This window comes from Onychostruthus taczanowskii, unplaced genomic scaffold (assembly GCF_017590055.1).
Source record: "Onychostruthus taczanowskii isolate IOZ18803 unplaced genomic scaffold, ASM1759005v1 scaffold4, whole genome shotgun sequence".
Lineage (NCBI taxonomy): Eukaryota > Metazoa > Chordata > Aves > Passeriformes > Passeridae > Onychostruthus > Onychostruthus taczanowskii.
Genome location: NW_024501459.1, coordinates 23,702,880 through 24,279,595, shown reverse-complemented (window position 1 = coordinate 24,279,595; position 576,716 = coordinate 23,702,880). Strand labels below are relative to the sequence as shown.

The 576,716-nt window shown below is 38.4% G+C and overlaps 4 protein-coding genes and 1 non-coding gene across 17 annotated transcripts in view; 2 read left to right on the top strand and 3 right to left on the bottom strand.

Annotated features, from left to right (window-relative positions):
* Nucleotides 1–128,349: 128,349 nt before the first annotated feature.
* On the bottom strand, nt 128,350–149,255 carry LOC121340134. 6 transcript variants are annotated; one of them, XR_005953263.1, is made up of 3 exons: nt 142,786–143,411; nt 142,242–142,446; nt 128,350–128,511 (listed from the first exon to the last, which is right to left on the bottom strand). XR_005953263.1 is itself a non-coding variant. In XM_041412607.1 (3 exons), the coding sequence occupies exon 3, from the start codon at nt 140,917–140,919 to the stop codon at nt 139,972–139,974; it is 948 nt and encodes a 315-aa protein (XP_041268541.1). In that variant the 5' UTR covers nt 140,920–141,528; nt 142,242–142,446; nt 148,943–149,255; the 3' UTR covers nt 139,556–139,971. The 6 variants fall into 6 exon arrangements, 4 of the variants coding, with proteins under 4 accessions (XP_041268541.1, XP_041268543.1, XP_041268542.1 ...); XR_005953264.1 differs by lacking the exons at nt 142,242–142,446; nt 142,786–143,411 and adding exons at nt 139,141–139,496; nt 141,362–141,525; XM_041412607.1 differs by lacking the exons at nt 128,350–128,511; nt 142,786–143,411 and adding exons at nt 139,556–141,528; nt 148,943–149,255.
* Nucleotides 149,256–149,397: 142 nt separating this feature from the next.
* Nucleotides 149,398–154,586, top strand: ABRA (actin binding Rho activating protein). Its single transcript, XM_041412605.1, has 2 exons — nt 149,398–150,215; nt 153,687–154,586. The coding sequence occupies exons 1-2, from the start codon at nt 149,464–149,466 to the stop codon at nt 154,162–154,164; spliced, it is 1,230 nt and encodes a 409-aa protein (XP_041268539.1). The 5' UTR covers nt 149,398–149,463; the 3' UTR covers nt 154,165–154,586.
* A 3,881-nt stretch (nt 154,587–158,467) lies between these two features.
* On the bottom strand, nt 158,468–417,593 carry OXR1 (oxidation resistance 1). 8 transcript variants are annotated; one of them, XM_041412597.1, is made up of 17 exons: nt 417,491–417,593; nt 384,811–384,889; nt 288,861–289,057; nt 219,875–219,957; nt 214,069–214,176; nt 212,829–212,948; nt 208,767–208,919; nt 200,380–200,564; nt 196,347–197,131; nt 192,883–193,051; nt 189,643–189,805; nt 171,785–171,865; nt 168,318–168,443; nt 166,048–166,200; nt 161,891–161,986; nt 161,229–161,302; nt 158,468–160,481 (listed from the first exon to the last, which is right to left on the bottom strand). In XM_041412597.1, exons 2-17 carry the CDS (start codon nt 384,825–384,827, stop codon nt 160,346–160,348), a joined length of 2,646 nt encoding a protein of 881 aa, XP_041268531.1. In that variant the 5' UTR covers nt 384,828–384,889; nt 417,491–417,593; the 3' UTR covers nt 158,468–160,345. The 8 variants fall into 8 exon arrangements, with proteins under 8 accessions (XP_041268531.1, XP_041268530.1, XP_041268532.1 ...); XM_041412596.1 differs by lacking the exons at nt 384,811–384,889; nt 417,491–417,593 and adding an exon at nt 296,374–296,529; XM_041412598.1 differs by lacking the exons at nt 171,785–171,865; nt 384,811–384,889; nt 417,491–417,593 and adding an exon at nt 296,374–296,528.
* On the top strand, nt 367,344–367,426 carry TRNAL-CAG. Its single transcript has one exon. It is a non-coding gene; the product is annotated as a tRNA-Leu (tRNA).
* Nucleotides 417,594–568,454: 150,861 nt separating the features above from the next.
* ZFPM2 (zinc finger protein, FOG family member 2) overlaps nt 568,455–576,716 on the bottom strand; it is a 308,536-nt gene continuing 300,274 nt past the window's right edge. Inside the window, exons 7-8 of the mRNA XM_041413063.1 lie at nt 576,299–576,523; nt 568,455–571,935 (exon numbers count right to left, since the gene is read on the bottom strand). Of these exons, the coding sequence (XP_041268997.1) occupies nt 569,444–571,935; nt 576,299–576,523 (2,717 nt within the window). The 3' untranslated portion in view covers nt 568,455–569,443. The remainder of the gene's footprint in view (nt 571,936–576,298; nt 576,524–576,716) is intronic.

The following is a 576,716-nucleotide window of genomic DNA, read 5'->3' as shown; positions in this document are numbered from 1 at the left end:
GGAGCAGAACTCCTGCACGTTTTTACTCCTCGTCCTTTAAAGGAAATATTTTTCTCTCCTTTTTTCCTTTTTCTTTTTTTTTTTTCATTTAAACACTTCTAGTTTGGAGTTCATATTTCATCCACCAGAGATGCTTATTTAACCTCTTTGATAGTTTCACTTAGTGCCATTTCTTCTGTAAAACCCCCAGGCAAAGTTCTCCTGAATTGACGCGATGGTTCTTGTCGCCATATTCTGCTCTGCCTTCACGCAGCCAGGAAACAACCCTGTCCTTTTTAAGGCGTTTCATTCAGACCTTCCAGGAAATCTGGAACTCCTGGGAGCAACATCAGTGCAGATCCTGGGGCCCACAAATTCTGGTGCTGGGGCCCACAAATCCCCATGACCAGCAGCTGCCCGCTGGCCAGCCACACCAGAGCTACCTCTACCTTCATCCAGGTAATGGAGGTGTCCTCAAGCTCCCCCCCCCACCCCACACCCCTGTTTCCCTCCCAGCTGTTTCTCTTGGAATACCTTTCTGTCCCAGAGCAGAGCCATGGCCCAGCAGCCATCACGACAGCTGTTGCCATGGGATGATGTCTCTTCTCACCTCCTGCAGGCTGTGCGCACTTTAAAGGAGCGCTTCTGGAGCGACTTTAGAATGCCTGGTTGCAGGACAAAGATGATGCAAATACATCTCAATATCTTTTTAGAAGTCCAATAGTCTAGTATGTATTATATTTATTAGATTAAGGAACCTGCACTAGTTTTGCTATAGGAGCAGACACACAGTTTTCTAAACACGTAGGTGAAGATGTGTCCAATATCCCTCGGTTTTAGCATGTTACAAAAGCTTTGGCATTAGTTTGGAGTGCTCAAAGCTTTGGGAAAATATAGTAATAAATATACCAGACTTTGTCTGGCAAAAATAAATTTATAAGCAAGAGCAGTTTTACCCAAAACAATGTGAAATTCTTAGATAGAAAATTTACATTGGTGACTGTGAATATGGGTATATGAATGGAGATTCAGGCAGGAACCAACAGCTGACTCACTGATTCTTTTTGGTTGAGTCACTTGTGCAAATTTGCTTGATACCCACCTCTCCTGAATCTCTTTTCCAGACTGTGTGAGCTACCCCACAGCCCAGAGAAAATATCAGAAAAACTGCCTCAGTTTGATATAATCTAAAATGGATTAAGGGCAAATATATATAAAACATTGGAAATCTAATTATAGGGTGATTAACCTGTTCAGGTTAAGATTTATTCATGTGAGTACTCAGAGAGTAAAAAATCAAAAGTGCTTATATTTTCAGTGCATTTAGGTATAGTATAAATATATAAAATATATAGTTTAAGTAGCCACTGGATGTGTGGAGAAAATTATAAAGGACACTCATTGTGGAACAAGGAAAGCTATCCTGTCAGCTCAGCTCACTCCGAGATGCAGAGAAGCCCTTTTCCCTGAAGCTTCTGCTGTCTGCTGCCACCTGTGGTTAGAAAAGTAGCTTTTCCAAAGATGAATTCACCAAAATCAACTAAACATGAAATGAGAGAGGTGAGAAAAGGAAACAGAAGGGACGAATAAAAATGGTCAGGATGTCCAGAAGTTTCTATTTAGGTACATGTTTTCAGTTCTAAAAGTACTGAACTCCCACTGATTTCAGTTTATTCCAAGTGAATTAAAAATACACTAGTTTTTTAGCAGTGTAGACCCTCCCTAAAGAAAATAACTATATGCACAGAGTAAAAAGTTGCTCAAAAATCCTGAGTGATGGAGAAAGGAGAATAAAATGAAACCATTCTAAAAATGCATGGTGCAGTTACTACATTTCACTAGACCAGAGTTATGTATACAGAGCACACCTATCAAGAGGCCTAAGGAGGAAGCAAAAAAAAGAAAGCCATGGGAACTGAACTATAGTTGAAAAAACCCACATTAAAATAGTCTTCAAGACAAATTCTCAGTAGTTGTAAAGGTGAAAATCCGATTTCTTCTTTGAATCTAAATTTAACCAATTTATGCACAGTGAGTTATCCTGAATGTTTTAGTTGCTCTCTCATAGGTTTTGTATCATGCTTCAAGAACCACATTTCAACAGAGTTTTTGATTAATGAAGACTAATTAATTGGAAAATGAAACTATATACTTATAATTTTATATTTTTAATTCTCCAACTAATCCACTCCTTTCAGTGCCTTTATTTACTCTGGAGTCATATTCAGCAATGGAAAAAATACTTTGTCTTTTCAAGAGATCAAAAATTCTTTTTTTCCCCTTAAGTGCACCTGAGTGATATTTGCCATGGGATGGTCCAAATTAATATCTTCAGAGCAGCCCAAACTGCTAATCCTGTTGCCATGCATAAACTATCTTATTTCGCTGACCTTTCACTTTCTAGTGTTCCAGCCAGAGTCGCACTGAGGTTAGGATTCACAGGTCACAAGGCCACAGATAACCTTAGATATTAGCAGGATTTCATGTTGTTTCTTACAGAAACCAGGAGTAAACCAATATTTAGAAAGCTGGAGAAACTCAATTTTTTTTTTTTTTGCGCTCTTTGCCTTTTTGAGTTTCAAAGGCAACCAACTTAGCATCTCTGAACAAATAAAAATTAATGCAGATGAAAGAAAACCAGAAGCAATTTGGTTACCCGCTGGACTCAAGCACAACAGACAAACAACCATTCCATGGCTGCCCCAGAGGTGCTCCAGCTCCAGGCCGGTTTGATGGTGCCTGAGGAGCTGGCACTGTGTTACACTAGCAGAGAAATTTCAACCTCAGAACCTTGGCTGCTAAGACATGTAGGATTACAGAATAGGTGCTATTAGAAAAGCAGCATTTTGAATAGTGGTTTAATGATGGAAAGCAGCTGGGCCCTGGGCCTGTGATTCAGTTCTCATCTGCCCTGCAGATGACTTGACAGGTTGGAGGCTCGTGGAAAATGAGACCAATATCCTTCCTGCCATCTTGTTTGGGTCAGATGAAGCTACGGCCACGAAGGAGCTCAGATACCACATCCCATGCTAAAAAAACCAACCCTTCCCAGGTTTATCACTATAGCACATGCTGAAGGGGCCCAAATCAGCATCATTATTTCACATTCTTCTAGACAGACATTTCCACTTACGAGTTAGACATGAAATGTTTTGCAGATGTGGTTCTAAGAGATCAGATTGTTGACACATAACAAATCTCACTGCTGCTCACTTGTGAAGAGCCCATTTTTTACTTAATGCCACAGATTTCTTAAATGGGATATTTTCCAGTTGACTATCCTATGAGGAGCACATTTAGGAACCAGCTCTTTCAGAGCATGTCACACCTAGTGAATAAGAAAAAATTAATGTTCTCATGACAAACAGTGCTACTCCTACTAAATGAAAGGCAAACTAGAAAATAAAGTCACTGTACTTTTCAAAGTACTAACACTTGTGCAGTGCATGCACAGCCAAACTACTTTAATGGGTTCAGAGCTGCCTCCTGGCCATACCTTTTTTTCAGATTTTTGTACCATGTCTCTTGATGTCTTTAGCTCCTAGAACTTTGGGACGGATTCAGGACCTATCAAAATGAATCCTGAATTTGTGGCCCTTAATCTGGAACATAATGTAAATAAAATCAAACCAAAACAGAATCAAACATTCTTCTTTCTTTGTAAAAATGAAGTCAGGGAATGCTAGTTGGCATTATTTCCTTCTGTATTCACTTTTTTAGAAACAACACTCAACTAAGATTTACACAAAATAGCAAAGCAGGGAAAACAGAGATTTTTCAGTCCATGAGATTTCTGCATTGTCAATGGGAATGTGGAGAAACTCTATTTATCCATGCACCTGTCTGAGCCTCCTGCTGGAATCACAAATCACCATATTAAACTGCTATCCAGGAAAGAACATGAGTAGCAACATACCAAGCATGTCAAAACACAGAATGGATTATCAAACAGATCTAATTTGTAAGAGAAATCTTTATTGCTCAGTGAGTGAATTATGAGATTAGTGTCATGGAAGCGATAAGCTTGGTATTCCACCAGGAAATACCAGGTTACTCTGTGCATCCCAAAGTATTTTTCTCCAGACAGTGCTCTGCACATTGTTATCAGAAACTATTGGAAAATAAGTGGTTCCAATAAGCAGCAGCAGGACCCTGCCAAAATGAAATGCTCTCTTTGGTACCGTAAAATGAGCTTCATTGACAAGGGTAAGATTTCACCTTCGAAGGAAGGCCATTAAGGCCATATCTCCAAAGCAGACTTTTCTACTCTTGTCATCTTTCCTTTTTTGCACTGCTCAGCTTTAAACTGAAGATTCCATAGGTTGTCTTTCTTTTTTCTTTTTCCTTCTTTCTATAAGGTGTAGATTAAATGCTTTTAAATATTAACATAGGCATGTGTCTAAAATGGCTCCATTCTACAGAACCTACCAACAGCCCTGTTGCAATTAATAATTTTGAAGTCTTTTTACTGTTCCTTCATATGGCACCTATGAAGAGGAACCAGCAATTTAGGTAGATACATCTAAACTGCAGTTGCACTACTGGGACAGTTAAGTAGGTACCACTTGAAGGCTTGTCAAGGACTGAGCTGTCCTTTTCAGGCTTCATGCCTATACATGGAGCTAGAAGAAAAAACACAAAGCCTCTTTTCTTTTTTCAGTTTGCTGTGGGTGGCTGGGCTCTAGGAACCTCCTATGTGCACAGGCAAGAGGGTACAGGCTGATAAGGCAGATTGAAAGGCTTCTTCTAGGGAAAAAGAAAAAATTAAGCCTTCTCTCTCTAAAAGTCGTGCAACTGGTTTTCAATGACTTGGAAAGATTGGTGGACACTTCAGCATCCAGGGGCATCTGGGTGGCTTGAAGATGGCTGAGGAGGGCACTTGTCACCGTGCAGTCTGGTCAGGATTCTTGCTTACCTTCAAGAGAAGTCTTCTGGCCTCAGCCAGTTTTTGCTTTGCTCATGTTGGACTATTGCCATAATTCCAAGATCCGGCCCTTTTTGGTAGATGTCCTGTCACCAACAGATTGCTGGTGATTAAGGGTGTAAGAGCTGTCTTTGCAGAACAGTCACTAAGTGCCTGGGCTATTCTCAGCCAGGACCTTGCTTATTCCATATTGGCTGCAGTACATGACCTATCAAAAAACTGATGGGCAATTTCTCAAAAACAGTATAAATCCAAAGACTTTCTCATATTTCACAGCCTATGAATTTTGGAACACCATACACTATTTTCCAGTCCAAATTTTCTGCTGAGTTGTGCTTCATCCTGGTTTTATTTTAGATTTCTTTATTTTACTTTTATATCCAGGTGAGACACAAAAGAGGAAAAATGAGAACCTGCCTGTGTTTAATGTTGAAAAAAGGAAAAAAAACCAAAAACAGCAGGCTAAGGAAATATTGGGAGATTCCCACTGAGATATTCTTAGTAACCTGGATAAACAGAATTGAGGAAGAGGAGAAAACATAGCAATTAGCTTCCATCACACAACTTACTAGAAATAGTGGGAAAAGATGCAGCAAGATCATCCCAGAGACAAAGTTAAAAATAGTGGTATGGCATTGGTGATGCTCAGTCAAAGATTAAAAGAATAACTGACGTGTTGTTTGTCTTAGTCTTAGGGTGACTGTCTCACTAAGGTGTGAAAAAGTGAAGGAGGAATGGGGCATGACCAGACTCTGAAGTCCTGGTCAGTTTTGTGGTCCATTGATTACTACAAGTTGGACTACCTCATTTGCTGGTTATGGAGCTGCCCAGTTTCTATTCACTGCCCCCCCTGCTCCCTTTAAAGCTCCTTCACAAACACAGAGACTTGAAAGGAGAAGCAGTAATTCAGGAAGTCTCTTAACACAGCAGGGTTACATTTGCAATATGGAAGGGTTAGGATTGAAAACCAAAGTTTTTTAATTCTATTTTCAAAAATCAGTACCTAACGCAGGATTATCTTTAATGACAGACATGGAGGTGTCAAAGGACTGTGTCAGGTTTCAGACCTTTCCATAGTTTAAATTCCTGTGTTTAATCAAAAGTTAACTGAATCACTGTTGGTAGAAGAGTTACTTCAATGCAGTGGTGTTGTGGGTGGCCTACAATAAGGAATCCCACATTCAGGCTGCAGTCTCCTACATGCAAAAATATTTCCCGTGCATATCTCTGTGTACAGAAAATACATGTGACAGAATATCCAGACTCTCTCTCAGGCAGTGCAAAATATTTCTAACTTACATTATTTCTTAACTGCTTCATCCCTTAGCCGAAACACTTTATTTTTTGGTTGTGACTCCTTTAAAATTATTTCCTATCAAACTGCATAAAATGAAGTAATAGCACTTAACTTTCTTTAGTTCTTGAGTGTCAGAACTCATATCAGTAGAATTTCAATAATTGTGTAAAGTTGCATTTTCTTAATTTTTTCCTGCACAGCATATTACTTATAGAAAAATACAGGAGTTAAACCTCTATGAACAACAGTTTATTGGTTTGGCAATGCTCAGCATATATACATAAACTAGGACATAAAATAAAAATTGATTCATATCCTGCAGTTGAAACTTCTATGTTATTTTTTTCCACGTCTAGTAACTAATAGTGCAAATAATTTCTGTGAGAAAAATAGTATGGCTGCAGAATCCATGGCTATTCTTTGTGTTCATATGGAGCTTCGTAGTTTTGAAAAATACCTCCTTTGTTCCTTAAAATGGTAGTTTTATTGTTGTTCAGTTTGGTTGTTTTTAACATCTGGAATGTTAATGATAAGATTTGTCCAAAATACTACTCTTGATGAAATTTATATTTTCTAAATTCATAGAGCTTTGTTAATTATATATAAAATTTCTATGATACAATGAAGTATAGTAACCTATAAAGGCTTGGTGTGTCTGACAATTACTCTAGATTTTTTGGTAAGATTTCCAAGTCTAAAAAGGTGAACGATGTCATTAACTGAGATGTTTTGAGAAAATTTAAACCCAAAAACCTTTCCACTACAACCAAATATCAAAAATATGCTGATCTACTTCTACAAAATGTGTTTTTTCACAGAAGATTTGCTATTTAAAAGAAATATTCAGGGAAGGGGAATGTCTTCTTAGAAATAATTGTGTCTCCACTGAAAACCTCAGAATGAAGGGTGTGGGTTTCCAATGAAAGATCCACATATTTTGGTATTATGGTGGAAAAATTCTACTTTTTTTATAGGCTCCTCCTTTTCCACCCCCAAAGTTCCCTAAGGAAATCAACAGCTAAATGCAAATAAGAAACAATAATTATTGGTTTTCTGAAAAGGAAATTGTGGGAAAATTTGAAATTTCTGCCCCTTCCCTCTCTATTTTAGGTAGTATAAAAGCATGATTAAATGTCTGAAAGCATTTTCATGATTACTTCCTCTGTAATACAAGCATAACTATTTCAGCTCTTCTAGAAACACAATTCTATAAGGAAATAAGTCATAAGTTGAAAATAGGAAATATCCCTTATTTCAAGTGTGACCAAGTGTCTTGTACAGAATTTAATGGAAAAATTGAGTATTTTTTGATTATGAATGTCTTTCAGTAACATCAAAGGAAAAACTGTTTGTCTCAAGCACCTCCACAGGTAACACAGGACTTGAAAGCCATCCAAATTTATGTAAGCCATAAACTAGCAGTCAACTTCTTACTCATCATCCTGAAACTCTCAAAATGACACGGCAAAATATAAGAAGTAGCAGGAATCCTTTTCCACTCCCAGATGGTACAAGAAATACTCCTTTCCATATGTCTCCTCTTTTTTTTTGGTTTTTATTTTTACCTCTGGCTTGATTCCAAACTCACCTTCAATCAAGCAGCCCACGTGAAAATGAAAATTTTCAACATTAGGAAAGCATAAGTTTCACAATAGTCTCACAAAAATCTGCCCCTTCATTCAATGAGAAAAGGAGACCCATTCAACAAAACAGAGTTGTGGCATTCTGTGTGGTCTAAAGAGTTCGCTGAAGTTCTTACCAGTTTTGGTCAAACATAAGGTCAGCCCTGGGATGGGTGAATGGAGAGCAGTGAAATCTGCTGGGCATTGGGAGTTATGTAAATGGAGTGCACAGCTAAGGCAGCCTCTCCCCGTGCTGGATACACAAGGACAATAAGGGAAGGGGAAACCTGCATCTGCTCTGTGTTTATAGACAGGCATAAAATGATTATTGCAAGACTTGTAGATAATATGATCCAATGTGGATACAAACCTCTGGAGTATCCAAGGAATTCATTTCAGTTTTGAGAAGGCTTTGATCTGTCAACATTGACATTTTCTGCCCTAAATAATAATTAAGCCACTAGAGCAGTGTGACTGAGGCCAAGTTTTCTGTAGATTCCCACCCCACAGCAATAGATGTCAGACTGTAATGCAGGATAATTCATATAACAAAGAAATAATCCAAATTTTGGTCATCAAACAAACCCCTAATATAAAATCTAATCCAAAAATGACATCTGCAGTTTTAAGCAAAGTGCTGTTACTTGAATGATTAGATATCATGTTTGACCATAAAGAATTCATGGCCTGCCTTTATTCCAAAAACTATCTAAACTGTGAATTTTTATTAGTGATTTGTCCAGTATTTTAGACTGCAGTAGAAGTAATAAAATGTGTCAATAATTTGTTTCTTTAGACTCCTTGCCTCAGAAATCTGGTTTCAATTCCATCTGGACTAACATCTACTTCTAACAAGCTTAGATATTTCAAGATATTCAAAGCCAAAAAAACCAAGTTTAGTGCTAAATCAAAAATCTGGGGAACATTTCAATGGCTCAATTGGAAATAAGAATGATTAGCAGTCACAATGCCAATGCTAAAACTTAAAAAACAGCTATTGAACATAGGAATGTACTGCTTGATTTTGTGCCTTCATCAGTGAGAGCGAGCTTCAGTGAGATTTCACAATGACCGAGACTAAGGCTGGTGCTGAGTAGGACAACTTCCACAGCAGATGCAGAGCTCACCTGGAACCCCCAGGGAAGCCTTGGGGATAGGTTTGCTCCCATCCAGCCCTGCTGGCACACACTAAACCCAGTCTGCACCATCAGGGAGCAAAAATACTTGTGCTTCTCACTTGTTCCTCCTGATAAGATGTGTAGTCATTTGACAGACACATGTGGGAGAGACTTTACTCAAAGAAGCCCATAAGTCTGTGAGACAGAATGCTACAACACAAATTTAATTTTTTATATAAAGGCAAAGGAGATTTTGTGAGATGTTACCCCATTTTCTTTAGGTGAGAGCAGCAGGCTTAATTTTCTCTTATGAGTAGAGGTTTCATTGCAGAAATTTAAAAAGTGTTGAAGATACAACCAGTATTTGTAGATGTCCTTTTGTATTTTTTTTTATTTCAAATCTGAAATTGTTTAAGGGTACAAGTTATAGTTGTCCCATCACATATATTTGTCACTCCTACAGTAACAATCTCTGGCATTTTCAATATATACAGGACTCTTGAACTTTATGGAATGACTTGGGATATATTTATTTTGAGAATTTAGCTATTACTTTGACTTATTGTAATCCTATGTCACTCAAACTAATTTACCCTTGATCTGATTTGATTGTTAAAGCTCTTTCCTTAAGATTTGTTGGAAAGCTTTCATTTGACATCTGTTCATTTTAACTGACTCTTCTGTCTAATCCATGCAATCTGGGAATTTTATGGTGATCATGAAATCTCAACAGTCATCCAAGTTGCAAAGTTTACAGATTCTGAAATAATTCTTCTTGGAACAGTAACTTCAGTATTCTCTGAAGATGGTTTCTCTCTGTGGGCTCATCTAATAATTTTTCCTGAATATATATTTCTTCACGGGCAGTCAAAAAAAATCTGTCCATCCTGGTAGATCTGCTGAAATTTGGTACACTAAACCAAAACCATTAGTTTTGAAGTGATTCTAACTTTAAACATACTCACACATCTTACACACGGGCTTTGCAAAGAATTGCTAAGCCTGTACTAAGCATTGTCCATGCCCACAAACTAACCAAACCAAATTAAAGTTCCGTTTCTGTAGTGGACTAGAGACACACAGTGCTCTGCTGAGCCTCCCATGTGGCAGAATATAGTTTAGAGAAACTCCAAAATGTTTCCAAATTCGTTTTGCTTCCTGATTCTTTTGCATTTCTCTTAGTCTTAATACTGCAGAAATGGGAGTGTTCAGGAGCATTTTTTCATTGTGTCCAATCCTACAATATCTGAGAAATTCTAAATGCAAAGTTTAAGTCTGACAGTGGTTTAAAAACATTAATCCAAAGGAGTTTAAGAAACAACTTGAATTTCATTAATCAGTTTCACTTGTCCTTGAATCAGAGAACATTATTCTCACCAGTTTTAAGTTCTAGGATGTTTACGTGATCAAAATACCTGAACAACCACAGTGCAAATCCTGTGGTTTTTGTTTGCTACTTTAGCAAACCAACTAGCACCTCTGTAGTAATAATATCCTCCAGGAATTCCAGCCAGCTGAAGCATGATCTCCACTTCCTGAGAACATGTGGCTGTTCTCAGGCTGTCGACTTTTCCAAGGGTATCTTTATTTGATCTCATGAAACACTTCTGTCCCTTATGAGAGGCTAAATGCATTGATGTATGTTTTCTAAGTAAATCCCTAGAACACTTTTTTAAAAATATGATTATAATAACCATAGGGTTGTGATGGCCCAGTCTTTGTAGATCTTGTTTGTACTAAGTAAAATTTTATAAATATCTGCTTAAGCTTCTCCAATTTCTAACCCTCTTCTCTTATCAGCTATGGACAAATATTTTTTGGCTTGATGCCTTGTCAACAGTATCATCCCTTGACTCCTTAATAATCTTTCTAGTGTGGTTAATACAGTCTTTAACTTTTAGTCCTGCATTGCTATTTTAGCCTTCTCAGACTTCGCAGTTGAACCAGCATTTACATCACAATCATTCTACACCTTTTCTATTCCCTGTGGTTTGCTTTTAAACTTCAGGCTGTCCACACCACCAGAGATAGACATGTAACTGTAGTTTGCAAAAGAAACTTGATAAATGGAGAATTCTCAAAGAAAATTCATTCCAGCAGTGTGTTCACATAAACTACAGCAGTTCAAAGTGACATATGTTGGAATGAAACGAATTTTGGTTTGATGAGAAAGATATATTTTTTTGGCTTTTCTTATAGAGAATGAGTTTGTGATTGGAAATACTTGCACAAACTTAACAATTTATTTTCCCATTGAGTCATTTACTGAAGATATCACTGTCACTAAATGCATTTTATGTTTAAGCAGGCTCCTTTACTTTCTCCCACTTTTAGAGCTGTTTGGGACCTGCTGATTTTCTGAGTCCAACACTGTCTGACATTGCTCCAGTCTGACATGCTTGTTTCCTTTTCACTGTGACTCTCCACTACTGAGGTGACGCTCAGTGAGGACAGAAATTAGTGTGCTTAGGGAAGATCAAAAAGCTATCCATAGATTACTACTGTATAGCTTTCACACAATGGAAGAACCTAAATACCAATTAGAGCAGGAAACCCTACCCACACAGCTCATTTCTGTGCATGAAAGATATACACAAAGCAGCATGTGTCCTAATAATTTACAACCTGCCAGAAGAGAACAGATGGATGAAACAAACATATTGAGTTGTAAATATGTCATCTGTTCCCAAGAAATCTCAAAGCTCTAATTGGAGTCAAAAGGTTAAATTTATACTGAGTTTATAACCAATGAAGGGATGAGAAAAATTCACTAACCACTGGTTTTTAATCAAAATTGAGAGAACATTTTTCCTAGTAGATATCACAGTGACACAAGAACTGTTACACTGGAATATGAAAGGACTGATTTAACTTGGAAACTTAAGGAATAATCTAAAAACAAATTTTAGTTGTTGATTATCTCAAAAATCATGGTTTAATTTTTTTCATAGTACTTTGAATCTCTATAGTTGGAAGAACTGAATAACTGTTTTTGCAAATGTATCTCAAACTAATGCTTTTCAAAGTTATTTGCTGAAGTGTGTGAGCAGCCAGTTATTAGAGGGGGTCAGACCTGACAGACTGGCAGCCATTCTGGTTCATTAGTGCATTGTTCACACACACTGCCCCAGAGGATGCACAGCACTGCTTCTCACAGTCCTGCTGGGGCTGAAGCAATCTCCAGGCCTCTGAAAACCATCCCAGCAAGGGATACATGCTTAAAGCCTCAGCTGGGAAAACCCATGGCTGTTTAAATCCCAGATGAATTTCCACTCAAGTGCTGGCAGCTGTCCTGCTCAGGGCACCGAGGGCTCAATCAAAGGCCTACAGTCCATGATGTTTGCTAAAAAGCATTTATAAGCAGCTGTGGATGGTACCTTGCTTGTGGTTTATGTGCTCTCAGCACAGAAGGCATCCAGCCACACTGACCAAAACATTGAGCAGACAGTCTTTAAAACAAGTAATCTTTCCTGAAATCAGCAAACATTGCAGACTTGGGACATAGCATTATTGCTTCATGAATTATGAGTAAAACATGCAATAATCCCACATGTACTGTTTAGTCCTGTTGCAGAGCCTGAAAAATGAGGAGTAACATGATAACGTTTTATCCTTTAAAATACTACTTTTTAAATAAAGATTTGTATGTCTGTCTTATCAAGCCTTCTGTGCTATTTTATTCTTGTCTTTCTTTTGTGCTTTAAACTTTTCATTTCAAACTAAACTGACACTGCAGTGGTGGTCTAGCTTTGTCATTTCTCTGCAGCCTTTCTGTCTCTTCTGGACAACTGATATTTGCAGGTCACAACTTCAACAGATGGCAATTTCCAAATTAGAACATAGGAAATCTTGTATCAGGGAAAATCAAAATTTTTCCTGTATTCTGCTTTTCTGTAGAAGAATCCATATGCAACAGTTAGGTATGAGAAAAGGGACAGAAGCAAGTTCAGAATGTAGGGATGATTTTTCATAAATATTGATCAGGAACTTTGTTCAGAGGCAATGTTATTGAACAACTATGGATTTTTCCCAATAATTTTTTCAGATTACATACTCTAAACTATTTTAATTTGTAATATTTCCAGAGCTCCAGGCTAAAGATAACATCTGTTTATGCAGGAAGGACAAAGACAGGAACAATCATTCCCTGCTCTACACACCCACTATTTTAATGAACTATATAGTCCTTCCTTTATGTCTTGCTTAATAGAAGTTCCTTCTTCATTTCTTTCACAGAAACTGTTCCAAAGCTTTATTCATTCTTCTTGTGCTCCTATTTTTGACCTCCTCCTCCTCTTTCCACTGCTATTGTATTCTCTTTTTAATAGGGGCACATAAAGGCAGTTATAATTTGAGCTATAAGTGTTCCATAGCACTGTACAGTTTTATAAATCCTATTTTGTTTTTTTTCTGTTCCTTTCCAACATATGAGCTACTTTTCTGACTACTGCTGAATAATGAGCTGATTAGATAACAAGGTAAATGCTAAGCTTCTGTAATACAGCTCTCTCCCACTCTTGCATATGCACTAAAATATAGCAGATCCAGTGACAGAGCAGATGTTTTCAAATGCTGCTTGTCAGAAAATTAAGTACACATTTGCAAAGCCAGAAAAAAAAAATCTGTAACAATGTTTTTTATTCTATTAGGAACAAAATGTATAATCTCTTCTTGTAGTTTTTTCAGATGGATTATGGAATATTTTTTAACAAAAAATTTACTGAAAGCTATTTTCTTTTGAAAATCAAAGTTTCAATTCCATGTCTAAAGAAAAGAGAAAATTTCCACTCTTTTTACCCATGTGAATAACTTTTTTTAAGGCATAATGTGCACTCGCTAGCACTGACTGAAATCCAGCATAACATTATTGACTTAATGGGAGTGGATATAACTTTGGCAAAGTCCTTTCAGGAAAACTTTTTTTATGTGACAAAAGAAAAAATAATAATACTTTTGGAAAAAAGCTTATAAGAACAGTGAATGTATTCTTCACTACACAGTCATTGCTAAGTACATGTCATTTGCTCCTGAAATTACTTTATAGTGCGAAGCAAAGCCCAGAAAAATCAGTGGGAAATCTTCAATCCAACCCTGTATTTGGAAATTCATTCCTCTCTTCAGATATATATGAGCAAATCTATTTGGCATTAATGTTCTAAAGCCTACTGTCTTTTCTCTTAATTAGTTTTGACTAATTCAGTTGATGAAATATGAGTTTTTCCACACATATCTAAGATCAGAATTTGGCAGAGTGTAGAAAGTATATCCTAAGATATAAGATATTGCAAAACTTTTGTCGTATGGTGTATTGCTGAATAAATATTTTCTCTGAGACCAAAACCAAGTTGCTTCAACATCCCTTCCAAATAGTAGTGGAGGATTATTTGACTGCAGTATCCAGCTTTTCCTTAGCACATTCTGTGTGAAGGACATATACTTGTGTCAAGAGCAGCATGTCAGAACAATCACCTTATAAACTGCCATGCAAAGTTAATTTTAAGTTACCATACTAGGTACCTTCAAGTTGGTAGAGAAGTTGTACTTACTGACACTGGTCTTGGTGGCTACTGCAAAGCATCACCCTTGAGAGCAATTCCTCATTCTTGAGAAGGAATTGTTCAGAATTATTCTGTGGGAAAATTGTCATTTGAACCATCAATAGTGTCAGCCTTCCCAAATAAAGGTCGTCAGAACTAGACTATGGCATGAAAAATTATTAGCAATTTATTCACAAAATATACAACTTAGCATTGGCACAGGATGCTTGGACCAAATTCAGTCTTGCTTGGAATGGTCTAAAGTAGGTTATGTGACAATCTGATAAAACTTTAATCCTGTTGCCAACATATGCCCCAAGCCTAGAGATGACTGGCAAAAAAGGCAAGGCTTGCAAGACAACACATGCTTATCTCAGTGCAGCAGTGCTTCCTGAAATATGAAGGTAAATCCCCATACAGGCTGTTAAAAGCAAATAACAGTGGCATTTCACGTGTGGCCACCTGTTTGCATAATGTGAGTTGATACGTTCGCAGTCCCGTGAAATACCAATACCAATGGCTGGTTACCTTTTATTCTTGAGATTTGAAGTCATTCATCTGTGCACATCTTGAACCTGGGGCACCAGCTGTAGCAGCTGCAGTGTTGTACACACTCTTCTGCTCACACATATTATTCCCTTAAATAACTCACCAGTGGGCAGAAAATTAGAACATTCAAACATCCAGTATAAGGCAGTAGGCTGACAAAACAGACATCTGGATTTTATATTAACATTGACAGAGTGTGGCTCCCAAATGTTCGGCTTTATTTATATGAAATGGAAAAGCAAATACAGAATCAGAGAATCACAGAATGAGCCGAGTTGGAAGGGACCCACAAGGATAATCAAGTCAAACATTATAAATCATTAGAATATATTTACACTACACTGTAGCCATGGAGGTATGGTCTAATTCAAGGTCTATGCTGTGATCTATGTGAACAAGGTGTTAGTTTTAGCTCTTCTGGGAGTTCCATCTAAGAGACCTGTGGAAAAATGAGTTTGAGATGGCACAGGAATCTATCTTGGACCAGTGAGGCAACAGGAACTGCTGGTGCCGAAAGAAGGTGGGTCCCATGAAATAAGAAAATTGGGAATGTTTATCTTGGCAAAGGATTATGTTTATTCAGCATTTGTCACCAACAAGGCTACTGTGTTATTGCTGTAGAACACATGGTAGACAGCAATGATGAGGACATGGAAGCCAGGGATGGCTTTTGATGGCAGACTTCAGTTTGAAATTGCCATTTTAGGCTTCTCAGTGATTCAGGCTTGAACATGCAAAAAGTCTGTTGGCCAAAAAGCCCATAGATGAAATAGACTCCTCTCAAACTTTCATACCCTCTGTCTTGATGAAAGGGCCATAAGATTCAGAAGCAAAAATAGATGAAGGAATAAAAGTGCAGCTCTCTCTAACTACTCCAGCTGCTTTTACCCTCAGAGGCTTCATGTTCCTTTGCTTTCCAAAGAAGATGTGTTGGTCTTGAAGCTGTAGTGTTCTAACCACTCATTTTAAGCACTCAGGTTTCTTACTCCTTCACACTGTTTCATTTTCTAGCTGCTGCCAGATCCAGTCCCCACCAAGATGATATTAAATTCTGGATTTTACAGCTTTGTCTACACTATTAAAAATGGAGTAAGATACATCCTGTGTATCCCCAAACTGTAAGGAGAAGAAATCAATACCCTGCCCAAAAAATGGAAGAAACCTTGAAAATTAGAGTCTTAGGTGATGAGAAATTGAGGGAAAGTGTTCATATCCCTTTGATCCAGCATCAATTCCTCTGTTCCATGACCTGTGAAGGTATTTATGCATATTTTCAATGTGGTTTCTATATATTTTCATAAATAAAGCAACCAAAGCATCTTTTGAGTGACATGAACAAATAAGACCCCAGAATGCTTAAATAGTATTTGTTTTGTTATTTTGAAACACCTTTGCTAACATTTATGGGAAAGGAAGTTTTCTTTCCCCAGCATGTTCTGTGGCATTCTGGTAGTTTCAGCTGCATATTTTCCAGATGTTTTCCAAGAAAAATTCAGGCTGGGTCAAATAATTAATATTTTTATTTCATGCTGTGTATTTCAGAAAAAGAAATAGAATTAATCAGCAAGACATGCAGAATTATAAAACTTTATTAATTAAGTTGAGAATTAAACACCCTCAAAAATCCTGCCAGATATTGCAGTATATATATTTTATTTCCATTCACAAGAGAGGGCTGTGACCAAAGACTGTTTTGGAGATATATGAGAGTGATCAGAAAAGTGTCTAAGAATGTAAATAAGAGGTGAAAATCCAGCCTCATTAGATACAGAGGATGTACTTATGAACTTCTGAAATTTCACTGCTGAAGTTCAGTTGATGGAAATTATTAAATTAAAGATCTATGGACCATGGATTTGATGAATATGTTTTTTTAAAAAAAAAAATACTTGATAATTGATTTTTATCTGCAACTATTCAATTTCTGCTAAAATCATCAAAACCCCCAAATCATATTTAAATTTTAAAAAATAAATTTCCCAGTATGTGACTTCAGACAAACCTGATCTACTGAAATATGTTTTGATTCAGAATTTTAACTAATTTTAGAAGTTTTAATTTATGGTCAATACTTCTACTAAGTCATGTTTCATTCCATGTGTATCCCATGTGTATCTTAGGATAAAGAACAGAAAACCTCTCCTTCATTCATTGCTCTGATTCTTACAAGAACTCTGATCATTTTACTCACTTGACTATCCCCACCATCACTCACCCTGGACTCACTAGGACAATTTACCATAACTAAAAGACAAATTATTGTGACAACTTAGGGGGTGAATCCACAAAGGGTAAAACTGAGGTCTGCAACATTTGACTTATAGGAATTTTTCTGACATCTTCACATGGAGAAATAATTGACCAGCATTTTGAAATACTCTGTTTTGGACAGTGGATGTGTCTATGGTTCTGCAGTAGTACCTCAGACACTTGGAGGTGAGCAGGACTAAATAATTAATGCAGCTGTTTTCAATATCCAGCTGATTTGCTCAGGGTCAGCTCTGCAGCTATGTCCTGTTGGAGACACAGGGATATGGCTCTTTCTCAAGCTGTCAGCTCACTAGAGAGCCAAAAATTAATAAGATTTTTATAATTAAATTATTGATATAAATATGAATGTTAATCTCATATTTATAGTTTGCCTGCATTTATTCTTTGAGAGTAAAAAAAAAAAAGCTCTGCTCTTCATTCAGTGGATTATCATTAGCAATGATAATGCCAACATTTAACATTTTCTTCAGCACAAAGTTGCTTCTTATAAAGATGACATTTAAAAGATGGAAATTATCCCTTAATTTGAAGTTAATTCTGGGAGAATTAGTTCAGTCAGAGAAGGGGAAAATTGGAAAACTTCACATTGATATTTTGAAAGGCATTTCATTCTTTAATTTTTTAAGAATTTGCATTTTGAAAATTGCAATTATTTAAAAATTGTATCCTAAAGATAAAGCAAATGTGTTTAAGTTTGGCTCAAACATTTTATTTTTCCTATTCTATATATCTCAGGGTCTGAGGGTGTTTTTGTTTTGCATGGAAGAAACAAATTTTTAAAAATTGCTCTAAATTTTAAAGTTATTAAAGCTATTTCCTCTAAATATTTTTCTTATATAGACAGAAAAGAAAAAAATTCTAATGTTTGGCTTCCATAAAAATATATAGCAATTTTAAATACTCATGTTTATATGTATGTCCTTGCAGTGTCTCAAACAAATTCTTGTTAAGCTGCCAGTGGTACTGTTTTTGACAGAGAAATTTGCTCCCTAGCATTGACCTAATTCTGCAAGACAGGGAGCAACCTTCATTTTGTGATGACAGCACTGATTCACTTCAAAAGTCTTTGCATAGACACCAGACAGTGTCCCTGAGTGTGGTAAATTGATGAATAAGAAGCAAAAAAGTGGGGGTGTAAACCTCAGATTCCGTCTTCTGTTTCCCACCGAATATTTAGCAGGGAAAGAGTGCATCCAATTGCTCCTATTGCGAGGCTGTGGAAGAGAATTTTCAGTCAATGTCTTCAGGTTTACAGAAATAACCCTCTCTAAGAATAATCTCTGAGGGCTCTATTAAACAACAAACAGCTCCTAAGCTCTCTGACCAGAAGCCAAGGAGAGGCCACAAGTGACACAGGGACTGGCTCTGTACACAGACAGCTGATTTGGCAAGGCAATAACAAACATACTGAAGAAGGCCTCTTCGTTTTCCTTCCCTTTAAATCCTGCTCAGTACTGAAACTGAGTTGTAAACAGGCTGGTGTAAGTAAAAGCATTTTAAATTATCTCTTTCTTGTCTTGGAGCCACTGGCTAAACTGGGGTAATTGCTTGAACCAGTTAAGGTAATCATTACTTGGGTAAAAAAAGCATTTTTATCCAATGTCACAACAGCGCTTTGTTACATTTGTTGCTATGAAAGAGGTCTCAAAAGAGACTGTACAATTATTTTTTTACTTAAGCATTTTTTTCCCCCATAGGGAAAAAAAAACTTCCTCTAACTGAAAGGCATATGACCCATGGTGTTCTTTGTATTTATTTTTTTCCCCCCTTTTTCTTTTTTCTTGGTATACCCCCAAAGAGCTTTCTGGCTGATCTATGTGCTTATTGGCTGACATCAGCTGGGAGAGATGAAGAGTCCTGAGAATATCCTCATCGTTAGGACCAAGATGTTCAACTGATACAAGAGCCAAATAATTTTTGGACTCTCAAGTGCAGATTGATTAAATTATATGAATAGATTTACAAGAACTTATTTGTATCTTTACAAAAAAATGTGGACAGAATATAACAAGAATAATTTAAATAATCACATAGATTTTTCATTAAATTATATAATCATCATTACTTTTTTTATATTATAGCATCTCCAGATTTTTCATGCACTGATCTCCTTCTAAAAAAGGGCTGTAATGGAGTAAATACAGAATCAGTAAGACACCTGCCATGTCAAATTCAACACAAGCAAAGAACTGACTCTGGCTAGGCATTCAGTCTAAGCTTTCTTGAAATCTTTACAGTTTTGAAGGGATTTTTAAGATTTATAAAATTACATTAATTTTAAAAGCCTTAAAATTAAAAAAATATGTTTAAATACAATGTAATATAGTAGCTGGAAATTATCTGGAATGCTGAGACAGTCACCAAGAACTACATTTGGGGGAAGTAGGTACATGATGCAGGAGTTGAGGCAGCTCCATTGGCATCACTGGAATTACACTAATCTAAAAGGACAGCTTACATCTGGGGTCTACTTTAAAGACTTTACACTCTTTTAAATAATGTGAAAACAACTGGAGTCAGTCCCAATTCCAACATGCTTCAATTCCTGTGTTATATAAAACCTCACGCAGATTACTTGAGACAAAGTGAATCTCATGCTCTGCCATTTTCAAACAAGTCATATGTTGGTCAACTGAAGACAAGTTCTAAAAAATCTCACTGAAAGACTGTCCTAGTCCCTAGTGCTTCGCAAACCAGATCATTGTCATGACAAGAAAAGATAATCAGGTCTTCAGGTGCACCTTGCCCCCTCCTTGCTGTTGTCTCTGATAGACAATATGATTTGACCAAAGATTAGAACACCAGGTAGGAATTTCAGGAGGAAGTGTCTGGATTTCTCCCATATGAATGCATTACACAGTTAGGGGAGTTGTGATTATTGGATTGGCTTTTATATAAATAGGCTTGAAAAGGGGTATAAAATTCTGCTGGAGATTGGGGCAGCTGGGCAAACTGGTTTCCTAAGGCTGCAGAAAGCTTCTGGGTTGATCATCAGCTGTCAGGGATGTCTGCAGGGTACATCCAGCCCAAAGACAGGGAACACTCACCTTTGGAGGGGTGAGTGAAAATGCTAAGATCTGGGCACACACAGAGATAAAATCCTGACGTAGCTACATAGGAGCTTTACTGCTTTCCAGCTGTTCACTCTGTAAGGCCAAAGACTTAAACCTGTATGCTTCTAGCTGGACCTGCTTATCATAACACTTTAGACCTGCTTATATTTTATACTGCACTGATAATATTTAGATACTGAATTAGAAATAAATATAATAATAGTTATCCACATAATCAGTGGCAGTTCTCATGCCTGACTGTGAGACTTCTCTTTACAACTTCAATACAGTTGTTACTAAAAACAAGCAATTTTCTTTTTGCTGTTAAGTATTGTAGGAAATGAATTCTCATCAAGGCTGTGATTCTCAAAGATTGCATGGCCTTACCAAAGGATACATCACCACAGAAAAATGAAATCTCATCTAAAAAGGTTAATTTTCAAGAATTATTTTAAGAACAATCAGAAAAGATTCCTAGAAAAAATGTCTGACATTCTGATACACTATGAGTGTATCAGGAAGCCTCAATGCAGTTGCCCAAACAAAGGCTCCTGGTGCTATTTGAAATGTCTAAATTTTACCTCCTACTTATAAGAAGTAAGATGCCTTACTACTTATAAATATGTTAGCATACATCCTCCTTTCAGGCAGCTGAAAGGAGGATGAATGTTAACACATTTATAAGTAGTAAGGCATCAGAGTATAGAAAAGGTCTAGAAATTAACATATATTTTGATATCTCTGAAAGGAAGATCCTAACTCATCATAGCATTAGTACTTTATATTCAGTTGAATTTAAAAATTACTTTAGGGTACTAGAGCAATTTTGCCATGAAAAAGATGGAAGTTAAAAGTTCTGGGAAATTCTTTTATTAAAAAAATGAATATAAATATCTCAGTTTCAGTAAACTCTTGGGAACAAGTTTTAGAAACAAGTCAGTAAGACACTAGCTAAATAACTGATGAATCTGAATTTTTGTTGGATTTGCTTGACCTACTTTGTAGACATTTAGCTGACAAAATGCTGAGAAATATTGTTGATGATTTATGACTGATAATGTTCTTTTGTTTGCAAGAAGTGCTTGCTACTATCTTCCACTGGCTTTAGGATAGCATCTGGTCTTCTCTGATTCAACGCCAACAGTGATAACTCATTTCTTCACCATGTTCCATTTTGGTTACAGCAATGCAATTTACAGAAACTGGAAAGCATCAGCCCTGGGAAAGTTGCAGCTGGTGCAGATGCAGGAGAAATTGTCTTCCTCACTCTCATCAGTCACAAACTCTTTGATTTGTGCTTGCAGCCCACACACCATCTGAGTTGGTCTCCAGAGATGAGCTTCATCTTCTCAGAAGTCCAATAAAATCCTGTGGGTCTGTGTGATGCCTACTGGGGGACACTGGGTCAAGGCCATGCAGCTGGTGAGATGAACTCAGGCCTAAGTGTGATTGTGGTGTCTGTGCCATTTTACTTCATGGGATGCATGTCTCAGTCCCTTTCCTGGACTTTATTCCTTGGCTAGAAAATTACTGCATTAGAATTCATTTTACTGTTTGGGAAGCCAAAATAAAAGAAGTGGACTTTTATCAAAATTAAATATAGTAAGATTTGTTTTACTGCTAATGGGATGGAGGGAGTTCCTGGGTGTGGTGGCAAGTACAGATACAGAATTTGCTGGCTTATATAAATGATCAGATGTCCATCTTTAATGCATAAAACAATTATTGTAAAATACCTTATTGCTAATTCTCCAGGGTTTATTTTAGATATTACTAAGATTTTGAGTTACATTATAAATTAGAATTTTATCCAAATGCAGGACTTGATAGAACTTGAGTTGAAAGCCTTCAGGAATATACTGATGGACTGTCACATATAATACTAAGACTAGAGGCTAGACATAGCCTGTCACTTTTTCCTGTATTTATGTACAAACATAAATATAAAATAATATCTCATAGACTAATAAAATTGTTTGGCTTAGAAGGAACCTTGAAGATCAGATAATTCCATCCCTCCTTCCATGGGCAGGGACACCTTCCACTAAGAAGTTGCTCAGAGACTTTTTTCCCTAAGTACACATAACCATTGCTATCCTGGCTAACAGGAAGATATCCAGCACCTGAAGGAAAACTGACTTTGTTAGTTTTATCTTCAGGATTCTTTTGTGGAATATTTTTGTGTATATCTTGAAATAATTAGAAGTGAATTATATGCAGAAAGCTTTAAGGGTTTTTTTCCTTTTGTCTATCACCTCATGTCTCCTTTAAAATGCTGTAATCCAAAGGAAACTTGAAAAATAACCTTTTTTCTAGAGAGAGTGAACTGTGCATTTTAAAGTTGACAACAGCAAAGTGCATCCAATTTACCTCAGAACATATACATTAAAAAAAAAAAAAGGACAAGGACTTAAAAAAGCACAAAGAAAAAAATCTGATATTAAAAGCATGTGCATAAAAAAGTCATCTAGAACAACAAGAAGTAAAAAAAGAGGGACAGAGAATGTCACCACAAGCCATACAAGCTAAAATCTTGATAACAAAATATGCAAAATATTTCTAAAGTATACTGCAGCCTACCCACTAACCACAGAGTAATGAAGACCTCACATAAGCAAAGACTTAACCTCCAATCTTCATAGAGAGATCAGTTCCACATTGTCCCAAAGTTCAGAGAGGAGTAGTCAATTACATTAATTGTGAATATTTTGCCAAGTATAGACAAGGTTCAATTGTACTGAATGGTTCCTAATGTCATTGAATATAATTTTGCTAAGGCTTCCAGCTGGCAACTTCATTCTCTCACTGACTCCTTTAGTCTCTTGTGTTTATTTTACAATTGTACTCATGACAGCAGAATTACTGAACCAGCCTGTGCAGCCACAAGATGGTTGTTCTTGACGGAAAGTGTGTGAAAAATGATCTGCAAGCAAATGATTCAGATTACACTGCTCAGTCCTGATCTCACATTTATAATTCATATCCAACCTCTATTTTGATTTTTTTCAAGGCCTTTTTAGCTTCTGAAAGTCATTGTCTAGAAAAAGGAGGTGAACTGTTTTACCAGATTTTATTAGTAAGTAATAAAATTAGAGAGCCCATTTGTAAATTGTGGTTTTGTATTCTGGGAAACCACGCTGGAATTAGTGTAAGCATTTATTGCCGTAGACCATAAAACTAGATGTGTGCTGAGAACCAGCTCTTTGCTCTCACAGGCAGTCTCATTAGCTAATCCACTGTCTACAGCATGACAGCAGCAGGGCCCTTTAACAGTATGGACAATAGAAGAGTTTTACTATTGAGCAGTCAGATTCTTTTCCTCCAAAGCTGGCAACATGATGCTGGCTTTGTCTTGGCAAGTGTAAAGTTGAAAGCAGCCCACTGCTGAGAATCTCACCACCTACATGACTGTACACAAATCTTGGAAGTTTGCGTGAAAGACAACAATTAAGGAGTCCAGCAGGGTCTGAAAAGAAGGGTGGTTCCTGTTCAAAACCGAGGGATGTAATGTTCAGGTGTTTACATACAGGCAATTCCACAGAGAGGTGATTGCAAGGAGGATCAACAAGCAGAGTCCTGAGCAAGCCCAGGCACTGTGAGTCAGAAAGCCCTGGCTGATCAGCTGAGCGTCTCTCACTGCTGATCTATTGACTTGACATCCAGAAACCATAAATCTGAGTGCACAACAGACACAAATATGGATACCCAGGGTTATTAATCTAGATCTGCTTCCCTCTGTGAAGCTTAGTTGCCTAAACAGAGAGACAGAATGGGATCTGATGTGTCTGTATCTGAGGGACCTCTGCTCTCTCCTTCAGGCAGGTGATGTTTTCTAGCCCCCGTGTCTTACATCTGTGTGTGGCATGAACAGCCTGAATAACCTGAGTAACAGAACCACAGCCTTTGAGAGCAGGAGAACGCCCACACACACACACACACACTCTTTGTGGCGGGGGGGGGAACATTATTTTAGTATTTTATTTCTATAAAGGTTTCTACATTGCCCTGGCAGAGGACGTCTGTAGAAGAGGGTTGATCTGTGTTTTGCAGGACGGTGGAGAAATTCACACTGTAACATTGCTCTTATCACTTTATTATTCTTTTTTAAGTTCTTTGCCTCTAAAGTAACTTCAGCATTTGCTTCTACTATATTTTTTTTTATTTTGCTTTCAATTCCTAAATAACTGTTGTGGGTTTTTGTACAGCAAAAATGCCAGGTTTGCAGTATCCCATGTTGCTACAGCACAGAACATTGGATTTCATTCATACATTTATCTTCCCATTTGCCCAGGGCCAGCCACTTCATGTTTAATGAAAACATATATTGTTCAGAAATGGATGGCTAAAATTTCCTGGTTTTTTTACAAATTTGGTGTTAAAAATGGTTGGATAAAATCCAAACATTCCAAAGAGGAGATAAGGACCTTGTAGCTGTGTGCCCCAGCCTGCAGAGATCATGTCCTAGTGGGCCTGGGTCCAGGGCTAGACACTAAACATTCAACAGACAAAGATTTTATTGCATTTTTCTTTTAATTATTTCTTCTTTCCCTTAGCATTTACTAAATTCATACAGATTTAGTTAGGCAAAGGAATTCTTATTTTTCTGTTGAATTTATACCCACCTGTTACTACTCTAGCAACTTCTGCTTACAATCCATGACATCCTAACTTTATGAGATTTGCAAAAATATACAACATTATAGAGGAAAACAAGGGTTCCAAACCTATATTTAATGATATTTTCCCTTTTTTTTTTTTTTTTTTTTTTTTTTTTAATGTGGTCTGCAAACCAGCATTTCTGTGTCTGGAAATTAGGACTCTCAGACAGAGATGTCACGCTCATAGTACTGTAATTTTTTGACTTTTTTCTTTCCCTAATTGTCAATTCTTTACCCTCCTGGAAGTAACATTTTCCAGAAGTGGAAATCTAGTCATGCTAGTACTTAACAAACAGAAAAAAACTCCACAGATGCTACTGTCATGCAAAGGAATAAGTTAATTAAGCACTAAGTATTTTTTTAAAAACAGTATCAAGACTGAGCCAATACTTCACAATAAACTGCTTTTTCAAACTGTCAACTCCAACATGAAAATGCAACCACTGAACTGCTAGGGGTGATAGGTTTTAGGATTATTTTCTTACTGTTGCTAAACTGATAGCAGATAATTTTCATTTAAAATACACAAGGAATCAATTTATGCCAGGTGTTTTTTTGATATATAGAAAAACAAGAGAGGAAGACAAAGATGTGGACATAAGAGAATTAATTTTAAAAGTTGTATATATTTTAAAAATATCAAAATCTGGGAGGATTCTGGCTATGAAGAAGAGGACTGGAGTGTACTTGACCTGCTCTAAATTCTTGCATTTACAATCGAGGACATCCCTGTGAGAAAATATATTGGAAAAGGAATATATGAATTCCACTGAACTGTGAAGGAAGAATTGAAAATCTTCTGCTTTTTCCACAACTTTGAAGGCTGAAGTTCTTAAGATACCCTAAGCTGCTTTAATTTGTTGGACTCCTGCACCTTGAGAGTTTATGAATCTCCAGTGAGATAGTTTTGACAAATTCAGTTCCAATTTTTCTGGAATTAAACATTTTAAGATGTTCTTCCAAAGAAAATATTACAGGTCTTTCTATATTGTGAATGGATAGATAAACCTACCTCTTCCCTGCTAAAGCACTTGGGTCTGGCAGTGAAAACCCAACACATGGGAAATTTAAGTTCTTAAACAGGTCTTGCATCTTCCCTAATGCACACACATTTTGATGCTGGGGAAATTTCCCATTTAATGGTGAATTATGTATCCTTTCTTTCAGAATCAAAACTCTGAAAACATGACAAGCACCTATCTACAGTCAGTGTTTCAGGTGATCTGACATTTAGGAAAAAAAATATTTCCCTTATTAGTAATTTCCTCCCCCTCCTCCTCAAGAAGAAGTAGTAGTAGTAGTAGTAGTCGCAGTAGTAGTAGTAGTAGTAGTAGTAGTAGTAACAATAATAATAGTAATTTTTAAAAAGAAAAAGAGATGGGGAGCTTTGGGAAAGTGGAGTGCAGAAAGGTTGAAAGGAAACTTTAGCAGTTAATAGTTTGCTATAGCTTCCTCTTCTTCCACCTAATCATAATGCGAGCATCTCTCTGAAAAGATGGCAATTTTTTCACTTTGCTGATAAAAGACCTTTTCATGTAATTATTATTTTTCCTCTCTAATCTTGCATCAATAGAAATTAAACAGGAATTTGGCTTATAAGTGATAAGAAGCTAAAATTACTTTTTTATGGTTAAATAGTTCAATCCAAACTAAAAGAAAATATTATTGTAAGAAAATATTGTTGATTTATTCTTCTGAAATTCAGAAGTGGAATTTTAGTCAATGTCACCTTGTATTCTGACTGTAGGTACAGGAGGTGTAAAGTTAGAGGCAAGAACCTCTTGCTAGATGATGGGAGAGGAAGGGAAGCAGGGAGAGCTGCTATAGAGAATGAGGTGCTGAGAAGGAAATGGCTCTCCAGCATCAGCTCCTACATCCCTCACCAAATGCCACATGGGCAGTAATCTTAACCCACCTAGGTGTGGTAAATATTCACCCACATGCAGGCAGCCAGTGAAAAACCAATGCACCATTTCATGCTCAATTTATAACTTCACTCACATCATGCCTTTCCTTTGGAGAGGAGCACAGTCCTGAGATAAAAGCAGTAGTTATACTGCATGAGCTCATGTCAAATACTTTCATCAAGCAGTCCTTAATACTCTGTTCTGCTTTTCCTGTTATTGAGTAAACCCAAAGGTATAGTATTTAGTTTAACAAGACTGAACCCCACCTGCCCACCCAAGAAAAACATATGCTAAAGAAAAAACTACCTTTTGTTCAAATTTTTAGATTTAAAATGTAAATTGTAGCATTAGGTCATTGGCCTGTTTTATGGGTGAATAAGTGATGTTTATAAATATTTTATTACCCGGTAATGTCTTCATTCAAAGCAAGAACAATTACTAGACAACTATTTCCAAATTTAAGCATAGATGGGGAATTCTAGTCACTGGCAGAGAGAAAATTCCAGATGAAAATCATTGATCCTCTGGGCTGGCTTGTCTACAGCTAAAGTTGGTGATTAGGAGACACTTTGTTAAGCATCCAGCATTTCTACCATAAAGATGTTAGTTCTTTTCACTTTCATCTTTCTTGCCTTACTGCTTGTATTCTATGAATTATGTCTGAAATTTTCAAGGATGTCCAGTGTTTAGAATCAGCAGGATTTGACTTGTAGGCTTCCTGAATGCTTTTACAGAGTTCAACTCATTTCCACAAGATCGAAAATGTCTACCAGTGTGCTTTACTATATGCTTCATTCCAGAAATTTTATGTACATAGAACCAAGGAGACTAATGTATAGACTGCTGTGCAGAATTCCATTGTTCTTATGTGAAAATCACTGTTTGTGAGAGTTTTGTGTAATGAGAATGCATGTTTTTGCATAGCTGTGGTTTTTTTTAACTGAAGAATAAAATTGAATTGTGACCCTTTTTTGAGGAAAAAAAAAAAAGTTTTCCTGGGGTATCTGAAAAATACAAGCTAAGAGATTTTAGTTCCTTTTTTTCTTCTTGGCTGCAACAATTTTTCTGCTAGCCTGTGGCCCCTTACCGTGAGGGTCTTTGAACCACACCTGGCCTGAGTAATAAACTAACTTTTAAACCTTAGGAAGAATAGTATGCCAAAGCAAACCTAACAAAATATTCACATTGATGTAAGCATTGTGGAGGACAGCAGTATATAAAGGCGTTAATCTACACCAGTCTTTACAATGTACCTAAGTAAAATGAGAAATAGATTTTTAAAAAAAGGAAAAGAAAAACAAGCTTCCCCACCCAGGCCCCATCCTTGACTTTCAGAGTTAACAGACAGCAGAGAAAATAGATGGAAATATCTTCACTGATTACATTTATAGGTTGAGAAATGAGCCACAGAAAGATTGAACCACGTGATGTCACAGAGGTTTTTTGTGGCATCTTGGGACAGAGCCCTGATCGTCTGCATCCCGGATGGAAATGAAAACATCTAGTTTCCAGAAACTATGTAGATTAAAATGCAAAGCCTTGTCAGTTGATGTGTTATTTACAATTAAATTACACTTAAAAGGGTTCAGTTATAAAGGAGCTGTTTGATTTAACTAGGAGCAACCTGCTTCCTTGACCACCAAATACATTCTTCTTGAGCATCTTCAGCTTTCAAGGACAAGCACCCATGACACAGATCCTCCACTTAGCAAATACAATTGCATATAAAAAATTTAAATATTGCCTAAGGTTTAGTTCTTCTGAAGTGAGTAGGAGTGGTATCGCTGTTTTATGGAATATCTGAAGTTCATCATAATGTGATCATCTGAAGTCCATGCAATCCGGAATAGATATTTATTGCTGTGCAGAACTATTTGCAGGTCTAAACTCTAAGAAATGACAGAATACCGAGTTTTACTCAAATTTGAGGGGGGGGGGGGGGGGGGGGGGTGTTGATGTTGTTTTTCCAAATGCCAGATGTTCTGCCTCTGCCTCCAAAATGAAGAAAGGGCAGTGGGAGCTCATCTGAAAAAGCAAAGCCACTCAAATATTAACATGATACATCAGTACAGTGAGAACTTCAGCTCACCAGAAGTGGCACCAGTAACCTCCATTAACAACTTTGTAGAGACAAAGCAGTTGTTGTTAATCTGTACTGGCTTCTGGAGGTCCCAGACAGTGTTGTTCACACCTCAGGTTCTTTGTTACCAGCATGAAAAAACAAAATCCAAGAATGAGTTTTCCTGACAACGATGTCACAATATAATGGGAAGTGTCTCCAAGGCTCTTCTTTCTCCCAGAGATTTTATTTTCCTTAGTGACATAAATAAAAGGGCAGGAGATCTTTCTCCTTTTCAATGCCTTTATTAAAGAGATTCAGCTCAGGTGGGGAGAAATCGACGGGTCGCGCCCACGCCGCCGGGTGGGATGGGGCGAGAATCATATCCACAATGCTGGCTATAAAAATTGATTTAGTAAAGCAATCCCAGAAAAATAAATACCACAAGATTTAGTGATAGAAGCAGTATTACTAATGCATTTTTTCTAACATGAAGTCCTGAAATTAGTTTGGATAAAAACCTAAAAACAAATAGATGTGGAATCTCATACAGCAGAAGAAAATGTTTTTAAGCCCACTTCTGATTTTAAAATACTCAAAATAATTAGCAGCTTGTTCCAGATTCATCTCAGATGATACATAAAAATTATTTCCAAAATAGCAAGCATTATCCACACCACACATAATGAAGCTAGGAAAACAGTATGTAAAATGTCTATTACTGTCAGCTTTTTCTCATGTATAAAGGTGACATTTTAGAGCCACTATATGTCTAATAAAAATACATGTATTTGTAAGCCAACTTATTTTTTTTAATATTTATTATTTTAAAATTGTGTTCTTCTCTATTACTGTCCATAGTAAGCAACTTCAGCCACTAAAGTTATTAATTTCCTCTCAAGGATATTGTGATATTAAATTAATATAACAATATTAAATTATTTGTAAATTAAAGGAAAAAAAAACCTAAGAACATGGTTTTTCTTACATTTTGCAAGAGATCTACCTTTACAAAAAATTGCATCTGCTGTATTAATTCTCATCATCTTTCAAAAAAACTGGAAGCTGACGTGCCTTAAAAATTCACTTTCTGTTGAACAGCATCTTTCTCAGTAATCTCTGTTACTAAGGATGAAACAGTTGTGCTCTAATGGATAACTCTTGTAGGAGCTACTAAATGATTGTGTGTTTGAAACACATGAAAGGCCAAACAGCTTGGAATTAACTTCAGCTATTGATAAGATGAGATAGGAACTTGGTTTGCACATTGAATTAATTATCCTAAGATGATAACTGGCAACAGTTAAATAAGTCTTAATTCTTTACCTAACCTAGTAAGGTTTATATAAGACTTTGGGGAATAGCTGCAGACAATGTTAAAAGTTTCATTTGAAATATTTGTCAGGATTTCCTCTGAGAAGCTTGGAGGACAAAACCGTCTGTCTTTCCCACAAGGTCTTCAACCACAATAGCTTCCAAATACCTTTTTCTATTACATTAATTTTGTACCTCAACATTGGTGCCTCAACATTTATTGTATTTGGCTCTTTTGCAAACCACCTCTTTCCTATTTAAAAAGTCTCACAGTTATCGTTTACACCTACATCCCTTCTACAGCATGTCAGAGAGCAACTCTTACTCCCCTGTGCATACTTTTACACACCAAGACTTTTTAAGTAGCAGAATTACTGGGGTCCTAGATATATTGGTTGGTCAAGTGTGGAAGTAACAAAGTATATATACCCAAATAAAAGTTACTATTTATCGGGATGTAAAAGAATCTCATGTCAATCAGAATTAGAAAATAATATTTCTGACATGGGAAAGGTTCAGACCACTGAAGAACTTGGGAGCAGCTTTGAATCCACACTGGGACATTATTGCATTAAGTGTGCAGAATCTTGAAGCTAAGTACAAACAGAGCTAGGATATCTCAGAGCATTTTGAAATACGAGGTTATATATTGCTTAAGTATAAAAGTCAAAAGGACAAGGTTAATACAGCATAAGAGAAAGAATGAAGGTGGAGAAGAGGCTATATCCGCAAAAATTGGTAGAGAAAGAATCAAAATAAATGAGTTTGTATGATGCATCCCTGCCATTTCTACTGAGGATAAAATAAGAATGCACAACAGGAAATCTGGAAAGTAGAAAAAGACATCTTGTTTTATTTTTATCTTTTTATGGCAATAAAATTACTGATATGTATTCTGGTGTCTTCGTTTGGATTAAGAATCCTTTTATTTTTGTTGAATTTAGACAAGTACCAGACAATGACATTAAATCAAAAAATAGAAAATGCTACATAGTACACAAGCAGAGCTGAACATGGTTTTATTTTCTAGCTGTTAAAGTTAGACAATTATTTCAGAAATTTTGTTATTACAAGGTAAAATTGACCGCAACCTGACGTGTTCCAGAGAAACTTTATTAGGTAATCTACTCTGGGTTCTGAATACACTCTTGTGTTAAAGTAAAATTTCTAAATAATTTAGCTTCCAATGGTCAAAATCCGAGGGGTTTCTCTTCCTAAGTGTGTTATCAATAAAGTAACTATTTAAAACTTTCTAATTCCTTTATAATGCAGCTGGGCATACTAAAAAGTCTGTTGTTTCGTTACATTAAAAATATTTAAGGATATATTTAGGTCATTGCCTAAAATTGGTCTCTTGTTGTCCCAATATGAGTGTTAGAAATTATGAAATATAGAAATAGAAGAGAAATAACTAGTACATAAAACTAATTTTACTTGCAGGTGTACATATGTGAGCTTATTACAAAGTTATGGCTAAAGAAAATTCTCAAGGAGCAATGAAGTAATGATCTTTCATGATGTATTTTCATTGCACAGCCAGAAAATGCCACGGACTTCTTTCCTCATTTTACTGCCACAGGAATAGAAGCAAAACCCGAATATTTGCTGGGGTGTAGGAGAGAATAAAAATTCCCTTTCCCTCCATCATATCCAGTAGCAACATGAAGCTAGAACAGCTGAGAAAGTGTGGTCCTGTGCAGTTAAGAAATAATGACTAAATTAAATTCAAGTCCGTCCTTCAAGGAAATAAGGGAAGGAAACAGAAGGCAGTACCAACAGCAAGTAACACAGTACTCACTGAGATGCCTCATACATCCAGAAGCAGGAAACCTTAGTGCTAAACACAGTGAAATATCAGCAATGTCTTCTACTGTTGAACACAAACACTCTGACACATTGCCCATGTTAGCAAAACTCTTCTGATTTGAAACATGAAACTCTAGTCTGTGATAAGGGGACAGGCAAATATGGCTAGGATTAAAAAGTTTAGTGTAAATGTTCTGTGTTCTGTAAAACAACTGCTAATCCCCTCACATGGTACTTTGTCAGATTTTTTAAACCAAATCTCCTTCTGGGTAACATGTAATACAGAAGATGAGGTAAATGTTTTCATTGCTGTAAGTCTCCCAAAGCAATTCCAATCTACTTTTGGTGAACCAGATCATTACTTAATCAGTCTGTACAGCAGCTTCTTACTCCCTATCTTGAAACTTAACTCCAACACTGGTTCCCCTTTCTGCAGAATTACGGGTCTTTAGATTCTCCTGATGAGCCACACTTAACGTTTCTAAACACTGAGGCATTGTAACAGTCAAAAAATGGTGACCCTTGTGCTTGATGTGATGTCAGCTGCAGCTCTGCTGATGAAAGTAAGAGAGGGCTGACAATACATCACTGATGAGCAGAAAATAACATTTAGAAAAGTTTCACCTTTGGTATGAATCCTAGCCAGTGCTGTAAACTTAATACTTTGTTCTGGCAATTCCTTCATGCCACATCATAAGCATTGTTTCAATTTTCCCTTTAATTTCCATTAAATATTTATTTATTTATTTGTTTGCTTGTTTGTTTTTTTGTTTATTAGTCACTCCTTATTTGGGTGCCAGATTAAGAAAAATGAAAATCAAGACAAGTAATCAGACATCATATTTTATTTTTCATGGAACAGAAACAGCAGTAATGTCACAGACCATGAAGGACACCACTATTTGCTCTTCCTTGGGTTCTCTGTTTTCTCAAGAGCCATTGCAGATGTGGGGTGAGATGCAGATTAAGTCCTATGCTACAGATGAGTATCTGTATTGCATGCCTCATGCAACACCAATGACCTTTCTTCTGAAAAAGATACTGCTCCCTATTTTTATAGATGTTTCTGAAGAAAACATGTTCACATCCTGGTTCACATTCATGGATTATTTACAATGATGCTATTCAAAATATGTTACCTGAGACATGCATGTAAGAATATGTGCTCTTTATTTGTTGAATTGCAGGCAATTGCACCATCATGACATAGCATAGATCATAGGTTAGATATCAGAGAGCAGGGAGAAGCATTTGCAAAATATTAATATCCTGAAATAGCAGTAAAAAGTACATCTCAGGAAAAAGCCTGGTTTTCATTAGAAATAGTGTCTAATATATCTTGGTACTTGGCGAGGAATAACCCTTGCCCATACTTAGTTCTGTTTCCCTTCAAAACATTGTTGGCCATATTGAAAATGCCCACTGAGAATAGTTCATGGTCTGTGCTGAGTCCTTATTTATGCCTGGAATATGTTGGTCATGGCTGTGACTGTTCTGGAGACCAGTCCAGCAATTTATTGGTATGGATGGTGGAGTTTCAGCGTCAGGGGAAGAACATTCTTTTCACTGAGAGAGATGTAGACCCAAGAACAGCTCCTGGGCTGCAACATTGTCTAAAACACCTTCAAAATGAAGGAAAGAGATACCCTCTTAATGGTTTGTATACCAAGTACGTATTTCTGTGAAAATTATTTGCAGAAAGAGAAATGAGAAAACTATTTTTGTGTCAGTTAATTCGGAATAATAAGAAGAATGTGGTGAGATGGTACAAAGAATGTTGTTTTTATTTTAGGAAAACCCAAACTAGAAATCCATTTGCTAATCTGCTGATTTAGGTTTTTACAGAGGGTTTGTTTTTTTTTTTTTTTTGTAGCCTGAACAATTTTAACTCTTATTATGGGAGAAAAGTAAGACAATATATCCCAGAATAGTGAACAGAGAACCCAGCAGTCAATAAATGTAATAACATAAGTATGAACTATTCAACACCATGTTTATATAAATTTGTAGCAAAATTCAGAATTTAATGTCTTCTAAATGTCAATTATACAAATCTGGAGTTAAATGGCTGGTTTTCAGAGGTAGTGGTCATCTGCTTTACTCATAGACTTCTGAAGATAAAATATCCAAAATATTTTAAAATCAAAAGTTTTGGACTTGCAGTAGGACTTCGGCAATTTGTATGCATGCACTTGCAAAGGCACTGTGGTGTCCTGGATGGAACACTGAACACCCAAGAAATGCACATTTGCAAGTGCTCTATAGAAAGGTTATGTTTGCTTATCCGGCCACTCAATGGAAAATGGCTCAAGGCAGACCAGGAGCATAACAGTGATTAACAACTCCCTTTTTGTTGTTTAACTATAATGTATCAAGCAAAGAAACAGCTAGATGCTCTTAGACTTTACAAGACTTCTGGATTCTGGGAAAATAAAAGATTCACAGCTTCAGTAAGCTTCCTTGGGCAGTGCACTTTGCTCACTCGCACTTTGGGAAAACCCAGGCTGAGTCTGGCCCTTCAAGTGACCCCGCACACTTATGGACTGACGCCAAATTAAGCAATGGACAGAGGCTTCAGGTAAAATATCTGAGCTACTGGAGGCAGAGTGAAAAGAAAAAATGCTGACACACGTGTGAATCAAAGCTATAATTACATCATGTATCCGATTCCAAGAAATTTCTCAGCAGCTCTTCAAAGAAGTTCTGTCAGATGCCATACATCATTGAGATAGCAAACCTGCTTAAAGACAGTATGGATTACATTTCTCGGATGTGAAAGCCCAAGGCAGTCTCCTCCCAGAGATCTACCAATGGGATTTTAAATTACATGGAACTTCTAAGCCAAAACAAATACAGGAACGGCATTGGTGTAGTGCCTATAAAACATTTGAGAAGCAAAAAAATAACAGATAACAAATGTGAAAAATCAAACACATTAAAAGCTATACACAACAGAGACTCAAATTCGCTGTGAAACCACGTTGCTGAAGGATGAAGAAGATCAAGAAGAATAAATTTAAAAAGCTATAAACTATATCCCACTAAAAATAAAATTAAAATGTCAAGAACATATTTATGTTTTATTGATAAATGGAGACTTAAATGTAATCAAGGAAATACTTCTTTATTTTAAAGATGAAAGGCAATAAATAACAGCTGTGTATGTAAGAAAAACAAAAAAAAAAGTAATGAAATTATAAATAAATTCATTAATTTGATTTGGTTTTGGAAAAAATGCAAATAAAAGAACTTGCTGGTAATTTAGTTTGCCATTTTTTAATACCATGGTGGCATATGTAGTCCATTGGAACTCTTGAAGATCATCTCACTGAAAGGGACAATACTGCTTATCAAATATCATTCTGAACCTCGGCTGATCCATATAAAGAACCATCTCCAGCCTCTGTGATTCCAGCAACATCCACCTGCACCCTCTCATGCACGGAGATATGCTCTGAAATCAGGTCCAGCAGCATTACTTCACATAAAGACATGTAATAAATGGAATTTCAAATTGAAGTTTGTGCCTGTAGGAAATGCCCTGCTTCTTTTACCAGTCATGATGCCAAAATTTGATCGTGGTGGTCTCTGTCAGGTTCTGTCCTACTCTACTACACCTCAGTGCCAGCATGACCTTTTCTGATTCTTTACAGTTTTAAGATACCACCTCTCCATTTTAATTTGAGATGACAGCCACCAGAAGCCTCATATTAGGATGTTTTTATTCTTCACCCTGGACAAATTCCTAAGAGTATATGAGACCTATAGATCCCTCTGAAGCAAGCATGACACTCTCCTCCCTACTTCCATTTCTTTGAATACCTCTCCTTGGCCTAATAGATAGGAGGACATTCCATACATTCTACAAATATGTGCTTAATCTTCATTCAACAGTCACAATGTTGAGAAAATATAAATGAGATTTTACATTATCTGAAATGCTAAAAAAACACCATAACTAACCTTAAAATCTTTGTTCTAAGAGCAAAGTAGGTAAGACAAAACATATAAATAAAGTGGGGCATATAAAATAGACTCCCAGTATTTAAAAGAAAACACACAATACAATCTTACCATTTCAAAATTTTGAAATTTAGATGTTTTACATTAAACGCCTAGGATGTTACATTTACTTAGGATATCATATTTACTTTTAGAAAGAAAGTGCTCCATGTCAGGAATTCAGTCTTCAGGAAGAGGCATTAAGATTGTGTAAATAGTAAGATACACAGATGGTTCTGTGCCTGTACAGAATGTAAAACATGTTGCAGATTTAATCCTGACTGAGTCTTTAGACATTAGGATGATTCTAGATAATTGGAAAAATAGGGAGAGAAATGGCAAAAAATATCCTGATAAAGTCCTTAAGGCTGTGACAAGTTACACTAGTTAGGGTGTGAGCAATCTCAAGAGCCATTGAATCACTTTGTTGTATTTTGGATTATACAGCCAGTCTCGCTGCTTAGCATCTCTGAACAGCTAAAGCATGACAAGGAGAATTCAGCACTCTCTGGTAAGAATGAAGGAGAGCTGAATTTACTGCAGGAGTATTTCTGAAGTATACAGTCATGATGCTTTCCTTTTTGGGACCTGACTTGTCTTGCTGGGCATGTAGATATAAGCAAACATCACTACTTGAAGGAGTGAAGAAATAACCAGCACAAGTCCATGTGATATCTAGGACTAAACACGAGAAGCTGTTGACACCTTTACTCCTCATAATGTATTTTCAGGATCAACACTTGCATAACCCTGAAAATAACTGTAACTGGCAGCGAGTGACAGTTCCTATGACAGACCCATGCAAGGCGTTTTTTATGTCATACTGAGGCCCTCTCCTTTAAAATAGGTTGACTAAACCTTGTTTGCCAGAGGAAATTTATAGCACTCTCTTTCTTTCACAAGTGAAAACTGTGCTTCAATACTTAGTGTAAGGCATTGTATTAGGAGAAATGTGTCCAGCTGTAGTGATCAGTTTCATAACTACAAAAATCACTGCAGATTTCAACATCTGCTAGGCAGTGACTTGCAGTGCTAGAAAGAGGGGCACAATGTCATTTATGAGATGGAAGTTTTGTCATAAAATGCCAACTCAAAATGTGACTCTGGAACATAACATCATGTTTTAATGTAGAGAAATTACATCTTCTGTCAGTTTTAGTGGTTTTAAAACACCTGCAAAGGATCTCCATTGTGTAATTGGTACTTAAGAGGAGCGTGGAAAGGACAGGAGTGGTGTGGCAGCGAGATGGGGGCAAAGAGCTTTGCAGTTGTATAACCACCAAAAGCGCCCCCATCACACCACTGGCACATCCTTACCATGTACTGTAGAGTGCTCAGGCTTTGCCCATGTGGAAGTTTTTGTGGTGGCAGAGGGCTGCAGCAGAGCAGGAGAGAGCAGGGCGTGCCACAGGCTGGGAGAGCTCTCCCAGTGGCATGGAGATGCACCCTTCAAGGTAAGAATGCAAAGCTCAGAGAAAGCACAGATGTCAGAAATCACAGCACTTCATCAGCAGAAGCAGTCATATTACCAACTGTATCAGCCTCTGCAGCAGCTCAGAGCAAGAAAGTAACTCTTAGCTCCTTTTCCTTAGCTGGCTAATTTTTGTTTATCATGTTGTGTAGGTTGTAACCAGTTGGTAATAGACATTGGTAGTAGATGGCACAACCATATTTTTTGCTAATGAAAACATGGGTATGAAAAGGCACTTTTTAGATTTTCCTGGTTTTTACAACAAGGTAACAATACTTATATTTACGTTCTTACACTTGTGGAAAGTACTTTTTTTAAAAGCAAATCTTTCCTTAAGTGGTTATGCATGGAAAATATCAAATAGTAATAATAAAAAGCCAGATAAAGTGAAGATTAGGGAGCAGGATTAAAATTAAATAGCTACAAAAGCAACGATGGCAATATATAAATTCTGTATGCTTGATCAGCTATATTCATCTGTGTTTTATCTGTACAAAATCATACTAAAAGAAGATGATAACCTGAACTGAAGATGTTCAGAGGACGTTATAAATTGCAGTCACATGTTTTAAAACATTTGAATAAAAATCCCAAACTGATAATGTTGCACTTAAATTTAGAAAGGAAGCAAAAATGTAATCGTCAGCTAAATCTACACTAATGCATTATTCAATTGTAGAACATATGTGCTAAGAAAAGGCCAGATTGAGAGTCATGAGTTTGCAGGTGCCAAAACAAATGGAAATCATTGCAGAAACCAGCCAGAACAGCACATCTGTAGCAGAAAAGAAATTAGTTGTCAATCTGGCAGTAGCCACTACAAAAAGAAAAGCAATATGTTACTTGATGGTAGAAATTTAGCAGATCTGAAGCCAGTTTTATGCTGAAGATTTACATACTGGAAAGAAGTGTCTTTATCTGGGGAAAAGGACTGTGGATGCCAGGAAAGATGACTGTCTGCTTTTCATGGTTTATGAGGTTTTATGGAGGTCCCTTTTTGAGGCAAGAAAAATGCCCAATTTTGCAGTCTTTAGCACTTTTTTATATTTACATAAATTAATTCCAAAAATTCCACATACTCTTATTTGCACACAATAAGCTAGGTGCCCTGTGGGTAATAATCAGACATTAAATAAATATAATAGTGAGGAAATAAAATAAGAAATTCCTACATGCAACACAATATCCACTATCCTTTCCATAGCTCAAATCCTTTCTTATGTCCACTGTACTCTATGAGGAGTTAATTCTCTGAATCTCACCACTGCTCCGTTTGAACACCTGCTGAACTCACCCTTTGCCCATTGCTTAAAAAAACCCAAAAGAGCCTTTTTTTGTCTCTTTATGGAAGGCACTCTCACACAAATACAGGAACTCTTGCAATGAGTTGACAAATAGTCTGTTCATTTCTGTTGATTTCCTAAACACTGACACACATAAGCAAATATTTTTAAATGTGTATGTTCAATGTTGGTGACAGTCCTAGACATTTGGAGGATACTTTTCAAGCTTTTAGTCTGAAAATCTTTCAAGACCTTAAGCATGCAAACAATCATAATCACCAACACAACATGAAGTGCTGGGATATAAAACATCCCTTTATCTCTACATCACAAATGCATACTTGTTATGAGGTGTTGCAATGTTTGTTGATTCTTCCAGACCTCTAATTCAAGGGCATAAAATACACTCAGTGTTTTCCTATATGTCTATAATTTAATATACCTAGATACAGGAATGTCACACAAAGCAACCTACAACTGCTAGGCATATTTTACCATTATCAAATCTGTCATAAGTGTAGGTACAGAGAAGTGGTGGTGGTAGATCTAGCAAAATGTCTTGGACTCCATCCCTCACAAGCATTTCTGCATAGGCCTACAAGCTTTCTTTCTTATTTTCATTTCAAGAACAAGCAGGAGTATTTTTAACCTAAAAACGTAATTCCTTACTTCTTAAGATTAGTTAGCCCTTCCAGACAGGGAATAGTTTTATGTGACTTTGCATTTACTGGGAAAAACAAAGAATGTATCTGCATTTATCTGCAAGAAAAATTACCGTGCAAAGCTTCTTTTACCTTGTACTTAATTTTAGACAGAAAATCACATGCTGAGTCCTGAGACTACTAAAACATATTACCTGGAGGACTTTTGTTGTCTTTTGATGTGACTTCTTCTAAGTCACGTGCTGAATTACAAATATTTTCATTATTGTTTATTGTTGTAACAGAAAATTTAAAGAAAAAATGGATATTTTGCTACTTTGAACACCATATATATTTTGTGATTACAACATCTAAATTAAGATCCACATTACAATGAGGGTTTGTTCCTGAGTCCAGCATAATTATTTTGGCCTATAAAATGTTTAAAATCAATATTATGTCTAAAGGTTTGCAATACATTTCAATGGAAGTGCTTTTTCTATCACTAAGATGTTTTGAAATGAAAATGTCTGTATGTGTGTCTGCATTAAGCTGTATGGCAAAGAGTGAAACCATGTAACAAAAAGCAAGCAATATCTCTTTTCTTGCAACTTCCCCTAGAAATGTCACAAGACTTCTGATAGTTATGGAGGCTGGCCAGATCTCTGGGCTATGTCCAGCCCTGGTCTATGCTACTCCATGAGATAAGCTAACTTCTTAAAAACTAGACTCCAAAATTCAGTATAAATGTCACAAATTAAGTCATCCTTTAAAATTCCCCTTTTCCAAATAATTTTTTCAGAGCTATTTTATGCCTTTGAACAACTAAAGGGGTTTTTTATAGCTATATTTTAAAATACCTGAGATTACATGTTCTGCTGTGAGAGCTCCATCAACTGTAGTTTGCAGTGAAGTAAATACCCCAATTAATGTGGGTATTAATATGCCTGAGAGCTACAGTCTGAAGTATGGAGGAAGCAAAACTGAACCACCAGAGTGTCTGATGAACCAAAGCTGCTAATTTATTCAGTGTTAGACAAGAGAAAGGATTGCAAATTTAATAACATCCTCACAGAAATCCCTCAGGGAAGCAATGTAATGTGTCAGTTTGGTGCACGTGACCCTAGAAACCATTACTGAATCAGGATATCTAAAATTGAAATGCTTCCTTATTTAGAACAATGAGAAGGTTCCAAGTGAATTCTGACCAAACACAAATCACAGTTAAGGACAGGCTGTCTGCTGATTTCAAAGGGCCTAAACATATTGTTGATAACAATCATAGAATGCCTTGGATTGGAAAGACCTTAAATATCATCTAGTTCCAACCTCTCGGCCATGGGCAGGGACACCAGCCACTGTAACTATGGAAATAGCAATTTATGCATGCACACTAATATACATACATATATTTATAAGGCATTTACCTACATATGCGAGGACAGCAGATTGTAGCTAGAAAAGGGGAGGGAAACAGGGAGGCTCTGGACAACATAAATAAATTTTCAGGTTTTTACTAACAGAAGATTGGGCTAGATTTTAACCTCAGTCAATTCTACACAACTTAGACTCATTATTAAGGTTGGAAAAGGCACCTCAGATTATCTAATCCACCCATTAACTCAGCACCGTGTCCACCACTGAACCATATACCCAACCTCCAAATGCCTTTTGAAAACTTCCAGGGACTGTGATTCTATCACTTGCACGGGCAGCCTACTCCACTGATAAAAGTTTGTAATGCAAAGGTTGGGGGTCCAAAACAGCTCATAATAGGAGCAGTATGTTGTGGTGCTGACTGGAGCACTGTGTAGCTGCACTTGCCTCCTTTTCTGACAGAATAAGAAGCCCTGGCAACAAACAATGACCCTGGGCTGGATGTCGGTACTAAAACATGAGCCCTTCCGACAGAGTCTGAGGTGAAGCAGAACTAGATCCATGCATAGGTTTGGGAAGTTATTAAGGCATACCCAACAACTCCAGGACAGGCTACAAATTTCAAATGAAAGTGGTAGTTGTAAATTGACATCTTTCATATGTTCTGACCCATAAACCACTCATCACTCCCTCTCTCATTTCTACTGTACAGGAAAATGAAGAAATCACAAGAGACAGCTTTTGGTTTAAATTTTCTTGAAGGGTCAGGCTGATGACAGGAACATCTGGCAATTGGAAGTGGCATACTTCTAATAGCTACCTAGGAGATGAGGTGCAAGAAGCACTATTACTCAACTGAGTCCTGAAAAATTGAACAGGCATGACAGAAGAGAAAATCATAGCTTTTAATTGCATCCAGTTGTTACTTTGGAAATAAAACAACCAGCCCTACTGATGGCTTGATTATCATATTGGCATCCTGTCATCTCGTAATACATTTAGGAATAAAATTGCTGATAGCCTGGTATTTAGTGTTTATCTACTGTGTATTTTAAGGTTATTGAGTTACACTTGAAGGCCAAAGTCATCTGTAGTGTAAGTGACAAAGCACAAACTGCATTCTACTTAATCTCTGGACAGGTGTTGGAAAGAAGGCCAAACAGTGACATATGTATCAACACCTCCACTTAGAATTTTTTACCAGTGACATATTTGCCACATCAGCCAAAGACTTTTACTCCTAACACTCCTTCTGCTAGAGTATAATCATCTTCAGTACCACTAAAATAGAAAGTTATGGGGTTTTTTAATCAACAAGGGAGCAGAATCATTGCAATGAAAAAGCAGGCAAAAATTTATGCCCTGTCAAACTAATGAATTACCAGACAAAATAAGTGCTTCTCATATTGTGCGTGTTTTCTGACCTCTTAGTGCCCTATAATTACATTGAAAATGAAGGGGAAAAATTTGATATATTAAATAGAACCACATAATTTTCTCACCTAATGAAATTTCTTCACCCTCTGACCAACAAACTCAAATTTCTTGGCAAAGTGATGTTGGCTGTCTTGAATCACAGCCCTGTCCTCCATGTGCCTTAGCAAAGCTCCTAGGAGGATCTGTTCCATGGTGTTCCCAGGCACAGAGGTGAGGTTGACAGGTCAGTACTTCCCACGGTCATTCTTTCTAATGTTTTTTTTTTAAAGATGGGTACAATGTTTCTCATTTTTCAGTCACCTGGAACTTTACCTGATTGCCATGACTTTTCCAATATCATGGAGAGTGGTTTACCCACTCCACCCCCAGGAAAGACTTGCAAATTAATGGAATGTTTTCAGAAAAGACATTAAACAGAAAAAAAAAAAAAAAGAACTCCTGTGAAGAAATCAGTGGTTAAAATTTTTAACACTTCCAAAAACCTTCTTTTCACAGATATTGGGAGACCACACACCACTAGTGAAACACACAGTTCTTATACCTCTGTCTGATGATGGTCAGAAGCCAGACCCCCACCACAGCCTCTGAATTTTAACAGAAGTGTCTACAGCAAAATGTAGTATTTTACTTTAAATTTAATTCTATGCTTTTGCAGCATTTTTTACCATTTTCTGGAACCGATATCCTAATTTTTCCTCCATCAATATTGCTCACTAAAGCAGTGGAAATTTGATTTTGTGACACCTATTTATGAGTAATTTATAATCTTCACTCAGGAAAGCTGTGGATTTAAAGAGGTTATTTGGATTCAGAGAGTTTTGCTCTGAAAGCTGTGGTTGCTCTCCATATATTGCTGTTTCCTATGCCTGTACTATAGCCAGATAGGAGAAAAAAATCCACTTTTAATTGAATGTCACAATGATTTAATGTAATTTCCTCTACCTTTTAGCAGTGAGGTTCATAGCAAGTGCCTTTCTCTTAATTCCACAATCTGTTGTCTTGATCAATAATGATACAGAAGTATGTATAAATATGTATACATGTGTAAGACGTAACAAACAAGTATGTATAATACAGAATACTGAAAATCATGTTCAGCCAGCAGAGAAATGTTCTATCTGGACATATACTTCACACAAAAATTGACATGAACAGAATAAACCCCACTTGCCAAAATATAAGTATTTAGGTTTTGATTTTTACTTCTAGAGTGCTTGATTTAAGGACCAAACAAGGCATTTCTATTGGGTGAGGGCTCAGTCATCATTGCTTTGGAGAAACGATATGAGAGACAGAGAAAGTCATACAGAACTGATGTCTTAAGCAACATATGGACCCCTTTCTCTTCCATCTTAATATTCAGTGTAAGATTTCTCAATGCTGTGGTTAAACACACAAACATCAGACAATTAATGTGAAGTACAAGACCTCCAAAAGATAATGAAGACTGAGTGTTCTGAGATGGATAGCTGAAAGCATTCAAGATTCAATCCCTGTCTCATAGTGATATTCTGGAAGAAACGTTTCAAATATATATTTCTAAATATTCTCTGAAGTTACACAAGTACCTTCTCATGTCAATTACAGGGATGCCTGTATAAATAGGAAGTCATGATTTTTTGACCTCTTGTTGAAGTCACTCTTTCTGCCATTAGGACTGCTCATATACTAAAAATCCATGTTGACCGTAAGCCCCATGCAATTTTTCCTGGCTTGGTGAATGCAGCTGGATTTAATTTTTTAATTTAAAAGCATTATATGGTTTTAAGATGTTTATTTAAATTAAATTTTTCTATTTGAGGCTACTGACAGTATGGCAGATGCTTCTGTCAGGCCTTGAGCTGTACAGGCAAAAGCAGAGAAAAAGCATAAGAAGGGTTGAGTTGCAAGAATTGGCTCAAACTATTTCTGTGTGCACAAGGTCACTGCAAATGGAGTTTGCCACTTAGGTGCTCCCTCCCTCAGTTCAACCCTACCAGCATACTCATGTGCAACTAAATGGCAGGCTCAAAGCTTGCTCTTCAAGGCACAAAGTGTCCCCCGAGTCTGCACTGCCCCAGGTCTGCATCCCCCTTTCCAAAGCCTCGTCCAAACCCTTGAGATACTGCCTGTACTGCCCACAACACTTCCTGCCCAGGCTGATTTTCCACATCTGTGGTCTGTGATATCAGCCTCTCCCAAGCAAGGTGTTTGCCCTTCCACATGTATCTCAGCTCCACAATCAGACTAAACCTGGAAATGCTTGTGCTGAGTTGATGTGAGAGTAAGGGCTTCCTTGTCCTCCAGAGCCTGAAGGGGACTGCTAGGGTAGGGAAGCCTGAAGAAACACCCTTCCTCTGCAGGACCCCAGGAGGAGGCTGGAATGGAGAGCTTGTTGCAGTTTTTGCAGCCATACACAAACCTGCCTGCACCGAAGGAGAGGGCAGGAGAACCTGCTCCCATCCACCATCCAGGCTGGATCTGCTCTCACCACAGTTTGCAAACTTGAATTATACTTTGTATGTAATGGCAGATGAGAGAAGGTGACTAATATACAGGAAAATTATTAGGTTTTTTTGTTACTTATTTCTTTCACCCTTAGAGCTTTAATTATTTTCTTAAGAACAGAGCAATATTTTTCTGGACAACAACAGAAATAAGAAAATATAAGATCATTCCAGATATCTGCATTTTTGGTGTCCCTTTTCCTTTTGCCTGCATAGATTCAAAAGTTCTGTCATAAGACCAAGAAATTTTGGACTAATTAGACAAAAAGAGCTGGAATGGAGGAGATCACAATGGCTACACACATTTGCTTGTATCTTAAGACAAGCAAGGTATAATTTTTGCTAGTTAATCTTTATTTCTAGGGTAGAGTTTCAAACAAATTTTATACTCCTTGCAGGAGAACCAAAGATAATTTGTTCTAACTCTTTATTCTATTTTAAAAGATGACTTTCACATATTTATTTTGGAGTGCTCTTATTTTACCCTTGGGATAAGAGATTAACCAAATTCAAAGGCTCTAATTCAGGGTTTATTGACTTCTGTGGCCTCTTTTCCTCTCTCTTTACTGGAAATCTCTGGCACACTGAAAAAATTACCCTAAAACATTTACTGTACAGAAGTGATTCTGTCAGAGACATCAAGTAATTTCCATAGGGTGATTAAAACCTGCTTGATTTACTCATGTGAACAAGTCAAAATTGGTATAATAGTAGTAACTGAAACAGCAGTGGTTATCAAAGTGGATTAATGGGCTTTAGGGAGTTTCTGTCAACTGTGATATGGGTGGCTCATGCTGACAACTTCCTATGTGTAACAGTATATCCCAAGTCTGTGAATACAAACCAGAAAGTACCAAAATAACAGCAAAAAATATATTTCAATGTCTAAAAATATTCCATGTAAAAAGGGTAAATATATAGTTTTAAAAGGTTGTTTTCATTTAAAAGCAAATAGCAATTTAATTTTTTTTGTTTCATTAGCAATAGCTTTACAATAGCTGTACTTTTTAAACTGACAGTATCACCTCATCCAGCTCTGACAAGCAACTCTTTTTTTTTAGAATTACTCTTATTCCAGCTAAATATTTAAAATAAATTCCTTAAATAAGCTCCTTGGTAAAAGTTCCTCCTTCCATTTATTTTTCTTTTTGTTTCATTAGGTTCCCTATCAACAATAAAAATAAAATTGTTCCTCTCAAATGATCACACAGATCAGCATCTTTTATTAAGCCTGTTCTAGACATGTAGGACTTCTGAATTAAATATAATCAGAATTAAGTGGCAGTAAAAAGGCTCATGTTACCTACTTCCCAACCCATTTCAGGGTAGTTGATTTATGATGACTCTTAGAAGATTTTGTGCATAACCTCATATCTGTGTAATTTACCAGTAGGACTAGATCAGTCAAGAAGGATATTAGACAACTTTTTTATTACCAGCTAAGATGAATGCTATAAACTCAGGGATTAAACAACATGTACAGATACATGTCTGGACATTTCAGTTTTCAAGTCACATTGGCAGAACTCATTTATAACATTCTCTTCTTTGGCCAGAACTGTAGATTTAGACATTGTCATTTTCACGGAGAAATGGCCAAGGTGAAATATTTTCACAAGTTTTGCTGTATAATAAAGGCAGTTTTCAAGAGTATCCCAAATATCATCCAAAATTATCCACAAAGTAGTCCGAAGGATTTTGTCTCATCTGTATCAAAGCAATAACTCATCAGCACTTTCAAACAGAGTAGGAAACATGTTTCCTATTCCTAATGGCATATTTTGAATGCAAACTCATCAAAAAATTGAAATTAAAATACTTTATCTTCACAAGAAATTGTTCCAAAGCCATGTCTTTATATTACACCTTAGTTATATGAGTTAAGGTTTTTGGCTAAGATCATCCATGGTCCAAGGAAAAATAAAAAACCACTGGTTTGTTTCCTTTCTTACTCTTTGCATTTTTTAGTTTTATTCATAAGGCTAAATATTTTTTGATTTGTCCCACCTATGTGGGAAGCAAAGGGCATGCCCTGCTCAGGTGGGTGCCACTCACTTTGACCATGGTCAGCATTACCCAGCTCTCTGCTACAAACCCAAAGGTTGCATAAATGGATTGTTAAATCCAATTCAAATTTTCTAGATGAAAAATTGGAAGCAGAACAATCAGACACTGCTGGATGGCTTCCTGGCCAGGGCTGGCCTGGGTCAGGTTAGCAGAGAGCAGGGTGGGCACAAGCTCAGCCGTGCTCATCCTCATTCAGCAGGAAGTAAAGGAGAGTAGACTGTCAGATCCTTTGGCCCACATCCTTCTGTCTTTGAATTCCCAGGTTTTTAGGTCTATTGCCACATTTTAGGATATTTTAGAAGAAAGTTAAAAACCAAAAAATTTTCTGCTGTTTGACATCAAAGGCACCTTATTGACACCCATTCTTTGTTTGTGTAGGTTGCTTTTGTTACTGGACAGTTAGTTTGATTTCACTTGGATAAAAAGGACCCCAGGATCTCCCACCTTCTCTGGGTCCTCATTCCACTGCTGGGAAAATACTGGGCTTTCAGCCCATACCAAACATGATTTTTTTTTTTTTCCACTGAGAACCAGGAATATTTTTGAGCATCCTTAAACAAGTTCTATGCATATGTCTTCCATTTTATCAGTCAGAGAGATTCTAAGGAGATAATTTTCTTTTCCAGTATCATCAGAATGTCATAAAGCTCTTAGCATTTTTATACTAAAAACAATGGGATATTTGCCACTGCTTTTAATGAGGATAGGATTAGGGCCAAAATCTTAACTGAAGGGTTGTTTTTTTTAAGAAGAAGAATTATTTCATACTATTCCCTTGCTTGTGCTTTATCTGACTAAACTGCATACTCTATGTTAAGTATTTATTTTCAACTAGATAAGGAAAAAATCATTTTTGTTGGCATTTACTCTTAAGTGAACAAGTCCTTAGAAAGCCTTCAGAAAATAATTGCACTCAAAACTTATTTTTAAAGCATGGTTTAATATTTAAATATTTTACAATTAATCTTTCGTGTTTTTGAAATTGACTGTGCATAGAAATTACATCTTCAAATAAAATATCTTGAACCAAGGAACTATATTTTTAGTCCACTATCTTAAAATCCTGTGGCAAATACTTTCACTTGTATAAAATACTTTGTGTGTACTATCTTAGACATTTCTTCATCACAAGCTTTTAAACTTGTATCCTGAAAGCTATTTTATTTTTGTTTTTGTCTTTCAGTTCAACAGTGTGTATTGATCAGTCCTACAATTTATAAGGACAGCAACCGTAAAAATGTCAAAATATGCTTGAAGAACATACAGAAAATATAATCCAAACAGAATTTCCCAACCATTTTGTCATTTAAAACAGGACTGTAAAAGCATTGAATAAGAAACAAAAATTTATTTAAGTATTTACTCACTTGAATACTGTCCAATGTTCTCTGAAACATAAGGTTAAAATAAGGGAGATAAGAAGGAACATGCTATCTTCCTGTGTAGCTCCAGTTTTACTTTGATGTTTAACAGCTCATTATGCGTTATTTTTAGTAGTGGTAGGTCAGTTTTCTGTTTTGATTCTATGGGTGTTTCATAGAGTGATCAGTGGGAAATAGCATTGAAACCATACAAAAAATGGTAGTCCTTCAAATTGTTGGGTTTTTTTTTTTGCTATGGGGCACATTTTTATGTAAACCACTTACGTATTATTTTGTCTCACAGTGTTTCCCTCCTTTTAATTCATACTTTGAATATGTTTTTCAAATGACTGTGAAAAGCCACTGGTATAGCTACAGCAAAATTTACATTTTGCTCACTGAGCTTGACTGCCTCTTTCCCATCTGCATGTCACTAGCATTGCCAGACTATGGAAGACATATATTTCTGCTAAGAAAAAAAGATTGAGTTCAAGATCTTAAGTATTTTTTGTAAGTTACTTGCAGTACATATTCTGCCTTACTTTAAAATATTTTAGAATATTTTATATAAAATACCCATTTGACTAGTATATTACAAAATGGTATTGCCCTGGTTTTGGCACCCAGTGGGAGAGGGTGTAGCCAAGACCCAAATGATATTTTATACCACCCCATGTCATTGTTGGGGAAGAGCAAAGAGAGTCTCTCATCCATGGAGGAGGGCATTCCTTCTGGACAGAGAAAGAGTGTCAGGCAAAACAGTCTGGTATTTTTTCATTCTGTATGCAAATAATTTCTTTGTCTTAAGCCTTTTGTTATTAATATTGTTCTTACTCTTTTGTTATGTGTACTAGCTTGAAAACAAACCAGTGGGAGATCTTAAGTCAGAAATACAATTTAATAGGAAAATTAAAATAAATGCAATAATACAGAAACACTGACAGAGTCAGAGTACAGCATGAGACCCAGTTGGTACAGTTCAGTTAAACAGTGGCCGCAGTCCTCCTGGAGTGACAGATATGGTTCTGTTGAAGCAGTGATCCTGTAGAAAGGTCTGGTCTTCCTCTGAAGATCCAGTGATGGTTATGGAGCTCTTGTCCTCTGGGAATTCAGTGGATAAGGCTCCCTCTGGTGTTCCAACCTCAGATTATATCCAGGTAGGAAAGCTTGGTGCCTCCCCCTGGGCAGATCATCTCACAATGGGATGAAGTAATTTTATCAGTCATGGAGTGAAACTCCATGGCCCATTAACAGAGGATATCCCTCTGGAGGGAGGATGGGGCCATGGAAGAGATAAAGAACACTGGTCCACCTGGTTTTAACAGTTTATGAAGATGGTAATAAAATACATACTTTGGTACATCTTACACTGTAACCTAAGACATTAAGTCATTCCTTTTTTCCAGAAAGTGGTTCTTATCTTAACTGTGATCTTTGTCTTTCATGCCTTCTTTTCAGGGCGGGAGAGGAGTAGCTCATGGTCTTGTTATTGGAACTACTAAATTGAGGAAAACTATTTCTAAACCACAACAATTGTGGAAAATGCTACTGTATGCCTTCTTTTCAGGGCAGGAGAGGAGTAGCTCATGGTCTTGTTAGTGGAACTACTAAATGAGGAAAACTATTTCTAAACCACAACAATTGTGGAAAATGCTACTGAGCTAAGAATGATAACGGCAGTCAAGCTGAATTTTCTCGAGCAGAATCAACAGGTATTGCTTTCATTGTTCCTTATTACACAGAAAATTATGGGCACTTAAGAACCCATGGCATTCAACTATTTGTGAATCTTCAGTATTTACAGACCTAACTCAAACTGAAGGAAAACATAACAAGATTTTCAGTTTTCTGCGCAGAATTGTTTCCGATGAGCAGTACAGCTTACTTGAACATATGATAAAAAGCAGAACTTTCATACTGGTTTTGATGGGACATTACACAACAGATAAGAAGACGTAGCCTTCTTCTTTGTTTTTTTTTTGTTTGTTTGTTTGGTTGGTTGGTTTTTTTGGGGGGTTTTTTTTGGTTTTTTTTTTTTTGTTTGACTGGCTTTGAGATCTCCTGTGAAATTATGAGGACGTTATACATTTACATAGTTTAGACAATTTCTGGTAGTAACTATCTGAATCTGTAAATGAAATTTCTCCCAGAAAAAATATCTGAATGTGAATTTAACTGCATGCACATACTTAAAATTCATTCAACAGCATTTTATTCTAATTATGAATTTCAAAAAGGCTTGTCAACAAAAAAAAAAAGCTGATTTTGCAGTTATCAGCAAATAAAAATAACCTCATAGATCTGCTTCTAATGGAATTAGGTGATACTGTAAAAATGAGGGGAAAAGATATTGCTTTCAATCTTTCAACCATGAACTATTATACTGTACTATTATAACAATACTATGCCATTTTATAAACTGTCATTAGTAATAAAAGTAAAATTTTCTACATTTGCTTCAAGTTTACAACATATCTCCCTGGGTTAGTTCTGGAAATCATTTGAGGTGACCTATTGCTTGATTTTGCTCATTATTTGAGGCAGGGTTGAAAGCCAGACATGGATTTATTACTGTCACCTCATCTGAGGGAATGGCCCCCAGCTTTCAAAGGCTCAGAATACTTTTGCTTCTGCTACACTGAAGTGTTTCAAGATCATACTGAAAATCCTGCAGCAACTGAGCTCTGAGTTAAAGTGTTAGCCTGTATTTGTTTTTGTTCTAGTGTATGAAAAGCCTGTTAAAAAATGGAGAAAAATATCTTACTTGCTTAATTTTAATGAGATAGCAAGTATTTGAAATTATAATAGCAATTTCTCTTTTTCTTAATTTTGTTTTCTAATCTCCAGGCTTCTGATACTCATCAGAAAGATCTAAGAAAGTCTTCCAAAAGTTTCCTAGTGTCAGTGATATGTACTTGAGGTAAAACACTGGTTCAATTGAAAATAAAAACAACACTTGATTCTGTATTACTAGTAAAACATAGTCAGGAAACCAAACTAAAAGAAGCACCCAATAAAAATGAGAATCTCATTTTGACATCAAGCCAATACACATTTCTCTCAGAAGTAACAAAGTATCTGGTGCATTTTTACTGGCTTAAACTTTACTATCAGAAAGATAGCTAAAATCTTCTTGCCTCTATTTAAAACAAAACCAAAAAGTTGATTTCCATTTTGACAGCATGAACTTAGACAACTATGTTGGGATATCTGAAATGGAATCTTTGACCTGGGGCAGATACAAGTGGTCAAAGAGTTCAGTTGAGTGATCAGGTATTGCTGCTGATGAAGTATCTCATCCATCAAAGAGCTTGAGGGAAGAACTGAAAGAACAAAAGAAAGCCAAAAAAGAAAGTGTCTTTCTTTTGTTGTATTTGACTTAAAATTCAGTATAAACCTTGTTTTCTTAAGGTTTTTGTAATCTATCTGTAGTGTTTCCAGAAAGTTGTCTATCTTTAGGGGGAAAAAAAGGTTTTCCCTGCAATAATGACAACTGCTTGCCTAAGTTTCCATTATGATTCTGATTTAGCTTTAGAGGAAATCTAAACCACTCTTTGGGACCAAGGAATTTAGCAGAGCTCCAGGAATCTTAAGGCTCAGTACTGAGGTAGAAATGACTTGGGCCTCAGCTGGAGTAAGAGCTAGATGACTGGGATTACCCACAGGCATTAGGTCTAAGGAAAAACCCCTTGGACAACCCATGGCAGCAGGAAACATGCAGACCTAACCCAGAGAGTCAGATCTGGTGAGATGAAAAATAATTAGTTGGCATTTTTGGGTGGGGAGGGGTAAGACCACTCTATGGCCTCTCCATTTAGCTGGCAAAGGAGTAGGATGGCACTAGATTTAAGGGTGATCAATTTTCGTAAGGAAACAGTGTAATGGGCTGGCCAGCAAGGGAATGGAAAATTATATTCCCAAGCCCACATAAACAGTGCTGGTTCTGTTTGACTGCAGAAGGAAATTTTGGTTCCTTTCCCTATTAGCATATCTTTGTTTTAGAGAGCTATTTGTGGTTTTTGATGTTTTCTAATATACATATATAGTAACACAGTATGATGCACAAAAATTTAGGAAAAACCAGTTGAAAGCAGTAAGGAAAAATATCAGCAAATTAAAATTCTGTGGAAAACCAAACTATTGTTCTTTTGCTAAATCACAATTGAGAATGTCTGTAGCTTACTTAAAAAGGTACTCATTATTTCTGAGTTGCAATCACAGAAAACTAAAATTAGATTTATACTTCATATCATTGCCCTTATTTGCAGACAAGTGACTCAATTTTTTTGGAATTAACTTTCTCCTGTTTGAGACCTCTCTCCTTCTGTCTAGTTTTAATTCTGAGTACAAGGAGCAGCTCTTGCAGCCATTTCATTATTTAGCTTCTTTATAAACTCATGGGATGGAGATATTCAAAAATCCTATAGACATATGTAGTCAGAAAAGATATTAAATATGTATTAGTAGCAGTCAAAAAAGTGCATTAACCCTCTTGGTTTTCCTGAGCATCTGGGAGGTGTATCTAAATATTTTCTTTTGCAAAAGGTTTATGTCTGCAACATCTGAAATGCTCACTTGCCCCAGTACTTTTGAGTAACTCCTTGACAAGGAAAATAAATTTCCTGCACTCTCTTTATAGTCATCAGTGGGGCTACCTGTCTGCATTCCAGAGTATGTTAACAAATCATATTGCATAGCTTAAAGTTGCCTCATTGCTTTCAACCCAAATTCACAACTGCAGCTATGTAAACAGGTTCTGGACTTCTAGAGTTGTAATTTTAATGGTTCATGATCTCATACTGTCACTGTTTGTTGTAATATGATAAACACATTGAAGTAATAATGATACATTTAGTTTAGCTGATTTACTAGAGTACTCGCTGTATAAGGTTTTACCCAAATTAATGTATAAGTCTGACTACTGTAAATAGAAATTGTTTTACAGACTCTCATTTTGGTACAATCTTTCTGGAAACAGATATTTATTTGTGAAGGCCTTGTTTACAATTCAGAATAATTTACTCAGGAAATCTGAATATTCCTAGGAGCCACTTAGGAGCAAGTGGATCAACCTATTTCAGTGGGGGTCTATTATATTCAGTATTTATTTACATACCACAGAGTTGGAAGGGACCCACAAAGGTCACCAAGTCCCCCTCTTAAGTGAACGGCTTATAGGGAGATTGGACCACAACCTTGGTACTATTAGCACCATGCTCCAACTTCCAGTCTCAGGGTCATTCAGCAATGGACAAGAGACATTCTCGGGGGAGGGTTCAGCTTGAGCTGCTTTGAACAGTAAGCATTTTATATCTAGCTGGAAACAGAAACATTTATCTTGTCTTTGTACCAAAAAGCAGTAAATAATGTCATAATATGCAATTGTATCATCATTGTCTTTAGCTACTGACAGCATTTCAAATTCTCCTTTTAATTTATTGGCATTCATTTTGAGCTAGTAGGTCAATGCAAGTCACAGCTGGGGCAGCTCAGAGGTCAAGTTTGCACAACACCTGCACCAGCCTTAAATACCAGCCAGAGCTGGTTTTGATTCTGCTTTTCTGAGCACTAAATTCACTCAAGTTCTGAAATGCAAGGAGTGAGGATTATTACATACAAGCAATTTCTGAGCATTTGAAGAGAACAGGATATGCAACTAAATCCTCATCTGATTTAATGTTTGGACATACCAACAGCAATAAGAAGATGGACTGATATCACTAAAGTTAGATACTGGCTAGATTTTTCAATGGAGAACTAGATGAGAATATATTTTTATTTCTAATGAAAATGTTTTCCTACTAAGACTTTCAGTCCTGGACTTGGCCTATGTTTTTTTCACACGCTCAGACTTTTTTCACTCTAGGCCAGCTCTCCTGATAATGTAAATTATCACAGTGAGCTCATTCTCATGTAGTTCTTTGTATTTCTCAGAATCTGGAGATTGAAGGAGCAATTAATTTGGCTAGGATAAAATTAAATAGACACATCCAGAAATATTGGACACTTACTTGTTGATGCTGGCTACAATGACCATCTATTTTTATTGCACTGTTTTTCTTTGCAATACACCACTGTAAGTTGGAAAATACACTAAAAACTGAAAACAGGCTTGGAATGTTAAGTCTAAGTATCAACATTACTCTCTACTAGAATTATTGACAGCATCAATTAATAGTTTTAAGTAGTGCAGAAAGTGTAAAAATTAAATGCAGTTAACTTCAAACTAAGCCCGACCTTGTATTCTAATTATACTTCAAAAAATTACAGTAAATTACATTTGTGAACATACAATTTGGCAACTAAAACTTCAGGTTGCAAGACAAATGACCCAGGGAAGTGCTCTAGCTTCTGTATGGCAGGAGTCAAGGAAATCAAATTTTCAGTGGGAAGAAACAGATCCTGAAGTAGGAGGGAAGCAAAATTCTTGACTTGTCCACCACATGCCTCTCTAAACAATTTCTCTCAAACTTATGCCAGTGCTAAAAGGAGATGAGTAGCATTGCTTTAATACTCTGTGTGCTAATGGCAGTATTTAATCTCTATGTTAGCAGCAATGCTTTCATTGTTGCCATAGATTCATAAATCCTAGCTCATATATCTTTACCCGTTTTTCCTGTGAAGTTTTGATAAAGCTAACCAGAAAACAACACTCAGGAGGGATTTTTAACTAATTTTTGGTTTGAAGGAGATTTTGTTTGAAAAGAGAAAATTCTGCCTCTTCTCTCATTTTCAAAAGAAATAAGAGCTGCTCATGAAAATTCAAGTTCATCCAAAAACTAGAAAAGTCTGGAGGGAACTTCTACCATAGAGAATCTGGTATTTTTCTTTTGATTACAAAGCCCTTTAACAGACAAAGAAGGATTTACAACTGCACCGACAATTTCAAAGTATGGTTTTAGGATACCAATGAAGCTACTTAATGATGTGGAAAGGTTTCCACGATGTCTTGTTTGCTATAATTATATGATAGTGTGTCTAAACCTGTAAAATTGGAGGCAGAGACAAAAGGCAGTTTTGTGCTATTGGTACAAAGTTGAGTCTGTTTAATTTAGTAAAATTACTATTGTGCATGAAAGTAATGAATCATAAAATCTCTTCCAGTGGTTTTAATTTACCCCTGGATATACAAATCCTTACCTTTAATTTAAATGGAAGATCTTAAGGGAACTGTCTCAATTGTAAAGGAGAGAGAATTCCAGTGGGGAACAACAAACAAAACAAAAACCACCAAGAATAATATGCCACCTTCATCCTTACTGCTTTCCAGGGAGGAGTTTATCTCACCAGCAAGGAATGAAAGTCTTGTGTCAGCAAGAGATATTCTCTTACATCTGTGCAGAAGTAGTGACTCTTAGACATAAGTTGATAAAGCAATGCCATAAGATGGATGAAAATATTAAAAGAAATATTCTGATTAAGAATTGGACATAGGTTCTGTACCATTAGTATTTATCTGCTGATATACAAGATAAAATAACAATTTTATGACAAGTCTTCATTTTATGCAATATTTTTATCAACTTAGAAAATTAATAGAAGGAGAAGGGGAAAAAAAGCTATTTAATGAGCTGATTTTTAATTTTATTATCCAAAGCTCTCAGGAACTAAATAGCACTATCAAAGCCAGATAAGCATATGGGCAGAAACTAGTTAAGCCAAGTTCCCTGTGTCAGATAATTGTGTTAAACCTGTGCTGATTTCCAGGTGCAGGCAAATATCTCCACAGGAACAATGTCACTCCACCTAGAATTTAATAAATTGGAACTAACTTCTATACCAGTCAGTGTGTATCTCACCTGCCATATGAGATTCAGTCATTAGTGGGATGTGTGTGATAACTTTTGGTGAGTAGCTTTTAGTTTGACTACTTGATATACAAAATGTCTGGTTTTGTGATGTTTTAGCCTGTTAATTGCTATATTCATTTGACTCTGCATTATAAATGATAAAATGATGACTTCCAGTCTCCTCACACTTTTACAGGCTTCTGCTGGATACCCTCAGACATTCTTTTTCAGCTTGCCAAGTCACAGTCTACATAAGATGTTCTTTGTACGGCAAGTCTTTCACCTTTCACATGTCCTCTGTTCCTGTTCCAATCTTGTGTCTTTCCTGAGGTGGGAGGAAAGGCCTGTGCAGAGCAGGCAGGACACGTACACTTCCTAGAGTATACAGTGATATACTGATGCTCTGTTTATTGTCTGTTCAACAAATACTCCAAATACAGGTAGTTCTACCTGTCTCACTTTATACCTTTGTGCTTTGGAAACAGACCATTTCATAGGTAAAGTATTTCTTCTGGAAACTTTTTTTCCAAATATTGTGTTTTTCTTGGCAGTCTGTATGTGATAATAGGTGGCCATATATAGGTATGAAACAGAAAAATGTTATTTAAATTACACATGAAATTACTACTTTTTAATAGCAAATCAGGAAAAATCACCCCTCTATCAAAGTAAAATAAAATGACAGGAAAAATAATGAAATACATTGTAATATGAACATGTTATCCTTCTAAAAGAAAGCATTATTGATTATCTCTTCTGAAGTGAGCTAGATCTGGGAAAGAAGGAAAGCTTGGTCTGGTTCTTATAGAGATTTCAATACCATGTAGAGATAGAGGAAAACTCATTTAAAAATGAATAACATTTGAAAGAGTCTTCATCATTAATAGAATTTCAATAGTACCATATGTATACATCTACAGATATGAGCAATATTCATACAACTTGAGCTTCCAGACCCTAATATATTGAAAATGAGAAACATAACCCTTTTTTCATTCTCTTTTGCCCATTATGGATAAAATTACAAGCCCTTATTGGACAGCATAAGTTCCAAACTTATGATTCAGCTGAAGGAAGTAAAACATCTACAGATATCTACAATAAAAAAAAAAAAAAAAGAAGACAAAAGGTTACGCAATTATACTGACTTTTTAAAGAAGTCATATATTACCAATACTCTAAGAGTACATATTAAAATCAGACATAAAGTTAAGAACACTCTTTTGTAAGTGTGGAAAATTAACTTAGCCAACAGCATGGAAGAGACAGAACTGCTTCTAAGAGCTGAATTTACCAAGAATTTGTATTGGCGTGGCAACTGATGAACACGAAAATTCACCAAGAATTTGTGTACCCTTGAGCAACCTTCATTTAGATTCAAAACCAATCTCCCTATGGTGAAAAGCCACCGGAAAAATATAATAAAATAATGATTTTCTTTCTATATTAAGCTTCTTTAGTGCATTTTACATAAACCAGTTCCAGCTGAGGTTAACTCTAAACTCCGCAGCATAACCTAACACCTAGTGCTAAGGTACTGCTCTTTATTTTGGCAGTGTTGTTACTTTCACAGTCATAGGTCAAGAGATAAGTCTTTGGCACTAGAACTAGTTTTCACTTGGTTTAACCCACTTTTGTGTGAAGTCCTCCAAATCTGAATGTTTCCAGTGATTTTCTGATATCATAACCCTTTTGTAGTTAAAAGTAGACCTAGTAGTATTGCTGCTCTTTTTGATAATTTGCAGTCAAAAAAAGGAACTTTGACTTAACGAAGAATTTAAAAGTTACCTTAATTGCAAAACAAAACCTAAAACCTAGGGCTGTTAAATTTTTCTTCTTGAATGCATTAGCTCACTGGCACTAAGGACTTAGTCCAAGATACTGAAATCAGTTAGGGGTAGGAGGTAATATGGTTGAAGTTAACTTATCCTGAGTTCTAATTATTTGCTTTATGTAATCTGCAGAAGGAGGCAGAAAGGGAATCAGTACAGAAATGTAGAGAGACATTCCTCTGCATGCCTGCAGATTCCTCACTGCAGAAATGGGCAGGGGAGAAGATAGAAAGGGATCAGGATGGGATCAGAAAGGGTTGTGTTCTGGTTCTTTAGAAGCATAAATCTCTTCTCTGAGGCAGGAAACTCTTCTTAAACAGACTTTGAAAACTGCTGAAAACACCAAAAACATATTTAGTGGTCTGTGTTAACAACTAAAATTGTGGATAAGCATGATCTTTACTGAGACACTAAACAGATTCAAGTGTGACTCAGACACACGGAGGCATATAAGCTGGTAAAAGTATCATTCTGCATTGACAATTAACAAATGAATGACACTTTCTTGTAATTCACTAATTTAGCTGAAGTATAGGAAAGCATTAAAAAGATAACAAGTAGGGAGTGCGGAGACAACTGCTACACTTAAACATTTTAATGGTATCTTCAGGTTCATTAGTTAGTTTTAGATACTAGCCAGAATGTTTTATAAATCACTCCTGCTATCCATAACTGACTCATCAATCCAGATCTAAGTTTCTTCAACCTCTAATTGTAAACCTTGTTCAGAGGGTCTCTGTGTCTATTTCCTCAGAAACTAAGAAAAAGCACAAAAATAGATCAATGGATTAGGGAGATTTGGAAAGCATTTCTAAAAGCAGAGCAGAAAGAAAGCTTACATCCTTCCCCTATGAAACATCCAACAAACACCTGTGGGCTTACTCTATCAGATAAATGGTAATGGAATTACACCAACAGAAAATTCACCTGCCATTCCCTTTCCTCCTCCTTTCACCATTTCTTTGTCCCTTGAGAGAGTCCATGTGGCTTTGTGGCAGCTAGAGAGACATTTTCCTTTTGTCACAACAACCACAACTAAACAATGACATGCAGCAGCATTAGGGGCTGAGGAGGTGCAGAAAAAATTCAGCACTAAAGATACAGCAAGGAATTTCAAAAAGATTATATTTCACTGTAAATAAACTTTATTTCATAGGTCAAATGCTGCCATAATGTCTCTCCCTTCAATACTTCTACATTCATATAGGCAGTGTAAATGAAAATTAAAACAAAGTTTACAAGGTAGTTCAGAAGTGCTCTTTCTTGGTCACAATTATTGTATTATTCATAAAGAATTGTGACTATTTTCTGTTGTTAGCAAACATCTCGTGTTTGCTGCTTACGTACAAAACCAACACAGTTTAGTTTAATTTAACCCCTGCAAATCAAAGCTGAAATATCAACTAAACCAGTAAGCAGTAAAAAATGCACTAATGTTGCAATTTCACGGGTTGGTACTGTGCAAAATGAATTTGTAGTTATAGGCCAGGCTGTGCCTTTGAACAGTGAAATTTTCTAACACCTCTTTCATTAGTCTGTTCAAGTTGAATCTGTTTCTTGACACATTAATTGCTAGTGAGTCTTCACATACCTCCTAACTCTCATGCAAGTGAAAAAGATGCCTCTGTTATTGGAGTTCTGCTTGAGCTGATCAAACAATCCTTCTTGCAAGAAATGCCATCCCTCTTCTGGCAGCCAGAGGTCCAGTTTCTCCTACAGGGCAGGAAGCTTCCTGGCCAGAGTTCTCCTCCTCCTTTCTTACCATACTCCAAGTGTTCCTTCCAAGTCTGTCTCTAAAGGAAAAAAATCTGGCATCAGGGTCACTTGTAAAATGCCTGTGTCACCTCTGACAACCTAAGAAGAATGAACTTTTCCTGGCTGGGTCCTCTCAGGAATTGTGGTAAGGATGGCCCATCTGACCTGAGTTCAGATCCCAAGCGAAAGCAGCAGTGCTGAGACACCACATTTATTTTTTTAATCTTAGCTCTAAACAGTTTTCACATCTCCTTCCAGTCTTCCTGGAAAAGGCTCAGATTCAGTTGGTTTAAGCACTGGGCAGAGGTTCAGTGAGACTGTATCCGAAACAGCAGTTTTCCTGAGAAGAGAGATTCATGTTCAGAAGAAAAATAAAGAAGAATAAACAGTTGAAGAAACCTAAAGCCTCTTCCTACTTCCATCTCTATGAAATATCAGCAAATGATTAGATTGTATTTCTCCTACTCATTTTCTTTAATATAAGAAAGGGACACACATAGTTTAACTCCCAGCAGTAACTCAGACTAGTGTGGAAAATACAGTTCTCTCCTGGACTCTGTTTATGTTTAACCTATTAGATAAATGCTCAGCCAAAGCCTCCTCTCATTTACACAAAGAAACTTACCAGTTATAGCATGGCTTCATTGTTTCATGAAGAATAATTTGTTCTAGTCTCTTCTACATGGCTTGCACTTTTGGTTAGCTCCTCACAAAGATCTATCTAACCACTTTTGTGCCCAAATACTCTCAGGCTTAAGTAACTTTCAATCCCTCTTTTCTCCAGCCTTGAGACTCTTATCATGGCACTTTGGCTTTGGTATAGGTGCTGAAAACTAGGTTAGATGAGAGAGAGAAAAATTGCTTTATAGTGTGCTGGGGATTGGCATGAGGGCTGTGTTGGCACACGTGTGAGTTAATCAGATCACTCAAGAGTACCAAAGATTTGATCAAATTATTCAGGTCACCCCAAAATATCACTTTAACAGCTTGTTCTTGTAGCAGCTCCAAAATATACCATAAATGCTCATTTAGAACACTGAAAGTATTTTTGTCAATATGGATTAAGCAATACTAAGTATATTGTACTATTATTTAAGGAGATAGTACTGGTCTTCCTAAAATGCTTGTTTCTTGGTTGTTTTAGTTTGAAATATACAACATGGAAAGATGATTCACAAAATGTCTTTCAGTGAAGTATCTTCAAAGGTATTGTAGCACAAGAAAAAGTAGTTTAGATATCTGTAGAGGGTTTCTGCCTCTCTCTTGCTCCCCCCACATATGTATTTATTAAAATATGTATTCTTAAATGGCCTTCTAAGGCAGTCCCTAAAGAAAACAGTAATCCAGTAAGTGGAAGGCATTATGAAAACTGAAAGAGATATTGAACCAGCAAGACAACCCTCTGCAGGGAAGAACTTCAAATTGGAGGGGCACAGCACTGAAGGCAGACTGACTGAAGGAATTCCTTCTGAAACCTGGTGTTGACAGGGTAACAGCAGTGCTGGCTCCTACAAGAGCATGCCAGTGCATAACCCAATATGCAAGCTGCGACATACATTAGCTAAAATTAAAGAAAACATTAGTCAAATCAAGAGAATGGATTCTCTGCTGACAACAGGGTCAGTAGTAAGACTGTAAATTCAAGTGTGTGACTTCATCTCCCATCAATGTGATCAGTCATGATATATGTGGCTTCTGCTATTAAATTTGGTGACCAACACCAATACAATTTTCATGAGAGAAAATGGAGAAACAATCAAAGGCATATGTGACTGCACATCTGCATGTGGATCTCTTAAGGATCTTTTCCTTACTAATATTTCTTTATAGATGATCACCAGAACCAAGGGAAATTTTATATTTCCTGAACAATTTAATATGGCCAAAAAAATGGGAATAAGGGAATACTCCCCAGTACTGCATAGCTCTAACAGAAGATTTTCTACAACAGTTCAAAACAATTTATAGTATTCAAATAACATCTTCTGAAGGCTCTATCTTGTTAAATTATAATGTAGGGAAGGAAATGACTTGCACACAGAACATGCTTTGCAGCTGTCCAAAGTTAGTGACCAGGGATAATACAAATGTTGGGCAGACACTGAGCTTTTCTGGGTCTGAGTGAGGCGAGAGAGACCTGCAAGGCTCTTTGGAGTGGTATAAACAGGGAAAGGAGAGGAGAGGAGAGGAGAGGAGAGGAGAGGAGACAAACCAAATATTGCAAGTCAAAGTATTTTTCATAATTTACATTTTCATCAAAAGGCAAACATGTCATCAAAATATTTTCTATTTTAAGCATAAAGTTATCATCTCCTTTTAGAGTATATTTGGCTTGATCTGCTCTTTCTATATGCTGGTATGAACTAAGAGCAGTTTTATTTTCATTATCTGGCAAATCTATTATCTTGAAATATCTTTCTGTAACACTCTTCTAACACATCTAAAATTAATATATTGCAAGGGAACTGTAGCCAAAAGCTACATAACCTCTCTTATGCATTAATTTTTAATCTGGGTATGGAAACAAGCCCTCAAAATATGAAAGTCTATTCTGACCTTTTAAATATAAGATAGTAATTTGATTCATACTTGATAAATGAGTTTTTAAGATGAGAAGTTTTAGGAGGAACTACTAAGTATACTGCAACCCCCATTATATTCATTTACCAATCTTACATATTTTTATAAACTATACGTTTTTCCATGAAGTAAAAATTTGTAACAGTTTTACCAACTTTAAGTGCATCTTTTGAAATAATTCTTAAGGTTTTAATTCCTCAGTCCAGTTATGTTCTATCCCTACACTGTTCTTAGGAAAAGAAGCATGCTACTGTTCTTCATTCACATCAGCAAAAAGCTTTTTAAATTTACACCAAACAAGATTGTTACTTAAAGAGATTTTTAAGTATGGATAGTAAACACTCACTGTTACCATTTGGAATATAAAGCAGGAACTATGAGACATATGTCAAGCACTTATAAGAAATATACTAAGTGGGGGCATCATACAACCTTTATATCAGCAATAGGCATTCTTAATCCAAAATTTAAGGTGAAAAATTTTTGTTATGCAGCTTTAATCTAAGCTAAACTTTAGCAAGTTGTTATGATGAGCCTTCTCCAGTATCAACAAAGGGAGCTGCAGTGTGACTGAGGCCGGAGCACCTTTATTCACCTCAGAGAACCTCTGGAGCTTGTCCAGTCCAGTCCAACCCCACTTTAGCAGGGTCAGCCAGATGTGGCTGCTCATGTCCAGTCATGTTTTGAATATCTGCAAGGATGGAGGCTCCACAACCTCTCTCAGCAACCTGTTCCAATGTTTGACCATCCTCATAGCACAAAAGCTTCCTCTAACATTTAAATGGAATTTCCTGTATTACAATTTTTGCCCCTTGCCTCTTGTTCAGTGCACCACTGAGAAGAGTCTGCTTCTCTCTTCTTCTCCTCCCTGAGCCTTCCCAAGGCTGGGCTATACAGCCTTTCCTCTCTGTTTCTCTTGATTGGACAGATATTTCAATGACTGAAGGAAGGAATTGTGTGTATAATATGTCCTTGTTGTACTGGGCTCGGAGTTGGATGTTTTAGTGTTTTTTTGTTTGTTCAATGTGTCTTTTGTGTATAGTTGTTTGCTTCATTAATAACCTTGTTGAAGTAGTGTGGTGAGAGAAACACATTTTAACTTTCCATCTAGCTTGTATATAGAATTTTGCATAAATTATTCTGAAATTTGAATCATCCAGTGTGTATATCAAGATATACAGTACAGAAATCTAAACTTATTTTTTATTTTCTATAAAATGTGCCATGGTTACCACAAATGACAGTTCATAATTTCATACAAACTGCTGGTCAGAAAGCAGTGAACATTTTTATCTTTCACGTTTCCTTTTAAACTTGATTCCCAGAACTCCTGTGTTCCATTCCATTGTTACAGTAATGTGAGGGCTAATGAGTTTATTGACTTTATAGATAGTTTTCAATTTAGAGGAAAGAAAAACTCTTAGAAACAAATTGTGCCTAAGATCTTCTGTCATCAGCGAGAACATCTCTCAATTAGAGGGTAATAACTGTCTCCAACAGAAATATATTCAGAAACTGGCTCAAGAATTATTGTCTACTCATATCAGATACCATTTCGAGTGCAGATGAATAGACACTTCCACTGCAGGAAATAAAATGAAAAGCTAAGGCAAATAAAAAGCTCTGAGCAAGACCAGCAAGGCATGGAAGAGTAAGGCAGTACAAAGCCCAGTACCAGTGCACATGGACCTTTTATGGCACTGACTTAAGAACTGGTAAGCATCTTCTCATAGGAGCTGGCAGTCACCTAAAAGCCAACAGCCACTTGCAGTTTTGAACAGAGATAACCAAAGTCACCGAACATGTGAAGACTCTTAGTGTGCACATATTTGTACCTGAAATAGAGAAGGGGATATCATTTCCAGGCCCATCAATTGCATCCAAATCAAAATATTGCATTTCTAAAGCTAACTGCTTTGTCAGTTATAGGAATGTTACAACTGGCTGATTTGAAGGTGTCTATTTTTTTAAAGGAATATCTTCCATAAATTATGTTTCTTTTCCATATTTTCTCTTAGTTTTGCCTTTTGTTTTGCTAAGGCATGATATTGAAAACCTGGTAAAGTAAGGGCAATGGATTTTGAGAAGTTAATGAGGAAGATTCTAAGCCAAAAGGAATAGCAAAATTTTACTATAAAACTATGTTTACTCAAATTATATTATTAAACTTCCACTCATGGCATTCAAAATATTTTATATAATGAAAAAATGCATCATTTAGGAAATTCTAAAGTGTATAACACTAGAGAGATATCATTATATTGCTTTTTGTCATCATTATACTGTTTCAATTTAAAATTTTTATATCTGTTCTCCAACACCTGTCTTCAAAAGAATGTTTTATATTTTTTCCTTATTGAAAGTCTATTTTTCCAAAATTTATTTTAAAGTCTTGACCTCTGTTCATAAAAGAACAGCAAATCTTATCTTCAACAGTTTAAATGCACCTCCATGTTAAAGATATGACCAAAATAGAATTAAATACCTTAGTATGTACCATCAATCTGTCTCTAATACCAGATATAACTGGAAAAAAAATAGGTATGAATATCCAAAGTAATTTTGCTCTTATATTTTATCAATGTATATTATTCTGCCATTAGTCTCATTAATTAGACTTAATATATTACTCATTCTTGAAAAAGAACTGTACATATTTCAGTAGACAAGGTATTGCTAAAAATATCCCCATTTTGTTTCACTACCCATTTTGTTTCCAAAAAGACTAAATAATACAACAATAACTTTTTCCTTCAAAATATCTGGATTGTTTGTCTCAAAAATCAATGATCTAGATGAAGATTAAAATATTGAATTAACTAATTTTCTTTGTAGTTATTCACACATCTGTATCTGCACATTCTGCATTCACATGCCATAAATATATCAGTCAATACTAAAGAAATCTGAGAACAAGAAGAAAACACGGCAAATTATTTTTTTGTTCTTTTGCCATAAATAGCATTTCAGAGAGAAAACAGTTGTGCCAAATGCTAAAGCTGCTCTGTCTCAATGGTTTATGGAAGTTTATAATATAAAACACATTCTTCAGGATTTCAGCTCAATTTTTTCCCTCATGTAATATTAATACTTTCATAAATATTACTGATAAGATTCTGAACATTATTATTTCCAACTTAACGTCTTTCTCCCACAGTAAAACAATGATGTCATTTAGCCCACTAGAGTGAATCATGCTATTGATATAGTAGACTGTTATATGTAAATCTAAAGAATCCTTTGAACTATTTCTTTAAAGGTTTTCCACCCTGTAGTGGTTCCATGACAATACATTTGAAGGGCAATGCAGAGGAAGGTCATCAGTCTGAAAAAACGAAACTAAGTTCAGATCCCAAATATACCTTCCTCTCTATATCACAGACATATCCTCCTCTCTTTTCCCCTCAGCTGTTATAACCATTAACAAACTTCCACTTACCAAGGGACCATTGCCATTTCCAGGGAGCAATTTTGTGAAGAAAGCAAAATTTTTTGTTTTCCTATTCCACTTGGGAAAGCATATAGTGGAAAGCAAAATGAGAGTTGACTTCCAACATCAGAGGTTTGTGTCATTTGTGGGGGACAGGTTGGGAGAAGCTGATGTGAAGAATACAACATTACAGTGATGTTTTATTTTTGTGCATCGATTTTAGCAGAAGTCTTCAATCCTATTCTTTAAATATTATGCAATGAAATCACAAAACCTAGAAAAGTAAACTGATGAAGAACAATAAATATTTAACTCTCTGTTGGGAGATTTCGGCTGGTTGTGGGTTTTCTGTAGTAGGAAAAGAAGAAAACACATCAAGGAGGACAGTGAAGAAGGAAACAATCAAAACATTAGGTTTTGCTAATATGTGCTAATATATGTTGCCCTAAGGAATTTGATACAATAGAGATTATTTGTTTTGTGAAATAGGAGCCCACAAGAACAAGAGCATCGTTGTGCTGGGTGTTACAGGGTGTGCAACATGATGCGTTTACAGAGCAAATATAAATTCTGTCCTTAATCTAATTTGCAAGTGAAATCTTCCCAGTGTCAATATTGCTAAAGTACAAGAAATACAAGTTCAAAACTCTTCCCATGATTCCGTGTGATTAAATTTTTATAGTGGCTAATCTGGAAATATGGAAAGTCTCAGTGACTTCTCCAGCTGTTCATAATTTCCTTGATCAACTTACAAGAAACAGAAGTACTACCCAGAGTACTGCCACTTAGAGATGTAAGGTGAAAACCTACATGGCCAGTGTAAAATTAAATTTTTAGCAAAAGTGACAAAATCTGTGTTGCCATAAAATATTTCCCTTCTGACATAATGTCAAGTAAACATTTCTTATAATTAGGGACAGAAATACTTTCTCATTTTCATTTTTAAGACAAGCTTAATTAAAATAAATATTGAAAGAAATCAGACATGTATGGAAGAAAAAGTTTTCCAGAGAGTGAAAGATAATCCCTAAGGGATCAAGTTACGGATTCAAGGAACACATTAATGAAACCTTCATATTTTAAGACCATAACAGTATTGGCACTATAAAACATCCATATGGCACTGACAATAATAATAGCAGTACTATCACATCAGCACCATACTGTTCTGATATTTTGTGTAGTTTTGTGCAGAAACCTTGACACTGGACTAATCTCATTAGCGTACTGTGCTTTCTAGTGGTTTGGCTCTATTTTGACAGGGTCTAGTGGTAACAGAGACACTTTCCTTCCACTCTTCTGTGCATAGTTTTGATTGCAAAATCTATGTGATTTTAAGGACGACTCTAAGCATAATAACATATTGAATTTGTTTATGAATTGAAGAAATAAAAACACAAGTTTTGGAAGTAGTTTAAGATGGTGACCCTGAGAAGACTGGCATGGCTGCTTTTAACCCCTATTCACATTTGAGTCGCAGTCATACAGATAAGGAATACCAAGTCAAGAGAAGTGATGATATTGATGAAACTGCCCTTTTATTTGTGGTCTGGTGCACCAACAGACAGCATCAGCAAATATGTTAAGAAAATGAACTTCATGTACAGGTTTTTGAGAAAGCATGCCCAGAAACAACCCCTTCACCGTTTTTACCCATGTAGTATGTTCCTGAAGTATTTCTTGGAACACTGGTGGAAAGATTTCTAAGTAAGGTAGATGGTTTTGTCCTGTGTCAGTGTCACATCTGGCTCTAAACACATGTGGAATGTTACTGGATACTGCTGATTGTGCCCAAATGTGTCAGACATGACATTTAAGCCAGAGTTCTCCATGGGAAGTAACTTCTCAGGCCACTTGTCTATGCCATATTTCCAGAAGTCAGGCAGCCAAGGATTGGAGTTATCACAACATTGAAGAACCACAGTTACAGAGGGTGACAGCCTGCTCAGTCATAGGAAGGACCAAAAAGCTTACACACCAAGAATGTTAAGGTAAAGTAATTTTAGGTCTCTCAGAGAGAGTCTATCAGAATTCTCTTTTTCTTCCAGTTTATTCTTTTCTTTGTTTGAATAAAATCAAGCATGCAAGTAAGCAATAAAATGCCCCTGGAAAAACTCAATTATACAGACAGTTTCACTTATGCTTCCAGTTGCTTCCACTGAGTGTATTACGCACAATGAGTTACATCCGTTCGTGGCATGCTATTTTTACAGGATTTCTCCTTGAATCTGAGTATATTCTGAGGGAGTTTTTTAATGAGGGGTGTGGATGCTTTTTAGAATTGGAAATCTCCCTTGGGGAAGTTTTCATGTCAGCTAAACAATCTATAGAAGTGCACAAGTGTTCTGTATTAGACTTTCTACACAGGCTTATGCATGCATTACCATGAGTATTACATTTACTTCTCTCACGTGTCCTTTGTCTTTTGGATTTCAATCTCAAAAATATTTTTGTTAGCAGAATTTTGTGAATACTTCCAAGTTTGAATCTTTGAGGTTATTGTTCTTCTCAAAAGAGATACTACCAGTGCCAACACAGTTCATGTATGACTGTATAGTATTAAAGTTGGAATTATTTTTTTTTCTGATGATACTGATATCTCAATATTAAGAACTGGAAAATAATATTTTAATTTCATGTTTTTATCTACCTGCCTGACAAGTTCAATTTTTTTGATTGCTACCTAAATTGATCTTTTTCTACCTAAATCTTTGCTGAAGAGAAAGGAGTATTTATTCTATGTTCTATGTGCTGCCCGGTTATTATCTTGGCAATTGTTATTGCAAGCTTAAAATATTCTCTGAATTATGAAAAGGGATTACATAGAGAAAGTATTTACATGCCACATTATGCGCTACAGTAATGAACATCTCAGTTTTTGCTTCTCTCATTTCCATCTTCCAGTATGTCAGGTCTTTTATTTGAACCTGAATGTTACAATTGTTGGCTTAACTATCCTTAACGGAGATCCACATTTTGCAAAAAGCTTCATTCAAACCCAATACTAATGTGACTTCTGTTACTTCACTGCAAACAGCTCTGACAGCTCCTGGGTTCATTCCCAGCCATATTGCTGTGGGAGATTCCTTCTTACAAGTCATGGCCGTGTTCTGCACTCTAACACCAGCTGATGCCAGGCTCCCACACTCTTGGATCCACGGTCCCTGATGCCATGCTCTGGACCTGGCACAGCTGAGCAAGGGCTGATGTAGTGCCCACCATTCAATTTTCCTTGCTGTGACAACATTGTTCCATAAAGAAGTTTCTTTTGGTATTAAGTCTTCTCAATATAACAACAGCAGAGAAACAAGACAGCTCCCTTATTAGAATCAAAATGGAGCTGAGAAAATAACATTTGGCTAAGTCACAGTGTTGCTACTAACCTTAGTACTGAATATATCTCTTCAGACCTCCTGTCTTCAGTTCATTAGTCAAAACTCCTCTGACACAAGCATGGTTTTGGTATGTTTCTATCTCACAGCCCTTGTTTCTGTCAGTTTTGATATTGTTGCTATGCATAAAATCAAACTGAGTCTTGTTTTACAATCCCAGTGTTGCCTGTGGAATCTGAGCAGTGCAAGGGCTCCATTAACAATGTTATTCTTCTCTATGGTCACTGTCACACTCAATTTAGCTTCAGTTTTATTTTTTGCTGTAAAACAGCATTCCTGGTCACAGTAATTCTGTTACCACAATGATCTAAGAGCCACTAAAGCACATTAATGAATTAACAAAGCACATGGCTTAGTGCACAGACCCCAGGCTTCGCTGAGGTGGGAGGGCTGAAGGCTGGATCAGTAAGTGTCCATCCCTGTGGATGACCACAACTCAGTGAGCTCCCTGAGAGTGGTCTGCTGTGGTTGGGCATCAACTCACAGACAGACTCCTGGGGGCTTGGAGTTCTGAAGTGAAGGCAGGACAGAAAAAGCTGTTTGTTCAGAGAGCTCTCTGAAGAAATTGCAGACTGGACTCTGCTGGTAAGGAGACCTCCATCAAGAAAAAGAGCTTTAGAATAAAGCAGCTCCCCAAACTCCAGTAAAATGCACTTTCCAAATGTCATAAAACTCATGGACTGAAAACACATTCTCATGGCCCTCTGTTTGTCACCAAGGGCTATTCATCCCCTCCCCTTAGCTGTCTGTGGGTGTCTGTCAGCTCTTCACTTGAATGCTCTGTCACTTTGAATCCCCCGTTGCTTGCACCAGAAAGGGAAGAGTGAGAATGGCTCAGCATTTGACCAAGGCTCTGCCTGAAATTGATGATTTCTTAATGATGGTACAAAGATATGAAAGGAAAGCATTGTAAAAACATCAGGTGGTAAATTATTTCTATAAACCGTTACCATATTGCTGGGCCTAGGAATGAGATCTACATATAGTATATAGGCAGTTGGTTTTCCTGTGGGATCACTAATGACTCAGGCACATATTAAAGACAAATTAAACTGAAGCTCCTATTTTTCTATTTTCATATATATCTAAAATGCTAGTAATTTAAAAGCAACCCTAAAATAATGAAATAATGTATCAGAGAGTAAAGTATAAATGAGTCAAACTCATAGCCAAGACCATATTGTGCTGTTCACTGTACAAGTAGAGGACAAGAAATATGTTCCTGCTTTAAAGTGCAAGGTAGGCAATCATTTCAGATCACCTCCAGCCTACTTCTTCTTAAAGATACTATAGGACAAAATTGTGGTAGAAGGGGTGAAAATACTTGATTTTTCTAGTAAGTTAAAAGTAAAGTTTTACATGTTCATCATACTTTCCATGTTAGGCCCATGAGGTTTATAAAGGTGAACAATAAGAGTTGGAAATCTTCTATTTCACTCTTTTAGCTTTTATTCCAACATTTTGTCCTACCTTTTAAAATATTATAAACATGACAATTTAGAGGTCACGTTCTCCAGCATTCTAGCCTCTTTAATAGTATTAGGATGAGGAAAACTTGGAATAAAAGCATGTATGAAGAGCCTGACACATGGAATGTGGTGGCAGAGGGCTGGCTTCTCCAGATGTGAGGAGATAGAGTTGAGAGTTGTCTGTTGAAATGACAAAGAGAAGCCCTACAAAAAAGCTGAAGAGGCTGCAGTGATGAAAACAAAAATGCAAATTTCCAAATGAACAGTCCACTCCAGCCCTTGCTCTGGATATCTTTTGAAGTTCTGGTTCTGGTTAACTCAGTCCCTCTGTTCCTCAGGTGTCTACCTGGAAAGTCATCCACTCATATAGTTATTTTAGTCTTTAGGTTCTTCAGGGGGGAAGGATATTTTGAGTGGCTGTCATTCAAGACAGAGATGTTTTAGGCAACAGGGTGATCATATCTACTCCCTTTCATTCCTTGAGCACAAATAAAATAAAACCAAACCCAAAACCAAACCACCAGCAAAATCAAAACCCAAAATGTACATTTTTCAGAAACAAGAATTCATAGAGTTAGTATTCCTGTACATATATACATTATGATACTAAATCTATTCGTATAACCTTCACTGTTGCTAAATACAACAGAAGTTAGTGTCTGAAAATGAAGTTTTAGTAAGAACATATATGGGGCCTCAGCAGTTAGAAAATTGGGAAAATATACCAAGAGTTGGAAAAACCAAGTACTTCATTTTATGAGAAGAACACACCAAAGAACAAAGAAAGGGTTCAAAGGCCATGAACATTAGGGTGAATTGCCCAGCAGATATGTTCGTGCCTCAGGATCAAGTGCAAAAGAAACCTAGAGGACTAGGTTTTTATTAGACACTTAACTTTGAGATGGCACAGTTAAACCTTAACCTAAATGACAAATTGACCTTAGATAATAGAAGTGAAAGTTTATTTTCCAGAAACTTTTATAGAAAAGACTATTCTTAAATCCTACACCTCCTAGACCAAGAATTCTCTTTAATTTAAACTGTGGAGCTCTCAGGACCTTGTAGGGATTATATTCATGAATGAATAAGAACAAAACAATGGTTGTTTTTCTTGTGAGTGATCATTAGCATAAAATAATAATGTTTCATGGTAAGTAAACCATTCTTTCTGCTGCAGTCAACCAGTGTAGAAACTTGAACAACAAGAACTACTGGGAATGAATGTTTCAGAGCTCCATTCAAAACCATGCTATAGCTAAGAAAGTTTTGGAGGTTTTTTTTAGCTTTTTTTTTCCTGATGTTCTTCAGAATATGAATAAAATTACTCAGTGGAAGAATTCTTAACAGATGGTTGCCATTTCGGCCTCAGATGGCAGAAAGCCCTAGAACCAAGCAATTACAGAATTCTTTGATGCAGAACCAGCTGAACAGATTTTAATAATTTCTTCCAAATTGGAGACACCTGGCCTCCCAGAAAGTGCCGCAAGCTGGATGATAGCAGAGGGCAATAGAAATATATTCCTGATGTCACCAGCATGGTTTTGGTGACAAAATCATGAAGACCAATAGGAAATAATATGAAAAATGCCTTTTTCTTTCTACTATTAATGCAATGAAATGTTGCAAATGGCCCTGTAAAATAATTTGAAAAATACTCTGAGGCAAGATTGTTTTGTTTTGATTTTCCATTACCAGAACATTTTATCTCCCATTGAAGAATGCGGTACAGGATATGGATACTCAACAAGACCAGCTTTTATTGCTCACCTTTTTAAAGCTCATGGGCCTAACTCAGAAAGAATTCAAGAAACACATGTAAAATGTTACTTCATCCAACTTACTCTATTTTCTTTGTGTAACTCCTGCCTTTGCGAAATTCAGACATATTCCCCTAGATGCACTATGTGCCCTAGAGAAGCCACTAGGCCAAGCCCATGGCTATGACACTTCTGTGACAATTCTCCTGCATGGAGAGAGAAGAAAAGGGTTATTATTTCTAAGGTTGAGCTTCACCTGAGTCACTGCCAAATTCTTCCATTCTCTTCTCATTCATTCAGCTCTGTCTCTGCTATTGTGAGGTTATGCCTATCTCATGCTTGGTAAAGCCTTGTCACAATGCTGTCCATGTCTCCAGCACGAGGAGCTGCAGCCAGCCAATTGCATGGCTCTGGCCACAGGATATTAGTGCTATGTGTGGTACAAATGCTTTGCAGGGGATCTGGTAAATCTGTTTGCTCTGGTAGCTGACAGCTCAGCTTGTCCAATGAGCCAAATGTACTTGATAACGCTGAGAAAATAGAAAGGAATTTTACAATGCTGTCCCTGGACTTCATAACTTTAGACATCTCCCATCCTGTGGGTCAATTTTCCTTAAAACCTCTCCTTGTTGGTAAAATTGATTTCTTGGTATAAAACATTAAAGTAATTTTGACTGTGTTTGTAGAATATCACATATACTTGGGAATTTGAATTGTGAGTGTAGGAGCATAGAAGGGATTGTTAAAATGCTAAATATTACAAACAAATCTGGTTAATTGATTTATCTGTGTTCATAAATGTAAGTGTAACCACTGAATCTATCTTTGGTAGATTTACTAATTTTCTATGTACTAAAGAACATTATTTGTTATTAAAGATTATTGGTTTCAAAAATAATGTACCAGAATAACATTTTTGAATAATTAATTTTTTTAAAGGAACAAGAGACACAAATAAAATTTTCTGATTTTCTCAGCTGACAGTATTTTTGAACTGTAGTGAAATGGGGTGAGTAAAAGTGAAGGGGAGGAAATGCCATGATTTTATTTATGAAGCCATATGTCCTGGTCCAAAATGAGCATTTAAAAGGCTGAAGTTTACATCCCAAAGCTGTATGTACAGTACAGCCAAGATAACACATTTTTAGCTTGGCTACTTTTATATGTTTAGAATCAGATTTCATTTCCATGAAAATCAAAATCAGAAAACTCTTTGTGCATAAGATACACAAACTCAGTACAGACATCACACATCCTTCTGGTTTTCCATGTCCAAATTATATTTGACTGATTTATGTTATGCTATCATATACAATAGCTTTTTACAATGTATATCTGGCAAAGTTATCCATAAAATTGAGTACAATAAACATTATAGTGCAATCATTCAGTTTTGGTTTGAGATTTGGGAATTAGTTACATTTAAGTGGACTGCTTTTCACAATATGGTCCATTCAATTGCATGCTTTCTCTCTTCATTGGAACAATCTCAGTAACAGAGCAGATTTGTACTGAGTGTCTTGCAACTTAGTTTGATCTCTTTGTTTCCTAAAAAGGAATCAGTAGAATCAAACATTAGTGACCATTTTTACAGTCAGAACAAAGCGAGGTCAAATGGAAAGCAAGCACCTAATTTCATTCCCATGTCTCATAGGATACTTTCACATAACACATAAAACATAAAAATACTTAAACAGGGTTACACTGCAATCCATTTTCAGACCCTTTTTTCACCTTCACTGTAAACAGAGAGACAAAACATCAAATTTGCCTGTAGTCCTCCCAAATATTTAAAACTCTCCCTCAGTGTTTGCTACATTATTTTTAAATGCCTTTTACACCCCTGAAATTTCTGTAAAGTACGTCAGAGTGTTCTGTTCCTGTTCCAAACCTGGACATTTTAAAGTTGCAGGATGGCAAAACCCAAATGATGTCAGCCATGCCATGACAATTAGGTGCCATGATGCTGCAGAAGTGAGGAATTAAAAGTGAATTCTTGGACTTCCTGATGCAGAAAGTGTGGTTGAAAGAAAAGCATTTGTAAATGCTCATTGGGAGGGAAAAATTATGAAGAAACTGCTGATTTGTTCTGTGAATGAGCTGCAATTAATGGTGCATATATGTGGAAAGAATATGCAGCCTTGAACTTTCTTGAAGGATAGCTTCACTCAAAAAAGGGGTGAAGAAAGGAAGGGTTGAAAAAAGAAACTTCCTCGTACCTTTGCAGCACCTCAGATTGGTAAAGATCATTGGGAAATGGTGGCCCTAAGCAGGTGTCAGGTATGGAAGGTTGCAGGAAGATTTATTCCTTAATTTGGAAATGCAGTTGCAGTTGCCATTGACTGGTTGCTGTGAAAAGAGCAGCTACTGATTGTGAAATCTGACAGTGTTATGCCTTCAACCTAGAGTAAAGAGATAGGTATAAAACATCTAAGGTTACAAATACTTGGGTTTTTTTTTTTTTTTGGGGGGGGGTTGGGTTTTTGTTTTTTTTTGTTTGTTTGTTTTTTGTTATAGTACTATGTAAAGCACACTGAGGCTGGAAAATATAATGAATTCTGATTCAATTTGAAAGAGCTAAACTAATTGCTAAAAAAACTCTGTTAATCACATTATAATATGGACAAATCAATGGTATGTTAAATTCTAGGATAGCATTTATGTAAGATAGAGCATGAGCTCTTAGACTGCAGTTATAGGCTTGTTTAATTTCATTCATTATAATATTGATTCTTTTTCATCAGTGATGAAATCATTTTCATGAGACTTTGCATACTTCTCTAAAACAATTTGACATAGTTTCTTGCCTTGTAATTGCTGAACTTCGACTGAAGTAACTCAGTAGATAATTACCTAGGTCTCTATTGAAGACAGGAAATATACCTTCCACATTTTGCGGATCACACTCGAGATGGGTGTAGCCATGGTGTGCTTCCTGATTCTGCACAGCTGCGTTGTGATTGATGTGTGGTTGACAATGCAAAGATCACACTGTGACTCCAGCAGTTCATCCACATTCTACAACTCACAGGCTGGGTCCTTGGTAATGGTCTGTAACACCAATATAGTGGGATATAATCTTTGACTGTGCTTGATACAGATGAAATTAAAACTATGGTAATGGGTGTCCTTTAGGAACTTAGTAGGGAGTACATATTCACCCATGTAGCAAGCCTGAAATGAAACATTGCTGGTCAAGAAATGTGTTTTGTTTCTTTGCGTAGTGTTTTCATCATTATAGCTGTGACAGTTCAAAAATTATTTCCTTGGTCTCTATTTATCTTCTTCTTCTCATGAAAACTCATCCTGAAATGGCTGGTTAGTCTTTTGCTTCCCTAGTCAACTTTTCCAGCTCACAGTGCTGTTAGTGTTGTCATTAATTATCAGAAGGAAAGTCAATCTTCTGTAGCAGAAACATTAAAGTCTCTCAGAAGATCATACAGACTCTCTCTCATCCTGGCTCCAAGAATGACTGATTATAGACTGATGTGAAGGTCAAATTCCATCCTACTTTTAGGCGTTCTTCATTCTTTCTGGTATTAACATTTGTATGTGTAGATCTGCTGTCTTCTGTGTGGTTATGGTGTGTGACTAAGAAATACTTTCCTACTGTGTTGTAGGTTCTGTGGTTTTGGTTCTGTTTGTTTTCTGTGTCCTTTGTTGGAACTTGTCATCTTTTTTCATTATTTTTCACAATTATTACTTGCCAAGCACTGCTTGATCTCTGCTGTCACTATGTTTTTTCTCAGTCAAAGAAAGGAGAGGTTTATGTGCCAAGATCAGAGAGCCCATTGACTTCACCTCCACAAACTCTTTCTCCTTTACTAAGGCCAAAACCGGATGTCTGGTGAGAAATTTCAGAACAGAGAAAACGTATAGGATATATTCAGTCAATGATTTAGTAATTCAAAAATATTCTTCCAGCCTCCAATATTTTATGACTCAGGAACTTCCTAAGCCTGCAGCTCTATGTCTGAGCAGAATGATCATAATCATCAGAAGAGGCAAAATTCAATATTATTAATTTTTGCCTTTTAGTAACATCTCAACAAAACTGCACTACTGAAAGTGAAATGTTTGTATTTCACACATGATTAACAAGGGCTGAAGTAGATTAATTCAGCCATTACTGTAAATGTGGCAGGATAATATTGTGTGCCTTCATCTTCTGCTGCAGATTACTGACACCATAGCAAGGGCAGCAGAACAGAAGACATTCCACACAAATCTGATACTGTATTAGCACCTTTTCTGGAAGTTGCCTTTTGTGTTTTGATGTAACTGTGAGCTGTGATGACTGAGGAGAGAGCAAACTGAGCTTTGAGACATACCTGTCTCCAAGATGATCTTCAGCACAGGACCAGTTAGGCCAGCTGAGGGTGACACTGCTGCCTGACCTAAGGAAGCCTAACTTCCAAAGCAGGAGACTCAAACCCTCTCTTGATGCGAGCTTCTGCACAAAACTGAAGCTGAATGAAAGAACGAACATCTGGACTCTTGTTCCTGTGAGATGGGGGTTCTTGTAGACCTCTAGTCACCTTATGAAATTTTTAGCAGCCCAAACAGAAGTGATAAACTTCAGTAAAAGCATATCTGTTACTTATTGACATTTAAAACAGTTAGGGAGCATTATTTGGCAGGAAATCTACTGTGTTTCAATAGTAAACATGCTTTGGTAAATAACTCATGCTTGTAAAACATCTGTGTATGACATTAATTTAAAAGCTACAGGACTTGCTAAAAATAATCATAAACTTAATAAAAAACATTTTATGTCCAAATCCCTAATTAAACTGCTGTAGCTAATTTAGTATAATTTGAAACTCTTCCTGCCCTGCCTTCTTTTACCACTGTATCACATTCCCCCATAAAAGGAAAATCTCTGTTGATAATGTTTTATATTCTTTAGTCTACTGGAGCCAAGCATAACCAAATAATATTTTCATTTTATTTCACATTCTGCTTACTAATATTTGTACTATGTGACTAAGTTTCACTAGAAAAATAGTCAGTGTACCCATCAACAGAAGTAGACTGGAAAAGGGTACATTAAAAAAGCTTGTTTCAATAGTATAATTTATGGACTTCAACAATGTAAATCTTAGACTGACACACTCTTTCTGGTTTCTCAGAAGAGCACCTATGGATGCCTGCTGCAGCATAAAATTATAATATTTGTGCAGGTTTCTTCTACTCTGGCTTTAGTTATAAAGATTTCAATAAATACTACTTTTAAACAGATTAATAGCTTTTGTGTCCTGTTTTCATGACCTTCCCAATTCAGTCACATTTTTGTCTCATCTTTACAAAAATGTCTTGGGTCATTTGCTTATTTTAATCAGCATGGAATAACTCTATCTCAGTATACTCAGAGAGAGCTGAAATGTTTAAGAAAAGTGAAATAAATCCCATGTGTAACCAACCAGGAGGTATCAGAGTAGCAACAATATTTCTGCTTACTTCGGTTACCACAAGGTACTTTGAAACCCCAGTTCTTTTTAGGCCTTTATTCCTTGGAGAATTTAAAGAAAAGCAAGACTATTTAGGCTTGTAATATGGGTATTTCAGTTGGACAGGCTAAATATAAGATGTCCTTGGCAGTGAGTCAGTTGGATTATAACCCGGACAAGTATTTGTTGGGACAGGAAAATGATGTTTTGATTCTTGTTTTGATACCACCACTGAGTTTCTATCTTGCTCTGAAAAGCTCATGTCATCTCTTAATTTTTTCCTTTTCTAATTATTTTCTGTCTTGTAATTTTTTTTTATTTTTTTTTTTTAAACCTCATCAGTACTGGGACTGTCACATCCTAGCAGATTGTGAAGTACCTCACATAAACCTGTCTTGGTCCCCATATGTGATGAGCACTATTCCTGAAGTACTGTATGCAAACATCTGGGAATTGTCAAAATTGAATTTCAGGGATCCAAAAGAATTAAAAATTGTTTTTCGTATCTGTCACTCTGAACTAGTATTTTCTTAGAAATTTTCAAAATATATTTGTTATATTACAGCACAGTATCCATGCACCATCAACTGTTAAAATAAAAAGTTCCTTTTTCTTGACAGAGTACTCAACAGAAGAGTCTCTGAAGCTTTTCCTGGATGAGAGGAAGAACCAAGAAAGGACACACACATAAACATGGTGCTAAATTCCATTCATGTGACAATTCATCATGCTAAGGTTATACTTGCTTGCAGATTTGCCTGGGAAGATTTAGGAAGAGTCAGCATCTCAACTGGAAAACAACTGTGGAATTCTGATACCCAAGCTGATGATTCAAGTGTTAATTGAAGTAAAAATATGTATTCCCAGCCCTTTGTCAAACAGATTGTGCTGTTCCAAGCTTCATACTGAGTATGCAGCAGATGTACAGAAGACAGGAAAAATCTTGAGATTTTCCTGCATTTAATGGCATTTTCAGAGAACTACAAAAAAAAAAAACCAAACAAAAAACCAAAAACAAAACAAACAAACAAACAAACAAACAAAAAAAAAACAACCCACACTTCTGGTATAAAAGTGAGCTACCAGCTTAGCATGAGTTTTAAGCTGTATAAAGTAACAGAGTGTCTGTATCAGTAGATTTAGTGAAAAAATACCATGTTAAAATTGGAATGAAAAAATCACCTAGCTTTATAAAGAATTTGTGCACCTCAGAAGTAATGATTAGTCTAAATTCAGATTTATTCTCCTCTCTGGTCTCCCTTCAATTTCCCAGAAGACAAGGGAGATAGCTCTGACACCAGATCTGTCACTTTCATCATCATAGACAGAGGAAGGAGAAATCACTTTACTGATCCTACCAGCAATTTCATTAACCAGTCAGTTCTCTGAGAGCAAGATATTCAGTTAAATTGAGTGGAATAGAAAGGTTTATGCCCAAGAGAAGGAAAAAACTTATAGAGCCATTTCCATTCCTTTACCTAACTTGAAGTCATTGTGTTATCTTAAGAGAGCAATTTCGTGTAGTAGGACTCTGAGATGTCCATTGGCAATCATGATGGACAACGTAGCCTCACATTTTGCAAGATGGTTTCAAAATCCTAGAAGGCATCACATTCAAAACTGGGTAGCCTGCTGAGTGTACTGTCTCAGCTTACTGGGACTCCTGGTGGAGTCCAACAGGGCCCTTGGTGTGTATTTGGATGTTCAGGTGTTGGAAGCAAATTTGGCACATGGGAAATGTAACTGCTTCTCAGCACATCAGCAGCAGAGGCACATGGTTTTGCATGATTTAAATCTTGGGTTTAAATGTCTCACCTTAGCCCCAGCACTCATGCTCTCCACTGCAGGAAACACTTTAGCTGCAGAGACTGTGACCAGTTTGACATGTGTCCAGAATTCCCTGTGCTAATAATGTTTTATTACACTTTAGAGAACTCCCAGCAAGATTCCTGCTACATAACTCCTCAGGACAGGTGGACACCAGACTGCAATAATGCACTACTTTAATTTTATATATATATTGGATCCTATATGATGGCTATTACATTTTAATTACTAAGATTATTTTACAGGTATTTCAAACATAAATTTTGTCCTCGCAACTGTATTACTTATTACTTAATTGAAATAAAAATGCCTTACATATTTTTCCATCTTGGAAAAAAATCCTCCCCCATGCCCCCTAAAATTTGCACATTTATGCAGAATTTACTACTCACAGTGGAATTGTAGCTTAAAGGATTGGGCAGCTCACTATGCCTGAACTCTTTTCTCTGTAAAAGAAAAAACAGTGACTTAAATGAAAGCACATTGATTTTATGGACTAGATTAGAAAGTTCTCTTTTACCTTTCACTTACCACTGTACAAGGAAAAAATGTATATTATAAAGCATTATGACTTTCAATTACTGGTAAAATCTAATATTTTTTTTTACCAATATGCCATTTTTATTATTAATAGAATTCATTACCTGTTGCAGGGAACAATTATATGTAAAAAACTTTCCCTAGATAGCTCTGATTAGATGCCTATGTGGTCTACTAATATTTATTTGAGTCATAACCTCTTTTGGCGACCACTGTTCACTAGATGAGAAAGAGAAAAATTAGGTACAATGGTTTCAGCATCTTAGGAGGATATGACTAGGAGGCAAAAGTTATGGCATTTCATATTGAAGCACACCATGTGGATACTTTTTATGCATGTTTGGAAAAGATCATGGTCTAGGTTTGTATCACAGCAGGTCAGGACTGTTCATTTGTGTGAGGCCCTTGGGGCAGAGGATCTGCATTGTAAAGAAATGCTTGACTCTGAATGCTGTTCTTTAGGATTTTTATTTGTATTCCAAATCCAAATCCACCCCTTATTCATATAATTTGTGAGTTTTCTTGGTAGTGCTAGTGGTAGAACTGTATTCTTAGAGGGTAGAATGGCAAAATAAAAATATTAAAAAGAAAAAAATTAAAACAAGAAAGGTTAAAACATATATCCATTCTACTAACAAATATGACTTTAAATATTTACCTCCAGTTACACTACTTCTAAAATTCAGCATTGTTATAATATTCTTGAAATTTTCAACCTATTGTCATATACAATTCTACAGCAAGGCTGTAGAAATAAAACCTCCCCCAGCTCTTTCCCTTCAAAAGGATTTTAGAAAACTCAGGTATACTATTAAACATTCATTATTCTTCTTGTATTGTTCTTTGTGTTAATTTATTTATTTCCATGTCCTTGGAGTAAGATTTGTTTAGTTTGGTAAGCCAATATTTAAACATATAATTAAGTTTGGACTCTGAGGGTTTTTATTAGAAACAGTAGAAACATTTTATTATATTGCTCTTGGTGTGGGCTTATGTTGCTGTTCCTGAATCACTGCTGTACATACTTGAAGATTCAGACAGATAACCTCAGTTTTCAGCACAAAACCTACCCAACATTTTTAGGTGTGTGGCCAGAATTCGCACAAGCAGCAACAAAGACAGCTTTTCCATGTACTTAAAGGCGAACAGCATTCTGAAAGGTTTGTTGCATGAGGATCATAATGCTACCTCCAGTCCTACGTCAAAAATATTTCTGAATTTTACAGCTCTTGTCACTTTTATGAGTTGAACTTAATTCTTAGAAAGGCTTTCTAAACGGAGATCTGGCTAGTGTTATGGGCTGCTACTTACAAAAATCTGCATTTTTGATAGCTACGAATGACTGCTGAGTGATCAAGCCTGAGATTTGTTTCCTTTATTTTTTTAGTCTGAATAGGTTAATGAAATTTTCTACTCATAGATCACAAGGCTGTTCTTCACATGGGTATCTTACAAGAAAAATAGAGTGGCAAGTTTTAAAATGTTGATGAAGTGTTCTCTATGTTAAACATAGCACAAGCAAATTTCTCTTCATATGTGCACTTATTATGGTTTAACAGAAGGTTAATTTTTAACCCTAAAGAGAAAGAAAAATCTCATTTGTGCTATTTATAATATGACAATAGTTATGAAAACTTGTGAAGGATTGAAGCTACACTTTATTCCTCTATTAGACACACTGCCTCAAGGGTGAAGCAACAATCAGAGTTCTGTGTAGTCCAAGCTTTCCCCTTGTTTGCAGTGCACGCACCAATCTGGATTTATATGATGGAAGAGTTTGGCATGGAGATAAAAACACCCTGGTTTTCCTCCAGAAGACCAGGATATCACAAGCAGCTGTTGACAGAACTTTGACGTATCTTCTCACTGTCAGCCCCAGCTCCACCCTGAAATATAATCTGGGACTTGGTGGAATTTAATTGACCATACTTGCACTTACAAATGCACATGAATTTACTGACATAAATAGAATGTTGCTGCTTGTGTGCACAGCTAATTGTTCATTGTTCTCACAAGCATATCTCTCCTCAAGAAAAATGGTTACATCTTTTTAATGCAATGGATTTCTTTGCACTCATATCCAGATAAATACACATGAAAAAAACAACAAGAATGACAACGTAACTTGTAATGAGTTTTCAAGAAGAGGAAGCAGCTAAATGAAACTTAATACTATATTATGTTTGAAACATAAAATGAATATATGTCAGGAGATTTTGAAAGTTGAATACCAAATCTTGCTTTTGCAATTAATGAGTTTTAATTTATGCATGGGTTTGATTGTGCCTTAAGTTATCTGAACATGGTTTTGTTTTTCTTTGTTATATTATTTCTGCTACTAATTTGGGCACAGGTTGTACCTGTGACACATTACATAGGAATGAAGGCACGGTACTGTGCCAGGCAGAGCTTTTCATAATCAAAAACTGCTACATTAATTTTCTGCAACTGTGGAAAAAGAAGAAAAGTGAGAGACAAAAAAAGTGGTGCTTTTAATTAAAACTGATGGTAGAAAAAGATAAAATTACTATGGAGACATCTCTTCAAGGCAAATACTGAACTACCAGACTGTTGACCCTCAGGTTCAACAATTGAGCAATATTAGGTTCAATAACATGTAGAGTGATATAATGTTATAGGGACCTGACCCTATTGAAACAAATAGGAAGAATTTCAAAGAATTTTGAGAGCTTTGGATGTGATCCAAAAAGTAAACTGATACTCCTGGGGGAGACATTTTGCGTACCACTTTTGGATTGTCATTTGCATTGATATTGAATATGTCATTCACCTTAATATTAGTGTATAGAATAGTAGGGATCTTTTAGTAACCAGAAATGATATTTCATTCTAGCAATTACTACAGAAATACCGTCCTTTTCATAAGAATATGGGTGTTTCTTTTCTATAAATATTTAATAACATCTTATCTTGCAACACATAGTAGATTAAATGGCTTTTGTCAAGTAAATCTAGAAAGTAACTATGGTTTTGGGGTTTTTTTTCCTCAGATTTATTTGCTTTTAAAATGGCTTTTTAATTGTTTGTTATTTTAGGCTTAAAGTCTACAAATAGAACAGAGTATAATCTGAGATTCTGGTCTTTCATCTGTAATGACAGAGATCACTCTGAAGACTGCTTTGTTACTGAACTTGTATTCTTGTTTCATAAAAACTGTAATGTTACACTTGGGTCAGTAAAGGAAGAGCTTTGCTGACCAAAGGTCTCAGATTTGTTTGCTTCAAAAGAAGAATGTTTTTGAAACATTTTTATGTTCTCATCATACTCACTATAAATCACCAGACTGAAATTTTTTAAGTTTAAAAGCTGACAAGTTGGGACTTTGAAGCTGTCACCAAACTATTTCTCCACTGGACTCTTATTCATGATGGTGCACAGTGTTACTCTCTGCACAGGAGCACAGTGTTACTCTCTGCACAGGAGTAGTCAAGCTTTCTGTGCCGATGAAAAAAACACTACTTCATGAAAACTGAAGAACTGCCCTGCTCTGCTTCCCTGGAAGGAAACCAGACTGAATCTCTCCAGAGCTTCTGGAGACATGTCCTGAATCCTTCCCACAAGATCACTCAAGTGTGTCCCACAAGGTGGAAGAAGTGAAATTCCTTTCTATACAGCAGAGAGGGAGCAGAGAAATCAAGACACAACAGCAAATAATAATTTCTCTGACGTCTCTGGATACTAATAAGCATGGGAACTTGTTCTGGAGGACTTACAGAAAAATTGAATAATTGGGGTGTTGGTGTCCATATTCCTTCTGTGTCATACCAGGCATATTCAGTAACTTTAGTTTCAGAGTTGTGTTATAATACATGAGTGATTTGTATTCAGAGTGTATGTTTCCTTCATTAAACACTCCCCCTCAAGGACAGCAAAGGTGGCAATCCTGTCTTGTGACTGGCACTCTGTCAATGGTTCCATTAGCTGGACAGAAAATCTCAGAAAATCTAGATTTTCTAGATTTAGGCTCTCTGACATCAGTTTTGCTTCTATGTTTAAGTGAGCTTTGAAAACAGATATTAAAAAAGGAAATCCTTCACTTTCTGAAGCACTAGGAGAGATCAATATCCCTGGTTAAGGTTAGATGGAGTCATTTGGAATAGAAAGACATAAATAAACAATAATTGTTTCCATGGAAAAATATAAAACATCCTTGCACTTTCATTTCACTTACAATTGAGATTAGCATCTATTATTTATCCATAGCTTTAATTTGTGTCCTGTATATATCAAGTCTGTTTCACGCATTACAAACCCAAAATAGTTGCAGAATATTGAATCTTTAATTTTCTTGTTTTGTTTTCTAATTTAGCTTTTTTAATGATAAGACATGGCTTTTCAAGCATAAATAAAACGTTTTCATATTAGGCTTGTGTTTTGTATGCCTTGGAATATAGCAGTGGATAATAAAATGATTACTGAAATACGAAAAAATTTGTGAGGGTTTTTAAACATACTTTTGTATACAAAGACTAAAATGCCAGGGAGATTTTCTAGCAGCCTTACACTACTTAAAGGGACCCTACAAGAAGGCTAGGTCTGATCTTTGGTTTTAGCCATAAAAGACAAAATGTAAAAAAAAAAGTTGAAAAATCTAAATCTGTTAAATGTATGACTGGACTATTTTCATAGGTCTACAAATAACTGCATATTCAACAGCCTGGTCTCCTTGCCTGTTAATAGCTAAAATGTATCAGCAGAAATGCTAAAAATTTCACTGGTGGTTTATCAAGGTTATCCCAAATTTTCTTCTTCTTGCTATCTGTATATATATATATAGACATATATATATATATATATATGTCTATATATATACACACTTGATATATATACACTTGTCACAGCATGTGGATAGTTAAAGAAGATATTAACTTGTGGTATTACCTGAACTTATGTTTTGATGCTTGTTTTCTTGTTGAAATACGTCAAACACCAGAAAAATGGTTACAGACAAATAAGTGAGAGATTTGAAAACAGGTGTTCCTACTGCTCAATCAATAAACATTGGCATGATCTGAAAAGAAAAACTTGACTGAAATCAGTCTCAGCTGATGGATAAAAAAGAAGGCTTTTGGGAAGCCATGGAAATATTTAACATGGAGGATAGCCCCAGAAATTATTTCAAAATTAAGTGCATGAAATGCCATTCTGAGCAGGGAAATATTTTTTCCTGGCTGGTGCTGCACTGGTGTCAGTCATGAGACTGACAAAGCCACCACTCTCCTCATGATTAACCAGCAGTGAACACACTCTTGACACTTGTGAGATTTGTATCTGCTCAGGGGAGGATGGGGTAATGTGAGCCTGATGTTCTCACTCCGACTGTGGCTGGCTATTGGCAAGCACTGATCCTTCAGGATCTCAGGCTGACATGCTCCAATACTGTTAATCTGATTCATCTGTGTTTGCCTTTCATATACACTCAAATGTATCTTGAGGAGGAAGGGCATGTTTTTCAGAAAAGCAGAATATACTAGCCTGAGGGATGATCTATTTTGATAGAGATTCCTTTATTTGCCATACCAAAAAAAGAAAATTATTTACTCTAACAGGCCAAAAATACTTCGCATTTCCAGCCTTTCCCAGTAAAATATTATGTTTAATGCTCTCACTACTTTTGAAGGCATAGTCAATAAAGCTGCTTCTTGACAAGTTCTTGACTCTTAAAACTGTTGTTTTTTGGCCAGGACCTGCAAAATAAGATAACAGAACTGTTAATAACAAAGTTCTGATGTACAATTCTTGAAATAAATGTATATATTTCAAATGGTGTGAAGTGAATCAATCAGCAGTAATTTTGTAGAGTGATTTGGGCACTTCAACACCAAATTCCATTGGTTTAGCATTGAAATTGAGGTACAGGGACCAGTCTCTTCTGGTTTGTAAGTCACTCAACTCCTGCTAGGCATAAAGTAATGCAGAATCTGAGGTATCTGAAGGAGTTGATCACAAAAAGGTGGGGTAAGGGAGATGAAGTCCTTAAGCAAGTGACCTTCAAAAACAGTTAGGAGAAAACTGTTGGGATAGTCAGAGGGACAGAAGCTGCCCGAAGTTCCAAGCTTGTGATTTGGGTCTGCTTAGCTTTCCCCATCCCCCAGTCTCCTCCTGATCTCTGCCAGCTGGAGCTGATCCCACAGGGGATGCCCTTTGCTCTTTCACAGATGTGCCTTCCCTCCAGCCAGATCCCCTCCCTTAGACCACAGACCACCTGATAAGAGAAACTTATAGAAAATGTTCATTTACTGGGTAAATGATGTTACAATTAATTCTAACATACTTTACAGAGATATAAATCATTGGAATGTCAGACCTAGCAATTAATTTCATCCAGAATATTGAAGAAGACAATATAAAAGGATCTGATCTAACAGTCAAGCCAAGATCTTATATCAGTCAGTGTAAGACTATCATCTGCTTTGAAAAGAAATATCAAAGACTGTTCTTTCTTTCCAACCTGAATTCCATACCATCATTGCTTTGGAACACGCTGCTCAGGGAAGTGGTTGAGTCACTGTCCCCAGAGGTATTTTACAGACATGCAGATGTGGCACTTGAGGGTGGTATTTAGTGGACTTGGCAGTGTTAGGTTAATGGTTGGACTTGGGAACTTCAGGGTCTTTTCCATTCTAAATGATTCTGTGATTTCTTGATTTATTTTCCATGACTACTGATTAATTTTTTATATTTCACTCACTATAGGAATAACATTCTGTAGTGCAGGACGTGAAGATAATGAGACATGAAGGAGAGGTACAACTTCCAGCACTAGCAGTGAGAATACAGTGTCACCATAAAAGCCCAAAGGATCACAGAAGCTGTGACCATGACAAAAAGCAATATCATTAAGTACATTGAGTTCTCTAGATTACTTAGCAACACTGGCACAAAAATAGGTTTCTCATGACCAAATGTGGTGGATTTTGATTCGTTATAAGGAAAGAGTACTCATTGCAGGGGCCAGTTGAATGAGTCTGTGTATTAACAACATTAATTACAAAATATCTTCTCTGATCCCTGATTTCTTATAGTGCAGCTGAACATGTCTTTCAGCTACTTGACATCTTTTTGTCTCATTATTTACTCCTGCTGGCAGAATAACAACAGAACTAAAATCAGTGCTGAAACAATCCAAGAACTAAAGCCATGTGATCTCAGCTCAGCCTAGAGCATGAGGAATGAAGCCTTGTTCAAAGCCAGTGTCCTGGTGAGTGACAGTATAAAGCTGTGGCATGAAGTCAGTTCACTGGACTGCATCATAATTTACTTTGTCCTTTCACCAGGATCACTGCTGGCCACCTTAGAGCACAGTGAATGCTGCATTCATCAAAAGGAAACTTGTTCATCCTCCCTTTCCAGAAATCATGGCCCACCTAAAGCAATCATGATTTATTTGTCCTCACAAACCCTTCTGCTGACTTAGCTTCTGCATGAAGTTCAGAAGCCGTAATCTATTTTACTGCCTAGGTCTGATGCAGTTTAAGATAACCCTGCTGACCACACTGCAGCTCCTGTTAAGTTAAAAATTCACTCTGTGTATCTGAAGAGCCTGTGCCAAGATGCCTGCATGCAGACCAGAGCCAAAGGGAATCCACAGGCTGCTGGCTGCTGTTTCATTCCTCCAGTACCATCCCTCCCCATCTTGCAGAATACTTCTGAGCTGCATGAAGCAATGTACCAGGGCCAATTTTTCCTCACTAGATGCTAGAATTATAGACAGAAGAAAACACAGTTGTCGCCAACATGGACTGAGTCACAAGAGACCCATGCAGTGTGTCAGTCATGTAAATGGAAAGACGATCAGCTGTTATTGCTGTGAACTGGAAAGGCTGTGAGAGGAAATATTAAGCAATTTTGTTTCCTTAGCAATGCTACTCTTCAGAACAGTAACAGAGATAAGTCCATTTCTATGGATAAAGCTATCAACCCTGATCTCAGTCACTTGATGACTGCGTGGTCTCAATCACTTGGTGAAGCACTAAATATGTGGAAATGCAGTCATAGAAAAGTAAAGAGAAGTAAAACATCAATATATTAAATCTATAGTAAAAATTAGGTGTAGTTGTCTCAACTATGATAACTTTAGCTTTTCTAAAATGAACTATTACTGTAGATTTGAGAAAGAACTGTAATAGAAAAATCAACTTAGTTTTCATTTTGAAACCTTAATTCCATATAACCAAGGGAATTATATATTCCACTCACCATAAATACCTTCAGAAAATATTTTTGTCTTAAACTTTAAGTAATTTCACACAATTATTCTTTTCTCAGTATGACTGTAATATCAGGATTTTTCACACACAGATTATTAAGATTTGGGTGTTCGTGGGCCATTTTTAAGGAACTCACTAAATATAGTGAAAACATGCATACATCTTTTAGGAATACAACATCTAGAATCTGGATATTTTAAGTATCTGTGTGTTGGTAAAGCTGCTATAACCTATGTATCCCTGCTACAAGTATAAGCAAAGACTTGCATGGGATGCAGGATGCCAGAATTCAAATGGTATGAATGAACTGCAAATAGGACAGAATAATTCCAGTTTTATCTGCAGCTATTGTAGTACAAGTGGGTTTGGGATCCTAAAATTAAGTCCATTTCCTTGTGTTTAAATTCAGCTTCCTTTTCCCAGACTCATCCCAGACAGCTCTAGACACTTGACTAAGAAATACAATTTTTCTCCACCAATTTGGCAAAATGTCTCTATCCAATCAGTCTGTGACTTGCTTGAGATTCCTAAATGGCCAAAAGCGGTATGGCAACAATCCTATCACTTCCTTATTAATTGCAGATAGTTGAAAGAAGAGGAAATATGTTTTTCTTTTCTGTGTCAGCCACTGTAGCTCATGAGAGATGGGGTCTGTTTCCTGCTTGCTCCTGAAGTTATTGCATTGAATCACACTGTCATTCTGACTTCTCAAGCTTTAAAAGATTAACTTATTTTATGAGTACTACTTAATGTAGCAAACATGGTGAGTGTTTATCAGTGAACTCTTTTTTCAGAAGTCCTGTCTGCATCATTCCAGATACGTTTTATAAGAATCTTTCCACTAGAGTTCAACTACAATTAAGGTCATTCTTGATTGATGCCTTTTCCTTTGCAGAAGAAAAGGCTTTTACATTTTGCAAAAAGAAAGCAATATCCTTTTTTTACAGTCAAACATTTTCATGTGACTAAAATTATATGCATTTATATATACTCTTTTACATTTATTTTAAATGTTTGTCTTGTTAGTGACATACTTTCCTTGAGTTTATTTTCAGGTATTTTGACTTCATTTTAATAATTTGTTTTACAGCATACTGAGTTCTGATACTCATATCGCCTCAGACAGTTTTTTGGATATGTTTCACTGGTGGCTTCAATAACAAAAAAAATATGACTGTCATTTTTCTATCATTTTTGAAAGTATTGTTGAAATTATTTTCTGTATACTTGTTATAGTAGGCTGAGGTATATTGTGTTATGAAAAACTAAAACTATAGTCCAGTCTTGTAATCCTCATGATTTGTAAACCTGAACAGTGATATAGTAGAAGTATGAATGAACCAAACAAGAGGAATCACCTGGAAATTATCTCGATGATGATGAACCTACTACCCCAGATCACAGAGTCACAGAAGGTATGGTTGGAAGGGTCTGCAGTGAGTCTTATGGTCCAACCTTGCTGCTCAATTAGGGTCATCTCAGAGCACATTACACATTATTATGTCCAGAAGGTTCTTGAATGTCTCCAGTGAGGGAGACTCCACAAACTCTGGTCAATCTCTTCCAGTGCACAGTCACTGTCCTGTAAAGAATTTCTTCCTTGTGTTCAGGTGGAAGTTCCTGTGCATCAATTCCTGCCCATTGCCCCTTGTCCTATCACCTGGCACCACAAGAAGAGCCTGGATCCACCCTCTTGACACCTTCCCTTCAGGTACTGGTAGACACTGACAAGGACCATGGTCCATATTGAGGTCAGATCCAAGTTCAAAGTTGATCAATTGAAGCTCATATTGAAAGGCATTGCTGTCCTCAATCCTCAATCCAACATTCCCCCACTTTTCTGCATTCTATATGAAGACATGGTTGTTACTGTGATGTTGGAAACTCCAAACTGAGCAACTGACACAATATGACAAGAATGACCCTGGCAGCATTCTAGCTTTTCCATCTATATGCTTGATTTGTGATCCTTCCATCTTAAGTATCTTCAAGGTTTGATTCAATCTACCTGAAAAAAGTTGAGTCTAATTTATGTGGTATTATTTTCTCTATATTTTAAAACAATCATATTGGCAAAGGAAGAAATTACAGCTCAGAGACAGACAGATTGACACCAAATTTTATCTGTGTCTGTTGACTGTGGGCTTTATGCTCACAGGTAGATAAAAGCAAGCTGGACTCTGGGAACTGGGTTTACAGCAGGAAAGAGATGCAGTTTCTTCTGCCTGTGAATGGCTGTGTTTAAATTAAAAAGACCTCACTGAGATAAAACATGAGTTTTTCACCAGAGCAAACAGAAGAAAAATCAGCCTCTTGGTAGTTGCTTTTCATGCTGGAATATGTTATTTATTTCATATTCATCCTCTTTTCTGTAAAAAAGTGGCTTTAGTGATCACCAAAAGGCTTAGGACAGATTAGATACAGACTTGTGACACAAAACATTTATTTTCAACTGGAGATTCAAAATGTTCTATTCAGCAGACATTAACTCAAAATGTTGTCTCTGTCTTTGATGTATGAAGCCTGAAGAAATGTGGCTGCCAGCTTTATCTGATTACTGAATCTTTATGGTCTGATACATTTTAGGATGCAGAGTTCAAGAGATGTTTGCATTAGAGTGTATAGGTAACCTAGGAATTGTCAGACTTAAGCAGACCAGTTACCAATTATTCTCTCTCCAAGTATTAGCTCCTTAAGGGAAAGACTCCAGAGGTCATCAGTAGGGGAAGACTTGAATACTGTATGTAACTCATGCTGCAGTCTTGTTGTATATAACAAAGTCAGTTATCCATTTAAGAGTTATACTCTATATGAAAAAGTTTATTTTAAATTTTGCTAAGTTAATTAATTGTAAAAATTCCTGTAATAATTTTTTCTTAGTATCTATAAGACTAATCAGAGAGGAAAAGAATTTTCTTTTTCTAAATGTAGAAGACTGCTGATTCATTTATCATAGATTTCATTCTTATCCTTCTTAAACTAATGAGGAGCAGCTGCAGTTTAGGGATGTTGAGCCTAATGGAAAACTTTGATGACATAGATGCAGCTCTTCATGAATTTAATAGGCTTTAAATTAATTTGGTTGCTTCTTTACTTTCTTATTCAAGTCCAGCTAATCAAAGTGGCTAAAAGGAATGAAGTTTGGACTTGAAGATTAAAAATCATCTCTCTTTCTTCTTTTTTCCTACTCTATTTCCCTCCCTTTCTCTTCTACATATATATCTTTTTATACAGTATTTCCCAGGTTTCAGAGTGAAAGATTAGAGATTTGATGCGATAAAATGTGCTATAGAGATGCTCAGACGCAAATTAATTGGCTCTGTCTTTTCATTCATTCATTCTTCTTCACTCATTTTTCCAAAACATTAAAATCACATAAAACATTTTCAAAAGTGCTTGACATGTCACAGACAAAAACCAACTTAACTGAGCTATTCCTTTAAAAATTTCCCCGCCTTATCAGGCCTGCTCCCCTTCCCCAAGTTTTTGAATATTTATCTTTTTTCGTTATTTTCATTTCTCAATCTTGCCTTTTACCTGAGATCACTTCTGCTTGATTCTTAATATTGTATTAAATAACCAAGTCCTTGTATTTTATATTAAAATATATATTAGTATTTGATTGTGGACGGAATAAGTTACAAATTGACCTTTATTTTGTGATTCTGGATGACCAGAAAACCTCTTAATTTATTAAAACCTAATAAATTTTTTATTACAACTGTTGTGTGAAACTCTGCCTTGCCTGATCTCAGCAGCTTCTTTCCCCACAGCTTCCATTCTCAGTTTTAGGAGGGAGAGCCTTGAAAAAAAATTTTTGCTATCCTCTTATAAAAGAAGTGGTTTTACACTTCTTGGCTACACCAGGAATCTAAAAATCTGAGAAAACAGTTCACCTTTTCTCATTCTAGGTGCATTCTGTATCCTAAAAATTTTAATTTCCAATATGTAAATTACACATTCTGTTTTGGTTCAGTGCTAGACAGCTGAGGCTAGGCAGATGAGGTATGTCTAAAGAGAAGATACGACATAATTTTGTTACAAACTGTTAGAAATCAGGCTTGTTTAGCAGCAAATATATTGCTTTTGTTCTTCCCAACCCAAACAAAATCATTAGAGGAAAATGTTGTGTAATTATAAAGAATAAGCTCAAAAACATTGTGCACTTTGATTTGCACAGAAGTTTTGAAAAACCCGCATCTTATTTGATAATATTACAAGGTTTACTTCCTCGGTCTCCTTCAGAGAAGTGCCTTTAACTGCTTTGCCAAGGTTTAGAAATTGGTTTTCTGCTGAATCGCCAAGCTCCTAGACAATATTACAGCATAAAGAAGCAATGACAAAAGAGTTTCTTTCTGGCATGCTTTGCCATAATATAAACCTTTTGAAGAGAAGGTAATTATTTTCTTTCACCATCAAAAGCTATTTCAACCATGGTAGTCCAATTGTGAGAATTTGCTGAGTTTTTGTTACTAATTGCCTTTCATCCTTCTGAACACTATTTTTAAAAAGACCCATAAGTATTAAATTAAATTAAATCATTACTGCAAATCAGACCCAAAAAAAGAATGCACCCTGAAGCCCCATAGAAAGAATCTGGTTTTACCCCTGAATGTCAATACCTTTTCCCAATTGTGAAAATTGTGATACAGGCTGTTGAATCAGTGAGAGGTTTAACAAGTCTAGAAATGAGACACTGGTATCATTATAAAACCAGAACTACCTTTGGATTAAGGGAATGCTTTTGTTTAATTCTTACCTTAGAAATTCATTCAATAATAGCTTTTAAAACTGTTGCATTCATGAACAGAAGAAATCTACTTTGGATAAGTTAGCTTTTTTTTTTTTTTTCCTTTTGGTTCTTTCTTCAGCTCAAAATATCCTTAATGTACAAGATCTGTTTTTAAGCAGGGAAGTAGAATTTACACCACATACACATTATGTGTCCTTCACTTATGCAAATAGCAACTTTATTCCAGGAATAAACAAAACTCAGTCAAATGTCTACTAAAATGCCTGGAATTTGGAACATTTCCACTACAGTTCTGTGCTCATTAGCACCAGCAAACATGTGAACTGATGCTTCTTGGGCAGCGCCAAGCACGCATACCGTAACGAGGAGCTTAAAAATGCTCCCCAAGCAATAATAACTGAGTCTATGAAACTCAAGCTAAAACTTCCTAGCAATGGCCAAAGGACTTGCAGGGTACCTTGTATTTCCTGTCTCCCCCACCTAACCTCAAGGTCCTATTTCACTGTGTTTGGTTTGAGAGAACTTTTAACAGCTGCTTTCTAGAATATTTTTTTTGTGGGTGAACTATTATGTCACTCCTCCCCAGTGTTACTTCTCAGGAAGAGTTGAACTGAATTGGTCCAGAGCTCCTTGAAAGATTTTAGTTTTAATATGGCCATCCTGGTGCCTCGAAATGTAAGCAACTGAATGAAGGAACTTATGACAAGAAGTCTTACTGAACTCTAATGACAGATAACACTGAAAATCAGCCTAAAGTGGTATGTAAACTAAGCTGTCTAACTCAAATATATTTTAAATGAGGTTCATTTGCAATTTTTGCTTCCCTCCTTTCTTTCATTCTTTTTGGGCTTGTTTTGGTCTTGTTTTTTAATAAATTACTTAAATCTAAATCACATCTATTTAAAGAATTTCTGCTTTTAAGGTATGGGGAGATGAATATGATTTTGGCCAAAACCTAGGAACAGTTTATATGTAACCTTAGTTGTTGAGCATCTGGGATTGATCGCATTGAACCTGTGTTAAAAGAACACATTTGATGAATCCCAGATGTTTTAATACAGCTCTCCCTCCCAAACTAACTGGATCAGGATGGGAAGGAAATAAAAGATAAAAGTTTTAAAATTAAAGACCTAAGCGGTCTCAAATGTAGGCAACTTGAAGGTGATGGGGATGGTGGCATTGTATCAAAGTAAGTAGACACAAGTCCATGCAAGTCTCTATATTTTCTTTATTTGGTTGTTTTAGTGGGCTGAAATCTCATATGGACATAGAACTAGAGGAAAATGCTTAATCTTGACAGTGAAGATGGTATTTGGATTCACTTCCTCTTGCTGGTACCCGTGCTTCAGCCTTGTTTCATTCTACAGATCTGCATGTTAATGATTTTCTAGCAAACTTTAAATACAAACATGGTAGCTTCGAGGATAAGAAAAACAAAGCAGAAGTGATAGTCAGATAAAAGCCTGGTAAGTTTTTACTAATTTCTCTGTAGCTTAATAAGAGATAAACCGGCTAATTAAGTGTATTAACATTTTCTACATCTGTCACACAAACATAGCACCATCTTTGTCTCATTTTTCTCCTTTGGACTACTTTCCCATCCTTGGTTTTGGCAAAATCAGGCATAAAGTATATTGTTCTTCATAAAATAATCTGGCATTTAATGTTTTCTTCTTTCCTCCTTCCAACCCATTTAAATTGTGAGAAAAATGTTTATACAATAAGAAGTTTGCTGTTACTGTAGCTTGGAGAGTTGTCCATGGTTTTTGCTTGTACAAGGAACATAGAGATGTCAGGGGTCTTTTGCTTCATTGTGGTAGCAGATGTGCAAAAGCATAATTCTCACCTTCCCAGAGTGCTGTGCAGACATAAACAGCCAATACTTACCCTTTGAGACCTGTGATTAGGCCAAAAAGAATAAAAAAAGAAAAAAGGTAAAAGTATTTTCTAAATATTATCATTTAAGCCAAATGGGAAAGGACATGAGATCTACTGAAATAAAAGGACATTTCCTATTTCTGCATATGAAAGAATAATTTTAGCTGGAATGTTAGGTAAAATTTATCCTCCAGTGTGCTCTTCTAAGCAGAGACAGGACAGTTTTTCTGTTCCTTTTCACTAGTGGTAGCGTGGCTTGAGATGCAATGTGGGAGTCTGTCAACTCCTTTATCAGAGTGACTTTGGGATGGGTTGACCTTGGCTGGATGTCAGGGGCCCACTGATGTGCTCTCTCATGCCCCTTCTAAGCATGACAAGGTGGGGAGAAAGTAAGACGGGAAAATCTTCTGGGTCAAGGTTATGCCATTTTAATAAAGCAAAAGTACAGGTCACACACACAGAAGCAGAGGGAAACAAAAGATTTTATTCTCTGTTTCCCACCAGCAACACATTCCTGGGAAGCTTCAGTGTACACAGAGGTTGCTCAGGAAGACAAACAGTAAATAGGGAATATTCCACTTCCTTCTCCTTTTTCCTAGCTTCTGATTCTGGGAATACTCCATAGATTTAGCCCACCCCCAGCCTGCTGGTGAGGTGGGAATGTTGGAAAGGGAGCCTTGGTGCAGTGTCAGCTCTGCTCAGTACCACCAAAACACCTTCTTCATTACCAATGCAAAGCACAGGACTGTGAGAACTGCTGTGGAGAAAATGAGCTGCATCTCAGCCCCAGCACAAACATATAGCTGATTTTGTTTGCCCCACTCTCATGTGGAAATTGCTCTCTATTGTTCCAGGAAATCCCGGGCATTAACATCTTGATCACCCATATCACTTTTATTTTATTTATTTTCTTTTGTGCTTAGTTGAACCTTTTTTGTTAGTTTTATTTATAGCCAGAAGTAATGTACATACTGTCCTCTAAGTGTGTGCATGTGTGCACACATTTGCTATCCCATGGAGTACGGAAGAGAGATTGTTACCAACATGAGTAAGTTTCACTGGAAAAGTATGTGCTGCATTATGGAGAAATAAAGTGTTTCATTTTCATGAATGGGAATATACTGCAAGCCTGTACCTACAGAAATGAAAGCAAGTGCCTTTACAGGGCACTTAGTTTTATTTTGAGACAAAGTAATTAATTTTGGAACTTGTGACTTAAAAAAATTACATTTAAATGTCTAAAGTATTGAGTTCTACATTTTCCACCAAAAATACCAAAGTATATCTAGTCAAGACAACTCCTAAAGTAAATGTTATGAACTCATGATGAATAAAATGATTAAATCATTAAATTATTTAAATTGGATTGAAAAACATTGAAAGAACGTGTTTCAAGCTACATTAAAGACTTGATCAACATTCCAGAAAATTTAAAACTAATATATTAAAAGCACATAAATCAACAGTGACAACGCAAATCCAACATGAAGACAGACTTTATGTGATATAATATTGCAAATACTTTTACTTTAGAAGAACCATTAATGATTTAATCAGAATTGATAAAAAGGAAAATAAGTCAGAGATAAGGCTCTTACTTTGAACTACTCTTGACCTTTTTTTTTAGGAGTCTTGTCAGAATAAATGATCTTTTACTGGTTAGCATAGGATGTCTCAGGTGCAATGAAGTACAGTCTGGTAACTTGTTTTTTGGAAAAAGCCCTGTTTCTTAGGAAAAAAATAGCTGCACGTGAGCTCCTGTAAGCATGTCTGTGATGGGTTGGACTAAAAACGCTTTTAGTCCAAGATCCTGTCTCTGGCACTGCCAGTAGCAGTTATTTCAAAAAAAAGGAATAAAACTTGAATGAGTATAACATGATAGTCCCCATGGCAAATCCTTCCAGATGCTAACAGTCTGTGATTTAGGGAAACCCTGAGCCAGAGGTTGCAATCTTTCATTCGCATTTCACAACACTCCATGAACGTACTTATGATTTTATTTAATAGCTTTTTGCACCATTTATTTATACTTCTGGCATTCTGCACACCTTGTGGCAATGAGCTCCAGAGATTAAGCAGAAAGCTGTGAACAGCTTATCCTCAGTTTGTTTCAGTCTTAAACTTGATTATATTTCTTTGCTCTTCTAATATGAGGCCTAGTAATTTCTTTATTCTTCTGATATGAGGCCTACTCACCACCTTCTCATTCCTTCTGCTTTTACTTTATCTCTAGTTATAAATCTTCTCAGTTGTCTTTTCTTTGCTGAGTTTTTGAGGTTTCAACTGAACTCTCCTTCAAAAAAGGTCATTCTGAATCTGTCTCTTGAAAATGTCTTAACCCACGTACCTTTCAGAACTGAATTGTTGAAGTGAGGGTCTTGTTTACTTATGATTCCTGAAGTGACTGGTGCAACACATACCAAGACAAAGCCTAACTTTTTATCTGCCAAGATTAAAAGAGAGCTGCAAAGACAGGCATGGCATTTAACTTTAAAAGGGTCTGTTGGTGTTAGAAGCCAACTACAGTCTCCAAACCACTGAAGACAAGTTGATCTAAGGGCAAGTTTTGGCCCTAAAATTGCACTACATGAAGTAAGTGCTATTGGGAGCAATTAAGAATTCGCCATATGCCAATAAATACATAGATGTTTTCTGTTGGAAGAATAGGGAGTGAGTGATATATTAGGTACCATTTTGTAATGACAACCACTGTACCAAAGTGAAAGTTTTAAAACACTCAAGAGGTCTTTCAGAAACTAAATCTTATGCCCTTTGTGTCATCAGACCAAATATATGACACACAGAGGAAAAACTGGGACACATCAGAAAATGTGTGTCTTGCAAATACACTCAGAACATAGTCACAGAACAAGGTTGCATAAAATGAAGACAACAAGGTTGCAATATACATAACTTGAGTTTTAAGGGCTTACATTTATGGAGAGCTCATAATTAAAATGATAATGCAGTTAAGAATTGGAATTTTTCACCTTAGAGAAGTTGCAGTTGAAGTTCAACTCATAAAGAATAAGAATGTATTTCAACAGGAATCCTAGCAGCATTTTAGAGTTGTGTGTTACCACTGAAGAGCCCCATGGCTTTATTAATGAACATCAGTAGCATTCAGCCAGACACTCTAGCTCTGTCATGAGAGGACAGAAGATAAGTGCTTTTCTGACTGGTGAGCTTGACCAAGGCCTTGCCTTCACCAAGTCCTAGATAAAACATAGGCTGCCATGCCTGTGAAGAATGGCCTCCTACACTGCCTCAGCCACCTGACTTCATGAAGGCATATTATTACAGAAACTTGTGATGGAAAAGAAAGATTTTAAAATGTTTTTTTATAAACTTTAAGAATTTCCCATTATTCCTCGACTTTTGTCATATTATTTTCATACTACTGCTATATTACTTGTGTGTCTCACATTACATTAGCATATTATTCTTATACATACCTATAAATACTCAGTATTTCATATTACTTATTAGTAAGTATTGATGTTTAATTTTAAAGTGACTTTTTCTACTAAAGAGTTCCATCCTTTTAATTTTAATTTTTTCTCTTACACTACAGCCATCCACCTGTGAAATGGAGCTCTTCTTGGAGAATACATAGAAACAGTGTTCAATCAGCCTGTAATCTTCTCCTTGAAAAACAGACCATTTATCAATCCTTCATTATAAAGTATAATTTTCAAACAAGTTACCCTCTGAACATTTTCGGAACCTCATTTCATATTTCAACATTTTTCTTAAATTACATACACTAAATCTGGATCTCTTTGAGAACTACAAAGGCAAAAAATACTAATTTGTACATCATGTACCTACTCTTTCTTAATATTTAACTTTATGTAAAAGCCAAAGATTTTATTAACATCTTCAGTCATCTTCAAAAATTTACAGTGAACTGACTGTGCTTATCAAGGTCACTACGGCCTTTGCTATTTAAACAAATCATCAATATTATTGTAACTATGACCTACTTTTTTACTTCCAGTGAGTACAAATTTCTCATTTTGCCATGAATTGTTCGCATCCCATAGGTTGTCTCTCATCTGTGTAGATGATCCACATTATTTCAGTCAAGTGCTTTATCTCTCACCTAAACATGGAATTATATGTAATTAAAATCCGTGGTGATTTTATGGTTTTTTTTTTTTTTTTCATTTATGATAATTTTTTTTAACCCAGGACCAAGAAACCTTAAAAAAAGCTAATTTTAACACAATTTCCTCCTCCATGCCAGTAATAAACCTCCATTTACATTCACATACACTCAGGATTGAATCCATTCAAAATATATAATTTCTAACACTCAGATTTCCAAAATGAAACCACAATGGTATAATTATGCAAGTGTTTAATAGCACATTCAATATACTATGTCATTAATATTCTGTCTATGGACCAAAGGGATTCTACAATGTTAACATGACTAGTGCTACAAGACCATGCTGACTATTGTTAATTTTACTGACTCCCCCTTGATTTTTTATTAATTGATTACCATACCATCATTTATCAAAGTTATGATGACAGGTCTATGAATTATTCAGATTTTTTCATATCTCAGTTTTGGCTTGTCATTAGCTTAGTTTGGATTTTTTTCAGTATTCCCTGGTTTACTAAAAATAAATGAGACAGCTCCCAAGCCACAGATTTTAAATCTCTTGGACACAGTTTTTTGGGGCCAGTAATTTAAAAATACCTAAAATTTAGTAATTACCTTATGATATCTGCCTAAGATTTCACTGGGAAGCACATGTGTGACATTATGTAATGTAATCCTATTTTTTTATCCTAAAGATAGATAATAAGTGAAATAACACTTTCAAATTTTCCACATTATTATTCAATTCAATATTAGTATTGTAATTTTCCTTGTTTTTAGCACCGAATGAAAATGCATTAGACTTCTACCTTACTTTGCATGCCTAATAATTTTCCTTTTGTTTTTTTTTTTATTTAATTTCAAAAGTATGCTTAATTTTTTTAATTCAGATATCACAAAGATATTCAAGTTTTACTAAGAATCATTGTCTCCAATTCCTATCCTGCCATTTATATCCTTTGCTATAAAATTAAATTTAGATTATTCCATTCCTTCTCTAGACCAGATTATTAGGCTTATGATTTGGATCTTTTTATCGGCATGGAATTTTTTCCCAGACTTTGGTTTCTGAGGAATTCAGTAAAGTTTTCTTCAGTATTTTCAGATATGAATCATAATTTTCTGTTTAAATTTTCTCTCAGATTACTTGATTTATATTAATTTCACCTTTGAGAAATTAGTCTCTTATGACATTATATATTTACTTATATGAAGCAATTTGTTTTAATTCATTCACAATATTTTAAATCTATGTATATAATAATTTTTAACCTTGTGATTAATGGTTTCATATGTGATGAGATGGGAAGTAGTAGAATTTCACATACTTGCTGTAATTCATTTACTGAATAAAATTCATCTATCATTTCCAAAAATTGTGACATTTAAATATAGTCAACAAGACATACAAGCAGCTGCTCATATTGAATTCCACCATGATAATGTTATTTTACCTTCCTTCTGTAGTTCTGTTTTCAGGTGTCATTTGCTGACTGATTAACACTAGCTGTTACCTAAGTGACTATATTCTGTGTATGTATTCAAAAATACCAGAGTAAGCAATGTGTTTTTCCTTCTCCCTAACAGATTAGTGGTCTTAATTTTAAATATTAGAGTCATGCAAACTTGGGGTAGAGATCTGATTAATACTACAATGCTAATTTCACCCTTCCCTATTGCTTTTACGTGAAACTTTTTTGATGTCTTACACATCAGTTTGTTTTTTCTAAAAAAGGAGGTTCTGTTTCTGCTGGGCTGTAAATGTATTCAGATCACATAATTTCCATCTGAGCTCAAAACTTTCATGCATACAAGTCTCAGGATTCATATCCCCTGTTCTCATGTACCTAAAATTATTCAATAGCATCTTTTGGGACTACAACATAGAGTTCCTTAAACTGGACTATGAAGTGCTTTGCACTGGGAACCATGTTTAAGTCCTGCTGGAAGATACTTAATTTAAATCTAAATTGCCACAGGAAAACAGTCCAACAGGTACACTTAACCTGTCAGCTCTCTTGGCTAGAACTGAGTCTAATGCAAAGTTCACCCTCTTTCATTCCAAAACGTGCACAGAGAAACACAAAGAGAAATGATAGCTTGAAAGCAATGGCCTACTCATGAAAATGTATTCTCAGGAAATTGGAAACAGGTTTTTAGGTTCATTTCCACTTTAGGTGGGTTGAATTCACTTTGCTGAGCAGCAAGGTGCAACTACCAGGCTAGAATTTTCCAATTTTAATTTTGCAGCTGTCGTAGTGCCACCAGAAATGTGGTAATTGGGAAGCCAAATAAAGACTTAAACTAGAGCTTGACCCTGTGTTGAGCAAGAATAAATTCTAATTTTATTCCCTTGAACACTGGAGTAAGTAGGATCATCCTTGGTGTCTAAAAAGGATCAGGGAAATCATGTGAAGCAAGTGGCGTAACGCTGTTATAGCTGAGTAACATCATACCCCTCTGTGGCTGGCCACTAGTTCCACAAATACACAATGAATTGTGTATTTTTAAATTAAACCTTCTTTTTCCTCCTGTAGCTATTCCCATTGCGACTTTACCCAAAGTTTAAGTTTGAGGCCTCTGTCTCATGGCCTGTCCCAAAGTGAAATTGTGCAGAAGCCCCGTGCACGGGGGCCTGCTGGGGCACAGCTGCTGCAACATGCTGCTGCCCACTTGGCCACGGCTCACAGCCCTGGGCTAGAGAGATTTTAGACAGTGGGGTCTAAGACAAAGAGGTCAAATTGTTGTCCCTTGAATGAGTTCATTTAAAAATCCTAGGAGCAGGCAAAGGTATGTGGATGGGCCGAAAAAGAACACCCCAAACTTCCCACCATGGAAGGCAGTGAGACTGCCAAAGCATGACCACACACAGAAACACAGCCCTGTAAGACAAGCACAAACCACAGAGGCATTCCTGCAGCCAGGGATTCCCACAACATCTCCCAATCTGTCTGTATTTGTCACAGACATGCTCTTTCACCACAAACAGGATGGCGATACACATCTTACCCTGCTCCCTGTAAGACACAGAAGAATGACATAACGGGGTGTTAAAACCCCGATGCAGCTGGGAAAGCATTCTTTCAGAGCAGGCAAGACAACATCACACATACTCCAAGAATCCAATCCAAAGCCTTGGAATAATTCAAGCATGTGTTATGTTTCCCTGGAGCCTGAGTGCCTCCTAAACTCAAGCACTTTAAGAGATGACAGCACAAACACCTCTGGGGCAAACAAACACTCATGTAAAGACATACTTACAATTTCCCTTTCCCCAAATACACTTTTGGATGGAATCTGAGATAAGAATTTCTGAAGGAGAAGAATGTCAAAGAAAAGTCTCTATTCAAATGAGCATCGAAAAATTTTTTTGTTTGGTATCCCAAAGCTGAGTTTGTGCCACCTAAAAGAAGCTGACCTTGGAAAGTAAACCATTGGTGAAAACCTGTGTTTCTAAAGGAATGAACTGCATGCAAAGATAGAAGAAAGAAATATAAATAAATAAGATGAATATTGAAAATATTAGCCTGGCCAGAGTACAGTGAGGCTTTGTATGTGTTAATAAAGAGAGAACATTATTTATTAATAAAATAATAAGACTAAAATTTATCAGATAAAAAGTCTTGAAGAATGAGAGAAACCCACATCACAGAGAGTATGCAAGATTCATTGCTGTGTTTCGTAAACTTTGCAAGTGAAAGATAAGGAGTGAGACTGATTAGAGCTGTATGGCACTTTTATTTATAACTTTTAACACAATGTGTACTGTGTTAAAATATTTGTACCCATTAAATGTGGGCTCACAATTTACCATCTAAGCTGTCCTCACTGAATTCAGCTTAAAGAGAAATGCAAACACTGTCATATACATGGTAATTAGGTACAGATGTGATTATTTGACAAATAATCATAACGAATAATTGTCACTTCCTTGTTTATAAACCACTAATTTAAAACATGTGTGTGCTGACCTAACCTCACCAGTGCACCCTTTTCTGATGTGGGGAGAGAAGAGGGAGAGAGGTTCAAGTTGTTATCTTTTCTTCAAGAAAACTAACCTTTTGTTCTCTGGTTCTAACTTTCTGCTTCACGGAGTTACTTTGCTCAGAAGCACGTTTCCCACTGGCTTCTGTTTTGCAACACTTGTCATGAAAAACCACTTTAGGAGAGAGGAGCAGGAGGACAGAGGCACAAGACATGGTATGTGGTTGATACCATTTCTTCCAGACATAGCAGTGAAAGTGGTTTACATCATTAGAGGGCTGCACACTCCCAGACATGAAGGATACACAAATATCTTCTCAGTCAGAAGAACCATAACTTAGATTAAGGCAACAACGTAATTGAGAGATATTTCTTGTGTGAGAGAATGAACCATTTCATAGACAGAGAGACCCAAACTACCTTCTCACTTTGCACATAAGCAAAGTTTTCAGTTTGTTCATGGACCGGATATGAAGCTAGTAATGGCATTTAATAACACCTCCTAAATTCACAACAGATACATTAAATTTAGTTGTTTGCATATTAGAAAATAAGAATTTAAATTTTCCCATTTCCATCAGAAAAATCAAAGGTAATTTCACTTAAATTACTGATGTTATACCAAGCATGAACAAGCAATGTTGTCAATAATGGTTAAAATGGCATATTTCTAAGGTTGCACATGTTACAAAACAGTATTTACTTTGAAGTATGTTGTTTATCTGTACTGAAAAATGTTAAACCCACTCTTCAAACAATTTAATTTAAGTTTGCAATCAAGTGCTGGTGTGGAGTCTTTAGGAAAAAAGAGCAAGACTCTTAGTGAATGTTTATGTAAAAAAGTACTGTTTACATTTCAGCTTCCCCTCAGGATCTTTAGCGTAATGTTTATAGAAAGCAGACAGCAAAGTTGTATAATTTTATTATAATGAACAATATCATTTAAATGAATTATTATAATTTTATCCTAGATCACCATTGTAAAAAAATGGAGATAATGTGGGGTCTTGTACAATCACAGGTTTTTGACTTTTTGTCTTTTTTTTTTGTAGATGTTTCCTATAGCACAATAGAAACCCAACTTTTGACATCCCTGAAGATGCTGCCAAGATCTGCTCTTCAAAGTGATATCAGCACTGCTCTCCATGCAGTGACTCTGGCTATGGTGAGGATGCAGAATGGTGCACCCACACCCCTGGTCCTCGGAATACTCTGTCTGGGAAGATATCAGAGCATACCACAGATTCCACCCTGTCCACAACCCCAGGTTGTTTTTGAAAGGAAACCAATGTACATAGGAAGATGACAAGCACACAGATCTTCTCTTGGAGCTGAGTGAGAATGAAAGAGATCCTGGTAACAAAACAATCAGGACTGGGAAGTGAAATGTGAACCACATCTTCCTGCTCAGCAAGGATTCAACATGTTCTTTAGGTGTAATTGAGTTTTTGTGCATCTGAATCTGCTGGAGCAGTAGAGCATGCAGGTAACAAACTTTCCAACATTAATTAATACTTCTAAATTAATGAATATTATTCTTAATTATGATTTTGAAAAATATTTATTCAACTCATACCTTAAGGCAGACTTTAAGAGTAAAACCCATTCAAGATAAGAGAACTATACTTTTCTGAATAAAATCCTTGGTCCTGCTTTTGAATGTATGAGTTGATCAAAATTTTTCACACTACACTCTGAATGTTAATGTTCTGAGTCCGGCAGAGAGTGTGCACAGCTAGTCTATCCCAGAGATGGCAGACAACAATATCCTCGAGCAACGCTTGACCACATGTAGGACCACAGCACCTCAGAATGATCCACCTCGGGGGAGACTGGGGCTTATACACCAGGCTCTCCTCTCCAACACCATGCCACTGCATTGGCACTGTCTTCCTTCCAACCCGCTTTACAGCAACCTATGCCACCTACTACCGCCCCTCCCATCCCAGCCGTCTTCTCTCCCTCATTTTCTTTGGTTCCATGACTCTGCACTCACTCTATAGAGCAGCCCCAGAAGTTCATTCCAGGAAAGGCAGTGGAAGCCCATCTGGACATGCAGCTTTAGCCAAGACAAACTTGCCAATCTAACAGCTGGGGTTGACCCCGTGGCTCTGACCACAAATAAACAGCTGCTTTTGGATCCCAGGACTGGGAGAAAACTCCAACAACCTCACCTGATACTACCAACCTCTCATCCCTCCTCTTCTCCCTACTTATTACCAGAGAGAGCAAAACACTAAAATCAACCCTCTGCTTCTGAGTGCTTTGTAGAAACCTTCAGCAGAAACAGTTTCCCTTTCTCTAATAATAATTAAGACTAATGCAGACTAAGAGTCCCTGACCAATATCTCTGACAAAAAAAAAAAAAGGCTCAGGAAACTCCCAAATAAATTAACTTTTCACAATAAGGCTGTTTCCTAAACTTGTTTTGCTTTGGTTTGTTGTGTTTTTTCCTCCATTACAGTCTAAACTAAACATTGTTGTAAACATTGTATTTGTGTGTGTGAGTGTGAGTGTGTGTGTTTACTACGAATATTCCAGTTTGTTTATCATGATTCCATAATGATTGTACATTTTTTTTAAATATGTCATTTAAATGTAGGTAATCTAAAGTAGATAATCTACTAATCATCTAAAGTAGATAATTTGGCCTCACTTTAGTCTACAGAGATAAGCTCATTTTCTGAATAAAGTACATGATGTTTCCTCAGAGAAATTTCTTATGGAAAAATATGTATGCATTTAAAGCTAAATCTGAGTTTTTCTGGATTCGTCCCTAAATAAATGCAGATAATTAGACTTGATATCAGGAGATTTATTTCAATATAATTTGATTCAATTAGGAAGAAAAAAGGCCAGAAATCAACAGTTTACTCCAAAACAATTCAGAAGAAGGAAAACGCTGTTGATACAACATCTGTTCTCCTCAGCTCCCCTTAGTGTCTGATCCCGGCATCCTGAGACGTCTGTTATTTTTGTGTATGACTAGGGTCAGAGAAAGAAATTGGCTTCTTTCATGTCCTGACACAACTGTGGAAAGAAAATTTCTAATACCGAGGTCAACTTCTCCTCACCCTGCAAAAGACAGAAACAAGTGAAAGGAGTAACTGACAGATATAGTGAGAAATATATATATATATATATATATATATATATATATATATATACACAATTTAATACTTAAACAGGGATAAATTTACTTTTTTTTTCCACTGTTTTAGGAGAATGAAATATGTAAACTCTAGCGTGTCAAGAAAAGAAGTGGATTCCTTTAGTTTATTAATGTATCTTTGACTTTGACACTGGGAATAATTTTTCTATTGGTTTGTGGCAAATGAGCTCCAGGAAAACACAAAAGATGCAGTGAAAACCTGAAATTCAGGGAATTATCCCAGCTTTTCTAACTTCACAGAGTAGGCTGGCTTGCTGAGGTACATCAACCTGATGTGAAGATTTTCTGTGTCCTTGATTAATGTGTATAATCAATCTTCACCAAACACAATTCTCATACACTTGCTCTGGCTTTGAGAAAATTATTTGATGGGGTAGGTCTACAGAAAAAGTACTGCTTAGCACTTGACTCATAAATTTTCACTGACTAGTGGCACTGCTCAGCCAGGCCTCGTGCTTACTTGCTCTCCTCAGTCTCTCTAGGTGACCACTGGAGGTTTGATGAAATATGAGATGTTCCTTGCACCCGCAGTCTCACGGAAGCAGTCAGCAGTTCAAGTGGTCTCTTTCCCACCCCCTACAATTTGTCTGCAGGTTTGTGTCAGAAAACAAAGCAAAATACATCACCACTGTAAAGAAAAAAAAAAAAAAAAAAAAGTGAAAGTTAAAACCACAAAAAAACCCAAAAACACCAAAACCAAAAGCACAATCAATCATACCAAAGGCTCAGTGTACGTGGTTACCTTGTTATAAGTCTTAGCACCTTACATTTCAACAGCTCTTCACAGCAACTCCCCTGTGCACAACTTGTTACTTCAAAGCTCAATTGCAATTTTTTTACATTCCTTTAGACTGGGGCTCACTCCACAAGTGAAAGAGCTAAATTACACATCCACTTACTGGCCAGAAGCAGTATACTTGAAGAAATGTATTCACCTTAGATCATCCATGGAATGAAAAATGGCTTACTGCAGAACTGTGTTACAGATATATGGTCTCATAAACACTTCTTTCAGTCAAATCTCTCTCTCTCTCTTTTTTTTTTTTTTTTTTTTTTTTTTTTTTTAAATTTCTTTTAAAAATAAAAATTTTTTTTTATCTCCCCCTCCCTTTTTTTTTTTTTTTTTTTTTTTTTTTTTTTGTAAATTCCTCTGAAAACTACTAAATTTTTAGATATGTCTTTTATTCATTAAGTAGTATAGAAGAAGAAAACTTACTGGTTATCCGTGAAAATTTGACTTTTACAAATACTTTACTGTATCACATTTTGAATGTTTCTTGAGTGAATATTTCAGTTATTCCAGGACTTCATTACTCTTCCCTCTTGGTCAGAATGCAGTCTCCATTTCTGTGTTGCATTAGTTACAGCAAAATTCTTGCTGTGTGACTTTGGGAAAGTCATTCTGATTAGTAGCAGAAGAATAACAGTCAACTAAGATCCCTCCCTAACATTGTTCAAAATCCTACTGAAATAAAGAGTGTTAGAGATATAGAAATATTAGGGTTAGAAAAGACCACCATTGAGTTAAATCTTGATACTCATGTTTACTTATCTTCTTTACCTCTAAGGATTTTTTTCCACCATTACACAGAAAAATGTCATTGATTCAACAATTGTGTAAAAACAAAGTACTTAATAGTGGATGGAAAAATATTGAAAATTGTATTTAGCATATCAGTGATTGTTATTTGTCATCAAAATATTTCAATTTAGGCAGAAATAATGGGGAAAACAAACCAAGATACTATCTAACAGCTCTGCCAAAACAATTGTGTGTGTTTTGGTGAATTGCAACCTAATCATAAAATAATATCACATTGTCCCTTCCTGAAAAATGTATAATACCTGGAAAGACTCTGGAGAGAAGTGGTAAATGACATCTTGAAAAGGTCTTCACAGAGGAAGGGATGAAAGAAATAGGATTGTGCAGCTTAAGGAAGGGGAGGATGGAAGAGACTGGAATATAGTAGTGCTCCAGTATGCAGATTATTGATATATTAGAAATAATTATTATTTAACTGGAGATGTTGTTATTAGCTATGCCCACAAAAAACTGGAAAAGAAGATGAAGGAAAGAAGATTGAGGAAGTTACTCAAAAAACGAAATAATCAAATATCAGGGTAGCTTGCCTGGAGGAAGGCTTGGGAGAGTCACTGCTGGAGGCTCTAGGACCTGGTTATAGACCTGTCACTGGGGACCCAGGCAGACCTGAAAGCCCATCTGCAAGCTGGATGCTGCTGACTTTTCACTACCTGCTGTGCTGTGATCTGTGTCAGAACAGGAGGAAGGTAGAATCTGAGTGCTATGAAATTTCCCAGCTAAAAGTCACTCAGTGTCTGATTTGACTCTTGATTATTTGTGCTGAGGGAAAAGCTGCTCCATATTCTTTCATGTTCTCTCTGGATAGTTTTGAAAACAGAAGACTAGTGGCCGAAATGACAAGAGAGCAAAAAATAAATTGTGAGAAATGGATACTCTGACAAATGTGCTTGGTTCAATGTGAATATGAGTATTGATACTAATAGAAACCATTTATCAAAGTCTTCTGTGAGAAGAAATCAACTGTTTATTGAAGACAACAGGTTGTAAATTGGTGAAACAAACAAGTCTTTAGGGTTCCACCCATTGTTATAAATCATATGTAGGGTTTATCCAGCTCCACTGTAGGTTATAGAGGCAGGGCCAGGTCCACCACTGATGCAAGCACTATTCAGCAGTTAATTATATTAGCCAAACATAGGTAAAGGTCACCAAAATTCCTCATTTCATCTGGATGTGTTGGACTGAGCTATATTTCCTCCCCCTAACCTGGTGGTTTTGTCAAAGACAAACCTGTCATTTCATGGACATTTCATCAAGTATTTAACTGATAAGGTCATTTCTGGCTCACTAAGCCACAGAAAAATTTATCATTCCCATATCTAGAGTCACAGTGAAGTTTGTCAGTATTGGCTCCATTTTTCTGATGTCTTCAGTCTTCTATAAGACTCATTTCTATTTCTTTTTATCAGCTCTTGTTTAGCTTGTGTTTCTCTTGGTCTGAGATGTTCTTCAGTCTGCCATTACCTTGACTGTCCTCCCACAGAATAGTCATTCCTGAGCAGCTTTTTGTGTCTCTATCTCTCTTTAACTTGGGTTGTTGGTAATTTATAAATGTGATAGCTGCTTTCAACAGAACTGAGCACTGCATGTAGCACAATGTGTGTTGGGGGACATCTAGAGGCTGATTCCTGACACAGAAATTTAACAAAGTTTTCCAGGCAAGTCAAGGACATCTCAGTCCCACTTAAGTTATCTTCCTCTTTTGTTTTAATTAGGCAGTCTTGCAAAGTTATCCTCTCAGTCCAAAAATAAAAACAATAAATTCATGATTCCACATGACATATGCAATTACAAGAAACTCGTTATTGCTATCACGATAGCAGGAAACCAATTATTTTATCTCAGAGCACTAAACTATGTGATGTTACACTATAACTCATGTCTGAAGATTTTGGCAAAGCAAAAACAAAACAAAACAAAAACAAAAGCAAAAAGCACAAACAAACAAAAAAAAAAGAAAATAAAAAAGAAAAAGAAAATTAAATACTCTTACCTCCAAAGCAATTTGTGTTACACACTACTCAGATATCATAGCTGTGAGGTAAGCAATAGGTAAGTTTTTCACAATTTTTTTCCTTCCTTGTAGCTTCCAAAAATCAAACTAGTGAGAAAAATGAAGATCTGCCTGATATGCAAAGAATATGGGTAAATCTAGCTGAAAATTCAATTTCTCACTCATTAATATCTTTCTTCTGAGTCTATGATGTCATTAAGGCAGCAAAAATCAGGTCTTCAAGGAAATGCAGGCATCCATTTCCTAGTGAACCCAGGGATGCTGAGAACTAGAGTAAACCTAATTAGACTATAAGAAGATGCATATTGAAATGTACAGAGTATATCATACTCAACATTTGCATTAAAATATTTTGTGAGAGACAGAGTTACAGATGAGCTTGGAGGATTTCCACCTGAAAAAGTCCAGTGGTTTTCATATATCCTCCATGGCAGAAATCACCTCTGCCAGTATAACCTGGCTCACCTGTAGCATAACTTTGCTGGAAGAAGTGTATAGCTGTCATTATGAAGTGTTTAGTTTACATATTCTCCAATTCCCAAACTGTCTGGTCACATTTTACTTCAGTCACCACTGCTAAGAATTCTCTCAGCTGGAATAGAAGGCAAAGAAATTTCATAATTCAATATTCTCAGCCATAACTTTCTTGAGTATATAATGAGCCTCAGTCCCAAAAAAAACCAGGAACAAATGAAGAAATATACACTGAAATCATATTTTTGATCTGTGGCTCAGGGTTTGTTTGTTCAACTCTAGTTTACACTTAACACTCAAGACTGTGTTTATAGAGGTGAAAGTTGCCTCATAGTGAAATTTTCACTAAAAGCCTAGTTTGTTGGGATTTTAGTGGACAGAAGGAATCCAAACCTGATAGAAACCCAAAGACTTTTAATCAGGAGGCAAAGGTTGCATTCATAGCACCAAGCAGATCAGTCCTATTCTCTCCTCTGGCATCTCACACCCAGATTTCTGCAGGAGCTCAGCTGCATGAGTGCCCAGCAACCAGCACAAAAAAGGTTTGTATGCTTTCAGCAGGTATTCAGGACTCTGCTCCCAGTGCTTACACAGCTGAGCTATTGGCAGCATCTTATTACACATTTTCCAGCAGAGAAAAATCTTTTCCAGACCACTGATTTCTCTTTCTTTGCATGTGCCAATGTATTCAATTTCTACCACGCTTGGTAGAAACAAGGTGAAAGAAGCTGAAGGACTGAAGGATCTGGGGTTTAGGCTGGGAACCCTTTTTGGAATGCAGGCATCTACTTCCTGTGATGGTATTTCTTTAAATCACTGTCTAAAGCCAAAGCCATTTCCCTTTTTCCCATCTCTACTGTGACTGAACTATGATGAAGAGTGACCAAAGGGAAACTAGTGGAACAAGTGAGGGAAAGCATTGATGACGAGCCCTTGGTAGACTCTTGCGGTCTCTTCAGACCTCTGCAACAGAAGGCTTTTGAAACACAATACGGTATTCTCATTTGAGTCTATCCTAGAACTGCAAGAAAAATGCAAATTCATTTTCAATTGGCAGTTAAAGACTCTAATCAATGGGGTTAAGGTGGTGTATTTTGCAATTTTCCCTAAAATTCTGCAGAACATGTTTTTAAAAAGGCAAAGTGGTAGTGTTACTTGATATGAAGCTCATCATAGAGGTTTCCAGCCATAATTTGCTTGTTTATTAACTTTCTTTTTGCAATCATTCACATTCCTTTCTGTAATAAGTAATTTTCAATTTGCTTTCCTAACATTTCTTTTTCAAATACAACCGATCTATGTGAAAGTCAAAAACATTAAAAATATTTTCCTTGTGTCTGGAGCAAAAGGTAGGTTCAGTGGTGTGTTGGTGATATTCTTAGTTACTCCAAAAATATAATTCACAGTCCCAGACCAAACTTCAGAAAGTTGTTTCAGTAATGAAATTTTACCCATACATTTAAATGCATTCTTCCCTAACAGCAACCTGTGCTAGACAGATTACAATACCACCATTAAAGTGTGGGTTAGATTTTAATATAACAGCACTTTCTATGTTAAAAATATTTATCTGTACCATATGCTTACATTCCAGACACATATATAATAAAGCTATTCCTCCCTCTCAAGCTTTTCAGTCAGCACACAGCTCTTCTGAAGGTACTGAATAATTGCTGACTTGCAGAGGTAAATATCTCACTTGTTAAATGAAGCCATATTCATTATTTATTTGCCGGAGAATCTAGAAAGTGACATCTCTCTGCAGGTCATGTAGTGATACAAGAGAAGCAAAGCAGGAAGTGAGCCAATATGAGAACTGTGATGCCATTTCTGAGCACCTGAGTTCCCTGGCAATTGGTGACAGCGTCAGAAGGACCATGCACAAGCTTGTAGATTTTCTACCTTTACACTCAAAAATTATAATATTTTAAATGTGGATTTCTTCCTCTAAATTAGCTGATATAGGATTTAGGAAAGAACATCTCTTTATATGCCCACCAAATACTTTACTACCTTGAGGACATCATAAAACCTGATTCAATCTGCTGTGGTTCAGAGATTCAGAAGATATTATGTATTACATTTCAATGTTAACATTTCAGCATCCATTAATGACAGTGCTTCCTAATAGCAGATGTATTGCAATTCTTGGAGGATAACTTGTCTTCTGAAAACCACCATGTTAAACTAAATGGGAGACCAGGTTGCCAAAATGCTCTGGCAAATCATGATATGCAGCTATGGAAAGGGCCAGTGAAAAAAAACACCTTGTAACAAAAGGACACAATTTCAGGGTCATTCAAGTGCTAGTCAAAATCAGCTCTGCTTCTGTTAGTTCTGTGTCTCACAGGAGAAGTATCTAACAGGAATCATCCCTTGGCATACCTCTCTCTACTCCTGCAACAGGTGTGGAAACCCAGCATGGCACTATGGAAGGGAGGACATGACAGTGAGAATATTCATGGGCACAGCTACCTTGTATTTCTTCACAAAATAGTCACTATCAAAAGCTAAGATCATAAATCTACGTCTTCAATTTAAAGTCATACTAAGGCATGGTATACTGTGCCTTTATAAATTGATTCCCTGAGGATGATCTCTTCACAGGGATGAAAGCATCCAGCTTTCAGGTTTTTTCCACGGGAAATATTTGCCTCTGTCAGGCCAAGGCAAGGTCTTAGAAGTGTCTCTTGTCTCTCATCTGCCTCTTTCAGCAGATAAAAAAAAGCTTCAATGTCCACAAAATACCTTATTTTCCTGAGAAGAGGTAAGGTTTTCAGGCACAGCACAACTACTTCTCAAAAGGTCTTTTTTGGTCAGCCTCTTTATTTTAGTAAGGGATCTGTCATAATGCCATCCTGTACATGGATGGCACATGATAACACATAATGCATATACTGATAACACAGCCTGCATTTTTGCACAAAAGCCAAGGTTTCACTCTGGCATCAGCACTGGCCACCAGCACCCTGAAGGTCTAGCAGCTCTGTGTTATCTCCAGTGCTGCACAGTTTACTTTCCTGGCCATCCTTCCAAGTGAGTGATATGAATTTCTGTCTAGCCACAAGACTTGCTATTACCCTTCACCTCCTACATCTTTACATCAGGTGGAGACCTCACTCCACATCCCCATCCCACAAAATCTGTCCTTCTCAATTCCTGCTCTGTCCTCTTCACTTGACTAACAAAGGCAACCCCTGTGTCCCAAAAACATTTTTTACTTCACCTGTGTGGTCCTTGCCCTAGCACCCTTGAGGGAAATGCAGATTATAGGACTAGGGGTGTTTCCAAAGCAGGCACTATGAACAGATGAAAGACCACAGCAGGAAGTGATCAGCATTCAAGTGACCAGCACTCAGTAACACCATCTGCAGAACGGCTCGCATGAATCTCTTTGTAGCACAGGCCTTCTGAGCCATATGGCAAACTGGACACCAAGGCACAGACCAGATTGTGTAAAACTCCTGGAGAGAGTTGTTCTACACCTCAAGTAAAAACGCACAAGCAGGGAGGGCCAGGAGGAAAAGACGGCTTCAGGTAGAGACATCACACATAAAGGAATTCTCTAAGGGGCAGGGAGGGGCTGCATCTGTAGAGTGAGGACTAAATCTATTTAATTAAATTCAGTTGCAACAAGGAATGCACCAGGCCCAGAGACTCAGCTACTTTTAAGTTATTGTTATATTAAGTTATTAAAATAGTCTTTGAACATGTTTTGGCTTCCCAAACTATCTTCTTTTCTCTCTCTTTTTCAGGTTTTTGGAGTCTGAATGGGCCACTGTTGCCATCAATAGGCAGCTGTCCACTTAGATGTGAGGGGTGGCAGAATACAATAATGACAATGATCCTAATCCACTTTAGGATTCAGTGTCAGAGAATGGATATGAACAAATTTAGCCAGAGTGGTTGAGAAACCCATGGACTGTAGCTACAGCTCTTGCTAAGAGAGGAAAACCAGGAAAGCTGTCACAGGCAGAAAGCCAGGCTGAACAACAGCAGATTTATCCTGATGCATCCAGCACTAAGCTGCTCTCGCTCTCCTTCGAGGCTGAACAGCCTCAGTCAGGCCTTCCTCCTTTGGCTGAAGGCTCAGCAAGCCCATTCCAAATGATCTCCTGAAAATAGTATTTCCTGTGCAGTGAAGATTTGCCCCAGAATGTTGTAACTCTATGCAGCACATTCACTTTCAAGGGATTCATGTATCAGCAGTGCACCACAGCGTGGGAACTCCACTTCATGTATCATTAATCCTGCCTGAGGGTAGGAAAACTAAGTAGGTGACCTTTTGAAATTTCTCCTATCCCTTTCTTCTACAATAAATATGGGTTCAGGATGCAAACTTTTTTTTTTTTTTTTTTTTTTAAGTCATTCCCCAATTTCTATACTTCACCAAAAAGAGAGAAAATATTTAAGGAGATAATCCAAGCCATGCTCATTTAATGCCTGAGAAAATAGACAGGTCTGCCAAGTTCTGTCAGGCTCCGAGACCAATCAAGGAAGCCAATTTTTAATTCTATGGGTGTCCCATGAGAATACTTGGCTAATATTTATATTTCTGCTCCAATTTGGGTGATTGCCCAACCTCCTCAGCTGAACTCATCCACTAACCCAATGTCAAGAGAAAAGAGACAGTTGTTTCTCCCTTGTGAAAGCTGCACCACAGGGCATCCAGCCCAATTCCAAGTCTCAAGCAGTAGCCACCAAGAATAGAAGATGTGTGAGTCTAACTGCTCTTTTGGGTCAAGAGATTTGGGGTTTTGTTTTGCTGATGCTTGCTGAGACTTCCAGTGATGCTCAGAGTATTTATTTATGCTTTCATATCTAAGTTCTGAGACATGATCACTGAATATATAGAAACATGGATACTTTCTCTTAAAGGTTATGGGATTCCTCTTGGGTAGCATGATCAGGGTGCACTTTCTCAGACAAGATATGCAGCATCCAGTTTCTCCTAATGCTGTGTCACTACCAGTATATGGGAGAAAAAAGTCAATACAAGATTCTGACAGAAAATTTCTTTCTAGGTCACTCATTCATTCAACCATCTTCTAGCTGTCTGCATTGTAAAGATATATTATGGATTTAAAAAAGAGCATTAAAAAAATCTAACAAAACTCAAAATATTTCCAATTATTGGTAACACAAAAGAGCTTATCAATACAGAGTTTAGCAAAAGGTGTATGTAAAATCAAAACATCATAATGACCATGGCCAGGAAGCAACTCTTCCAAACACCACAAAGTCAAAAACCTGCAACTCTTCTCTACATCATTATTACCAAAGCCAACTCAAAGAAGAGAAGGAAGATGTTCTTTATTTGAGAGTATTATTTTAGGCCTCTCATAACTATGTCTTTAGGAAAGCCCTTTTAGAAAGCAGAACTGAGTGTGTTTGCTTTTGCTCACCTTTAAGCAATAGACTTCTGATGTTCCAAACTACCCCAGGTTTTCCAGATAAAGTTATTTTTAACATACCAAATAGTTTAAAGGCAAGTGCTCCTTTTAAAGTCACATGATAACACAATGAAAAGAATTGTCAAAGATCCATCATGAAGTATGAAATAATATGCTTCGTAAATCAAAGGCTCTGCAGGTAAATGAAAGCGAATCCCATCTCTTTCTTCACCCTCCAAAAAAACTACAGTTGCAGAAACATGGTTTTCACACCCTATCTACTGATTTTTAAACATCAGATTGACCACAAACTTTCCTGTTCTAAAGTATTATACTAAAAATGCAGTAAATTCCAGAAGAAAGATTGCTTACACATCCAAGTTGGTGAATAACCTCCATGTAATTTGATTGAATTTTTCCCAACATGGACACAACAACCTTAAACCACAGCATAAATGAAACTATAAACATGCATTGCAAATGCATTCCACATCCACCATGGATTTCTAGCCAGAAAATTCCATGTTTTGCAATTCACTTATAAATGAATGATGGACTCTCCACCTTTTACTTGAGAGGGAAATCTACTTATTTCTGGTAATTTCTTCTTTTTCAGCTCTGGGTCACAAGAATTTTGTCCACAACTGAAGACCATCCCTGGCAGCTTCACTCATTAAGACTTATGGAATTCTACTTCAGACCTCAGAGCAAAACCTGTGTCTCAAATCTGAAGTAGAACAGAGAAAAACCATTCTGATTTTAAGAAAAACAAATCCAGTTAGTCCCCTCTTGCTGGTTCATTCTGCTCACAGCGCGAAGAGCTGTCTCTGCTAGACCAGCTAATTTCTTGCATCACCTTCTGTTACACACTCCTACAAAAAAAATTTTGCATTTCAGGTGTGACTGTGTTATTTCTCAGACTAAAGTCACACAAGCTGTTGTGTTGAATACAGATTAAATCATTCCAGTTTCCAGACTTTCCTTAATGGTCATTCCTGCTATTCTACTCCCATGATGACAGCAGGATATAACATTTGTTTGACCATTTTATGATGCAGATTGATAATGAATTGGTTTTTATAGCAGGCATAAATTAAGGAGCAGGAAATTCAGGCAGATACAGAACTAACAGCTGGGAGTGAAGAGGGGATGAAAATAACATAAATGAGATATTTTCTTGAATCTAGTTAACTTGTGCAAGCAGGCTCTAAGTGCACTTGGCAAGTGGAAAAGCTGACCACAAAAGTTTAAAAAGGAGATATCCTGGTATAAAGGTGAGATTTACATTTTGTTCAACAGCAATTTTAGCAGCACGAAGGGAGAGGGAACTGGGGCATGGAGTGAGAGCTGTGACTGAGGATGGGAACAAGGAGGCAGGAGGAAAGGGTTTCCTAAACCAGAGTCCCTGCCATGACTGCAACAGAACCTCATTATTTGCAGTGATTCTTGCCTTGGTTTACCACCCTCAGTACAGACATTTGGGAGCAGCACTGGGTCTGTCCCTGGGCTCATTGCACATGATCATACAAACCTCAGCACCATGAAAGCTGTTTGCAGCCTCCCCCTGGGAGCACAGCCCCACCAGCCTGCCTCCCACTGAGCACCCACTGCCTTCCTTCTGAGGAGGAGGCAGGCCACTTTCCTAGCCAGGACTATCAACTCCCAGACATCTCTACAGGCTCTTCAGAGACTAACTTTGATAACTCAGGACTCAATCCCCAGAAGAGTTAATAATTTCATACAGACTTATCACCTTCTGTCACAGATTAGCTATTTTCTCACTTTAAAGATGTCTGTCTCGCCCCTGTCAGATCAGTTCCTGTGTCTATAGAGCTCTCCTACACATGGTGAGAAATTTGGTGTTGTGAATGGAGCTCTCTGTCCTTGCTAAGCTGGGAGCTGACTGTGTTCCTGCCAGTGCTTGCACAGCAGCCTGCTAGGAGGGAAGAGAGCCTGCCTGACGCTGGAAGTACACCCCGACTGCCAGAGTAGTTTGATCTGAAGAAAAGATGTCATTCTTCCATAATGGTAGTATTCCCAAGCCATTAAAAGCTTTTTCAAAGTTCACAAAAGGCAGGCTCATCTCACAGCACAGACGAGTGTGCCTTGAAAGCCAGAGCAAAGAACGAGAAAGTGCTGAAGGAAACAAATCTGTTCCTGTCTGTTCCTCTGCACTGCCAAGGACTCTGGACTAACCTTGACTCATATTGCTGCTACTCCCTGTTTCTAATCCACATTATGGTAAACTATACGAGTAGATAAGAGCCAAATAAAAGTGATATTTGCAGTTGCAAGTGCTGGATCTGCCTTACAAGCAGAAAGATGTGTTTCCTCTTCCTCTCAGGTGGTCAGAGTGTACACTGGGAGAGCCATAAGAGGCACTGGTGGTCACAGACTTGTTAGGAAATGTAAGCCTATTGAAATCCATTTTAATCCACAAAACCAAGATAGCACTACAAAGTACTCTGCCTAAGAAGGAGCTGGCCTTCCTACTTCTTTAATCCGCATAAGGCAGTGGCTTATAAGATTTTAGGCATTAGTGCCAATGATCATTATTTCAAAATGTCAGGAATACTATTTAAAGTCTTAGTCCCTTTACCACCCTACCTCCCGTTGTTTTTCTTTTTCTTGCATTCTTGAGAAATTGAATGGGAATTTAAATCAGTTCCAGTTCAACCCCCCTGTGACAGATTTCATCTTCCCCAGAGCAATACATCAGTGTGCTGAGAACTGTGTGCTAGGCAGTTCCCTATAAGTATAGGCTACATTAATTCAGTAACAAATTAGTGGGGGGAAATGCAAGCAGGAATGGAGAAAAAGATAGAACTAGATAGCGGAATTTTGGAAAAAAACATCAAAGTAATGCATTTAGTGTTGCTGCTTTGATAGCAACATTTGTTTTCTGAGTATTATTAAACTAGTTCATATGTCTCACCTAAGACCTGGAAATAAATTTCTTCTTTTAGCTATAAAAATGCAGAGTAAGCTTCAGAAGCTACTGTGTGATAAACTGGCATCCAGCCCAGAGAAGGGAAAAGCTCCATTCAGGTAGGCATTCATGTACTCATTTATAATTCTAGATTAGAAAACCCCCACTTTGTCATTTTATGTTGTTGTGAGAGTAAACTGCATTTTCTTTTAAGTGATTCCTCATCCCACTAAACCAATAGATGCTCTTCCAGGAAAACATTAGCAAGAGTAATCTGATTTATCTTCTGGATGAGCAGAGTTCAAACACAAAAATACCACAGCCTTCACCCTAGTGTAAGAGTAGAGAACCGTGAGCTTGCAGCATGGGAGGCAAAGGCACAGGGCCTGTCCCCTGAGGGAGGAATGCACCCAGAGGAGCCAGACAGAGGTGTGTGTGCATGGCACCAAATCCTGGCTTCAAAGATCTTCCCTTCCTTCTCACGTGGATTTAAGGAAAGCAGTAAGGAAGAATTTATTTTCAAATACAGTTTTCAGTGTATCCTTCCTTCAAAATAAATTTACCAGTCTATTTAAATAATCCTCAAGCCCTAGGAAACTTAAGTTTCTTTTCCCAGAAGCTCCCACATCTGCCATTCTCCAAACAGGCCATAGAAACTTGGCCACTTTCAGCCTTCTGGCAAACCTGGAAGAGTCTATTCACAAGACTTAGAGACATAGCTCATTTTTTTATTTTATTTTACTTTTAATAACCTATGTATCCTAAATGATGCCCCTCTTGAAAGACCAGCACATTGTGTCCCAAACTGTTTCCTTTGCAACTCTCACAATTTTTTTGTTATTTTTTAGCAAGGACCAGCACTCAGCTCCACAAGTTATGTTTCTCTTTCTTGTAATGAGGTAAAAAAAAGTACCCAAATACAATTCCTAAGCAGAAATTACTATTTCATCTGAATTTTCAGGAATCAAAGCCTCTAGAATGCCCATGAAGACTTCACCCTCAAAACACTTTCCTTTTTTTGGAGTCCTTATGTAGTCCATGTTAACTACAATGATTTCTAACATTTCCTTACAATTACTAAGGATACTAATTAACCTAGAATTGCCTTTTTGCCAAACAAGGTGCAGCCAGAAATGGAGATAAGTAAAAAATAATATCATAAATAAAAACCTAGACAATATGCACTACATTGCACTGCTTTACAGATAGTCAAGTCTACTGGCAGCAGAGTAGATGCTGAGCTCTAAACTTAAAGCAGAATTAAATAATGTTCTCCTTATTCTGTGCATACCCCACTGTCCTGTAGATTCAAGTGATTTCTGAAGGAAAAGAGATGTTATTCAACTGGCAGAAACATATCCACAAAGCCCAAACTGTGAAAAAAGGCTCAACCATGGTGAAGAGTTAGAAAAAGTGCAGTGAAAGAGTCTGTAACTCAGATGAATAATGTGCAAATTTTAAAAGAAGTGAAACATAATGTTGCTTTTCACTGAGCATGCTGAAAGTATTTCACAATGCATTAGAAGAACAAAAAGTATTCCATCTTCAGTTATGCCAACTCAAACCATTTTGTGATTCTACAGTTCTATGATCTGAGTTCTCCATCAACCCAGAGCAGTTTGCATATCACCTTCAAGTTTGGGAGGAAACATTTTCTACTCTACCTGCCAGTGATGGCCCCTCTTCCTTTCCTTAAACCAGATAAATGTGCCACTCAAGAGCTTGCTATCTTCTCCATTCTTTTTCCCAGCTAACTGAAAGCTGGTGAATGATCTCCTGCTTTTAAGGAAGGACAATGAGAAGGAACCCAGAAAACACAGGCCTCTTAGTCTCACTTCAGTGCCTGGTAATATTATGGAGGAGGTATTGAAAAACACTGAAAAGTGATGCAGTCATTGGTCTCAACCAACATAGCATCCTGAGGAAAGTCCTGCTTATCAAATCTGATTTCCTTTTATGACAAAATAGCTACTTACTGATGAAGGGAAGCCGGTATCTTTTCGATTTCAGTGCTGTCATAAGACCCTTCCAGAAAAAATCTCCAGATCACAGCTGGATAAACACGTCATGTGATGGGGGAGCAACTGACTCACAGGTTGAGCACAAAGGCTTACAGTGAATGGGGTGATGAGAAGGAGATGTCACTAGTGGGGTTCTGCAGGGCTCCATTCTCAGCCCAGTTCTCTTTGACATCTTCATAAATGGGATACTGAGCCAGTTTGCAGGTGATGCAACACTGGGAGGAGCTGCTGACTCCCTCAAAGAGATGGAAGCCCTACAGAGAGACCTCAGCAAATCAAAGGACTGGGCAATCAACCACATGCAGCTCAACAAGGGACAGTGCTGAATTCTCCTCCTGGGATGCAGCAACCCTAGATGTATGAACAGACTGGAGAATGAAATGCTGTAAGCAGTGCCATGGAAAGGGACCTGGGGGTCCTGGTCAATGGCAATGGCAAGTTGAACATGAGCCAGCAGTGCCCTGGCAGCCAGGAGGGCCAAGAATGTCCTGGGTGCATCAGGCACAGCATCACCAGCTGGGCAAGGGAGGGGATTGTCCTGCTCTCCTCTGCACTGGGTGGCCTCAATTCAAGTACTGGGGTCAGTTTTGGGCACCACAAAATAAGAAAGACATTAAACTACTAGAGAGCACCCAAAGGAGGCCAACAAAGATGGTGAAGGGCCTTGAGGAGAAGCCGTATGAGTGGCTGAGGTCACTTGGTCTGTTCAGCCTGGAGAAGAAGAAACTGAGGAGAGACCTCATTGCAATCTAGAACTTGCTCATGAGGGCAAAAGGAGGAGCAGAGACTGACCTCTTGTCTGTGGTGAGAAGTGGCAGGAGATGAACAGCCTGAAATTGTGTTGGGGAGGTTTAGGTTGGATTTTAGAAAAAGGTTCTTCTCGCAGTGTGTGGCTGGGCACTGGAACAGGCTCTCCAGGGAAGTGATCAGAGACCTATCCTGACAGAGCTCAAGAAGTGTTTGGACTATTGGGCACCTGGTGAGACCCTTGGGGATGGTGCTGCGCAGGGCCAGGAGCTGGACTCACTGAGCCTTGTTGGTCTTTTCCAACTCAGCTTATTAATCTGTGATCCTGTGATTCTGTGATTCTGTGATTCTGTGACAACAACTGTGTACCGAGCTCTCTACATGGTGGTAGTGCTGGTTAGACTCATGAGGCTCAAGTGAGTAGATTTTATGCCAGGATAGAAGCAATAAATTACAGCAAAGAAACACAAAGAATTATTTTTGCAGCCAGCAGTGTACATGCAGTAATAACAACATGTGTGATAATTAATGAAAGACTTTTCTGCAGCTATTTAGAAGGGTACTATAGATTCAATCTTGAAAGAGCTGATGGATGGCCATTGGAATACTTAAGGAAAAAATTATTTGTTTAATCACTAAACACAATAAATTAGGATTGCACGATATTTTGATTCCATGGGAAACAGGGTTCATTGCATTTATATTTTCAAAACTATGCTTAAACATGGCCAGCTGTGTAGCCTAAGAACAGACCTTTTTGCTGCCAAACAAGGACATACATTCAAATCCCAGGTTTGGCAGGATTTAGATAATACAATCTGGTATAGAAATGAATAATACTGGTTTATGCCACAGAAATATAATGAGCTCACAAAGGTAAGATTTATAGTTTTGCTGAAAGTGTGGCAAGTCTTTCAGAGGCCTCCATGCAACATAAGCCTCCACTCTGTATAAAGACAAAAATTACACAAATAGAAATGTAAAGTGGTTTCATCTTTCCATTTTATCTCATCAGCAGCTTAGTTACTCAACATCAGCACCTCTAACCTCTCACACTCAGCACACTTGTGCTCCCCGTTGTAAGAAAACACAGCAATTGGCTTCTTTGTAGTAGAGCATATCAGGGACTAAGTGGAGAGAGCACTTGGATTTGTTGAGCCTCCACCAACTTAGCTGGTTAAAAATGTCATAAATGTTCATTTCTTTGAAAATAAACCCTGCATGATTTAGTGACCTTAGTACATACTGAAGATTTCATAGATTCCATCGTAGAGGTGTACTTGAAAGCAAACTCACCAATGGGAAACTTTCTCTTTTGATTGTTATTATAAGTCTCATTCTAAATAAATTTCCTACCAAATTGCTTAAAGAATATCTTGATATTGTGCAAGATGCAGCATAGTATGACTGTGCTTACCTACTTATACAGAACCCAGAATCTCAAGGAGATGATTAAACTGGATTAAGTACCAAATATTCCTCTACCCAACAAGTAGATACAAGGTACTATGTCACTCTTTGATGTGGATACACAAATTAATCTTAGGAAAAAGAACTGTCTCAGCTGTCATTCCACTATGATCAGGAACTTGGGTGATTTTTAAGAGTAATAAAATTACTGTTAAAAGGTACCTGCCCCTTTTCCCAACAACAACAACAACAACAACAACAACAACAACAACAACAAAAAACCAAAACCAAACAAAAAAAAAAACCAAACAAAACAAAAACCACCCCACATATTGTCACTGTCCTAGCAATTGGATAGAGATCGCTTGATCCTTCTACCTTGTCTCAGTCTTTATTTTAATATTTGCTACTTTAACTGGTATATAGCAACTTTTATTCCACATTCTGTTGTGGTAAGATTTTCTGTTTACGTGTATTTCTGTTTAGTGGTTTCTGCAGTAAGCAAATTTTGCTGGGTTTTTTATCCTGTCCTCTTTTTTCCAAGCAGCAGGTAATATGACATCAAAGCCACACTGAAATAATTAAAAACTTGTTACAGATTACAATAAGTAAAAGAAGGTCAGGATAGAGTTTATAACTGTAAATTGTTCCAGCCATCTAAGCTTCTCTGATCCATAGAGGAAACTTCAGAAAAAGACACATTTAGGTGAGTCAATTTCCTTTACCTTTTTGAGACATGTAAGTGAAGTTATCTTGATTAGTTACTGGCCTTCTATAAACTGAGACAGCCTGGCTACACCTGCTTCTAGAGTTGAAATTAAATAGCTGGAACTTGATTACACATACTTCACATTTGAAAGCATGGATGTTTCTGGTATGTGGTTAGGACTGCAATTAGAGTGCTCCTTGATTTATGCCTATAAGCCTAAGTACAGGCCAGTGGGATAATGCACAGATGTAGTTCAGGTTTGTGTTTCTCTCTGTGCTGAGAGCTTCTCTGTGGCTGCAAAAAACAGATCAGGATGAGGCAGTAAAGAAAATTTCTTAATGACAAAGTCAATAGTAATGTTCCAGCCTGAAATATTTCTTTAATGACCACACTCAGGGTAATATAGTCTTTATGTTCAAATTAGGAAACTGAGACATGGGCTTCAGTCATGTAAGTCACCAAAGGAATAGGAACGTGGAATCACATTCTAGCAAGTTTTCTTAATATATTTATCATATGATGGTAAAGAAGAGTTAAAGCCATACAAAGAGTTAAAGTTATGCAAGCTTAAAAAGCAGAAAACAGTACATACAAATACAGATCTGATTTCTTTCCCCTCACATTTGTGTCTGATTGTGTCCTTTCTTCGCCCAAAAAACATTTGATAAGCTGAATATGTAAATAGGGGTGTCTACTAGAGGGCTTAATTCATATCAGTTCATTAATGACAATCTATACCAAATTGAGCCCATGTCAGTCTTAGCTGACTTTCTTGGCAATCTGGACTTAGGTGAATACGATAGTCTATTGCATGACATATTAATAGATAAAGCATGAAAAACAGAAGCAATAAAAGCATTATGAACGGCTGAAAACAGCTGTGGGTAGTGTTGAAAAGAGAAGTATCAGGTTGAGAGAAGAAAAAGGAGCCCTGAGAGGCTTGGTTTGGGGAGGAGTTTCATTACAGATTTCATTCATTACAGTTCATTACAGATTTTGTCACAAAGAGTAGCATTCTTGTAGGGCTTGCTGATGACACATAGCTGGAAAGCAACACCAGAGGGAGATCAAAACAGCAAACAAGATACACTGGTGATCACTGGCAAGAGAGGGACATCAGGAACAAGAGTGGGAATAGGATTAAATCCCAGGTACATGTGTATGTACAAAATAATAGTAAGGATTTTAGGTAAAATGAGAGGAGGTGAGAAATCATAAAATGGCTACATGTTCTGAAATGCTGTATGAAACAGGACATACAATGAAAAGGGCTTTTACCTCCATCAGAGGCTGAGTTGATACCATTCCATAAGGTATGGATGGGATGAGAAGAGACATCAGGGGCAGTTGTGTCTGAAAGGAGGTTTGAATGCTTGAAAGTGCTGAATAGAAAGAATAAATAGATTTTATCCAAGCTTGTGTAGAGCCTTTCTAAGACACAGAGCCTGAGTCCTTTTCCAATGAACTGTTTTCTACCTAGGAAAACAGATTTTTCTTTTAATAGCTAATCAGAGTAGATCATGTTTAGAGGATAGAGGTAGATGATGACTACTGTTCTCATTAATCCTTGTAGGGTTTACTGAAGATAGTTATCTGCTTGTAGTGAAACAGTGCTGGGTCTCAAGAAGATTACAGAAAAATGCAGGGGTGAAGTTAGAGCTGGTAAGATCTTCTGCTTATCAGTTACTAGAAAGAAAGGGCAAAAAATCCAAACTGTCTCTGATGAAAGTAAGGGCAGACAAACTGTGTCAGTGGCTCCTCTCTGGTCTTTCTTAGTGATCTATGAAAGGGTGCTCAAAGGGCTGATTTTGAGATGACATTAAATTTAGCACATCCCTAGTTATTTGGTGTAAGGCCTTCAAAAAGGACAATTTTAACAAGTTTGGTGCTGAGACATCTTAACCTTCTCAGCTGGGTTTCCTCCCCAGTACTGCTTTGACAGCAGACAGTTTGAATTGTTTCCACAAGCCCAAGAATAAGGGATCATACTGTTTATTTTGTTGTATTAGCACACCGTGTTAACTTGATACAGACACAGTTAGAGCAGGACTAAGATCACTGTAACTTTTGTGTGTAAACTCCAAATTAAAAAATACACTGAGATTGTACAAGAGGTAGTTGATTTAGAAGCCCAACTTGTTAAGTTTGGATTTAACCAGTGATTGAATTAAAAATTCAAATTCACTCTCAAAAGGCAAAAGTTGAAGTAAGGAGTTTTTTTTATACTTCCTGCTGCTGCCTTAGTGGCTGAAAAAGACTCCAACTTCCTTTCCATGTGATGTAGTAGGAAGATCCTAAGCCAAACAAAAGGGCAATGCTTTCTCTTGCTCATCAGTGGTAATTGTGATGATCATTTCTCATCTGAGATCTGTATGTATCTCATAAATTCTCAACAGCACTGGGATTATCCACAGAGGCTGGGATAGCCTCTATAGGTGTCATTCTATCTTTGCTCACTGACAGAGACAGGGAATGCAGCCACTGTTTCACAAGGGTTCAATTGCTTTGTGGGTGACACAATGCTGGACAGTGCCCATATAGTCTCCAGAAACAGGACATCCCACGTTCCTTGCCCAGGGCAATCAGAGGGAGAGCAGGTGAGGGTTTTGCACACAATATTGTCCATCTGGACTGACTCATAATCTGCTACTGTAGGTCTCACATTTGATCTTGGTTCAGGAGTTTGGAGGGAGTTGGAAAACAGAAGATGGAATAACATTGCTCTGCTTCTAGTATTGACAAGGACATTTATTTTCCTGTTTGTGCTAATCATCCACATCCAGCAACAACAACAACAACAAAAAAGCACTGAATACATATCTTATAGGAACATACCAAGAGGCTTGGAGAAAGATGCCTGTTGCCATCTGATTCAACAGCACCATGTAACACATCATAAACTCAGTTGTGGTTACTCTATTTTGTATACAAAAGGTCACAAAGATATTTTCTGTGTACAGGGCTGCTGTTCCTGCTCTGTGGCCAATCCACTGTGCTGAGAAGAATTCTCTGCTGAGAGTCTCTGATAGAAAGAATGGATGGGTCACTGCTCTCACTTCCTTGGCATCCTCCCAATGAGCTTGCAGTACTGATGAAGCCAGAAAAACAGCACTCCTGGTTGAAGTGATTTATTTTTATTAGTTAAAAAGTAATATAAAGTATGGAAGTAATGTGAAACCATCTTTACTTAATAAATTCCCAAAGGTATAATACATTTTTAATTGTCTTAAAGTTGTAGCCTCGTTTAGTGCAGTCTCAGCTCCCCACACAAGATGGCAGCTCTTCTTTCCTTCTGCTCAGCTATTCCTCAGAGAAAGCTGTCCCTCTCACACTGACACTGCAATACAGTAATAAACCAAACCAGCCCTGAGAGTCTCATCATTATTCACTCCAAAAAGAGCACCTCACACAGAACAGCATGGTCTGTGAGGAGCAGCAGTGTTTCATTCAATACTCCATTTATCTAATTCCAGCAAGTAGCAGTAACGGGTTTGTATTTGTGCTGGTTTTGACAGAGATAAAATTAATTTTCTTCACAGTAGCTGGCACAGGGTTCCGATTTGGATTTGGGCATGATAACACAGAGATGCGGTTTTTACTGTTGAGCAGAGCTAACATAGAGCCAAGGCCTTTTCTGCTTTTGTCCTGCCATGATGACAAAGTTGGGGGTGCATGGGAGAGTGGGAGGAAAAACAGCCAGAACAGGTGACCCAAACTGACCAGAGGGATACTCCAGACCATGTGATATCATGCTCAGTATATAAAGTGGGCCCAAAAAGAAGGCAGGGATGTGATGGGGTTTGTCTTCCTAAGTCACCACTATGTGTGATGGAGTCCTGCTCTCCTGGGGAAGATGAACACCTGCCTGCCTGTGGGATGGAGTGAATAAATTCCTTGTTTTGCTTTGCTTTTGTGTGCAACTTTTGCTTTCCCAATTAAACTGCCTTTATTTCAATTCAAGGGTTTTCTAATTGTTACGCTTCTGGCTCTCTCTCCTGATCCTGTCGGTAGGAGAGGAGTCGTTTGCTCTATGATACCTGGTTGGTTTCTTGGGGTTAAATCTCAACAGTACTGCATGTTGCAGTTTTTGAAGTTTGAAACTGCAAACTAAAAGGGGGAAAAAAATCAAAACCACTTCTTTCAGTTCAAATTACAGGACATTCACTTGCAAAGAACAACATGAAACCATCAAACTTTTAGACTGTGTCTCCTGCTACCCTGGCTGCACTGTCATTTAGAGAAATGTGAAATTATTTACATTTCACTTTTTTTTTAGCCTACTAAATAAGTGACTGTACTTCAGTCAAGGCAACAGAAAATTAGGTCTTTCTGTAATTTCATCTTGCTAGAAAATAAATACTAGATTCTCCAGCCTCATATCTATTTGACTCCAGCATTGCACTGAGTATCCCTGTAAAGTCAGAAACTCTGAAGTAGCTCCAACAATTAATGTTTCATAATGTCCTGTCATAAACGATGCCAAATAGCCAGCACTGCTGTTTCATTTTGAAACATATGATGAGTCAAGTTACACTGTACATCTTCTGCTCAGCTGAAATTCTTGTCTCCTTGAGTAGGTTGTGGGATGCCTCATTCTGTGGTGAGCCAGCCCCAGCTGGTGTGAAGTGGATTTCTGCTCCATTGTCAGCATCTTGGCCTGTCCCATTTTCAGAAGAATCTAGAAGAAACACTGAAGCACCTAAGGATCATATTTACAGTCCTCCCAGGTGCAAAGTAGAGATATTCTTCTTATGCCATGGTCGTGGCATTAATGTAGGCTTAGCCCGGTAAATGTTTGTTCTAAACTATAAACCTCCTCTACAGTTCAGCAGCCGGCAGCTCAGAGCCTCAGAGCAGCTCAGAGCAGCTCAGAGCCTCGAAGGCAGCAGCAGCAAGAAGAGAGGAGAGCTGGCCCTGTTTCCCACGCAGACGTCCCGCAGCATTCTGAGCTTCCCGCCAGCGGGAGGCCAGCAGGTGTCAGCAGGAGTCTGGGAATGGGACGGAGCACGCCGATCCCAGCAGCGGCAGAACCTGCTCGCTGATAGAAATAAGACTTGTTTACCGACTAATCAAAAAAACCCACCCAACCAACAAAAAAAAACTCAACCCACAGCCAAACCCCAAAGCAAAACAACAGGTAAAACCCCAAGAGTTTTTAAGTGGGTGGTGTTTTCAGAAGCGCCGCGGTCCGCTCCCCAGGCTGACTCCGCCAGCCGCAGCCGCAGCCGCAGCCGCAGCCGCAGCCGCAGCCGGGCTCGCTCACAGCGCACGGTCCCTGCCTGTCCCCGCACGGCCCGTCCCGCAGCACAGCTCCCTGCCGGGCTCACCGGGAACCGGCGAGGCTTTGGCACAGCGGGGCCCGTCCCGCAGCACAGCTCCCTGCCGGGCTCACCGGGAACCGGCGGGGCTTTGGCAGCGGCCGGAGCCGCCCGCCTGCCGCCAGCGCCTGCCCCGCTGCCGGCGCTCCGCCGGGGGAAGGGGCAGCGCCGGCTGCGCTGCTCAGCTGCGACTCTCCTCTTTACCTCCCAGTGAATGCACCCCTGTGTACCTCGTGGCAAATGTGACCTAATTAATTGAAAGTTACTTACTTTTCAATTAAGGTACAAATTAATTTATTTTTCATCTCTTGGAGAGTGCCTGGTAGCTGAAAAGCATCGGGAGATAGTTACCATAGAGAATTTACCATGGTAACTTGTCCTTTGACAGGTTTGACAGTTTGTATATCAAAGTCTTTATTTAAATATCTGCCTTCCTCAAAAAAGCCCTGAGAAGTCTGGCTGGAAAGACTTAGCAGTTACCACACTTGAGGGTTAATTGTCCATCACCAGCCCTCTGCACAGGTCGTGCACTGCAGCCCTCATTCCTACAAACACATAAAGGATCCCTTTTGTCCCAAACGAGAGAAAGATCCCATGGGGGCCCCAGCACCACGGAGCGCTGTTACTATCCACCAGCAACTGTGGTGTACGATCAGGGTATCAGACAGGTGAAAATGCATTACATTATTTCCAGCAATGTTTCTTTCAAATTAAGTGAGTCAGGCCCTTTGATAGAATCATAGAATGGCCTGGGTTGGAAGGGACATTAAAGATCATCTATTTCCAACTCCCCTGCCATGGGCAGGGAACATTCCACTAGACCAAGCTGCTCAGAGCCCCATCCCACCTGGTCTTGAGCACCTCCAGGGATGGCAATTCCACAAGTTCTCTGGACAAAGTGTGTCAGTATCTCACCTCTCTTAGAGTAAAAAATTTATTCATAATATGCAATATAAATCTATTCTCCTTCCTTTAAGGCCATTTCCCCTTGACCTATCACTAAATGTCGCTGCAAAAAGCCCCTCTCTGGCTTTCTTGCAGCCCCCTTTAGGCACTGGAAGTTGCTCTATGGTCTCCCCAGAGCCTTCCCTTCAGCTGAACAGCCCCAGCTCTCCCAGCCTGTCTTCACAGGAGAGGTGTTCCAGCCTTTGGATCTTCTTCATGACCTTCCTCTGGACAAGCTCCAACAGGTCAATGTCTTTCTTCTGTAAGGGAGCCCAGCTGGACACAATACTCCAGGTGGGGTTTAACAAGGGCAAAGTAGGAGAGAATGACCTTGCTTGACCTTTTGGTAATGCCTCCTGTGACACAGCCCAGACCAGGATACAATCCTTACTAGGTTTTTATTTGCTTGATTTTTTTTTTCTTTCTTCTATAAAGAAGTTTGGCAATGCAGCAGTATAGCCACTTCAAACAAAAATGGGAAATTTACTATTAAGTTGGATCTCCAGCACTTGAAATATGTTACTTTATGAACATATATAGAGCAAATGTTACAACTTGAAAAAAGGTGAGGAAAACAAAAGAACAAGAAAACCATTTCGGTAACAAAGTCTTGAGTTGCAAACATAAACAAAAATGTTGGGGGTTTAAATTTAATTTTGATTTGTCATTTTCAGATAAAATTTCTGCTTTAGAAGAGGGTAGTAAAACATCTTCCAGAAGCTCTTCAAAAAGTGTGAGAAGGACTAGAGTACAAGCTGTGTCACATCACTTTTCCTTAGATTTTCCAGGGTGTTGGTGAGCCAGTCAGGGTTTGTGTGTATCCTGTAATCAGGACAGTGAAAGCTGTACCACAGCTTGTATCAATGCAGTGGGAAAGTGCTGCCTTACACCAACCCAGAATTATTGACAGTCTGTGCATGCATATTTTTTACTCTCATTCCCAGGTTTACAGAGCCATTTTTCATTACCAAATAGTAAAAATCTAATACCTATACAATTTAGTGGCTCCATTCACTGATTGAAGTTCTGAGTGCATAATGACTTTCATTGACAGACAGAACCTTGATGAAAAAGAATTCCTTGTGGAGGTAACATAAATGACATAAAGTACAAGAAGGTTCTTGAGAAAACAGTGCAAATTGTTTTTATTTAAAGGTATGTCTCAGAGTGTGTTAGGACCCTTTTCCTGAGATAGCTATATGAAGTGTAAGGTAATACTGATTTAAAATTTCTTTTTAATGTTAGAGGAGTTGAAGTCTCTGTAGATAGCAACATTACAAACTGGAAACAACTTCTGGACAACACTGTGCAGCCAGAATGGCAAAGTGCAGGTGCCTGGCCACAAACTGAAAATACCCACTGACCTCAGGGGGAGTTGCACATTCCAGAAGAGTCTTGGGAACAGCCCTGGGACGTCACATGGGCTGCAGCCAACTTTGGTGGCAGCTTGGCATGCCCACCCCAGCAGAGCCCTCCTGCATCCACTGCATTTGAGTTTCCCTGAATGCTAAGACGATGTGGCTTGTCACCACTCTAAGCAGAGAGAAGCTGTGTGCTCACAGGGGCAGCAGAGAATGAAGAAGAGGGCTCAGGGCTGCCCACACAATGCATCCCAGCACACACCATTTGCCCAGCAGCAGCAGAGCCTGGTGCTTGTCCACATTCCCTTCCAATGAGCAGCAGAAGGGAAGAAACTACATACAGGGATAGCTGCAACTTCACCTGGGAGAGGTGCTAGCCCAAATGCAGGCCCAAATTCCAAGAGAGAGAAATAACCTTCTCCTTCCTGCAAACCTCTACTGCCAGAGTGTTCCTTGCCCAGAAAATTTTACCTTGCTGCAATGACTGCTCTACAAACAGAGGAAACAGCTGCAAGGCTTAGTTGAATATGTCAAAAACATTTTTTGCTCTCTCTGTTTGGAAACAGCTGGGTCAGGCTTCCTAGTACTTCCCGATTAAAGCATCTAAAGGAAATACCCTGCTGAACAGCATGACTTATAATACAAGAAGTTGTCACTGATAATGCTGAGTAATTGTACACAAATGTGCTATCAATACTCCCTTAAAAAGTATGTGAACATCTTTGATCCAAAAAATAATTGCTCCTTGATTTGTTTGACAAACCAGGTTCAAAATTCAGTTTCCCTGACAACATCTGAAAGCATTAAACTGTGCAATGCATTTAGGAAAGAAAATAAAGGGGAATGGAAAATTATTCCCAAAAGCTGGTTAAAAGGATATGCAAAGAGAAAGAAAAACAAGAATGGGCATCAATAATCTCAAAGATCAAATATTTAATCTTTCTAACTTTTGCAGGAAATAAAAGACTGAAGCTGGTAGTTGCTGCTGTTGCTTTATCATCCAGTTGATTTGATTGCTACAGTAAGCAATAAGTGGCAAAAACTATTTTGGCTGCTTCTAAGATACAAAACAGGCAGAAGACTGCACTGTCCTCGGTAAGCAGGCCAAGGCAGCCTTGCACAAGCTGGGCTAAGTAGCCATCTGCAGAAGTGACCGCTGACACCTCTTGTTGAAAGAAAACCCCCACTATGTCTGTGTGTGGGGACAATGGGCAGCCATTCGTGAGACACCAAAGCTAATGACCAGGGAGCACAGAGAGGATCCTCAGGGTCCCACCCTGTGCCTCAGCCCAGCCTCCTGCTCACCTCTCTTGCTCAGCACAGAGCCCTGTGTGACATTGCGTTGAGTCCTGCCCAGCCTGCAGCAGGAGCTCTGGCACCTGACCCATGGCTCCCTGCAGCCACAGAGCTCCAGACAGGCAACATCCCAACAGAGCTACTGCTGAGCCCACCAGAGTGGGGTGAAAAGCTTGGCAGCACTATTTGCACAGAGTGGCACTGTTTACAGTGTGGCGTTTCTGCAGTTTTCATTTCTATTAAATATAAACCACAAATGTGTTATCTTTACCTGAGTTCTAATCAGAGAGCTGTTTGCTAGCTGAAATATTCTGGGCATTCACAGAGCAATAGCTCGTTCAGAGCTTTCAGAAATGCTTCTGTACTTCCCAAAAGTGAAGGAACTCAGAAGAAAATGAGCTGACCCCTCTTCTACCTCCTGTTCAAATGATAGGAACAAGTTCTTTCTGCACAGAATCACATTCTTTATATTAAACAAACCACTAGACCTTCTGGGCTATTGGATCCACACCAAGGGAATAATACAACAGAATAGTGGTACTATCCCTACATGTCCTCCATATACCAATAATGATTACCTGGAAAGACAGCACTGGGAGAATGTGACTTGTTTAAGAAACAGACAGCTGTGGCACCCAAAATGATTTGTGTCTGTGTACTTCAGTGCTCAACTCCATTAACTGGAAAAAATAAACAAAAGGCAGAAATTGCAATGAAGTACCAGGCATTTATTGAGCCATTTATTGTGTTTCCAGCCTCTTTGTCTCTAGATTGATTTAAGAGCTCCTCTTCACCTTTTGTAAATTAAACTTGTTTTCTAACCTCATTTCACATTAAGAGTGATTTTAGAGTGATCTGGCACATTTGCTGCCCCTTTCCTCAGGGAACTGTGAATGTACTTTATGTGAACTATATTACACCATCCCCCTCAGCCACAGGAGTCTCTCCCTGTCCATAGGGCATCCTCCAGTAGCCTGGCTGGGAGCTGACAACATCAATTGTCAGATTTCAGTGAAATATCCACTCTAACTGCTACCACTGCTAGATGATCAGATCCAGGAAAGCATAATGAAAACTGCCATAGTAAAGGAACAAGTGGCTCTCTTTTCACATGACTGGTCCAGTGTTATTGATGATGCTCAAAGAGGGCAGCTAATACCTCCTATGCAATAGTGTATGGCTGTGACACTTTACTGTCATGCTCTTTTTGATTATGTTTAGCAGGAGCCAGTAGGAAGAAATGAGTGCTGCACAATGTACAAGAGGATCAATGATCCTCATTGATCATAGTGTCAACCTTCTTTCAAGAAATGTTCCTGTTTCTTTCAAGAAAATTTCTGTACGTGCCCTTCCTCTGTGCAAATTAGAGGAAGGAGAGCAAATCTGATCGCAGCAAAGTAAGATCAGTCCTAGTTATGGGAGGGAAATGAAGATAATGGGCAAAAAAATTCCTTAAAAGAAATAAAAAGATAAGTTCTTAGAATCAGTCTGTGGCTAAGATGCTATTCAGGTAATACCAGCTAGGATTTGCACTTTGATGTGGAATTCCTTGGTCTTCAATCCTGCAGCCTCAGTATGATTCCAAGATGTCAGGACTGGAAAGGCTGTAGCTGCATTCTCCGTGCTGGGTTATGTGCCACTGACACAGAGCAGCAGACTGTTCCAGCCACGGGCTTCAGCCTCGGACAGAGGCAGAGCAGCAGCAAATTATCATTAGGGTATCACTTCTGTGCCCACCTCTGCCCTGGCTCCAGTTTCAGGAACACGACATGATCCAAAGCCATCCTCTGCCTCCAGCAAAATAAACACCAAGTGCCTTTCCTAGGAAGAAGCTGTTCTCCATTTTTGTACCAGCCCTGGGTGATTCCTTGTTGGCAAAGTTCTGCCCTTGCTTGCAAACCAATGTTGCCTGAGACTGTTCTGCCAAACTGATCATGCTTCCTTGACCTGTGACTTTTAGGCTTTAAAGGCTGCTCTGAGCTGCTTAGAGAAGCAGTTTAGGAAAGCAGGTGCTGTATGAGGAACAGTAATGTATGAACTGTTTTTTGCTGAGGAAGGTGAAAAAGTTTGTGGAGCTTGATTTCAGAGAATGGCCCCAGTAAAGATTGCTGCCTCCCACATATCATTACTACAACTGGAGCCTTCCTTGTACCCAGGAAATTATTTTTATCAGTGACCATCTTCATACTAGAGCTTTATGCAATCACTAAAAAAACCCCAAAAAACAAACACATCATTTTACTCTTTCCAACATAAGAACAAGGTCTCAGATTTCTTCTTTTCTTTTTCTCCACCACTGTGGAGAAATGCAGAGGTTTGAGGTGCTTCTGAAAACATTTGGTGTTGGTAAGATGTGCAGTACTGCTTTGTCCTGGCTGAACCTTCCAAAATACACTTTCCTGTGTATTCATTGATGTCATCTGACTCCTAAATAAGCATATAAGCTTAACTGAGGACAGTTTTGTATCCATTAGGCTGGAAGGCAAGGCTTCAGTAAGGCTGAGAAAGAACACTTGCATTGCTTAAGGAGCCTTTTGTGTTTCCTTCACCAGTAAACAGTGAGAAAGAGCCATGGAAGGAGAGGGAATGATAACAAGGCAGCTGATACCAGCCATGGCTTTCACAGCCTGCAGCAGCTGACATCCAGACAGCCTCCATTTCCCACAGAGCTTCACTCGAGTTTTGATAGACTTGAGAAGAAAAAAAGAGAATTACAGAATATGTCCATAGGAAGAAGACAAGGTCTATTGGCAAACATTCCTTTCTTAACCTTTTGGGGACCCCCAAGAAGAATCTATCAGATTTTTGTACACTTCTCAAGGCCTTAGTGTTTTTCTGTGGTCTGCAGAGAGGCCTAAGAACCGGGGATCAGTTCCTGCCCAGCATCTATTACCAACAGGGGACCATCCATCACTGACTCCAAAATTATTTCCATTCCTAGTCATGACCTGAATCCATGTTGTGAATGATCCAGTGTTACCTTCAATTAGAGAAACTTGTAGAAATCTTAGCATTTTGTTTGTGATTGCTGGGGAATGAGAGGTTTGACAGCCCATGGCAGTGCTAGGTGGCATTTCTTCAGCACTGGCCATGCTATGATGCCTTGGCTGTAGGAACAGAAAAGTTCTCCCTGAGTAATCTGCTTCTTATTTTAATCAAATCTGGCAGCAGTTTTCCATGATTCTCACATTAGTTAAAAGATCATGGAACAGCATCACAAGGTTTGGGTCAAGATGCCATTAAGATAGTCTTTCAACATATCACATCACACACAGTCATTCTTTTTTTTTTTAATGTTTTGTGTATTTGGAAGAGTTTCTTTTTATAGTAAAATACAGTTAATAGATGTGTTGATGTTTAACTTCTGCAATCCAGTTTAAAGTGTTGATTGGAAATTTTAAGCCCAAGGCTCTATTTAAATAAAACAAAAACCAAATCCCCTCATCTCTGATGCTAACTCTGTTTATCAACTTTTTATGCCATCAGCTGTATTCAAAGGAATATTGCATAACAGCCACTGTATCAAATGGAAATACCAGTGAGCAAAGATGGAGCCAGTGGGTTGCAATAAAACAAAAGTCAAGAAAAAGCCTGACCATAGCACTTTGTAAAATCCAAATTGACAATTCTAGAACTCATACACAGAATGTTACTAATGTTATTAAGTTTAAATTACTCTAAAACTTAACTGGGTTTGGTAAACATGAACCTTTGCAGCCAGTGAGAAAAAAATTCAAAAGAAATCATAGTCCACAGAATTACTGAGCAGCCTAATTTCAGTGTAAAAAATACTTGAATTCACAGAAGTCTAGCCAAAGTTGAGATGAAGAAGTCCAGAGAATTGTGTGGAAATGAAGTTTTCCTACATGTTATTATAGAAACACATAAATAGGTTATTTCCAGAATTTCTGGGAAACTACAGAACTGCTGAAGTCTCAGACCCTGGAAACTGCTGACTGAAGGTGTTGCAATTCTCATCAGTTTTATTTTGGGAAGACAAAATCTGGTAATGACAGTCAAGATGAAGGCAGGAGTCTGACAAGAACTGCAATAACTTAGTTCAGCAGCTGGCAGTGCTCACAAAGTACATGTGTGTGAGACAATAAGTAATTTTCTTTTTTAGATGCAGCAAAAAATAAAGTCTCTGCTTTCCCTTCTGATAAAAAAATCAGTGAAGGAATCAGAAGCATTTAATTTACTAAGGAACCCAAAAAAACTTTTATTTTCTTTCATTGAAGAAGTAAGGCTTACAGTGTGAGGTTACATTTAATATTATATACAGTAAATTATTAAATAAAATTGAAAAATGAATTGTAATATTTTCCATTTTCAAACTTTGAAGGGGAAACATTTTCAATTTTTACAAACTATTTTCTGTTTTTCCTTGCAAACTCTTTGGGTTTCAGAGGGTGCAGATGAAAGGTCTTATATGGCAACAAAAGATGAAGTTCTGAAAATTCCCAGTGATTTGTCAGAACTTTGTTGAGACTGAAGTCTTTTCAAGAAACTTTTGGGTTTTCTATAACTTTATATTCCAATAGAGAAAGTGGTCCATAGAAAATTTTCTAGTAAACTGTAATATGCTTTGTGGCATGCAGGACACTGCTTTTGTCCAGTATTAGGGATACTACTTTACAAAAATAAAAAAGAGCTGTGCTTTTGGGGACCTGCTCCCCTCCTGCCCCAGGCATCTCTCTCCACCCAGGAACTTTGTCCACCTTCCACAGAAACTTCTTCTTGTTCAGTGCACAGGGACAAAAATGTTTCGCAACAAGCCATTATTCTTTTTATCTGAGGTTTGTTATCACACACTATCCTGAGAACATCAACAATAAAAAAATGTTGATAGCAGTTGTCTGTACTGGCACAGGTCAGCTGTCATAAAGCATTCAGCACCAGGAGATTCACCTTTCCCATCATTCAGATAAGAGCTATTGATTGTAAGAGCTCTTCTTAACGTGCAATGTAAAACATGGCCTTTAATACAGTTCAAATACAGCTTAGTGGATAGTTAGTAAGAGTTATCAAATGCTATTTGCTACTATTCTAGCAATCTTTTAGGTGGGTTCAACAGTCCACCCATATTTAAAAAGGAGAAGCTTTGTTAGCCCCTCTTTCTTCTTGGCAGACCCTTTACAGAGGCCAAGAGGGGGTGGGTAAGTGGTTTCACGTGCAGAGGAACGTGTGGCTTCTGGGGGCATCACGCAGCAAAAGGCGCTGACCGAGGGTGGTTTCGGGTTTCCCAACAGACCCGTGGTGGGAGCTATTGCTGCTAAGTGACCGTGCCACTCAGATCAGAGCTGTGTCTTTCATGTTACACTAAACCCAGACCAGGCCCTGGCAGCATGACCTCATTAACCTCATGACTCTTGATCTCTCAATTATGTCCAAGGCTCCACTCACTGAAGAATTTGGGACAAGTCTGGCTCCAACACTAATTTATTTATTTCCATAAATTATCTATTTACATTGGCTTGGAGGTCAGCATCTTTTTTTTTAAAGACAGTCACACTTAGAAGAGATTATCTATGTTTTTGAGATGCCTTAATGGTCTAATAATACAGATGTGGGACAGACAGTGTTGTAGAAGGAAATTTAACCTGGGAATTCATTTATGATCCAAAATTTCATCAAGAAAACTAAAAGTTATATGTTTGAAGTGACACGAGCTTTATTGCAGTCATGCAATTATATGAACTAGTCCTGCCTAAGAAGTTAAAATGCCCTTGTTCAGAAAGCAGCTGAAATGTAGAAAAGAGCTAAGCTGTAGGAAGATATCAAACAGGAGCACAGATAGACAATAGCAGTGTGCAAACACAGGGAGGTGACAGCTCTGTGCTTACACAGAGGTTACCCACACTTCTCATTAACAGCAGAACATTTCTGTCTGATCCAGTAGGAAGGCTCCGGATCAATGCTGGTATCTTAATCCTGTTACTATTTCTTCTGCAACCCTTGGTGTCATGTTCAAAGTTAAAACAGTCACAGGATCTTTGCTTCTTGTTCTGTCCTAGACTCACACAGGATGCAAAACATTAAACACAAAATCAATTTGGCAGAGGAGTCTTCTGGCTATTGCTCCAGAGCTCCATGTTCTTCTTACAAATTCTCTCCAAGAAAAGCTACTGCGTTTTCATTTACAGAGGTATCTGAGCAACCTTGGATCAAGAGCTTTATTTTGATGAAAGATTTTGCCCAGAGAGGTTGTGGAGTCCCCCTCACTGGAAATACTCAAGAACCTTCTGGATGCCAGTCCTGCACCGGGATGACCCTGCTTGAGCAGGAATGTTGGACCAGATGACCCACTGTGGTCCCTTCCAACCTGACACATTTTGTTATTCTGTGATTCTGATTCTGTGATTAAAGTCCTTCTAGATTTAGGCATGCATATAAATGTTCTATGGCAAACGCTCAGGATTATTCATGACAGTAAAGACAGACAACTTTTTGTTAGAATGGAGTGGGTAGGAGTTAATTCACATTAACATACAAAGATATTTCTAAAACTAACCCGTGATACATTGATGTTTCTCTGATTTTCAGTGTCACTGAGGTACTTTTAAAACTGCTGCCATTGTTCTTAAACACATTAAAGTTAGCAGCTGCCAAATGAGAAGGAAGAACACTTTCCTAAAATTTATATAGCAAGATGTATCATGTGTTCCACAGGGAAAATCCATCCAACACTCAAAGAAACACTGATTGTGTATTCAGATTTATTTGGGTGGTTACAGAGTGACTGTTTACCTTCATGTTGGTATGTGGTATGTGCATTCATCACTGCCATCGTTTAACTCTGCCCTCTAGCCTGGGCAGCCAGGAACCTTGAATTCCATTCCATGTCCTCCATCATCTGGTTTGTCCACATTTGTGCACATCTTCCAGTCCCAATAACAAGAGCTTTTCTGTAGCTCAATTAAAATAGAAGTTTTTTCTTCATTTGATGGACCACCACCCTTCATTGGATCAGATGAAAATCACTTATCTTGCCAGTGCACTCACTAATGTCATTGCAATTCCGTGTGTAATAAGCCGTAATCAGCAGCAGTAGATGTTAGAATCTGATTCTTTCAGATTTCCCTAGTTTTGAACTGCTTTCTGTACTAAAACATTAAATATGCTTAAAGTAAGACATTCAGGGTGGTTTTCATGTAGGAAAAAAAATTAAATAAGAAAACTACAGCACTTTGATCTGTATTTAATACTGCAACTTCCAAAAAGTACCATTCCATAGGTAGACTATAGTCTCAGGTCTGTGTTTAATAAATGTCAAGGAACCATCCTGATCTAGAGACAACTGCACAAATATGGAAGATGGAATGGTTCAGTACAATGATTTATTGAAGATTAGATAAAGTTAGATAAAATTATGATCAGTCATAGAAATAAAATCTTTCCTTAGACATTCTTCTGCATTGTTATTTACTACCAAGGATTATTCCCATAAACATTGCAGGATCACAAATTTTCTCTAATAAACAACAAAAGGTCTTCCTCCCTTTGACCTCCTCAGCTGGCCAGTCGTTGCAGCGCCCTTCTCTGGGTGTCTGACCCTTCCCATGACACTCTTAAAGACCTTCATTGCCTGGCAGCCTGGACTCTGCTCTGGGTGCTGGGGGCGGGCAGTTTCCTGCAGCAGTGCTCAGCCTCCTGGCCTATCCATGGATCCTGGGCACAGCACAGGAATCGTGAGCAGCACCAGTGGGAGGAGCTGCTCAGGGAGTCAGAGCACGGTGCACGCCATAGGGACACTGTACACTCCATGGCAGCACTGTGCCCTCCATGGGAACATTGTACACTCCAGGGGAACACTGAGCACTCCATGGCAGCACTGTGCACTCCATGGGAACATTGTACACTCCAGGGGAACACTGAGCACTCCATGGCAGCACTGTGCACTCCATGGGAACATTGTACACTCCAGGGGAACACTGAGCACTCCATGGCAGCACTGTGCACTCCATGGGAACATTGTACACTCCAGGGGAACACTGAGCACTCCATGGCAGCACTGTGCACTCCATGGGAACATTGTACACTCCAGGGGAACACTGAGCACTCCATGGCAGCACTGTGCACTCCATGGGAACATTGTACACTCCAGGGGAACACTGAGCACTCCATGGCAGCACTGTGCACTCCATGGGAACATTGTACACTCCAGGGGAACACTGAGCACTCCATGGCAGCACTGTGCACTCCATGGGAACATTGTACACTCCAGGGGAACACTGAGCACTCCATGGCAGCACTGTGCACTCCATGGGAACATTGTACACTCCAGGGGAACACTGAGCACTCCATGGCAGCACTGTGCACTCCATGGGAACATTGTACACTCCAGGGGAACACTGAGCACTCCATGGCAGCACTGTGCACTCCATGGGAACATTGTACACTCCAGGGGAACACTGAGCACTCCATGGGAACACTGCACACTCCATGGCAGCACTGAGCACTCCATGGGAATTCTGTACAGTCCAGGGGAACACTGAGCACTCCATGGCAGCACCGCACACACTCCATGGCAGCACTGTGCGCTCCATAGGGGCACTCTGCACTTCATAGATGGAACTGTGCACTCATGGCAGCCACTGTGCACTCCATGGCAGCACTGCACACTCCAGGGGAGTGGTGGATGGGCAGGAGCTGCCCCAAGGGTTCATCACAGCAAGGCCTCCCCCACGGAATCTCAGGAGAAAGTACCCTTGAAGTACCTCGTAACAAGTACCTCCTAAACAATGACAACGAGAAATGTTCTTCCTACCCCTAACCCTTTTAATTGAAGTTTTAGTGTATACACAGCAGATCTACTTCCTGGGAGGGAATCTTCCTAAGCTGCAAATTGTGTGGAATACTATATCCCTGGGACTTGAGTAAACTGCATCCTTTTTATTATTCAACTCTCAAAATAGGAGAAGCATTAGAGAAGTACATACTCTTGCTCACTACTTTTTCTCATACCAACCTTTGCCTGTGGATTCCACTCACTGGAATGCTTCTTGTGTGATTCCCATGGGTTTCAAAGGTATGATGAGAAGATTTTATCTTTGTTACATCTTTCCTACCATTCAAAACCTCCCAATAACTTTCTCCTTCTTTCCTGAGTAAACCTGGAACTTTATAAATCACTATCTGAAGAGAAATACCAAGAGGGAAATAAAGACCAATAAAGACCACTGCAGTAATTTCAACAACAAAAAAAAATTATTGGCAATTATATGGCTAAGAAAAGAGCAAAAATATATTTCTTTCAATTGATTTAAAATTCTGGTGCTTTTATTATATTGGGAAACCTGTTAAGCCCTCAGGGACAGATCCATTGACCTCTGCCACAAACCTTAGCAGGTTCCACAGAGAAAAAAGAAAAATGCAATTGGCCCAAAATTACTATATCCAGTCAAGTGATGTGAGTACCATAATGCTCTTCAAATGTAAATGTGTTACTCCTTTATTTTAAGAAAAGAGGTAGCAAAGCTGAGAAAGAGATCTGTGATAATATTGATTTGGTTAGTGTTCACTGAAATTCCAAGCCTACGAATCTCCTGGGATATACAAGACTGGATTAATTCAGCAGTGACTAGTGATGTAGGGAAAGAGCCAGGAAGGTCCAGGTCTCCAGCCCATTGTGAGCTACAATCATCTTACCTGCCTGAGAAGCAAAACACTTCAAGCTGACCAGTCACATATTTTCAAATACCAAAAACCACCCTGGAAAATTAAGTGCCTTCTCAAATTTTCTGTGCTGAAATGGCTGATCCCATTGTGAGGGATATTATCTTGGTTCAGTCAAGCAAAGGGGAGAAGAAAGTTGATTTTTCCCTCAAAATCACTGTTAGTACACTGACCTGTATTTTGAGTCACTAAGTCATTCACTGCATAGCTGTCTCTGTGCTGAAGCATGAGGTAGCCACACAATTAGAAGATCAAGTTGGTGACAAAAATGAGTAGATTCTTGTCACTACCTCCCAGAGCCGTTCATTCCAGTTTGGGTGCTGCTACTAGCAATTAGATATCCTTGTATCCAAGAGGAATGCATAGCTTGCTCCCATACTGCAAAACAAATGATGAGAAGTTTTTAATGATCTCAAGCTCCCACTCCTCTACTCTCATCTTTTGCAAAAAAATATACCCCCTAATCATGGCCTGTTAATTACAGTTACTTCATGTGAGAAGTAAGGCAGATGTCTGAAGCATAGTTTTAAAATGAGATAGGTGTGGAATTTAATCTAATGTGGTTTAGAAGTTTCTGATGAAAACTAGGACCATCACTGGTCCTCTCAGCTCTTCATTGCCAGCTTCCTTGGCAACTAAAGCATAGTCATGAGCCAAGGAAACATCCACAGGGCACTGTAAATACCACGTGATCTTCCAGCAATTCCCGTCACTCACTTTCTGACACCTGAAGTCAAGGGGGTTCAGCCAGCAGCTCGGAGGACAGCGCTCCTCTGCGGGCTGGGCACCGGACTTCCCTCCAAGGCAGGGGTCTGCCTGTGCTAAGAACAACACAGCTGCACGCTGTGAGAGCAGCTGGTGGCCAAGTGGGAGCCAATAAATAAGGCTCTGTCCCCCCGTGGCAGTGGAATGTGACAGTGGGGAGCGGGCAGAGCCAACAGCACCCGTGGGGATTCATCTGCGCTACCCAAAGGTCAAGAACCAGTCACAGGTTACAGCCCCAGCACGCTGCTGTCACCTTTAAAGTGAGATCCCCACTCTGCAAGAAAAAAACACAGTGAATTGGTCAAGAGGATTTCTGCTTTTTGCCATAGATGCCTCCAAATCTGAGCTGTAACATCAATTGTTTCAAACAATCCTTTATGTCAGGATCTTTCAGGAAATGGAATAACAAAAGAGCTGAGTAGGATTTTGACTGAGGCATTGAAAATATGCTAATTGCTTTAGCCAACTGATAGATTAAAACAGAAATGCAGTATTTACCTAATTCAAGGTATTTCCCTCAGTGAATATTAAAAAATCTTCACAATAAAATACCAAAATTATACTGAGGCTTGTTTCCTGAGTTCTGAGACTGGTTCTAAATTACACTTTAAAACAAATAATGAAATATTGCGTTTATATTATATTCAGACTCAATTTTTCTGGTTTTTTTTCTTTATTTTTTTTTTGTATAGAGTTTTCTACATTCAAACATATTTCCAAAAATTTGCAGTCTGTTTCCCACTCCATTCTCAAAAGATCATTTTAGAAATGAATATTTTAAATTTTTTTTAAAGTTGCAATACTTGTAATGTAAAGACAATAACTAGCAACTCCATTAGAAGTACAAATGTAAATTTTCAGTGATCCTTCCAAAAACCCATGGTAGGTCCACTGTACACATCAAAGGCACAACTGTTTATGTTTAATAAGCTAATAAATATAGTAGACAGTAAAGACAATATAGAAGGACCAATACAGAACTGCACATGAGTGATAACTGGAAATAAATGCACTTTAAACAGACTAGAGATAGAACAAACACTTATAAAGTGGTTCATTCAGGTGTGATTTGTACTGCTGTAATTAACTGGACACTGTCCCTTACAGGATTTTTCTTTTATATTGTGAAAATACTATTTTCTTCTCACATTTGCCACCTTGAAATCTGAGAAAAAGCCATTACCAGAAATATGCAGTTAATATTACCCTGAAAATTAAAAGCCACAATGCAAGGAAGCACTGACTTGTTAATACCTGGAGGGCCCTGATTTGATTATGCCTCCTATCTCTTGTTTGTAACATATTTTGACTATATAGAACTGTGCTTTTATTTATTTTTTTTACCTGTGATTTCTTTCTTGTAGATGTGTAAAATACATTTATCATCTCTCACATTACATCCAGGTGTCTGATTTCAAGTTCTCCTATTCTGGTATGCCTCCCATCCGTCTTGTATTGCAAAGTTATGTGAAGACTTTCAATTCCTCGTATCCAGTGTTCTGCTCAGATTTCAATAGCAGCAAAAAGCCCATATTCTCAAAGCCATAAGACTATTTCTAGGTAAACTTTAAACTAAGATACGTCAGCGAGTTGGAACCATAAAATTAAATTACTTTTAATGTTATATAATTTTCTTATCAGAAAAGGATAACCATTCACTGACAAATAGATATGATCAATATAAACTTGAGTAGCAACATATTTGTGGATTTATCTCAAAGGCTATCTTGTTTAAATGATCTTCAGAAATTCCTTCATAATGCAAGTAGAACTAAATGCCTGATGCAAATGATTTCTTGTGTTTGCTTAGATTTTTAAACAAAATTGCTTCATTACTGCTTGTTACTTGTTTCTGTTAATTTACTATAGATATTCAAATAAGAGTTGTATTTATGCTTAAAGGTAAAGTGGGACTAAAAGCATGTGGTCTTACCTCTTCTTCCCTTTCCTGTATAAATTTGATTAAACTTGTAGGGATTTCTCGCAGGCATCTGACTCCAAAAAAAAGCTGTGGTCACTATATGCAAAAGTATGAAAAGTGTGCCAAAGGGCTTTAAGGCTCCAAATCCCAGTCTTAGTTTTCACCTTCTGAAATGTGAAGACAACTTCACAAGACAACAAAGAGTTTTGTCACTTGAGTAGCAGGGCGTGGGGAGGAACTTGAAGAAGATCTGTGGGTGCATGTAAAGCCATCCCGAACTGGGTTTGTGTCAGCTCTAAAGCCAGGTCTCTCTACCAGACTGCAGTGAAAAAATTATGCTGACATCTCATCCTCAGCCAGTTGGGAATCTGCAGGGCTGTTCTCTACTACTTGGGTGACTTGCATTTAAATCTGTCTCACCTGGGGCGAGAGGAGCTTTGGGGCTGCACTCCACAAATCGCTGCAGCTGCTGCTACTGGATAGTGCATCCTCCCTCTCCCCATTACCCTTCCACAACCAAGAGTCTGTCAGGCTGGGTTCTCACCAGGCTTTTCTTGGCAGTTTGTTGAATTTATTCTTTTCATAGAGCAGTGCTGCTATGATAGGTCATGGATAAGCCCTGATCTCTCATATAGTTGAATTCTGATGACACATAATCGAATTCCAGACTCAAAATTCCATGTAATTACTACACAGGGATAATTTCTCAGTACAACACAATTTCAGTTAAGCAAAAAAGGCTGTGGCCAGGTATAGGATGCAACTATAAGAAACTGCACCAATGAATGCATAAACTTCTTTCAGTTAATGGCTGGACATGACCCAGTCCAAAAGCTCAGGAGCATCCATTTCTTGGAGCTCATATGCCTGGATTGTCCATGGAGGTGCATGCTGAAAGAGACACAGTTGCTCACTGCTGTTGTTAGAAGGAATTTGTTTGATGTGAAGTCTAAAAATAAGGAAATCCCAAACTCTAACTCTTTTTACAGGTTTCCTCTGATAACTGGCAATGTATGACATTATGACACAATGTACTTTAACTGTGTCATGGTGAGAATTCCTGAGATTCCTCATAACGGCAGCTGGTTATACTTAGGAAAGAAACACATCTTGTTTTTGTTATTCACCACTAACTCTGGGGAGGAAGACAGCATCTTTCATACACTTACAATTGGTTCAAAATTAAATTCCTTGGAATCAAAAACATTGGACAACTTATGTAAGGTAAGGTATGAAGGTAAGGTACAAGGTAAGGTACAAAGTAAGGTATGAAGGATACAGTTCTACCTTTAAAATTAATCATTGTTAAACAAAACAAAAATAATTTGATGGCATACTGGTCTCCCAGACACTGTTAGTCTTCTACAGAAAAGGGAAAATTAAAGGATTTTTAAACAGCTTAGAACCATACAGGGAAAAATCCATCTGGGGGGAAAACAAAACCAAACCATCACACAGCAAAAACATCCCGACTTTTATCTCTGACACTGGCAATCCCTCAGCTGGTCCTTTAAAACTTTGGATTCAGGAAATCAGAGGTATTATGTGAAATGCAGCAAACCACAAGCAGCAACAAGGTCTTAGGGACATGTGCAGAGTTGTCTAAAGGTGTCAAAGAGATCAAATCCCAGAAATGTAGGCAGCCAGGGTCAAGGAAAAAGAAGTTTACAATGTCAGCATGTGTCAAGCTCATCCAGCAAGCTTTGATGAGCTTGCTCATCAAAGTTAATACTTTCTCCAATTACCTTTTCTCCTATAGATCTTCTGAAAGAAATGTCCCGCCACTCTGGCCTCAAGGATAATTGCTGAATTTGTGAAAGCATGTGACAGTCACCCTCACACAGCCTTGCTAAGCATTTAGAGTGCATTTTGTGACCTTGTGATGTGTGGAAGACACATAGAAAATGTGTTTGGGTCCAGCCTGCCTAAAATATACCTGTGCCTTTGGGGCTGGCTATTGGCTTGTGAAAGTCACAAGAGGGAAATTACATGCAGAAATGTAACCTTGGCTGATTATCTCATTAAGAATAAAAACTTAAAATAATGAAGAAATAAATTCTAGCCTTACTGCAATAAAACATTTGCAAATTAAACAACACACAAAGTATGAATATCACTGGATGATTTGGACATAATTTATAATTAACGTCTTGCTGGCAGCATTACCATATAAAATGAGACAATATTCAACACATTCAAGGCAACATCAATGTACACCCTAAAATTATAAAGATAGTTATCCTCAGAATAATTATATCAAAGTTTCACTGGCACTTTGGACAAGTCTGTGATAATATAGAGACCAATTTAAACTAAACATTTGTTTTATATTTTGTTGTGCAATATGGATTTAATAGTAGTTTAGGTCTGTAATCTTGGTGGTTTTCATTTGTCTGTAACTTTTTATTGTCACTTGTCCAAACTATGTAAGCATTAAGACTGTAGGACTATGACCAGTATACTAAGGTCAAGTCTGTTAGAAAAAAATCAGAAGTCTCAATATTGACAACTTCTTCGAAATGTGCTAAATGTGTGTAATTTCTAAACATTCCTCAGGAATGCAATTTCTCACTGCCATGAATTTCAATACAACTACTTGCAAATACTGTATGAGAGCAAAAGTGTTCAAGAACCTCAAGAATATTTGCAGCAATAAACTGAGAAGAGGCCTTTGATTGCAAAATACAGCCAATTAACCAGTGGACTAAATTGCCTAGACAGTGGGGAGAATCTACTGCTGGAAGTCTTTAAGAGCAGGTAAAACAGGATTGATCCACATGGAGGTGGAGCTGACCCAGCTCCACCTCCATGTGGATCCCTTTTAACAGGGATCTCTACTGCCTTGTGCTCCAGGATTGTCCTTCCACAGTCAATTGTTTCACTACACTCCTTCCTTGGCCAGACCCCTTATTTGTACTTAGCTTTCAGCTCATTCTTAAAGCCTCAGCCACCCTTACACTCCAGAAACCACACAGATTGACACAATGAACTGGTGTAATACTCCTATTCTGCATGTGCACTATTTTTTTTCACTTGCCTCTTCCTTATATTTTAGGGAGCATACGCTCCCCTGTGTGCCTGCATGGACATGCGTAAATTCTAAGCACAGGTCCCATTCCTGATTAGCCTTAAAATGACCAAAATAAATGTTTGGTGACACATGTTCCTTAATCAAGTTGTATGGGTGCATCTCACAATGTCATCTCACAACTATGACGCAGTGGGCAATAGCTGAGACTGTACAGTACACAGAGGTGACACATTTTTTTCTAAAATAAAAGCATGAGTAAATATCTAATAGCAACACAAACTTACATTATGTCATCAGTTTTGAAGAGGAAATTACTCCACAGATTAATGAGGAATTCTTCATGGAAGTCAAAGGTATGATGTAGTCTTATAACATTAATCAAGAGCTAAATATGATCTGACCTACTTCAAACAGCCCAGCCTTTAACAGAGAGATTAAAAAAAGGCAGAGTATGAGAGTCCATATTTATCTCTGATGTAACACCAACAATGCCAACGGAATTCCTTGAAGTTCTGAGTGTCTCAGAGCACCACATGGCAAGTGCCACAGGTCATCCTGTAATCTGCAAGGTATGATGGATTGAAAAAGCAATGACATTTTCCTTTCCTATTTAGGAAACATTATACTAAGAAATAAGATATCACAGGACTCTATCTCAGAAAATTGTTTATTACCATGCAACAATGGATGTATCGATTCATTAAATAATTTTACAAGTTTGAATATAAACTCACTCTAGGAAGTCCTCTGAAATGAACAAATCATAAAATTTCCTAGAAAAACTGATTTTTTTTTCTATATTGTACACAGTAAACATAATTTTGCTGTATATAACCTTCTTGAAAAAGCAGTGAGAAAATAAATAGATTATATTTTATTTTCTCAAACCCCTAAAACTTGGAGATCATTCATCCATCTGATCAAGTCAGACTTACTGTACTGATCCCCAGACACAGTGATTCCCTCTTCCTTGGTGCTGACACCAAACACGATAGTGTTCCCAGACCCCCCTGAAGTTACGTTCTAAAGAGAGAGACATTAATAGATAATGACTGGGAAGAGAACACATAAATACCTTTTAAAAAATTAACAAACCTCTATTTCCTTGGACACATGAGCAATAAGAAAAAATCACCCAGTATCTTTTTAGGAAATACCTCTAAAATTTTCTCAGTCATAACTTGCTTCTGGCTTTACACTCCATGACAAGGGACACTATTTTCTTGTGGTGATGAAGAGTGTCCACTCTGGCCAAAGTTCCTAGCCACTGACCGACCTTCACATTTAGCATTTTCAGTCACTCTGATCAGGACCTGTAACCCAAGTGCTGCATTTCCAAAAGAACAAGACCCTTGCCAACAAACTGGGAACTCAGCAGTCCCAGGGAGGGGGGATTAAAGAAGCTGTTACTTTCCCACTGTTTCCAGAACAGGTCTGTGTCACACTGTTTACATCATGCATCATTCATCTGCTGTGATGAAATGTAACCCTGCGTTTTAAAAAAAGACTTCTGCAACAGCGAGGATACTCTATCTTTGTGAGAAGCATCTCACATATTTTCCATAGGCATCAACTGCTCCTGCTTCTATTTAAATCTGTGTGGCCCTCTTCAGAGGGCATTAGTCTCTTCAGGAAGCCCATTCAGAAGGTGCTGTGCAGAAGAAGAGGAGAAGGCAGGATGGCAGCAGACAGCAGCATGGCTCCCGAGGAAAAGCCGAGCACCGCTCCTGTGAAAAGGGCTGTCCATAAGATCCGGATGGCCAGCCAGGTCTTCAGCTTGGCACGAGGCTGGCAGCAGTGGGCTTCTGACCACCATGTAAAGCAAGAGCAAGAGCCCTCTGGATGGGTCCCCACTGCAGTAAACTCATCAGCTCAGCCTGTACAAGAAAGTTCCTTTGAAAAATGGCAAATTCCATCTGTCAAGAGGGACCAAGAAAAAGACGATGAAAAATCCTTAGCAAAGGATTCAGTGACAATAAGAGATGCTGAAAAAAAATCAAGGGAACCAGATGAAGACCTCGAAATGTTCAGCATTAAAAGCAAAGAGGTGACCAAAACAGTTGTCAGCAAAGCCTATGAACGAGGAGGCGATGTCAGCCTCCTCAGTGAAAGATATGACGAGAACAACAGCAGCTCCGAGATGACCAAACTCAAAGAAGAATCAAGTGCTATTGACAAAATTCTTAACAACAAATTACCTTCAACCATAAGGAGGAAGTGTTCAAATGTGGTATCAGAGCTGACCAAGGGCTGGGAGAAGATGGAAGACGAGGACAAAGATGGGGCCAAGAGAGAGCTGCTGCTGAAGTGTCATGATGACAGCCTCGATGCCCAGGACAGTGGCTATGGGGAAGCAGAGGACAAGTTCGAGCAGGAGGACAGTGACCGGGAGGTGACAGCTATGAGGATTAAACGGCCTGTCCCATCTCTGTAAGTAAAGCATCTTCATTACAGCAACACAAATGGCAGAGGGGCACAGCTTTCCATGAGGAAAATGAGGGGCAGGATTAGTAGGAAGTGGTCAAAGATAAACTATTGTTCTTGATTTAGAAGACATTATTCCAAATTCAGGAGACCTTTCACTTATCACTCCATGCTTAAGTAGTTACTCAACATAGGACTATGTAACTAATACAAAAAGTTAGGAAGTTATATGTGGGAGATGTTAATTATAATTAATTTTCACACTGGATTTACCAGTTCATCAAAATAACTACTTATTTCTTAATACTTCAGTCCATATTTCAGAATCACAACTTTTACCTCATCAAGAGCCTTCAGCTACCCATTTATTTCAGCAAATGTTGTCTAAATCAATATATTTGAAAAATATTATTTCCAAATACTTATTCATTATTTTGCTTAGTATAAATTGTAAATACTCTCAGGAGCAATTTGAAGAGAATGCCCCAAATTAATGTTGAAGGAATTACTTCCACACACTTCTTACCAAAAGTTGGGTTCACAAGCTTCTTTGGAAGCTTTCCATGTGATTTCCATTTCCATTTCCAATTGATGAATTTGGAATTCGTCAATTCAAAGAAAGGAAAATTCCACAGTATCTTGGACCCCAAGTTCACACCATATCCCAATCACATTTTCAGAAATTAAAAACTGGGTCAGCATTGACGAGGAAAAAACTGATGAAAATGCCAAAACAGACTTTGTGATACCTGGGCAGACAGGCAGGCAGGCTGTATCACGGTCACTGTTTTGGCTTTACACCTCACTACTGATGAGCATTATTGTGACCATTAGACTGTGACTAACAGAGTTGTGGATTTCAACCATGCAGTACCTTTAAGCACAGCTATCTGAACACACCCCCACAGCTACTTTAACTATTCAAATGGAATTAGAATGATGCTTTGCTGTACAGCTGAGCAGGCAGCTCCTGTAAGAAGAAATGGTTAACAGCCCAAGTGAAAAAAGCTCCCCAGTAACCCAGGGCTTGAAAGTTTTTGGTACCTTGCTTTTGGCATTATTTGCCCAGAAGGTCAGAATGCATTTAGGATGGTCATTCTGGTTAACAAGTTAATTTAGTTGATTGTTGCATGTAAAGCACTTCCTAGGGTGGGTAGAAGTTCAAAACCTTGACTTTGGGTGCACAATCCTTTGTGTAGGTGCAGTAGAAACATGAAAAAAAATGCTTCTATGTGTACACAATTCATGTTTTAAACCTGTCATTAAGCTAAACAATGGCAAAAATAGCACTTCAGCAACTAGAAATGGTTAAAATACAAGCTGCATTAGAAAAGTTAGGTTTTTTCAAGCCCAAATGAGGCACAATAAAAACAAGAGGACAGATAAGATGGTTTTTTCAACCACTGAGAAGATGATTTGGATGAGGAAGGGAATAATAATCTTCTGCTAAAAAGGAAAATTAGTTTCAGTAGAAAAAGGAGGGAATACATTCTAGACCATTACAGTAAGTAACAAAGACTGCACAGCCTCCTGCTGTCTCAGTCCCCCTCTTCTCTCCACTCAGCCTGGGGAACCGAAGCTCTAGGACTTTCTCAGTGCTCATAGTCCCTGGAGAGAAGGGGAAACAGGCTGTGCTGTGAGTTCCTCCTGTGGCTGAGGAATAAGCCCTCCGTGATGATATCTACTCATAAACTCCACTGAGACTGACGGCATCAGTTCTTCAAGGCAATTTTGATTCACTTAAGATTTTTTCCTCCCCTGCCTTAACTGATAGCTTCCACATGGAGAGCTAGTGAAGCAATCTGAGCTTCAGCTGGAGTTCAGACTGTGCTGGCACAGGGTTTCTGTACCCTTTGAGATAGCCATAGGCTTCAGGAGACAAATTCCTTTGCAGAGCCAAACACAGTTTCTCTGACAAAGAAGGCACAATTCAGGTGAAGGGACAAAGGATCACAGTTCTCCCTTTTTCTGCAGGCCAATAGCTTATATAGAGCAGCATTTGGTTTATTGTTGGGAAACCAAATTGTTTAGATTTACCCCACTAATATATTTTAATGCTTCCTGCCAACACCTACCTGTTAGTCATGTACACAAAATTACAGGTACAGACACGCTGCCTACTCTCAGGATGCTCTGTAGTCACACCACAGAAAAAAGGAGCACTTTCTTGGCAACTCAGTATGCTCAACTCTTCTGATGATTTTTCACCAAACTGATAGGGAATAGTATTTTGGAGCTTTTTAAACACAGTTCCTCAGTACAGTGAAGCCAATCTTAGGGCAACTCCACAGCTAATAAAGTAGTGCAGGTCTCCTAGTTCTTTTCCTGTCCCTGGCACTTGGTGTTTGCAATTCTTATCCTAGCACAGCCCTGCCCAATAGTGGCATCTTTCTGGTGCACCCATGTGAACTAGGGACATCTCTATGACTCCTATTCTCTATTTCAACCAGCTTAGTAGAAAACAAAGATATGTTCAAACAACAGGGGAATAGAATTTTCTGCAACTTTGCAGCCCCGTGTGCTGTTTGCTGAGTGCATCTTGATTTTCTGGTGCTAAAATTCAGCTGACATTACTGGGGAGGTTGCAGAGCAGCCTTTTGGGAAGTAAAAATATAAGAAAACAAATTACTTTGGCACAGCACAGCATAGTCCCAATGGAGTTCAGTACATATACATTGACAGGACATGGACAGCACAATGACTAGCTCAGACTGTCTACAGTTCCCCCACAACATGTGAGACTGGCCACAAGAGGAGAGAGCATCTGACTGGAGTCATCCAGAACTATTACACACACATACACAAAAAAAAAAAAATTCTCGGAAGGTCTTTCCTTATCCTTTGTCCTTGACACTTTAAGGCTTCTACCCTACCCACGGGAATGTGAATTTTGGGCTTCAATATTTGCTCAGATTTATACTCCACATACAGAAGCAGACAGAGCTACAACTCTCAATTAGCTTTTTGCTGCTGCTATAATCATTGACATCTATTACAAGGACAGATTTTAGCAGGCACTACCCTCTAGTTTTGAGCCAGGTCATACACCTACAGCAATCAGCACCTCTAACCTCAGGGCAGGCACACTTCAGGCTTGGCCAAGCAGGCAGGAATGGGGAACTGCATGCCTGACCAAAGGTACAGAAAGCGCAGGTGGTCAGCAAGATATTGTTTTGTTCCCTTACAGAATTAAGTCATTCTGGGATAAAGTTTGTGAAAACAGGCTCAGATCGGGGCTGGAAGGTGGTAGTGTAGACAGGATAAAGCTGTGGTCATGGAACCTGCCTTTGTGCGCAAACTGAATGTGGACTAACAGCCCCTAGAGAACTAATTTAGAAGTGGTGAACTCGTGCCACCTGGTGGATTCCAGCTCACCCCTAAAGCGCAGAATCCAGTTCCAGCAGAGACCAATAAACAGCAGAACTGTATCAGGAAAGGAGGAGATGCAAAGCTCAGGTGCATTTCTGTGTCTTCCAGCGCCAGCCGGCTGAGCGAGGAGGCGCGCAGCAACGCGCGCAGGAAATGCAGCGCCGTGCACAGCCTCAAGGACAGGTGGCAGGAATGGGCCGACCAGCACATCATAACGCAGAAGCTGAATCCCTTCAGCGAGGAGTTTGACCACGAGCTGGCCATGTCCACGCGCCTGCACAAAGGAGATGAAGGGTACGGCCACCCAAAGGAAGGAACCAAAACTGCCGAGAGAGCCAAGAGAGCTGAGGCCCACATCCACCGGGAGATCAGGGACATGTGCTTCATCATTGAATCCATGGCCAAGCCACGGCCTGACGGAAAGATCCAAGTCACTTTTGGGGAACTCTTCGACAGATATGTTCGTATTTCAGATAAGGTTGTTGGGATTCTCATGAGAGCCAGGAAACATGGGCTGGTGGACTTTGAAGGAGAGATGTTATGGCAAGGAAGAGATGATAATGTCATAATTACTTTACTAAAATAAATTAGGCTATAGCCAGAACAACTTCAGGAAAACTTTTCTCCTCTTCTCCCTTGCCATTAGCATTTGGACATAAGATTCTCCTGTTCACCACATAGAAAAGTGTATTTTGTGAAATATGTATTTTATAACTAGTGCATGAAAACCCAAGCACCCAAATGAACTTAATTTTGTACCAGAAGTGCTTTCAGGACAATTAAGTTAATTACTACATAAAAATAAGGAGAAAAAGCTATATGGAATATAAGCAGCTGATGATAAAAGCCCTTAGCAATATAAGTAGCTACAGGAATATGAAACGTGCCAGATCAGAAGCTGAATGACGAAATAAACTCAGACAAAGTTCTTGATCTGAAAAATGCTCTTGTGCATGCACTAATTAATTGATTTAAATACAAATAAAATTACCTTATTTTAGTACAGAATCAAAGATACATTTGGGTTTTTTTTACAAGCACAGTATGTAACTATTACTGCAGTATTCTCTTGTTACAACGGTTGACACAGCTTTCTCTTACATATCACATTAAAAATTCTTCTTTTTATATATGGGGTTTTATATATTTATTGTATTTATATAACTATTTTTTTTAGATTGTTTCATATTTAAACTTATGGAGGTTGGAATGTAATGAAAAAAATGTTTTGATTAGATAGCTACCTACAAAATACCTTCTACGTAACATTGTGCAATGTCTTATCTGATTATCTATGCTGATACTGTTCTTAGAAATACAAGGAAAAATAATATATAACATATAAAAACTAGCCAGGTACTTGTACTTTTGTATACAGCAAAAAAGTGACTAACATCATCATCTTCTATTGAAATGTACGTCTGTGAAAAAAGAGAGAAACAGCATTCATAACTTTGAGGAAAATGGTGTTTCACACCACACAGAAATACTGACCTAATTTTACAGTATTTGCCATTCCAATGTCACTAAAATAATGTATTTCAGTCCAGCTGGAGTGGACTAAGTGCTAATGAACTAATGGTTTTAGGACTTAAAACTGTATTATTCACAAATCTGAGATCTCTGTAAGGTCTCTGCTACTTAGTGGATTAGAGAGATCAGTTTCTCTACCACTGTAAAAATAGTTATCCTGGTAAAATGTGTGTACTTCACAGGAAAAGCATTTGTTTCTGAGCAGATGTCTGGGCAAGTAATGAAAAAGAAGTGGTTTTTTTTCATTTGTTTCTGAGCAGATGTCTGGGCAAGTAATGAAAAAGAAGTGGTTTTTTTTCATTTGTTTCTGAGCAGATGTCTGGGCAAGTAATGAAAAAGAAGTGGTTTTTTTTCCCTTTAATATTCTTTCAAATAGAAAAGGCAAATATTTTCTTACAGAAGTAGAGGTGTATTAACATCTTATCTCTAATAAAACAAATATTGCTGTCTTATTATGAGTACAGGTACTCCAGTTTGAAGCTTCACTGTATAAAGAAACCAAATATTCTATAACTTAATGATACAAGAACTGACTACTACATCTATTCTAAATCTATGTAAATCATTAATACCTTAAGCATAGTTATATGACTCTACAGAAGAAAAAAACTGTAAGATGGAATCAGTGGAGCTTATTTAATACTTTCTTGAAATCTTAAGACTACTCAAGCTGATGCACAAAACTGATGTCCTAAAAATTTTTTACCTGCATATTCTTACCTTATTCTTCACATCTTTATATAATGACCTTTTATAGCTGTCTAAATTGTCTTGATAAAATTTTGTTGTCAAAGGAATGAATGAACTATAAATAAACCCTTAATTATTTCTTGAGTTATTCTCATACACACTAGAAAACAAATACATGTGCATGTTCAGTGAAGTAAGATGTCAGTAAGTTGCTTCAAAATATAAGCACACATATATTTTCCTTTTCATAGACTGTTAAAATATTTCCTCTGAAGGTTTCTCTGTCCAAAGCACCAGAAAAAGATTTCAGAGTACACGGCAACAGACCTTACACAAAACACCTGTACAAAAAATACACGCTAAAGGCAAGTAAGTGTCAAGTGAATTAAGCTCACCGATTGGTAGCACACTGCAGGTAACTTAAGCCTCCTCTTCAGTCATCCCAGTGTTAAAATCTATACAAAATAAACCAAACCCCCAACTTTTTCCTATTCTTCCCCTCAAACTATTCTATTTGCAATCACATGAGAAAACCATGTGATGTAAGTAGTATTTTTGCTCATACTCTCCACTATTTACCTTCGAGTAGGCAGGATGAGAAAACCATGTGATATAAGTAGTATTTTTGCTCATACTACTCTCCACTATTTACCTTCGAGTAGGCAGTATCATGCAAAATTTCTGAAAATAATTTACCATTTTTTTCAAAAATAAGTATTAAATGTTGATATAAGTAATGGTGTTTGGAAGCATTTAATGTAGTTTATATGCTTTATAGAATTTTTTATATTAAGTTGTGTGACAAATTTATCCATGGGGTGGGAGATAGTAAATCGGACCTCACTAAAAAACAAACAAAAGTACTCCCTGAATTACTCATCCTCTCCTACTATACTGTGTTACATTGCTGTGAAACTAGCACAATCTCTGCCAAATTTAAATATTCTAAGAGGAGAGATGATAAATGTCAAAACCTGCTTGATTAAAGCAGTCTCTGTAAATTTTTATTTAAGACCTGCTTTCTTAGTTCTGACTTGCTTTGAAAAATAAAACCTTTAACCTTTGAGATGATGAGCAACTCTCAGCTACTCTCATGGTAGCTTATAGTTGCACATTATTTTCTTACATACTGTATTCACTCCCAAAATGTTTTACTTGAAACAGAGCTCCTGCACTCTCCTGTCTGAAGCTAGTGCTGTTTTTGCACATCCTTGGTAGTGAAAAAAATTCCATCTTCTTCGGTAGCAACTTACATACATTTTTCATATTCTAATACAAAGTTTAAGTGACGGCATGAAACTTGTATCAGAAGAAATAAATTTGACTTTTACACCTTTGTATTTTTCCAAGTCTTATCACAGTGGCTTGAAGTGAGTGGAAGGTTCATTGGACATGTACTCCACCCAGCAGAAATCAGCTCTCTCCTCCACAGCAATAATTCCTTCCTGACAAATGTTTCTATAAAAACAAGGTTCAGTAACACAGCTCATTTTTAAAACAGGGGAAGGCTATCGAAATAAAATGAGCTGTATTGAAGAGCATGCTATTCATGGTGATATGTTCAATCATCACTCATCACAGAATAGATACTGGCAGCCTTCTCCTCCCACAGCCATTTCAGCTGCTATGTACACACTGCACTGCCCCAATTTCTCAAATAAAGCCACTACTGACACCTCAGGGCACAAAGCAGTTTAGCATTCAACAGCACATGTACTACCAGCAGTGGAATTATCACAAGAGGAAACAAACTATGGTTACAAAGTTTGTAAGGTAAGCAGGACAGCAGAAAGCAGAGCTGCCACTGGCACTTCTGCAGTGAGACCAGCCAGCAGCACTGGCTTGCACATACCACACCAAGTGCACACCATTCCCTCAGCTGGAAAATTCCTCTCTCTGCTCCAGAAGCACAGTGTAGCTCTGTATCATTGCAGTAGCATGTACTCTTTAAGAGGAGAAAGTTTTGTTCCCTTAATTGAGCTCCAAACTGAAATGACATCAGTAAAATACCTTGATGACATCTGCCCTTTTATGAAGGGAGAACGTATCAGTGTTTAAGATTCAAATACTGAATGAAGAATACAAGATTATTTTTTTAAGCTGAAGGAATAGTCAGTGTTCTTACTCATCTTCCAAGAGCAAATTTCTTAACTAATTTAGTATTTTACAAGCATGATTGCTAATGTACTGCTAACTAAACACTATCCTTGATTTCCACTTTTTTGCTTCCTATCTCTCTTCCAAGACTGGTCCAATACTTGGCAACATTCAGCTACTGAAGATTTTTGTGTGCTTTCATTTAATTATTCAAAGTATAATTATTTATAAAATTCTTCACACCACCCTCTAAAAAACTAAAATATGCTTTATTTGCAATATGAGCTTAGAATAGAGACTATGCAGTTGAATTAACCATTTTGTCAGCAAGGATGATCTGAGACTGTTCTTTTTCCCCTCTCCTTCTTCAAAATGGTTGAAGACAATCTATTTCATTCCCATTGTTTTCCATGGGGCTTTAAAAAGCCCCAGAACCACAAAAAAATCCCAAAAAAACCCAACCAAAACAAAAAAACCCACATCCTATACATTCAGTTGTTAAATGAACAGCAAAAACCAGAATTTGTGCTTCTAAACTCGACCTTCTAAATAACTGCAACTCAAGTTTATTTTTACATATATTTAGATTTATTTGCTATACATCACTGTGAGCTTATAGTACTTGAAATCCATTACAGGATTGTTTTTTTTTGTTGTAATAATCAGTTGTAACTCCACAAAGACAATAATACTGCTGTGGAAGACCAAAGGGGAGAAAAGCCATTTCAATTTATTTACAGTTCCTTATTTTGTAAACATTACTCTACACATTGTCTAAGTTCTAAGAAGGATAAAGAGATATACATAGAGACAGGAAACAAAGCCCTGTTTTTCTATTCATATTGAGCATTAGCATATTATAGATGAAACATCTGCCCTTTCTCGTTACCATAGCAGTAAGCTGTCTTCAAATAAGTTTTATTTTTTAACTTTCCAGAAATGTAAATATTTTGAAATATACAACTACATCTACGTAAGCCAACTCATTTGGCTTTTATTCCATTTCTAGAATAATTTAAAGTGCTATAAGCAATCCGTCAATCAACACTTTTCTATAATAACAAAACTACTTTAAACATTAATTTACAAGATAATATACAACATTTGTCTGAAATAGCTGAAATTTCAGCACAAAGTCAGTCACTGTCACACTTAACAGCAATTTTTTTGTTCTTTTTTGGTTTTTTTTGTTTTTTTTTTTTGCAGAACATAGAATAAAAGCTTTGAACAGTTTTGTTGAGCTGTTATTGCCACAATGGCTTATCAAGTTTTCTACAAAAGTGGACAAGAGCTACTGGAACTGTATTCTAGCCTGTCATTTATTTTTTGAGGTCACATGACAGTAAGTTTGCATATTCCACAAGTCTACTGAATTACAATATTGTCTACCTATGATACATGATGTCATTTTAATCAGAGCTGGTGCTAATTGTAAATTTACAACATAGACCCACTCAAAAACATCACAAGTATTTTTTTTCTTTGGACAGGAATAAGCTATATTCTTGGAGCTGATGTGCTACACGGCTACAACAGTATAACAGTATATATCTGACACTATGTTGAAGAAAGATGCATCTGTTTCTGTACTTTTAATGCCCTACTATAGCTACAAATTGTTCACTGAGTTTTGCTTGCTTTAGCCTTTTAATTTTTTGGAACTGTCATAATCTTACATTCTCTTGCTATTTTGTAAGTCTCTGCCACTTAGCTCAATATTGTCAGTAGTTGTCCCAAACCTGCGGATCATTAACAGCATGTGCAAAACACTCTTTAAATACAATCAGCATGCAGCTACAACACATAGTAACTGACTTTTTTCTACACATGAACAAGAAACAAGACAAGTGGCACTGTTGACTTTGGACATCTTCTAACTTCACCACATGTGAACTGGGATGCATTTAGAAGGAATGCTCAGCTTCTCATCCATTTGTGGCACCACTTGAATAACCCATCATTGGTCTGGACCAATCTCTGCAGTGCTGCTGCCAAATACCCACACGCAGCTTTCTTAGAGGTTCACAGAGGGCAACTTCATTCATAGACATAATTTGAATACAAAAATAATAAGCTATATTCAATGAAGCAGCCCCCTAGCAGGATTGCAGGAAAGGTGTGTGTGGGAAACCTGGGAGGCAACAGTAATATGGATAAGAAAATTTTGCAGGCCACAAGGCTCAAAGTAACTAATGTTATTTTTTAGCCCACAAGGTCAATATTTTGTAAAAGAGTCTATAGCTTAGAAAAAGTATGATAGTATATTACAGATGCAAGAGCATGAAAAACATCTGCTATTTAAAAATAATAACTAATGGGCACACTGAAAAATTATAAAAAAAACCCAAAATAGATAAGTAAAATACATTATATTGCTCCTAGGGATTTTTAAGCTGCACTGATTCATGTCAGGTTTGGGACAATAGCCTGTAGAAATAGTGAAATACTTATTCAAAAGCCCATATTTCTATGTCTTGAATAGTGAAGTCTTCTCGCTTAGAAAGTGTGTGATTCCCAAATGTTTTACATGAGTGACTTCTTCCATGGTAGAGATCACCATCAAGCCAAAGAGCAAACTCTCCTCTGCAAGAGAGACAATGTGTTAAAGCAAAAGACTGAGAGAATAAGCATTAAATCCATCAATGTATTTTGCATTCAAAATTTAGAACTGAGAAGGAATTAAAGGATTAGTTTTCAACACAAGTACCTCATGGCTGTTAATAAATTTATGCTACAAGAATTTTATTTTTTTTTACTATTTATTATTAATTTGGGAATATCCCTTTTACAGATATTCTGAAATAAGCTAACTAGAATTTAGTGTTTTCAGCCTCTTCCATTTTTATTAAAGAGATCACATAACAGCACTTTTATATCTAAAGAGAATGCTAGAAACAAATAAGGAAAACATTCTAGAAGCATATGCACCTGCATGGGCAGAAAAAAAACAGGACATGACATCGTATGACTTCTGGAGACCCTGGCATGTTTTGGGGTGTTTCAATTCAGGCCTCTTCTAGTTACACATAATTCTCACGTTTACATCCTTCCACAATCATATCCTGTGTCCATTCTGAATACATGAAGACACATACGCAAGTCAAGCATGGAAGGCATCATAACCTTGCAGGGCTGAAACTTTATGCCACATTATGGGGAAGACAAATCTGCTGTTTAAGTTTTGTCAACATTGGAAGCCAAACACCTGACAGACTAAAGTTTCTTGGCTGGTAACTGTTGAGTCCTGAGCTACCAAACTGAAGTAAATTCAAATTTTTCTTTTCAAAGGTGTCCAGACAAATATTTTAACAGATTCTAACTGTAACTTACCCTCCTCCACCAAAAGCAAGAGAATCCATGTCTCCTTTAATGAAAAACATGTTGTCTCCTGTCCATTTAAAAACCTAAGGGAAAAAAAAAAAAAAAAAGAAAAAGAGACTAGCAAGTAAAAATATCTGATAGTTTCATTTTGGCAGAAGGGAAACCAATCATCAGTAAAGACAGACTATGGGTGGGTAGAGGCCAGTTTAATGAAGTTGACACAGAAAATTCAGGAAACAGCTGCAGACAAAAATTCTCTGATGTTTTATGCTAATTAAAATAAGACCATTCCAAACCAGGTCGGTTTTGAGCACCAAAACTCCTACACAATGAAAAACACCAAGGAAATACGGTTAGATTAGATGATATGCCCCTAAAAAGGATGTAGTTTATGAATTTTTAGACAGACACCTGGAAGAATTTAAACAGTAGAAAAGTCTTCAATACAATTAAAGAGTCAGGTTAAATGTGTCCTTCAGCATGCAAACACTACCAATTCACTCTGCACATAAAGATTTCACAAAAAAAACTAGTGTGATGACTTTTTTGGGGGCCATCTTGTAATATTTTTCAGATTTAGTTAGATTTATTCCTTAAGAATTTTAAGATCATGCACTTGGGGTGGTGGTGGGGAAGGGAGCAAAAGCATACAAACTGTCATTACTAGTTACCTCAAAATCTGGAGAAAAAGTGAACATAAAAGTCTCCCCAGTGCCATAAAAGCCATCGCTCACTTTAAATGGTTCAGACGCTAGTGCACCAAAAACCTGTAGCAAAAATACATCAGAGCAAGAAAAACTTCAGAAAAACACCGAATCCAAGAACCTCTAATGATAGTAACTGATAAATCAAGTTGTAAATAATGTCAACTTAAAATTCACTCTACGAATTTCACTGTACCACTGTTCTGAGTGCACTGAGATATGGACTTTGCACACGTAAACTCTAAAAAGCAGGACAGATAAGACACTTTTTGTTATTTCAAGCATCTGGGTCAACAGACTAGACATCAGAAAACTGGCTGTTAACTTTTCTCTGTCAAACATTTTGTGACCTTAGACTGTACTTAGTGTGTGCAGATAAGTGAACTTACATAGAGCATTTTTTAGCATAAAAATCCACACTGAATTCAATTTAGTTTCATAAATAAATACAACAAAATGGGCTGGTGAAATACATAATCCATATTTAAGTAACTACATGCAATGGGTACCTTGCACGTTTCCAGCAATGGGAACCCTTGCAACTATTTCTTAGTCCTCAAACTATTTGAGTCTCTGTATCCTAACTTCTTTTAAGGGCTTAAGTCATTCTTTGAATAACTGCAGCAGTTTTGGTAGCTAAGTTGCATTCAGGTAGCTATGACCTGCCTTACTTCAGGCAAACATCTTTAGGGCTGATACCACATCTAGTAAATAAATATAAGTAAAAACGATGAAAGTAAATGTAAGATTTCATTCACAACAGATATTCCTTGACAGGAATTAACCTTCAGTTAAAGTACCAAACAGAGTTTTGTCAAACCTAAACTATCCCAGTTCAGCCTCTACACAGGTGTAAACTTTACACACAACACTTACTCCAGAGTTTGTCTTGGATCCTCTCAAAGATGTTATCTGTATATCCAGTAAAACACAAAACTAGTCCATTCCAACCATGCAGAAGACCTTACGTATTTTACTTAAGAGACTCTGAAGCTTTATTTCAAATTATGGAATACATTTACATATTAAGAATCTCAGACAGTTTACCACATAATTCCCTACTCAATGGAGGACTGATTCTGAAGCTATTAGGTTGACTCAATTTTGTCCAGTTGAGCTTTGAGTACCCTCAGGAATCAGGATTTGACAATCTCTCTGTGTTCTATATATGTCAAGCTGACTCTTGAAAGACCACGTCCTTTGCTATAAGCCATGATAATTGAATAAGGCTTTACAGAAAAAGTGCAATCTGCTTCCCAACAGTTACTCTAGTTCTTGAGAAGGGATGTCCCTAGGATTTTTCCATGAGATTTGATTTTTGTGGCTAGTTGTTAGGGTGGATAACTGAAATTCTCTGTCCTAGGTTCAATTAGTGGGTAACTAAAATTCCCATGTCTAGGTTCAATGCATTGAACCTAGAAGGTGTGCACACTTCTGCAGTGCATACAATCTGAAGAATGACTTTTCATGAAACTAGACAGTCCTTGAAGTGGTTAACTGTATTAATCCCATTTCTACACCACCAATTTAGTGACTCATGTTCAGGAATCAGGTACCAATTTCTCTTCAAATGGCTCTCAGGGCTCACTAACAGAAGCACACACCAGTAGACAGACAATCCATAACAATTGTAATGATGCACCTATAGATTTCATGGACACCTTTATTAAGGAATCTCCTAGAATTGACTGGAGCAGGCAATTTAGGTTGCTTTACCTTCCAAATTCCAACTAGGCATTTCTCAGCTTTTACACAATTAAAGTTTGTAAAAGTTCAGTGTTTTTTTCTTTTGTTTGTTTGGCCAGCCATTTAAATAAAATTATTAATTGATCTGAAAAAGAAAGCAAGATTGGAAAAGGTTTTTGAATAAAAAAACTCTGTAGTGTGAGGGTTAGCAGCCTTAAATGGAACATTACGAAGAGTTACAAGGTACACTTGCTCCTTACTCAACCTATTATCAACACAATAAAAAAGCAGTCTTCATAAACATGGACAGGTATCTCAGGGGAAGCAGCCCAGGAAAGAAATTCATTCTAGTTTAAAAGAAAAGTGCCTCAACCAAGGATATAACAATTCCAGCATCTTTCATAAGCATGGCAGATACAAAGTGAGCAGAACGACGAATACCTAAGAGGACTGAGCAGGTATGCTCAGCAAATGTCAAGAAACTATCTGGTCGTAATTCTGTCATTTTTCAAAATAGCTAAATCTCATTTAGGATCTTCTCTGAACTAGAATCTTAGAAAACAGGCAGTGATCTTGGAGTGTAAGGTATGAATACCTATGTGGTCTCTTAAAACACATTTTTGGAGAGCATATATTTATCTTGGCATACTACTAGTGAACTATTCCTGGACACATTCTCCTATAAAGTATTTAAGAGTTTTTTTAGTCACGGAAAGCAGTTTTAAAGTACTATCTGCCAAGAAGATACAAGACATTAAAATTAAATTAACCTCTTTCAAAAAAATCATCAGCTTCACAAATAAAATGAATTACCCAGACTAATTATCAAAGAGCATAGTTAGTTACCATTGTCTTATGTTTCATGATTGTAGATCCTTGCACGAAGAGGAGAAAGACTCTGTGCTTAATTCCGTGTTTTGAACAGAAAAATAGGGCAAATTAATTTTCTGCTGTCAAATGCAGACATTTTTCATTAACAACAGGAGACAGAGCTACTGAAAACACCACTCCCATTACACTGGTGAAGGACTGAACTTGTAAAACTCATCTGAAGCACTCCTCCTGCATATGCTGCTCACTGAATAGACTGGATTTCCCCCACTCTCGTGTGGAGTCCAGTGACTACTTGATCCAGAATTCCAGGGCATGCTTTCATACATACTCCTAGGTATAAGGCTGTAAGCTGAGATTCAGCAAGGTTTGTTTCACAAATAACCACCCCAAAAATATGAACTCCATGTTTTCACAGGGCAACCATGACACTTTTTCAACATTAAAGCCAAGATGCTCATACACAAAAAGTAACATGAATTCCTTCAGCAAGAGACAATACTACACAGTGGTGGCAAGACAGCCCCACCAGAAAAAGGACATTTTTTTCTGGGACAGATCAGGTACTAGGAAGGAGGTGTACTTACTAATTTATGAGAAGCTAATAAGTGAATTAGAGAAGTCACCAAACTACATTTATGAGACTGATGAGTATGCTGAGACATCTCAGGTCTATTCAGTTGGTTCTGTCTTCAAAATCAAAAGGTAAATGAAAAAAATATTTTTAAAGAACTTTGGGGAAAGAGTCCACTACTAGCAGAGAGTTAGAAGGGATTTTTCTTTTTAAGGGATTGCTAGGGTAGGAAACAATGGAAAAACCAGGTTGCGACTTGAATATGAAAAGATACCCTTTTCATTTACTGTTTTCAAACCCCCTGAAAGAGACCATGTTTTCTGAAAATAAAAACTGGGAGAGGTAAGTGAACTGAATGCTGCAGATTTTACAGCAGTTCTGTCAATTTTTCATGAAGCAATAACATGCTTCCACAAGCAAACATAGAAGTTGCAGAAAAAGAATAAGACATTTCATACTGCTTACAGTGTCCACTTGTTACTAGATTATTCAAGAGAGGTTGTCTGCTATTCAAACTGTGAGATGTGAGTCACTTTCTGAAATTCATAATCCAGTCAACAGAAAACAGAGCACTACTACAGAGACTCCAAGAACAAGTTGCTAATGTAACAAAGGCAGTACAGCTCTTTAAAGATATTGGCTGCAGCCACAGAATATACCAAGAAGTACTACACACAGCTAATAGCGTTCCAACTCAACAAGATCTGCCAGCATCAGAAAGTTTTAGAGACTGTATTTCTTGTGCCTTGAGTGCATAAAAAAAATTTAAAATTATATTGATTAATTGGATATTACCAGACTCTTGCATTATGACAGCTAACTTATATCATTAAAGTATTTCCAAGATGTGTAGTATGTTGGAGGTCTTCATAAGAGTAAAACACATTTCTAAGGAGAAAATTTGCTTGATACACAAAATTTTAACTTGTTCGATACACAGAATTTTATCTCCCATGATGGACTAAAGCATCCTTTATACTCCTCAAACATTTTTCTTGATGGGTCCCCTACTGCCACACAAGTATTTTCCTACCTGTCCATCACTGTCTTTGATAACCAACAGCACAGGTGTGTCTAATCCCACCATTGTCCGATACAAGGTCTTCAAGCTCATGCCATGCTTTGCAGTACTGTAGACAAGAGTCCATGGATAGCCAATGGTCCGTGGTGGAAGAGACTTTGTGAGCTATTAACAAGAAAATAACCCGTTATTTAATATATGCTTTATATTTAAGAATGTGTTACATGTAAATGAAAGCAGATTATGTTCCGCTTAACCACTTTTACGTGGCCTTAAAACCTAAGAACAAAACCTGAAGTTTCACAAATATATTTTCTACTTTTGTTCACTCAAGCAGGTTTCTTTTCCTACCTCTACTAGTGACCTGCAGAAGAACGATTTATCAACTAAAGAACAGGGCTCTTTAAGGTCTCTAAAAGGTTTATCCATATAATTATTCTTCCATAACAATATTACATATCCCACTAATGTCTTAGTATTGAGTAAGTAGATCATTGAAGTCAGCAGGTAACAAGGTGGAGGGTAAATGCTGCTTGTTGCCCCATTCTTGTGCTTTTTAATCCAAAACTTCTATTAACACATTTGCTACGAAATCACTTTGGACTGGACAGCAACAACTGCAGTGTTTTCACTGAAAGGATGGAAGTAGGGCAAAGACAAACAAGAGTCTGTCTGAATGCATGTGTATTCAAAGTTAGGATTTTTAAAAAGGCAGTATTTTAGCTATTAATCATGCTCTGCTTTGACACTTAGACACACATGTCTATGGTGCCAGATGGGATCCACCCAAGGAAACAGACAGAGTGGGAAGATATGCTCACTGAGCCACTTCCCACCGCTTACCAGTATTCCAGGATAACTGGGGATGTCCTAGTTAGCAAATGTGTGTCCATTTACAAGATGGGCTGTAGGAAGGACCCCAGGAAGTACAGGCCTGCCAGTCTGACCTCAGTGCCTGGGAAGGTCACCTTGAGTGCCATCACACAGCACATGCAGGAAAACCAGGGGATCAGGTCCAGCCAAGGTGGGTTCATAAGAACCTAGTACCTGGCAAATGTGATTTTCCTCTATGACAAGGTGACCTGCTTGGTGGATGAGGCTGTCAATATTGTCCACCTGGACTTGAGTAAAGCCTTTGACAGCACTTCCCACAGCACTCTCCTGGAGAAACTGGCTGCTCATTGCTTGGACAGGTGCACTGTTTGCTGGATAAAAAACTGGCTGGATGATCAGGCCCTGAGAGTGGTGCTGAATGGAGTTAAATCCACTTGTGGCCAGTCACTTGTGGTGTTCCCCAGGGCTCAGTACTGGGGCCAGTCCTGCTTAATGTCTTTACTAATGAAATGGATGAGGGGATGAAGGGCATCCTCAGTCTGTTTGCAGATTGCAGCAAGCTGGGCAAAAGTGTCAATCTCCTGGAGGGTATGTGGGCTCTGCAGAGGGATCTGGATAGACAGGCTGGACTGATGGGCCATGGTCAACAGTACGAGGCTCAATAAGGCTAAGTGCCAGGTCCTGCACTTGTGTCACAAAAAGTCCCTGCAGCACTACAGGCTGGGAGAAGAGCAGCTGGAAAGAGGAAAAGGACCCAAGAATGCTGCTTGATAGACAGCTACGCATGCAATAGCAGGTGCCCAGGTGCCCAAAAATGGAATCATGACTTGCTCCCCTTGTCAACTGAGCACTGGTGAGGCCATACCTTGAGTGTTGTGTGCTGTTCTGGGCCCCTCACTAAAAGAAAACATTGAAATGCTGGCATGTATCCAAACAAGGGCAGTGAAGCTGTGTCTGGAGAGGACTGAGGGAGCTGGGATTGTTAAGCCTGGGGAAAAGGAGGCTCAGAGGAACCTCATCACTCTCTACAACTACCTGAAAGTAGGCTGCAACAGTCAGTCTTTTCTCCCAAAACAGGACAGGAGAAAAAGTCCTCAAGTAGAGCCACTGCAAGTCTGGATGAGATACTAGGACTAAGTTCTTCAGTGAAAGGACTGTCAAGCATTGGAACAAGGTACCCAGGGAAGTGGCTGAGTTACCAACCCTGTAGAAATATTTAAAGGAGGCATAAGCCATGGGACTTAGGGAAAGGGTTTAGTGATGGACTTGGCAGTGCTGAGGTAACAGCTGGACTCAGTGGTCTTAGCCATCTTTTCTAATATACACAGTTTATTTTCTTCTATTTAGTATCACACAAGGTCTTCTTACTGGTGTGTTTTACACTACAGTCATAGCATTTGTGATACCTTCATGTGCAAGAGTAAAAAATGATATATCTAAGCCCATACCTTTTCAATTTGTTCCGGCTGTAGTAATTCACTTGGATCACTAAGATTTGGCCGGAATGCTTCAGGCTCCAGGTCTGTTTTGATATTTGTTGCCTGTTTTGAATTGGTATCTTCTCTTGTTGTTATCTACAAAAACAATAGCAAGAAAATAAATAAATGCCACTCTATTAGCAGACAAGGTAAAACTTCACAGTTTAAAAACATGCAGTTATCAATTATGCAAGTCCTTCTGAAGTTCAGAAATCCAACAGATTTGATCTGACAGAGATTTCCACTGCTTCCAATAGCCAACTGGTACATTACTATATAACAATAACTTACATGGACACCTACTCAGAAAAAAGCTATGGTTCTATGCTAAAACAACAAACTGTTCTCATACACAGCTGAAGAGCTTCAAATGCTTTTCAGATGATACCTTAAAAAGTTCTTGCATTTTAAAACTGACATAGCATTCTAAGTGTAATTATAAAAAAAAAAAAACAGAAAGGAAAGGAATTAAAACTTTAATATGGACATTTCTCAGTAACTTCTGAATCAATACTCTTTTAGAGTACTTAAGAAATTTTTCAGATATGCAGTAGACTCTGGGAAGACTGCTGCCATATATTTTGAGCAAATCAAATGGAGCCTTAGGAATAGTGCTGCTCCATAAGATCTGCTGGATTACTTAAGGGAATAAAAGAAGAAAGAACTGAGATAGTGGGGTAGGAAAGCAGCAATAATACTTAAGCTGCATAGTGAGCACTGAGGTCTGGCAAAGACGCACTGTGCAGGGTCCTGCAGTAATTTAAAATACTTGACCTACATATCTACCCTATTGAGTGGAGATTGTAGACGCCACAAAGTTCCTCATCAGATGTAGCTCACAACAGCTTCTTACCCCAGTCAACCACCACTGGCACTTCAAGTTAAAATGCTGTGTCTCGATAACTAGAATAGCTGTGATCCAAACAGATTTCCATCTATAAATCCAGCTGCAGGGATACTTAAAGCTTTCTAGGAACAGTGAAATCCGACAAAGGAGTAGGACAGAGTGAGGAAGTTAGTAAGATAAGCCACTGCAGCAAGACTTACTAAAATGTTGAGAGAAAAAAGAAATCTTAACAAGATTAAGTGCATCTGAAAAATTTATTGGCCTAAACCAGGTTTCACTGAAAGCCAGACTGTCCAAATTAAATCCTGAATCCTGAAAATTTCAAGAAAATACTTGCCAAATCCACTTTGCCACATCCCTCATACTTTAACCATAGAGGACACAACTGCAATATTTCAGAGTTTCACCATGGTAAACTTTGCCAACCTTTTGTGAACTTCCTTAGTTAATTAAAAAAAAAAGGCAAATCAAATCAAACTCTGAAATACAGATAGGAATATTTAAACAAATACAGCCGCCTGAGCCAAAAGGAAAGTACACCCCTTTCATCTCCCTCAAGAACTACAAAAAAAGTTCTTATCACAAACTCGTGTTATTTAAAAATTGGCTTATAAAGTCAACATCTCAAAGTATATTCATACAGTAACTCAATTACAGTATTAATTCCAAACCCAAGAAAAGGTGTGCTTAAACCACGTATCAAGCAAGAAAAAAGCTGAAGTTTTCCTTTTTTCAGTGGAAGGTAACAAGAACTTGCAATGTAGACTAAGCACTAATCTCCATATCACAAGAAAAAATGCAATTATCCATGTAGTCTCATGTACAAAAAGATGACCTGCATGCTGCTTTAGAGAGTGCTATCTCTAAAATGTTATTTCATATTCCAAGTATTTTACACTTTAAATGCCTGTCAACTATCATATTAGGGCTTCAGCTCCAGAGAAGTTCAGCATTGTCCAACTGTAGAGCAGAGAGTTTTTCCCCTTGTCATTCTTTAATTTTCATTAAAGACCACCATGCAAAACATGAATAATTTGGATTCAAGTGGTGTGGTGAACTGAGCTTTTTGATTAAGAGTTTTTGGTGATTGGTCTACTTTTTTGATGGATTTTTTCCTTCTTTATTATTATTAAAGTAAAGCAGTTTTCTTCTAGGAAGAACACTGCTTTGTAGAAGCAGTCAAACAGTGTCTGTTGAAAAGAATCTGAGAGAAAGCACTCTTGACTTCAAAATCTGCAGATTTATTTCCTACCAAAGTTGGACAAAGCAGACTGAGCTGTAGTCAGATTTCAGGGGTTTCCACGATTGGTAAATGTCACACAGTCTACACCACATTTGAGAGCACAACTCTCAAATGACCTCAGAGCAGAGTTTATAGGCTGCAGCCTATCTCATCAGATTTTTCTGGTCAGCCTAAACAGGTATTTGATGAAGAGCTGATGAAAGGTATTTGTAAAGAGCTCCTACTCTTCCAGAACATTAATACAGGGATTCTCCACCACCACTTGCCAAAACTAGAATAGTTCTGTTCCCAAGTGGGAACAATTGTTTTTTGTCTTTTTTTGTTTTGTTTTGTGTTTTTTTTTGTTTTGTTTTTTTGTTGGGTTTTTTTTGTTGTTTTTTCAAGATTTTTGACTTTCCTATAACAGCGCAGCTTTTGGGTTGAAGGTTCACGCTCATTATTGATCTATGTAATTGAACTACTTACAAAACATTTTAAAGCAATTAATTTTGGATTATTAAACAAACAGAAATAACAAAGCTAAGAAAATGTTTGATTATTAATATGTAAAAAAAAGCCAAGATCAAAGATATAAAAAACCACAGGAAAAAATTTTACATTTTCAGCAGCCAAGTACTAGAGAAAAAACAAAAGACTCAATGAAATCTAAGGAAATCTAAGCTATGCTTTCTATCAGTAAGGCATGTATAATGTGCACAGCAGCTAACAATTTTATAGCTCTCAAAAAACTAAGGAACACCTAAAGAGAATGCAAATATCAGTTTCCATCCATAGCCACAGACCTTCAAAAATCCACACTGATTTCAAAGTAGTGTTTTGTGTGTAGGTATATGAACTTTGCCACGTTCAACTCCCTCAGTTACCTGCTTTTATAATGGGAAAAATACTTACCTATTTCACAGAAGTTGTGAAGCTTCATACTTGCCATTTACTGTGAGATTCTTGATGAAAGATTCCTATATAAAATTAAACACCCATGCAACAAAGTTTTGATTCTTCACCTGTTTTGCATTCTTTTTAGGGAAGCTTCTAACACAACACACCAGTCTAAAGTAGAAGTTAAAACACAACACTGCAAGTCAAGCAGCACTGAAAACAAATTTTCAAATTCTAACAGAAAATTCCTGTGTGAGAAAGGTGGAAGTAGTAATTCCATCAAAAAATTACTGATTCCATCATAGAATTGCACAATTAAATACATCCAAAGCAAAGGAATTTTCTGCTGGATCCTTGTAGTGCTGTAGACAAGACAAACCCACTGAGTGCAGGAATTGCCCTGATCCAAGACACTACAAAGAAAGATGTTTTAGTATCTGGAGATGGGGTTTAAACTACTGAAGAGGGCACCTGGAGACGTCTGCAGAGTGTGCGCAGTTCTTCGCTATTTAGAGCATCGATCCTGCGGTGATACTCAGCCACTGACACTACCTGAATATGGAGACAGGAAGACAATAATTCCACTGACAGTTGAAGGAAAGTAAAAAGGTATGAAAGAAAAAACTGGAGGAGAGTAATGAAGGGAAAATGTGCAATGACAACAAACAAACAAGAAGGGCCAAAAGATGTTTGTTTCTGCAAGGACAGTGCACATGTAGGTGATTTTAGACATATGAGTAAACACAGCAAGATTACAAAATAAACACTAAGGGCACTAGCAGTCAGACATCTCACTGATCTAGGATGAATAAAGAACTGATATAGGAGTGCATAAGTTTCCAGTATCAGGATGCTAAATGAAAAGTCAATCTGAGTTACATGCCTTAACCCAAACTCTTCAGCCCAAGGTCCTCTCAAACATTCTTTACACTCAGATTAATGAACCTTGTGAACCTGGTTTGCTTTCCTAGATGAAGACTAGAAGCAAATCTCAGGCTTCTCAGTAAACTCTAACTCTTGTGTCTGGGACCGAAGATAAAGACAATGTAGCAAGACTACAGTTTAATAACATCCCAATACCACCCGACAATTTCTTTATCCTGGACTTTCTACTCCCTTCCAAAGCTTCTGGAGTTGCTCATCTGTCAACACATTCATTTCAAATGGCATCTCCACTTTGGCAGGAGGTCTACAGCCAGAAAGTCTTTAGTCAGAAAGCTCTAGAACATGCTGCTCTGGTGCAACAAGCTGGCTAAAGGACTACAACAGTCATTTTGATGTAACTAGAGCAAATAATGTGATTTTGAGAACAACTCAAAATCATCATTGGTATGAAAGCATCTTTAAACAGCTGGTGAAGAGATTAAATGGATGTCCCATGTAGTAAGAGCATATTAAAAACTTCTAGAGCCTACCACAGTGCAAAGGAAGACAACCACAAGTCCAGCAGCTCCCCATCTACCTGTCCCTACTACAAGGAGTTTGGCCAGATACTCGCCACTGTCCTGAGTACAGAGCCCACAGTCATGCATGACTGGCTCTTGAGCAGCGATGGTTCACTCTACCCCATGCAACTGCAAGGCAAGGAAAAAGGAATACTTGTGTCATCCAGCTTCATTACTGAATAATCTGTCATTACTAGCACTCAATGTATCTCCATTATTTTTCTACTGTTCTCTCAAAACAGATAACAAATATTGTTGTAAATTGTATTGGCTTGTGTATTCTCAGAGTCAAATACCTATATGTAAAGTTTTAGCAGTATTCCACTCAAACATGTGATAGTGTATTTTTATCCTTTTATTTGCTATGACACTTCATTGCAAATTTACACTGTTCACACCAGCAATTTATGAACATAACCCTGAAAGCAGTAATGTGAGGACCCTTTAGCCTTACTGCTTCTTAAGCTGTACCCTACCACACGTGAGGCAGTAACTTACAATAGGCTGTAAATGCGTGGTTACTTAAGGAGATTCTTGAGAAAAAAAATCTCAAAATCTCCAACACCATTATATAGTTGTTGTTTTGCATAGGGGAAATGTAGACGGTTTTATGGGCACTGCCATCTTGCCTTCAACCGCTCAAACGCATACTTGTCATCATCTTGCATCTGTGAATTGCTTATTAGCTTTTTAACTCAGAGATCGACCTTTTCAAATGCCACGGAGATGCCTCATTTTTCTTGCTTGAGAGAAACATGAATACCTATTCATGTGTGTACAATATAACAGCTTCTTGGCAGGCTGAATCTGTTGCACACTGCCACATTCCATTTGTTTCGAGAACAAAAACCTGCATAATGGCAGACCATTGGTATGCAATGACAAACATCATAAATAGCATGTCATAGAATGTCAAACTAGCCACAGGAAAATTAAAGGAAAAGAACCCACGCTCTCAAACCCAGAGTTTATTTTAAGTATAGAGTCTGTACAGTTCATATTAGCATACAGTTCATATTAACTTCCATGAGTAAACCATGAGAAACTGTCTCAAGTTTATCCACTCATCACTGAACTAGGCTTCAATCAATTATGTTAAGATACTTCAACCTTTCAGATGCAGCACCTGGCCTTCTATATAATGCCTGTGGTTTAGGCCAACATGCTTTACTCTTGCTCTGCAGTGGACAAGACTATAATACTTCTTGATTAAATGAGCTACAGAATCCTAAAGTCACACGTCTAAGCTTACTAGCAACTACCTTAAAGTTCATTCAGGAATTGAGATATATCTTGCAAACAGACAGCATTTTGTCCCTGCCAGGCTCAAGAGCACTGCTTTGAAATGTTAGTAGTAACATTAGAAGTTTATTCTTCCTTATAACCTGGTTTAATTCATAGACTGCTTATGCTATTTCCTCTTCCATCAAGATTTCCTCATGTTCCTTCCTTGCAGTCCCATTAATCTTCTAGTCTATTTCACCAAGCTAAATAAACCAGTGTTTTCTTATGTCTCCTGCCCCACTCCCTGCCCCTCATCAGCTGCCTGTTTTCCTATCATTCCAGGGCCTACTTCTACCTCATTCTACTTTGAACTTGGATTCTCTAACACAGAACGTAGTCTTTCATACCGTATGAGAAATACCTAGAAAGCATCTACCTTAATAGATGGTATAGATGCAGATTCATATTCATCATAATGGACTGTAGTTTTCAGTACAAAATACTCTGTTGTGATAAAATTATTCCATTAAAATAATTAGTTTAACGTCTACCTACATGGCTTTGCTATGTGCTTTACTTATTATGCTCTCTTTACTATGCCAGAATCCAGTTTCCTGGATAACCAAAGCTGATATTTGAGGATCAGGAAATGTTCCTGAAGGACACTTTGTTCTCTCTCTAGTTTTTTCTGCTTTAAAAAGAATGTAGGAGAAGAGAAAACCAGCTAAACCTCTTATGGCTGATCTGGGCACTGGCTGGAATAGAGCAGAACAAGTAACGGGTATAGCCTGGATTGCTAGTGTACTTCAGGGCAAAAAGGGCTCTGAAACTGTCTATTGCAGATGATACAGCACTGGGAAGAGCTGCTGACTCCCTCAAAGAGATGGAAGCCCTACAGAGAGACCTCAGCAAATCAAAGGACTGGGCAATCACCAACCACATGCAGCTCAACAAGGGACAGTGCTGAATTGTCCTCCTGAGATGCAGCAACCCTGGATGTATGAACAGACTGGAGAATGAGATGCTGTAAGCAGTGCCATGGAAAGGGACCTCGGAGTCCTGGTCAATGGCAAGTTGAACATGAGTCAGCAGTGCCCTGGCAGCCAAGGCGAGCCAAGAATGTCCTGGGGGCATCAGGCACAGCATCACCAGCTGGGCAAGGGAGGGGATTGTCCTGCTCTGCTCTGCACTGGGCGGCCTCACCTTGAGTGCTGGCAGCAGTTTGGGTGCCACAAGAAAAGACAGATAGAACACTATCAGAGAGTGCCCAAAGGAGGCCAACAAAGATGGTGAAAGGCCTTGAGGGGAAACTCTATGAGGGGAGGATGAGGTCACTTGGTCTGTTCAGCCAGGAGACCTCACTGCAGTTACGACTTCCTCATGAGGGGAAGAGGAGAGGCAGGCACTGATCCCTGCTGTGTGGTGAGCAGTGACAGAAACCCAAGGGAATGGCCTGAAGCAGTGTCAGGAGAAGTTTACTTTGGATATCAGAAAAAGGTGGATATCAGAGGGTGGTTGGGCACTGGAACAGACTCCCGGGTGAACTGGTCACAGTACAACTGGTGGAGTATCAAGAAATCTTTGGACAATCCTCTCGGGCACGTTATGTGAATTTTGGGGATGGTGCTGTGCAGGGCCAGGAGTTGGAGTTGATGATCCTTGTGGGTCCTTTCCCACTCAGCTTATTCTGTGATTCCAAGTTTGAAAAGACGTGGAAAATATCCTTAGAGATCTAATACTACCTGCTGTATTCATATTGGCAGCATTGGTGAAAAAACACAGGATGAATTGTATGACTCGTGGAACGACTCTTTAAACTTTCTAACCTCTCCACACTATGTTAACCACTTAGCAAAACACCCAGCAGTTTTAATATTTAATGCAATAAGTCAAGGGTTTGCATACTAATGATTCAAACAATCAAGAAGCCAAGGATTTTCCTCCTGGAGAAACTCACGTTTCTAAACTTTGTTTTTCTGAAAATATCTCAACAGTACCTAACTTTACAAGCTACGCTGGCCACCTGCAGTGAACGAAACTGAAGAGAAAATTCCAAATAAGGAACATTTCTTGTCCTTCAACAACACACATGAAAATGCAGTTAAATTTTTTAAATGTTTGATCAGCTCCTTCAGCCACTGGCCACATCATCCTGCTACAGGCAGATGTAAAAAAAGCTTTTTACACCAGTGAGGGATTCCTCAGTTTAACAAAGCCACAAGTGACAACCCCCACCCTTTCCCCCCCATGCCTGTTTGCTAACAGGGAGCAGCTTTCATTGCTGCCCTCAAAACAAACAGCTAAACGTCCAGAGCTAACAAGTAGCTGAAACTGTCTCCATAGAGAATGGGAGGGTCTTATCAGAGCTGAACAGTGCTTCTGGAAGTAAGAACAGATAAAGCGTAACAGCATAAACAGCTCTGAAATATAAGTTACCTATATCCATAAATTTGTTACCAACTCAGAATATGAAATTAAAAAAAACCAAGTATTAAGAAAGAACACAAGCTGAACAATTTTACTTTGAATCTTAATACATAATACTGAATCTTAATACATAGGTGTAAACTTGGCTGAACTGTAAACTTCATGAACATTAATTCCCGAGATTGAAAAATTTCAAGAGATTTAACTGAAGAAAAAAATCCCAAAGTAGTTTTATTAGGCCACTTATAAAGTTACTTTAGAATGCCTTTCAATAAAAAGGTGCCTATGCGAACTGAATGCTGCAATGAATATTTTAAGAGAAAACACTAACTTTATTTTTCAGACAAATTTCATTTCCTCCCAAAAATATTAGACTGCTGGAGAGAAGACAATATTGAAGAAGCACTCTGCTCCATCATACCAAATATCATTATTTGGGACATGTTGATTTCATCACAAAAAGTGCATTAATTCATGGGTCGTACTGCACCATGTTCTAAGGTATCATTTGAAAAAAGCCTTAACCTTAAGACTAATTTAATTTGATTAATTTTTAAAGCATGTGGCTGCAAAGCTATTAATTTTCTGTTTTGTGTGGTATTCAGTCAATTCAACTCCCTGTCACTCTCCTGGTGACAAGGAAGGGAAGGGATGACAGCTGGCCATTTTATGCAAAGGACCATAGAATGACAGCAGTCCCCTGGTTTGGCTGTCACCATGGCTCTTTCTCTCAGTATTTTTAAAGCTGTCTCTCTTCAAACTGTCGTGTACACTGGGGTGTTTTCCAGAGCAGGGAGAGAAATGCTGAGTAAGTCACATGACAGCAGCATTCTCCCTGTAACCAGTATTGTCCCCACAGCTTTGCACAATGAGCTGTTAAAAAATCTGCCTCAAAGTGCTCTAAGCCCACAACAACTCCACCAAGCTGTAATTAATATATACTGAAATATCTGCAATAACCAGAATAAATGAACTAGAAAAGAATGCGATCAAAGCCTGAAGCACACAAAGTGTTACATCAAGTCTGCACACCTTAATAACAAGCTATTTTTTTCAAGACAGGAGAAAACACTCATACAAGAGATATGATAATGCCAGCAAGATAACTAAATTTAGTATGCAAAACATTAAACAGTTTAGAGGTTTGTGCAGACAGCTAAGAATTAGATTTAAGAAAATTCCTTTCTTAAAGCGGCAGGCCAGAAAAATTTACTCATTTTGTCCTGATAAAAAAAGATCTGTAGCAACACAACCAATAAAACCCAGCTCCCTTGCAGAACTATTTAGGGAAGTTTCAGCACTTGCAAGCAGAGAAACCAGAAGTTCAGCTGCTGAAACCACAGCACCTGGTGACTGAGCTCAAGCTGCTGTTACAGGAGAAGGCAGACCGAGCAAGGTTACATCTCAGCTCTGATACGGCCCTGCAAAGATCCCCTCAGGTATGACAAGGAAGCATTACACAGGCTCAGAAGTAACTGAATCACAACCCAGCATGAAAATGTTTGTCTCCTGCTTTAAGTAGAAAAAAGTCAATTAGGAATCAACTTCAGATTCCACAGATCATTAAAGACATACAGGAAAAATGTAAGTCTTTACTACTCATTTGCTTTCTTTTAACTTATAAACAATCTTTTCAAAAATTCCTTTGCTACTCTACCTCGACTTTGTCAAGGCAGACTAATATTTCATAATTATTAAAAATGCAAACAACATAACACCCAACAATTCAATGGAAGAACTACAATAATTGAATAGCTCAAGTTGGAACAGACCTCACAGATCATACAGCTCCAACCCCCCCTCCTCACCCCGAGTCATGGGCAGGGAACCTTCCACTATACCAGGTTACTCAAAGCCCAATCCAGTCTGGCATTGAACACTTCCAGGGATGGGAATTGCACAAATCCTCTTGAGAAATCTATTCCAGTGCCCCACCAGCCTCACAGCAAAGAATTTCTTCATAGTATCTAATCTAGACCTTTCCTCCTTCAGATTAAGGCCATTCCCCTTTGTCCTATCACAACATGCCCTTGTGAAAAGTCCCTCTCCAGCCTGCTTGCAAGAGAGCCCCTGTAGGCTTTGCAAGGTGCCATAATAAGGTCTCTCCAGAGCCTTCTCTCCTTCAGGCTGAACAGTCCCAACTCTCTCAGCCTGTCTCCACAGCAGAGGTATCCAACTGATACCAAAACAAAGCCCATGGATCAACCCAGTGGCCTTCCTCTGGACTTGCTCCAAGAGGCCTGCATGAGACCATGCAGCCATGGCAAAAGCACAAACACGATGCATAAACCCCCAAATTATGTAAGACAACAAGTATGGCAAATATCTGTCTAGAAAAGGTTCTAGGCCAGTGATCTGTATAAGAAAGTAGTGGATTTCACTCTACTTTTTTATTACTAAAAACACATAATTAGTTCACTCAATTACTCTAAAAATTTAATATGGAAAACTGATTCTAAAAATATTTCCGTAATATTACTGAATTTCTGCAATCGTGCAATTCTGACACCTACAGAGAAGTACTAAATTCTCATCTTTCATGCAAGCCCTGTTATCATACCTTCGTAACTGCCAAAGAAATACAGGCATTAGCTCACAAAATAAAGTTAACCAATAACTCAAAATGTCAGAAGTTGTGCAAGCGCCAAACAATTCAAGCTATTAAAACGAACATTTTAACTCTCTTTGCACGATAATAACTTGAGAATATAAAAGCAAAGATCAGTTTTCATTGGTTTTATCCCCTTTGGCTATACTGCTTATCCAAGCTGTGCAAAGCACAGACAAGCATTCCCAAAGATGGCAATCCACCTTTTGTTCCCTTGCATTGTCTGATGTCTTTTGTCTGAAATGCTTTAATAGGAAGAACCATTGCCTGCATTTTTGACATTCTAGAAACTTACTGGCATCTCTTGTATTGCCATAAAATAAAGAGACACAGTAAATACCGAACATTTACTAAAACATGGGAGGCTGACATTACTAGGTTTTGTTTTTTTTTTTAAAGGGAAGCACAATTACACCAATAAGTGACCAAAATTTTGATTTCTTACCATGGGAAAGTACCAAACCCTTTCAATGCTGAGCTAAAATTAATAGCATCATCAGGAAAGTAACAAAGGACTTTCGGTAAATAATCTAGGGTAACTTAGTTGCTTCAAACTAGCATTTCTGTTTTATTGTATCACTTCATTTAGCCCAGCAACTTGTTGCTTCATGTCAGATGAGACTTCATCCAAATTCAGAACAACCACTAATGAGAGATTCAGTCAGAAACCTGTACACTTTACATACTGCCTGTCTCCTTAATATTCTTTCCACAGGTCTTGCATAACAGAAATAATTACACCAATTGCACATTAGGTTTATGAACATTCAGTGAAGAAAAAACCCAACTTCAAGAATAGAGCTTTCTTATCAACATAGCAACATTTTAAAAATATCCCCATCTTAGGTACATCTGTAACTCTTTTTCCAATTTGACTTTTTACATGTTAAAATCACATCTTCTCTACCTCTCCCACAGCAAAGTTGATCCTTATTCTCACAGAGCCTTCTTTAGTTCAAAATGTCCTTAAAACCTGATAAGTATTGTTTTTTTAACACAGACTGGCTAAAGTTCAGTATTGGTCCTAAGGGAAACAATTATAACAAGGGATACTATTACCTTTTATAATATGTGTGCAAGTTATATCTATATATCTAGATACATGTTAAAAACCACATTCTTTGTAAACTGAACTTCAGATGCTTTTTACACTGCTACAGGATATGCTAGAATAACATTTCAATTCATTTAGGTATTGTATCTCCATTCTACCCCACTACCACAGAGGAAAGTTAAGAGATTTAGTTCAAAGATGTCTTGTTATTTAGGAACACACATTCTACAGAACCATTTGTTGCAACAAGTCAATTTCATATTTTGAAAGTATCCTGGCTAAAAATAAATATAAAAACAATACATAAAAGATAAAGAATAAAAGCCTGTTAATAAATAAACATCCCCTCACCCCCGCCCTGAAATCAACAGCATCCTGAAAGAAGTATGCTTAGACTCCCCTGTCACAAGTAGAGTCTAAATGAAAACTATATTCCAAATTTACCAGTGGGTGAAAGCACAGTATATTGTCAAGATCACTACTTCCCTGTCCTCGAGATGTTGTTTTGCAGGTCTGGCTAAAAAACTTTTCCTTTAGATTCTATGACATATTAAACAGTACTACAAAAATTCTGTTTGGGGAAAACAACACTGAAAAACCCAGTTCCTTTCATATATCTAATAAACTGCAAAGCCAGTGTTTTTGCTTCCTCTCCTTCACTATAAACATGAGAATGGGACAACAGCGGACTCATGTCCATGAATTTAGAACTATTATCAGACCTTTATATGGTTGACTGACTTCTGAGAATGTAATGGTAAGTCAAGAAATTTATACTTCTCTAATTGTATGCCCACACAAACTCTTGTTCTTGGTACTTAGGCATAAAGCACATTTTTCCTGGAAAAAATGCATTACTCCACGGGAAAAGAAAGGGGGAAAAAAAACCACCTTAAAACTGCTGAACCCCTTAATGCTCAAAGTAGTTTCTATTATCTAATGCAAATGGAGTACTAGGAATTAGATTATATTTCAAAAATAATGAAAATTTGTGACTTGGCATCCTGTTTACACATTCAAAATTTAAACTTCCAGAAACTGTCTCTGCACCACAACACTTAAAGATCGCGATAACAGACATGAACATACTACACTGAAAATTACCAGAGTGTATTTACGATTAACTGGCTGGTGCTTTCTTCCCTTCTTCCCATACCAGAGACGAGACATTTCCCTTCTAAAAATAAAACAAGACTAAAAAAAGAAATGAAACAAAAACCAGGGTTCAAGGCTGTTTGAAAGCATTCTCTGTACCTGCTGTCAGCTCCAGGCACAGGCAGAGCCCCACGACGCCGTGACAGGATAGTTTGCTGGACGCTCACATTTGACTGACAAGGCAGGGAGCAAATGAGCGAGTGTGCAGCAGGGGGATGTATCGCAAATGATGACGATACACGAGGAGGAAGGCTTCCTGTGCTCGAGTGCGGTTGCAGAGCACTAGTTTGTTAAAAAGGCCAAAGTATTTAAAGATACAGAGCTGAATTATTCAGACACAATATTGAAGAACACAAAAATAATCCCCAAGAACTGCTTGCAATATTTGGTTATAAGGTAATTGGCTCATAAACGATTTCTAATGGTAAAGCGTTTGGCATTCATTATTAAATTAATAGTTTGTCTTCCTTATGCTGACAACCTTACATAAACCCTGTAAGTAATTTCTGAGAGTCCACAATCAGTTAGAAGAGTGGTCAATGAAAATTTATAATGTTATTTTAAAAAGAGGATTTTAGAGCATTTGGAAACTGCTAGCCTTGCAGTCTTTTCAGTTTATAAGCTACAAGAAGAAAATTAATCCTTTTGTCTATAAGCTAAATTTGCTGTATGAGTTAAATGCTAGTCCCAGCAAGAAAGCATTTTTGGAATCATGATTATTTTTTCCCTTAGGGAAGGATGTTTATTTAAACAGGAACGTGCAATACTAAAAAGCGTAACAACCCTGTAAGAATCTCCTTGCAGTAGCACTGCACTTGCAGTCTCTTTCTACCCCACACTCAAAATGAAACACCTCCCTCACCCCCCCGCCCCCAGCAACATCCCCAAAACAAACAACAACTACAAAAATAATCTCCACATCACCCATGCTCCAAGTTCTGTGGGAAGCTATTAAATAGGCCAGGGCAGCAACAGAACAACATTAAATCATTGCTCGCTTAGGCTGTTGTGCTGTGATCTAAAAGCAAAGACATCCAAGCAGAGAAAACCAGAACCAAAACTTGTATTTCACTGCAAATTATGTATTGGAACACCTCACCTCTCACTAGTGTGTAACATTCAGATGGATAAAATGTTTTTCTTTTCAGTAAAACCTTTTATGGGAGCTGGCATGTCTAAAAGTAAATTTGTTCTAACTTATCGAAAGTATTAAGCAGGCAAGTAAAACATTTTTATCATTGGAAAATTGAAGCTGGGATTTAGGAAATTCAAATATGTAACAATGATTTGACTAAATATACAGTCAAATGGTGTACAATTGAAATAATAAGCCATATGCCTATTTATGTGCTTGAGTTTTTTTGATGAGTTTTCTTTTCAAATAGTAAGTGAACTGAGGGTTAAAACAAGAACAAAAGCCAGATAACCCTCAAAACTGTTTCAAATGAGAATTACCATCAATATAAAAATATAACACAAGCTACAGACATCACTCCCTTCTCTGCCAAATATGGAAAATCTTAAAGGAATGGAGAATATACAGCAGAAGTATTTCAAACTTTCTCTGGAAATGAAACCTTTAAGCTGAAAGCAAAAGCTAGTAATACAACTAACTCTTCCACAGCCTATTTTATCAGTCATCTATTCTCTGCCCTTCAAGAAAAAAAAAAAAATGCTTCCCTAACACAAGCCAACACGTTGTTTCTGGGAAGGAAGAAAAGAATCTGATGAACTGAATCCTTTTTTTATCCAGCAACCTTTAATCTTAACTCTAACAATTTGCTTTGAAGTTTCAAGCTTCTCTCTGAATAAAAATTACTTTTCTCATAGCTTCTCAAGAGGATGTAAAACACTTGCTCAAAACAAAAGCTAGCAACTAACTTTTCCACTTAATTAGAGCTGCAGAATTTAATGGGAATGAATGCACAAGTAACTTTATGAGAACCCCTGACAGTGTTTTGCTGCTCAGCCCTCCAGCAGCAGCCACCCCCAGGAGCTGGGAGTATCTGCTGCAGGGGGAGGGTGGCAGAACCCGAGCAGCACTGCGACACAGCACACTCAGGGAAGTGGCAAACTTGTCACTTGTGACAGATCTCCACCCCAGCCACAGAAAGAAGCCCACACAAAAAATCTGACCTCAGTAGCAACACTTAGTTAAAGATTAATAAACTGCCCTTCTATTTTTCCATGCATTTGGGGATTACAGTACTGATCTGTTAACTGGAATCAGAATCTCATATCTTGTTTAATTAATGTAGGCCTTGCCATCAGCATTCTTAATAAAAGATTCTAGTGAGGAGCACCAGCTCACACATGACATCTGTGCAGAACAGCAGCAAACACTTAAGAGCATCCACCTATTTCTTACCTAGATAATGGAGCAACAGAAAATAATTACACTGAATGGCAATCTTGTTTTTGTCATTGTTAATTCACAACCAAGATAAAGATCTCTACACAATCAATTGCATAGTCCTTTCAATAATTTTACCTCACAATGTAGTTTCTTCTAATAAACTAATCTGTCTCAAAAAAATACTTAAGCAGCAGCAGAGAAAAAGAGTGACAACAAATAAAGGTACAACTTACAGAATGTCTTATTTCCACTCCACACCAATTCTCTAGTTTAGACCTTTTGCCATACCAGATTTCAAGTCATCACATGACAAGATTACATAACACTGAAACAGGGCAGTAAGCATAGTAACCTTCAACTTCAGTAGGAAGACTGGATACTGGGTGTGGAAAAAGGTTTTTACAGCTGGATAAGATGGAACAATTTTGTTTCATATAGTCACTAACAATGTCCTGATACCGCAGCAACAGAAAAGTCATAACATTGAGTTCTACAATCCCTACATTTAACATTCATGCTTTTTGAGTGAGGTTACATTAGTAGAAGATATATTTCCTGTGCTACATCCCTCTTAAGAGACAGAGGTTAGCCCAGAAGGGTAAGAGGACAGGCAGGAGGAGGCACAATTACTCAATTTATTTACAACTTGCTGTTGATTCCACATGAATAAGTGTAAAGTTCAGGAGCAGTGAAGCTAGAATGCAGTTGAAATAAAAAAAAAATCAGGTACTGGCTTCTACACAAAATTACTACTCTGTCTTCTAGAACAAGTGAGTCTTTGTAAAAATTACTGCAGGTGAAGCTAACATGCAATTACAGCTAAGTAAGACCTGATCCCCTTTCCCTTTACAGGTACAAGAAACACTAAAACCTTACAAAAAGCTATCTCCTGTAGTATCAATACAACATGGACTGGCACAACTTCTTAGCTGGCTGAGAAAGCTTCCATAAGAAAGGAAATCTAATTTGAAAAGTCATCCTTTGTTTCCTGTCAACAGCTTCAGGAAAGGGAGGCGGAAAAAAAAGTAAGTATTTTTCCATCACAAAGTTTTCCTGAGGATTTTCAAAGGTATGCTGAAAGCCATTAAGAATCTCAAAAGCACAAGCTTTTTAGCTGAATGGCTCTGCTTTAACTCTTAGCACAGGGACCATCCCAGATCCCTCTATTAGATACAAGAAATAGCAATCAATTGCAACTGCACATTCATGACCCAAACTACAGGACAGCTCCAAGCCATCAAAACCTCTCAATTTCCACTTACAAGTTATAAATAGATTCAAAATAGATTAAGTAGCAACAATAAATACAGCCAAACAGGAAATACCCTAATGCATGAAGTTGAGAGACAGTACAATATCACTCAAGTTAATTGCAAAAGCAAGAATAAAAGCCACCAATCTCTGCAAAGAGCATTAGATCATGTAAATAGACACCAGAGTCCTTTTCTCCAACCACAACAAATTAACAGAAACATCTCCACTACAGCACATGACCGCTAGAATTGAATAGACTCATCCTCCAGAACAAGAGCAAAGCCTATTAGAAATTCTGTGGTAATGCACAGCAACACGTGCATAGTGACACATCCAATTTCTTCACTGACAACAGACGATGTAAAAGCCAAATAACCATCTAGCTTGTAGTTCATTATCATAAACAGGCAGTCTTTCCAGAAACATATTGGAAAAAATATTCTTCTGAAGACTTTTAGCATGGTTCATCTTTACACATCCTGTGCAATGTTTCAATCAAAAAGCCTACAAGTTTCAGGCTTCCTTCTTCTCTCTGCTGATCCAGTATTACCCAGCTTGTCATACAGCATTATGTTCATATCACATTTTAAAATGCAAGACACAACAAGCAGATGTTGCACCAGCATCCAAGCACTGAAGTTTACAGTAGAGATTGGAACCAAATTTATAGAAGGAACATGACAAAGAACACAAAAACTTAAGATAGCAGTGCATTCTGAAACTGCAATATCCACTTTAATATAGAAATGTTGTCGGTTCCAGACCAGATCCAATACAGAACATCTAAAAAGGGTTTCAAGATTGGGATACTGCACAAAGGTGCTTACCTAACCAGGAGATAATCACTGTTTGTGACCTTCAAATTTCCATAAATACACCGAAATAGAATTCTGAGACACTCCAGAAGTTACAGCTTCAGTAATGTTGGACTGCTGAGCGTCCAAGTCAAATACCATTTCAAGGAGACAGAACTTCAGTTGCAGCTAATGGTTTGATCTAGTAAGCATTTTCAAACCACATCTTAAGTTCTAACTGAAATTCAGTTGGACAAGTGAGTTACTGCTTTCCAGAAGCATTGTATCCATGTTTTCTACATTCAACAGGAAAAACCAAGGGTAATTACTAGTAAATGCAAGTCCAGAACATGACCTACCATGCCTAGGAAAAAATATTTCTAAGTGTCTATCAACTCAATCTTCATTTTGGAAATAAACTTCTAGACAGTTTAAAATCAAATTTTCTGTATTTCCTCCACAATGAACAAAGCTAATGAAAAACACCAAACTGACGAGCTTCCAACTACTTTAAGACCAGTCTGTGGGCCCTAAGACAATAAATTTCCTGTTTTCAAATACCTTGTGAATTAATATTTATATTTACATGGCCATTAAGTATGACTAAATCTTGAATAATGGCAATGAGATCAAATGACAGTGAAGGGAAAGGAAGAATCAATGCTTTCAACAAGAATTACTTTAATGCAGAGCACTTTAAGTGTTTCCTCAACAGATTTCAGGTTTAAATAGGAACCTACTATATACACAACTTGAACTTAAAAAGGAAACAAGATTACACCATAAGTGTAATTGCTTCTGAGACAATGCACGACAGAAGGAGTCAGCTTGCTGTAAAGTCTTGCCATGTTAAGATGCAAATATAGAATATGCTTAGGAGAACAAGTTTGTTTATTAACACATAACAGAAATCATAATTTGTGCTAACAGATATAGAAAGCCATTAGCACTTGAACTTAGACACACCACATAGAAAAAGAATACCATGATACCAGCTACCTTATAGCTCAGTAAAGATGGCAAAAAAACAGCACCAAAACAACCCTGAAACACAGCCAAAACAAAAAACCCAACAACCCCACACAACTCTAAACACTCTTTTTCTTGGTGTAAGCCCATTCACTAGAAGTACAAGATAAAAGAGATATTTGAGAAAAATGGATGGGGATAACACAATTGAGAACTTAGCATCACTTTCTTAGACAGTACATTAAATAAAGTTATTGCCTATTTATTTCTAGTGGATCCCAGAGACAAATCTTTAGTACGGGTTGATATTATGTGAAAAACTATCCTTTTTATAAAGCTTTGCAAATGACACAGGCAGGAAGACCAATACTGAGCAGCAACATCAGCAACAGCAACTACAAGGTGCCTCAGATTGTTCCAAACTCCATCTGTGAATTAGTCACCTTCACTGATGGTAATGTTAGACAGCAGTAGATTCATAGTTATTTCTAGTAAGTCAATTTTCTATCAAGGGTGCAACACATAAAAAGCGAAAGTTAAAGGATTTGCTGGACTTTTTTCTGACACTATGTACAATGCAGTATTTGATCAAGATAGAAGCAAGTGGACAAAAACTGAAATTCAACTAGGAGTTCAGTTGATTCATTATTCATTGATAAACTTAATAAACCAACACCTACTACTTGGTTCATGTTACTGACCTTTGCCTTTGCTTATTACTTCTTCCCATAATTTATTTTCCACTTAACAGGCATAGGGTTTCTCCAAGTGTATTGATAAAAAGCTGCACCAGTGAATGTATTAACAGAACTTGCAAAGAAACAAAAGTTGTTTCAGAACACCAAACCTAGGTTACCCATTAATCCTCTTCCCTGTTCTTCCAGTTTTAAGATACTGTACAATTACAGCAGGAAGAACACATTTTGGAAAATAAAAGTACTCCACTACCTTCATCCTTTGCTAGATGAACAGTACTTTGTCATGCATTTCCACTTCCCTTCCACCCAGAGTTCTCCTATCCTTGTGATCTGAAAAAGGCAGCCTATTTTTCAGCCAAATACCCAGAAAAAGGCTTCAATTATACTATTCACCTGCTATTTTAGATTGCACCTGGAGCAAAAACTGGCAGAAGAAAAGCTTGTTGCATTGAAGGAAGGAAGTACATTGATTGAAAATAATGACTGAAATTCAGTGGAAATAATGAGTATGACAATGGCTACAATTCCCCATATTTACTCATATTTTCTAGCACACATGTTAAAAGCCACTAAAATGCAATTTTATGTAATGAAAGCTCAAACCATCCAGTACTGTCAAACATTTCTGATTAGAAAGTTTTTAAGAGCTTTCAGATTTGTGCTAAAAGTCATAGGAAGTCACATTACACAAATTAAAAATGCACAGAAGACCACATTAGCATATTTCTTGTACTTGCATAACATTTTTCTATAAAAGTTATCCATCTCACTAATCACATTAGCATATAAATCCAGAAAATTATTATTTGATAATATTAAGAGAACCAAGGTTGACAATTTCACATAACACATAGAAATCACAGTATTTTTGAAATGTTTCCTATGACTGTTTCCAGAGAAAACCTAAACACAGGCTTAAGGTGTGGCCTCATTCTGTGGTAAATAACTTATAGATTTTAATACTTGCTAGAAATGTATTGCCTCAACTACTCTCAGAAATAGTTTCTAAAATCTACCACATTCCATCATGAAAAAAACATTTTCACTCTATTCTGTGGAAATTATTCTATAGTTATATTAAGGTGTCAAATTACTGAAGAGCTCACTAAAGAAGAGATATACTGTGCTTTAAACCATAATATAGATCTCTATTCACTGATACCCATGTTTTAAAAGGCCAAATTTTAAAACTTCAAATACTTATAAAGGCTTTGAGCAAGATTTAACACCAAAATACACTGCTTCTAAAAACTCAAGCAATACATACGCTGAAAATATGAAAGTTAAAAGACATGTTTTTATTATACTGATTTCAATGTCTGAAAGCAAAAATATCCCACACAAAATCACTAAGTTGCAGGGAATGTTTTGCAACCGTGGCCTAATTCTTCAACTAGCTACATTCCAACTCTGAATCCAGAGTTCTAAGGTTCTAAGTTTTGAAGCTAAGCAGAAAACTGCTACCTGTAGTTAGACTATTGCAGTTCTTTAAAATTTCTTTTACGCTCTACATAATACAGTGTAGACTTCCGTAATTTCAACATGCTCCACTGCAGGGTAGGGGGAAGAAAAACATAAGAAATGTTACAGTCAGATATTGCAATCGCTGTCCCAAGACTCAAATTAAGCAGTGCTGATGGGATACTTCTACAATATATAGATATGACAAGAATCATCAAACTTTTGACCAACACTTGAATGTACAAGACTGGAGGTGCTTTAACTGCATGTACACTACACAACAAAACCACGTAGACATGTAAAGATGTGTCCATAGAAACACAGTGGACACAGATTCACATGAGAGAAACGTGCTCATTATTAAAAAAAAAAAGAAATAGATCCAGTTACAATATATTTCTATAAGACACTCAACAGCATTATAATGCATTAATAAATCACTGCAAAATTAATCACTAAATTATTTAAAAGACATATCATTAATAGCTGTTCTTTTTCTCTTTTGCTGTCCCATCCCTTTTTTAGTCTTACAATATACACGGAACACTCTAAATACAGGAATAATAAGTATCAGAAAACTGTCAGTTTATGAGACTGGAAATTAAGTCTGCTTCACCAAAATTCCAACTTTTTTGCTGTACTCACATACCTTTCCCCAGGAGTTTTAAGTTACAATTTGCTCCACACAAAAATGATTTGGAACTGTGAAATGTTGCCCTGATCTGATGTTAGAGTAAAGCATTAGGATGGCATATATTGAACAGCCATGATCATGATAATCAGACTAATAAAGTGCCTTTTTTTTCTCTTGGAAAATATTTAATACTATTTTAATATATTGTTACGAGTGTATTAAAAAAATCTTTGATACTGTTCTTCCTTACCTCCCATTCTTTAGCAGCATCTTCAGTACTCGATTCTTCACTAGTTTCAGGCTCTTCCTTCTTTTTTACCACTATAAATCCAGGTTCCCGAAGAGACTCCCCAGTATCTTCTGCATATATTTCTGGACTCCACTGGATAAAGAAGACATACAAGTGATCTGTCCTAGAAAAGTCAAGTAATGACAGAGAAAAAAAAATGGTAAGTTTGTGATGTCTAATAATATTAAGTACTTAAGGTTAAAATAAAAATACAATTTCATATTTTACTAGATATTAGAGAGACATTTGAAAAAAAAAAACCTAGCTAGTTCTTTGGTTGTTTTTCTTTTAAGCTGACTTTGGAGAAAAAAAAACAGGAAAGAAGTTGGCAATGGATTAGCTGTGATTTCACATATAAGTATGGTCTTTCAACCACTTCTGTCCCATTGGATACCTCTGCTTAAAATTGAAGTAACTCCCAAAATGAAACAGAAAGACTTTATAAATTGCATTTATAAAGAGTTACATAAAACCAAACAAAATCAGAATTCAGAAAATGTCTGCATGTTTGTTTTCCCTATGCCTGAAGAACAGCTGACCACTTCTAAGACATAATCAGAATTATACAAATTGTGGGAAGCACTACAGATGTGGGGGAAGACTGCTGAAAGCACGCACATATATATATATATATATATGAATCATAAAATCATAAACTACAGACTGTTCTAACTACAGTAAGTACCAAGATTCAAAGTTACCTCCTTTTAAGTTATGTGCCACAAATGGCACTGATCTCCAGTTAGAAGAGCAAAATCACCCAAATTCACAGGAGGAAATTATATGCAATCCTAACAGATGTCAGTCTATTCTGTATTTGCTGCAGGTGCACAGACAGAGCACTCAGGAAAAGGACCTGCAATGCAATGCATCCACTAGTGTATCTTGACCATAGAAAAGAGAGTCAGAACTAGAGCTTCATGGCTCTGGTTGCAAGAGTTTGAATATTCCTTACGTCTTTCTCCAGAGATATTTGCTATATCTGGGTATTGTATTAGCATTAAGAATAATATTAGCCTTTTCTTCTCCCTTCCTTAATAATCCTTGAAAAACTGAACACTTGAGAATAGAGAACTGCAAAGTTTCTCTAAAGTGCAGTTATATTGCTCATATACCAGTGCCCAAAAAATTTCTGCACACAGGTATGTAGTATCAGTCTCTGAACAGGGTCAGTTGTCCAGCATCACCATTGTTAAGATTGAGGTTCCTCAATAAAGATAAAAGGGGAGAAAAAAAATAAGGGGGCAAATCTTTCTCTGGCAGTAGGAAAGAATAAAATGTTCTGGAAGCGCAAGTTTAGGTAACTTCTATCACAGAAGTCCAAAACGAGAAGCTGCAGACTCCTTATTGACTGAATGAGGCATCAATTTTAAGTTGTCATGCAAGTATGAAAGTTTTTTTAAGTCCCAATTTCAGCTTTTCAAGAACTGTGAGTTATGTGTAAGTATAGCAGTTAGAAAAAGTACATGCAACTTGATGGTTAAAGTACTATAAGACTCTCCTTCCCAGACTGGCTCCTTTGAGAGTAAGAACACTGAAATAACACTTTTCTCTCTTCTGTACCACTTGGTGACAGAGACAACAGGATTGGCACTAAGTATTTTCATCTATGCAGACTAGCACACATCAAGGTTAACACCAGATTAAGAAAATGAACACTCCGCTATGAGGACATAGCTTCTTTTACAAAAAGCATAGGAAACACATTGAATGAATAAAGAACTGATACTGATAGTATACTACCCCTTTCAGTTAGAGAGAGACCCTTCACAGACGACAATTTCCAAGGAGGTCAGTACAGACTGAAAAATAAGAAACATTTCTTCGAAAACAGGTGATCAATTCTGCTTTATGCTGAAGGTAAGTGCTTGCTACATTAGAAAATGAACCAAAGAGACAATAATCATTTTAATCACCTAATCTAGACATCACTGCTGTACATGAAACATTTATCTGTTTTCAAATTAAATATGATACTACTAGAACAAGCAAATTTGAGTTAACTGTAACCACAAGAGTACTTATGGCCCAGACAAGATTAACAGCAGCAGAATTAGTGGGACAGACCTTTGACTCAAAACTTTGCATCCTCTCTACTACTTAAGAGGTAGCAGGGATTGTGTTTAAAAGCATGTTAGTGATGCACTACCAGAGACTCAATTCTACCTGTTGGATAAGTATAATACTTGATGTAAAATGTCAGTCCATCACACATTTCCATCCATAGTGGACATAAAAAAAAACTACTGCCTTTCTTGTTGCAGCCAATTTCAGTATAAAATAATTTTATTTCCATAATCAACCTCTTTCTCCTTTAGATTAAAGGACCCCACTTACTTCTAATTTTCTTTATATGTTACACTTTCTAGGCATTAAATAGTCTTGCTGTTTTCCTCTGGACTCTCTCCAATTCATCCATATCTGTCCTCAACTGCAGTGCCCCAACTCGACATTCTATGCCATTCAGCTCAAAAGAAAAGATGGAAAAGTGACTTGATCATTGTAGGTAGGTATTTATACCAGATGACAACTGATAAGTTACTTGCTTCTTTCTCTTCCCCCAACTCTTTGACAAGGATGTAACAACCCTAAAAACCACTTTCGGGCTGAAAAGAAGTCACAGTTTCCTAGCAGTAAAGATAATTTCAGAATACAAGGCTGTACCAGTAAGTGAGCATGAACAATCTCATGTCTTTGAATTAGGTCAACAAATTCAGGTTATTTTTCCAGTAGACATGCTTAAGGTGGCTCATGGAAAGGCTTTACCTTCCATATACAAAGATAAAACAAAAGAACCCCAGCTAGCTTTTCTGAACTCAGAGAGGATTTTTAGAAAGTTTCCAAATAATGGGAAGCACAGAAACAACCAAAAATTTTGCTGCAGAACTTATTTCCTCCACCAGACACTGCTTGACTTTTTGTTATTTACTTGCTAGAAACAAGAGCCTAAATAGTATAATAAGAAACTACTTGCCAAACTCACAAGTAATTCAAGTAAATCAGTAAAATGTCAGTAAGGTAATGAGGTATTCCAATGGCAAATACAACACAAGCCAATCAACAACATCATCAGATGCTGACACTTTTTTGTGATTACTTAGAGAGATACAGTTGCTGCAAAATTTTGAATGGCACAGAAAAAATAAAAAGCTCAAACACCTACTGGCAATTGCTGATTTTTACAGTTTACTTCTGTCTTACCTTTCCTGTGGGACAGCAAACCAGTACTCATGTTTTTTGTCCCTTTGTGCATACTGTTGCATTGTTGCACTTGCTTGAGAAACAAATGTTTTTCTCATGGGTTTTCCAACCCTGAGACAGAGAAACTTGTGAGATCGATGTCGTCTTTTTTCTTTCATAACAGAAGAACCTATTAATAAAGACAAAGTAAGCTGTCTATAAGGTACTTATGAGGTTAACAAAATCATTAATTTATTTTATATTAGACAATTGAGGGATATAGGACATTTATGTAAGTAAGTAGTGGGAGATGGGGTGAGATAAGTAGTAATAATAACCAGCCCTTTTTTATTATGAAAATCTCAACAGCAGAATTAACTTCAGAATACCACACTCTAACTAATTCTAACATTCATTTCTTCTTCTAACTACAGATCACATTATTACAGCATTTCATCCAAGCTTGCAAGTATTCAGACAGCGTTCTTGATGCATACTCTCAACACTGAATCACCACCCTCCCACTATTAAACAGCTATCCCACATATATTGAAAAGATACTGTGTTAAATACGCATTTAAAAATATTTGTGTTAAATACGCTTGATTCACACAAGTCAGAGCTGTTTGTTACTTATCATTTACAAGGGAAAACATTCTTGCCCTGCTAATATAGGATTAAGATGAATTTTAATTTTTTAGCTCTATCAAGCACCTCAATGGTATGAACACCACCTCAGGATGAAGTGATACTGGATGTTGCAGTACAGGATTTTTTCTCTCTGGTAGTATGTTTCATTGAACTAATAGAGTTCTATGATTAACCTCAAAGTCCAAATTGTCAAGTCAGCACAAGGTAAAGGAAGAAGCCTTTTTAAAATTGTTTCCTTACTATATTTGCCAAATCCTTCAGCCACAAGAGACTTTTAAAAGCAAGAAAAGTCTCAAAATTACATTTTCCTATTACGATCAGTCATGACAATAAATGGTTTATCCTAGATCTGGTATTACACGTACATACAGATAAGTTTCAGTTTCCTAAGACACATCTTTTCTTTACCACAGATTCACTAAGCACAGAAAACATCACCTTCTTGCTCTATAAACATTTTCTCAATGAGATTTTCACCATGAAGTTTAGAACAGCACTGTTCCACAAAAGACTGGTTTTTTTTTCTTGTAACTATTTAAATATGTGCCCCCTAATTTTCAGTCACGTTTTCAGTCAACATTTCAGAATGATACGTGCAGCATACAGTATAGTAAATGAACCATAATAACATGCATTATTTGGAAGTATTTTATTAATGTGTAAGCTCAAAGGTAAATTGAAAAAAAACAGATTGAAAAAAAAACAACACTAAAAAGAAACAAAAATAAACAAAAAAGCCTGGTTCATAGGACTGGCATGCAAACTCTGTGGCTGTATTAGATAAATACTCTTCAAATGATTTGGTATTTGTGATTTTGGTCCTTCAGAGGCAGCAGATTAGGACTTCCCTGAACTCAGACAAGTAGGATTATGGTTCCAGCTATCAGATAAAATAAAACCAAACAATTTAGCTCTGTCACAAGTCTCAAAATTACTATTTCAGATGTTTTTTCTTTTACTGAGTTCTCCCCTATCTTTGTTGCATATTTGATACAGAATTAATGAGAAAATATTTCAGCAATGGCTACTGTGTCTCATTATTCCTGTCTTTCCTTTCAATCTCTGACAATATTCAGCTAAGCAGCAAATATTTTGACATATTATTAATGATATTTTAAATTGTTTATACACGCACAAAATTACAGATTGTTACAATTTCTCCAAAGTATCAACCACATCTAGCTTTATTTCAGTCCAGTGGATAACAAATATGTCTGTAAAAAACAGAAGCTTGGGCAATAAAAAAATAAAAGTAGATACAAGTGAGAGCTTTTTAGTTATTGTAAACTTGATGTGTCTACTCATAAGTATCTACATGCATTGCATCACCTCAACGTTCAGAACAAACTGAATGTTTCTCAAGAGTTATAAAGCAGATCTATGCTGTTACCTTGGTTCTGTTTAATCATTACTGTAGAAGCTTCACCAAATCTAGCTAGGTTGAGAAATATTACTTCATAATTTATTCATTTATTTGCATTCTGCTAATACAACTTGCAAGAATAAGAGATGTAATAATTCCTACTGACGCTGCACTGCATTGAAATGGTACAAATCTCCAAAAGGCATCTTGTACTTTTTGTGGTTTTTTTCCTTTGTACTTTACCCCAACAACTTTGAGTGAGGCAGCAGCACTATGTGTACATAAGGTTTCTAGCCAGCACTCTTCTGTAGGACTGCATGCAGACATTTTTTTGATTACATATATATTTACTTGAAAATATACAGATCACATAACAACCTGCAGTCAGTCAGGTTGATAATACAATCTTACAAAAAACCAAAACTAAAGCATTTAATGTAACTGAGTTACAAATATTCACTTGTAAGAAAAGCAGCAATTGTGCCAAAGAACACTTTAGTATCTGAATTTTTTTAAAGTTACAACCAGCAGCTACTGCTAGCTGACATCTGCCAGAGGTATTAGAAAGTAGTACTAGTAAGTATATTACAAATACTTCTAATATTTAAGGCATAAAAGCCAAATTTATCACAGAATGATGCAAGTATTCATCTGCTTCAAATTTCAAAATTCAGTTACTTCCTTAAAAGAAGAAAAAACCCAACCAACCAAAAAAACCCCCCAAAAAAACCCAACAAGCAAAAACCATTATATAAGATTTTGAAGAGTAGACAAACTTCTGTTAACCAAACTTCTGTTAACCAAAGAACATACTTCTATTCAATATAATTTAAACTTTAATAATTAACAATGAATTTAACCTTCAAATGCACTCCATTTTTAATGTCTGTCACATAGAGTCTTTTCTAGTCCCCCAAATATTGCACAATTAAAACAAATAGTTATCTCCATTAGTAAAATGGGAAGATACTAGAAAGTAACTTGTGAATTTTTTAGAAAGCAAATTCAAATTCATCCAGGAGCATATTTAAGTTGTTTAAAGGCACAGCATATTTCTGTATGATCAGACTTTAAGGGTAACTTCCAACTAAAAATCCCAGGACTCTGATCTTTGCAGAAGAATCAAGGCACTCAAGAAATAAAACCTAGCTGTTTACTGTATCCACAGCAGTACCTTCCTTATATCTAGCCCTTATTATTCCTGAATCAAGCTTTTTGGATGCTTAACCTTGCTCTAGTCAGCATCAAAGTAAGACAAGATGTAAGTGAAACAGCATTCTGAAAGCATCAAATATTTTCTCCAAAAGTTTACATAAAGTTTAACTTTGGAGTATCTTCAAGCCAATGAGAAATATAATCAGCACATGGAGAAATATGGTGTACAGAATGAAAAAATTCCAAAATTTCCATTAAAGTGGAGGGTGATACCTTTTAAATCTGAGATAATACCCATAAATACTCACTGACTCACCTTCTAACCGCCCATCTCCTGCAGATACAGCTTTCTGACTGATTTCTTTTTGTGAATCCTGGTGCATGTTTTCTCTTTGCTGTTTTGTTTGTTGCATAGTGTGGGTCTTCCAGAGCTTGCGGAGCTCTTCAACTTCTGCTTCTGAATCTTGATTTTTCTCTCCCACTACTTTTCCCTTGCTAGATGTCTCTTTCTTTTGAGAGTCTGTGGTATCTTCACAACCCGGACATTCCTCTTCCATCTCATTATCTGCTTTTTTTCCTAGTGAGGAATCCTGATCCTTGCCCACTTCTGTCTCCTTGCTGTGCTCCTCACCACCCTGTGATCTTTGCAAAGACTGCTGGAGGACATCTGCAGTGTTTGCACCAGGTTCTTGTCCCCCCTTTACAGACTTTTTAGCACTTTCTGAACTTAAGTGGGTACCAAACTGTTTAACACCTACAACCATTTCGGCACTGGGCTTCAAGTCACTGGCAGCTTCGTTGGAGTCTGAAATGACTGTTAAACATTCAGCACTAGTCTGGTTTATTGTTTGCACAGATTCCGATGATGCTCCAGAAGATTTATCTTGACGAAGCTCATCTGAGGAAACAAGCTCCTCACGAATTGGAGAGAGTTCTGATTCTGTGAATACATCTTCTGAAAGAGACTCCTCTGTACTTCTTGGGGCAGTACTAGCACTGTCGTTGCCCGTGTCCCGAACCCTGGAATCCGTGTCATCTGTATTGCACTTTGCAGCTTTCTTGGAATGGCCAAGTTCCCTTACTGACAGCTGTTCTACATCTCTGTTGAGCAAAATAAGAATATTGTTATAACAGGTACCTCTAAAGTATCAAGCTCTTTTCTTCACTGTTTTGTTCAAGCTCTTAAAAAAATCCAAATATCCTAAACAACAATTTAACACAGCATTAGTAATAAACAAGCATAAAATGTGATACCATAATGGTAATCGTAGCTGACCTTTTGCCAGCACAACACAGTGAGACTTCCAAGTTCACGACATAACTTTCACAAGAAACTCTCCTATGAAACTAACAAGATTATGAGAGGCACTTAAAGTGTAAAAATAAAATAAAAACCAAAGTAAAACCAACAAAAAGCTACACACAATCATAATCTCTAAAGGTAAAAATCATCCAGTTTTTTAGGTTTTGTCTCCCCAAGCAGTCAGTACAATTTTACAGACAGGTCCCACCCTACAAGGAAGCTGACACCTAGCTTACAGGTAAGATGTGAATAGCAGAAATCATCTGGTCTAACCTCAGATATCAAAGCCAGTAAATGCAGAACAGTAGGAACTGTCAAAGTATATCTCACTATTCTGCCCATAGAAAATGCCTGAAACAGTGTTTAGTGTCTTCAGCAGGTACCTAACTTTGAGGATACCATTGTTTGGCAAAATAAATCCCAAACGACTTGATACAACTGAAGATGCTGATAAATAGTGTAATTAAAAAAAAAAAAAAAAAAAAAAAAAAAAAAAAAAAAAGCAAGCATAAAACTTTATTTTATCCAGAGGAAATAATCTTGATTAAACCTGCCTTTCAAAATAAACTAACTAGAAATTCTACAACTTTTAGAAGAGGAAGACTAGAAAGGTACTATGAACACATTCAAGTAGACCTACAGAACTCAAGCTTTTCCCTGTTGTCAAAAAACCTGGGCAGTACACAGCCATCCCAAAAAAATTCTCATATTTAAACTTACTCTTGGCTAGAGTTCTCAAGGTCAACTTTGCTATCAGAAGCATACTAACTCTTCCATTACCTAGTACTAAATGCTTTTAAGAAGCTTGTACATTAATCTCTGTTTTGAAGGACAATAAATTCACTCCACAGTCTCACAAAACTTCATGTTTAGTTACAACGTATTACTGAGATGCTGCTAAAATTCAGGATGTTTGCAAAGCACATGTACCCTCTTATCCAAGTATTAACATGAAGCTTGTAGTAAGCTTTAGCTGATTGATTGATTTTGCTTACAAAGCATGTGGGTTCAGCTTAATAACCCATTACCTATTAGACTAGGCCATTTCTTTAAATCTGCACGATTATGCTCATTATAGGTGCACAATGTAAGGTTCATGAAATCTGTAAAACATCTGTATGCAGTCAGATGTTTTTGTCCAGCTTCAGTATAGATTATGGCTTATATGCAGAAACCATACAACATGAAATTTTAGTTTTAAGAACCAAAGCATCCATTGGGCTTATGGCCATTTTCCATATCAACAACAAGAATACTGAAAATAAAGATTGCTTTCCCAAGTTTAAGCAGGTTTGACAGCTGGAAAAATAGGGAGAGCAAAAGAAGGTTTACTATAACAGCGGAATATGAAGGAAAAAAAAAAACAATGAGAAAATATGACTTAAGTGTCAAACACCTCAAGACACATGGGTCTTGTCAAATCTAGCTGAAGCTTTCTTTAGGACTTCTGTTTAGACTTAAAAGATTTTTGTTTTCCCCCAAATTTACAAATATGCCTCATATTTAGCTAAGACACAAAAGTGCAGGGACTGAAGAAAATGCTAGCAGCTAGTGTTCCATCCAGTAGTTCATATAGCTGACAAGAAAGATAAATCAAACTGGGAATACAGGCCTCTGAATGCAGAGTATGACTTGTTATTAGCAGATACATTTTCATTCCACATGCACTCATATTACAAACAAAAGAGAAAATGCATGTGCTATGGGAGCACCATTAACTTATTAACAAACTAAGCATTTTAGAAAAATACTTGTTTTGCAACCACAATAACATGACTCAAGCATAGAGTTATCTAATTCTTTCCACTATCAATTGAAACAGGAACTGTGAGCTACTTTTTAAAACTCAGTCTGGCAAATAAACTTGCAGAAAAAAATTATGCTGAAGGCATCATTATTCTACATCAAAAGCCCTAAAAGTACTACTGTAGCAACATGTATTTCAGTTGCCCTTTCAACAGACACATGACATTGGGCAGCAAACAAGACCATGCCAAAATATCCGTTCATTCCCAGGTTTATGCCAAAACTGAGCTCATAAATGGGATGAGGCAAGTTACTACTTCTGTGTGTCCCTATAGTTAAGATTATCAAGAAAGATGTGCTTAGAATACTACCTATATGAACTGTTAAGAGGATATTCTTAAGAATTACTGAGCGTCTTAAAAAAATGCAACTATTTTAAGCAGGGTACAGCATTACTTATCAAGCAAACAGCTTTACACTCTCCTGGTTAAAGAAGCCCACTTCCCTACAGCTAGATAATTGAGTCTGCAAATATTTGTGCTTTATGGGCTGTGATAGGTAAAGGTGACATGATTTTTTTTTAATCCTTTTTGAATTTCAAGACAGAACTTATCTTTTTCTGATGATAATATAAAAGCTCACCATAAAAAAACAGAGAATGGAACAAAGATTTCTCATAATGCTCTTTAAATTTGACTTTAAATGCCTGCTGCACTAAACAGCAGTTCTTAGACCTCACCAATCCAAATTCACTGTTTACTCCAAAAGAAGACTACACCTAAGGTGGATATGCAGTCCCTCCCCTAGCCATAAAGGGAGAAAAATATGCTCCTAGGCCCATGATAATATATACAAATCTTAGAAAATGACTTTAAATCACTTGTCAGAGCAACGAGATTGAGAAGCAAGTGAAAAATGCTAAACAATAAAAATTTGTACCTAAAAAGCTGCACTTCCTTATTGTGAACACCAGTTTTTAAATTACTGAAGAACCAAACTACATCTACTACTGTTTCCATAGTGGGGAAGGGGCAGAGGAAATGATGGTACTGCAGATCTTTATGAGAGACTACTGGAGGAAATTAGAATCCATGTATATAGAAGATTTATCCTATATCATATATAGGATGTGAGAACTGAAGGTAAAGCAAACTTTCTGTAGGATCTTTCCAAGCCAATCTTTGACATCCTTTCCTAACAAGAAAAAGAAGGAAAATGCTGGTTTGCTGGTTTTGTATGGTCAACAATGTGGCTACAGTTCAGATTTACTCAAAGCCTTACAAATACTGTTCTATCTTACATGCTTAATGACTCCTTAATTTTGCTGTCCACAATTTCCTTATACAGAGCAGCTGACATCACTTCTTCCATTGGACACATGATGCCATATTCTTCACAGCCATTCTCTTGGACCAGAGGATCCATTTTATGAGGATCAAACATTATATTATTTGGCGTCACTAGCAGCACACCATTGACCGTACCCTAAAATGAGAAGGAAAAGAAGTGGTAATTTTTCTCCTTCAAATTCCAGCTTATTCTTCATTTTTCAGTAGGAAAAAAGTGTTTTCTATTTTTTTTTTTTTTTTTTAGTAAAGCCATTTTTTATTTATATTTAAGCAACCTGTTATGTTACTGAGTCACTGCTGAACACAAGAAACTAACTTTTTCTGGGGAAGCAAATTAATACCACTTGCTTTCCCAAAAGAAAACAGTTTTATTCCTCACAACTAATCAATAACTGGTTTTAGTAAAGTAAGAAAAACCTTACACACTGAAGAATACACTAAACAGCTCCTCTGAGATAAGGAGACATCCTTCCCAAATAATCACAGCGCTGAACCGGTAAGTTTGAAAGCAATTTTTGTCTAAAACTTGACTCTTAACTCTTCTCTCTCACTTTCTAGTATTTATTTAGAGAGACCTTAAAAACCTATAATTTACCTTAATTTATTTTACACAGAAGTAACAGAGAGGCTGATACAAGTCCTTCTAACTTAACGGACACATGACTGACTGGACAAACATTTACAGAATGAAACTAGAATAAAAAAGACTCAAGATTATCAAAGATGAAACTCTGGATAGTTTTAATCACAATGATACTACTGCAGGACATGAATGCAAGTAGAGTTTAAATTTTAACTATGAAAAACTTTGAGGTTTATATTCATACTATGAATTGTAGGGTTCTTATACAACACAAGTATAAAAACAAAGTTAATTTACAATATGTTCAACTCTGTTTGAACAAAATAAATTAGAAACACATGCAAACAGCAATTGCCTCCTACAGAAATTCGTTCAACTTTTGGAACAGTAAAGTTCAAGCTAAAACCATGAACTGGAAAAAACGTAGCTTTAAGTAGAGTGAAAGGAATACTTCAGTTACCGATCTTGACTTCTAAAGACTTTACAAATCTCTTCAGACATTCCAAACTTCCATGCAAGAACTCAGTTCACATGCTGTTAAAGGAAATAAGTATTTATCTTACTGATAAAACATTCACAACTATTATGAAGGGTGTGTATTGGAGGAGACTGTTTTCAATTTTGTTTTGAGAAGACATTAGCACAGCACAAACACAGATACAGCTCTTCTGAACTCAAGAAATTTTGTTCCCAGGTGATGGTTGATGACCTTCACAGTAGGAAAACAAAGATACTAAGTAGTAAAAAGAAAAGTGCAAGTTATAAAAAAACCCCAACCAAAACAAAAGTGTTATTAAAATCTCAACAATGACCAATGCTATTTCTAGTATGGAAAAATGAAGACATGTCTCAAAAGCAGCCCAAGCATCTGTGCTTGAGTCTTTTAGTTAAGTGCTTAATCAGATTTCATATACATCTTTTAGAGTGCAACACATGTGCTGAAGACTTGCAAGTCAGCAGAAGACATCTACATAATTCCAAGGTGTTTAAAGTACTGAAACAAGGCTATTATGGCCATTTCTTTCCCAGCACTGTATTGTGGAAATAGACTTTCAAGGTTGTCCTCCAAGAGGACAACTGTCAAGAGAAGTCTACATTTTGTAATACATATTGTAGTCTAGAAAACAAATTTAACAAGATTGCAGAAGTCAATGAGTCTACTCAGAAGAATGACTGCTTCTCTTTAAACTAAGAATTTCTGTAAATTCAGTACATAATTACAACAAAAAAGCAACAGCTTTTCTACATCTGAGCTCTTTCATTAATGGTCATAAAAATGGAATTTTATTAATACTCTCTAGATCTGACCCAGAAGTTGTCATAGTTTTGATGGCAGATGGATTAGATGATCATTTGAAGTCCCTTCCAAACAAAATATCCTATACTATTCTTTCACTGCCCATATACTGCATGTGGATATTTTAAACTGCCAGGCTGAAGAGAAAATGATAAGGCTGTATGACTGCTCTGTCTGAAGGATTTAAATGTTCAACACCAACTTCCACAATTCTGTATTTCTCAGCAGAAAAAAAAAAACAACCAGTAATTGAGTTCATTAAAGAGCTCTTCATTTCCAGAATAATATTGTCTTCATTTGTCCGCTGTCTCATGAACCTTCCTTGATAAATTAAGCACACAGGAAGTGCTAAAGTTTTTGAGGCAATAAAGAGATTATATTTTTCTGTCAAGGGGTATGCTGTCTCAAAGATATCATTTGTGTCAACAAGCTCCAATGCTTTATAACTTGCTTTCAAGAGCACAGATCAGACTGCTTCAGCTGATAGCACAGGTCAAAAATCGATTAAAGAAAAAAAACATCATATGTTTGACACTGCTTATCTGAATATTAGAGAGGCACATCATAAGAATAACAAGTATGAAGAATGAGTTACACATCAACCACTCATTTCAGTTGTCTTGCTTCAGACTCAGTTTTAGCAGTTCCCAAAACGCCAACTTACCCCTCCCAAACCCACAAGCCAGGCTTGTGAGTACCCTAAGCAAACACCATGATATCAAGGACAAAAATGTGTGCATGTGCAGGGCTACTCACTATATAAGAAAAACAAGTTTAAGACACCTTCTGTTGTAAACAGAAGCTTCCTACATAAGACTGACAATGACCCATCTAACGGCAAAGAATCCCAAACTGGTACATTGACATGGCCTTAGCACATGTGAAATTAAGGATTAAAGTTTACCTCTGCAGCCTCAAAGACACAGCTAGAAATAATGAAAGCTTATCTTCACCTTAGAAGAAACCCTCAACACCAATAGGTAGGCAGGCATTCAAAATGAAAATTAATTGGAAAGTGTATTTCCATGTAAAATTTACTACAATGATAGAAATTGAGAATTAAGCACTCAGACCTAGCAGATTTTTATCTGGATTTGACTAAGTGGCTGATCAAACACTTCACTTGCAATTACTATAAGGAAGTGAAAGATTACAGAAGTATCTTGAAAACAATGGATTTATAGCACCTTAACAAGAAATGACCTATTTCATTCTTAACTATCTAAAAACATAATGCAACACCTCTGGTTCACAGTTACTAGACATGGTCCACAGTAACTAGATGAACACTTCAGTATACTCTTCTAGAGAAGAACTGCTGCTCCAAATTAATAAAAATTAAGTTCCTAATAATGCACTAATTAGCATTAGTATTTTAGTCACTTTTCATTATTACCTCCAAGGATCACTGAATGTTAACCCAGGTAGCTAAGCAATGCTCACACATAAGAGCCAGATGAAGACACATTTGTTTGGCTGCAGATTTGAATTACTCTTTTTCAGACATGCCAATGTTTCTGACACTTGCTCTTACAATTTCTATGACTCCTACAGGAAAAATACCTTCTGTCATTACTACCTTGTTTGCAGGAGTAAAAGCTTCCTTAAAACCTATTACTCAATAGATGTTGTTTCTGGTATGGATAGAGACCAAGTGCCATTGATTCTGGGAGGAAAAAAGAACATCAGAATAAAACATACAAGTGGGAGCACACAAGCCTTTAGCCAACTGCTTAAGAGCTGCTCATTGCATTATATTCAGTATTTCCTGAGAAATGGAAACTACAGCAACTCCAGCATTTGAGAGCTAACACCACAGCTTTGCATAAGTCAAGAAAATTTGCATCTCTTCTTTAAAGAAGACACCTGAAATTTCACTTCCTGGCTGGAAATGAAGGATCAGACAGATTTCTATGTCAGCACTCCTAAAATACATATACTCCAGAACTACTGTATCAGAATACACAATTATGAACTCCCGAGCATTTTAGTATCATGGACTTAAGGTTCTAAAACAACTTTTCTGGTTACTCATACACATTTATGCACTATGGCAGCAGATCTCAGAGTCATGTTATAAAATACCCAGAATGGGTAATAATGGTGACACCAGAAAAAACCCTGGAGTATCTCTGTATCAATAGTGTGGCTGGCAGAACCAGGGCAGTGATTGTCACTCTGTTCTCAGCACTGGTGAGACCACATGTCAAATACTGTGTTCAGTTCTGGACCCTAAATTCAGGAAGCACATCGAGGTGCTGGAGCAAGTTCACAAAAGGCCAGTTGAGCTGGTGAATGGTCTAGAGATTTAAGTCCTGTGAGCAGCAGCAGAGGGAGCTGGGCTTGTTCAGCCTGGAGAAGAGGAAGCTCAGGCAAGGTGTGCCAGAGGAGGTTTAGGTTGGCCATCAAGAGGAATTTCTTCACAAAAAGGATTACCAAGCATTGGAATGGGCTGCCCAAGGGCATTGGAATGGGCTGCCCATTGAGGTGGTGGAGTCACCATCCTGGGCGGTTCAAGTGCCACTGGATGTGGCACTTAGTGCCATGGTCTAAGTGACAACATAGTGATCAGGGAAAAGAATTGACTTCACCCTAGAGGTGTTTTCTAACCTAAATGATTCTGTAATGCTGCTCTTAGTAAGTTACTTCCAAAGATGACTGAGTGCCTAGTCTGCTCCCCATATATAATCTCTTTGGTTCCTTGCTTTTGGAGCAGGGAGAAAGTTCCCAAGCTCCTTCTCTGACCTGGTTGAGCTACTGAAAATATTTTCAGCGTTAATATAGTCTTCAAAGTGAAGAATATCATGGGGGCTTATTTATGAAAACAAAGCCCTTTCCTACCAATATTAAGAAAAGATGAACCCAGCTTCTCCTTTGTGGGCTATTAAGTTGGGTCTTCAACCCAGATCCCTTTAAAATAAATCAAATACTCACTTAACATCTAAGAAACAACTCTTTATTTTTTCACAAATTCATTTTTTCAAAATAGCCATAAGAATTATTTGAATTATGTTGAATTTTTCATTGAGTATTATTTGAACTGAATTTTAATATTATTTGAATTGAATTTCAATTGAATATTATTTGAATTATGTTGTCTCTAACAACACAATGTTGTTACTGATCTGCAAATCAGAGCACAAGCTCAAGTAAAAACACTGGACAATGGCATGCACACTACCAAGTGCTACATGACTCCATTATCCTGATGTTTGCTATAATCTCCTAAACGAACGTCTATAAACAGCTTAATTGTTGCTACAGAACCTTGGGAAACAGCTTTTTAGGGCATCCTCCACAAAATAACCAATGACTTGTTTCTCTTGGACTGTAATTACTAAGTAGTTGTTGAAAGAAAAAATACTAAAAAGACTGTCTATGAAAATGAAATACAAATTATACTCAGCATGTTGCTACTAAGTAGTTCAACATGATACTGATACAGGAAGTTTTGGTTGTGGAACAAAACTCCCCAAAACAGCACTTGCAGGAGTCAACTTTCCTGTATGCAATAGATTTTAAAGCATGAAGTAAAATTCTGTTCAGGCGAAGTTCAGATTTAAGATCCTCAAAGAGAAATGCTAAGCCACTCTATTACTAAAAACAATGTGGAAATTCTAGGTTATTAAAAAAATAGATCTCTTGATTCTTAAAGCTAGTCCAGAAAATATTAATCCAGATACATAAAAACATACATATTGAAAGGAGACTAAACTGCACATGCAGATATTCAGTTCTGAATCAGTTTTGTCTTCTTACCATTAAAATTCCTTACACCTCAGGAAATGGAAGCTCTAACTCCCATGCAATACCTGAGATGGAAATCTGAACAATCATTATAAAGGGAGGTTTAGCGCCAAACTATCACATTGGTGAGCTCACATATTAAGATTAAGCAGTTCAGTAAAACAGTTCTAAAAAATTTTGAAAGGACTCCTAACAAGAAGTTTTCAAAGATAAGCTCTCTAAATAATTCCTGTACATTTTTGAACACACAAGGTTGAATAAAAAACTAATTTATGATTTATGAAGCTTTTATCATGAAAGTAACATTTATTTTATGTCTTGTTTCTTGTAGAAGTTTTGAACCTCAATGTCCTCCTTTTCACTTAATGAATGATAAATGTGTGTTTTCTGTGCTTTCATTTCCAGGTCAGTGCTTTGGGTTTTTTCAAGCCTCAGTATCAGTAATTTTCCTTTACCTACTACATTTCAAAACAACTAAGTAAATTAGCAAAAATAATAAAGAATTCCAAACTTCCCTTACTTGTTTCAGTTACAATCAAGCAGGCTTTCGAAAGTACCTTTCTTTTGGCTCACAGAACAGTGCAGAGAATGAAAAAACCCCAGAGCAGCACACTTTTCTACAGCGGAAGGCAACAGTGCAGCTGTAAGACAGGGCATACCTAGCAAGTCAAGGTGTGACTGCAGCACACTGGTGACACTGATTTATTGTCTGTACAGAATATTCATGTGACCCTGCCTCTTAGCTCAACACCCTGCTTCTATCAGTAGCCATAACCAGCTAATATGGAGCAAGTGCAATGAACCAGCATTCCAGGTTCCAAACACTACTCCTCAGAGAACTCCTCTGTGCCTGTCCAGAAAGTCACTAGTGTGACTAAATGCAACTCCAACCATATACAGAATAAACAGTCTTAAAAAGTGAGAAATGAGAATCTTAATCTAATGAAAGTCCTTTTGCATAGACAGACTGAAAAAATAGGCTTTTACTAGATTTAGTTTACAAACAGCAGTCACAGTGATGACAGACTTCATGGCTGAAGCCCTAAAGAATGGCTAACTATGAACTTCAAAAATCACTTTCAGAGTAGGAAGCAGAGGATAAATCTTTTAAGCTTTTTCCAGCAAACTTTTGCAAGTTTATCATCCTGCATCATGAGGAAATGTATCAAGGAGAGGGGCAAGACAACATTCAAGCGGACATTCTTGCCATACCTGACACAAAGTCTAAATCACATGCTAGAATTACAAGATCTGGCACTCAAATCTGAGCAAGCCGGTATTCATTTTTCTCCCACCCACCTACCCAAGTATGGATAAACACTGCAATGGATTATACAACTATTTAGAAACAGAATTCTCCCTGAAGCTCTTACAAAATAGGCTGTAATGCTGAAAGCCAAAGACCATTAATACTCCCTGTAATATTCTGAGGAGAAATTACAGCACATAAATAATATGTTGTAAATTTTAACCCCAGATTTTTCCAGTACATCAAATTTCTAACAAAGACTCACAGGTCTCAATTCCTCTGCATAACAGCACTTAAAACTGATAAGTAAGGATGTGCCTAGGATCAACCTAAAAGTCACCCATGGACAGAATGCAACAAGTGAAAAAAATTACCTGAAAAGCAGAACAAAGTAAAAAACAAAGCTGTTCCAGTACTTGCCTCACCAGCTCCTAACAAGTAGCATTTGTCAATACACATATACTGTCAAAAGGCTTCAAGCCTAGACACACATAGATTTGCAATCCTTTCCCCATCAGCCAAAAAACCAAAAATCACAGTTTTAGGAGATTCTTATTAATCTGTTTATAATTAGTATACCTTATCTGCAAACCTATGCTGAACAGCACAGAAGAAGCAGTATTTCTATATACACACCTGAACTTCAGGTAAAGGATGAAGTATTACAAGTACTTTGAATTTTATTGCATTCATTGAGTGAAGGCATTTTTCATAGACAAAGTGTCTGATAGTAATTTTTCTGTGAGGTAGGGGAGCAACACATTTTGATTTTTGATAAAGTGCTCTGAGATAATGGCAAAACACTTTACCTCAGTCCCTAGAAGTCTGTGCAAGACTTGGGCACTTATGAGCTAAACAGAGGGTATTTAAGTGTCACTAACTTGGAGAAATTTGGTGTAATGATGCTAAAAAAAGAAAGAACTGTAACAGCTTCAAAGGAAAAAAACAAAATCAAGGTTTCTACCATACCACACCAAAGCAAATGGTGAACAATACAGAATTTGTTTGCAGAATCACAGGTTTATTCTGCTCTCCTTGTTCTGCTTAAAAAAAAAAAAAAAAAAAAAAAAAAAAAAAAGGAAGCAAAGCTACACAACTGTGTATTTTCTAGTACAGTTGAAGGCATGATATTGCCCACTGTAAGAAAATTACCTATGACAGATACTAGTATAAGGAACAAACAGACCTCATGCCCTCAACATACAAGAATTATGTAACAGCACAGCATCAGGGATATCTCCCATCAACTAACTGCCTGCATCAATCATGTCCTGAACAAGAGGCCTGGAGAACCCAAAGGAAACAGTGAGTTAAAAAAAAATAGCATATTTATACATACATATACATGTGAGTTGATTCATCTACTCATCCCTGACTAAAATCCATTCTATGTTTCTACTTTAAACATGCTTTACATTATTACATCCTATACAGTAACAGTAAAACCTGAATGTTTCAGTACCTTGCCATTAGTGATGTACTTGCAATTAATTTTTAGAAATTTCTCTGTAAATGCTTCCTCCTCTTCGGAGGTGGATGATACCACTCTTGAAGGACGAACACATGCATGTGCTGGTGAAACAGCTGACTCCTTCTGCTGGACTCCATCTGAATCCTGAAAGGAAATATAAAGAAACAAAGAAGAACTTAGCAACTTGCTTTTTAAAATATCAACTTCTGGTGATTTCCTGCTGTGTAATTTACCAGTCAGGTCACTGATGGGCAGATTATAAAAGAACTGTCCCAACAGGGACTCAAGGATTTGAAACTGACCGCCAACACAGCAAACAGTATCCAAAGCCAGGCTGGATGGGGGTGTGAGTAACCTGGTCTAGTGGAAGGTGTCCCTGCCTATGGCAGAGGGGCTGGAACTGGATACCTTTAAGGTCCCTTCCAACCCAACCTATTCTATAATTCTACAAAAGATTTGAAAAAAAAAAAAATCACATACACAAATGCTGAATAAGTTTGAACACAACGATCCTGGCAATGTTTCTGGCCCATGTTCTACTCTACCCATTCAGTTCACATTTTTCCAGTATTTTAAACTGGGCTGCTTTGGAAGAGTGTCAAGGGCCTGGCTCTAGTCAGGGTAAGAAACATGCCTTCCCTCATCTGCTGAGCCTGTCATTTCCTCACAGAAAGCAATCAGTGTTGTCAGGTATGATATAGCTTTGGTAAATTCTCTCTGGCTGTTTCCAACCATCTTTGTCATTCACATGCCTGGATTTAACTTTCAGAGGATTGCCTTCATGACTTCCCTGGCAAGATAATAGTTATCTACCTCACTGTCTACCAGTATATCCAACTGAGTAGTGAACATGGAACCCTATCAGGGACAGGACAGAAACAATCTGTTTTCAAACTAGAGTTAAACAAACAGTAGACAGACTTCATCAAAGCCTATTTTATAGACACAGAAACCCTGTCTGGTGCTTTATCCACATCTAAAGACTTCAATTTCATGCACAATTGCTATTTTTAGTTACTAATAAAATATTACTGTTTTTAAAAAACAGGAACTCCCATGTTCCCTTTGGTTTTCTGCTTTCCTGTTCAGTTCTATTCACAGATTGCAGATAAATGCCTTTAATCATACTTAGGAACATTACGCACAACTGTTTTCACTTCATCATTTCTCTGGCACTACTTTAGCATTTGCCAGCATCTTTCAACCTTCATTACAAATCAACCAAAAAACCAAAAAAATACACAGAACACTAAACTGACTTTTGCTGAAAAAGCTAATCAAGGTATAATAAGGAAACAAACCTTCTGGAGACTAATTCTCCTTCTACATATGCCTTTCTACTGAAAACTACAGGGTCGCTCTTGTGACATATCTCAGCAAGTGACTCTGGAAGTGCTCAGCTGATATCCAAGCCCACTCATAAGCCAGCTACTTCTCATCATATTGCCACATGACACAATCTCAGATCCCAGTATGACCTGGGAAAAGGAGAAGAGGGATGCACCACTACAATGGTAGACTTTCCAATTTAATGATGATGCCCTTGTCACTACATATTATTTTGAAGTGGAATTTAAGCTTTATAGGTAGCAAAGCATATAGGATCTTCTCAAATATGTGTCTAAGACTGCTGAATCAGGAAGTCTTTCAAAAACCCAGCAGCACCAGAAAAGCTTCAAAATCCAAGCTAGTTCTTACATAGTCTTACCGACAGCAACAAAATTATTGAAATACACAATGAAATCTTAGGTGTAACAAAATTAAAACAAAAGAAAAAATAAACCAACAAAAAATCCTACCAAAAACCCCCAAGCTTTAACAAAAAGTTATGCAGGTCTTTTATCAGCCACATGCTGGTTTGTATCTAGCCACACAGCTGTGGTAAGCTACTCCAATTTTCAATAAAACAAAATAACAAGAATAGAACATGTCAGTTTATTTTCAACTGAACAGGCATTCAGATATTTGTTAGCCTTCTTATTAAATTTGTAACAAGAAATCACTGATTCTATTGACCAGAGCAGAGAGAAGACTCTACTACATTATATAAGCAAAGGAACACATCTTTACATTGAAACATGCTCAAATTTAAACCACAAATCTGGAGTCAAAAGTGGGGGACAGTCAAAGAAGACAAATCAAGAGAGCATTGAAATGTACACTAGTATGTTTCTCCTTCATGATGACAGCAATCAGGAACAAGAGAAAAGAAAACCATGAAAGACAGGTGCTATGATAAAGAACAAAACCCTCCAGCCTTAACTGCCCACACAGAAGTTGAGTGCCTTTTGAGTTGTTAGAGAAGACTGAAAGCAAAACCAAACACACACAGTTCACGCTGACAAGTACAAGTGATTTCTGTTCCTTGATTTTTTGACAATATTTCTTCTTTCCTTAGTACTTTGAAAGGCCTCAGAACCAAAATAATTATATATTGTCTCATTGCTAATCTGACCTTCTCTGAAGCACTTAAGAATTGCTTGTGATGATACACGACATGTAACAAGATACTTTATTGTTACATAACTATTTTGTGCATCAGCTAAATGAAATTGAACATTCCCATTGTTACTAGCACAGGACTGACCTCACTAAATGAAAAAAAATTTTGCAGAAGAGGTTTTCAAGTATTTTCATTTACTTTGTTTCTTCTAAACTTGCAAGTTTTTATCTCCCATATGAGCATAGAGTCAACAAAAAGTTTTCACACAAATTACAGGTATGGTTACATCTCCTTATCTTATATGCTAAGAGATACACAAAATAATAGACAAAAGAAAGAATAAAGTATTTTTCTGGCATGGAATCTGTAGGAAAAGCTCAGATTTCCAACAGTAAAATTGATAATTTTTCCCTCTAGTAACTTCTCACAACATGTGTCACATGGGTAGGTCTTTCTGAGACTGATATAGCTGGAAGATATATGATACAAGAATGTATTCTTGCAGGTGAGTCTGCTTACTGTGCTACACCACCCTCAGTTTGCCATCAAACATAGGAGAAATTATTCAACATAAATGACAGACATAAGAACTGGCACGCTAAGAAAGAGAAAAGATATCACAGCAAAAGCAAACAGTGTTTCTCAGTAGAAAGGCCATCATAGACTTTGCAATAACGCTTGGGAACCTCATCAGCAACAAAGCAAAATCTTTATATTTAAACTTGTCTTTAAGTCTCAAACCTCCCTAAACTCTGAGCATACAGAATCCCGGAACAGATGTTTGACAGTTTGACTGAGTAATGTCAAAATATGCTAACGAGAGAATTTCTTATTTGAGAGGAAAAGATAACTGGGAAAAAAACAGTGTTGATGTATGGAGAAGCATCCAAATGAGATCATAGTTGCAAAAACTGCAGAGCAGCTCAGGCTTAAATACTGAATCTTCCCGGTTGGACTGTTCCCTATGGAATGCCGCTGACAGCAAACCAGTGTTCCTGGAAATAAACATTTCTTCCTACAAAGCCAGCTCCTACCCAAAAATCTACAATTGAGCTGAATTACACTACAACACAGGTGGCTAAACATTTTTAGCATTTTGAAAGTCTGCAAATGCAGAACTACCGAGTAAAAGTCAGCTCTAAATAATTCTGCATTAGTCCTTCACCAAAACCCCCTTTCTTACTTCATTTTGTGAAATGAAACTAGAGAGCCCTCTCCGACACCTCTAGAGCAAGCAGGGAGAAACTGAGCATTTCTGCCAATATTGATGGTTTTGGCAGAAAAGACATAAGATTTGAGACAAACATTTAACAAACTCTGAAATGTAACAAATACAGAAATGCAACAGTAACTAATTAAGATTTCCGAGTGTAATGACAGTATTTGGCTACAAGTAATTTGACTTCAAATCAGTTTTCACATTGAAAACTATAATTTAGGAAGATTAAAAGCTTGTATTTACTTTTAAAATGAACGATTTTACTTTCAATTCCAAGTACTGTCTAATACTTTCTCCCCAAAACAAAAGGACAGTTTAAGAAGAAAGCATAGCATCTGTAACATTTATCTTGTAAGGAAAAATTAATTTTAAGGACAATAGGTATACCTACATTTACTGCAGCCTTGTCAAGCTCTGCTTCGGAAGATGTAGGTGATAGGGGACTTACAGGACTTAGAGAGGGGGAGCTGTCCACACTAGATATGTAGTCTGGGTCAGGAACATACAAAATCTATAAAGAAGATATAATGTAGATAGAAGTTAGTTATGTCTTCAGATTTACTTTAGATTTCCCACCAGTTAAGTATATTTACTACGCTTTCTCAAAATAAGCTATACAAAACAGTTTCTGCTCCCACTGCTTTTAAAAGAATTATGAGTTGAGGGAAAAAACAATACTAAAAAAAGCACTTGAAATTTTAGCATTTCAAGTTTCAAATGCTATATTGATATAATTTTGATTTTCAGTCATAACAGAGGAAGAAGTTCAGATAGAAAGCATTAAATGTATACAGCTTGACAGAAATAAGAGTGTCCAGAGAAGATGTGTCCAAATATTTCTCTTGCTATGACTCTACTATTTCAGCAATAAGGAAACAGACTCAGTGAATATGTAAAAAAAAATTCAACTAATTCAACTACAAGTATTCACACTTTTAAATACATTATTTCAGCAATGGTAGGCATTCAATTTACCTAGAGAAAGTTCTGCAGCAATCAGAAATGAACACAGAACTTTATCAAACGAAGGGCAAATACCAAATGGCTGATGGCTGATATCACAGTTGACCTATCACTTGTTTTCAGGCCTGGCTTTCAAGGACAAGTGAAAATTGAAGGCAAAAATAGGAAGGGAGAAAAAAATGCAACAGTGACCTATAATAAGTGAATGATAATTCAAATACTGCTGGTAAAAACATCAGGTTTCCAGAGCGGAATATAAACATTCTTCAATTTATTAAAACAGAATTGCAGGCAGTACTATACAGTCACGAAATGTTGTTTGCAAGCTCTACCCTGAATGTGTCTGCTGAGCTAGAGTTCATAAACAGCCTGCTACATTTGCAAAGCAACAATCTGGCTTCTATCTAAGTGTTATTATTGTACCATTAAGTACATCTAGTTTTAAAAGTCCTCTGATCTTATATAAGGGACACAGGTGGCTTTCTTACATGTTTCCTTCTAGGCAGTTATTTAATAAGCACAAGGAACAGACTGGAGAAAAAGGAAAAAGTCTTTTACAAAGCCAATAAGAAAATCAGTAAGAGAAGTACTTCAGCACTCTGGTAGGAATGAGAAATATAGTAAAAGAGGACTTTGTGGAATAAGTAAGATGTATAGTGTAATAGTACCTGTCCAGGAACGACTGCTCTGGAGAAAAGCTTATTTAATTGAACCAGTTCATTGGGTGTTGTATCAAATTTCAAGGCAATACTGTTTAAAGTATCTCTTGATTCCACCTGTATCAATTGGGGAAAAACAAACAAAACAAACCTGTAAGCAATCAGTTCAAACAATGGCTTACATATTTTAGCATGTGTAGATTTACCAAGATTCTGATGAACTTTAATATCTTTATTTCTTATGATTGCCCACCCCCTCCCCCAAAAAAAAACAACAATGCCACCACAAAAAACATACCTACCCCCTAAAGATTAGTCTACTGCAACCCCCTGTAGAAGCACACACCTTCCCTCTATGTTTCCAGGTAGCCAGAAGTGTCAGTCACACAGTTTGTGCTGTTGGCTCAGCTATTGCACCAGAACTTCTGATCTACAGATGCACTGCTGGTTACCACTGGACAATGCATCATTGACTGGGTTCACAGAATGATTCCCTCTCCCTCTGCAACTACTTTTCTCCACTTATCACCTACAGAAAAGCTGAAGAGTTCTCTCTATAAATATAAACACACTCTTTTACTACTGAAATAAGCTTCTATCAGACCCGGACTTTCAGGTAAAATCCGTCACTAAGAAAATGCAAAAATGCTGAAGCAAAGCATGTCAACAACTATGACAGCAGATGGAGCATAAACATTTTGAGAAAGTGATTCCCAACCAAGGAAAGTATTTTTTTCAAGGTCAGATTCTGACCTCCATCTCCCAAAGTGTAGTCAAAATTACCTACTACAAGAAAGCAAAAGGAAAAAAGTTTTACACAGAAAGACTATTTCAGAATAAAGAATTCAAAGCCTTAGGAATAATGGTGATACAAGGAAACAACCAACCAAAAGGTTTACTGCATAATGGCACAAGACTTCATAGACTCTGCACCAGGAAAAAATAGATTTTATCAGTTAAGACAAGATGAAGCTATATAAGCTAAGATGTATTTCCAGCTAAATGTAAGTAGAGCTGGAGAATTCTTTTCCATATAATTTCAGAAAGATGCACTTCTCAACCTAAATTCACTAATAAAACGATATAAGCATTGCCAAAGAAAAGGCAATTGGCTTTTTTAAGAAAGGATTAGAAATCTATTATGAGATTTTTTATACAAGAAGCTAATAAACAAAACAAACAGCAAACATCTTTCTACACTAGTATTTCCAGTATGCAAGACTGTATTGTAGTAGCTCTCAGTCATTCAGTACCGTATGATCACAGATATATATTAAAAAAAAAAAAAAAAATTTGATATGCCATGTTTAACTGGTACTGCAGCAGAAATCAGAACAGGACTGTAACACAACCAGATATGTACTACATACTTCACAGACCATAAGAAAACTAACCACCAAATCAGTAAGGTTTCCCTCAGAAGCTCCACATGATACAGAAAGTTTGCTGAAACAAACTGTGAAGTGAAATTCAAAAGTTTTGCCTAAGTTTGCACTCGCATAAATGTTGAAGGGCAACAGTCAGCTGCTAGGTAAATCCTTCTTATGTATCACTTAATCATTGAAGAAATTGAGATTTTCAACTAATTTATGACATAAAACAAATCAAAAGCATTCATACCACAAAGCTTAAGCCCTTTTTATTGTGCATTCACTCTTTACAGTCTTCTGAAATAAAAACTTCATGTGAAATAGCTTGGCAACTAAAGGGTTTATCTCACTCATGATAAACACACTGGCAAGTATAATCTTCCTTTTTGTTTGGCTGTCAAGTTTGCACACAAATTTCCACACTACATGGGACTTCAGGGACCAATAGAGATACCTTCTCAAAACAATGACACTGCTCACATAATAGAGGATTCCTGAAGTATCTTCCTAGATTCCAAAGCCTATTTTCCAGTTCTCAGGCCCTCTACTATACTAAAAAGTAGAATCTGAACAGCCAAAACCTCAAAGAATAATTTTGTAGGAAAGCACAGAACTAACAAGATTTGAATAGTGCAGCCACTTACCACGGATTCCCAGCTTTTCCCCTATCAATTCACTGCTATAAGAAAAGGCAAGAAGTTATTCCTTCTCTCTCAGAAAATAAACTTCCTATATATTGAGGTAGTTACTTAAATGCTCTTCTGAATTTTAAAAATTTTTTATAAATATTTGAATATTAAATCTTCATTGAGAATGCACCCATGTTTCCCAGGTGCACTTATGCACCTGGCAACAGCAGACAGAGAACTTCAGCCACCACTATCTCTGATTCTACCTACCTTTGTTTCCCTCAGATCAACAGCTGGCAAAGTTATTAAAAATTTTATTCTACTGGTATTTTAATGAACTTTACTGTAATTGCATCTTAACAGTCAGAATTCACTCATTCCTCCATTAAAAATTAAATATCAAATACATATGAATCAGAGTGCAGAAATAATTATTTTTTTGTTTCAACACTAGATGTCCAAGAGCCAGAAAATCAAACACAGTTTATTTTAATGCTCTTAAACTAAAAAAATTAGATAGGAAGACTAAAAAGAAAGGGTGAGAACAAAAGGGAACAAATAACACAGCTTTGGCACTGTACCCAAGCCTTTAGAAATACCAATTATGACTATATTAACTAATTGTTAACAGGCCTAACTTATGTAATATGCAACATCAGTAAAATAAACCCTGTAAACACCATAAAGCCAACTTCAAAAATAATTAGTGAAAGACAGAGATGAAGTAACATCATCATTATGATCTACATTTCCAATATCCCCAAAGCAGGTTAAAAGATTATGACAATGGCATGCTCAAAGAAAAGCAGCAGCCGTAAAAGAACATGCACCTTGGGTTTGAAATAGAAGAGCCAAGAAATTAAAACAAACAAAAAAAAAATCACCAAAACTCCTAATTGTGTAGCTTCCTAAACAGCATGTAAAGGCTTGCAATGGCAATAGAACTAGTGGCACCGGAAGAGAACCCTTAGCACTCACTATACACAAGCTGAAAACTCAGTCTTGAGGCTATGGTCTACTAAAGGCTTCTGTGACATTCAGGAATTGATACTGGGCTCTTTCCTTAACCTGGACAACATCATCTGTGTATTAAGTACTTACTCAGTACTTCAGGAGAGCACAGCCTTCAATCCCCAGAGAGATAAAGGAAAATCTTAGATTAGACCCTCCAACACTCATAAACCAGATCATCCATTTCAACTACTCACAAACATTTCTCTAAACAAAATTTAAACCTATCTGTAAATAACCACAATTATTTCTTTCTTCTCCTCAAAAGGAAGAGCAGTTAGAAGGCTTCCACTGAAGTCACAAGACTTCAAGACACAAGCTAGCATGGTACAATCACTGGTGATCAGTAAGCAGCACTCTGCCCATGCTCCATTATTCACCCATAGTTGGCCCTTCCGACACCTACAGGCAGGCACCAGTTGTGTTTGTGCGACATGGAACACAAAAGGCTGAAGGGGAAAACACACGGCTTGAGCAGCAACTGTGAATTCTGAAATAACAGACAGTATCAACTTGCATCGAATATGCTGACTCATACTGAGAAAAGGATAAACTCTATTAAAAGATATCTGTTCACTGTCTAAGCAGTATCAGCAAAAATGAACCAGTTTTTTCTGTATCCTTTAGAGGCAGTTCAGGACTTACTTCCATTATTTAGTACCATGTTTGTTGACATCATCTCTCTCCTGCTACACACAGAACAGCACGTTCAAGTTTTCATGCCTTGAGAATTTTAGATAAAAAACATCAACTGCATTCTGTCTTTAGCTTTAAAGAGAAAATTTGTTTTATTGTTTACTTGTCCCATAGTAATTTTTTTTTCTAAAAAAATTCTGGTGTGAAGTTTACTTCATATTAAAACTCCATAGTTTGCACAAGTGAGATGCTAACTCACTCCAAACTTCATGAATACAAATAAGACTTTCACTCCTAAAACCATGTATCCACTGGAAAAAATGAACATATTAAATTATCATCTTAAAAAAGACAAAAAAAATCCCACTAACTTCAACAATGCTGGAAGGTGAGGGGGAGTCTGGTTTCTGCCTTCACCCTCTACTACTTCTCAAAGAAGCAACACATGCAGGTATATAAATACATGTGTGTGCACATGTGTTGTCACTGTGATAGGAAGTAGGATGAAGTCAGAAACAAGACAAGAGCACTTCTACACATATAATAAAGTAATACATAACAGTAGCAAATTACCACAATAGCTACCAGACCTCTCTTACAGTGAGCATAAGCTCAGTTCCTAAAGATTATATCCGTGCATTTTATTAAATATATGCACACAATATTAACGAAACATGATGCTACTCAAGTGTTTCATGAGCTTTATGAGTGAAATGCACAGCAAGACCTGACAGAATACAGTATTTGTGAAGCTGAAATGCACCATGTTCCATACATGCAACAGGCTCCTTTAGAAGGTGGACTAAGTTTAATGACAAAAAGCCTGTGATTCCTGTGAATCATCTTTTTTTGACTCACAAGGAAGTGATGCATACTTCAGTACATATTAAGAAAGCTATTTTTGGATCTAAAACTCCACCTACTGGAACACAAAAACCTGCAGAAGTACATGACAACTTGCCACAAACACATGCCAAGTTAAAAAAAGCAAAGCTCCTTGCTTTTACTTTGCCTGGAATGTTACATACCAAAGCAAAAGCACTCACATGGTGGCAAGAGGCAAATTACTGGATTTACTGAGTATGGATGCCAGTAACGCAGAGCTACACCTAACTGTTTTTCCCAGGTATCTCAGACCAAATGGAGTCAATATAACATCAACAACAGTCACATTTACATTGCCATTCTTCAACCACTAGAACCTAAGCAGCAGGAATTTCTGGTTTGAATTTCAGCTTCAAGGAAGTCTTTAGAGCAGGCTAAAATGATATTCAAATTCCAATAAAAGCCACACTAACGAAGTGCTTCTTGCTCCACTACACACATACTCTCTCTCTAACCAAAAGACTATCACAGCCCTCTCAGTACTTAAGCAATTATCATAGCTTGGCTTAATGTAACAGAGTTAAGTCTTCCCCATATCTCTTATTCCTGACCAAGAGGTCCAGTAAAGACTTTTCATAAAGCAGTTGTCATTTTTATTTATCATGTCCAGCTTCAAAAGCATTCAAAGATCACTGTGGCAGACTGTCCCTATTTTAACATCAACTCTATAAGCATTATTTATAGGCTTAATTGTATTTCCAGTACATAACATAAGACACATACTTCTCACTTCTGTTTCCCTTAGTAACCACAAATGGGAAAGCTGACTGCAGCACAGTTTGAGGGTCATTTCAAGAACAGAACAGGGAGAGAAAGGCTCCATTTTCAGATACTGATGCAGAAACTGAGTTATACAGTAAAAGGCACAGATCTACAGCAATTATTATGAGAATACCAGAAAGTCAGTATCAAGATACAGTTTCCCTTCCCAACTTCATTCTGTTATTTTCCCTGACAGCAACAGTTTATTAATAATGCTGAAAGCAGAGAACTTGCACATCATTATATAACTATTGTTATTTGTTTCTAACTAGTTACCTAAAAGTGAACCAGTCAACAGTTTGATTAGCTCGGAATCTCTAAGGAAAAAAAATGCCACTTAAAGGGAAAAAACAGTATTAATACTAGCAGCTAATTCCCTGCTTTAATTTCTGTCAAACTAAACTATCAGATACACAGAATTCTAACATTAAAGGCAATACAGTTTTGCTTACATTTTGTAATGCAACTTTTTAGCCTGCATTAGCTTCGCAGTAACATTCTAACAATAAAGCAGTAACTTACTGAATATTCAAGAGTCCCTCTAGGTTTTTGAAAAGACATTCGTCGCCCATCTTTCTTGTCTGGGGTCTTCTTCTGGCCAGCATCTGAAAAAAATTGAGGCAATGCGTGTGTTAAATTCATTTTCCTCTCTCAGTACTGTCACAGGCTGCTGACTAGAGCCCCGTGGGCAGACATCTAATCCACCAGTTACACAGCTTACTCCTGCTGATTCCAACAGACACCAGCTGCTAAAATAGGGACTTCATTCCTCTGCAGTGCTTTAAGAATTTGACCAATACAAACAACTGATAACTGGAAACCAACTAACTGCAGAAGTACTTGCTGATGTCCAGTACAGAAGCGATTACTAAGTAGGACATTGACCCCATCAGGCAAGAAACATTTCTGGAATTGCTGTGTTTGATTTTGTATCATATCCAGTCTGCTTTCATCTGGGGGGAGATGATCTAGAGTTCCTGCATGTTTGATCAAATCACTGAAGATATTTTGCTGCTGTTTGATAAGTACAGAGTATTTAAAGTTTTTTTATAAAATAAAGAGCATTGGTATTAAATTCATAATTATCCTGTCTGTAGCAAACACACAGAGCTAGTAAACAAACACTAAAGCTTCTACATAAATTATACAAATGAAAAACTGTTTTTATTGGAGCACTGTATTTTCATGACCTGATTCACAGGCCGAGCAAGCAACCATCTATAACTAATGTATACTATATTATTTTATAATAACTGGCTTGATAGTTATGATAATCACAATGCACCTGTATAGTTATATGGTTCAACAGAAAGCACATACATCTCTAGAAAAGTGAATTTTAGTATCTGCATCTACACATACAGAGATTTTTTAAAATGAATCTCCATCACCACATGGCCTCGACTTTCAACAATCAAACAACTGCTCTTAAGGAGCCCAAAATACTTGTGTGAACGAGACGTTAAGTTTTCATGCTACAATGGAATTAGTTATACTTCCATTTTGATACGTTCAAATTTTTTACCATAAATATTTAAAGCAAAATTGAATAGAAGCAAGAAATCTTATAAAATGTATTTTTTTAAAATATTTTAGCATGGCTACATTGAGAACAGAATATTTACTGTAATCCACTTAAGCCTCATGTGAAGTACTAAGGAAACATGCTATAAACCAACAACATCGTTAGTGCACTATTAGATTTAATTAGTACCATGACTCCGAACTGGAGCAGACTAGACAAGTATCAGCACAACTTTCCTACACCCCCTCCCAAATTTCTACATGGATAGCCAAAACTACCAAGATATAGAGGACAGGGAAATCACAATCCAAATTACACACCAAGCTCTGCCAAAGAAGAAACAAAATGAAATCTTGAAAAAAAAAACAACCCACAAGAGGAAACCTACCTCAGAAATATCTTGTACTTGCTATCTAGGACAGGCCGCAAAGGACAACAAAGTAGTGATTTCTAGCAGACCCAACATAAATAATCTCCTGTGGTACTCTTTATATAGATAAAAAAAAGAATATAAACTTTGGTCTAATTAAACCCTTTTTATATAGCCTGAGGAAGAATGCACCCCTACCTAAAACTGATCTATGGATGGTATTAATTATGATACATTTTTATAGCTATGAATGACATTCAAGACTAAGCTACTTCTAAGAACTTTCTAGCAATTCTAAAAACCTATACACTAATTCTGCACACTGCTATTTTCATTCAACACATTAAAAGGTACTTCCTCCCCTATTTACTACTAGCAGCTCTTTAGAACTTAGCTGGAAGAAATATTAATTTCTGCTTATATTCATACTGTTTAAACATACCACAAATGTCTCTAAGGGAAATGAAGCCAACTCAGTAACAATAAAATACACTAGGAGTTTGTGTGTAGGCTTAGCAGCAGCCAACGTTCTCCTTGTCTAGGTCAAATATTGTGTTACCAAAATTTTTACCTGACCTTGCAGCACAACAGGTGCCTCCTCAGCAAGCTACAGAAAGCATAACAGTTTCTTGACTTTAGCCGTTCCAAATTTTTCAGCCCTTATCAAAGCTTTGCCAATAGCCTAATTATTTTCTTTCAAGAGCAGTCTGGGTCAAATAATCCTAAGAAAAAGAGAAAGAATGCAACTGAAAATAGACTGATCTCATCCAGGAAGCCATACATGCCCTAATAACCTATAAATGGAGAACCCTTATTCCAGAACAAGATGTCTTCTTCCCCTCCTCCCCCCCATTAGATGGAAGTAAAGAAGTCCCATACTACAAATCCACATACACACACATCAGTTGTACATAGTCCAGTGTAGTTCGTGGGGTTTTTTTTTCCTCAACCCAACTTTAACTTTCTTTTTTTCTCTTACTGGCTTCAAGAGCTTGCAGACAGGTGCCACTCAAGAGGTCAAGATAAATTATCTTCTCCTTTTCCAGTAACTGAGTAGCAGAATGAAGTCTTGCTCAAATACCCACTACTGCTCCTTATGGCAGAAGTAAAAATGGGAAATTATTTATTCTTCCCAGCAGAACTTTCACTGCTGCTTTATACTTAGAATCACAGAATGATCACAAAAAATCCTGAGTTGGAAGGGACTCACAAGGATCACTGTGTCCAACTCCTGGCCATGCCCTAGCAACACCAAGAATCACATCATGTGCTGGAGGGCATTGCCCAAACTCTGGCAGTCTTGGTGTTGCAACCACTTCCGTGGGGAGACTGTTCCAGTGCCCAGGCATTCTCTGCCTGAGGAAGCTTTTCTTAACACCCAGCCTAAGCCCCCCTTGACATGGCCTTATGGTGTTCCTCAGGCCCTGTCACTGGTCAGAGAGAAGAGACTAGTGCCAGTCCCTCCCACTCCCCCCTTCCTGAGGAAGCTGTAGGTCTCTATGAGGTCTTCTCTTCTGCAAGCTGGACAGACCAAGTGACCTCACCCACTTCTCATACAGCTTCCATTTTAGGCCCTTCATCTTCAGGGATTTGAGAGAACTCTGATAACTTCAGGAAAATAAGATCAAACAGAGGGTTGGGGTGTCAAAGACAGGTCCCTGTGGAAGGCACCTTTTAGGAAAGCCAGGAGAGCTCCTCCCACAAGTTTTCCAGGACTTTATAGTCTGCAGTTAGGGTTTTTGATGTGTGTGTCGTTCCCCCCCCCACCCCCCCCCACCTAAGGCAGTAAATCCTACCCTTCCCATTAGTGCCCATTTCCATTCCTTCAGTCTGTGAAGGCATTACCTCTCTCTCACTATATGGGTACAGATTCAAGTGTTTCATAACCTGACACGATGCAAGTCTCCTGAATCAACAAGAGATGGAGGCAGGCAACACTGAGCTCCCTGTGTGCTGACTACCCAGCTGGCCAAGTTACCAAAATCCACACCTCTGCCCACAGCCCAAGTGCTCGAGCTGTCTGTTCACACAGAACACATCAATTTTGACCTAACCTCTCAGAAACAAAACTAGGATGTATTTCAACTGTGAAAATAGGTCAGAGTAGTAGAAACATGAATTCAACTTCCCGATGACACACTACAAAGCCTCTATCTCTCACTAAATGAGCCAGCTATTCATTTTTGAGGGCAAAGCAAATGCATCTTTTAGCCATTCCAGTGCTCCTAGCATTCCAGGAAGCACATGCAAGCAGAAACAACTGCCAGCATAGAATACAGTGGTCTAAAAAGTCCTCAGACCCAACAAGAGTCAGTCTGATGCTTTCATTTTACTTATTTTCGAGGTAACTGGTGCACAGGCACTCATTTTGTTAGGCTCCACACAACCATTAAGTCATCTGCCAGCAGCAAGCCAGAGGGGCTAACAGAGGCTGATGCTCTCAGACCACACCAAGAAAAACCTGACACCACTGACCACAATTAAACACAGCCTCAAGAGTCAAGTAATTTGTTTAACATGGGATCTGGGGTACTATGTTATCAGAGCTCTTAGCTGTGCTGTTTTAGACAGAAAGAAGACAAGACTTTTTGTAACATCAGGATTCAGGCTTTAATTCTCAACTACCTTTTCTCAGAACTGGGTGGGTCTCCCCAACAGCTTGAAACACTGAAGTCAAAAAGTGTGTGGCAGATGCACAAACAACAAGAAAATATTTCAGCTAGGATTTAAAATACTAGAACTAGAAAGATACAGAACACAGTATTCAAAATGACAAAAGACCAATATTTAGCCTGAATGCACATGCTAAGAATCTTGAGGTTAAATGACTGCAGCATAGGAATGATTACATATGATCATCCAACACAGCAAGGAGGACTTACTGCTCCAAAATACTTACACAAAATAGGAAAACAGCGTTTATGAACATGTTTTAGGAAGAAGCAGTTTTCAATAAGGCAGCTTTGACATTAAAATATGACATAGGCAATGGCATTCAACTCAAAACAACTAAAGTCAAATCCTAAAATTTATAGCATAAAACCTGTCTCTATATGGCCCTGTGCCAGTGAATTTTGGCTGACTGAAAATATTCTCGTGGCACTGATAGCTCAAATTATTATGACAAGAGTGGCATTTCTCATTTTTTAGTATGCCATCTCAGCTTAACTGTAGAACTCCAATTTGCTGTCCACTGATGCTTTTAGCACATCCTTTGGAGTTCTGGCCCTAAGAGCTGGTAAAAATAAGGATACAAGCTAGGAACTGCTTAGGAGGATCTACAAGCTCTGCACAGAGCAAAATGAATTCACTTTCCTTTAATCTTGTCCGCACAATAAGATGAAATCTCAACTTGCAATGTTTCTCAGCTGCTATGCCATTCATTACAGTGTAACAAAAATAACAAAAAAAAAAATCACTTTTTCCAGAGAAATAAATTAATAAAACAAACAAGTATCCTCTGAGAAAAAGCAAAGAATTTGGACAAATCCACAAGTACTGCAGATGGTTTAAAATTAATAAATGAGCTTGAGGTACCAAGCTTATTATGATCAAAAAAGTAAGAAAAATACTATTCATCCACTGTCCCACACCCCAACAAGAACTGCATCAGATTAACAGGTGTTAAAAAGGAAAAGGCAGCAACTTTGTCATATTCTTGTCTAGGACACAGTTTTTCACAGATCTTGAATATGCAGCACATATGGGGTAATGAATCAAAGTAAGAAAAGTAGTCTGAAATATTTTCAACTACTTCTTTATTTAGCAGTGCTTGGAAACAACTCGCTAATTGATAAAACAGGAAGCACAGATATTACATCTTTATTAGATTAGTTCTGCTCAATAACAATTAGATCATTATAATCTATTCATAAAGAAACAAAAGAGATTAAAGTAGGAAATCTTTATGTTCCAAAAGACCTGGCGACCTGACTCTAACAGCAGGGACTACATTTCAGTCAGCAACTGTCTCATTAACCCTTCTCCCCTCCTGCAGTTAGATATGCTTACGAAAATTATAGGAATATTATTTTCAGTTATCTTCCAAAGTCTTAGGAACCAGAAACAGAGGCCCTAACAGTAGCCTACAAGATACTTGTAATCTGCAGGTTTTTAGCCAAAATGGTAGGCTTTCAAGCCAAGGCAATGTCATAATGCCTCCTTCACTCCCTTCTTGCTAAGCAACTGCTATTTATTCTGATTCAGTCTTTCCAAGTCATGCTCTCAAAACTCTTGATCCTTATCACTGCTCTTCACATGATGCTTTTGTTCACATTTTTCTTGAACAAACCCCCAAGCTCAATGAAACTGGGACCTTGCTAATGTTGCATTAGCATGTCAAACACATCAAGATATTTTTTTCCTGCAACAGATACAGCATCAATCCAAGTTGATTTTATGATCACCCTTACACATGACATTCTGCGATCCAGTCAGATGCACAGCATGTAGGCAGAAATCATTAAACTTATGATTTCAGGAATAAAAACAATTGAAGAGGAAAACTTAAGACAGGACACTTCTCCAAGTGGCTAGGACATACTCTGTGGATGATACTCTGGTATGTGCATCACATGGGCTTTCTTCTAAAATAAGATTTCACATTCAAAGTAAACAGAAACGCTTTACCAAATTTTCAGATTATGCCATAGTATGTCTTAACCAACAGTAAGCTTCCTTTCCTGTTCCATTTATAATATACATGCATACACTTTAATACATTAGAAACCACCCAACTCCAATCTCCACCTTCTGTACAATCTCTCTGCACCCCAAATACAGCCTTTAATGGAAACTTGCAAAAATCTTGTCTGCACTATTGATACAGCAAGTCAACTTTTCCAGTAACAACTCACCACCTCTTTCAGACATTTCAGCCCATGCTCAAACCCACCCAATACCACATCAGCAGTCTGACCACGAAGCAGCAATATCAAGTTATAACCTTATGTACCTTCAAGAATTTACACTTTGCCTTATCACACTTTAGCCCATGTTATTTACCCTAAGAGTTCAAAGTCAGTCAACTTATCCTGCTGACTTGTGCACTACAACTGCTCTGCTCACATGCAAAGGGATCTGCTGTGGATGTGGAGTCATTCACAGAGCCTCAGTAAGCATCTTTCTGTACAAGTTTCTGGCAATAGGTTTGCAGATAAATGGGGGACCATTCAACATACATGATGGCAGGCTGCTGTTCAGCAGGACCTGGACAGGCTGGGGAGCAAGCTGAAAGGAACCTAATTGAATTCAGCAGGACAAGTTTTCTGCACAGGAAGGAAGAGCCTTTGGTGTTGTACAGCTGGCACTGCTCAGCCAAGGAGCAGCTCTGTTGAAAAAAAAAACCCAAGGGTCTTGGTAGGCAGAAGCCATAACAGGAGCCAGAAGCATTACCTGGAAACAAGGAGGGGCAAACAGCATCCTCAGCTATATTACTATGAACAGAGGTCAGCAGACAGAGCACACCTATTATCCTTGCACTGCAATGCTTTGAAATAGTGGCCATAGCATCCCTTCCCCTGCCCCCATTCAATATAAGGAAGGCAGAGATAAGCCAAACTATTTTGGTGAAGAGACACCAAGGTAGTCAGAGGCTGTGAGAAGAGGCCAAGAAAACAGAGCCTCTCCAGTCTGAAGGAGAAGTGGTGTTGAAGGACTGTAACAGCAGCCATCCTGTACCTTCTAGATGGCCTTCCCAGAGGCATCAAGATGACAGAGCCAGTCTCTCCAGTGACATATAGTAGGAGAACAAAAGGTAACAGACAAAGAAGAAACAAAAGCGCTTCTGAGTAGACAGAAGGCAAAAATCCCTAACCGACCAGTGCAGCTGTGCAGTTTCCATCTCTGGACATTTCCAAAGCAGAATAAAGCATTGAGAAACCTAGCCTGAAGTCATCATCTTCCCAACTTTAGCAGGGCTAAACAATCTTACTTGCAATTTGAGTTATCTGTAACTATGATTCCTTCCATTTTTCTGGCAGGCAATACAGATACATAAGGCCATCGCATCAAACCAAGCCAGAGGGAGATTTACACATGTAACATAAGGTGTGTTGCTTACTGATGAACAGAAAATTATTATTCATACGTAATATATATATTACGTAATATATATTCATATGTAATGACCTGAATTGCTGCTGTGAGTACACAGGTTCTCAATAAAATATCACCTTCTAAACTGTTTGAATGTCAGAAATGGAAATTAACCAGAAAAATTAAGATAAAAACACAACTAATATAACACAGTAAAACAAAAACGCAAAAAAAATGTTTCAGTCATCTGCTAGATTAGTATATAAACTAAACTTCAGTTAAACATTTGAACATCAGAATCCTTCTGAACAGTAAAATCTGGATAAAGAATTGTGAAATACGTAAAAGATTCAGTGAAGAGGAAAGAAATACAAATCAGGAGAATGGAGAGGTATATTAATGAGATCCCAGTGGAGCAGTTTTTAACACAGTTCAATTGCACATCAGCAGACAAATTCAAAAGGACAATCAACAGCAAAGGCTGCGTAAAAGCCTTGAATTGAAGTTGATACAATGACTTCTGAAGTTCCAAAGCTTGGAGGAATAAAAGCAGGGAAAGATCCAATAGTACAAAGCAGAACCTGAAGTAAAAGAACATTTAACATCACATGCACCAAGGGAATACTCAAGAAATCCTGTACACTAGTAGCGCAGAAGTCTGAAGAAGAGCTTGTGCATACATTAACATATCACAAGATGACTGAGTCACCAGCCTGATACATTCCAAGATCACATTTGCTTCTTATGCCTGTACCAACTGAATTATTTTCAGCCATGAAAGCAAAGCATTAGCGTCTTTGTAAAGGGTGTTGGTACATTTCATATGTGCTTCATCCGGAACAGTGTGTGTAAGAAAACTCGCAGAAGTGCATCTCTCCAGTTTGAATCCTCTTTCCTACTTTATCATACACCTGGTAATTTCTTAAAAATTAGGTACTGAATAAAGATGAAAGGAGAAAATAACCTGTCTTAGCCTTATATTTGCTTTATTCTAAGACAGATTTTTAGAAAGAAAGATCCTAACTTTTACAGCAGGATTTGAGAAATGTATTTTAAGTTGGCACTGCACATTTATCCTTGTAATGTACTGCTGCTACCTTGACCAAAGTATAGAGGACTGACAAACCACACAGTTTACTGGATATACTGTGTATGGTAACCTTACCAATCAAGACTCCAAAGCTGGTATGAAAGAAATGTAAATAAGCCCATAGGCCAGATGATTCAGAACTGAACAATCAAGTTGAACCTGAGGGAGAAAAACAACAACAACAACAGTTTCAATAGAAGGCAGCTATAAGAACTTCCCTGACAGACTGGTTGACAGGAGTCTCTGAATCACTGATTTTTATTTAGCTTCTGTACTTAATGAAAGACACACCGCAGCAAGTCAGCACTGCCTATGCAGGGTATCTTCTCCCTCCATGAAGTGAGGTGAAAATATCTAGGTGGGAAGAAGCAAAAGACTCCAGGTAAGAAAGTATTCCTCACAGAATCAAAGGGTTATTCAGAAGAGAAGACTTTTGAATACATTTACTCCAGCCTCCAGTTTGAAGTAGAATTATTGTCAACATCAAATCAAGTCAGCTTAAAGCTGTCCCAGTGATGAACCACTCTGTGTGAAGTTTTTTCTATTGTCCAATTTGAACCTCTTAAGCTAAAACTCATGGCTGCTTCTCCTCCTTGATCTCCTAGCACTGAGAAGAGTGTGCCCCTCTAGGTAGATACAGGTCGTAATTAGATTGCCTCTAAGTTGCCTTGGTCTCCCCTCTGCATCACTGAAGCCCAGCTCCCTCAACCCCTCCTCACAAGTCATACGCCCTGTGCCTCTAGATAAACTGGCAGGGCCCTCTGCAGCTCCTCAGCAGCTCTCCTGAACAGTGGTACACAAACCAAAGACCACATTGAATGCACAGCCTCAGCGGTGTCACAGAAAAGAAGAAAACCATGTCCCTCACTGCTGGTCACACTCCCCTTACACAGCAAAGCAGACTGAACTATGGGATGTGCTGCTGGTTCATTTAAGTAAAAGGTTTGTATAGATGAGACTCAAATTAAACAGAACCTTCAAGTTAATTCTGCAGACAAGATAATTCTTAATCACACATTCCCTAAAGCCTTGAGTTGCATCTCAAAGCAACTAAAACCCCATGCAACTTCAGCATGCTAACATCTATAGTACATAACAATAATCAAGAAAATGACACTGTTCTAGCTAAAGTTTCTAGGTAAATCCAGGCTTGAATACATACATATTAGCTCATCCTGTAAATTATCAGTAATTATATTTAGAAGTAATATTTCAAAGCTTACAGGCCTTTTTAAAAAAATAGTAACTCCACACTAACATTGAGAGTGTGTTTCCTAAAGCCAGATGTTTTCTCTTAAGTTTCTGATTATATTTGCACTTTTATCCTCCATCAAAACCATTAAAAGACAAAAAATCTAAATAAAGTTCTTTCACTGACTAGGCTGCTGACACAAACAGTGTAAGCCGGATAAACAGGTTTACAGCTTCCCATGGCACTACTCAGTCTTCCAGTGCATACTTTCTCCCTTCTAAGAAATACTATAGACTGTTCTGCATTTGTCCAAAGAAGTGATTTAAAGCACAGCATTTGAACAGACCTGCCTCCTTGAACTTGGAAACCTGATAGAAAAGCTGTTCAACTGCTCAAAAAGACAAGCATGAAAATAGTAAAGGTAGAATTATTACTATTACATTAATTAAATTGAGATACTTCATTGTAGAAGCTAAATAAGGTTGGGTTTTGCTTCAAAGAAGTTGAAACATGGTTTTAAGGCATTTGTGAAAAACTGTTCTCTTAACAAGTAATGCACAGTCACAACTGAACCACTCAAACAAAAATCCAACCAAAAAAAAAAAACGAAAAAAATAACACTGAAAGCCCTAAGTGGGCTACAGTAATAGGCAGGCCTGGATTCAGAACACTGCAGAGACTAAACATTTGGAGCATTTAGAAGCTGCCATTAAGTCTTAAGCTAATGCCAGGGGACCCATCTCTAATTAAAACAGAGGTGTGATTTCAAATAAAGCATTGTAATCATTGTTACAGCTTCCACAGCACCCATTACCAGGGCACAGGTGGTTTATGAAAGCCAGCAAAATGCTTGACAGAAAAATTCTATAGTCACAAGGATTGTTTTTGTCCACAGCTAATAGGAACCCTGTGAAGGGGAAGGCAGCACAGCAGGGCCAAGGTCTACTTGCCTTGCACAGCATGCTCCATCTAGCTGAGGAAAAAGGTGCATTAAAGTCTGTATACACAGAGACTCACCCTGCATTCTAGAACTTGTCTTAACACAAATTTTAAGCATTACATTATGAAAGCATCCAAGAAGATGCATTTTCTGCTCAAAGCTAGAGGGGAAAAAAAAACCCCAGAACACTACAATGCAGTTGAGTCAAGCCTTTGTCCCAGAAGAAGGGGGGAAAATAGAGCCTTTCCCTCCAAGAAACCCCATATATCACAGGAGATGCTTTATACTATCAGCTGAACACAAGGCCTTGTAAGAGATTAAAAGACCAGAAGACGCTAAAGCACTTTACTGCCATTTTGGTTCTGCAAAAGAGTGTAAGTAATCTTTGTCAAAAAGTCTTTAACTGTTTGCAGAGGCCCTATTCAACGTACTTCATTTCATTGCAGAGAAACAAGCTACTGTATCTATCACTCCCTGTGTATGTTGCAAGGAGGGACATGAAATAAATAAAGAGTGCAATGTAAATACAGCCAGTTACCAATTATCCTTTCTGTGCAAGAACTGTGACCCAATGCACACACGGAAAAGCATCTACATCTGACTGGCTGCATGGGCATTCCTATTACTTTGCCTACCACACTGAGTAGCAGACCTAGTTTTCCTTCAAGGAAAACAACTATTTTACTCTTCCATAATAACCTACAATAACAAAGAAACTTGATGTGTTTTAATATTTCATTTCAGTAGAGACCTGACTTCAACCTCACCTAGAGACTATAACAAACATTCATTCACTTCACAGAGAGCTTCTCAAAACAGGGGGAAAAAAGGAAAATATTTACTATTCCTTGTATACTCCTCTTTATTTATTACAAAGCACTTTCATAAACTTAACTTCATATGTTTTTTCTTTCCAAGCAATCATTAGATCATGCTGCTCTTACTAGTTATGTCATGACTTGCTTTTCACTCCCAATCAATAGCATTACCTCGCTAGAGTTCTCACTGCGTGCACCTCTTCTGCATGAAGAAGGATGAGTGCATCCACTGACCACCCCTCCAGTTTTCATGGTATTTCTTGCCAATGTAAGTACTCACATCAGATATTCACAATACCTATACCAACAGCCACAACAGCATTATCAAGAAAAGAGGTGACAACCGCAGCCCTCTTCCTCCCAGGCACAGGACAAGGAGTGACCCACTACTGTCTCCTGGCTGACCTGTCTGGACACCGAGCGGCAGAGGTACTACTTCTGCCCTTAGCATCCCCGAGCCTACTTCCCAGTAATGCTGCCTCTTCCTCAGGAGCACCTGAGAGGCAAAAGCAACCTCGAAGACAAAGGACATCGCCAATAGAGGAGCTTGTGCTCCAGGTGCTTTCCTACACCCTGGTCTGCAAAAACAGCAGGAAAGGGAAGTTAATAAAGGAAGTGTAGGAGTTGTGTCACGGAAAGCAGGAAGACGTTCAGTCGGTTTTGTGCTGTTAGACGCAGCCCCGGTGCAGCCGGCAGTGCCCGGCCCTGGCCCACGTGCCGGCCCTTCCCCCGCCGCCTCCTCCCTCTCGCCCTCTCCGAGTGCCGCCCGGAGCCGCCCGGGAGCGGGGCACCAGGCGCTGTCGGTCTTCTCCCCGACCGGCTCGGCTGCCAGCCCGGGACACGGCGGGGCCGCTCCCGGCTGACAAGGGACCGTCTGCCCCTGCCGCTCCCGCTGCCCCGCGAAGCTCGCGCACTCCAAGGCTCGGAAGGGGTGAGGAGCCGAGCCCGCTGCCCGGGGAGGCCCAGGCCGCCCGTTGCCCGCCGTTACCCCCCGGCCACCCTCGCGCCCTCGGCCCCTTCCCCAGCGGTACCTGGCGTCGGCTTGGCGGGGCCCGGCTCCCCGCGGCTCCTGCCATCCTGGCAGCGGCCGTGGCGGAGGCCGCCGGGCACGGCGCCCCAGAGGCGGCTGGCGGTGCCGCGGAGCAGGCGGCCGCCCTTGCCCGTGAGGGCGGTCAGCGAGTCCATGGCGGCGCTACCGGCCGGGGGGCGCCATGGCCGTGCCGGGACCCGCGTGCCGCCGGCCCGCGCCGCAACTTGGGCAAACTTTGGGGCGGCCCCGCCCCCTTTTAAAGGGGCCGCGCCGCCGCCGCGGGGCGCGGGCGGGGCCGGGACGGCCGGCGAGCGCTCTGTCACCGGGACGCCCGACTCCGCTTCCTTCTGGCCGCGGACAGGCTCGCGGCCACCTGTACATCCTCGTGGGCTCACCCGCAGCCCGGGAAGCTGGTTGTGTTTCGTGGAAACGCGGTTACAGCCATGTGCTGCAACGCCTTCTATGAACTTTCAGCTTTCTCGTCTCAGCATTCCCAAACGTGATTGCAAGGCAATCTCTTACTTTTACATCTTTTCACAGTCGTGAAGGTGTTTCTCCACTGCAAGTGTAAAACCAGACCAGCCGTCTGGTCTGTGACACTGTGGTTTTGGTGTTCCTGACCCCTCCCTGTCTCCAGGTGTCCCTGCCGTGGATGCCACCGCCCTTGCTCGTGCCAGCCAAGTCCCGGTGCCCTCCTGAGTGTTTGCCAACATCGATACCCGACCCAACCTTTGAACCGACAAGGTCACTTTAGACTTCCAGCAAAGCTTACTAGGCATACGCTTTTCCTTTCTTTTTGAAAAAGACATTTGATTTGTGGTTTTCATTTGTAGCTTTTCATTCCACATCACCATAATTGTTGGAACTTTTTAAGTTTTGAGAAAATAAAACGAATCAAAACATGATCCAAGAATTTCACAGAAAAATAAATACCTAAGGCATTGAATCTCATTGTTAAGATCTGCCTTATGATGTGTTCTGCACGTATTGAGGCTGAAAGAACAGCCATAAAATGACATTTATACCTGTGCCATAGACCCTGAGAACACAGAACTGCAAGCTAACATGCTTATATTCTAATATGAGTATGATACAATTATATGCTGCATCTAGCTGCAAATGAAGGCATTGTTTAATAAAAAATGCTCTTGTTGAGCCAAATCTATTGTGTACATGCAGAACTGTTGAACAAAGTGCTGAGCTATTTCAACTCCTATTCACTTGTAGCAGCTGCTCAATTAAATCAGAGTTTAATGTCAGCATTTTAGAGTGCTGATTTCTGAGGGTTACTTGATTTAAACAGTACACTCAAATCAACCTTTCTACTACTCAAATCAGTTCTTGCTCAGGAGATAATGATGTTCAAGACTTTTTTCAAATCAAACCTTTCACTGAAAGAGAACAAGAAAATTTTGACAGATTTAGCTCCTCCTTCCTTTCCCCTAGATCTTCCAGTGGAAATGGATGAGTAATCTGTCTGTTCCAAGGCTAGTGAATAAATCTGGAACTGTGGAGTCACTGCATGGTCTAAGTACCACTAGATGTTTAGAATATAATCAGTTCTGCCAACCAGATATTTCTTGCCCTAAGCAGTGTAATTAGTTTTCATTTTATGACAGGATTTCTGCCATGAAGAAGTTATGATTGGTCTTTTGCCCTGCTGATTCTATTTTAGACAAAATCTATTACAACTCTGCATGAGAAATGAGTTTACAAATGTGGTGATCAGCCAATTTGAAACTTCCAGATCAGCTGCCCACCAGTATTCCAGCCACATACACACCTCTGCTATTGTACTGATTGCATGTATTTCTTCTGTGGGTTGAAATAGCCCTTTTTTTTTTTTTTTCCTCTTCCAGGTTTATATTTATAGAACCATAAAATTGTTTAGGTTACAAAAGACTCTTTAGATCATCAAGTCCAACTGTTTACCCAGCACTGCCAACCATGTTGGCAGCCAACACCACTGTTAACCAGCATTTCCACCACAAAACCATGTTCCTAAGTGTCACATCCTCAGGATGGCAACTCTACCACTTCCATAGGCAGCCTGTTCCAAGTCTTGATAGCCCTCTTGATGAAGAAATTTTTCCTAACATCCAATCTAAACTTCCCCTGGTGCAGCTTCAGGCAGTGTTTTTTTCATTATATTGCAGTAATAGAGTCTGCAAATTCAGATTCAGACAGCATTTTGATGATGTATTCAAGGCAAGAACAAATTCTTCAGTTAGACTGTTTTAACTATAAAATCAAGATTCAGGTATCAATGCTCAGAAAAGTAACTGTACTCTTTAAGACACGTGACACTCATAAACTACTAATCAAATTTCAAGGCATTACTGTAATACAAGAATTAATATTACACTGTTATTAAATTGTGAAGAATATAGTCAGAGTTACTCTACTTGCCATCCAGAGGGACCTTGAGAAGTGGGCCCATGCTAAACTCATGAAGTTCAACAGGTCATTTATGAGGTCCTGTCTCTGGGTCAGGGTAATCCCAAGCACAAAAACAGGCTGAGCAGAGAGAAGCACTGGTGAGAAGGACTTGGGGGTTGGTTGATGAGAGGCTCAGCATGACCCAGCAATGCACACTTGCAGCCCAGAAAGCCAAATGTATCCTGGGCTGCATCAAGGGAAGTGTGGCCAGCTGGTGGAGGGGGGGATTCTCCCCCTCTGCTCTGCTCTCCCAGCTGGAGCAGCCACCTGGAGCACTGCATTCAGCTCTAGGGCCCCCAACACGAGAAGAATGGGGACCTGTTTAAACCAGTCCATAGGAGAGCCACAAAGATGATCTGAGGGCTGAAGCACCTCTTCTATAAGGACAGAGAGGGCTGGGGTGCAGTCTGGAGAAGAAGAAGCTCCAGGAGACCTTAAAGCACCTTCCACCTACAGGGACCTACAAGAGTGTTGGAGAGGGAATTTTTACAAGGAGCAATGGCTTCAAATTGAACGAGGTCAGGTTTAGATATTTACTATGAGTGGTGAGGCACTGAAACAGGTTGCCCAGAGATGTTGTGAATGTCCCATCCCTGGAATTGTTCCAAGCCAGGGTGGACAGAACATTGAGCAATCTGGTGTAGTGGAAGGTGTCTTTGCCCATGACAGAGGGGTTGGAATTAGATGACCTTTAAGGACCTTTCCAACCCAAACCATTCTGTGATACTTCACTAGGTACCCTCAATACAAATATCCAGTCGTATGGGCTTTAAAATGCAGTTTCAACTTGATTATGCCTTAGTTGTACCACACCTGTGCTAGCAAGATTTTTAACAAAGATCTCTGCTCTGAAAACTGACCAGACTTAATCCAGTGTCACTTTAAAAATCTAATGTACTGGTATTTAGGATTGTAACCTATATTTCCATGTGAAAAGCGCTGCAGCATTCCTTTTTAATTGGTAGGAGCAACATGAAGACCCTGTACTTAAGCAATGTGTGTTCCTTTTACCATAAAGCTAAAGCAAATATAAATGGGTTCTACAATATTTCTAATTTTTTTACACTTATATTCATCTTGAACACCTTTACAGATCATTCTACCTTTCCATCCTCAAAATGTCTGGAAACAACAAAGTTTTTGCTGAGGAGGACTAATAAATCTGTGTTTGATCTCTAAACATCTCTTGTTTAATCTCTTCTGGGTTTATCTTCTGGCTTGTGGTATCAGTGGAGAAGAGTGTCTCTGTAACTCAACCACTTAAAATTGTCCCTCCAATAAAAAGGAACTGGTCCTACCTGCTTTTAATTGTTTGTTTCTGCTGCCATGCTATGAGCGTAAGCACAAGGATTCGTTTGGCAGGTGAATGAACTGTGTGTAAAACTGATCAATTTAAAAGTACCTTTTAGTTTACTAAAAGCTCACTAAACTTTTTTTATTCATTTGTTATTATTTTGTTTTGAGGTTACAATTATCCCCGGTTAGCTCTCCAGATCTGTTTTAGTTGTGTGCAAACACCTGTAGAAGCACAAGCTGCAGAACAACAGATGAGTCTAGGTGGCTGGGAGAGCAGAAAGGGAGGGAGGGAGGGAGGGAGAGAGAGGAAGTTTCATGCCAGCCTCTGCCTTCAGTGCCAATGTATATTAGCTCAAAATGAAAAGTCAGACTGTGGCACAAATAGAGATGCCTTCATATTGGTATTATGCACAAACCCACGTTCAGTAGCTATAGAAGTGTCTCACAGAATATATCTGCATTTATGATGTACTATTTAATAACACCTTATGCTAATCTATTGCACAACCTGGTCTTGTAGCTAGATCTCCAAATCCTAAACCAGAGCAGGTAGAAGCTGATTGAGCTGCATCCTAAAAGATGGGAAAGAGAGCCGGGATCTATTTTGGTCAGATAGAAAAGGATACAATGGGGTAAGAGTATTTCCAAAGTCTGAACGTACAGTTGTATATAAAAGTATTTCATAGGAGAATAAAAAAATAAAACCTTAGCAAGCGGTAGCAATATCACTTCTTCAGGGACAGATTTGCTGCTTGTGAAAGTGCAAATCATACCAACTAATCCAGCAAAATGCCAGCAGATGTTGTTCAGCTTCCTCAGGGCTGGGCCAGTTCACAAGCCTGGTGTGCAGGATTTGGGCCTCTCTCAATGTGTCTTGCCAAATTTGCAGTGCAACCAAGCTGCAGGCAAAAGTGCACCGGGCACTAACCCAACCCCCTCACTCTATTTTGTGGGAAGGGAGGTTTGTACATGCTTTCCAAGGTGACAGTCTTGGTGTCAGTCATTTGGCAATTAGTCAGCGTTCATTTGTATATAAACAACCTCCAGGCAAGTATGTAATTCTGGCAGCTGGAACCAAATGCCCCATTTACAGTTCCTTAGTCATTCTGGAGGCACTGACTGTCATGGGGATGCTGCGTGCCTTTGTTAGGTAATCTGAACTACCACCTCTGGTCAAGACACTACCATTTGTGTGATTGCAAAACCCATAATTGGCAAAAATATGAATTTAAAATAGAACTTCTTAAAAGCCTAACCTCTTTCTTGATTTTTAATGAAACAGATTTTTAGTAATGTAAAATAGTTAAGGATTTGTTTGGGTTTTTGTTTCCTTGTGAAAAAGATAAACTCTTAAGACACAGAAAAACATACTGCACTCTATTTCCAATGCTGTTTCAGTAAAAATTGAACAGAATGCTGAATGCACATGCAGTCCCTAAAGCAGGGACCAGAACTCAGGCATGCAGAACTCCCACATTCTCAGGCCTATTTCCCTAGGCACAAACTAATTTGAATTATGAACTATAGAAGTACACAGTTCTAGAAGCAAAAACATTTGCACAGATCTATTTTTGTGATTAAGAATGTTCAATTTATTCCAAAGGGAAATTCAGTGTCAGTAAAATTTTGGGAGAAATTGAAAAGAGATAATCAGTAGGTGACACTAAGTAAATGGATGTGTTTAAAGCAGGTTCTTCACAGAGAACTGTGGGCTAGGTGTGGCTGTTCATAAGGTTTCACAGACCACATCCTCTTTTCAGATTAGGCACTCAACAAGAAAGAAACTCCCATCTGCATACTAGCTTCAGAGATGGCAAACCTGGAATTTCAAACTTCAGCAGGTAGGGATATAATTCTGATTTTACTAACCAGCTCCCTGTCAGATTGAAATGACATGGGGCCCATTCTCTACCTTGGCCACTGATACTGTTCACTGTCCAGCAGAAAATGTCACTCTGAAGGGACAAAACAGAATAAACACGGGCAACAAGGGAATTTGGCAGTCCCTGATTCTGGACTGGGATACTTCAAGTATAGGTTATATTTTGTATATAATTATTCTTGAAATTACACTGAAAAAGACAGGAAGCCATAACAGCATCTCTTTTAGGAGAGTTGTTTTCTTAGTAGAAAACTGAATCAAACACCTGCTGTGTTTGTATTTCAAATATGGCTCATTAAATCTTTAATTTCTTAAGAAGCTCTACAAAATAAAGGTACCACACCTAGATATGAAGTTTCTCCAGGCTGAGGAGAAAATTTGTACATTTCAGCTTAACCCTACAATGTATTTTAGCATCAAAAGATGCAATGCTCCTTATGTTTAATTTCATAATAGCTAAGTACTGTAACATTCACTGTGTGATTTTGTGGTTTTACCAAGAAGTAGAATACATAAAAATATAGTTTTGTTTGTTTGTTTGGTATCTATTGTAACCCATGAGAGACTATTTATAATTAGGACAGCTCAACAAGTCCATTTTACCTTTAAGGATGAAGGAATTTTTTGTTTTTCTAGCCCGATTTCACATATCTTCATACAATAATTTAAATTTAGATAGTAAAGATAGAAACACCATGCAAATAAATTGTACAAACTAATCTGGGGCATACTGTAACACATATATGAAAAATGTTAATTGATTCACAAGTGTCCTGTACTGGCATACATAGCATAGTTACAGGAATTCATACTAAGCAGATAAAACCCAGCAGAAGTGAATATAAATTAAGAGTATTTTACTCCACTTTACCTCATCTTGCAAAATAATTTTATCCGATTTCAAAAACATGCCACAATTTTTTGACACTTTTGGATGTACCCATTTCAGCTGCATATGGTCTGAATTTTCAAAGATTCAGGTAACTGACAAGTTTTGTTGCCTGCAGTTACCCAGCTTCTCTGCAAAATTACAAAATTGTAGTCCCCATCCAACTTGCTTTTATGCTTTTATTTTTCATGAAACCGTGAAATAATTAGCATTACAAAAATGAATATTCTAAGACTAAATATGTATTTTTTCTTATTTTCCCAAAGTATACATATGTTTGGATGTTGAAATGATCCATTCTACAATAACATGTCAACATTTGTTAGAATATCAGTGATAACAACCTGGAAGTTTTCAAATATGGCTTTGAGAACAAAGGCACATCATGGGGAATTCCTCCATGTTAATGGCAGAACTTTAGTTTCAGCTGCAGTTACTCAGCTCTTTATAGAGACCACCTTATCAAATAAACATGAAATGACCTCCAGGTCTTCAGTTTGTGTTCATCTGGTCAGTTGTGGCTTTTTATAAACAGACCATTCTGTTCTTTCAGGGAGTTGTATGAAATTGAATTTGGACTCCAGGGGGTATGAATACATGTTCACAGAGACACCCATGCAGTTTAAGGATGTTTACTAGTTATAGCACTTGCTGAAAAGAGTCAGTTTTCAGTAGACACATCTTCTGTCTTTGTGTCTTCAATTCACTGACATTTTTTTTCTTTCATCATGCGTTTTGCAACTGAATGTGGAAAACACTGACAGTATAATTGATGACTCCATAGTATTTACTAGCTAATCTTGTCCTCCACAGAGGCATAAATTATGCAAATGATAAATAATTGCTTATGAAAGGTGTTCAGAAAATTGATTATTCATCAGATATTTGAATCATAAGCAAACATAATTAATTGATCCTTTTTTTTTTTACTTTTTGCCATATAAGCTTAACTATTTTTTCCTTAACACTCACTAAATGTTTATCAAGTTGTTAATGCACTATATTCCTGTAAGGAAGTTGCTCGTACTTGCTCAGAAACAATAGAGCCAGATTCCAATTCACTTTTTACACTGACTGACTGGTTCATGACGAAATAGACTGTCTCTCTGGTAGGATACAGTTGTTAAAGTTCAGTTCAGTTCTATACAATTACTGAAGGCTAAGCAAACGTAACACAACTCAGATTTCAAATGAAAGCCTTGATTCAGAGCATTAACATGAAAAATGTTTTCAGATCAATATCTCAGCACCTCATGACTGGCTGTATTCCTCATGTTTATAGGAAAAGCCACTTACTTTAGAAATCCACAGTCCTTCTTGGGGTTATAACATGAAAAATCTTCAAATTAATAATGTCTTTAAAGTGATATAATGGACTGGTTCTGTCTGTTTGAAGAAATAATTAACTGCTTGTCACATACTCCCATTTTGCTTGGTTGGCACCAAATCAGTTTACAATTCAAAAAACATTATGGCTTTTAGTAATGGGTTATGTGTTTTCATTGCAAACTCGAGACCTAAAGATATCTAAGATACAAATGCTTTCAATTCACTAGAACAAAATTATTCTTCTCAGACACCTGGAAATCACAGGCTTAAGAACAGTGATGAGCAGTCAGTCCTATGTAGAAATGTCATCTAAAGTACAGTGATATTTATAAGAAAAATGGGTCCAAAATATCATCAAAATTTATCTTAAACCTTATCTTAAGGATAATGGCAAAAGCTGATCCTTTTGATTGCAAATTTTTTTATTCTCATAAGAATTACTGATTTTCTCTTTTACTTGCTCCTGCTTAGGCAGTGCATTCTAGGATTAAGGATTAGTTAAAAAAAGACTGAATTCTGTTCCAACCTTTGCTACTTGGTTTTTTTTGTGGTTGTTTCCCTTAAGTAAGCATATGAAAGCCTTTTGTACATACCTTTTCCTGAGGCACCTAAATTTGTGCAGGACATTCCTGAAATTTTCTTTTGAATGAAAACCCAGAAGAAGTATGTTGATCTTACTAGGAGGAAGTTCTGCTTTTTCTTTCTTGTTAAATCTTGCTTCTTAAGGAACATCTGGTGTCTCTCCCCTCCCCCACTGGCACCACATCACAAGCGTATGCCTGATTCATTTGCTCCCATAATATCATGTAGAAAACTTGTGGATGGTTATTCACTCTGTCCTTTTGGGGAAAATTACTACAATTTATTCTCAAAAATCAAATCCACTAAAACTAAATCATTTGAAGGCTCTCCATTACTGTATTATCTCTGAATTAAGAAACTTTATCCTTTATACAGTAGGGTTTTTTTTTTTAGATTTCCTATCTTAACTCCTGCATCTCTCTCACATTTTGTTATCTTGGCTTTGATTGCTGTCACAATTTCCTCTGAAATGATTTGTAATATGTTGTGTCTTTTGTGTTCAGTCACATTTAGCTGCAAGGCTGTACACACCATTAAGAACCTGTGCACATACACAGCTTTACAGATCCTACTTGCCTCTTATTAATCTCCTTCTATTTGTTTAGATGGGATCTTTTGTAGGCTTCATTTAAAATTACTAAAGGCATGTCTTGCTATTTTCCTTGTATTTCATTTGAGAATGAAGTATTGTGAACATATATTGTGTACAAAATCTCAGAAGAACAGTTCTTTTCATAGGTAATGAATGGTTATCTGTCAAGGCTTTTTACACCAGTGCTTCAGGATCAAGACTTGGAATTCATAAGTGATTTGACTCACCAGGGTTAAGGGTGAAGCACTAGTGACTAGTGTTTTTTATCAAGAAAACAGGCTGTTGTATTTCTCAGATGTCAAAAGCTTATTTCTTCCAACAATAGGTCCTAATATTAATAAATTATGCTATGTTGGAAATATTCAGCATACTAGTTTAGTCATGAACCTTAGTAAGGTCAGCAAATATCAGTGAGAAGAGAAGGGAAAAACAACTATTGTCTAACCTTGATCTATTTTTGTATTAAATACAAAGGAAAAATTCAGTTATTTGAGTAGGAGCTTGCCTCTTGAGTTCCTAATTTATTTCAACAACTAATCTGTTGTTGAAGTTCTGCCTTGGGTATGGCTCATATCTCAGTGTCATTGAAGAAGACTGCAAGGCTGCTCCAGCAGACATGCTCTGGAGCTGCCATGGAAACATCCAGGTGTCTGGCTGCAGGGTGGGAGAGGTGACTCCGGTGTGGGATGAGCCAGGTGGACGAGCTGTTCAGCCTGGTGGCAGAGCTAGAGAGGGGGTAGAAGGGTCTAAAAGTATCAGGGACTCTGAGGAGGAGATTGACTGGTGGAGACAGTCTCTGCCATCACTGAGGCACAGGCACCAGATCTTGCACCACTAGAAGGAAAGGATCCCCTCTCGCACTTTCCCTTCCACCCTCCGCCAATGGGAGGGGGAGGCGAATCAGGAAAGAAAAGAAAATAGAACCCTGGATTGAGATAAGAACAGTTTAATGACTGAAACAAAGTAAAATATAATAAACTACTACTAATAATAATTGTAATAAAATTGCAATTACAAAAGGAGGGGGAAATGTGAAAAACAGGAAAGACAAGTGGTACACAACACAATTTCTCACTACCTGCTGACTGATGCCCAGCCCATTCCCAAGCAGTGATCAGCTCCCTTCCAGGTAGCTCCCCCAGCTCATACACTTGGCATGACATTCCATGGTATGGAATATCCCTCTGGCCAGTTCAGGTCAGCTGCCCTGGCTGTGGTCCCTTCCAGTTTTTCTGCGCCTCCTCACTGTCAGGGTGTGGGATAGTGAAAAGTCCTTGTCTCAGAGTAAGCACTGTTCAGCAACAACCAAAACATCAGTGTGTTATCAACACTGTTCTCATTCTGAATCCAAAACACAGTACTGTACCAACTACTAAGAAGAAAATGAGCTCTGTCCTATCTGAAGCCAGGACAGGATCACTAAAGCAATTCTGAAAAAAACCCAGCACCACAACCTTTTAATACTTTAGACTTGTTTTACAGCCTCAGTAACTTTCCTTTTTGTTTTGGTTTTTTGCACAGAAAGCTTTGATGGACTCTGTGGTATCTAAGTACCTCTGGTGTTACTCAAGATTTCATGAAGAAATTAAATTGTAATAATAAAGTTAGAAGGCATCTGGATAAGTAGAACAGCAAAAATCAACAACTGTTTGGCAAATCTATAGTTCTCTGTAGGAGTAAATAATCATGTGGATAAGAATAATGTGTTGATAGCAGTGTACTTGTACTTTCAGGAAGCTTTTTACAAAGTCCTGCAGCAAGGAAATGAAGCGGTTGTAGGACAGGATGGCTCATTATTTAATATCCTTTAAAGTACAGTAAGCAGGAGCCCAGACTTCACAGCAGAGGAAGAAAGATTCTCAATGTAGCCCAACAGGGATGCATGTTTTTGAACTTACAGCATTATTAGGCTAAGGAGAGAATAACAAGGTGATGGATTTTGCTGATGGTACTAAATTATGTAGAAAGGAAAAATATGCTGAAAAAGTTAAAAATTTATTCATAATACAAAACATAAACAAAGCAGCAAGTGAAATTAATTTTTGATAAATGCTGGATAAAGGCCAGTTTTCCTCTGAGTGCCTATGTTTATACATACACAGTGATGAGTTTTATGTGAGCTATCCAGTAGAGATATATGAAAGTGTCAGTCAATAGACGTCAAAAAGGAAAAATAAATATGAATTATTAGGAAAAAAATATAGTTACACTATACTGTAAATTCTTCAAATGAATAGAGATTGGACTGCTGGTCACACTATCTCAAAAAAAGATGTGATGTACTCAGAAAACATATTGAGAAAAGCAACAGAGGTTGTGAGCTGCTGCTTTCTAGGAAAGCAGATAAAATAATAGAATGTAGGTAAGCAGAAAATAGATCAGAGAAAAACTATTCACATTTCTTGTGATAAGTAGAAGCACCTAATGAAATTACTATGAAGATTTTTATAAAAGGGAACATTTTGTTACACAACATAATCACAGAAGTCATTACCACAGGATGTTATATATGACAAAACTATGAATGGTTCAGAAAGTGATCAGAAAAATTCACAGAAAGCCCATCAAGACCCAACAAGATAAAGAATGAAAATGCAAACTGGTTTCTGGAAATCCCTATGCCACAGACTGCCTAAAGCTCAGAGGAAATATCAGCAAAGTGTCCTTTCATACTTGACCTCCTCTATATTCTTTCCCTAATTACCAGCTGCTGCTGGCTGCTGTGGAAGTAGGACAGGAAGCTGGGCATGAGTAAAACATTACCTTCACCTCACCCTGCCCAGCCAGTCTGATGGAAGCACCTGCCATGACATCACCCTGTCCCCCTGCTCTGGAACCAGGGGAAGTTCTCTGCAAGTGCCTTCCTTGGGTCACTTCCAGTCTGAAGGGCGTGACCTCTGCAGATGGAGGAAGCTCAGAAGATCAGTTCTGGGGTCTCAGGGAGGTACAAAACACCTCAATCGCTATGGATGTTGAAGCAGAGAGAGAGAAAAGTTATTTTGCTTTGATTTTCTCTCTTTTTTAGTCTCCTGAAGTGAGTACAAGATGGTGTGGCTTTTCCACCTCAGTTGCCTTATCCAGAAAATTGGAAATCTCACCAAGTACCAGTGTTGATAACTTAATTTAAAGAGGAGTCATGAAAATAAAGTGTTTCTGGAAAAGAATCCAAATAGACTCTCAGAACATTCTCAGATGTCTAAGTCTTAAGGGCTTTGAAGTTGTACTCGACACAGGGAAACAAATGTGAAAAAAAGAAAGCATTGAAGGACAACCAGGAGATTTTGCCAAACAACTTGGGTATATTATATTATAGTGGTTGTAGGCTGCCCTGAGAAGCCAGCTGTGATCTTGGAAGGACAGGGAATGTATCCCACAGCAGGTTTAGACTAAGCACACAAATATCCCTCTGTGCTGCTGCAGCTGCAGTGCCAAGCTTCTGGCAGGCAGGGAGAGGAGCCTGCTCGTGCCCTGACTCCACAGATGCTGCTTTGCACTCTGTAATACAAATAGTTGGCACAGGAGTTTCATAGCACTGTTCCTCAATGTGCAGACATAGGATAACGGATTCTTTGGTTTCCAAAAATTAAAGCTAATCTTCAGAATTCAAGGCCTTTAGGAAAAGAGATTATATTTTATGGGTTTTTTTAAAATCCAAAATAATATTTTTTACTGTCATGCAAAGTTATTGTCAGGAATGGAAAATCTGTTACAATTAAGAGATGAAATGCCTACAGAAAGAAGGGGTAGTGAGAAAAGCTTGTAACCCACTATGCATATTTCATTGTAAAATATCAACCTGGAAATAGTTTATCATCAAGTATAATGGTCTATTCACATATGACTCACCAAACAGAATGATACTGTACCAAAATAAAGCAGCAATACCCAAGATTTGTTTCCCAAAGTCTTACAACATGTCAAAGTCATTCTTCTAATAAGGTACAAAATTCCTACTTGAAAATGGTGCAAGATTGAGCTAAAATAATTTTAAAACATAGTCAGAGGGATGGCTTTCTTACTATTGATGCACAGCACAAAGCACTGGGAGCTGTTACTTTGCTTTCTTTAACAAAGCACAGAGACTTGGAGCATGACCATAACTTTTCCCCAAAAAGTTTTGTTGCATGCCAAAATGAAGAGGAACCTGAGGACTGTACCATGGAGATATGATCACTTATGATTTAAACTTTCAACACTCAGGTGTTCTGACTGCTCAAGCACTTTGATAAATTACCTAGGAACTATCATTTATTTTCTATCAGTTTGAATCAACTGCCACCAGTATCACCTGATAGACGGCTACCTTTTACCTTACCTCTCTTGATGCTACTACATTTCTCTCTTGTTACTGATGGGGCAATATGGGATAACACAGAGTGTGCTGGCTGTTCTTTTAGAGCACCTTTCGGATAGTTCAACCAGAGTAACAGCACAGAATTAGCTCTTTATTCTACCAGAGACCAAAGGAATCAGATACTGAATTATCAGAATTAGTATTTTAATAATTACCATCATTATTATGACTCTCAACACTTTTAGGAAAAGTGAAGGGAGGCAGACAATTTGGATTTGTTTGGCATTGAGATTGTACTCAGCTGAATGAAACACATGGATATAAAACAAGCCAGTGGCCCAAACAATTAATAATTTAAACAGGTTTCTCTAAACTAAAGTCATGGCTTCCTGATGCTGAAATCTTTTTTGATTAAATGATTTTGCTTCAAAGGTGAATGTAGGCATCACAAGTGTGAATTAGTAGGTGCATAATGTCTACCCACCTACAATATTTTACATTCTTCATATCCTCCATACTTCCCATGCCCTCTGGATTAACAATATTCTACCTGATTACTCTATTTTTTACATAATTCTTTATTTGGCCATTGGACTTTGTTTGCACTTTTTAAAAGGAATTTTATTTTCTCTGGTTTTATGAAACTCAATTGTCATAAGCCTTAATAAATAAATATTTATAAATAAATCTGCACCACTTGTTTTCATATGATGCTCATTTTCAAGTTGCATGAAATGAGCAATTTTTAAATTAAGATATTCCCTCTAAAAATTATTTTAGCCTCAGTACCATAAGATTTCTAGGTTTTTTACTGTGTAATTTTTATTCAGCTTTCTTTGCATAGGACATCAAACTAAACACCATTTCTGGTATTAAATATTTTATTTGAGCAATAATTCTTCTAGAAGCAGATATGTATTTTGTTTTGTAATTTACAGAAAAACAGTAGTCTTTGAAATGAGATGTGTAGTAAATTTTAAACTGAATAGTATTGGCCTTTCTGTGAAGACTAATGTTTTGCCATTACATTTTGAAGCTAGCAGGTAGAAAACAAGATAGTCTCATTTTATATGTTTTCTTATACATACAGTGTTTACTTATGTGATCAAAAATGTTGAGGTCAATTAGAACTTTGAGACAGCACATTAAAGTTCACTATTTCTCAATAGTCTTAACATGTAATATTACTTTTACGAGGCGTGATGACAAGGGAGCATGAGCTAGCTATAGCATTCACTTTCCAAAGTTACTCACACTGGATGACACAAGGACTTGCTTGTACCATAAACATTCCCCACCCCTCCTACATGGACTGCAGGAAAGCTGCAAAACAAGCTTTAAAGTGCTGCAGGGCCTTGAAGGAGTGGTTTGGCAGATTTTTACTGCATGAATAGCAAAGCGGGGTAAGCCTCTAGTGGTGATATAAACAGGGATTTCAGGAGCACTGTAATGGTGTGTGTTCATCATAACAAAGTGCTACCTGTGACCATTATGACCAAATGGTCTGGATGTAGAAGCTGTGTTTCCATTTTGTAAATTGGTCTGAATCAGGACAATGGTGTCTCAGTCAACAAACCAGCATCACTGGCTGGTTAGTCTAGGCAATGTTCTGTCCTGGGAAACACATTATATCACACATGTTTGATGTCCACAGCAGTGTTTTAACTGTTTAAATGCTTTTCCAATTGATTTTATAACAAGAGCCTTCTTCAAGTATCAGCACTATCACTCTGAAGAAAAAGAATTAGGAATAAATTGTGTGCAGCTTGCACAATCACACAAGTCTTTTGAAAGAGGTAATTGGACTTTTGAGGGCAGATTGCCACAGCATATTGCAGATAGGAAAATCTTGCTAAATTTTGTGGTCTGCCATGCCTCTTGCATTTTACAAAGGCATCTTGCATCATGTGAGGGTAAAGCATTCTCAAAACATTAAAAAGCAGAGGAGCTATGGGTTTGTTGGGTTTTTTTTTGTTTTCTTTTTTTTTTTTTTTATTGTCAAGCAATATTTTGTCCTTTCCTCCCTGAAAATTAATTTTTCCCTTTCCTTAAAAACTTTCATACAGTCAAATGTTAGTACCACTAAATTCTAGCACTCCCCTTTAAATGAACTGCAGTTCCAACACTTTTTCAGCCTTGGTGTCAGACAGAATCTTGTGGAAGTTATGAGCCAATGAAAGCATAACCACACTGGCCAGTCAGCCCTGCTGTGACACAAAACACACTTCATAAAAACAATTTTATTGCCATCTACATATGTAATGGAGAGTTGTATTTCTTTTATAACAGGATCTTCAGACTGATCTCCAGTGTCTGGAAGTGCTTTGTTTGTAAGTTCTTTGCCTTTTGTTTTGCGGAACTCATGTTTCAAGAAGGAAATACAAATATTGGTCTAGGTTAAGTGCAAATAGATCAATAGGGATGATCTCCAAGCCATTTCTTCTGACTTTCTTTCATACTGAAAGATGATGTGAGATCCTACACAAACATACTTGAAATATTTCACATTTACTTCCTGTTACAGATCATAATGCTTTTAGGAGGGAAAAAACCCTGAATTTCAGTGAACAGTTATCAGTAAGTGCAATAGATTCTCCTTCCATTAATTAAAGTTGAAGGATCCTGTGAGCCACTTCATTACTTACAGCAGAGTAGAAAGCAATTGATTCTGTTGTACTTCAGTAACTTAAATTCCTCTGATGCCTTTTTTTCTTTTTCCTCTTTCATGGTTTTCCTTATATAAAACACAGGAAATGTTTTAACTAATGCTATTGTACATGTCTAAATTAAGTTTTCAGATGCTCAGTGGGCTGGTTCTGTAACAAAATATGGTGCATTCAGTGAAAAGAGGGCATAGCACAAGTTGAGACTGAGCTCTTCCAGATCTAGGGAGAAAATTCTTGGTTTCTCTAATGACTGATCAAAATAGCACAGCAAGGAGACAGCAGAAAACTGTAAGTGACAAAGTGTTTTCACATACAATAATAAACAGTAGATTGCCTACTTGGAAACCTTATTCTTTGCATAAACACTATACAAAGTGTTTGAAAGAAAGTGTATGAACAATCCCCTCAAAAAAATATTACCTTTCAAAATATGGCAGTCAATTAAAACAGCATTGCTAGAAAACAGTAATAAACTGCCTGACTCACCCAGTTTTCTCAAGGACATATTATGCTAGATGTTGTGCATGAAGTACAGCTATTTTTCAGAGTTACAGTGCTAAATGCTTCATATAGTTTTATATGCTTTGTTTCATTTATAGTTTTACACAGCAGATGTTAAAGATAAACACTAAAGTGCCTGAAGCTTCATTGAGGAGACACCAAATTGTGTATTAGCATAGTATCAAATAGCATCTTTAGAGGCCTCTTTTCCTAAACACTTGGTCTCACTTGATTCCTTTTACTATCAAGGACTATGTAGTGGATCCTTCAGGGTGGATACTGGGGGGAGGAAGATAAGAACTGTTCCACTCAGAAGAAGTGAAGTCCTGTGACTTTTTATTTCGCTGTTAAGAAGGTTTGACAAAAGGTGTGAACATTTAAGGCTGTATCTTCCATTACAACCCATGGCTATTGTTCTGCAGGACAAAATTTACAAGTGAAGAAAGCAGTTATTTTCCACATCTGATATGATTTCCTGCAGAAAGGGCAAAGTATCATTACATGATTTTCCAAAGAAAGGACACAGTACCATGAGTCACATAGCCTGGATGAATTCCTTATATGTACAGGAACAAACCTTGCATTACTGACCTCTAAGAAGGTACAATCTCTGGTGTTAGCTTTATAAATCATATCCTGGACATTTCTCCACAGGGCAGTCTCATGGAGGAATATTGCTTCAGTACAGAAGTATTTGATGGCACTGGTATAACAGCTTGACTCTAAGGCACAGGACTGTAGTGAAGGGGCATGGTCAAAAATATGAAAGATGCTCTGAGCCAATTTCTTCTGGCTACTTGGATCATACTCTTAACTCAGCTCTGTTTCTGGGTCGAGAGGGGGTTTGTTTGAAGAGCACAGAGAGAGATGGCAAGCAGTGAATGGGCACAAGGAGATTTTACAGCAAAACTCCTGCGGTGCTACTGCAAGTCCTGAACTTTGTTTCTCTTATTCCACTCCAAGATCTTATTTCCAAATGTTAATAAACTGGTTAGTACCCTGGCAGCAGAGGATTAATCAAGAAAAAAGTGAAAGGAAAACATTCTCTACTTCTTAGTGGTTTGAAGAGCTAACCCAGCATGCAGTAGAAGAATTAAAGAAAACATTTGACCAAGATTTGTTCATGCCAGCCACACCTTTTTTTCTTGCCTCCTCACAGAATACAGGAATGTGTGTTTCCCTGAGGACATTCTGCTGAGTTTTGAGATGTAACATCTTGACAGTGGAAAAGTACAAGTCTAAATATAGTACATTTTGTCAAACTTTGTTTAAAGAAATGTATCTGTTCAAAAATGCACCTTGCTATTTGTTCCTATGCAAACCCCTTTATTAATAGGGATTCTGCAAGCCAATAATACCAGTATGAGGCCATATAAGTGACTGATTATTTTGGCAAGTATTCAGGCCACACAATGGCCTTTGGCTTTGCAGTCATATTTGTCATAGTCTGGAATGTAGGAGGTCTTACTATTTTGTTTTTTCCTTTTTGTTTACTCACTGGTTCTCTTCTCTGGTACATAACAAACTGTGTAGTTAAGAGGCACAAAAAGTACAGTTAGCTATTTCATTCCCAGAGCATTTCTTTCCATGATGGATTCTAGCCCACAGCTCACAAATCTCCATTTATATGGAAGGAAGAAAACCTTGCAGTGAGGAGGCAAAAAGAAGACTATAACAAGTCTTTGAGACATGGAAATTCAGTATCTGAAAAATCTACACAGCATTGAAATCATAGATATCATAGGTAGAGTTTTAAGGGGAAAAAAGGTAGAACTAGTAAAAAGACCACTTTGTCTAGCAGTCTATGCCATCATTAGCATTCCCTCATTATACAAAATATTTTATGATACCACACATTTCATACTGTCAGGAGTAGTGGAGGCATGGGCACAGTTACTGGAAGAGAAGGAAAGAAGCATATTCATGCAATTTTTATTGGTCTCCTTAAAGCTTTTTCTTGTTGCAAATGAAGGACTCATAGGAAGCACTTCATCTTCTCCCCCACTTCTGTTTTTGATGGAATCCCTGACCAGGAGAAGGTAACCTACAGGAAACAGCATGCAGTGGGTAGCAAGCAGGTCAGGATCTCCTTGTGAATAATATCACTTCTCTGGGAAGCCTAAGTGGGATTTTTCACACTTTCCTGAAGGATTAAGTCCAACCTTTCACTCCTCCTCTGTGACCACATGCATGGATTCTGCCTCATCTAAATACCTAGAAAATACTTTCTATTCCCCTGTCTGTTTTCTTATTTACTTCTAAAGCTACCTACTCCTTGCAGTAGGTTTTTGCTCACATTGTATGAAGAGCCCTTCAGGCACTGCTGTGATACAGTACATACATGCTGGAATGAGAATGCAAGAATGACAAGAAAACAAAAATTATAAAGTCACAAGAAAAAAATCTCAGCAGTGATGAGACAACACGTGGCGCATTTTGCAGCACCCCAAGTTGGAAGGTAAAGTCTTAAATTTCAAAAAAATTTTTGAAGTAGAAATTATGTCTTCTGCATACTGTGATGACAGCAATTCTTTCTACTATTTTTCTTTGCAGCAGTGAAACTGCTGGAAGATACGTCTCCAATTTCCATGTAGGAAACAATGTGGTGGGGGATACCCTCCTCCCACCAGGACTTGTTAACAGCAGGTGAAGATGCAGCAGGACACAGAAACTAAGCTGATTTTTTCAGCTCTTTTCCCCCCAGATCCTAACCCAAGAAATGCTTAGGTAGCCCCTGATCTGGCCCCTGGCACAAGACTGTAATTTTCCTGCTAAGGAAGCACAAACATTTCAATGTTCCCCATTCCTCTTTGGGAACTTCTGTGCTGGCACTGTGAGAAACTCACTGACCTCTGTGGAGGGACTTACAGACTCCATTGACATGGATTATGAGAAACTGATGCCACATGTGGCAATAACAGTGGCACAACCTGAAAAGAAATTCACAAATGCTCGTACAGAACTTTGTACGTAATGTAACTGAGCAAAGTTACAAGTAATTCCATGGCTCAGGCTCTCTCAGTGTCAGTGTGAAGACTCATTTATATTTAGTTAAGGCTCATCCTTAAGTTATAGTCTATCTTTTGATTGCCTTTTCTTGGGGCACTCTTCAACCTAGAGGCAGTACAGCTCTGGAAGATGGGACAGGATTGGAAAAGATTGCCTGTACTAAAAAATACTTAGATACATTTCTCCAATATCCAGAAACATATATTATCATTATGAAAGAAGAATGGGAGATTTGCAAAGGATTCTGGGTGTTCTAGGTATTTTTCCACTGAGGAATTTCCATATATGGTAATCTTCCCTTGGAGCTACACTGGAGCCAGAACTTGCTCTAAACCCAAAATGAGGAAGCTCAGAATTTTGTTTTCCCAAGGAGTTTATACATGCAGCTCTCCTTTTGTAACTGACCTTCTAGAGGATTTTTTTTATGAACTAAATGTTCATTTATTTATTGGGTCAAAACTTGTTCTCTTTAAAAATGCTGACCATGTACTATAGCCATCAGAAAATATGTTCTTTCATCCCCTCAGAAGTGGACTGGCAAAGGGAAGAGCCTCCAGAATGCACAGCCTGGGGAAAACAGTGGCCAATAGCCACGCAGAGGTGGGTTTAGAGAAGTCTCTGTCACATCAAGTCCCAGCTGGGGCAGACATGCTGTCCCCATCCAGCTGGAAAGGATGAGGATTACAAGGACAGCTACAAGCTCTAGTTAGCAGCATCAAATCTTAAGCAATTTCTTAGAAATGCCCAGAACTCTAAACTACTGCATGGAGATTGTCAGTCCTTGGCTTTAAGAAGGTCTGCATGAGCTGTCTGTCCCAAAATCGTAGAATTACAGGATCATAGTACGGTTTAGGCTGAAATAGACCTTTAAGACCATTAAGTCTAACTGTTAACCCAGTACTGCCAAATCCAACACTAAACCATGTCCCCAAGTGGCACAGCTACATGTCTTTTAAATACTTCCAAGGACAGTGACTCAAACACTTCCCCACGTAGCCTGAACCAATGCCTAACAACCTTTCAGTGAATAAATGTTTTCAAATATCCATTTTAACCTCCCCTGTGGTGCAATCCTTGTGGCCACAACCTCCTTTCAGATAGTTGTAGAGAGCAATAAGGTCTCCCCTGAGCTTCTTTTCTCCAGGCTAAACAACCCCCGCTCCCTCAGCCACTCCGTTCCTCATAAGACTTGTGCTCCAAACCCTTTACCTCCAGTTTGTATCCTCTCTGCTGTGTTGTATTTCCAGCAGACATCTGGTCAGTTGAAGGCCCCCATGACAACAAGTGAAAGTGAATATGAGACTGTTTATAGAATATTTCCTTTGGCTCTTTGCCCTGGTTGGGAGTCTAAAGTTTAAAAATCATGATAATTGCCTTGTTGGCCTTCCCTCTGATTCTGACCCAGAAACACTCCACCCTATCGTCACCATCATTAAGCTCTAGACAATCAAAATACTCCTAACATAGGAGGCTACCCCAGTGCCTCTCCTTCCTTACCCATTACTTCTGAGGAATTTGTAGCCATCCATTGCACCATTCCAGTTGTGTGACTCATTCCACAATGTTTCCATGATGCCATGAATGAGGGTAAAACATGAAAGCTGTTTGTATACAAGACAGCACTGTACACACACCAAAAGATCCCAAGCCACCACACATTTTAAAAAAGAAGTTATGTATTTGTTCTTGTCTTAGATTACAAGATGTGGCTGGGGGGGTGTATGCTATTCCTATCTGTTAGAGGTGGGGCAGTTATCTTCTGTTAATTGGGCAGTTTTCTTTATCTGTTCGACAACCAATCCTCCCTCTGGGAAATATCTTCTGTTAATGGGCCATTGAGTCTCACTGCATGACTGATAAAATTACATCATCCCATTATGAGATGCTTTGCCCAGGGGGAGGAGCCAAGCATTCCTACCTGGATATAATCTGAGATTTGGAACACCTCAGTCAGCCTTTTCCACTGGATTCCCAGAGGAGCAGCTTTCTTCTCTGCTGGATTCCCAGAGGAAAACCAGGCCCCTCTATACCACTACTGGATCTTCAGAGGAAAACTCCCCCCTTCTACAGGATCATGCTCCAACAGTGCCACAGCTGTCACTGCAGGAGGACTGCAGCCACCATTTCAATTGGACTGCTACCAACACCCTCACCAACAGGGTGTCAGGTCATATTCTTACTCCACCAGTAGTTTGTTTTCTTTTTTTTGTACTATTGCATTTGTATTTTTAATTTTCCTAGTAAAGAACTGCTTTTCCTATTCCCATATCTTTGCCTGAGAAACCCTTAATTTCAAAATTATAATAATTCGGAGGGAGGTGGTTTACATTTTCCATTTCAAGGAAAGTTCCTGCCTTCCTTAAACAGGCACCTGTCTTTTCAAACCAAAACAGTTCTCCATTTGGCTTTAAGGTAGCAATCACTTATCCAAGTGTATTCTAAAGACATAATGTTCTAATTTACTATGCTTCTGAAAGTGTGCTTTGTAATTTCCTTAGTAAAGGGTGCAGATAAATATTCCTGCCAAACATGACAGGCAAGAGCTGAAGATCATCTCTGACTCAACTTGGTTGCGTAAGTCTGAACCCTAAAAATTCCAGTTTCACTTTCTTTGTTCCTGTAGAAACTCTTGGTCTACCAGAGGCAGACCCTTCAGGAAAGACAGAGTACTGAGAACTTCAGTCTTCCAAGTTCTATCTCCTGACAATTACCATCCTGCATAAAGTGACTGACATCACAACCTGTATCTGCTATGTTCTTCCAAAAATTTTACCAGTAAGTAAAGACTTAAACTGTCAGAAGGGCTTTTGACAAGAGTAGTGATTTCTCCCTGCTCTCCTCCAGTCCCTTTTACCTTCTAGAGAGAAACTCTTCACTGCAGTTTGAATCTGCAGGTGGCACTTCTGATGTTATTTCCCTTAAATATTTGCAGTGCACCTGTATGCCTACAGATGAGGCATAAGAGAATGCAGTTGCTTTCTCTATGACATTTTTTCGTCCTTAAAATTTTATTTATGTCATATTAATAGAGGATAAATGATATGCAGAACTATGCAAGGAAAACATATTTAAAAATAGGAGCTGTGGTCCCTCTCTATCAATTATCATAAGTAAGAGCAAGAAGCAATCTTTTTGATAACTTTTTAACCCCTGAATTTGAGTTTGTGTTGAAGGAGAAGAATGTATTAATTTTAAATTGCTTCTCCTTTTTATTACAGATGATCTGAAGATATCCAAATTGTTTTCTTATAACAAATGATGCAGTGCAACAGAACCTACCCTCAAGCAGGAAGATCAGCTCATGTAACTGTGCTGATGGTGATTCTGAGTACTCTGGATGCAAGCTATAAGTTTTGACTGAAATAATTTTGTAGGCACAAGATTAATGCTAAAAGGAATGCCCATCAGGACAAAGTCAGTTTAAGCAAAGTATATTTTAAATTCACAAGGGAGCCAGATGTTGGAGCCATTTGAGAATCCAAGCCAAAAGCTGCCAGCAGTGGAGGAACTGCATGAGGATCCCTCAGCACTAAGGTGAGCACTAGTTTGCAATCAGACTCAGCCCCAGATTTCCCTCATCAGATTTCTGCCAATATGCACATTTTGTACATGATCTTGGTCTGTTACTGCAAATCTGCATTTCAGCTTCACAGATGGTAGGTTTGGTCTTCTGGAGAGAAATATTGCAACTTGTCTTGGAAATTTTAGATCTGGGCTTCCTTTCAAGAGAATCTCAAGTGTATGTTCCATGTAGAAATGCAAGTATTTCATTAACTAGCCAAGCCTACAATATTAAAATTCAACTCCAGTCTTCCTTCTCTGGCAGAATGTGGCACTGTCGACATTCTGTCAAATCCAATTGTCCTAGGGTTGTAAGATGCAAACCATAAGAATAGTGACTTGTAATAAATCTTTTTAGAGGCGACGAATTCAAAACCACAAATACAACTTTTCCAGTTATGTACTAAAATAAAACTACATTTTATGGGGAGGTAATATGTTTGCAACTACTTGTGAAGTTTCTAGTAGGAATGCAATCCTTAATTCATATTTATAAAACTGACATTCTCATTCTTGGTGATTCAGAAGATTGCAAACATTTTTCTTAAAAAAAAGGTATTTCAATAAACCTTAAGATATTTTAGTCCTTTGAAGGTAAATTGAATAATTCTTCCATGAAAATGTACTACCTTGACAGGGAATGGAATGAGGAAAAGACAATTCTAGTTGAAACTTTATGTTAGAACATTGGACCTGTCTGAAAGTATATAATTAAGTTACTTTTCTTGCTCTTGCTGTTTTATTGAGGGAAAGGGTTTCAAGCTAATACTTCCGTTTCACATTTGATAATTCTGTCATTGCTAAGAGTTCTATCTAATAGACAGCAACATGCTCACACTTTAACCTGCTGCCCAAGATGAAGGGGGTTGGACCTTTAAAGGTCCCCTCCAACCCAAATTATTCTATGGTTTTGTGATTCTAAGACTAAGACTAATCTGTCACAGACTAGCCTAGATTGTAAATGTCCAGTAAATATAAAGAATACAGACTTCACAATAATTTTAAAGGAAAATTGCACATGCTGGAAAGGAACTAAATAATGAAACACCTGAAGTACATCAAATTTGTTTAGGGAACAAAATAAACATTTCCTTGTGGCAAAAGAGGAAGAAAACTTAGGAGAAATGTTACTTGCATTGTTCCGTGTAATAAAAAACCCCTCAAATAATCCTTCAATATTTTGTTAACATCTTCTTTCACATTTCAGGTATCACTTATAACTGAAAATTACAATTTATGATTACATTATACATCCATATATAACCATCTTTTAATCTTTTTTTCCCTATAGCAGATTATTTCAAATTGTAATAATAAAATATTTTGAGCATTAAAGTGTTTTGCTAGTCTTTTGTGATATATGGCATTCTGGAAAGGATTATTTCCACTTCTCACTTTTTCTTTTTTTTTTTTTTTTTTTTTTTTTTTTTTTTTTTTAATTCATAGCCACACAGGTTTATATAGCAGATAAAATTTCTATATAAAGCTCTGAAATATCAGAATTGTTTCCGAAACAGTTCCATGTAGTCCCAAAGCAACCTGTAGTTATCATAATTACTTTCATAGAAATTAGGTGTGGTTAGACACTTTGCAAAAATAGGGTTCAATTCTAAATCTATGGTCAGTTGAATCTCTGCTGTTCTAAGGCTGGTTCATCAAAGCCCCAGTCCATAGTAATCACATTGCCAGTCTGACATATGCCAGTTGAGAATGTCCCTAAAATGGCAGCCACTATCTGGGAACAGCTAAAGCACAGTAGCTACTGCTCTGATCCTTTCTGTTCCTCCAGTATTCTTCAGGCAAAGAAGCCAAAACAAAACCAACTACATCAATAAAGCTACCTCAATGACATTATGTAATTTATGAGTATCTGTCTGCATTTTGTTCAGCTTTGTAAACTGTCTTTTGCTATTTTTTTGCCTCCAAGTTATTCCCAGCTTTCCCATTCTGACCTCTTTGATGTCTGCATCTTCACCCACATGCCCAGATCCCGAGCATTCACACCATACATAAGCTTGGGTGCACTCAAAAGTGCTGGAAGAAAGTCCTAACAGGCATAAGGGGGTCACTAAGACCTCAGGACTACTGATCCTCTGCAGCACTCTGCATTGGATACTTGGGATAAAAAATGGGCATAGGAGCACCTTGGTCACTCCCATGTAGTGACCCACAAAGTGCCACAACCTGTGCTCCTTCAAGGCTCACAAACATTTATGTGTAGGAGGGTTTTTGAGAAAAAAAATTAAATGGCCCAAACTTTTCACCTTGAGTCAGTTTGGCTCACGTAGTTTTTCACCTATGCTGCACAGACAGATTAAAGTTTCCTCAGTTGGCATTGGACTGTCTCAAAAGCCAGCCCTAGCAGAGCCTGGGTGTGAGCTGGGACAGATGCTGTGCACTGAACACATACACTTGGCAAGGCTGGGGCCAGGGGTCTCTGACAGCTCCATTAGAGGGCTCCTCTTCTTGCTTTTTGTCCCCTCCCTTTAATCTTTGTTTGGAGGCTGATCGAAAAATACAGAGTATGGTTGGTTTTCTTTGGATGGCTCCATTGCTACTCACAGGAGCAAATACTGCTGCCAGAAGCATGTAGTTTCTTTGGTGGAAAGGTGGGCATTTTGTAGGAGACAAGAGCCTGATCCTGGTGTTGATGATGAATCACATACAAAACAGGGAATCACATATAAAGTGGGCTTGAAAACAATAAAGTGTTTCCTTTACTGCAAGATTCACCAGGTGGGCTTAAGGTAATTGAAAAGAGATCTCTAACAGGTCTTCAGAGCACATGGCCTGAACAAGAGACTGCTTGGTTGAATGGGAGATTTGTAGGAACTTTGGTTTTTTTGATGTACATTTCCGAAGTTCATACTAAATTGTGGCACATTAATGTATATAGACATGGTTGATCTCAGACAAAGCATAATCTAAAAAGGTAGGGTATATCCAGCAAAGTCAATTAAAAAATAAGTATCAAAAAAGGAGGGAAGTGTCTTGCTTTGCAACTCTGCTCTGTGTTCCAGCAACACATAATCAGCTTTGGCGTTTGAAAGTATTGATTGACAGTTATATCAGATCTAATCAATCTAGCACAGTTAAACAGACTCTTTTGCAGGTACATACTCTATCTTTTTATATTTTGATATCCTTAATTTCATTCTCATCATCCAGTTGTCATGTCTGTTACATACAGGAAGTAACAACAAGTTTGAAAAACTAAGAAACTAAGTCCATTACAAACATGTATTTTCTGTGTTGCATGCTCTGTGCAAAGGGGCCTGTTCTCCCCAAATATAGGTGCCTATAGAACTGAAACTATAAAAGCCAACTCTTCCAGGAAAGTAAATGTACAAAAAAATGCGATATCCTTTGGTGGAGTTCATGTTTCAGAAAATCTTCCACAGTCAGTGGAGTTTTAATATCCCAGCACATCAGTGTGCAGTCAACATGGGCTTTAGATGAAGCTAAAGCTAAAGCTGAAGCTAAAGCTAGAACTAAAGCTAGAGCAGCATCATGGTCTGCACCATCACAAGGCCATGAATGAGGATAGATGGCAAATTATGCATGCAAAAAGAACATGTTACATTCATTCCCTCTCCTTACAGCTGAGTAATTTCCACAAGCATCGTGCAATAGCTTTGGTTGCTCTAGCCACAGGCAGTACATGTCCTGCCCACACCTTCCTGCATCAGACACATAAGTGAATCAAATACAACTTCATTAATCAGCCCTGATTCCTTCTCCACAGTTTTGACAAGCTTCTGAGAACTTCTAATCAGAAAATATATTTTCATTTTCACAGCAAGGTCAAAGTTCCACCTTTTATTTAATCATGCAATCCAAATAAATTCACCAGAACCTTTTTTACATAAGGTTGTGAAAGCACATACACAGATCTGCAACTAGAATAACAGAGCTGACTTTCTATTATCCCTGTTGAATTTAGTGAGACATTTACCTAACTGTACATTAAAAAAAAAACATGAGAAACTTAAATTACTGTGGTTTTTTTTTTATTTCTAAGAATTAGAAATTTCATATCCATTTTTAAAATCACATGAAGGAATATATGTTTTAGAATTCATAAGCGGTTTTACTTAATAGCAAAGTTAGTGGTCCTTTCCTTGAGAACCAACATAAAAATAAGTTTTTTCTATATATACACAGTTATTGGTAGAGAATTCATTTTTTATCTTTGAAATGCAACAAATGCTGAGCCAGATGAAAAATAAAAAGAAAATGAGAATTGAGTTATCAGTATTAAACTGACATCCTCTTTTCTTTAGCAATCAAAAAACTCTGCAATAATAAATCCATCACAGTGTTGCTTGATCTATATTAACAGACCATTGAAATTGTTGTCAGCTGACTCTCCGGCAGGCCGAGCTGCAATCTGCTTTTGCAAGCCCATATTGAATGATTTCCCAGTTTTTTAAGGATAAAGTATGTTCAGGCACATTTTGTAAAACACTGAAATTGACTGTAATATTTAAAAATAGCCATAAAGCACAGTTCAACTTTTTAATGAGACATGTAACATTATCTTCTGTCAGTCAAAAAGGCCCTTGATTTTAAAGACAGCCACTACCTTGCAATTTTTACAGAAGAGAAATGTGCAGCTCTCCTGCCCACTTACAACGAATGATAAATGACATGCAAATCTCTGAAGTTTCTCACACAGTTCTCCTTTTTAAGTTAAAATAAATCAAATTATCTTTAAAAAAGAGTTAAAAATCTTTCCATCCTGCAGTGTAAAACTACCACAAAATATTGTGTTGTCCTGTTTCTTTTTTCCTTTAGAAAAAAGAAGGTCATTCCTCTGAGTCCAGCATGATGTAACATATTATTTCTGTGAGCCATGAGCCTTTTCAGTGCAGCAGTTTCCTTTTAACCACGGCTGTGCTGCCAGCAGTGGCCCAGCAGCTGCAGGCAAGGCTTGAAGAGCTGACACTGAAGTACTGGGTGCCTCCTGTTGAGCCACCCTCCAGCCAGCCCTTCCTTCTCCTGGACATGGGAAGGGACCAGCCGTCAGCTTAGGGCACTGGGATACACATTGGAGGGGATGGGTACAGGGTAGCTGAGATGAAGCCGCCCTCAGGGAGAATGAGGGGAGGAGTGGGACACAACATGAATGCTCCAGTTCTGACCTGTGCCTTGCTCACTAAAACACAGGTGTGTGTGAATACTGCTTGCAGAGTGTCTTACTTCTTCTATACTGACCAAATTTGGATTGAATTATTGCTCAGATTCTTGCACAGCTGAACTAATTTTTGCCATATGCATGTGCCTTGATTCTGCACTGACTTACTTTGCCTTCTGGAGGCAAGCAGACAACACCAGAACACACTCATTCCTGACTAGGATTTACCAGCTTATACCAGAAGCAAAGAGTACATCTTGGAAAAGATGTAGTCATACAGAAACTCGGAAGAATTATATATGATCATGAAATCATAGAATCATAGAATATTCTGAGTTGGAAGGGATCCACAAGGATCATAGATCATTAGTCCTGCACAGGACAGCCCCAAGAGTCACGCCATGTGCAAACACATGGTCGCAGCATTGCCCAAACACCTCTTGAACTCTGTCAGGCTTGGTGCTGTGGCCGCTTACCAGGGGAGCCTGTCCCAGTGCCCAGCCACCCTCTGGGTGAAGAACCTTTTCCTGATATCCAGCCTCAGCTCCCCTGGCTCAGCTCCATGCCATTTCCATGAGTCCTGCCACTGGTCATGACAGTGAAGTATTGGTACCTGCTCCTCCTCTTCCCCTCATGAGGAAGTTGCAGACTGTGATGAAGTCTTTCCTCAGTTTCCTCTTCTCCAGACTGAACAGACCAAGTGACCTCATCCTCTTATCATACAGCTTCCCCACAAGGCCCTTCAACCTCTTTGTTGCTCTCCCTTGGACACTTGCTAATTGCTCATATTTTGTCACCCAAAACTGCCCCCAGCACTCGAGGTGAGGCTGCCCAGAGCAGAGCAGGACAATCCCCTCCCTTGCCCAGCTGGTGATGCTGGGCCTGATGCCCCCCCAGACAATGTTGGCCCTCCTGGCTGCCAGGGCACTGTTGGCTCATGTTCAACTTGCCGTTGACCAGGACCCCCAGGTCCCTTTCCATGGCACTGCTTTTCCAGTATCTCGTTCTGTCTGTCCATACATCCAAGGCTGCCCCATACCAGGACCAGAATCTGGCACTGTCCCTTGTTCAGATTCACACAGTTGGTGATTGCCCAGTCCTCTGATTTGGCCAGGTCTCTTTGCAAAGAATGTAATTGAATCCTTAAGTGTTCTTCCCTTTTTTGATCAGAACCTATGTTGCCTGAAGGTACTTCATATGGTGATCCACATATTTTTTTCTGCTAAGTTGTTTTGCCTTCATGTATCTGTTTATTTCCAGAGTGAAAAATGTGGTAACTTCTGATGACTAACTCTCTGTGCCTTTCGCAAAACACTTATTTTCAGGGAGTTTTTTCTGCATAAATTTTGAAGATAAGAATTTAAAATATAAATGCATACCCATAAACATATGTCTCTCCAATATATTCTAAATTGCTGATGTGGAGCAACATGATTCTCCTAAAGTAACAATGACTCTGATGAAGTACAGCAAAGCAGTATACTTAATATCACACACAAGTAATTTTAAGTCAGGAAGCAGCATCAAGAATAACCTGGCATGGCATAAGAGAAAGAAGCATGCTATGAGGGAGAGTTCAAACCCTGGAAATGGGAAAGGAAAATCATATTTAGCATTCATGTGTCTTCAGGGTTTAACCACAAAGCATGTCAGTACTACTGCTGTTGCTACACTTTAGGACAAGTAATCAAAACAGCCTAATCTAAATTAGGCGAACATCATTTATGAACAAATACAAAACCATAATGTAAGAACTCATTGTAAAAATAGCTGGTGTCCTCTACATGGGCAGAAATCTGCCAGTATTCATGTCTCAAAACAGGGAACAACTGCAGTTGATGACAACCAGCACCCTAGAAGCAGAATCCCTGCTCTGAATGCCTTGTGCCTCAGGAGAGCCACAACACCGACACCTGTCAGCTGGTATTTCAGGTTATACCTATGAGGAAGCAAAGAGTCAAACTGGGAATGCTCACAGCAAGAAACAGTGACTGACTGGAGAAGTTGTTTGTGTGCAGAGTCACTAGCAAGGCTGTGGGGATCCCCAGCCACATCTCCTGGAGCTGCCCCACGACTAGGTCCCCAAAGGTAGACAGCAGTGATTGGAAATGTGGGTATTTCAATACACAAGTGAGGTGAGAAATGGGACAAGAGATCTGTGACTGGAGCTGGTCAAGAAAAGGAATCTGCCCAGGAAATAGAGGTAGCAGTATGGCAGAAGAAGTTTTAAAGAGAATTTGAGGTAGTCTTTCATGATATGTCTACATTATTTGAGAAATTGAAAATATATATATGCTACCTGCTGCGACTCTGCCTGATTGCCAGCTATATCTATAGATACCTTCCTTAGAAGTATCTACTCTGGAATCTGAGGAACTAGACAAGATCAGTACTACACAATAACTTGTTCACTATTTATAAAACTTCCAACTTAATATAAACCAATTCCATTTATCCTGAAAATCAGTCTTGCATTATGCAGAAAGAAAGGTAGAGTTTTATGTTGCTGCAGCCAATGAAAATAGAAGAAGTAATTTCCCCTGTTTTCTGCCTTTTTTATATGAAAGACCTGATTAATGGAAAATAATCAACAGAAGCACTTCCTGGCCAAAAAGCTGCTCCCACCGTCTGGGAGGCAGCAGGGGCAGCCCCACATCAGACACTCAGCTCCTTTGCTGCTGATTTAGCTTCAGGGGAACAGGTCTGGCTTGAAGTACAAAGTGAAAGGCAGAGCTTCTCACCTTTCATCCAAACAGTGACCTCGGGGGGAAATCCCTGCATTCTCCCTGCACTGACAGTGCATCAGGTCTTCCAGCACAGAATATGGAGGAAAACTTTGTGCATTCATGTAAATGGGTTGCCACAGGTATTCACTCTCTGTTGGTTGTATTAAAATTTCAAGGTGATCAGCATCTGATTGTAATGAACACACTGAAAACTCAGTTGCTTAATTGAACTAAATTTCTCTCAACCAGACTTAATCCTGGATGAAAATCAGGAATAATAAAAAAATAAGACCTATAACAAGAAAACACTCCAAATCCAAGTACTAGTACAGCTCATGAAATCAAGGCTAGAGGTCTCTTTTCCATATGAAATATGTATTTTTCTTTGACCACCTTAACATCAGTCACACTAGCTGTAAGCAAAACCAGACATATTAATTGGACAAGTAAACAAGACCCAGTCCTTCTCTTCTGTTTTTCCTGCAAATTCTATGTTCATTTCTCCTTGCAGAAATTCACTATTCCAGCATCATAGCAAATACAGTGAGTTAATTCCAAGCACTGGTATGGTCATATGAAGACCTTTCTGCACCTTAGGGAAAGGTATCAGGTCATCAGTCTTGGCTTCTGGAGCAGAGACTTTCAGACCCCTGAAGACACAGCAGCGCAGGAGACCTCCAGAGTGACCCAGGGCTCAGTGCCAAGGGTCACCAGAGTGTGAGGCACTGTCCTTTCACCCCAGTCTGCCCTGGCACACACAGGTGCATCGATGTGCAATTATACCCTTTGGATCTAACATACACTTTTGGCCAACCTGTTTGCAAGATGCATTGTGACAGAAACAGATTCACTAAAAGGGCTCGAAGTCCCAAATTGACTGTCATCAAATAGCGGTGCAGAAGATTTCAATCAGTAGTTATTAAGAAACACTTCATTAAAGAGGGAGAGGAAAAGAGAAAGAACAAAGCAGGCTTATCTCCTGAATCATGAAAGGAACAAATCCACAAATGCTGACAAATTTCTTCTAATTAGTCTTTAGTAAACATCTGCTGCCTCATTAAAAAAAAAAAAAAAGAAGAAAAAACCAACAAAGAATCCAACAAACAGCACCCCCAAAATATACATTGTGCTTAGTAATAAATCTGTATTTGCCATAGACTTTCATGAGGGTAGAAAACTGTTCTCTTCAGATGTTACCAAGGTTATTTATCTAGACATTTATCATTACTTCTTTGAAGTTCACATGAAAAAAATCCGAGAAGGTCTTAAAAAGATATAATCTATATTTTATCATTAGTGACTGCAGAGGGTTTGTGACTCATTCTTGATCTCACCCTAATCAATGGCATTACTCATTCACTTTGATAGGCACAAGATGAAACTCTAAAGTTGAATTCCTATTTTTCTGAAATCAACAAAATTTTCTGTCCATTTTGCTGGGTACAGGATTTGAACCTCAAATTTTGAAGAGAACAGAAAATATTCACTCCTCTGTAGAGGCCTAATATGTTGTCTGTGTGCCTAAAATCCCCCTAAATCTGATCTGAAGGCTCTGATAATGTATAGTGCTTGCATCTCTCACCTGAATAATGGCAAAGTTGACCCCAGAAAGTAATAGAGCATTTCTGGCATATTTTAAAATTTAAAAGTCTATAAAAGAAATACAAGTCTGCTTTTTTCTTTTTTTTTTTCCCCAAACAAGACTGCATACCCTGTATATGCACCCAGTTAGTATTCTACACTCATATTTAGCCCTGTGTTGAGTGGCAAAATCTGTTTCCTACTTACACTCCAATAACAGTTACAGACATTGTGGTATCAGATGCATGGATTATACAGCTGCTATCCTGTCTCCCTTGTTTATAGGGTAAAAGTTTTTCTTCAGTTAAGGAAAAAAAAAAAGGCAGGGAAATCCTACTTTTATAACCAACTGTCTAGACTACCTGCATTATAAATAGATCAAAATATTCTCTTCCATATGTATTTCTGATTCTTATTTGATTATGTAGGAAGAACCCCAAAGATTTAGTGTTCAAGTTATATCTTGTACGCTTCAGACTCAGCCTGAATTAGCATGTAAGAAATGTCAGAGCACTCACTGGCCAACACTTAAACTCTGCATATACCCCATTTGCACAGCTCACACTGCCTTGAATGAGCTGGTCAATTCCTGTTTGCTAGCTTAGCATTTTATCCTCAAAAAAAGAACCCCACCTATCTCTAGAGTGTCTTCTCTAGTCTAATTTAGATCAGGAATAGCCTCTGGAAGTCACTCCAGAGCTTCCATGCTGTCCCTTCAGTCAGTGATCCAGTCACCTTGCCAGAGGAAGCATTCAGTGTCTCAGAGACTGCCCTTGGCAGCCCCAAGCTGGATGTACCCAGCCACGCCCTGGCATCTGGGGACCTGCGTGTGGCTACTGCTCCCACTGAGGGGGACCTGACTGGTCTAGGTCCTGTCTCCTGAAGATGGGTGTGCATTTGTTTATTTCCAGTCCCCAGGAATCTCCTGATCTGCGTGACCTTTCAAAGAGACACAGAGATGCCTTACAACTGGCCAACTCCTCAACACCTTCAGAAGCATCACGGATTCATTTAATATCTGATACAGTCTTCATATTTAATTAAGGAACTGTCTTTATCATTTTGACCTTACAGATAGGACTTTTAAAACATTACATTGTGTATTTACATACAGAAAAAGAAAACCCAGTTATGTTCTTATTTGGTTAAGAATACAAAAAAATGTAAGGCATATATATAAACCTGTTCTAACAGTAAGTTATGTAGCTTCAGTTTATCAGCAGCATTCTGGCCTCCTGGAGTACAAGGTCTACTCAGTTTTCTATTCATCTCTTCCACCTTTTTTTCTTTGCTCTTCCTGTCATTAGTTTTGCTTATGTCTCTCTCAAAAATTGGGGATTTTCTTCCATATTCCTTATGATACCTCAACCATACCTACTAATATTACAAGCTATATGCCTAAACTCAGGAAGGCTAAGATAAGCTTTCATTACAAGGTATCTTTGTAATTAACCTTCTGTAACCGTGTAGAAAACAAGGTAAGAACAGAAAAGCTCACACACAGCTCTTCCATTCTTAAATAAGTAATAAGCAATTCTTCTTATTAAGGAACAGTATTCAATTCTAAACAAACTTTTTGTGGTAATAGATGTCACAGTACTAGTGTTGCACTCACCTAGTCCTGGCACATGGGACATCCAGGCAATGGTACTACAGTCATTCTTAACCCATGAACTTTACATAAATGGGAAGCCCTCAATGTTGCTGCAATGATTTTTACTTCATGCACTTCAACTATATAAATGGGAAGCCCTTTATTTTATGTATAAAATACTTCAAAGAAGCAATGCAGAATCTCTCAATGAATTCTATACGTGGACAGCAATTAATCTGAAGCATGGCAATGGGCTTGACTTCAAAACATCGTCATATCAGGGAGAGGACACAGAACCTGAATGAGTGACACCTACATTGTAGGGCAAGTCCCAGATGACAGTCAAAAGGAGCCACAAACTCAGTACTGCTCAGGAATCAGTTCAGCTCTCTCCCCAGCCCAGGGGTGACACAGACACAGGATCACACAGATTAACTGAAAAGATCCTGAATCCCCTGATCTGGATGGACTACATACACGAAGAAATCTTAACAAGAAATGGTGTCAGTGACTGCATCAATCAAGGCTTTGATCTCTGTGTGACATTAGATCTTGTCTCTAGGCAATGGCTGTTCATAAACTGAATGGGTGTGCTAACAGCCCTCATCCAGGCTATGGAAAACCAGCTGAGTATTTCACTGGACTGAGATAACAAGAACAAAGGAACTACTGCCCAGGGCAATCCTGCATGTGATAAAACCTTATTGCCTAGATACTTTCAATATCCCTATCTGATTTGAAAACAAAAAACCAAAAAAACATACAAACAAAAAACCCCAACAACTTGAATTCGTTCTCCATTTGTGCAGGGAGAATAGAAGTCAACATATCCATTAGCTTCCACTGTATCTGAAATTGCCTGAAAAAAATTCACAGAGGAGGCAGAACAGTTCATTGACTCAAGGGCAAGGCTGCTTTTGTTGCTTCCAGCATTTGTGGACAACCCAACCACTTGAGTTACCCAGGGCAACCATCCTGCACAACCAAGGCAGCTCACAAGCACAATATGAACTGAGTAACATGGTCATACAAATGGCTCTGCAGAGTGTTAAATCCACTGGGATTTTCTTTGCTCTACAAGGCCTCCCAGAATCACTGTTTTGCACTGATTTTCTTAGCATGCTTGGCTTCATCAGCTCTCTGTCAGCTAGGTCAGACAGCCAAGAGCATCTCTGTTCAAGCTAACATAGACTTCCAGAAATGAGAGCACTGAAAAGTAAAATGAAGGGATGCAAAATAGTTTGGAGAGAGCCAGGCTGTCCTTGACCAGGATGGCAAGTGTTATGAATAAAAAGTTATCTATTTTTGTTTAAGGTTACAGAGCTAAAACCGGTTAGACCAATTGCTGTTAAAATTTATTTCAGCAAGCAGACCCTGCTGCAACTTAAGCAGCTCCACACAGTGCTGCTCTCATGCCTTTGCATCATAGGTCACATGTAAACCTTCCCTTATCCAATTGTCACAGGTCTCTCTCCTGCCCTTCCCAGTCTCCTGGGAGATAAAAGCAGGCTCTTGGAGACAAATCCTCAAACAGCAACATTCTCAGAGAGACCAAACAGGCTGCATAGATTTTTTTTGGGGTCAAGCTATGTTTCTTTTTTCTTCTTCTTTCAGAGCTTGTTAATTTTGCCGTTATTATTTCCTAAAGAAAATCCTACACTTACTTTAACAGGTAGTACTAAAATACTTACCAGTCCTCTGAAAGCTCAAACTCACCTAGTCTATGAATGCAAGAAAAGACATACCAATGAACAATTAAAAAAACCCACACCACAACCTAAAAAAACCCCAGACTCAAATCAATTCAGGTTTTTTCCTGATTTTCTCTATGTTTTCCTCTGTCAAAAATTAACACCACCAATATCTAGTTCTATATACTGAAACTATGATATTCTAAAGCCATATAATTATTACCAGTAACTAAATTTATATTTTAAAGTACTACTATTGTATACAGATATTGAAAGACAAAAGGTAATGATGAATTTACTATATTTCTAGAAACCTAATGCATAGATTCATTTAAAATACACAATAGTATGATTGCTTCCTCTGAATTATTATACAGTTAACATCTCATATAAAATTGAATGATTAACAGGGTAAAACAAACTTACTTAGCAAAAGAAAATCTCTGTCACAACATTGTATTTTAGGCACAACACTGTATTTATAAACTCTCCCCAAAACATACTGGAACTGCCAAATCTGTGCTTGACACACAATTCATACAGCCCTGCTAAGAAATGAGTGAAACCAGGCAGTGCTAGGGATGTAGGCGTGCAAATGCCATCTGAAGACATCTTTGTGGAAAAGTGCCATTTTGGTTGTGTAACTGGAGGCCCAGAACTCTCATCAAGGAACAATTCTATTCTCTGCTACTCTGGCAATGATCTGATTAATTCAATCTAGTTGATAGATGTCCTTAGCAATTTTAGTTAGGAAATTGACTCCATTGTATTTGCAGGCACGACTTTAATGCTATTTGGGAGCTGTGCCATGTCAAATGGCAGGATTTGTGCCTGACCTGTGTCTGAGAAAGTTATCCACATCATATGTCAAAAAGTAAGCTTGCTGAGCACATTGTGCCCTTTAAAATGCTATTCCAAGAAGAAGCAGTCACCACGCAAGTTGTTTCCACAGTTCACTACTGCAATTGCCTGTCCTACATGAACTCCATAGGCTAACAGGAATGATCTCATTGGGAACACAAACTCAAAGAGAAAAGTAGGACTAAAATATCTAGCAAGGAATCACTCACAAAAAAAAAAAAAAAAAACCCAAAAAAAAAAACCCCCAAAAAAACAAAAAAACACCAAACCAAACATACAAAAAAAAAAAAAAAACCCAAACCAAACAATAAAAAAAAAAAAAAAACAACAAAAAACCAAAAAAACAAACCCCAAAAATACCTCAACAAACCAAACCAACCAACCACCAACCAAAAACATCCCCCCACCAAACAAAACGCTGAGATATTTGTGTGCTATAAAAATATTTTCAGACTGTGTGGCAGAGTTCTGTGCACTTTCACAGGAGCTTCGAGTCTTCATGGTTTCTGCAAAGACATACATAACTAACATTTATTTTCTTTTAAATCATCCCACCATTATTCATCCTTTTTGTATGCATTGAATTTGCAGATCCCTCCTCAGCGCATTTCTACTCATTTTGTGTCACACAAACTTCCTGTCTGTCACATCTGGAGATCTTGTAGCCATTTAAATATATATCTGAACCCTGAAGGCCCTGCTGTGTGCCCTGGGAGCAGAATAAAACTACAGCAAAATATGGTGGGTGTTGTATTCACATACTCTGAAAAAATCCCTTCGCCCAGAATTTTTCTCCTGGGAAGCTGAGAAGCCTCAGAGAGGGAAAAAATTCTTATCTCATTTGCTTCTCCTCTGTTTTGTTCATGTGGAATGTGTTTGGAGATTGTTTACCAACAGGTGATTGTTTAATTGGATTCTGGTGTGAGTTGTTTTCACTCATTGGCCAATCAGGGCCAAGCTGTGTTGGGATTCTGGAAAGAGTCACAAGTTTTCATTACTATCTTTTTAGCATTCTGTAGGTATCCTTTCTGTATTCTTTAGTATAGTATAGTATAGTACTCTTTAATATACACAGTAATAAATTAGAGAACATGGAGTCAGATTCATCATTCCTTCGTGCCATGAGGGTCCCTGCCAATACAATAGGTGGGTGCTGAGAAGACACTTTTATCTAGGGAACAGGCACATGCCCCATCCTTTGAAAGTGACTGCTCTAAGGGCTTTGAGGCAGAGCTCACTCCCTCTGCTCCACAGGTGCCAGCAGCGTGCTCCATACAAGCCTGGATGGGTCTGATTCCAGCTTCCTCCAGGCAGGATGGTTCACAAAAAAAACCAAAAAACAAAGTATTCAGCAACCTTTCCCTTCATATAATCAGTTTGAAGGTGGAAGCAGTTTGTCCCTGAATCCCTACACACATTCTAAATGATGCATGTCTTCTAAATTAACATATCATACAGTCATAAACTCATAGCTACTGTGTCTTTATCCATAAAGCAACTGAATATTTAAATTTAAGTGCTTAAATGGTCCCAGTTTGGGCTGGTGTCATTGTTCCTGATAGCCCTCCAAGGTACAAGCACAGGTTAGGCAACCTTCAGATTGAGCTGTAGGTTTTGCTGGCATAAATAAGCAAAATGCTTCCTTGTGCTACACACAGCTGGTTTGGTACCTGTTCTCCACAACTTGCAGCAGAATATAAAGGCAATGATGGTATATTAAACTGGAGCACTGCAGACTGGAGACCCTGCTTAATTAACATGACAGACAGACTGCCCTGCTTCGGCCTGAGCATATTCTCAGTGTTTCCTACCAATTAGGTTAAACACCACTCTGGAGAGTCCACTTCATGGGTGGACTCTATTTACTTGCTAATGTTTACTTTATGTTTCTCCACCTTTCAGTCTCGATGCCACAGCTGCTACTACAGCAGGCCATCAGTATTAATTGGTATAGTCTTTTATGACTCACTTGAACAGTAGAAACCATTCCCATATCACCATTTTAGAGGCACAGATCCTGCGCAGCGCCACCAGCCTAAATTAGTTCTGAGCTAGTGACCAGAGTGGGAAAGCTGGATATCCCCCTCTTAATTCAATGAGCTCTTGCTAGCATAATTGCAGAATATTAGCTCAAATGAGTGTAACAAAACTTTTCCTTTCAGTTTTTTTTTTTTTTAATTTTATTTAAAAATGTAACATTCGGTTTCAGTTGGGAAGCTGCTTATATTCTCTACAGAATCACTGTAAAGCATTTGACCTCTTAAGAAGAAGTAAGTACTTCAGTAAATTCAAAATATCATAACACTGAGTTATTATTACACACAAAAAACTATATAGGTCCTGCAGTTTTAATATTTAGGAAGAGTTTTTCTTGAGAGAATTCATGGTTATAATATATGAGTTTGTAAGGTAGTTGCTGTTTGTCTTTTCACAAAGAAGGACAGATTTGGAACACTATCCATATATATTCCTCTGGCTGCACCAATAAGATCACCTCATTTAAAACATAAACTGCTATATAAAACATAAAACACTTACAGCAAATTCTTTAAATGCCCTTCTGTGAAGTACAAAACATTAGATAAATAATAAACAGACTGTTGGAAATCATGAATATCTACAACTTCAGGACATCAAAAACATCAGCTAAAGCTTGTTTAATGGTTCACAGACCAACTAAAGATCTTATTCAGCTTGCTAAAAAAAAAAAAAAAAAGAGCTGTGTTTTGTACTTGCCTCACAGGCAGGCAAATTTGGTAAGTTCATCTGCTACAGCAAAACTTTGTGCAGAGAGGCAAAGGCTGTTTTGGGAGCAGAAGAGACACAATTCTGTACAGGATCCATTTATACCTTAACATCTATGCTGATCCCCTTGGCTCAGTTTATCACTTTATACACAAACCCAGGTATCTACAGGCAGGTGTCCTCAGATCAGCCTCCTGAGCTGGGTCTAGCTCCCACAGGGCCAGCTCAAGCCCACCGTGGGCACAATCACCCTCTCCCTGTGCTGTTTATCTCCACGCCTTCCTCAGCAGCCTCTCAGATGACAAATCTGAGGCTGAAGAAGGGACAGTGTGCCTCTCTGGTCCTGTTCGTGATGCACCAAGCACTGGAGGTTCACTAACAGGGCTCCCAGGTGTCAGAGTAATTAAGAGTTTGACCACTTTCTATTACTCATAAACTGCTAAATGAGATAGGTACTGGGAAGACACTGTTCATTATACATACTGTCACTGCTTAATAAAGTAATCTTATAATCAGCTTGAATCAGTCAAAATTTTTAACTAAAAAAAAAAAAAGGGCTTTAGCAATGTTAGGGTGTCCTCATTACCAAATTTTGGTAAGTGTCCAACATTTGAAAAACTTGACATGATAAGGGAAGTGGTTAATTCATTATGTTTTCATTAGTAAAATGTTTGGAGGTGAGTTTTCTTTCTTAATTAAAATCTTATAGGGTTTGAGAACAGAAGATACAGAAGAATTTCTGTTTTTTTAAATGAACCACTTTTCTACATTACATCTCCTGTCTAGATAAATATGAACACAAACTATTTATGTAATCACTGCTATAAAAATCACATAATCTATTTACACAATAGACACAGAGCTCATGTCTCACAAGTTGTGCTTTCATACTGACAGTCTAGAGCAGTTACTGTAACAGAAGTACTACACATATCTTGAAAAAGTATTTTGCTGCCACATTAATGTCACAGCAGAAGTTAACAACTCTTAGATTTGATTACACATAGGCACAGGACAGATGTCTACAGATGGTTTGGGGTGGATGGTTGTGAAACCACAACAGCTGCACAACTGTGTCTAAGACCTGGAGTGAAGAGGTTTATTTCCTTTGCTGCTATGATTACTTTATGCACCAACCAGAACATAATTTCCACTCCCTTTTGTGCCTCAAGAAGTTTTACTTCAATGATCAGATCCTGATTCACAAAGTTATTAGAAATTCCCACATGGTGCTCTCACTGCATGTTTCTGTTTGAAAAGACGTGAGTGGTTTCCAAGATGGTGACATTTTAGCTCTACAAACAGCAAAAACAGCTCCTTTCTTAGTTAGCTTCAATCCTGCAAAGTAGTTTGGCTGAATTCTTTCCTGAGTGTTGTTTAGCTGTTTCAAAGAAAAAACAACACACAATGTAAACAATTATTAAAAAGTACCCATTTATTAAAAAATCACCATAACGTAGGGTACAAATGTGGACAGCAGATGTGGACACCATTTGGGCATGACAGTGATAAATAGCTGGAGAAACCTGAATTAAACATTTCCAATTAAGTTAGCAATTCAAATTTAAAAGGAATTCTAGTTCTTGAATTGAAGCTGTGAATTCAGTGGGGGTAAATTACAGTTCTACTTTTGATGCAAGTCTGTTGTGACAGGAAGTGGGGGCACAATCAAACAACTTTTGTCCCACGCTCCGCTCTTTTTGGGCAGTGCACTATGCACACACACATCCTGCCTGGAAGGGCAGAAGCTGCCAGACTCTTCCTGCTGCCAATATTCCATACTTGTATTTGAATACAATTTGAATTTGCCAATTCCATACTTGTATTTGAATCACTGTAATTCCTAACATACCACCTTTTTGCAGGTGAAGCCAATTTCTCCATTACTCCCTACAGCCTCCTGAATAACATTGTGCAAAAATGATGGGCACATTCTGCTTAAAGCTTTGATGAAGCAAACTCAGAGTCAACTTTATGAACACTGACTGTTTGTGCAGATTTATACCTTCATCTAGGACTCACCCCTGATCATAGTAGGGTAGATCATATTTATATGGTACATAAAGAATTGCACATTTTTGCTTCTTCCCCAAGTTTTGTGAAGCTTACTTGTTGTTTTTAAATTATCTGAATTCATAAATTTTACAGAGCTAAATGGAAGGCATTTAATCTAATTTGATGATCAGACTTGTAGGCATTGATGCTTTGAAGTGGTTAACTGGGTAACAGCTAATTTCCCTGTGGGATGAGCAATGCACTAACCTCTCTTCCCTCTGAATGAAGGCAGCATATAAATAAATATCTGCTGCATTTGAAAAACTCCTAAATCACTAGCCATTAAGAAACACTAATAACTTGACTGTTTTCATACATAATTTATTATGAAGAAACTAATTTGGTCTGTATTCAGAACACATCTGCAACCCCTGAATCTGTTGAAGTTCCTTCCAGTTCTGGTGACTTCTGCTAGGATTTCCAATTGGTGCAAAACTATCATCTGCCAGCACTGCCCTTTACCAGGAAATTTTACTTGTCTGGTGAGGACAGCCTGCCCTCACATATTTGTAGAGTTGTTCACAAGCCAGAAATATGAGCTGGAATCAGGAACAAGGAATGTTATAAGACAGCAGAGCAAATAATCTGCCTTGCAAAGAAACTAATTTACCTGCTGGTATTATCAGCATATGAAAACAAAGGGGATCAGCACTCATACAACAGAGGAGAGCTACCCATTTAATTTAGCCCATGGTAACAGTGACTGAATTTGAATTCCATGGGAGAAGTTCAGTTTGCTTGAACAGGAATTTGTATATACTTCACTACAAAATTTAGAGCATTACATAACTGGAAGAAAGACTCTTGATTTCTTAAGAAATTAATTAATCTCTTTGATTTCAACAGCCTTTTTGGTGGGGTTCTGCTCAGAAAGGTGGTGGCAAATTGCTCAATCCTGCTTGCATCAGTGAAACAAAACTCAGGATAAAACAACAAGATGAACAGAAATCATCTGAATTGAATAGTTGGAGCTGAACCTGTTCCTGTAGTATTGATGGCAGCAGTATTACAACAGTTTGTTGGATTACAGGCTAAACAGACCAAAACCATTCTCTTTATAGGTCACTTAAATACAACAAGAAAAAAGTACATTTAAACTCTCTACCCACCACCAGGAAATATTACAGCTGTCTACAAAGAATCTTTCTACCAAGTTGTTTTTTTTTTTTACTAAGATCAGTTTTATATAAGTTTTATAATGTATTTATTTTATATACAATCCTAATTCTTAAAGGAATAAGGATTCACTCCAAAATAATGGAAAATATCAGAATGGCATGGGGTATAGGTAAGGGCTCTCATAAACTTCAAGACATGTAGCACAACTTAGAGTGTTGATAGAAGCTTACAGAAAGAAACCCTAATTCTAGCATTAGCTGTTTGCTGTAAATTTTAAGAGCGAAATGGAAGGGAAAGTAAGGGAAAGGAAGGGAGGGGCAAACATCATCTTCTCCTCCTCACCTGAACAAGAAAAGTAATTTCCAGTTGTGGGACAATTTGTTCTCTGTCATAGGCACTGTGTTTATGATGTAACTTACAGCAGAAATCTGTTCGTTTTGTCTGAAGATTTCCAAACACTAGCCTTGGGAGGAAAATGATGCTTTACAACAGAGCTGATCTGCAAATAATTGTTGAACTAAATTCCTGTAGCAGCAAACCCTACATTTTATGCTATCAGGTGGTGGCACTGTTATACAGCCTGCTCCATCTCTGTTTTCAGCACTGGGCTCTGGGAGTGCACACGGTGCTGCATTTACCCTGCGGTTACCCAGGACCTCCCAGGAAGCTTTGGGATGGAAGGAGCCAACTGACCTAGACACTGGGTTTTGTTTTGGACTTCAAAATATAGCTGGTCTCCCACAACAGGCATTGACATTTGGGAAGAACACATATCTAAACTCCATCTCAAGGCTGGTGTTGGTATAGATAATAACAATTTGCACCTAAGTTTCATATTTCTGATACTTCTTCCATAAGCAAGACACTAGCAAGCTAACTGAAGACCTAGGAGGTTTCAGTGGGATAAATACCAGAAGAAAGCTGTTGTATTACTGCAGATGGTTTTAAGGAAACTTGTTTCACTGAGCAGATAGATATGAAGATCATGTAATATAACCCCCAGAAAATAAGAATAACTGCAAATATTAGCAATCTGTCCAGTTTGAAGAAATAATATTTTTAACTGCTTTCTTTAACAAACATAGAATAATCTATACATTGTGCTAAAAAACCCCAAATCAAACCAACCAAACCTGCATCTCCTATCTTCCAGATAGTATCCTAATTTACAGGCAGCTGATGAACATTCAAAACTGAAACATCAGTCATGCTAATAAGCAACAGATACCTCTTCAGTGTCTGAGGTTAGATACCACTATACATAATTTTGCATTCATACATATGATGTGTATTAGTTAGAAAAACATCCCACTGAAATCTCTAACAACAAAAAATCAAATTATATTTAGGTTTCCCCCCACTATTTTTATATCCTATTCACAGGTAAGTCATCCTGACAGTAGGAAAGGGGAAGTGTAAGTCTACACGGCAGTGGGTACCTAAAACATACTAAATGTTCCCACATTTTCCCCCTCACAAAACTATAACTGAAGTTAACAGTATATTAGAGCTGATATTTCTCTATTTTTCCTAATAAGGTACATTACCTAGAAATTCTCTCCCTATTCCTTAAAATTAAAAACGTCTTAATACCAAATGTGATTGATAGGAATGTTGTCAGCAGAACAAGGATCTGAGAAGTCTGGTTAATTGCCAGAACACTGGATTATGGTATGAGATAGGGCTTTTCTGATGTTCTGTATCTCTACTTGTGCTTTTATCAAGTAAATATTCTGATAGCTCTGCTCCTCTACATTGCCTGGGCTCCACTCTCATTTACTTGCACACGTAGCCTTGTGCTGCCCTCTTCTTCTATTGGTGCTTCACTGACACTATATTCTTCATATCTGTGTCTTCATATTCTTCAATCTGCCATTCCTTGACTCCAACACCTTTCCCTGCAATCTCTTTCTTTACCCAAACAGAATTTAATAACTCAGGGTTTATTCAGATGAATACATCCCTCAGACATATTTATTTCAATCCTATGAAAGAAAACATCTTTTAGCCTCTCTTTGCTAAGTAATTTAGGCTGTAGTTGTAATAAAGAGGTTTTTTTCTTTCTCAGTGTAAGACAGCTTTCACTATTCAAGTTTGAAAAATAAAGTATCCTTTTTCAAGTTGTCCTTAACTGTCACTTAGCACATTCTCCCTCTTGAAGAATACAAAATTTAAATCAGTCAAAAGACCTTTCAGCATCTTGTTCTTAGCAGAACAGAGAAAAATATTTATTGTTCTGAAGAAGAAGTTTGCCAGCTATCCAAAAAAAATGAAGTTATGCTTTTTCTGTCTCTGGTAGATGAAATAGAAAAATAATTTGATGGCAAATATGGCAGTAAAGCAGTGAAAGAGATGGGTCTTTTAAAAGACCATCAAATACAGGAACCTCATTCAATGAACAGTGAGACACTGAGTTGAACCCAATCCATCTTTATTAATGGGGCTTATTGGAGAGAGTGTTTTCTGGCAGGTTTTTTACAATCACATGTAACAATGACGTGGTATTCCTAAGCCTACACTATTCCACTTGGTTATATTCTCATTCAAACAGGTAATCCTTCAGAACCACCTTGTCAGGGAAAAATAAATCCTCCTCTCTTGGAAGAACCTGCTGTAGGGCGTGAGCCCTTTACTTCTCAAATTATCTATCTTTACTCACATAGTTTTTACTTGTGATGTGTTACAGTCCCACTAGTAAACCCAACAGAGAAATGCGGTGTTTAAGGAAGGCTAAACTGCTTGGGCGTGGTTTGTTTTCCAGCAAACATTGAATAAGAAATAAGTTTTATATTTTTCATTTGCTATATTATCTTCTTCTGACAGGTTTGAAATGTGTGCATTCAATATTGATTTTAAAAAAATCACAAGAAATCAGTGCAGATTAAGATCAGTGTCAGATAACATGACATAACTAAAAATATCAAAATCAATTCAACTGTGCATTATGTAACTGCAGTCCCACAGGGATTTATCTTTTACTACTGGAGCTGAGTTTGGGCCAAACCACTGGATAGCTGAGAGTCATTAGTGGTGTAATTCAGCATTTTCTCAGGGTTCACACTGGTGATGGTTTCTCTCCAAGATCCCAGCAGATTTCAATACCTAACTGATGCTAGCATTAACAGCTATGTTGGGAAGTCTTCACCTGTGAACATTCAGTGTCTCGTGTTTTATTAAAATTATAATTTCTTGTTTTTAAATAGAGCATATAATCTAGTTTGTAGATTGAATTTAAGCAAATTTCTCAAATCATAATTTTATTTCCTAGTACATCTCTGATTTTAAAAATGACTGTAGGGAGGAGCTATTTTCTCTGAGATTTATTCAGAGCAAGAAAATCAGAAACTTGGCAAACTATCAGAGCCAACCTCAGCACTGTTTTACATACAAGTGTAAAGGGAAAAACATAATTCAAACTGTAGATAGGTGACAAAAGCACCTAATTCCATACCCAAGTGGTCACACAGGTTCCTAAATAAATGTATGGCAAAAGTGCCTGAAACTGCAAGTCAACAACCCTTAGAACAGGTCACGCTTGTCACATTTCCTCTGGCAGAGGAAACAGACTGTCATTCTATCTTCTACAAATTAAAAGAACAAAAGAATCTCTCAAGCATATTAATTAATGAGATTCATTGGAAACATAGCAGGCTGCTGCCACTATTTAGTTTTCATGAACGTATCTGGCCAATTAGTATCTAAATTTATAAAAAGAATTTTTGTACATGTTGAATATTTTATGCTTGTAAAGTCTTTGCATACTGCTATATGCATACTAATGCTCTGTAAATGTGGGATGTTCAACAGTACAATAACTCCATGATAAAATCCAACTGTTTTTCCTGGTTCAAGATAAAAATCAGGGTTTAGTGACAACACTCAGTTCCCATAATGCTTTTGAGGGAAAGAAGGAAAACAACAAGCCAGTTTGTTAAAATCCAAATGGACCTTCACAGCAAGCTGTCCTGGAGGTGATCCTAACTCAGAAGATCTGTCTCCTGAAAATCACATCTGACTCTTATTTATCTAGCAAAATCTTTATCTAGCAGTATTTATCAAGCAAAATCTAGCAAAATAATAAATAATCAGAAAACATGAATACAAGAAATCGTAAAAATTTGCTCAAAAGGAAGAAATAAAATGACACTTTGTTTGAAACCTAGTGTATGCTGTAAGGTATTTGGTAGCCCCTCATGTTAAGGACCCAGAAATATTAGGCAATGGGTAAGGTCTGTTCTGACACAGCATAAACAAATTAGATCTTTGAACTGGATCCTTCTCGCAGGAAAAAAACCTCCTTGAACAGGAGGGAGACAGTCCCACCCCATCAGCACAGGCCACCTGCTGATGGAGACTGAGGTGGGTCATGCCTCAGGATCAGCATCACTGCACAGCTGGATTTGGTCACTTTATTCCAGACTGACTTCAGTTTCAGTGTAGTTATTCTACAATAGATGAGTCCAGACTTTGATCTCAGATTTCATGCTCACATATATGCTGTATGCAAGGAAACTCAATGGCCTCATTCACCATCTCAGTGTTAGCTTCTAAGGGTCAGGAAGTCACTTTGCAAACAGGTACCAGCAGTATTTGTGCTTTGATCCTTTCCGTAATATCTTTTCTACCCCCACACCCGTTGTTTCTGAAGAGCATTTTATGGATTTAAAGGAAGTTTAAGGGAACAAGTAAAAAACATGTGGACATTTGACACCATCAATAAAGTTGAGTTTCTGATTAATGTCCCAAAATCATGGCTTTCATTATATATATACAGAGAAGTGAAACAATCACTAAAACAGAAATATCACAAGAGACCAAGAGATCTTCCATGATATTTTAAGACTTTTTAAACTTTTTTTTTTTTTTCCTGAGAGTGGAGAATCAGAAAAATTCAGCTATCTTAAAATTTATTTTAAAAATAAAATGGAATTTTGAAGCTGGCTGAAAAAATTGCACTTGATTTCAGAATGAATAAAATATAAATAATAACAGGTGCTTTGATGTGCTAATATTCCCTTTACTTATAGAAAATTGAGTTGTTGGGTCTTAAAAACCTCTAAAGATAGAGACAGCGGAACCTCTTTGTACGTTCTCATGCACTGGGGGAAAAAAAGTTTTTCCTTATATTAAGTCTAAACCTCTTATATTTCAGTCTCTAGGCTGGCTGTGTGCCACTGTCCGGCCTTGCACCACTGCAAAGAGCAAACTACAGATTGGCAGAGAGCAACAGGTGGCCATAAGGTGCCCCTCAATGTGTCCCTTCTCCAGCTCCCTCAGTTGTCCCTCACATGGCCCCGATGACCTTGGTGACTGCTGTCTTTGAGTTTTTCCAGCCATGAAGTATTCCAACCACTGAGGCCACAGTGCCCCAACATGCACACAGGGCTGCTCTGGAAGATGATGACCATTAGAAGTGAAGCTTATGGAATAGCCCTGGAAAATCCTTCTGGCCCTTTTTGAAAAGGGATCCAGCATTTGCCTTTTCCAAGACATGATGGGTCTCCCATGATCTCCATAACATTTCAACAGTCAGAACCTCACAATGACCTCAGCAGTTCCTTCAGCATCCTTACTATGGATTCCAGTGGGTACCATCTACTCCTGTGGATCAAGGTTTTTCTTAGAATCACTGACTTAGCCCTTTTCCACTACCACTAATAATTGTTTTCACAGAACTATGTCTCCAGATTCAAAAGCTTCAGTCTTATCTGTCTCTGCTATCACTAAATCACCCAGCTATTTCAGCACTGAATCAGTATTTTCCTTCTTTGTTCTTGCACTACTAGAAGGAACACTATTTCCCAGTACATAGGAGTGGTGCTCAAGGCACATTATGTTAGAAATCATGTCCTTTTTTTCAGTCATTTTTCTCTTCTACAGAAAACCTCCAATGAGAGAGAGACTGAGGGTGATGCAGCCTCTAACAGCTGAGAGCTTACGGTCAGATAATTTTTTTTTTTCTTCCCCCAGAGATTCAAATTTTAGTATCCCAAGAGTACACATGATTAGCTGATCTTGCAAGCTGGGTAGCTTACCTACAGAACTATTAAAGATTTCATCTTTATCCTGATGTAAAGCAAGAAAATTAGAAAATCCTGAAATACTTCTTGCCCAAAATGACTCAGCAGATGATATGATAGCATTCTATATGATTAAAACCAAAACCAGATGCTAAGAGAAGGGAAATACTAAGATGAAAGGACATTAATAAGCATCACTTTTCTGGTAGATGCTGTCTCTATAGCTCAGAACCAATTTATATTCAAAGGATATGCAGAGTATCTGTAAAGGACAAAAGAAGGATACATTAAAAACTGGCTTGTAATGGCTCCAAGTCTGAAATACTAAAAACCAGAAAAACAAAGACATGAATAAATGCTTGCTTGCTCATCCAGAGTAGCTATGTGATCTGAATCACTAATAAAAATCTTCAGAAAGGTTGAATGAGTAAGGATTTTGCATAGTTACTGTTGCTATGAGAGACACTTTCCATGTTATCCACACATTCCACAAATTATTTCCCTTTTCTTATCACTCACAAACAGGTAATGAGTTTCTAGGAAAATAGCCTCCTCCTCTAAAAGTTTCTGAAAACATATTTAAAAGAAGGCAGGAAGAATGATGCTTTTCAAAAAGTACTGAGTGTTCAATAATGAAATTATAAGTGGAGTGAATGGGACAGGGTGAAACTCTGCAAATGTGTCCAAGCAGCATCTGGATCCTCTGAGGCAGAGTTGGAAGCTCCATCTCCCACCTGTCCTCCTCTAAAAGTGAAAAGATGAAGCTGAAATTTACAGCACCTACTGCATCAAACTCCACCATATATCTAACAGCTAATATACCTATGTATGTTATGTGCTTTGCAAGTATCAGCAACAAATAACCAAAGTGATTTGGGAGCCACCACAAAAAGGAACCACATACAATTATGCAGAAGAGTAGAAGCAAGTATATTCAATGGCCAAATGACTAGAACATCATCTGGAAAGAAAGTAGAGTATTCTGTATTCTTTGCAGGAAAACCTCTCTACATTAAATACACCAAATATCAGTTAATGTCTTCTAAAAATAATAATAATATCTTTCTAGAGCATTCCAAATAAAATCTTGCAGAGCAGGAAGAGGTTTGCACACTGAAAACAAGAGTACCACAAGTCACAATATCTGTCTTTCGAACAAGTTTTATGCTTATTTTAGAGGAGAAGGTAAGAGGCAAGCCCCTAACTCAGTTTTTAAACAGTGACTGTGATAGTGGGTAGTCCCATGAGGAAAACTCCATAAAACTCCCAGATTGATAGTAAACAAGCTTGTATTTTCAGGTGGATCAACGTTGTCCTTTTCCAGTTTTGAGTTCAATAGCAGATTCACTGTAATGTCTGACTAGATCTCTCAGAGCAGCTCCAATAGCTCCATCAGGGTGAGAGATCTCTGAGATATGAAATCACCACTTGAACTGACGTTAACGCCACACATTAATTTCATATTGGCAGATTCCGTGACACCATATGAATTTAGTAACAAATATATATGAATTCACATTTAAACTGATATTTCTGACATTTTAAAAGTAATATATTTATGGAAACATACTGGAATGTATGCAAACAGCAAGAAAATTAATATACTGCATATCTAAACAATATGATATTTATTTATTTATGTTTCCAAATGATTGCAACAGTCATGGCTTAAACAGGCTCACTAGAAAGCATCTATCACAAAGGTTAGGTATAATTGTATCCACTGAATAGTAGCTGATCACTTTTCATTTAGTTCTTCCTTTCATAATAGAAAGAATGGATTTATTAATAATGTAAAATAAACACTATGTTTTAGGTTTCCCCATAAAATCATCTCTATTATACTCTCACTTTATAAATACTGTTTTATACAGCTTTGTGCATTAGTAATAATTCCTGTAACCAGCTGTAACTTATATGTATTAAATGAACTTATATGCATTAAATTAACTTCTATACTTATGCTTAACATATAACTTATACGCATTAAATTCTTTGGAATATCCATCTTCTTTTCACATCAATACATTGAGAATTACTAAAATATTAGTAGTGACTTGTGGGTGCTGATTGACAAGGAGCACAACATGCCCCAGCAATGTCCACTCACAGCCCCAAAGCCTAATGTGTCCTGGGCCTCATCACAAGCTGCAAGGCCAAAAGGTCAAGAAAGGGGATCTGTCACTACTCTGTTCTCTGAGACCCCTCCTTGAGTAGTACTTCCAGCTCTGGGACCTGCTGGAGCGAGTCCAAAGGAGACACCAAAATGATCACAGGGCTGGAGTGCCTACGTCTCCAGCTGGGAGAGCTGGGATTGTTTAGCCTGGACAAGAAAAGGCTCCAGGAAATCTTACAGCAACTTCCCAGGACCTGAAGGGAGCCTACAAGAAGGATGGAGAGGGATTTTGGCATGGGCATGTAGTGACAGGACAAGGCTTTAAACTAAACGAGGCTTGGTTTAGATACTAGAGAGAATTGTTTACTGTGAGCGTGGTGAGGCATTGGCACAGATTACCAGAGGAGGTGTGGACACCCCATCCCTGGAAGTATACAAGGCCAGGCTGGATGGGGCTTTTGAAACTTGGTCTAGTGCTAAGGTACCTCTGCCTTTAAGTCTCTAATCCCTTTGACAAAGGGGTTGGGACTAGGTGAACTTTATGGCCCCTTTCAACCCAAACCATTGTGTGATTCCATAACTAAACTAATCTCAGCTAAATTTGGAGCAACTACCCACTGAAACTTTGTCTCTTCAAAACAAGATTAGGAACCCAAATCAGTCTTTTCCCAGTTATCACTTTGGCATTAGCTACTAGACAGTTGTTTTGGAAACTTAGTCAATTAATATGTATTTATTCAGATTTGCTTATCCCAAAAGCTTAATTTCTCTTCCACAATGATTTTATATTAGTTAATTCAGAGTACTAATATGGCAAGGTTAAGCTAGCAGAAAATATTTTCTCTGTTAAGAATTCTACTGACATCATTTGTATGAGAGTTTGAAGGAGGAAAGAGCTCATTTCTTTTTTTCCTCTTTTTTTTTTTTTTTTTTTTTTTTTTTTTTTTTTTTTTAACAAGTGGAACATGAAATTAACTTTCTTAAAAAATGGACCTTTAAGGGAAGGGAACTTTGGCAATTAGTATTTCCCAAGTGTCCTCATGCTGCATATTATGTGCACATATACATACTTAGGCATTCAGTCTAAACTACTGTGTGTAATTGTAGCAGCAACACCTTCTATTGATGACAGAGATTGTACCAACAAAAGATGTCTCCTGAGGCAGCTGATAGTTGTCTTCTAAATGAAATTGTTGTCTTCTTGTGCTAGCAAGAGCCTGAACAGCAACACTTGCATTAAGACTTTTATTAGAAGATACAATGAAAAAAAAAACCAACTGCATTCATTCCTCATCTCCCACCAATACTGTGCTATAACCTTTTCTACTATGAACTTCTGTCCTTTTTCATAATTTATTTTGCCTGATCAGAAAAATATTTTTATCCAACCTTTTTAAACTATGCATTTACTCTATATCAGTGCTGCAGTTTTGTGTTAATGTCAAATAGAACAAAAGGCTTTTACATCTACAAAAGCAGGGTCATTAGGTAGGCAGTCCACTGGCTATGTCCTCTTAGAGGTGTCCAAGCACAATACACCAGGCTTGCACAGCTGGGTATACCCCTCAAATGCATGTCTCTATAGGCTAACACCAACTACTTCATTCACCTTAATACATTGCTAAAAGTATATCCTGAGGCATCCAACTGTGAAGTACAGTCCTACAACCCTTCAGCTGGGTCCCTCCAACACCACAGCTGAGATGCAGCCACCTACAAATGGCTGTAGCTCTTGTAGTTGGACAGGGCATTAAGCTGATACACCTTACTGCTTTGAATTCTGGTTACCCATATCATTCTCCATTGTTTGATATTCCAGCCTCTTCTTCAGAGTGCTGAAGACTCAGGCACCTTCTTTTTCTCTTTTGAGGGAGTTGCTCAACAAAAAGCACTTCAGAAATAAGTGGCCTGAATTTTTAAGTGCCTGAAGCATCTAAAAAGTCTAATTTTAGGTTTTTATTTTTAAGTGTCTTGGGTGCTGTTTCTAGAGTTCTCCAAAAAACTTCATCCAACCCACCATACAGACTGTTTTTCCTACACTCATCTTATTAATCTAGAGGTTCCCACTCAATTTCTTCACACCAGTTCAGCACTGGAGGTGCTGGAGCCTTCCTGCCTGCTGAGCCTGCCATATGGAAGAGCTATTTATCCCCCTCACTGACTCTCCATTTTTTATTTCATTTAAACCAGGCATACAACTTGTTCCCCATTGCCTATTCCTATCAAGTCTTCTCTTTCTTACCAACTTTCCCCCCCTCCCACTTTTAAAAAGTGCAACGAGACTAAGTTTGGAAAGCACCTGAAGTGTAGTCTGTGGGAAAGATGAAATGCAAAATAAGTAACTTGTTTATAGCTGTCTAAAGTAGGAGCAGTGCTGATGAAATTTTAAAATCTCTTGGAATTACCAGACATTCCTTCCTCATTACTCAATCAGTTTTAGAAGGTCTGGGTAAATCTGCTTGCACATAAGGTGGCACAAAAAAAAAAAAAAAAAATTAAAAATATTCTGATGTTAGAGAGGTTTTAGAAACACAACCTCTTAGACAATTGCCTGTGCCTACTCACAGTAGCTGCAAGCATACACAAGCTGCTACAATTTCTTCTGCAAAGCATATGTGTGCAAGGTAAAGCTCATATCTCTGGATCTGCAAAGCAGAGTCTGATTTATAGGAAGATCCCTTAAGTGCTTCCTGCATAGCCAAATCAAAAAACCCCACATATTTTTAAAATACCTTTGATTTTTATAATACTTCCCATGAATTGATAAAGTAAAACTGGTTACACATTTCTTGCACATAATCATAACTTGCATGGCTATTTAATTAAATAGACAGATATTAATAAATCCAGCTAGGCCCTGAAGTAAGTTTTCATTTAATAGACAATGTGATGCTGACAGTTCCATTTTAAAGCACAAACTGTCTACATGCACAAGTCTAAACATAGATGTTTAGATACTTTTTTAAATGCATTTGAACTCGGTTGTCATATCTATAAAGTGCTTTACACATCATGATAATTACTTAAAATAAATTCTTAAAGAGCAAGAGAGCAACACAAAACACGTTTGGCACTTGTTAGCTCAAGCTCAGTTACTCACTGCCATAAACTCTGTCATTTGCCAATTTGTTCTGAGGTTAATGTAACAGAATACTAATTAAAAAAAAAAAAAAGTCAGCTGAGAGCATTACTTTTCTAACATACTTTCTCAATCCATTTACTTGATCTTGAGCACAGGCTGCTTTTAGGAGAACATGAAAACAAGGGCAAAACAAGGTAAACCTCTGCATAATTGTATTAGGTCAGCCACAGATCTAGTGTGCTTGTTTATGCTATAAAACAGCCAGTCATACACAAAGCATCACAGGAATCTGAGGATTGTTTTCTGTTTTAGAGTAAGTGTCTGTTACAGGTGTGTCAGTACATTCAACCTCAGAAAGTAATAAATGATGTGATTATATTTTAACTATCAGAAATTGTTTTTGAGACAAGTGACAGAAAATTTCTTTTAAGGCAAGAGGGTGATATAGGTCATACATTAACATATGCTCTAAGAAGATAATTATTCTTTCAGGCGCCAAAGCCATAGACTCAATATTGGAGCAACTCAGTCAGTATAGTAAACATGTTCATCTGGTATCAGTACTGTGCTGTCCAAGATTAAACCATCCATTTTCACCATCAGGAATGTGTGCCATCAAACATTTAAGAAGATACAGAGAAACTCGCCTCTTTAATTTGCCTGTCAGCACAAGTCAGACATAATGCACTATGCAGTAATACTGGCTTAGCAACTTAACCTTTGTGATTTAGACAAGTCCCATAGACAAGGTGGTATGTATAAGAACAGAAAACCAACACCTCTCCCATCCTGGGTCAGTCCAGATGGTTCTGGACTCTCCCAATACTCTGTACAAGGATAACAGAAGATGATATTTGGAAAAATCATGCAAGTTTGGCCACTTTCTGTGGTCTGTTTCCCTCATACTTCCCTAGGGTCTGCAACTGTTGTTCACGAATGTCAGCATCTGTTTATGGGCAAGTTGCCCATGACTGCTCTTGTCTATAGACACACTGTCCATGTTCCAGCATGACAGGCAGAGAGGCAGTGGAGTATCCACCCCTGAAGACTGTCAAAACTTAGCAAGACAAAGCCTTTGCTGTTCTATCTGGTGCTGGCTGAGGTCCTGCTTTAAACAGGACACCAGACTATGCAACCTTCAGAGGCCTTTTCCAGTCAACAAGTCTGTCGAAAAAGTGTTGCACAATATCCAAACAAACTATTCAGATGTATGAACAACATTCTGTTACTTCAGCACAGGTTACATCCTGAGCAGCTAGGGCTCAGACCCTGTGATCACTCAAAGCACATACAGAGTTCACAATATAAAGGTTGTGGAAGGAGTCCCAAAAGAAACTGCAGTGAGTCAAATTTAACAAGTAGATAAACACAAATCTTAGTCTGTAGTTCCATATGCAGACTGTGTTTTGGGTGCTCACAGAAGAATATTCAACTATGGTCAAATTGACAATAATACATTTTAATACTGAATTAGATTCAGAACTCATTTTGATGATGTGGTGGATTTCTACTCTCATTATTATTACTCTTATGAAACCCAGCCCACATTCCAAATCCTGCTTCACATATAAAGCAATCTTAGCTTAGCTTTGATATTCCTGCAAGATCACTTGAAGAAAATAGGAGAATAAAACACCACAGAGCAAAATTTTTGGGCATCACAAAATGCAAACACATACAATCACTCACCACTTAAAATACAGACTTCATTATTAAAATGGGTAGATTGCTAATACAGTTTCCTTTTTTAAAAGCAACATAACTTACAATGACAGCCAGTTTCAAGGGATCAGACATAACACAGTGAAAGATGTCTAAGAAACACATTTTTCTTGATCTTTTAGACAAGTGAAAGACATGTAAATGGTTCCCTTGAAGCAGAAGAAACAATCACATTATATTGCAATAACTCAACATCTCACAAACTATTGCCAAGCAACAGGACAAGAGGCAATGGGCAGAAAGTGATGCATGGGAAATTATATATGAGGAAAAACTTTACTGTGCAGGTGACCGTGCTCTAGAACAGGGTGCCCAGAGAGGCTGTGGAGTCTCTCTCACTGGAGATACTCAAGAGCCGTCTGGACACAGTCTTATGCCATGTGCTCTGGGATGAGCCTGCTTGAGCAGGGAGATCAGACCAGATTACCACTGTGGTCCCTTCCAACCTTGCCAAAAGGAGTCAAGCACAATCTCATAATTATTTATGGGGAAGCAGGCTGCAAAACAAATTCCAGGGTGCCTGAGATGGTTTTAAAGACTCATGCAGATACTGACATTCCAGATGAAAATCCAAAAAAACCAAAATATTCAGGGAAAGATACTGATAAGCCCCATAAAAAATTCTTCACACTCGGTATGCCTCCTCCCTCTCCAAACTGGAAATCCTTTCTAATCAGGATCCTTCTAAAGAATCTCTGCTGAAATTCCAATGTAATCCATTGTAAGAATTACATTTTTTCCTAAAGCATTTCCTAAAGCATGCCTTCTTCAATACTTCTTCTTATGGGGAAAAAAAAGGAGTAAGAAAGAGTTTAGGTAGGTCAAGCAGGTTAATTCTTTAGAGCAATTTGACATCAGCATTAAGGTAATGCATCAGCTTAAGCTTATTGGTCACTGTGAGCATTTGTAAGCTTAGTAGCCAGCCATGTAAGCAAAAGACATAAACCACAAATAAACAAACAGACCCTGCTTTGGTAAAAAAGCATACTTGATTTTTTTTCTGTGAAAGAAAACTCACCGATGGTGTAATATCTCTTCAGGTCGCTCCTCCGCGGGTTGCGCCTTTGGGTGTTTGTGGTGTTGTCCTGCTCCTCCTCGGAAGCCGCTGTCTGAGCAGCAGGCAAAGGTTTGCTGGGCTGAGGCGTCTGAGCTTCTGCTGCCACTGGGTTGCATCCTGGCCCACTAATATCCACCGACTGGGACTTCTTCTTTAATCTAAAGGCAATTTAAGACAGTAAAGTGTCACTGATCATCATTCTATACCTAGATTATGTGTAGAATTACAGTTATATTCTACGGCTCATTGTACAATAATTCATGCATGTCACAGCCGAACAGGGAACAGCAGTGATAAATTAGGCCTTGCATCAATTTCCCCTTTCAGGTTCTGCTAAATCTGCTAAATCAGTTACAGCATGTCCATTCCCCATGTGACTGCAAATAGTAAACTGCCCTCAGATCAGCCTGCAGAGCTGCTGCAAGGATCAGTCCCTAATCTATTTCCAAGCCAAACTGCCCACCATTACCCTATCTTTAAGTTGTTTGGTTTAAGTTTCCACAGATGAGGGGAGTACAAGGAAATTAAATAATTTGCACAAAGTTGCTGAAAACCTTAAGAGAAAAGAACTGATGCATGATCTTCTGAATTCAGATGTAGCTCTTCAACTGCATTTCACATTCTGCAATATTTTCAACACATTGTTTCTCAAGAATCCCACTAACCTCAGGTATAATTTTTGCACTGCAATAGCAGTGGACAAGGCAAAAGAAATTCTCTGTTCTGCAGAAGAAATTAGTGTTCAGCTCATTACTGACAGATAGGTACTGTATGAATTATTAACCACTATTCTCTGGGCCCGATCATCGAGCTAGTTTCTTACCCCTCTAGTTGCACACACATCCAGACATAACATCACAACTTGTGCACAAGTATATTCTGATACATTGTCAAAATCCTTTTTAAAGTGGAGGCAAATGACATTATCACTCTCAACTCCTCCTCAGATCTAGACATTTTATCAAAGTTCTGAGGGAAAGCCTTAACTAACTTTCAAACCTTTGGAGTGGGGTGAGTACACCCCTGTCACTGATTCACCATAGTTCTGATGTCTCCACTATCTCTAGCAATGTAAAATAGAGCTTACTATGCTGCTAAGGTTATTGAATAGAGACAAATTACCTGCTGCAATGAAGTTCACAGCATACACATTTGATTTTGTCAATACTTTTCTTAAATTAGGTCTCTATAAATGTATATAGCTGACTACATGATTTGATCCTGGAAATAAAAGAGGTTTATGACATTGCAGTGAGATATTGATTTGAGAGGAAGGGATCATAACAACTCTGAAATTTTGAAGCAAGTGAAGTAAAATGATAAAGTTCTGCAATGCTAGAGGATAATTTTATTAGGCTAACAATTTAATGCTAAGCATCTCCCTCTTAACTTTACATTTCCTTATTTTTCAAACATTTTCTCCAGGTATTGGCTGCAATTAAACAGCATAGACTACTCCACTGAGCATGGAATCTGCTAGTTTAAGATATTAACTGATCAAATATTGTCATAATAATAAAAACTTCTCTAAATAGGTTGGAAAATACACAGGTCATGATCAGCCTCCAGAAGTTACGTTAATGTATCAATGTGTATATAGAATATTATGAATTACACTATGAGGGCAAAATACCTATACTCATACAGAGTATTGCTTAGTCCAGGGAAAGGACTAGAAGTTAGAAAATTGGCAGTTAGAAATTAACTTCTCTATGTGATTCAATAAGACTACTTTCACTAGAACCTATTTCGGGACTAGTTCAGGGTGTCTTGCATTTGAATGAGTGGTTCTTAGCTCCAGTGACTCCACACAAACAGTTTGGGTTGACAGGGACATTTTTCACTCCTACATATAAGAAAGGCTGTACTGCATCATCTAGACAAATATCTCCACCAATTCCATTAATGGACATCTTTCCAGCCTCCAGTAGATTCTAGTTTATGGGTTTTCTGAGTTAGACACTGCACCTTTGGAGTTACATTTCTTGGTTTGTCTTTAATTACTCCAGAAATCTTTTAAAGTTCTGAGGTGGGCAGCATCCAGCCTTGATGGTTTCTGGTTTAAGTCTGCACTGAGTTCAGACAGCAACACCAGTAGCTTATTTTAATGACTTATAAGAGTGACATTATGAGAAACAATGAACAACTACTGCTCCACATAAACCAGCTGCTTACATTTGCTCTTGCGGCTCAAAGAGCGCTAGAAATATAGGATAAAACTGTCACTGTGATAAAACTATCCTTACTTGAAGGGTCTTGGTCAGTGGACCCTCACATGGAGTCAGTGGAGACACAGCTTGGGATAAACTAACAGCACTATGAGCGCATACATATGAAATCAAGAATGGGCAGGGCATCCTCTGAGTAAGCATCATGTGAGAAGAAAAGAAAGCTCTTTTGCTTGAAATTATGTTCCTGAAACTGAGACCTTGTTTTGAACACTGCTAGCTTTAAGCCTACAGCTGGTCAAATATATTTACCTAAAATGAAGGCTGGAATATTTCAATGAATTATTAACAGTGAAATGCTGTTCTACCATAATGTTATTCTGCTATACTGTTGAATATTCCATCTCTCAGGTGATGTAAAAAGTATTTATAATTCCTTACCACTAGGAACCTTTGAAGATTTAAAGGATGACTTTTGAGAAGAAAATCACTAGTTTTCAAGAAGTAATGCTCTACCTCAGACCACAGCTTTCACTGTGATTGCAGGGTATTGCTTCTGTGTTGTGTAAAATAGCTGTGGGCAAAGAGGCTGCAAAGTGTTCAGCACCTCTCCATAATCCTGAGCCCCCCCGATCAATAAGGGTACATATGTCCTGCATTATGCAAGTCTATGTTCTGCCCCAAAGGAAGACAGCAGGTGAGTGGAAATAAATTTTACAAATTGAAAAATACTGTTATGATTTATGCTTTCAGCTGTGTTATGAACACATTCTTCACCAACAAGGCTGTCTGAAGGACAGTCCAATTAATAAAGCTGTCTGGAGGTAGCTAATAAAATAGCTTTCTGCACTGTGGGAAACCAGATTGTTATTAGAAATACACTGTCTAGTCTTCTAGCATCACATAGGAATAAAGGGATAGTACCTGCCATTTGCACAGTAAAATTTTCACATGGCCTTTTTGAAGTGACTTATGATTAATAAATGACTTGGTTGAAATGCTTGTAGCAAATTAATGTCGAAAAATTATCTCTTGCAATTGAGAATAATTTAAAAGTAAGACTTCCAAAGAAATAGGAACCAAAATTATCAAAGCAGGACCATGACAGCCAAGCAAGTGCATGTAATATTGTCAAACTGCTCTTGAGAGACCATGGTGACAGTGCTTTTGCTGGCAGGAAAGACACAGGGTCTGAATTAATCCAGACTGCAATAACAGGATCAGCTGAGTAGGACACAGGACACAATTTTATGGTAAGGACTTGACAAAAAACAAGAAGTTTACTCTAATGCATCTTTCTTCAGCCCACCTTAATTGTAAATTGATACAACTATGGCTAGCAAATAGTTTGGAAAAACACTGCAGTCTTTGAACTGTATCTTCCGTAGACCACATGTCTTGCAAGTAAGTCTGAGTTCTGCATGCATTTTGAAGCCAAGAGAATGAATTCTCCATAAGCCTGACCCTTCTTCAACACCCTGCTCTATTACTAGCTCTGTGTTGCACTTGGTTTTGGGTTTTCTGCTGGGTTTTTCATATATATTACAGCTGTACATTTGGGTTGGAATGATTTATTCCTCGTCAGAAAGGAATCTGAACATGAAATGCCTTGGGATCACATTCTTCATTCTTCCTTTGTTTCAGGCTGCTTGCTTGTAGAAAAATAAATGAAAGTTATAAGAAGTACTGTGACAAAACTTTTTATCTTTTATTCTATGTATTTTGTAGCAGCCTTCACCTAACTTTTCAACAATGGGCAACACAGTCTTTCAATATTGCCTGGTGTGACACAAAATGCTGCTGCTTCAGCCTCCCAGCTGACAGCCAGATAATGATGGCTGCAAAGACAACACTGCACAGCTGGGGCCGGGAAATGCTTGTCTGACAGCAAGGACAAAGTCCTAACTTGACTGAGATCTGAAGCAGAAGGGGCAAAAATTTCCTTTTCTGCAACTATGCTTAAATCATAGTAACTCTAGGGGAGAGAAAACCATGCAATAAAACTAAGAAAATCTGCATCTTTTGGGAGATGTGGAACCCTGACCTGGCTACTGCTGCTGTCTTCTGGCTACTGGTAGGTTTTGTGAATTTTCGTTGTGCTCGCCTTGGGATCTTAGAAGACACGGTGTTCCTACCAAAAGTGGCTCATTCAGAGGAGAAGCTAACATGGAATAACTCTGAAGGACCAGCTGCTGACAAGTAATCAAGACAACACATCCTAGGGCCAAAGCTGGGGTTACCCAGTGCTGGTGACCAAGTCTGGTTTGCTTGGAACACAGCTGAGCAGCACCTTGGTTTGACACAACCCTGTTCAAACACACCTTTGATGCACCTGTTTGTGTATTTCAATTGCACTATTGCTAATAAGCCATTAAACTCCCAATTTCTTCATTTCTATCTCACTGTATTTTCCTAGGACTTAATGCTGCTCATCCCCGTAACTCCAGCTGTTGAAAACCTTCTATGCAGCCTTGGTACCTCTAATCTACTGAACAGAGGCACAAAACCCAAATCGGCCTCCCAGCACCCCCTGGTTACTAATCACTGAGGGTTTGCTCATTCAGCTAATCCAGGAGGAATGTGCATCTCCAAGCTGTGTGATATGACATCCCTGTAGGTAGACACACTGACTAGCTGTTGAACTTGCACTTTATTTCTCTGCCCTTCCTCTGCATACAACTGCAAGGTTTTCTAGTGCATCTTAGAGCTCCCCAGCAGCACTTCTCAGGAATGGGTCTCTTTGAATGGTTTCTTACCAGTTCCCTCAAAAAAAAAAAAAAAGAAGTCATCAGGCACTTGGTATGTATGGTAGGCCATACATATAGCAAGTCCTGGGGCTAGTGAATTACCCAGAAACTCTGCTGTAGAATTTATGAGCATTAGGATTTCATTCCTGGCATTCACTATCACAAACCTATTCCATTCCTAACAAAATCCATGCTTTTTTTTTTTCCTTTTTTTTTTTTTTTTTTTTTTTTAATATTACAATGTCAAACTGCATGTTTTTTAAAAGAGGATGACAAAAAAAAAAAAAAGGCATTATTTTCTAAAGAGACCTTGAAAGCACCTAAAACCTTCATGGCTAGCAGTTTAGATGGAAATAAAAGGGAAAAATTAAAAAAAAAAAATTTATGGTAGAAACAAACAGCCAAAAGAAGCATCTAAGGAGCTGGGAATATGCACAATTAAGTCTTTGCAAATTTCTAAGTTAAAATCCCTTACTGCAACAAAGATTTGGAGGAAAGCCTAGCTCATTCTTATCTACCGAGTACAAAAATCCCCTCTCTTTGCCCCTTGTGACTATTGCAGAGATTTTACTATGCAGTTAATAGGAGAAGCAAAACCTTGCACTAGAAAAGTGACATTTGCTCTTCAGAGATGCATTTACAAATTTTGAATACTCAGAAGAGCTGGTTATGAATTTGATTTCTTCGTAGCAAGAAATGTGATTCAAACTGATGTTGACAGCCAAGTTTTATCTGATTTTGAAAAAAAAAACAACAACAAAAAAAAAGAACAAAACCAGGTAAATGTCTCTTTTAAACCCAATACTACAAAGGTCTGACAACTTAAACACAGAAGTCCTAACCCCCTGATGTCTGCACAGAGAGCCCTCAAGAGAGTTATTTTATTCTGCTGTGGACACACTGGTAATCCCCCACAGGCAGGACAGAAATCTGCATTTGCACATGGTTGGGGCACTCTTTGGCTGCTTTGGCAATGCAGAGGGATCAAGCAAAAGGCTTGTGGTCTGCAGACAAACATCTTTTGTTTGATGTTCTTGAATATCAGCTGGTTATGGCTCTGGCCATCCCCTCCCAAAAGGGCTCCACTTACCACCTGACACTTCTGCCAGCCTGCAGCATGAGGCAGTGCCATGGAGGGCTGCTAGAAAATCTTTTGTTTGATGTTCTTGAATATCAGCTGGTTATGGCTCTGGCCATCCCCTCCCAAAAGGAATATAGCAGAATTAGACTGGCACAGAAGAAAACACCTATGATGATGATGAGTTCATTCCTCATGGTACAAGGCGAAACAGAGTGTGGGAAGGAATTACCAGCCAGGAATTACTGGGAATCAGCCCAGAGGTCTCTACAGCCATCAGCAATCAGAAAGAGGGAGGCAAATGGTTTTACACCAATGGAAAAAGGTTCTTCCTTTGCAGAAGAACCAAAGGAAGGCAAGCAACATGTCTGGGGAAAATACAGCTAAGTACTTCTTTGAATGGTACATATAATTGCATGACAGAAATAATTGTACAGACCAGGAGTATCACTGGGTACAGAAAAGAAAGACACGAGTCAGGCAGAAAGCATCCATTAGAGGCTATGAAGCATGCAGGTACTTCAGGAAACAATTTCCCTGAGCCGGGGATTGCTGGAAGGTGGAGATTTTTCACAGGGAAAGAGCCACTCAGTGCATGCTCCTTCTTTTGTATTATCACTAATTATCCACTACCAAGTACTGCAGGCAACCGAGTGCAACAAACTTGCAATTCAAATCTGAATTGGCCATTACGAATTGCAGAGGAGAAGAAACCAAACACCACAAAGCAAACTAGAATATAGGACGGCGCTAAATCAATGTCTCACAGTAAACAAACAAAAACTTGCAGAAAAGCCCTTCAGCTTGTTCCTCAATGTGTTGATCATGCAGCAGAGTTTTCAGAAAATGCAAGCAGCATGAGATCATTTGACGGCGCAGAGCAAACACAACGTGATCTTCACATGGGTGGCGATGGGAAAGGATTAGGAATGAATTCACACCTACTCAGCCCACAAAGCAATTCAAAGTGGCAGGTATGTATTAACAATGTAACACTGAGCCCAGCTTCAGCAAAGAAAGCATTCCAGGCATGAGAGCGGTGTGAAAAAAGAGGCATTTCAATATTGTATTTTGCTTTATACTCTCAGCATTATGTATTTGAACAAGTAGGGGAAGCGTACAAAACACCTTTCTTTTTCCTTTATACACATTACTAAAAATTACCATGCAAAGACACAGCAATTGTTAATCATCAGAGTACCAGAAAGCAAACCAAAACCACCTTTTTTTTGTGGCCACAGCACATGCAGGAAAACTGCCACCATCCCTCACTCTATAACAAAAGACAATGTCGAACCAGAAGTTTTGACCAGGCTTCAGGGAGAAGATGAATAGTATCTAAGTAATTGAAAAATAGCTTTTTTTTTGCTGTGTGGAACAGGCAAATCACACCCTTTTAACAAGATTTATAGACAAAGTTGGAGCCTCATGGGTTTCAAGGGCACATCACAGAATAAAGAGTTACAAAAATGAACACAAACCTTGTGATTATTCCTGGGAGCATGACAGCACTGCTACAGGTAAACCCTTGGAGGATCATTTACAGAAGACATATAGATTGGTGGCTGCCAGGTTAGATCCATGAATTCCAAGCAGGAGAATCCAGAATCCACTTGTGGTTCAAGTGTGACAAGGCATTTTCACTGCCTGGGAGAGAAGCGTTAGTGAGTCCACGGGCAAAGGAATCAGAGTGCTCTCCACACCACACATGGGCCTGGAGACGTACATCCAGGAGGATGAGGCATGGCAGGAGCAGGGAGGGAGGTGATGATGATGATAATGATGATGGAGAGGAAAATGGCAGCAATCACACTAAATACATAATTCAACTCAAATAGTCGCAGCACATACAATTCATTCTTCTTTTCCTACCTAAGACTGTGCAAGGATTAACAGCTCAAGAACATATGGCTTCTCCATGGCTGTATAATATTTTACAGCTGCTTTACATGGTGAAAATAATATGCTCTACTACTAAGGTTTGTGTTTTGTCAGGGATGAGAATTTCTTGATCTTTCTTTCAGAATTTTGAGAAGGTGGGTTGCAAGGCTGTACTATTTGCTGACAGATATCTTGATTCTGGACATGTTTTAGAAGAGACGTGTAAAGTAAATTACTATTTTGAATCTCACTATTTTGTTAATAGCTGCTATACTGTTATTTAAATAACTCCCACTAGTTCCATTTTCACAAAAGCTCTTCCAGTGCATTATGCAAATCTACTTCAGTACAATTTTTACGGGTCTTGAAATTTCCAGCTCTGTGATATTCAGCACAGAAAAATTTTGCATAATGGTTTAAAAGGGATAATGATTTCTATTTCATTCTTGTTTATCTCATTAATGCTGCAGAATTGTATCTATTGCAGCTTTATTTATAAGGATGGATTCAAACTGTCCAGACTATTTTAAGGTTGTATCTATAAGGAAAGTCTTTACTTCACCTGGTTGGAAGTTTCTGAAATTGCTTTTTTATAGGCTATGCAACCAGCACCCAGATCCTATTTCCCTGAAAATTACTGTGAGATTGTCACACATCCTGTACTGTGGAGGATCACATTCCACACTACCATCTTCCCTATCATACACTGAATTGAGAGTTTTCAAGGGCCAGTGTATCCAATGGTCTGGGAGGTCCACGCTGTTCTCTTTGACATTCAGAATACCCTGCTTACAGTGAAGCTGTACATACTTGTAATATTTTTCCATGTAATTAACTTTGTCATAGTATCAGTTATTTTCTGTGCTAGCTGCAAGTAATTTCTACATCAAAAAAGCTGTTTTATCCATGGACTTTAATTCAGGCAATTGCACGTACATTTCTGATTCCATCCCTATGCTTGACTGTTTTCTGAGTTGTTTACAAGTCAGCTGCAATATCCCTGGGCACTTAATGTTCCTGAGATTGCTGTGCTATGTGCAGTCATAACATGCATACATTTATATAGTCAAATTTGGAAGCAAAAGGGCCTTTAGCTTCTCAAAGAGATGGCAGAGCAGGTTGAAAGTTACAATGCTCTTACAGTACCAGGTTTGTGTGTTCTAGTTCTACCATCTCAACAAATAATCATCAGCACAGCAGGCAACCGCAGCTCAGGTTCAAATAACATGCTGTGGATATGCTTGTCACAAGATATGGAAATGCAAATCTGCACAATCTTCTGCCTTTCCCAGTAAATGATACAGCTTGAAACAACTTTAGGACCTCGTTTGAAATATAAAACTAATTTATACGTCATTATTATCTCTATTCGATGAGATATAAATGGGATAAGACATTCTGATCTCACCACTGAAAACTCAGTGAGGTATAAAGGAATTTTGTGAAAGGGGAATTGATAATAAATCATCAGTGATTGAGATCCAGCCAGTAACATCTGAGCCCAGGCAGATACAGCAGCCCTGAGGCGGCAGTGCCTCGAGGCAAGCGGGACCTTTTGGTCTGGCCTTCCTCCTGCAGTGGGCATCCTGCTCTGTCTCCTGACAGCCTCTGCCTTGTCACAGGGGCTGCTTGGCAGCTGAACACCAGCCCTGGGGCCAGAGGCACAGCAAGCCAGAGAGCCCTTGGTGAGGGCTTAAGACATGCTGCAGAGTGCAAAGAACATGCTCTGTGAGCTGCCAGCAGATCACAGGCCTGAGGAGGGGAGTCAGTCCAGGGCAGCAGAAGCACAAATCTCACAATAAATTATCCAAACTCTCCTCATGTTCCTTTCCAAATGGAACATGTTCTTCCTCGAGCCGCAAGATTTACCCTTGTACGGAGGCTGAGGTGCCCTTTGAGCAAAGTCTCTATGAGGAGGCAAAAACATCTAGAATTTCTCCTTGCTAGGAACATAAACTGGTTCTCAGAGTGTTCTGCAGGGTATAATTATATCGGGTAGATCTCTGTGGAGACACCTAACTTGTCAAAGGCAAGTCAGAGACGAGGCAAAATGAGAAATTTTTCCTCATCACTGCCAAAGCAGAATTGATTTTTTGCCTTCCAACTTATAATAATTCAAGTTTTTGAATAATAAGTAGCATTTTAGTGAAACATGCAGCAAACATATAGACAGTACAAAATTAGCTTTATATTGCTTGGCTTTTTTGAATATTTGATCTGTACACCACATCCTTCATTGAAAACATGTTAATTTAAGCTCTGTTTACTTGAGAGAGTTTCACCAGGTACTGGGCACACAGGTTTTAAAAATTTTCGTCTTGCTCTTTTTGTACTTCTTATTCATAAATCAGGTTAGCCTATACTAGTTAGGAAATAAAGATCTTCATAGATACAGGAATATTTTATTCTTAAGACAAAATTATCCTCCTACCCTTCTGTCAGGAGACCCTCCTGCTGTAAATATTGAGCTCTGATTTGGTACAGCCAGCCTTCTCTTTTCACCCAGGGTCTTTAACATGGCCAAGCAGGTACTGGCATTCCCAGCAGAGCTCCCAGAATGGCCCAGAGTGCTGGGTGGGGATGCCAGCCCATTCTCTGCTCTTTCAGACACTGCAGCTGCACAGGAGCTGAGATCCAGAGCCCTGGTAAGCGCCCACCCAACGCCAACAGAAAACGGGAAGTCTGTTAATGGCACCTTCTGAGAAAATGCTATCTTGGGCATATATGTTTTCATTTCTTGTCATCCTAAGAAGTAAGCAATGCCCCTTCACAAGCTGACTAATAACAGGTTGTACTGAGAATCTATATATAAAGGAGAAACGTACTTGAGAACAGAGATGTTGTGAAATACTGCTTACTTATTTAAAAACAAATGGAAAATCCACACAACTATCTTGTTTCTTGGTTTTGTGGAAGTAGGAGGAACTTTTTCAACAACTTTTTACCTTGTGTTCACAAGAGTATAAAGGTTGTAAAGGTATTTCTTTGTTTTTACCCTTCAGGCACAGCCCACAATGACGATGATACAACCCCTTGGCTGCAGAAGGGACTGAGCTCCAGGGGAAGCTCTGCTGCAGCAAGCAGCAGAAGCCACAGGAGACACAGAAGCTGCAGGAGTGGGAGCCGGGGCATGAGCATCCCCAAGAGAGAAGGAATTGGCTCAAGCAGGCACAGACATGTGCTTGCATTGCAGGTGCAATGATCAAAGCATATCACTGGCTGCCAGAAGCCACTGAAGATACAGCTAGCAGATTTCCACTAATTTAAAATACACATCTTCAATAAAAATGCCATGATTCATTTGGATTTTTGCCATTTAATGGAAATAAGGTACTTTTAGACTAAAGAAAATGTTGTCACCACCAGATCTCCTGCTGGGAGGCCATGTCTGTGCACAGTGTCAGGGCTGTGGGCTGCTGGAGGTGACACAGGTGTCCCTCTTGCCTGAACTTCAAGCAGGCAGGGTAGACTTTCCACTTACAGCTGTCACAGAAAAAACAAATATGTCCTCCAGTACTTACATAATTCAGATTTATATAAACATGTAAGATTCTTTAAAAGGTGTATATTTTAAAAAATCTACATTTTAAAAATATTTAAGCACACCAAAAGACATTTTTCAGACTTTTCCTGAAAAAATCTGTACCTTGTTTCTATACCACATAGTAATAGTTTAGCATTAGAAAAGGATATCACCTAAGGAAGGAAGGTACTCTTGTATTTTACAAGTTATGAGGTTCATTTTGTTAACTACAGACCAAAGACTTCATTTTTGATTTTTGTGTTTAATAAACCCAGCTTGAAATAATGTACTGCAGTTATCAAGTTTGTCAGCATTTTTGCAGAAGCTGAACTTTCTTCTGACAAATGTTGCCAGTCAAATTAAAATCGAGAGCAGCACGATGAAGTGTGTTACTGCTCAGTCTTTAATAAACTACTTGTGTACTCCTGAGTCTCTCCCAGCTTCCTGACAGGGCTACTGATTCCATGGCATCCTTAGGTCCCTGCCTGTTGCTAAGGCCACCAGCAAGGTGGTTCAGCTGTCTTCACTGTGGGAAGGAGGTGACCATCAATGCACCCCATGGCTTATCGAGAGATACCATCCAGCCTTTTTTTACACGTGCGACGTAAATCTCCAGCTGTCAGTTTTAATGCCAACAATAAAAAGAAAGATCTGACTTGCAGGAGGTGAAGGTACCTGGGCTCTTCTCAGCATCCTACCCTGACAGAACTGTATTTCTTGAACCAGCTGTGGAGGCAGGTCACAGCTTGCCAAAGACCACTCTCCTCAGTAGAAACATGCACATGCTGAAGTTCAAGAGCAGACAGCCTCTTGCATCCTTCTGTGGAGTTATCTACCATCCCACTACACCATAAAAACACTTAAATATTAAAGTACTGATTATGCTGCAGAGCATTTAGAAGCCTTGTAAGAAATTGCATGAATAAACATGAAGTAGTTGATGCCTGAGAGGCAAGAACGTGCCCAGGATGATACAAGCATGTTCAGCTCCTTGCCTTAAGGCACCGATCTTGGAAAGCAAGACATTTCATTGTGACACCAAACAAAAATGATCCCTCTCAGCTTTTCCCTTACTTTTCTTCAGGACACATCTTGCTTCTGTGTTCCTGTACTTCAATGAACTCCCCTGGTCAGCAGTGTTTGAGCTGTTGTGTCTTCAGTAAGAGCGCTCTCTGTCAGGAGCATGGGGAGGATTTTTGGGACTACAGTGCCTGGGCATGCACACTGCAGTAAACACAAGTATTTTATTCGTTCCTTCCCAGAGATTTACAGAGGAACTGCTTGACATTTAGGAGCAGTTACCACTACAGTCCTGGTGGATCGAGCAGGAAGGAACGTGCTCCTGGCAAGAAGTGGAGAGGAGACACCCAGAAGAGCAGTGTCACCCTGCAGTGACATTGCAACAGGTTTAAACGAGGTGACCAAGCTTTATCCACAGATTGGGGATCTTCTTAACCTTTCAGCTGCAGATGGGACAAAGAAAGGAAGAAGAGGAAGGAAGGAGAAGACAAGCAGCACTCCAGGCAGCCACCTCTGCCTCTGTAGAGGCAGCAACAGCTGCTGCCCAGGCTGCAGCTCGTGTGCCCTGGGAAGGGTATCACCACCACTCATGCCCTTTTCCTGCAGGTGGGACTGACAGGCAGCACATCCTGACATTCAAGAGGACAGTCTAAAGCCATAATTCAGTTTCATACCGAAGTAAAGACATGTCCTCTCCAGCAGACATGGATGACCTTTCCCTTGAACCACCATTTAGATTTATGCCTGTGACAAGCAACAATCTTTTCCTAATTTTTTTCTGCTCACAGTGATATGAAATAGAGTTGGAGAAGCATAGAAACAAGAGCCTGCATAACACAGCTGCCCTGCAGTGTTTTTTATTTTAATTTTTAAATCATTAAGTCCAGAGAGCAGAATAAGCACTGCAGCTACACCCACTGCCAGACACTGGCAATCTATAGGTACAGTAAATGGCATTAATGAAAGAAGAATCCAATAAAAAAGCACTAAATTGAGGTTTATCAAAGCACAGTGAAGTTGGTGTGTTTTTTTTGGTTTTTTTTTTTTTTTTTTTTTTTTTTTTTTTTTTTTTTTTTCCTCTAGTCCAGAACAAAGAACACCTCAAGGCTGGTGTGTGGCTGACATTGCCAGGTTAAGATCCCCATGATCAAACATAAGCCTTAATGGATAGATGAACAGAGAAATACAGGAGATGAGGAGTTAGTGCCTAACAGTGTGGAAAAAAGATGCCAAGGAGAGATTTAAACAGTTTCAAAGGATCAAAACCAGAGCCCAGAAGACAAATGAGGCTACAGCATGTTAAATGAGGCAAGTGAGTTTGGAAACATTTGTGTATTTAGCTTCCTAACTAGAGCTCAGCTCCAAGGCAGAAGTGTTAAACAACCACCTGATCAGAATTTGTAAGGAAACAGCGTACAAGCTAAAACATGGAAGCTGCATTTAGATGCATGCAATAAAACTGTCAAGATTTTAGAAGTCCTGTTAGATAAATCAGATGCTTTTTGTCTAAATGTGAATCAGTAAATCACATTTCCTTTTCAGGAAGTATTGGCAGTATTTCAAGATGTGTTTAACTAATCTCACAATGCGTGGTTTTTTCCTTGGTTAATCTTCTATGAAAAGGAGCTATTAGAAAATCAAAATATTATGGCTAAGCCTTGCTAATTGCTCTTAGGCACAGAAAGGTAAAACCTCTTTTGCCTCACACATGAAAAATGTGAGAAATAGGAAGAACTTAGGAATATAACATAACAGAAAATAAAAATAAGAGATTGGAATCCATTCCCTTCATGTTGTTCAATAGCCCCCTGTATATATACAGACTTAGTTCAGATCCCAGTAAATTTGGGGGTAACTTCTGACCACATTAGTGGTAGAACACATCTATTAAAATCTTTACACAAAACTCAAAGAAATAGAAAAGGAAGAAGGCAGTAGAATTGCTCACTCTCCTGCCCATCCAGACTGGATGGAGGCACTGTTTGTACCTGGCCTCACTGGGCACATCCTGCTGTACTGGATGGATCACTCTGCTCCAGCTGCATGTACCAGGCAGGGTCCTCTCCTTGAAACCCTGGGAGCATAAATACTCAAGCCTTGCTGCTTCAGCACAGACCTCCAGTGTTTCATAAAGTCAAGACTTCCACTTTCAGAATAGTTTAGGCACAAAACCCTCAACTTTCCAACAAAGTCAAAACCCAGAAGTAGTCAAGCTTTGGATTGGGAAATTCTTATTCTAGAAAAATTGCCTGGTTTTGGAAAACTAACTCCAGAATTAACAGACTTGGTCTGGCTGTAAGATTAATGCCAGGTTTGTATTTTTATAGAAATATTTTAAAATAACCACAAAGATTCATCTGGACATACCTAAAATCAGACAGAAATCCAGTGCAGTGTCTTTCTTAGTAGTGATCATTACAGTGACCTCCTGCTGATCCAGTCCCACAGCTTTTCCAAGATAACTAGGTGCCCAGAAGATGTATATTTAGAACATTGTTGTAGTCATAATTTATGTGAACAAAATACAGAGTCTCTTGACCTTCCATTACATTTATTCTGCAGTATATACTGCAGGGCAAAAAAGGCTTGGAATTCAGTAAATCATTAAAATACACACATTCTGAGAATATAATGTTTTAAATGTTAATATGGTAGTATTATATTTTTATGGTAATCATGTTAATATGTATCTACCCTTTCTCCCCAGGTAACAAACAGGGGAGAAAGGGTAGATACGGTATGTTATCTTTCTCCCCTGTTTGTTACCTTCTATAAAATGACAGGTAACAAACAGGGGAGAAAGGGTAGATACGGTATGTTATGCATGAGAACTCACATCATCTGTTCTGCAGCTACTGCATTTCATCTTTAGAGTGCTGAGAAACCAAGAAGTTATATAACTTAGTGAAAAGCTGATAGGGCCAGTGACATTTTAAATCCTACTCTATGAAAATCAATTGCAACATGCGAAAAGAAAAAACCTCTTCAGGAACCAAAATCTCCATCCCATAATATATCCGTATATATGTACACTTTAGAAATAAAAAAGAGCAATAAAACTTTGAAGAAAAAGGGAGTGTGGGAGAGAACTGGAAGAACAGGCAGAGCAGAGAAGGAACAGAATAATCACAGATCATTTCAAGATACTGTTATGAGGAAGCAAAAAGGCAATTTATTTTGATGGCACCCTTTTGATTCTGCTTATGCTAAATAGTAAATAGGTAACATAGTAGCAATTTACAACATGAAACTTTACTGGAACAAGAAAGCCAAACAATCCTTGTATACATAAAAAAGCATATGATTTTTTAACCTAGCAACACAAGCATCCTACTTGGATCAGTCTTTACTTTTCTAAGGGAAAATGGCCCCATCAAAAGGATTTAAAGCTACCTGTGATTGGAAGCAGATTAGGAAAAATCAACAGACCTAATTTATTTTCCAGTTGTCCCAGGAAGAAAAAACAAAAGAGAAAATGATACTGACTCAGGAACCATAAAAGAATCTCTACAGTCCCCAAAAATTGATTTCTTAATATTCACAATGATCACTCTGACTTTTTATCCATTCAAACATGGGTCACCACGAAAAGAAAAGACCTGGTAGTTCTCATTTGATTCATATACAAGTGAAGTGAACTTTCAGAGAAGGAAAGCAAAAGAAGACATTTTTTGTAAAAGGGGTGTAATGGATGAAAAGGAGCCCATTCAAAATACACCCACAGTACATTAAAGAGAATTCACTGAATGAGTGCCAAATTAGAATCATGTTCCTGTTCATCCAGCAAGCAGCTACTGAAGATGTCCACCAGATCAAGCTCTGCACATTTTTAGGCACAGAAACTACATCTGGATCTAGTCCTGGGAGCAAAGGTGAGAGCTGCACAAGCACATGGAGATGAAAGGCACCACTGCCCATTCTCAGCACAGGAAATCCTTGCACTGAGGAGAATGCCAAGAGTTAAAATTCTTGCTTGATCATCAACATCAGCGAACTACAAGCATTTTGATGAGCTGGTCTGTTATAAAACCAACGCTGACTCTTGAGCACAGCAAGCTGGCAAAAACACAAACCTGCCCTACCTGCACAGTTCTTCCTACAGGAAACAAACAGTCTATTTTACCAATAATATTTGCGTGATAAGGACAGCTGCTAGCTGAACCTGGCATCTGCTAAACTTGATTTCACAAGAACACTTTTTCCTCCCAGAATTATATTTAGTATCTTTTAGAAACATAAAGAAATGTTCACTGCATTTTGTTCAACCATTTCAGGTTTTCCCCCTACTCAAACTGCAGCAGCAGAATTTTAATGACTGGAAAAATGCAGCAGGGCTGTAAGAGAATATTGCACTGCAGCAAATCACTGCTTCTGTGGGTTTCCTTCACTGTAACTCTGATCTCCTAAATCTGCTACAGCACCCGTACATATTTCTGTAAAATGCAGCTCCTAGCAGAGATTATATTTAGGAAAAAAAAAAAAAAAAAAAAAAAAGGGCTTTAGAACTTCTTAATCAAGTTCTATAGTTACAATACCTAGGAAAAAGCCTAACCAAAAGTTCAAAGGCAGAATTCCCAAATAGTTTCCAGTGCCATCTGATATGATTTCTTTCTTTACTTCCTTCTTTTTACCCCAAATGCCTTTGCATTTTAAAGTACCCATACATTCACTGTACCTTTCTGCCAAACTGCCTTCCATGAAACAATTAAATGTATAATTGAGATCTTCGAGTCCTTACAAAGCAAATTCAGTGCCTTTTGGAACGATTGCAGGGAATGAGATGACACAAATCAATTTTATGCCAAGACACGTTTTTGCATGCATGCATTCAATATGCATCACACAACCCCTCATAAACCTGAGAGGATGCTTCTCCCACAAAGAATAATTCCAAGTTTTTCATGGAAGGCATTTTCAAAGTTTAAAAATAAAATTCTCTACTGTGAATGAGCTCGTCAGTCATATTAAGATTTTAAAATTTTACTGGTGGTAGGTATTTGAGGCTAGATTTGTAGACAGCCGTGTTGGTCCAAAGAAAATTTGCTTTTCTTCTCTCATTTTGCTCACTAGTCATTGTGGAGTTAGGTTGAATGTTCTTTGAGACTCATTCCCCCATTTGCATCTTAAGGCTTCTGAAAAGAGACTGACAGGAAGCACTTTATTGCTACCCTCTTGCAGTTGACATTTTTGTTTATTCCTCAGTGCTTCAGTTCACCATTCATACAGATTATTTACTTGCTCTTCACTACTCAGAAAGAGTCATTGATAAAATTGTGTTTCACTGGGGGTGACAAAGCTAAAAATTCAAATAGCTGCTTCCAGGTTTTGTCAGAAACTTCAAAATTGCAAGAACAATAGCCCTGCCTTTTACTGCCTTTTTCACTTTATTCTGATATTAAATGCTTAAAAGATTTCCACACAAAGACAATATTAACACGCAACAGATTTTCACATCTGCATATCTTCACATCCATACAAATGGCCCATGATTCAGGACGTGTAGGCTCAGCAGACAGTAAGTGCTGTCTTTCATCTGGATGACCCAGTAAAACCACACCAAGTCTCCTGTTTCCCATGCTTGTCTTCTGATTCCTCCTCATGCTCCCACCAAGCAAACAGCACTACTCTGAAGATCCCTCCCATCTTAACCTCCTTGTTTTTCTCTAATACTCTTCATTCATATTGCGCCACCACCTCCATGATTTTAGGACTAAGGGAACACACACATAAGAAAAATGCAGAAAAGAAAATTTATAGAACGGAGCTAAGCCACTTCAATAACTATTTTCATGTGGACTCCTCTCTGCAGGAGGTTTTTTAGTTCTTTTGGTTTTTTTTTTTTTAAGTAGAAAACATGGGTGGAGGAATAATACAAGCAATCAGATATTGGAAAGCTTCCAAGAGCAAAAATGTCAAGAAACTACTGCAGATGCAGTAACCTGTGCATTTCAATCAGGAATACAAATAGCACAAAATCTATTTAAACTAGCTGTACACAACACTGATAAGAAATCACTTCCATTTCGTTTCTTAGGCCTTTGTATGAGCAGCAGTTTGAAATTATCATCCCCTGACGGAGGCCTTCACTCAGGAAGGCAGAACTCTATCACAAAAGGTGTGGCCAAAAGACATGGGTCATCCCTGCCTTATCCTTTCAAGTTCACCCCCTCTTGCCCTAGCAAGCTGCTTTCCCTCCCTGAAGGCCCATTCCGAGTGTTCCATGCTTTCTGCAGCCTCTCCTCCTCCCTCCCCTCCCCTCAGCCCCAAGGAGGTAAACACAGACACCAACCTGCAAGTAGCATCTTGAATGACCATGGCCTGCCTGTGGGCTTTTTTGTTCCTGTTGCTTTTTTCCTCAAAAATAGCTTTAAAACAAAAGGTATCCCCTCTGTTAACGTTATAATATGGATGTGTCAGTATAGACCAAGTGGAATTGTTTTACCCATTAGCCTGCTTATGAGACAATGAGAGAGCCTTAATACCAAAGCATGAAGTTGGAAGCACCTTTGTCAGGATGCTGCCAGCAGTCTTAAAGCAAAAACCTGCTTCAGAAACTGGGCCCTTTCATACACCATATACCGAAAAGAAAAGCATTCCTAATCTCAGCAAAACAAGACCTGCATTAAGAACTGACAGTAGCATTCAAAAATCATTTCTCCATGGTGTTCCTCTAATACCAGGAACGCTTGGCTAAAGCAATTCATTTCCTAAGTGGCTTCCTCAGCAACCACTTGCCATGACACTGATGTCAGCCTTTCTCAGGTCAGGGCCTGTCTGTCATAATGAGAGTTTATCTCTTGTCTCTCCAGAGTTGTTGGTGCCTTCACATGTGCTTCATTCAGGAGACTGCTTAATCAGTGCCACGATTTAAAATTTCAGAGCAATTCAGCTCTGAAATGAATAAAAGAGAAGGCTGAACATTTTCTTCTCCAGGTGCAAGTCTCTATTCCCTTTATCCTTTGACTCGAGACTCCCAAAGATGCCACATTATCACTGATGAACCTAACTCCCTTCACCAAAACTGTTAGGTTCATCAAGGAACCATATCAAGTATTTGGGTTTTTTATCCCTAGATACTCTGTGGAGAAGGAAAGCATCTGCTTTTCCCTACCTCTCATCCCATCTCCTGTCCCTCCTACCAAATATACCAGGGACAGAGTGAAAAGAAAACCCTTGGAGGCAGTTACCTTCCCTCATCACAAGCCATCTCACTTCCACTTCAGTGACTCATCCAGGGCAATCACATAAATAGGAATTCTCCAGCTTTTCCGCAAGTCACATTTTATTTTTCATGTTCTTCATTTTCACAGCAGTTGTTGAATGTACTAGCTAGCTCTTAGAGCCATCCTGACACATGAGATGTGAGAATATAGCAAACCACAAAATTTTATCAGGGATAACAGGCTTATGAAACTGCAGTTTTAAAGAAATTTTGCAAAAGGTTTTTGCCTAATAAACCCCATGAATCACACTGTGCAGTTTTAGAGAACAAAAGGGTTTTAATCCTGTTGGAAATTGGAGAACTGCAATATGTCTTTTTTTTTTTTTTTTTTTTTTTTTTTTTTTTTTTTGGGGAACTGCAATATGTCTTCTTTTTTTTTTTTTTTTTTTTTTTTTTTTTTTTTTTTTTTGATTATAGGAAGGATAGAAACACTGAAGGTCATCTATGAAAGGAGGAATACATGCCTAATTCCCCAGAAGAAAACCAGTTTGAGATATGAACAACTTCTTGCATTGATATTAACTACAAATATGGCAGGGAAGCAAAGCAACACCAGGGCTGTTCGCAAGCATCTTTGAAGTTCAGAAAGCAGGTGGCTAAAAGTAACAATTGGAAACAGATAGGCAATTTATTCCCATTTAGCTGTCATTTACAGGAAGAGTGGATATAAAAGTAAGAACTAACTTAGTTATTTTCCCCATAAGATAATGTATCATTGACAACACCTAAACCTGTTACATTTAACATCATGTAAGAGTGAGCCATCCTTTTGACAAGTGTCTTTTAAAACAAAGCTTCATAAAAAAATAAAGAAGGCATTTAGGTTTCTATTTGATTCCTGGCTCCTGTAATAAAATTAATATTCCAAAGGCCATAACAGTAAAATAATAACAGTAAATCATAATGGCAATTATTTTAATCATTTTGGCCTCTTAGCTGCATCTTCAAACAAAGGTTTCAGTTGGGAACATGTTGATTCCTAGTCTAAATTTTTGTTCTAGAAGTGGCATTTAAGGGACATATATTGTATTTCCACACTTTTAAAAGGTTGAATGCAAATTTAGGAACTGATATCAGCAATGACCTTATGTTTCACCATTTGCCTTTACCAAAACAGCACTGATCATTAAGACCACCTTCAAAACAAACCAAATCACATTATGTAGCCCATGGTGTTAAGATCTATGCTATTATAAAACATTACTGACGCAGCTTTGTTTTTCTGCAATGGTATCTTTCTTGCTGTCCTGGCAAGGACAATACATGAACAGCCTTATAACTGACACAGCCCATGTCCATTTTTCTTCCTCACTTCCACCTTGTAAACTGTCAGATCAAATTTCTTCATCTTGAAATTTATGAAACAGAAGCATAACATTAGAAAGGCTCATTTCCTAAATTAAATGGTTAGCTAACATCCTTCTCTGTATGACATAAAGGACTTAAAAAGAAAAGGTACCAAATAAGAACTAGCTATTAAAAAAAAAGCAAAAAAAAAAAAAAAAAAAGATTAGACTGCTCAAGCTGCAATATTTTCAGTTTGGTATTTTCTAAGAAGCTCTATGTACAGTATTGCTTGCACACTTTGCACACCCAACCCTACGCTGCATGGTATCCTCTCTAGCAAGAAGGTTCCACTGCAATTTCTCTTGTTCCTTCATAATGTAAAAGGTACAGAGACATATGAGCAGTAAGGCAATGCCCATAAACGACAGAATACAGCTGGGCAGAAATTAATGTCTAGCAGAAGAATGTCCATGCTCTGTAAAATCTACTGATGGATGCAGATACACCAGAAAACTGATATGGCAATGACATCTCTCCAGTAATTTAGGCAGTGCCTAAACTCAGCTTCCCACTTGGGAACTTACTGCATCACTGGTCAGAATCCTCCCAGCTGGAAAGCTTAAGGTTTACTTATCCATGCTTGCTCCTGATCCTCCACAGCTCCATAAAGTGGGTGGAACACCTTTCTTTGAAAGATGCAGCAAATCCACAGTGCTCAATTCCAGAGCAAGCTTCCAGCTTCAAGAACTTGTGTGCAAGGAAACTAGATAGCATTTTAAAGGCTAAGAAGCACAAATAAGCCAATAAGAGAAAAAAACAAAAAAACTATGTACCGTGATATTCATGGCATGGATGCTACAGTTAATTTTGTCTTAGCAACAGTTTCAGCATCAATCTTTTGGGGAAATAAGTGTGCATATGTACCTACACTGCTTTGGAAGGCAAATATTTATCAAGTGTATTGGCTCAGTTGGTATTTTCCAAATTCAGTAGATAAAAAGTGAAGTATAGTATTTCTTTCTCAATATTTACATTGACATGTTTCCTGTGCATTCAGGAGGAACATTTAAATTCAGGCATCGAAAAATGTACAAGTTGTCTCCCTGTTCTGTTCTCTGCAGCACAAATCTTTCTCTTCAGCAGTTTTCTCTGCTCTGAAAGGCAATGAGATCAGATGCTGAGCAGTAGAATGGAATTACTATTTCAGGCCAAGAATTGCACTATTCCCATTTAGAGGAACATCCAGTGTTCAAAAGCACTGAACAGCCAGAAACACCTATTGAAATCAATGCTAGTTAGTGATCAGAACCAAAACAAAATATTTTTTTTTCTTTTGCATTGAATGAAGAGTTTAATTTCAGCATCCAAAATATTAATTCAGTGTTAATCTCCAAACTCACGGATTTGAGTTTGGTTTTGTTCACAGAGTAAATGCCTTTGCCTCCATCTTTACCAGATAGTTGCTATCACCTCCACCTGTGAGTAGAAAATCAATAATGAACGGAAAACTAGTAATGAACCAGTCAGAACACAGGAGGGCTAGTGTGCCAAAAAACCCTACTCTGCAGATCTATAACATCTTCCACTGCTGTTCATCTTCCATGGTCATGTTCATCATCAAGTACAAGCAGAAAAAGCTAAAGACAAAACAGAAGCCACCAGCCACACAAGGTGTGGGCAGCTAACTGGGACACAGAGCAGTTCTGGAAAGTGACACCCACAATTACAAAACCCACTGTCTTTTCTATGACTGAGGCCTAATGGCTGACATGGCCAGTTTGGGGGTTTGCCATAAATCTAGGACATTACGTAAGGATTCATTGACGTGGAATGTGTGGTCTCTCTAATTAAGACAAATTGAATTGTGAGTCCAGGATGCAGAGACAGAGGCTGGCAAGGTGGTACATGGACACACAGGTCCTGAGCTTTCCTTGGAAGACCATATCCCTCCTCACTGCCCAACAAGCCATACCTGAAACAAAGTTGGGTCTAGGTGACAGGTCTATCTAATAGCAAGCCACCAGTGCTGGGAATCTCCCACAGCCATTTTCACAATGCTTACATTTCCTGCCACTGTTCTTTAGCCTTCTCTCTTCTCATGCTCATAGCTTCATATTTGACCCACAGCTTCCCAAATAACCACCAGCTCCTTAGAGTGTCCTCTAAAGCTTCCTGTCATGGAAACCACCCACAGCAGAATGATACCACAGCATACCCAAGCCTCAAGCCTGTCCACTCAATGGACACAGAGAGGAAGGATCTACCATGTAATCCAAGCTGATCCCTTCATTCCCAGTGCTCATTGCTTCAGCTCAGCTCCCCGCTCTGTCAGTGGGCAGTGGTGTCTGTGTACACCAGAGGAACTGTCATCCGTACCCCCACCTCCAGCTCTGCAGAACACCCATCTCAGGAAGAGCAAGCAGGAATCAGCCAAAAAGAGAACAGGCATGCCAGTATGGAGGAGAATTCAGGTAGTATGAAATCTCTGGAGTTTCCACCCCTGCTCCTTAGGAAAGGCAGGAGTGATACCTTGCTAATACTGCATCCTCAAAAGCCTCTGGGAAGAGAGTAAAAACCTCTTTCACTCCTTTCACTCATTTGAATGGACAAGGATACCACAAAAGTATTCCTTCTACCTATGATGGTGGACATACATTTGTTATTTATAAATAGTTTTTCTCTTTGCATGTTCAGTACAGGTGCATCTTCTTTCAGGACAGATATCCTGGATTAGCAAATCTTGACTGGCAGGGGATAAGGCCTAAGTATGCATTGTGATTTACCTCTGCTGATATATTTTCCAAACCCTTAGTGCAAAGATAAAATGCAAGATTGAAAACAAAGCGTCACTATTTTTAATATCAACATTTTATGTTTTTTTTTTTTTTTAAACATGATGGTAAAATAATTAGTCCTAAGCTACAGCAGCGATCTCTCATCTTAAATAAGCTCTTTAAGAAATCCTGCCTTGCAGCAACAAAGAAAGGAGCTGGGAAAATCCTAGGAGCTAGGAACTAATGTCCTGATGTGGCAAAAAAAAAAAAAAAAAAAAAAAAAAAAAAAAGGCAAAAAAGAAAAAGCAGCAGAAGTGTGCTTGTGAAATCACTACGGGCTCCTTTGGTGCAAGTAAAGGATGATGACATGAAGACCAGTGTCACTCAGGACAAAATCTGTTTTGACACAACTTACTTTAGGGCCAAATTCTTGTACCAGTGTAAAAAGAAGCAGAACCATTTTCCTGATGCAACACTGCACTCATGAGGCTGGAACTGAGGCTTGCATTTCTGTAGGCACACAAAAAAGCAGCAGGTGCCAGTAGAGATTGTGGCACGTTTTCCCTTCTGCCATGGCGTGCTCTGATCGAGGCTGGACTCTACAGCCAGACAGAAATATTCATTGCAACTTCACTTCTCCATTCTGCCAGGAATATGAGACTGATACATAACTGCAAGAAAACTCATGGACTTCAAGATTTTAAGCCCTATCTAAGCCCTGGTTAACACCCTTTATTTATTCACCATATTGCTTGGAGAGAATGAGAATCAGGCCCATTTCTGGTACCTGGTAGAGCTACACCAGAGAAATAAAGCTTGGCCAGAGCTGGGAATGAGAAATTAAAATAAAAGTTTTGTCACCCCATCATCAAATCTTGCTGAAAGAACTGTCTGTAACTCCAAATATAGGCTGTTCATAAATCTTCCATAGCAGAGAAGCAAACAAAGACAAGTAATAAAACATCTGCCTTTGCAAATCGATGGGTAAAATAACATAACAGCTGAGTAAAAATCTGAATAACCAGGGTTTTTTTAAAATTTATTCACCACCTTGTATTATGTGAAGGGTGATAATGACCGTTCTATGGCAACACCCTGTGTATTGCATTGCTAAATATTTGGAAGAAATCGAAAAGACTTCACAATTCTACATTTAAACCTAATATTTGCATAGTAAGGACACATCCTTTTGCAATGGGCAAACGTTGGTTTTCCTTTAGGCTGACTGGTCTGCTCTGCCCTCCCGTGCACTCCACTAGGTCAGGGAGTTCATCATCTGATGGGAATTCTCAGAACAGTTAATGCTTTACACCAAGGGAACATGAGACTTCATCCTCCATTGCAAGCACAAGCAGAAGCTACATGCACTTGTATGTAAGGTTAAGTGAAATTAATCCTTTCTATCTTACATTTTTAATTGGGTAGTCAACTAATTTTTTTAATGCTTCTTCACTTTAAAGTTTCTCTTGATATTTTGCACAAGTTTTATGTGATCACAAATATTATACTGGTCTTCAACAGAATACCTTTTGGCATCCATACATTATCACTTTCCTTTGTCTCCATTTTATTTCTCCTACATATCCCATGTCTTATTTCTTCATAACTTTTGTCTTCATTCTTCTCATTCTTATGTCTCATTTATTTTATTGCATTATTTTTCTTTCCATTTTCCTTTCTCAGTAGACTGCCAAAAAAAGTTGGCAAGTACTTTAGTTTTACAATGTCCTAACAGTATTTTAGGGATGCTTTAGAAAAAATCTCTGATGAAATTTTTTGTGAACCTTTGTTCTCTCTAAAGGAACATTTTTATGCCCTGTCATCATAATGTTTCATAATCATCAGTCAGAGAGCATCATGTGGACATGGACGAATTCTGCCTGCATTGGCTGCACAGAGGGCTCAGACTGACATTACAGGACTTGTCATATGTCTTTTCTATGTGACAATCTAGAACAATCTTGTGGGAATGCACTCTCCCAGAGAAAAAGGGTCTCAATAATGTCAGAACTGAAACAGTTAAAACAAATAATTGCAGAGGGCCCAGATAAAAGAAAGGGCTAGAATTTATAATATATGTAGACAAAGGTGTTTTTCTTCAAATTCTGTTGCATTACTATAGCAAAGTCCTTCTTTTCATGGCATATTTTGACAGCTTGCCTCCCAATTTTCCCCATTCCAAACGAACCAGTAACACAAAGTATAACTGGACCTGGCAGCCTGTTAGTGTGGCACCCAAGCAGAAACTTAAAATGTCAGCTGTATTCAGGAGTGGAGGGAGAAGGGGCTCTTCACAGAAACATCTCTGCTCTAAGAACACATAACAGAAGAGCAAGGAATGTCTTTGTCTGCAGTCTAATTGGCTTAATTACACTTCTGTAGGGCTGCTTTATTCTGCCACATCTACATGTCTTTTAAATACCTCCAGGGATGGTGACTCCATCTCTTGCCTGGGCAGCCTCCACCAACATTTGACAGCTTTTTCAATAAACACATTGTTCCTAATATCCAATCTAAAACTCCCCTGGTAAAGCTTGAGGCTTATCTTACCACCTGTGACTTGGGAGAAGAGACCAACCCGCACTTGGCCACAGGCTCACCTCAGGGAGTTGAAGAGATCAATAAGGTCATCCCCACCCAGTCTTCTTCCCCCCCATCTAAACAACCCCAGCTCCCTCAGCGGCCCTCCTGAGACTTTGCTCCAGACCCTTTCTCCAGCTCCCTTGCCCTTCCCTGGACATGCTCTAGCACTTCCATGCCATTTTTTAAGGAAGTGGCCCAATACTGAGCACAGCACTCTAGGTGTGGCCTCACCAATGCCCAGCACAGAGGGACAATCCCTGCCCTGCTCCTGCTGGCCACGCTGTTCCTGATACAGGCCAGGATTCCGTTGTCCTTCCCAGCTACCTGGGCATATCCTGGCTCATCTTCAACCCCTGTTGCCCAGCCCTCCCCAATGAGTTAATGAAGAAGACTGAACAAAGGATTTGCCACTGCAATGATAGAAAATTACTGGGAAACCTTACATTTTTTATTTTTTAAAAGTTAATAACAAATACTTCCCATTTTCTTAAACCATAACAAGTGTAAGATTTGCTTTTGCTATATTTTTGCATTATTTTTATCAGTTCTAATGAAAACACAACAAATACTGCAGTAAAGTGATTAGTCTAGGAGAAGACATCCTATTTTAGCAGAAGCCACAGTAATTTTGATTTCAGTGAAAACTGTCCTATAGCTCCTTTCCCTCTCTTAAGGAACTCTGAACATTTTAAAGGCTATATATAATAAATACTGAATGAATATATATATATACACATACACCTTCCTGCATCTAATATGAAGTAATGTATGCATTAACATGCAATCTATTTTATATTTCCAAACAAGCACACAAAGGAAGACTCCATTCCAGCAATTCATAATAAAGGCAACACACAATGGGGCATATTCTCAAAACTGAACAAAGCTTTTAATCTTCTATTTTTTAAAGATACTGGATAGAAAAAATAAGAATCTTAATTTCACCAGTTTCTATTAACCTTCTAGCATTCATATCTTAAGAGTTAGATTCAAATACTCCTCTCAATAAAAATGACCAAGAAACAGACCTATTGTGATATATTTACATTTCAATATTTAGTTAATTTTGCACCAATTGCAGTTCCCATTTTCTACAACTCATCTGGGTTCTTCCAAAAGCCATCATACCAGCTTAACAGTAACTTGAAACATATGGCTACTGTGAGAGGAAAATAAGTGTAATATCTTGGTTTCCTTGTTATTTCATTCCTGGGAATCCAGCAAATGGCAATATTCCACACCAGAGCACTATTTATTCTGAAAATTTCTTTCCTGCTTTCCATAATTCTTAAGGTTTTTTCTGTGGTCTTTAGTCTGGATCCTATAGGCTGACTAGGATGAGCAAGAGAGGCTGAAGGAATCCTAAGTTTAATGAATTTCACATGAAGAAATTCATCATTGTAAAATTACATCCCTCCTTCAAAATCCTTTTAGATCTCTTGTCACAATTCACACACCATTAGACAGGTCTAACTGTGAGCAGGGATCAAATTTAGATCCAAACTTTAAAAAAATTCTGTGCAAGTGAAAAATGGCCACCTGCACAGACACTTTTGGCAATTAAAGGTGACAAATTATTGCTGCAGAAAGAAGTAGCTTGAGGTCAAAATCTTATCACTGTAGAAAATAGTAATTATAGTTTTGCTTTTCAACAGAAAAAAGTGGCTCCTGTCTATGCCTATTCCTTGTCAAGATAGAAGTTACACTAAAAAAAAAAATCATACAATGCCAGCACAAATCTTCTAATTCTATGACAATCAAGTTAGGTATTTCCCTTTTCAGCCAGTGTCACTTTTTCCTTTTTTAAGAGCAAAAGAGAGCAAGCTGATTTCAAGTGGACCATCAGTGAAAACACAGGATTTTGGGTGTCTCTTTTTCCCTGAATATCTGAAATATAAGCTATGGTGGGGCACATGCTGTATGTTACATCAGTAAATTACTTGGAAACAGTAAAATATATTTATCAAGGAAATGTGTCTTAATTGCAGACATTACATTTCTAGAAGGTGTAAGGAAGATCAATGTAGAAAAATTTAATGATGTTTGACTTTTTATAGTGACAGACAGTAACAAATACTGGGAAATATAAGTGAAGAACTTAAAAGTTGTAGATTGCTGTGGTGGTTGATCCCACCTGGCAGCCAAGCAGCCACCTAACTCCTCACTCTACATCCCCAATGGGACATGAGAGAAAATAGGAATAATGAGAATGAGAAATTCTCTGGGTAGAAATAAAGACAGAGAAATCACTAACCAAGTACTGTTGCAGGCAAGGCAGCCTCACATAAGGGACATTTAATTTACTGTCATTAAGTGTAAATATTTAATTAATGATTCATCTATTGGGAAAGAAACTAAAGAGATAAAAAAAAACCCCTCTGTTCTCTGCCACAACCTTGTTCCAGACCACTTTCCTTGTCCTTTCCTGGTCTCCTCTCATCATGTTACCCCTCTGGGCTGTACTCAGCCCTTTGGGTGATGGCCAGAAGATGAAGGGTCAGACCACAGCAGTTTTTCTCAGTCACTCTCTTTTTCTCACTCTTCTCTTCCACTGCTCCTTCCTTCTCACTTATTTCTTCTGCTCCAGCACAGGCTTTCCATGGGCCATGGTCCCTTTGGAGAGCACCTGCTCCAGCATGGGCCCATCAAAGTGCCACGGCTCCTCTGCTGTGGAGCGCCTCCTTCTGCTCTGGCCGCGATTGCTCCACATTCCCTCTCCCAGTATGGGTGCCCCTTTTCCAGGCTGATTCCACAGGAGTGCTCCAGGGTGGCAGATGGGCTCAGCTCAGGCTGGGGTGGCTCCTGGCAGGGCTGGCTGGGATCTGCTGAGCTGAGCTCAGGGCAGCCCCAGTCTCTCCTCACAGAGCCCATCCCAAAGCCCCCTCTGGCAAAGCCTTGGCAGGGACACCAAATACAACTGCTAAGTGTGAGAAACAGACCAAAGATTTAAAGTATTGGCAAAAGGCTTTTGTAAATAGAAAGCATGGAGGGTAGTTTAAAAAGTACATGCTGTATTCTAAACCATACAAAAACACTGTATTCTAAACAATACAAAAACATAGCAAAACCAATGAAAGATTTTATTATAAACAATAAAAATACTTACATGAGAAAATTAAGTAGATTTTCAATATTTTATTAATCTGAAACCAATTGCTTAAGTCTGGAGTAGTGAATTTCTCTGAAAGGATCAATGAATCTGGAATTGCTTTTTGAATTGATATCTAACATGAGACGGATGATATTTTTTTATTATGAAATTAAGGTTTTCCTAAAAGTTTTTAAACTTCTTAGATTTATACTGATAAAATTTGTTACTTTTAAAAATTCTATCATCAAAACCTTCCTATAAAGTGCTATTTCTTAGCTTTATACTTACTTTGTATAATACATATTAATAGCAGAAAAGAACTTTAGACAAATGTAGTTGATGGCTTTGGCCATATATTTCTCAAGATTTGGAAAGGAAAATTGTTAAGTTTGAGAAACTGCTTGTAAAACAAATAGTTTTTTTCATTCAGGTCTTCTTTTCTCCCATCCCTATTCCAATTTCATCTTGCAGCTTCTACCTTCAGCTAGAAGAGGAGAAAAAAGCCTCACAAAGCTGCAGGTACCTAAGTCTGCACATCCTGGGGTGGATTGGCCACAGACCACTGGGCTCCACAGGATGCTTCTTTCAGAAGTTTATTTCACTGGCGTCTTGTGGAGTTCAAAGCCCATCTGAGCTCCTGCTGTACACATTTATGTACACTATTTGGTGGTGTATTGGAGAAGATCAAGGGATTTTGAAATTCTTCTTGATATTCATTGAAAGTAAAACAAAGAATAGTTGTGGGACACTTTTACTGCAACAACCTAATCTTCCAGTAAATCTGATAGTCAGGCTGTACTCTGACAGTATTTGATGTGAGTAATCAAAGGCATGAAAGCAACTGTGACAACACTCCAGAGTACTGCCTGAAAACAGCAATGGAAAGATTCAGGTATTGAACTACTTAATCTGGCAATAAAGCAAACTTCAGAGGATTTCAGTGGTGGGGTGATTTATATTCTTATGAACTTCCAAGTAGTTTCTCCCATGAAAACAAAGTCTTAAGTACATACCTGCTCCTTAACTTTCCCACAAATAACTAAATATAATAATATCAAGCAAAACTACTGCAGAACATAAATTTGGAACACATTTTGGATATCAATCAGAATGCTTTGAGACGCAATGAATCCGTACACCCAAAGTGTGCTTCAACAGTGCACAACTTTCTACACAGTTTCCCAAATGCCAGAGCATTACACAGCAGCTGCAGGAGAGGAAGCAGAGGCTGATCTACCACCATTTGGCATGGCATATCCAGCCAAAAACTCAGGCAAGACCTTGCAAGAGCTTTGAAGCTAACAGAGAGGTTCAAGATCTGATCAGAGATGTGCTGGAAGAGACACACTGAGGACATGCTGGCAGGCACAACACACATGACAGCATGTTCTTGGTTCTTTTTTGTTCAGAATCAGTGGCTCTACCTTGGCCTGCCTTGGCTAATAAAAAGAACAAACATTCAGAAGAATCCCTGCAGCACAGCTGGACTGAGCAGTATGTTTAAGAACAATGATCTGAACCCCATTTCCCAGCCTGTTCAGCAATAGGCTCTTGGAGTTTGTTTCCTCACCTATTGTCAGTGACTTCAAAATTGAAGAGCAGCTGATATGAATAGACACCATACATGGAAAGTTATCACTTCAAGAACAACTGGCATCAATGCTTCTTCCAGATAGGAAAATGACACCATGCAAGTACTACAACACTGACCAAGCTCAACTGCAGTGACACAAACATTTACAGTGACAAACGTGTCCAGAGAGCTGAGTGATACACTACATCAGCCAGGATCAGGCAGATCTGCAAAATTCCAGCTTCTATCCATCAGTAACACCATCCTCCTTACCTTTCCTCTGCCAGGAGATCAGCTCTACCACAAGTCCCAGCTGGGAGTGCAGCAAAATCACCAGCTCGTTCCTAAGGGCCACATCAAACAGTGAGCTCAGTCCAGCCCTCCTTACTCAAGGAAGACACATCTTTCTTACTACAGCTGGTTTACAGGTATGCGTGCTGCAAACACCAGAGCACATAAAACGCATCTGGAGCACACACTTATGCAAGCTTGGCTTTGCTGACGTAGGGGATGACAGCATAAATCTAAAAACATTTTCAGCTTCTCTTTGAAGAGATTTCCTTCCTCAGCTAGCACTATTTATTCAATGCAGAAGAGTCCCTGGGTTTAAAAACAGGATGACTCATACTTGTTTAGATGTTTCTAAGTTATATGCAGTTACGGAAGATGTTTGGAGAAAATGTCAGGAAGGTTTAAGTACTGTTATTTGAAGGTGGGTGGTGAACTGATAGCTAATGTATTAATTTCTGAGAGCAGCTGGTTGAGCACAACAATCAAAGTGACTTGGCTTTTTCCTTCATCATTTTATCAGTGTACAACTCAAGCTAATAAAGATCTTATAAATATAAACTAGAAAGTTTTATAACAGTGTGTAGTGTTTAAACATAGAAAACATGACATGGATTGTCTTGACATTACAGCCTCAAAAATGGCACCTCAGCACTGACATTTTACAGCAAAGACATACAGCTATGGCTGATGTAGAGTTGGTGTAGCAATGCTTAAATAACCCAAAAGAGAGTGGTTTCTTACTCCTGTCTGTATAATTAGAGTAGCACAATTTATCTACTGCACACAGTGGTAAATATGATGAAATTATTATAATTATTATTAACACTAATGGCTTTGTTTTCTCTATTTAACTTGCTTAGATACCAAGGGCAGAAGAAGAAAGTTGTGTCATACCATCCATTACCAGCTACTCTTGAACTCTGCTGCTCTGTACCCATGACAATCCCAGCAACCACAGAAGGTAAGACAGAAAGAGAAATAATTTTTCATGCCATGTAGAAGTGTTTGTTCTTTTTATTTAGGGTAAAAAGGTAGGGTCTAACAGAGTCCTACTCCACATCTTCTCCTATCCCCTAGAAAAGGAGGCGAATCAAAGCAAACGCACAGCGCACCCCAAGCTAAATCTCCTCTTCCATACCCTTCATAAAAGCTAAGTAAAGACAAACTAATCAGAGAATAATTAGTTACAATTTGCACAGTTTTGTCACCATAAGTAAAATAACTTTTTCTCAAGATAAAAGGGACTGGAAAGCACTATGCAAAACCTTTCTTGACTTTTTCTTCTCAGGGGAATTTTTGCAAAGCTTTCTTCCAGTACTTCATGCAAGGATCTGATTATATATTTTAATTTACTTTCTCTGTAATTAGTCTAAAAAGCTGGGTCATATGAATATTTAAGCTACTTTAATTTGAGCAAATCTTCTACAGGGATACAGTTTATATGAGTTAGAATTTGGGGCACTGAACTCAGTATGCCCACTGGTTTAAGAAGCATTAAACAGCCTTGGAGGATAGGCAATTGCAAATGAGATTCTGATTCTCTCCACCCCAAAGAAACCAAGAATTCAGGCATTTGCCTAAATTTATGAAGGGTCTATAGAGCAAGTCCTCAGAATAGCAATCTATGTCATGCATAAGGATATGGTCAAATGTTCACCTGTCAAGAAGAAGCAACGATTAAAAGGATTTGTAGCTCTGTTGCTGAGATGTGATAGTTCACCACAGTGCTCCCACAAACTGTGTTAAACTAATTTATCTTCCTTTCCACTGAAACAGATCACAAACACTCATAACGTTCAGCAGAGGGGACAGCAACATTTTGAACAACTTTGTCTCATAAGGAAACAATTTCCTAAGAGCAAGGCTTCCTGGCTGGATTCCAGACTAGCTGGTTGTTACGTGTTGCCTGCTGTACAAACAGCTGAGTGCCTCCTTTCTCATGCCCTTGGATTGTCTGCCCTATGAGCAAAGCAAAACTTTGCCAGATAGATTGGTTTTCCTAAACACCAACCAGCAGTGAAGGCAGCAGAGGCACGTGCTCCCGCAGCACTGACCACATTTAGGATTGAGAGACAGGGTGAAGAATTTTCTCTAATTCACTGTCTTGGAGAATTACACAGAGAAATCACTTAGCCTCGCTCTGAGTTCCAGATACACCAAAGAGCTGCATGACAAGCAATATATCTACTTTTTAAAACAACTATATTGTGGTGGCAGTGTTTGCTCATGGCACAGCACAGTCAGGACTTCCTCAGAGGTTTTACATTCCTTTTATTCTCAAGAGTATTTCATCACTAAAGCAAGATGAGTGCTGTTAATATTCTAAGAGTTTACAATCTTCTGTTATTGTGTTTGAGCATGAGATGATTATACTACTGCCAATTTCATCAAATATTTTCCTTTATGATCCTGACCTCAAATATTGCTGATATATTTTTCCTTGATCACATGATGATGTCATCACTGTAAATAGTGGAACATGCTAACTGTTCTATTGCACTTGTCCTTCTTTAATAAAATACACTGTCTAACACTGTATTAATGCACCATTTGGTTTGGTATTTTAAAATTGTAATCTTTAAAAGATGATCAAAACCTCATGTTCAAAAATGCTGCAAGCCTAGAGTCTTTTTACACCAAAATTTCTCAACCTAAAATTATTTCAAATGGAACTGTTTATTCCACAAGTCTATTGACATCTGAAATCAAGGAACTTCAAATTAATTTCCATTTTAATAAATGGACACGAGTCTATCAGTACTATTGAGAACAGTCAAAAGTAAAGGATTTGTATATGCCAAATTGAGTTGAAGTCAGATGATGGATGACTGAAAAAAACAATCTTAGAAAGATTAAAAAAAAAATAAATTTGCACCTGTAATAGAAGAGGGACAATTCCTTCCAACCATTTACTACTAACAAAAATGTCAATGAACCTGGAGAGCTGACAAAATTTAATCCAAAATGAAATCTAGTCTAAAATTAAAACCTAACTAAAAAATGAAAATATAAACCAGGGCTTGCAGTATTTTACATTTAACAGGCATATATTTCTCAGACTTTGCATTTCTATTGATACCTACTTCTACCTTATGTGTAGCATTAATATGAACATAATATTGATACTGCTATTAAATTATTTGCTTATAGCTGTATTTTCTGGAACTGTCCTTTAAGCAATATTACAGAGGAGTATTTCTCCTTATCACGCAGCCATAAGATGAGCTTCTTTTAGATTGGACAAAGTAGTTATTTGCTGGAATACACCTCATTATAGTCAGGCCTTCTATAATTAGGTCAGTTGTTAAGTCCTCCACCCATTCTCACTTTAGGAACTTTGTAAATTGTGACAGGTATTTTTCTTTCCATGCAAGAAGCCCAATGACATTATCTTTTTACCGTTGCACATGGAGGGGGTTCATGCTCTGTCACAGATGTGGTTCAACTAGTACACACATGTCTGTTGCTTAGTACTTTATCAATACAATATTCATAAAATTTTATAAAGATCAACACTAATCTGCCATTTAGAAAGCCTCATCATCAGTAATGGTTATAAGGCAAGGAAGAAATACCCCACCTTACACTTACAACTGACATCCAAGACAGATTTAACCCAAAAATACAACTTGGGAAAGGCTTTGCTTAAGCCAGCTCCTGTCTGATGTTCAGACTACAGACTGAACTCAGACTGAACTCCAGACAGACTGGGCTCAGCTGTGGGCTCTGTTTAAGCTTCAGAAGAGCAGCAGGAGCAGATCTGAGCAGCACAGCAGCAGATCATGGAACCATGGAACCATTCTGATCCAACTGTTTGTTACTCCAGCACTGCCAGGTCCATCACTAAATTATGTCCGTAAGTGCCACATTTACATGTCTTTTAAAAATACCTCCAGCAGTGGTGATGCCAAGCACTTCCCTGGGCAGCCTGCTCCAATGTTTGACAACTCTTTCTGTGAAAAAATGTTTCCAATATCCAAACTCCTCTGGTGCAGCTTGAGACCTTTCCTTTTTACTTAGGAGAAGAAACTGACCCCCACCCTCCTTTCCGGTGGTTGTAGAGAGGGATGACATCTCTCCTGTCCCTCCTTTTCTCCAGGGTAAACCACCCCAGTTTCCCCAGCTGCTCCTCATGAGGCTGGTGAATAAACAGGCCCTGGCCACCACCACCTCTGCTCAGCCAGGTTTTTAACATATAGGCAATATTTTTCTGTGGTGACCACATGATAGGAGAGACACTCATCGACAGGATGGCAAAGCTTTTTTCAACATCACAGGCCTGTGGTGTTGGGAGGTGTTGGGTTTGCAAAGATTTCTCCTGAAGGCTGCATTTACACGTGGGTCAGGACAGGGAGTGTGCTGCTTTGCAGGCCATCTCGAGCCATATCACTGGTGATGGCACAGATAAATGACAGAGACATCCTCAATTAATACAGATCATGAAAAAGAAATCTATGGATATATCAAGAAGTAAAGCAGCTGAGCACTCCTCCCCTTTCCTCTCAACTTCAAATTTTTGAGGATCACAAGATGTTTCCTTCCTACCCCATCCTTCCAGACACTCAGGTAACTATTAGTTATAGCCCCTTCAGAAAACAAGTTTACTACAATCTTTCTTGCTCAGAGCTGGAAGTTCATACTGTATTTTGTTTGCTGAGGCTCCTCTTCAGCCCGAGCAAAGCACAGACATGCAGATCAGCTTGCATATTTCTCTGTCTCCTCTCACAGCCTGTCTCACACTAACATGTTCCTCACCATCTCAAGGCTATGCTGGCTATAAAAAGAGTTGAGAGGCAGTAGCAGCAGCCAGCCAGTCCTGCAGCACATTCTGGCAACCATGGAGCAGATGTGGTTCAGAAAAAATGTGTGCCTGCTTTAGATCCTGAGCTTTGGGGAGCTCTGTATATCAGAGAGAACATGGAATAAGAATGAATTAATTTCTCATTAAAAGTTTTAATGACAAAATAGATTGTGCTGACTCTCCTAATACAGCTGGGAATTTATCCTTGTCTCCAGACTGTAGTTTCCCTTCTGGTGATGTTCTGTGCTTGTTTCACACAGTGAAGTGTATGCTAAAGTCAACCTTGTCCAGAAGAATAAATCCAGAACAATAAAATAGATGTCCAGCTCCAACATAACTGTTTCATCTGCTCTGTTTCACCTCGTGCTTGGCTGGCAGTTGAGCTCACACAGTCTCTTTTCCAGTTACTAGGTAGGGCTCAGGCTTTGGACAGTTTTACTCTTCTTGTAATGTGTTATTTAAGCACTTCATAGCAATGGTGCAAAGAAACAAAGAAATAACTGGACACAGAGTGGGAAGCTAAGTCCTTTGTGTGTGCCATTGATACTGGATGAGAGAGTTGGGTCTCTGAAGTGTAGGAGTTGGAACTCCTGCACTTAAAGTAATCTATCTCTCACTATAAGTTAGGCGAAATATGGGGGGGAAATATACACCACATGTAAATTTTCACCACACTAGTAAGAATTGAGAGTGAATATTTGTGTTGAAAACTTCTTTTACTCTAGTAATCTGAATGTGTATGAACAAAAGTAATACAAAAGCTATTCAGATTTATAAACTAAGCAAAACACTACAAAATGTATCATTACATATAAGATGCATACAGACTTTAAAGCACCAAAGAAAACAACACTGAACACCTGAGTACTTCTGAGCTTTTATCTTCCCCAGGAACTGATCTAAAACCTGCTGACATTCAGCTCTGTTGAGCAAACTTAAGTGGCCTGACCCAGAGAACTGCTTGGGTTAGACACTCTCTGACACACCAAGAAAATGCCCCACTGGAAATCAAAAGATTAAGAGCCATCTCACTTTTCTCTTGGCTCTCTTCTGTAGTTGTACAACCAACATCTTTGGCAGTTCTGTTTCAGAAATAATGGTATTTTAAAAATATCTCTTCAGACCTAGCATTTTTCTGCAATTTTGAAAAAGCTCTAATAAAAAAAAAAAGAAGAAAAAAATTGTAAATCGAAGGATATAGCAGTTTAAAACAGCAATATTTTCAGTCTCTCAAAAGAAGAGAAAAAATATGCCATGAAAACAATCCTTCAGAGCACACTATGCTATTTTACATCTTAAGACACCTTTCAGCACTTTTCTTTCTCTCCACATTAAATCAGAGGCTAACTGGCCTTAGCAAGTTTAGAAAAAGCAATTTCTTAAATTCCCATGATATCTGGCACATGGTGAGGACTGGTAATTTCAAACACTTATAAAAGCACATTACACCTGCTTTAATGTTTGCTACTTTCTCTGCAGGATATAATTTTCAAAGAAAACATATTAAAATGTTTAGGAAACAAAAGATGCTGACCAAAAAACCACATAAATAATTATCAAACCTGATGTAAAAGATATTACAGACAGCTACTGCACATCTCCTTGAAATGATATCAAATCATTCTAAAAGACCTATGCCTTATTTGATTGCAAATTAAACACAAAGCAACTACAGGTAAAAGCTCTTGGATACTCCACATATACCCACAGTTCCTGAATACCAAGAATCCTGATTTTCATGTAAGTTTCATAACAGCACAGTTATACACCTTACTGACTGTGAGAGAAAGGGGCATGTACACTTTACACAGTTCACTTGCAAAATGTTTAAATACATTGACTTCTTCAACAGAATTGGTATTTCCAAGCATTAATGTTGAATAGCACTGTTATTGGCAGTTTGTTATTCTACACAGCCAACAGCATGCAAATAGGTATTAGCCACTACATTTCTATCTTTGAGCAAGTTTGTGCAGCTGAGCTGTCAAAACTCCAACAGCAGATTCCTGTCTTATCCACCAGGAAGTCACTGTAAATCATGGTGTCAAAGAGACCAAGCAGCAACCCTGTGTTCCACACCCCAGTAAATGCACAGGCTCATCAATATTACATGGACCCTCCTCGCTGCATGCAGAGCCTGAGAAAGGCAGCCAGGCACAGCTCAGTAAGCAGGTATGTTTGCAATAGCAGAACAAGGGGGATTTTTTTTTCTTTTTTTTTTGCTTTGTTTAAATATTCTTTCACTTCCATTAAACACCCAGCATAACTGTAATGGTACAGGAGCTGTAACACCAGCCTAAGAAACTCATTTTCTCTTTGTCAATCCTATTCCCAAGAGCAGCCAAAAACTGGAACTTACCGAGAGAACATAAGGAAAATGGCAAACATACTATTCCTCTGTATTTATCCTGCTGAAAATAGGTAGCTTAAGAACTTGCTAAATAGATCAAAGAGATTATATCTGGACTACTGTGTTTGATCCTTATGTCAACCTTTTTATGCTTTTTGTCCTTTCAGGAACGTATGACAATTTACTTTGGTCTGGGTGAAAAAAATTCCTCTATTTCTGTGTCTGCTACCCCATTCCTGGGCCTGGAATATGCTTAGCAGAAACAACACCACTTTTCTAAGACAAACACCACAATATGTCAGTGAGCTGATCCCACCCCACCCCCTCTCTCTTCCCCTTTTCAGCACAGTGGCTGTCACCAGGATGTGATGATCCTGGAAGAGATCACCCTCCTGTCAGCAGTACAAGAAGACCATCTACCCACCAAGCACGGTCACCAGGTTGTAGAGACATCCATTGGGGAATAGGGAAGGGTACCAATGTGAGACATTGCCCATAAAACCCAGCAGCTGCAAGTCCTAAGTGGGATACTGTGGCATTCACATTCTCTGGAAAAATCCTTTTGTCCAGGATTCTTCTCCTGGGAAGCTGAGAAGCCCCATAGAAAAGAAAAACAGTTCTTATCTCATTTGCTTCTCCTGTGTTGTGCTCATGTGTGGAATGTGTTTGGAGATTGTTTACCCACAGGTGATTGTTTCATTGGATTCTGGTGTGAGTTGTTTTCACTCATTGGCCAATCAGAGACAAGCTGTGCTGGGCCTCTGGAAAGAGTCACGAGTTTTCATTATTATCTTTTTAGCATTGAGTAAGTATCTTTTCTGTATTCTTTAGTATAGTCTAGTATTCTTTAATATAATACAGAATTATAAAGTAATAAATTAGCCTTCTTAGAACATGGAGTCATATGCATCATTTCTTCCTGACACACGGGTCCCTGCAAAAACAATAGGATACAGACTGGAACTGCTGCTGGACAGGAAAACCCCTTGGGGTCTGGAGCATCCCTGCTATTGCCTGCTTCCTCTGAGATTTAGTGATTCCTGTTGCTTTAGGAAAAGTCTGAGCCTAGACTGTGGTTATTGTATCACACATGGGTTATTGAGAGCTGGACCCAAACTGTAGCAGGTCAAGGTAATGAAAAGCCCTAGAAAGCAAGAAAGCTACATTCTACTAATTACTAGAAATTCTGTCTAACTGAAAGCTATGATAATTGCTAAGGATATTCTGCAAGCTATGCTAAGAGTAGCTAAGCTGCAAAAAGTGCTAGAAATAGTAGACAAGAATAACCTATGTTGAGTATTAAAATTTTAATGCAATAATAAGGCTCTAATTATAACTACAACCCTGTGGCAAATCCTTACTCTGCCAAGGATCCCTAAAACAACCTGCATGTCCCTGGACAATAATTGCAAACATTAGCCAACAGCTAAATGTAATGGATGCTGTACAGACCATTGTGTGTGTGTATGTATATACATATACTGGAACCAGTCTCTGCATACTTTCTCCTTCTGTGGAGGTCATGCCATACTTCTGAGCAGCTTTGCCTCTCTGCTCTGCCTGTTTCTGGTAAAAACTGATTAAACAAAAAAACCCCTAACTAATGCCAAAATTTTGCTATATACAGCTACCATCCATTCCCATTGGTAGGCACATGCTAAAGCAAATGTGAAAAACTGCTTGGAAGTTTTCCACATAAGTACAGACAGCTGAAGATGGCCTTGCAGCTAGAATTCAGGTTTGTGTCTTTGCTAAATTTTTCTTGACATAGGAAAAACAAACAAAAAACAACAACAAAAACTGAAACAGTTATTTTCACTTTATTTGTTATAATACTTCCATAAGTGGTTTTCCATATATAGGGCAACAGTGCTAGGATATTCCTTATTTGAAGTAAGCATGATGAATTACAGAAATTAATGAAGTATTTTGAACACAAAGCTGCCTTGGGGAAGCATAATTTGAAATAAATGTGTTAACTTCGAATTGCATGGTAAAAATCATACCAGTTCCAGCACTGGTAATAATTATGCATTCTGGAGTCCCCTGCAGTGCTCAAGCAGAAGCCAGGGCAGACCTGTCTGCTGGTTAACTACCATAGCTCAACTTACACAATGTAAGACTGACCAAAGGCTTATATTTTGTGCTTGAAAGAGCCATTTCTGTCACCATGGAATGTGATTTGCCCATTCCAGGATACAGTGTAGTGCTTTCCCCTGAGCTTCTAAATGCTGTCCAAATTGCTTATTTCCCAAGAGATATATGACATGCCATTAGCACACTACACAATCTTTTGTGAACTCTCAGGTTCCATTGCCACCTTTCCCTTCTGCAACCACCAAGAGAGGTGGATCTGTCTTATTCTGAAGCCTAACTTAACACGCAACCTTCCTTTACACCTAAGCAGGTGAGCCAAGGAGAGCTTGTAAGCTTCACAGAGTACTCTGGTTGGAGTCTGAGCAGTGACCTCACCCAGATCTTGGTTATTTGAGAAGGAGACAAAGACATGTAGGTGAGAAGGGTCCTCATTTGAGACAGGGAAGAGTTCAGAAGTGGAAGACAGATACCACTCAATGGCCATAAGGTACAGTTTGACCCTGTCAAAAAAGGCTAAAATCTGTACTGCTGGGCCCAACTAACTCTGTCAGTTCCCTGGCAGACCTTGCTACTGTCCTACCCAAAAGAAATATGTGCTCCAGACATGAATTTACAAAACTAATTTTCAAACAAACCAAACACTTCTGGATTAACAGTTAAACAGTTCTATTCACATATAAGGACAGTTTGCTAAAAAAGGACCTCAAAGCCTAGGCCAGGTTCCATTTTGCTGCAGGGACAATACATCCCAAAATATGCCAAATGCAGACATCTCTGGGCTTATATTATACTCTTGACCATTTGAGAAGTGTCAGTTCCTTAGATCTTGCAAAGAGATGCAAATTCATATGAAGTGATAGAATAGCCTTTAAAAGATGATCCTGAAGTTTGAGAAAAAAACAGAGCACACAGAAATGTCTTGCATGCAAAGGTCCTTATTATTATAACAAATAAAGTGAAATAACTGTTTCAGTTTTTTGTTGCTGGTTTTTTGTTTGTTTGTTCATTTTTCCTATTTCAAAAAAAAAAAAAAAAAAAGTTCCTCTCTTCATTCAAAACTGTCTTAAAGGAGAGGTGCATCTGCCTCAGACTTTGGCTATTTGACAAAGTAATATTAGACCATTTAGACCAAATTCCTGTTTCTTTCATCACAGGTTTCCACTTTCTGCCTTGATATTACTTAATTCAAATAGTCCTGTTCAAGACACTAAAAAGAAAACTGAAAAGGTAAATAGCCAACAGGAATGAGCAAGATACTAGCACTGCCTGAGGCACTTCTGCTGAGAGGAAACTAATTAGCTTAAAGATGCCCAGATGAACCCAACAAGGGAACCACTAAGTCCCCAGGTAAAAGATCTGGAAGATGTAAGACATTAAGAGGTCAGACCTAGCACTTTAACAGCACAATGTAAAGAAATAAAACTTGAATCAATGATTCAGCAATAGAAAATCTTTCTAAAAATACTTGTCTGAACATTTCATTTCATCCTAATATTACAGTCACACTGAGAACTTAATTATGTTAATATTTTGGGACTTTGTATCTTTAGATTCATTAATCTTTTGATTTTTGGAGGCAGAGTGGGACAGGAGGAAAGAAGTATAGAGCTACATCACCACCCTTTTAAAACAAGTAACCAAAAAGTGCAACCAAAAAAACCAAGAAACACCAGATTAAAAGAGGAATAAATAAGAAAAGCATTGCAACCACTGTAAATTGAAATAACAACTCATTCCTTTCTAAAGGGCAGGAATTCTGAAGGGTGCACAGAATCTATCAGGGATTTGTTATTGCAGACAAGTTTGTACGAATCATGCTTGGTTGCTGATGGAAGTGTAACAGTATAAAGCTCCAACACACCAGGAGGACCTCAGAAGCAGAGAGCCCATCAGTTTTGCATCATGGTCAGCCTTGTTGGTCTATCTCCCTGAGTGTCACTGAGATCTAGTTTTTCACCAGCCTAACATTCTACCAGTTTCTAATGTTTGTAGTGGCTCCTGGGACCTGCTCAGAACAGCCCAAGGGAAACAAGAAAGGAGGGCTCTTCACGCTGCTGCTGCCAAGAAGTTGTAAGATGTGCAATAGCCCCGTACAAATCACTTCAGGTCTGTCAAAGCACATCCTGACAGCTTAACTTGCACAATCCCTGCGTTCCCTGGTGCGTTTGTATTGCATACCATAATAGGAGTCACTGACACCAGCAGGGCACGCTGCCCTTTCTTGCGTACACAGTGCAGCATCTTGCCAGATCAGGCAGGACAGCTGCGTCCATCTGCCGGGAAGGGGCAATTTTGTCATGGGAGGTTTTGCCTGTGCTCTTCTGCCTATTGATAGCAGGAGAAAAGGACATCACCAGCAGTGCTCAGTGGAGTTCTGCAGTGATACCAGCACCGGCCACTTCTGACCAAGCAGGAGCCCTGCGGCCAGAGCAGCCACCAAGGACTAAGTGACCATGAAAGGGTTCAAGAGAAAGAAGTTCACACTCCCTGCAAAAGTTTGAGGATGGCAAGCCCTTTTAGGCAAGGCTGCATACCTGCAGGGTCAGGGCTGCCTCTCACTGCCCCCAAACCAGGGCACAAGTTAGAGGTTACCGGGGCAGCCACAGGAGGGGAGAGGCTGCAGACAGGCACGGATGCTCACAGGCTCTTGCACAGGAGGCCTGGGGGAGGCACAGCTCCCTGAAATGTGGGTCAGCACATGCAGAAAGGTCCCAGTGGGCATCTTCTAGGCTGGGTATCCTTTCAAGAACGCTGCTGCAGCACAGGCTCTTCTGATTAATTTTCAAGGTAGCATTAAAGGGCCTTGGGTGTAAAAGGCACCAGAGAGTATAACAACACAACAGACACCTGTTCCCTGCAACACACTTTCACAACATTTTCATATTGTTTGCATGCTCTTATGTGATGGTATGTGAATGAAGATATTTTGCTAAGAATTGTGCTATTGGCTTAATAGCAATAATATAAAAGTAATTCACCTTAAATAGTTTTTTATCATAAATTTGTTTGTTAAGGTTGTTAGGGGATTAGAGACTAGTTTAAGTCATTTAGGGGGAAAAAAATCTTAACTTCTGTTTAGAAAAAAGTTCAGGTAAAAATTTCTTTCACTTCAGGAATGTTACAAAAATTTGGGTCAGGCTGTTATTAAAGTAATTTTCTTTCCTTCATCATCTCAGCATCTTAAAAGGATAAAAGCTAATATATTGCTGGAGATAACATAACTAGTTTTAATTATTTTCATGTATGGGCTTTTTGATATTCCAGGAAGTACATCAGTGTATATTTCAGTCTCTGTGAATTTGTTCAAATGTTGGAAAAGAAAATCATAGAATCATTTAGGTTGGAAAAGAGCTTTAAGGTCATCAAGTCCCACGGTAAACATAACACTGACAAATCCATCACCAAACTATGTCCCAAAATGTCATAGTTATATGTGAAGAGATAGTCACAGCACTTGCCTACTGATTAGCTTGCCTTTAACTGTTTGAGGGTTATTTAATCTCTCTACTGATGAGAGGGGAGTCAAGGGAAAATTTGTCAGCAAAATGTGATGTGAATGAATACAACCCTGTGTGCCAAACACTGCAGTTCTCTGAATTCAGGCAGAGAGTTCATTTGAGCAGAAGCTGTGCATTGGGGATTAGGCTGTTTTTGTTAGAAATGCTCATAAAGCAGAACTGACTTCAAAGGCAACAAAATTGAAATTAGGCACTGTGAGAAGATCAAACATCTGTATCTGAAGAAATAGCTAATGATATTGTTTATATTCTTCTTGATTTTAAGTCTAATATATACCACAAATTTTCCTTTACCAGAATAAAACAATGAGTAAAAACTTCAAGGGTAGAGGACGCTAGACAGGAAAGGAAAACATCCATAATAAACAAAGCAGAAACTCCTTTAATAAAACTAGCAATCTGCACATACATGCTCTGTACATCTATATCCTGATGTGCATATACGCCTGTTTTCCTAATGCCTCCACTGATTGTATAGTAAGCATATGCAGGAAAACAAAAACTAAAAACCAAATAGAGGACAATGGATGACCTTTTTTCAGTTTGACAACTTGGGTATAATAGGATTTGGGAAAATAAATCCTGGTTTTGATGTTACATGCAGTTTTCTGAACAGCATAATTTCTTCTCAATGTTCAGTTAGGTAACTAGAGCAGATACTTATTTTGTTTAATCTCAGTAACAAATTATCATTTAGGTTCCTGCAAGGATTGTAAGGCAAAATATTTCTGCACACTACAGCTAGGAGGAAGAAAAAAAAGCAACAACACAATACTAGTAACTGAGAAATGTATTAATTTTTTCTTCATGTAAAGCTAGAGGTATAAAAGACAATAGAGTCTCTGTCTCATCACATATCTTAGATAAAGCCAAACCAATGGCATGGGAATTGTTTGTCCAAAGTGACTGTGAGTTCTCATTGCTTGATATGCAGATCAGCTCTCATGCACTGGCATAACAAGTTGTGTTTTCATTGGACATGCCAAGTTTTAGTGATGTATTTATGAGTTCTTGAGGCAAGTTAAACAATGGACCATGAAACATTGGAGCTTACTTACAACCAATGAGCCAAAGTCACAAAAAGGTTTCTAAAGCTGTCCCTATATGAACTATCAAAATAAACATAATAAGCACCAAGAAGAACACAGAGGTTTTGAGGTTTTTTCTTTATTCTGAAAAATTAAAATTGTTCAATCCTTGCATAGCAAACAAGGGTTGAAGTATTAGTGCTGAGTCTGGTCTGTTGAGTACAAAAAGTGATGCTAGATATGAATTTTTTGTTTGACTTTTAAATCTCAGAGACCCACTCCAATTTTTTTTGGTTTAAAACCTGGTCTCTTTAACAGCACTTGATGTTTGTGTGTGGTGGGTCTAGGCTGTCTGTCAAGTGCCAACCAACTGCTCTCATTCCCCCTCCTCAGCAAGACAGAGGGAGAAAATAAGATGGAAATGTTAATGGTCAAGATAAGAACAGGGAGATCACTCACCAATTACCATCACAGGCAAAACACACTTGACCTGAGAAAATGAATTTAATTTTATTACAAATTAATAACAAAGCAGGATGGTGACAAATAAAAAAACAAAACTAAAAAAACCACCCTCAGCAACCCTCTTCCTTCCCAGGCTCAACTTCACTCCTGATTCTTCCATGTCCTCCATTTTTTTGTCCATTTCTGAAATATTTTACCCCAAGAGCACCACCACATTGGCTGATGGGCTCAGCTGTGCCTTGCAGTGGGTCCTCAGAGAGACCACAACCCCAATTGACACCGAATACACACTGGGGGGTTTTAGGACACAGGAAAACCTGCTTTTTTGGACCTTTTTTATAACTTTCAAGGAGGAATTGTAAAATCATGTTAATTCACATCTCCTCTAAGTTACTTTCAAGTAATTTTGAACACATCCAAAGATCTCCAGAGAGGTCAATGAAACAGAAGTCACAAAGATGGGCCTGGCTCACCCACTCTTAAAGCTTTTTTTGGTGCAAATATTACATTTTTCAGAGAGGAGAAAAGCCTTATAAGATATCTGTGACGCAAAGTGGCAATTCAGAGAGAGGAAGGGGAAAAGCAGTGCCTCAGGAGGAGAAGGAGAAACATTTTTGCATTCCTAATACTCCCTGTTCAAGAAGGGATGAGCAAACACATCCTAGATCATGGTTACTGAAACAAAGATTCTTCAGAAAGCAGAGATGTGAGGGCTGGGATATCACACCATGCAGATTTGTGTGGATGAAAACATAACTTTTGTCACTTTGTGAGGTTTATTAACAATATTGCATTTCCACAGGAGGAGTTGTCCTCTGCAAGTCCAAAACAAAAGCATCTGATAGTCCTTCCAGGACACTGATCTTTCATTGGGCTCTCAAAGTACACTGCAGGTACAGATATTTTCCATACAAGCCAGGAGTTTGGTCTGGATTGCAAGGGACCTTTAATTCTCATCTAGTCAATGTTCCTGTAATGAGCAGGACATCTTCAACCACATCAGGGTGCTCAGAGCCCTGCCCGACCTCACCTTGAATGTTGCCAGGGATGGGATGTCCACCACCTCTCTGGGCATATGTAATAGTCTGCTTCAACTTTCATAAAAAGCTAATCACCTTCTATATTCGGAATAGCTTCAGTAAATAAACATATTTGCTCTCTAAGAAAAGAGAATATGTAAAATTTTCACAAAATTACAAATACCCTAAATTAATTGCAACCTATGGAGATATTATTTTTCAAGAGACAAATGATAATTAAACATTTCTTTGTGATATCCATGCTACATATTCAAAAACACAAACACTTTTTTTACAGTTTCAAAGCAGTTTTTGCCCCACACCTTCCCAGCACTGAGGCACATTTTTAGACAGTCCAGTCACACCCAAAGAAGTAAAAAGTCAAGAAGTCAGTCTCTTGTCCGTGCTGCTATGTCCTTCCTGGCACAAGAGCCACTGGCGCTGGAGCAGAGCGGAGCATCCTTTACAGCCCAAAGCCAGGGACAGCAGCGAGGGCTGGGCTCGGCTCAGCCTGCATTCCGGGAAGCACCTGTGGGACAAGTCACACTGCTGCCTAGAGGAACTATTTATTTCAGTGCTGTTTCACTGCAAAGGGTCCCATAGCCTTGTGCAAGGATCCCACCCCTGCAGGATTCCCCCGCCCGCTGCGGTGGGAGAGAGGGGGACGGCCACTGGCGCACCCACGGCATCCCCGCGGGTGGTGGGGCGCGGGGTGCCGAGCACAGCTACGGGCGGCTCACGGAGCGCTCTGTGCAGCCGGGAGGGCACGGCAGGGCACCGAGAGCGGCTCTGTAATCGCCCCTGGAGCGCGGACACCGCCGGGATGCTGCTCCGCTCGCTGCCGGGCCGCGACGGGGCGAGCAACGCTGCCACCCCGGCCCTGCCCCTGTCCCCTCACTGCCCTTGTCCCTTCCTTCACTGCCCTGTCCCTTCCCTGCTCCTGTCCCTTCACTGCCCCCGTCCCCTCACTGCCCTGCCCCCTGCCCCAGCCCCAGCCGGAATCCCGGCCCCGATCCCGGTGGAACGGAGAGTTTTCCGCGGGCCCCGGGGCGCTGCCGGCGGGCACGGAGCCATCGGCAGCACGGGCACTGCGAGCAGGATCGGCCGAAGGACACAGCGTGTGGGTCCGCCTGTGCCCCACAGACTTGTAACAGCACCTGTGAAAGCGTGCCCCGTGTCTGGGTTGGGTTTAGCCCTGAATGCCAAAATAAATCTTAGTTTCTCACACAGAGTGTTCTATAGAGTGTGGAATCGCCAGCACAGGAAGCACATTGACCTGTTGGAGAGAGTCTGGAAGAGGCCATCAAGATGATGAGAGATGGAGCACCTCTACTATGAAGGAAGGCTGAGAGAACTGGGATAGTTCAGCCCAGCAAAGGGAAGGCTTTAGGAAGCACCTAATTGCAGACTTCCAGTTCCTGAAATGATCCTGCAACAAAGTTGGAGAGGGACTTTTGACAAGAGCATAGACATCATAGAATATAGAATGGGCTGGTTTGGGTTGGAAGGTGTGGGGGGATGGAATGTAATAGAATAGAGATAGTGCAGAAGGCAATCTCACTCCTGAGGAGTTGCACCTGTACTAATTGCTAAGGATTAGGAACAGGCCTGCCCTTAATAGGCCACAGCTATGTCCAATAAGGATGAGTGCTATAAAAGAGTGGGTTAGCTCATTGAGAAGAGCTACTGGAGTTTGTTGGCTGTGCTGTGAGGAGCTGCCCATGAGAACTCGCTGGGAAGGTATGGAAGTTTTGCAATAAGATTACAACAGGAAGGGACCTTAAAGATCATCAAGCTTTAACCCCCCTGTCATGGAGAGCAGGAACCCATCCTGTGCTGGGTGTCCCAGAGCTGGGTGCAGGTCCAGGTGGGGTCCCATGAGAGCTCTTGAGATCAGCTTTTAGATAAGCTGATCAATATACTAAATAAATCTTTTCATTCACGTATCACCTGGTACTTTCAAACAAGCAGTGTGAAATGCATCATTACATCATTATTAAAGGACAGAGTATTTTTTAGCAGGCAACTCTAACCTGGACCTATGTGCACCACAGAGTGCTCCTGGCAATACAGAAGTAATGATTGCAGGGGCAGAATTTGGACTGATCTGTGCAACAGACTGCACATGCTAATGCATCTGATCCTCAAAAACATCACCAAGCACTAGCACTTGTCCCAAGTGTTGTGTATCCCTTTCTACCATGCATTTGGACTAAGCACAATGCTGTCAATATGTTCTTTCATACACAGGTCTGTAGTGTGAGGAACAGGAGAAGACAGACTTTGTTAGCATCTATTGACAAATTAGAGAAAGGCAAATGATAAGGGCACATAGAGAAGCATTTAGCTGTTCTAGCTAACACTTCCAAGTCTGAACGGCACTTTTGTTCATGTTAGTTTTCAATGAGACATTTGGTTCCAGGCCAGTAATTTTTTATATCACCTAGCAGGCAGTGCTAGATGTATGCTTGTGTCAGAAGGTTGGGGGCTGCAGTATATTTTAAAAATTATATTTTTAGGGAAAAGTTGTTCTTTTTTTCTTCTTTCTCTTAAGAGAGAAAAAAGGGAACCAAATAGTTTGAATTAATCTGTTTACTCTGAGACTGCTCTGAAAAGAGACTAGATTTTGTCAAAACTTGACAAAATGTTTTGGGTGATTTTTGCTGTGGGCGTTTTGTTTTGTTTTTTGTGGTTTTTTTTGTGTTTTTTTGTTTGTTTTGTTTTTTTGTTTTTTTTTTTTACCACACGCCACAGAATTAGCCCGTTCCATCAGGGGTACAATGTTTCACAGGGATGTATCAATTCCAATGGAAAGGTTTCTGTATGGCATATTTTTGTCATTTGTGGTCCGTGTTTTGTTACTTCCAAAAGAAGATGCCAAATTTTAAAAAAATAGAAGATTCTTTCTAATTTGAAAAGAGGCACTTTCACACAATTTAATTTGATGTTGATATGATGGTTTTGGATCTATTCTGGCACAGAGCAGAAAACATATGATAAAATGAACTGGTCATTGTTCAGAAAGTTCAACTTGGAAATCATAGACCTGTGTCAGCACACGGCACTTGTGTGGCTGGGCATCAACATAAGCACCTCTTTATTTGCATGCACCATGGCAGCTTCTTGATCTCCTTTTAGACCATATTAAATAAGAAAAAATTTACATAGTAATTTACAAACATATATATTAATTTGGGAATAAACATACATAGCCCTTCCTTCTGAGGCCTTTAATTAAAAGGCTGTAGCTGTTCTGACAACTTTCATGTGGCCCAGGCAATGGTTAAGAGCTATGCTCTAGAAATGCAGGCTGTATCTGCATATTTCACCACGGAACAGTGGATGTAGACTCTTGTGTCTTGGGATCTATATCCAGACCATATGTCTGTGCTACATGAACCTGTCAGATTGAGGTACATTAAACTAATATCAACTGCTGCCCTCCTCTCTGGTTTCTCTGACAATGGTGATTTCAGGCATTTTATTGTACTCGTGCAGCATCCTTGCTCCTACAACAGCCCCATTTCAGACGGAGATCATTGACTTGCCCAGCCAATACATCCCCAAAGAACTGTGATGCTGCACTGAGCTGGTTGCCATGTGTCTCTTACAAGCATTTTGTGTTCAAAGAGTCTTCCCAAGGGGAAAAAAACTAAACCAGATTCTTGCTGGTTATAGTCTTCTGTCACTGCCTACCATGTGATACAGTGAAACAGTTTAAGTACAAAGGGATAGAAAACTGTTAGACTTAACCCAGATCTGAGAATTCATGGATAAAAGTTGGACAAAGTGTCCTTTACCAACATAAAGAAGCAGTGACAAGAAGTGGGGGGAAAGAAAAGAAACCCAAGCCCAGCGGTGAAGGTTCAGCAGCTGGTTCTAGAGAAAAGGATTGCTTGGCACCTTGTTTTGCAAATCAGAGAAATCCAGCTAGCCCAAACAAATAGGAGATCTAGTTGCAAATGTATTCGGAGTAGATTTCTATCCACCACTCATCTCAAGTTTGCATGTATTCTTTTCTTGTATTTGACTCTTGAGAAGGAACTTCCCCTGAAGAGAAAGAGCCACAGTGGTAGCAATTTCAGAAATATCCATTCATGCTTCCCATGCAGCAATATTTTGCTAATAGTTTATCCAGGACTTATGTTACCTATAATTTTTACTTTCCATATTCTTCTTATGTAGTTACAGGTTTGAGAAGCACAACAGACGGATGAAACAAGTAATCACTGTTTCTCACTGAATTTCCAATGCACTTGATATACTGGATTTATTCCACAGTGCAACAGAAAACTGTTCACAGCAGCACTGTGAGTTGGAAGAAGTTACTAAGGTGATGACTGCCATCATCCTAAACAGGGATGATCCTATTAGGGCTAAAAATGAAAAGATTCAAGCAAATATATAATCAGCACATGGAGATAAGTTTCTCTAGGCTGAAAAAAACACCTCTAAAAGCCTCTTGCTGTAAACAACTCTAGCTCTGCTCCTAATGTACATTTTCTTTCTATATGCATTCCAAGGGCTCATATGGACACAGAAGCCTGTAGCTTACATTCAAGGTAACAAACAAATGGGAAACCAATGTAACATAGCTAAAAATAAACAACCCTCCGTTCAGTGCTATTGCTGCTGCATGTGGCGCTATTCAGGTGCAGAATGGACTGGGAACCAGTTTGTCTCTAACCCTCTTCCTCTCCAAACAGACCTTTCTTTGTCTTCCCTAGCAACCATTTGAATACCACAAAGGCAGAAGATATATGAGCCTCCTGAATATAAGGGTTTCACACTCATGTTGCTGTTGCTAGACCCAGCCATCACCAGCAGAAAGAACCACAACAGCTGGACCAGCACTGGCCGTGCAAAGGTCAGGCACGCTGTGTCAGGGTCACTCTGCCACCACGTGTTACTGCAGTAATGGCTTCTTCGGTTTAAAAGCAGTTGTCAACTGTCAAGTGGTATTTATTTCTTCACTCAGAAAATAGTGCTGTACTAATAACAGCTTAGAGATTTTTAGTACAACACAGGAAAAGAAAAAAAAACCTACACCAAAACAAACTCAAACCCGGAAACACAGCTGATGTAATTAAAACTTATTTTACCATGAAGGGTACTGTGGAAACAAAAGAAAACCTAAATATTTCCTATGATGATGGAATAATCTGTTCTAGGGTTCATACATTACTGTAGGCATAAGTAGACACGTGCTATGTCTGAGATTCCCTGGTGAGAATTACAGCAGTGCTGCATCTACTCCAAATTAGTAACAAACTAAGGATGCAAGTATTTTCTTAGGTTATTCCCTTCCAGACAGCTCAGTAAGAGCTGAAATAAGATAAATACTAAAACATCAGTAGATTTTGCACACACAGCCTGAGTGCTCTGCAATCGTAAGACCTGAGAAGAGGGAGAAAGAAGAGTAGAAGAGAAGCTGGGAAGGGGGCCCCTGCTTTGCTCTGTGGCAATGTACAGTAGGGAAGGAAGAAACTAATACCTAAAACAAGGCATGAGTGCTGCTGCTACTGCACTATCTGGCTTCTCAGTGCACCACAAGGAGACTTGTGGGGTGGAAGTCTTTTGCTTGTGTTGAGGGATGAAAGGAGAGAAGTGACAATCCCCAACTCTGGAATTGTTCATGCGGAGGGTGCCACAACAGTGAAAGTTTCCATATGTTTTCTAGATTCTGTCTTACTTTCAAGATTATCTAGTCCAAAATATTAATGTTTTTTGTTGCTTTTTAAATCACTGATAAGGAGAGACTTGCATGAGTATCCAATCATTGCACTGGGAACCATCTTCACAGGAGGAGCAAATATTTGTCTAAACAGACAGGAATTGCTGTCTGAATTCTAAATAAGTTTGACTATTTTGATAAACAAGCATTTCTAGCTTTTCTTCATCTTCACTGCCAAGGAAAGAAAAGTGATTTGTTTTATATCCCCAAACTGAGTTTGTAGCTTTTAAGAAAATCTTTCAGAAATAGGTAATAGCAAAAATAATAACAGAAAATTGGTCATAGGGGAAAAAGATCAGTCTTAAAATTCAACAAGACAGCACATTAATATTTACCGGAGGAATATGGAAAGAAGGAGAGGGACAAGAATTACACAAGGGAGACATGGAATGCTAATACAATGATAAGCTCTGTCCTGCAGAACAGCAGCAGATGCCTCAGCCCCTGCAGTTCTGCCTCTGGCAGCAGGCAGGAGAATCAGAAGCTAGTATGATGCTGCAATAATTTTATTTGCACACATTTACACCCATCTGAGGACAAAACTGGTAAAAGAAGTCTTAAAGACTGTTCCTTTTAATAGTACTTTCATGTCAAACTTGCAAATGTATGATGAAACACATTTTCTTCCAGAACAGACTAGTAAAAGGACTGATGCAGCAACTTGGCTATTCATAATGCTTCTGGCAGAAGACCACAGAAAAACTCAACACTAAACTGTTGTTTCACACAAAGACATTCCGTCTAGGGCTAATAACTTACTCAGCTACGACAAAAGGATGCTGTATTATTACTTCCCTTCCCTAATACTATTGTACAACAAATATTGAACTGTTTCCAGCACATAATTTAATGGCAGGCTCTAGCAGACACAATGTATTTTATTAATAATATGTCTCCAGTTTTGAATAGAAGCTTTTCAGTGGGAGACTCACTATTTGGAGGCTGAACATCACCTGACATAATAAAACTTTGACTTCAAAAAAGAGAAATAAATACGCAAGGTAATAAAGTTATTCAGAAATGTGTTTGGCTTTAACTTTTGCACTAATTGCTTGAAACTTGTTTAGCTATCAGTGCAAAAAAAAAAAAAGGTCCACAGAATAGTTCCCTAAACCATCAGTCTCAAATTTCATTACCTGAGAATGAAAAAAATATGTGAAAGCAAAAGAAAAAAACAGGAAAAAAAAGTCACAGACTGAAACGATGGTTAGAATGTCCCTAAAAATACCTTTTTTGTCATGAAAAATGGAAAAAGCATCCATTTCTTTAGGCATTTCTAAACTTTTCATCAAAATTTAGTTTAAATACAGATTTTTTATTTTCTTCTGCTTTTCAAGGGGAATTATTACCAAACGAACATGCACATTTTTCTGTTCTTAAGCTCTCATTTAAAAGAACAAAACAGAATTTAAAAGTTCACAAAATATTCCTTGTAGCATTTATTGTAAAAACTATTTTACTATTCAAATTGACCATAGTCAATTCAAAGCTTCTATTGTTTTCAAAATATTCAAAGGTTATGTATCCCTACTGACCATTAATTTTATGTGGTTTTAAAATTAGACTAAAACCACTCAACATTTTTGCCAATTTCTTGAGCACAATGTGACATCTGCAATATTTGCTGAATGAGGATTTTAGTCCGCACTCAATTTCTGCAAATGCAAAGAGTATTCTTCCTCTATTTCAAGGATTAATTTTGCAAATGACACTTTAAGTGTGCTCCAAGCACAATGGAATAAGTCAAAAATAAATCCTACAAGTGCAAGAGGCCAGTGCAGATGTGCAGGAGTCTCAAATGCATTTCATTCCCCACGCTGACAGTCTTATTGTGTCCAATAAAAAAAGGCCATTGAGACCACCACACCTGTAACATTAAGCTTCATCTTCTCTCCCAGCTGGAAGGGCATTCAGGTTTATGTAATGCAGCTATTTTATTTTCACCACAATTCTTTTGCATGGCTGGGCAATGCAGGCAGAAGTGGTTGTCCACCCATATCTCAAAGCAGACCAGCCCTCTAGTAAGGATTTTGGGGTGCTCAAAAAACCTCACACAGAACTACTGTTCTGTGAGAGCCTGGGAGTTCCTAGTGCTCCCGATATTCAGTTTAAGCATTATCCCACATTGTTTCTTCCACCAGTGCTTTAGCTATCCCTCCTAGTTTTTGACCTCCAGACTACAGAAACCAGACTCTGACAGTATCAGATGCTGGAGCTGTATACTCCCTGTATACTCCTGGGAACACAAAAGGAGCAGGATGACTGCTCCAGCTGAATGCCACACATGGGCAATAAGCACTGCTGAGTTTGTGCACAAGCAGGCAGGGTTCCTCACCATTTTATACCTCCTTGGGATTTTATAGCTAGTGCACACCTACACTGCACAACAACAAGCAAGACATGGCACCACTGCAAAGGAAGAAACACCACGGCAGTCTGCAAGAGTCCCTCTGCAGCTGGGACAAGTGCTCACACTTTTAAAGAAATGTCTGGATGCATTCCTTGGTTTGTTTTTGAACCCTTACTCACTGGATATAAAAGGTTGATTCAATATTCCCATAATTTTCTATGTAGTTTTGCAATACTCAGAAAAAAAAGCGTTCAGAAGTTTCTAATGGGTTGGACACCCTGAAGCTCACTGTAGGAACTGGAGTGAGAGAAAGGAACTGCAGGCAGAGCTCAGAGCCAGGGCTCAGTACTATCGAAGATTGTTTAATAGCCAAAGGCAAAAACACCCCGAAGGTCGGTGATGCTCCCCTCTCTATTTCCTGAAAGCAGATGGTGGAAGGGCTTGGAATTAATAGCCCTGCAGCACCCAGCTTGGCACCAGCTCCCTGCAGAGATGATCAGCCTTTTCTGCTGACAGCCTGCGAGACAGCTCTCGATCCACGTGGCAGTGTGTGTGCCCAAGAACCGCCCTGCGAATGAGATCTGGGAACACTGATCACTGAATGGCATCAAGTGCATTAAGAAAACCTGCTTTCTTGTTTATAGCACATTTTACTGTGCAATTCTGTGAAAGTCACTGACTCTTTTTATTCAGCAATTCTAACAGGGAAATGTGCATATCAAATCAGGCCCCAAACAGTGTTTTGCTCCAGTGAACAATGTAGCAACACAAGACATTGCTTTTGATAACAGGCCATCCTCTCCTCTCCTACACACACTTAAAATTAACTGTAAATGTCTATATTTAGATTCAAAAGCCAGTTCAAAATCTTTTCTCCTCATTAAAATGTGATAGCATTTACTGCTACCTAAACATATCCCTACCTCTCACAGAAAAATTCAAGACCTCTAAGGTTTTTTCTTTGCTGTTGTCATCATAATGATTACCAGTAATTAGATGCAAGAAAACTAATTAATGCCAGTCAACAAGGTTTTTTGGAAAAAGTTTTGTCACTTCAACGTTCTTTTTTTTTTCTCCAAGATAGTGTGTTCCCACGTAAAGTTGAAAGATTTTGGCTTAGAAGGAGACAGCTCAAAGACAGACTTGGCTACCTAAAGCCATGCCTGCCTCCTCATAAAATCTGTGTCTGGTGCCAGGGTAAAAATAGTTTAATCTTTCTCTGTTCTTATATGATTGAATTAAAACACTACCAGATTAAAAAGACATTTATGATGATAAAATTTATTATTTCTACTTACTTCCTGAAAATTTTGAAGGAGAACAAAAGTAACCCTGCAGCTGAAAAATAAGCCCCACAATGCTAAATTAAAGGAGTTCAATCTAGTCTGCTCATAAGGGAAGGATGAAAGGTGAATTGTCACTGAATTTAAATGACTAGGTATGGAAAATACTAGAGGAAAATTACTTTCTGCTCTTGAAAACAAATGCAAAGGATTCAACAGTTCTAACCACAGCTTAAATGAACAAAATCTTAAAAAGATTAAATTTCCAGACAGTAAGGGAAACTTCTGCTTATACTTGAGGCAGGGAAAAGAAATTAGAAAGGTATCAGTCCCCAAGCCTAGTGACTCTCATTATCCACAGTGGTGATACAACTGTCCTTTAGGTAGAATGACAGCAAAACCCAATGTGAACACAAGGTTTATATGGAGGAAATTTTTTTAAGGTTATTTCTCAGCAACAAAATTTATATAAAAGAGTTTGTACATTCAACTGTTCATTTACTTTTATAGACATTTTTGTAGGGAGAATATAGGAGGTGATAAGCAGTGCAGCTATAATGCTACCAAGGGCAAGACCACGTAAATCACATAAACTTTCACGCTGTACGCCATAAAATTACACTTGGTTAACAACTCATCCAGACTCAATCCTATCACAAGGGATGTAATATTCAATGTTCTAGGCAGGTCAGAAGTAGTCACAGTAAGCTGTCAGCAGCAATTGAGAGCATTTCCTTCTTTTAGAAGGATTTTTTTGTTTGTTTTGTGGAGTAGAAATTGACTGAGGATACATGGAAATATTTAGTTGAAGTACTCCTAGTGTTTTGGGAATATGAATTGGAGATCCATTGGTCCTAGGAGCCACCCATCTAGGTCACAGAGCCCCCAGGAGAGTCCTCTTCTCTGCCACCCTCCTCTTACCTCCTGTGTTCCTTCAGAAAAAACAATCTTTGCTACCAGTCTGCAGCATTATCTGAGCAGCTTCCCATATTCTGCCCAGCACATTGACCTGACATTCAGGGCATTTCTGTATTCTCCTCAACAAAAGAGCCTGATCTGTTCAATCTGCTCTGCTTTGATCAACAGAAGGATGCACTGAACACAGTGGGAGCTAGGAAAGTCCAAAGCAAGGTGCCTGCACTCTCCGTTCCAGAAAATATTTTTAGTTAGGAAACAGTGAAGAGCAATGTGCAGAAATTCAGGACCTACCTGTGATGTAGCTCGAAGTCTCCCAGGTCTACACACAGAGAGTTCAACTTTCTCAGATTTGTCACCTTTCAGCTGCTGTTTCTTCTGCACCACGCCTCTCCAGAGCCCACAGAATGCCCTATTTCATGTTGCTACCACTACTTTGTACCTCCCACCTGACTTCCACTGCTGGCATGTTTTGGAAATAAAAGCCAGGAGAGGCAGTAGACTCTGAAAACAGGATAATATGCAAACTGCAGTGTCAAGCAGAGATGCAGTATGAAAAGTTTTCATAATTTTGTCTCCAGGCAAAGACTACTGGAGAAAAATTCATATAGTACTCAGTTTTTGGGGGTATTTTAGTTCCTGAAACATACCACCTAAAAAATGCAGTTACCAAGAAGTCTCAATAATAGCAAAAACTACTCCTGAAATCATGGTTAGAAATTAAGTATCCTCTGGGCTTGAAAAACAAAACCAACACTAAAAAAAATTTTAAAATGTACTTTTCAAAACAATCCAGGCATCTACTCTGCACGTCACTTGCAATCCACTACTAATACAATCAGAGCAGTCCTTCTCTCCAGCACACAAGCCAAGCATTCTCCAGGCCTCCTGACAGCTCTAATCCCAAGGGCTCTTCCCCACCAAAACTCAAATACTAGTAAAAGATCAAAGTCAGACCTTAGAAACTCAGTACTGCTCATGAGGAACTTTGCATGCCCAAGAGGACTTTTTCACAGCCCTTTGTGGAGCAGTAGTTCTGATTAGGTATATTAGAGAAACCAAAAAAATATAGTTATGAATTTTAGTGACACAAATTATTTTTTATATTATTTGTATCATTATTAGTTGGCTGAATTATTTCATACATGACATATTTAAATATGCTGTCTTAGCAAATAAAAAAACAGACAAAAAATAAAATACATCCTTTTAAGTTCCCTTCTTCCTTTTATAATTTATCTGAAGAACTCTTGGTTGAGCATCCCTTCAGATCTTCTTAAAGTCCATTGCATGCATAGTCTATACAAGCTCTGTGAAGTACTTCTCTTTCATCTCCTAACCTACTGCTATAAAAACAAAGAAAGAAAAATGCCACAATCCTCACGTGCAATGAACAAGATAAACCCCCACCAAGAACTCGCAGGTTAATCTGGTTCTACAAATATAGCCTTAACATACATCCACAATCCCTTCTTCTGAACTTCTAGAGGGAAAAAAATAATCAGTATCTCAGTGGAAGGAAGAGGATGTGAAATCTTAGGAGGTTGTTTTGTTTCTGGATTTTTTTAAATTGAAAACTTGGTTTATCAGAGTAAAGCAGGCATTAAGCTTGGTGGGATAGCTACTGTAACCCCATTGTAGCCCCTCCCCACAGGAGTCAGCTATCAAAGCTGTCTGTGAGGAACTCTTCGCCATTCCTACTGGGAATACAACTAAAAATACCAGCCCAAATTAGCAATGTGCAAAGACACTCATCAAGCACCTTAACACCTTCCTGACAGAACACATGCAGAGCTTCTACTCAAATTTTATTACCATGTACCTGAACTGGGTATCTGTCTTGAACCACAGCAGTTCAAACTATTTTTAGGCTACTGTTGGGAGAAACAAAGAAACAACAAAACAACAGCAAAAGTACTAAAAGGAGCCTATTCCAAGAAGAGTTCTTCTCTCTTTCATATATCCATGGAATAGCTACTGTCGCCTTTTTCCTAACCTGGAAATTAAACACGAGATAATTTTAGTAAGGAGAAAATATAAAAGAGGATCTTTATTTAAAGGCTTTCAGGAGCAGTTATGGAAAGATGTCCACAAAATTTCACCCCCACCAGGGGTGAATAAACATTTATAGGTTTTAGGAAATTAGCATAATTGATAAAAAGCACCAATTAGGAGGACAAGTGGTGACGCAATTCCCCCCAGGTCAAGCCCCTTCTCTGGAGCCTCCTTTCAGCACTAGCTGTACTTTTCCATGAAATGTATCTCCAAGAGTTGTTCTCAGCCTTGGTTCCCAGGAAGAGCCAAGATAGGGCAGGGGCTTTGTGTCCCAACACCCCTCGGGGCTTGGACCTCTGGAATTTGTTTTGTCTTTCTACTTAGGGAAAGACCATGGAAAATCACTGGGAAAACTTGCTACTAATACAAATAGCCACAAATATATGTGTGAAGAATACAGAGAATGTACAAAAGGAAAAAAAAAAAAAAAGGCAAAACCCAAACCGGCATGATTACAAGTAGCATATTTATGTGTAACCACTTTATCAGCATCTCCAATATCATTCAGAAATGTTGAGGTTTTGAGACACTAAGCTCTGCTGCACTGTCTTCAACTCCACAGATTCTTTTCACTTTCCTATTACCCATAGACACTACTGAAAACATAGACCATATGTAGTCATTAAATTACTTATATTTCCTTCTGCAGCCACAGTTGCACCTGTATCACTACTTGTTTTTAATTTCCAAAATCCAAGTCTGCATTTACAACATGACTTTAATAACAGAAGCTGGTGCAGGTACCTGATTCAGAATTGCTCAGGACAGCTGATGATTGATAATTTACAGTTATTAATGACACTATTTCACCTTACTGGTTAGTTGGTTTTGCTTTTTTTCCCCTGAGCCCATTTGTGGGCAAGCAATGCCACACAAAAATGAGGAGCTTGGGATTTTGCTAATTCAGAGGGTGCTGGTGTTTGGCTGGGGTAGAAGGAAACAGCTATTCACTGTGCCGCTGATCACTGGGAGACAGTGACAACAAAGCCAGCACTGTGGCTGTGAACCTGCCACACATTTCATATCACTTTGGTGATGAATTACCTGACTGCTTTAACTGCCTCTTCCTCTGGGTTTAGCAGGGTCAGCTCTGCCTCCAACTCCTCTTCCCCTTCCACCTTCCATCAAATGGACACACATCTAGACCTCTAACTGTGACCCTTATCCATAAAATCCTTTTATTTCGTTTCATTGTTTTAATGTCATTGTTCATCTCCTTGCCTCCAGGTAATGCCAATGTCACATCAATGCCATTTTCAGTGTAACTCTTGATGCTGGAAGCTGAGCTATGCACATGACTGAGCATCCTTATCCTCCTTTTTTCAGTACAACCAACAGCTTCATGGATTCACAGTGGAGAAGTGAGCAGCAGCAGCAACTGCCCCATAACTAAATGCCACCTCCTCTAGCTGTGCTGCTGCTGCTCCTCTGCTGCCTGTCAGCAGCCAGCACTCAGATGAAGACCACACATTAATTTTAAAAAATAAGATACAGATATCAAAAACTCGAGTTCCCCTTCAAATATGAATGAATTGAACTCTTCTCTGAATCACCTCTGAGGATTGTCTGGCTCTACGCATTTCAGGATAGAAGATGGTAACTGCTACACTATTTTGTGTCATTTTCTTCTCTCCGTATCCTTCAGATCTTCTAGGTGGCAGCTAACTCACATTCAAGAGAAATGGGAAGAGGAAGGCAGCCATCACCATGCATGTTCTCTGCTCTTTATTTCAAAGTTTTGTGGAACACTGTCTCTTACAATACTCCTCAGGTGAAGCTCTGTCAGGCTCTGACAAAGTGCTTTGCTCACAGAGCTATGGGCTGCCTGTGCTAGCGCGCCTCCAGCCCTCAGCACCAGCTCCTTCCCTTCTCATTGCAGGGTCTGGCTCATCAAGGGAGGGTAAAAAACCTTTTTCCTTCTGCAGAGGCAGCACATCAGCTGCTGCTGTGACCCTGCAGTGTGGGACACGTGCCCCACAGGGACTGCAAGTCTCCCAGCACAGTCTCTGCCATCCACAGCAGCAAGCGCAGCACCAAAAGTGCTCATCTGGGTGTGAAATGTTATACATAAGCATTTCAGCTAATCAATCTTGGACTGATTTAGTTACAAATTTTCAGGTATAAGGGATTCTAAATCCAGACTCTCTCAGTGCAGGTACCTGTGCTAAAGCTTTTCCTTAGCTGTGGTAGAAATGCTCATCAGGATGTTGCGGTATAGCTCGAGATTTTGGCATTCAAACAGACAGGATGGAATTGTTACTGTATTTAGCAATCCATTGATAAGCTGCAATCTAATTTAAACTGACATTTTTACAGTTCTTGAAGAAACAGGAAAATTAGAGAGTCAGCTTGTTTAATAAAATATGACAGGGTTTTTTAACATGGTATTTTTCTTTTTTATACTCTTATTAGAAATAATTAGAAATTTAATTAACAATTGATGATCAGACTCACTGATGCCATCATTACTATCCCATACATAAAACAGGCTAAAAAAGGCCTAAGGCTAAAACAGTCCCTAAAAGTAAACTTATATTAAGGCAAAAATGCTACAGACAAGATTCTCAACTTGAGTTGAAGATATCCTTCTTTGTAACAGGGTAGCATCAACTTCCACAAACACTTATGGCCTCATACTCCTGGGTAGAGGGTTAAGTCTCTTGCAGTCCAACCTTTCCTGTGAGCATCTTCTACTCTCTGGTTAAAAAGGAACCACTAGAGACAAAATGCTTCAAAATATCTGGCTTCATTCTGAAGTTCTGTCTTCACCTAGCAGTGAGAGCTGTCTCTCATTTATTGTGTGTAAAAATCAGGATCTAAATAAATAAACCTTATTTGAGAAAAAATCACAATAGCAGCAGAACAATGGCTGTACAACAACAATTACTCAGGTGACAATTTAACAAAATAGTATAATTCTACACTCAGATACCAGTTTGCAGTAGTCTGGGATAGCTGCTTAGGCCAAATGAAGTCCTTCTGCTCAGAACAGTAAACTTCATGGAGACTGATAGAAAATATCTTTTTCCAGATTATCATTGTCCCAGGCTTTCATATCTGAACTTCTTTCTAAAAGGAATACCAACCAAACAGCAAATCTCATCGGAGAAGAAAAAAAGAAAGATGGTTACTTATCCGCTATTCAGAATGAGAGAGAAGCTTCAGCAGACACAGGAACAATTCACTGAAGCTTGTACATCGTTTTGAAAAAATAAAGTTAATGCTTTGATCAATTTGAGAATTACACCACTCACACAAAAGCTTGCCTGCAGTTAGTAACTTAAAATGTAATTTTTAATAACTGAAGCACACAGAAGTGAGTTTGAGACTGTCAAGGCAAAGGAGAATAAATCAATAAAGATATCAACAGCCAGACCTCCTTACCCTCCATTCCAATCCATCCTAGATGGATTCCTGACATATCCTCCTGCATGGTCTTGTTAGCACAACCAAGGGTGTTACAAGGGTAGCTTATGCCCCCCATTTGGCTGTGGGTAGAGGATTTCAGGTATGGGTGGTCATGATCATATGTGCAACATGACAAGATCTCCACCAGCTCAATTTCCAAACCCACAAAAAATCTGTCCCAGGCACCACAAACATAGGAGATACTAATGGAAAGTAGGGAGAGATCTTTTACTGCAGGAAAATGTCTGAGGCCTGGCATGGACTAGTATATGTGCCTCAAAAATTTCCACTCAAAACCAAATTATTTCATCTCTTGATTGATTATCACAGTGGCAGGAATACATCACAAGGTACAACAAAAAAAGTTGGAGTGATTCTTGACTCCCCATACCATACCTTCAGGAAAACTGGCCACAGAACCTACAGATATTCATCAGAAGGGATCAGGTTCTGGATGTATAGTCTATTTCAGCTTTTTGTGCTTTTAAACTTTTACAGAGATGGGGAACATCAATAAATTATGACTCAGTAAATCAGACAGCAACTTGTAATGTGAAGCCATTGAAATTCTGGAGTTCAGTACAGATGCCCCATTTCTTTCCCTAGGTCAGCAATCACTTATTCTGAGTGCAGGAATACCAACACTGAAAAAGACATTAGGTGCCAATTTCTTTAGAATGCAAGATACTTTTTTTTTTTTTTTTTTTTTTTTTTTTTTTTTTTTTTTATGGCTTTAGGTCTATAAATCCTCTGGTTTACCACAGGCTAGAAAGATGACCAGGACTATTTTCTTCCATATGTGTATTTTAACGTGGCAGGGACACTCAACAGGCAATTACACTATAAAATTATACAAAAACAAAACAATTTTCATGCCAGTCTCTATATTTCTATGAAGAAACATGAAAGATGGCCACTTATAAAACAATTTCAAATACCAACAGTCAATCTGCTTGCAAAACCAAACTTGCAACCCTTGTTTAATCTCACATTATGGATCCTGCTGCCTGGAACTCCAAGTGTTTGATGTACCCATTCAAAGTTTGTTCTGCATTTCGTGACTTGGCTCAGACATATCAGTCTGCACTGTATCAGGCCTGCCACCTTGTAAGGGAGAATAGTATATTAGTAACATTCATTTCCCTTCCTCCATTGATTAAAAGCTGTGCTTTGTCCCTTCGTGGTCTGTGTGATGATGTTGACTGTTCCCCAGAATATTTCTTGCAATGCCACCAGTATTTGAGGACATATTTTCCAACTGTAAATAGAAACTATATCATTCTGGAAAGTGAAGATAGAACTGAGGACACTAACCATATTGATTTTTGTTGTGTTTATCTGTCTCTTTATATCTCTGTAAATCCCTAGTGTTTCTGATATTACTTTCTAACAGTGCATTTTTCCTGTTTCCCACTGAAATAAATGTCAGCAGATGACAACTTAATCTTTGTTGTTGCCATTTGGTAATTTAACTGCACTAAATAAGGAACAGAATCTGATTGCAGAATCTTTTTGACTAGCTTTGTGTTATCTTAACATCTTTTTCTGCTGTCTTACTAGGCTGAAGATCAAAAGCATAAACGGTAAACCTGTTATCAGCTTATAGTTCAGCATTAACCACTTAAACTGCGATTCAGCAACTTTGCAAAGACGACAGGTAATACCTATATAAGAATCACAACTTTGGCAAACATTATTAACTGCTTAGATTTAAGGGGTTTTGATAAGATTATCTCAGGGAAATATGAATAAACATCATGCAGAATCACAGAATCATTTAGCTTGGAAAAGACATATAAGATCAAGTCCAAGCATTACCCAGTATACACTATACTATTCCCAGCAATGTAAACTAATTTCTGACTATTTTCTTGTACAAGACCAATTTTTTTGTCCTGTGCTGCCAACACTTCTGTTTATTTTGGGTTATGCTTTTAGTGCATAAACCATCCATAGAGTTGGTTCAGCCTCCCTGTTCACTTCAAGACTAAATATCTCAGTTCTGCTCTTCTATTCTTTTTAGCCCCTAAATCCATTCATACTGTATTTCCACATACCCTTTAAAAATAGTTTCATAAAGACTAAGAGAGCTGTAGCACCTTAAAAGAGGAGTTAAGCTGCCTCTGGTGGTTTTTGAAGCCCCATTTCCTCACCTCGTTCACAGGGGATGCAGACTGCTCTCATGGGGCTCCAGGTCAGTGAATATGCTGGTGGGGGAACATGGTCTAAGATCAGCCCTAAGGGTAGGAAACAACCTGTATCAATTCACCTTTAAAAGAATTTAATAAAAAATAACCATAAATTGGCAAAGAAAACATATGCATTTTAGCATTGTTGACTACTCTAACAGGTTATAGAAGCTGCTCTAGATCTTGAGCAGCTCTGAGAATTAGGCCCAATACGTAAGCAAAGCAATTTTTTAATACCTATAGAAAACCACAAACCTCAAATGCTAATGTCTGCAAGAAAAACAGAAGATTCAATGGCTAAAAATTTAAATGGTTGCTAGTAAGCCACATGCCTTAAGACTTTATCAAGGCACTGTCAAATCAGAGAAAATCACGTTTGCATGAAGTTGTCACCCGTCACGTTAGATATTCATTTTTATTTATTGGAGCTTCATCTCTTGTGCAATGAGTGACTCAGGCTGCTCCAGGATCCAGCATCTTTCACAGTAATGGGTTCACTAAAGCTGTAGCACTGCTCTTGGCTTCTGCTCAGCAGTTGGCCTGAGGTTACAAACTGTACTGTTTATTGAGCCTCATTAAAACCACTGTCATGTGGAATCAGCTTAGCTTGGCTTTAAGAAAATGTAGAATTGCCTAAACATGCAATTGCTTTTGAAGTCAGAATGCTAAGTTTGTACCATATTCCAGTGATTCTAATAATGATTCTAATCCTATTCCATGAGCAATAAATGGTCACATGTGTTTGTTGTTTAAAACCTGATTCTGCAAAGGTAGTATTTATACTAAAATAATTTGAAGCTGGCTTGCAATTAATGATGTAAAACAATATTTTTCTAAGTAACAAAACTCAAATCCTAACCACGCAGGAATTGTAAATGTATTGTATGTGTCCAATACTTTTGTCAAGAAACCAGTGAAGTATTTTAAATTTCATATTTAATGTTCAGTTCTGGCTGGCCCAGAATATTTATTGAGCTGTTATCTCACGTACTATAAAGCAGTGACAAAGTGGGTTCTGCATGAGTGCTATTAAATATCCTCAATGTACCATTAAACTGGTAGCTTTTTGTAAAACAAGACCTTAGCAGCTTGTGATATACAGTAATTGATATAAAAATCCTGTGATACATTATCATAGTGTTCCTGCTCCAGAAGTGGGGCTGGCTTCTTGAAGATACTGAGGAGAAAAAAAAAATTCCCTTAATATGTTTGTACATTCCCTTAGAACTATTTTATTGGTCCATCCAGAAAGGAAGTGTTAGAAAAGAAGTATGACAGAAAAGGGTATTTAAGCTGTCATTATAAAGATGGAACATGGTTAACAGTTTTAAAGTGGCAGAGGAACAGGTTTATTAAACATTTGTAAGCCTTTTTTGCTATCATAAATTGTGATAAAAAACAAAAGAAAAAGAATGAAGTCAAGTTACAATAAGGAGATAAATCTGAGCAGTAACATCAATTAACAAATAAATCATCCAGGCATTGAACTTGCTTCTGCTAACATCAGCAGCAAAATTCTTGGCAATTTTGTAAGATTACTTCTAGTGCAGGAAAATTAAAACTTCCTTATCAAACTAGATGCTGTAGTAATTTCCTTTGGGAATTTTTTTTTCTGAAGTTATTCCTCGTATAAACTATATTTAAATGAACTTTCACCTACACAGAGAATGAACTTCCCTCTCTTGTGTTACCCAACACTATTCAGAGCTGGGACTTAGCATTAACTACTTTACTTATAGATGAAGGTCTAACCTCATGACCAGAAAGCCCACTGTTAACTCACTGGGCAATGCATGTGAAGGGAGAGTGGGGACCAGAAACAGGAATAAAGACAGATTTGGTATCCTTGGGGTACAGCCACTGGGAAGCGTTACCATATTATCATGGACTCAAATTACCTCCATAATTTGTTCATCCATAATTTCTTAATCCATTCTTCATATTCCTTCTTTGAATTCACTTCATCAGTTTTCACATTCTTTCCTGTACCTTCCAGGGAATTGCTCTACACTACTAAACACGTATGAAAAGAAGACCACCAAGCATATATGTTGGTCAGAAAAAAATCAGACATATGAATTTCATGTTGCATATGGAATATTTGATTACTTCTACATTTTTTTGTAACTATTTTAAGTCCAGACATAAAATGGAAGGAAGGCTGTGAAAATTCTCTGCCAGCTTGCTCACAGGGGAAAATGCACTGCTTTCTTTCTCCTTTTCTTCTGAGTTACATTTTTCTTCATTGCAAAGTGAATTTAAGACTTAACAGTACATCAGGAATTAACTTTTCCAATGTGACATTATCTTTACATTTAATCCAGTGCTTTTCTGACTGCTTAAATTAAATGCCATTATGGTTCTTAACTGTAAATTGTACTCTCAAGTAATTATGGTTTGCAACCATGAAATAACCAGATCAATTCAGGTATCCTTTCTCCAGATGAAAATCAGAACCTAGAGGAAGAAGAGAGTCCAGCATGGCTTATTGTCCTCCACTAACACAGCAGGCCAGAAAGAACTGTGAGAAAATAAATGCAAAACTTCAATGTCACGTTTGATACAATGATATCAGTCTTGTCTTTTCTTTTTCCTGTTTGAAAAGTTATGCAAATTTCTTTTAATCTCTCTATCACTATGATCATTTCAAGTGAACAGTAATCTGATAGTCTGTTTTATAGCCTCTTTGGAATATTCTTAAAAGTCTAGGCTTTCTTTTTTTGTTACTATATCAAAAGTGGCTATTATTAAACTCTAAAGGAGAGTTTAAAAGTCAGTAATTTTAATGAAAGAAATCAAGAAAACTGGTACAACCCCACTCCACCTCAGGGTGACACATGAAATCAATACATATAAAAAGAATTGGCAAGTTAAAGACGAAACATATGATGGAGATGGCTATACAGGAAGCAGTAATAAAGCAACACTTCAGCACTGAAAACCTCAACTCTCCCTTCATTAGCCCAATGAAGCAAACATTTAACTATTGTTTAACAACAAAACGCGAATAATCAGGAAAAAAATCAAAAACTCCTCTATTAGATGAAGTCGTTCTATGCTGAAATAAAAAGGCTCTTTATGACCCAAGAAAAACGAAAACAAAACTAAAGAGGCAAAAATAGCAATATGTGTCTTTTTCTTGTGAGTAAATTTTCATTCAGTTGTATTTAAACACCTCACACAGAAGTAAAAATTATTACGTTTTGATTGTGGTCCATTATTATGGCAGATGAAATGCCAGCTAATGTGAATCATTAGATCTTCATCTAAAAAGCTTTTCCTTCACTGCAAATGGCAAGTGAATGGAGTGGTAGGCGTAACTATGATGTCTGCAGTCCCCTTTTTGCTTGGCCATGACTTCAGAAGTGACTTTGGCCGATCATAATGCTTTTAGCACGGTTTATCTCTTTCCCCCACTTTTTTCTAGCATGAGTTGTGTGATTTAGCCCCATCGCATAACAAAAACTAAAACACCAAAAAAAAGTGTAAAAAACCACTGTGAGAACAGGGGTCCTGTTACTGACAAGCAGCCAGCACCCATGAGCAAAACCAAAGTAAAGCTCCTTCTAGACTGTTGTCAGCCAGAAGTTTCATTCCTTGAGCAACAGAGATTTTTCCTGTTATCCTTAGAAAAAACATCACACTGTCTTCACAAAATCCTTAGTGTTTCTTTACCACTGACTAATGTGAAAACTTTTTTGAATTCTCTAGAAATTTTGTCTCTGTGACATCAGCTCCACAGGTTAATTAACGTTTTGTGTTAAAAAAATACATGCATTTTCAGTAGGTGCAAACAATCACCTTTTGAATTTATTTGAAATGTTTGGGGGCCCTATGTATGACTCAGAGCATAAAATGCACTAGGGCAAAGTGGATTTAGGTAGACTTCCCTCTCTGCTTTTCTTCCTTTTCAGTCACCTTCTTAGTTCTGTGGTCCACTATGAAGTTTTCCTTTTTCTATTTTTGCTTCAATTTTATTTTCTAAATTCAAACTTAGAAAAAAACTAAAACTTATTACTATGACATAAGGCACCTGTTTTCCCCATATTTTAAAAGTTGCGGGTTTTTTTGTCCTATGTCTTTCCTTAATAAATAGTCCTGAGTCTACTCATTTTTCTAGAGCCGTCAAAATATTTATTCATATGTAACTTCTTTGTTGCTAATTTTCATTCATTTACACTCCTTTCATATCTCTTTTCTCCATCTCTTTTCTTTATTCATTCAGTCTTTTTCTTGGCCCTCATTATTCACTGCAGCACAGTGGAAAAAAAAAAAAAAAAGCAAGCAGAGTACTTATAATGAAGTAGTTGTGCTCAGTAAAGAATAATCCTAGAAAATTTCACTGCCATTTAATGACAAACAGATTAGGAAGCAATTAGCATCTGCAGGTCTGTGTGGCACTGAGGTGTAAGATGCAGTTCTGGCTGAACAAAGCTCTCTTCTCCCAAAGCACCCCCGGGATAGGCATGGATAACAGCAGTGCCCATTTTAAGTCCAGGATCCCCATGACAGCAAGCCATGCCATCCACATTACACAAAACATCTGTCATTATTTTCTCCTCATCTATCATGGTCTTTAAAAGCAAAAGACTCAGCACAAGCACAGTGAGAGACCGAAATCTGAGCCATACATTCGATTTGGTATGTTTACTAAATGCTGAATTTAAAGGTGGATATTAGATGGCTCTTTCTCCTCTATTTGCCAAACATTTAAAAAAACTGATTGGATAAAACTATCCATCTTGAAGAGCACATTAGCTGTGAACACGCTGTAAATCCAGATTTTTGCATGGCAGAAAGCTGCCCTTCCTACATTAAGGAAAAAACTGAAGGACATTATTTTACTATTGAATGCACCAAGTAGTTTCTGTTGAAGTTAATGTACTACTCACAGTGGTAACTGCTGCTCTTCATAATAACCAGCCATGGTCACTGGGTGCTTTAGATAACACTCCACGTTTGTGCAACACCCCATACATTTCATAATAAGCACCATACTTTGTGGCACTCTCCCACGACCTGGGCAGCAGAACATTTAGCTACCCTGTATTTTGACACCTACTCACAAAACAGAGCAGGCCACTCTGGGGAAGCTGAGAGTGTCTACCTATTGTACTTATGATTCTCAATTCCTGAATCCTACAGATAGTCTTTCTGAGGCCAAATGTCATCTCTACTTCTTTACATCCAAAGCATACTCAGAGAGGACACCTTTCACCTCTCTGCTTTCCTATCTATTTCCTATCCTAGCAACTATTTCACTACCATTGTGTCGAGAAAAAAGGAACAGGGTGTTGGGTTTCTTAATAGCATACAAATACAACTCTACACTTCAGGAGGAAAGAAAAACAGAAACACTGTTCTGCACAAATATTAGAATATACATAATTTTAAAAAGTTCCCAAATATCTGACAGTAGGAATGAGATTTTTACCTACATAATACGATTTCTTATTTTTCTTATATTTCCATATTGCTGGTTTTACTAAAATGCAATGTTTTAAATTAAAAGGCCTCAGCTTCTTCTCTTCCTTGGGAGACATTCATAGAGATTCCAGTGGGAAGGGAAGTGTCTGAAACCAGGTGGCAGCAGACCTACACCGATACCTCTTTCTGATCTTATTTTAACTGAGAGGACCCACCCGGCTGAATGGGTTGCATCTCCCCTATAGTGGCATGAGGGTGCAGAGATTTCTTACAAAGAAGGGAAAAATGATACTGCAAATACATGCCTGAAATTGCTGGAGGTACATGAGGCTGTAATATTGCTAGGAGTCACAGGCCATCTGCTTTTACACACATAATTCTGAGAGATTTTCATAAAGCACACAGTTAAAGCCTTTTGCAGGCATTAAAAGGAAAGCCATTTCATCTTGTCACGACACGAATGCCTCAGAACATGACTTCACTTGGTGATTCTTGGCTGAATGCCTCCAGCTAATGATGCAAGCAGGAGAGACCATCGAGAAATCCTTAATCAAAGCACTAATTGAAAATGTTTTATCTCCACAGGTCAAGGTCAACTTTTCTCCTTATGAAACACACACAAGACAGCCAAAAGGACAATTTACTTAAATCGATAAGCAGTAGTACCTGCAATGATTTACTGCAATAGTAGAACAACAGGCACATTTAAAAGAAGAGTATCTCCTCATCTAGGTTACAAAGCTCTTTAAAATAGAGCCAGAACAGCATTCAGTTTCCTCTGGTTGCAGTGAATAGTTTGAAGGTTGAAATTACATTCTCTGTTGATCACTGGAAGACAGGGATAGGGACAGACTATTGAAAAATTTCAGTGTCCTTTTGGCTGCCTTCCAGTCCCATCTCCAAGTTGCTGCTATTCTATTTAATGTAACTGGAGTCTACCCTTAGGATGAATATCTTTCTTCCTGACAGTTTTTGTTCTTTTTCAAGGCAGGGGAACAGCCACAGACCAACAAAGACTGCCTCTTGAAGCCTCAGACGAAGGGCTCAGGAATGGAACAAACACGGCCAAAATGCTGCTGCATTACTGTCTTGCAAAGGAGTTTCTCTACACTTTCACTGAAAATGCAGACAATATAATAACTGAGGTTAGGATAATCCCAGAGACAGAAATGTTTTTCAGTTGAAAAGATTTAAAACAGCAATGGGTTTTGAGGAAAATCTGTTCCCTATCTGCAATACATGACCAGTCAGAAAAATATAGAGTCTTGCTAAAAGATTGTAAGCTATAACTCATTCTTGTAGGAACATTGCAGGCATTTTTAATACAGACACATGCTGAACAGGCTGGTCGCATATAAGAGCTTCAGACTTTTAATCTGGGATTCCAGAACAAAACACAACATGCTTAAAAATTCTTCAAAACCTTCACCCTTAAAAGGTTATATAAATTCTCTAAGTGGACAGCCCAGGGTTAATAGCTAACGTAATTATACCCTGCCTGTACTGACCAGATAGTAAAGATACGGCAGTGCACAGGTCCAGCTCACACACATCAGCACCTGCACCGCCCTTGGGCCCACACTACACACACAAGGGCACGCTCCACTATGGGATTCTTTTCATGGCTACTGCTTCCAAAATTAGCTAAGCCCCAAACTGACAAATTTCTGAAGGTAGAATTACAAGTTTCCCTGGCCTTCAGGATTCACCAATTACCAATGCTCCTCATGGATGTTCTTCCTGCTCTGCACTGCAGATATTTGTGCAGCACAGAGGCTCTGAGGCACACAAAAAATCGGTACCTTCTGCTTGTTATATCTGCAAGAAGCAAAACACTGAGGAGTTTAGCAGACATTTATGCTCCCCAAAATAGCCAGGACTGATTCACATTTACCCTGACTCACATAAGTTATCACAATCACATTACTTTCAGCAAAAACATCAGTTAAAAGGAATTTGTGTCACGGCCACAAGCAAAGAACTCTTCCATTACAGCACGCCTGTGCTGGGAAGTTGTTAACATCTACAGCAATTCCCTTAGGAAATGTCAACAGCAGCACCAGAAAAAAACAAACACATTTGTTTGTCTAAATATTAAGAAGAGCCTGGAACAGTTTCTAAAATGTCAACAAGAAAACCACACTCTAAACCAGCACTATTTCTTTTTGTTGCAAACATAAATAATTCTTATGTTCGTTTGGAAAGCAGTCGATGGGGAGTCAGCCTGGGTACCAGAGTAAAGCAGATATTCTTCTTCAGAGTATGCAAGGAACATATTAATCATGCAAATAGAAAGCCTTTTTAGGGAAATAAAAAAAGATACTATGTCTCTTTGGGATAAGGAAAGTAAACATGTAAATATCATGCTTTTAGAGAAAGAGGGAAATCTAAGGGATGGCTAATATTTGACAACTACTGTGATACTTTTTTCTGTACACAGTCAATGCTGGAATATCTTGCATTTAACATATTGCTTATTTCTTCTACATACTGCATAACACAGTATGCATAATACAAGACTCTAGTATTGACAGTTGCACTAAAAAAATTCTACTTTCCAAATATACAACACTCTTAAGAAACCTTCCACGTTTTATAACACACTAATCATTATTCAATACTTTAGTGTTCTCATTACGTAATAGATATTATATAATATCATTGTTATTTCTCATTATCTTTACTGTGTGATAATTAGCAGTGCTGCACTCACTGGTTGCATGCTTTTTTTTAATTGCAAATAGACCCTTATAAAATCAGCTGGAGATTCATTCTTCTGCACCTCAGAAAAAACATTCACCTGTGTATCAGAGAGTAAGTGGCTGCAGATCCCATCCATTCCATCTGGAGAGGAGAGAGGGGCTGCAGTGTCCAAAAGGAGGTTTCAAGCACAACTAATGTCCAGTACCAACAGGCCTGGGATTTCCTCTTTCCATAGAATTTTTTAGTAAATAGGAAGTGGCTTTATAACATGGAAATAGAAACCAAGACACAGCCAGGTATTGTCCTTTATTCAAAGCTTGTTTATTACCCTGGAAAATATCTGGAAAAGACAATCACCTGCAACACCCCAGATAAGCCCATATGGTTCTCCCTTTTCTAAGATAGCACGAGGCAAGCCCTTCTTGAGCTCTCCCTTCACTAAATCCTCTGTTAGCCTCGTCAGCTCTCCACATCCAGGTCTACCAGACAAACCCTATTCAGCCCTGTTTAAGCTAAAACTTCTCTACCATGTCTCAGCCTTCCTGGAAACTGCCAAGAGAGGACACACGGCCTCCACCACAGGTTACGTGATAAACTACTTTTGTCACTGGTTTTTCCACTTAAGAGTCTGGGATATGCAACATCATCTGATTCATTTAATATAAATAATTGACAAGACTCCTTCCAGTTCAATAGTTTGTTTTCTATTGCCTTTTTAAATAGGGACAGAACTTTAATAGAGTATAAATATGCAGTTGTCCTCAAATATTTTAGGAATTTGCTATATAAAGTAAAAATAAAGTCCCCCTTAACAATAAAATATAGTTATTCTGTCAGTGTAATTTTCTATGCTTATCACATCTCCAATGATTTACAGGTTCTTTTGGTTTTTTACTTTTCTTAACAAGCACAAGGATATTTTTCACTGCTGAACACTTGAGCTGGAAGCTGAAAGTTAGGTAAGATGCTTGCTCATCAATTAGTAAATAGGATTTTGCAGGTCAAGTTCTGCCCCAGTGTCAGCTATCAAGTTACCTTTTACTGCAGCCATGTTAAATACAAATTCCCATCCATGCCCTGTACTGGTAACCATAAATGTAACTACTTCCATCCGTGGGAGTTGATGGTTACTAGACAGGAAGAGGATGGGTTAGGAACAGAACTGAGCTCAGCTTTTCATCTGAGTGTGTGCAAGTGAAAACAGAGAAGAAATCCACTGACTGCCCTCACAGCTCTTAATGCCTTAGCTTAAGCAGGAACAACAAGCCACACCCGTGACTTTTGTGAACAGCAGACATGAGACATAAAGACAAAAAGGCAGTTCTATCTTTTTGTTTTGAAGAAATCCTCAATTTCACTTGGAGTTAAAACTATTAAGAAAAAAAATATTCCAACTCAACAGACAGCAATGACAGAGCAATGAATTCTCCAGTTGGTGCTCACATTCCTGACAAAATAGTGATTTGGGAGGAAAGAAAAGCTGATACTTGACATCCATATCGAGGGGGATAGAAGGAATCCTACCTCCCCCGCCTCACACACTGATGCTGTATCTCTCCTGGATCCTGCTGATAACATATGCTCCTGAGGCATCTTCTCTTATTATCACAGACAGTGCAGACATGCTATGCCAGCTTCTCTAGTATGCCTGATCTCCTATAAACACCACATGGTTCCACATATTTAATCTGCTTTATATCTTCAAAAGGAAGATATTTGGGGAATTTAAGGGATTGTACTTAATTCAAAGGAGGTTTATGAGCATTCTTACTTATAAGGTGTTTTGAGGATGAGTTATCTAATAAGAAAGACCCATTAAATTGAGTAAGGTGATTCTCAGTATACTTTAAATAGAATAAGATGATTACTTTTTTCCTCAGTTGTGCCCCTCAGATCTCTAATTCCCACTGGAACAGAGGAAATATGCTCAGGATAAAGCCTCTATTGCTATTCCTACCTGTGACTACAACTCAACTTGAAGTTCTGCTGCAAAGACAGCTGGCAGCTGAGACAACATGGTTCTGACACAGAGCAGTGTCATTTCCAGCCTATAGTCTTCTTCTGCTACTGATATAAATATATTTTTCATATAAATGAGTGAGTCTGGTCCCTAAAGATTACAGGGGGAAGGAAGAGAGCTTCCCACCTCCTTGACAACATTTTGAGTCCATGCATCTCTTTATATTTCTCCTTGTGCAACCAAAAAAGGCCTGACAACAGGATTAGAGACACCTGTAAAGTCAAGAACATTTGCTTTTGCAGAACTGGGGGCAAAATGTGAAGTTATAAAAATAGTGGAAAGGCATCATTATTTGAAGTCAAGTCTCCATTTAACCACATTTAATCTCATTATCACCCATATAACATGCTCCATTTTCTCTTTGGAAGGAGAGAAAATGGTTCCACTGGATACAGTCATTCTTTTAAAATACTTTCAGGGTCCCAGGGAGACACCTGAAACATAAAGAAGGAAAGCAACTCCCCTATTCAAAGCAAGAAAAGCAAAAAATATGCTCTCACTCTGTGAGAAGCTTTATTTAAAGCAGGACAGAAACCCAAAATGTCCAAGGAAGGGATACTGAGTAACAGGAGGGATAAGCAAAGGTGGGAAAGAGGCCTCTCATATGTGATGCCTTTTATCTCCAGTGCTGGAGATATTGGACCCAGCACTTAAACACATCAACTGCTGCTATACCCTGACAGCAGTGCAAACCACTGAATAGCTTGGACACCAGCAGAAGGCAAATATGAGACACTATCGACAGTGATGCCTTTGCCAAAGAGTTTCTTCTTCACCTGCTATCATCAGAACATGTACTCAGGAACCAGCAGAGCAAACCCTTTCAATTGGTAATACCAATGCACTTTGCATCCCAGGGACTTTATTTTCAGTGGATGGGTGTGATAGTCACATATCCTCTGAACAGAGAAAGACATAGCTGTCCCAGGATTTTCCTGGGAAGCTGTGAGAAAGCTCAGAGAAAAATTAAAACAATTATTATCTCTCTTTCTGTAACCATTGTTTATAAATATGATTCTCCAGAGTGTGCTATTCATAGCTCACCAATAGTGTGAGAGAAGATTCCTAAAGGCCAATCAGGTCTTAGGTCCACCACTGGTTCTATAAGAACTGTAGATTTCTAATAATGAAGTGTCTTTTCATGCCTTCTGATGATGGAGTCTCTGTATCACCTTGGTCTGTCCCCGATACCCCTTCAGTGATAGACAGGAACACACCTGCTGGGCCCATCAACATCCTGCAACACAACAACCTCCAGCCTCGAGTCTGATGAGCCTGAATGTGTGATGGACAGGCAGCTACATAAGTCTGTGCCAAAGGATTTGGGGAATACATACATCTTTTCAAATATGACCTTTTTATTGAGGTTTTCAGTTCACTTACTAGAGCTCAGTCAGTATGGCAACCGCATACCAAGTACCACTACATTTTAACCAGCAAGTCAGCCAGATCTGCAGATTTTAGGGAACAGACCTAATGCTACAGATCATTAGCTCTGTAGTTAATGAAGTTCCGAGACAAAAAAATGCCCCAAAATGTCAAGGGAGAGCTGTGCAGGAGTAGACTTGACCAGATTCTTCACTAAGGCCACTGTATATTTGGTATGCACTTAGTTATGCTTTCCTGTGTGATCAACCAGTCTAGAAACCAATGGATAATGTTATCTTTACGACTTAAACTTCATTGAAATTAAGACCTTTTTAGTTAATTTACCAGCAATTCAAGACACATTCAGTCAGCTTTTCATCATATGTAGGGAGCACAAGGTTTAGGAGCTGCTGGCTGAAGACCCAGAAAGCTCTGTGCTGACAGCAGAAAGAGTGTAGGCTGTAACTGCTGCTCATCCTGGAGTTACTACATTATGAGTAGATTTCTATGGTCAAACTTCTGCCATCTCTATTTCTGCTTATTGCTCTCTGCCCATCTTACTATATACCAAAGCTGGAAAAAGTTCTGTTCAGTCCACCAGCTATTGTTTAGAAAAAAACAACCACCCAATAAAACAAACAGCATCACATTGGCTAAGACTCTTATTTCAGCACATATAAACATATTTTGTGACCTTTCCAAGGCCCTGTTTCTATAGAATTTAAATATATTACTAATTCTAAATATGAGAAAATTGCAGCTTCCAGTAAGTCAACCAAGACTGCTGAAATGCAGCATAAATTACAGCATAACTCCTGACTCCCGACATAAAAAGCATAACATTTCCAGTGTGTTACAAGAATATTTTTACACAGGCTCATCTTTTCATTCTGCTGGGCTTCAGACAAGACTGCTTGTTGCCCTAGAATGAGTACAAGGATAAAAGTTCAAAGCTTCAGGACACATTACAGAATAGCCAAGATACAGCATTAATACTTGTTACATACAATACTATGTAACAAGCATTGTTACATAAAATTGTCCAAAATTACAGCACATAGCTGCAGAATCACAAAAGAGCTTAGGTTTGAGGGGACCTTTAACACTTACCTACTCTAAAGACTTGCTCAAGGCAAAGTCAGCTTTGAAGACAGGACTGACTCTGAAGTCAGGACGAGACAGAGCCTTGTCCAGTCAACACTTGTGTGGCTCCAAGGAAGGACATGGCCAGCAGGTCAAGACAAGTCATTATTTCCTCAACTCAGCACCCATGAGACAGCACCAAAGTATTGGGCCCAGCACTTTGGGCTCCCCAGAGAGGAAGACATTGACAGACTGGAGCTGGAAGAACTGGTTTCCACATACAGAAGCAACAGTATCAGATAAAACCAGTACCAATTTTTGGCCAATCTAGTAGAGACAGCTGCCTTTTTTTGTCATGGGAAAATATTGCTTCTTAAGGGTCTAAGAAATGATTGTATAATTTAATATATAAATTATAAATATATTATTATATATTAATTTTTATAGATGCATATAATCTATACATCAATTTTATATTTTATTAAAGCATATTATTTATATAAATTATTATATAAAATATATAATTGAATTCTTATTTTTGTTATAATCTTACATATAATGTTCATATAATAAACATATTGATTTCTTAATTTATAAATAAACTAATTTAATATATAAATTAAATAATTGATATTAAATTATTTAATGATTCCTTAGAAACTTATGAAGCAATTTAATTATATGATTAACATAAATTATATTATTAATTTATATTTAAAATAAAAATATTTTATTTGCCATTTCTGACAGTTTCTGGTTGCCCCATTTAATTTTTTTTTTCTCTAGTAAGTTTATTTTCCAAACAAAGACAGTGTACTTTAACCTGATGCTTCTAAATAAGCACACCTCTTGTCTTTCATATTTAATTTTACTCTCAAGTCTTCACAAATTTGTATATTTGGAGATTCCCAGATTCAGTTTTGAAGCACATGAATTTCTTTGAAAGAAATCTTCAACATACAATTTACTTCAGTGTCACAGCCCCCTTTCAAATATCAGAGAATTCTTACCATTAATAACTTGCACATATCCCAGGGGGATCTTTGTAGACATTACAGGAAACAAATTAGCCTTAAGCAATGTCCTTGTGAACCATACTGCATACCACATTTTTATTAATTTCGGTACAGCTTCAAATGTTTGCTTCATGGCATGTGTCATAAATGTGCAAAAGTACCTGCTTCTTTTTCCACACACTAACACTCACTCACAGAACCCAACAGCTGCATGTATAAATAAACATCAGGTATTATGGTTACCCGAGAGTCAACACAAAATACGTCCCCATTTGGAATATTTTTTTAACACCCACTGAATGTAGAAAAACAATCGCGCCACAGTAAAAACATCCTCAAATGGTCAGTGACAGCGCCGCCACAGCTCCCCCACGTGGGTCAGGATGGCCGAGCGGTCTAAGGCGCTGCGTTCAGGTCGCAGTCTCCCCTGGAGGCGTGGGTTCGAATCCCACTTCTGACAACACTGTTTTTGTGGCTGAGGATTTTGGTTGGGCTCACTTTGGAAAAAGAAAGGCCGAGGGAAGACTTCATCGGCCTCCACAGCCTCCTCAGGAGGAAAAGGAGGGGGAGGTACTTCTCCTATCGTCTTGGTACCCACCGACAGGAAGCGTGGGAATGGTTCAAAGCTGTGTCAGGAAGGTTTCAGGTCGGACAATAAGAAGCATGTGTTTACTGAGAAGGTGACAAAATATGGATCAGGCTTCGAGGGAGGTCAATGCCCCAAGCCTGACAATATTTTAGAGGCTTTTGGACAATCCACTTAGAAACCTGCCTTAACATTTGGTCAACCCTGAACTGGTCAGGCAGTTGATCACTGCAGGGCCCTGCCAACTAAACTTGCTATTCTATTCTGTTCTATTCTAAGATTTTAAAATGGTATCCTAAATTAAAATGGAAAATCTAGTTGTTTCAGCCTAAAGCAGGGAGCAGGTCATAGTGCAATCCCCATAATCTGGTGGGGTTTTGCTTGCTCTCCACCAGCACAGCCCTCCACCTTCCCTGCGCTCGCTGTGACATTGGATGCCAGGCCAGGCACCTCACCCTGCAGTGACAACTGGCACTGCCCCAAGATGGGCTTCTGCTGCTTTAGGGAGTGGCACCCACCTGCCAGGCAATCACCTGCAGCGTTCTGGCACTTGCTTAAGCGGCAGGAGAAGGGGAATGAGAAAAGGAGAGCACACAAAGGAGAAGGCAAAACCTCACTCTCTCCCTCTTTTGCCAGAGGTGAACAGTTATTTTGGCTCTAGATGTTTTCTAAAACTACAGCTTTCCACCTCAGTGCTAGATGTTTTTTTTCTTACTTTTAACTTGTTCTCCAAAATACTCTGGATGTTGCTTTGTATTCTTGATTTTTTTAAAATTTAAAAACCTCTCAAAAGTAGATATGAATCAGTAAACTAATTAAATTTTCATGTTATACATTTAGAGTTAAATACACATTAGTTGAAAATCTAGAATACAAAGTATTTCTGAGAAATAAGACCACAAACAGCAGTCACAAGAACATTCTTCCCATGAATGAAGACTAGGATTTTTAGTTAATGTCAAATATCCAGCACTGCAAGCCCTCAGCAGGCATACAATAATGACCACTGAAAACACATAACACTATAACAGATCATTATAAATGAGCAGCTAAAATAGGTGAATCAATGAATTATCCCAGTGGAAGAAACAAACAGGTAGTGTTTTAATTATGTGATAATAAACTCTGACAAAGGTAACTAATTCCTTCCATCTGCAAATGCTACTAAGCAGTCCTTGAGTAGAGTGCTACCTGCACAAAATACTTCTCTACCACACCTTGTGTACATTGTGTACAGAGGATATATATCTGTTTTTTCTCCAGGACTTAACCCAAGGGGTGGTGTTAATCCATCCATTCTTACTAGGCAAGGAGCACTACAGGCTGTCAACATATACAGGGATGCTTTCATCTCCTGAACTGTTAAAAGTGTTTAATTCCACATTCCTGACAGCAATTCTAGCAGTACTGGAATTATGGAAGCAGCACATTTGCCTGCTATGAACACTCAGCAAGTTCAGCGTGTCTGGATCTGCCAAACACAACAAAATCAACAGGCAGCCACCCAAAGCCACCTAAAGCAGTAACCCTAAACTCTGAAACTGCAGGACTGGCTGGTCTTCCTGTGGGATCCATTTTGGACAAAACCTGAAATCAAAATCATCAAGTCCCACCAACACAATTTGTAATAGTAATATCTACCTTATAGAGGCATCAAATCAATATTATTAGAAGTAATTAGATCTAAACTAAGAGTGTAGACTCTTCCTAAAGTTTAAAGAAAAAAGGTATATATATATATATATACAGATAAACCATTAAATAATTAAATGTCAGAAGATAAACAGCAAATTTGAAGTTTTGAACCTCCTTAGCTTCATTTCAATTACAATTTGAATATTGAGATCATATAAATCAGCCCAGGCGTACCTACAGTATGAGATGGTTCAAGCATCCTAGAAAAGTACAAATGAGAAGACCATTAAATAATTACGCATTCAAATACCTATTCAGGACTGTAGCCCTTTAGTACAATCCCTTCCTGGCCCTGCTTTATCCCTACTGAGAGTCTTGCATGGCAGGGTAGAGAGAGAGAACTGCAAAGGGCTCTGGCCATCATTCAAGATAAGAAGAGCCCCAATTCTAGTGGCATTTCACAAGTTACTTCAGTGGTGCTAGGATTCATCCCATGATGCAAATCTTCTGTGAAACAGCAGCAACATTACAGAAGCACAGAGCCACAGGATAAAAACTGTGCAGCCTAGATCTCTTCATAGTTTGTAGTTAAAAGCATTTCCCTTCTAGTAACACATTGCAATGGATAAATTATATATGCAGATAAGATTTAATTTGGATTTCCAATATAATCACAAAATAAAATATAATATTCTTCCAAGCCAACTCTTCCATAATTACAGACTGTAAGAATGAACAAAACTAAAGAGAGATTAAGACGGAGGGTTAAATCCTAGGCCATCATAAACAACAGAGACCACAGGGCTTCATTAGGAAACTTGTATAAAGTTCAATTCCTTTTCTCAAGCAGATAGTTTTTCCTGAATTAAAGGCTTGAACAGAACCGAATAATCTGTCAAATTCTTCATTAATGTTATGTATGTAACAGTCACTTTTACAAATATGCATCAAATTTCGGCAAAACACACAGAAACTTACAGAACTGACAGAAATTAATTCTGTGGAGACAAGTCTCTTCCTACAAATTTTCTTTGAGAAACTTTCACAAGATGGACTAGACAGAATCTAGAGAGGCATTTGAGAGGAAGAAACAATCACTTAAAAAAAAATCTGATTATCAGCATGTATGCTTAGTATTTCATAATCACATACTGATATCTGCGCTCTTTTATATACAGGCTCTTTAGTGAGGCTCTTCACATGAATATGTACAGCACTGCAGTCAATTTAAAACTAAAATAATCATATTAGCTAGATAAGATCTTCAGACTTAAACAACTTTCATTATTAAAGGAAGCATATGATCAGCTTTTTCTGAGATAGAACCCGCATATATCTTATCCATTGCTAGTCACAAGGATTGAGACCAAACTCGCAACATTTGCATGTGCTGGGAATATTTCCTGTGAGAAAAAGTCACAAGGTGAGAAGTACAGAAAAATGAAGAGCTCAGAATTTTTTTCTCTCTATGGCATGGTGCACAAGGCAGTGTTTCTGGTAAATAAGATACAGAGAATGACAAATCTTTCCCTTTTTCTCTCTATGGACTATACATTTTTTCAAACAAATGTATTTCAGGGTGCCAAAGCAAACAGGAGGTAAAAGCCACAGAAAGCTGTTGTGCTTTACCAAAGGTCAGTTTGCTTTAAGGAAGCCTCTATTAAATACAACCTTTAAATTAATGAGGAATAAGGATTCCCTTGCAGCTCCAGCCAGAGCTGTACATGTGAGCAGAGCCCTTATTGACCACAAGGAGAAAGAAGAGAGGCAGACCCCACACTCTGTGTGAAATCCCCTTGAAGGGGTTTCAGGGAAATAGATAATTTTATGGGCAAGCTGGGACTCCACCATTACCACTACTGCACCATCCTGCATGTGAGGATATCACCACATAGAACTTATTCCTTCAGATAAAATTTTTTCTCACAACAAACAAACAGTTATCAGCAACTTTCCTCATCCTGATTTTATGATTGTTGCCCATGGACTAGGGGAGAATACAGCACAGAAGAGACCATCTCATATGCTCATCACAAAGCCTAATAGATACCCAGATCTAATCTGACCTTGCCACTCAGCATGAGTCACTGAGTGACTGAAATAGATGGAAACTACTTCCAGTATTTCTCTCCTGACACCAAAGCCACTTTGAAAATATTTAGATGAAGTACAGATAAGTATCTGCTAAGTATGTGGACACTGAAGGAGTTTTGAGACATCTCATTACTTCTACTGCTCATTAGTGGATAGGACAGTATATTTCCAACACTTTGTGGTTTTCAAAGGTTTTTTTTAAAACCAAAGTAAAAGGAATAATCAGGATACCACAGCTCACCTGTTCCCTTTGTCATTGAAGCAAGCCTACACTGACAGTTCAAAGCATGTCTGAATTTGCGTTTATCTTTGCGAGAAACAATCCATTACCAGTCGCTAATGATCTTTCTTTTTGCCCCAGTGAAAGGAATCTACCTGGGGTTCCATGCTGTTCACAATTATTAAAACATGAAAACTGGACTAACTCTGTTAGGGACATTGATAGTTAACTCTGATGTTAATTAAATGTCAGCTTTATGAAAAATGGAACCAATTCAGACAATGCCAGTCAATCATAGTACTAAAGATGATGCATGCAGCAGCTCATGTCCCAGGACAAGCGTCCTGGATCTCTACTGGCATAACTCATACTGCAGAGGGGCAAGTCCAAAGGGCAGTTTTGACGTGAGGAAACACACTTGCCTGGAAAGTGAAAGTAACACAGAGCTGTTTCTGATAGCATAGAGACCCTTGTGACAGCAGAGGCAAAAATCTCCCTGCCACAAGCCATGCTTGCATCTGGATCTCCTACACACAGACACGCTCAGAATATGGGGCAGCTTGTTATTCTTTCTGCTGCTAGTGCTCTTCATAAAATTATAGGATAAACCAGTATTTATGATAGGCATGCCTGTCCTTAAGCCAGTCTTGCTCCATTTGCAAAAGCCACATTCCCCTTTCAAAGACAATGCTGTCTTTTTACTGTCAGCCAAACCACTAGTTGTTTGCTGCTAGAAGTAGTAGCCCTTATCTCAGAGTGCACTCAGGTTTAACTGGAATTAACTTATTTTCCTGTTCCTTCAGTGCTAGTGCCAGTGCTAGGCTAGGCTTTGGCAGCTCCCACTCTCCACAGCACAGCATTAGCTGGATGGTCACCATTGCTGCTGCACAGCTACACACACAGACTCCTCACCAAAGCACCCAGGATCTTCAAAGTCTCCTCAAAGAGGAGGGCCCTCCAACCTTACATCATAGAACTGATAAGAAAACAAAACCTCATGCAAAATCTCAGTGTCAGGACTCTTCCTGGGCTGCCCTGCCTGGATCACAGGCATAGCTGCATTGCCTCCTCTCCTAAATAATCTGTCCTCCATAGTTAGACTTGCTCCTTATCTGCCCACTATCCTCTTAACACATGCAAGGACATCCATGCTGGAACAGACCAATGGTCAGCCCAGCTCAGCATCCTCTGGGATAGTGGCCAAGACCGGCCCTGAGACACAAATCAATACAGACAATGGTGATCAGCAGGACAAACAGTAGGACAAAGCCTCATTGCTTCCAGAAATTTGGGTCTCAGAGATTTCTTATTGTAGAGGTATTTCTTTGTTTCATGCCCTGCAAGGAGGTCACTGGGGCTGGTGGGGCCTCTTGGGATCCTCCCCACCTGGAGCCAGCTCAGCTGCAGCAGATTGCTCGGGGCCAAAGCCAGTTTTGATTGTCTGCCAGGACAGAGACCACACAATCTTGTGACAAACTCTTTCAGTGTTTAACCACCTTCCCATTAAAAAAAAAAAAAAAAGGGGGGTTGGACATTTTCTGAAAGTATTAGCATTCACACGCTGCTGCAAAACATTCCAGAGCCTACCTCTGCACTGCCTGAGGAACTGCGTGCAAGCCAGTGTATGGGCAAGGGCAATGTTCATCATGTCTTATAAAGGTTCTAAGACCACAGCATTCATTACTTTAATTGGAATACTCTAAGATACATAATTTTTCTGGTTTCTGGATTTTCCCTATGTTGTTAATAAGGATTCCTGTCTTTGTCATGAGATGTGGAGGTATCTAGCATTTCTCCATAATACCCAGGGAAACATGATAATTTGTTTACAACTTGCTTATCATAACAAATGCCAAAATATTTCTCATCTCTCACAGTAATAAAAGTCAGGCAAAATGCAATTATTTGCCACAAGGTAAATAACCTTTTAATGCTATCTTCAATTCTTGGAACTACTCTCATAGCTTTTTTGTTCTTACTATGCATCTGTTGTATTTATTTCTCCCCTTGCCAGGAGACTCCCCATCTGCCATATACATTTGAAAGAAGTATACAGGCTAAGAAGGAAGCTTTACATATTTCAGTCTTCAGACTCACATTTTCATAGCAGGAACAAAGACATTAGAATAGAATTATAGAAAGGTTTGGGTTGGAAGGGTTATCTAGTTCCAGTACCTGTGCCATGGGCAGGGACACTTCCTGCTAGACCAGGGTGCCTCAAAGTTCCATTCAGCCTGGTCTTGAACACTTCTGAGCCCCCACAACTTCTCTGGGCAACCTGGTCCGTGGTTTCAGCATCTTCACAGTAAGGAATTTCTTCCTTATATTTAATCTAAACCTACTCCCTGGCAGTTTAAATACATTACCCCTTGTTCACATGTCCTTGTAAGAAGTCCCTCCCCAGCCCTTCCACAGCCCCTCTCTTGTGCTATGAGGTCACCCTGGAGCCTTCTCTTTTCCAGGCTGAACAGCCCCCAGTTCTCTCAGCCTGATATCACAGGAGAGGTGTTTCAGCCTTCTGACCATCTTTGCTTCGCTTCTGTGGACTTGTTCCAACAGGTTCATTTCCTTCTTATGTTGGGGACCCCAGGGCTGGACACAGAATTCCAGGTGCGATTCACAAGAGCAGAGCCAAGGAGCAGAATCTCCTCCACTGCCCTGCTGCCCACACTGCTTTTGATGCAGCCCAGGACATGTTTGGCTTTCTGGGCTGTGAACACACATTGTCAGCACATCCTAAGCTATTGATTTACCAACACCCTTGAGTCTTTTTCCTCCTTTGCTTTCAATCCATCCTCTGCCCAAGAGTATGCCCCAGTGATTGTGCAGGACCTTGTACTTGGCCTTGTTCAACTTCATGAGGTTTGAATGGGCCCACTTCTCAAGCTTGTCCACGTCCCTCTGGATGGCATCCCTTCCCTCCAGTATGTCAGCCACACCACACAGCTTGGTGTGATTGCTAAACTTGCCAAGAGTGCCTGCCAGGTTCAATCCCTCTGCCCATGTCCTCAACAAAGCTGTTAAACAGCAGCAGTCCAATACTGACCCCTGAAAAATGTCACTTGTCACTGCTCTGCACATGGATATTGAGCCCTCGACAGCAACTTTTTGAGTTTAACCAACCCTCCAGTTCCTTATCCAGTGAGTGGTGTATCCATCAAATCCATGGCTCTCCATGTTAGAGACAGAGGATGTCATGTGGGACAGTGTCAAATGCTTTGCAGAAGTCCCAGTAGATTAAATCCATTACCCTTCCCTTGTCCTCCAACACTGTAACCCCATCACAGAAGGCCACCAAATCTTTCAGGCATGATTTGCGCTTAGTGAAACTGTGTTTTCTGTCACCAGCCACATCCTTAATTTGCATGTGCCTCAGCACAGTTTCTAGGAGAATCTGCTCCATGATCTTGCCAGGCACAAAGGTGAGACAGACTGGCCTGTAATTCCTCAGGTCTCCATTTTTTTTTCCTTTTTAAAACCAGGGGTTATGTTTCTCCCTTTCCAGTCAGTGGGAACTTCACCAGACTGCCATGACTTCTCAAGTATTATGGATAGTGGCTTAGAAACTTCTCTGAGAACTCCCTCAGGTCCCACAGATGCATCTCATCAAGTCCCATGGACTTGTGCATCTTCACGTTCCTTAGATGGTGTTGAGCCTGATCTTCTCCTCCAGCATGTGGTACTTCATTCTCCTGGTTCCTGCCTTTGCTTTCTGTGACTTGGGCACTGTGGCTGGAGCACTTGTTGGTGAAGACTGAGGCAAAAGAGGCATTGGATACCTCAGCCTTCTCCATACCCCAGGTAACAAGGTCTCCCATTTCCTTCTGGAAATTTCCCTAGTACTTTTATTACTGATGTTCCTACAGAAATTTTTCTTGTCGCCTTTGATGTTTGTAAATCTGACTAGATTTGATTCTATCAGGGTTTTAGAGGATGCCTCTCTTCTGAGTTTGAAAGTTATCTTTGAATATCAAGCAGTTTTCTTTATTTCCTCTTCCCTATGACTCTTTATGCTACGGTACTCTACCAAGAGGAGTTCTGCAAGAGGGACAAGGTCTGTTCCTGAAGTCCAGGGCAGTGGGATTGCTGTGCACTGTCCCCGCTGCCCTAGAGGGTATTGAACTCCACCATTTTGTGGTCACTGGAGACAAGGCTGCCCTTGGGCTCCACATTCCCCTCCAGCCTCTTGTGTGGTGAGAACAAGGTCCAGCATAGCGCCTCTCCTTGCTGGCTCCTCTATCCGTTGGAGAAGGAAGTTACCATCAACACTTTCCAGGAACCTCCTAAATTGTTTATGCCCTGCTAAGTTCCCCCTCTAACAGATATCAGGGTGATGGAGGCCCCCCATGAGAGCCAGGGCTTGTAAGAATATGAGGCTGCTCCTCTCTATCTGCAGAGGGCCTCATCCACTAGGTTTTCCTGGTTGGGTGGCCTGTAGCAGACCCTATAATGTCACCTGTCCCTGCCCTCCCTTTAGTCCTGACCCATAAGCCATTGATCGGCTCTTCATCAATCCCAGAGCTCCATGTGCAGCTGGTCATTGATAAAAAGGGTGATGCCCCTCTTCCCTTCCTGTCCCTTCCCTTCCCATCTTCCCTTCCTGTCCTTCCTACAGAGCATGTATCCTTCCATTCCAACACTCCAGTCTCTCAGGAGTCATCCCATCACATCTCTGTGATATTTGGAAATCAGACATAGAATTCTGTATTCAGAAAATAATCTTGTCCATGTTACGAAACAAACAAAAAAACCTGAGGCTTTGGGAATGGGGGAAGCTTCCATCAGACAGTACAGTTCACAGGAGAACATTCATTTAAACTAAGATGTCATATACAGAGGAACAAAAGAGCTCACCATGACAAGGCTTAACTGTTGTTCTTTCACTATGGTTATTTAGTGCAAAGAATAACTCATAGCTACATTAGAGATGGAAGATCAAACAGGGACAAAAGTTAAGACTGTGTGGTGATCCCTAGCTCCTCACAGAGTTTGTTGCAGAGTTTCAGAGTAGGTGTTGAGAAAACTCCATTTCTTCTGGAAAAAGCAATTAATGAGCAATCAAGCAGGTTTCTATCTTGGTTGAAAGATGGATAAAAGGGTGGAAAGCTCTCTGTATTAAGGCCTTAAAAAGATTATATGGGATTAAGGCAAATACAATATGACATAACGAGCCCTGTACAAAAAAAAAGGGTTGTCCACTTTGAGCTTTGCTGTAATGTAGCTAGAACAATAAATTATATACAAAACATTATCCAAAATAAATCATGGATCATATCTAGTGGTAAATGCATTATCTCTGCTCCTTAAGACTTCTCTTTTTCATAAAAAGCAATCCCTCTAGACAGTCTGAAGAGAACTGAGTGCACTTTTTTCTTGTAACTGTGAGAATGAGGAAATGAGGCTAAAATTCCCATGTGATAAGTTCAATTTCAACAGCTAGAATTTTAATATGGCTACCTAGTTATAAAATATTTGCTATAAAAATTTTACTTGTATTAATTAATTTTTGGATGTTTGCAAGATTAGAAACTGCTATAGAAAGGTTTCAAAAATACTGTTTCCAGGCAAACCAGTTTCCATTGTTCTTCTCATAGCTACAACTAGGAAGCTTAATAAAATTCAGCATATCTGATTAGTTTTACAACCTCTACTCCTCTAACTTGTACTACCATGACATCTTACAACAAGTATTGGGCAAATGGGTTAGATCTACAGAATAATGTTATAGTCTTCCCTTCAGACTGATTTTTTGTCCTTTCCTATAATATTTAAGAAAATATTTTCCAATTAATTGAAAGCCATTTAGTGCTCCCATCAAATTACTCCTCAGTGACTCCGGAGCAGATACACTTTCTTCTTACCAAATGCCTTTGATTTCTTCTCTGCACACACAGACATGCACTTAATTAAAACTTTCCATTGAAGTGGCATTAGTTAGGCACACAAGGCATACCAAGTTGCTCTTAGGCTTCCTGCCAGAAAGCCAGCAGTGCTAATGCTTTCCTTCATGTACTTTAAAGTGTCAGCAAAACAGGCAATTTATGGCCACATAAATAAGGAGGAAACAGCCCATGACCACTATCTGCAGCAATACAGCACAGACACAGACGGTGAGTTGGGCCCGTTCCCTGGGACTGATTCATGTTGCTGAATACAGAATCAGAATACACTTTACCAAAGTGTCTTGTGTAACACCATAATAAAATACATCACCAGTATGAGTGTTTAAAAAGGTATCAGGGTGCAGCATAAAAATATCCCATTAACAAAGCATGGGACTTGTGCAGATATCTATTATTCACCATGCTGAAAATTTAACCTGGGGATTTTATACACATACAAGCAGGATGCAGACATATCACATTGTGAAATGAGATCTGGTTTTTATCAGGATATTGGGATTTTTGTTAAGAAATAAAAAACAGGATTGCCTTTCGCTCTGATACAGTGTTGTCCTTGTGGGCAGGGATTTTAAAAAGCATCTAAAAAAGGGGAGACATCTGAGAATTCATGTAATTGCCAGAAATGTCTGAAAAGGTCTGTAAGACACAGCAACTGTTTTCATTATATGGTTCCAGTTCTGCTTCAGAAGGCTTCAGAGATGTATCTGGCAAGCTAACCCTGAGAGAAAATGTATTTCTGACCACCAGTGCAGCCATTCTTCCATATGAAAATGCAGCAGAGGTTGGATGATGCCAATCAGCTCTGTTAGATGCGGATTGTCATGCGTGCTTTTCACACTGAAGTTGGAATTAAACAAGGGTGGTTTCAATTTGAGAGTAAGTTTCATATATAGCAGCAAAAATAATTCTCTAATCTACAGACTTAATTTCCTGAAAATCAGAGAAATGTTACTAAGCTATTTTTGCAGCCAGAATCCAGCAGAAGCAGCTCTGCTAAGACTAGATATATACCACTAACAGGAGATATCTGCAGGGCACTGAGGCCCAAGCTCAGCATGAAATCTGAGCATGAGGAAAAGTTCATCCTTGCCTGGGAAATTTCTTCATGCTTTCCTGTGCCTGAAGAATTGACTGAATTGGGGCATGAGTACCTTCAACTGAATTCATCATTCAGCAAGGCTGACCTTCAGTTTATATCTTGGCATATTTTTCCTCCAAATGCACTTTTTAAAAAGAAAAACAAAACATTTTCCTCATCCTGCATACTCTTGCTAAAGACTATTATTAGAAAATTCATGTGAAATCCTAATTTCTAGAATAGAAGCAAAATAATTCCACTGATAATGGAAATGCAGCAATTTGCCCTTCTGCAGGAACTTGAACAGGGTGTAACAGGAAACACATCCCTGTAAAGTAAAAAGCCAAGCCACACACAGAGTATATCTTAAGGTCTTGCTCAGAAATTCTCTGTCTCCTGAATCTTCTAAAGCATAAGGGATCTGGAACCACATGAAGAAAGGTGTCTGCAGTTTTGCTCACACATTTATTGCTTGAGGTCAACTGAGAAACAAATAAACACTTTTCATTCCGCTGCAAAGAAAACAAACTAACAAAAACCAATCCTGTTACTAAGATGTTAGGTCCTTTTTGCATTTTCAAGTGCCAGCCTTTGAAATCTTCTTCCTTTTGAAGAAGGAACTTGTGGTATTAAAGGTTAGAGCTGAAGTGCAAGTGTAATCCTGTCATTAAATAATCTGCAGGCAATGATCAGGCACTTCTACAGAAACTTCAAGATACAGCAAATAAACACAATTAGGATAATTAAATACTTCTGAGTATTAGACCTACAGCATGAAGTTGGTGTAGAAATAGAGATGACTTTAACAAAATATACATGCCAAGTTATGTGGTTATCTCATGTAAATGCCTTTAAAAGGCTGTACATAAGACAGAGTAGAGCCTTATTGTAAAATAGAATTCTGTAAAAAAAAATTGAGAGCATATTAACAATTTAGAAAAAATTAAACAGACTTAATTTTCTTTTACATTTTCATTTCTTAAAACATCCAATATATTCAGGTATTGATTCACTTTTTTTAATTAGGGATGTAGTTGCTTAAAGCAAATTTTTAAAAGCTGTTCACGACTGTGTAAAAAGTTTTTGTGACTTTTATTTGTATATGTAGAAAGTAAAATTTTTATTGGATGGATACTTAAGCTAAAAATATGTATTTTCTATCTTGTGTTAGATATACAATCATTCTATTGGAGCTTAGGCTTCAGCATATGAACTCTGATTGGGGCTTTTACATCGTACTGGATTGGACTGGGATGCAGTTCATTTTCTTCACAGCAGACCATATGGTGGTGTGTTTTGAATTTGTGATTAAAAAACTGTTGGTGACACATCAGTGTTTTGGCTACTGCTTACACAGTGTCAAGTTCTGCTCCATTCTCCACTCTGTACCCCTGTCTGTGTCTGTTACACACTGTGCTGCCCATGTACATCTGTATTCTAGACTGCATCTGTTCTGGTTGAATAAAATCCCAGTGTCACAGCTGCCTTATCATTTTACATTAGTCAGCCTGCAGATCCCTAAGCAATGAAACAGTGCAAGAAATTAAAAGTTTATATTTTGGAGTCAGTAGTGAACTTGAAAAGAATCCATGTCATTAGATATTATTTTGCAGTTCACTACCATAACAAAGTTCAGCAATAAAAAAGTTAATTCTGTATGTTATAGCTTCATTCAAGGAGTGTCACTTCCAATTAAAAAGCAAAAGAAAGGGGATGGTGACCACCAAAATTGGGGTGAAACCAGATAATTATTTTTGCACACTTACAAATCCCAAAGAAAAAACTTGGCATATGGTCCTAGTGTTAAGTAATGGACAGGGCTTTTTGGGCATCCATTGGCCATGCTTTAAAACCTTCCAGGGGTATCAGAACAAACACAGCAATAATCCAGGTCTAATGCAATGAAAACCATGAAATTTAGAAACCCTGTGTAAACATGGTCTCCCTGCAACTATAAAAAAAGAAGAAATTAGGCTTATATTATCTTCAAAATAATCTTGAAAACACTACAGTCTGTTCATATCAGGAATTTGTAACATAAATAAAAATTATTTCCTTAACTTTCTAATCAAAACCAGATATGAGAAAGTCAGTAATTGTCAGTGACTAAAAAGCTGATGTGTCTTTCCAAATCTCATCATCCTCCTATAGCAATCATACTATTTGTCATGCTTAACTATTATCTAAGTTTATAAACATGGCAATATGATTAGACACTGGAAGAGAGGTTTGTCTTCTATTTATCACAAGACTCAAATTGCTGCTGACAGACCTGGCCTAAGAAAATTGACTGTAGCTTTCCAGGATGGCTGATTGGAATACAATTTGGAAAGAAAACTATTTGCCTCCAGAAACAAATGCTGTGTTATGAAACTCTTGGATCACTGGCCAAGACTGACCTGGCCAACCATCACAAAGCACCAAACCAGCCATCAGCACTCAGCAGAAGCTACCAGCTGCATTTGCCACAGTGCCTCAGGCTGGAATCACACCCTATAAATAAAATGCTCTCCATAAAGAAGAGTGCAGTTAAAATGATGAGCTCATATCAGGGCAATCAGGGTCCCTTTTGTCCTATTTTCTTTTCTTTTTTTGTTAAACCTCGTAACACTAGCCCTCAACAGCATATGTGCTGGCAGCAGATCACACAAGAGCCTCTCTTAGCTGTATGGACCTTCCTGAGGTTTGAACCAAAGGAGGAGGAGAAGGAGGCACCATACTTATTGCAGGAAACAGACAGAGTTGGATATGGCAGCTAATTTCTAACTACCCAGGGGGACTAGTGGACCCTCAGGACTACTGGACTTACAGGACCAGTGTGGTATTCTCTGCAAGACCAACTAAAACATGTACTATGTGCAAGGCTCTTAACAAAGGGACAAATGGCTGCAGCTCCAGGAACGGAGCACTATCACACAAGGAAATGTCCTTGTACTCCTCACATCCTCCTTCTCACAATTGCTTCCTTCAATCTGCTAAACTCATTTAGGGACCAACTGGCTTGGCTCTGAGGGCTGGATTTGTCACTTAGGCTATCTTTTGAAGCACTCCAATCTAGGCTACAGAAGGAAAGAAAACTGATCATGCCAAACTGGAGAAATACTCTCCAGTTGCACAGACAGTTTAAATGAGCTATACAACACGAGGTTTCCAAACTGCAGAACAGAAATAACTGCAGGTAAGATAACTGCATGATAACAGTGGATGGTTGACACCCAGACCTTCTATCTTGGCTTTCATATATTACTATATACTAAAATCTTAAATCTAAGTCTTTTCACTCTGTGAGATCACACGTTTAATTAATTACACACCCATAATCCCAGTGTTATTAATCAATTTTGGAAGCCTTCTCTACAGTCTTAGGTCAAATGCAGTGTTCTCTTGTGGGTCTGTGCCTTTCAGCACAGAAAGTTTAAAATTCTTAGTATCTAGGGTTCCAACAAGACCGACCTTGCAGATCCTGGGGAGGCACTGATTTGGGGTCTCTCTTTGCAGAGCATCTTCCACACATAAGGTTGGTTCCCACAAAGTAAAAATCCCTTCCTTAAAGTTATTTAAATACTTTTGTGTTCCACATGAGGAGAATGGTATCAGCAATTGCTCTTGAAAGATGGCAGTAAGTATAAAACATGAATAATACAACACACAGGAACTCACTGGTATATGTACTGACTTCTGCTATTTCAATGCTGGTGTTTATTGCAGATTAAAGTAATTGGAGAAAAAATAGCACGATAGAGAAACAGATGAGAGGAGAATACAATAACAACACAGGGAACAACAGTTCAGCATTTAAAATCATGGGATAAGCTCTCAAATTAAACTGAAATTAAGAGGAATTCACCTCTTTGTTAGCTTTGTCAGTTCGCATTAGCAACAATCTTTTATAAAGCAGCTGAGAAATATCTGCCTCACATACAAAGTTTGTCAAAGCTGTTGTGATTGGAGAGTCACTTTTACCATTCCATCCAACAGGGATTATCCACTGAAAATTATATGTAAATTTAAGAGAATGCTATCAATGAAAAGCAGTTGAGATACTATATACACCTGATAACTTTGAAAGATCTGATGACAGGAGATAACTCCATTTTTGAGTCAAAGTCATACAATTTCATGGAAAGTTTCATGGAGATAATGATTAGTAATGCATTATAAGAACTAATTAAAACCAAAATTTCAAGAAAATAAACCTTAAGTTATCCTTTCCTCCAGAAAAATAGATTTGTTCTTCATTATACTTCCAAATTAATACAGTATTTCTTTCTAGGAAAAGAACTAATGTATCAAAAAAATATTTCAAAAACTCTCAACAGAGGCAGTTTATTTATAGTAGTTTACAGCCTTTAAAAATAATCAGTAGAACCTCAAGATTTTCTTGGTCACAATAAATAGTTGTCTATGAAAATTAAATCCAAAACATACTGCAATAGTTAGAACAGAATATCTGACAATCACTGCCTAACTAAAACATGGTACCAATCTCAAGAATACCTGTAATTGTAATGTCCCAGTCTACACATAGAAGGCTACTATTATGGAGGTCCACTGTGACTCTTTCCCTCCTTTTTTTTATTGCAAGTGATTCAGAACAGTCTGCATAAAGTGAGACACAGCAGAACACAGTACAGCAGAGAACAAATGAGCTTCTGTTCCCCCAATGCACCTTTTTTCATAAAACTTTGTTTGTTGATAGGGAAGAGAATTTCACATTGTCTGTAATATTCTTTGTGAGGACTTGGCATTTGCACAGTAAACAAGATTAAATTTGTGAGGGAAAAGGTAAAAAAATTAAATTTCAAGCCTACCAATCAAACAATTCTTAATTTTGCCATTGCTTTATAACAATAAGAAAAGATAAAGAGATGATCCTAGGAGGGAAAAATTGTTTAGGTCAGGCCATAGAGAGTACATAAGGGCTTAAACTAAACACTGGCAAAAATAACTAACCTTCCTAAATATAATGTAATGTAATAAATTATTTCACTTACTAGAATGTCTTTGATTTACTGGAGTGCTAATATTCTGCAGAGACAACTAATTAAAAGTAGAAATCCTCAAATGGGAAGTTTTTAATTGTTACTGAACCCTCTTCAGCAGTTATCTCATACTCATCACACTGACAAAACAACAGATTCTGTCCTTATCTAAAAAAACAAAGTTTTCTTTTACAGGACAGATATCCTAAAAATGTATTGCATTTGCATCTTGTATAAGAGGTAGCAGTCTGGAGCTGGCTGCCAATCCACTTCAGGCAGACTCAAAACCCCCTGCTGAAGTCTCGGCCGTGTGAGCGGAGCACAGGAGAGCAGGGAGCCCCCGGCAGCGCCCTGACTCCAGCAAGGCTGCAGCTCACACTGAAGCCTCGTGCAACTCAAGAGGGAGCTTCAGAAAACCAAGCTGATTTTTCTTATCATTTGCCACCTCTGACTCATGCAGACATGCAAGATGCTTCTTCATGTGTGCCCCTGAAGGGCAAGGCAGCCTGCCCTCTTCGCAACAATTCAGAAGAGTGAGGTGTTTCTCCAGGGCAAACATTTCACTAGGCTGCCATGCAACTGGGGCACATGTGCTGAAGCCTTTGACTAGCTTCTACTAAAAACCCAAAAGCCTGCCAACAAGCACAAAAAACATGTGTTTCATGTTCACAATGAGGGGAATGGTTTGTAGCATCTTTGTTAGGCAGGGAGATCTCACTCTCCTGCAGGAGACCACAGGTGCAGTAGCTATAACCTGTCCGGGTGCCTCAGGGTGCCATGGGGGCTCCTGTGGCTGCAGGAGCTGGGGGGAAGCAGGGACACACTGTCTGATGCCAGATACAGAGTACCTGATGCTTATCAAAGACACAGGAAGTAGATTCCATGGACTCAAAACTGTCAATTTTTTGGAGACATTTAGGGTACGACATTGAATCACAGAGAGTAACAGATGGACACTACCTTATATCAGTACAGACTCCCTAAAATGACTGAAAAGAATCTATCTTACACTTGTGCTTTGCTGTCTTCCATACTAGAAAGCAGGAGGGATGTCCTCCAGCACTAGTACAGTGGCATTCTTACACATTATACATCTGGCATTCTTGCCTTGGGGATTCTATTTGCCATTAAGGCTACCTGGTCTGCATTCCTCCTACCTGACAAAGTAGACCAGAGCTTTACAGCAAAGAAAACCTAACCATTATAATAGAAAAAGTAACAGATCTAGCTGATGTGTTTTGTATAACAATATTTTTAGAAAATGTAAAAATTTCAGATTAGTCACAACAGCCATACTATTTTGGTTTTTTGAGATGAAAAGTACAACAAAAATGGTAGAAACTGACCTCTTAGTGCCAAACATGATGGTGCGGGCTTGTTTCACATTTATGAATGCAGTGCTCTGCACAGGCTGCTTATATTGACCTAGATGAGAAGAAAAAGAGATATTTTTAAATCAAGAAACTCAGAACCTTGATTTTAATATCCTGAAAAATAAATACACATTATAAACGTCTTCAAGTGAAACTTCAGAGAATAGCTGGCAATTTTACAGAAATAAAAAGGTTAGCAAAAGTATGCAAAGGCTAAGAAACATGAGATAAAAGTTTAAAAAAACCCCTAAGACTAAATCCTCCTAGTAGGGCTTAAACCTGACATTATTAGAGCAGTTACTCAACAAGAGTTAGGCATAATACTATATGATAGTACAACATCTAAAAGTCCTTGCTTCTTACAGTGAAATTCATGTGCCCAAGCAAAATGCATGTGCTTCAAAGTAGCTAAACAGGTCTTTCTGAATTTCCAGTCTGAACAAAGCTATATAAATTTATATCTTAACTGTGTTTTGATGCTCAATTTTTTGAATTACTATCTCAGTAAATTAGTAATTTTTTCAGAAAGAAAACATTATTATAAATAAGAAATTTCATAGTGTGGGTCTACTTAATACAAGCCTCAGGAAATATCATTATTACTATTACTATTACCATTACTATTACAAAGAGAAATTCCCACTTTTACATAAAAATATGAGATTACAGAATATTAGAATAATTAGGTCAGGAGAAAGTGCCTAGTCCAGCCTTCAGCTCAAGGCAAGTATAATTGGATCATTTTGCTCAGGGGTGTGTCAGCCTGGGTCTTGAACATGCCCACAACCTCTTCTGGAAACCAGTTCTCGTACCTCATCACCACCATGGTAAAAAATTTTTTTCTAACAACTAACCAGACTTTTCCATATTATACCCTATATCTACTGCCATATACTCTTATATATCATATATACTCTTATATATCATATATACTCATATATCATGTGTCTACTGCCCCTTATCATACCTCCAAGAAAAATCTAGCTCTATCTCCTCTACACCCTTCACTCAGGTACTTGTTGACAGTACTAAGGTGGTCTCTTGTCATCTCTTCTGACCCTGAGTTGATTCAGTTCTCTCAGCCTTCTCTTGAATGCCATTTGCTACAGTCCCCTGGCCGGCTCATTTGGTCTCCATAAGCTGACATCCTTCTCTTTCTGGGGAGCCCAAACTGGACATAGTGCTCCACAGTCAGTCTCACAAATACCAAGTGGAAGGCAAGGATCTTCCCCTGACCTGCTGGCTAAGCTTTTGCCCAAGCAGCCAAGGGAAACAGGTGACTTTCTTTGCTGTAAGGGCACACTGCTGGTTCTCATGTAAATTGCAGTTCACTGGGCCCCTCAGACCCCTTTCTGTACCCCTGCCTCCCAGGCATTTGATGAAATGCATCCAAGCCCATCCTTTTACACAAGGTTGTTCCACCCCACTGGCAAAACCTTGCACACGCTTTTACTGAAGATTCCTGTAAGATTCCTGCCAGCTCATTTCTTCAGCCTGCACAGGACCCCTTCAGTGGCAGCACTGCCCTCCAGCAGCTCCTTCCCCAGGCAAGGCAGTGCCTCACTCAGTGTGGGGGTCCCCAGGAGAGGCCCCTGGGGCTCTGCACCCCACACAGGCCAGTATCAGCCTCCCTTGTGACCCAAGTCAAGGGCTCCAACATGCAAAGGGCTTTAGCACCTGTCTGTGACAGGGAATGTGCCCTGTGGGGTGCTGAGGCCACCCCTGCACCCCCTCCACACTACTGCAGGCAAGTGTGAGCAGAAATGCTGTGTGTCTCTGCTGTGCTGACTGCTGGGACAAGGTTGATACTGCTGCTCCCCAAGAGCTTCACCCTCCCAAAGCAGGATTCAGCCATTCCCAGGAGCAGCCAGAAGCAGCTCCCAGCAGAACTGAAAGCAGAGACTCAAAATTCTGCACAAACTGGGAAGAGCAACCATGATGAGAAGCCCAGGCAGTGCTCTGGATGCCCTGCATCCTCCCAGCTCCTCAAATCAAGCCACTTTTGCAACACCTGTTCACAGCACTCTGGTCCACCATTGCCTAAGGAGCAGCTAAGTAGCACCTGGAAAGTGCAGGCATGTGCCAGCCCTGCCAGCCTGAAGCTTCTGCCACCAGATCCTTCCCACGAGAACGCAGCAGCTCCCAGCCCTGGTTCACCTCCCTTGTGATTGCCACTGCACTCACCCACTGCCCTCACAGGGCGTAGTATTGATGCTAGTGCAACCTTTCTGCCCTTCTCTCAAATGTTCCGTTTAAAGCAAAAATAGCTGGCAAATTCAGACATTTTATCCTAGTTTAGTTGATTTGTTAAATGTAAATGTAATATCTAAACACAAAAGTTTTGTCCATCAGGAAGAAGCTGCGATTACATGATCTTGACTGACAGGAGAATTTTTGTCTACAAACTGCCTTCTAAATTTGTAAGATGCTCTGGGGGACTTCACGTCTCCATGTCAGATCAGATAAAATGACACCAGGTGAAATGGCCTGTTACTTCCAGATGAGGAAGCAGCATTTTCACAGCACTATATTTCATTATGGGTTGAGGCAATGACATTTTTGTCTCAATTTACCAGCTGCTCTTAAAGCATTTTCTTTCTTGGTTTGTGTAGGGTTTTGGTTTTTTTTTTGTTTGTTTGTTTCAGTGTGTCTCCTTAACTTGTACAGCTGCAACGAGTTGAAGGGAACCTCCTTCTTCCTTTCCATGCCCTCTTGTTCCAGAATCACAGCCTTGCAGCTGGGCAAGAAGCACAAGTATCATCAGCCTGAAGTACATTTTCCTTCCCATGCAATTATTGTCCCTGCCACTTACTAACACCAGTCCCTCTATACTGAGAGCATAACAAATGCCTGCTTCCAGTTATTTGTCTTGATTGGAAATTTCTGAAGGCTTTAAGTAGGCCAAGTGCCCACTCCAACTGAAAATCAATGGTTTTGGGGCATGTACACTCCCAGCATGTTCTGAGAAGTCACAGTCCAGTTCCCTATTTGTGATTGTCAGGCTAACCAGAAGCTATGCCTGTACTGTCAGATATGCAGCTCAGAGATGAAACATGATGAGATTAAGGATTGCAACTCAGCCTCTGCCCCAGTGCACGTATTAAGTGTCTCAAGCCGTTCAGACAATTGATTATACAACATGGAGCCTAAATGTGTAAATGTGCTAAGAGATCTGAGTCAGGCTTTCCATTTTGCTTAGAAATAACAAAGTTCAAACTCAAGAATCCAATTTTCAGAGGTATTTAAGTTGTGACCTAGAAGTCCAGCTCCCATATTTAAAAATGGCACAGTTGCTTGTGATCCCGTGAGCATCAGTGGAACTTTGACATGGAAAATTTTAAGCCAAATTTATTCAATCATTTGATGATCTTTTCCATTTCCAGTAAAGAACATAATTCATAAACATCTTACATTAGTAGGCAGGACTGCCTTTATGTCTGCAAGAACTTTAACTGAAGGGCTCTGGTGCTTTCTGTCTCTTTTTGGATATAAATGAAAATGTTAAGGATTGACATAAGGTACTGAAGATCTCAGGAAACAGGACTATTTGAGGGAAACCAACAGGTATAAAATTGATGAGTAGCTGAAGCAGGTTCCCTTCCCCTAAAGGTGAGTGGTGAAGAAGTTGGAAGAGAAATGTTTCCCACAGCATTTCTCTGGCTTATTGAGGGGACCTGTGTCAACTGCTGCCTTTCAGCTGAATCTACTCCCTCTCTGGTGGAAGGTACTGTCCTTAGGGCAAAGTGGCACAACAGCCTTGGAAAACCACCCTCACTTTCCTGTGAACAGTCACTTTGCATGGAAGCAGATGTGAAATATCATTTATCTGCTTGGAGATAAATTCTGAAAGCTATAACTTAACAGCAATAATGATTTCTAAAATGTCTTAAAGAGGCTATTAAAACTGGCACAAAATCTCAGCAAACCTTTTCATTTACACCAGATATATTTAAGCATAATTTACAGAGATTCACTCTGACTGCTTAAAGCCATGAAAATCTGAGCACAAGGATCAAGAATAAAAATATTTTCAGTTAAGAAACAATTGTATTATAGCAAAAAATATGGCAAAGGATGTTAATACAGAATTACACAAGAGGATCTTTGTCAAAGGCGTGGAGAAGGCGATGGAATGCACAACCATCCAGTTTGCAGATGGCCTCAAATTAGGGGAGATCAGTTTATATGGTCATAATCACACAGAATCACACACAGAATCACTAGGTTGGAAGAGACCTTCAAGATCATCAAGGCCAACCCAGCCCTAACACCTCAACTAAACCATGGCACTGAGTGTCACATCCAGTCTGTTTTTAAACACATCCAGGGATGGCAACTCCACCACCTCCCCAGGCAGGGGGAGAACTTTAGTCCAGAAGTCTAAAGTCCAGAAGTTCTAAAGTCTTTATCACTCTTTCCATAAAAAACTTTTTCCTAATATCCAATCTATATTTCCCCGGGTGCAGCTTAAGAACAGGACAGGGCTGCCACCCAGGGAGTGTTGGACAGGCTAGAGGCATGACAGGGTTCTCATGAAATTCAGCAAGGACAGATACAAAGCCCTGTATTTAGGAAGAGAGAAACTCTTGCAATGCCATAGGCATGGCACTGCCTGGCTGGAAGGGCAGCAAACTGAGCATGAGTCAGCAGTGTGTTCAGGCAGAGAGATGGTAAACAGCATTCCAGACTTTATTAGCAGGAACGTGGCCAGCAGACAGAGGGGAGGGATCATACTGCTTTATTAAAATGTCATCAGACCCTTCCTGAAGTACTGCATCCAGTTCTGCATGCTGCCCTTGAAGCAAGAAGGACTCTGATAAACTGGAGCAAGTTCAGGTGAGCACTGAACCTCATGTCCTAGAGAGGTTCTGCAGCCTTGCTCATTCGAGTGTCTCAAAACTTATTTCAATAAAGCTCTGAACAACCTGGACTGACCTCACAGCTGACCTTGCTCTGGGCAGGAGGATGGGCTAGAATCCTTCAGAGGTCCCTTCCAAATTGAGTTATCCTGTGATGCTACAAGTCTAGGTATAAAGAAGGGAAAACATAGAAGGGGATGTGAAATGATGGTTGAAGCTGAGATCATTAAAATATAATGCTGGAACAAATATATTTGGATATAGGATACAGGATAACAGATTGTTTTCTGCTTGAAGGAAACAGCAAGTGTAGTTTCTGTCACTAAATCCACACAATATATTCAGTGCAGTGTAGCTGTGCTCTATCAGACATTCCCTGTTAGATCATTCACCTCTGCCTGTAGGCAATTCAAGACAAACCCTAACTACTACAATAGGAAATAATTTCTTTGCATGATCTCTGTGCGCATGCTAAAGAAATGTATTGATTTTTAAATTGGAGAAAAAGACAGAAAAAAACCCCAACATTTGCCCTGGGTATTTAACCCTCCTTCACCTTTGTGGTAGCACATAAAGCTTCCTTTCCTAAGATTTCAGGATAAAGGGAGATTTTTCTACATCTTTTAGATGGTCTTAAAATCGAAGTTCCTTGGAAATCTAAAATGGGGGAGATGGGGGTAAGACTGCTAAAAACTGCTTGTCCTTCTCTAGGCACAATTGCTGAATTGCTGGTCCATCAATTATTCATTATTAATTAAGCAGTTGGTGTGGAGAAAATGGCATGAATACAGAAAAGACTCACAGGCAGTAGCCAGGACTGATCAGGTTTTCATTATTTTTCTTTATTTACAAAGATTTATAAAGCTTGATAAAGTTTCTTCCACCCTCCCTTCTTTCCTGGCTCAACTTCACTCTTGACTTCTGTCCCCCCACTCAGGCAGCACAGGGGGATGAGGAATAGGGGTTGTGGTCACCCCAAAATACTTCATCTCAGCTGCTCCTGCTCGAGGGTGGGGTTCCTCCCACAGGAGCCAGCACTTCATGAACTGCTCCAAGGTGGGTCCTTTCCAGAGGTGACCTGTGACCCCTGCAGGTCCTGTGACCTGTGCCAGCAGAGCTGTGCCAGCCTGGGCTCCTCTCCCTGGGCTGCCTGTGGGCTGCAGCCTCCTTCAGAGCTTGCATTGCTGTGCCAGGGCTCTCCGCTGGCTGCTCCACCATGGCTCCCCATGGGCTGGGGAGGAGCAGCTTAATTTCTTCTGCTCTTCTCCACAGGCTGCAAGGAATCTCTGCTCAACACCCAGACCACCTCCTCCCCCTCCTTCTTCACCTTGGTGTCTACGGAGCTGTTCCTCTCTCTTTCCCCTCACTCCTCTCTCACAGCTGCCCCACAGCTTTTTTCACCCTTTCTTATAATTGTTATGACAGAGGCAACACCAGCATCACTGATGTGCTCAGCTTTGAGCAGCAGCAGGTTCACCTTGGAAAATCTGGAGCCAGCTCTGTGAGACATTGGGATGGCTCCTGATGTCATCTCAGGGAAGCCACCCCTGCAACTTCCCCACTACCTTGCCAGGTAAAGCCAGTTTTACTTCTGTCTGATTACAAGGCATTTGAAAAAAATGTATCAGATTTTCAAATGCTGCAGACAAAATATAACACAGTTATATAATTTACAGCAGCAGAGGGAGGACTGCAGAGATCATAAGTAATTCCATATAAATAAAGATGTAGAGATAAGACAATTGCTGGGACCAAAGCTGATGAACTGCTCTTTTCTGTGCTCTTTTGCTCTATTATGAAATGTAGTGGCACTGTAAGGTAATCCAGTATTTCAGAAGCATTGTATTTTTCAACAGACAAACACCCTCTCTCCTCAGAATAAAATAATGTCAGCTAAATGTGATCAGCAGCAGGGCACAGAACTGTACAGACCTGAGTCTCCAGTCTGCCAAACCAAGGTAGAAACTTCTGGAGGATAGAGAAATGAGGATAAGCTTTGGCTGTAATTACCTGAACTAATTCAAGAGACTAAAGTGAGTACAACTCAGATACATAAAAAAGAATATGTCAAGTACATGAATTTATTAGCTATTATTGTAAAAGCAGGCGGGGGGGGGGGTTGTACTGAATTACAGAAGCTAGAGACAACAATAGTAGTAGATTCATCTTAGGAATACACAGATTCTGTTCTTCAAATTTTGACTTTTAAACTAATGCTATGATAATGATTTTCATTTTAGCTACAGCTCCAGTGGTAATTACTTACATCTAAATCAAAGATGTCACTTAACTATAGAGAAATAGTGATTTCAATATATCAATTTCTTATTAAATAGACACTCAAACACTTTCATTTTGTTTAGCTTGTTATTCAAAAAGAAGAGAATAAAAAGAATGACATTTATTCAATACAATGTGAAGAGTATTTGTGCTTAGTCACTAGCTGGTTGAAGATTATACCCCAAGATTTGATAATGCAGGTTTTCCTAACTGTATTAAATAAAGCTGTTCTCAGTTAATTTGCTAAGTCTCCCCTAATCAGCTGCCAAGTCCATCTATTTATTCCTATGTTACCAACACCAAAATATCCCTTTCATTCATAATCACTGTGGTTGTCTCACTGCCATTCACTTAATGACATTAATGGTTTATCTTTTGAAAGTCACAAATACAGAAATGACAACATCAAATATTTACAGTACCTTATTTTCCTTTCACAAATTATATACATCCAGTTTTGCTGCTTTCTGCTTCTGCTCCTTTTGAAGATGAAAGCTGTACAGTGAAGTTCTCAGCTAGAATCAGATCCAAGAGTGCTGCTGCCTATAGACTCTGCCACTCTCAGACCAAAATTTTGGGCCAGATCTGTAGGAACTAGTAAAGAGGTCTTTTTGATCAAAGCTTACCCTTTCAGTTTGGTAAATAACTAAAGTATTCCACTTCTTGGCACTATGCAGCTTTCACCCCCCCCCACGCACAGCTGTAGCTAAGGTGGATTTATTGTGACACAAAAGGCTCATGTGTGACTGTGGCCTCTAAAGGCAATTTGTCACTAATTTCTCTCTCAGTACCACCCTGAAAAACACTGGCTGAAGCCACAGTTCTAACTTCCCACTCCTAAAGATGAACAGACAAGTTCTACTGTTTTTCTTATCAAGCAGAAGCTACAAAATTAACTCTAACAGAGGATATTATTCTTAGAAGACACATTTATTTATTTTACAGCAAAAAATAGAGACAAAAAACCCCACCAGGAGTACCCCAAAACTGAAACCATCCAAGGATATGCTCAGTGAAGAACATGCTCAACTTTTAAGGTTCTATTTGGTAGAACAAACAATAAGTGGATCACAGGAGTGTCAGAAATTTAATGAACACAGAAGAGTGCTAAATAGTTAAAAGTTATCAGGAGACTACTTATTGCTTAATCTTTGTCCAAAGCAAAATATTATGTACTTAAGCCATTTCTAATATATATTTGCCTAACTATAACCTGTTGTTAAAAACTTCAAACGATGGAGATTGTACCATCTGAAATCCTTTCTGATTCCAAACATTAGATATTTGTTCCCTGTCACAGCTGCAGCTGGCTTGTAGCTGCCAAATAATTTGGTCATATCAGACCTTCAACCTCAGCCAGCCTAGAGGTAAAACAAGTGCTGGGATGAGGCAGGGACAGGTTGGATTCAAACCTCCACAAGGACTTCACCAATCACCTTCCACCCTAAGCTGCAGACCGGTCAGGAAGCTGGGCTGGGTGGGGATCAGGCCGATCAGCAGTTTAGATCAGGGTGTTTCAAACCTGCTGTATGAAGTAAGTTTGAACAGTAAAGCTCTCTGTTGTCACATGGATCTGAGGGTCCCTGGGTGTGGTCCCTGTCTCCCACCACTGACCCCAGGAAAAACGTGGCCCCCCACAGAATAGTTCCCAAAACCAGAATTCTTTGCCACAATTCAAGTTTGTTATTTGTTACTTTCCCAGCAGACACAGAGAACAATTCTTTACTCTTTCTCACAAAATCACATATTTAAGTGCTTTTCCCATGTGTCCCCAGTGTTTCTTTTTTTACACAAAATATCCACTTAAAATTATTTTTTTACTAGACATGATATTTTTTAGATTTCTGATCACCCTTATTCACATTTCTGATCACCCAGTTCACACTGCGGATGCCCAAAATTGGAGACGGTATTCAATGCAAACTGAGTAAAATAGAAATTATTTATATCTTTCATATAGAAATGCTAGTACATTCTATTAAGGTATTTTTCTTCTTCCTCATCAGTCTACATCAGTAACTAACATTCAGTTTGCTGTTCTTCTCTCGGGATTTTTTCCCAGTGTTCCTACATAGCTAGTCATTCCCTGTCTCATATCTGTAAATTCTTGGAACTCAGCAATATATCACACTTCTCAAAAAGGATTTATTAATGTGATTGCTTCAGCCAGCTCCCTACATATCTTAGTGTGGAAATCATTAAGCTCATGGGAGTTAAGGTTTGACTAATAAATAAAAAAAAAAAAAAAAAAAAAAAATCTAGTCCATCAGTCATCTGTGGGGCTAAAATATCTTTGACACTAAAGCTAGAAAGTAGTCCTAATGCAGCATATTTTGCCACCATCACCCTGTTCACTGTCATGTAGAAGTACAGGAAATACTGCACTGCTGTTAACCTCTGCTGTCCCCAGGCCAAGAACTGGTACTAATAAACCAACTCAAAGAATACATTAAAATTATTTTTCCATCCTTTACATCTTCAGATAAGAAATGTCTTATCTGAATTGCACTAGAATGCAATTCTAGTGCAAGATATTTCTCTATTTTCTATGCCTCCTTTTGCCTCTTACTCTTGCAGCTTTCACCTTACTTCCTCTACTGCCCTCCCCATGCCAAAAAAAAAAAAAAAAAAAAAAATCTAGACTACCAGAATCTCATATTCTGCAACAGCAATGTAGCCTTTGACCAGGCTAAAGAAATGTCTTGCACAGTCCTGAGCTGCTACAAGTTTGCCAGATCTCTGTGTCATACATAACTTTGTCTAGCAGCTTTATAACCACGGGTACAAGGAACAGATCACAGAATCACAGAACATGTTCAGTTGGAAGGGACCCACAAGGATCATTGAGTCCAACTCCTGGACACCCCAAAAGTCACACCATGTGCCCGAGAGCACTGCTCAAATGCTGCTTGAACTCTGTCAGGCTGGTGCTGTGACCAGTTCCCTGGGGAGCCTGCTCCAGTGCCCAACCAGACTCTGATTTCCACCTTTTTCCTAATCTAACCTAATCCTCTTCCTGGCACAACCTCAGGCCATTCCCTCTGGTCCTGTCACTGCTCACCACAGATGAGCCCCCAGATGCTCAGCCACTCCTGACAGGATGGTGACTTCCAGCTCTTTCACCAGCTGTGCTGTCCTCCCCTGGCCACATTCAAGCACCTGCACAGGCTTCTTAAATGGCGGGGTACAGAACTGTGCTCAGTGCTCAAGATGAGGTCACATCAACACCAAATAAAGTGGGATCATCCCCTCTTTAGCCCAGCTGGTGATGCTGTGTTTGATGCCCCCCAGGATGCAGTTTGCCCTCTGGGCTGCCAGGGCACACTGCTGGCTCCCACTGACAGCCTGCCCCAGATCCAGCACTCCCAGATTCCTTTCAGCAGGGCAGCTCTCCAGCCACTCCTCTCACAATTTATACTTGTGCCTGGTGTAACTTTGTCCTAGGTTCAAAATCTGGCATTTGGACATGTTAAATTTATGATTAGGAAGGTAGCAGAGCAGAGCAAGAGTTAAAGCTGAGTATTAATATGATCCCTTCAAGTATTAAAAAACATCTCTCAGACCACATAGGCTGTTGGAATGAATAAGGCTACTTACATCAAACAGTTTATTAATAAAAAATAAGATATTTAATTTGACATTTGAAACTGTGTTCCAAGAAAATTGTGCATGGTATATAACTCCTCCCATGAAAAGGCTAAACATGGGAATTACAGATAATTAATATAAACACTTGTGCGTATTCCACAGTTTAAATTATCGCATCTATTCACCAATAATGGTATTCTTATTGCTACAAGAAGTTTATAACATCACCAGATTATAATTTTTACAACTTTTATGGGAGACATCAGTCTCAGGGTTACATTTTCTCAAGTGCTGATGAATTCCCCATCTGCACTCCAGCTCAGTTGACAGCCCCTCTGGGTTCCAGGTACACCAAACACAGATGGTTTGAGAAAGTGCTGCTCAGATATCAGTTAACTAAAATGAAAACCAGGTCCCTGATTGCCAACACAGGATCTACAACCTTTTTTTTCAGGATGATTTTAGGGAGACAGCATCACAAGAGGTAAGACTACCATAGCCCTGGCACATCCCTGGCACTCCGAAAGATGGCTACTGAAAAAACTGCAAATCATCCTTGTCAAGGGTAATGTAGGTATTACAGGACTTTGCAACCAGAATAAGCATTTTGGATAATGTGGGAAACTGATTACAGCTGATTATAGAGGTCAAGGTAATGATTTTGGGATAAAATCTCCTGGAGTGGGTCAAATGCAACTCTTGGAATATCTTCACAGGACTCCATTGAGAGTATCTCCTAAAAAAGTGCAAAGATGCCACAGTGGGATCTGACCCCAGGAAATCCCAGTTGTAGAGATGCCATAGCCTTCAGCAAGCCAGAAAACTAGGAAACCTGCAGGCAGGCTGCAAATCCTGGCACACCTAATTAAAAAAACTGAGACACTACAGTGTGTGCAAGTGAAACTGTTCTTGCATCTCTTTCCTGGCATGTTATTCTAAATCAAAATTTATCACAACTGTTTAAGAATCTTTGGAAAGCACTGCTTTTTCCAGGTTCTAGATATTGGGATGTTCTGTTTGGACAACAGCCTGCACATCCATGTCGCTACCCTGTAAGAGTCTACAGCTTCAATAAAGTCAGACTTAATTACAGGTTTTGGGAGTAAGACACAAGCAATGAATAGGTGATTCTGGTTGCCTTTGCACCCTGAGGAATCAAATATGTCTGTTGCATAGTAAGTTCTGAAAGAATTAGGAACAACCTGTTAGAGGGAAACATGCCTAGTGTAGCTCTGCTGTAACAAAAACATTGCACATTATCACTGAAGATCAGGAAAACATTGTAGGATAATTGAATTGATGCTCAGATTTGAAAACTAAATAATGTAACAAAAGCTAAAGGATTTTTCCAAATATTTATAATCAGAACATTACAGTTGTATTGCAAACTTTTCAAGATACCAATCAAACCAAAAGCTAAACGTAAAATGAATAAAAATCAAGCATGAGATAACAAAAACAGAAGGAAATTGGCTCTTAGAAATACTTTGAAATTCCAAATTTATCAAGAACTGATAAAACTACTGCTGCAATTATCTAAATACATGAAAAGAATATTCCTACAAGCAGATAAATGCAGCCTTCTTGGGTTTATTTTGTCTGAGAGAAGAAATCAAAATCTGATCAATAAGAAGTCTTGATCAGCTTTATTTATGAGCAGCTTGGAGCAACCATACATAAGTCAGATGTTGAAATACATTTTTCGAAGCGCTGAGAAAAAATAAAAATTAAAAATAAAGTCACCAAGCTGTATAGAGAAGACTAAAAAAACATTTTTCCTCCATTTGTGCTAACTTGCAGTTCCTCCTGTTAACAAAATGAATTTTGTTAGTTCGTTACTTTGTACCCAACAATAAACTGGTTTTTTCGTTTTTTAACACTTTAAACATTTTTCTTTTTTTAGGATTTTTTTAAAAATTTATTTCACCAGATAAGACTGAATAACAAAACTGAGAATCAGTTTATTCTTAAGATCTTTCATATAGGTCTGCTGGGAGGCACAGTCAGCAACTCAGAAGTAGAGTCAAGAGGGATGTCATTGCCCTTGGGTAGCCAGCATTCATCACAGCAGGCAGCCTTTATTGTCCAGCGTGCTGTAATAGTTTCTCAGTAGGGAAGGCAGCATGTAGTAGCATGATGACGTGCAAGATAATGCCTAAAAACACAAAACTGTTTGAAAGGGTCTGTTAGGAGGGAGTGTTTACAGTGGCAGTGGAAGGGAAGAAAGGCAGAATGACCTGGTTCTCTTTTTAGTCATGAACGCTGGTAAACATTTTTCATTCTGCATCATGTTCAGGGAACCCAAATAAGTTTCCTTCCATTATGCAGTTTTTATTTGGTCATTGCTTGCTTACCTCTCTTCTGCAGTTCTCTCCTTAACTCTGCCATTTATGACATCTTTTTTACCCAAAAGAGAAACTGAATATAAGCAAGAAACACTTAGGTCTTTAACATACAACAAACTGCTTCATAGTTCCTTGTATGATAGGCAGATCAATATGTCACTGAATGTATTTTACTTACTTGAAATGGCTGGAGAAGCTGAAGTCACAGAATCATAGAATGGTTTCTGTTGGAAAGGACTTGAAAAGATCATCCAGCTCCAATCTCCCTGCCATGGGCAGCAACACCTTCCACTAGACCAGGATGCTCAAAGCCACATCCAACTTGACCTTGAACATTTCCACTGACAGGGCATCCACTGCTTCTCTGGGCCAACTCTTCTAATGCCTTACCATCCTCACAGAAAATCATTCCTTCTTTATCTAATCTACTCTTTTTTCAGTTTAAAGCCATTGAAGTCAGTTATGACTTCATGAGACATTAGTCAGAAGTGACTTCATGAAGTCACTTTATGACTAATTAGAATTAGCTGAGGAAAAAAAAGAAAACAAAAAGGTTTACAGCCAATAATTTTATGCAGGAAAATGGGTAATTCAGATCCAAAATCTTTCTCTGAATATCTGGCCATAGTATAGCATGTTAAGCCAAATTGCAACTGACTGCAAATTTTCCATTAGAGACAAAGGTGCTGTGCACATGGGTATTTGTGCACACACGTGAACGTGAGCAAAAAAGGTAGTGCTTGGCAAGATAGACATTCTCCTGTTTCTCAGTAAGTCTCTTCCAGATTTCCTTGAATGAGATTCTGAAACTCTGTTTACAGCTTTATTCCTGATTAAGCAGCTCCACTCACCTCAAGGAACTCGGTTGCTATTCAGTGTGAATTAAAATGGCAGCAGTTGGCATTCTACCACATGGAGTAACGATAGATTCAGTGAAGGACTAAAACACCTGAAGTCAGGACCCAAAATGCCTTCCAGAAACCTGTAAGCTTTTCTAGTGATGCAAGGCAACTCTGATATCAAGTGCAAGAGGCACGAAGCCAAGACAGGGAGTAGGTGAGACAGATGCTTCAGTCTGCTATAGAGTTACTCAATTTTGCTTTACAGAGTATCTGTCCACTGATTGCAAGATACAATGTGCCAGGACAGGATGTGCAGCATGCCATCTTAGCAGTGGTGCAATAGTCTCCAGCATCAGAGCCTACTCTTTTACTTTGGGAAGATGCAGGAGTTCACTAAGCACAAAGAAATACAGCAGCTCCTGCAAGATTTTGGGAGACTTCACAAATAAATTAATATAAAATCAATTAAAAGTTCTTCTGATAAAGATATTACTTAGCCATGTGCTCTTTGGTCAGCTTCAGGTATACTTTTAGTTTAAAAAAAGAAGAAAGAGTAAATTGATTACTTCTCTGTTAGTAGGGGAATTTGGCTGCAGCCAGCACTTCTGAGTAATTCACAATGTCTAGCTACTTGTTTCTGGATTTGACATTTTTAAATCATGGGGAAAAAAGGTCATGTAAAAGGAAAATGAGTTGCTACACACAGCAGTAGTTAGATCCACAGTCACCACTACACTCTCACTCTGCAGCTGGGATTCATGGATCAAGTGCTGATACTCTGAATGGGCATACAGTAGGAAAAGCTATCCAGGGACTTAACTTTTCATAGAAAAGGCAACAGGAATACTATCACCCCACTGCCAAACTAAAGCACCACTGACACAAGAATAGATATGATTGACAGGGTATAAACTGGATTGAGGAAAATGCAAAATGTGAAATCTGGTCCTATTTTCTCGGTAAAATCTCCACAGTATTACCCAACCTGACACCTTTTTGGTTGGCTTAATCTTAGAAAGATAAAGTTATGCAAGCAAACTTCCAAGGATGAGATGTCTCTGAGATTCCCACTAAGTAACTTCTGCTTTCTGTGTGAGAAATGGAAGATGCAAGCCACTGGATTATTTTACATGTCACAGCAGTAATATCTTTTTAATAATTTTAATTCCTTCTCAAGTACCTTATTAGGAAACAAACCTACTTTATGTTCCTTCAGTCTTGCAGATGTTTTGCTTTCACACAATTATAATATAGTCATATTGCCTCTCAAGACAGTCTCTACTGAGAAGCCAAATTAACACTCAGCACTTTAAAGAGGTAGAATTTAAGAGTTTGGTGTTCACTTTTTTTCAGCCAACTAAATGACAAGCATGATTTATTTTGCCTAATAAAAACAAGAGTAAAAAAAGTAATAGAAAAAGACAACAGACCCAGCAGTGGAACACTTAAATACAGCTTGTTATTAATCAATTTATTTCACACAGTGGTTTCTAAGCAGCACAAGTGTATGTGTACTTTGAGCCCATAAAAATAATGGGAGTGAAAAACTGGACAGTAATTCTTAAAGGATGCTGATCACTGAGGATTAAAAGCATTGCATAAGAACATGAAAACAGCACTAGGCCCTCCGCTGTGGGATAATGCAGTTATTTGAGAAATCTATGGCAGAAAGCTCTGGCTTCCATTTTTTTTTTTTTTTTGGTGCAATTTAGGTAATGGGGAAAATGCGTTATGCTCTTCTGAAGAGGCAGTGATGAAGCACATCCACAACGAGCAAGGTCAAAAACTGTATCTGTTTACAAACAGGCAGATTACAAATCTGCTAACTTGCATCCTGAAAGCTCCTTACTAAGTCAGATTAACATGGAGTTTCTGTTTATCATCCTGACATAGCTAAAGAACATAGCCCAAAGAATACAAATCAATCCCTGTTTTAGATACTGTAAACTTCACTAAGAGCTGCCTGCCTATTTCCTGAATTTACAGGAGAATGTGTACAATATTTCCAAAAAGCTATATAGGAATCACAACTCATCTATCCAGGCTCATAATCTCATCTGTAACTTAAATGGATTTCTGAAGGTTGAAAAAATAGTTTACTATATTTTATTAATAACTAAGGCCTTCAGCATATGTATGTATACAAAACAGAATTAAGAAACTCTTTGGCCAGCAATGAATGAACAGAACCACCATGTTGAAATGCATAAATCTAGTGGGGCACACACCCCACTTATGGAGGTTTATGGAGATAATTACTTTAAGTCATTCAGGACTAAGTATATGTAGCAAATTACAGTGATTGCCTGGATTGCCCTGCCTGTCACCCCATCATAGGGTGTTACAATGGTTCTGCCTTTTTGGGAAGCAGAACTACTGTTTAGAACCATATTTGCTTCTGTCAGAAATCCCATTTTGCAGTGAATGCTGTTTGTCACAGCTCTAAATGTAGTTTTTAGAGCTGACATCCTTCCTTTCACTAAGATTAAATTAAGGGTGCAGAAGAGAGAAATTAAAGACTCAATATTACATATACACAGAACTTAGGAAAAATTTGGTTTACATATTCTGCCTTGTAATAAACTAAATATCCTTTCCTCTAAGCCCTTAGTCTACTTCTGGGTTAGAGAATGCAAACCATTACTGTTCAAAACATGTTGGTTTATGAATGCACAAATACACACGGGAGAGAAAATAGAAGTGAACAAATATCAGTACATATGTTTAAGAATGTGAACTCCAGGTGAATAAAGCAGCCCAGATGGCAAGTGATGGTGGCAGAAACATGCCCTGGGTCCACACCTGCTCCCAGAGGGACCTCCTAGCAGGCATCCCTGCAAGAAATCACAGTTTCCCAAGGAGGGGTAGGCAAAATCTGGAAAACAGGAAGATTTTACAGAAGGGACACACTCCCACGAGACTGTGAGGAAAGAGGGCAAGCCGCTCACAGAGACGACTGGGTATCAGATTTTGTCTGTGATTAGGCTTATCTTTAAGCTATTACATTTTTATTTGCTGCTATATGTCTATGACCTAACGATTGTATTTTGCAGCAGCCACATGTAGGTAAAGATTAGAAGAGTTCATTCTTCCTGAAAAATAGTCTTACCTTTTATTTTCTTTTTATTTTTCCTAAGCAGTTTACAAAGGAAAATTAAATCTAAAATGAAAAACTGCAACTCACGAGACTGTCTTCAAGATTCTGCTGAAGAACTTCTCTTTTTTTTTCTTTTTGCCTTATCTCAATGCTACATGTTCCCTAGTTTTCTTCCTGATATGAAAGGATGCTGCTGGGCTTCTTCTTGTTAATTAGAAACAAGATCTCAAGACCAATCTAGCAACATCAGAAGAAACTATTTCCTCCATGAATACTTCCCAGTGATCCTCTGTTATATGACAGGAATTTTAAATATTGTAAAAAATTGCTCACAAATGGCTGAGCCTAAATTACCAACTTTGCATATAGAAGAAACAACACTTCACACAATACTAGATACAATACTTCATCTGACTGCTAAAATGCAATTAGAAAAAACTTAAACCTTCCCATTCAAACTGAACTATAATTTCCAAGTAGTATGTGCAATAGAACCTAAAGAATTTGCAAGAAATCTAGGTCAAAGCAATTTTATTTTTGACTTTGTGAAATAAATAAAAAAAAAAAAATAAGAAAATTGATGAATCCGCATGAAAATTAACATGTTTGAGAGAGAGAGAGAGAGAGAGAGAGAAAGGCACAAACATACTCAAGACAACATAGATCAGCTTGGACATGAAGCAGTCTGAAACTGTATGTACACACCTAAATATACTAAAAAATATTTCCAAAGGAGACCCTCTTTATCTAACATACCGCTGGTCTCTGGTCCCAGTCCCAGTCTGAAACAAATAACTTCAAAACAAACTGCACCAGAATAACAGTTTGGATTAGTATCTTCTCCAGATGGAGTTTTCAACTTTATGAGCAACAAGTAGCATGAAATCTTGCTGCCAAAATTATACCCACTCCATTCTGAGCAGAGGAAGAAGCACAGAGATGAATTGGAACAATGTAGGTTGCACTGAATACACATCTAAAACAGGCTTTATCCTAAGCACTTGAAAGGACATGTACAGTGAATGAATCAAGATATCAACATCAGAGCATTCACTAAAACACAGACTAGAAAAATTCTAAGTAAATGTGTATGACAAGACCAGAGCTGGATCAAAAAAGTCCATCAAACTTCCTAACAAAAGCCTGTAAAAACAGTTCTGTGCTCAGGTTGTACATAGAAATTTGCCTCAGTCAAACAGAAAAAGCAGACTGATTTCACAGAAGGGAGCTTCTTGACTCATAAAACTGAGGTCATAAAGTCACTTCTCAAGAAGAAATTAAAATATAAAACAAATTAAAATTCACCACTGGAGTAATGAAATAGCACATAGGTTTACTTTGTCAAATGAGAGATATTGTAGAAAATGTATGAATCACACTGACAAGGAAGCAATTGAGCAAAAACTACAGCATTTTCAAAAGTAAGAGGCATAAGACTCACAGTTAGATACTCAGGAAATTTAACACCACAACTGGAGAAATTTAAAAGCAGGTTATATCAATTCCAAAAGGATCACTGTAAAATATCAGAAAAAAATGCTCAGTTTGTTAGCATGCATCTAACATCTAGTTTTGCAGCCAAACACCCAACAATGACTCCTTGCTTTTAGTTTTCCTATAACAGGTACATAAACAAAAAAGAAGTTAAAGGGTTGAATTCAGTTACCTGTACTGCCACTTACAAAACATAAAAACGAAAAATGCCATCCTTAAACTTAACCTGAAAAATAAAGACATAGTATTTGTGAGGGCTGAATTTAAGAAAATAAGGCAGTATGTCAAGTAGTTAGGGTCATTCATGGATAGAAAGATAGGCACTGTCATTGGGAAATTCAAGAGCAAAGTTCAAATTTAGTTATGCAGAATTCAATGATGGAGCCTGGCAAGATAAGGTCTTGTGTTCACTGTGCCTTGGCATGCAACTTTTTGTCTGATTTCAACCATCATCACCACACACAGCTCTTACTCTCCTCAGTAAAAGCCCAAATATTTTTAAACTTTTAAAAATCAGTAAGAATTTAGCACTGCAGAAAATCATGCCTAGCAATGACTGAATTTGATTCTATTTAGGAACAGCTAAGACCCAAGATTTAGAACAGCAAAAAATATCAGCACAGACATTACACTGCTTTGACCTTAGCATTGGAACAGAGTAGCCAATTATATGAACCTTTTATTGTGATATTTCTTTTTTTTTTTTTTCTGGCCAATTACAGGTACAGGGATAAGACAGGAGCCGCAAGCACTGCATGTACTCTTTTATGTTTTGCTTTCATCACTAAGAATGCTACAAATGCTACCAATACTAAAGTTTTCTTATTTTGAAGATAATTTATGCCATGACAATTAAGTTCTGTTGAAGCCCTAGATTCTATCTTATGAAGCTGTAATTCCACTTAAAATTCAAAAGACAAACAATCTAATTATTTGGTTTTTTCAGAGAACTATGAAATTATGAACTGTTACTATTGTTTTGTGAACCTTTACCAATCAAGTTGTTTGAGAACATTTCCTTAAATCTACTTGGGACTGAAAACAGCATGGAAACATAAAAAGGACTGATAAACCTGGAGAGACTCAGAGGTATTTGTATTATAATATTAAAGTGCAAGAAGTTCTGAGTGACAGAAAATGGTAATTGAAAAGACAGATCTCAGACAGAGAAGCCTCAGGAGAGAATATCATGCAAATGGCAAGCACTTCAATTTTAAGATGGATTTGCAATTTTCTATTTGTAAGTGTTGATAATGCCTTAAGATCAATAAGACAGAAGTGAAACGTGGTGGGTATTCAAGTCTCCATTTGCAGAGTTTTAAGATTTATAAATGCTCACATGGGACATTTCAATTACAGAAGAAGAAAATGGGACCTAGTTATGCCTTTGTAATAAAGCTAATTGTACAGTTAATCTTTTTCTAAATAAAACTTAGAATTGGTTTTAAATTTTTTCTTATGCTTTTTCCTCAGAAAGATATATCTAGGTGTTTCTTAATGTTCTAACTTATTTAGCAAATCATTATGAATATGAAAACCATCAAAAAGGTTAAGTAATGTCTTATTTTTTATTATTAGATTCAACTCTATATGCAATGATACCAATGATAACAGTGCTGCTTGCTCAAGTGCTACCAAAATGACACTGGACATTCATTCCACTGTTTAGTAGCCTGATTTTTAGGATTACAATAGCAGAATTGAAATCAGGGTTGAGCAAAAACAACACACATTACCTACCAAACATTTTGACAGATCACTGAATAAAGGTCAGAAACATGCCTGCTTTAGGAGGCTGTTCTCAGCAGGTTAACACAGGAAGTGGGTGATATGGGACTCCTCTGGATCTCAGCAGCGGAGGAGGAAGGGGTTCTCATGTATTCTTGCAGTTCCGGGTGGAAGTCCAAAGGAAAGCCTACATGTGCGTCATCCTCAAGCTTAGCACAGTTCTTTTTTTAGCCAAAGGGGGCTTATCTTATTACCCTTCTTAGCTGTGATGTCCACATATAACCTGAGAACTGCATCATCCCAAAAAGTACAGGCAGAACAGAGAAAATGGGACATCCAGACACCTGTGCCCTGCAAATGCCTAACTGACACTGTTGTTAGTTCAGCTTTGTACATCTTGTTCATGTAAAATCATACTGCTTCTTTTCTCTTCATTCAGGTAAAACTGATACACTGTAATGATTAAACCCATGCCTATGAGTTTTAAAAACTCATATGGCTTTGTTGAACTAGACTGGAAGTCAGTATTTTTTCCGCCTGGCTGGATGCACACAGGAGTTTTTCACCAGCAGCTGATGATTCAGGCTGTCTATATTTGTGCATAGTTTCCTCTATTCTGTTTCTGGTATTAAACTGAGGCTATTACAAGCAGTTTTCACATAATTTCAGGTGGTCTACATTAGGCACTTTTTCCAGCAATATTCAACCATGGCACTTGCAAAGCAATTCAGGGAATAAGAGGAGCAAGAGTGACAACATACATTCTTACCAAAATTACTTCACCACTACCCAACAGAACAGGAGGCCACAAATTACCTCCCCTTCACTGCAAATGCATGCACATAATGGGGGTGCTGGAGAACAACAGAGCCCTCTGACAGAAACCAAACACTATCACATAATTGAAATAAAATTTCAACACTTGTCAGAGGTTATTTATTTAATGTTGGTGCAGGCTTACAAATTCTCCATTCATGTAGAAAACTCACTACCATGACTATAGCCTCATAAGTAAGAGATGGAGCTTAGCCTGCACCAATATAATTACAACATTTTCTGAGTCATGGACAAAAATCTGGCCCATGCTGATACATTATGCAGAGCATCTATAAAAATGACTGTGCTGAAAGCATTAAATAAGAGCCATGACCATGGAATGGGAAATGTCATTATTGATTCCACAATACTAAATTTATCCTTCACACAACAAATAGAGGGACATGAAAAAATGAACACCTCAAAAAGATAATAAGAAATTCAACAACAAAAGAGTCCACTGCCTACTAATTATTTTTATTCCGGTCACCCAGTATATAAGCCAATATTTACCAAAACATGTGAACTGTGAACTACAATGTTTCAAGGTCATTCCTTTCCAGACATAAACAGGATTTTAGCAGGAATCAAATTAATTGGAGGAGAATGAAGGGGGGTTTTGCTCTATTCCTGTAATCTCTGTTTTACTGGCAAGCACAGTAGAGGTACTTGCAATTTTTGAAACAAAAGAGTTACACAAAATACTGCAGTATAAAAAACATGCAAATCATTTTTCTTGCCATGTCAGGCTGGGAATTGCAAAGAACAAAACTGAGGCATTTGTTCCTATCTATACTACAATTAAAATACTCAAGGGTTTATATCACAGAATGAGGTCTCTCCTGACCACACCACCAGCAATATGTTTTGCAGCCATTCTCTCCATTGGGGTGAACAACATTTAGGTACCATTAACATAAAAAAAGAAAACAAAAATCACAAAACCAGTGGTGCTTCACCAGAACATTCCTTATGTGCTTTAAAAGCTGATTAAGAAAAAACTACAAATTCATAGTTTTAGTAGCATGCATATCCAGTTCATGGCAGCTTAGTTCCACCAATTAACCAGAAAGTAGAAGACAAAAAATACACATGGACCTAATTATAATAAATATATAAATATAAACATGATTGCTTCTCTCTTGATGAATAGAAGGTAGGAATATTATCCACACATGCTCAAAGCTGTTAGCAATACACTATCTGACCCTTCACCAACACATAGGAAGAACCTATTTTTCACTACTTGTTAATTTGTAGAGCTGTTCAAGGGAAAATTATCCAGCTCTTCTATATGTTAAAATAAAATTAGTCAAAGTCTTTCCTTGTCCTGGACTCTACAGCCTGATGAAGTAGCTTTTCAAGGGAAGGGTTAAGCTTCTTTGTTTTACTGAGGAACTATTGTTGCCTGTACAGTTTTATTTGGTTTAGATCATAAATTCATAGCAAAAACATCTGTTGATAGGAAAGATCAGAACTGGATGTGATCTTTCAAATCAAATACAGATAGCATGCAAGAAAGAAAAAAGTACAAGTTTAGGCATGAATTTCAATGTAGTAGTACTCATAGAGACTAAGCCATAGTTTCTGTAATCTCTTGTCACAAGCTTTATTAGTCAACACCTTAATTTAAGATTGAAATTAAATATTGTTCTTGTAGCTCACCTTTAACCAACCACTCTCAAGTAATTTTATGATACTAGGCTCCCAAGTGCAACCATCCTTAAAACACACCCCTAGTGGTCTCACATAAATTACTTTTCTGAATCAGCATTTTTTAAAAAAAGGAAAACTTAGTGTAACCAACTAGCAATACTAAAAGTGTATCCATAATAACTAAATATTCAAAAAAGCCAAAGTATGCAGAGGCAGGCTAGATGATTTGGGGTAGGCAGAGAAAAGTTTTGATCCAAATGGTTACCTCAGATTCAGTGCTGTTCTTCATTTTTAGGAGCCATGCACTCTTACAAGTACATTAAATCATTATGATATAAATGCAAATGCTCATTTGCACTGAGTAAAACTTTCCTTCATCCAAAAAGATACATATATTTTGTGCATTTTATGTTCTCTTCAACATCAAGGACCTACTTGAGACAACTTCAAAACAAGTATCACAAAAAATTACTGTTTCAAAGAACAGAAACTTTTTCTAAATATCACATACTAGGGAACAATGACAGTAATCTTGTTTTAGCTGAGATGATTTACCAGAATGAAGTGTTTCCTGTGTTCTCCTAACTTTTCTTACATGAGACAATAGATATGTGTTAGGAGAAAGCAACTTACAAGGTTATATTCTGAAGTCCTTCAGGAATAATGTTGTGTTTCTAATCCACAATCAAGAAATGGATGATAAGCTTGTTTTCTTTGAGGAAAATACTATCATTTTACCTTTCTTTACCTGTGAAGAGGTATGATTAACAATGCACCAAGAACAGTCTGGAAGATGTAATAAGATTGTCTTTCAAGTTAGCCCATTACTTGTTTCTTAAGCATAAACAGATTTGCAGAATTCAGATGTCCTACAGCTCAGAGTTGGTCACAATCATTAATTTATCACAGTTCAGGTTGTATTAAATGGGAATCTTCCTACACAAAGACACATGACAAAACACTAGTGGTTTAAAATTGCAACAGTCCAGAACTCCAAACAAACTTGAGTAATATAATCCTGGCATGGAAACTGAATGCTGGATGCACTGAAATTTGCATGGTGCCACTGGTGAAGCACTGTGGTATAAAATGTCAGGTACAAGCACCTAAAACACTACAAGCTGCTGACACCAGCTTCACTGCCTCACACCACACCAGTCTGTATTTCTGTAGATTGGCACATTTTATATTCATTTAGCCCCACTTTTTTCAGACTACTCTTTAAAATCCTTCTAATAATCATCACAGAATGATTCAGGTTGCAAGGGACCTCAATGATCATCTGGTTCCAACCCTCCTGCCATGGGCAGGGGCACCTTTCACTAGACCAGGTTGCTCAAAGCCTCATCCAGCTTTGCCTTCAACACTTTCAGGGATGGGGCACCCACAGCTTCTCTGGGCAATCTGTGTCATGTTTCAACCTCCACTGAACATAAAATTACCTAAATCATAGGTATTAAAGCACATTGGTCAATGCTTTTGCCCTTACACGGGTATAAAACTGGCAAATGTGAATTAGTACACCTGGAAAATATTTACATAGCTTTGGAAAATTGAGTTATTGTGCTTTTCAGAGGAAGTTATTAAAACCAAATCATAAAGATCTTTAGATAATAAGATGTATACATAGAGGTATACATTTGGAAAACTAAAACCAGAAAACTGATCTATAACATGACTGAGCATTTTAAAAATGTGGAATAAATACAGGACTTTTTTTACTTTTTTTTCTTTCTTCTTCCTTTTGGATTCACTCAGACAGCAACAGACAGGTACTTTCAATGTAGTGAGTTGTAATTAAAATAACTGCAAAGGGGAAGTAGAAAACAGGATGCAATTAGCAGTTACAGGAATGTGGAGATCACGGAGATGGAACAATTTCCTCCCTATCAATGACAACTTCATATTTCCTCAAGATTTCCTTTATTTCAGCTGAAGAAAGATCCATGGGCTCCAACCACTGGTATCTTATGTTCCCCAAAGGAGGCGACAGAAGATGAGATATCTATTCATTAGGAAAATTCATTTTTACTGCCCGTTGCCTCAAAATCTCACCAAACGTGTGCCTTCGGGCGTGTACCTGTGAAATTGAAGTGGTTAGAAGTGACTGAGGGCATACTGGGAGGAGCAGTAACAAGTTTGCATTCTGCCTGTGCTACAGTTTCACCATGTTTGACTCACAGGACCTTGAAATCTGGGGAAGGCAGAAGGTAAAGGAACCTGGGGAAAGTATGTACGGGAATGCGAGGGTATCTCTTCTGGATGTTTCTCAATATTACTATATTTGCAATACCTTCCCTTTAAAGCTTCATTGAGGTCAAGCTTTATATCTAGGAATAATCTAAGCCTTACTCAAAACTTCCTGCAACACTATCTGCAACATTTTCTGCAACATTTGTGACACTGCTCACCGTGTCCCCATAAAAAAGCCGGCACAGATTGCCCACAGAAGTGGTGGATGCCCTATTCACTGGCAGTGTTCAAGGCTTGGTTGGATGGGGCATTGGGCAGCCTGGTCTAGTGGGAGACGTGCCCATGGCAGGGCAGCTGGAGCTAGATAATCTTTAAGGTCCCTACCTATAATGTCTGCTTACATTTCATTCCAAACCTTGCAAACTCCACCCAGCCATGCTGCTCCTCCTCCTGGCCAATGACAACCACTGCCTCCATCTCTGGGTTTAACCACTTTGCAGACCTCTGCTAGTGCTGTTGGATATGATGTATATATGCACTAGAGTTCCAGCAGACATATAACATGATTTTGATGATATTTCCTTTATGGAAAGTATCACACTCATCAAAATCAGGACTATCTGTACCTTAATTCTGCCTTATTTGCTGCTGCGTGCATTCACTTACTCTCACTAATGATTATGCAAACAGTTGCGCAGATCTCTTCTTTCACAGCCACATTACCAGTACAAGGGGCTTTTCTCCCCCAGTTCAGAAGGTTGGTTGTACTTTGATGGGGACTTCATTAGGTACCAACACCTCATATACTGTGGCTGCTATTTTCAACACGGTTAAGAGCCACAGGTCACCAAGTGTCTGAACAATCTTCTCCAAAAGGAGAGATTAACAGCTTTACACAATTTTCAGTTATGTCTTCACAGAGCACTGCACTTGTTTCCACCAACACTCAGAGAGCACCATTTACTGAGTAAGCATGTAAGGAATTTGGTGTTTAGTGTGATCAGAGTTGTTCAACCTATAGCCTTAGGGTACTCTAGTTAAGTTCTTCTAGGATACTTCTGCCAGAAGTATCAATTTCCCCATGAGCCTGTCCAAGTATCAGAGTATTTCACCAACATTAATGAACTTGTCTTTTCATATCATGCTCTGTTGTGCAGCTAGTAATATCTTCATTTTACAGATGTTCCTGCCATTTCAGTTACTGCCACCTCAAAAGATTCCTTACAATTCCTTATACTTAGCTATTCAACTGTTCCCATTTTAGAGGTGTCTAAGTCTCTTATTGCTTCAGGTAAAACTTCTCACTGGAGCACAAACTCAGGTATGTAAGATTTCAGGTAAGGCAGACCCTAGTGGGAAAAAAAAACAAAAAACAAAACCACAAAAAGGAGGTATGACAGTTTGCATATGCAAGGGGTTTCACAGTCAAGCATTCCACATGGACCAGCCAATTCCTGCTACTATCATCCTTTCTGGCATATGGAAACTGCATGCAAAGAAAGACACAATTTATTTTTGCCATGGTAATATAGTATGGCAACAGAAGGTATGAGTGGGAATTCTATCAGTAGTTTAAGTCCACAAATAAAATTAGAGTGGTTCTTTGAAAGCTATTCAAGCAGAAAGTACAACAAGGGGATTGAGATTTCATGTAGAAGTGAGATTGACTACTAATGAGTTAGCATTAGTCCTATGGCTATAATATTTCACTGCAGTTAGTGTTTATAGTCACTCCAGGAAAAATGAAAAAAGGAAAAATAAAAGTAATCCCAGAGAAAATTACTGAAAACTCAAGGACAGTAACAATAAGATTCCAATGGAGAATTAAAGCCAGAAGAAAAAAACACTTTGCTTCCCATTGCATCCTTTTTTCTTGCAATTGCTTCTTGTAGTCCTGGTTAAGAGTTGTTTCCTTCTCTAAAGGGGATTTAAAAGCTGTTACAGTTTCTCTTTCCAGAAGCTACAAAAGATACAATATTAATTGATCAATCACCTTGGAATACCCTTTTATCAACAACATGGATGCTCTGGCTTTTTTTTTTCAACAAAATGCATAAGACCACTTGGAATTCAACTGTCAAAGATTCATATGACTGAATAGATTGGATTTACATCAGTGGTATACAAATATCAATTTCTGAAATAGAACAGTATTAATAATTTAAAATCAGAAAGGAAGTAAAAGAAAACTCACAAGTGAATCCAATTGCACTGCAGTAACTATAAATATTCACACTTTTAGTGTGCTCTGTATTATTTATGAAATATGATTTATTACTAAGGTTTTATATAGCTACGGTTAGGTTAAGGAATATCTAATAATGTATTTACAGTTATTTTAAGAAGTATCTTCATGGAATCTGATTGTGTTATGCTCTGGGGAAAACCACAGTTCTGACTACAGTATCAAAGTCTTATCTTTGTATGCATGTCATATATAAAGTTTATGTAAAGATTTCTGGATGCTATTTATCTATGCAAGTACTTCAGTTGAACTATGTTTTACCTATGAAATTTGTTTCACATCTATGCGCCCCAGAAGCATTTTATATGAAGGAACACAGGAGGCAGACAATTCTTTTCTGCTTCCACAAGTCAAGTTCACAGTGAAATAAATGAGAATTGTATATATAATGTCTGGAAAGAAAAAGCATACCATTTAAGCAGCCATGCTACGAGTTCACGTTGCATATTTTTTCTCCAAATTTGGTGCTTGGGTGGGTGAGATCACCCACTGAAGACAGACAGGATGGATTCTAGTAATCTATCCTGATGGCTGTGAGAATACCTTCCAGAACAGAAGTGGATACCAAGGGTATCAACTGAACAAACAAGGTGCCTACACTTTCAGGAGGCAATATCTCCAGAGTCATCCCAGGTTTGAGACAGAACTGCTACAGCCTTGTTTTACATGGTCAGTAAGAAACATCATACATCCATGATTGCAAATATGTCAACTGCTCTTCACAGGGATGCAAAGGGTGAATGTCCCAAAGTGTCAGTCTTTGGTCACTGATGACTGAATAATGTGTAAACTGCAGCAGTGGATCTTGCACAACTAAGGCTCCCATCCACAGCCTAACAAAGTTCCACAGAAATGGTCTTGTTTTTGCTAAGGTCTGTTAAGCTCTGCCTACTGTTCACAATTCTTTTCATTCATCTTTCACTGTTGACTACTGATAGATTTCCCAACAAAGAGTAAGACAACTTGTACCTACTTCACCATCAGAGCTTTCTTTACAGTCTCTCTTTCCTATTAAGGCCCTGATTTTTCATGCCCTTACCATTTAATTTGTGTGCAAAGGTACTGCACATTCAGAAAAGCATTTGCATCCAGGACACAGTAGGTGCATAGCTTCCAAGAGGCAGAAAACAGTCTAACTGACAGACACAAAAACAAAACAGGATTGAAAATACATAAACAGCAAAAGATTTGATGAACTCAGTCTTATCAAGAGGCCTTCATCAATTGATACAGATTTTCCTATTAAAAAATTGGACACTAAGTAGCTCTTTAAACAGGCAAATAGCCAGACCTGATAGCTGGAAGTTGAATAAAAACACTAGCCTAAAAATTAGATAATAATAGCAAAAACTTGGGGTAATTAATAACTGGAAAGTGCACAATGGACATACAAGTGTTGAGAGGGATTTACCCCAAAATATTAAATTAAGATTTTTTTTTTTCTAAATGGTAAGTCTCATCAAATCACTTCAAGTCCCTCAAGGTCCCTTCAAGTTTTACAATGCCCACAACTGTGCTGGAGAAATCTCCTTGTTCCTTCACAAATTTTAACTCTCCTTTTCAAATCAGTCAGGCTTCCAAAATCGACCCACTGTTAAACAAAGTACTAACTTTGGGGTGGGGGAGGGTAGTGAATGTGGCCCAAATAATAAGGAATAACAGCTCAGAAATACATAAATTGATTTAGACTTATCACTCTAAGCCTGAAAATAACCAGCTCCAGCAAAAAGAAAATAAAGAGGAGACTGATACACTTTTCATATTCTCAAGCTATTCATGAAGGAACTCACACAATTCCATTTTTTCCCCTTATGTTACCATCCCAGTGCTATATGGGCAAGACATTACACATTGGCCCCAGAGAAAGTCCAGTCCTTTGTTTTGTGACAGGCAGGGTTTTTGCTCTGTGTTCATGCTCTGCTGAGAACTCCATTATGGCACACATCCAGCTTGTAGCTGTCCTCTCTGTCTTCCCTTTGCTCCCATGTCAAACATCGCTCTTCTTTCATGATTTCTCAATCATCAAATAACAAAGATAATAAGTGTACTCCTAAGGAGTAACAAAGTGATCCTCGTGACATTCAAGAGTTAGGGAGCCAACAGAGAAAGTCCAATCCTTTGTTTTGTAACAGACAGGGTTTTTGCTCTGTGTTCATGCTCTGCTGAGAACTCCATTATGGCACACATCCAGCTTGTAGCTGTCCTCTCTGTCTTCCCTTTGCTCCCATGTCAAACATCGCTCTTCTTTCATGATTTCTCAATCATCAAATAACAAAGATAATAAGTGTACTCCTGAGGAGTAACAAAGTGATCCTCGTGACATTCAAGAGTTAGGGAGCCAAACCTCAAATTAGCTCTCAGTAGATCACGGAAGACTGACACAGGTTTATGATCTTCCCCCTACTTCTCTCTCTCATTTCACCCTATTAGTAGGCAGTAGAATAACAACAACAACAAAAAAATATTAAATATGTCTTCAATCCCTGTTTTGCCAGAGTAATGTAAGAAAGCAGGAAGTCATCACTTGCTTCGGTGTATAGTGGAGAGATACAGCAGTAGCTTTACATACAGGAGGAACTCACTACTCGTACTGCTGCAGCCACAGATAAGGTTTTTCTGTGACAGGGGCATCTGCTCCATCTGAAAGATTTTAACCTGAAGATCAAATAACTTCCTGTTTTAAAGTGCATGACACATCATGAGATATCCAGGAGCTACCATCTCTGTATCTGTATCTAATCTTCAGTAAAACTTGTTGGAGCAGATGCTGGAATAGCAGGGTAATTTACAGCTCACTGCTGCAGGAGCCACACAAGCATCTGGCCCAGGAACAAAATACCTCTGTTGATATTAAGAGAGCAATGTCTGAACACCTGAAGGTCTTCCCCACGGCTTCAAAACATGCACAATCCTTTGCCTATCTCAAAATGCTCCTTCTGCCTCCGATGGCAACTGTTCACACACCAGAGACACCCTACCTAACAAATATCTGCTGCAATGAACAAGGAAGCCGTCCCACGTTCAAGTAAATGGCTTTACTACACAAAAGTATCAGTATCTCCTGAGCTAAGCCGTTCACAATCATGTAACAATCTTGTGCTAATCTGACACCCGACCAGGCTTGCCAGCAGTAACTGCTTGCTTCTGTAAGGTTGTCACCTCCCATATGTGTCAATAGTACACATAATTTAATGGTTTTGCTACCGTAACTTAAGAAAGAACAGCAACTTACTAAAGGGTGAAGGAGAAGTAAGTCACAGCAGCTCTCCAACAAAAACAAGTATATAAAGACCTTGTGAATTAACACACGATCATCAGTGCTGACAATCCTAGACTACTGCCTACTGCTACCAGCCCTAAAGAATCGTCACGTCTCTATGAGAAAAATTTATGTCATTATTATCGGAGTTTGGGGATCTGGGGGGTGGGGGGAGGAGAAAGTGGGATATAGTTTTTAAGTGAAATTCAACTAAAAAAGAAGTATTTTGACATTTCTTTTAATAGTTCTGTTATTCCCCCAAATCCAGGAGGAGTAAGTATGTATATTTCCTACAATGCAAGATGACACATTTTTTTTCAAACAAACAAACCCAAGGAAGATATTTCTTTAGATTAAGCACACAGTGAAGAAAAAAGTTTTTACAGAAAGACATGCACTGTGAAAGAAGATTAGTTACCTTTTTTTTATTTTTCTTTTTTCTGCTTAAAGGGAAATATAGCTGTGCAAACACTGCATCTGCTAACCAGACAATACGTAACCCCACTGTTACTATAATAATTTTTTCATCTCCACTAGTTGGGCTCAAACCTGGACAAGAAAAAATAATCAACTGAGACTGCACAGGAATTATAATTCACAACATATATTTTAAGGATATCCTTATATGCTCTATTAGCATATGCTTGACTATCAAAGAATCCTTATCTGGTTAGGATGCTGAAATAATTCTATTAATATATATGACCTCTGAAACTAAAATAAATAGTATTAAAACATCCTAACAGTAAAATACAACCCAAATGATTAAACAAATTATTACTCCAGGAACATAAGGAAAGGCATTTGGCATTTTTAACATTCCAACTTTGACTATTACTCATATTTTAAATAAATTTATTCTTTAAAATACTAGGTATTATTTCAGATCAAATCTAATCACATGAGAAAAATGGCAGGTTGCCATGCACAAGAATTTCCCTTCTTATTTCCCACTATGTTATCAACACAGGCTGTTCTTTCTTGCTGCATTTTCTTGTGGTCTTTTACAAGCATCAACTCAAGAATTCAATTTCCCCCCATTATCGCATACTCATAAAAATGGAACTGACAGGGCAGCAGTTTATTTGTGCACAAACCAGAGCTGAATCACATAAACTGGCTTTCAGAAACCCACGGATCAATTGTTACTCTCTGGGAACGCTGCTTCGGCGGGCAGAGTTGAGGGAGTCTCATTTGGGAGAAGGGAGAAGTTGAAGAGTTGCAGAGGTACGGAATCCAGGAGTCTTCCAGTCTCCACATAAAGCTAATTAACGGACGCAAGGATATGCACAGTAGGAATGGCATCTCCTGCGTCTGTAACTATTTTTAAATGCACCTAAATTCTGACGAGGCTCAACATACAGACATTTAAGCTTATATGAATATTCATGTCTGAGTACTACACCAAATCTAAGTCACTGTGCAAAGACAAGCAAGGCTTAAAAAATGTTAAAAGTTGGGTCATTAGACTGACAACACCTACAGACATAGTCAGATGAAAATTAAGACAGGCTGTCCACGAAGAGCATATTACTGGCCCTCAGTCCAATTCTTCCACCAGTGACACGCTAAGCCCTTCAAGTTCCCCTTCCCCTATTATGATTTTAATTAGAAAACTATCTTAATACAACTTTGCAAACATCAAAAACCTTCCTTTGAATAGGGAAGCAGCTTCTGAAACCTTTCCTCGGTTTAGAGCACATGAAAAGAAACTAGGTACACCATGCCGCTTTCAGCGTCAAGTGAAAAACTTTACGTTCCCTAGTATTAGGAACAAGTAGCGTTAAACCCATTTACAGGTGAACTGAACAACAAAACAACCATTTTTTAAAATTAGTATAAAAATCCCATTTTCAGAGGCAAAACTCTCGGGGCACACTTCGGTATTGGTTTGTTACTGACAATAAGTTAAAACACTGCACCTCCTCTAAACTGAAAGAACACCTAGAATAAATTGTCACACGAGAGAGCAAAAAACCTGTGTCGTTACAGATTCTCTCCGCAAACTGCTTCTTTCCTGCGGCATCATCTGTTAAATCAGAAACTCCTTTGAACACCGCATCCTCGCTGACTCTTACGGTGCGCTGGCTGCGCCGACACTCGCTCGCTATTTTCGCATCGCGCCCTCTCCGCGGGGCCAGCGGAGCCGCCCGCCTTTCCCAGCGCCGCTCGCAGCCGCGCACCGCGCTCGGAGCGCACCGCACCGCGCTCGGACCGCACCGCACCGCACCGCGCCCGCGGACAAACTTACTTGCGGGCGGCGGCGGCGGCGCCCGCGCCCTCCTTCCCGCGCTGCGAGCGAGCGCAGCCCCGGCGCGGCGGCCGCTGCCGAGCGCGTTCGGACATGCTCAGTCCCCCCGCCGTGCGGAACCTACCACCGGGGGGGGACGGGGGAGCGCGGAGAGAGAGGGGGCAGAGCTGGATGCTACCAAGAGGACGCGCTAAAAATAGGCGCCGCAGAAAGGAACAGCTGGAGCTTAAAGGGGCGGCGGCCCCGCGGTCCCCGCAGCCCCGGGCCAGGGGCGCCTCCTCCCGCCGCACGGGCCCTCCCCGCCGAGCCACCGAGAGCCTCTGCAACCGGGGCCTGCGCTGCCGCGGGGCTCTCCCCGCCGAGCCTGCGGAGGAGAGGCTCTGCGAGCGGGGCGCTGCCGGCATCCCGGGATGCCTGCCGTGCCTGCGATGCCGGCGATGCCGGCGATGCCTGCGATGCCCGCGCCTTTGCGGCGGGAGCGCTGCGGTGCGCTCGGCCGCCGCTGCCGCCGCCGAAGCGCGCAGGGTGCGCAGGGCGCCGGGAGCGCTCTGGGGAGCGTCCGACGGGGCGACTGCCGGGATCTGCCCGCCTTCACCCCAGCGCCGGGCCGGGAGCGCACCTCGGGGCTGGGCCGTTTACCTCGGGACCACGAGCGTACCTCGGGCCGGGCCATTTATCTCAGGGCCAGGCCACCCCGTGAAGCAGCAGCTTCACAAATGAGTTCTACATAGTGAGGCAGGGGATGCCGAGCGGCGTTTTCATGCGGCGTTTCGCTGGAGACATCTCCATCCTGCTTCGAGGCGTTAGCTTATGCGGACGAGGCTTGGGGAGGGACAAACACTCAGGGGCTCTCCCGCGAAGCTCAGAGCAGTCAGATGAGAATGTGGCAGGTCCGAGGCGAAGAGCGTGAAGAACAGCCCTCCTAAATATAGTTTTCTAGGCGGGAAGATCTATGCGGCAAGAGAAATTGCATGATCGCCTCTCACTGACACTACTGTGTTTCAAAAGTGGGAGCTGTTGAAACTGAAAGCCGCCTAAGTATTTGTGAATGGGAATTTCTGATGGGGTTTTTAAGCCGTGGCTTATCACTCTCTACTTTCCTGAAAGACAGACAAGAATAAACATAAGAGCATCACATTGTTTTAGATTTATATACATACTACAGATTCTAAAATTGTATTACCCTAGCAGGAGTTTAGAGGTATTTCAGAGGTATTACTGACTTCTGCTTTTGTGAATACAGAAAATTGCTGTTGCCCAAAAAAAATTAAAAAAAAATAAAAAAAAGAGGCATTTTTAAAGAATACTAAACTACATCTAAGAAAAAATATCAGACAACATCTGCATCATGATAATTTGCTATTTTGATGACATCATGTACAATAGTATGTACACTCAAGACCATGTTCAAAATGTTTCATTTATTTCATTAGACATGAGAGATCACTGGAAGTTCATTTTCATTGCAACTCTAACACAGCCTTCAGCAAAAACTACTGCGGAAAAAAACCCCTCAGTTACACGTAGGTGGGTATAATCAGGAAAGGAAGTGTTACTTGTCAGTACTGTCAAATAAAGTGAGAGCAAGGAAGCAATTTCCCTCGCAGACTGACATACAATGGCATAGATTATTAGACAAGATTGTGTAGGTAACGACTGCAGTACTTGGAGATATGGGAGATGACGTCACAAAGATTATAGTATTAAAAAGGGAGTGAATCAGGTTGTATTGGGTTTTTAAGGCCAAGCTTTCATGTGGGGAAAGGGGGGAGGGAGGGGGCATGCAGGAAGGTGGGAGGTACAGGGGTGGCATCTGTGAGAAGCAGCTGGCAGCTTCCTCCATGTCCAACAGAGCCAATCCCTGATGGCTCCAAAGATGGAGGTGCCACTGGCCAGTGCTGGGCCAATTAGAAATACTGCTAATGACTCTGTGATAACAGATTTAGGAAGAAATTTAACAAAGATTGGCAGTTGTAATTGTGGCCAGAGAAGAGCAGAGTTAGCATATATGAGGAACAGCCCTGCAGACCAAGGCTAATGGAGAAGGAGTGAAAGAAGGTGCTCCAGTCACTGAAGCTGAGATTCCTCTGCAGACCATGGTGAGGCAGCAGTGCCCTGCAGCCCACTGAGGTGCAAAGGGATGCAGGGGTCACCCACACCTGTAGATGAGACCCACACTGGAGCAGGTGGATGCCTGGAGGAGGCTGTGACCCTGTGGAAGAGCCAGTGGAGAGAGAGCCCTGCCCCCAGGCTGGAGCAGCCTGTCCTTGGAGCACTGCACCCATGGAAGGGTGACCCACACTGCAGCAGCTGTGGGAGGACAGTTGCCCATGGATGGATGGACTCACACTGCAGCTGTTCACAGAGAGCTGTTGCTAGTGAGATGGACTCACATTGGAGAAGTTCATGGAGAACAGTCTCCTGTGAAAGGGATGCCCCTCTCCTCCCTGAGCAGCAGGAGAAGCTTCACGTGATAAACAGATCATGACCCTCATTCCCTGCCTCCTTGAGCTGCTGGGGGATGAGGTAGATCTGCCAAGCAGGAAGGGTTGAGGGGAAGATGTTTTCAAGGTTTTATTTTATTTCTTATTATCCTGCTCTGATTTTGTTAGCAATAAATTCAATTAATGTCTCTAACTCGAGCCTGTTCTCCCCATTATAGTATTTGATAAGTGTTCTCTCCCAGTCCTTATCTCAACTCACGAACCCTTTATGTATATATATCTCTTCCTCGTCTAGCTGCGGAGTGGAGTGAGAGAGAGAGGCTTTAGTGGGTGCTTGGCATCCAGCCAGGGTCAGCCCATGTTCACAAATCCTCCTCATTCTCCTCATTCTCTGTTCTACTAAGACATGAGATACACTGTATACTCTAGTCCATGTCTTACAGCCACCATTACACTATGTATTATAAGAAGTTTTAAGCTATGCAGGAGGCATAACTGTACAAAGTGAGGGGAGGATTATGTAATTCTTTCAACTGAAGCTATTGATCTTGAGATAGACAGCAAGGGAAATAGAAAAGGCAGTCTTCTGAATGCAGACTCAGATTTGGGATAACAGTGGGGTAATGTATTTCTGGCTGCATCTGGATCTCTGCAGGAGCAGTAGGCAGCCTCTGGAGAATTTCCTAGAACAGTTTGCACCTTTACCATCATACAGATCTGGGTAAATCAGGAGACTGAAAGATGTCCTGAGTTTCAGGAGAGTAGCTTCCAGCTGGGGATTCATACTGTCTAGGGAGTTCAGAACACTCTTCATCAAGAGAACAAATCATAAAATACTGGCAAAGAAATCATGGGTTTTTTTCTGCAATGTACGTTATCACTCTGCTCATATCTATCCTATATAGGTAATTGTACTATAATTTTCACACTTTTCTTTGTTTATAAAGACTCTCTTTAGAACTTGTAAAATATAGCTGCTTTTCACAATGAGAGATAAACATATATGGATTTTCCTCACCCAAACCACAGTATCGTAAGTTGCATTAATTTTTTTTTTTATATATATACACATATATATACATATAAAGCCTAAGATAGCAAGCTCCAGCATTCAAAATACCATAATCACCCAGATGCAGATTACCAAATTGGACATTAGCAAGTAAGTGGTGGCTGCATCTGCTGTACCAGCCAGTGAACTATATTTAGACGTAGACACCCATCTGAATATTGAAAGCTGTTCTTTCTTCTTCAAGTTTTGCTCAGCAGAAATATCCATACAGTTGCATCTTGTTCCTATGCAGCAACAAAAATTTAAATATCTGCTGTGCTGCTGTGTCCCATGAGACAGAAGGGGAACAATTCCTAATTGCACAGAAAATGTGCAGCTTTGCACTCCTTTCAAAGCACAGTGCTTTATCAATCTCTCTTCATATTGCTTGAAGAGGCTGTAGTGAATCTTTATTTTTCAAATATATCCTTTATAATTCCATATTGCTGATGAACTAAGGCTCTGACATACCCTCAATTGCTTCTGGCTCTTCACCTCAGCCCTCCCAGCTGCTGTCTCCTCTCATTGTTGTTTTCACCCTTCTCCTGGACAGCAATATTCAGATTCTCTACTGTCTCCCTTGTGTAACTCAAAGGTACATTCTAGCATCCTTACCTTTCGAGTTCACTGTCCTAGGGAATTTTTCCACATAGTGGAGTACCCAGACTTCCTGTGCAGTAGATAAAATATTCCTTTTTTTTTCTTTTTTTCCCCCTTTGCTTATAGGACAAAGCTTATTTTCAAGGGATAGAACTTGGATGTTTTAGTATCATAGACTGATCATAGTATCATGGAATGAAATAAATTGGAAGGCACCTAGAAGGTCATCCTGTTCAATCCAGCTGCCATGGGCAGGGACATCTTCAACTACACCAGGTTGCTCAAAGCTCCATCCAGCCTGGTCTCTCCTACACTTCCAGAGATGGGCCATGCACACAGCTTCTCTGGGCATCTTGTTCCAGTGCCTCACCACTCTCAGAAGGAAAAAATTCTTCCTAATATCTAATCTAAACCCCACTCTTTTTCAGTTGAAGCTATTACCTCTGGCCCTAACTGTGCCTGTAAACACTCTCTCCAACACTCTTGCAGGCCCTTTTTTAAGTACTGGCAGGTTGCCCTAAATTCTCCCTAGAGCTTTTTCTTCTCCAGGCTGAACAACCTCAACACTCTCAGCCTGTCTTCAGAGAAGAAGTACTCCAGCCTTCTCATCCCCTTTGTAGCACTTCTCTGGATTCAGTCCAAGGCATCCACGTACTCCTCATGTTGGGGGTCTCCAGAACTGGATGTACTCCCAGTGCTGCTCTCACCAGAGTGGAGTAGAGAGGCAAAATCACCTCCCTTGATCTGCTGGCCATGCTGCTTTTGATGCAGACCAGGATGTGGCATCACATAAGACATGCACAGAGAGAATTCAGCTATCAGTCTGTGGTCCAAATGGAAGATGTTCTTCAGAATAACAGAAAAGATTGTGTGATTAATATGTGTAAAGCTGGGCTTGAGGTAAGAGATTTTGGGTTAGAGTGAAGAAACCTGAAATAAAACCAGATGACTGATGCTTCATAGTGCATTTGGATTGGAAAGAGGATCAGCAAGCTGAAAATACAGAAATTCCAGGGTGGGGATAGTAATGGTATTATGGGTAATAAAGCAGGGAACTCTGGCACCTGAATGTGGGGCACATAAATCTCCCTGCTGTGGAGACTGCTTTTGGAGGGAATGGGAACAGAAAACAAAGAACGTTTTTGTTAGGACAGGAAAATAAGACATAGAGAAATGTGGGATTTCCATAAGGAATAACTGAGACTATTACATGGATTCCCTGGAATGAAGGGGAAAGAGAAGGCTTCATAAGGCATGTAATAATAAGCTTAGAGAAAATAGACTAAATAGTGTTTACTGAGGTCAGAGTTTTCAGCTACAACTCAGTAATGGTCACTTGGAGTCATTGTTGACCACTCTCTGGAGTTCCCAGTTTGATGTGTAGCAGTGGTCAAAAAAGCCAATGAAGGGTTAGGCATCCTTGGGAGAGGAGGCTGGGCTTCGTCTGTGACCGTGAAGGACAGAGCTGGAAAAGATACAGAGAAAGACAACTGGCATGAGCAGGCAATTGCCTCATGAGGGGAGAATGAAATGGCTGGGGTTCTTCCATGTGAAGAGAAGCATGAAGGGCCATGTGGCTGGGATTTACAAAATTGTGAAAGAAGTACATACAACAGAATGATTTTTCACCAAATCCCATGGTACTGCATAAACACAGTGAAAATACTGAAATACTGATGAAAGAAAGCACTTTCACCCCTTGCCTGGACATGGTGGACAGTGGTCCACTGGAAAGTATAACTCCAAGAAGTTCTGTAGGCAGACCAGCAGGTTCAAAAAGGATCAGCAAAACCCATAGGCAACAGATGTGTGAAAGGTCAGGAAGTGCCCTCAGTACTTGGAACCCAAGGGCTGTGAATTCCAGGACAGTACTAGGGGAGCAGACTTCAAAATTTTAGTCTATTATACTGTCTTCTAATATTATCTCCTCCTGTTACTGCTGGGAAAGTATGCTGGGCTAGATAATACCTTTGACATATTCAGTTGTAGCAAATTACGTGTGATCCCCAGGATGGATCATATCCATGCTTTCAACCACAAGTGTGATCTCTGTTAACTCTGCAGGCAGCTGATGGTGTGATGCTGGTTTTTAGAATTTAAGGATTATGCAGTCAAATCTTTCTTTACTTTTGATAAACCAAGATGTTATATAAAATTTCCCACTTCCACTATTAATATTCATTAATCATTAAGCCTTTGGAGGCTTGGTATAAATAGCTTTCCCTGAACTGGTATTCACAGTGGCCAAAATCCTGTCTCCCATCTAAGTCCTGAATACATAGATATCTTGCAGGAGCCATTCAGAAGATTTCTATAGAAGGGTCTAACCATATCCCACAATCCTTGATAATTGGTGGCTGCTATCAATGACTGTACTTCCCATTTAGCACCCAAGGGGTTGTACTACCATACACTCCATAAAAAATGGCCAGTGGACTTGAGCGGTTTGAAACATCCTTCTATAATTAATTGTATTTATGATTCGCTTTCTCCTTCCCTGACCATGTCAAATATCCGTTTTTGTTTCTAAAACTCAGAGCAGCAGTTTTTGGTCCACGAGATAAAAGAAGTGACAACCCACAGATCTTCTACAGCCTCCTAATAGAGGAGTTTGACAAAAGCACAGCTGTAAGGGTTTATCCTGCCATTGCTACATGGAAAATGCACTGACACCAATGCAAGTGTTACCCAGTGAAAAGGTCTACATTCCTTATTGCAGAAAGGTTTTGCTTGTAAGAAATAGAATTGTTAGAAGAAACAACTCAAAATACAGCTGGATTTCAAACAAAAAATTTCATATTAATTCCTTATGAAAGTGAAAGGAAAATAGCTTTATTATTATACTAATATAGGAAGAATACAGAATTTGTTTTGACTCAGAGTAAGTTCAGCATTTCCAGCATTTGAAATTTGTTGATGACCATTGTCTCAGGCATTTTCTTTATTTTAATCAATATTTTTCTCTAAGTCAGTCTGAAGTTATCTACTTTTTATGCCCTTTGTGGCTTTGAAGGGTTTTCCTCTTAAACATTGAATTTAAATATCCATCCTTGACTTCTTTAACTGAAAGTTCTGCCAGGCAGTTGGGAGCTTGGAAGTGAACATTTTACTGTAACATTTTTTGTAAGCTGTTCTCAGTAGTGTATAGCAAACTTTTTTGGTTCTTGCATTACTTTCACACGTTATAGAAATTTGTATACATGAGACTAATTTGCTTTGTTTTCAAAGACACCAATAGTTGGACAATGTGTTATAAAAAGAGTCATAGGCTTATATTACTATGGAAATATAATGTATTAAATGTATTAAATGATTCAGAAAGGTTTTCTTAGCTGTCTTAAATAATAAAATTAAATGTATATCAGTTCCAGGCTTCCTTCAACATTACGCAAGCTGAGTCCCTGTGAACTAGAAAATCTAGTAACTAGCTTTTCTGTTATTTAATTATTGTAGGGCATACCCAAAATGAATAGAGAATATGAGATTTTTAATGTGGGAAGAGGTGCATGTGTGGAGTACTCTGCCCCAGGAAGCTTCTAGAAGCATCTGCCTGAGAGTGCAGCAGTAAAAGCAGTGTGCTATTAGTGCTGCTATTAAAAACTAAAGAGAGAAGTGCAGCTTACTGCTTTGAGATCAATATTCAATCTAATATGGTCCCCTGCTTTCCCTCTGTAATCTCTAACAAGTCATATGCTTGTTTACAAAGGAAGATGAGGCTCTGGTAGTCAGCAAACCTGGCCAATGGCATGCACCAACACGACTGAGCCACTGGTTGTCTTTTGTCTTCTGTAAATCAGTACAAAGACTAGAAGTATGCTGAGATCATCTATTATTTCACAGAAATCATATATTCCACTATTGTAAAAGCTAACAGCAATCAAGGTATGATCATCTTTTAAAGGACAGCCTTTAAAAACTACCAGAAATGGAACAGCTTTGGAATGAATTAAAACATTTCCTTCCATGCAATTTCCATGTGGATTTATAAAGCAAAACCCATTAATTAAAAAAAACAGACAACAAAACCAAGTAAAGAAAAAAATAAGGTTTTCAGTAACCTTTATTAAAAAATAAAACTTGCTGAAAATAGCAATATTTTACAGATACTGTTCTAAGGAGAATTAGTTATATGCTTAAAAAAGAAAGACATGCCAATGTTTCATAAAGCCTTATGAATTTTCAATAAGCTCTGGAAAGCATGGCTTTTAAAAGAAAACTGGTGCCACCATTTAAAATAAATCTCAACAAACAATGCAAACTAGAACCAATTGAAAAATAAATGTGAAATCTCACTTCTTAAATACTACATGTCATCCCTGATATTCTACCTCTGGCGGAAAAAATACAGAGTTGTAGTAAGCCAAAAGGTGAACTACTTCTGAGCTTGTTTAAGGATAAATGCAAAATTTAAATTCAAGCCACTGGAGAAAATTATTTTAGCTAAACCAAAATCTAGATCTATAGCATATGTGCTGTTATATAATGACATATAGGCTGCCCAAAAATAGCTGGTCAGGGTACGTACTTGAAGTGGCATTTCAGTATTTGTATTCAGGAACCATGCAGGGTTGGCATCCAGCAAAAACATTGTTAAGGAGCATGGAGGATGTTATAAGGCAAGGAAGGCACATAAAAGACCATGAAACATTCATGCATTGTAGAGATTGCTGAGGTATTAACAAGACGAAGGAATCTGACTACCTGATTGAATGTGCCCCTTAAGCACTTCACTGATGGAATCACTGTGAAAAAGTTGTCTTGAGATTGGGTAGTTTCACTTTGGGCATCACCAGCCAAATTTCTTTTGCATGTTTTATGTGAGCTTTAAGAAAAACTACCGTGGAATGAAGCAGCTAGCATGACTGCTAGCTGTCACAGGTGTGCTTGGGAGTTTTTTGACAAAATATCAAGGCAATGGAAGTTTTGCTATTGTTGCTACGGAAAATCAAATGGGTGTTTCAGGATCAGGAAAACCACAGCAATGCTTTTCTGGTGAAGGCAGCATCATGATGTCAATGTACTTCTGTCTGGAGGTAAAAAAAAAAAAATGACTGGGTTGCAGAACTGACATGGCTGATCTCAGACAATGCAAACATATCCCAGCTGCTGAAAATTTCTTATTCAACTCCAGCTTTGTTTGGAGCTAGACTAGAAAAACCAACAGACAATCAAGTTCTTCAGCTACTGTAAAAATACTGAACTAGCTTAAATAAAAATTAAAATTGTCTACATTTTGATAGAAATTACATAAGAACACACCAAATTAAATTTTAAAAGGGAGAAAATGGGGATTTTTAGGAAAAAACCCTAGTGTTTCCTTTTATAGGAAATAAAAAGAAGAAAAAAATCTCTGCTCCACAATTTGGCCTTGATGTTACAGAAATTGTTTTCCTTTCCTTTAAAATATGTATGGATCATTTTGTAAATATTTCATTTCAAAATAAAAACAAAATTATTCTAAATTATGAAAGTGAAATAGTTCAGAATTTTTCAATTCCATGTTGAAGAGAAAGGTGGAAAAATACAGAGGTATTTCCTTTATTGAACCAAATTTTTAAAGGTTTTAATTCTATACCTTTGTTTTTTGATAAAATACACAAAATAAATGTTCCCATACTTAAGACCTGAATGTCCATATCAATTTTTGTTGCCACTGTGAATTTCTGGTCCCCACTATCTTTTCTTTGCTGAATGATTCAGAGGTAAATGGCAGCAAACAACCCATATCATATTTTTAAGCAGTATTTAAGCCAATGCAAACAGGGGCTCTGATGGTGTTGTTACAGCAAAAACCTGCTGTTTCTCAGCAGGCTGGATGCTTCTGGCATCTTCTGCTTTCAGGACCAGCTTTGCAAAGTTTTAGAAATGAAGATAAAGCATTTGCAAAAACAAGTAAAAGGGTCACAGGTGCACATTACTGGCTGTTTTGATTGTGGATTTTCAAAGATTCTGAGTCACTGTAGATATTTTTAGCTGCGCTTTTAACCACTATTTCTGCTACATTGCCTAGATGGAAATTATTTTAATAGTGGTTTGATCTTGGTGCTCATTTGCATTTAGAGCCTCTGTCAAACAAGTAAATCTCTCAAATTTCTTTCAACACACAGAACTCTAACTACCTGATTCTTGTACCACTAAGCTGGCATTTTAAAAGGCATATTCCTTATATGTCTTAGGACAGAAATCTCTTTAATTACATTTTTGGATGTAGTGTGTGTGATATACAGCTATCAATTGCATTGTTGTAAATTCCAAAAAGGGGGCTTATAGAAAATTTGTGGGGCTTGGTAAAATAAACACGTGTGTTGCCATTGTTCTTTTATGTCCTAAAGCATCATATACTATTTATTTTTGACTCAAAGATGGTTTCTGTACCAGAGGCTGAAGTATAATTTCTGCTCTTACAGGAAAAATAAAGTTTAAATTATACAAAATTATGGAAATTTTTAGAAAAACATAAGACCTATTCAGGTTTGTCTTCAATCCTTGCTCACTTGTGAGTTCCAAAAGCAAAACATAATTTTTATCTGTAAATTGATGGTCATGGGGGATTGACTCCTGATTATAGGTTTATTTCTGATTTTTATATTTTGATTGAGCTTTTAATTGAAGAACAGTCATGTTGGGAGATATTTCAGAAAAGACATATTAGTAGGAAACATTTCAGGGGACAAAAACCTGAAAAGTGATACAAATATAGGTCTAACAGATCTTCTCTATTTCTGATTTTTGCTTGTCCTCACCTAAATTCATAAATATAACCAACTCACTCTTTGATAAAAATTAGTGATACAAAGTGGAATAGGTATTGCAAAGTTTTACCAGGAACATGGAATGTTCACTGAGTGAGAAAAGGAAGAACAGCTTGGCTCGTTCAGCTTTGTAAAGCAAAGGCTGAGAGCAGGGATTTTGTTGTCCCTAAATGTACAAGAGGAATGGTCATTGATAAGAGGAAGAACAATTTCTTTCTCTGAGGGCAAATGCTGGTAGAGGAGTAAATCACTAAATATCAGCTATATATATACACAATAAAAAGAGAAGAGGATCCTTGTATGGCAAAACAATAAGATTCAGGAAATTTCATGGACAGGATTGTACAACTTGTTTGCATATAAAGCCAAGGTTGGAAACCAATGACTGGAGAGGTCTTTGCTTTCCTTTGTTTCTGACCTCTAGGCAGCCCTGGTCAAAAATTGCATTATTTAAGTTCCTGAGGGATTGGGCAACATGGAGAAGAGATTGTGAACCAAATCAATTTTTGATTAAAATTTAATATATTATACTAATATTGTAAATCAGAAATTTCAGTGTTATAAATTATAACTGGAATCTCTGCATGTTTTCGTCTTAAGGCTCTAACTCTCATTAAGGTTATATTTTTCTGCCTCTGAATATAATTTGTTGGTTTGCTTTTTTTGCTCCTTTGTGAAGAAAATGAAAGGATATATACAACTCAAAAGAACCTGTGAACCCTGAAAAGGGGTTGAAAATAGCACACACATAGAAACTGGTGAGTTCTTTTATTTTTTCTTCCTGCAAGTAGTTTATTTTATTATATCTCAACTATTCACAAATTCAAACTTAAATTCTGATTGAGTTCAGTTCTCTTTATTGAAGTGAAATCCGCATCAACCTTCAACAGAAAGTAACCCAACTGAGTATGCTGTCATGGCCTATTCCTGTTTGCTATTTAATTAATGCATGAGAGATGGACTCTGACAATCCTCTGGGTGGCCAAATACTTTGGAAATGATTTTAAACTAACACTAGTCATGTTGAGGGACATGAGACATCAGTGATACAGAGCCTTGATCAGATGAATCAGAATATACTGACTGACAGTAAAAAAAACCAAAAAAAACCAAACGAAAAAAAACCAAAGCAAAAAACAGCAATGACAACCTCAGAATGTTGGGGTGTTCTGGTGATTTGAATTAAAATTCCTTTTGTAACATGGCCTTCCTCTATGTTTTCAACTAAGCTGCTGAGACCTCTTTCAATGTGTGTGTGTGTTTGTTTGTGTAACACCCATATTGTACAGTCCCAGTCTTAAGATGTCCTCCAGAATTCATAGCCCTATGTTAAATGCTCATAATTCCCATAGAGAGTTCCCCACTGGAAGAGTTTGCAACCTGAGAATGATGTTCACAAATGAGGGGAACCACTTAAGCAAACCAGTGAGAAGCTCCAGGGAGGGATGTCAGGAAGGAACTGTATTCCTCACAGTAAATGAAAATGTAATTCTGTGCAGTATGGTGAACTCTTTTCTAAAATTGTGAACTCTCTTCTAGAATGAGCTAGTTAAAATAAGGAATAATCTCAGTATTTTCTTACCAAAGCAAAAATACATTATACTAACACAATATTTACATGATTTTGGAGGTTTTTCTCTTTCATAAATCTTACACAAGGGTCTATTTATTTAAGAAACAGTTCTCCACCCAGGACTTGTACAGACCTGCCCTTTACCCATGTAGGTTCCAAGCCACCTGATGCGAGCATGCTGCAGTCAAAAGCTGCTGTCTCTGAGTTAAAAATCCCACAAAAACAAAATATTCTGAGGCAGGGCTGGTTTGTTACCCGTGGCTTGGGAATCAAACATAGGTGAAGCAAAAGGCTGTAAGCCTAGAAGGACCTTTAAATGTTAGATAATAGAAAGAGTCCAGGTAAGAGCTTTCCTGATTCTTCCTTTGTCATTTGGATGTGGCAGTTGCCATGTCTGCTGTTCACACCTGCCAAAGAGGCAGATGTGGCAGTGTTTGGGCAATGCACAATTTCCCAGGTGTATGGGAATGACGGATGAATGTAGTTAGCTGTGGAGCACTCTCCTACCATTTACTGGGGTCCTCACAGGAGCTACCAAGAGATACAGAGTATGTGGTATAAGTACAGATGCGTAGCTGTATGAATACCCACTTGTCAAATTTACTCTTTTTTGTGATGTGTTGAATGGTGAGGAGATGCTTCCTTAGAACACTTCTGTGACACCTAATTATAGCCTATGGTTTTGTTAGATATACTTTAGGGTTGAAAGCTCAGGGTATTTCCTTTAATATTTTCATATTTAAACCAACTTATAAATGTTCCCTCGAACGGTAATTTTTTTCCCTGATGGCAAAATGCAAAATTAAAAAAATCTTAAAATGTCCAGTTAATATATTTTGGAAATTCCAGAGTTCTTTTCACCAGTGTTTCCTCCAGGACTGTTAAAATTCAGATAAGAAACACTACATGAATGGATGTCCAATGTCTTTAAAGCAGCTCGTTTTGACAGAGATTATCTAACCTCAAATCTTCAGATCCCAGGATGCCCTGAATATGTGTATAGATAACAGTGAAGACCACAATGAGTAGAGGTTTAATATTAATTATATTTTTTAGACAAAATTAAAATGGAAATTAGTACTTTCTTTTCATTTATTTCCCAACTTTCTCTAAATATCTAAAGTTCTTGGGTTTTTTTATAGACTTTCTTAAAAATTCCAAGTGATCCAAGCAAATAGTCATGAAGAAAAATCCAAAGCCTGATTTCCTATGGATTTCTGTCTACTGTGACTTAAGGAATGAGATCTGAGTGAAGCATTGGCTATCATATGCAGAATTTTTGACTATGCTCTCATTTCTGGATTCTCTGACACTTGGTAAATCATGGAGTGGCACTATAGCCATTTTTTTTCTCCTTAGTCATTCTGCTTGGATATGTCATAAAAGTCACTTTCTTAAACTAGTGCTATTTTCCTGCCTTGGAAGTTTTCAAAAAGCACAGAGAAGAATGGACAGAGCAAGGCTGCAATTGAATATATTTAATTTACAAAACAAACTGTGAGGAAACACAAGGGCACCAAGACCTTCACTCCTGCAGCAGAAATATAATTTTAACACCTCTGTGTGTAATGCTGAATTCTTGTGACAACATACATTCTTGCCCATGGACAACAGGTAAAATAGAGATTACATCCAAAGTTAATCCTCAACTCTATCACTCATTTGAAGATAAAAATCACTACTCAAGATTTTCAGGGAACTGGAGAATAAATCCTATATTCCTTGTGTTTCCCCATCATACTCTTCCCTGTTTCTGGAAAGAAAAATGATAGTTTTCACAAGGACTAGGTGATCGTATTGTCTAAAACAACATATTCCCCTTAATATAATCAATGACAGTTTATCAGATTGCTGACAGGAGTGTGGTGTATTTTAAAGATGCATACGCTTCAAGACAACATTTCCCAGTGACTGATTTACGAGTATAGCGAATCTGTTCACTGGCTGAGCTTGAATGCAGTGTAGTCAGTCGATACCATTCTGATACAGGAATGTGAATCAGACAAACATGTGATGGAGGGAGGACAAATGTTAAGGGGATAAGTCACAGAAAGGGTATATTTATTTTGAGGGTTACCTTTGATGTACCTCTGCACTTACATAGTTTGGAATTTTTTTTGCTAAGTAAAAAAAGCTTCACTTTCTACAGTGAAGCTAACAAATTGTTTTAGAACTGTGGGATGCAGCACACCCTCAATGGTGGGAACAAAGAATATGGCCACATAGACTTGTTTCCCCCTTCCTGTGCTCACTCAGGCCTGTAGCATATTTGCAGCACAGAAGCAGAAAGACTCGTGGTTCGTAAGAGGAGACTGGGGAGGTGGTTTGATAGCTGAAGTACAAAGAATTCATGGCCCATTGCCTGATCCCCTCACCCACTAACAGATGGCAAGAAGAAAATTTATCTGCCTTAAAACATAGAGAACAAGCTAACACACTATAAGGTTTTGTAAACCTCTGAAAATATTGTTCTCAATGCCATCCTCAACAGCCTTTCATGCTGCACACTTAATAGAGATTTAAATGTTTAGCATAACTCTTGAAAGTCACAAACCTATAGAATCATTTCATATGGTTAGTAATATGCGTGGTTGCACTTTACAACAGATGTATTGACAGTTATAATGAATTCTACAGCTCTTAGAACTAGCTCCATAAAGAAAAATTAAGTCAAGGATTTACAGGGTATCAATACAAATTTATTGAGAAAACTTCATAATAAACTTAAGGCATTCAAAGAGGGCTGGTTCTGAAATATCATAAAAGAAACAAGCACCACTGCACTGAATAGGACATGCTATCTACAGGAAGTTATTTTAGAAACTTTTATTTATGATATTCATTATGGAATTTAATTACTGTGAAGTATTTCAGTACTTAACAATAACCCTATAGGAATAAACAGCATTTTCTTACTTTGTTTCCAAGTTTAGAGTTTGGAGTGCAGCAAAATGAAGGCAGACTTGTGATAAAAGCTTGTAAAAATCTTGTTAATAATTGTCACTCTGCGACTGCCAAATCCTGATCATGACCAAACTCCCTCACTATCAAAGAGTTTGGTAGCAGTGGTCCTTATACCTACAGATCTGTTCTGGAAATGAATACAAATGTTTTTTCAGCCACTGCAGTGTAGAGTTTCTCTTACACAAATCCTCCCAGGATTCACAGACATAGCATGTTTCTTTTATTTGGGTGAAGAAACAGTTTAAAAACCTGAACAGATTAGGTTTACACAAGAATACAGCTGGAAGAGAAAGAAGTATTGTCATCTCTCAAGTGGTTTTCAAACTCTTGAGCGTTCACCCAAAAATCTATGATCTAATTGCCTCCTCTGCCTGACAGATCTTAAATCCCTGTCTCCCACTTCCCTGTAGGATATCCAGCAATCAGACTCCTGAGTAGTCTAAGGTGAAGTGCTATGTTTTTCTCTTTTGCAGAAGCTGTTTCATTTTGCATGAAAAAAGCAGTGGCTCAATGGAGTATTCAGTGGGTATGGGAATGTCACTCACTGCTCTGATGATGGTATTCAGCTGGGAAGGGGAATACTTGCAGCTACGGAATCCACAACTACTTCAGATTGGATAAGTATGGGAGAAAAGTGCACAACACGAGTTTCTCTCCTTTCTGCACAAATTTCCTTATCAACAGGTGGAGCAAAACCCTCTTCTACTTGCTCTCTTCAACATATACAAGATGAGTATTTAATTATCATTTGCAAGCAAAATAGTCTTGCAGAGGACTCTTACTCCAGAGCACCATGCTGCCTCTGCTGCTCATGGCACTCTTCTGAGAGGTGGGGAAGAGGTTCCCACCTACTCAGAAAGAGTGATGGATGTACAGAGGAACGTTCAGCTGTGACATTAAGAATTTCTTATCTTAGCTATTTTAAACAAATTACCTCTTAACATTTTGGGCTCAATAAATTCTATTTTGGCCTGTCTTCTTCACAGTTCAGGGCTTAGACTTCATTCAATAGTCAGGCAACTGAAAGTCTATAGTTTGAGGCTTGTCTCATTGCCAGGAGGTGCAGATAATGGAAAGAAAGAGACCTTTGCTGTCCAAGAAATTACTGACAAAACACACATAACGGGAGGAGCCTTAAGCTTGCAAATTAAAACCTTAAAAACCAGGGCTGAGGATGTGTGAAAAATACTTAAATTCTCTTTATTGCATTTTTTGAAAGGTTTGTGACAAGACATACAAAACCTGTTTTCTCTCAGCTTGCCTTCTATTTAAGTAGCCAGAAGGAACACAGAGGGAAAACCTCTTGCAAATGAAGATATGGCGACTGAAGAGGCTGAAGCAATTAGTCAGTGGCAGATTACATCCTTTCTTTATTGCAGAACAATCTTCAATGAGATTAATGAGAGAAACAAAATTAGTTTAATAAAGAAATTCTTTAGGGATAAAATGTTCATGCTATGCATCTACTGTTACCATGTAATCTTGTTTTAGCTGATTAGATTGTTTTATCAGAAGCCTGGGTAGAAATGTAGTGGAAGATGGAGCTCAGCATGATACTTCCAAATTAAAGCATATAATAGTAGTCTCAGGTCATGCTGTTTGGTGTGACTGATGCACATGCAGGAAGAGTTAATAGCACTGCATTTCAATAAGCTGTCAGATTTCTGTGCTATGGATTGACGTGCCATTTTAGTGGGAGGTTACTCAGATGATGTAGAATGATATAGAAAAGTCTCAAGAGTTGGTCTCACATTGTCTAAAAAAGGAAATAAGATTCAGGTGTGAAATTTACTTGAGGAAGATCACCTGTGGGTTTTTTCTACATAGAGCCTATCATCTTTCACGGCTATGTGAAGAGTGTTGAGCTCTCTCTTAAAAAGTCACTTATTGATCCCCTCCTGTTTGAGCCTTATTCCTTTTCTAGAATACAGAAATACAGGTATACTGTGTAATACATAATATTTAATACCGGTATATGGATATTTTTTGATTAGTTGAATACAAAGAATGAAGGACACAATAGTGCTGTTATCTGGACAAATTACTGAACAGTTAGTTTTGAACCCCCTTAACTGGTAGAATGTCTGGTTGGATGGAGGGGAAAGGTTTTATAATAACAGAGAAGAGCTAGAGCCGATTTTAGCAAGCATACCCCAACATCACAAGTAAGAGAGAAGACTGAGCTGACTAAAGAGTGGAATTGAAAGGTTCCATTCCAACAGTCCCACAGAAAATGTGAAAGCAGCAACCAGTAAATCTCTTTTTCTCTCTCTTCCTCTTTTTTTACTAAGAGACCTGAACCATCTGCGTTTAAAACTACCAAAAGAGAATCATCAAATAATCTTTCTTAGCCATGTATGTTGACTTTTAATAAAGTTTAAAACACAGGGGAAATTACAGAGAACTGGAAAATCTTAAGCCAATATTTTAAAAGGGCAAACTACCCATCAAATCTCAATCCTTGATGAATAATAGAATGTTTGACATCATCATTAATAAATAATTTTACTCCTCTCTTCTTAATATAAATTTTTTCATGAAAAAAATTTCAAACTTGATAATTTTCCTATATTATGGATCTAGTTGATAAATAATATAAGTAATGTTTTCTTTTTTCTTTTTAATAATTCTGTCAGGCATTTGCCCTAATAGTATTTCACATTTTTATTAGAAAACAAGAATCTCAGTTATTAACTTGGTCTGAAAACATTAAATGGATTCAAAGCTTTTAAAATGGGGTTGCAAAGAGAAAATGGTAATGTGTAATAGAGGTTTCCTACAAGGATTGATTTGAAATCTATATTATTTATCCATAATCTATTTAACATTTTTGTTAAAGAATAAATGATGAAAACCAAAATTATTAGGACTACTAATGAATGTCACCAAAGTTTTCATAAAGGTAAGCAATGAATAGGCAACAATGAAGAGTGACTAGGTTAGTTTAGTAACTTCACAAAAGTAAATAATTTGCATTTCAGTGTGATCAGCCCAGACTGCCAGTGAGCAGGGAGAGGCAGGGATGTGTATGCATCAGAGAGGGGAAAGCTCAGAGCTGTGGTGAGCACACGGATACCCTGAGCACATGGATACCCGTGTGCTGCTGAATTCTGCAAAGACAGACGCTGTCTCCTGGGCCTGCTCTGGGTACAGCAAGGCACAGGGCAGACTCTCCCTCCCTCCTTCCCCCAGAAAGGAGACTGAGGACTCCAGGATGTTCAGGGGTGTCAGAGGCTGGGGGAGGTGGATGTCTCGAGATATTTTGGGATGTGTGGAGGAAAGGGGAAGGTCAGACCTTGCTCTGGCGAGGCAGCGCACTGTTCCACACACCACACCCCGAGCCCAGAGCTAGAGCATCCCACCCTGCAGTGTCTGTCAATCAATCAATCAATCAATCACACACCAGAGGCGGTGCTAACCCAGCTCCTGAGTGGCTGAGTGACCCATGTAGGCCTGAGGTTTAATAAGCTGACTGAGAAATAAGCACATGTCTTGATCCTGCCCCTCTTGGAGTTTATTTGCACTGGAATCCAGGAGTTGGTAGCTATGTGTGTATTATTCTATATTTTTTTCTTTCTCCCTTTCTTCTTCTAATTATCTTTTCATGGAACATTTTGGGTAACTTAACATTGAATGGATTTGAAGTTTGCTAAGCTGAATAGACTAGCAAACTTCAAATCCATTCAATGTCAAGTTACCCAAAATGTTCCATTAAATTAATGTTAAGTTTTTTTTAATTAATTTGATATTGTATTAAACCCCTTGCCAAAGTTCTTTGACTTTCTATATTTTGCCAGTAAACTTCTGTATAATTTTGACCTCTTAAGAATATCTGGTGATATTTTTCCTGTGTGCTTAACCCAGAGTAAAGAAACCTTAGTAAACACCCTTGCATTTAAATGTTTTGGGGTGTTACAATGGGTCACACACACCTGTCCTTGAACAGTGTTGCTAAGTGTGAACAAGTTGAGTGTTCTCACAAGCAACAAAATACAGCTTAAATAGTACAGCACAAGCAAGCCTGTGTGTTTTTTCTCAGAGAGCCTACAGCTGTTTCCCTTCTTTGTTGCATCCCTATCTGTTTGGAACAGCTTTTGCTGCTGACTTGTTGAACAGTGATATGTGCATTTGAATGCAAAACACACAGTGGGGTCTTTGAGCTTCAGAAGAACTGCTACTTGATCTGTTCCCACAAGACTGTAGTGAAGTAGAAATCCTCAAGTCTTCCCTTGGGTGAAGTCTACAGTCCAGATGCTTCACATACTTATTAACCCTGAACTTCTGTGTGGCTTGTGGTCATCTGCATAAGGATGATAAATTCCTAGAGAAGACAAGCACCATCAGCTCAGACACAAGTCTTAACAAGAAGTACCTAATGAAGCTGGAGTGTTTTACCCTGGAGAAAAGGAGGCTCAGGGAACACCTTAGCACAGTCTAAATCCACCTGAAAGGAGACTATAGCAAGGTGAGTGTTGGGTCTCTTCTCCCAAGTAACAAGCAAAAGAACAAGAGGTTATGGCCTCAAGTCAAGTCACATGAGGTTTGGAATGGAAAAAACTTCTTCATGGAAGAGGTTGCCCAGGGAAGTGGTTGAGTTGCCATCACGATGCTATTTAAAAGATGTGCAGATGTGGTGGTTAGAGACATGGTTTAGAGGTCGACTTGGAAGTGTTTGGCTAACAGTAGGATACAATCTTAGAAGTTTTTTTCCAGTGCAGGCAATTCTATGATTCTTTAATGCTACTAACTTTGTGTCTCTGAGGAGCTAGATAATGTAGGACCTACTGCTGTCTGTCTGAGGTGGCACTGTACAGTCATCCAGTGTCCACAAATCCACTGGGATCTAGGAGGGCCTGCATTAGCAATACACCATAAAGGCACAGTGGAACAAGTTTCAAGTTTCAGTATACAGACTTTGCTGATCAGCTTGTTGCTTCCATTGGCCCGGGGAACATCAGCACTACCAACTGCCTTGAAAAGACCAAGATATTGTAGGTAACTAGAATAAAGGTGTCCAAGGCTGGTCTGAGGAGTGAATTTCCATGTCTCAAGCCACTGTCCTGGTGAAGATAACCAAAATCCAGGTGTGCAGGTGATTTCTGCACATCTGGGCATGAGGAGGAGTAAGATGGCATAGCAGGGTGAGGCTCTTGGAGGAAGACACTGAGCTGACCCTTCACAGTCAAGCTTTCCATCCACCCACAGTCTGTAAGCGCCGTGCAGAGCAAGCATTTGCTTTGATCTCGCATCTTCCTCCTTCAAAATAGCTACATTTTAACCAGTAGCCTGGCTCAAGCCTGGCTCTAAACCAATACTTTAGGAAGGAGAGAAGGAGTAGTTGATTTCTCAGGCAGCATGATTAATTTATCCCCACAGTGGTGTAGGAACTAACGGCACTGTCTCCTAGTTCATCTGGGTTTGCCTTACAGGATGGCAACAATATTGCAAAGAGCAGAAACTGCTGGAGAGTTGTAGAGAGCATTCTGGGAGTGGGCTGGTGCATCCTGAGAGTGACCTGGGAGGAGAGCAGGTGCGTGTAAGACATTACACTGTTCAGTTGCAAATTTGCATGGAGTAATTCCCTGTATGATTTTGTCATTACATTGGCTTTCAGCAAAAGCTCATCTGATACACTCTTAAGATACCCCTAAGCTTTAACACTACTGACAAAAAGAAGTCACTTCTTTAAGAACTCAAATACTGCTATGAAGGAAAGTATTGCTACACCCTGAAGACAGCAGGATGAAGGAACCAATGTAGCTGTGATAGGTGTAATACCGCTGCCATGGACAACAGCGCTGAAAGCGGGGAGAATGAGACTTCAGTCCTGACAAATAGAGAAAAAACAAAACCTGTGGGGACCCTCTGTGTTTACTCTGTCTAGACAGTTTACATGCAGAGATTCTGGCATGAGCAACTTTCCATTGTTATGCAATATGGCCTGACCTGAAAAACCCTTCACTTTACTCAGCAATTCATTGCAGGCTTGAATCAGTGAACCAAAGATGAAAGATCAGCAGTTTATTCAGTATCATTCAGCTTCATCAAGCACACATAAAATATGAGAATGGATGTGGCAAAACTAACAGTTCAGAGTCAGAGTTGGAAAATCTTATTTACATTATCATCAGGAAGCTTCCTGCCTGTTCAAAAGCTTAGTAAACTTTGTAGCATAAATGCAAGACTTGCATAGTGATAAGCTATATATTGGCAATAAGGTACATCAGTATGAAGATGATATCCACTGTAAGCTAAAATTCTATTAATGCCAGCAAGTAAAATGCCAGCACTGAGACACTTAAAGCATCTTTGCCGTAGTTGCACTTGTATCTTTATCCAGTGCCTGTTTTAAAGCTGAGGTCTCAGTACTTTACACCTTTCATGTAATATCATGCTTTTTTTTATGTCATACATGAAGGTAATCATGGAGCTGAAGCATGAATTTAATCCACTGCATTATTTAGTAAAATCCCACGGCAAATGTTGCAAGCCTTGCTCTCTCCCTTCTCACTACAGACAGTTGCACAAAGCCCAGCACATTACCAGATTCAACCCTGAAGGAACTATGACAGTCTCCTACTTAGTGACAACTTATGTTTTAACTCTTTGTGCATGTCAAGTAAATGTCAGCCAAGCATATTTTTCTTTCTCTTTCCAAGAATGGCTAGAGACCTGGATGTGAGCAAGTTACAAATAAAAAATATTTAACAGAATATATATATATATGTATGTATATGTATATATATCTTTCCTCCAAGGATATAAGCAATTTGAACACTAAGTTCCTCATTCATTCATATAAAACAAGCAGGAGACACCATTTTTTAAATTGTTTCCTCTTCCTCCTCAGAAGGCTTTTTTGCTAGAAGTTCTCACATGCAGAAGCCACAGCTGTTTCTCTGGTTTACAGTTGCTCCTTTACCCTATTCTTCAGTTCCTTGTCATATCCTATCTATGGTTCTCTAAGGCACCATCCTTCAATGGCATTCTAGATCTTGGAAAAGATGAGAAGTGCCCTTGGGAAAAAGCCCCTTGCTCCCAGTTGTCTCTCTGGAGTCAGAACAGGCGGTAGCACCAAGAGTTCTGAATCTGAGAAATTTAATATTATTTGTTGCCCTTACAGTGCACCTGGTGATATTAAATACTTGGAAAATTTATGGGTAGCTCTGGCAGTCAGAAAATATATGAGATATACATTTTTGAATAGTTTGTATCTAGGACAGGTGTGGGTTGCTTTTCAAAATACTGTTTCAAAATACAAAGGTTTCTAAGACAAATTTCAGATCCATTTTTAAATTCTAGATACAGATTTCTTCAGGTGTGAAAATATGTACTTTTATCTTCCCTTGTTCTCAAGAGCAGATACATTGTCTAATTTGGAAAGAAAGCAACCTCCCTCTAAATCTTACTATATTGTGCCAGACCAAAGCTAAAGTTTGGCAAATGGTACAAACTGAAAACAACATGGTACCTAGTTGCTAGCAACATACTGTGAACAGATAGTTGTACAGTGTGACTTTAATTATTGAAGGCACCACTTTAAAGGATTACAATTTCATATATTATCATAGAATCATAGCTCTAGTGGCCCCCTAAATGAATAACAAATTTTACTCTTGTAAGACTGATTTCATACTGTCTTGATCAGCAGAAGCAGTATGTAAAGTTACTTTACATAGGTATTATATCAGTGAATAATTAATGCTGGAATTTACTAAACACCAATAATTTCCAATAACTGTCTGTTTTATAGTATGCATGCAGCTCTAATTCTTTTCAGTAACAGGAACTACTTGACACAAGTAAAGAGAAAATATATTTAACCCTTCTTTACACAAAATTCAAACAAGCATGTTATTCTTGTGTTAATCTTAATAGCAGTATACAGGGAGGAAGATGTTCTGGTAACACTGAGAATTCATTTTTTCTTTAATCTTGTGAGAGGTAACCACTTAGAAGGAAAGATACAATTGCACCATTCCCATATAATGCACACGAGACCAGCTCTCATTCATTCAGACTCACATTCCTCCAAGTAAAAAGATGCAGCTTAAAGATAGAAATATTACCCCCCAACATAGAATAATCCCTGTCAGCTCTGTAGGCTTCAAATAAAGAAAGATAAAATCATATTGCTGAGGACCTCTAGAGATTTTAAGTTATAGAAATGTTTCTTGCAGGACTGCTTTTCTCTCAGGTTTTATTTCTTCACTGGCAATGAAAAAGAATCAACCAGCTTTTCCTTCTTCCCACTCATCCCCAGTCCTGTGTATAGGAAGACACTTTGGACCAATTTCCCCTCATTTAACCCTTCACCTTGTGCTTTACTACAAGGCTGTTCTACTGGGAGACTATTTTTGAAGACTTTCCCTGTAAATCTTGAGGTACACTAGCAGAATTACACAGCTTTTACCTGCCTTTGCAAGGTTAATGTATTTCATGTTGCATTAAAATATATTTCAGAACATGCAACATCCTGCCAGACATGGGAAGAACACAAGAATAATTTGTCCAGCACAGTTTCTGTAGTGGTTCCATGTATCAGGTCATGAGACATTGCAAGTCACCACAGGTCACTCTTAAACATCCTGTAACAGAAATGCCCAAAATTGCATAGTTTTCCTGTAATGCACATTAATGTTGTATTATAATTCACCATGTGCCATAGCTCTTTGGTTGTTCTATGACTCAGAGACCTTATCTCATTATTAATCATTTTTAAACCAAAAAATAAAGATTAATGTGTACAGTTTCTTTAGCCACAAACATCAGTGTAGATAAAGCACAATCTTTGCATTAGCAGTGTTTTGCACTCTCCATACAAGCATATAGATGACTACCCTCTTTTCTACCTTGTAAAAATGAGGTTCTTAAGCAGTAATTGTTCTACTCTGTATTCCTTGCACAAGCTGCTAAATATTATATTTCTAGTAAGGTACTCTTGCATTCTAAAGATAACTTAAATGCATCCTGCTTTCATAAATAATATATTGGTGACTCACTGATGTATCATAAGACACAGTTAAGTAAGAACCATCTGGAAAACAAATCAATATTAGGTATAGAACTGTTTTAACATCTGTTGGTTCCTTTAAAATGAGATTTTGGAGACTTGTTAAACAATTAGCTTCCAGCTTCTGCTTACACTTACAATCACATCTACCACATGCTCTTTCCTTTATGAGATTAAGTTAATTTCAATCTAAGCACAGTACAGTGGTTCTGAGCACTGCAAATGCCAGCCATAGGATGGCGTTTTCATTGAGTGTATCTGAATGGAGATGGTGGTGTAACAAGTAGTCTTTGGTGTAAAAGAATGATTGAGCTTTGCTGAAAAACATATATTGTTTTTAATAACAAAAGCATATACTGAAAAACAGCTGAAAGCACTGTAAAAATCCCACATAAATAAAAATAGAAAATATTCGAGAAGGAGCAAGTGAAGAAACTAAAAGTTACAATGATTAGGTAAGGCCAGTATTGCTTTAAGAAGCTTTTAAATAAATTTTCCTCTGGCATGGATTTTTTTATTTGATTATTGAAATCCATGTGTGTAGTCATTACCAAGTGCATTAAAATTATGTAAAGACAAGAAAACCTATAACTTCAAGGAGCAATATGAAAAAGGGAGGGTTGTAAAGTGACGTTACACTGCTTTTCCCATGGGTTTTCCAGTTTTAGCACATACCCCTTCCCCCATTTTCAGGCTGACCATGCAACTGAAACAGCACCATCAGTGTGTACATTTCCCACCAAAAAGCTCAGTTTCTTTCCTCTCAGCTCTGTATCTATGGAACACACTTTTGTTCTCGCACTCCTAAAGGCCATGGTAGGCAGGCAAGGACAGCCACTCCTTGTTGGTGCTCTCTGCTTCTGGAAGATAAGAGGGAGACAGCACACAGTCTGGGCTTTCCACAGGGACCAGCTGATTCTGCCTGTAGACTGTCTTCCATTCCCTCCCACTTACTCATCCAATATCTTAGAAATTAATGTGTCTCAGAATGAGGATCAGTTTACAGATATTTTCAACTCACTTCACTAAACATACATGTGACAGGGAAAAAAATTATTCCATTAAGCCCCTGGTGTGAAAATTTGAATTTGGATCAGTCAGCACAAGTGAAAACATTTGAACATATGTGTTATAGACACACTGGGTTCTGCCCTAGTATCTCATTTTCTGGTTATAAAAAAGCTTAGTGATGTATACTGTCTACATGTCAGGTTAAAAAAAAAAAAAAAAAAAAAAAAGAAAAAAAAAAGTGGGCAGTCCAGAAGTACACACTTCAGAAATTACCCCCAACAACCCTCTTTTTTCATCTATCATTAACCTTAGCGATAGCTCAACACTAGCAACAATTCTGTCAATCAGCAATGTAATTACTTAAGTTATTCCTTGCAGTTTGTTCAGGAGCACATAAAGACCTGAGGAGCATGGCTAACAAGACAGTAGTTCCTTAACTGGTTCAAAAAGAATTCAGCATTCAATTCTCAGAAGAGAGAGACACAACCTCCTTCCTGCTGTTGCAGTTTTATTGGTTTGATCCATAATCTTAATATTCTCCTAAACTCTGACTTTTCTACTCTCTTAAAAATTGCAGAGGTATCTCCTTAAAGATTCTCTTCCCTCAATAGATATAACCCTAACACTATTCCTAAACTTAACCCTGACCTGAGTGGAGAAGGTCACCTGAGAGGTCTCTCCTTTGCCATGCTCCCCATGGGGATCCATCCCCATGCTGCTGAGAAAGCTGCACAACCAAAAGCAAGGCCTGAGCCCACCAATGTTCATTGCCCAAAGGCTCCTGCTCTGCTTTGCTCCACGCACCCTCCCCATGTCAGAAATTCACCTGGGTGCAGGTCCTCTTCCTCCTCCCCTGCCTGCAGATCAGCTTTGGGCTGACCTGGATTTGACAAGCTCTTCCTGATGCTGACAGTGTCTGCCTGCAGAGCAGAGCTCTGCCAGATGCTGTTGTGTCCCAGAGCAGCTGCTGTGCTTGGTGGTGGCTGCCCACACACCTCATTGCCTCCTCACCAGCCAGGAGACACGGCCCAACCAGCCTTGCAGCTTCCTATGGAGAGTAATGCAGCCTGCAGCCAACTTACAGGTGCTCTAAGACATCATTAGAGAAACAGGGGCAGCTTTTCCCTACATGCAGAACGCTGTGTGTGATGTGCTGTGCGAGGAGGGCCTGTGGCCTCAGCCCTGTGGCCTCAGCCCTGCGGCCTGCAGTGTCAGCACGAGCCCTGCAGTGTCCTCGTGCAGCCCCTGCCCCAGCAACAGCAGCGGCAGGCGGGCATGGCCGGGGGAAAGGACAGTGCAGCATCCATGAAATCACAAGTGCACCCTGACTGCTGGGAGGCAATGCCAGCCTGACAGCAAGGGCACGTTGGCAGGGCAGCTGCCAGTCAGCCAGAGCATGGTGCTTGACATAAATAGGGCAGGAGGTCTTTCTCCTTTTAAATGCCTTTATTACTGACAAAGCCAAGGTCATGGGTTTGATCCTTGCACAGGCCATTCACTTAAGAGTTGGACTCTGTGATCCCTTCCAACTCAGAATAGTCTGTGACTGCATTTGAGTGGAAGTGTGGGCACCCCCTGATATTCACAAGCTTTCCTCACCTGCAGCTCCCAGCATATCCCCTCCTTGTCAGACCTTCCATCCCTGTAACTTGTTTATCTTCCACGCACACTGGTTGTCAGACACAGCGCCCATTGCTTTGGGAGGATCCAACATGTTTAGTGCTCATTCTCTGCAGAGGAGATTCCTCTAGGAGGCAGACACCTTCTGTGCAGCTGGCCAGTACATGGGGGCAGGCACTGTGCTGCCCCTACCCTCAGACACTGTATCTGCCACTGGTGGTGAGAGATATCGCTGCTCTGGGGCTATGTAAAAATCACGAGCGGGACAGGACTGCTAGGAACGCGTCTTGAGCTGTTTTATTTTCCAGCATCAATCTCATTACATGATTATGACAATGGGAAGATGCCATTACCTCACATCCCAGGCAGCAGACAAAGAACTTAATGTTACAACTTAATTTAAAAGTTTTTTGACCAATCACACAAAGCAAAAGTATATTGACAGTAGTTCCATCCAATCATTATAAGCACGCATACCTTCGGCTAAAACAATGCTTGCTGATTTTGAATATAGTATCTGCTTGTAAGCCTTAAAATGCACAGAACTCTATTATTAAGCTTAGAACTCCCTAATATCTCACTAGATATATTTTTCTGCACCTTATGGAGTTATTCTAGACAAGTGTTAATACACAGACCATTGTTCTATTTGTCCCTACTTTTCTACTTCTTTCATAATTTTTCTGCTGACCAATCTTATGGCCGTTGCTTAGCTCTAATCACAGTTCTGCTGTCTCTGAGGCCTGTCTTTTGCAGCTTTCCCAAAACTCTCTGATTTTATGGATTCCCTGGTCAAGCCAGTCAGGGTTGTTCTGATGCTTCTTTCAGGGACAGGAAAGAGTAAATAACACTTTAAAAAAGGAGTTAGATGTCACATTTAGGTGCATGGGTATCTAACATTCCTCCTAGAACCTGATATTAGGGATGTGCATTTAAAGCCCGCTATTATTATTTAGAATCTGCCATTATACCTTGCTGGTTTCTCATATCGCACCATATCCTGGCCTTCCTGAGTTACTATGAAAGCAGACAGCTGGCAGAGCTAGCCTAGAGGCCTGAAAAGGGGACTGTGAAAGGCAGGAGGTGCTTGAAGATCCTTTTAGTCCATGGCCCCAAAAAAAAAAAAAAAATCCTGTAGAATAACTCTACCTGATTTCAAGAGCTGTTGCTTTTGAACAGCACAAAACATCACCAGAGTAGGTTATACTGCAGCTCTGCAAATGGAGAAGATGTTACAGGGCCATTATGCCTCAGCTGCGGCTGTGACAGGGGGAGGCAAGGGTCCTTGCCAGATCCTGGTGATTAGGAAGGGGACAAAGCAGATGTCCTCAGTGTGAAGCCAGGGACAAGTCACTCTCCTCCCCACGTGGTCCTCCCACACAGCTGCCCAGCCTGCCACCTTGACCACAGTGGGAGCTTTGCAGTGCCCAGGACACATGGAGAGAAAAGTGAAACCTCGGGGCTGGAAAGGCCAAGACATGAGCAGAGCACAGCCAGGGCTGGACCTGTAAGTACAGCTGCTTTTGAGGGTTGCTATGAGAAGATGTATATACCTATGAAAATGCCTGGTATCCAGATATGGATAATTTCCACAGGTTTTTATCTTCCTGTGTGTTTATGCATTGTAGTAAATTGGCCATCAGGGCATGGTTACCTACTCCAGAAGGCCAGTGTGGGCTGACTGATAAAAGAGACATGCAGGGCGTCTGAGCAGTTTCAGTGTGTGCATATGAAAACATGCCACAATTTTTCCTGCTGACCAGGTTCATATGCAACTGTTTATGAGGTAATTTGGGTTGCTTAGCAATGTTGTTTGTACTTCTCAACTACAAATGTTGGGCCAGAACCCTGCAGCTACCCTGAGGAAAGGGACACATCTGAAAACCAAACACCCAGTGTTTGATTTCAGCAAGAGCTGTTGCCCAGTCAGCTCATCTGGACTGCTTTCATTCCAACTGTGCACAGAAAGGCAGCTAATTGTAAAATAAAAGCAGTATAGATGGTCAGGGAATATGGTCTGTGTGGACAAAAAATACCCCATTGTAATAAAAACCTTACGGCAGACCACACAATCTGGCAGCCTAAAGATTCTTTTAAGAAATGGCTTCTCACTGCTGTAGCACATGACCAGTAGTGTCAGACTGACTCTATCGACTTTGTATGCAAATCTGATCAAGTACTGAAAGGCTTTCTGCTAACTGAAGTCTTCATTTAAAAGGACTTCTTAGAACAATATTCCTGTGAAACTTTCAGTGAAGGAAATCTCCTCTCCTTGTCTTATTTTCATAACTGACTGTTTTGAATGAAACTTTCCAAATGTCATCTTGAAGTAGCACCTGGCAGGCAACCGTAAGAATGAGAGTCTAACACAGTTATAAGTAATTGGAAGCAGAGTCTTATAATGCAAAGTGCCAGGCAAGTTTAATAACAGCCTGTGTTGCTAACCCTCTGTGAGAGAATGGAATATTTTTATTCACGATGTTGGTTTAGCTGAAGTTGTGTAGGTGGCAGATTTTAGCATGTGCAGAATAAATATTTCCTGAGAAATATCAATGAAGAATAAATTAATTTGAATTATTAATTAAGGTGTTAGGTTAGCCAAATTAAATACAGATAATGTTCCTATTAATTATTCTGCCATTTCACTGATCTCTTTTATACTTAGCTTTTTAGTAGCACTACAGATCTACCTCATCCTCTTCCTATTCTGATCTGACAGGAGAAATGGCATGGAAAAGAGTGGCTTTTTGAAAGGCACTTTTCTGCCCTTCTGTAAATGTCAGTAAATTTCCATGTAATATATGAAATAGTTGTCACTTCAGTTTGGTAGGGGATTAAGGGAAGGATTTTACCTCTTCTGAAGTATTTACTAAAACCAATAGCAATATATATTTTCAAGTGGATCTTTCTATGCTTATCCAGGTCCTTTTGATACTAGTTAGAAACTAGTCACTGCTTTCAACAGGTTTGGAGTCAGTCCCTGAACTGTTATTACAATTTATGAAAGTCTGAATTCCATGAATAATTGAGTCATTCTTCAGAAGCAGTTGTAAATATTTTCAGACCATCTTCTGAGAAGAAACTACGCACGCACAGATACGTGCACAAAACCCAAAACCCAGTTACTACTGTGGCAGTGGTAATGCTCTGCTTTAATTCAGACTCATGGCAAAATCTGCAGAGAAACCATGCTGCAAACCTGCTTTGCATTCATTTCTACATTTATCACTGACATAAGCTCACTACCTATTTTCCTTTTTCTAAATAAGAAGTGCAGGAATGCACATTTATTGTAAGATTGGCTGCTTATCTGATAGCACAGGATTCCTCCTGCTATACTTACACTATCTTTACATGGAAATATAAGCTAGTAGATGAGCAATTTACCATCACTGTGGGCTGTCTAATTCAGCGCAATCCAACACACCAATTTACATTAACAGGTCTTGTTGGCCATATTTTCCCTTCATAATTTCATAGTCTTTTTAAACACCTTCCTATCTTGACTCTTATGTCACATCTCCAAATGTTTTCTTGCTGTGTAGGCAGCAGACCTATATTTGGCAAAAAAGGGTTGTGAATCCTGGATCCAAAACAGGATACAGAAAGGTCCATAAAAACATAGCTGACAGATATGAAGCAAGTCTGCATTTTGGGGGAGACGATGAAGAGTTTTCAGCAGGAAGACAAAGTTCTGAAATCAGTTTTCAGTTTGAGTATCTGCAAAGCAAGATGGCTACAAATCTGTAATATTCATGCTTACTTAATGCCATGGATTAACCTCATAGATGAAGAAGGCTTTTGTGAATATGTAGTTTTTAGGAAGACTGAGAGAACTTTGTTTTGGGGTTTTGGGGTGGGTCCAGAAAGTGGCAGTGTGCTCTTGCTGCTGCTGAGCAATCCTGCCTTGATGCTGCAGGTGGGTGACCAAGAGATGAAGGCTTTCCAAAGGGAAGAGACAGCTCCAGGTTCAGTGAGCAGCACGCTAAAGACACACAAGGTACCTCTGTAATCAGCAGCCTGATTACAAAGGTAAGGGTAAGGGCACCACTGCCACTTTGGTAGGGTTTGTGGACTGTAAGAAAAAAGCATTGCAGCATTCTTCTGTGGAGGAGAGGTAAAGCTGTGGGAGATCACAATCACATCTGGAGGAAGAGAATGGGAAAATGCACAGGGCAGTATATGGATGACAATTCTGGAGGAGGTCTTGACAGGATGCAGACAGAGGAGGTCAGGGAAAATAAGTAGGGACATACTTGCTCACAGTATCATATGCTGAGAATGGGAAGGACAGTTTGTCCTACACTGTGGATATGTTTAAAATAATTAATCAAAGACTGGAAACTGCCACTCCGTCTGTCCTAACAACACGCTCTTTAGAATGCAGGTAGAGCTCTAAGATGGAGCATGTATGTTTTGAAGCGTAAGTTCAGGTCACTTCAGGAATTATTTTTTCTAGTTCTGCTCCTTTGAAGTAACTTTTCTGTTCTGTTCAGGGGTATACACTGAGGAATGTGTTCAAGAGCTAAAATACCAGCAGAAACTGTACATGTATTTGCATCCTATTCTCTAACTCAACACAGAGCAATGTTGTGCTCTTGCACTGTCCTTGGGGGAAATGGCTGTAGTGCAGAAAGAATTTCTTGTTGAGTCACCACATGGTGAGGTTGTAGTGATGAGGAATTAATTAGTCTACGCACTGCTGACCTGCCTGGTATTTTAATTACAATTTTTCATCTAATCATGGTATATGAAAGGAAAGATACTTACATTTACATTTCTAATTCTTCTAAATGTGGGTGATACACCAGTCAGTCATGCTGAGGGATTGACAGCAACTACCCTCATGTGAAAATTTGGTGCAGTGAGTGTTGTCATCTTTGTTCCCTTTTTGAGTTGCTAGACATTATCCTGTGAACTTCTTCATTTCTCCTATGGCCTATGTTCAGGGCTAACACCAATATGCCAATTATATGACAACAAAAACCCCAAACCTTCAGTTCATGCAATAGGAGCCCTTTGGTGGCAGTGCAACAATGTGTGATGGGACATACAGAAACTCACTGCGGAGCAGTGAGGGTGAAGAGGAGAGACTGCCACGAAAAGATGTTCACAGAATTTATAGTGATTCTCATAGCTCTGCATAAGATTTATTTTAAAAACACGAAATTTTTGTAAAAAAACTATAAGTTCTTACAGGACATTCCCTAACTCCTTTCTGCAGAGTTGCTCGGACACAAAGCAAAATGCAGCCAAATATTGTTGTCCATAGCGAGGAACTGAGGGAGCAGGCGGATTCAGTAATGATGGATCTTCCCCAGTGCTTCTTATTGTTCAGGCCATGCCTCTTTAAGTCATTAGATATATGTTGAATTTTCAAGTTGGCAGAACAATACAGTACCCTCATATCATAATACAACAACTTCTTTCACACAGTCCCTGGGGGCTGAAAAAGGGAGTAGTATTTGTGGCAAGACGGCAATGATAAGACAGAAGTGTCTTTGTATACAAGTAGTAAGATTTTATTTCACACAAAACAGGGATTCAACACAGCAGTGAATAAGGAGAGAGGCTACCAGTACTCCCCTTGGCACTGTTTTAATTTTCCACACGGCCTTTCATGTAGCCTCTTCTGGTGCTCCCCATGATCTCAGTTATTCCTGCAAGACCTGTCAAAACTTTACAAGAGCTTAGAAAGAGCTATTTAAAATGAGAAATAATACAAATTAAAATGAATGTACTTGATTAAAAGTATATTTTATATGTAGTATCTCTTAAATATTTTGTTTACAAATTAAAAAACCCCAACATAACACACCAGCAACAAAAACCTCCTCTCTTACTAAAGATTTTATTTAGACTACTTTTGTAATAATTCTTTTCCTCTTTTTCATAGTCTTGAACTATCTCATCACAGCTTTAATTAGGATGACCTTTTATCTGTTTATGTTCTACAGTGGCATTTGAAGATTGGCCTTCAGTGAGAGCTTTGGGTGATGTGTACACTGAGGCTTCAGAAACTTCTTCTGGACAAGCTGCCAGCAAAAAATTACCCTTCTAAATGTCAATAAGCTAGACATCAATTGTCAGCTTTCATAATTTCTAAAAGCTTGCTCTCTCTGTAGATTACATCAAAAGTGGAATGCACACTTTAAAAAATAGAACTTGATTTTGGTCATATATTAAGCATTTTTATCCCTAGGGATTTGGGTAAAGAGTGTTATACTTAAGAGACTTTAAGTTACTTTTGTATTGTTCCAAACTCAAAATATTTACAGATAAATTTTTAGAATATTGAGCATAGGTCCTGAAGTGGTGTTGCTTTTTTTTTTTTTTTAATATAAAGTTACATCAAAAAAGGATGTTTACTGAGAGTAAAAATACACAATGGCAGTTTTAAAGAAGTATCAGTACTAACACTGGTTTGTGTTATGGGACCATGGATTGGAAAGTAGTTGTGGCTGATGTTGAGTGCATCTAATGATGAGACCATATGCTTTACAAATCAAAAATACTACTGTTGAAGAAAACACACTATTTACTTTCATTGTCATGTAGCCATTTTTTCCTCATCTTGGTCAGTTAACTTCTGTATTAGAACAAGAAAATCACTAATTATTACTGGCAAGGTAAGCTAATTTTATTAGCAGTAAGCTAATTTTAATTCTCTTGGTGTTACACTGTTTCTCTCTTTCGGCACATCCAAATTTTTCTGGATTTCAGTATGTTCCATGGCTAGGACAACTTCTAACATAATCTCCCTCTTCACTGTAGCAATATACTTGAAGAAGAAATTACAAAGTATTTCCATTTATAAAAATATGAAAATGAATGCTGTACATGATACATATATGTATTAATGAAAAATACCTTAGAATGTCAAGAAAATAGTCCACACAATGATTCTACCTTCCTTTCTTCCTACTTTTCCTGGCTAAAGGACACGTATTTTTCAATTATTGACCATCCAAAACAATTTAAAATCTCCAACAGGGCCATAATCATGGAACCACAGAATGGTTTGGGTTGGAAGGGACCATTAAAGACCATCTATTCACAACTCGCCTGCAGTGGGCCAGGACACCTTCCACTAGACTAGGTGACACAAAGCCCTATCCAGCATGCTCTTGAACAACATCCTGGGATAGGACATTCACAAGGAAGGTATCAGATCCAATTCTCTGGATACAGACTGTAAAATCTTAGTTAGCTGCTTAACCAGCTACAACTCGTATTTACAAACAGCTCCACTTGCTTTTGATGCTGCTACTCTTGTAGACGCTCCATTGTCTGTGCTTAGACTTTGGGCTTGGCTTTGTCCTCTTAGGGTTTGATGGAGAAAGCAAAGAACAGTGTGATAATCCTGTCATTAGATTTTCCACCAACTCACCTTTGTGATGAACCATTCCTTTTCCTACTCCCTCTTCATCTCCTCCACCTGCATTAATTGATATTCATTTCAGAGCTAAGAAAATATTGGCCCCAGAGATATATAAAGCATTTATGATTATATTTCAAAGATTTATACTTGAATCTATAAATCTATGGCATGAGTCCCTCATATATCACCTGTTGATCACAGCACTGCACTTTGGCATGTGTGTGACAGACAAATTGATCAACTCTTCTATCCCAAGCAAACCTTTTAGGTTCTCTTTTACTTTGGCCTTTATCACAACTGTAGAGCTGCAGGGAGATATGTTATGCTACCTCTGTCTGGTAATAAATGATGGGAGATGGAGAGATCTCCCTTTAGTGTTGATGCCATTTTCAGAGCTTGTAAGTCCTTCAGTGGTTAATTAGAGATATGCTATTGATGTAAACTTACTAACTTGACTTATTACCAACCTTCTCCTTGTCTACAGAGTTTTACCAAGTGTAATGATGTACTTTACCAGTGAGATATACTGACATAATTCTCTACACTACACATAATCAGAAATACTGTTAATATAATTGTTACCACTAGGAGCCAATCAACAGATGAGCTGAAGACCTTCCTCTTAGTAAGTAAAAAAAATACATAATACAATACATTTGTCTTACTGTTGGTTGCTTTTCTAATGCAGACCTTTTCTCTCTGCCACATCAAATAATCTCTGTTAGTCTCTTTTAACATGAATAAACCAAAGAGAATATGAAAATTGCTCGTCTGTGTCTTTGACTGTGTAGTGGTTTACCCCACCTGGCAACTCAGCCCCACACAGCTGCTTGCTGACTTCCCCCTGGTGGGAGAGAACTGAAAGGACAAAGGTGAGAAAACTCATGGGTTGAGATAAAGTTTAATAAGTAAAGCAAAAACTGCATATAAGCAAAGTAAAACAAGGTGTGCATTCACTGCTTCCCATGAGCTGGCAGGTGTTCAACCATCCCCAGAAAAGCAGGGTTCCATCACATTTAATGGTGTATTTGGGAGAAAAAACAACATTACTTTGAACATCCTCTCTTCCTTCTTCCTCAGGTTTATATGCTGAGCATGATGCCATGTGATCTGGGATATCTCTTTGGTCAGATGGGGTCAGCTGTCCCAGCTTGGTTCCCTTCCAAATTCTTGTCCACCCCCAAACACCTTGCTGGTGGAGTGGGGTGAGAAGAAAAAGTATTGACTCTGTGCAAGCAGTGTTCAGCAATAACAAAAACATCCCTGAATTATCAATACTGTTTCCTGCAGAAATCCAAACCACAGGCTCATATCAGGCACTATGAAGAAAACAGACATTATGCCAGCCAAAATCATCTTGTGCTGTGTGAAGAAATGAATGTTACAATGACAGGGCTGTGATGCTGTTGCAATTGGATTTGTATTCTACAGAAATCATTCATCTTTATTAATCTAAAAGTTAGGCAGCAAGTCAGGGCAGTGATCGAGGTTTCACTGTAGTCAGGGGATGGAGGGAGGGTGATTCCCCCGAGCTCTTTTAGACATAAGCTCAGAATGAAATGAAGCACACTCTGGAGATGCATCTAGTCACTCATTTTATTGGAAACACAGATGTCCAAATAAAGTTAGACATATCCAATGCAAACACCTTGCTCATGGCTGTTTAGCAACCTGAATTAGCTTGTGTAAAAGTGAGGGAAACCTTACCATTGATGTTCATGGGCGCAAACCCATATCCAAACAGCAATATAGTTACAATATTGTGTTACTGCCTTGTGCTAACAGTTGTGCTAATGATAGTGCTGATATGAGATCACTGAAATTACTCAAGACATAAAATTGGATGACAATTATTTCTGAGGATGGATTTGTTGTTGACCCATAAATCTCTATTTCTTTGCCCTTCTTTCATTATCAGACAGCTCATGGTTCAGAAAGAAATGTCTTTTCCATTTTAGAATTGTATAGGCTGGATTAGATCACCTCCATTGACAAGCGTTATGAAACCAGCATAGTTATGTACTGAGTATTGACTGAGCACTTGTAAGTGATTCATCTCTTCATGTGTTCCTAAGCACTTATTAAAAAAAATATAGGCCTAAGGCAGATCAAATAGAAAAGGATAGAAGGGATTCAGAGGGATCAAAGTGAGAAAAGGTTACTCCCAAAAGCCTCCTGAAATGGCAGTCTTCAAGTCTTCAACACTGAACTGAAAGTACTCTACAGTTATTATCTATTTGCAAACAGAGCTTGGAGCACGCCAACAGGGAAATGGTCTTTCCTCTGCAGGAATCATTCTATATCCCAAAAAAACCCCTTGTTTCTTAAATTACACTTGTCTTATGAATTAGGAACTTTCAGCTCTCCTTCTGCATTCCATTTGTATTTGTATAACTTACCCTAAGTGTTGCTATGGTGTGCAATGGGATGGCACAGCACTGATTGGAGTGATATTGCTCTAGCAGCTGAGCTTACTCAAAATGTTCTAACACTCAAGGTATTTTGAGCATGCATAAAGCTTCATTTAGACTTGACATATTGTTTATGATATCTTCATGTGTGTTGTGCATTCACTGTCTATCATTATGGATTATGGGCTCAGGATGACACAATCTTGTTAAACAGCTTGGTTCAAAAACAGAATTACTTTTTGTTGATCATCCCCTCCTAAAAATCCACATTTTTTTAGTTTCTGGATATATTCTTACTAATATGTTCTATATTCATTAAAGAGTTTTTGCAAGTCAGTAAGCATCACTTTACTGTACACATACTCTTAATGGTATAATTTGTTCAGAATTCTTAACATCTTTTCTTTTGGCTTATTCTGAATCTTCTGCTGTTCTTACCCATTCCTCATGTAACTCGGACACCTTGTACTGCAGCATTTAGTTTAATTTTTTTTTCATTTATATGTTAACTGACATTCAGGCTGTCACAATTTTACTGCACCCAACATCACCTTACAGTCATGGCTTGGAATGAGTCAAAGTTGGAATCTGAGCTGAAACTTCCTCAAACTACATATTCTCTCATTTACCTATATTAAATTTCATTAATGCCCAATCACATGTATCTCCTAGTGATAAGTTCAGCTACAATTATATCACTTTCAGAAACAGCATTTGAGCCTCTGTCCTCCATAGCCCAAGAGAACTGGCTGTGCTAAGGAGGACCATCTTCTCTTTTACCTATTCAACCTGCACTATTTTGTATAGAAAATTACTTATTACACCAGAGGCAGGATGGAAGATAGGGATAAAGGAGAGAAAGAGAGAGGTTATATCTTACTAGTTAAGACCTCTTTTAGCTGGTGTAAATATTGGTGGTGGGTTGCAGTAAATACACATAAGAGAAAAATCTGCTCATCTGAGACTGTTACCTGGTTTAGAGTCATAAATATTTGGCTTACTGTACTTATGCAGGACGTGATTTCAGGTCCATGATCTGAATCACACAGATCTGAGCACATTTTTGCCTAACCTTTGAAAACATTTCCTTGTTTGCACCACTTCACTAGATTAAGGCTCAGCAGACATTAGGATCTATGTTCTGTGGTACTTTGTTCTATTACCACTGCAGTGATGACAAATATTTTCAACTTTGGCCATAAGCCTTAGGGGATTTTTATATTAAAAATAGTCAGTGAACTGAATCTGCACCTGATAGCTATGTCTGTCCTGAGTGTGTTTATTTTTCCCTTTCTTTTTTTTCATTGAACAAAGCTTAGCACTTGAAAAGGATACATTGGGAATGATATTTTAGGATCAAAGGCCTTACTCAGCCACCTCCAGTGAAACAAAATATTAATTGAAGGAGCCCTCTAGCAAAACAATAGTAATATACCTTTCAAATCTGCAGAGGGGATGGCTACCTTTGGTATTCAACAGTTTCATAGGAGTGTTGACTTTTCCCTCTCTTCTCACATTTATGATCAAGGAGTCCATAAAGCTTCAGCTTTGATTAGCCTCTGTCTTTCTAGGCAGTACCATATGCATTGGCAAACCCTAGCCTGGATTTGTAATATTTTTGAAGCTGAACAATTCACTGACTGAGTAATGCTGCGGACTGCTCATAGCACACTAATAAAAGAAGACTCCCCAGCTGCCAGAAACATCAAATTTTGACAAGATCCAAGGCAAATGTGAGATGTCACCATATCTCCTACCCTGCAAAAGGGCTTAATTACCCTCTCACCACTCTCTCCCAGCAGCAGTTTCTGGACATTTTGTCACTATTGTAGCTTGAGTTGTGGTTTACAGCTACTACTGAACACAGCTGGTGGGATTCAGTCTGCAGCCATTTGGGATGCTGCAGGCTTTCCAAGATAGCTACATGAGGCTGGCAGAAATTGCACTGGAGCTAGTACAGCAGATCACTACCCTTATGCAGAAGACATAAAAGGCAGACAGGAAAGATACCTGTGGCATCTCAAATGACAATGCACACTTTTGCCTGGACAATGGAATCATACCCAGTAAGCCAAGGCAGGAGCACTGCAGGAATTCACAAATCTTCAAAGTGTACTGACTCCTTTCTTTTCCATCCTGTTTTAAGGGTATGTTCTGATTTAATAGTCTCATTTCAGCATGTTTTAAATCATGTATAAAGTGATAAATCCAACTCACTAGAGGCATGGATATTTTTTCTATCATTGTGCTGTTCAATGCAGTTAGTTTCCCTACTTGTTCCAACCACCAAGCCCCATCCCCCTCCCTATAATTTCTAAAATAAATATTTTAAAGTATTTATGAGACATTTATCTTTAATTATTCCACTCTTCATCTTTGCAGGGTCTTGACTGCCTTGATCTGGAAATCCTCTGTTTCCTGTAGCTGGAATAAAGTGTGTAAGCATATTTGCCTACACAACTTCCTTTATTACAGATTTTGGTTAAAGATACAGTTATGCGCAGCTAATCATGTAAAGAGATAAGACTAGAAATACTCACAGTTCTGAAATTGTAATACTTGAAGGTTTTTTTCAGTTTTTTTTAGTTCATGTAAACAGTACAAAATGTCAACATCAGCAATTATTTGGGTAGACCTGGCAAGTACCCCAGACAATGTATAAGTGGAGTACAAAAATGTATTGAATATCTTTCCACAGTTGCTCCCAACTCTGTTTTCTTCAGTTCAATTAAATGACATAAACCAATGTGGAAAGCTTCACATTAATTAAATAATATCTGTACTTTACAGTAATTGCAAATATTTGCAATCTTTAGAGGAAAGAATAACAGCACTTTTAATAACTACTGATCATCATTTAGGATCTAGAAAAACATTTGGATTGAAACCCTGACTTAAAAGAGATCAAGATATCACCTCCAGTTCTTTCATGTTTACTTATGCACTTGGACCTCGAGAGGAGTCAACCAATGCTTATTTATTTAAAAAAGTTATTTAAAAAATTCAGGCTGGTAGAATTTGAGTATATTTGGCCTGCTTCACATCTAAATTTAATTTTGTTCTTCTGTCTTTAGATAGTAATTGTCATCTTTCTTTATCTGTTTTGGTTTGAAATGTTCATTAGTCATAGTACCTCTTTAACAAAAACAGGTCATCTGGTTTGATGATTAATGCCTCTCATCTTCAGTAAAAGCACTAAGAATACTAAAATCCTCATCAGACTAATTAGTAAGAATGCCCTTGAGCCAGCCACAAGTCTTAGTGAGAATCTGTCATGAGTTCACAGAACTCGTGCAGAACTAATCTTTTTAGTTCTTTTAAGTAATATCTGGACATTCAATGGAGATCACATACACAGAAATCACTGGCTTGAGAGTATCAGTATTTTTTCCCATATAGTTAATTTCAATGCACTGAGTTCTTCACAGTTTTCATTAATGAAAATTGCTCATATGCAGCTGATTATATGGCACAGTAACAAACACTGGCCAAGGAAGAAAACTAGGAAAATATAAAATACTTAACAAATTGAACGGAAAAGCAATGAAGAGAAGATCATAATCTCCTTCCAGAGATCTGTATTTTGCCATATATGGAAAAATAAATAAAGGCACAGTCGTCAATTTATTTCTGGTTTTCTCTTAAGAAGGACTATATTGTGCTTCAATAACTTTTCTGAAGTTTGAGTCAATCCTTTCTTTTATTTACTTTAGTTTTGCTGTCATTATCACTGAAGTACTACTATTCCTATTTCAAAATGACATAATTTACCAATGAGTCAGAGTCATAGTTCCATATAGCCTTTCATTGTTAACATAGAATTAAAAAAAATTAAAGATTTGGTTGAAGACAGAGCACCCAATCCGTTTTTGTCAGTGTCAGCTTACTTCCCCAGGTCACTTCAAGGCTTGATTCATCACTATTTAAGTCAGTATAAACATTTCAGGAAATGGTAATGAGAACAACTCTGCACTAAACAGTCCTAGATTTTGTTGTCATGAGCTGTCTATTTAAATTTTAAATATTTTTCCCCAATTAGAAATTTTTTTCCCAGAACTGAGATACTGGCATTTCTGAGAAGTAGCGCAGGATTCATTCTTGAAAACTGCAATCTTATTCTACTGTTGACTAACAACATTCCACAAAGCAAAATGCAGTGAGATTTGTTTTACTCTTCAGTATTTAATGGTGTTGTTGATAAGCTTCAGGATCAGCACTAAGACTTCTACCCTGGAACCTACACTCCTCAAATCCTAAAATCCATATTTTCACACATCATATTATTTATAGCTGTGGAAATTATTCTGTGTGCCCGACATTCTTTATGATTTCCCAGTTGCTCACTGTGGGATGGGATCATAGAACAGTTTGGGTTGGAAGGGACCTTATAGATCATCCACTTCCAAAACCCTGCCATGGGCAGAAACACCTTCCACTAGACCAGGTTGTTCAGAGCCCCATCCAGCCAGGTCTTGAGCACTTCCAGGAGTGAGGCATTCACAACTTCTCTGTGCAACTTGTTCCTGTTCCTCATCATACTCACAGTAAAGAATGTCTTAATATCCAATTTAACCTACTCTCATTTAGTTTAAAGCCATTACCTCCGTCCTGTCACTACAAACCCTTGGAAAAAGTCCTCTCCAGCACTCTTGAGGCCCTCTATAGGTACTGAAAAGTGCTCTAAGATCTCCACAGTGTCTTCTCTGGGGTGAACAATAGGACATTTTTTTTTACTGCAAATGAACCATTTAAGTATATTTGCCTTACTGTACTCAAAAAGCTCAAACCTTCTTCTTCTTCCTTTCTCTCAAGGGCCCAACCCACCACTGGAACTTCAGGGCTGAAATTTCAATTCCTGAAATCTAGATATGTAGATAGAATTTTATTAGAAGCTTTGTCCCTGAAACAAACCTCTTATATTTTCCTACATGAAGTGCATAGTTTCTACTTGTTGCTTGTGACTTGGCTGTTTCCAGTACCAGCAGAAATACTGACAGTAACCCAAGAGCTCCAAGACACATAAAACTCCAAGAAAACAGTTTTCCTGCCCTCCTTGCTGCCCTTCCCCTCACAGCTATAAGACTGAATAGCACCTGCAGATTGTGCCAGGCATTCCTGACACCCTCACAGAAATACCTTTTCTGGTTTTGCATTCAATACACTTCCTACAAGAAAACTATGCAATGTGATTTTGGCAGTGTCAGTGGGGTGACTTCACAGTAAAATTATTTCATCATTAGTTGACAATTCCAAACAGAGATGTATTTGAATAAGAACGCAAGAATGACAGCTCCATTCTTTGACTTGCTGGGCAGCAGATCCTTTAAGATGCTGCTCTACTCTCAAAAGCAATGCTGCAAATAACAGCATTGTGGGTTCTATTCTCTTTCAGAGATTTCCATAATAGATGAAACTTGTGATAAGATGTTTCATCTGATGCCTCCTTTCAGAAGGGGAAGTCAAATGTAAGTCAGTGACATACATCCAACACTTAAAAGTATTAATAAATTCCCCTGTGTTTGCAATAGATAAAATAATTTTTGTGATTCACTAAGAAAAGAAAAGCCCAAAACATTCTAGTTCATTTTTTAAAGAAGATGTACTCTCTGAAGCATTTACATTGGGCAGAACAACCAACAAGGTACAGAATACATAAAACCCACTACAGTTTAATAGGTTATATTTTCAAATAAATTTAATTATTCAAACAAAATAGACTTGAACATATGACCTTTTTAGAAATCTGGTTTTAAAAGATGAAAAGAAGAGGTAGTTGTTTCAATACAGCTGCCCTGATTTTTGTTGTTGTTGTTGTTTAAAATCTACAACTCTCTGAGCAGTTCCCTATAGAAGTAAGTTTTGTGGTTGATTATCTTTGATTATGTACCTGCCATTATATTTTGAGTCTGCAGGAGAAGGGATTACAATTTTTCTACCTCTTCAATTGGTTCAAGGCTAAGATATGACCATAACATTATTTTTCAGGACCTAAATTTTGCTGTTCCTTTCCAGAACTGTTTGCTGATATTTCCAGTATATTACCTTGCCAGTAATTTTTCATTTATATAAATAAATTTGTATGTGTCCAGACATGTTGTTAGGGTGATTTTTCTCCTAAAATTGTTACTTTGGTGGTTTTTTATTTTCAGTTTTCATTCTAAATCACTAGTAGATTGTAGAGGATGTAAAGGATCGTGTAACAAATTGTTAACAAATTTCCCTCAATGATTTTGCTTTATTATTTGTCTTGCCAAAAGTCCTGGTCTAGCAGACAAATTAGGCAAACTGTCCTTTCTAATTAGTCATTTAATCCCAAACATGACCCCTGATTTTACATGAGATTATGATTTTACATATTAGTGTTATATATTTTCCAATTTTTCTTTTCTCAGTTGATGTTAATTTCCTAATCTCAAATGTTTGCAGCATATTCAGAATATCATTAATCTCTTAAGAACAGTATTTGTGATATTTGTTATATTTCCACAATGCAATATAAATAAAATGCCCTTTATGGTAAAAAAAAAAAAAAAAAAAAAAAAAAAAAAAAACCAAACCCACAAAATTTTAGGAACCTTATCACCAAGTTATCTGAGAACCTTTGTAACCTTTTGCTTGCACAGAAGGAATCCAGTGCTTAGGATAAATTAAGGGGGCTGCTGATAACGTTCAGGAAGTATGCATGGGAAGTCACAAACCCAACTCTCTAGTCCACTGCCTAACAGATTTTTAATACCAAATGAATACTTTAATACTTAGGTGACTGTAAACTGAGCAAAAAATATGCATCACCCATCTTCCTTGTTTTATGGGGAAGATACTGGCAGTCTCATTCTAATGCCAGTCACAACTTCATTCTCTCCAAACATATAATTTTCATCTTCTGCATTTTAATTCTGAAGGTTTTGCTTTATTCAACATTTTAATACATTATTGTATTGCTTCAAGAAAAATCAGAAACTGGGATTTTACTTGGATTTTTGGACAAGGCACTTTTTTTTTTTCTTAATATTGTTTGGTTTTAGAGACCAGAATTTCAAAACTCAATGTCCATTTTATTGATAAGCAGTTGAAAGAAGACAAATAGGTAATCCAAGCGGAATAATCAGCATGGTTCCCACCTAATTTGAGCTGTGTTGATTTTCTAAGGGACTAATATGTTAATAGTTATGTTTCTTACCTCATAGATGTTTCCTAGTCAACTAGAATACAGCAAAAAATACCCAGATCCAGTGGACTTAATGAGTTTCCCACATAAGGCAGACCTTGGTCCTACAAGGCTTCCTGATTTCTGACACCCTTAGAAGTGTCAAAGCAGTCAATCAGCACCACATGAGCTAAGTAGGACCTGAGAGCAACCAGTGCTTGGCCTGAAAATCCAGCTGTACAATCTCCTCTTGTCTCCAAAATAATTTTTTTGGAAGCGTGAAAAGATGAAGGCAAAGAATTAAAAAATTAGTAAGTGCTGAGACTCATTTTCACAAATACTCCACTCTTATAGAACAGAAATGATGGGAAGAAAACTTAAGAAAACTTAATCTTCTTGCTTCATGATAGGAAAGAAGAAGCTTATGAGGGGATACAAACTTCTGTTCCTCTCCACTAAGTGAAGAGACAAAGTTTTCATTTGCTCTTTCTCTGCTCTGGAGTGGTTCCGCATACTTTCACTCCTTTGGATGAAGGAACAGACTTTTGAGCTTACAATTTCTCTGATAATGTGATGTAAAATGAAGAAATTTTGTCTTGTTTCCTCCAGACTAGTGGAGAAAAATGAATGGTTAAGAAATTAATAAGAAGGTTTTAATTCACACTTTTATTTAAAAAACTCTGGCCTTAGGTTCTGTATATTCTTCCATTAAAATAGCTAAACAGATAATAATTATGTGTTTTCTGCATAAAACAACTGTACTTACAAAAATATGTGTGAAAATTAACTTTTTTTTTTTCCTTTTGCCCATCTTGAACTTTGTTTTTGCTGCTTCATTAGGGTATTATTACTTGTGACTAGCAGAATTTTCCAATTACTTATGATATTGTCATCTAGTGGCTATTTGAACAGTCATATTACCTTCAGTGGGAGCTATACAAATCCTAATACATTCTTTAGGGTTTGGAACCATTATAGTCAAATCTTGATGAACATCTTCTGCCAACAATAATCCAATTAAGAAAATACAAAAGTATGCATTAATTGTCTACATAAACACAAACAGTAAGCTATGCCTTAAAAGGAAATTTATGGTACTATCTGATACTGGAAAATTCCCCTGAATTTCCATTTCCTTGTTTTCGAATATATGGGGACTAATTCTACTCTTGTCACTAGCTGATGCCATGGACCTGGGAAGGGCTGGGAATTTTGTAATTCTCTGAATGCCAACTGTCCTAACATTTCCATCTGGTAGAACAATGCACATTTCTGAATATATGGATTTGTATTCTTCTCTGGTAATTCCATTCTTAGATTATTTTTGTCTAATCTGTGACAAGATTTACACTTGACAGAGTATAATTGAACATTTATACACATGAAAAATAAACTACAGCCATCACTTGCCCTTTTAATATTTGTAGCACATTATGGCATGATGTCTGCTATATTCACCAAATACGTAAGCAATTTGTTTGTGACAGAACACCATAGATGAGATTGATGAGAATTAGGGAAGGAAATTGTCATTTTTGTCTATTCCAGACTTTGCATACCCATCCTAAATGTAGAATATATTGATTGAAAGATTCATTTCATTTTCTATTATAGCAGCTCTCCCCTTTTTCCTAAATGACAGCCAATAAACATGACCAATACCCTCCCGATATTTACAGGCTTCCAATTTTCTAATGGTCTATTATACATTCCCCACATAGTGTGTTTGCTATGGGATGGCTAAGAAGTAAGACATAACATTACATCAGCCACTTAGAAAATCCTGTTACAACTCATGCCAGTAAGAATATTCCTAAATCCCCAGTAAAAATATCACTATTTGTTCCCTGAGTTTCAGCACTCACCTCTCTAGGTGCTGTGTGCCTTCATCGCTTCAGTGGGAGATATGTAGTCCACTAGAGTAAAATTTAGCTACATCTTTGGACTGAAGGGAAGTCTTGTAAAGTTAGGTCTGCATATTGAACTGACATTGTTCAATGGAAGGTGTCCTAAACCCACAAATGTTAATCCTATTATTCCATCAATATTACACAGGATCTCTTCAGCTGAAGTCTAAAACCCTTTTACCAAACAGGTTTCTGTGTCCTTTTTAAAAATTCCTACATTTAAAAATCTAGGAAATATTTTCCATGTTTACCAAATGCAGATCTTTTTCTAAATGCCTACTGGTCACTTCTCACTTCACAATGGCAGAATCCAGAAGTATAATAAGAAATTGAGCTACTGAATCATTCTGGATATTCAAAATTTGCATGCTTTCCCCCACTGATTCAAAGAAATCTTTCTGAAGAAATACTCAAGGTATATATCTCTGGCATCACAAAGCAACAAGTAACGGGTGCTTATGAAGCCCCAGTTGATGGGATGCAAGCCCAGTGGCCACTGCACCTGGAACTGACAATGCAGTACATTTGTCTCTGATCTTTAAACCATTTAGCACTTGCTTCCCTGGAGTGATTACTTCAGAACTGAAGATGATTCAGTGTTCCTTTTGATAAATGGTTCTTGAAAGCCCAAGACAGGCTCTGTCTGGAAGAATTCACAGCCATCTGCTGGGAAGTTAATGTATTCATCTCACACATACAAATGGCTTTGTAGATGATGTTTCACTGCTTTGCACTAATATGACTTTATTGGCATTGAAAACAACATGCACTATTGCAAAAATGGATTTATAATCTGACCCATAGATTCCATTTAATGACACAAACCCCTCAACTACAGGAGGCAGCAGGAAAATGTAGGAAGGAGTTCTTGTCATCTCTTCTTTTCCTTCTAATTTCTCCTTTGCTAAAATGTTCATTTGTCTCACAGTGAAGAAGAAACCTAAAAGACTATGTTTCACTCTTTTTTTAGCTTCTGCCCTCTCCTCTCCCTCCTCTGCCACCCTCCCAGCTTAATCAAAATCATTTGGTTATTCCTAAATTCATACATTATGTTGTAACTGAATATGAATAGTTTTGATACGGGTTAGGAAACCCCCCATATATTTTCATCACTTGCATTGGGATAAATGTTTCTGAGGGATATGTATTATTTTTGATTTGCATGCTGGTGATGAATATAGTTTTCTTCAAGCTACAGGGATTGTACTATTTCACCAGTGTGGTCTGTCTCTGAGACTTGTCTTCTATGGTCAAGAAAACATATGGAAAAAGCTGAGGCTCACACCTGCAAGACATTTTGCTGGGTATTTTTCACCTTGAGAAAAATCTCATGTGATGGATTTCTTCCCTTACACTAACCTTTTTAAAGTCACAGGAAAGAGCCTATTGACCTCAAGGGTGCAACTTTGGATTTAAAACTGACTTAGAATTCAAATCTGTTGCTTCCAGCCTTCACTTAGTAATAGTCACATGAATTATAAAGTCAACATTTTCAAAGCCAGTAAAGCAGAAATTATGCATTCTTATTCTGATGCCTCATCATATCAGAGCCTTGGTTTACAGCTGCAGCAATTCCACTGAACTCAGGGAATGCACCTTGGCTGTGGGAGGACACAGGTGTAACTGGAAATGACTCTAAGTGAGACAATGCATTTAACAATTGTAAACCAATTAACTTACAGCACAACCAGGGACATATGTTTGGGCTTGTGAATCCATAAACATCAATGGGCAAAATAACTCTTTTTGCTTCAAGGAAATTAATTTAGACTCAGAGTCAATGGAGAATTTGGTGCCTCTCTTTGGAAATCCAATAACTATTCCATAATGTCTTTGCAGTTTAGGTAAATACAGCTTAATATCTAAGTGGTGTTGTTCACACATCTTTTTTTGGTTCTCATAAATCATAGTACCATTTTAATCATCAGTATTTCCAGATAATTTTCCAATTAATTCCCAGTAAGCAGGACTGAAGAATTAATCCAATAACCTTTAGCCACTCTCTAAATTTCTTATTGTAATTGTGTGTTCTGTAAAGAGCTAGGTCCTGTTTTCCATAGATGTCCTTCTAACAGCTTTACTCATATATCAATAAAAAGTGTTTCCAGGCGTAATATTCTCTTGGCATAATCATCTGTTCATTCAGAATTACCATCTGTGCCTTGCTGGATACTTCATTCTTTTATGAAACTGGCAATGATGGCAAAGTTCATTTGAATTCCCAGGACACGCAACCATCAAAAAGTTTGAAATTCTCTTTTCCAAACCAGTTTTCTACGCTGGTAGAACTTTTAAGAACTGAGAATTCACTACTTTTTTTGTTGTTGCTGTTTTGTTCCATGTTTCACAGAACACTGTCCACCATCCTTCCCCTCCTCCCACCATCGTTTTTTCTACCAACTTCTTAGCTAAGGCTTGATGGATGAGACTCCCTGTGAAGGCCATCAGCACTTGTATTTTAATCAGCAGTAAAGATTGCTGTTGACTTAAATGAAGCATGTTTCCCACCCAGGGACTGAGCACATTGCCTTCAAGCAGATCATATTTAAAAATAATCCTACAAAAAGATCCTCTATCATATATAAGGCATGAGAAAGAAAAAGAAAAAAACCCAGAAGCAAACATATTTTAAATGCAAAGATATGTATCTTTTCCTTATCATATTTATGAGACGGAAAGGTTTCTTTTTTCTTCCTTCTTATACTTTACAAGCCCTGAATTCACTGCTGGAGTCCTGTAGCTTTTGAACCTAGCAGCTAGAAGACCAAAAAAGACCATCTTGCTGTTGATACTTTCCACTAGATATTTTCAAAATTTCTACATTTCAGTCACAGAATTCTGTAGCAGTGACATGGTAATTTACTTTTCTGCTTATTTTAAGTTTGGTTTTTTTTGTTGTTTTTTTTTTTTTTTTTTACAAGGAAGATAAATGTATGGCCTTGGCTCTTGGTACTGTGCAGGTCTTTCTGTCACAAATGGAAGAATTAAAATCCCTGAAAGCTCATTAGGAAATATAATGAAGATCCCTAGTTCCTTGAGTTATGTCTGAATCACATCCCCTTTTTTCAGAGCTTTCAGTAACTAATTTCTACAAGGTTATCATATACTTTTCCCTGCACATTCTGTTTGCAAACTAGAAACCTCACTTGGAATGTGAATATTGAGATTTTGAAGTGCCCAAGTGGCCCTTCTCGGTGTGGAATTCTTTAGGCCAGCAGAGATAGTTATACGGGAGTCTAGAATCTGGAACTGGCTTCAATCTCCCTCTAAAGGAGTCCATATCTCTACAGTGATTACAATTCCTAATGTTTTGCCCAGAAGGACCTGAATTCCAGGTCACCACAATGGAGTGGAGCACTGTGACGTAGGTAACACAACTTGTAAAAGGCTCTCTGGCCTGAAGAAATAGGCAAAAATGTGGGACAAGTTGATACTGTGAAGCTGAACTAGAAGTTCAGTTTCACTGTCTCTACTGGGTGCATGCCAGGTTGGTTGGCTGTTGTTATTCAATAGAAATTTCTTTCCATCCTGTTTCCCTTTAGTTGTGTGAGACATCCTCAGAAAGCTATTTCTTGGTGTTGCAGTTCAAATTCCAGAAAACAACTGCATGAGCAGAGACATCATGTGGACATTTTCATTTGGCTCATATATAAAATAATTTTCTAGAAATACCTAGAATAAAACTGAATCACAAGCTGGTGTGCAGTGGGCAATGCTTAATGTTAGGGAGAGATGAGCCACTCCCTGCATCCCCAGTGCCACAAAGAAGAGTCCTGTGCAGTGGACTTCTCTCTGAGAAGTGGGATTATTAACTACTATCTCAAGGAACAGTCTTTTCACTGCCTGATGTTAGACATTTTTCCCAGAAAAATCAATGTGTTTCAAACTGTTAATAATTAAATTATTAAAATAATGTAAGTATGAATTGAACTGTGAGCTCTTCACAATGTGCTCCAGAAAGGTAATGGAGCTCCTGCCTTCCATTAGCTTCCATGGAGGCTTTCTGTAGCACTGTCAGCTTCTTCAGATCCGAGAAGGCAGCCAGTAGCACCAGGGTGCTGCAAGGGCTGGCTGCTGCTCCAGGAAAGCCAGGAGGGAGTACAGACAGGCAGCAAGACTGGCAGGCACCCAGACCTCAGCCAGAAGGGGCCAGGGTGCTGAGCAGTGCGCTAGGGTTGGACCGGCTCTGGAGACAGTGAGCAGCCCAGCGAGTCTGCAGGGCTCAGGTGGCACCAAGGCCAAGCCAGAAAGCCGTGGCTGGACCAGAGTAGGAACAAGAAGCTGCTCCAAGCTCCTGCTGCCTTGGGCTCATGACCCACATCTTCACCCTCTAGCTGCATCCCTGGGAGGGCAATGCACTCAGGGCACTGGTAAGGTCTGGGGTAAATAGAAGCTGCAAGTTTTAAACAAAAACATTCATAATAACCAGCCAAAATAGGTGGTGTATTTAGAAAGAAATTTGTTAAGGAAGGCAGTACTACAAGTTTTTATTGATTCCCTCTCAGCTTCTAAATGCCAGTGATTAATTTACACCCTGAAGTGTGACTTTTATCACAGTCATTAGTGGGAACGTAGAAGATGTTGAGCTCTCAGCAAAGACAGTGATATAACCTGTGCTGTTTGGCATTACTATGAGGGGGAAAAAAAAGTAGGAATACTTGTAAAATGCCTAGTTTAATGACTTCTGTGATATCACTAAACAGTTCCATAGTTTTTCTAACATTAACAGCAGGCTTTTATTTTTTATCCCTAAAACCTCATTTGCCTGCTATGCTGTACAGATAAGTTTAGTCATATACTAGCTATTAATTATCTTCTGGCTATGGGTTTAGGGGAATAATAAATATGCATTTCCAAGACCTACTAAAGCAAAGAGAGGGTTATTGTTCTGTATGCTAGATTTCTTGAATCACCAAAAGCTCCCAGGCTTGATTAGGCCACTGGTTTATCTAATGCACTATCTTGTTCACAACTCACAGAACTCAAATAACAGCATGTTTCTGAATTTGAAACCTATGCATCATAGTGTTCTGCAAATTCACTTTATATGGCTTAAATAACTCAAAGTGATCTCAATAGCTTGGAAAATCTGATTCATCTTATGATCTTGTATAGCTTTGACTATTTACTCAGGCACTTGCCAATTGACATCAAAAAATGCTGAAAAGCACTTCAGAATTTTACTGCATTTTTCACCTGTAGCGTTGTGCTAAAGCCAGTGAAGTTTGGAACATTTCTGGATCCATGCCCACAGCTTACAGTGGTTAGTCAAAGATTTTGTAAGGCCTTCTGGCTTAACTTTACAGAATACACTGCAAAAGCAAATCAAGATTTCTTGGTAATGTAGACAGAACTGCACTGTCATCTGAGGAAAACAGCCAGAGTCCAACTCTTAGGATGAGGAGAAAAAGGTGGAGCCAATGTTCTGCTCTGCTGGAAGGAATGCATGACTCAAACGCCCCAGGTTAAGAACCTTTGCTCAGTAGATACACTAACTCTGGATGTTAATACCTCACCATCTACCCTGGACAGAGGAAAATTAAGGTCTAAGCTTCAAAACTAGCAGAGGATTTTCAAAAATTCTTTGAAAATGACCAAAAGTGGCTCTGGCCAAAAGGCTCCATGAGAAGCATTGTTTAAAAACACAGAGCTGGCAGTCCAAAGACAATTTCTCAAAAACATCTAAGGAAAGGATCAGGTAGAACAACTGATAACTTGCCTTGCAGCTTTCTTACAGATAAAATGAGGCTTTGAAGATCTAGTGTATCCAGTGTAAGACTCTTTAACTTTTGTCTTTGGCATTATAGAGACTGAGATGAATTAGGTCTTCCATCATAGACTGCTCCCATTCAAAGTAAGTTGCATCAGACTCTACGAAAGCCAGAATTACTTGTTTTGCTCAGGAAAATTTGAGCAAACATTTGTCAACTAAATAGACCTTATCACAATAAATTCACAGTGTATGGAACTGGTAGTATAGCTATCCCTTCTTTTAGTATAGGAATTATCTCAGCCAAGACTGTCCACAGAAGACACTCCTTTGATACATAACAGTTGATGATGTTCTTAAAAAAAAGGAAAAAAAAAAGAAAGTAGCAATAACATCTTTCTAGCAGATTCCTTGTGGTATACAAGAACACACAGAGGTTACAAAATCTGCAGTCACAAAGTGACTCTGTTACCTTTCTTATTGCTGAGAATTGGTTTGAAGCTGGTTATGACAGACCCAACATAATAACAACTTGATTGGCATTTTATACCACATAGATGTGGTGAGGGAAATACCCACAATGTCACCTTGACATGTCACTTGTGATGTTTCATGAAAGCTGAAAAAAGACAGGAACTTGCTTTTCATGTAGTGACCTAGTAATTTTAGAGGCCTTTTTTGTTTACAAATGTAGTACAAACATGTATGTTAAACGCATTATTAAGTTAAAATGAAATAAAGGTTTTTTTTGTGCTTACAGAGGACACATCGTCCTGATTGTCATTGCTGTGCTCTGAGCACTACACATCAAAGAGCAAACAGGCAGACAAAGTAGTCACATTAGAGAAAGAATGTCAGCATAACCAACTGCTTGTTTGTTTCTGCTTGCACCAATCTGCCAGCAATGTTGGAGCCAATGCATTGTACCAGATTATTCACACTTAATTCCTTTATTCCACAGATCTTTGTTTTGTAAAATGTTTTTTAGTTTGGAAGCAGAGGGAATGTCTTACACTTTCTCATCCATACAACAAGTTACATATATTTATATGCATACTGCACACACACATATACGTATATAAACAGAAACAAATGAAGAGCTTTTTTTGTTTTTTTTTTTTTTTTTCTTTCTTCATCACTTTAAACATCAGGAAGCATGACATTGCCTAAATTATTTTTATTCACAGCAGGTGACATAATTATGTGATGCCACAGTTATCGGCTACTAGATGGATTGTGCATTGTTGATACCTGCGTGTTCCTATACATATTATTTTTGACAGCTTGAAAGGAAAATTATATCTGAAATTTTTAAGGAAATATGATTCAGACAAAAATCAGTGACAAAGGAAAAATGTACTTGAAGAAGTGTGGGTTCACTTCTTTGTTGTAGAAATGGCTGATTTCCTTTTCTGCATAAAAATATTCTGTGATAATCACTATGAATGGAAAATGCATCTAGATTGATTTCAAAGTTTCTTATCCCAGATGCTAAAATGCTATTAATAATTTTGGTCATAAAATTGCTGTGAGTACACTGGTGACGGCTGTGGCTTTACTTTTCATATGAATTGCCAGTGGTGTCATATCAAAGATGTGGTAACTGGGTAAACTAATACTGAGATTTGCATAAAAATTCTTTCTTGTGAAATATTTGCCATCCATTCTAACATTGTCAGTCATCTCCAGCAGAAATGAATGAATTCTAAGTTTTAAATCAAAAACTAGTGACAGCAGAGAAGTTCTCCTTCCAACTTAGCAGGAATAGACTTTAAGTGTATATTGGGTGCACCAGGTCTGATAATAGCTCATTTCCTTTTGTGAGGAGAGGATAAGAAGTCTCAATATATTGTTGCACCTGAAGCATGAAATTACTTACTTTTAAGACCCAAATTATAAACTTCTAAAACAAATAAAAGGAAAATTTTCCTGGAAGAATAATTGTTATGACTGAAAACCTGTACCAGCAAAGTAGCTGACACCCTACACTCAAAAATTAAAACAAATGTGAAAGTTATTTTTCTCTTTCTAACCTGATGAACACGGTATAATTTCAGCAAGATCTTAAATTAATGAAGTCTAATGGAGACAGCTGAACGGGAAACATTCCATGTGCATGTTGAATAATATGTATGTTTTCTGTATGTGTATATGCATTGCAAATCTGATTCCACATACTCAGAGCCATATGTTACAGCACTTCACAAAATAATATCATATTTTACATTGTGATTTTACAGGCTTGTTTATTATTTAACCATCCTTAAGATTAAAATACTCCAAATTATTTAACTGCAAGCACAAGCTAACTAGAGGATTTCTTTTACCAGGCTGCTGAACATCACCTTACACTGCCACTGCTTCTCATCCAGCCATATCTATGATTGGTATAATTTCTCTGTCCTTAGCTAAGTGGATTTTTAATTCTCAAAGCAATTCTTTCACTGTGAGGATGGATACAGTAATTTTTAAGAGAGTGAAAAATCCTTTTTCTATATATATAAGGAATAACCCCCATACACATTTCATTTTGATCATTGCTTAACTCCCCAGCTGACTGGGGAAAGAAGGACAAGATGTTTGGTGCAGGTGAATGACAGAGCTCAGGGAGGGCAGGGGCATGGATGTGCTTCCTCTCTCGTTGCAGAGCTCCTCTCTCCTCTCTTCTCTCTCCTCTTTCCTCTCTCCACCTGAGTTTCTGAGCCACATCTCAAAGACACAGAGTGCCCATTGACTACATGGAAATCAATACCAGACAAGAGGACACTTGATTAGTTTCTAAATTAAGATGAATTAGTATTTTCTGTCTGTTTTGAGGGGACAATCCCAGCTGCCAAGGCATGGCTTGTGGTGAGTCTTGCTGGAGGAGCCTGCAGGAAGTGTGGGGAGATACTCAAGCTTCCATGGATAAAATTTAAGCATTCCCACTCCACCATTGTAACACATGCACAGAAGATGAAAAAAGAAATAGTATATTAGTGGCTGATAGTTAACTTTGAGAAGCATTCATAGGCTCAGTTAGTTACAGGTAGTTTAGAAGAAATTACGCCTAACATTTCTTGCAGGAGAGAATTTCTGCCTCTGACCCCATGTATGAGTTCAAGCTCGCTCAGGTAGGGTCTTTGACTTTGAATAATTTGTAGGGTTTTAAGACATAGGCAGGATGTCCCTTCCACAGTTACAAGTGCTCTTGTCTACAGAATTAATTCATGACTGGGTCTGTGGAAACCTAACTTTTGTTAATAAGCACTTAGGACACTTCACACATGGCACCTTGGTACTAGTATGCCAGAAGTAATTAAAATTTACTATAATGCATATATTTGTTGTATTTTTTCATAGATTAATGATAACATGCTGAGAGAGAATACACATATTAACTGCAATATTTAGACAGTGTAAATTTTTCTTTGCTCTCCTCTACAACTAAGTTTTATTCTTATCAATATAACCTTCAACTTCTTTTGCATGACACAGCATCTTTCTGAAGCTGCAGTTTAGAAAAAATTCTGTTTGAAATTTTGCTGGCATATGCAAACCTGCCATCTATGGAGAAACTTGAGGCATTTCAAGTGAGTGATACACAATAACAGTGGCAGATTTGCAGTGATCTGAGCAAACTAGCTTTAAGTATGAATCTTAAACAAACTACGTCAAGAAAAAGAAGAAATCAGAGGGATCAATTTCTAGGAGTTAGACTCTTATGTATCTTATCTGCTAAATCATAAAACCAGGAGGGCTTTTTAGAATGGATTTTCCAAAAGGTCTTTTTCTTTGCATTCAGTATAAAGCAACACAAAATTTCATTAGAGGTCCTACAGTATATTAGGGAAGTGCATTGTGATTACCAGTCCTCTGCATCATCCTGGCAGCACGAGAAATCAGGACTGTCACAGATCAGGATTACAAAGTTTTTCCCAAATTCAGAGCTGCATCCCAGGTACTTGCCAAGTCAGTATAGGTAGCAGTAAAGGAGCTGCAGCATAAAATCAAATATTCTCATGTAAGAGCAGAGGCAGTTCCCTGAATCTGCAGATGTGCATCACAAGTGAGCGCATTGTAAGAATTCTGCCTGAGATTGTGTAGGCTTGTCATGACATGTCGAAATTTGTCTTTATGGTTATGCAAGCCTAATTATTTCTTACTTGGTATAAGAAGGAGAATCTGACCTTCTCACAGCCCATAAAACTGCTGTGAGAACAAATGGGGAGAAAAAGTCAGTCACATGGGCAGTTCAGGCTACCACTGAATTCTTTGCGGTATACACAAAATGCAGTACACTCTGAAATATGGTATCAGCTAAAGCTGTCTCTCCAGTGTAACTTTTGAGGGTATGTAGTATCAGGTTCCTATTTACTGTACTGTGTTTGTGTGGAAAAGTTTTGGTAGCTGGGGATTACAGGGTTGGCTTCTGAGAGAAGCTGCTAGAAACTTCCCCAATGTCCAACAGATCCAAGACAGTTGTTCCACTGGCCAAGGCTAAGTCCATCATCAATGGTGGTAGTGTCTCTGGAGCAATGTATTTAAAAAGGTAGAAAAAACCACCTGAGCATCCAGCTGCAAAGAGGAGTGAGACTATGTGAGAGAAACAGCTCTGCAGGCACTGAGGTCAGCGGGGAAGTAGGGGGAAGAGGTTTTCCAGGTGCTGGAGCTGAGATTCCCTGTACCCCATAGTGAGGCAGACTGTCCTGTGTCCATGCAGCCCATGGACGTCCGTCGTGGAGCAGATGGAAGCCCAAACGAGGTTGTCACCCCATCAGAAGCTCAAACTGCAGCAGGCTTCTGGCCAGGTCTGTGGAGCCCACACTGGAGCAGGTTTGCTGGAAGGACTTGTGATCCTGTGAGGGACCTACACTGCAGCAGCAGCAGAACTGTAGCCTGTGGGAAGGACTCACACTGGAGAAGGTTATGGAGAACTGTCTCCTGTGAGAGGAGCCCCACTCTGGAGCAGTGTAAGAACTCCCCCTGAAGGAAAAGGTAGCCCCCACCCCCCATTTCTCTGCACCACTGGGGAGGAGAAGGTAGAAGAGAAAGTCAGGAATAAAGTTAGGCTGAGGAAGAAGGTGGGGAGGGAGGTAGGATGTTTTTAATATTTGTGGGGTTTCTTCATTATCCTACTCTTTTTTTTTTTTTTTTTCGCCGCAAGTTTTTTTTGCTCATGGTAACTGCTGAATGAACTCTTGCGGTCCTTATCTCGACTCACAAGCCTCTTTGCACCCTTGTCTTCTGTCAAGTTGAGGAGTGATAGGATGGTTTTGGTGGGCATCTGGCATCCCAATAGGGTCAACCCATCACATGCAGCAAATTCTACTGAAGTAACTACACGGATAGAAATACTGATTATACACCAGCTGGTTTTATCCATTTGGTATTTGAATTTATGTACATGGTATTCTCTTCACAATTGTGCAAATGTTTACACACTTAGTAGTGCAAAAACCCTTCATAACTTTTCAAATAAGATGAGTCTCTCTTTAAAATTGGAGATGAAATGATGAACTACACAAGTCTGTGACTCATCATTGCTATCCATCTTTATTGTCACCTCCACAGCTAGACCAATACCTTTTGAAAGCTGCTTATTTTTAAGGACTTACATAAGTGAAATGACCAGGGGCTTACAGCATGCTTTATCTCTCTTGGAAGAATTTTCCTGTTCTAGCACTGCAAACTTGTGATCTCCTGTCTGTCTATCTTTTTTCTTCTGGCTATGCAGTGCAACATGTGTATTATTTGATATTTCTTTTAGATTTCTGACATCTTAATTTTATGTCATGTCCATTTGATTTGGTTCTCTGCTTACTTCCCTCTCCTTCCTACAGGTAGTGAGAACAATGTTTCATTTTGTTTTGACAGACTACCTCTTCTGTGATAGAGTATTAATGCTGGAGAAATCATTAGGTTTGGGTTTTTTAATTTGTGCTGAAGAGACTGATGTGCAGAACAACTGTGAATGCACTCTAAATAGATCCTACTTGCATTTTCCTTCTACCTTAATAGGTATCAACTTTGTTAGTGTGTAGGAGTTCAGCATCAGTTTTGCAAGACTACATTTTCATTGCTTGCATTCCATTTCTTTGATATGTCTTGGTCCCCAGGCTGTGTTTGATGCCACAGATCCTGGGTTCTCTCAATTATCTGATCTTTTAATTGCTCAGGACCTTATTTTGACAGCCTAATTTAAAATGAGCAGTCCTTTACTCCATTATTACTCACTCACATTGAAATAAATTGGCATCTTATAAATCATCTTCAGGGCAAAGACAGAAAAAATTTGTTTTCCCATATCTGCAGAAAAGTAATAATTTCTACTGGTTTTTATTAAATGATGCATTTCAGGTTGCCTATTTGCCTGTATATTGTAACCATTGGACCGTATCCATGCATTGTACCCATTGAATGGCTTTCCACTCTGGAGTACACTGATTCTCAACAGCAATCACTGTACCATTTTCCCTGAGACAGGCTTTTTACAAGATGGTGACATCTGTTTTCTTTTCAAAAATTTATTTCTTCTCTCTTTTTGTGTGTTTTTTCTTCATATTAATTTGCTTCTTGATTTCCCCCTTGGTTTAATATAATTTATTTTTTACTTCAGCTAGTTGTGCAAGTTAACTTGTGAGAGTGAAACCCTGATTTATCTATCTCACTGAATTTTAAAAAACTGAGGTTCCAAATTTAGGAGTTTATGATAAATTAAGAAACACCTTCAGTGATTCAGGCTTTCTAAAATTTCAGTAGTCCCTTGAACATGATAATTCCTCTGTACTTACTATAAAACTCCTGAAATAGGTACTTCATTTATTGAGGTTGTAGGTGGAGTGAACCTAAATGCTATTTCAAGCTTTCATGCATCAGATGAATGACTGTGTTTCTGGAGAAGTTATGCCAATTGATAATCATGTTTCTAATCTGGGTTTGCTTGACTTTAACTCCCAGCAACTGCATCTTGTTGCTCCTTTGGTAAAACAGAATGGGCTTGTTAAGCAAATTATTCAGACTCCAAATTAACTTCCTTTCTGTCTTGAAAACCTCTTTTATTTTCCTACTGTTCATTCTGCAGTGCTGACAGTTTAGCAGAAAGCAGCCTTGCAACAGTGCCATGTGCTGCAGGAATGCACAAAGGTACCCTCTCTGCCTCGGCTGTTTCATCTCCGTGTGCTCAACAGTTGCATTGGGTCTCTCAGGCACTGGGGACACAGATCCTTCTGAGCTCCTGAATCTTTCTCTTTTTCTCTCAAATACCACACCTTCTCATGCAAGATAATGCCCAGCTGCTGCTCATGAATGCTTGATTTGTGCTTGGCTGTTTTCACCTGTGTGCTGCTGGCATGGGTGTCCCGGGCAATGGGGCCATAAAGCTCTGCAGAGCTGTCCCCCCTCTGTAGAATTCTCTCAAATTATGACTCTTTAACACTTCTGTTCTGTTCCATTTTAAGAAGACAAAATATTCCAGTCCCAAACTATGCTTGATTCTGTTCGGGCAAATTATTTCTGTAGAAGTGAGACTTAAGAAATAAACCCTCAATGGCAGTCAATGCCTGACCTGCAGAAAACCATTTTCCAGAAATACTAGGTGAGTTTAGTAGCAATGGAAGAGCTGATACAAAGAACAGTGTACATTATGTGAGAAAAACATTCTGTAATTATAGTAATCCTAATATCAGAATCCCTTCCTATGCACAATATTGTATTCCAGGACAAACTAATGTACATTTCTGATTTCATATTGCTCTATATCCCTGTTTACAGAACCAGAAGATCTGTCTAATGTTCAAGTAATTTTTTTTCTTTATAAATTATGCTGATCCAAATGTTACTTTCTAGCTACAGGGCTCTGATGCAGCTGGTGCTGTCTCACTTATACCAGTAAGTCCTTTTCCTGGACATTTCTGTCATCTCAAAACCATATGTACTTTTAAAAAAAAATATATATATTTATACCCTCTAAATGATTCATTGAACCAGCATACCTTCCCCCCTTGTTTTTCTGGTAAATTCAAATTAACTTGTGCTGCAGTGCAGAGATGAAAAACAAGTGCATCATGTAATCCATTGTTCATACATTGAATCAATGCATCTAATAGAGATGTAAGCTATTACTGCATGTGAACTTTCTGTCTACCTTGTTCACTATTACAGAATATTAGAATTGAAGACAGCAGCTTCTAACAGACTAACAGTTTTCATGGGATTCATACAATATTTTCATTTCTGCAGGCAGACATGGATCATATCATAGTTTATCACAGTGGGTAGATTTTAGTTTTCTCTACAGGTGAAGCATGGTAGATCTAAAAAGGTACCCACCCAGTAACCTCCAGAAATCCTATCTCTATTACACTGTGCACAGCTAAATATACAGTATTTGTGTTAATAATTTTCAGCAGTGTAAATTCCCTGAAGCTGTTATCTCACATCAGCACTAGAACAAATGTGGGTGCTGACTGAAGCCTAGCTGCTCCCTTTTGCAGCTGACAGCCCAGGGTTGAGCTGTCCAGAAGCAAGATCTGCTTTGGACTTAGTTTGGTGACTTCAAACCAGTGTTTCAGAAGAAGAAAATATTCTCGAGCTGAAAATTAATTTCAGAGGCTAAAGACCTGTGACAGAAAGAAATAAAAATACATAGGTGCTTATTGAGATAGTATTAGTAAGCCAGAAACTCAGGAAAAAGCAGAGTGAAGGAAAGATATAAAATCATGAAAAGGAAAAAAAAGCACTGTTGGAGGTTTAGCTCAGGTTTGCAATATGAGCAATTTCCAATGAGTGATGGAATGCAACACTTCCCTGCTGACCTCTCTGCCATCAGTCACCAACAATCATTCCCCAAATGCCTTTGTTTGGTTCTTGAAGAAATTGATGCTTAGCCTTATATCATTTTAGTCTTGCCTTTCTACTGTGTAAATAAGTCTATATACTCACAAATAGTTCATGAACTCGCTTTCAGAAGGTCTGTGTTTAGAAGACACTCAAACCAAATTGTTCAGGTACTATGCCTGTTTTAAAGGTAGGAAACAGCATATGTCAGCCCTGTCTCTGTTGTGTTGCATAGAGACATATACAGACACTGGTCTTTACAGACTATTTCTCATTAGTAATTCAGCAATGTGAATTATTTTACACTGGTAGAAATAAGATGAGGTGACGAAAAACAGTGATCCAGCTGCCATTTAGATGCACCAGTTCCAGCAAATTAATTTCATGTTTGTTTTCTCTAACATCCTTGTACGGGTTTCAATAATACCGAGTTCTGGGAAGACTTTTTTTTTAAAAAATACCTCATGTTAGAGAGGAAAGAATTCCTTGACCATGGCTTTCCCAGTGGGATATTTTGTTAGCTTTATTGATAAACTCCAAATAATTGTTATTGTCATATCTACTGCTAACAAATGTAGAATTCATGTCTGTGTATCTGTGCATGCGTGTGTATGTGTGTGTGCAAGTAGAAATGTAAAGGTAGCTGTGCTAGAAATTCTCACAATACTTCAGTCGTTTGTCACCCATGGAATATGTATTCCTATGCACACTGAAGCATATTACAATTTCCAGTGGGAAAAGGGAGTCTTTCAAATGAACACTAACAGCCAAATGCTAGGATTATCACTTGTCTTCTCTTTGTAATTGTAATGTAATTGACATCCTACATTATATTTCCATTTCAAAGAAACAAGGAGCCCTATTCAGCAGCTGTGCAATCACTCTCCAATTACCACTCCCATTTAGTCTACACAGATACTCCTGGTGGCCTAGGTTTTGGATTTCACTTCTGTATTAGAATCAAACAAATTTTAAAGGTCAGTAATCTTGCAAGTGAAAGACACTTTTAATGACAGAAAACAATTTCACATTAATTCCTGAAATTATGATAGCCAGTGCAGTGCACCCTGTCCTATCAACACAGGAATCTAATAATAGAGCTCCTGTGGTGATTAGTTTTGGCTTAGATCTCAGCCACTGCTTATAGCAGTTTAATGCATGCAGTATCACTTGCCAGCTTTATTAATGTAGTTGTGGTCAACATATCTGTGAAAATAAAATATTCAATAGCATTACTTTTTTATCCAAAGGAGTAGGCCAAACTCTTCCACTTATATCATATCTACTTCTTCAGATAATAATCAGGTTTCCCTCTGGAAACGGACAAATTAATTGTTTGCTATTCAAGCAGTTTTCCTACTAAAAATGTGTGTCCTGAAGGGCATCATCATAGGAATAGGAAGTCAAGTTCCTGAGTGAATTATAATTGTGGAAATTTTAGTTCTGTATTAGAATACAATCTGAAGAGAGTGATTTTCATTGATTTGGAGAACAAATAATACAGTCTTGATGACTTAGAGAACTTAACAGAAATTGTGACCCCTGAAGGCTGCAAAAGACTGTGAAGACCCCAAAGCAGCACATATAGCCCAGCTCTCAAACATATAAAGTTTCCATTAATACTAGGACAGATCCTCTGTGGTCTAAAAGGAAAAAGACTAATAAAAATACAAAATACAGAATTAGTGAGATACAAAATTTAGACTAAGAGGATATGATATACTTAATAAAAGCAGCAGAAGGTCTGATTTTTTCTGAAGTAATTAAAAATATTTATTACTACCTCAGAGCTAAGACACGTGTGAAAAATCCCTTCTTTACAATTGTGAATGAAGAAAAAAAGGTGGCCCACTTATTTTTTATTCAAATATTGTAGAAATGTTCTAATAAAATGCTTATTCTGTATATCCTTAATGTTAAACTCTTGCAATGGTTTTCTCTAGGCAGTTTTCTATGCAATATAACAGAGAATTTCTTGATTATCTTTTAAAGGATAGGTTTCATATTTTCCTTATTGGTGCAATGAGATTTATTTTGTCTCCTTCATTTGTGAAGACACTTTAACAGAAAGACCCCATTTTCATTTGTCCTGCAATTCTAACAGAAAACACTCTTTGAGAACTCACGCTGGTAATCTGATGCAGTTTCAAAACCTGGCAAAATGAAGGTGAAAATATGTAGATCAGAAAGAAAAAGCAAATGCAGCTTGAAATGAAGCATCTCAGTAACAGAGAGGTAAGGGTTTAGATTTTCTAAAAAATATTAGTATTTCATGTGGCATATAAATTCTATATTCCATATGCCATTTAAGGAGTATAGGGAAATCTCTGAGAAATCAGAGTATCAGCTGTGTCCATGCTGCTTTTGGATTTACTTTGCTTTGACAACGAGAGAGTGTCTATCCAGGTGTTTTGAAGATACTTTGAGCCTTAACTCTTGTTTTTGAATCTCTGTACAAGTATTCTGTAATTTAGACCTATTTTCTATCATGTTTGCTAGCTGTACACTCAACATGGTTGCCTCACTGAAGCATCACACACTCCAGTTCTTAAGTTAGCTGTCACATGGATTGCACTGTGGAGTTCATGAAATGAGCTTTATGAGTATGGAAACTCACTTTAGGTTCTTATTTGTGTCTTAAGCACACCAATAAAATAATGTATTTGTCTATCCACCGGACTTCTCCTTTATATGTTGAGGACTCCACAGTTATGAAAACATTCATTTATTTATTTTAATTCCAAGTGAAGAAATCTGATGGGTATAAATTCTGATGAATAAGTTAGAAGTCTTTAAATATTTCAGTCCTAAATACAAGCTTTTTGTATTTGTTGATTTGGAGCTTCCCAGTGTTGTGGTTTAACTAAGCCCCACACATTTACTTGCTCAGTTTCCTTCCTCTCCCTGGTGGAGAATAAGAGGAGTAAAAGTTAAAAAAGTCATGATTTGAGATAAGGACAATTTAACAGGTAAAGTAAAACAGCGGAGTTCATTCACCATGCCCCACGGTGCCCCATGGTTCTCATCCACCCTCGGGAAAGCAGGGCTCCTCCCTAAGGGTGCTTTGGGAAAACAAATGGCATCAGTGAGAACGTTCCCCACCCTTCTTCCCCAGGTTTTTATGCTGAGAGTGACACCATGGTGTGTGATATCCTTTTGGGCAGATGGGGTCAGCTGTCCCAAATGTGTTTCCTCTCAGCCTCCTCACTGGTAGGGAGGGGTGAGAAACAGGAAAGGCCCAGCAATAATGAAAACATCTCTGAATTAACAAGACTGTTTCCAACACAAATTCAAAACATAACTAAATACCAGCTACAATGGAGGAAATTAACTCTACTCCAGACATAACCAGCACATGCAGTTTCACTACTTTTTTCTCTTATTGTGGCTAAAATAATTTAAATTACATAATACTACATTTCCCATAAAATATACTGGACACATGATGGGAATATACTTACAAAACAACTATGGCTTGGTTTGCATAAAGTATTAAAACATCTCTGCCCAGGCTGTTTTATCTGTATTTATTCTTTGAATGTTTCTGGACAGACCTACAAGCCAGAGAAATAGTGATGAAAAGACTGTTATCAAATACAGTCATGCTAAGAAAAACTGAAAATTCAGTTGCTTAATTTAATCCTGTAATGACCCTGATTTTATTAATTCTGGATTGGATGTAATTGCTTCTGGAGAGTCACAGTACTATTTCCTTCCTTGTACTGGAAAATTATGTTCCTAGATGAGTCAGCTATGGGTTTGAAGTGTTGCTGCAGAGCTAACTCACATTATCCTAAACTGGGTTAAAATAAATGGTTTTCTCACACATGTCCCTCAAACAAACAAAAAAATATATATAAAAAGGAGAGAAAGAGATTGAGAGGAAAAAAAAAGAAAATGCATGTAAACTGCCCATTTACACTGCTAAATTGAACCTAGTCTTTGAATTTGTAAGCAGGAAGCAAATTTATTACACTTCTTTGCTTGTTTAGTCTCTAAATTCAGTTCCTGTCATGGAGAAGTACAAGGTGATCACTAAGATACTGTCACCCACAGTCAGAAAAGGCCAACTAGTTCTTACTGTGGTAAAATCTTCCCTCTAGCAAACAAGGGTCACCAGCTAATCCACACACCTGGTTGAAAGGGTTCTAGGAAGGTTTGAATTAGCATCTCAGTTTCCCAATCTCTGTACCAGGGTCACACAACCAAACTTCCTGAATTATGCAAGGGTTCCCCACGTCCATGTTGCCATTACCTATCAATAACCTGTGCTCAGAGGTCAGATCAAAACAAAGTAAGATTCTTTTTTTCAAATTTTGATAGCTATAACAACAAAATAACTGGAAAGTTAGGAACAAGAAAATATTGATATGTAAAGGGAATAAAAATATTCACTCTTTGGTCAAAATTGCTTTGTCATAGTGAAATGGTATTCTTTGCCTTGTGTAACATCATATACATATTGATCAGTGAGTAATCTTTTAAATTCTTAAGCCTGATGAAATATTATCATTAATTTGTATTAAAAATGTATATATGTTATGCAAGCTTTTTTTTGTCTTCTATGTAATTAGTTCTTTTCAAAATTTATGGTAAAAATAAGCTCTACATATTAAGATTTTCATGTAGAGAAATACAGTGTAAGAATCAAGATATAATATTTTCTTCTATATCATTCTTGTACATGTTAATGGATTTTTCTCTTATAGTATCACCTTTTTTTTAGCTTGAAATATCTGATAAATTTTAATTATAAATTTTATTTTAATCTCATTCAACTCTGAGTAACAAATTATCCTAGTGACAAATTTAATGAGCATACTCTTGGAAATTTGCCTATGCAATATACTTTTCTTTCTTAAAATAAGTTTTGCATCCTCTACCAGAAAAGGATCTACAATGACATGATCTTTTTACTGCAATGACATCTAAAGCTAAGTACAATCAGGGGCATCTTAGGCTTCTTGGAAAATGTCTTCAGGAATGAAAGGAATTAACACTCAAATATATCAAGTTAAAATATGATCCATCTGAAACAATGAGTGGTAGGTGTTCAGAGAATGGAACCAATTTGCTCATCTTAAAGTCAAATTGCTGTCACCATGTGATTTTCTGACTGAATCATTCAACTTTTATCACACATACTTTGGCTGATATAGTAATATTCCATTCTCACAATGTTTCACATTAGTAAGCCTCCCATTGTTTCACATAGTGGCATTTCTAAGATGAGCAAACTGCTCACTGAGAAAAGATGCCTTTCCTTTTATCAGACCATTAGGAATAAAATCTTAATCATTTGGATCAAACTTGTTGCTGTCTCAAAAAGTTTATGTAGCATTGCAACCAAAGAAATTGTGTTGCATAATTAAATAAAACAGTGACTTTTATTCAGAAATCTTAGAGGTGGATTGAAAAAACTAAAAAATATATACTAAAAATGAGAAAAAAATCCTCTTTTTTTGCTGTTTTTTATTCCATTTAAATTGCCAGCTGGTTGGGTTGGTGAGAGAAACTCTGATATCCAGTCAGAATGGATGAGAGGGTGAGAATTTGGCTTATAATACAATCTGCTTTATCTTAGATTGTCAGACATGGCAGCAAAATTCTGATTGTCACTAGAAGACACTGACATTCCCACGAGTCATGGCAGGGGGGATGGCAAACATTTTAAATAGGAAAGGAGGCATAGCCCAAACTTTCTAAGAGCTGTGCTAGTTCCACTGGGAAGCTCTGCCATCTTGTGTTCAATTAGAAGATAAATCTGGTTTCCCCAGAGGACAGGAGCTGCAAGGCTTTATGAGTTCTTACATTTTATAAAATAAGCACAGGCATAAACTCGTTGGCCTGTGGCTACAGTGTAAGGGTAAATTCCTAGACTGGCTTTTCTTTATGAGCAGGGGTGGTACATTTAATGTCACACATGAATTTGTGCTAGTTTATCAAACACCAGAGTGCTTGAACTGGGCAAGATTAATGCCTTTGTGATAGGTAACACAGCTAGCCACATGAGCTGGTCCTCACATTTACAGGATTATGGCAGCACTAGAGAGTTCACTTCTGTAGATTCCCTCTAACAAGTCAGGAGAAAAAGTGCTTCTTTACTTGCTGAGATGTTAGCTGTAAATTGAATCAGATTATCACTTGTTTGTGCTAAAAAAAAAAAAAAAAAATTAATCATGTCAGTCATTAATGGATTAGCTGATAATGCTATTAAGGTACAGACAGATATTGTGAGTGACATCTGGAGCCTGTAGAAAGAAGCTTTAAAGTCCAGCTTCTGAAGAATCCTGCAGAAGTCTTTCTAGAGAAAAAAATTATGCCAAAGCATAGGATGTTATGTAGCAAAAAACAATGGGGACAATGCTGACTTGTGAGAGATACAAGACAGAAGGGGTGCTTTTCCAGAGGGGTATGAGATGTGTCTGTGAATCATGAGTTTGCTGGCTTTAACAGTTTGCTTCCATTTAGCTTATTTGTTTTAGGAAAAAAATTTCTTAATATGAGAAGCTTGAGAGCTGGAAAGTTGCCTGAAGACTCGAAGAGGACCCAGCAGAACCACTGCAAAATATGTATTTTTATAGTAAATCTTAAGTGCTGTATCACTGTTCTACATAGCCCTGTGTTTGTTTATTGGTGTGTCACAACTTGGCTTTTTAATATTCTTGGGATAATTATTGCTTTTGTGGCAGTTCCTGGAAATTTTGTAAGTTTCTAGGTTGTCCTAGTACTTTGTTGATTATAGAGTTCAGGAAACAGATGTTGCTCAAGTAAGCACAACCAAAGCAACAGCTTGACTGAGAGATCACAGCTCCTGATTTTTTTGGAGGGTACCAACTAAGTTTTCAGACCTTCATTATCTGGATTATGTCTTAGCTGTGCTCTTAGCAAATCAAACTTACTAATTTGAAAATCACTGATAGTCCTCAATGACTACCCTGTATAAATACATATACTCCTTAGTACCTTGCAAGAGGAGTTCCTGGGATTACATTCATGCAAACAAATCACCTTCTGTAGGTACTGATTAGTTTCTCCTTGCAAACAGATGGTGCCCTTCTCTTTGTTCATGTGGATGCTTCTGCCCATGTAACTTTTCCAGGGTGGGTGGCCTTCACTGTGCCCAGGATATTGGACATGGCACATGTGGCAGTGCAGGGTGCTGTGCTGTGTGCACACGAGTCCTGCCCTCTTTAAACTATGGTCTTGCAGATTGGAGTAATGGTGGTTTTAGTCTAATGTTGATCAACAAATAAAATAATTCTGTGTCTGATTTTTCTTTCAGAAGCACATGGGTAGCAATGAACACCTCTAAGGCTCAAGACAGACTACATAGCAAAAGCAAGCTAGAGAGCTAATTTTCTGAGCCTAAGCACACATTTCTGTTGAACTATGTTGAATGGAAACCTGAAACTCAGTCTGTTCTTTAGGTTTTATATTTATCAGAGAAACAAACACAATGGTTTTCTGCTGATGTAAACTAAAACAGAAATACCACAGGAAAATAATCATGAATGGAAGAAAATTAGACGCATAAAAATGTAACTGTTAAGGAATTTAACTTTGGCAACAAATTAAGGTGAAACTACTTGGTGCTTGAACATCTGTCTATGTCTCCGATGTCTAAGTGGAATAACAGCCTTTTACAGCTTTTTTACACACTGGTACATTGGTTGGTACAACCTTGCCTTTCAGTGTCAAGGAAGTGCATAATAATTTTTTTCTGGTCTCACTTTGAAGCCTGAATTGAAGGAGTGTGACTCATCAGTTTAACAAGAAAGAGGTGGCTAATGTGATATTTGTAATACCACTCTCTCATGCATTTTTGGCTGTAAAACTAAAGTGCTTTAACCTCTCTAACCCTGTGAGCCATTTTGGCTGGAAGTGTAGATTAGTTTGTAGTCTCCAGTGTTTTCTGCCCTGATTATCTGCTCACACTGCTGCTTCCTAGAATTTCTGCATTGCAGGTACTGCAGCTCACATTTAAGTTTTCCTGGATATAATGGCTCTGTAGCACCTCTGTCACTGTTCTCTTTGAGAGGACAAGTATGGAGTAACTAGGAGTTACTGGAGTTTTTCAACCCTTTTTTATAAATGGCATTCTACTTTATGCTTTCCAGATGTTATATAATTTTGACATCAATCGATATTTTTTCAGTGTTTAAGTCTTATCTAATGTGTTACACAAAATTCTCATCTTCTGAATCCAGCAGGCTGTCACCATGAAACTGAGCTTTCCTTTCTTTTGAAAATATTTCATATCTGGATTACTGTCCTACCTGATCTTAATTATCTCTTATTTCTGAAATCCACTTGTGTTTTTATGCCAAGAAGTGAGATCTAGTAGTAATTTCAAATTAAAGGAAACTAATAATTAGTTCCTGGCACTCATACTCATTCTATACATACATGCAGGCCAATATTTTGTAGAAGTGAAACAACAGAATAAAATAGATAAAATGCTGTTATCTGCATAATGACTGGAAGTGTTTAAAGTAACATTTGTATGTCACTGAAAAACTGAAAAAATATAAGATGGTCCAAGGTTGAACTACTGGAACTGGAATAATATTATTGGATTATGAATCTAACATGAAAACATCATACCAGAGCACAAAGTACTCTTCTGCTTTCTTTACAGAGGCTGAAGAGGGCAGCAATATTTGCTGATTTTCAAGCAGGTGTGAGAGCAAATGTGCTGCTTTAGAGAAGCAAAGGGATGGTATAGGTTATGCATTACAATAAATGTGCATGGAAATATACTGATATATGATCAGAATTTAAAGGCTCATTTTCAAATGTTTTCTCTACCCAGAAGCTCCCATTGTGATATTTCTGGTCAGGCTATTTAAACAGTTCATTAGATACGGTACTAACCTCTTCTGAAAACTTGGTTACTCTTTCCAAAAAAGTGTGGAGCTGGGCTTTTGAAAATATGGATCACATAATGAGATTCTTCAGCTCCTTTAATCTGGGTGTAATCCGAAACCAATAAAAGTCACTGATCTCAGTAATCTCTGGGTCAAAAATGTTCCCTTTTAATTTCTAGCTAGGTTGACATTATTCTGAAACATATGACCATATGTATGTATTTAAAAAGCAGAAATGAAGACAGAAAAAAGGTCAGTACACTGGCCCATTGGAAAGGTTATTAGAGGGATGTGATTTCCAGAGAAGTGGCCGAGAGCAATTTTGTTCCTAGCAATTTTGTGGCCGAGAACTCTTTTGTTGAAAATAAGTTTTTTTTGTTCTAGAGCATGGGTTCAGTGAGACAACTGTGTTTCATGAAAACACATAGGACAATAAACGTATGATTATGAGAAACAGGCTCTACTCATACCCTTGTGATTGTTTTTTCCTTTTGTATTTCATTCATCATACACAGCTCTCATGCAAAGCCAATGAAAAACAGTCACTTGTTTTTCTTGACTGATGTTAAATTCATAATAATGCACAGGAGAAATTACTGGATATATTTTAATGACATCACAAATTGAGTTGACCTAATGCTACAAACATACAGTACTCGGCTCTAAAAAACAATTCAGAGCATTTCCAGCCACAGACACCATCCCAAACATCTACTACCTGGCACTCTGGGATGTTTCGTGGTTTATAGGTTTGTAAGGTTGGAAAGAGGCCTTCATCCTGACGTTCTGCACAGGCTCTATAACTGCTGGAGCAAAAGGAATGATTTCTACAGAAAGTACCTCAAAGGAATGTAGTAGGAATGATAACATTTCTCAGGCATTTTTAAGGTTTTAGATTTTCTGTTTTATGGTACTAGGAAGTAGGGATTTGGCTAAAATTTTACATTTGGATTAATGCCATCATAACATGTTACTCATTAACCTTTCCTCTGCTTTTATTTAAACTTCGGTGTGTAGATGATTTGAGTTTTGTCATTAGGAAAATTTCTCTTAAGCTGAAACAACTTTTGCCTGTAAAGCAAACATGCAAACATTTCTTTCTAACAAATTTCTCAACTTGTTCATCAAGCAAAAAGCTCCCAACTAAGTACATACCTCACCAAAGATATATTTCAGTTTTAAATTATTATATTTTTGGCTATTTCCCAGAGAAGTAGCCAAACTTACATAATTTTCAAATGCAAATATATTTTGGAGACTTTTTATCTTATTGTTTGCTAATGGGAAACCAAATTATATAAAACGTACAAATTGTTTCAGTGTACTGTTGACTGAGATATATGAGAAGCCATTCTATGTAGACTAAATTTAATCAGAAGTGTGTTACCAATCTACTCCTGTATCTATTACTCTAAGTGTTCCTAGAGTAGGGAATGTGATTTCTCATGGACGGCAGAGATTGCTGTTTAATTATTCATCCTGAAATTTAATTTCAAAGCTTGTAATCACTTAACTGTTTAAGATGGAATTTGTCACTGAAACAAGCCAAGAGGAATTAGAGCATTATTTAACACTGACTCATTTCAGTTTCAACATGTTTAATAACTGACTCATTTCATGCAAAATCTGTGCAGGCCCCTGGAACAAGCCACATATGACATTGATTTTTTTTTTATGAATGATTTCCATTCATAAATTTCCCCATTTATGAATGGAAATATTTTATACCTGAGGTGCACCATTGCTATATTGATTTTTTTGGTTCCCATAGAGCGGGTAAATTTCCCCATTTATGAATGGAAATATTTTATACCTGAGGTGCACCATTGCTATTTTTCGTATTTTATTATTTATATATCAGGATGTCTCCTGTTAGTGAGATAGATAGATTAGATAGATAGATAGATAGATAGATCGATAGATCTTTCTTCTCTGCCACTAGTTCCAGCCTACCAGGGTAGCTTTGCAGTACCTTGGTCAGTGAGGTCTTGCTAATGCAAACCAAAAGGTTTGTAACTTGAAACACAGGTTTCACAGCAAATGAAGTAATTTTTTTTTTATTTTTAATGCTTCCAGAGACCCTTAAAAAATCAATACTTAGTACATTGCAGAAAGTTTTCTCTGTATGGTCAGTTATTTTTCTCCAGCACAGTCAGGGAAGCAGGAGATAAAGCAGTATGAGCTGTCCCTGCTCTTAAATGTCAGTATGTGGGGTCAGCATAAAATAGTGGCAAATAGCTGTCCTTTAAAGCATCTGTCTTGTCTCCTAAGATGGTTTACTGTAGGCTGGAGCTCTTTTTACAGAGATTTGCTAGGAAGCATGAGAGGTCATGATAGGACAGATATTGTGATAGATGCCACTATGAAATGCATTCAAACTCTGCTTCCAGAAGACTTGCATAAGCAGATGTCTTCTCCATCCTGCATCTGAGGCTGACTGCAGCAGGTGTAGCTGCTCTGGTCATTGCCATTACTGTTGTTGACTGAGTTGGTGCAGTGCCCCCATGGCAAGGCAGCATGAGCCCAGAGCAGGCTTTGCTTTCGCCACGGTGTGCAGAGCATTCGTCCTGCAGAAGGCACCGACCCCAGGGCGGGTACCACACAGTGGGGCTTTCCACACATGCCCGGCCTGTGAGCAGCTGAGGAAGCTGAACTGCCTTGGACCCATGCCATGGTGTTGGGCACCCTCAGGGATCCCACCCTTCTCTGCAGCTCCCTGGCAAGTCCTTGTGAGGCGGTCATTCCCCACCTGTCTGTTGTGTCCACATGGCTGCATGGCCCTGCAAGCCCCTCAGAGCATTGGTAATAGAGGTTCTTGCACAGGGTTGTGAGAGGCAAAATCTAAAAAACCCAAAAGACGTTGTCAAAGACATGAATTGTGTATTCTTCCTCTTTCTTTGCTTCAGTGCCTCTTTGTGAGCATTTCTTAAGCATACACCTGTAAGGATGCAATGAATAGTCATCAGTTAATCACAGACCATTTCTCAGAACATCTCAGAATTCCCCAGGATGCTGGAGCAGCACAGCATTGCCTCAGCCTCTCTGTGCACCATAATTAAGCCAATTTCACAAATTAAAAGTAACTCAAACTTATCCAAAACTTTGTTCAAAGTTATCAGAAATTATCACTGTAGAAAGTTGGAAATACACCATAAATTACAAAGCATCTCATTAAAGGGATCTGTGTGAAGCTCTCCTCCAAAACTGAAATATCAGAAAGTTTATATATGCCTTGACTTTTGAATAATCACATTTCTCTTAAATCTAGAGTGATCTTAAATGAGAAAATTAATTAAAAGTTAACATTTAGATCTTACCTCTTCCTTTGTATAATTCCTACCAGATATGAATTCCCTGCTAATTCAAAGTTATAATTCAATTAAAACTGAATACAAAAGCAAATCTTGTTGGGCCTGCTTAGTCCCGAGAAGAGAAGACTGAGAGCATCATTAATGCACATAAATACCTCAAAGGTGGGTGCCAAGAGGACAGTGTCAGACTCTTATCTTTGTGCCCAAGGACAGAATACAGCAATGGCTGTAAAGTAAAACACAAGAAGTTTCACTTCTACAAGAAGGAGAAATTTACACTGAGGATGGCAGAGCACTGGAACAGGCTGCCCAGGGTGTTGGTGGAGCCCTCTCTCTGAAGATATTCCAAAACCACACGGACAAATACCTGCATCACCTGCTCAAGGTGACCACCTTGAATGACTGATGGGTCCCTTCCAACCCTGACTTTATATGACTTTGTGCTATATTATGATTCCTTTTGTGAACTTATTGGTGATATGTGAAAACATTTAATTATGAGATAAAGAGGCCCTTACCTTCCAGGGCTTTTTTCTCTTGTGGCTAATTTCTTCATCTTCCTGTCCTAAATAAAAATTGCAATAAGACATCTTTAATTAAATATTTGAAGAATATCCTCCAGATTTCAAAACTAGAGAATTAAATGTACTCTTTAATGCAGACATTATGACAATATGATTGAACCCTTCATTTTTTTTTTTTTTACTGGAAGGCCAGAGCTTGAATTAGGTATGTACAACGGTGCAGTATTTCCTACACTGGCTGTGGAAAGTAAAACAAAATGAGAAAACATAAAATATTAAATCTTTTTAGGTCAATTTTTATGCATTTGTTGTGTGAAAGAAAGGATGGATCTTTCCATTTAGATAGTGAACATATTTGTTGAAGTAATCACATCCTGTAACATAAATACTGTTTTCAGTTTCAGGACAAATAGACAGGAATAACTATTTTCATAGTATATGCTGCAGCTAAATTTTGCACAAACACTAAGTCATTTTGCTTTGACACAAATATTTAAGAAAAGAATAAAATGCACCTTAAACTACTTGCCATTTTGTTCACCTTATTTTAGTGGTTGATATTTGTTACTTTATTTCTAAGTTTTCTTGGCAAGCCATTAGGGTTTAAGAGAAAACGCATCAGGAATAAACACCAAGCAGAAAGAGAAAAACAACATTGTATTATTAGTTGTCCAACTGATTTGTAAACACCATTCTGTACCTCCTCTTTCTATTCTTATAGACAAGGTCATGAATATTCTGTATTTTCAGTGCTGATGTAAAGTTCACTGAGTCATAGATCAATTAGACCAAATGGATTCCTGTAGGGAGAAACCAGTGTATCCCAATTTAGAAGCTTATTTGAGGGAATTTGAGATAACAACCTGTCATCTACTTTGAAATACAATAGTTGGTATAGAAAGCAAAACAAATTAAAGATAAGCTGCAAAATTCTGACTGGTTCAGGAGATTGTTCAATTGCATTTGTGTAATTACTTTCTTCTGGATGCACACACATATTTCTTACAGAATTATTCTGTTTGATTCAGTCTCAATTTATATCACATTGGTTAATCAATTATTTTCAGACTTATTTCATGATAGAAACAGCTGGAAAGTCCTTACTGGAAACAGAAATCCTTGCTCTGTTTTGGAAACAGTTTGCTTTTATATTTTTGCAGTATCTATAATAGCTGAAAGAATATCACATATAGTTAGTTACTAAAATAACACGAAAATCAGAAGTTTTTGCACTGTTTTGGAAACAGTCTGCTTTTATTCTTTGGTGGTTAGAACCACAGAATAACAGAATCATAGAATGCCTTTGGTTGGAAGGGACCCTCAAGGCCATCTAGTTCCGACTGCCTTGCCCTGGGCGGAGATGCTACTCACTAGACCAGGTTGCTTAGAGCTCCATTCAGCCTGGCCTTGGGCACTTTCAAGGACGGGGCACAGACAACTTCTCTGTTCCACCAATATGTTTCAGTTCCTCACCACCCTCACAATAAAAATTCGTCCTAATATCTAATCTAAACGAACTCTCTTTCAGTTTGAAGACATTGCCATTTGTCCTCTCATTACAGGCCCTTGTAAAATGTCTCTCTTCATCTTCCTTGTGAGTTCCTCAGATCCTGGAAGGCCTCAATAAGATCACTCCAAAACCTTCTTTTCCAGGATGAAAAACTCCAGTTCTCTCACCCTTTCCTCATAGGAGAGATGCTTAATCCCTCTAATCAACTTGGTGTGCCTCCTCTGGACTCACTCCCAACACATCAATGTGCTTCCTGTGTTGGGGACCCCAGATCTGGCACTGCAGGTGGGGTCTCCAGGTAGGAGAATGGAGTAGAGGACCAGAATACCCTCCCTTAGCCTGATCCCAAAGTTGCTTTTGATGCAGCCAAGATATATTTGTCTTTCTGAGTTGCAAGAACACATTACTGGGTCACATCCAACCTCTCATCCACCAGCACTCCCATTCCCTCTCAGCAGGGCTGCTCTCAATCTGCTCATCCCCCAGTCTGGATTGACACCAGTGGTTGCCCTAACCCATGTGCAGCACCAGCACATATTAAACCTCATGAGATTCCCATGGGCTGCTTCTCAAATCCCTCTGGATGGATCCCATCCTTCAGGTTTGTCACCCACATGTGCGTCAGCTTGTCTTCTGCAAATTTTCTGAGGGTGCACTCCATCCTTTTGTGTGTGCCTTTAATAAAGATATGAGATAGCACTGTCCCAATACTGACTGCTGAGGGACACCAGGTGTCACTGATACCCATTGGGACTCCAAGCTGTTCACCACTGCCCTTTGGATGTGGCTGTCCAACCAGTTCCTTACCCATCCAACAGTATCCAACACCCATCAAATCCCTCTCTCTCCTATTTAAAGGGCAGGATGTCGGGGGGGATTATAACAAAGGCTTTACAGGAGTACAGATAAATGACATCTGTAGCCCTTCTCTTGTCCACTGATGCAGTCACTCCATCATAGGAGGTCACTGGGCTGGCCAGGCAAGGCTTGCCCTCCATGAAACTATGCTGGCTCTCTTGAATCACCTCCCTGTTCTCTGTGTGCCTTAGCAGAGTTACTAGGAGGATCTTTTCCATGATTTTCCCAGGCACAGAGGTGAGGCTGACAGGTCAGTAGTTCCCAGGGTCCTCCTTTCTACCTTTTTTTTAAATGGGTTAATGTTTCCCTTTTTCCAGTCAGCTGGCATAATTGGTGATTAAAATTTCACTGTTTTCATCTAAACAATGGAAGTTAGAAACAGTTTCCCAGGAGTGGACATCATACTAGGAGCATGAAATTGAATGATTACATTATCATGACAGATTTTAAACAGTTCTGGTTTGCCTTGAGTTGGTTTATTAGGATGTTATACACAGAATTAAAAGTTGCCATTAAATTTTGTGTCAATTTACCCACTTGGTAGTTGTTTGGACAGCAAAGGAACTAGTACTGAGGAAAGTAAAATAAAGTGTAAACCCTCTGCATTTACTTAATCCTAAAAGCAATGTTAATTAAACAGTGCTATTGATCTTTTATAATATAGAAACAAAGAAATATACAAAGGCATCATATTTATTAGGTTGCATGTAAATAATGCACATATCAACATATTCATATTCAGCCTGTGAAACTCATTGCCATAGAACAAATGGAAATGGATTTTTTTAAAATTTTAAAAGGAATAAATCAATATCCTAACTTATTAATTATAAGACATAAGTTCTCAGCTACATTCAGCTATCACAGTGACTGTAACATTATGCCCATTCTCCAAATTCACCTACAGAGAGAATATCCTTAAATCTATGAAAAAATTGCTTTCTAGTACAAAGTCCCTGCACACATCATTCTAGAGGTTTATCTCTGAAATAGCTGACAATGACTGCTGTCAAGTTAAATAAATGTTTAGATCTCTTGATATGGCAAATTCTTCACTGGCAAAGTAGCTATCTGTCAGAATAGTTAAACTTCTTCATTTGTTCTTTCATATTACACATAATGAGAGTAAATTACAGATAAATATAAACTTTTTAATGATGCAGCCTAGCATACAAGCCGTACAGATTGCAGTACACTCAGCCATCTAAAGGAGATGATGTCTACACAGTTCTTTGACTACAGGCACACAGTGGAACTTAAATTCCTGCTTGGTTAGTGTTGAACTGCCTGGGCACAAATCTGTGCTCAGGTCAGGAGCTGGGAGAAGCAGGAGCCCCCTTTGCTGCCCAGCCTGAGCTTAGCCTCAGATGCCCTTTACACTGTGTGATAATATCATGCAAGTAACTTCAGCCAAACAAGTAAGCCCAGAGCTTCTTCTCAGAAAACTTATTAACTAGTGCAGGAAGGAAAGGCTACTGTGACAGAAATACGGCAAAGGAAAAGTATGGGGTACGAACAGACTACACTGATCAATGAAGAAATGTTGGGACCACCCATGAAGAATATACAGAAATAAATGGAACCAGTGCAATCTGCAAGTGCTTTTAACAAACTCTTCATGACCCTAAATGCCAGCAATAAAAAATTCTAGTAAAATTATATAGAATGAATGGTCATTAGAGAATAAAATAATTTAAAAATATATAACTTTCAATTTATCTTTGTTGCTTTTTTTCCCCAAATTCCAGTGCAGAATACTTTCATGCTGTATATTGTGATTTCACTACCTAGAATCCTAGAATGTGTTGGAAGGAATTTTTAAAGTCATTTAATTCAAAGCCCTTGCAATGAGCAGGGACATCTTCAACTATATTCTGGTTGGCCAGAGACCCAACTCATCTGATTGGAATATTTTCATATTTTACCACATCTCTGGGCAACCTGTGTCAGTGCTTTACCACCTTCATTGTGAAAAAAACGCTCCACATTTCTTCCTTACAGATAATCTAAATCAATGTTCCTTCAGTTTATTATGCCTTGTCCTGTCACAGCAGATCCTGCTGAGAAGTCTATATCCCCATCTTGCTTATGCTCTCTTTAAGACTGAAAGGCCACAATAAGGTTCCTCCAGACCTTTCCGTTGTCCAAGATGAACAGCTCAAGTTCTCTCAGCCTTTCCTCACAGGCAAGGTATTCCAGCCCTCTGATAATCTTCATGGCTCTCTTTTGGACCCACTCAAAAAGGTCTGTCCTGTTTTGGGGCTCCCAGACCTGGTTGCAGCAGTCTGAGTGGGCTCTCACCAGAGCAGAGCCGAGGGGCAGAATCCCCTCCCTCACCCTGCTGCCCACACTGCTCTGGATGCAGCCCAGAACAGGTTTGGCTCTCTGGGCTGTGAGTGACCATTGCTGGGTCATGTCCAGCCTCTCACCCACCAGCACCCCCAAATCCTTCTCAGCAGGGCTGCTCTTGATCCATCCATCAGTCTGTAAAAATACCAGAGGTTGCCATAACCCAGGTGCAGCACCTTGCACTTGGCTTTGTTGGACCTGAGGAGGTTACCATGGGCCCAATTCCTGAGCTTGTCCAGGTTGCTCTGGGTGTCATTTTGACCACCAGGCATACCTCTGTGTGCCAGTACGAGTTGATACATCAGCTTATGGTCTCCAATAGGTGACCATCTTTCACTACCTTTGAAGGACATCCCCAGAAAGCCAACATACAGTAAATCATCCTATATCAAACTCCAATTCCAGCTATTACTAGACATGAGTCACATATTAGCACACATTAACCAGGTTTTGTGTGCAGAAGAAATTCTAAGAAAGGAGAATTGAAGATGAAAAGGAATAAGAAAATAAATCATTTTCATCTTTCTTCTTTTTTCAGTTACTTCTCTTTGAATTAAGGCTCTTCTAAATTGTCAGGTATTGCAAGCCTTCAGGTTTTCATTCTCTAGTATGTCCTGAGGTATTTCTGCCCACACTGCTGCAGCTGCTGAATTGAAGATGGCTGCATCTCCCATCATTCAAGTGCAGTGCTTAGTCTGGCAAAAAATTCAACCGACTTGATAGTTTCATTGAATCTTCATATCTGAAGGGTTTAATCTTTATGATTCAGATTTCATTTTGTAAAGACTCATGTTCTAATCTCTCTTGTGAAAAGCGGAATATTTCCGATTGTATTTCAGGAAACTGAGGCAACCTTTCCCTCTGGCGCTTGGAAGAAAAGAAAGTTGAATTGCAAAGTTCTTCTTCTATTTTTTTTTTCTTTTTTTTTTTTTTTTTCCAGAAATGGGCAATGCTGATGTTAAAGTCAGTAACAGTCACTATAGGCAATTCTAACAACTTCACCCAGGGAGCTTTTGTCCAAGTGTGGTTTACAGTATGACTTACAAAATGCAGCTTGTTATTGGAAAGGCAAGGACATAGATTTTTCAAGGGCATTTATAGCATAGTCTAAGTTAAACTAGCTGCTTCTCATTTTCTTTCATGTTTATAATCCAATAAGTGTTTCCATTGCTTCCAGTAGTTCAGTCTTTAATATAATTAGATGTAGTCGTTAAGCTGTTTGATATTATATAATGCAGCTGTTTTTCCTTTAAGCAATATCTTTATGCAGGCAAGACAAATTCAGATTTTATTCAAACAAGAAGAATTCCCACAAGACAGTCCAAGTTATACTCAAATTAGAGATATGCTAGAGGCAAATTGATACTGTCCTTCATTAAAATCTTTTTTGTGGTTTTGGATGCTTGGCTAAGCATTACTCGTAATGTAAAGTACATATCCTGAGGTGTTACATACATATGTCTCGATTGTCTCCATGTGAATTAGAGTCCACATAGTTGAAACAAAATTCTCCTGCTTCATGTTTTCCTATCCACTGGTGTGAAGATTTCTATTTGCTTTTTTGGACAGCATTGTCATGATGGCAGTAGGAAGAAATAATGGCACAAAAAGAGCTCCATAGGAATATGATAATAAGGAATAATACCTCAGAAAACTAAACACATAGAACAGTGCATTTTTCAGTATATTTTTAGCAGTTGCCCTCACAATTTAGCTGAATTAACTTCAGCATTTTTTATTTAAATAAATTGTTCAAGTGGTGTAAGAGGCAATAGCTGGATTAAAAAATTCTGGCTTTCAGTTCTGGTTTTGCTTGCTTTCCTTCAGACATTCTCTGTAGAAATATTTAAAGAAGAAAGTGGAAAAGCCTGTCAGACTTCAGTTTACTGCTCTTCCCTGATGAGATACATACATCTGTCCTAAAGTTGTTTTGCTGTTGATGTCACTTTCACACCTGCCTTCAGTCTTTTTTGCGTGGTGCTTTTATTGTTGCACTGCTACTGGCCAGCTGCAGCCAGAGGTTTCATTGAGCAGGGATTTCCATTGTTTGGAGATCATTGCCACTGCTCTGGTTCTGATTGCTGTGACTAATGCCCTCTTTCAGGTGTTGGGAGGTGGATTTCATAGGCTCTGACAGAGCTGTCTGAACCATCCATCTCAGCTGATTGATGCCTAATTGCATGAGTGTTTTTATGATTTTTTAGACTGCTTTATTCTAAGATTTTTAGTTTCAAGGCAGCAATACTTAGAATTTATAAGACAGAGCTACTAAGTCTCCAAGTACAAGGTTGGACATTGCTTATTGAGGGATACCAAAACAATTAATCTTTAAAACTTAGTGATTTGAGGCTTGTGAAGGCTGAGTGCTTGACAGGTGTTTCAGGTATGCCTCCCTCAGCAAGACAGCAAGAGTACAGGTTTTAGTTTCACGGCTCTTTCAGTAGCTCTCAAAATTTGGAGAAATGGTTACTGTGACTCCAGCTGCACTCACTGCTCTGCTTTCCTGGAGCTCTGCTCTTACTGAAATGTGAACTGCAAAAGAAAGACTATGAAAATTACTTAAGAAAATGAAGTTTCTGCAACAAATTTATGTCTGTTCAAATTTATGTCTCTCTTGAGAAAATGTCCATTCCCCAATAGCTGAAGTATTGTAATATAGAAACATTATGCATGTATTAATTTAATTGCAGGTAATTTAATTTGCATATATGCATTAATTTGCATGTATGCAAATTAATTTACCTGCAATTCCGAAGTAAGGAAGTATTCAGGTCAGTGTAACAGAAGTGAGAATTCACACTTTTCCTGCCATCAGAGTCAAATGTCATAAAATAGTAACACATCATCATGGTAGGAAATCTTGTTCATGTGTTCCTACTAGAGGTTTGTGTTTTTTTGCTGCTACTTCCAAGAGTTTAAATATAATCCATAAGAAATCTTACACATTATAAATTTGTAAGGAACTGTAGCTGCTTATACCTAGAGCCATACAAGATATGAAAAAGTATTGGCATGATTTTTTTTCCACAACATGAAAGTCATGATCTGTGAAAGAATGCCTGGGGGTTTGCTTATGAAATATGGAAGAAGATAAATTTAATTATTAAAATCAAAACTTTCCTTCACTTTAAAATATTCCTTTCTTTCTTCATAAACATGCTTTTGAGAGAAAAAAAATTCTGAAACCAGTTTTTACTAGTAGCTATAGTCAGGTTTTTACTAGTACTTTTAGTTGGGTTTTTATTTAAAATCCCAGGTTCATGCAGAGAAAAGTTCTTCCTATTTACATTGTGAATGCTGCAAAACCAGAGTACGTGTTACAAAGTTTCCACATTTCCTTTGAAGTTTTATTTTTTACCAATATTGATTTTTTTATATTTCTTTCAGTCCAGTCTTCTGCAGCAAGTATAAATTATTCTATAGCCCTTAAATACATTATCTATGCTTTGAACCAAAGTTAGTGTTTTCTCTAACTTTTTTTTTTTTTTTAATCTTGTGAAAAAAACTCTAAAAAAACTTTCATGATTCCATTTGGTAGTTCCCCTCTGAACTTCTACTTGATATAGTTCAGCTAATTAGGGAATTGAGCAGAGTGAGAAAGCTCAAACTAAGGAAATAAGTGTGCATGGCTATCTTTAAGAAGAACATCTTATTGAGGAAGAAAAAGAGACAGAAACTTCTTTCTACTACCTGAAGATTAACTTGAACATTCCTGCTGTTTTATTCATTCCTCCTCAGGGAGCAATTTTGGCCTTGAACCCCTGAGAAAGGAATGTGTTTTGAGCACTTCAGTGCTACACCTCAGAGTGTACCTTGTGGTTCCTTTAGTATAGATGTAGAACAAATCTGTGCACCAAAGGAACCCTTGAAGTACACCAAGTAACTCACATAGATCTACTACCTGTGACTCACAGCAGCCATGACCTGGTTAAATGGGAAGGGAAAGGTCCCTTTGGGTAGTTATGCACCTCTTTTTGCCTGCTTTTCTCCTGGCAAACACACCCTTGACCCACATACAGCAAATTTCTCCCTCCAGTAACTTGGATAATTTCATAGAATCCATTTGTCTGTGGCAATTTTGTATTATCAGTTCACCCAATAGAAGTTTGTGTTTCATATCAAGAGGTTCCAGTGTTAAAATCTATAAATAAATTGCTTAGAACACTATTATTCAGGAAGAAGCAATATGAAGTTAGAATTAGGAACTTTGCCATTTACCAAGGGTAGGAACCATAGATTTCATGTCAATTTACGTTTACTGCTTCACTTAGGTCTGCCCATAAATTCAGTTCTACTGATTTAATAATGCATACTTTTAGAAAGGGCAAATGCCATTGACTTAAAGAACCTTTGACTCATTGCCTGAGTGAGAAATATTCTGAAAACATGCTGTTATCTCAGCTGAGATGTGTTACATTCCATGAGCTAATGTGGTATCAATTCACAGGAGACAGTGTGCCTTCAGTCAGACTGCATTTCTTGGAAAGTTTTTGTTCCTTAAAACTGCATATAAGACTTTCACTGAACTAAGGTCAAACCATCTAATTTATAATATTTTACCATCCCTAAAGCAATTTTCAGATATAAAAGTTTGCTTTGATTGTCCTTGTGGAATTATTCTGAACTGTATACCTTACCACTATTCTCTGATTTCTATTCCCATCTTGGTTCAGAAATATCTCTTGCAATAATCCCTGACTTTTCTGGGCCTAACTTCTTAGACCCTGCAACAGATACAGAGTAGCTAATTCAAGTACCAAAAAGCACACCAAAAAAGTGAAAATTAACCTGAGTTAAATTGTTACAGGTTATACTGTACTGTGGTGGTACCCAAAGCAGCATAGGCAATGCTTGCCCTACATCTGTCATTGCAGCCTAAATTCTGGGTCAGTCCATCAGACCTGGCAAATGGAAAAAGTTCCTGCCAAGACCTACAGGAAGACCTCAGAGAAAGGACCAGAGTTTTGCAGGTAATGGTGCAGTAGACACAATCACTGTTAACACTCTAAATACTAAACTCAGACAAATAATAGCAAGACTATTACATTTTTTGTGATGTACTAGTGTCAATGGCACCAGGCTAGATCAGAGCTTTGTTACAAACTATATAAGTTTCACACAAACAGCAAGAAACTATTTCCTTTTCTTGAAAGCTTGCAATTCGAATGGTTGTAAGAAGAAGAATGGCTGAGGAAAGGCAGTACTGTCAGCCATGCTGTTTCAGTTGAAGAACCCAATGCAGAGACAATAACTAACACTAAAGTTCAGCTCCAGTCTCCTGTGTTGCAGGTTGATGTATTAAACACAATATTGTCCTTCTGTATTGCTGTGCTTTAAAAAATTAAACAGCAATATCAACCACCTTATATCTATTGTTTAACATTTCTAAAAAGTATTAAACTTCAATATCTTAAGCAAATCACATAATAAATCATTGCATAAATACAATGCAATTTTTTAATTAATGCACTGCAATTTTTTACAAAGAACCAGCTATGTGTCCCATATAATGAAAACAGCAGTATTCTCAACATGAACTATATTTCCCAGCTTGTGTAGTATTTAACATTACAGTTTTTTTCTCAGAAATTGCTATTGCTTATCATAATGTCCTAGAAAAAGAGAAAGATGATTAAGCAGCTTTTTAGATTTCCTCATTTTCTTTTAGATGCAAAATTTAAATCCCATGAATTAGTGACAGAAAATTGGACACAAAAAAATAAAGCCTAGAAAAAAACACTCCATTTATTCCTTGAAACTATGGACAGTGTTATATATAACACATTTAAAGGATGCTGCTGTTTATAGTTAAATACTGAGAAGTGCAGAAATGACAGAAAAATCACTGCTAAAACTAGGTACAGCCCACTCATTTGTGCCTTGTGATATGGGCATGCCCACCGCCACAAAAAAAAAGTAACCACAAACAGAATCCACGTTTCTAGGCCTTAGTCCAAGCAGTCACCAAAAGAAATTTTTTTCTCTCTCTGGTAGCTTGTACAACACATGAAAAAGGAACACTGCAGAATAAATAACAAGCAGTCTTTTCTTTATAGGCCATGACAATGGCAGCCAAAGTTAAGTTGTGAAGATGAAGATTTTCTCAATTTGAGAACTGGACCCACACTTCCACCCTTCAACTCCATCATATTCTCTCATCATATTTTACTGAGTTCTAGAAACTGATGAGTAGAAAGTAAGAGATTGTAGCCTTCATCTGGGAGCAAAATAATCTCACTCCCGAGGTAGCTCAGTCCATAAACTGGTAGCTTTTGTTTAGGGTGACTTTGCTTGATGTTATAATCCAAACTTCTTGTTGAGAGGTGTCCAAATGCTTTTGCTCACTGCCCCCAGGTGGGTGAACAGGGTGGGCACTGCTTGTCCCTGCTGGATGGTGACAGGGAGGGTGACAGACTCCCCCTCTTTGAGCCCTGCTGAATCCCATCTGCCAGTGACGGCGCAGCTTGGAAACAAAAGAGCAGCACCACGGGTCCTGGGGTACCTTTATTCTATGGCAAAAGTTCCCCTCTTCAGCGCCCCAGGACCACTAACTGGGAGCAGACAGTAGCTTGTATATGGGGACAGGTCTTAAGGGAGGATACAATCTTTAACTAATCAGGAGAATTGGGAGTAAAAAGCAAGGCGGGGAATACAATGTATAAACCAATAAAGAATTTCAAGGGTGGAGAAGAATTTCAGTGAACTAATAAAATTTGGGGAAATACAAAACTGACAGGGAAGTTTCTCAAGGGAAGGCAGGTTCCGGGAGAAACTGGCATTTAATGAAAGGAGGAGCGAGGAAACTTCTGGGGAAAGGGCAGGGACAAAAAGGACAGCATAAGAAAATTACAAAATTACGAATCAAACAGTAAGCATAATAATAAAACAAAAAACACACTACTACAGGTGGGTTCCTCCAATGTGTACACTAAACCCTTCCACTTAGCACTGCCAACACACCAACATCTCTCATTTCCTATGGAGAAATTTTCTGCTCTTGGGGATGCTACACTAAAGAGACATCTCATTGTTTGCTGTCAAATGGATCATCTCCATTCCTCACTACAACTATTCATACCAGACCTTGCAAGTGCTCCACCTACAACTGGATCACTGTAAAATTTTGGATGAGAAATGTGTATGACAGTAATGCCTAAAATATTTAGAACTCAAGCAAGTAAGGCAGTTCTAGCTGACAGGCTTCTTTACTGGGCAACCAAGGTAACATAGTCTTGGATTCTAACATACAGTGTTAAAGATACTGCAAGGAAATTAAATTGAAATCCCGCCTAATTTCTTCTCATATCAATGTATTTTAGTTTATTTTAACATTGTGTTTATTCTCATTGCTATATATACCTTTCATTTATGCATACTGGGGGTCGGAATGGGGAGAGTATTGTTTCTATATGTGTTGTATGTTCTCTGGCCAGAGAAAGCTAGAGATGTGACTATGCAAACATACAAAGCATGTATTATCTCCACATCACTTACATTTCTCTGAGATTTATTGAAGTTTAGAAATAAGATCCTCTGAAGCACTCTTGAAGCATACTACTTCCATTTGAAGGCTTTTACAGAAAGTTGGAATATTACAGTCTAATGTCTGACTCAGTTGCCAAGCTTCTAGTTCCAGCAAGAGCACAAGAGTATTCATTTACTCTTGACAGTGTATAAGTTCCTGAGGATATTTTTAATCTTGTACAAATATCCTGCAATAAAAAGTTCCTGCTAACTTTATTACCAAAGGACAAAGTAATTAAAGAGAAGGTCAATGGGAAAGATCTGCAAATCTTTGATGTTAAAATATGTATCACCATTCCTCTGGATTGTGTTTTCTGTAGCTTAATTACATAAATCTAATTGTAAAACTTTATTTCTGAAAAAAAAAATGAACTTATATTTCTAGAGTACATGAACATATTCAGAACATAGTTATTTAGGTAAAAGAGCATTATATGCTTTTTCATTTAAGGAACACAGTGTGAGGAATTGTGTATAAAACAGTGCATGTACTGTACCCTTGCAAAAAAAAAAAAAAAAAAAAAAATTCTTTTGCGCTTCCAGGGCTTTCAGTCATCACCTCCAGAGCTACTGCAATTCCTTGACAGAGACTAGGGGTAGGAAGAGCACAAGTTGGGTTTTGTTTACCATTTCACTTTGGTTAGCTACAAACCTCATCACTGGCCTGGGCCCTTGCCTCAGGTCTTTCCTTCAGTGATTTAAGGCACCCAGTGGGGTCCACATTTTTAATGAGTCAAAAGGAAAGTGGAATGACAGGGATTTGTCCAAGCCCAGGAAATACATCTGCCAAAGCAGCTGGAAGCAGAACTCAAAAAAACTCCAGTGGATCAAACTGCTCTGTCCTATAATGAAGGAAAAAAAACCAACAAAACAACCAAGGCGGCTTTATGATTGAACAAGGATTATTGTACATATAAGCCATTAGTTTAAACTATTGCTAGACTTCCAGACACCATGCCATGCAGGAGAACAGCAAATATCTCAGGTACATTTCTTGGTAAGCTGCCTCTTGTAAGATAGCTCTTTCTTCCGGGAAAAGAAAACTCCCAACGGAATGAAAAAGATAACTTGCAATAGTATGGGTTGTAACTTATAGCAGAATAAGGTATTTTCACATAGATGTGGCTGCTCAGATTACATTTGCTCTGCCATTGACCCTTGGGCAAAAAACCTGAATGATGTTGTACCTAAAGCTCCTGAACTTATGTGTCTTTTTTTTGAGTTAACCATGAGATAGATTTTTCCAATATCTTATGAATATAATTGTAGTTGAACTTAAGGAACAGTATTCATATACAACTAGTATCCTACTGAACAGTGGAAAACAAGACATAAGAATAAGAAATATCATGCTGGGAAGTAGGGACATGCTCATGTTCCTGGAAGATAAGAGAATCCCTAAAGCTCTTGTTGGTTTTGAGTGAAAAAGGACAAAAATATAAACTTGATAACTCCCAGAAATATAAAATAAAAAAGTATATTCTAGTTTTTGGATTAAAGCATTTGGAAAAAATTAAAACAAACAAAAAATACTATAGATAAAATGGAGGCTGTGGAATGCAGCCTGACTGCTATTGTGTTCCTGAGGAGAAAGTATTAGATATGCAGTATATTTTAATAACAGCCTGTTGTGTTAGTTTGGATCTTAAGTTGGTAGAATTTCATGCCATGAAATAAAAGACTTCCCTGCACATAACAAGGTAGTCATTCTTTACTGATCTTTTTGCAACACAAAATACCTAACACATGGAAGTAAGGAAAATCTGATGTTTTCAAAAGATAAGTACAAGGAGCACAGGTTAGCAGAGTCATTAGATGAAATCCCCTGCTGTTTCTAACAGCTGTCTCATAGATACCACTCCATAAACTTAACTAGATCAAATTTAAATGGGTGACATTGGTAGCTCCCAATTGCTATTTCTATGGAAAGGCTTGTGCAAGAGTATAAGTGGTTAAGGAACCTTCCTTATATTTTTAGCCCCAATTTATTCATTGTATGCCAAGATGGTGTCTTAGTTAAGACAGCCTAGGAGACTTAAACTCACTAAACAAATTATTATCCTCGAGCACATCCTCCTTAAGCTGAAACCCTGTGTTTCATTTCTTCTATTTGAATTGCTCTTTCTTAAAAAAGGAACATATCCTTTCCTACATATCATCGCATGGCTTTGGTCTTTGGTAAGAAAAGAATGCTTTTATTACTGCATAAAGAAACAGGTTTTATTGACTAGTCAGTAATCTTAAAGACACAGTTTAGTCTGTTAAAGCATACTTTTCCCATCAAGGTTTAAAAAAACTGATTAGTCTTGCATTAATGCCAGTAGCAATATTTACTGCAGCATTGGTAAAGCACTGAAACAAATACTGAGGGTGAACAGACTCTTAATTTACGTGTGGCTGTTATTGCATTGGCAGTAGTTAAGGCAGCCACAGGCAATCTTAGCTCTTGTTTTCCGTGTGATCATACAGATTTGTTTTTGGTTTGCATAGGCTCAGGCAAGATCAGCAAAAGATGACTAAAAACACATATAGATTTGAACAAATCTATTTGCAAAGAAATGTATCGAGAAGAAAGACCAATATTGTCAGTCACTTCAGTGAAAGGATAAACTGGACATTGTATAACCTCAGTGAGCCCTGAAGATCTGTGCTTCCTGTCAATCTAAAGTAACAGTAAATTAAACATTTACTATCTTTGCCTCCAGATAGATCATTGAAACATGTGAAGAGAACAGTACTACTCTTTTTTTTTAGAGCAGAAATACATATTTGAAGTTTAACGCAGGGCTACTCTCAACTGGGAAATAACTGTTCATTGAGTAAAGAGACAATTTTTTGCCAGCAGGTTTTTTAAACCCATGGTTTTGCTATCTGTCTGAGGCTGTTTTATATTAAAGCAACATGACCAAATATTTAATGCGGATGTCTTAGCAGAAGAAACTGAAACAAGGCAAACCCCTTTTTTAAGAATATAATTTGCTGAGTATTCCATAATTTTAAAGTTAGGATTCATGGCAACTAATTTTAGCCATCCAAAAGTTGAGTAGCTAATTGATAAAGCAAATCAACAGGGAGAACCAAATCCAAGGGCATTTATTTTAATTATAAATAGGAGAAATTAATGACTGCCTTATCACAGAATTTCTGTAGGATGTCTCACCTTTGATTGTGGAGGGATCCTGAATGCCCACCTTGAACTGGAAGCTGAACTGTTTGTTTGCTAAAGCTGGCTGAGAATAACATTTCAGCCTTTAATAACACTTTTTACATTAAAATATTTGACCAGAGAATTAATTATTAATGACCACTGAATCAATTAAGGTCTTTATGTGTTATAACCATAAAGACCAGTTGTTCAATTTCTTTCTAAACAATGTATCTGCTTTTATTGAAAATGCTGAAAGATAAAAACTTACCACAGTGAGATTCAGGTCAATGAAAGCTTGAAATGATCATGGACAGAGATGTATAAAACGTACATATATGATTCTCTCAGCTGGAAATATTTGAAAAAGGAAGGGGAAAATCACATATTCATATTTCCATCCTTGCAGTAGCTATGTGCAGCATAGATATGTGGCACCCAGCACATTGCGTTATGTAATAGAACTAAACTAGGAACAAGGTTCCTGCAGATTTTTTTCTGGGAAAGAATACTTCAAATACTATGCAGCTTTGAAGCAGTTGGTTGCTCAAGTCACGACTCAGTGGTGCCTGAGCATCTGCAAGAAGTCACAGAGATCTATAGTGGCTGACTCATTTCCAGTTTTTCACAGAGATATGTGCGTCACATCTTTGATTAATGGCGCTGGTGGTGAGAAAGACAGCATCTGGGAGAAACTGAGGAGGTCACTGCAGTCACACTCATTTGTCAGGCAGAGTGTGGTGATGAACGGAATTGCTGTAATTGCTTTAAAATTTCCTGACTTGAAATATCATTCTTGCAAACAAAATTGTACCAAGCTCTCAAATGCAAAGGGAAGAATATGAGGTTCCAGTCTAAGTCGAGGATTTTTCAGTATTTGATGAAGCTTATACTCTCCCAGTTCTGTAGAAGTGCTAAGAACAAGATTTCTTAGCACAGGAATGTGGTGTCAAAGATCAGTTCAGCAAGTGAGCTTCTTTCTGCCCAAAGTAAAATCTTTGCAGATGTTCTTATACAAGCAGCAAGATTATGTTTAACAGAAAAGACATTCTGCATGGCACTTTCTATTTTGGAAAAACGAAGTAGTTTTTCTAGTATTTTTCTCAGCTCAACTAATTTTTCACTGTCTAGCATCACCAGGGTTTTCCTTATGGATATTTCTACAATACTGAAGACCAGTTTGGTATCTTCCATTCAGCAGCTGTTAGCTAGAAGATACAAAAATGCTTCTCAATCTTCCCCCAAGTCTGGAGTGCGAGGGATGGGCAGAGGCATCATAGCAGTAGGACCACATGTGGATTTTCAGGCATTACAAAGGTGAGTCCATGGCCAAATGCCAGAAGATTCCTGCTGTTTGAAATATGACAGAGCCTCTTTCAGCAATACTCCCGAGTCTGCCAATGGCAGGTGCAAAATCAGTGACAGATGGAAGACATTGAATGGGCTCCTCTGTCTCTTCTTTAATCAAGTCTGGGGATTTACACACTAAACAACATTACTTAGATTTTTTTTCCTTAATTCTGTTATTTAAAATTATATTCAATTATTTCATGGCAGGATATATTTTTCAAAACAAACATTAAAACAGAAATTAAGGCTAGCAAATTATATTAGTCTCATTCAAAAGTATAGTCATGGAAATGAAATAAAAACGTGTCAGAATGTCTTACAGACTTTGCTGGCATTTACTAAGTTTAAAATAAATTTTTGTACAGTTAGAGTTCAATGTCTGAACTTGCTTGTAATTGCACAAATTTTAATAGTAAATTATTGTTTTCATTATTGTTTTCACTCACTTTTATGTGAATTGATCCTAAAATCTGAAGTTTTAGATGCAAAAATTGTCTAATACCCTCAAAAAAGTTGGTGGCAGTAAATATGGAGAAATTAATCTCTGTAAAAGTTTTTATATTCAGCATTGGCCACATAATCTGAGAGCAGTCACAGCACTAAAAAAGGAAAAAAAAAAATCACATTACTTGTAGTATTTGCTCTAGGGATGTTTTTAAACAACACTTTAATACCGAATAGACCATATCATCTGTGCTGGCTCATCGACTTAAAAGTTACTGCTGCTTCTCATGTGCAATGGAGCAGGAAATCAGACAGTAAACACTGCAAGAATTATCAACAATCTTAGGCAGTACCTAATGTTGACTGAATAAATATGGGGTTTGTGAATATAATTTGCACTCAGGGAAAATGAGGGGAGCAGCCTGAAGGAATGAAAACAATGGTACGTGCTGGATTTGCTGCAATAAACAGTCTTGTTCATTTGCAAATGAGGAATGAATGAAAGCAACGGTTTTTCAAGTAATATCATTGCAAGATTTTGTGTGAACCCAAAATTTTGGTAATTTTCAAGAAGCTTTCAGATTAACACACACACACTCACACACACCCCCTCCCCCCCTTAAAAAAATTACTTACTTTTTCTTCCAGTCTTGATCTAAGGATAATTCTTCAGCATTTTAATCTATCACCTCTAAAGGCTAGTGCTTTTTCTCTCCTCCTGTGCTTTAGCAGGAGTGCATGAGGGGAATGCCAAGAATAACAACTGAAGGCTATTGCAGGTATTTTATTTTAATTACATTCTGAATACTAATTTATATTCATGAAAATAATTAATAGAAAAAGTTTTCAATAGAGACAAATCCCTCCCTTGCTACTTCCTCATTTTTTCTGTGCAGAGCCAAAGCCTATTTTAAGTTCAGTCTGTTTCCCTACATTTTTAGAATAAATATATTCGGTACTTAAGATGAAGCTATCTCATCTACATCTATAAGAAGGAAATTTTCAATGTATCCTTAATGAATATATATTAAAAGATGCATCCTATTGAACACAAAATATTGTCAACATAAAATAATATTAATATTGTCAACATAAAATTAGCTTGACATAATCTATATTGGTTTGTAGAGTAAAAATTCAGAAAAGCTACAGGCTTTTTGAAAAAGCAAAACATTTTCAAATAGGTTCTTTGGAAGTGTGTGGCTAAACTGCTCTCTATATTCTTTCCTTCCCCAAGATGAAGATTTTGTTCTCACAGATTGCATAACTTGAAAAATCACATTCTTGAGTCACCAGTGCTGCAATGTAATAAAATAATGAGGTCCCTAGTGCACTTAAATTTTATGAAGGCCAGACATGGCCAGGGAGCTCATATATCAAAAAGGAAAGGTCAGCAATATTCTCTTTTTTAAAGAAAGTTAAGTAGCCACTAAATTGCCTTAAAATTGGAAGAATATTACTTATTCAACAGAATCCTCCAGTAATCTATAGGCATTTTTTTTGTTTTTTTCTTCCAGTGGAGAGGCCACTTTTGGGCATCCTCAGTTGGACTGTGAAGGGAGCAGTACAGAGCCACTCTGACCAGACTGTCCAATGTCCTGGCTGGAGTCTGGGCTGGTGCTGGTGCCTGACAGAGAGCATCCAACGCCTACAGCACATCATGCTGCTCCTGCACAGTCTTCCTATGCCCAACCCTCTGCATCTGAGGCACTGTGTCCTCAGTAAAAAACAATTTTTACTATTAGCAGTACCTCACAGCAGCAGACCACGTGTGATTCCTGCAGGCTGGGAGAGGCAGGCTGCTTCCCAACATTTATTTCTTCTCCAGCTCTTACCTGCACCACGTGTGAGGCAGCTATCCTGTTACATGAAGTACAAACACGTGTAGGGAAAATCCCTAAAGAGTACAACGTATACCCTAAGTATATCTTGTACTATTTAGTCTCATTATTTGTCCAGACGTACTGCTGCACGTGCCATGACTCTGTGTGGTAAGCAGTCAGCCTTCTAAGGGAAATCACTGAATTACACATCAGACTTTGTCTTGTCAAACAAACTTGGCTCATTTTTTTTCAGTGCCCTTCATAGTCTTGTTGTCTCATTTGTCTTTCTCTGTGGCTCTTCTAACCTCACTTCTAAACAATGTGCAAAGAAGGAACTAATTACTAATAGAAGGTCCTAATTACTTCATCAACTCTATTGCCATTGTTCTCTTTAAAAGGTGTCTTTAATATAGTTCTTTTTTGAGAATGCTGATTTTCAAGGTTAGAATGTAAATATTCTTTCTCAGGATTTGAGAGAAGCAATCATGAGTCTCAAAATCATAACTCATGATTAAATCATTACTCATTACTTAAAATCCATAACTCATGCAATGACTCTACAGGTTTTATATTTGCTTAAGAAAATAAGTTGCTATAAACAGAAGAAATCCTAGAAGTGTAAGGAAGATGACAGTTGGGCAGCTTTGCTATTAGATATTGAATACATCAAAAGATTAGTAAGATGCACAAGATGATCACCTTAATAGGCAAATAATGACATTTTATGGAAAGTATAAAATTTCAAGTGTGTTTGCACCAATAAATAGCAGTCATAGTATCTGGAACAAAGACCAGTCTGGAAGGAATGCAGTAAGAGCTAAACAAGATTTTTTTTCCTGTGAGTATGGCTGACTTAAATAGCTAAATGTCATCTAAAATGACAAACCTGAACCTAAAGGAGCTAGTTCTATTGTCAAGGATGAGAGAGAACATGTTTAAATCTCAGATTCTGGTGTTCTGTATGTACCTCTTGGAGAACTTGGTTTTTTGGTTTTTTCCCAGGTATTAAAAGAGGACTTCTACTTCTGCTATAGCATGATAATTGTGTCCTTAGTTTTCTAGGTTTTCCCCTTAAAATTAATAAGCTTTCAAAGATGGGAGACTCAGTGACAAAAATCTAATTTCCTAATGTAAAAAGGAAGCCCCAAAGCCCTCAAAGGTGTTTCAGATTTACTAGTGTATTGTGAAAAAGAAGAAGCTGATTTTTTTTATTTTTCAAGACAGGCTTAAAGAAGACTTCTATCATTATTCTCAGTGGGAGTAAATTCTAACTGGGAGCTGCAAACTGGCCAAAGGCAGTCAGAAAAGCGACTCTTTTACCAGATTTTGTTAAATGTGGGGTTTTTCCTATGTTCAAAACACAGGTTTGTATTTATTGTGGATATCAAAGGTGATGTTATTCAATAAAAAACGACAGCTTGTGAGAATAAAATAAAAAGAGCAGCTATTTATAGCAGTGGTAGAAGATATAAAATTGTAGGAGAGGATCACTGACTCTTGTAAGGAAGATTGTTCCCCTGGAGTGGTTGCAGCAAAGGAAGAAAGAGAAAAGTGACTTCAAATATCGGATAAAAATGACACTTCTTTCAAGAAATAGTTCTGCTGATTGAAATCAACTGGTTAACTCAGATTAGTGGGTTGAGGTGATTTACTCAAGCTGAGGCACTCTCCAAGAGTTTCCTTCTGGAAGGCAGAGATAAGCAGATAGTAACAACTATGTAAGAGTAATAGTAACAAGAATGTCATTCAATGTTTCTCACAATGATTAAGACTTTATTAGAGAAGTTAGAAAACAGACTGCATTGCTGAAACAAGGGATTTGCACCATTTGCCCTTATTTGAACATTTTAAACAGTCAGTCCTCCATAAAGATAAAACTACAAGGTTTTGAGATAAACCTAGAATATAATTGCCAAAAGAAGAACACCTGTGATTATGTTGACATCAATATATGAAAGTTTCATGTGTAAGTCTTCAGTGAAAGGACCGACTTGATACTGGAGTTCCAGTGCCTGCAATTAGGCACAGCTATAATCCTGAGGATTATTATAAGCACTCAATCAGAATCCTGTCAATAGTTTCTCTAAAAGCTACCCAAGATAATTCCCATGCTTGGGGTGGGGTTCATTTTCAATGAGAAACAGCATGAAGTTACCTAAAATGTAGTCCTTAACAACTTTCAGAAGTTTAAAAAGTAGAGTGATATAAATAAAAGGAAATAAAAAGTGCAATCAGTAACAGAAGGAAAGAGAGGGGATTTATCTTTCTCATTCAAAACAAAATCCAGTATTCTCAATATTTCATTAAGTAGAGTGCACTCTTCTGACAGTAGAATGAAAGGATGAGGAAAAATAAGGCTATCAAAAAGCAACCAAAATCTTCAACATTGTGTCCATGAATGCTATAGAATTTTAAAGTTGAAGCTGCTAAGATAGACAAAATAAATAAATATAAAATAGTAGTTAAAGCTAAGTAACTGAATTGGAATATGGGAATGGGGTGTTAGAGGTAGCTGAATCCAATATTCCTGATCCCAGTCTCTCCAGGAGATGGCACTCCAAGCTCTTGCCTTATTAGCCTCCTAACCTGTGGGAACTCAACACATCACTCTGAATGTCCAGAGTCACTGAGAGAACCCTTTGGGGGGGCTCAGAGGCCTTGGAATGTTGCCAAAAGTGTCTGGTGGCTTGACTTTGATACTTCTAGAGATGAATCATCTATACATGAACAAATGAGATACCTTAGGGTTTGAATGGCATATTTACAGGGTGAAATATAGATTTCAGAATTTAGGTACAGGGGGGCCATGGAGACAAGATGGAGGATTCAGGGTGTGGTCCTAAGTTCTTCTTTCTTCTTCATGTCTTCCATTTTCTGTGATGATGTTGGCACTTTTGGATTGGTTCATGGTGAAGGTACACTTGTCAATAAGGGTGAAAAGTATTGGGAATTAAATGTAAATATGTTAGATGTAATTTTTACTATAAAAGACACAGCCGCCCCGTGGGTGGGGGAGAGTGCACTTGGCTGCCTTGCTGAACAGACCTCGGCTGGGCAGAGAGAAAATATTGTAGATAAGAATTAATAAACAAGATCGAAGACCAAAACTCAAGAGTTCAGACTCATCCTTCGAAGCGCGGCCTACCCAGAACCACTTTTCCAGTATCGGGGCAGAGACAAATAACAGTGAACCCCGATACTAACTCAGCTTGAAGTTCACTAGCAAGTCACACAAGTAGTCCCAGAACAAACACTTACACACACTGAGGATAATTAGAAATAGCATTTAATAAGAATAGAGGATTGACCACAGCAATCATTCATAGGACTCAGTGAGACAAGTGTGCTGTGAAGCAGCTGCCTTAACAAGCCCCTTGTACACCCTTCTTCCATTTTTCTTTGCCTGGTCCTGCCTGGTCCATCTTGATCCCTTCTTTCCCCTGCCATTGTGTCATCCCTTGGAGATCCTATAATAAGTTTTGTACCATCTCCAAATTTTCTCTCTTCCAACAAAATATTGTCATTTAATATACAATGGATCCGGTAGTGAATCCTATATTTTTGCACAAAAGTTCCTCTTAGTCTGCATAGTACTCTTGGTAGATGGTTTCTTCTCCTGACCTGGTTTTACATATTTTACATATGTATATATATATATATATATATATATAAAAACAAACACACACACACATATATATATATATATATGTATATATTTGAAACATGTAACCATGGCCTGATGCTTAATTTTTGGTGATGATTTGATGTGCCACCTGATCAGTTTACTTGAGTGACTTTGCCTATCACTGTTCTTCTGGTCATCACCAATCTCTGTGGTTCATTTAATATGATAACCTAATGCATAGAATTGGAAAAATATCCCCAAGGACACAAGTCTACTCTTCTTCTATCACTAGCAACATCCTCGCATAATTTTCTTGACAAACTCTTTAAGCTCCACCTTAAAAGTAAGGCTTTTTCAGTTATTGCAGTGATTGAAAAGTTATTTCATGCCCCTGATGCTTTGCCTTCTTAGCCATAAAATACATTTGTTATTCTGCCAACTTTGTCTATTACATTAAATTGTTCTCTTTCCCTATCTGCACTTCCTATATAGAAAGAGTGATGATATCTCACTGTTATACCAGTTTACCAACCAAAATATTCAAATTTTGATTAGTTTTTCCTCATATGAAGCACTTCCCATTCTTCTGATCAGATTTTAGGGCCTTACATTTAAACAAAAGGTATAGAAATTACAATGATCCCCCCAAACACACAAATGGGCTGAAAGAGCCTAATGATAGCATCTCCAGTCTATGAAATAATATCATAAAAATTCAGCATTTTGACTGTATAAGATATTAAGGTTTATGATGTAGCTATTGCATAGAGTTATAAATGATCAAGTTTCTATGATATAATTTAACTTGACAACTTTAATGAAAAGGAGATGATGGGTTCACAACACTCTTTGTAAAGCAGCTTTCATATAATTAAGACAGAAATTAATAAATTTTGAGCATTACCTTATGGATCAGTTGCATCTTAATACAATGATATAATTAATAGCAATGAAAATAATTTTGCTAGATACTTTCTAACTAATTAGCTAAATCAACTTGGTGTAAGAGCCTGACTCAAATGGGATCTTCACAAATAAATCTTCACCAGAGTAAGAATATCTACAACATTTTGGTTGTCATCCTATCATCAGTTTAAAAAATACAGTTAAAGGTAAAATTTTACTGCAAATCTGAAATTAAGGAAACATGAATTAGTCTAGAAACTGGAAGAAACCATCCAGCTGACAGAATCAGAGGCAAGAATAACCTTTCAGTATGAGATATCAGGCTAAAGCCCAGGCAGTTTGGCTTAGACATCAGGCAAAGCTGATTTGACACTTTATTGCTACCCAGCCATGGTATGTCTCCATGTGGCACCATGGGACTTGATGACATCAGCTCAGCTGGACCCCAGGTCTCAAAGGACACAGTCAGCTGTCATCCAGCTGTGTGGGACGCCAGCTGCCACGGGCCCTGCTGCTAGGGAGGGCATGCTAGAAGTCTACATGGCAACAAAGGCTGAGGTGTGAGCAGTGTCTGTTCCTCTTGGATGTCACAGGGTATGACACCCTCTCATTCAAGAGCACGTGTGCTGGAATGGTGTGAACAGAGCCAACCTGTCAAATACTGACACATCGGCCCTCTTGTGCTGCACATCCCTGTGGATGGAGGTATCCAATGGTAGTCCCTTCAGCTTCTGTTTGAACTATTACATCAAGAAAAAAAAAATTGTTACAATTCTGGTGCAACAGGCTGGCTGGCCAAAGTGAAACCTACAGGAGGATACAGCACACAGAAATGGGGTTTATCCATAGAATAGACAAAGCTTGAGACCACCACACTTCTACAGGCCTCTGGGGAGATATCTGCCTTGGGCACAGGAACAGAAATGGCAGATGCAAACCAAGATTAGGGCCGGCCCAAAATTTAATCCTCCAGTAGATTTTACCACATGGTCAGCGGAGCAGAAATTTGGAAAGGCAGTTTTAAATGGTGTCTGGACCAACGTCAGCAACATGGCAGTCCAATGAATGAAAAAGTTACTGAGTTTTGTGTCTGACTCTGTTGTTTAACCCCAGTTTTCAACTCAGGCCCACAAAGCTGTTTGCTCACTTTTCTCTGGTGGGATAGGAAGTGAGTTGGAAGAGTAACAGTGAGAAAACATGCGGATTAGAGATAAAGATTATTTAACAGGCAAAGCAAAAGCCAAACAGGCAAGCAAAACAAAGAAAGAAATTCACTCATCACTCCACATGGACAGGGAGGTTCAAACATCCCCAGGAAAAGAGGACTCTATCATACATAATGGTGACATGGGAAGACAAGAACCCTCACCCTGAATGTCTCCCCTTCCTGCTTTGCCTCGATTTATAGGTTGAGCATAACGCTATATGGTATGGGCTATCCCTTGGATCAGTTGTTGTCAGCTGTCCTGGCTGTGCCCCCTCCCAAATTCTCATGCACCCTGGCCTGCTAACTTGATGATGAGGTGAGAATCGGGAAAACCTTGACTCTGTTTTAATGCTGCTCAGCAATAACAAAAGCATCCCTCTATTATCAACACTATTTTCAAGAAATATCCAAAACAGTTCCACCATTTATTATGAAGAACTTCAACTCTATCCCAGGCAAAACAATATCCTGCATGACCAACCTTTCATAAATGCTGCTGGAGTCAAACGACACCACTGATTAGCACACGATGTGTAGCACAAGGGAAGTCTGGAGGCTCAGAGACCCAGAACCAGTGACTGTGATACCAGTAAGGAAACTGGAGACCTCAAGTAGCAGTGATATTGAGCTTGCAAAACTGGCCTTGTACCTAACAGATGAGCTGTGCTATTTTCTCATTGGCAGGGTCTTGCTGCAAACATCAACATACTGCATAGCTGAAGAGATAAAAAGGATGACAAAATCTCTGCTTATGTCACTTAAATTAAAACATATTCACAGAGGAGTTTTAGCTACTCTCAGGCTAACACATTTTTTAGAATGATCTCGTGCACTGTGTAGGCATTGCAGGAAAAGCCTCTGCCCTGTGTGTCTGCCCTGCAGCAGCTGTATGTGTGCTGTCTGCTGAACTGGATTTTACAGTCTTACGTGTGAAGTGCTGCATCCTGATTATCTGATACTACTGGAAGTCTTCCAGGTTGATTTCCTAATCCCTTTCATAGTATCAGTGTTACATCAGTTTTATCACTGGCAGACTTTACTTCTGCACAAAGCTATGACTCCAATATGTAAATAGGATAGAAAGGAAATACTGGAAAGGATTAGAATGCCCTTTTTTTTCTGTCAATGATCTTTAAGTATCTACTCCAGATTCAAGTAGCAAAATTAATCCCAGTCAGTAGATTTTCCTCAATCCTACCTCCTTCAAGGCATTTGTATCAGAGAAAAGATCAAAGGAATGTTTAAGCAAGTGTGAAGTTGTATAGATTTCATGGGATCCATGTCTTGTTCACAGCTGGGAAACATCCCCATAGACTTTCAAATTTATTCAAAATTTACTAATTACGAAGTAGCATTTTGGGATGCAGATAGTGACATGTTTAAAATGCATGCAACCGTATTTACATGTAAAATAGGTGGCATACATGCCAAAGACCTTTCCTAAGATCAATTGACACTTTTCAGGACCTAGAAGCTGACTTTAGAAGATAAGTGATCTTCAAACCTGGTTTTATTCTGACTTTCAAACAATTCATTGCAAAAAAAGACCATTTTATCAGTAAATTAAATATTCATGACTCCCACTTTCCCTGAGGCTAGGGGATTTGGTAGTCATAAATAACCTCTGTTGGTGGGAATAATTTCTCGACTTCTGTTGTGTGAATGAAATTCTGATTTGAGAGATGGTCAGAAAGGTAAAATTCTATACAGATGGGGAGGTAAAAAACCATCAGTGACAACATTCAGCATGGACAATAGCTGAATGACGAATAGGAAGTCCTAACTTGTCTAGCAGAAATGAGGAGGGGAAAAAAAATCTGACTCATCAGACACTTAGGGCAGATTTTGAATCAAGTTTCTGGGACTGGGATGGTAGTCAAATTTTGTTATTCTGGATGGTTAAATATACATTTAGATTTTGTAATATTTTATACTCAGTATCTCTGGTGTGTAGAAGATGAAGAAGTTTGTCTTGATTTTTAGCATTTACCCATTTGCTCATTTACCATGGATGAAACCCAGTAGATTACATGAATGTTCCCCCCAATGTTCTTTGCCCTATAAAATCTGCTAAAATCTAATCACAATAGTTATCAGTTTTGCATTCCAGTGAGATCAGTTTCAGCACAGCTGACCTTTACTGTGAATCAAGGATAACTGTGCAGATAACTTTGTTGAAGAGCTGTTCTGTTGAGATGGTCTGTGCTGCCTACACAGAGAAGTTGAAAATGTTACAGAGAGTGTCTTCCATTAGATATTTTTGCATTTTCCTAGGTAGTTGTAAACCAGAGCAAAATGGATTCTGAAGACTCAATATTGTTGTAATTGTTTAGCTTCTATTTTCCACAAACACAATAAAACCCAAATTCAATTGAAATAGACAAGATGCTTAAATAATCTTGTTCATGGATTTTACTCTTTAGTTTTAAAAGTCTGTTTTCACAAGTGATATTTTTGGTATTTTTTGTGCTTTTATTGAAATTTGTTGAATAATTCAGAAAGCATCTTGGATAAAGATTTACTAGCTATAAAACTTTATGATTTATTTTTAACAGTCTGTCAGATATTAACTGATCTATCATATACTAACTATTGTCACTTATTAATAGCACAGAAATCAGTAGATCCTAGTTTGGTAAAACAATCCATGTCCTGAATCCAAGTAGGACAACAACTAATTCCAAGTATCATCCTTTCAATTGTACTAAGACCCCTTACTTTTACTGGAGAATAGCTTTGATTTATTTGGAGTGGGGAGTCTGGGTGAAACTCAGTCTGGCAGAGAGGAGTACCAAGGCTTTTACAGTACAATAACTCTTGTTCTGTACACTCCTAAAGGCAAGGCTTTGGTGAGGTTGTAACACGGAAGTTCTCACTGCTTGCTGTGGTCTTTTCCCTGTTTTAATTTCTATGACTTTTTAAGTAGCCATGAGCCAATCTGAGTGTAGTGTTAGTCTGGTACAGCTCCTTGTGTTCAACCTTCTGTGGCTAACACTAGTGCAGGAAAGCAAGGACAAAGACACGAAATTCTGCTATTGTCTGCAGTGTACATGGAAGAAAGGAATGAAGATCTACAGAAGACAGTGAATTTTAAACTGAATCATAAGGAAAACAGCTCTGCACATCATACACAAAGTCCCAGTCAATGTACAAGTACATAAATCCATTCAGATCAGTGGACTAAATATCTGTAACTGTAAAATTTTGAGTCAGCTTATCTCTAGGTCATCAAAAACCTTATGATAAAGGCTGAGAAAATAGCTTCAGAAGAACTCATCTTTATATCAGTGCCTACCTGTACCCACTCAGGAATATACAGTGGAGTAATGAAATAATAAGCTTTATACTCTCCATGCTTTTAATGGAGAGTATTGCTTCCATTTAAGTGGGCACTGACAGAAAAAGTAAAAAGAATGATAAGAGACTGAAGGGATAATTATTATTGATGGAAAACAAATACAACAATTCAAGTCAGGCGAGACCCATTGTTTACATATGTAAAACCAACATATTTAGCATGGGGCACTTTCCACTGCATAGTCACAGTGGTGATGAAGACCAGATTTTCTCATCTTTATCACCTACTAAACTGAGTAGGAATAGTGCCCCATCCTTCTCAAGACCTTCTGGAAAAGTCAGAACAAATGCTGTGAAGTCATCCTTGTGGCGACATGGTAAATGCATCTACCGCTGCTGGGCTTGAGGCAAACATTCTGTGAGACAAAACACATACAACTGACAGATGAGGTAATTTCTTTCCTTTTGGACAGCAAGTTGCCTAAAATTGAAAAGGTCTTTCACATAATGTGCATTAAAGAATGAGAAACATGTCTCAGCCATCTTTCCAGATCCATGATTCAAAGACACCTGCCAAGAAAACAAACTCTTATAGTTAATTCTGACAGCCATGAGTCAAGAACAATTAATTAAAACAAGCATAATTTTGGCCACAGATATTAGGAGACAAATGAAGGAGAATGTAAGGAAAGAGCTAGTATTTTGTTAAGATTTGAATCAAGAATTGCGGCTGCTCTTCAGCAAAGTTATCATAATCACACTTTCTTGTAATTTGTCAAAAAATATAATGTTGTACCACAAAATCTGCACATATTTATGTGTCTAAAAGAATGTCACTCAATCTGTTTGGACAGGGTACTGACAGGAAAGTTAGGCCTGCCTTCTCTTCAATATGGTGAACATATAGATCAAAACACAAGGATATTTCACAGCAACTTATGTATTGCTACAAATAAAGGCAAAGGAGGAACTACAGCGCAACTGTATGTTCTTCTTTCACTCTCCTCTACTTATCAGGAATTTCTTCTTTCTTAAGTGCAAGTGGAGCTTTGCCGCAACAAACCCTTCATTACATATAAAGCCTGGTCCATGTGTTGTGAGTAGACAGTAAGCCCTCATGTGCTTGTTTTAACCTCTTTGTGAAACAGAAAATGAAATTTTAAGAAGCGCTATTATGAATTAAAGTGAAAAATTTCCCACTGTATGACAGCTCTGCTCAAGTACTATGAAGCCAGAATTTACTTGTATGTATTTAAAAATTACTAGAAGAGGACTTAGTATTTGAATGTCTCCAGATACTGCCTGAAGAAGACAAATGAGGTACCACTCAGGTTAATATTCTTATAAAGGTTATTTCTTTCAGACTTCTCTTTATCAGTCTCTCTACCTTTTCACAGGATAAGTTTTCTGACCTCCTAAATACCTTCTCTGCCTCTGGTTGCTTTGAAAAAGAAGGTACTGTGAACTTGGGGAAAAGATTATTAAAGTTCAGTCTGAATTATACAGGTATTTGTGCACTGTTTTACCAGAGATTTTTATTCTTTTCAGCTTGTAGAATAACCAATAATATCTAGCTGTACCTCAAGTACTACCACTTTTGCACACTGGTAAATATTCAAGAACAAACAATACAGAAGAAAGTTAGGCATACTCCAAGCACTTAAATAAAAGTTCTTTCTATGTTAAACAAGTTTCTACATTTCTATACAACAAAGGTAGTAAAGTATATCACTCATTATATGCATACTCACTCAGGCAAACTGACCTCTCAGCTTCTGTATGTGGGCACACATGGGATATTAGAGGGAGATGAAATTTATTCTGTATGTAGAGTTAAACTGTGAAAAGAAGGATTATTTACCTGCCCTACCTTAATAGTTGTCTCTAGGGCTTGTTTATGTAGACAAGAAAAGGCATGAAGGTTATAAATGTTGCTTTATACATTTTTAAGGGTACAGAGAATAAACTCACTTAGCTATACAGTTTAGTGGTTTTTTTCCTCAGCTGTCACAATGAATATGAACGCCACTATCAAGTATATATAGACTTAAGTTTCTGAATGACAAAGCCAAGATAAGAGGCACCCAGAGATTGATGGGAGACTGAGAAAACTTGAAAATGTCTCTTTCTGGGACAAGAACACAATAACATACCAATCATTTTCATACTGAAAGCAGAGCTACATTCTCCTTGATGCAAGTACTGAAGGGAATTAAGCAGTACTCCCCCATGTCTAAGCTAGCTATAAATATTTACCATCTATTTTAAAGCATGTTGAATCATAATATCTAGGGGGTTTTGCTGCAGAGTTTTTGGTTTGGACTTTTTTTTCTTTTGATTTGGAGTTTTTTGGTTCTCTTTTTCCTAAATAGAAAGTATACATGAAGAAATTATGTAGCTGCAAAAAAGCAAAGTACTGACAGTGCCAGGTGTGGGGGTGGGATAGAATGAAAGATTCAAAACTTAAGAATAAGTATGCCAGGATAAATAGCTCTTATTTAACCTTGGCATTACTTTCACTTTATATTTCCAAGTTATATAAATTCTGGAAAATCAGACTCTGAAATGGAAGCCAACTAATTGTTAAAAGCTAGCAGCATCACTGCTACAGGACTGAGCATAAAGACAACACTGCAATAATTTTATTGGTGCATTTCCATATGGAAGATTCAGGTATAAAAGATTGGCTCAGCTCCTGAAAAAAGTACTGAATAATTTCAGGCAACATTCACATGTACTTAGTTCTGTCTATGATAAAAACAAGAGTAATAATAATGGATTTCTTTCTCCAGGCTTATGTTATTTCTTCCATTGATTGCTCCCAGTATTTAACTTGCATCTTCCATGGCAGAACTGCCATGGAATCAGTTTCTGATCCACTTATAGCTCCAGATCCTTCCCCGCTATGCTAAAAGCCAACCATTTAGTGTCCATTTTGTATTTACTAACATTCTTTCCCTTCTTTAAATGTAGAGCTTTTCTTTTGCCTCTCTCTCTCTCCCTGCGTCTCTCTCCTTCTCTCTCCCTCTCCTTTCCTCCCCCCTGTCTAACCTCCTCCCCTCCAGTGCATCAAGATAATTTTGAATTCTGATCCCATCCCACATACCACCTGCTATCCGTCCTGCCTTGGAGCTGTCAGCAAATTTCATAAGCATACGTTCCCTTCCATCATCCAGGTGGCTAATGGAAATATCAAATAGAACCAGCTCTGGAGACGTTCTCCTGGGAGTCCACTCAAGACACCTTTTTGACAGCAAACCTCTGAGAGCAGCTTTCCAACTGACTGTGTGTCCCAGCTGGCTGTGCTTCTACCCAGATAACAGGTCCCTGCCTTAGGGAAGGATTGCCAAGCAGAATGGTGTAGAATGTTTTGTTCAAGTTGAATTCTGCTCCCCCCTTGTCCCTCAGAGCAGTCCTTGGCACATAAAGAAATATTTTGATTTAAACATTACTTTTTCTTGATCACTTTTAGGAGTTTTTAAATAGATTTTGTAATATTTTTTGTATAAATATTAGGTAGCTCTTGTGTCTAGTAGATGACCAGTTTGTCTTGATTTTTAGCATTTACCCGTTTGCTCATTTATCATGGACAACACCCAACAGATTACATAAATGTTCCCCCCCTCAATGTTCTTTACTCTATAAAATCTGCTAAAATCTGGTCACAGTACCTACCAGTTTTGCACGCCAGTGAGATCTGTTTCAGCACAGCAGACCTTTATTGTGAGTCAGCATTTTCTTTTTTACATGTAAATCAACACACGCTGACATGGTTCATGAGTGAAATACAGAGAAAGATTATGAGTAAAATCAAAATCAGCATCAAGCACTGTCAATATTTTTAGATTTGAATATGACTCACCTCAAAAAATGGACTTTCTCTGGAATTCAGTCTTTTCAATTAAGCTTTTATCAAGAAAAAAATCTCAGCTGCAGGATGAAATATATACTCAGAACAAAAATGAGAGTGAAGAAAAAGTCTGTTTCACCTCTGAGATTTAAAAAGCAGCTTGATTTTCAGTAGAGAATATTGCTCTTTTTTTCTTTTTTCCATACAGAAAAAATAGTTATAATTTTTTTTCACTTAGTTGGAAATTTAGACTGCTGGGCCACAGATGCAATACCATCCTGGCCCTGAAAAACTATTAAAGCTACAATAAATTGGAAATAAGAAGAGCTATGAGAAATAATTTTGTTTCAAGTTATTTGCACTTTTTCTTCAGCTCAAGATAAAATCATGTTAACTACAAAACCCTATCCATATCTATCTATCTGAAGCAGAACCAAGCAGCAGTAAAATCTGGTGCAGTCCATATGCAAAAAAAAAATTAATAAATCTCTGTGCTACCTGCTAGTTTTGTAGTTAAATGGTAAAATGCCCTAAACAGAGCACATAAGACAAACACTGCCAAGCACATTTCTTTCTTGGGGAAGAGAGCAGAAAGCTGCAACCACATTTTCTCTGAAGTGTGCATCTTGGTTGAGTTTGTGCTTTAATTAGTACCAAGATGGGGCATTCAGTGCAGATCTGGCTGCAGGTGTTTGCTGGTTTCCTACTTCTCTGTGCTGTCTCACCCTTCTGCTGGTAAGACATGAAACGTCTTCCACCTCCGTGTCCAGTTGGGCAGCATCCCTTAACACACCAATGAAGACACATCACAGGGGGATTCTGGGTTTGTGTTTGGAGACAGTTAGACTTCAAAAAAGCCAATAAAACTATTTTATGTTCTTTTAAAATACAGATGCTCAAGTGTCTACAATGGTGCCTGCTGGTGAGTTGGGAAGTGTCGAATCACCTACATTTCACCTGTTGATGACCACATTTAGAGTATTATAAATGTTTCCAAAAGTTATTTCCTCTTCCAACAACTGCATTAGGAGACCCAACTGCAAAACTGCAGACCCATTTCAGAGGCTTCATCTTGCTTATGACAGAGAGGGGACAAATGATGCCATTCCTCTCTTAGCTTTCTCTCTGCAAGGAGAGAAAATTCAGCAGGCACCATTGCTCATAAGGGGAGCAAAGCCTTCTGGACCCCTGAGTACTGAATATGAGCAAGAGCTCTTTCCATTTCCTGAGTCTTCCTGCCCCTTAGAGACACACTTGCTCTATCTAGAGGTGAGCTGCTTGGAAAAAGAAAGAAACCAAAATTCTTAGTAGGAATAATTCCCTTTAATAAATTCCCTTTAAAAAATTGGGAAAAATAGCCTTCACAGTAGTAAGTCTCTTTTGTGATTTAGTGAGAAGGCCACAGGCTCTGTTTTAATCCATTTCCAATAGAGTAGAGTTTATATGATACTTCATTTTTTCATTCAAGTAGTGCAGCTTGCGTCTGCTTACTGCTGAGCTCTTATGAGAGGATGCTGCTTACTGCAGACTGATAAATCTTTTAGCTTTGGGCCTTAAATAAAGTAATAAAATTTTAGAACTACTTTGAAACTGCAGTAAAAATACAGGTTGCACCTACTTTTATCTGTTAGTCTCCTTGTAAAGGTTTTTTAAAGGATTTAGAATATCCAACAACCCTGTAATTGGAAAATGTTTTGCAAAAAATCAGATCTCAGCATAACAGATTTTGAAAACAGATTTGTGGGCAGAATGTTTTTCTGGTCAGAGCCAGGAGCCAACACCAGCTTCCTGAAAGGAACAAAGAGCTCAGTCAGATTATACTATTCAAGCCACTTCTTCAGTGTATACTGATGTGTAAATCCAGGTTGGAGGGTGAAACTTTAATTTGCCCAGAAGAAGCCAGTCCATAGTGCCTTACTGTTCTCCATCAAAGCACAGCTCCAACCAAAGGAGCATGGCTTTGGGGTAAAAAAAGCATGGTACTGCAGCTGGTGGAAGCTCCTCATCACAAACAGGCATTCACCTATGAAGGAAGATTATGACACAATAGTATGACACTCAGTGAGAAGAGACATCCAGTATGTGCTACAGCTCTTCAGACTACCAGCTGTAAAAAACCCACTTCAGTTCTTCCCTTGCTAGCACAGGTAGGCTTGAGGCTATATAGTTTAACGTGTTACAGAGGAATGGAGGTACTCTATCAGACCATATGCAATCCAACATCCTTTCCCTGGCAATAAAGAGATAGGCAACAAACTGTACGAAGGCATGAGGACTTCTCAACCTCCATATTAAGGATGTCACCCTGATGAACAGCAACCTGCTTTCTTTCATGTTTTATTAGCCTTTACTGCAGACAGTACAGTGTGATAAGTCAGGTCATAAACCAACCCTTTTTCAGCCTTCCTGATCAGCATTTCACTGCCTGTCCCTATGGTATAGCTGGGAACATTTGGAACCACACACATGTAAAACAGATGAGCAGAACTTGTTAGCTGAAGGGTGCCCTGCCCAATCCAGAAACAAGTGGGCATAAATTACCCATTAGATATTCTCATCTCAGAACAAAGATACAAATATGCAATGAGCATCTCAGTTCATCTCAGTTGTAGGGCTGATCCAGAGCTTTCCCATATGCAAAACTTCTTCCCCTATGCAAGATACAGGTCCAGATTAAATCACAGAATTAACTGACCAGTTCACATAGCAGAAAATTGAGTTTCATAGAACCATCCTGCATGGTGAATTCCCCCCAGGGCATTGCTCTGACTCCAGTAGCATTGACATTTGGAAACATTGCTTTGCTTAGAAGTTTATCAGAGGGAAACCTGGATTGACACTAGAGCTTATTTTAACTAAAATTTACAGGAAAATTATATTATTCTGTGATGACAGGGATCATAAAGCATGCAACAAAGTTAATGTGGATGTGCATTATTGGTTAAATCTGGAACAGCGGGTTGACAGAGAGAATATAAAGTGTAGTGTTACTCTCTATTAGAAAAATACTAATGTCCAGGATGCAAGAGGAAATTAGGAAGGCCATAAGGACCACTCAACAGTCAAAAGGTATGCAACACAGATTGTGAAGAAAGGTTGTGAATAAAGCTAGCTGAAAGGGAATTATCAACACACAGAGGAATTAAGAGATTCACCATAATTTCAGAGTCCCTCAGAGCAGTGCAGCTTTTTCCCTTCCACTGAGTTCATCCTTTCCAGGCTATTTTTTTTTTTTTCACATTGTAGTGGTTTACATCCCCTCCTCCCAGAAAAGATTTCACATTAAACACCAACTAGCATGAGCTTCAATCATGGTTTTTGGAACTGTTATGCCTAGAGGCCATCTAAGCTGATTGTCTCTGTCAGCCTGCCTCCAAGGTTCTGTCTTCAAAGACAACCAGGCCAAGGAGTATATGTAGAGGTAGACTTTCTTCTTCTGTTTTGAAGTGATGCCTTTTCAAAGCCAATTCAAGATTATTTTTTTAGGGTTTGTACTGTATGTTATTTACATTACTCAGTCCTGTCAGGAGTAGTTTTGAGGAGCTGCCTTCCAGGTTCTTCTTTTACAGGAAAGCATGCATCTTTGTGTGCTTTGTTATTCCTAGTCAATTCCACTTTTTTAGATTAATAAACTTGATTGTAATTTATGATAAATCAGTCTAAGCTCCATATATTTCCATACATGCATTTCCTTTATGGCATTTCCCTGTCAGTTCCTTTGTGAACTTGATAAATACATAATCCTACCTTCCATGTATTCAGTTTTTCCCTCTGTCAAGAGGAAAGTGAAAGATGGAACTTGCATTGGAGGTTATAGTCTTACTCTATGCACTACCCCTTCCTCATAACTACAGTCCTTAATTTAGGACCAGTGTACCAGGAAGAAAAAAACACCACCACAACAAAACCTCAACAACAAAACCTATCTAATGAGCATGTTAATAAATGTAATGTGAAACACACAGATAAAACAACTTTTAACTAAGACAAACTACATTTCAATTGTTGTCAGAAGTATTTCAGTAACTTATTTTAAAAAGTTTGGGAACTATTATCTAATCCAGTGAGATGGATTTTCCTGTAACTTCATGCAATACAGGATTATAATTTTCTCTTTCATTCTTTAACACTATATCACCTCATATACAGCTAACAATGAATTTTTCATTTCTCCTTTTTTTCATAATAATGAAAAATGTATTGTGATTTTGCCAGTGGAATATTACAAAGTGCTATCCAGCTACTGAATTTTACAACAAGGTCCTTTCAGTGTTTTACTGCTGAAGTATTAAATCTTTCCAGAAAATGAAGACCATCATCAATATTTCGGTTTTGTGAAACCTGGCATTAGAAGCCAAAACCTTCATATTTATAAGGTAGTAGTTGTATTTCTCACAGGAATTATCTGCTTTGATACAGTTATCAGAATATACTCTTTAGCAGGAAGAGTTTTCTTGGACCAGATCATCTGAGTGAAAGTTTGCTGGTCTCACTGTGATGATCCTTATGCATAAAACTTTGTATTCTTTGTAGAAGTGGATGCAAATTAAAGAACACGTGTGGCTTGTTTCAATCTGTAACAACTGTGCCAAACTGGAAATTCAAAGGAATTTAAATATCTTGTGGACAATTTAAATGGACTTCAGGGGACATCAGTTGCACCACAGCTGCACCATATCCCTGTTGGAACTGCTCAAATCCCACTGTATACCTGCCCGCTTGGAGTTACCTCTGGCCATTTCTGTATGTACCTGGGCCTGCACATTTCATTTCTCTAACACTGTTACAGCACCTGCAGGAAGGCAGCTTTCAATTAATATAGGTTTAACTTTGTTAACTTATTTTTTAAGTTTTTGTGCTTGAAATTGCTTATTTAAATTTTGTGCCCTGATGAACATGGCATAAGATTTACTAATAATTAATCTCAGTTGCTCCAGAGATATGGCTTCTTAGCACAATTATAATCTTTACTGCATTTTACCTTCTTCTCAGATTTTCACCCATTTTTCTAAAATATTGCTCATTTGACAAATCTGCAAAGGGTCAAGAATTACATGGAAATGAAAGATGAAAACCAAGCACTAAAATATTCTGGAGATATTACATCATTTGTCATTTGAGTCTAAAATTTTATTCATTCTATTTAGGCCTATGGTACCTTAGGCACAAAATATATCTTGGACTTGGGAACTTATCCAATTCCTTTGCCATCCTAAAGGATCAAAAAATTTATAGCAGAAAAACTTATTGCACTATCAGGCTCTAGATGGTTGAAGGTACATTCTGACAATACAGAAAACATTAAATGTAATACTGATACTTACCTGCATTTAGCCAAATAAATACATTCAATTTATGAGTCAAAATAATACAAGATTGAAAAAAAATTTAACTTTACTTCTTGACTGCCTATGATTAATTGTATATACCAAAAGGCAAATCACTAAGTTCTAAATAATAATGAGATTATTCAACATTAAAATTCCATTAAATTGTTTTTTGCAGTACTTTAGTTTAATTTATCTTCAGTTTTGTTCTTTTTGTTGGTTTCTACATTGTGTAGGAGACGATTCAGAGAAGATAAAGGATAACGAAGGCCCTAAGCTAAAAGTGACCATCTGGATTTATCTTGTCTCCCCTAAGACAAGCAGTGACCCAGCTATAGCTACAGTTGGTGTGCTGCCCAGCACTTCCTTGGCTTGTTGAATACAGGAGATTGTATGTAGGTTCATTGTGGGTTCATTGTGGGTTCGTTTTGGGTTCATTTGTAATCCATCCTACTGCTGAGAGTGGCCCAGCATTGGACATCTGTCAGTTGAAGGTGTGGAAGGGTGAGAGTGATTCAAATGTAACTGGTGATCCCTGGTTTCACAGGCTCAAATTCCCGTGCACCTAAAAAGAGACTGAAATCACAAATTTGTTTGACGCAGCCTGATGAACACAAATTAGGTGCTAAGAGGATTTCATTTGCCCCAGCACCTGCACCACTGCCACCACAGAGTCCCTGACAGACAGACAGCCTGAGCTGTGAGCACCATCACGGCCAGAGTCAGCATCTCGGCAGCACAAGTCATTCAGATGAACTAGTTTTCCAGGTTTTGGATTTTCCTTCTTTTCCACTTTTTCCAGGATGGGAGGGAGGAACTTGAGCTGTGGGATACTCTCCAGCATGCTGCCTGTGTGCTCATGGGTACCGCCTACAGTGATGAATTATTATTGAGAAAATAATCTTTAAAATTTCACATTTAATAACCTAGGAAAGAATTTTAAAAACCCATCAGTGTTAGGTCTTGCCATAATTGAATTTATACAACTGCTTCTGCAACAGAATAAATAGCAGTAAATGCTGCTCTGATACTGAGAGTTTTTAAGATCTTCAATCTTCATGTAATAAAGATAGCATGACTGACTTTATCCTGGACCCTGTCCTTGGGTCCTTGTAACCCACAAAGTCCATCCAGCAAACAGTGCTGGAGGGCAGAGCAGCTGCTCAATTCACCTCTACAGCTGAGATTAGAACACAGCTACATCTCTCTGCAAAAGGCCCTGAGGGTGGCATTATTTTCACTGGAAAGCAGTAGCATAACAAACCCTACAGCCATCAGTGAACCTTGACATCTCTGAGAGGAACACTGTCAGCTTTGTACAAGGCAAGCTGTAGCTGAGAGAAGTGATCCAGGAGCACAGTGACCTCTCTGAGAATCCCCTAAGCGCCACAGATGCACTGTCAAAAGACCCTTATCCAAACTCATCTCATAATCTGAATCTGTGGGATCTTCAGAGGACTTTGTAAAAATATTCATAGCAAAGAGTTGCAGTGCACTGCACAACAGGAAGGAGTTTGCAAGATCCTTTATATATGCAACTGCTTCTTGGTCTCCTAAAATATGAAATATTTAGGAATAGTCTGGAAATTGTATCGGTTTTGTGGCCATGGTGAATGAATTATTTACAGAATCAGTAAGACATTCTGCCCTCACAGTCATATTCTTTACCAGATTCAGGTCCAGCAGCATCAGATATGAGTGGTGTCTTTATAGAACAGTCTCTGGGATATCTTTCTGTAAGTATATTTCATGTTGGCATGTATGTCATCAGCCTGCTATTAAGATTTTAGTTCTGACCAAAGCAATCCATAGAGGAAGGAGCTGAGCTATGACACAGCCTGATGAAGTGTATTTCATAAGCCAGTATTATTGCAGACTCCCATGGTCATTAATCTCTTCAAATGGGTCTCGGTGTAGGCTGACATTTGCAGACAAATAAGTTGTGTCAGAAACAGGGTTGGTGATGTCAGGTTTCTTTGCCAGCAATATATAATCTTAAAGCACACTATGTTCTTTAATGGCTCTGCAAAGTGCTCTGGCAAGTAAAATAGCTGAATGCAAAAGATGCCCATGTTATTTTCATTGATACAGATTCACAAATTGAACATAGCCACATAATGCAGCATAGTGCTATGCCAACATATCAATGGTAGTGTTGAATATGCTATCAGAAGTTAGTGTGACTGAAAGGAATGTCATTCAAACATAGATAACTAGTGTTGCTTACAAAAAAAGTTTATTAACTTTGGTAATGTGCTGTGATAATAAGGCTACTCCATCACAATTTGGAAGGAGCTGGTGCTGCATTGCCTTTTGCAGAGTACCTCAGAGGGTTATATTCTCTAGATGAGTGCAACTTTGTGAATAAAGCAAAACAACAAAAGATTTGCTTCAGTAACAACAAGATCAAATTCAAGATGCATCCTAAACCAAAGATAAATGTAAGCTATCTTTAGGTTCATTGAACATACAAAAGTAGATGTATACTTTACAAAGCTTCAAAAGCCAAAACATATCTGAAAATCTGCAAACTACTGAAAGGTGTTTGCAAGAACAGATCTATGTGACCTTTTACAGACTTGCTCTGTCTGAATGTGCAATAGCAAAGTGTAATCAATTTAAGAGATTACTGCCTTCAGTAAAACAAAATTAGCACACTGAACTGAGCTGAACCCTATTTAAAATAAATTCTCTTCCTAGACTCTGGAAATTGTTGCTCTAAGGTATTTATTGAAGGCTTCCCAAGGCCAGTAGCTTGGGAGTGCACAAGATGTTGGGAGGGGACATATATTTGGCAGGTATTTGCCACTTAAGCTCTGGAATGACAACATCAAGATACTGAAAACATGATCATGATGATGGCAGAAGTGCAGTCTGGACTATTGTCAAGGATGTCATCAGTATATCACTAATGCACACCCCTAAAGGATTACAAAAGATTGATAACATGACTTACAATAAATCCCTGAGAAATAAATCCCTGAGGAAGGTGAGTAAACATATATTGAATGGATTTGCGTGAAAACAAACTACTCGCAGTCCTTGGGCTGCAGAGGGATCATGAAAGACACGCCTTTAACATCAGTGGCTCCCGGCCACACTCAGAGGGAAAATTCAGGTTCAAGATAGATGGGACTGCCACATGAAGGGATTGTTGATGCTTTGTTGACAGCACAGTAATCTACTATCAGCTGTCAGACACAATTTGATTTCTAAATGGGCCAAAAGGGTTCATTCAAAGAGGAGTTGGCAGTGGGCTATGAGTATGTCAAGGTGAGGAAGTGTGGTCAGCAATTTCCTCCTTAATCATAGGATACAATGAGAGTGGAAGTCAATATGGAGGATCTGTTGGGCAAAGGTGGCCAACATATACTCCAACATTGATGCCTGGGCTTAAGAGGCCAGGCAGTTGGGTTGCTATGCTCCTCTTGGCCCCTTGCTTGTCTTTTCCCACCTATCCAAACATGCCATGCTGCCCAGCAGTTTTGACTCAGGTTGTGTCTAGAGCAGCTCAGAATCAAGGCACCTTGGCTCTTACCTTGCTTGCAATGGCTGGTATTCCAATTAATCTCTGATGGCTTGCAGGTTGATCTGGTTATCTTGGACATAATCTGCTGCCTACTGGAGCCAACTCTAAACTTGCTCCTTTCCTAAGCCTTCCAGCAAGTGTTGGAAAGACTCCATCCTGTCCTTAATGCCAATTAATGTTGTCTGAACAGTAATGGATCTATCAATATTATAAATCAAACTTTGCAAAGGCAGTAAGAAATGTGATCAGCAACATGCCCATGTGGATACTTATCCTGTCACAGGTAGCAAATAAAGACTCGTATAGGATGCCATGGCTCTAGTAGGCTGGTAGGGACACCTACCTGAGTCATCTGACAGCAAGAGCACAAATGCCTTTTGAATGCAGCTAAGACTTAAGCTACCTCTTGCCTCCACCAAGAGTAGTGTGATTTGGGAGAACCACATTTTAAGTGGCAGCAGTGGGCCTTCTCTTATGCTGTAGGCAGCATCCAGCCAATGCACCAATATTGGTCAAGGGGCACAACCATCTCATCTGAATTTTAATGAACAACCAGACAGTGTATGGCCCATAGTCCACTGCTATATTTAATACTTCCCTTTATCTACATGTGCTGAAAGAAATAACAGCTGTTTCATCTTAACATGAGCATTTCATGAAAAGTCGAGAGGCAGATATGAGAAGCAGGTGCTCCTATCTATTTCTTTATTACAAACTATCCTTTTTACACAGTGACTGACATGGAATTTAGATGCACTTCATAGCATGGTGACCCCAGCACAGCAGTTATGAATTTAGTCTCTTCACTGAACAGAGGAAATGTGACCTGTTATTTGGACTGTTAAAGTTTATGTCACTCTTGGCTTTTGGTTCCCTCAAACATTTAAATAGAAAAGACAATTCTCACATCAGAATGAAAGAAGTATCCCAAACGTGTTTCTTTCCTTTGTATTTGAGGTTCTCATTCTTCTCTATATTGTAATCAAACATGCGGCCAGAACTCCGCCGTGATGAGTCTGGGATGGGTGGAAGGATGATGGTTCCTTGCTTACGGCACAAGCTCATTTCTCCATATGACATTACTACCTGCCCTGCTCCTTAGGACAGTGGCATAACTGCTGTCCTGTGCCACCTGCCAGTGTGAAGAGGCTCTGGGCAAGAGACTGACACCAGAGTGCAGGAACTGACTGGCTTCAGCATTTCTCTGGGTGTTAAAGATCAATCACAACATTTGCCACATATTGTTTGGCTAGGTTAATCTCTTTCTGTTTAATACAAATGTTTTCTGTTGGAGTAAATCCATACTTGGGATTTTTTTTCTTTGCTGCATTACAGGAATAGTACAGTGGTCTCATAACTACACATATGGAACTAGAAAAACTGTGGTTTAGGATTTTTTTACCTTTCTGAAGACCAATTGGTCATTCTATAAAAATGACAGGAGCAAGTGACTCCATTATCCCTTCTGATCCTTAACAAAAAAGCAACTAAAAAAGCGATATCCTTTCCTCATGTCAGTAGTATTGCTTTATTGTAGGGTCCACAATGAAGAGCTTTAATCTAGATGAGATTTGGCTGGAAAGGAATCTTTTGTTATAAACTGAAAGGTTGAATTTCATATTTAAAAATTGCTATTAGGCTTCCCCTTGTTGGTGTGTTAGACACTGACAGTGGTCTATTGTACTCTCCTGTCCTCCACTAAGATATTTTTTGAAGGCTTTGTTCATTGCAATTAAGGTCCATCGATACTTGTCAAAAAAATATGTCAACTTTGCAATGTGATACATGCAACATCTCTGCCATTCCTGACTCCATCTCTCTGCTACTTTGCCATCTTTCCAGCCTCAATGCAAGATTCAAACAAAGGATAGCAGCACCATCTTGTGGTAATCTGAAAAAGTTACAGCAACAAAATCAGTAAAACTTCTAGCAGGCAGGTTCCTCATTCTGAGCAGCGGCTGGCACTGCCTGCTCAGGGCAGGGATCCCATAGCAGAGCTCATCAGGGTATGGCTGCCTGCTGAAGTGAACTTTGTGAGATGGATCCCACAAAGTATCCAAAGCTGAATTTAGCACTAAAAAATCCAGACATTACATTTGGCTTAGCATTGGTCGTAAAAATACTGTTCAGGCTTATGGATAAACATCTGAATGCTACTGTCAGGAATGGAAAAGATTCTTGGAAGTAAAAATGCAAAGTTAAAATTACTGCATTTACTTCAGGGCACATGAACCCAAAAAATAAAAAAAAAGGAAAACCTCCTGTGTTGCTCATCAAATAATTTTTCTCCTTGCTATTGCCATCTGACTATGTACTTTAAGTGTAGCAGTCAAGTGGCTTGATGCAAGCCTGCATTCAGGAGTGAGCTTTGGGCAGTTTCCCCAAGAACCTGGGTGGGGGGAAAAGCGTGAATCCTGAATTTTTTAGCACTGGTTTACTGCATGTACTCAGCACCATGCATGGCACAGACACAGCCATGCCCAAATGTATTTGGTCCATCCACTCCATGGATCATTCACAGTGACCATGATCCATGGAGTTAGATGGAAAAAGGTATCTTGTGTGTGTCCTTTCCTAGGCAGCCTGAGCTCATTTGCACCAAGGCAATGGGAAGTAGGGAGGGTTTCTGTGCTGAAGGAGCAGCGAGAGGATGAGGGCACCTTGTCTGAACTAAAGGTGGGGAGGCCAGGAAGTGCAGCATGTCCTTCACCCTGCTTCTACCTGTGAGGAAACACAGCCATTGTCTAATGGATGCTGAACCAGTTTCTGTCTTGAGCTTTGTGATAGAGCTGCATTTCCAACACTTGCTTCATTAAAGCTTGTTTTCCCCTCCATCCTCACTAAAAAGCTCATTTTCACATGGCTGGGGTTTTTTTTTACTTCCATAAAATTAAGTTAATTTAATTACAATTAAGACTAATATGAAGTAATGTATCTCTTAATTTCGTTGCTGAAGACATTCTTTTCATCACTTTATTGTTTTAATAAATTGCTACCTATTTAAATAGTATTCTTAATACAATATAAAGTAAAAAAGCAAATATTTAAACATAGATGTAAGTTAAACCACATCTCCTTCACCAAACAACACAGGAATAATTGCAATAAATTAATGGCAGTATAAAAAGTACCCTGATAAAACACCTCCCCAGTATTGCATGTCTGCCTGCTACACATTTTTACAGAGAAAGGGAAGAAATGAATTTTGTGAGGTTGCTATAAATCTATACATAACTCAAGAGAAACATTTAAAAACCCCTTTCATCTGCAACTTGTCTAAAAATTGTTTTATTCTACACTTGGAGCACCTCATCGTGGTAACTTACAGAGGAGAGGAAGGAATAAGGCCAGTTGTTGTGGCTGGTGTTTGTTCAATACAACTCTTTCCTGTTCTTTTCATCACATTTTATAGCAGAGGCTGAAGTTTCAGCATGCTGTGTTGAACGGCTGCCCTCCTGTGGCTGCAGTTTCTCTTTGTCTGAAGCTGAGACTTGCCTGGAACACGTGGCTTGTTACAGAACCAACAGGGAGGTCACCCACGTACAGGTACTTTATAAACTTTAAAAGAATGCGTTAATTAAGTACAAAGCAGCATCCACAGCCCCCCTAGAGGATGTGCAGAAGAGAAGGCTCCAGGGACACCTTACAGCAGCATTCCAGTGCCTAAAGGGGACCTAGAAGAAAGCTGGAGAGAGACAATTTATAAGGGCCTGTAGTGGTAAGACAAGGGGTAAAGAGTTTAAACTGAGAGTAGTTTTAGATTAGATATTAGGAAGAAATTCTTTACTGTGAGAATACTGAAGCACAGGCATAGGATGCCCAGAGAAGTTGCGGATGCCACATCCTTGCAAGTGTTCAAGGCCAGGCTGGATGGGTTCTGAGTAACCTAGTCCAGTGGAAGGTGTCCTTGCCCACAGCATGGGGATTGTAACAAGATGATCTTTAATGTCTCTTTGGTTGTCACACCTTCTCACCCAAAGCATTCTACAATTCCATGATTATGTGATTCTCTGCTAAGGTGTTTCCTTGACCAGACGATTTGACATGAATCACCTGAGAGCAGGAGATATGTTGGAAGACCCTTTCATTAAAAACTGGAACTGTGCTTTTATAAAGTGATAGATTGTCAGTCATATGACTCCAGGCCAGCTGTGTCAGCTTGGAATCATTAAATAATTTATAATAGTATCACTTTGTTGGTTCCTTCCTCAGGTGCTTTATCAGGTCTGCAACATCTCCATCCCACTATAAAGATGGTCACACTGGTTTCAGCATTCCTCAACACCAAAAGCAGCATGACATCCTTCTGTCCATTCACCACTGATAGCTTTGCAAATGGGGTATTGTTTGAGTTGTTGTATGTGGATTCAAGGCACAGCATCCTGCTCCAGGGGTGTTCAGAAACAGCCAGCAATCAGGTTTGGGATCTGTAAATAACAAACAAAAATGATGGGGACCCTGCTGTATAAATCAATCACCAAAGGTGTGATAATATGGATTATTTCATATTGCAACACACACCAGAAATCCAAATACAAACAGGTCTACCCTGGCTTCAAGCCCCTTTGGGCAAACATTTATTCTGTACTTCCTTCTTGGTTGAGTTCTCCCAACTTTTAATAACTGGGGCATTTACTATCTTTCCTCTGTGAGTGAAATCTTAGCTTGTCAGACCTTCACCAGCAAGTAATAGTTTTAGAACTGGCAGGATTTTGAAACCCAGCCCTGCTCCCATTTTCAGAGCCATTCATATTCAGGGGAGAACACTCAACAAGAGAGGTTGCTGAGTTCCTGCCCAGCCTAGCAAGTGTTATGGGTGCCCTGCATTGGCAGTAACCTCACTGCTTTCTGTTTATTTTCTACAGGACCATAAGTAAGAAATTGCATTTCAGTGAAATGTGATTTAAAAAATCAGTTTTTTGGTTTTTTTTTTTAATTTTCAAGATGGAAAAATTTAAATAAAAATTTTAAATTGTCCACTCACCTCATGAACATAATTAATTTTATTATATTACAATAAGTACAACGGTAAAGAGAGGAAGTAGGATAAACAAAATATCCTTAATTTTTTAAACATGTTTTCACATTTTCTTTGAAAGTAATTAATTTTCATAACTGCACCAGATTAATAAAAAGATTTAGTACAAGAAAAGGTGCTTTCAAATGTACATGGACATATTCTAGCTTTAATTTTTGTCATTAAAAAAAGCTGAAAAATCTTTGCGGAAGTTTTTTTTTTCTTTCGTCAACCTTTCCATCTCAAAGAGAAACATAACTGTTGGACAGTACTTAGTCTGGTTCTTGCAACAGTAGTCTCAAATTAAGGAAATAGGAACATACACCAAAGACAAACTGAATATTTCTATTTGTGGTCTGCTTTTCAAATGCAAATGGAAGGAAATTTTTTAATTATAGTTTTCATCAGAAAAGTGGATAGAAACAGGTCTAGCAAGAGTCTTGAGCTGCAAACCCGGCTGAGAATACTGGCTATGCACAGTGCAAGGTACAAAATTCTTTCAAAAACTTTATTGTCTGCTCACTGTGTCTCTCCACCTCTTGCTAATGTAACCCTGGAGAACCTACCTTAGGAAATATCAAACAGTGCCAGAGCTAGGCACAGCTGTTCACCTCCACAAACACAGGGTGGAAATCACTGGTTTAACAGTAGTTCATGAAAGGGTTAGGCTGTACAGCACGTCAAATGTAGCTCAACAGAGCCTTGCTGTTATAGAAAAGGCAACCTGTAAGCTTTGCACGTACAAACAGGAGGATGGACTGCAAGATGCACAGGGTGACCCTTTTTGATCCTCCCAATACTGATACAAACCTCAAATGCTTTACTCTGGATAGTTTAATGCAAGCCTTTAAAAAAGGTTAGAGGAAATGGGGAGAATCCAAGTGGAAGGAAAAGGGACTAACAAAAATGTTAAAATGTTGGTTTCATCAAGCATTGAATCATCAGGTTTGCTTAGCTTTAAAAGAGAAGAATGATGGGAACAGATTAACAAGTACAAAGAAGTTACTTTAGTATGGAAGGTAGTAAATTTTTCCTACATGTCCATGGCAAATAGGATGGAAGGAAAATTGCATGAATTGCACCAAGAATCAATAAATACTAGGAAAACCTTTCTAATGTTGATGACTCTGGACAAGATTGGCAATAGATGCCACAGTGTTTTGAGCACATATATCCTGAAAGATCTCTTAGACCAGTTTCTCTTAGGTAAAGAATGGAAAGTGGATCTATTCTGGGACAGCAAGGATGGATGAGACAAGCTCCAATGAGGTCCCCACAATTCTGCACTTGGATAGAAGACTTGCTGCTGGGGCAGGAGCCCTCTCCCATTCTGTCTGAGGCTGCATCTCCCACATACACCACAGATCATCCCTCCCCAGGTAGCCTGCTGGGAACTTTACAACATGCTGACTCTGGAGGTAAAAGAAAGGAACAGTTCTGTTTAAAATCAGTGCTTCAAATCAAAAATAACTTGCAGAATTCTCTGTCATCTTTCTCCTAGAATAACCAAAGCCAAATTTATGAAGTCAGGTTGGAAAGCAACATCAAAGGGCATTGGTAACTTTGACGAAACCTGCCAAAGAACACACTTGTGCAATTTCCATACCACATCTACGCCTTTGAAACTTGAAGGAAGAGAATCAGGAAATCAATAAGTCCAAAATAGAAAAGACCTACACTGGCACAGCCTCTTTTAACACAAATGTGAGGCTTGAAGCAGAGAATTAAAATCAGGCAATAGTTTTTCTCTGTTCAGAAAACTACTCACAACATCTCACATAGAGGTTATCTGCAAAGCTCCAGTAAGATATGTTAGTACTATGATATAGTGTTTGAATTTTGACAGGATTTGTCAGACATTTAGACAACCCACAGGTTCATAGAGTGTTGTGAATACAGCCTATGTAGGGTTCATGGCAGCAGTCACACAGCTCTTCTGCCTGCACCTCCACCATGTCCAGTTCCCAGCTCCAGTGGTATTTATAACATTTGCATAAGCAGAAAATATTTCTTCCTTGAAGAGTAAAAAAATAAATCACATAAAATCACATAAAATGTTCTACCTAACACTTTTCCACTTACAAAATACTTCCAACTTTGCTATACATAACTGGAAAAAAATCCAACTCTCATTTTTCTAAGGATGTACAAATCCAGACCTGAATTTGCTACTGTCAAGATGAAAACAAGAAAAAGATAAATAAGAAGTGAAAAAAAATTGTGGTACTCATACAGATCACTCTCTAACCAGTCACCAGATCAACACATCTTTCCTAGTACCAAGTACTCTTTCATATTCTTGCATTTGCCAAGTCAGTTAGGCACACTAAGAGATTACAAAACACATCTAATAAGATAACATAAATACTAGACCATGAAGATCCTCTTTTCTTCCTTGTACTTTGCATGAATTGTATACCTCTTCAGTTTCCTGAAAAACATTCACAGCTTTATTTCCTGGGTGTTCAACTGGTGTTCAACTGACACAAATGCCACTGAAAACCAGGAAATAAATTCTCCAACCAATTTGCTGTGTTAGAAAGTAAACATTACTTTATTAGTGGTGTGGATGCATAGGGATTTCTCCTCAAAACACGCCTGAGAATCAATCTAACAGGCCAGGTTATGTTCATGAAACTAAAACATACAATCCCATTTCTATTCATCACATGTCCTGAATACATGGGAACTTATTGGATATGAGTAGGGGTCTTTTGAGGGTCATGGGTGGTCATTTGGTGGTCAAAATTCCCTATTATGGCTGCAGATCTTTTGACTTATCTTCTTTTTTTGAGAGTATCTCAAATATGTGGTCAGGCTCTTATCATTCTTTACTCTGACACTCTATCTTTGCTCTCAAAACCAAGAACTAGTATGTATTAATCACAAGTGTAAGTAAAGAAGGAAGTATTAGTTGGCACAAGACTTATTAGTCCCAGATGTAGGGAGTTAACGCAAGGTCACCTTAATCTCTGGCATTTGTACTAAGATCTGTATGGTACAAAGCTAAGCATTAACCATGAACACAGGGATCATGCACTACTGTGCTAAAGTTAAGAGAATTTTATGACATCTTCCCCCACTGCTGCATAGACTCCTTAAAGAAATACAACTTGTTTGGTAGCACAAGTTTGAGAACCATTATCAATGTCTTTAATTTTTCTAAGCACACCTGTGAAAATGGTCCACACAGAACCTACATTTCTCAGAATATGAAATGTGCACCATGGTGTCTAGGAGGGCTTTGGAAACTTAGTTTGTTTAAAGTGAAGTGGGTCAGGGAGCACTTAGGACAATCAGATCCACTAGCAGGTCTGAAGGGAGGTTAACTTCAATCCTATGGCTGACAATGAATACCCAGCAGAGCTGGGTATTCTGGATCAGCTAAATCTAGAAGATATTTTTTTGAGCCTGAAATACTAAATAAATTAATAATGCTTTTTTTAAAGATTCATCTAGAACTTAAAGAAAACATAAATCTCTCCTACAGAGAATGCTAATGCAATAAACTATTAAATGACTCTGACAGTGGATCATTATGCTTCTATCATGCATCTTTCCCCATAACATGTAAATGAAGAAGAGAAATTAACATTAAGTTTCTTGATAGGCTTCTCTAGACTGTGAACTCTAGCTGTCTTTTTTTCTTCCTTATGTACTTGTATTGTGTTGTATTGAACTAAATAGATTTTCAAGCAGTCAGTAAAGAAATGGAAACATAGATAGAATGTGGTAATACATGACCATTACTGTTCCCCAGAAAGAACAGAAAGAATCTTGGACAAAACCAGTTTGCCATGGGATCCCTATACTATAAAAGATTAATATTCTTAGGTGTAATTATGACAGTGAACTTGCTGCACAAATGATGTAAGTTGTCTTCATTCTCCTGAGAATACTTTGCAACAGCATTTGCTTATGAACTGTCTCTAGAAAAAGGGCAACAAATGGATTTCTTGGCTAGCAATAGCAAGTTACTATGCTATGAACCTTGAGATCCTTCCCACTAGGTCTGATTATGCCTCATCCTATTTCCTAGCTTAGGTCAAAATAATTTCTCAGCAAGAAAGCCCCACTGTGAAATATTCCTTTAGTTCCTGTCTCAGACACTGTTTCCTTAAACATATATTGTACACACTTAGGAAAAAAACCACAATAATTTTCTTGCTTTCTGGTTTTAAACAATTAGTTGAATTTACATTCAAATAACTTCAAAGCTTCAAAAGTACATGCACAAAAGGCAGAACAAGCAAAGTTAAGATCCTGAAGGGAGGACTTACAAGAACAGAAACTGTAGAGATTTGGTTTGTGCACTCAAGTATTTCAATATTCTAAATGGAGAGAAATTCATTCTGCATTCAGCGTTTGACAAGAGGGGAAGTGAAAAATAAGAGGGAAAGTGGCCTGTGAATGTCTTTAATAAAAGTACGGTATAGTCTGTTCAACACAACTGTTTCAAAATCCACACTGCACTACAAATATGTGTCAAACTCTCCTCTACCTGGGCTCTAATTTGTTTTACTCAAGAAATTTTTTTCTTTGTATTTTCTAGCTTTGTTATCTGTAGCCACTCCATAATTTTATTTCTGTGTTTATTAAAGCAATGCAAGGAAGTGATTAATTTCAGATTTATTATGCATTTTTGCTGTTGTTCTGTTCCTTTCCCAGGGTATATGTAGAAGCAAAGGAAGACGTCTAGATAGGTGGCTAAGGTGTTTTGAAAGGTCAGAACGTGGTTGAGAAGGATAAGGCATTGTTTTATATAAGGCAACAATATCAACATGCGCTTTTTCTGGTATGTTCTTATTCACAGTGTGGCATCTGTTTAAAATCCCTTTCTCACTGGTTTACAACTTGGATTGAAAACAGACTTGTTTTCCCCAAATGTTGTGAAAAAGTTTCCCAGCATCACAGCAAGTAAACTTAAAAGGGGCCTATTGATAATATCCTCTCAATAGAAGCAGGCAGGTGAATATAGTGCACTGTAATCCAAACAGTTGTATTAATACAATTTTTCCAAGTCTTAGTCCCTTTGCTGAAGCCATATTTCAGTAGAGCTCTGAGGCATGTGCTTAGCTTAAGCATATGGCCAGTGATTATTTTTTCTGGACTCACTTAAGTACTGTCCAACGTATATTTTATTACTGAAGGGTGGAAGATGCTTGAAATTTGCACTGATATAGACAGAGCTGTTGTAAAAATGTGCATCTCCCACAGTGCACATCCTGGCAGTCCAAGAGGACTGGGAGTTTTGTGCTGACCTTCAGTCTTTTCCACACATGGGAAAACATTGCTTTTCCCTGGTTGCAGTGCTGGGGATTTCATGGCAAGAAGAGCCCTGCAGGCTATGTGTGTATTAACAAACCTGAGATAGTTTCCCAATTCCCAAGACTGTTCTCACAGCCTGTGTGTATGTTGCTGGATGTATTCACATACCTACTGTATCTCCCAGGTGAGAGCTAAGGCTTCTCCCAAGCAGAAATCAGGATGTACTAGACAAGCTAGAAGATGTGGGATCTGAAAAGGCAAATTTATATGCAGCAGATTTCTTCTCCATTGGCATTTTACCATTTTTTCCTCAAAAACTGATGACTGTGTATCTCTACCTGTTCTGCAGAGATACTAAACCTACATGAGTTGCAATTAAAGGAAATCTCCCAAACCTTACAAACTATGTATCCAGTTTCTGTAGTTCCCAATAGAAAAAGCTCTTGAAGATAGGTTGGGTTTTTTTCCGCCTTTATATATATTCCATGTAAAGGAATAATGTAATCATTAGTAGAAAGGAATGAGAAAAAAAATTTAGAAAGAATGGCAACAGCAGCCTAGACTGGATCATCAGATTTTCACACATGTACCTTTTATGTCCAATGAGATCTGTATTTTGCCATTCTGTCACTGATCTCTGCACCTCCCTGCACTTTCAGACAGTGGGTCAGGTCAGCACATCAGCCCTCAGTGGGGTGAGAGCCCATCACCTGGGCACTCCCAGGGTGTCTGCAGCAGCCAGGCAGGACCCTGAGCTCATTCCTAAACTCTGGTCTCCCACTGAAGCACAGGATTTGCTGCCAGCAGGCTGCAAGGCCAGCAATAGTCAGATTTTTCATTTAAATTTTGGCATCATCTGAAGTCATTTCTGTTACTTCCAAGGACTGTTGCCATTGTATTAAAAAGAGTAAATTTGCTGCTGAGTTACTTACTGCCCAGAAAATCCAGCTGAAACCTGCTACTGCCAAATCTGAGGATTCGATATTGGGCCAGGGACTTTAAATAGCTTCTGCTACTGAGGATTTTCTGCTGTCTATGCTGTCTAAAAAAAAAAATCCTTTAAAAAAAAAAAGGATTGATAAAACCTCAGTTTGAGGGATTGGACATGGACTGTTAGAAACTGAAAATTGCCACTTCTGTTGTGGTTACTACCTATCCAGGTTTTTGACTGAATCATCTAGGATTTTTTAAGTCTAGGTTTGTTTGCCCAGGGTCCAGGATAAAGAGCACAAAACCAAACAAAACCCCTAATACTAATTTCTTAAATGAAGTGGAGGAAAAGCCCTGTTTAGGCAAGTTGGCTGCCTCTGTATACACCACAACTACTTAGGTGCTCATCATTGCTGTTCTTATCCTGCTCCTGCATCTAAGTGTCACCTTTAACAGCAGTATGAAGTCTTTTAACTACAGGATCAATTCTGGCATGCTACATTTCCTATAGGGCAGCTCAAGTTGCCAAAAAAAAACCCTGTCACTATCCCTCTCTGTCTTAACTTCCTTCCATGTTTGTCCCATACACCTATGTAAAGAGATAGTGCAGGAAGTACCCGAGGTGAAAGGTAGCCTTTATTTTTCCAGGGTTTTTTTCTTTTTTCTTTTTTTAATAGCATCTGCCATGTAGATAGGCGCAGTGTCTGCAACAGTGCACAGGAATCTGTGAGCCAGCCAGGAAACCGCTGGCTGTGATCAGGCTCAAACACTGAGGAGGCACTGGCAGATACTCAATGTGAATTCTCCTGCATGCTACAGTCTGTGAATTTATGATGCACTCTGCTGTGTAGCTATAACCTTAGCAACAGCAACCACTGTACAATGAGCAGGAGTTGGTTGCTGCTGACAGTTTGAAGGAGCCCTCCCTTATGGGCAATTTGTGCAGAAAATGACAGGAATTGTAATGATTTCATCTGAAACCATAGCAAAGGCTGCAGTATTTTCTCATCAAACTCAGTAATTCTAGCAATGCAATGAACTGGCAAATCAAGTGCTATCCAGCTTTATAATCACATGCTGCTTGGAAACCTCTTCTCTTCTCTTCTCTTCTCTTCTCTTCTCTTCTCTTCTCTTCTCTTCTCTTCTCTTCTCTTCTCTTCTTTTTCTCCCAGAAGAACTTTCTTTGATTACACCTTTCTGGATCTGTGTGTGTAATCTCTTTCACATGACAATTTATTTCCCCGTATTCTTGGGGCAACTGTTAGGAATATGTTGGAGGTTGTTTCTGAAAAGGAGTAAATTAATGAACAGATTAAAATAGGTTTTGTGAGCTTTCTTCCTTCATGATATTGAACACCATTTTTTATAAATCCACCACTAACATCTGTGTTATAAAACATTTGGTTTGCAAAGAAGTTCAAGGCAAGTGTTGTGCATATTCATGCAAATACATAATTGCATATGCAGTCATGCTGGGAATTTCCTCAAATTCATAGTTTGTTGTCACCTTTGTTATGTATTTGACATTCAAAAAACATTCAACCTGTAAGGGGCTCTGTAGATTTTTATTTTAAATACTTTGTGTGCTGAAACAGTAAATTCTAAAATTAGTAAAATCTAAAAATAATATTTATATATTAATAGCCTCCCCTTGATGGGAAGGTTAACAAATGATAAATGGACTTCAAGACCTGCTATGCAGGAAGATATGGTTGTCAGTATAGAAGTAAAGGAGGTTATCATGGTCCCACTGACTCTGCAAGCTAAATTATATCATGTAAATGACAGAAAACACATTGAGGATATTTGTAGTAATTAATTTTAGATTTGATTGGCTACTGATCTGATCAATTTTACTTTAATAAACAGCTATCATAAAAATAAATAACAATGTTAAATAATTTAAAAATTTAATCTCTTTTTTTTCCATAAGGTTTTTCTTGCTATCTGTAATGGCCAAAAATCCTTTTATCTGCTATTTCTAGATGTTATTGACTTGTTTCTTAAACTGTATTCACCAACAGCATTCCATGTCCCAATGGCATTACTTAAAAACAATGCAAACTTTGCATTTTAATGACTATGTGCATCCTATTGACCTCCTATCTACTTTATGCCAGCTTCATTAATAACTGATGCCCAAGTTGCTCATCAAATTCAGCAATGAGTTGTTTTAGTTTCTGAAATGAAATTAGGGGGATTTTTCTATGTTTTTTGTGCAAAAGCTATTTCAAATGCATGAGAGAAAGCAAATTGGAAGAATGTGTCTTCATGAAGAAGAAATTTACTTGTCAGGGTGTGACTGTGTAAATTGGGCCACTGTAGTCTATGTCTGTCATGTAAACTTTGATCTACCTACATTGACTTTTATATTTTGTATAACGTGTCACCAGAAGTGAAACTTCAACCTGGAGACTAAGTCTCATGCTTGGCTAGTGCCAGAGCCCAGGATCTTTATTGCTGCATTCATAGCTGTCAACCTGGTCTCAGTTTCTCCTCTGGAAGGCTGTCATGAAGTTGAATAACTCCTTTCTAAGACCCCATGTGCTGGATTTCAGATGTGTGTCTATGAGATTGCTCCTGGAGTCACCTGAACCTGGTGCTGCTGCAGAAGTTGGACACATTTTGTAGCCGTCCTGTGTTTGGTGTCAGCCCAGGCTGCTGGCACAGCTCTCTTGTGCCCTGCGGCACAAAATCCAAGTGCTCCAGGGAGGTGACCTTCTTTGCTTTGTCTGTTTGCTGTTAACTTTGAAAGAGATCATGGGAAACCTGAGGGCCAAAATGATCCTGAGACCAGAGGGAAGGCTTGGAGCAAAGTAGATTTACCTTTGGTGAACAAAGATCAGGTCAGGGAACATTTAAACAAACTGGAAATACCTGAGTCCCTGTGACCTAATGGGATGTACCCATGGTTGCTGAGGGAGATGACTGGTGCATTGTGAGACCACTCTTGAAGTTCTGTGCAAGTTTATGAGGACTCGAGGAAGCTCCTGAGGTCAAGACAAAGCAAATGTCACTGCCATCTTAAAGAGCAAAATGAGGATCCACTAAACTTTAGGCTGGGTCAGATTCACCTTGTTTCCCTGGAAGGTGATGTAGCAAGTAATCCTAAAAACTATTTTCAAACATATGAAGGATAAGGGGAATGTGAATACTGAATATGAACTTACAAAGGGGAAATCATGCCTGAACAATCTAAAAGCCTTTTGTAATGAGACAACTGCCTCAGTGGATGCGAGGAGAGGAGCAGGTACTTTTGATCTTGACCTTAGCAAGGCATTCAACACTGTCTCCCTTAATATCCTTGTGGACATATTGATGGAGCAGGAGCTAGATAAATGGACAGGGAGATGGGTTGAACACTGGCCAAACTGCTGGGCTGCAAGGGCCCAGCAGCAGCATGGGATCCAGCTCCAGGCCAGTCTCTAGTGCTGTTCTCAGTACTGCAACAAATGCTGTTTATGACCTTCATCAGTGTCCTGGATGCTGGCACACCATTCACCTTCCACAAGTTTGCAGATGACACAAAACTGGGAGGAGTGGTTTATCAGCAGATGACTGTGCTGCCATTCAGAGGGATCTGGAGAGGCTGGAGGAATGGACAAAGATGAGCCTCATGAATCCAAGAAAGAGAAACATGAAGTGCTTTTCATGGGAAGAAATAACACTGGTGCAGGCACCAGGCCATGCTGGAGGCTGACCATCTGGAAATCAGCTTGGCAGAGAAGAACCTGAATGTCCTGATGAACAATTTGACAGCAGTGAACCTTGCAGCCAAGAAGAGTGATCCTTCCCAACTGCTCTCACCTGAGGAGACACATCTGGACTGTGGATTCTGGATGTTGTGTTGGGGTCCTCAGTACAAGAGAGCACATGGATATACTGGAGTGACTTACGCAAAGGGCCACAAGGATGATTAAGGGACTGGACTGTACAAAGAAAGGCTAAGAGCTTGGGCTATTCAGAGAAAGCTCAGACACAGATTTATCAACATTTAAAACCAGGTGATGAGGAGAGTAAAGGAGTCAGAGCCTCACTCTACTTGGGAGCAACCAGAGACATGACCAGAAGTAATGGGCACAAAGTGAAGCACAGAAAATTCCATCCAAACACACAAAACCACTTTTAAATTGTGGGGGTGATGGAACACCACGTCCTGAGTTTGCCCAGAGAGACAGTGGAGTCTCCATCCTCAGAGATAATTAAAATCCCAACTGGACATGGCCCTGAGCAACCTGCTCTTCCCTGTTTGAGGAGGGGCTGGACTGGACAAACTCCAGAGGTGCTCACCAGCCTCAGCCATGCTGGGATTCCATGAAGCTGCAAGGCAAATACAGTCCTGCAGGTGCACTGACATGAAGAGAGCATCCAGATTTGTCCTTTAAAATAATACTGAATTACTCCAAACTTTGTGATGTAAATGAAGTCTAGGGGCTTCAGCAAGTCGGCTTGCCTGAGATGTTAATGCTTTGACAAGACTGTGAGGAGAAGGGTAGGAACATGGTATAAAATAAATTTAAAGTCTGACAACTTATAGGAATTATTTAAGTTATGAACTTTTAAACACTCCGTATATATATATATATATGCTAGAGTGTTAATTTTAATTGTGTTAATAACTAGGTAATATTTTCTCTTTAATTTCTAATTTAGTGTAGACACATAATTTTTCATAAATCTGACCAGCTAGTGAAAAAAAAAAAAAACCAAACCCCTGTTTACGAACAATTGTACTACTAAAACAAGAGGCACTGAAATTATTAAGAAGGTAGGAGAAAAATATATGAGCTGATGGTACCTGGATTGAAGAAATAATCCCCAACATATTTACAAGGTTATACTCTTTAGAAAAAAAACACAGATACACAGAGTTTGATGTTATTAAATATATATGCATAAAAAGTATTATAGAAACAGTCCTTAACAGTCTTTTAAATGACAATCACTAGAAATAAATAAAGTAAAAATGCATCTGGAAAAATTCAAAATATCAATAGTGTATGATAAATATTTTTTAGAGATTTAAAACACATTTAATCTTTTCGGTTTATAACCTCAACTATCCAAGTTTCTGCTTTGGTGATGTGTTACTGCTTAGTTGCACTGTAAATGTTCAGGCTTTTCAATTCAGCTCTGAACTCAGCCTTGACAGAACAATTTATCAGTACAATAAATATGGATATAATGGATATAATGAACATGTCTTTTTAATACTTTTCAAGATGCTATATGAACTTAAACCTTTATTTGCCTTTTTTCAACATTTTATTATTTTCCAACCTAAACAATTCTCTGGTAACTTAGTTGCCTTTAAAATAAAAGTTAGGAATGACTAATGGGAAGAAGAGTTTTATCTTCTTATGTAATTCTGCTACAAATAAGACACAAAGTGCTAGAAAGTTGATTTTCCTTTAGTTTAAATCCATGTAACTCACAGAGCTGATCAAAATACATAAAAACACCAACAGTATCATTTTATTGTGACTGTTCTGGTGATGTCAGGTGTTTTCATCTTCTCCTTATTAAGCCAAATAATTTAAATGTATCAAAATCTTTCATCAGGAAATCTATAAGTTTAATACTTAGAGGTGAAATGGATAAAAAATATCAGCAAACAGGTTTCAGTTTTTATTGTATTTTTTAGGCATTTAGATTCCCTTGATGATAATAATTCCTGGGAAGATAAAAATGTTTTCCATTGGCAAAAGAGAAGTCACTATTGACTACAGTCCCTACTTTGCTTTCCAGATCCTATCAGATGTACTGTACTTACAGTAATCATGTGGAAGATATTATTGCAGTTGTAATAGGTTAGGTGTGATTCCAGTTACAATGCCTGCACAGGATAAAAATTTTTAAAGCTTCAATTTGAGACAGCAAGAGACTGACATGAAAACTGAAGACATGAAGATGATGATCAATAGAGATGATACCACTTAAAATGACAAGAGCAGAAAAACTCATAAAGCAACAAGAAAGGAATGGATGACCTTGTAAAAAGGCACAGATAATAATCTATAATCTATAATGCCAGCTGCAACTGGGAGTGTGGGTCTGTAATGTGTAAGAACAAGTATCATATATTTTCTGTGTAGGGATGTAAGAAAGTGATTTGAACTGTAATTTCAAATTTCACACATAGGGAGTGAGTTATTGTAAATAATTTTAGGGCCCAATTCTTCAATGGACTTGAGAAAGAGGGTAAAATAGTTTTGAGAGGTGACAAATAAAACAGTCCTAAATGTAACCGAGGATATTTACACTGAGAGCTTTTGTCATCATCTTGCTAGCTTGAAAAACATAAAAGAAATGTGCAAATAACTTGACAATCCAGAGAGAAAAAAATCTGACCTAGTCTACATTGTGATCTCTTTAATGAGTATAACAGGAGAGTGACCAAAATACTGTGGTTCAACTGCTGCTGAGCTTTGACCAGAATATAATGTTGTCAAAAATCCATGAGAAGATGATACTTGCATTTCATCTTTGAACTTCCTTTGTAAGCTTCTGCGTAAGGCAGTTTAGGAACTTCCTATTTCACTTGAATTCTCACTGCCCCCTCCCACATGTTCCAAAAGATATATTTGAGTCTCTTTCACTGTCAAAAGTATTGTTTAAATTCCTGGAGCTAAAGTAATTCTGTGTATTAATAACCAAGTGGAGGCAGTTAAGAGCTACTTTAGAAGCCAGCCCACATCTGTGAATACTTCTAAGAATGGCTTGATTTTTAAATGACAACTAGTTGGGAAAGATTAGTTGCTTGTAATAATGTTATGAATACCAACGCTTGACTGTGTTAGAATATCACTCACTGTTCTCTCGAGCTAGGTCAATAGCAGCACTGTCAGGAAATACATACCAAAGAGGAAGAAGTATTTGCAATCTTTTCTTTGCTACTTGCTGGCCTGGCATGCCAGATTTTTTCCAAGAGTACCTGAATGAGATAAGGAGGCAAGAAGGATTTTGGATTACAAGAGACCAGTCTGATGTCATCCACAGGTTGGGCATGACTGGGGTTAGGAAGATCCAAAGGGAAAACACAGTTGTATAATGTTTAGTTTTAAATTTTTCAGTTATTAAGCTGGCTTCTTCAGGTTAGAGGTGTGCATTGGCCACACATCTCCCTTGACGGACAAAATCCTTTGCTAAGATAAACACAGAAATTTCCAACTAAATCTTGACTTTTAGCCTCTAAATGGTATTGCATGATGGAAATAAAACTCAGACCCTAAATTGAGGAGGAGGAGGCATCAGGGTGGCAGGGAAGTATCAGCAGGGAAAACAAAGGCACATTTAATGCTGAATCACATCTGAAGCCTATTGGTTTTTAAACAGATTGGGTTTGAGATATCAAAATGCTTCTTTTCAACATGTTTGAAATTCAAATGAATATTTGAGTTGGAGAGGTTCACGACAGACTTGGCTGGCTAGCACAGTAAGAGGTACAGATCTGTTATAAAAATATACCATAATTCTGGACTTTTATATGAATAATAAATAGTATATAATAATGACTGTTATCTACAAGTGTTCTCTCCAATGGCAAAATACACGTTTTTGTTTTTTTTAACTGTATGAATGTTTTACAGAATGCTTTATTTTCCACAAGTGACCTTGCAACACATTGCCACGCCAGCCCTTTAATAATTTAGCTCAACTGCTGAACCATAGCAGCAAAGGTTTCAGAGTGTATTGGTGCATTGTTTATGTTTGGTTACAAAAAACAAACAGGATCCAGCTGCAGTCTGCCAACACATGGCTTGGCTACCTGAATATTGGCTATGCCTGATTAACAGGCACACGTGGACACTGGGAGTCATAAAAGAGCACAGCAAATACAAGGGGAGAACATTTGCTGCATAAACCCCATCAAAAATCTGCCTTTGTAAAAGACCAAATGCAAACTGCTGTTATCCTGTTGAAATCGCCCCACAACCCAGCAGTTAAAGTACCTACAAAACTGAAGATGTTTTAGCTCTGCTTTTAGCTAGTTGCAAAAAATAAGGATTTTTGCTTCCATCTGTCGGGAAGTTCATATTGATCAGATTGAATCACTTATGCAACATAAAGTCCTTGTGGGACATCCCAGTGCAGCCTTTTGCAAGCACTTCCACAGCAGATTGCAAATCACACAATGGGTAAATTCTCACAATGCACTGGTTATCCAATTTGGATCTAATCCTAAAGAAATATGTCCAAATTCACAGAAATACTGTGCACCTGTTTATCCACCCTGTGCATCCCTGCTACTGCTTGCAGATCCCACAACCCTTGCCTTGCTTTCCAGTACTGCATCAGTAAATTGGTGACAGGGTTGTCCACGGATAGCGAAACACGGGCTGAACCCTGCCAGGCTCCTAATGGAAAGACACTCAATTCCATTTTGGCCATAAATATAAATCACAGAGAATAATTCATTTAAAAAAAAAATAAAGTAACTGCCAAACAACTCTTGGAAGCTACTCAATGGCCCTCGCTTTTACAGCAAACATGAACCCAAATATAATTTATAAATAACTCTCAGACTGTGTCATAATTTAGCATTCATCTCACTTTTGGGGGGATAGACAGCATTTAATTTCAAACCATGTGAGAATTATTGAGAGAGCTTTGCAATGTCTGAATGGTAACAACTTTTTTGCAGCCCTCTTTGAAGATACTACAGTTGGTGCATGAGCAGGCTCACTTGCACATCTGGTTTCATCACCACCAGAACTGATTCCTGCAATGAGAGCCTGCAAAGCCAGCAGCACTCCTATTGCAGCCAAAACCAGAGGAACAGCTCTTTTCACATGTTCATGCTGCAAATTACTCTTACTTTCCATCCCAAAATCTACATCTTTTCATAGTTTTCCTCCAAAGAGATCCACTTATCTAAGTTATCTAAAATATTGTCAGTACTATACAAAATGAAAAAAAAAGGAATTATTTCTACATAACTCCTATGAAAATAGCAGAAAACTTCTATCTACTCCATAGATATAAATGGATATGTCTAAGCCTATTTTAAAACTTTACAGATTTTCATTTATATATATGCTTAAGAATATGAGCCCAGTCCTTGCTTTCCCATGGCAACAAAAATGGAATAATGAAATCCAGGCCTAATGGTACTATAGATTTTCACTCCAGTAAACCTGAAGCTGCATGATTTGTCACTCATGCATTTATCTATATATGGTAAAGTGAGTAAACACCGCATAAAATATATTTTGTGCTTCCTCGGTCTTGGACAGATTAGCACAAATTAAATTTCACACTAATCTGCCCATGGTCAGGAGTGCTACATTAGGAGTGAGGGAGATTCAGCTAATTGTGAAGAATATTTTTCTCTAATAAAATGATCTATGAATATAGCAAATATGTTCTGGAGAGCTACCTTTACCAATACGGTCTATCAATACTGAATCAATAAATGTTGAAGAAGAATATATATGTGCAGAAATATATCATGTTTGTCAGTATTACTTTAATTTGCTCACCAAATTTGAAATAAGTTTTCTTCTCACTTAATATTCTCAGATGGAGTGTTCAATATTCATCATTTAGGTTGCACTGCTCGGTTATGTTTGACTGCTCAAGTCACGTGGCGTTTGAGTCACATAAGTCTGAAGAATGCACCAAACCGCCAGAAGAGGGAAGTCCAGGATCAGAAGTTTGTTTCTCTGAGCAAATGTGTAGCCTGACATCAGAATATGAAACCCCTACATAATATTACCTTTTTTAAAAGCAAAATTGCTGAAACAGGATCACGACAGGCATTGAGGAGAAAGTAGCCTGAATACTTACGAGGTAACTTCTGCAACTCAAATGTTACACTGATTGATTAAAAAATCTGGGTAATTGTCTAAAGAAAATGTTATCTTTCTTAAAAATAATCAACCAGTTCTGGTCAGCCCTAGTTTTTGCTGAAGGACGTAAAAATTCATTAGCACTGCATTAGCACTGGCCATGCAGGAAGCAGTGCTCTTTCTTTTGAGTGAGGAAAGATACATGGGAAGTAATGCTGTAAATGCCCAGGTGAATTTTAATGCCCAGTTACCTGACTCTGATAAGCATCTGTGGATACCTCAATGGTGGTAGCAGCTAGACTTCTTGCCACTGGAAGCAATAGAGAAAAGTATCCTGAATTTCACCACAGGAATGAAGGTCTGACTGATGTAAAAATCAGTATGTAAAACATGTCAAATACACTAGAGACTAAATACTTGGAAATATTTGTGCTACATAGTAGGCAAACTGAGATAATATACTTCTAGGGTCTACTTCTACTTTGTAGACCTAACTTTCCCACAACAAAACTCCATGTTCATTTTTAAGTCAAGTTTCTTTTCTGACTTTTGAGAAAGCATTACATAGTTAAAAATCAGGAATGGTGCTATGTAAAACACTGATAAATAAATGTTAACAACTCCCCATTCTCTTCAAACAGATAATTCTATACAGTTTCTGAGTAAGCAAACACTACGTACCCACAGAAAACACTGTAAACAATATAAAACATTGTGGAATGTATTTACAATACTCTGAATAGCTTTAAACAAAAGCTGTTAAGACTTTAAATATCCAGTCTTTCCTCATACGGACTCCTCTGCAATGTAGCTGTTGAAGATTTAAATTTAAACGCAATGCTTCAGTATAACATTTACACTTGTGCTCTAACACATTGATCGGGACACATTCTCCCCTTCCTTTTGCTGCGAGCTGCCTTTCCCCCCGAGCAGGGCCGGACCGGCTGGAGCGCTCCCTTGGGCCGGTGCTGGGTCCCGCGGCTCCCGGCCGGAGCATCCGCGCAGCACCGCGGGAGGCGCGCCCGGCAAACGCCGAGGGGAAGCTTCAGACAAACTTTAATAAAGACCTCCGCTGAGTCACGAGGTACAGAAAGGTACCCTCTCCCCTCTCGCTTCCCAAACTTCTCTGAGAGGAGTCTGGGCGTGGCTGGCTCCAGCCGTAGCCCCAGATTTTGTCAACGGTTTAAGTGTAAAGGATTGTAGAGGCGTAATTGGATCTTTATACGACCTTGTTCCACAGAATTAAGGATGACAAACCAAACATATTTATATGAAGCCAAAGGATTTACTATGAAAATGCGTAGACTAAAAGAACTTAGTCAGAATTATTTATTACGCTGTATATGTAGGTGTAACTACTAGTGTATTATAGTGCACAATTTTTGAAGCAATTTTGAAGCAATTATATGAAAACTAGCAAAAACAAGTAGAGAATGCTGTTACTCATCCCATACCCATATGCAGGCAAATCTCTTTTTCTCTGCCTCAAGAAGTAACATTCAGGGGCATCCCCACTCAAGACAAATATCTCCAAACACACTCCAAGTAGGGATATGTTGGAAGTTAGAACCTGGGACTGAGCTTTTATAGACACTGTCAGTCATACATCTCCAACCCACCTGTGTCAGATCAGCATCTTTTAGTAATTTACCATTAGTATCACTTATTTCTTCCTTTATCAGGTATTTTATCAAGAACATTGTTCTTCCTCAGAATGATTAACTTTGCAATTAATGAGTCAGGCTGGTTCCAGCTTTCTCCAACACCAAACGAGAATTATACCCCCTTCTCTATTCACCACTGGTAGCTTGGCAAACAGGATACTGTTTGAGTTGTTTTACCTCCACTCCAGGCAGAGTGTCCTGCTACAGATTCTCAGACAAATCTCAGCTAGAAAGCATTCACAGGCCTTTTTTTTAACAGCTACATTGGTGATTCTTCTGCATTGCACAGTAGCTTGTCTTGCAGAGGATGGGTGGAAGTGAACTGTGGAGAAACATCACACTGGGGAACACTTCTCACCTTCAGGAACAGCTACTGCTTAGGAAAACTATTACCACCCACTTCAGTTTGGTGCTTAGGCCCTTCTCCATGATTTCCCCAGCTCCATATTTTGTTCAGAAATATGGGGTCTCACCAATGAAAACAGCAAGACACTGATTTTGATCCTTCCTTTGCATCCAAGAAAGACAGAACAATAATTCAACATAGGGTGAATTCACTCTGGTTTTCCTTTTCATGCAGGGGGGCTGCTCCTTCCACCACTTCAGTAAGCATTCCAGCTCTATTCCAGGACATAAAACACAGGTCTAAAATAGCAGTCACTCAGCTTAAGTGATTATCAGAACATTTGCAGGAATCTGATTGCCTTCCAGTTGAATGGATCATATCAGAAACCTCTCTGGGGAATGTCCTCTTTCAAGCAGCAATAAAACTATGTTATTGCTCATCTTTTGGTCCACAAAACAACGGCCAAGATTCATTCAATGAAGTTTTCTCTCTCCCTCTTCATGAATGTACACAATCGCTTGCAAATGTTTAGTATTTATCCTTTAAAACTTTGTCCCTTCCCTTTTAAGGACAATGCAGTATTATACTGATGTGTCAGACAAAGAGGCTGCAGGAGTTGGTCACATTTTTCAGCAGCAAGTCCTGCTGAATTCACTTGATCATGACGAGATGTAGCCTGGAATGCACATTAAGGTATTAATGGAGTGTGTATGCTTGATATCAAGTTTTCATGCTGAGCTGCACTGGTGTTAATCTAGTTTGATTACAAAGCCTAATGTAAATTCTTAGACAGATATTCTATTTTAGCTGAGAAACGAATGCTGACAGTTTACTGCAAGATGACAAATGAATGCTGACATTTTATTCTTACATGTTTATAAATCAGTTTAAAGGTTAAGAGTCATTAATGCTAGCAATCTGAAGAATCTATATACATAAACAAAATATTCATTTTTTGATAACTATGTATGTCCAATGTCATTCACAAAATATAGAAATCAGATTAAAGAATGAGGAGAAAATTGCAAATTTATCAGTATTAGTTTATCTTTTAACTGGAAACTAAATTACCTGATTGATAGGCCTTCTGATCAAACCACAATGTACAATATGGGTTGGGGTTTTTTTGTCATTTACTTTAAAAATAAAATATCTACATGACAATTTGTAAAGAATAAAGGATTAACCCCTTCTTTCTCATATGACCCACAGAGATTAGAAGCATGCCAGCAACTGTACCAATCTTCCAGGCACTCTGGAAAACAGATAATCAGTATGGTCCATGCTAGGACACATCATAGGAATAATTTGCACTCCTATTTTTATTGCACATTTTCCTGGTATTACCAGAACTAAGAAATAGCCATGGATTCCTGATCTATTTCCAAGAAAAGCTCTAAAGAGTGCTCTGAGAGGAGCACAAATTCCAGTGGTAGTTTTTAATGGCTGATGAGGGTTGCCATGGGATGAGAAAGGGAGCGTGGCAAGTAAAAATTATGGAATTTACTAAAACTCTGATGGAGACAGACAGTCTAGATGAGCATGCCCTATGCTCCATGTTAGATATATGCATCATGGATGATATGACCACCTTCTTCATCATATTCTGACATTTTTAAAATAATATAAAGAGGTTTCTCTGCAAAGGGGAATTCAGGTCAATACCAACTATTAAAAATGCGAAGTAGAATTGGCTTTGTGAAATACAAGACCAGAATCCTGGAACAACTTCTGGATGTGAAAGCACAACAAACTTCACACCATTCATGATTGTTTCTCCTGGGTAAATGACCTACAAGGCGCACTTCGTCACATACAGTCCAGATCCTTGTTGTTTTCCAGATTTTTATGAGATTTTCCTGATACAAATATGGTATTCTCTATATTCGTTACCCACTAGCTAATGAATCAGACCTTCAGAGCTAAAATATATGTTTAGAATATTTTTGCTTCATATATGCACACAAACACACACACACGCATATAACACGCGTTTGTATTGTCTATATATACACATACATATGAAGCATTACTCACAGTACTTATAGCTATGGTCAAGGAAAGCTGAGAGCAGAACTTTGAGTATTCTTTGGCTGATTCTTTCAAAAAATTTGCTTTAATTTCTCAACATTCTTGAATCACCTGAATCAAAATTGCTCAGAATTGTTTTTCTGAACACTTTCTGCTTACCTTGTTTTATAAATAACCAAGTAAGGAAATGAATACCATTCAAATTCAGAAATCTATTTTATATTAAACAGGAGACAGGCTGCTTGGTGTTTGTCAGAAAAGTCTTTCCTGAGCTTACTAGTGCAGGATCTGCTTCCCTTCCTCAGAGGAAGGTCAGAAAATGGAAACTGCAGCTCAGGTCTAGGAAATGATCAGATGGAACGTCACTGTTACATGAAAACTTCCACTGTAAAACATTCAAAGGTCTAAAAACAACAACAACAACGAAAAAAAAACCAAAAAAAACAGAGCATTGCTAAACTGAAATTCACTTTCAAATTCAAGACTCTTCTCACTGCCTTCTTCACAGCTCTTTTACACTTCTTCTCAAGATGCCAGCTGGCATTCAGACTGTTGTTAGGAAAAGTTTAGGGGATGAGCTATTGACAGACAGTCAATCTTGGTAAGTCTTTTCATTTTACCTCTACAAGGATGTAGTGTTTTTTTTTTTTCTCAGGCAATTGCATGCAAGTAATTCTAATGTAAGCCTTTTCCTGAACCCCAGCAATAAAATATTTTGCTCTATGCTGGGCTTCATTTTGTCTGACCACTGCATAAGCAACTGCCAAACATAATAAACACTTATAGTGCAGGTATATCCTTACATTGGTCTGCCACAATGGCTTGGCCAAATTGACCTCTTTTTATTCAAAAGGCTGAACAGACATCTGGAACTGCATGGCAGTATGGCAGAATTGTGCTTTTTGTATTGAAAATATTTCAACCTTCTGAAAATTGTGACATAGAAGAAAGAACTGTCATCTGGATATGTTTGAAGTTTGTGTCTTGGTTTTTAATGATTATATTTAAATACTCTCCACTGAAATAAAACCAAAATATCATTCATCAAAGATAAATAACTTTTAAGCTTAATGTTTAAACCAGATTATTTGTTCAGGGAGAAACATTTGCCACCACTAAATTTGGAAAACAACATATTCTGCATTCACATAATACTTTATGTCTGAGGAATAATCTTTTTTTAAACATGTCCATTGCTCAGGATATGAACTGCTCATGGTTGAACCAGTGAGATCTCATTCATGTGTCAGTGATTATATCCCCTAAAGCCAAGCTTCTCTATTTTCTATATCTTATATCTACACAACAAATCACATAATCACATCAAGTAGCTAGACTGTCCTACTGAATCTGAACTAGAATTTCCTGAATGAACTGCAATTGAGGAGCACTGAATGGGTCTTAGAAATCTTTGATAGTTTCAGAGTAGTGCAGGAAGAAAACATATTTCTTGTGAGTTCTCACAATTTACATGGACATCATCTAGAGGTTTTCAAATTGTGCATTACTTCTCAAGTCTTCCTCTAAACAGAGACCAGGATAAGTATCCCATCTCACTTTTGTTTCTTGAGAAGCATCACTGATGCTTCTGAAAACAAGTTTAAAAAAACACTTTATGTAGCTCTGAGGAAAGAAAATGCTTTCAATGATGGCTCAAAAGAACTAGAGACCAGCAGATGACTAAAATTGTACATGAGTGTTCATGCACCCAGTAAACTAAAAAGCAGTTCCATACTTTCTTAAAGTGCAGTTTTTGCTGAGAAAAACACAGCTATGGATGTATAAAAATTGATGCTTCCACCCTTCAGATTGGCAAGGCAATGGTCTTGGAACTTGAGGAAGCCTTTACAGTCTCTGCAGCTGGATTTTGAAGTTGTTGTCAGAGAAGATGTGAAGAGGCACATCTTATATGGTCTCATGGGGATTTAAACTGTTGGAATCACAGGCTGTGTGGAAGCCAGGATGTCTGCTTTCTTCTTATCTGGGAGTCCATTAGATGGAGAGGACTTCACCAGCTGGGGAATCAGGCTTGATCAGACACTGAGATAAGTTTCTGTAGATGCACCTTGCTTCCCAAAGAAGTGAATTCTTAAGCTGCACCATTAAGAGTGCTATTATGTCTTTGATTACCAGTGTCAAGTCCCACGGGCACACAACATCTCCCTGCTGTAAATATCCCTACAGTAGTTCAGGGAAAAATTAAATCTTATGTAGTTCGAACACTGGTTATGCTCCTTTTACACTCAACCAAATCATCTTCTTGTCAGAAGTCGTGAACTGTTGTCTAGACGGGATTTCAGCTGTCATATATATTTCAGAGAAGAAAGGAGTCAAATAATGATGTGACTCCTTTAATGGTAGAAATTCTCTAAATAATTGGCCATTCAACATGTTGCAGGTTATTTATTCCAAAACTAGGTGGTTATACGATGGCAGCTGAGCTTGACCCAAAAAGGCCTGTAAAAGCAAGCTCTTTCCTTGTTTTAAAATTATTTTAATGAATGAGTCCTTATGAAGATGATAATATGAGGTATGAATTACATAAGCTAACAGCAGTTTCTGGGATGTATTCTCTCTGCGGCATCAGAAAAATGTGGAGTAACTCCAGCTGCAATTTAGAATAAATTACTTACTTTGTTCTGGTGAAACTGAAAGGACAATCTAGTCTGATTAATGCTAAACAAAATGAAAAACAGCATGACTACTTACTGCATCTATTTTCAGTGAAAAATTACTGAAATAACAGGAATAGATCTATATTCATTCATTTGTAATATAAATGTGGATGGACAGATCTTCAGTGCATTCCTAGTGATTCATGTGGTGCTCAGATGGTTTTGTTTTCATTGCATTCCTGTTAGGTGAGCACAACTCTGGAACAACTGCTCCGGGCTAAATTTATATATGTTAAAAATCAATTTCCTTTCTGATGAAAAAGTGATACAAAAATCAAAGCAAACTAATTAATTGATTAGGGTCTGAATGAAAATAAACAAATCCAACACTTGGAAAAAATCACTTCATCTTCACTGAGCCAAAACTTCCTTTCTCCCCAGAAGAACTTCTATATTTTGCCTGATGGGACTTGGGATATGATGACAAAGATAGGCTGAGATCCCAGTCTGAATTTAGATTAAAACTTTTCCAAGTTGAGCAGTGTTAAGATCTGAAAGTTTTTCTCACCTCACTGCAAATTATTTTGTATTTTTCTTATGTACACTTTTTTTTTTTTTTGGCCAAGCTGAAACTGGAACTAGGGGGAAAGAGGGAAAGGAAAAATATGGAGAAAAAGGTGGTGTTACCAAGAATATTGGAGGAGAAAAAGTGAAAATGAACTTGACAGTTTAGTGGGAGACAGGGTATTATAGACCTTTCAGGTAACTATAGACTTTGCCTCTGGAACCCACTACTTTCAAACAAAATTATTTTGAAGGCTCTGGGACAATTACTGTACATGCAGCCTGTAAGCCTGATGCTGCTTTCAGTTATGCTATTGATAGCCCAGAAAGTCATGCTGTTCCCTGAAAAATCTCTTTTGGACTTCCATTATTGCAACTGACAACACACCTGTGGTGGAAAAAGTACAGACAGAAGGTCTGAAGATGCATGAAGATGCCCAAGAGCATGAAGACATCCCAAATAAAAATGAAATGTAGGCAATTTCATAAGGTTATGGACCAGGTCCAGCTGAAGTTCACAGAATCATAAAATGGTTTGGGTTGGAAGACATCTTAAAGATCATCTAGTTCCAATCCTCTTGGCATGGACAGGGGCACCTCCTACTAGACCAGGCTGCTCAAAATTCTATCCAGCCTGTCCTTGAACACTTCCAGGGACTGAGCATCCACAGCTTCCCTGGGCAACTTGTGTCAGGGCCTCACATACTTCACAGTAGTGAATTTCTTCCTAATATCTAATCTAAACCTATTTTCATTCAGTTTACCCCTTGTCTTGTTACCGAAGATCTTGGTAAAAAGCCGCTCTTTCCTTTAACTCTTTTGAAGTATTGACAGGCCACAACAAGGTCTCCCTGTAGCCTTCTCCTCTTCCATCTGAACAGCCCCAACTCTCTCAGCCTGTCTTTGTAGGAGAGGTACTCCATCCCTCTGATCATCTTGGTGGCCAGGTGGGGTCTCACCAGAGCAGAGCAGAGAGGAAAAGTCCCCTCCCTTGCCCTGCTTTTGATGCAGCCCAGAATACAACTGGCTTTCGGGTCTGCAAGTGCACACTGTCAGACCATTGCGTTGAGCATGCTGAGGGCTGTGAAAGGCAACAAGCAGAGCTTCTGCAGGTCTATCAGCAACAAAGACTAGGAAAAAGAAGTGTGCCAGCTGCTGAACAGGCAAGGGTATAATGAACTTGGCGATGGTGTGAGCGGAGCAGAGGTACTCAATTCCTTTTTTGCCTCCATCTTTTCTAGAAAGCTATGAATCACAGGACCCTGAAGCAAGAAATAATTAGTTCTGGTGGGCAAGGACTGGGACAGGGAACATTGAAATAAACTGGATGTATTTAAGTCCATGTGACCTATAGGGAGGTCCCCCGAGTGCAGAGGGAGCTGCTGGTATCTCTGTGAGTCCATTCTTGATTAAGGTCATATGAAAGGTCATAGTGACCAGGGGAGAATCCTGAGTACTGAGAGAAAGCAAATGCATTACCATCTTCAAAAAGGCATGAAGGAAGGTTCAGGGAAACTACAGGTCAGACCTCCACCTTGATCTTTGGGAAGGTGATAAGCAAATAATCCAGAGAACCATTTCCAGGCAAATAAAAGACTACAAAGTTACTGGGAGTAGTCAGCATAGATTTAAGAAGATGAAATAATGCCTGACCTGAGAGGCTTCTACAATGGAGTGAATAGGGAAAAGCAGTGAATTCTATTTATTTGACTTCAGCACAGCTTTTGACAGTCTCTCCTAACAACCTTGTAGACATTCAGATGGAATATGGGCTAGCTAAATGGACAGGGAAGTTGATTCAAAACTGAACTGCTGAGCTGATAAGGCTGTGACCAGCAGCATGAAGTCCAGTTGCTGATTGGTGACTAGTGGTGCTCCAAAGGGGTAAATACTGCAGGTCATCTTCATCAATGACCTGGATGTTGGCACATCACACACCTACCACATGTTTGAAGATGACACAAAACTGGGAAGAAAGAGGGTTTGGCAGACTAGGTGGCTGTGCTGCCATTCAGAAGGATCTGGAAAGGGTGGAGAAATGGACCAAGAGCATGTCATAGAGTCGAGCAAAGGAAAGTACAGAGTCCTGCTCCTGGAGACGACCAACCCAGGCATAGGAGTAAGCTGCCCAGAAAGGCTGTACTATTGTAATATCTCCTGGGAGATATTTAGAAACTTAACTGGCCACATCCTTGAACAAGCTGTCATAGCTGACCTTGCCTGGGCAAGGATGGAGTTGGACTGGGCAGTTTCCAGAGGTGCCTGCCAGCCTCAGCCATCCTGTGACACTGGGTTTACTGGGACATAGCTCTACCCCTCTAAAATTTTGAGGAGGTAATGTTCCTACTCCACAGCCAGTGGTAGCACATACAAAATAAGCTGTTTGTATAATATATAAATGCAGCAGAACCTGTATAAAGGTCACAAAGACATATTCTCCTTTATCTACTTGTAGGCACTGCAACTGGAGTGAGCGATTCCATAATTCATTTCAATGGGAGTTTTGTAAGCATTAGATGTAGGTTCCAAATGCCTGACCTGCATTTTTATGGGTGATTTGTTAGCAGCAGTGGATAATCCTGTGGAGAGAAGAGGTTTTGATACTCAGCTGAGTAGCAACTTTAACTCATCTCCATTTCTAAGAGACATTCAGAGAGCAGGGTAGTTCATGTTTTCAAAATGCTGCTTTTTGATTCAAACTATTTACTGTAATGAAACAAGTAATTTGTTTTTATCTGAGCCTGCATCACAAGTCTCACTTCACTGCTGGTTTTAAACATCAGTAGAAGGTTCTTGAACTGTGCTTGTCTATACCAGTGGTGCATCCACAGCATGATCTTCCACAGCCCAGAGTAATGGTTCATAAGTGTCACTGGACAAAGTTGTACAACATTTCATTTTTTCGTTTCAGTCTTGTCTGGTGATAAGAAAATTTTGGAATTTGTTGTTTGAGAAAGAAAACTGGCATTTTTATCATTTAAGAATGAATCCTACTTTCACCTTGCAGGTTATTGGTATTAATTATGCTTGTCATGAACTTAGAGCAAATGCACAAAGTAATATTATCACTTAACTTTAATATATGGCTGGCAAGTATACACAGTGGTTTTGTATCAGGAAGGTCTAACAGTTATCTTCAAGCTAAATCCTTTATATAAATACGATTTTTGTATTGTGAATGTCATTATCAAATCTAATATAACAGGTATAAACTATGTATGATATATTTTGATTTACAAGAATAAGGAACACAGTATGTTATTGACAAGGAAAGTCCTTGCAGAGCAGACAGTTTTTCCTTGAAGTGGCTATCACAAAGTCACACTGAATCCCTCTAGCATAGTAAAGTTCAAGTAAGTGAAATCATATCAGCATCTTTCATATAATTATTACTTTTAGCTCCACAAATTGCATGAAGGCTTTGAATGTATTTCAGTGAGTGTATTTCAGTACTACAGATTTCAGTATGCTAAAAACTTCTGCACACTGTTCCAACTTCTGTTTTTCTAATATAAAAATTACCTACCCAAAAAGGAAAGTGATTTCTGATATAATTTTAAAAAGCACACTGCATGTCAAGTTTTCTAACACTGAAAATAAGCCTTGGTTGCTGGTAGGCCATTTTCCCATTGTCTGCCTAATGTAAAAAGACAAGAAACCACCTTGAGGCCAGAAGCCACAAATCCTTTTCCCACATTACAGGCCTTAAAGACCTTCTTGTCCTTTTCTCTGTGTTCCAATGGCTTTCTCTCTGTTTTGCAGAATAACTCACATGGGAGGAGAAAAACAGTAAATGTTGACTTCCCTCTGTCCCTGTAGCTGCCTATGTGTCAGGTTTGGGATTCTCCTGAAATCCTTAAGAAATGACTAGACCTCGACTACTGAGGAGCAGAGCCCCCACTTTGGGCATGAATGTTAGGTTATTATATCAACAGTGAATATTAAAATTATCAATGGTGCCACTCAAAGTGCACATATTCTTTCATGGAGATTTCCTACAGGGAAATAATTCTAATTCAGAGCAGACAACTGACAGAGTCTCTGGGTATGCTGCTTAGCATTTAGAGAGGAGTGATCTCTCCTCAAGAGAGATCAAGATGTGGTGAGCGGTATAAGAGTCCTAACAAGGGGTCTCAGCTGGAGGAGATGAGAACAGCTGAGTGCATGTAAACCTCCTTTAGAGGAGTTCTCAAGTGACTCCATGCATCCAATGATGGAGATTACCACATTCTCCAATACACCAGCTCAAGTAAACCCTTCACCCTGCCTCCACTGTGCATTATTCAAGGTGGGTAAAGAGTCAAAAAAAACTTTCACAGTAGAAAACAAAACAAGACATTTACAAAACCAATTAAGTTGTCAGGTGGAAAAAAAAGGAGCGTGAGGGCCATTGAGTTGGTAGGTAGGAACAAATTCCTTGGCTTGGGACCTGCACAAAACAGCTGAGAGGTTGGGGCCTGTGCAAAGCAGCTGAGAGCAGAAAGTGGAAAGAGCAATTTTGCCAGGACATTTAAATTTGGATATGAATGAGCATATCATCACCCTCCATGCACCAAAAGGTGCCAGTTTCCCTATGCAATGAAGATTAAAGGGTCTGGCTATTACTTCTGCAACAAAGGATTTTTCTAATCCCCTTATAGAGGTGCTTGATTTAATCTCTTAATCTAGTTTAGGTTGTCTCCCTGCTTTGGACATTCTCATCTCTCTGTGCATGTTTGATACATGTGTGTGTGTTTATAGTAAAAAACTCCATGTATTTGAAAGGTGAACTTGTCAGAATTATAATTTTCTATTCAACACAGCATAAAAGCCTTGTCTCACCCTTGCAGTGACAATTCTTTCATCTCATGCCGCTGTATTATGCAGAAGCTTTAATTGTGTCAGTGCAGATTTCCTGCCCACCTCCCTTCCCCATGCTCTGTTTCACTCCATACATAAATGCCACCACTACTTTAGTTCGTTTTGCTGTGGCTCTGCGTGGTCTGGATTTGAAGCACTGTCAGTGACCTCTGTGGAAGGCCTCAGTGGAGGGACCAGGCAGGCTCCCAGGCTAACACATCTGAAGCCTGAGTATTTGACTTGACTCTAATTTACAATAGGGTCACACACATCTGCTCTGTGGATGTCTGTCCTGCACAGCTCATGGCAACACAACACAGCAGCTGTGAAGGTGACCAGGAAAGTCAAGACTTGTGACTTGTGGTTCTCTTCCCCATTGTCAGTCTTGGGGAAATTGTGACCACAAGAAGCCAGAACCTTGCACTGGCAATATTTAGAATTTGGGGGTGAACTTCCAAGGATTTTGTCTCATCAGTATTTTAGCCTCTCTCAATAGGCCTACCAGGACATGTAGCACTTTTTTAGTGCTGATGCCTTGTAACTGCTGCCTTCTGCAGCCATCAGTGTACCCATACTACACTCTTGGGATTAACAAAGTGCTGCTTCCCTTTTTCCTTATCTTCTTTGCCCCTCAGTAAGTCCATCCCACACCACCCTTTATCCATTATACTCACCATGGAATTTTCTTTGTGTCAGGTTTTCCAGGCAGCTCAGAGCACCATCTCAGTTCCACTGTTTTAGTGGCTTCTGGTTCATAGCCTATGTATGTACATTCAGTGAAGTGAATTAGCCCATCTGCATGTCATCTTGATAGTGATGCTGGAATTGATTTCATTTTTTAATTTATACATCAGGGTTTTTATTTGGTTTTTTTTTTCCTTCTCCATTTGCCAGTGGTGCAATGTTTATTGTACAAGGTATTTCATTTTTTAATTTCTACATCGGGGTTTTTATTTGTTTTTTTTTTTTTTTCCTTCTCCATTTGCCAGTGGTGCAATGTTTATTGTACAAGGGAGAAATCACCTTATTCATACTCTCTATTATGTTTAGGATATGACTTCTACATGCCTACACACAGTGTAGACAATGAACATAGTCAATAGTTATCTAGTGGAAATAAGAGACTGAGAAATTTAGGGGTGTGGATCCACAGTAATATCTATGATGTATCATGATTATTTGCAATAAGGAGAAGATGTCACCAGAATCCCAACTTTATTACAATTACTTCAAGACAAGCAGACATCAGCTTGTAGCAATACTTTACTGTTTTTCTTCTACAAAGAAAAAAATCACCATTGTCCTGTGAAAACTGGGAAGATTATAGTATGAATGTGATATGAATGAGGACCCACAATTGCCTTTCAGAGTCCGAATTTTGGGATAAAAACAAATAAATGAGGCAGACAGGGATGTGGCCAAATTAGTTCTGAGCACTGCCTATGGATGGGATGTTTTTTGAATAAGAAAATCTTCCTTAAAAAACCCAAAAGTTGAATGTAAAACCTGCCAGGCAATCAGTACACAGGGATTTAGGCAGGAACCAGCTCTTCTAGATATTAAGTCTTCATGTGGAGCAATTTTATTTTTTGTAACATAAACCCAGGAAATATTTGAATGCCTTCTGCTGAGCTGTTCACCCCATAGCCCCAAAGATTTATTTACTGACACCGGCTGACAGGAATTAAGGGATCCAAACCATTTAACTGAGGTGCTCTGTTTCCTGTTGAATTCCAGGTGTCAAAGACTAAGGATGGAGTCCTTTTGCACAGGTGATTTGATAAAAAAATTAATAAACCTACAAAAATCTAAAAGAAGAACTTGGGAGGAGAACCTTTTAGCAATAGGCAGTTTATCACCTTGGACAAACGTGTGGATATAATCTGAAGAGAACACAAATAAACCTTTGGTCAGAAAACAGTTTAAAGTAGTTTATTTCAGTAAACAATTCTTATGACTTAAATGTAGGTGTACTTTAAGCCTCAAGCTGGGAGTAGGCCAGTATTGTGCAAACTGGTTTAAGAGACAGGAAAGGGATTTCTGGCTGGTCAAAGTGTTTATATTCATATTTCAAGCAAGCAAATTTAAAAAATGAGTGCAATAAAAAAAGTGAAACAATTGAAAACAGTTTATAAAGTTATGGGAAAACACAGTTCCTGAACCCAGTTGTGTGAGCAGTTTTCTATAAAATGCTTCTGTTTTGAAAAAGAAAAAGGAAAAATAAATTAAAATATCTGGGTGGGTATCTGCTACCCACCTAGCTTGTGTACAGTTTTACTTTCATAGAGTGTGATGGTATAACTTAGGGGCTTAGCACATGTCAGAGTTGCCAGTTGTTCCTGTGAAGTGATTAAAATATATAAAATGTGTTTACAATTGAGTAACTCTGCACCCATAAATGAACAGGTTGTGCTTATTTTGAACTTGTAAAAATGGAAGCAGTCGACCAAATAGGTGATTTATAAAGAGAAAACGCTAGCAGAATTATTCTGTTGTGTGAAAGAAATTGGACTAGCCAGTGGGAAGAATATAACGCAGCATGGCAGGCTTTAATTTACCTTTGGAATATATCAGGAACCCTCAGCACTTCTGGATCAGAAACCATTTGTGATAAGGCTTTCCTCTTTCAGCATCACTTCTCAACAAGGTATTTGCTTTAACCCTGATATTTTCCTTTACTTTCTCACTGTCTAAACACACCCCCAGAGCTTTGCAATTGTAAATTACACAACCTATGGCCTTCTTATCAGCTTTACCCAAAAAGTTTTCATCTGTGCATGTGGATCTTTCAGAGTTAGGTTATTTCAATCCAGATGTAATCACCTAGTTCTTTAACCCATTATTGCATGATGGATAATCTTCAAAATAATGGTTTGCCACCAAAAAGGCTAAAATGTACACTCTATTTCAAATATTGTGAAGTCTTAGATATCCTGGTCTATTTTCTAATGAACGCTTAATTGATAATCATGAACATTTTGCTCATTTTATTCTCCCTGTGACTGTAATGCTTTTTCTCCTTCACAAGTGTTATTATCTGAAGTATTTGCTATAGGACCAACTTTGGTTCTACTGAAATGAATGTATACATCTGCTGTCTTTGTTGCAAGTAAGAATTAGTACAATTTTAAGCACTCTTGACTTGTATTTAAAGCCCGGCTAACCAGCAGAATTGCTAACTATGGTTTTGAAGTGTTTATTATTTTTGCTACTTGTTACATGTAGGTTACATGCAGCTACATTTACAAATAATAAAAAAGGAGAGTTTCAGTTAAAAACTACACAGAAATGGGGTTGCTGAAAGCCAGTGGCATTGTATGCTCTTATGCTAGACTATGACTGCTCAGCCGAAATACCATCCTTTTATGTAGCTTGTTCTGAGTTGTTCTTTGACTGATATAGGAACTAAAATACAGCAGTTTATGTAACTATTCAGAACATGGTTTTGCTTTCAAATTTGTAGATGAAAGTGCATCAATAGGTCACTTTTATAATCTTAATTTTTTTCAAATGAAAACGGTGTAAAGGAGACCAAATAATTGCAAGTGAATGCTACTAATTGTGCATTAGTTCAGATTTTAATATAACATAAATTATTTACTAATATATCTATACTGAATTGGTGGAGCAAATTGCTGTTCTCTTAAATGAATCATCTTGTTTTTCATATAACAACACTGAACTCATGAAGAATCGTACCAGAGGTATTAGGAAGGAGATTGTTCCACTGAATTTGACATATGGAGATGCTGTCAGGGAAGTATGTGTTTCTTGGCACCAGCAAAGAGAACAGCCTTCCTGGTTTCAGACCTTCACATTTAAGTTTTAGTTCACTAGGCAGTCTTAGATCCAGTTGCACTAGTGACCTGTCAGCAGGGACTCCCTGGAAGTGGAGGCATCCTTTGTACTCATTGTCTCTTTGAATACTTTGCTCCAACTGAAGAGAAGGCAATGTTAGCTTGTTCCTAAGAACTTTTTCACAGTTTGTGAACTCTAAATCAACCCTGAAAAACAAAATTTTAAAAAAATTAAAGAAATTTCAGCCAAACTTCTCCAATTATCTGGAATTTTATTCCATCCATATACATGCATAGTAACAACATTTGTTGAGAAATTATTTCTATCAGAAGTAGAACATTATCTTTGTGATCACCAGTTGCAGTATTGCTACTCTTATATTTAAATATATCTTATATATGAATTAGATTCATAATTGCAGCATTGAGTTTAGGGTTTTGTTTTAGACTGTGCCTTTCAAAAGATAAAACTGATTGATATGACCTCATTTCTTACAATACTGCTTCCAGTAATTTTGTTCATTCTTTATAAAGTATTGCATTTAACAGCAAAGGTTTAAAAATTGAGACAGAGATGCATCAGCGAAAGAAAATACAAGTACTATACAAGAAAGAAAATGCCATCTTCATTTAACGTACGTTTCAGATTAAGAAAGTGGACAGAAACATACTGCTACATACAAATGCAAAGCCTAATGACTAAGGTACTGTATGTGCTAAAATATAAAGTGCAAACTGAGCCCAATTGTTCAAAAAAATTGAAATTTTAAGGCGAACTTTACAGCATAGTTGAAACTTCTTTGCAAGTTATATTTTAGCATATACATATATCTGCAACAGCATATAAGAAAAAAAATCAGGATACACAAGTGCTTTTGAAGCTATTTCTAAAATGCTTTTCTGTATTGTTTGCGACTATTTTCTTTAAAATCTACTATACAGTGCAAACCATATGTGCTACACAATAACTATACAATAACATTACAAATGACTTTAATATAAAGTTTTTAAATAAAAAATAACATAACTACAGCTATGAATACTGCTGGTAAAATAAATTAATATTTTTGAAAATGGCACCAATAATACACTTTACTAATGGACTGTAATGAAATTACACCTTTAAGTCTTCAACTCAGCAATAGTGAAATCTCCTGATTGTCCAGATGTAATTCAAACAGCTTTCTTTAAACTGCATGGAACAATATGCTAAACACATGTACCAAAGATGACCAATTGTTTCATTTGACATGTTCTGCTGCATGTGAAGAGCAATAAAACTTCTTGTGAGTTATAAAGTTTGAGAGATTGTTGAACTGGATGTCACAGAGTCGGCAATACTTTCCACTGGTTGGAGCCTGGCTAGAGCCATTCACACCTTTAGCTATACTAGATAACTGTTCCTCTGCTGTAGGAATTGCTGGAGAGACGTTTTCATTTGTAGCTAAGGGATTCTCAGAGATCCAAGAAGGAGACTTGTGCCCATCTTCATGCGGAGGGTTCTGGGAAATGTTCTCTTGATGTGGGTTAGCAGCAGGTCTTTCCTCCTGTTTTAGTCCCCCATTAACTATTACCATGCCTCGGTTTTTCGGCAGTAGTGGAAGAGATTCTTTCTTCTGCACAGCACATCCATTTGAAGGCACCTGGCCTTTAGGAGATTCACTTTCTGTATTTGTGCTTTGATCTAAATCAGTATTATGAATGACAAGAGAACCGGAAATGTAATCACTTGGCTTTATTCCATAATATGGAGAAAGCTGATCTGCTCCTTTAGCTTTCTTTATTGCTCCAGGGTAAAGGCATTGTGGAAGAAACAAATGTTTGTTTTCTTCTTTTGTAGCAATAAGCTGGGCCGCTTCACTAAAGACTTTCAGTCCTTGAAGTGTTGCTAAGTGTGTGGAAAATAAGTTTCCATTAGGAGAGGACTGTTTTGAGTTTCCATTTTTTTCACATTTGATTATGCTTCTCTCATAACTGACATCTGGGCTGTTTCTTTCACTTTCTGGGTTTTGAAACACCTTACTGTCGAGTTGTCCCAGGTCACCACGCTGATGAGCAGTGACAGGACAAAAATTCTGCTTGTGAGCCAGGTAGTTCTCTACCTTGTTAAAACTGATCTTGCATACGGTGCACTCATGGTAGTCCAGCAGCCTTTTGGGAGAAGTGGACGTCCTCTCTGATGGGGGTAAGCATTTTTTACTGAGATCAATTGGCACATCCATCTCCAAGCAAGACACGGTGGAGTGGGCAGTATCACACTTTGAAACTGGAACACACTTGTTAATAGACAGTGATGTTTCCAGATGCTTCGAGACTATTCCTGGAAAGATATCACATCGTGGGTGGTAACATTCCCCAAGACCTTCTGTTGACTCTTGAGTAGATGTACAAGGATTGCCAAGATTAGCAACTTCTAGAAATCGCTGTTGAACTAGTGGTGGCCTCTGCTCTTGCTCTGGTAAGCACATCTCATACATCTTCCTTCGCTTCCGAGTACGCATTGTTCTCTGCATGGCAGGCACTTTGTTGGAAGCAGACCTCTTCAGCGGGGGATCGTGGCGAGTGGCACAGTAATACTGCTTGTGGACCATGTAGGTCTCATGTCTGCTGAAAGTAATATTGCAAGCTTCACACGTGGTCTTGTTAGGGTCACTCTCCCCCTCTACTAAGGGAGCATTGGGATTCTTCACATCAGAAGGTTTTCCATTGATCTTCTCATCACCGTTGCTTGCAGTTGACAACTTCTTAGGCTGTGCAGTAAAGTCTTTTTCATGACTTTTATTGTTTGGCCCAATCAAATCTAAAACATTGGAAGAGTTTAAGCAAGATGTCTGCAGAAGTTGATTTTCTGGATCTGATGTGTGAGGAGCTGGATTCAGGATGTTTATAGAGCTTTGACCATTACTAGGGCTTACAGCTTCAGGCATTTTTTCTGGAACACTGGAAAAATCTGGTGACTTTGCCATCTGCTGCCATCGGCTGCTGCAGTAATGCTTTTTGTGTACTAAATAGTTGTCCAAATTATTGAATGTTATGTTGCATTCAAAACATGTTGCCCCTTTAGGCATCAAAGGACTGTAAATTACAGGCGGATAATTGCTACTTCCATGCCTCAGCCTCCGATGGACCAGCTCTGACATTTTGGCTAATATCTCTGAAGCCTGAGGAACCACAGTGATGTCTTGGGGAAAAGCAAACTGGGAAAGAAAAGGTCCCATTGGGAAAGAAGGACCAATATTAGGCTGAACCGGCGATGAAGCAAGTCTTGGACTGGATGGTTCAGATTTTATTTTGGTATATGAAAAACTCTGCTTATTTGCGGCAGGCTGGGTTTCTGGTCTCTGGTTTGGAAGGAAAAGTGGAGCCTTTTTTTCACATTTATCAAGCTCTGTATCAGAACTTGCATCTTTAGTCTGCATGGTCTTTTGGCTCTGGGGAACATCATTTCTGCTCAACAGGTCTGTTGCTGGCTGTAAACCTTCTTCATTTCCACTTGGAGAATGTTCAATGTCACTTTCTCTCTGAATTTTGTTGCCAGAGACATGTAACTCTTGGTGCTGCAGTAGCTCTCTCTGAGTTTGGAAGCCAAAATGGCAGTGATTGCATCTAAAGGCAGCTTGAGTAAGATGCGAGAACAGGTGCTGATGAAAGTTAATCACTGAATCTGCAGTGTAAGTACAAACTGTGCATTTCAGACTAGCACCGGGTGGGAGAAATTCTTCCATTTTCACTCCTACAGAAAAGACAAGCAAAATACAAAACAAAGTGACCATCTTGCCCCTCATGAAGAATACTGGGAAATCAGCTGCACAGAAGGTACAAATGCACTGAGAATGACTAATTTTCATCTAATGAGATGGTATTAGTCACCCTAAAAATGCTTGAATTGGTTTTTCCTTGAACTGCTAGGTTATTCCCAGACTTTTGCTCTGCTTTGGAGAGCCCTAGTATTTATATGCATTCATCAGAGCTGCAGGGAGAGAAAGAACAAGGGAAGGGAGAAAAAACAGACTGGACTTATTCTAAGTGAAGGGTCTCAGAAATTACAGTTACAACTAAAGGGACACATTATGTTCCCCATACATAATCACTGGAATTTTGAATGCACAGAAAGCACACCAAGGCCAAGAGGCTCAAGGTTATGATGTAGTTTGAGGTACAGCCCTCAGTGTGCCTGAAAGCCACAGACAAAGCCTAAGTAGTATTTTGAGTGGTACTGATGCTCAGCTCTTAGCTTGCATGGGTTGTCTATAGTGTGGGAAGAGGTTACAGCTCTATCCTCATCAGAACTGTGCTCCTTGTGAAGGGAGCAGGAGCAGTAAGACATGGCTTCACTGCCATTTTATCTTTCACATATAATGGCCATTGGCAACTACTGCTATAATATGACACCTTTTCCTCATGAAATCACTACCACTTTATCAAGAACAGTACATTCAAAGGCATCTTACAATCACCAATTAAACAAAAAAACTCTATGTTTCGTGGCATTATGAAACTGCAAATGCTTTAAAAAAAGATAAGACCAGATTTCTCTACTGCAACAACACAGATTCTAGTTACATTTTATAAATAGAAACTGAAAAAATATTGATAGGAATCATATTCAGAATTCAAAATGAATACTTTTTTTATCTACACATACACCACACCTCAGTCAGGTGAAGCAGGTGTGTAGGAGTTGTACAATACAAAACTGTAAGTATGTTGGATGTCACTCTGTGGGTAGTCACATTGCTGTACCTGGAGGTTGTCGCTTCTTCCCTAGCATCAGTGACCCCCCCAAGTTGGGAGTGACATCTGAAATTTGACCTGCTCTTGGCCTCAGAGGCCAGAAGGGAACCAAGAAGATACACAGTACTTTAGTCAGCACACTGTCTCCCATCAGGCACTCTTTCCCTGGGAGGCCACATTAGCCTTTAGCCCCTCCACTGACGTGAGATGGTGCTTCACATGCTTCCCCATCGTGTGGTACAGTGACAGCGGTCTCTATGGAACTTTGCATTTCAGTCAGAGTTCTGCATTACAGTGGTGTAGGTCTGCTAGAGCCTCCAGTGAGAACAGTAATAGCAGTTGAAGCAAACACAGGGCTTCCAAAGATTGCAAGACATTTGGAAAATGAATGTTTCATTCCTCCTGCAGAAGGTGTTATAACTTGTGATAATCTGTACAGAAAGACTGGCAGGATAGTAAAGAGAGCAAAATGATTGAATAGACCGGTTTGTGACTAAAAAGAAAGGGAAAGGCCTGAGGTTTAGCCTCTCTTCTAGGAAATAACTAAAGATTCTTACTGGAAATTCACCACAATCTCAGATCTATGCCTCTCAAGGAACACAGATCTCTAGATTACATGCAGACATGGTCACTCACAGCTCATGGCTCAAAACCCTCAATGCCTAAGCCAGTGGTATGTCAATAAATGCAAATACTTGAAGCAAATATTTTGCACAATGGCTAATATTTCAGTTTTCCTCTGCATGGGGAGAAATTCATCTGTAATCCTCTCAGAGTATCTGGTTATAATTACCAGGCTGTAAGACACACTGGGTCTGCATGCACCTGATCTTATTGAAGCTGTTGTAACCTAGTTCTGCTGGTTTACTGAACAGTGAAATATTTGCTAGGCAACAAACAGAAAACTGCAATAGCCTGATAGTATCTGAAGCACAGAAAGGTCTGACCTCTAAACCACACAGAATCACTAGGCTGGAAGAGACCTTCAAGATCATTGAGTCCACCCCAGCCCTAACACCGCAACTAAACCATGGCACTGAGTGCCACATCCAGTCTTTTTTAAACACATCCAGGGATGGCGACTCCACCACCTTCCCAGGCAGAAAATTCAGTACTTTATCACTCTTTCCATAATAAACTTTTTCCTAATATCCAACCTATATTTACCTTGGCACAGCTTAAGGCTGTGTCCTCTGGTTCTGTCAGTTTCTGCCTGGAGAAAGAGACCAAACCCTACCTGACCACAGCCACCTTTCAGAAAGTTGTAGAGAGTGATAAGGTCACCCCCGAGTCTCCTTTTCTCCAGGCTAAACAAGCCCAGCTCCCTCAGTCGTTCCTCACAGGGCTTGTGTTGCAAGCTCCTCTCCAGCCTCGTTGCCTCCTCTGGATGCCCTCGTGTCTCAACGTCCTTCCCAAACTGAGGGGCCAGAATTGGACACAGCACTCAAAGTTGACCCTTTTTAAATCCCTGCTGGCTGGGTCTGATACCCTGGGCATCCTGTAAGTGCTGCATGATGACACAAAATATAAACTTTTCCATTGCCTGACCAGGTACTGAGGTCAGGCTAACTCACCTACAATTACCAGGATCCTCCTTCCCACCCTTTTTGTGAATGGGCATCACACTGGCCAGTTTCCAGTCCTCTGGAACCCCACCAGTGAGCCAGGACTGCTGGTAAATGATGGAGAGTGGCTTCACAAGCTCATCTGCCAGCTCCCTCATCACCCTGGGATGGATCCCATCTGGGCCCATAGATTTATAAACATCCAAGTAGCTCAGCAGTTCTCTGACTGCCTCCTCTTGGATTACAGGGGGCCATTGATGATGAATGACTAACGGTTTTCTGTGTTGTCTACATAAAGAAGTTTTCACTCAGCAGTCTTTTAGTCCTTTTCTGGGAGGTACCAAACTCCTCCAAGGCAGTATGTTGCCTTTTAGAATTGCAATTGCTACCCAAGTATCAGAGGAACATTTTTTGCTTCACCAAATGCACAGAGTAGACTATGCATGCCCCAGGAGTTTTTACACTGCAGCCAAATAAGGCTTTCTTCTGTGATTAAAGCACCCTTTAGACTTAATTAATGTCCTTTAGACTCCATTCATTTAGGAGGATCAGGAACACCTGTAGAGCCCTTGCTTCTTTCCAAAAGCAGCTCTGTACACCAGACATCAAACACATGACACACTGACCCTGCAGTCTTTCTTGTTTGTGGGTGTTCTCTGCTACTGAAAATTCCAATGCAAAATGTCCTGCAAACTCTAAACTTGTGTTTTCAGCCCTAATTCAATTCAAAATCAGCCATCTACACCATGTGATGTGGGACATGGTTTAGTGGTGGATTTGAGGATCTCAAAGATCTTTTCCAACCTATACAAACCTATGATTCTTTGTTTTTGTGATTCTAAAACACTATATTTATAAGAAAGGAAAATAATATTTCTATAAAACAATAAGTTTTTTTATGAAACAAGTGTCCTGGTAAAAGCACAGAGTTGTGGACCATGATCCTTAGAGCTTCCTGCCTAAGAAGCCTCCTCTAGGGATAAGGAGGAAGATATTTACTTCAGAAGGACGTGTTCTCTGGTTGTGTGTATGTTTGGTTGTAGGAATGTGCCCCCTAATGACAGAGTGGCAAAACTAACCTTTGTCTCCCAAAAAAGGAAAGAAGCCCAGAAGTTTCTCCCAATGATTAGGTGAAAAGCCACCTCATAGGACCTCAGGGACTTCACCAGACACTAGAGAACATCTAATTGGATAGAAGCCAAAAAGTCCCACCTGATCAATCAGGTAGAAAAGAAGACAACCAGAGAGCTAAAGCGCTTTTGTGTTTTTACCAGGAACAGACCTCTGCACCAGGCTTGAGTTTTTCTGTTTGTTATTTTGCCTTTTATTAAACCTTTTTTGTTTCTAACACCGCAGCAGAAGCCATCCTGCTTACTTTATGTCCCCCAAGCCATAGCTGAGCTATCCTTGGGTGTATTAAGTTTCTTTTGAGGGCTTATAAGAACTGGCCTGAGAAAAACAAACTTAATATTTGGTAGCTGGAATCCTGCAGCAATTTATTGTGTCTGGACTCCTGATCATACCTTCACCAGTAAAGAAATGCTGCCTGTATGTGTGTGTACACACATTAAGAGAGAGACAACGATAAATGAGGATTAGTAGATGAGATAAATGACACTGGTTACTTGGGAGAGGTACTTGGTGTAGAACAGGTCAAAAACTGTTGGCATTTTGGTATTATCTACATGCAATGTTTGCATATATTTGGAGAGACATTGATCTACTGAATATCTATAGTGAATAATTCTTAAAAAAGCTAAATCTAGAAGATGATACACGAAAATACATGATACTTACCACTGTGAGAATTTAGGTGCATTTCCAGAGCTCTTGCGTTTGAAAAGCTTTTGGTACACTGTGGAAAGGGGCAGACACTGGATATCTGCTGAGCACTGTCCTCGCTCTCCTCTGACAGCTGTGGCCCCTCTCTTTGCCTCCCGCTGCAGTAATACATGAGATGGGCCTGCAGGTTCCGCTCACTTCGGTACCAAATGCCACAGGATTTGCAAGGGAATATGTCCTCTACAAGCAAGTATAAGCAGATGCAGGTTAGACACAGTTCACTTGGTCCCAACCTATTAACACAGCTAGATTAATTCCCCTCCCTTCCCCATTAAAAAATACTTATTTAACAAAATAGAAAGCAGAGAAATGGGTTTATTAAAATGTCACTTGCAGATGAGAAACTAACATGGGAGACAGTTGGTTCTTTCCA

Excerpts from the sequence above, each read along its gene's own strand:
- OXR1 (XM_041412596.1), bottom strand. The coding sequence starts at position 296,432 with ATGATCCTCCAAGGGTTTACCTGTAGCAGTGCTGTCATGCTCCCAGGA. Across the intron at positions 212,949-214,068 it reads GAGCAGTCGTTCCTGGACAG|ATTTTGTATGTTCCTGACCC; the intron begins GTACTATTACAC and ends TCTTCTTTATAG. Across the intron at positions 189,806-192,882 it reads TTTGCTGTCCCACAGGAAAG|GACAGATCACTTGTATGTCT; the intron begins GTAAGACAGAAG and ends TGACTTTTCTAG.
- ABRA (XM_041412605.1), top strand. The coding sequence starts at position 149,464 with ATGGCAGCAGACAGCAGCATGGCTCCCGAGGAAAAGCCGAGCACCGCT. Across the intron at positions 150,216-153,686 it reads AAACGGCCTGTCCCATCTCT|CGCCAGCCGGCTGAGCGAGG; the intron begins GTAAGTAAAGCA and ends TGTGTCTTCCAG.
- LOC121340134 (XM_041412607.1), bottom strand. The coding sequence starts at position 140,919 with ATGGAGTGTGTGCGGTGCTGCCATGGAGTGCTCAGTGTTCCCCTGGAC.